The sequence below is a fragment of the Choloepus didactylus genome, chromosome 9 (genome assembly GCF_015220235.1).
Source record: "Choloepus didactylus isolate mChoDid1 chromosome 9, mChoDid1.pri, whole genome shotgun sequence".
In the NCBI taxonomy this organism is placed as follows: Eukaryota; Metazoa; Chordata; class Mammalia; order Pilosa; family Megalonychidae; genus Choloepus; species Choloepus didactylus.
Window position 1 is genome coordinate 119746578 of NC_051315.1, and position 576716 is coordinate 120323293.

The window sequence follows — 576716 nt, forward strand, 5'->3', positions numbered from 1 at the left end:
TAGACAAAGTGGTGTTTGGTCCTTATGGCTTTCCCAATCCCATTGTCACCCCTCATAAGCTACATTTTTATACAACTGTCTTCGAGATTCATGGGTTCTGGGTTGTAGTTTGATAGTTTCAGGTATCCACCACCAGCTACCCCAATTCTTTAGAACCTAAAAAGGGTTGTCTAAAGTGTGCATAAGAGTGCCCACCAGAGTGACCTCTCGGCTCCTTTTGGAATCTCTCTGCCACTGAAGCTTATTTCATTTCCTTTCACATCCCCCTTTTGGTCAAGAAGATGTTCTCCGTCCCACGGTGCCAGGTCTACATTCCTCCCTGGGAGTCATATTCCACGTTGCCAGGGAGATTCACTTCCCTGGGTGTCTGATCCCACGTAGGGGGGAGGGCAGTGATTTCACCTTTCAAGTTGGCTTAGCCAGAGAGAGAGGGCCACATCTGAGCAACAAAGAGGCATTCAGGAGGAGACTCTTAGGCACAAATACAGGGAGGCCTAGCCTCTCCTTTGCAGCAACCGTCTTCCCAAGGGTAAAACTTATGGTAGAGGGCTCAACCCATCAAACCACCAGTCCCCTATGTCTGTGGTCATGTTAGCAACCATGGAGGTGGGGTAGGCGAATACCCCTGCATTCTCCACAGGCTCCTCAAGGGGGCACTACATCTTTTTTTTTTTTTTCCCCTTGTTTGTCTTTTTTCTTTTTTTTTTTTTTTTTTTTTTTTTTTAAATTTCCCTTATTTTTTCAAATAACCTGTATGAAAAAAAAAGTTAAAAAGAAAACAAACATACAATAAAAGAGCATTTCAAAGAGACCATAGCAAGGGAGTAAGAAAAAGACAACTAACCTAAGATAACTGCTTAACTTCCAACATGTTCCTACTTTACCCCAAGAAAGTTACATAATATAGCAACATTTCAGTGAACTTGTTCCTACTACAACCATCAGAAATTAACAGACCATAGTCATTTCTGGGCATCCCCAGAACGTTAAATAGCTTATCTGTTCTTCCTGGATTATTGTTCCCCCTTCCTTAATTGCTCTCTACTGCTAGTTCCCCTACATTCTACATTATAAACCATTTGTTTTACATTTTTCAAAGTTCACATTAGTGGTAGCATATAATATTTCTCTTTTTGTGCCTGGCTTATTTCGCTCAGCATTATGTCTTCAAGGTTCATCCATGTTGTCATATGTTTCACCAGATCGTTCCTTCTTACTGCCGCGTAGTATTCCATCGTGTGTATATACCACATTTTATTTATCCACTCATCTGTTGAAGGACATTTGGGTTGTTTCCATCTCTTGGCAATTGTGAATAATGCTGCTATGAACATTGGCGTGCAGATATCTGTTCGTGTCACTGCTTTCCGATCTTCCGGGTATATACCGAGGAGTGCAATCGCTGGATCGAATGGTAGCTCTATATCTAGTTTTCTAAGGAACTGCCAGACTGACTTCCAGAGTGGCTGAACCATTATACAGTCCCACCAACAATGAATAAGAGTTCCAATTTCTCCACATCCCCTCCAGCATTTGTAGTTTCCTGTTTGTTTAATGGCAGCCATTCTAACCGGTGTTAGATGGTATCTCATTGTGGTCTTAATTTGCATCTCTCTAATAGCTAGTGAAGCTGAACATTTTTTCATGTGTTTCTTGGTCATTTGTATTTCCTCTTCAGAGAACTGTCTTTTCATATCTTTTGCCCATTTTATAATTGGGCTGTCTGTACTATTGTCATTGAGTTGTAGGATTTCTTTGTATATGCAAGATATCAGTCTTTTGTCAGATACATGGTTTCCAAAAATTTTTTCCCATTGAGTTGGCTGCCTCTTTACCTTTTTGAGAAATTCCTTTGAGGTGCAGAAACTTCTAAGCTTGAGGAGTTCCCATTTATCTATTTTCTCTTTTGTTGCTTGTGCTTTGGGTGTAAAGTCTAGGAAGTGGCCTCCTAATACAAGGTCTTGAAGATGTTTTCCTACATTATCTTCTAGGAGTTTTATGGTACTTTCTTTTATATTGAGATCTTTGGTCCATTTTGAGTTAATTTTTGTGTAGGGGGTGAGGTAGGGGTCCTCTTTCATTCTTTTGGATATGGATATCCAACTCTCCCAGCCCCATTTGTTGAAAAGACCATTATGGCTCAGTTCGGTGACTTTGGGGGCCTTATCAAAGATCAGTCGGCCATAGATCTGAGGGTCTATCTCTGAATTCTCAATTCGATTCCATTGATCTATATGTCTATCTTTGTGCCAGTACCATGCTGTCTTGGCAACTGTGGCTTTATAATAAGCTTCAAAGTCAGGGAGTGTAAGTCCTCCCACTTCGTTTTTCTTTTTTAGAGTGTCTTTAGCAATTCGAGGCATCTTCCCTTTCCAAATAAATTTGATAACTAGCTTTTCCAAGTCTGCAAAGTAGGTTGTTGGAATTTTGATTGGGATTGCATTGAATCTGTAGATGAGTTTGGGTAGAATTGACATCTTAATGACATTTAGCCTTCCTATCCATGAACATGGAATATTTTTCCATCTTTTAAGGTCCCCTTCTATTTCTTTTAGTAGAGTTATGTAGTTTTCTTTGTATAGGTCTTTTACATCTTTGGTTAAGTTGATTCCTAGGTACTTGATTTTTTTAGTTGCTATTGAAAATGGTATCTTTTTCTTGAGTGTCTCTTCAGTTTGTTCATTTCTAGCATATAGAAACATTACTGACTTATGTGCATTAATCTTGTATCCCGCTACTTTGCTAAATTTGTTTATTAGCTCTAGTAGGTGTATCGTTGATTTCTCAGGGTTTTCTAGATATAAGATCATATCATCTGCAAACAATGACAGTTTTACTTCTTCTTTTCCAATTTGGATGCCTTTTATTTCTTTGTCTTGCCGGATTGCCCTGGCTAGCACTTCCAGCACAATGTTGAATAACAGTGGTGACAGCGGGCATCCTTGTCTTGTTCCTGATCTTAGAGGGAAGGCTTTCAGTCTCTCACCATTGAGTACTATGCTGGCTGTGGGTTTTTCATATATGCTCTTTATCATGTTGAGGAAGTTTCCTTCAATTCCTACCTTTTGAAGTGTTTTTATCAAAAAGGGATGTTGGATTTTGTCAAATGCTTTTTCAGCATCTATTGAGATGATCAATTGATTTTTCCCTTTCGAGTTTTTAATGTGTTGTAATACATTGATTGTTTTTCTGATGTTGAACCATCCTTGCATGCCTGGAATGAACCCCACTTGGTCATGGTGTATGATTTTTTTAATGTGTCTTTGGATTCGATTTGCAAGTATTTTGTTGAGGATTTTTGCATCTATATTCATTAGGGAGATTGGCCGGTAGTTTTCCTTTTTTGTAGCATCTTTGCCTGGTTTTGGTATTAGATTGATGTTAGCTTCATAAAATGAGTTAGGTAGTGTTCCATTTTTTTCAATGTTTTGAAAGAGTTTGAGTAAGATTGGTGTCAGTTCTTTCTGGAAAGTTTGGTAGAATTCCCCTGTGAAGCCATCTGGCCCTGGGCATTTATTTGTGGGAAGATTTTTGATGACTGATTGGATCTCTTTGCTTGTGATGGGTTGGTTGAGGTCTTCTATTTCTTCTCTGGTCAGTCTAGGTTGTTCATATGTTTCCAGGAAATTGTCCATTTCTTCTACATTATCCAGTTTGTTGCCATACAGTTGTTCATAATATCCTCTTATAATTTTTTTAATTTCTTCAGGATCTGCAGTTATGTCACCTTTTTCGTTCGTTATTTTGTTTATATGGGTCTTCTCTCTTTTTGATTTTGTCAGTCTAGCTAGGGGCTTGTCAATCTTGTTGATCTTCTCAAAGAACCAACTTTTGGTGATATTTATCCTTTCTATTGTTTTTTTTGTTCTCTATGTCATTTATTTCTGCTTTAATCCTTGTTATTTCTTTTCTTCTACTTGGTTTAGGATTGGTTTGCTGTTCATTTTCTAGCTTCTTCAGTTGATCCATTAGTTCTTTGATTTTGGCTCTTTCTTCCTTTTTAATATATGCGTTTAGTGCTATAAATTTCCCCCTTAGCACTGCTTTTGCTGCATCCCATAGGTTTTGGTATGTTGTGTTCTCATTTTCATTCGTCTCTATATATTTAGCAATTTCTCTTGCTATTTCTTCTTTAACCCACTGATTGTTTAGGAGTGTGTTGTTTAACCTCCAGGTATTTGTGAATTTTCTAAGTCTCTGATGGTTATTGACTTCTAATTGTATTCCATTGTGGTCAGAGAATGTGCTTTGAATGATTTCAATCTTTTTAAATTTATTGAGGCTTGTTTTATGTCCCAGCATATGATCTATTCTGGAGAAAGTTCCGTGAGCACTAGAAAAGTATGTGTATCCTGGTGATTTGGGATGTAATGTCCTGTAGATGTCTGTTAAATCTAATTCATTTATCAGATTGTTTAGGTTTTCAATTTCCTTATTGGTCTTCTGTCTGGTTGATCTATCTATAGGAGAGAGTGATGTGTTGAAGTCTCCCACAATTATTGTGGAAACATCAATTGCTTCCTTTAGTTTTGCCAATGTTTCTCTCATGTATTTTGTGGCACCTTGATTGGGTGCATAGACATTTACGATTGTTATTTCTTCTTGCTGAATTGCCCCTTTTATTAGTATGTAGTGGCCTTCTTTGTCTCTCAAAACATCCCTGCATTTGAAGTCTATTTTATCTGAGATTAATATTGCTACACCTGCTTTCTTTTGGCTGTAGCTTGCATGAAATATTTTTTTCCATCCTTTCACTTTCAATTTCTTTGTGTCCCTGTGTCTAAGATGAGTCTCTTGTATGCAACATATTGATGGTTCATTTTTTTTGATCCATTCGGCGAATCTATATCTTTTAATTGGGGAGTTTAATCCATTTACATTCAACGTTAAAACCGTGAAGGCATTTCTTGAATCGGCCATCTTATCCTTTGGATTATGTTTGCCATATTTTTCCCTCTCTCTATTAATATCCTTTATTGTACCCATACCGAATCTCTTTAGTACTGAACCTTTCTCCAAGTCTCTCTGTCCTGTCTTTGTTTCTCTGTCTGTAGGGCTCCCTTTAGTATCTCCAGTAGGGCAGGTCTCTTGTTAGCAAATTCTCTCAGCATTTCTTTGTCTGTGAAAAATTTAAGCTCTCCCTCAAATTTGAAGGAGAGCTTTGCTGGATAAAGTATTCTTGGCTGGAAATTCCTCTCTCTCAGAATTTTAAATATATCGTGCCATTGCCTTCTCGCCTCCATGGTGGCTGCTGAGTAGTCACTACTTAGTCTTATGCTGTTTCCTTTGTATGTGGTGAATTGCTTTTCTCTTGCTGCTTTCAGAACTTGCTCCTTCTCTTCTATGTTTGACAGTGTGATCAGTATATGTCTCGGAGTGGGTTTTTTTGGATTTATTCTATTTGGAGTTCGCTGAGCATTTATGCTTTGTGTATTTATGTTGTTTAGAAGATTTGGGAAGTTTTCCCCAACAATTTCTTTGAATACTCTTCCTAGACCTTTACCCTTTTCTTCCCCTTCTGGGACACCAATGAGTCTTATATTCGGACGCTTCATATTATCTATCATATCCCTGAGGTCCATTTCGAGTTTTTCAATTTTTTTCCCCATTCTTTCTTTTATGCTTTCATTTTCCATTCTGTCATCTTCCAGGTCACTGATTCGTTGTTCAACTTCCTCTAGTCTTGTACTATGAGTGTCCAGAATCTTTTTAATTTGGTCAACAGTTTCTTTAATTTCCATAAGATCATCCATTTTTTTATTTAGTCTTGCAATGTCTTCTTTATGCTCTTCTAGGGTCTTCTTGATTTCCTTCATATCCCGTACTAGGGTCTCATTGTTCATCTTTAGTTCTTTGAGTAGCTGCTCTAGGTGTGTCTCTTCTGGTCTTTTGATTTGGGTGCTTGGGCTTGGGTTATCCATATCGTCTGGTTTTTTCATATGCTTTATAATTTTCTGTTGTTTTTGGCCTCGTGGCATTTGCTGTCCTTGATAGGGTTCTTTTAGGGTTTGTAGACCAGTTGAAGTCCTTATCTCTAATTTATCAGATCTACAGCTTCGTGGAGTACACTTTCTCTAACTAACCAGCAGGTGGCGTCCACGAGCCACCTGTTCTCCACAAGCCAGATCTCCCCTGCTTAGCCTTTTTGGTGAGTGGGGGAGTGAGTCTTGTGGGGCCCAATTGGTGTCCCAAGCTTGCGTGTGTAGTTGGTGTTGCCTGCCCTGTATGTGGGGCGTGTTTCTGGGCAGTCGGGGAGGGGGGGTGGCCCTAACAATCAAATCTCCCTGATGATCCTAGAGTTTTAAAGCTACTGCAATAGTCTAATCCTTCAGTTCAGTCCTGCCACAGTTTGTCTCTGCCACTGACCCACAAGTCTTTGGTATTGGCGTATGGCTCCTGAGACTTGCAAGTGGGCCCCTCTTCCAGGCTGTGCACCCCGGGTCCTCTGTTGAGGGATGACTGTGCTATGTCACAGGTGAGTGCCGTCCCCCCAGGGCAGTTCTGGGCTGCTGGGCTGTGTTGGGAGGCTCCCAGTCTGCTCAAATGATGGCTGAATGGGGCTCTGTTAATTCACACTGCTCCCCCTTCCCAGCTCTGGGACATTCAGCTGAGGTTGCAGGGAAGGCTAATGTCCACGCCCAGTTTTGTGGTGTGTGCCTGTTATTTGAAGCACTTCCGTCACACTGGGTTGTCTGGGGCAGCTCTGGGCTATGGGGCTGGCGATGGGCAGGAGTGTTTCCTGTCCACCAGGATGGTGGCTGTGGGCGGACACCCCCCTTTTCTTGGGAAGTTGTGTTGTTTAGTGAATTTTCTCAGCCACTGGATTATTGCCTTTTGTCTCAGAGCTCTCTTAGTTCTGCTCTTGACTTGACGTGCCCAAATTTCAATTCTTTGAAGCTTTCTGTATTGAGCTTCTTAGAGTAATTGTTTTAGAAAAAGCAAAAAGGATTTAAAAAAAAAAAAAAAAAAAAAAAAACGGCCCTCCTCAGAGATCTAATGGGTTATTGAAATGCTAATAGACAAAGCAACCAGGGCCATTAAGGAAAGGTGCCCTGGGCAGAGAGATCAGCCTTGCTTCGGGATTTGCATATGCGCCTCAAGGCCTGATCTCCGCCCTTCCCCTTTCTGTGTTCACCAGAACTCCAAAAATCCTCTGCTTTTACTTTGGAGCTTCTCGTGTTGTTTTCCTTCTATGCCCGTCTCCTCTCTGCTGGGCTGGCTGCTCTCAGAGTCTCTGGTGTCTGGCCTCAGTCTATCTATGGTTGGAGTTTGAATCAGTAGAATGAGTTTCCGATGAGAGCAGCCACTGCAATTCTCCCTTCTCCTTCCTGGAGCTGACAGCCCCTCCTCCCCCGGGACTGAGCCTGGCAGGGAGGGGCGCGGGTCCCCTGGCCGCAAAAACTTACAGATTTCGCTGATCTCAGCAGTTCCACGTTTTCATGAGTGTTGTATGAAGTATGCCCAAAGACAGATTGCTCTGTGGTGTCCAGTCCACGCAGTTCCTGGCTTTTTACCTACTTTCCTGGAGGAGTAACTAAAACATACAGCTCACCAGTCTGCCATCTTGCCCCGCCTCCCCAATGTTGTCTTTTTTTAAAATTCATTTTTATTGAGATATATTCACATACCATGCACTCATACAAAGCATACATTTAATTGTTCATAGTACCAGTATATAGTTGTGCATTCATCACCAAAATTAATTTTTGAACATTTTCATTACCACACACACAAAAATAATAAGAATAAAAATGAAAATGAAAAAGAACAATTGAAGTGAAAAAGAACACTGGGTGCCTTATTTTTTTTTTTTTTTTTGGCCTCCATTTTTCTACTCATTCATCCATGCACAGAACAAAGGGAGTGTGGTCCATATGGCTTTCCCGATCACGTTGTCACCCCTCATAAGCTACATTTTTATAAAATCGTCTTCAAGATTCATGGGTTCTGGGTTGTAGTTTAATAGTTTCAGGTATTTACTGCTAGCTATTCCAATTCATTAGAACCTAAAAAGGGTTGCCTATATTGTGCATAAGAGTGCCCACCAGAGTGACCTCTCAGCTCCTTTTGGAATCTCTCTGCCATTGAAGCTTATTTCATTTCCTTTCACATCCCTCTTTTGGTCAAGAAGATGTTCTCTGTCCCACGATGCCAGGTCTACATTCCTCCTCTGGAGTCACATTCCATGTTGTCAGGGAGATTCACTCCCCTGGGTGTCAGATCCCAGGTAGGGGGGAGGGCAGTGATTTCACCTGCCAAGTTGGCTTAGCTAGAGAGAGGGCCACATCTGAGCAACAAAGAGGCACTCTGGAGAAGGCTCTTAGGCACAATTATAGGGAGGCCTAGCTCTCCTTTGCAGCAACAGTCTTCCCAAGGGCAAGTCCTGTGGTAGAGGGCTCAGCCCATCAAACCACCAGTCCCCTATGTCTGTGAGCACATCAGCAACCATTGAGGTGGGGAAGCCCAACACCCCTGAATTCTCCACCAGCTCCTCAAGGGGACTCTGCATATTTTTTTCATTTTTTTAAAATTAATTCTCTTTTTTTTTTTAAATTAACTATATAAAAAAATAAAAATAAAACATACAATAAAAAAATTTTCAAACAAACCATAACATAACAAGGGAGTAAGAAAAAGACAACTAATCTAAAATAACTACTTTACTTCCAACATGTTGCTATTCTACCCCAAGAAAACAACCTAATATAGCAACATTTCTGTGAACTTGTTCCTACAATACCCATCAGAAATTAACAGACCATAGTCATTCCTGGGCATTCCCAGAATGTTAAATTTACCCAGATAACTTACCTGTTCTTATTGGGTTATCGTCCCCCCTTCATTAATTGCTCTTTATTGCTAGTTCCCCTACATTCTACATTATAAACCATTTATTTTACATTTTTCAGTGCTCACATTAGTGGTAGCATATAATATTTCTCTCTTTTGTGCCTGGCTTATTTCGCTCAGCACTATGATTTCATCCATGTTGTCATATGTTTCACAACATGGTTCCTTCTTACTGCCACGTAGTATTCCATCGTGTGTATATACCACATTTTATTTATCCACTTATCTGTTGAAGGACATGTGGGTTGTTTCCATCTCTTGGCAATTGTGAATAATGCTGCTATGAACATTGGCGTGCAGATATCTGTTCATGTCACTGCTTTCAAATTTTCCCGGTATATACTGAGAAGTGCAGTCACTGGATAGAAGGGTATCTCTATATCTAGTTTTCTAAGGAACGGCCAGACTGACTTCCAGAGTGGCTGAATCATTATACAGTCTCACCAACAATGAATAAGAGTTACAATCTCTCCACATCCTCTCCAGCATTTGTAGTTTCCTGTTTGTTTAATGACAGCCATTCGGATTGGTGTGAGATGGTATCTCACTGTGGTCTTAATTTGCATCTAACAGCTAGTGAAGCTGAACGTTTTTTGATGTGTTTCTTGGCCATTTGTACTTCCTCTTCAGAGAACTGTCTTTTCATATCTTTTGCCCATTTTATAATTGAGCAGTCTGTACTCTTGTCATTGAGTTGTAGGATTTCTTTACATATGTGAGATATCAGTCTTTTGTCAGATACATGATTTCCAAAAATTTTCTCCCATTGAGTTGCCTGCCTCTTCACCTTTTTGACGAATTCCTTTGAGGTACAGAAACTTCTAAGCTTGAGGAGCTCCTATTTATCGGTTTTTTTCTTTTGTTGCTTGTACTTTGGGTGTAAAGTCTAGGAAGTGACCTCCTAATACAAAGTCTTGAAGATGTCTCCCTACATTATCTTCTAGGAGTTTTATGGTGCTGTCTTTTATATTGAGGTCTTTGGTCTACTTTGAGTTAATTTTTGTGTAGGGTGTGAGGTAGGGGTTCTCTTTCATTCTTTTGGATATGGATCTCCAACTCTCCCAGCCCCATTTGTTGAAAAGACTGTTACGTCCCAGTTCAGTGGCTTTGGTGGCCTTATCAAAGATCAGTCAGCCATAGATCTGGGGGTCTATCTCTGAATTCTCAATTCAACTCCATTGATCAATATGTCTATCTTTGTGCCAGTACCATGCTGTTATGACTACTGTGGCTTTATAATAAACTTCAAAGTCAGGAAGTGTAAGTCCTCCCACTTCATTTTTCTTTTTTAGAGTGTTTTTAGCAATTCAAGGCATCTTCACTTTCTAAATAAATTTGATAACTAGCTTTTCCAAGTCTGCAAAGTAGGTTGGTGGAATTTTGATTGGGATTGCATTGAATCTGTAGATGAGTTTGGGTAGAATTGACATCTTAATGACATTTAGCCTTCTTATCCATGAACATGGAATATTTTTCCATTATTTAAGGTCCCCTTTTATTTCTTTTAGTAGAGTTATGTAATTCTCTTTGTATAGGTCTTTTACATCTTTGGTTAAGTTTATTCCTAGGTACTTGATTTTTTTAGTTGCTATTGAAAATGGTATCTTTTTCTTGAGTGTCTCTTTAATTTGTTCATTTCTAGCATATAGAAACATTACTGACTTATGTGTATTAATCTTGTATCCCGCTACTTTGCTAAATTTGTTGATTAGCTCTAGTAGCTGTATCGTCGATTTCTCAGGGTTTTCCAGATATAAGATCATAGCATCTGCAAATAATGTCAGTTTTACTTTTTCCTCTCCAGTTTGGATGCCTTTTATTTCTTTGTCTTGCCGGATTGCCCTGGCTAGCACTTCTAGCACAATGTTGAATAATAGTGGTGACAGTGGGCATCCTTGTCTCATTCCTGATCTTAGAGGGGAGGCTTTCAGTCTCTCACCATTGAGTACTATGCTGGCTATGGGTTTTCCATATATGCTCTTTATCACATTGAGGAAGTTTAATTCAATTCCTACCTTTTGAAGTAGATTTTGTTGAATGCTTTTTCAGCATCTATTGAGATGACCATTTGATTTTTCTCTTTTGATTTGTTAATGTGTTGTAATACATTGATTTTCTTATGTTGAACCATCCTTGCATGCCTGGAATGAACCCCATTTGGTCATGGTGTATTTTTTTTTTAATGTGTCTTTGGATTTGATTTGCAAGTATTTTGTTGAGAATTTTTGCATCTATATTCATTAGGGAGATTGGCTGGTAGTTTTCCTTTTTTGTAGCTTCTTTGCCTGTTTTTGGTATTAGATTGATGTTAGCTTCATAAAATGTGTTAGGTAGTGTTCCGTTTTCTTCGATGTTTTGAAATAGTTTAAGTAAGATTGGTGTCAGTTCTTTTTGGAAAGTTTGGTAGAATTCCCCTGTGAAGCCATCTGGTCCTGGGCATTTACTTGTGGGACGCTTTTTGATGACTGATTGGATCTCTTTGCTTGTGATTCGTTGGTTGAGGTCTTCTATTTCTTCTCTGGTTAATCTAGGTTGTTCATATGTTTCCAGGAAATTATCCATTTCCTCTACATTACCCAGTTTGTTGGCATGCAGTTGTTCATAGCATCCTTGTGTAATTTTTTAATTTCTTCAGGATCCGCAGTAATGTCAAATTTCTCAATCATTATTTTGTTTATTTGGGTCTTCTCTCTTTTTGATTTTGTCAGTCTAGCTAGGTGCTTGTCAATCTTGTTGATCTTCTCAAAGAACCAACTTTTGATGTTATTTATTGTCTCTCTCTTTTTTTTGTTCTGTGTGTCATTTATTTCTGCTTTAATCCTTGTTATTTCTTTTCTTCTACTTGGTTTAAGTTTGGTTTGCTGTTCATTTTCGAGCTTCTTCAGTTGCTCCATTAGTTCTTTGATTTTAGGTCTTTCTTCCTTTTTGATGTATGCATTTAGTGCTATAAATTTTCCCCTCAGTACCACTTTTGCTGCATCCCATAGGTTTTGATATGTTGTGTTCTCATTTTCATACATCTCTATATATTTAGCAATTTCTCTCACTATTTCTTCTTTAATCCACTGATTGTTTAGGAGGATATTGTTTAACCTCCAGGTATTTGTGAATTTCCTAAGTCTCCGATGTTTATTTACTTCTAATTGTATTCCATTGTGGTCTGAGGATATGCTTTGAATAATTTCAATTTTTTTAAATTTATTGAGGCTTGTTTTATGTCCCAGCACATGATCTATTCTGGAGAAAGTTCCATGAGCACTAGAGAAGAATGTGTATCCTGGTGATTTGGGATTTAATGTTCTATATGTTTGTTAAATCCAATTCATTTATCAGATTGCTTAGGTTTTCAATTTCTTATTGGTCTTCTGGCCGGTTGATCTATCTATAGGAGAGAATGATGTGTTGATGTCTCCCACAATTATTGTGGAAACATCAATTGCTGCCTTTAATTTTGCCAGTGTTTCTCTCATGTTATTTTGTGGTACCTTGATTGGGTACATAAACATTTATGATTGTTATTTCTTCTTGTTGAATTGCCCGTTTAATTAGTGTATAGTGGCCTTCTTTGTCTCTCATAACATCCTTGCATTTAAAGTCCATTTTATCTGAGATTAATATTGCTACTCCTGCTTTCTTTTGGCTGTAGCTTGCATGAAATATTTGTTTTCCATCCTTTCACTTTCAGTTTCTTTGTGTCCCTGTGTGTAAGATGAGTCTCTTGTATGCAACAAATTGATGGTTCATCTGTTTTTGATCCATTCTGCCAATCTATGTCTTTTAATTGGGGATTCTGATCCATTTACATTCAATGTTATTACTGTGAAGACATTTCTTGAATCAGCCATCCTATCCTTTGGTTTATGTTTGTCAGATATATATTTTTCCCTCTCTCTCTTAATGTCCTTTAATATACCCATGCTGAATCTCTTTAGTAGTGAATCTTTCTCCATCTCTCACTTTCCTTTCTTTGTTTCTCTGTTAGTAGGGCTCCCTTTAGTATCTCAAGTATGGCAGGTCTCCTGTTAGCAAATTCTCTCAGTATTTGTTTGTCTGTGAAAAATTTAAGCTCTCCCTCAAATTTGAAGGAGAGCTTTTCTGGATAAAGAATTCTTGGTTGGCAATTTTTGTCTCAGAACTTTAAATATATCATGCCACTGCCTTCTCACCTCCATGGTGACTGCTGAGTTGCCACTACTTTGTCTTATGCTGTTTCCTTTTTAAGTGCCGAATTGCATTTCTCTTGCTTCTTTCAGAACTTGCTCCTTTTTTTCAGTATTTGACAATCTGATCAGAATGTCTCAGAGTGGGTATATTTGGATTTATTCTATTTGGAGTTCGCTGGCCATTTATGATTAGTGTATTTATGGTGTTTAGAAGATTTGGGAAGTTTTTCCCAACAATTTCTTTGAATATGCTTCCTAGACCTTTACCCTTCTTTTCCCCTTCTGGAACACCAATAGTCTTCTTATATTTGGACATTTTATATTATCTATCATATCCCTGAGGTCCATTTCAATTTTTTCAATTTTTTCCCCATTCTTTCTTTTATTCCTTCATTTTTCCATTCTGTCATCCTCAAGGTCACTGATTCGCTGTTGAGCTTCCTCTAGTCTTGTACTATGAGTATGCACAATCTTTTTAATCTGGTCAACAGTTTCAGTTTCTTTTATTTCCATAAGATTGTCTATTTTTTTATTTACTCTTGCAATTTCTTCTTTATGCTCTTCTAGATCTTCTTCTTGTCCTTTATATCCTGTGCCATTCGTTCATTGTTTGTCTTTAGTTCTTTGATTAATTGCTCCAAGAACTGCATCTCCTCTGATCCTCTGATTTGGGTGTTTGGGTTTGGGTTATCCATAATGTCTGTTTTTTTCATATGCTTTAAATTCTGTTGTTTTTGACCTCTTGGCATTGCTCAACTTGACAGGGTTCTTTTAGGATATGTAGACTAATTCAAACACTTATCTCCAATTTATCAATCTACAGCTTTGTGGAGTACACTTTCTCTAACATACCAGTAGGTGGCATTTGCAAGCCACCTATTCCCCTCAAGGCAGTTCTCCTCAACTTTGTCTTTTTGGTGAGTGGGGGTGTGAGAGGGGTCCAATTGGTACACCAAGTTTACGTGTGTAGTTGATGCTTCCTGCCCTGAATGTGGGGCATGTGTCTGAGAAGTTAGGGAGGGAGGGTGGATTTAATAATCAAATCTCCCAGGTGTTCCTGGAGATTTAAAGCTGTTGCAAGAGTCTAAACCTTCAGTTCAGTCTTGCCACAGTTTGCCTCTGCCACTGACCCACAAGCCTTGGTATTGGCATATGGTCCCTGGGACTTGCAAGTGGGTCCTTTTTCCTAGTCATGCCCTCCTAAGTCCCCTGCTGAGGGAAGACTGTGCTACGTCACAGGTGAGCACCATCCCCAAGGGAAGTTCTGGGCTGCAGGGCTGTGTAGGGGCGTTCCCAGTCTGCTGGAAGGATGGCTGAATGGGGCATGTTAATTTCCCCCTTTTCACACAGCTCCACCTTCCAGGCTATGGGACAATTAGCTGCGGGTACACGAAAGGCTATTGTCCATGCCCTATGTTGTGGTGTGTGCGCGTGTTGTTGGAAACACTTCCCATCACACTGGATTGTTTGGGGCAGCTCTGGCATGTGGCATGGCACCAGGCAGGAGCATTCCCAGCCCTCCGGGAAGAAGGCTGTAAGGGGACACCCCCCTTTTCTTGAGGAGTTGTGGCATTTAGCGAATTTTCTCAACCACTAGACTTACTGCTTTTTCTCTCAGAGTTACCTTAGCTCTGCTCTTGCCGGGGCCTAAATTGCAAGTCTTTGAGACTTTCAATAATGGGCTTCTTAGAGTAATTGTTTTAGAAAAAGAGAAAAAGATAAAAAAAAAAAAAAAAGGGCCCTCCTTGCAGATCTAATGGGCTATTGAAATGCTAAGAGACAAGGAGACTAGGAGATTATGGCCATTAAGGAACAATCAAGAAAGCAGAGAAACAGGCTCTTCAGATCAGGGACCTCACGCTCTGGATTTGCTCAGACTATGCCTGAGCCCTGCCTTTCTTCATTTTATGTTCACCAGAACTCCAAAAAGTCTCTGTTTTTATTTTTGGGATTTTTTTCTATTTTTGCTAGCTCTATCTCCTCCCTGCTGGGATGACTGCTCCCGGCTTCTCTGGTGTCTGGTCTCAGTCTATCTATGTTTGGAGTTTTGATCAGCAGTCTGAGTTTTCAATCAGAGCCTCAACTGCAGTTCTCCCTCCTCATTCCCAGCACAGAGGGCCCCTCCTCCCACAGGACTGAGCCTGGCAGGGAGGGGCACGGGTACCCTGGCTGCGAGAACTTACAGATTTCGCTGATCTCAGCTTTTCCACACATTCATGAGTGTTGTATGAAGGATGCCCAAAGTCAAATTGCTGTGCAGTGTCTGGTCCACATGGTTCCTGGCTTTCTACCTACTGCCCTGGAGGAGTAACTAAAACCTACACTTCACCACTCTACCATCTTGCCCCCCTTAATGTTGTCATTTAAAAAGTAAAATTTATTTTTTTTTTTATTTTGAGGAAGTCCATCTCATCAATTTTTTCTTTTGTGGATCATGCTTTTGGTGTTATTTCTAAGAAGTCTTTGCCTAACATAATGTCACCAGGATTTCCTCCTATGTTTTCTTTTAGAAATTTTATCATTTTATGTGTTAGATTTAGGAGTTAATTTTTGAGTTAATTTTCATGTATGGTGTGAGGTAAAAGTCAAAGTCTAAGTTCATTTTTTTTTATGTCCATTTTTTTTTTTTTGACAGACATCCACTTTCTCAGCATCATTTATTGAAAAGACTATCTTCTCTCCTTTAAATTTCCTTGATACTATTGTTGAAAATTGTTTGACCACATAAGGGTTTATCTTTGGACTCTTTCAATTCTGTTCCACTGATCTGTATGCTTATTCTTACACAAATAACATGCTCTCTAGATTCCTTTCGCTTTGTAGTAAATTTTGAAATTGGGTAGTATAACTCCTCCAACTTTATTCTTCTTTTTCAAAATTGTTTTGATGACTCTAGATCTTTTATTTTAGATAATAAGGATTAGCTTGTCAATTTCTAAGAAAAATAGCATACCAAGATTGCCAATTTAAGCATATTGAGCCTTCAGTCTGTGAACATAGACTGTCTCTCAGTTTCTCTCAGCAATGTTATATGGTTTTCAATGTACAAGTCTTGCACTTACTTTATTATATGTATTCCTAAGTACTTTATTCTTTTTGATGCTATTGGGAAATAAATGGTTTATTTATTTTCATTTTTGGACTGTTAAAAAGTATATATAAATACTTTTTTGTATCTTGATCTTGTTTCCTGAGACCATGCTAAATACACTGATCAATTCTAATCATTTTTCTTCGTGCATGTGTGTGTTTTTCTGAAGGTTTTCTTCATACAGGATCAGGTAATCTGTGAACAGACACAGTTTTACTTCTTTGTATTCAATCTGATGACTTTTGTTTCTTTTTGTCCCTTATAGCACTGACTAGAACCTCCAGTACAATATCGAATAGAAGTAGCCAGAGAAGGCAACCTTACTGTGTTCCTGACCTGAATAAATGGAAAGCATTCAATATTTTGCCAGTAAGTATGATATTAGCTATAGGTTTTTCATAGATGCCCTTATTGTGTTGAGGAAGTCCCTTTTTATTTGTAGCTTTTTGAAAGATTTTATCATAAATGTGTGTTGGATTTTGTTAAATATTTTTTTCTACATCTACTGAGGTGACCATGTGTTTTTTGACCTTTAGTTTATTAATATAGTATTTTATATTAATTGTGTGGATTTTTTTTTGTTAAACCAACCTTGTATCCATGATGTATAATCCTTTATATATGTTGCTGGATTTGGTTTGTTAATACTTTTGGGCATTTTTGTATCTACATTCACGATGGATATTGGTTATCTAGTTCTCTTGCGATGTCTTTGGATTTGTTATTAGAGTAACACTTCCCCCATAGAATGAGTTCTGAAGGGTCTCTACCTTATTTTCTGAAAGAGTTTGTGTGTAACTGCTATCATTTCTTCCTTAAATATTTGATTTGAATTCACCAGTGAAGCCATCTAGGCCTGGGCTTTCCTCTGTGGGAAGACCTTAAGGTATTAATTCAGTTTGTTTACTTACGTGTCCACTCCCCCACTCCTATTTTCTGTTATCTTGAATCAGTTTTGGCAATTTCTGTCTTTCTAGGAATTTTTCTAATTCATTTATGTTGTCTAATTATTGGTATTAAGTTATTTACATTCCCTTAAAATCCTTTTAATTGTGGTAGGGTCAGTAGTGATGTCCCCTTTTATAGTCCCAATTTTGGTAACTTGTATCTTTCTCTACCTTTTCTTTTTTGGGGGGGTGGGGGTTGGGTCAGCATAATAAAGTTTTGTCAATGTGATTGCTCTTTTCAAAGAACTAACTTTTATTTTCATTGATTTTCTCCATTTTTCTGTTTACTGGGTCACTGGTTTCCAGTATGATCTTTTTTATTTCCTCTTTTTTGCTTGCTCTGGGTTTAACTTCTTCTTTTTATAGTTTTATGGTGGGAGCATAGATGAACTTGAGATCTTTTTATTTTCTAATATAGGTGTTTAAAGCGGTAAATATCTTTCTAATCACTGCTTTGTTTAGCTACATCCCAGAAATTTCAATATATTGTGTTTTCATTTTCATTCAGTTCAAAATATTCTCTAATTTCCTTTGTTCTTTTTTGACCCATGAGTAATTTAAGTTCAATTTCCAAATATTTGGTAGTTAATCAAAATTGCTCTCTACTGTCATTTCCCAAATTAATCTCATTTTATCAGAGAACAGTACCAAAAAAGAAAGGTTCCCACAACTCTTCTGTTTCTACACAGAGCCATTTTAGGAACACTCATTTAAATCAGATAGTGTAATCCCCTTTATTGCTGCTTTTCCTGAAAGCCTTTGATAGAATGAGAAATCTGTTTTGACCATTAGATCTGACTTATATCAAATGCATAATGTGCATAATGTGTACAACAATGACTTCTCATGATTAAGACACAAGAATACTTTTGAACTTTTAGGAATTATTATATCACAAAGTAAGGTAAGGTAACATCTGCATACTTTTTATATTAAAAGGACTTACCTTGCATTGATTCTTTGGTATTTCTAGTCTTGCTTCATTGAAAGGATGTGGCTGACTGCTTAAGATTTGTAATTATTATTCAAGTAATCTGTCAATTTAAGTGGGACTTGAGCATAATACAATATGCTGTTTTCAATAGGAATTTTAAAAATTCCAGTGTACATAATGAATCATACAGGACAAAAGGGAAGGTCATTTTTTAAAAAAAGAAAAGTCTATGAGATTTTTTCACTGATAATACTTGAAATAGGATATGATTGCCTAGGCATAGTTTTAATCCCTATATATAATTACACTTTTGTGAAATTACTATATTAAGACTTCTTGATTTGGGGGACCAAAAGATCACCTCTGTATTTGAAATACTAAGATAAGGACAAGAAAAATGATGTAATTATAGAAAGGTGCAGATGATAGGATTAGTATTAATTGAATTGATACCTATAATAATGGAAAAGCAGGATAAATGGAGACCCCTTCCTTTTGAGAAATTATGTTTATTTTTTTCCTGGGGAAATATATATTTCCATAGGTAATTCACTGCTTTTTTCTTTCCTTTGAGTTCCTATTTCAAAGAATGTAGTTTCTCATTGCCAGCCAAAAGCATACTGCCCTTAGAAAAAAGAGAAAACTTTTATAAGGGCCAAGGAACATACACTTACAACTTGCTAAGACTCTTCTCTGACACTTGAAAATCTGTTATATACCCTGTACTTGAAGAAAGTTTTCATTTAAACTTTAAACTCAAACTAAACATTTCTATGAAAAGTGACTGAGGGTACTAGTTCTTCCAAACATAGTAATGCTACTGCATAGATAATCAAAATTCTTGTTTTAGGCAGTTTTTGATTTAGTAGAATAGTTAAACATAGCTGCCACAACTTCCAACCGATACGCAGCAGCATAAAACCTACATTTGGATTCCTCCTTGGAAAAGGCACATCTTTTCCCTAGTTATTAGAAAATCCCACTGGTAAGTCAGTTTTTTTTTTTTTTTTTTTTTTCTTTTTTCATATTTGTATGAAATAAAAAGCATTATAGCACTTAACCTGACACCTACAACTGAACATAAAATTAGTTCTGGAGTAGATGCAGAAAACATAATTAAAATGGCATCAAAAGACATTTGGAACAAAATCCCTAAGATAGGCAGACTAAGAAATGCAGTCTCGCGCCGAAGTTTGTAACCCTAGACGTCGACTACAGTCCTGCCTGTCGTAGATAACTTTCACAGTCGGTATGTGACTCCCACAGGCTCCTGAGCTTGTGTCTGGGCTGGCCGGGAAGCCAGAGTTCTCAGGGACAATCAGGCCCCGGGCAAAGGCGCCCGCCGGCTGCAGGGACAGCTGATCGCGGCGCGCCGGGCCCACTCACCGGGGCTCCCCACATACGGCCCCTCGAACGCAGGCCGCCCGTTTGGTTTACGTGTGGTCGGCGGCCAAATGTCATTTATGGCACAAAGGAATATTGTTATCTACGGTTCCCGGAGCTTTGGAGGATGAATAGAGGGTGCAACTCTCTACACTCAGCTGCGAACCTTCCCCTGTAATCCCCTCAAGGACGCTTCCCAGCCACCGCCAACACGAAGTCTCTCGACCCAACCTGCGGAGAGCAAAGGGCGGGCAACGACAACCCGAATTGCGCATGCGCTGCGGCCAGGCCGCTCACTTCACGGCCCTCCCCTGCCCTACACGGGCCCTGCGAGCCGGGTTCCGAGGCAGCGCACATCCCCTTTCTTGCCCCCTCCCTTCCCCGCAGGCCAAGAGAACCTGCAGTGTCCCGGATCCGGCGGCTGTGCGTGATGACGCATACGCGCGCGAAGACGTAGGGACGCAAGCGGGCCGTAGAGAGCGTGAGTTTCCGCGTCTGTTTGGCTCCCTTTGCGTCGTCCGGTCTGCTCCTGTGTCTTGTCTTTTTCCTCCGGGCGGCTGACCCCCGTGGCGGGGCGGGGGCATCGGGGAGGCAGTCGGCACGTCCTGAGGGGCCAGGACCAGGGCGGGGTAGAAGGCGCAGCCTTCCCTTCCTGGGCACCCTCTGCAGGTCCTAGAGCGGGGAAGCGTTTTCTGGGGCGACTCAACCGGGGGGGTTCCCGGGTCCCCTTTTCTTCGCCCCCATTTCTGAGGTCGGACCTCACCGCGAACGATGTGTTGAGGATCCCGGAGGATGGGATTGACTCTTTGGGACTTTTAGAGTGTTCCTTTTTTAAAGCAGGAAATTTAAGCGACTTCCTTGAGCAACACAGCTTTCAGTTTCAAGCATTTCTGTAAGCAAGTGTATGGCAAACACAAACCTAACCTAAGTAGTGATATTTCTCTTAATAGTGGATAGGAAGTTTACCCAAGTGAATTCAATCCTTTTCTGCCTAACCGTAAAAAGCGCCGAAAATGGATCACATACTATTTGTTTTTCCAAACCAAGCATAAACTCATTTTTGAAGACTCAAAGTTACTATCAGAATGAACTATTGCGTAGCTACGATTCAGTCATGGAGGTAACGTGGGTCACTTTGCAGTACGCTAATGACGTGCAGACTTTGCTCCGCCTCTTTTTTTAGGTCTCTGGAATTCTTTTTTAAAAGTCTAATTTTTCAGATTTATGTCGTTTTTGTCTGTCATTTGTTGGTAGCCTGGCTGACTTGGGAAAGCAAGCAATCCTACAGAGGTTCTTAAAGCGTGATGGCAGGATTACTAGCTTCAGCATCACCTGGGAACTTGTTAGAAATGCAGATTTGGGAGTCTTACTCTAGACTTCACTGAATCACAAATTATTTTAACAAGCTTTCCAGTTAATCCCAATGCATCTGGATGTTAAAATATGAGAATTGCTGGCATAATGATTAAGGACACCCATTGTGGAGTCACACATAATGGAATGAATCCAGGGAAAGCATTTCCTAGATGTAAAACTTTGGACAAGTTACTTAAATGTTACTTCATAGGACTGTGAGTATTCAATGAGAAAATGCACGAAAAAGGGCTTAACACCAGCACGCGTAGAAGACACTCAAAGACTGGTTTTTAAATCTGTGGCTTTCTGGTCTCTTCTGCTTTTGACCTGGAATTTGATAAAAGAGAGAGGTTCGATAACTGGCCAGAAGTAAGGAGTAGCCTCAGAGTTGAGAAGGCTTTTGGAGCAGTGACTTGCATAGAAAAGAGAGGCTGAAGATATTTTTATCTTTATGTTGCTTTCCCGTATGTCATACAGTTCCACGATACAAAAAAGATCTCCCATCCACTCTCTATACATCCATTTTCTGGAAGGATCACAGGTGTTAAGTTAGATCTGTCCTCAAAAGGCAGTTTTTTAGGTCATCATAATGTGTTTTCTCCCGTTCCCTTCCCTTTACAGGGACCAGTGTGGGGGGAGAAAGAGAAATATTCAGGATTTGAACCAGCTGCACCAAAGCCTAGATTCCAGTGTTGAGAAGGGTCAGTGCCGCACCAAGGCCTGTAGAGCATGCTGCCTTGAGTAGAGTGCACTGCTCCGAGGCCACGCCATGCCTCCTGGATATTGTTGCTGAGAAAGTTTTGGAATAAGCATGGGTCACTTTGGGTATCAGCTTCTGTAAAGAATTCTGCTAACCCTGCAGCCAAAATTAACGATACCCCATTGTGAGGCATTCATTCTTCAAATGCCCCAAACGTTTCTTGTTGTCCGTGTCTGAGAGGCATATATATAGACCCTGCTTTGAATCCTGCTTCTGCTACGTACTGGTTGTGTCTGTTAGACAGGTACTTCCTCCTAGTCTTAATTTCTGCTTCTATAAAGAAGGGGTCACAGGGTGAGCCTTCCTCAGGCCTTCCTGACGCCATTGAATTGGATGCAATAATGTGCTAGGCATGTAGGCTCGATAAATGTTGCATCTTGGGGATGGGAAAAAAGGTATATATCACCAGAAGCCCAAGTTATTTTCTCATAAATAAGCAAGGCTTATATCCTCATATTATTTTTATAAATGAAATAATGTTATTACCTGTTATTACCTAACTGCACTACTTTTCTTTTTAAATGGTGAAAGGTGCTAAAGTGAAGAATCAGAACTTTCACATTGTTTTGCATGAGAGAAAGCAAACACTTGGAGAAAGTTAAAACCCTAAATGTAGTAGAAAAACACCAGCTTCAGTTTTATCGTGACAACAGAGCAACTTTCATAAATTGTTTTGATTGTGTACTGGAAGGTCAGGGTCAAGGGATGGTTAATATTCAAGTATCTTCAGTTAGGTAATGGGGACACTCAGCTAAAGAAGGAGACAGTGATACAGGAGATAAGACCGTATTGAAAATGTCCACCAAAGTACAAGAAAATGCTCTTAGCCCTGAAATGGTTAATAGTTTTTAATATGAATATTTAATGATAACAAAGTGAGTATTTCAGGTCTCATTTTTAAAAATCAGCAATAAAAATCTCTTGCATGTATTTTATGTATATATATATTGTATGTTGTTATAGGAGCACAAAATACTTGAACCAATTCAAACTAAGTCATAATTTTATTTACTTGTTATAATGTGGGGTGGGGGAGGACAAAATATAAAAGGAAATAATCTTTGCATTTATGTAAAGTTAGATATGTGCAAGTATTTGTAAAAAATTTACTATAAAAAAGATATAAAAAGATTCTTTAAAAAGACATTTCATTTTATGCTGCAGTGATAGTCGCTTAAGCAGTGGTCATCAGATTTGCAGCAAGGAGCCCTCTTAAAATCTTACCTGTAAAGCTCTGGAGCTGAGATACAGTAGTGGAAGTGAGGTTGAAGGCAAGGCCCTTCCCGCTGGTGCTCAACTTGAACCTCTACAGGGACATGGGAAATCTAGCATTCTAGGGAACAGAGTATGAAACTCCTCATCTGCAGGATAGAATCCCTCAGCAGATAAGCTACGATGAAACTGTAATGAGATTAAGAATTCTTGCGAGTGGATTTTCAAAGTTGTTCTGAAAGCAGCACCCAGGGTTTTCAGCAATGTCAACGTGTGTGTATGGCTTCTCGTGCAGAGTGATTGTTAAAAATATATATATAATGATTTAGCCTGCAATCTGACCCATATTTGACAAGAACAGAGAGAATTATGTGCACATTTTTGAGAATTTAAGTGATTTTTTTTTCAATCCTTCGAAGTTGTGACAGCTGTATCACTATACAAAGCTATTTAGTATTTTAACTGACTGTTGCTTAGCATTACAAATGACTCAGGGAAAAAGAAATAAGGAGTCAGTGGAAATATATTACTTGTGTTTACCATCCCTTCATTTTTTGTTATATGAAAGCAGCTGGTTTGCCTTTATATGGTAAAATGTTTTTTAAATACTTAATTTTTCATTAATAATGATCTTTCATAAGAAAAATCATTTCAAATGCTAAGTATTTGTTAGATTGTTATTAATAGTGGTAGAAGAACTATTACACTGTCTTCACGCATCGAGGAGGGTTTCCTGGTGACAGCTGGAGTGTGGGGGAGGGGGAGTCACTTTCAATCAACCAGCTGCTCTGTGCAGCATCATGATGGTGATATTTCAAAGTCCATGAATAATTTTGACTGTATTCAGAAAAGAAAATGTATTACATTTCTAGGAAGCAATAGATAGTGCTCAAGAGCCCTTTGGGATCTAGATGATGGCCAACTAACAATGTGTGCATTCAGGTTTGTATGTTGGTGTTTTTTACCATGTAGTTTCTTGGACATTGTTACATGCACATCATAATTACAAAGCAATAAAGCTGAGCTCTGTAGGGGATGCAGGGGAGGGTCATTACTTTGAGAAGAGGAAAGGAGAATGGAAAACTTTGGTAATGCGTAATGTGATTTCACATAATATGCTATTTCATTTATTTTTCACAATGACCCCACAAAGTAGAATTTTCCCCATTTCATGAATAAAGAAATGGAAACATAGCTAGATTGATTATACGATTTGCCAAGACCATACATATTAACTAATAAGTGGTGGTATCAATATTTGACCCCAGATCTTCTGGCTGCATCTCCAGGAACATTGTCATTCCACAAACAGCTGCCTCTCCATGGTGTTAACTTGCTTATATATTTTATATCTAAAGTCACAAATATCAGAAAAGTTATGAGTGAAATTTATATGTATTTATTACAATGAGTTCAATTTCATATAAATAATGTGCGTGTGTGTATGTGTGTGTGTGCCTGTATTGCCAGCTACTTATAATTTTGTGGAGTTTTTTTTTCCCTTGAGGTAGTACTGCAAAAGAAATTTTGCAACATTTTTTGATGTTACAGATACCAGGTACTTGCAATTATTGTGTTGTAATGAATCAGATGTGATTCCAAAATTCAACCAATGTAGGAATAAACATTCTGCATACTGCCTGATATCCCTTTCCCTCATATGAAAATAATCAGGAAGATTTCCTCTTTTATCTTTCAAGCTATGTTAATTTTGTATTAATGAAGGACCTCTTGCTTTCTAAATTTCCAGCCTGTAGCTATTATGTCCACCAAGTGATGACTTAAAACGAATTTTGTTTCTGCGAGATGGCCCTGCTGTTTTTAACGATGCGGTTTTAAGGGTCATTTCATTTTCCTCCCCACTGCCCACAGGATAATGCCCAACCCCAGTATTTTCTTTCTTACTTTCTCTCCCCTTCTCCAAAAAACATACAAAACTTTAAAACTTATTTTTACTATTTTCTGAAACACAAGAAACACCTTAATTTCTAGTCCTGTCAGCGTTCTTCATCACATTGTAATGTCACTGTTTGTGTCTTCTGCTTTCTGATTAGGTGTTGGTTTCCTGAAAGGACCATGATTATCTCATAGTAGATGTTCAAATATTTATTAAATGAAGGAATATAGACAGAAAGTTGAATCACATACCTCATGCTAATTGCTGTAGCTCCACATTTATTGTGTTTTTCCTCTGAGCTCATGACGGTGGGATGTGATGGTGTGTGTCTGATAATAAATTGAATGATGGTGAAAATGAAGGAGTGTATCTCTCTGTAGAGAAGCATATAGTACTGAAGGCTATGACTGAAGAAGATTCCTACTCAATTTTCTTTTTTGTGAGTGGGTAGATCTAGAGGGCTCATTGTTCTAAAATTCTAGTCAGAAACTTTCATCAAGTGATAACATTTTTGAGTCTTGTTTTCAGTGAAGCACAGAGGCTGGAAGGTACAGTGTAGGAAATCACTAGAAGTATTCTTTGAAAACATCAACTTTGTATAAATAGAAGACAAATTTTGAACCACCTGTTTTTCCTTCTGAGGTAACATTCTTCATCCAGTGTCCAAATTTATATATAAATTAAATATATGACCTTGAGAAGTCTTTGCCTTATTTAAGCAGAAGTTGCTCTTCTTTCTTTGGGAGTGGCATTCCTGTTGGAGACTTTATATAACCTCCATGTTTTGGTTCTCCTGTAGGTAGCAGTGTTGTGCTCAGTGGAAAAGGGCTGCTGCTGGTGCTCAGAATAACCAGAACAAGGGCCTGCTCATCAGCACTTTGCAAATACTTTAGGATTCTGGGTAGGGGTTCTTTGATTATAAACAACAGAAACTAAGTTAACTAAGTTATTCAGATAACTTATTCAAGAACAAGGAATCTATTGGAAGTGTATGGATAAGCTCAGAGAATTGGCAGAAAAGCCAAAGCACCAGGCCTTGGTAAAGGTCAACAGCTAGGCGACCTCTCAAGGTGTGGGCAGACCTAGATAGATCTGGAAAGCTCCTCAAGTTACTGCTCTCAAGAATATCAGCTCCCAAAGCTCTTGGTCCTAGTGCCTTTGCATGAGTTTCAGATTCCAGCAAGAGTCTTATTCCAACTTTGGTCACTGTCACCCTTGAATCAGTATGGAAAAGGACACTTTAATTGACAGTCCCCCCAAGACCACATCCAAGGATGGGTGGTGAGATTCCTGTTAGTGAAGGAGTGAGGTATGGATGCTGAGCAGCCAGAAACCTCATGCTGTCCCCTAACACCTAGCAGTTTGTGGGTGACCCACATTCTTTGTGAGAACATAAACAACATCTTCCAAGTCTGGCATGCTTTTTCAAGCCCTCTTGACTACTTGTGCTGGGAAGATTTCAGTTACATACATAATTCACTAACAATTCTTACACAGAGATTAATTTAGATGGGTGGGGTAGCTATCACTTTTTCATTGACTTTAGATAGATAAAGAAACCTGGTGGAGCAAACATGAGAATGGAATTACTTAAATCCTCTTGAAAGGAGTGATTGGGCTGCTAGGATCTCAGGTCCCCACGTGACTTAGGGTATAAGGACCTCAGTCTGAAAGCTTGTCAGTCTGAGAACTTTAATGAGCCCTCATTACACTAAAACTTGTGGTCTGTGAGAGAAACCGGCTTATGATTGATATTGGAAATCATAAGTGGTGATGGATCAGAATTGGAGTTGGCACTGATTCACCTAGCTATGGAGCAAAAGTCAAGGTTACATACAAAATCCACTAGTTTCATTTTTCAGCCATTATTTTTCATGTTTAAAGATAGTCTAATAATTTCTGTTAACACTCTAACACTTAAAAAAGGAGGAGAAAGGAAAAATTTTGCCAGCTGACATATTGAGCTTTTTTTCCCCCTAAAATGGAGGCTCATTAAATTCTCAAATCATCAGATAGCCATGACAGAAACTGGTTTGAGATTTTATTGTAAAATTTGTTTTAGTTAAAATATCACTTTTGCTTTCATGGGCCTTTCCATTGTACTGTCTAAAAAATGTAGGTGTATTTGAGTCACATGATGTAGTTAAAAAAATGTAGGATCATAGGAAGCATCTGGAAAATGCTAATTGTAGACTGTGTTACAGAAAACACTTTAAAACTATTCACATTTTTAATCTTAAGCCTTATTTTCTTTGTTTATAGGAATAGAAACACTATCATTTCCCAACTTATGATTTTATGTATTTGTATATGCATACTCTTTTCTGTATATATGCACTATCTCATTTAATCCTTGTATAAACCAAATGAGTGTTTGTTATCTCCTTTTACAGATGAGAAAACTGGAGATTAAATAACTTTCTTCAGACCATATTGCTGGTATATGGTTTGGCTGTGATCCCAAGACCATGCCCTCAACCACTATCCTGTCCTGCATACATTAATATTGCTAGCCCTGCCTCAAATTTTGACAAAAAGCATTGGTGCATTTCTTTTCCCAGAGCCTGTTTACCCCCAGTGCGCTGACAACTTCTTTGTCTTCTGAAACTGTTCAGATGTGCTGTATTATCCATCATCTTGTGCTTCTGTTTGCTGTGAAGGTGGTAACAGCTCCTACATTGCTGCAGAGTGCCCTGTGAAGCCTTTTGTCCTTTATGTTTTAGAGCAGGCTGACAGCCTTTCATGTTGAATTCAGCAAGATTGCCTTTCCATTTACCAAAGCTGAGTGTTGCTTTCTAGGTGAAAAATAATTAAATGCTTTTAAAGATGTATTTGATTAACAGGAAGCCGATCTGTGTAAATTAATTATAACAGTAATGATGTCATAGCCTTGTCTTTTGTTATTAACCAGGTAATTGACCAGAAGTTTGGAAGCTTATTATAACTGACAGTTAGTAGTTTGACCTTGTATGCTGTCTAGAAGTGAAACATGCACAGTGAATGTAAATGAGGTCTGTTCATTGAGTTGCATGTGTTATCAGAGCATCTGATCTTGTATTCTTATCTTTTATTCTTCCATCCCTTCCTTTTTGAAATTGGTGGTCAAGGATTATATACTCAAACTGAATATTATACTTTTCTCTCACCAAAAGCATCCGGCCAAAAACAAGTGTTGACTGTGTCCTCAAATAACTATAATCAGACATGGAACCTTGGCACATTTAGGACACACAGTCAAGTAAACAAATGCCAAAGTTAAATGAATCTTGTTTTTAAATTCTGTGCGAGAGAAGGTAAAACAACTTTTGGTAGAGAAGATGTAAAGGGTGAAAATAGGGGTATATTTGATAGTTTGAGAGAGAATTTATCCCTTTGTTTTCTAAGTTGTCCATGAGAGTTAAGAGTAATTTCTGAATAATGAGAGCCTCTAACTTTGGAGAGTTTGGTCAAAGAGCTGGATTGTAGAAGTAAGTTCATGGAGCTCAGAAAAACCAGACGTGTGAAGGGGTAGTAATGGCTAACAACTGGCAGGTCCTAGGTGCTGGGTTATGCTTCCTCTTGCACCCTTTACACTCTGGTGATATGGCCACTTCTTCTAGAACGTGATATGTGCATTCCCAGAAATCACTACACTGTGCAAAATCACGAAATAAAAGACACAGGGCTTATGTGAGGCTTATGGGAAAAATGTGAATAGAAGGACACCACTCAAAAACTTTGTCAGTGGCACATTAAAAAAAAGTTAGGAATCCATTAAAAATGGCAGCATGGTTATACAATACATTTTGTATGTATTTAAGTACATACAATAAACTGGGCACTTTACCTTGAAAATAGCCAGTTTCCTTGTGCAAGAATTGCAGCTGTATGTTATTGTCAAGTGGTATAAGGAGGGTTATCTGAAATCAGACAGAAAGTTGTAACTGCGGATGTGGGTGGGTGTGGCTCATAACATAGTCTGTGAACTGACATAGCTGGTAGATGTTTGAGGTGAGTGCATGTGTACATTCTGTGAGTTTCCTTGTGGCTTTTCTTCAGCTAGGAACAGTTTTCTGCATTCACCTAGTGTTTCTCCCTGATGAAATTGGGTATAATCAAATGCAAAATTCGCATTATCTTCAAATTGTTCCCAAACATATCAGTCTCAGGGGAACAAGTTTGTAGTTTCAAGACAAGCCTCAATAGCAGAACTGAATGTATGTATTACTTCTACTTCTCTAACCACTGCTCTATTTCATGTCTAATAAAATGGGCTAATAGCCCATGCATGCTGCTGCTTCTACTTAGAATTCCTTTCCCTTTTTTATCCATTTTGCATGTTTCAAAGCCTAGCTCAGGTGAGAAAACTTCCTTAAGGCCTTCTCCAAATTGGATAGGCTTAACATCTTTTATATTGGCACATATGTGTACATTACTTGTCCATTTCCAAAAAGTGTCTGTCTTAGATGACATAATATAAGCCTGAGTGCCCTCCCTGATCCCATGGAGCCAGTAGTAAGGGAAAAAAAAAAATCGGCTGAGGGACTCTGAGCCAAAGAAATTGCATCCATTTATTATGTAAAATTAAGCCTTGTCTAGCTCTGCAAGGATTTTGCAAAAGGAAGGGTAAGTACTGAATGGTGTTTTACAACAATGCAAAGACAGTTCCTATGTGGCAGTCCCTTAGGTGAGGCCTTTGTTAATGCCTCTAGTAGTGTTAAGGTGTTTTCCTGCAAAAGTTATTCTTGAAAAGCAAAGTGATGTGATCCCAGCTTTTGATGAGCTGGCAAAGTAAGGGACAAAAGTTGGGTTGATGGATCCTTTATACCAGGACTTCTTAAAAGGTGGTAAAGAAATTTTCACCTCTCTATAGCTTCCCTCAGATTAAACCTTGCTTTAATCTGAGCAAAGGTAGGGTTGCTAAGTAAGAAACACCTCACAACTCCCCTTTCTACAGTCCTTTCCAACCAGATGCCTTGCCTTGGTGGAGAAAGTCAAAGGCATATGGGCTTTTGTCCCTCAGCTTCCTTATTTGTGTAGAATTTATTCCAAAATGAGAGCAATGCCATTTGGACTACAGTTTCGTCCTTTCTTCCTTCACTCCTTCCCCCTTTTCTCCTTCCCTCTTCCCTCCTTCCCTCCTTCCCTCCTTCCTTCTTTCTTCCTTTCCTTCTGCCCCTTCTCTCCTTCTTCTCTCCCTTCATCCCTCCCTCCCTCCCTTTCTTCCTTTCCTTTTAACTTGATTTTGAGAATCTGATTTTCATGTTGTTTTTTAGCTATGACTGTTACAACAATCACCAAAGGAAGTTACATATTTGGGTGTTAATTTTACTCTCTTAAATATAGATATACAAATTGACATATGAAGAAACAATTACATTTGATGTAGCAAGATTTTCTATATTTGAAATATTTAAGAAATACATAAACATTTTGGTATGTTTAATGGAAGTCACCAACTACCCTTTCCCAAGAAAGGGGTTTCTTTCTTTTAGTAGCTGCTTGGGTTGAATTTATGAATACAGAATGCCCCCACCTCATGCTAACTCTTGAACTTCAGTGTTTCTCCCAGACTTAGGCAGGGGCAAGCCTGGCCGCCTTTCTAAGGGTAGTGCCATCTTGGACTTCCTCATGTGAATGCCCACCACCATGCTGGCTGGAGTCTGTAGGGGAGGGGGCTCTCACCCTGTCCCCCTTTCCTGATGTTCTAATCCCTGGAAACCCCGAGGCAAGGTGCCTTAGGAGATCCTGGATTCACATATGATTTTCTGAGTGCTCAGAGAAAGCCTGAGTGCTCTCCCTGATCCCATGGAGCTTTTGTGAAATCCACCCAGCAAATGGGCAACAGTAAATGAGCAAAAGTATCTTTGTGCATAAAAGAGCTCCTTTTTTACTGCACAATCTTCTGTCAGACTTTACCAGTGGCCATGTTAGAAAGAAACCTGGCATAGTTTTTGTGGAACCATTTTAATTGGGTTTTGCTTAATCCCCATCCTTACTCATCCTTTGAGGGTGAGGTGGTGTTTCCTCTCTGAGTAGGTGTGGGGAATCATCAAACAACTTCCAAGCTCCTTTGAAGCAAGGGACAGTGGTGTGCACGCTCTCTGATTTTCTCCCTGAGCCTAATAACTGCCTTGCTTGTGGTAGCTGGTCACTGTGTTATTTATTTACTGATCACATAGGTGACCTTGTTAAGAGTTAGCCTCTTCCAGGCTGGGAAGAAGCAAAACCTTTCTTTCTTCTATCAGGAAGAATTCACACATTTTTTTTTTTCTGTCTCTCTGTCTCTGTGTGCATCCCTATGTCTATTTCTCCATCTGTGTCTCTGTCTCTACTTGGGTGTGCATTTGGGGGGATGTGTGAACATTTCAGTGTGAAGACTAAGACTTTCTAGGCTTCACTTCACCAAAGGAAGTTAGGTATTTGGGTGCTAATTTTATTCTCTTAAATACAGGTACACAAATTGACTTGTATCAAGAATCAGTTACATTTGATGTAGAATAAAAGTTTTTATGTAGCAAGATTTTCTATATTTGAAACATTTAAAACATACATAAACATTAAATGGTCCATTGGATTTGGGATACAATTTCTATTTTAGACTCACGCTAAAGAAACTGTTCAAGAGATGATCTTGGACATCTAGGACACCAAAACTAGGTACAGAATCTGACAAGCAGAACCAGGACAGCTGGCAGAAGCAGAGGGGGAGGCACTGCCTCATTGAGGAATAGACTTACCACTGCTTTTTGGCCCTCTTTGCTTTTTTTCTCATGGGGTAGGTAAATCGACTGCTGAACCATGGAGCTCTTCCTTGTCACTAACTCTACCACATCCTTTAAGGTTATACTCATCTCACCATCTCAGGCTAACTTGTGTGCCTTTAGTCTGGGCTCCCTCTGTCATTACATTTAGAACATGCATGATAGTGGTTGGTTTACTTCTTAGTAAAAGTTGAGCACATTAAAAGACAGGGACTGTGTTTCAATCCTGGACTTGGCACAGAGTAGGTAGCCTTCAAAAGCTAAAATTTTCAAAAATATTCAGGCAGTTGATTTCTGGCAGTATGGAAGTTGGGATAGAATATCATGTACACTTGCATTTTTAAACTTGCATGTTGGCATTTAAAACTTTGGGGCAAACTATCTCATATATTAAAATAGAATATCTCTTTGGAAAAAAAAGGAGGGGAGGGAGGGGGTATAGAATCCTGACCAGTATTCTGAGTAGAAACCATTATTAAATATTTTCATACTGTCTTTTGTAGGCTGTTCATTAGGTTACAAGTTTGGTCTATAAGGAAGACAGGTTGTATTTTCAAGGCATGTTCATCAGAGAAGGCATGCTCATCCATTAAATGGTCCATTGGATTTGGGATAAAATTTCTGTTTTGGAATGTAAAATGGGAAGGGTATCGTATCAGCCAGTGTCCTGGATATTGTTCTGGAAGACATTAAAAATAAATGTTTCTGTTAGAACGGGAGGTAGGATATACATAATGGAAGCTCAGCTTTAAGGGGATATGTCTTATCTATGTATTGGTTCTTAGTTGATGGGTTTTCATGCAAATTTCATTTTGTATTTTAGGTTCAGCTGTCTATATACCTCTCCAGATTCCTAAAACCTGTTCATCACTGGGTTGTATTCCTGCTATCTAACCATGCAACGGAGATCAAGAACGATTAATACTGGGCTTATTCTACTCCTTTCTCAAATTGTCCATGTTGGGATCAACAATATTCCTCCTGTCACCCTAGCAGTTTTGGCTCTTAACATCTGGTTGTTCTTGAATCCTGTAAAGCCACTGTATGAATCCTGCATTAGTGTGGAGAAGTGTTACCAGAAACAAGACTGGCAGCGGTTAGTGCTTTCCCCCTTTCACCATGCAGATGATTGGCATTTGTATTTCAATATGGCATCCATGCTATGGAAAGGAATAAAACTGGAAAGAAGATTGGGCAGTAGATGGTTTGCCTACATAATCACCACATTCTCCTTGCTCACTGGGGTGGTATACCTGCTGTTAGAATTCACTCTTGCAGAATTTATGGATGAACCTGACTTCAGAAGGAGCTGTGCTGTAGGTTTCTCAGGTAAGGCAGATTAATTTCTGAGGGAGCTTGCCTGAAGATAGGAGGAGGGAAGCAGGAATGCCTAGTTGGTAAGGGGTCAGAGTTCTGAGTGGTCAAGGGCTGCTGGGGCCCAGATTTTGGAGGAGAGGCTGATTGGAGTATAGGAGGTTCACAGTTTTGCTATTCCTCATTATCCTGTATCATTTACTCTTGGGCAATCTGGACTAGGAATAGTTGAATGTGGTTGTGTAGAGAGAATACTGGGAATGTGCCCTGGCCCTATCAAGGTGAGGCTAGGGGAAGAGCAACAGGTGGATTTGTGATAGGGAGTCCTCAGAAAGATAAATATGCCTCTCAATAATTCCATTAAAATAAATGCACTTGACATTACCCCTAGTATGCTCACGATGTTTTAGGAACCATAATTGTCACTTGACATCACTCACCTTATTTAATTCATACAGATCCATTGTGAGGTGGCATTGTCTCAGTTTTGTAGATAAGAAGCTAAGATCCAGAGAAGTGAGAGAATTTTCTCAAGATCATAGAGCTAGTGAGTGGAAGAGCTGGGATTTGAATTCAGTCTATATGACTTTAGCCATGTAGTTCATTGCCTTTCACTTTTCTCCCCCTAATTGATTCTTTTGTTACATATATTCCATGGGACTGAAATGGCCCTTAGGATTTAAATTAGGTATTCTAAAAATTAGAGTGTGAAAGGGAGGAGGGAAATAGTCCTCATGCAGATGGAAATCCAGTTCCTCCCTTCTACTCTCTCTGCCATTGTCCCCCATCCTCACCAGGGTGAGAGAAGAAAGAAAACATGCCCTGTCTTCAACAGGTCTTTCTACCATAGAAGTTAGAAAAGTACACATTGTTGGTACTTTATCCCCATTATATATGTTATATATTTAATAGCATACTGAAAGTCAGTATGAACTTCCAGGTTAAGGAACATCAAAGAAATAATTGCCTTGGACTTGCCTTTTCACCAAATGCTGGGTAGAAGTGATGGAAGGAATATATGTTTCGAAATAAAATTTGAATGTAGTCAAATGATCATTTTCACCTTTAGTTCATTTTCTTTGCAAATGTAGATTCCTTAGTTTCTCTCCACACTTGGATTATTGATATTTATATGCTCATTATTCTCTTTTAGGTGTTTTGTTTGCTTTGAAAGTTCTCAACAACCATTATTGCCCTGGGGGCTTTGTCAACGTTTTTGGTGTTCCTGTATCCAACAGATTTGCTTGCTGGGCAGAACTTATAGCCATTCATTTCTTCTCACCAGGGTAAGTGTTCACTTTTAGAGGATAAAAATGAAGAACTTAATATTCCTTGAGTGGTTTGACACTGTATGTACCCTAGAAAAACAGGTTCTTAAATCTAGCCTTTTCGTGAGGTTATTTCAGTTAGGTGTGACCCACCTCAGTCAGGCTGGGTCTTAATCCTGTTACTGGAGTCCTTTATAAATGGAATGAATACAGAGAGAAAGAGAGAGAGAGAGAGACAGCTAGACAGACAGACAGATACAGAAAGCCACTGAAGCAAGCAGCTGAAATCAACAAAACCCAGAAGAGAAGGAAGAGACCAGCAGACACTGTCATGTGCCTTACCATGTGGCAGAGGAACCAAGGATCACTGGCAGCGAGTCTTTGGAAAGAAAGCATCTCCTTGATGATGTCTTGATTTGAACATATTCCCAGACTCTATCTGTAAGCGAATAAATTTCCAGTGTTTAAGCTGAACCATTTCATGCTATTTGCTTGGAGCAGCCTAGGAAACTAAAACATGTGGAGAAAGAATTATAATAATAATGATGTAACAAATTGATTTTTATAATTACGTTATTCTTTAACTCTAAGGCCAGAATCTAGTTTAATGGCTTTTAATGTCAGATGTCCCTGGATTTAAATCCTCTCAACCACTTAGCTGTGTCATTTGGGGGCTCTTGTCTTATCTGTGTTTCAGTTTCCTCATCTTTTAAGTAGGAATAAGAGAACCTAATTTGCAAGAATGAGGCTCATTATTAACCGGTCAATCAATTTTCTAATTCTAATAACAATAAGCCAAAAAGGCATATAGAAACCATGTAATTATGAAATGAATTATGAAAATGAAAAACTACCGGGAACGCTAGTACAATGCCTTTAAGTTGTGAATTGTCTTATTAAAGAATTCTTTAAAAAAAGACTTGACTCACAGCCCCATTATCTAAAGTGGATAAACTCTGGACAGTTTTGTTAAGCAGCCTGGGCCCTGCTCCTCCACCTTCCCCTCATGCCGTTATGGTGGTCTCAGAGGCTCCTCCACGAACTCTAGGGCTCCAAGGAACCCACTTTGAGAACCACGGATCTAGCTGACTCTTTCCTTTACAGAGGAAGACATGGAAATTCAGGGAAGGTAAGGGGCTTGTCACACAGTTAGCAGAGATGCTGGACTAGGTAGGATTCAGATCTGACTCCTGGTCTGGTGTCGATGCCCATTTGTGCTGTTCTTTTCCCATTTTCTTCCTTTCTTTATTTTCTGTCTAGAAAAAGGAGGAGGAATTGTGTTATTTTCCCACCTTTTCCACCAGCTTCACTTCACTTAGTCTGTATAATACAACCAGAAACACGTGGTTTTTTTATTTTTATTGTGGGGACATGGATACTATTTGGAGATGGAGTGGATTCAGGAAGAAGCATGGAGGATTTTTTTGCTGAGATTCTTTTCAGACAGGAGTTTTTATTTTGGTTTGGGTTTGTGTGATTAGATTGGTGATTGTATTTTATTGAGAATATTCTTGTTGGGCTGTGTGCCAGCCCAGTAACCTTGCGTCCTTCTTTAATGCTAATCTCCCATCATGGGCAGCCATTGCCAGCTGGTCTCTAAAGGGCGGTGATGTGGCCGCTGAACACTACTCATTTGCAACTGCATTGTTATCTTGTGACAGTTTAGGGAAGAAAGCCTAACACAACCTTCAAAGTTTTCTTTGAAAAAAGGTCCAGTAATGTCTGTCCCTTATCTGAACAGCTCTCTGTATACCTTGGCTTGATGTGACTTGGTTCTCTGTGAAGACAGGGGTCTTGTTTGTGACAGATGACACCCAACATTCATATGAAAATCACTCCTTCTGGTACTTGAACTTTTCTTCTATAATGAATCCACTGAATAGCAGTGCCTTTAATATTCTTATGCAGCTATTTCTGAATAATCTCATCATGCCTTTTGTGTTTTTTTAGGGTCTCCCCTTTTTACATGGAAAAAGCATGGATGAATTTTTATGTAATATGCATATTCTATATGGAGGAGCCTGACATTCTGAGCCAGGAAACTAAATCAAATTTTCTTTGAAGTTTGAAAGAATGAATCTTTTGGTTTTTTTTAGGATTTGACTACTTTGAATGATAAACTTCTAATATTCAGGCATCTCGTTATGCATGTGTGCATATAAAGACCAAGCTAAATACTGGCCTGGGAAATCTGAGAAGCAGTGCTTCCTTGAGATGGATCTTAGAAGAATGGGAAAAACCAGAGCTCTCTTTGCCCTGCATTGTTATTCTCCCAGTGGCTGTCAATTAGAATTTTCTTTGGGAAAACACTGTAAATCTTTAGAACAAAATCTTTTATTATAGGAGTGTCTAAGCTGCCCTTGGGAAGAAAAAAAATCTGAGAAACAAATATTTTGTGGAAATTAGTAATTTCCCCTGCTTAAGGAGTTTTATGAAGCAAAGGAACTCTAAATAGCCAGCCCCTAGGCACTGTGAGGGGGTGGACGTGACCACCACAGTCAGGAGAGCTCACTTATTTGCATGGTGCTCATACTTTTCACAATAGTGATTGCTCTGCCTCACACCCTTCTTTTCATTTCCCTTGAGGTCCTGGGACTCTGGTAGGTGACTGTGTTTGAAAAGGGTCGTCTTGAGGTGGCACAGGAAGGCAGCCCATCCAAGAGCCTCCAGGATGGAGGTGTGCTGGCCTTTCATGGACTGACTACTAGCCCTTTCCTCCTCCCATCCCCATTGACAATCTGTTGCCAGTTTTTACTTTCTAGCCCAAATTATGAACCTCTGCAATTTCTCACGTGAGCCATAGGCTAGCCAGTCAGAAAACTGAAGCTTGGAGAAATTAACAGTAATCAGGGTAAGACAACCACTCAGTGAGCATGTTAGGTGACATGAGGTCAAGTGTAAGAGGACCTGGGCTCAAGTACTAGCTGTGTGATCTCAGGCAAATCATGTAACCTCTCGGAGCCTCATTTTCCTCATCAGTAAAATGGGAGTATCACTTATCTTTCCTGTTTCATAAGTTGGTTTTAAGGAGTCAAGTAATTCATATGAAAGTGCTTTATGAATGATAAAGTACTTAATCTTTCATTTTTATTATGAAATAAACACTTGGAATAGGCAGTGCCCACTGAAAGAAATCATACCTGATTTCTTTTTCTTTCTAAAATTGATAAAATGAATCAAGTAAGTTATTTAATTTAATTTTCTGGAATTCTGTCCTCCCTTGCTCCTGTTTGGCTTTTCCATCCTGAATGACAAAAGTCTAAACATGTCCATGAGCCACTCTTAAACACTAATTAAGCAGGCTGTTACTGCCCTTGGAGATTCTTTAATATAATATGGCAGTTCTAGAAACATTAACCCTTTAGCTTTGGATACTGCTTCAGTACTAATGTTTGACACAAGTAATTACTTTAACCTTACTAAAAACTTCTTGATTAGGCTGACCAGATGAGAGAAAAGTAGATCTAATTATGTTTCAGTTGTTCCATTTTTTTTAATAAAAATTTTCAAGCATAAAGGAAAGGTAAAAGGAAAAGCAAAGTTGCTGAACCATTTGAAAATAAGTTACAAACATCATGATACTTCCCCCTTAAAAATTTCATTCTGTGCCTCCTAAAAATGAGGATGTCCTTCTACATAGCGTTTTATTATTGGCTTACAGAAGAAAACTAACAGTAAGTTCCTGGTATCACCTAGTAACCGGTCCATACTCAAATTTCCCTAGTTTTCAGATGTCTTTTGTAGCTATTTTTTGCAGGGGTGGGGGTAGACAACCAGGAACCAGTCAAGGTTCACACATTGCATTTGCATATTATATTTCTTTGTTCTCTTTTAGGAATTAACAAAACTCAGTTAAAATGCTGAAGTACTCTAGGACAGTCCTTTCCACTGTCTTTATTTTTCCATGACATTGACATTTTGAAAACACTATACCTATCGTTTTGCAGAATGTCCTATTTTCCAGATTTGTCTGGTTGTTTCCTTGTGGTGTTATTCAACTCTCCTATCTAGTTCCTGTATTTCTGTAAACTGGAAGTTAGCTAAACTGATTTTTTGGCAAAAATACTTTGTAAGTGTGATGCCGTACACTCCATTTTGTATCATATCAGGAAATATATAATACCAAGTTGTGCCTCTATTAAGGATTATATTTGATCACTTAATTGAGGTGGTGATATAATAGGTGTATCCTATTGTAAGGGTACATTTATCCTTTTGCAATTAGCAAGTAATCTGTAGGTGATATTTGCACATCATGTAGATTGTTCCCAGTGACCTTTCCACCTTATGGTTTTATTGTCCATCAATGATGATCCTTGTCTGGATTGGTTATTTCACGGGAAGTTGCGAAGAATGACTTTCTGTTATTCCTTCTACATTTATTAGATGGGGTTAATCTAGGGTTGGGAGTTGAGATTTACAGACAAGGAATTGAGGAAGATGAATCTTAGTTTTGTGGTCTTGAAGCTTATGGTTTTGTGTGTTCTCTTTTAAAAAAGGTGCAAAATTAGACCCAAAGTGAGTGAGTATTTTACATGAGAAAGGAAAGCGAAAAAATGTATAAATTTTGAAAAGCTGACAAATACTATAACCATTACAAAATTCAGGAAAATCATATAGTGTTTTATTGACTCCCTGGCACACCACTCTTAATATTTCCCTACTCCCACAAGGAGAGCGTAGTCTGTGCTCTCATCTTCATATGACAATAATTTCGCAATAGTATTTCTGTAGATGGTAGATCAAAATTAGTTTTTGTTTTTTTTTTTCATTACTGAGGGTGTAAAGTGTTTCTTTCAGTTTCACAACTTAATTTTTAGAATTATTGTCCAATTTGGGAAAATCTCTATCCAGTTGTTTTTACATTCTAGCTATAAAATTTCAGGACTTCTCAAGTTTTCTTGTGCAGCAGTCAGTATCAAATGTTTTTTGAATTGATTTTAATGTTGTCAATGTTCTTTAGTGGTACAAGCTTTATGAGCTTTATGTTTTCTTCACTGGTGTCAATACTTTGTGCTGGATCAGGAAGTATTTACAAATTTTACTAATGTTCATATGATTCACTCCTCTTCATTATCTGGATTATCAAAATCCAAGATCCTATTCATTACTTCTGTTTATGGCTTTTGATATGATTTGAAAATATTTGTTTGGGAGCTACAAACACAGGAATTCAAGTTAAGTTTATTTCATCTGAGTCTCAAAAAAGAAAATGCAAAGGGATGGTGCATTTGTAATTGCATGCACTACATTATTGAGTGTATTCCTGACAGAGGGGAACTTCTGTTTAACTTCCCTTTTGACTATGTATTAATGAGAACTGAATTCTCCACTTACAATTTTACATGCCTAGTGAATGGAAGAATTTTCCAGACTCTTGGTTCTGACTCATTCACCATGCTCTTCCCGTCAGTGCCACCTGCCTTAGGACACTTCAGAGTGCTGTATGCCTTGTGCTCCTGTGCCACCATTACAATTCTGGGTAAGGTTGCACAGTGAGTATTCCTAGGAGTCTTTTCTGCATTAAGACAACCAGCATTGACTTAACTGTGTACTGAAATGACTATGAACCACATATATATGCTCCACTGAACCGAAACTGAATGTATTCTGAACTCAACTTCCTTTTAGTTGAATCCCCAAAATGTCTGCAACCACTCTATTGCTACCTGACATGGGAGGAAGTGTGACAGAAGAGAAGTTGGAGTGGAAAAAGACAACAGTTTTAACTGATGTGGTTGCGATATCTTACTTTCATATGTTTTTGTAAAATTTGGGCTTGGAAAGGACCCATGCAGGTGGGAAGCCTAATGTTCCATGAGTGTCTAAGTTTCTTGCAGCTGCTGTAACAACGTACCAAAGACTGGGTGGCTTAAAGCAACAGGAACTTATGGTCTTGCAGTTTGGGAGGCCACAAGTCTGAACTCTGTAGGTGTTGACATGGCCATGCTTCCTCTAAAGTGTGTGGGGTTCTGTTGGTGGCTTGACATTAATCCATGGTGTTCTTTGGCTGGTGGCATAACTCAGTTTCTGCCTCTGTCACATGGCTGTCTTCTCTCTCCTACTGACTGTGTCCAATTTCCTCTGCTTATATGGATACCAGTTATTTTGGATTTGGGCCCATCCTAATCCAGTTTGACCTCGCCTTAACTAATAACATCTTCAAAGGCCTGATTTCAAATAGGATCATATTCACAGGACCAAGAGTTGGGACTTGAACATATCATTTTGGAGGACACAATTCAACCCATAACTATGAGCTTCCCAGTAAATTCATTTGTGGGTTCTTTTGAGAGGGTTGTCATAGTGAAAATTGGGTAAGGAAAGATAAGAAGCTGAAGATGCCTATAGACTCTGGGAAAATGGGGGGATTAAGAGATAGTAGGGTTCATTGAGTTTGAAAACTGACAGAGCTGGAAGAATAAGTGTTGGTAGATAGAAGACAGGATGTTGGGAGTTTGTTTTACTGGTGACATGGTTCCAAGCTTGTCTGAGGTTGTATGAAACTGAGCAGTGGTGGAAGAGCTGTCACTAGAGTCAAAGAGATTAAGGGGTTGTGACATTAAGGGGGTCGGATGGATTATCCATGTGGATACTAAAAGCACCCAGGATAATTGTGGGAGTTATGTTGGAGAGGAAGACTGTGAGATGAGTCCTTGATGGATGTGGGGAAATGGCATTGGAGGCACATAGCAGACAGTATCTACATTTGTTTCCTGTGGCTGCTGTAACAAATTACCACACACTTGGTGGCTTAAAACAACAGGAATGTATTCGCTCCCAGTTCTAGAGGCCAGAAGTCTGAAATCTGCATCCCTGAGCTGAAATCAAGGTATCAGCAGGACTGTGCTACCTCCAGAGACTTGAGAGGAGAATCCTTCCTTGCCTCTTTTTCTTCTGGCTTCCAGCATTCCTTGGCTTGTTGGCCATATCACTCCAATCTCTGTCTGGTTGTCCCATCACCTCCTGCCTTTTCTGTGTGTGTTGAGTCTCCCTCTGCCTCTGTTCTAAGGAACTTGTGGTTGCATCTAGGGACCACCCTGATGATCCAGGATCATTTCCCTATATCAAGAGCCTTAACTCAGTCACATCTGCAAAATCTTTGTGTTGTGCAGTAACGTAGATAGCAGGTTCTAGGGATTAGGGTGTTGATATCTTTGGGGGGGACTGTTGTTCAGTCTGTCATAGCATCAAAGATGGGTAGAAGGTGGTGAAGATTCAAACTGAAAGTGCCAGCCATGTGTGTCTAGGCCTGTGTGTGTAAATCCCCCTGCTTTCTCCCTGGAATGCCTTTTATTCTCTTCTCCTTGTGCTTACTCAAATGTAAGGAAGGAGTAATCTTGAGCAATTTGAATTAAATCTTGAGTAAAAGGGGAGTGTTTTTCCCTCTTGTGCTGGTACACTTGGGGTCTTTATTACTGTTGACCTTACTCAATATGCTGTCTTCCTTCCCCAAGGAATTTGTAATTCATGAAAGAAACACACCGACAACTAACTTTTAAATAAAACAAAAGGCAGGAATTTTAGTTCAATAAAAGCAGAGGAACAAAAAAGGAGGATAGTTAACTCTGATTTAGGAAATTAGGAGGCTTCAAAGAGGAAGGAGTGTATGCATTGATGTTAGGAAATAATAGGGTAGATGATGAGGTTAGACTATTCTTGGCAATGGGAATAGAACCAAAAACCAGGGAACATGGCAAGTTTATGAAACGACAAATCTTCTGTCAAGAAATCCCGGAAGATGAAACTAGTGCTATTCCCCCAAATGTGCTCTCTCAAAAACTAGTTCCTTGAGATACCACTTGAAACAAGGCTCCCCGTCAGTAAACTCAGGCACATGCCATGTTCTGTATTCCAGTCTAAGGGACACAGTGCATATGAGCACGTGAGATGTTCTGGAAAGTACTGCAAGAAGAAAATCAGGTTAACCTATCAGTTTCCCAAATTTATTTGATGGTAGCTTCCTTGTCTTATAGCCCTAGCATGAAACAAGTGTTCTTCAAGACCCATTTTATAAACAGTGGGCTAGAGAGTTAGAATGAAATTTAGAAGCAGGCCTTTGATGGCAGGCTTATCAATTTAGGCCTTGACTGTTGTCAGAATGGACACACAGCTTTGGTTTCTGAAGAGGAAGAACTATGACGTTATCTGTGATTTAGGAGAGAAGGCAGGAATAATGTAAATATTTGAGATGTTAGTGGCAAGGATCGAGTTACTGTTGACTGAACTAGTCTTGAGAAAAAACTGAATGCTGAGACTAGTGAAAGGAATAGAAGTGAGTAGATGGGACAGAGAGTGTCCCAAGGCCCAATTGATAATCTGTGGGTCATAAAAACAATATTTCTCATACACTGGGGGCTTTCCATATATCAGGCACTGTTATAAGCTCTTTACATACATTATCTCATATCATTGTAACAACTGTCTTGCACTTAATACTTCTAACAAATATCTTTCACTTATTAATTCCTCCATGTAAGAGATGAGGAAGCTGAGGCATAGAGAGTTTAAATACCTTTCTCAAGGTAAATGAGATAGCCAATATTTGAACTTTAGCAGTCAGGTCTCCAAATATATGTTTTAAACCAGTAGTTCTCAGACTTTTTGGTCATAAGACCAATTTGGAATTTTAAAAAGTATTGAAGACCCCCCAAAATTTTGGTTTATGTGGGTTATATCTATCAAAAATTACCATATTGGAAATTAAAACTGAGAATTAAAAAAAAACTAGTATTTACAATAATTCACTTAAAAACATTATTTATTCATAACAATTCATTTAAAATAACAATGGCAAGCCCATTTTGTGTTAACATAGAAAAAGTTTTCTGTGAAAAATAAGTGTATTTTCCAAACCTTCCTCCTTCCCAAAAATTAGTTAGAAGAATGGCATTATTTAACATTTTTGCAAAATGTTCAATGCCTGGCTTAATTAAAAAAAAAACAAAACAGCTTATTCCCATATTTGCTTCTGCAGCTAATCTGTTGAAATAAGTGTACTGTTTGATTGAAAGACAATCTGGCCTCATACAGATGTGTCATTGGAGAGAGAGGGGGGCATTGTTTTAATAACCTTTTCAGATAATTGTGGAAATTCTTTGGTACTGTACCACAGTCTGGCAAGTGGTAGTTTCTAAAAGATTCATTCCAAGGTGGAATCTGAAAGTACATTGATGAACTCTTCTGTACTGTGTTAAATTAAAATCCATTGATCTGTCTGGAACTTTGAATGGATCTTTTACCCATGCATGATTTTCTAATATCATGCATTGATCATTTGGAAGTATTGGTTCATTGATTATAGAGACCTTTTACCTATTGAGAAATTTAATTATACAAAATCAAATGATCACATTTGTTTAAATCACCATCGATTTCATCAGAAACATCTATAAGTGAAGGGAGGCTGTCTGTCTCATGGTGGCAGGTATAAGTTTTCCAAAATTCTAATTTTGACAAAAAAGCTCAATTTTATCGTTGGCAATAAACGTCATGATTTGTTTTCCTTGAAGTGATAGGCTCACTTGGTCCATTTTTTGAGAAAATGTGACCCAAGTCTGAGTGACCATTGTTTGTCAGTTTTTCTTTCACATAACGGTGGGGGTCCATGAAGTTCATCTTACAGCTCTAACAACCACACAGTGCTTTTCCTGGAGACAGGCAGCATACAGCTTGTTTTAGTTTGCTAAAGCTGCCGAAATGCAATATACCAGAACTGGGTTGGTTTTTACAGTGGGGGTTTATTAACTTACAAGCTTACAGTTCTGATGCTATGAAAATGTCCAAATCAAGGCATCAGCAGGTAATGTGTTCTCCCCAAAGACTGACTGCTGGTCACCCTGAACTCCTCTGTTGCATGGCAAGGCACATGCTGGGCATCTGCTGCTCTCTGCCTTCTCTCCCAGGTTTCATAGCTTTCAGCTTCTGACTGCTCCATCTGTGGCTTTCTTTCTCTCTGTCTGCATTTCATCTTCTTTTATAGGACTCCAGCAGGAGGATTAAGACTAACCCTGAATGAGGTAGGTCATATTTTAAATTAAGAATCCTACTCACTTAAAGATCCTACTTACAATGGGTCCACATGCACAGGAATGGAATAGTTTTAAGAACATGATTTTCTGGGTTCCATACAACTTCAAACCATCACACAGCTGAAATGCTCTACGCACACTTTCCATTTTGTCACACAGCATATTAAAAAGATATGTGAGGCGGGGCAAGATGGTGGATTGGTGAGGTGTATGTTTTAGTTACTCCTCCAGGGAAGTAGGTAGAAAGCCAGGAACTGTGTGGACTGGACACCGCAGAGGAGTCTGACTTTGGGCATACTTCATACAACACTCATGAAAATGTGGAACTGCTGAGATCAGTGAAATCTGTAAGTTTTTGCAGCCAGGGGACCCGCGCCCCTCCCTGCCAGGCTCAGTCCTGTGGGAGGAGGGGCCATCAGCTCCGGGAAGGAGAAGGGAGAACCGCAGTGGCAGCTCTTACTGGAAACTCATTCTACTGATCCAAACTCCAACCATAGACAGACTGAGACCAGACACCAGAGAATCTGAGAGCAGCCAGCCCAGCAGAGAGGACATAGGCATAGCAAAAAACACCAAGAAAAACTCAAAAATAAAAGTGGAGGCTTTTTGGAGTTCTGGTGAACATAGAAAGGGGAAGGACAGAGCTCAGGCCCTGAGGCTCATTTGCAAATCCTGAAGAAAAACTGATCTGTCTGCCTCCTGGATCTTTCCTTAATAGCCCTAATTGCTTTGTCTCTTAGCATTTCAATAACCCATTAGATCTGCCAGGAGGGCGCTTTTTTTTTTTTCTTTTTTATCTTTTTTTCTTTTTCTAAAACAATTACTCTAAGAAGCCCAGTACAGAAAGTCTCAAACACTTGCAGTTTGGGCAAGTCAAGACAAGAGCAGAACTGAGAGCTCTGAGACAAAAGGCAATAATCCAGTGGCTGAGAAAATTCACTGAACACCGCAACTTCCCAAGGAAAGGGGGGGCGTCCGCTCACAGCCATCATCCTGGTGGACAGGAAACACTCCTGCCCATCACCGGCCTAATAGCCCAGAGCTGCCCCAGACAACCGAGTGTGACGGAAGTGCTTACAATAACACGCATACACCACAAAATTGGGCGTGGACATTAGCCTTCCCTGCACCCTCAGCTGGTTGTCCCAGAGTTGGGAAGGTGGAGCAGTGTGAATTAACAAGCCCCATTCAGACATCATTTCAGCAGACTGGGAGCCTCCCTACACAGACCGGCAGCCCAGAACTACCCTGGGAGGACAGCACTCACCTGTGACATAGCAACAGAGGACCAGGGGCTGCAAAGCCTGGAAGAGGGACCCACTCACAAGTCTCAGGGGCCACACGCCAATACCAAGGACTTATGGGTCAGTGGCAAAAACAAACTGTGGCAGGACTGAACTGAAGGATTAGACTATTGCAGCAGCTTTAAAACTCCAGGAACACCAGGGAGATTTGATTGTTAGAGCCACCCCCCCTCCCTGACCGCCCAGACACACGCCCCTTATGCACGGCGGGCAACACCAACTACACACGCAAGCTTGGTACACCAATTGGACCCCACAAGGCTTACTCCCCCACTCACCACAGAGGCAAAGTGGAGGAGAACTGGCTTGAGGGGAACAGGTGGGTTGCAGACGCCACCTGTTGGTTAGTCAGAAAAAGTGTACTCCACGAAGCTGTAGATCTGACAAATTAGAGATAAGGATTTCAATTGTTCTACAAATCCTAAAAGAATCCTACCAAGTTAAGCAAATGCCAAGAGGCCAAAAACAACAGAAAATTTTGCAGCATGTGAAAAAACCAGACAATATGGATAACCCAAGCCCAAGCACCCAAATCAAAAGATCAGAAGAGATACAGTACCTAGAGCAACTAAGCAAAGGACTAAAGATGAACGACAAGACCATGGCATGGGATATAAAGGACATCAAGAAGAGCATGGAACAGGATATAAAGGACATCAAGAAGACCCTAGAAGAGCATAAAGAAGACAATGCAAGACTAAATAAAAAAATAGATGATCTTATGGAAATTAAAGAAGCTGTTGACCAAATTAAAAAGATTCTGGATACTCATAGTACAAGACTAGAGGAAGTTGAACAACAAATCAGTGGCATGGAAGATGACAGAACGGAAAATGAAAGCACAAAAGAAAGAATGGGGAAAAAATTGAAAAATCGAAATGGACCTCAGGGATATCATAGATAATATAAAACATCCAAATATAAGACTCATTGGTGTTCCGGAAGGAGAAGAAAAGGGTAAAGGTCTAGGAAGAGTATTCAAAGAAATTGTTGGGGAAAACTTCCCAAATCTTCTAAACAACATAAATACACAAATCATAAATGCCCAGCAAACTCCAAATAGAATAAATCCAAATAAACCCACTCCGAGACATACTCTGATCACACTGTCAAACACAGAAGAGAAGGAGCAAGTTCTGAAAAGCAGCAAGAGAAAAGCAATTCACCACATACAAAGGAGACAGCATAAGACTAAGTAGTGACTACACAGCAGCCACCATGGAGGCGAGAAGGCAGTGGCACGACATATTTAAAATTCTAAGTGAGAAAAATTTCCAACCAAGAATACTTTATCCAGCAAAGCTCTCCTTCAAATTTGAGGGAGAGCTTAAATTTTTCACAGACAAACAAATGCTGAGAGAATTTGCTAACAAGAGACCTGCCCTAGTGGAGATACTAAAGGAGCCCTACAGACAGAGAAACAAAGAAAGGACAGAGAGACATGGAGAAAGGTTCAGTACTGTAGAGATTTGGTATGGGTACATTAAAGGATATTAATAGAGAGAGGGAAAAATATATATGACAAACATAAACCAAAGGATAAGATGGCTGATTCAAGAAATGCCTTCATGATTATAACGTTGAATGTAAATTGATTAAACTCACCAATTAAAAGATACAGATTTGCAGAATGGATCAAAAAAAATGAGCCATCAATATGCTATATACAAGAGACTCATCTTAGACACAGGGACACAAAGAAATTGAAAATGAAAGGATGGAAAAAAATATTTCATGCCAGCTACAGCCAAAAGAAAGCAGGTGTAGCAATATTAATCTCAGATAAAATAGACTTTAAATGCAGGGAAGTTTTGAGAGACAAGAAGGCCACTACATACTAATAAAAGGGGCAATTCAACAAGAAGAAGTAACAGTCATAAATGTTTATGCACCCAATCAAGGTGCCACAAAATACATGAGAGAAACACTGGAAAAACTAAAGGAAGCAATTGATGTTTCCACAATAATTGTGGGAGACTTCAACACATCAGTCTCTCCTATAGACAGATCAACCAGGCAGAAGATCAATAAGGAAATTGAAAACCTAAACAATCTGATAAATGAATTGGATTTAACAGACATATATAGAACATTACATCCCAAATCACCAGGATACACATATTTCTCTAGTGCTCCTGGGACTTTCTCCAGAATAGATCATATGCTGGGACATAAAACAAGGCTCAATAAATTTAAAAAGATTAAAGTTATTCAAAGCACATTCTCTGACCACAATGGAATACAATTAGAAGTCAATAACCCTAAGAGACTTAGAAAATTCACAAATACCTGGAGGTTAAACAACACACTCCTAAACAATCAGTGGGTTAAAGAAGAAATAGCAAGAGAAATTGCTAAATATTTAGAGATGAATGAAAATGAGAACACAACACACCAAAACCTATGGGATGCAGCAAAAGTGGTACTGAGGGGGAAATTTATAGCACTAAACGCACATATTAAAAAGGAAGAAAGAGCCAAAATCAGAGAACTAATGGACCAATGAAGAAGCTAGAAAATGAACAGCAAACCAATCCTAAACCAAGTAGAAGAAAAGAAATAACAAGGATTAAAGCAGAAATAAATGACATAGAGAACAAAAAAACAATAGAGAGCATAAATAACACCAAAAGTTGGTTCTTTGAGAAGGTCAACAAGATTGACAAGCCCCTAGCTAGACTGACAAAATCAAAAAGAGAGAAGACCCATATAAACAAAATAATGAATGAGAAAGGTGACATTACTGCAGATCCTGAGGAGATTAAAAAAATTTTAAGAGGATATTATGAACAACTGTATGGCAACAAACTGGATAATGTAGAGGAAATGGACAATTTCCTGGAAACATATGAACAACCTAGACTGACCAGAGAAGAAACAGAAGACCTCAACCAACCAGTCACAATCAAAGAGATCCAATCAGTCATCAAAAATCTTCCCACAAATAAATGCCCAGGGCCAGATGGCTTCACAGGGGAATTCTACCAAACTTTGCAAAAAGAACTGACACCAATCTTACTTAAACTCTTTCAAAACATTGAAGTAAATGGAACACTACCTAACTCATTTTATGAAGCTAACATCAATCTAATACCAAAACCAGGCAAAGATGCTACAAGAAAGGAAAACTACCGGCCAATCTCCCTAATGAATATAGATACAAAAATCCTCAACAAAATACTTGCAATTCGAATCCAAAGACACATTAAAAAAATCATACACCATGACCAAGTGGGGTTCATTCCAGGCATGCAAGGATGGTTCAACATAAGAAAATCAATCAATATATTACAACACATTAATAAATCAAAAGAGAAAAATCAAATGATCATCTCAATAGATGCTGAAAAGGCATTTGACAAAATCCAACATCCCTTTTTGATAAAAACACTTCAAAAGTTAGGAATTGAAGGAAACTTCCTCAATATGATAAAGAGCATATATGAAAAACCCACAGCCAGCATAGTACTCAGTGGTGAGAGACTGAAAGCCTTCCGCCTAAGATCAGGAACAAGACAAGGATGCCCGCTATCACCACTGTTATTCAACATTGTGCTGAAAGTGCTAGCCAGGGCAATCCAGCAAGACAAAGAAAAGGCATCCAAATTGGAAAAGAAGAAGTAAAACTGTCATTGTTTGCAGATGATATGATCTTATATCTGGAAGCCCTCGAGAAATCGACGATACAGCTACTAGAGCTAATAAACAGATTTAGCAAAGTAGCAGGATACAAGATTATTGCACGTAAGTCAGTAATGTTTCTATATGCTAGAAACGAACAGATTAAAGAGACACTCAAGAAAAAGATACCATTTTCAATAGCAACTAAAAAAATCAAGTACCTAGGAATAAACTTAACCAAAGATGTTAAAGACCTATACAAAGAAAACTACATAACTCTATTAAAAGAAATAGAAGGGGACCTTAAAAGATGGAAAAATATTCCATCTTCATGGATAGGAAGGCTAAATGTCATTAAGATGTCAATTCTACCCAAACTCGTCTACAGATTCAATGCAATCCCAATCAAAATTCCAATAACCTACTTTGCAGACTTGGAAAAGCTAGTTATCAAATTTATTTGGAAAGGGAAGATGCCTTGAATTGCTAAAGACACTCTAAAAAAGAAAAACAAAGTGGGAGGACTTAGACTCCCTGACTTTGAAGCTTATTATAGAGCCACAGTTGCCAAAATAGCATGGTACTGGCACAAAGATAGACATGTAGATCAATGGAATCGAATTGAGAATTCGGAGACAGACCCCCAGATCGATGACCAACTGATCTTTGATAAAGCCCCCAAAGTCACTGAACTGGGTCATAATGGTCTTTTCAACAAATGGGGCTGGGAGAGTTGGATATCCATATCCAAAAGAATGAAAGAGGACCTCTACCTCACACCCTACAGAAAAATGAACTCAGAATGGACCAAAGATCTCAATATAAAAGAAAGCACCAAAGAACTCCTAGAAGATAATGTAGGAAAACATCTTCAAGACCTTGTATTAGGCGGCGACTTCCTAGACTTTACATCCAAAGCACAAGCAACAAAAGAAAAAATAGATAAATGGGAACTCCTCAAGCTTAGAAGTTTCTGTACTTCAAAGGAATTTGTCAAAAAGGTCAAGAGGCAGCCAACTCAATGGAAAAAAATTTTTGGAAACCATGTATCTGAGAAAAGACTGATATCTTGGATATATAAAGAAATCCTACAAGTCAATGACAATAGTACAGACAGCCCAATTATAAAATGGGCAAACAATATGAAAAGACAGTTCTCTGAAGAGGAAATACAAATGGCCAAGAAACACATGAAAAAATGTTCAGCTTCACTATCTGTTAGATGCAAATTAAGACCACAATGACATACCATCTCACACCAATTAGAATGGCTGCCATTAAACAAACAGAAACTACAAATGCTGGAGGGGATGTGGAGAAAGTGGAACTCTTATTCATTGTTGGTGGGACTGTATAATGGTTCAGCCACTCTGGAAGTCAGTCTGGCAGTTCCTTAGAAAACTAGATATAGAGATACCCTTCGATCCAGCGATTGCATTTCTCGGTATATACCTGGAAGATCGGAAAGCAGTGAAACGAACAGATATCTGCACACCAATGTTCATAGCAGCATTATTCACAATTGCCAAGAGATGGAAACAACTCAAATGTCCTTCAACAGATGAGTGGATAAATAAAATGTGGTATATACACACGATGGAATAGTACACGGCAGTAAGAAGGAACAATGTCGTGAAACATATGACAACATGGATCAACCTTGAAGACATAATGCTGAGCAAAATAAGCCAAGCAGAAAAAGAGAAATATTATATGCTACCACTAATGTGAACTTTGAAAAAGGTAAAACAAATGGTTTATAATTTAGAATGTAGGGGAACTAGCGATAGAGAGAAATTAAGGAAGGGGGAACAATAATCCAAGAAGAACAGATAAGCTATCATGGGTAAATTTAACGTTCTGGGAATGCCCAGGAATGACTATGGTCTGTTAATTTCTGATGGGTATAGTAGGAACAAGTTCACAGAAATGTTGCTATATTAGGTTACTTTCTTGGGGTAGAGTAGGAACACGTTGGAAGTAAAGTAGTTATCTTAGGTTAGTTGTCTTTTTCTTACTCCCTTGTTATGGTCTCTTTGAAATGTTCTTTTATTGTATGTTTTTTTTTTAATTTTTTTTAATTTTTTTTATTTTTTATACAGTTGATTTAGGAAAAAAAAAAGTTAAAAAAAAAAAAAAACCAGGAAAAAATATGCAGAGCCGCCTTGAGGAGCTGGTGGAGAATGCAGGGGTATTGGCCTGCCCTACCTCGATGGTTGCTAACATGCCCACAGACATAGGGGACTGGTGGTTTGATGGATTGAGCCCTCTACCACAGGATTTGCCCTTGGGAAGACTTGCTGCAAAGGAGAGGCTAGGCCTCCCTATAATTGTGCCTAAGAGCCTCCTCCGAATGCCTCTTTGTTGCTCAGATGTGGCCCTCTCTCTCTAGCTAATCCAACTTGAAGGGTGAAATCACTGCCCTCCCCCCAACGTGGGATCAGGCACCCAGGGTAGTGAATCTCCCTGGCAACGTGGAATATGACTCCCGGGGAGGAATGTAGACCCGGCATCATAGGATGGAGAACATCTTCTTGACCAAAAGAGGGATGTGAAAGAAAATGAAATAAGCTTCAGTGGCAGAGAGATTCCAAAAGGAGCCGAGAGGTCACTCTGGTGGGCACTCTTATGCAATATAGACAACCCTTTTTACGTTCTAATGAATTGGGGTAGCTGCTGGTAGATACCTGAAACTATCAAACTACAACCCAGAACCCATGAATCTTGAAGACAAGTGTATAAAAATGTGGCTTATGAGGGGGGACAGTGGGATTGGGGGAGCCATAGGGATCACACTCCCATTTGTCTAGTTTGTGGATGGATGAGTGGAAAGGTGGGGGAAGGAAACAAACAGACAAGGGCGCCCAGTGTTCTTTTTTAGTTTACTTGCTCTTTTTCACTTTAATTATTATTCTGGTTATTTTTGTGTGTGTGGTAATGAGGGTGTCGGGGATTGATTGTAATGATGAATGTACAACTATGTAATGGTACTGTGAACAATCAAATGTACGATTTGTTTTGTATGACTACATGGTATGTGAATCTATCTCAATAAAATGAATATTAAAAAAAGCTGAAAAAAAACAATGTGTACTCACTATAGATATTTAATAAATTAAGAACTTCACTGCTTCATCAAGGATATTGTTAAGTAAAACTTGCTTTTTTTTTAACTGTGCCTGTGTGGCTGTGAAGAATACAATTAGCACAGTTTGGTCTGCTGTCTTGACTCATTTGACTCATGCTAAAGCATCAGCAGTTTTATCCACCGTTGCCTTTGCACCATTAGTGCAAATGTCAACACAGTAAAAAAGGCAAATAATGTCTTAATGTTATTATGAAAATAGTTTTGACCTCATGAACTTCCTGGAAGCATCTCGGAGACCTCCAGTTGTCCATGGAACACAATTTGAGAACAGCTGCTCCAAACTCTGTTGCTGCCTCTCTTGCCACTTCAGGGTTTCTTAGCTTGTATGGTAGGAAATATGGTAATGTGGAACCTGCACAAGGAGAACCTGTTCCAAGGGAGCTTCAGGTGGTCAGGGATGGGAGGGGGAGGGAAGCAGTAGAGTGCATAAAAAAGTAAAACCACTGAAATTGCTGATTAAGAAGTCAACATGAGCTGTTAACTTTTTTGTATAAAAACGAATGGCTAGTTGACTCTCTTGTTTCTGGGATTGACTCAACAGTCTGTCCTCTATATGGGACAGAATTCCTTAGACTCCAAGGAGCTACTGTGCTGGTTTGAGTTCTCTGCTTGCAACTGCTTCCCTTTTGTGAGACAGTGCTTCTAGCACATTAGTCTGAAGTACGACATGAAGTTCTTTCTTCCCCAGTAGGACTGAGATAGGAAACATGACAGGAGGACATACAGTGAGTTTGGTTTGGGTACTTTAGGATTGAGGTGTCAACCTGACTCCCATATAAAGCTAGCTAAGTGGTGGATGTTGGAAATTTCCCTCTGGAATTAAGGGTGAGGTTGGGGAATAACAATTCAGAAGATGATTGTAAACAGTATCTCCTATGCCACCTGCTCTGGTAGAACTTTGCCACTTCTTTTTGCCATTGTTTTTGCCTTGTGAGCTAAAGCACTTGCCATTGTTTTTGCCTTTGTGAGCTAAAGCACTTGCCCCTGGAACTCATGTACGAAGACTGGCTTCCTGACTCACTGAGCCATGAGGAAGAGGCTGCAGCAGTCAGGGCATAGCTCCAGCCATGAGAATGAATGGCCTTCAGGGGATCCCGGCTCTAGACTTCAAGTTTTCTTCACCGAGGGTCCAGGCATCCTGGAGCAGAGACCAGTATTCCCACTGTGCTTTTTCCAAATTTCTGACTTTCACAGGGTCTGTGAGTTGAAAAAACATGGTTGTTATTTTATGCCACTACGTTTGGGAAGACTTGTTCTGCAGAAGTAGTAATGGGAATAATGAGTGAGAATAGAATAAAAAGAGAACGGAAAGGTCAGTCTTTGGGGAGTGGGAGAGAGAATAGAATCTTCAGGGAATGGGGGAAAATGTAGAATGAAAGGAAAAGAGAGTCCTTGGGGACCAATCCATACTGAGACACCGTGTTATTGCGAGTCATGACATTGCCCAGCAAGGAACAGGGTTTTAAAGTAATACTTCTCAATTGTGGTTTCCAACCCCGAAAATATCATAAAATCTATTTAGTAGGCCACAAGTGGCATTCCTTAAAATAAAATAAAAAAGATATAGAAGTATTTGCATTGAATGTAAGAGTAAGTATTATTTTAAGGAACATTTCTTCCACCTGTGTGTATATATATATATGCTGGGTTACTTTTTTTGTATTCTTTATTTTTCTATTTGGGTTATGTTTAAAACGTATTTTTTTTCTTTTTTTTATTGTGGGGCACAGTCCAAAATTTTGAGAGCAGATACTAGTTGCTTAAACCAGAGTTAAATATACATAAAGTAAGCATCATTTATTGCCTCTTGTGGAAGAGAGAATTAGATTGCCAAGACTTTGGTGGCACTGAGAAGAACAAGTTGTAATCACAGATTTCTATTAATTTGTTGTCTTTTGTTAAAGCAAGAATTATTTGTCCACAAGGCTTACCAATGACTGTGCTAGCTCTCAACATAATTGTCTGTATAGAGAAATGTGTGCTAACAGATTTAGATTTCACCTAAACCAGAAATGCTAATAGCAATTGTTTAGCAATAAACAAAGTAATAAAATCCTTTGAATATGCAAGGAGCAGGGGTTATCTAAGCAGAGGAAAAAATCAGATGTAAAAGCTAACACATTTTGCCAAATGAAAGTATAACATACCTTTCCAAACTTTTAAAAAGGTAGGAGTATTTTACACAGCTTAGAAAAATAAAACAAAAATGAAATGGACATAGGGTCAAAATATACTTTTGGGAGTTTGTATATATAAACACGTACATCTAGTGATACCCAAGTTAACCATACTGGGAGAGAAAGTTCCTTTTTTAAAAAAAAGGCTGAAGAATGAGCATTCAGGGAAGAATTTGGCTTTTTTGGGGTTAGATCAGTGAGCAGCTCAGTGAGGAAAGACGGCTGCTGGGTTGCTGTCTGGGATTCAGATCTTTCAGGGGTGTAATGTACTGGTTTTCAAGAAGTTACACCAGTTTACTGTCTTTTTTCTTCAGTTTTAGCACAAATTTGCCTGAATAGGTTGTCATAATTTTTAAAAAAATGCTTTTTTAATGGGTGTAACATGATGTTCGTAAGTTTTGTGTGTGTGTCTGTCTGTCTGTCTGTCTGTCCAGGATGAGCATTTTCTGAAACACATGTTTTCTGTTTATATTGCATGGTCACATCTTTTGTCTTTATATCCAATGGGACTGTCATGTTTTTCTAATAAGCTTAAATAAAAAATGTATATAGAATTGAGATCTACCCTCCGTTTTATTTTATGGAAACATGTTTTTGCAGCCCATTAAAGAGTTCCATTTTAATCAACATTTCAGGATCACCCCAAGCATATTTGTGAATTAGGGGAAATTTTTCTTCTGCATTCCTCAGATGTCTGTTGTACATTTCCTCCCTCCCTCTTTACAGGTTCCCATAAAGGAAAGTTGTATGAGTCCCATAAAAAACTTAGTTAATTTGTCCTGTCTGCCAGGAGTGCTTGCAGTTTAAAAGAGCTTGAGGTGAGAGCGGTACTTAACCCAAGCAGTGATCCCCTTGAGTTTAAATGTTTTGAGTTGAGAATGCAGAAGTTAGGGCAGAGGACTTTGCTTCTCACTAGAATTGGAACTCTGAGGGAAAGGATATATATATATACATATATATATATATATATATATATATATATATATATATATGTATATATAAATGATCTCCGTAGCTCTAGGGTCCAGCACAGTGTCCTGCATGATAGCATGGGCCCCAAACAACAACAGCACGATGAGCACGTGGACTGAGGGAAGACCCAGCCCTGTCCTGAACAGCCGGACCTGTGATCTGAGCCCATTTCTTGAACCCTAGGAAAATCTTAGAGCCGAATAGAGCAATGTTGTCCAACTGCTGCGTTTTCTTTAGTTATTGCTTTCTATGAATTTAATGCAACCATTTCTTTTTAAAATTGGTTGTTACATAAATGATCAACAGGAAAGCAGTGGTTAAATGAAAAGGTAACCTTATTTCCCTTTTCCTAATTGAAAAGAACCACATATTCGTTGTAGAAAAGTTGAATGTATATAAATGTATGATGAAGAACACTGTCGTCAGCATTATGCTCTCATGCATCCTCACCCTTGCACACGATTATTGCATTTAATGTGTTATAAACACAGTTCCTCAAAAGGCTCATTCGTAATGGCCCTTTAGGGATTCGGTTGTGGTTCCTTAATCTGTTTTATCGTTCGCTGTTTTTACCTGGCATAGTTACTACCTCGCCATTCAGAGTACAAGTGAGGATGTGTTTCAGGGCTTATTTACAAGTCCTGGCTCCCAGGCCTGAATATGTCCTTTGTATAGATTCCTAGAAGTAGTGCCAGGAGTTAGGGGTTAGACCTATTTTCATGGCTCTTTATACATATCAAAAACTTGCTTTTTGTAAGTTTGTTCTACTTGTGAGTACACAAATAGCCTGAGAGAGTGCCTGCTTCCTCATTCCCTGGCCAGCCTGAATGTTCTCTGATTTTTTTTGGAAATTTGATAAGTAATAAATATTATTCCACTATTGTTATTACCCATTCCTTTTATTAGTGAGATGAGATACCTTTTTGTTTGCTTATTTTGTTTGTTAGTCAAGAAGAAGCTGTGACTCCTCAGTATGAATGAGTGGTAATATTAAATGTCAATTGGTCCTTCCTACTTGGATATATATGTAAAGAGACCTTAAATACACAGTACCATTTTCAGTTCCATAAAGAATAACTTAGTGCTTATGAGGAATTTCTTTTTTGCTGATTTTAATGTATAAAGAGTTAATGTAAAATACAGCTAAGAACAGAATGTCTTTTACATTGACAATAAAGAAATGATATGCTGGGTTATTTTATGGGGAGATCACAGGACGACATCAGTTTTGTTTATTTAAATAAAGCTTATTTGTTAGCACAGTTTTAGATTTACAGAAAAATTGTGAAGGTAGTAAAGAGAATTCCCATATAACCCACACCCAGTTTCCTTTATTATTTACATTTGGCATTACTATGGTACATTTGTTACAGTTAATGAAGCAATATTGATACAATTATTATTAATCAAAGCCCATACTCTATTCAGATTTCTTTAGTTTTTACTTAATGTGCTTTTACTGTTCCAAGATCTCATCCAGGATACCATATTACATTTAGCCGTTGTGTCTTCTTAGGTCCCTCTTGGCTCTTTCAGTTGGTTTTATTGATTTATTCATTTAACTTTTTATTTTGAATTACTTTCAAACTTACAGGATGGTTGCAAAAGTAATACAAACCCCATATAGAGAAATCCAAATACCCCATCCCCCCAGATACCCAAATCCATCAGTTTTAACATTTTGCCACGTTAGCTGTATCATTCTATTTATCCATCTATCTATCCGACTGTCTGTCTTTCTATTTATCAATCTGTTTTTGACACGTGAGTGTAAATCATACACATATGCTCCTTGAACACTTAATACTGCCATGTACATTTCTTAAGACCAAGGATAGTCACTTATATAACCACCTTTAGTGCAGTTTTCAAGTTCAAGAATTTCAACATTGATATAAAGCTTATAGTCTACATTCCAGTTTTCTTTATATAACCACCTTTAGTGCAGTTTTCAAGTTCAAGAATTTCAACATTGATATAAAGCTTATAGTCTACATTCCAGTTTTCTCATATGTCCCAATAATGTCCTTTCGAGTCTTTTCTCCTGGTCATTGCCTCTTTATTTGTTTTTTCTTTTTCACCCCCTTCCATTACTAAAACTTCCCCATGTCCCCAAACAGAAACCCTCCACTCATTGTGCCTTAACACCCCATTCCTCGCTCTCCACCCTCCACCCCCTGGCCCTGGGAACCTGTACTCTGATTTCTGTCTCTATGAGCTTGTGTATTCTCCAATTTTTTTTTTTTTTTTTTTGTAGTTACCATGGGGCTTAAAGCCTAAATCTAATACAGTCTTGCTTGCTTTGATACCAAGTGAACTTCAATAGTATACATAAATTATGTTCCCATACCTCTCTGTGCCCCCACCTTTATGCAGTTCTTCTCACAGATTTCATGCTTACACATCATGAGTCCCAAACCACTGATTTATCATTACATTTTTGCATTTGCCTTTTAGATCCTATAGGAAATAAAAAGTGGAGTACAAACCAAAATACAAATAATAATGGTCTTTATATTTACCCATGTCATTACACTCAATGGAGATCTTTATTTCTTCATGCAACTTTGATCTACTGTCTATTGTCCTTTCCTTTCAACTTGTAGAACTCTCTTTAGCATCTGTTGTAGGGCCAGTCTAATGGTGACAAACTGTCTCAGCTTTTGTTTATCTGGGAATATATTAATCTCTCCCTCATTTTGAAAGACAGTTTTGCCAGGTAAAGAATTCTTGGCTGGCAATTTTTGCTTTCAGCGCTTTAAGTGTCATCCCACTGCCTTCTTGCCATCATGGTTTCTGATGATGAATTAGTATTTAATTTTAATGAGACTCCTTTTATGTGACATGCTGCTTCTCTTTTGCAGCTTTCAACATTCCTTATCTTTGGTAATTGACATTTTGATTATAATATGCCATGATATGGGTCTATTTGGGTATATCCTGTTTGGAGTTTGTTAAGCATCAAACACATGATGTGTATATTCATGTATTTCATTAAATTTGGGAAGTTTTCTGCCATTATTTCTTTGAATATTCTCTCTGCCCCTTTCTCTCTTTCTTCTCCTTCTGAGATTCCCATAATATGTGCATTGGTATGCTTGATGGTGTCCCACAGGTTCCTCTGGCTCTGTTCACTTTTCTTCATTCTATCTTTCTGCTCCTCAAATGGAATGATTTCAAATGGCCTATCTTAAAGATCTCTCATTCTTTCTTCTGCCAGCTCCAATCTGCTGATGAACTCCTCTAGGGAAATTTTCATCTCTGGTACCGTTATCTCCAGCTCTTCTTTTCAGAATTGCCATCTCTCTATTGAAATTCTCATCTATCATTTTTCTAATATCCCTTAGTTCTTTATCCATTATTTTCCTTTGGCTCTTTGAGCATATTTAGTACCATTTTTAAAAGTCTGCTATATCACAGGTCTGGTCCTCCTCATTGATAGTTTCTAAGGCTTTAATCTTCTCCTTTGCCTAGGCCATAACTTCCTGTTTCTTTGTATGTTTTGTAATTTTTGTTGAACCTGAACATTTTGTGTTTTCACCAGAATTTGGACTCTGAGCCATCCTCTGTTCCTTACACTTATATAGACTAGTGTTATGACAGAGCTTTCCTTAAATGTCAGGAGCTAATTTTAAAAAAAAACAAAAACAAACAAAGGAGAGAGATTAAAGAAAGCACCTTTCCCAGTCTACAGGTTGACCTGTGCAAGTGCTCTCCTTCAGGCTTATTCATACACTTAGTTTAGAGAATAGCTATGGGCCAAAGCATGGGGGTCTGATCCTTTGTGCACATGCATCTTGTTTTGGACATGCATGTATAGCCCTAGGAACTCCCCCACTTACATGGGTACAAAAGTCTGTCTTTCCCTAGAAACAGTTTCTTCGTGGTCCCAGGCAGTGCACCATATGTCCTATAGCCAGCAGTCCCTTGCTCCAGGACCTGCACTAGGAGCATGGGCCAGCTCCATGCCAAGCCAGTGAGGTATTGGAGGATAGGCCAGCCAGAGCGCTGTGGGATCCTATCACTTTTAAGTGGCCTTTATCTTTATTTGGCCCTACCCTGTTTCTTCAAGCCTTGAACTATTTTCTGGAACTTTGAGAAAGATGTTTCTGACTATTCTTGCTGGTTGTTCAAAGTTTCTGTTGGGGGACAGAGCCCCAAAGCTTCTTGCTCTGCCATCTTGATTGGGGTGGGGTCTTGGTTTTATTTATTTTTGATGAATAATTATAAAATATCTTTCCCAAATGTATATGTGTGCAATCAGTAACTGCCTCCCATTTATCCTTATGTACCTGCCTTCTGATGCATTGTTACATTAAAATTTCTAAGCAAGTTCTAAATATGAATACATACTGTCCCTTGTAATTGGACAGTCCTGCTGTAGTTCCATTTAGAAAAGTGTATGTTATGCACAAAGGTGGAATTAAACCAAATGGATGTGAAGAATTTCCATTACAACCTGAGCACGCCAGCACAGAGGACTCTTGCAGTCTGTAAATTAGTCAGATCTTGTTTAGGGCCTTTTCCACCCAATTGGTTGCCTCACAATAACAGAGAAGAGCAGTAGGTAGAAACAAGGAAGCAGCTGTTTTTGCATTGAACATGGGGTTGTCTAGAATAAGGTTCACTACCCAGGTTGAAATTAATTGGCCATCATGCTGTGATGTAATTGTGGGTGTGTGGCTGATAACACCTACATAATCTGTACTTAACTAACCTAGGCTTGTTAATGATCAATTCTGGTGACTTGGTGACAGGTGCAAGACTTGGGTTTACCATATTGGATGTCTCAGATAATGATGATTGGAGGTTATTTTTAAAGATTAAATTTAAAAAAATTGAAGAAAACTCATATGTGCTGGGTTGGAAGGTGGTTTCAATAAATGCCTCTAATTAAATTGAAGAGCACAGTGTAATGTATTTTGCAGAAAACGAGTGTTTTTTAAATCTGAAAAGTTAATTACGAAATGTAGCAATTATATTAACTTGATTTTTTCTCTTAGTAATATTTATTTTTATTAAAAAATAATGAAGCTGATGAAGCACATTTATTTCCCTTTGGAGTATTTAGAATATGCCCTTTGACCTATTTGGAATTTTTTCAGGAGACATTATTGGAGATAAATATTATACAATTAAATATTCACTTTCAACCAAGAAAATGATAAATCACGTCTCTGGAGATTTCTTATGTATTTACTTAATTCTTTGTATTTCAGTATAAGGAGGAATGTTTTTGAATAGAGAGCTCTTTATATTTGCTAATTTCCCCTTCCTCTTCTACAGCTTTAAGTGATTTGTAGTTAAAAATCATGGGAGTTAAATAGGCAAGACACTGTTTTCCATTTATATTCAGGTTTGGTACAAATTATGTAAAATGGAGACAGTTGTGGTGCTATGAATTGAAATCATTAGTACATCAATTATTCTGAGATAACCAGCTGAGAACAGGCTGCAGCCGGAGTGAACATGTTTTCCCTATAAAGGTGGCTTCTTCTTAGCTTATCCAAGAGAAAAAAATAAGATTTGAGTTTATCTCTCTTTAAATGGACATTGTTCCCCTCTGAATTCAAGAGGAGAGCATTTTAATTTTGTAATCATTTGTAACTCACAGGTCAAATAAATAGCACATTTTATTTCTAGCAATATATGTTACTTCTATTATTTCTATTACCATAGTTCTTTGATTCTCAGTCACACTTTTTTTCCTACATCTTTTTAGGATAAAATAGGCCACAGACAAGTTAGCATAAAAAATCAGTAGGGAAAATAAGGATTATTTAGCAAATGGTGTTGGGAGAATTTTTTAACTATTTGAAAGAAATTAAAGTTAGAAGTTTTCTTACAAAAACAAGATCTGAAAAATGTCTAAGAATAAATGAGGGACATTTTTCAGATTTTAGGTTGGGAAGAAATTTCTTAGCATAAAAACAATGAACATTTGCTCAAATGCAGGCATAAGCAACAGATTTTTTTTTTTCAGCTCTAAATACATTATAAATCAAAATAAAAGGTAAAGTATCAGAAATAATTTGGAAAAAAGGATCACATCCTTGTGAGAAACTATGTATTTCAAGAAAAATACTGACAGATGAATTGATAAATTGGCAAAGGACATCAATAGAGAATTTAAAGCAAGAAGAAAAATTAGCGGCTAATGAATAGATGACATGAAAATTCATTGTTAACCGAATGAAGGAAAATTGAAATAAGCTAATTTGCTCACTAAATTAGCAAGATTAAAAAATTATCACTGCTGTTGAGTGTTTGGTGAAGTGGGAACCTTACGTAAACTTCTAATGGGACTGTACATTGGTTCAAACTTTCTAGAAAGTTATTTATCATTATGTATCCAGGACTGTAATAACCTTTCTAGATATCTATCCAAATTATAAATAACCAGCAATATATAAAAGATGGATATAAATAAGTTTATTGTCACGGAGTATTGGAAAATTGGAAACCACTCAAATGTTCAACATTAGATAAATCATTGAAGAAATCGTGTGTAGTAGAATATTACACAACCATTGAAATGGTATTTTCAGAGATTATTTTAATGTTATTGGAAAATACCTGTGATAAGAAGAATAGAAAGTAGAATATAAAGTATTATGTTTAATGCGAGTTCAGTTTTTTTCCCAGAGTAAAAATATTCACACAAAACAGACTAGAGAGAAACACATCAAAATATTAGTTGTGGTTAACTCGAGGTTGAAGAACTTTTGGTATTTTAAAAAAAAAAAAAACCTTTTGTTTTTCCCCAGTTCTCTACAGTTAGTCTGCCTTATTTATAGGATAAAAATGAGTTATTAGAATTTATATATATAGTAGCATATTTTCATGAATCCCAAGCTCCAGGAAGGCAGGGATATTGTCTGTTTGCTTTAGGTACTGAGAAGTGCCTAAAACAATGCCTGGCACATGACTGTTTCTCAGTGAATGTTTGTTTGTTGAATAAAACTAATTGGGACAGCTGACCCAACCAAAGGTAAAAGTCAAGGTCAAATAGCAGAGTTAGCCACCCCAGTCCAGAAATCTAGAGTGGGCAGAAAGGAGAGAAGTCAGATCCAAAATGTGAGCACGCAGCCAGAAGGCAAAGTCTGCGGAGCCACAGAAAAAAAGGGAAAACTGTGCATTTCAGAAGACTGGAAGAGGCGGCTCACCAACTGTATTGGGAGGGTGACACGGCCCTGAGCACTGTGCAGGACACAGCTGGGGTTGTGCCTGCCATATCTCCTGCAGAGACCACGTCAGGCATTCTTTGCAAAGGTCCTTAGATTAGATAAAAATTGACTATGTATTAGGCGACAAAGGCATCCTCTGTCATCTCCACTTTTCTCATCACAAAGTAATAATTAAAAAACCCAAAAGACAAAAGGAAAAACAACAGTAATCCTGGAAATTCAAATAACTCCCTGATAGAGGGGAAGTAAAAAAGACTTGAGAAATGACTAGTGGGAACACTACTTTTCATAACCTATAGGCTGTGGCAAACACGGTTGTTCTGAGAAAAACTCAAACTCTTAGTGCTTTTTGTAATATGGCTAGAGGGATTGAAATGTAAGTAAACTAAGCCTTCAGTTTTAGAAGCTAGAAACTGAACAAGTAAATAAAAGAGTAGGTGGTGTTGGAATTTATGAAAGGAAAGTCAAAATTTAATAAACTAGAGAGAAAAAAGTGATAGAATTGATAAATAAAAAGAACCACCAGATATTTGAAAAGGCAAATAAAATAAGCAAATGTATGGCAGGTTTAACGAAGAAAAAGGAGCTATAACCACAGATGTGGAAGAGGCTAGAGCAACTTCTAGAAGGAGACACACTTTGAGAGGGGATAACTTTTTCTGTTTAATGGCAATTTTAGAAGAGATTGCTGTTTTTTTATTCTTAGAGTTCAGACTAGTATTTTGAAAGCCTCATTTTCTTTTTGAAAGAAAACATCACAGAGATTTCGTGATCCAAGCAATATTTAATACATAATTTAAAAAAACTTTGAATTCTCTGATGTATTTTAACTGCCGTGTCACCATTGCATCAGAAGTTGTAGATTTTATTTGATGTGTTCTTACCTAGAGAACATACTGTTGTTGTGTTGGTAGTGGTTTGTTGGGGACTTCTGATCCTATAATTCTTGAGGAAGGATTTTCCAGTGTAACTGACAGATTTGTGCAGATTTTGATGAACCAGTTAATTTTATTTTGGGGTTGGTGTGAATTCACTGTATGATATATGATATATACCAAGTATTTTGAACTCTGAACAGAGGTCACATTTCTTCCTCTTTCTCTCAAACAATTTTGAAGTGTGAGGCATCTGTGGGTAAAAATTCTTTAGGACTTGCTAATGAAGGACAGTGTGTACAGAATCTGCTCTTCTTGCACTTATTTTTATAGATGTTGAAAATGCTGTTGTCAAACAGTATTTTAAAAACTGTCAGGTGTGTGTGTGTTTTAAATGAGTTTTAAATAATTCAGTACTAAGTAGGCAGCAGAAAAATCACTTGGTAAATGTGCAGTGTTCTTTTGTATTGCATATACAAGTAGTCTTTGAATTAAAAAATGAATACTGTCTGATCCATCTTTTTACTAATAACCAGTGTTGTGGTGCTGGAAATTCGTTGCTACTAATGTTGTTTTGGCATATTCCCTTCAGAGAATTGCCTTTGCGTCATTTCTACATAGATACGTAAGTGTGCCCACAGTGAAATAGGTTTCTGATAGCAAGGCTTGTCTGGTTCATCTAACTTGATGGCAGACTTGGAGTGGCCCCTTTCCCCTCTCATCTTTTATGTCCTGCTGAATCAGTGGTAAGGACAGAGTGCATGTAGTATATAGTTAACTTCAAATTAAATGTTAAATTCCCCAGAGCTTGCCCATCCAAGCCAGTCAGCAGCATCTGAGGAATATTACAAGCTGCCTCCTTAATTCAAGAATCTCACTGGGAGTGAAAGCATAGGGATTTCGGGTCATCAGTCTTGGCCACATTTCTCGTTGACTCATTATATGTTAGAGCAAAGCTTGGAATTTTTCTCCTGATCTCCCTGTTTTGGTTTGCTAAAGCTGCCAGAATGCAAGATGGGTTTGCTTTTACAATGGGGATTTATTAGCTTGCAAATTATAGTTCTTAGACCATGAAAATGTCCAACTCAAGGCATCAACAGGACAATACCTGGACCCTGAAGAAAGGCCGCTGGCATCCAGGACACCTCTGTCACTTGGGAAGGCATGTGGCTGGTGTCAGCTCTGGGTTTCGTTGCTTTCAGCTTCTGGCTTCAGTGGCTTCCTCTCTGAGCTTCTGTGGGTCTCTCCTAGCTTCTCCAGGGCTTTTGTCTATGAGCTTCTCTCAATTTCATTTCTGGGGCTTCTCTGGTTTCTCTGAGTTTTTTCTGTCTTTTATCCTCATAAAGGACTCCAGTAAAAGGATTAAGACCCACCTTGAATAGGGTGGGTCACATCTCAATTGAAATAACCTAACCAAAAGGTCCTACCCACAACAGGTCTGTACCCACAGGAATGGATTAAAAGAATATGATCTTTTCTGGGGTACATAACAGCTTCAAACCACCACTCTCCCTGTCCCCACTGTTTTTTTTTATAGAGTGGCAGAAGAAAAGTTCTTGATGTGAAATGGCTAGATGGAATGCATAGGACTGTATGCATTTCTTATTCCTGCCAAAGGGCAACAAAGAAGTGGTTTTTTATTCTGAAGATAGAAAAATTGTCTTCATCATCATCGTCATCACTATCATTTGATGTTGCTTTCCTTAGTCAAGTATTTTACATTAGTAATAGTGGTATTATTCATGCTCAAGAGTTATCGAATCTCTAATCTGAGAATCTCAGAGGTAAGTAATAAACTGCTTTCACAGCAAAAGACTTAAAGTGTTTGCAGGAATGTGAGAAATGACTGAAGTCACAGCACAGAGATGGGATTGCTGTAGTTAGACAGTCAGGCACAGAAAGGGTGAAAGCACCTGTCTTGGAACATTAAGTTTAAAGCTTTTTGCATTGCAGCAGTAATTTTAAACATTTGCCCTAAGAAACTGTAAAAAGTTCATTTGGAATTCATAAATTCCACTCCACTGTCTCCCTGAGCATCCTGTGTATGATTGCTATCAAGTGTCTTAAGCATGCTGATTAGCTACTGTTGAACATCGGTTGTCTGTAGTGGTATTTCCAAAGCTGTGGGACTGACTGGCTCTTTTAATTCAGTCTGAAACGGTCCGTCAGAGCTGTTGTCACCCATTGAGGTGGAGGTAGGCTGCCAATTAATGAGAGAGTGTTCTTCAGGTACACCGTATTATCCTAAATCCTTCCTCAGAGGTCTCCATTTTTAATCATGGCTTGAGGTCTCCTTTGGCTCTGGAGTTCGTAGATTTTTGCCTGTTAGTTTCAATTGAGTTTTCTTAAGGTTCAGCTAAAAATCAGCAGTAAAACAAGGAGAGGTTGGGGGAAAGGGTGGCAGAAAATCTTAGAAAATAGTGGAGGAGATTAAACTCACCCAGTGAAACAAGGCTTTTAGGTGTTAGATTTGAAGAAGGCAAGTATTGTTTATTGAAAAGTTTTATTGAAGAATGCAAATTAGAAATCAGAAGTAGATTATTTCATTTTTTGAAAGTCCTTTGTGGGCCAAACCATGATCCACTATGTTGGTAGACTTGTGAAAAATTTTATGGCTTCTATTCATACTTTAGGAGCCTTGTTCTCATGTTTCTCATTGCAGATTATAAATCCTAATTATATTTTCCCAGATGCACAGAGGCTGAGCAAAGCAGGGAGAAGGGTATCCATCAGAGACTAATTCATTACTGAATTCTTGCAACACGTTTGTTGAGTGCCACTCCCACTTCCTCCTAGCTCTTTGCTTCATAGCCCTGTGAACTTCATTCAGTTACTTTTCTAAGTTTCAGTTTCCTCCTCTGTAAAATGGGACCAATAATAGTACTCACTTATGGGTTTGCTGGGAGGATTAAAAACATAACATAGATAAGGTCCTAAAACCAGTGTCTTGCTTGCTGGAAGGGCTACTGGCACCTCAGCACCCCTGAGTTGTCTTACATGGGCACAAGAAGACAGGTTGATAATGCACAAACCAGAGAATATCAAAGTTTCATTGAACTGCGCAAGTCATATAATCTCTTTGAAAGTGCTAACAATCTAATGGATAAAATGTCTATGGATTTCAAAGAGCTCTTTAATAGAGATAACATAAATGGTTAAAAATAGTGTTTCTCAGTTCTAAAAAAATGAGATGTTTGGATTTGACTCAGCAACCATTTTGGCCAGTTCCTACAATATCTTAGTCATTGTGTGCAACACTTTTAGGTAGTTTTTCGTGTAATTTTTACAATATTATTTTTATTATCTCACACATGAGGAATGGAGGTGTTTCTAATGTGAGGGTGTAGGTTCTGGGAATTAATTCATTATCCCATACCTCTGGATTATTACTTCTTCAGTGCAGCAGCATTCTTTTTGGCTCTCTTCTCAGAATCCTCAAGTCTTCTGGTTCCACCTGGAGTCTCAGCCTACACTGGAATTGAAGTTGTATGTCAGAATTCTCTGTGACACTTTGAAGCCTGCTGATTCTACAATGCTTCTGCCATCTTTGGTTGCCTTAGGCAGGATTCATTTGGTTAAAGCTGAAACAAATCCAGCTTAAATTAATTTGATCAAAAAAAGGAAACCTATTGGCTTATGTAATAATAAACGTTTCCAGAGAGGTGCATTTTCAGGGTTTCAGGAACTTCGGATGCAGTGAGATCCAAGAGGGGCTCAAGCAAAGCCATCAAGGTCCTGTCTCTGTCTCCTGGCTCTGTCGTGTCCCCTCCTACTCCCCCCACACCCCCCGCCTTGGTTGGCATTGGTATTAGTTACGTATTGCTGCTTAACAAATTATCCCAAACTTAGTGGCTTAAAGCGACACACATTTATTATCTCACAGTTTCTGTAGGTTAAGAGTCTGGACATGGCTTAGTCGGGTCCTCGCTTCAGGGTGTCTCATAAGGCTGCAACAAAGGTGTCAGTGGCAACCTTGTGGATTGTTGGGTCAGCAGCCTTAGTGCCCAAGAAACTGCCCTCAGTTTCTTGCTCACAACATGGCAGCTTCCTTCATCAAAGCCAACAAGGGAGAGTCTGCTAGGAAGATGGAAATTACAGTCTTACATATCATAATCCCAGAAGTGGCATCCCATATTCTGTTGATTAGAAGCAAGTCACAGGTCTCACACATGATGAGGGGAGGGGATTACATAAGGACGTGAATACCAAGAAACGGATAATTGGGACCCATCCTAGAGTCTGACTGCCACAGCTTCATTTCTAGGAAAGCTTTCTCTACCTGTTGACAGAGTCAACCATTGACACCTCCATTGTAAATCATTCTAACACTAGCAGTCCCAGATAAAACAGAGCCATGATCCCCTTGGCATCCAAATATGTACCTGCACCATACCAGTCAGGATTCTTGGTTGAAAACAGTACATATCAACTCTAGCAAACAACCACAACAGGGCTTATTAGGAGGATATCAGGCAGCTTCTAGAATTGTTGGGAATCCTGAAGAACAGGGCCGGGAAAACTGGTGAGAACTGAGTGGACACTTGTTACCACTGGCACTGCTGTTGCTGGACACTGGCCATTGCTTCAGTGGACTCTCATCACTAGATTCTTAACTCATTCACGATTTATCTAATTGACCAAGTTTGGGCACACAGTGTCAGGAAGAGAGATGAGGGAATATCTGCCTCCCTTTGGCCTCTGTTGGAGCTGGGACTGTATTTCTTTGACTGTGACATTTACTCTGAGATGAGTACGTAGGAGTCTTGTGGCTTCAATAGGGTTGCTTTTATCCACAGATGCTCAGCCTAACAGGATTGCATCACATAAACAGATTAAACTCTGATGGGTAATTGTTAGAACCCTGTTGCTGTTGGTTCTGTTTAACATTAACTGTGCCTTACAGACATATCAATGAAGCTGCTGCAGAAACAGTAGGTGATGTCAATGGTATGCCTAGGTCTGAGTCATATTGTAGATGGGGCATTTCTATTCATAGACAGAATTTTTATTCAGATCAGTTTTAACTATCACAATGCAGAATTCACATGTTATGAAATCATAGGTTAACACTATGATCCTGTTTTGCATCCCAATCTTTGTGTTGGATCTAGGTAGAGAATTCAGGGATTAACTTAGCTCTTTACTGTCATCATCTTTTGAAATGTGTATATGACACTTTCTTGGGCACTCATCTGCCCATGCACTGGTTAAAGGGATTGTCGGTTACCAGATTTTTACTATCACACGGTCATACGATAAAAGCTTTATAATTACAGAACCATCATCAAGAATCAAGTCTACTGGATTACCGTTCAACAGATTCAGGTATTTCCTTCTAGCTATTCTAATACACTAGAAACTAAAAAGGAATATCTATAAAATGCATAAGAATAACCTCCGGAATGACCTCTCAACTCTATTTGAGATCTCTCAGCCACTGAAGCTTTATTCCGTCTCATTTCTTTTTCCCCTTTTGGTCAAGATGGCGTTGTCAATCCCATGATTCCAGGGCCAGGCTCAAACCTGGGAGTCCTGTCCCTCATTGCCAGGGAGACTTACACCCCTGGGAGTCATGTCAAGGAGCTATAACTTTTAAGACCTCTTTAAGGGATACTAATGTGAAGTCAGGATTGAAAAGCAGATCAAGACTACAACCTGGGAATTACAGCCCATTCATTTTATGTTCCAGTTGGACAAGGAAAGTGTAGAAATCATTTTCACTCTCTGATTCACTCTCAATTGGAATTGAGAAGGTATGGATAGGAAGAGAAGTTGTATTACTTTGTTTCATTTTGGTAAAGGGGACTTTTAAAATTTGAGATCTTGTTGCATTGTACCAGCCCGTAACATTGCTCCCTGTGGGATACTTCAGCATGCTTGCTGCACCCTCAGACCATTTGGGGTGTGTCATTTACGTAGATTGCTTTGTTCTGTATCTTCAGTCTCACCTTCCTGCCACTGGTGACAGTGATGGACCAACAGTGAATGCATGACCAGAGACAATCCCACAATAGGTTTGGTGTGAGTCCTCTGCCCCACAGTGGGCAGGGCTAGATGGATCCAATTCAGAACCCCCTCTTGGGGAGTATTGAATTTGAAATACCTAAAAAGCAGATGATAGAGTGACCCAAAATCTGTGCTCTGCACACGGAGAAGAAACAAGCAGAAACTATAAGACAAGAGAATAGAAGTGTAGAGAGAAGGCAGTGGCCTGACTGGAGAAGCAAGGACACAGCGGCTGAGTTACAGAGCAGCTGGAACAGGAGGAGGCAACAAGTTCATGGCTCCCTAGGCCTGTGTCATACCCTGAAGGAAGGAAGATCAGGGCTTTATGAGATGAGCTGTGTCATGGATAAGAGAAAAGATTGTTCCCTGCCACCTTTTCTTCCTTATGTTTTCCTATGATGGACTCCCATTAATGGAAGTCACCTGAGCCAGTATTTCCTGCAACCTGAGGGTGCCTACTACCATAGGGCCGTGGAATTTGTAGTTACAGCACTGTTTCTGGAAACACCTCCAAAACCCAGAGCTCATAGCAACATCTATTTGCTTTACATCAGTAGCACATGTTAATATTGGGCTATAAATAATTCAATTTCCCTTTCATTTTTTATTTATTTTTTGGAGGTGATAAGGAAATAATCATTCATGCGGCATCCAGAAATATTTTAGTCTATAGTAATAGCAGATGGCAGAGCATTTTTCATGTGCCAAGTTGTGTTTATTGTACCACGGTGCAATGTGGAAGTGATCATAGACTCTTTCAAATATTCTAACTCCCTATGTGCATTTAACTTGTGGTGGGAAGTTTTCTTGCATATCAATTCAATATGTTATAGATTTACTTGGAATCCTTGGAATTTGCACATGTATAGTCACATAAAAAGTACTTTGAAAAGAAATATTTAGGAGGTGCTACTGGCATTTGGTGAGCCCCTCAAGAATGGTCCTGCACCCCTCTCCCCCAACTTTTGAAAAGGACATTCATGTATGTGAAAAGCCTTTCACCTGATTATCTGAGCCTAAAACCTAATTCTGCTTTTCATATACACACAAAGATTTTTTTGTCATGGATTTAATATACAGTGATTTTTCTAAAAAAATTATAAATTGAATTGTAAATGTAAATTGAGGGAAAATTGAACTTTTCTCTATTTGGAGTCAAGAGTTATTTATTTATTTTTAATGCGTCTTTTTTTATTGTGAACTTTAACATATGTACATAACAGTGGAATCAAGAGTTATTTACCCTCCCATAAAATCGTGTCACTGCCGGAACCCTGCTTGTGGTCACAAAAACGTCCATGCACTTCAGCCTGCATTAGAAATTCTCACCTTCCTGCCAACTCCATGCAAAGGACGGCTTTATATGTCCTCTGCTGTCTTGACTGGGCATTTATAATTCATATCATTTTGTTATCGTAAGTGACTTTGTATTTTTTTTCTGAATTTTATAACTAGGACATTATATTGAGTTGTTTGTGTGTTTAAAAGTATGCATATAGTTATGTTATTTATAAATTCCATTTCAAGAAAATAAAGGGAGCATTGCAAAATATTTGGGTGTGATAGCGTTGAGAGCCACGAGATGATGCAGCAGGGTGATGGCAGACAATCACCAGACCAGGGGATGTTGGAATCCTAGAGGAGCCCACTGAAGCCTGTGGGAGCCAGAGGAGCAGCCCTGCTACTGCCTGAGGGGAGGCACTGGCCTGGTGTGGTCAGGAAGGGTGTTTTGTTAGGGCTTTGCTGGCTCAAGTGGAGGGCAAAGGGAACTGTGCCTACCAAGTCCGGGAGGGTGGAAGTGCAGCTTTTGTGAATGGCTCAAGTTTGGGGTGGTCTAGGGCTGGGGTCTGGCAGGACAGAGAGGGCTGGAGAGGCAGATAGGAGCACCTGAAGGATCAGGCAAGCCTTGCTGTCTTTCATTCTAGAAGCACTGGGAAACTACTAAAGTGCTTACGGATTGGGGTCTGGCTTGCTTTTTAGAGAGACATGCCCGTTGCAATGGTGAAAATGAACTGGAGCAGGGCAAGATTGACTGAGCTGGGAGAGGCCTGAGCTAAGACAGCATGGGGAGAGCTAATGAAGGTTGATACTGATTCAGAACGTGGCACCCCAGGGTTCAGTCCCAGGTGGTGTATCTCCAGCACTTGCGCTTTCAACCACTTGCCCAGATTTCCCCAGATGTTTGAGAGGGCATGGGGCGGGGTCAGTGTACAGCAGATAGGAGAGCTTTGACAAATGGAGTCGACTCAACATCAAATATGGAGGGTATGGGAAAGGGAAGAGTCTACATTGTGTTTAGAGATGTGATATGCCTGATAAGGAAAAGAACACAGGCCTTCCTTGCAGAATTTCACTGACTGTAACATCTGGGCCCCGGTTAAGTGTGTGTGGGGGAGGGCCTTGCTCATTTATTTTGTGTAATTTCACTTACCTGTTGCTTTCATTTAATTTGGTCCAATCTGTCATTTTGTTTTGAGGGAGATTTGAATAACAACACAGATTCTAAAGAAACCTAGTTGTATTAAAAGCTAGTGATTATGATTTTCAACTGGAGTGCTATTTAAAATATTTGTATGTGCTAAATAGCAGAAAATGGTCATAACAGTTTACCCTACAACAAAAAATTTAGATTATGTACCACATTGATGAAAGAAATATTGTTATTTAAATGAGAGCTTTGCTCAATTTCTGTTCCCTATACACTTTTTCTTTTTAAAATAATGAAACTACTAAAACACTATTACAAGTAGTGTGGAAAATAGACACGGGGTGTTACCCTCCATATTATTTGTTACTCTTTTTGTATATTTCGTTTAAATCTTGTTTTTAGATATGTGTATATATATTTGTGTGTTTATAGAATATGTGGTATTTATATATGCTGTATGTATAAGATATAAAACAATTATATTGTATAAAATATTCTAGGAATCAAATAGTATGAAATACGGCAGCAATAGTTTAAATCATTCTTATTCTCTTCTTCCAGCTTGGCATCCGGCTACCTACTAGATATCTCTATTTAATTGTCTTGCAGGCATCTCAAAGTGAACATATCAAATCTGAGCTCTTGAATCTCCCCAATCCTAAGCCATTCTTTTCCCATCTTTCCCATCTCAGTCAATAGTCCCGTCAGCCACCTAGTCGCGCAAAGCAGAAGCCTGGATTTCTCCCTTTCTCTTCCTATACTGAATCCATCAGCAAGTCCTTTTAACTCTACCTCCCAAATGTATCCCAAACCCACCTTCTTCTCTCCAGCTTCCCAGCTGCTACCATCTTTCACCTGGACTGTCTTAAATTGTCATTGGTTTTCTGCTTAAATTGTCATTCTTTCCTCTCTAGAGTCTATTCTCCTAACAGGCAGAATAATATTAAAAGAAGAATAAATAGATTACTCTTAAAAATTCTCCTGTTTCAAATTCTCCAACAACCTCCCACTGTGCTTGGAAAACAGTCCAGGTTCCTTACCACAACACATAAAGCCTGTATGATCTTTTGCTGGTCTTTCCAAATTCATCTCATATGTTAACCCATGTCTTTACCCCTTGCTCACTCTGTTCCAGCTGCCTAATAACTGTCTTAATGTTTTTATAATGACTGTTTCTTCCCTTCCTCTTCTGCTACATACGTCCTTTTTCCTGCCTGAAGCTCTCATCCTTTCCTATAGGCATGGCAAGCTTGGAATCCCACAGGTCTTGGTTTAAGTGCCTCTCCTTAAGGAGCCATCCCAGACCACTCTAGAGAAACCAGACTTGCTTTCTTACACTTAACACAATTTGTCATTATTGTGTGTCTGTATCTGTTTCTCTAATTAAATTGTAAGCTCCCTGAGGCAGGAACCATGTTTATATAGTACTCAGTCGATAAATATTTGATGAATGAATGAGTGAATGCTATCTCCTTGAAACCAGGTCATGGAATTATCTTAATGCCAAGCTGAGGGACATGGAATTGAGTGCACCATCTAATAACTTGGAAGTTCTTTTGTAAAAGAGGCTTCTCCTACCTATGTAATACTCTTGTTTTTGTCTGGATCGTGTTTGAGCCTTGTGGTGATTTGGAGCTCTGTATACTCCAGAAAAACATGTTCTTTAACCTAATCCATTCCTGGGTGTGAACCCATTTTAATTAGGACCTTTTGATGAGATTACTTCAGTTAAGGTGTGGCCCACCTCAGTTAGGGTGGGTCTTAATCCTACTACTGGAGTCCTTTAAAAAGGGGGATGAAATTTAGACATAGGGAGAGAAAGCCACAGGAAACAAGAAGCTGAGCATCACCAGAACCCAGAAGAGAACAGAGAGACCAGGAAATGCCACCATGTACCTTGTTATGTGACAAGATAAGGACCAAGGATTGCTGGCAGCCAGCCCTGGAATGCCAGTTGTTCCAGTTTGCTAAAACTGCCATTATGCAAAATACCAAAAATGGATTGACTTTTATAAAAGGGATTTATTACATTACAAATTTATAGTTCTAAGGCCATAAAAGTGTCCAAACTAAGGCATCAACAAGAGGATACCTTTACTGAAGGAAGGCCAATGGCATCCAGAACACCTCTGTCAGCTGGGAAGGCATGTGGCTGGCATCTGCTGATCCTTTGCTCCTTGGCTGCATTTTGAAATGGCTTTCTCCAAAATGTCTCTGGCCTTCTGTCTCTCTTAACTTCTCTCAGCTCTTTGCTTGGTTCTCTGCAGGTGAGTCTCTCTCAGCAACTGGGAGTCCTCTCTTAGCTTTTTCTTGGCAAACTCTGAGCTTCATCTCTTAGCTTAGCACCTCCAAACATCCTTCTGTCTTCATCTCCAAGCATCAGCATCTGTGTCAGCTCTTAAGCTCTCGTAAGGACTCCAGTGAACTAATCAAGACCTACTCTGAATGGGCAGGTCCACACCTCCATGGAAATAATTTAATCAAAGGTCTCACCCATAGCTGGGTGAGTCACATTTCCATGGAAACACTTAATCAAAAGGTTCCACCCTAATCAGAAGACTAATAAGTCTGCCCCCACAAGATTGCATTAAAGAGCATGGCTTTTATGGGGGACATAATAGATTCAAACCAGCACACCAGTCTTTAGGAAGAGAGTATTGCCTTGATGATGCCTTGATTCGGACTTTCTTTTAGTCTCAAAACTGTGAGGAAATAAATTCCCATTGTTTAAGCCTACCCATTTCATGGTATTTGCTTGAGCATCCCAGGAAAAAACAGGCGTCAAGTTAATGTCATTGGTTAGCTCCCAGCCCTGTGTCTGCTGTTGAGGCCATTTTAAATAAATCCACATGGATAGTAGAGGGTGCATTGCCTTTAGGGGACATCATACTGGAAGGTGACAGGTTTTTACTTTGGAGGCCAAAGGGGGGTTGGGTGATGGAGAGGTGTGAAGAGAGAGCATATGGACCATGTCCCTCCCAAATTGCCATTGCCAAGGAGGCATGCTGGTGTGGTGGTTGGAGAAGGCATCAAGAACAGAAAATATACAGCTTAAGAGCAGGGTTTATCTTGAGAAGAAGCCATCCTATCCAGATCTTTCTTAGTGATGTTAGCTTTCATGAACTTGAAAAAACTTGCTACATCCTGTTGCATTAATGTTCACTCTGGGACCATTTATTAAGATCCCCCAAACCCAGAGCTTCTGATTTTGCTCAGTCTCTACCTGGTAGTAAACACATTTACAGGATGAAATTATGGAAAGTACAGTAGGCCCCTTCTAGCTGACTGCCTCTTACCTTACCTTATTCTCTTACCTTGTCCAACACTGTATCTCCATCAAGTTAACGCTTTTAATGAGGTCATTTGCTCTGCACACACTGTGAGATTATGTCTTTGAGTAATACACTTTCTGCTTTCTGAACTATGCCTGAGAGGGCAGCCTCTTCAACCGTGGAACGAGATTTGCTGTTTAACAGAGGAGGATCTTTATTGCTTGTCCGAGCTTACAGTCATAGCTCTAATTTTTGATTCTTCAACAGTGGCACATGAGAGCAGGAACATTTTGCATAACCTCTCAGGTCAGCCTTACAAAAGGCTTTTAAAGGAGTGAAGACCATTTTATGCTGAGTTGATAGCAACGTAATCTGTGTTTGTGTTATTCATACCTGCATATGGTTTGCGTAACCAAAATCCACAATATTTTAATCGTAGTTTTGCTCCAAAATGACCTTTCCACCATCACTATCTCTAATAATTAATGAATAGCAACAATTGATTTGATTTTAACTTTTTCTCTTTTATTTACTTATTTTTTTCAATAAACGTATATTGAGTTCTCTCTCTGTGTCAGGTACCATACAAGTGCTGCACATCTAGTGGTCAGTAAAACATAAAACAGTGGCTGGGGATTTTTCAGGGTTGTAGAAAGCCAGGAGACCTCACTGAAAAAGCATAGCAAATCTTGAGCAGGGTAAATACAAATAAATGTTCAAATGGAATGATTGAGATATAATGATATGGTATCCAAAATAAAGAGCAAAACCTTGCAAGCTGAGAGAAAAGACAGATTGCCTAGAAAGGAATGACTGTTCCACTGACAGTAGATTTCTCAGCAGCAGCAGTACATCCTGTACCTGTCATCAGAATGGGATACTGAATTAAGATCTTTTCGTATATACAAAGACTAGGAGAAATTTTTACCTTAAATTTGAGCTGAAAAACAAATTACTGAAAGATGGATTTTAGCAAGAAGAAAACTGAATCCAGAAGTTGGTTAAACCATTACAGAAGAAATGACAAAACAAAGAAATTAGAAAACATGTTAATAAACTTAATCTGAGTGATGACCGTCTCTGTGTTATGATTTGAGTGGTAACAGGATGCTTTTTCAATTCATTATGACTCCTTTGGCTTGGTGCTGATATATGAAATTCTTCTGTTTGCAATAGTTATTTTCACTTAATATAAGGGTTTTTAAATGAGGGTTCCATGGATGGAGTTTTAGCCATCTATGAACTTAATAAAATTATAGGTGACAGTTTTTGTGTATGTGCAGTTCTTCCACAGAGAGGATTCATGGCTTTCATCAGTTATTTAAAGGGGTTGGAACCTGAACAAGTTTAAGAATTACTTGGTTAAGGTATTGTTCAGTATTGAAATGGAATTAAATTGATACTCACCTTGCTCAGAAGTTGAGGTAAAGATATCTGAATTTGAATTTGGATCTGTTGTGACCTTGGGAAAATTAGTTTTCTTCTCATTGTAGTCTGTCTGCAACAGTCCAGGATTGTGCAGTGCACAACCTGTATGGCCATACATGGCAGTAGTATACCTGGCCCCTATGATTATATCTCAATACCACAGTCAGTATTTAATTATGGCTATCGCTGTGGCTTTTCTAAAGAAAGTCACTACTGAGCTATCGGAGGAAACCAAGCTTCTAAGTTACCAATTTTAGGGTATAATAGATTTAGTGCTGTTGCGCTGTTAATCAAACACAGATGTTTTGCGTAATACATCAGGGGAGGGGTAGGTAGGGGAACTGTGTTTAATTATTTTCTCTTTCAGTGAAATTTGGTACTAATACAACTCTTAAGTGGTGACTATGTGAAACTTGTGTTTCTCTGATACAGTGGTAATGTTTTTTTAGATATGTGCATTTTATATGTGATTTACTGTCCATTCAGTAATTATTTAGTGAGCGTCAGCTTCAGGCCATTCACTGTACCCGGGCCCAGTGGTGGGTGTGGAGTTGAACATGGTGGTCCTGTCTCTGAGGAGTTACTTTGAAGTAGGAGAGAGGGCAGCAGGGATTTACTACATCTTTAGTCCTAGCCTAATGCCTAGTGAGGTCAAGAGAAAGTATGGAGTTCCTAGGGGCAGAGTCTCCTGGCCTTCAGCTCAGGTGTCACCTTCCAGGTACAGCTGAGAATGGAGTAGAGCAAATTCTGAGTGGGACTGCCGTGAAGCCGTGGGCTTGCTCTGAGACCACAAGCTTCAAAATGTCTCTGTGTAGCCTGTGTAATCACAGTCTTGAGAGCCCAGTTTCCTACTAAAGTATTTGTAGGTTGATTCTAGCCACAGAGCAGAATAGTCACATGTCTCCTTCCCCCACAGCTCTGCAGCACCCCCAGGGGCAGAGATAAATCACCCCAATTCTAGAACTAGGGAGAAGACTGTCATCTATTGTTTCACCCTCTGCAGGACCATTTCCTTTTTCAGGACTTAGGTATGCTTAGAGACGATTTGTCAAATGGGTCCCAATAGCATGGGGAAAGCGAATGAATCTCTTAAAATCAGCATGTATCTCCTTTTCATGGGTGGAATCCTCCCCTCCTTGTGTAATGTTGAGAGATTCTCAGGATTGAGTAAGAATAATATCATAATCTCTTATTTTTATTTTAAAAAAAGAACACCTTTATAGTCCTTAAATGAAGTAATAAGAACAGTTAAATTTTTGAGATGTAACTTTTGTGGAAAATGTGAGTATTGGATGATAATGGGATATGGTCTCTGGTCTGTTGGCTTTCCTCCCCTAGTTATTCTCAATTGTATTTGGACAACTAGGTTATACCTCAAACTTCTAAAACCCCATCTAGAGAGATAAGAAACTCATATAAGTGCATTGTACTCTAAATTGTAAATGAGATTCACGATTGTTTAATAGGTTGAGGTTTTAAATTGAAATTTTCTCCCATGTTATTTGGATCTATATGATTCACTACAAAAGTTGGTTTAAAACGTTTCAAAATATGGGTGTTATTTTATTCTTTTCAGTTAAACTGAAGTTACTATTGTAAAAAAAAAAATCTATATCTATCTATCTATCTATATATATATGTATCAACCCTGGCTGCTGCTTCTTTCTATCCCTCAAAGTATCACTCTCTTTGTCATTTCCAGAACTAGTTAGAAGATCTTATTTAGCATAAAAATAAAATGTGTACAATTTTTTTATGGAAAAGCTAAAGAAAAGCATAGTTATACCATTCTTCCCTAGGAATGGGACACCAAATATCCCATATTTTTACTATCAATTGCCCATACTGTAAGATAGATAAATTTGGTGAAAATAATAGTTCTGCTGAGGGAATGATTGTGTGTGAGAGAGACTTTCAGTATGTTTGGACTGATGTCGGGGTCTGTTGGACAGTAGTATGATTTAACTGGCTGTTGGGAACAAGCAACAGTGCTATCCTAAAGAAGGCTTTCATTCTTCTGTCTCTCCATTTTCCTCCCTCATTGCCTGTTCTTTTCCTGGGAGCAACAAGTCCTTCACTAGTTCTGAGAGATTGCATATTCCCTGTAACTGGCTTGCTTTTCGCCTGTGGGTTGCTGCCGTGGTGGGCAATGTGTATTGGTTTTGATTCTGTCTCGTGTAGATGGCTGAATGTCAGCTTCTAAGCCCCCTAGCTACCAAGTCTCAGTGAGACTAAGTTGAAGAAGACCTAGTGGTTTTAAGTGCCTCCTGCTGTTCCTAATGAAACAATCCTGGGATGCTCAAATTTTCCATCCAACACATATGTGAGTGCTTAAGCCTGTGCCAGGTCCTGTCCTAGGTGTTTGGAATACACATGTGAAAACCCACAGAAATCTTCAGGCACGTGGAGTTTACATCCGGCTCCTCGATAACTTTCAGTTGCCTCCTTTCTGGAGCAAAGGGTCACTCTCCAAGCCTTGGAAATATATTCATTTTCTTGGCATATTTTTTGAGCTTCTAATTTTGAAAAACAGGTGAATAAGACCTGTTTCCACCCTCAGAGAGTTTGGAGGAGAGAGGAGAGAGCCAGGCAGACACGTAAATACTTTGCTACACAGCAGGTGGGTGCGTGCTGTAATGAAGATACAAGCAATGGTGTGAGGGCAGGCGGTGGAAGGGAAGAGTGACTCATCGGCTGGGATGTAATGTTTGTGGCAGGGGTGCTATTCCGACTTGGCCTTGTCATTGCCTGTGAGCACTTGATGGCTCTGCAGGTGGGGTGTGTGGGATGGGTTACACGGGCGATGGGGGTGGAGGGAAGAGAAGGGCAGCAGGGTCAGGTGTTGGAAGGCCTTGAATGGCATGCTGGAGTATTTTGTAAACAGAGAAGAGTCACAGAGTTTTATAGGATGGGAATGACATAATTTGCCCTCTGTTTTAGGAGTCAGTGGACAGTGTGTGGGATGCATTGAAGAGCAAGGAGGCTAACTGGATGATTTTTTTTCCATTCATTCTTTTATTCATTCAGCATATATTTATCTGGCATTTGCTTTGTGCCCAATGTTATGCTTTTTCAAATAGATCAGGCTGGAACAGATGGAGGCTAGAAGCATGGGTTTGATGGTAAAAATGGAAAGGCTGGGGTAGATATGAGAGGCATTACAAAGGGACAGCACCCGACAACTGAAAAGGCTAGTTTGGGGTGCAGATGGACATAGTGTATGTGTATGTAGATGGTGGCAGGCAGCTGGAAGTTGAGGTTGGTGCTCAGGGAAGGACTCTTTGTATAGCACCCATCTTTGGGATCAAATGCAGAGGTTGTCAAGAGACTCCCCAGTGATTTCCTAAACTCGGGGATAGGAGGGAATTCAGCCCAGGGACCTCCCCAATAGGAGTCCCCGGCCCACCCCGGCCAGCCTGGAAGTACTGCAGGCTCAGAGGACTGTTAGCACTCCAGTTCTTTAGAAGACTAGGGGTGAGGGAAGACATTGAGAAATGTAGGTATAAAAATAAACTTTATAAGCAATTGTCAATCTTAGATGCTGTTTTAAGAAGAATTAAATTGGTTCAACTAACTTGGTTCTACTAATTTGGTATTCTAAATCATCTTTAAAGTTTGAAGTTTAAACTTTTGTTTCTTTTTGCTGCGCAACTGGCGGATCACAGATGAAGGCAACTTTGGGGTTGAATGTGGGCCTCTCCATCTCTGGCTGCATTTCTCTTCCCCTCTGCTTCGCTAGTCAGTCACGTTTGAGAATGCAGCAGTCCAGTGGGCTGAAGACACACACAAGACAGCATCCCTCACAATGGCTGGATAATTCAAGATTTAATTCTGAACAGAGAAGACCGATTTCAGTTATGTTTTGTGAAAAGTGATACAGAGAAAAATTGGAAGGAATAGGATGGGCTGTCTTGAGAAAATATTTCCGCTGCTCTGCAGGGGTCAGGTCAACCCACTTCTTGTGGTCAGGGAGTGCACTGCTTTTTAAACATGTGGGGATTGTTTTTCATAGTACTTTTTTTTTTTTTTTTAAGTTGGAAATGTTCTTTAGACTGAGTGAAATGCTGCTCGGCATAAAGGATATGATGTGGAACAAAGTCTGCAGACTGTAACTAATTGACATGCACTGGGCTAATGAGAAGACAGAATGCATCTAATCAGTAGCAGAACAAACACTCACAAAGGCTTTCCTTCTCTCCTAGGACCTCCTTTGCTGGGCATCTGGCTGGGATCCTTGTTGGACTAATGTACACTCAGGGGCCTCTGAAGAGAATCATGGAGACATGTGCAGGTACAGAACAAAACACCTTTGGCATGGCAAGTTAGAAGTTTATCTTAATTTTAATGTGAGCAGAAGCAACTCCAAGTTTCCCTGTAGTTCAGCTTAGGAATTCCTTAATATGCTCTTTTTTCTTTTTAAACCAGGAGGGAAAACAACTGGTATAGTTCCTCACACTGCTGGAAAGAATAGGCTGCAAGCCCAGATGCTAATCCTGAGGCTTTCTTGGGGATGAACAGTGGTATGGCCTTAATGCTACTCACAAAAAGTCACAGTTTCCTTGAAAATGCAAAGAACTGAAGTGGGTTTAAAATAATGCATCCTTCTAGAATATTACATGAATTAATATATATACCAGGCAGAGTAAAAAACAAAATCACTGTGCAGAAGTGTAAGGCTAGAATTTTAAAGAATTCAGAATGACCACAGAGTCCTCAGGTGGTCAGATATATATTCGCACCTGACCTAAAACCAGGTTTGTTGCTGTTTGATGCTTGACTGCTTTCTTTTTTCCCCTTCAAATTGATGCGCAATGAAAATAATACTAAAATTTTATTTAGAAATATATGCGTTTTGTAGACCTCTTAATTTAAAATGCTATACTACTGGTTTGATTTGCAAGGAAACTATTTTGCAAACACTTGTTTTATAGACCATATAAGTTCCTATATTTCATCTTTTATTCATGGGAAATCTTCTGAGACTATTTTACCTTTTCTTGAACCATAAATAATTTGTTTTCACATTTTGTGCCGAGGACTGGTATTCTGGAGAACCATATAATATTCATGATATTAGAAAGCTTTCCAGGCACTATGCTGTCGCCTTTATTAGTAGGTTGTGTTCACTCTGGATGATTTTTATAGGCTGCGTTTCTTCTAAGATTCCCGTTTTCCTGCATTTGCTTATTACGGTGTTTCCAGTGTGTGTGCTTAGAGGAGGCAGTGGGAGCATCATTTATTGAAAATGTCCAGTTTTATTTTGTTTTCGATACAACTTAATTTTGGAAATCTAGTAATGAGCTTTGTTGCCCAAATGCTCTCCATGCTGATAAAGGAAAAGAAATTATTCTCAGGAGTTTAATGCTTTGCTTCATTTTTCTGTTTGTCTCTGAAGATTATGTGGTTGGTAAAGCTATCTGCAGACATGTTATGGAATTTAGGCAAGTGTTTTGTTTTTAAAGAGGATTTCCCCCACAATTACAGTATTTAAACTCTTAGTTTTCTTCTTAAAATATTTCCTATTTTTTATGGAGACTTATTTTTATATCACTCTATTTTAGAAGTAATACAATAGAAAATCAAATATTAAAAGTTGAATCAAGTATTCTGCGCTACTTGTGAATAGCCTTTTTTCCCAGTGAAGCTGGAGAGCATTCTAGAGTGAACTGAAAATTGGGGTGACATAGGAAGTACAACAATCAAGCACATGAAGGCTGCTGTCTGATAACAAAGACTGTCTTTGTGTTTGTCTAAGGCAAAGACTATTTTTAGCTTAATAGGAACCTTTAAGGAACATTAGAGAGTGTAAATAACAGGGTCACTGTCCCACACACATTCTGTTCATTATAGGGCTAGCCCCAACCAAAAGGGAGTTTATTTTAACAATTGTTTGGGATTCATTTGATATGACCTTGGGCATTGTTACAAACAACTTCCTGATTATTGGAAAGATTCGCAGATAAAAGCCTTATGGCTGCTGTTAAAATCTTTGTTTCCTTCATATTTAGGCATTTTTTGTTCCAATACGGGTTATCGAGGACAGCAGTACTACTTTAACAATTCAGGTAAGCACTTGATTTCGTTTATTAACTTTTTAACTTATTTAAAAAATCATAGCATACATTACTCTAGAGTTAATTTAGTATAATACTAGTTTATGCCGTTGTAGAATAGTTCACATATTGTGGAAGTGTACCTCTAGCAGACCTGAAAGCGAGATGCAGGGGCAGCCCAGGGAGCGTTTCTGGATGGGTTGGTAGGGATGGTGGGGAAGGAGGTAACTCTGGCATGAAGATAACATGATTGGTATGAGATCTCTCAGACCTGTGTCTCTTTTGAGAGATGGTACCACTAATTAAGGGTTAGAAGTTAGTTTCCGGTATATGCTAGGCATTCCTCTAATAGTTAATTCTGTGAGAGTTAAAGAGAAAATGTATTTTTTTAGATGTCTGTAAAAATAGGTAGAAGTTAAAAGCATCAAGAACCGTTTTAGGCTAAAGCCTTTACAGTCCAGTAACCCCCAGGGGGCACTGTAGTATCCTGGACCAGTAACAGCCAACAAGTGCAACGAAGGCATATGCCACGGAAGCACTGGGTGTCTTTTATATTCACGCCAACTGAGAACTGCTAGAGCGGAAATCGGGGGGGGGGGGGGGCAACCTTTTCTGTAAAGAATCAGGTAGTTACTGTTTTATACTTTAAGGGCTTTATTGGCCATGTGTCACATGTGTCACAATTACTCAACTCTGTCCTTGTAGCTTGAAAGCAGCCATCGACAATAGGTGAATGAATGGGCCTTGCCTATGTTCCAATAAAACCTTATTGCAAAGATAGAGTGTGGGATGGAGTTGGGCCATGAGCTGTAGTTTTTCATCCTCTGGCTTAAATAATATAGGGACAAAGAATTATTGCTAAGAAAATATATTGATTTTACTTCATTTTTCCATAGAATGTTCTTAGCCACAGATTAGTTTACTCAGTGACATTTTGTGAGTGTTCATTGTGCAAAGCACTAACCACTGTGGGAGAGAAAAAGAAGAGCTCTGGTCCAGTCTCAGGGAGTTTATAGTCCAGGAGTGAGAATTTAGGCACTGCACATTTGAAAAAGATGAAATAACAGAAACTATTAGGACTGATTAATGTGTATAGAAAATAGAATGCTTAGGGATGGGGTGGGGTGGTACAGAAAATTGGAATGATAGCTAATAATGCTAGTGTTTCAGTTTTGCTTGAGCTTCATATAAATGTAATCATTTGGTAAAATGCATTCTGATTCAGATTTATTTTTTGCATCCATCTTTGTTGTTTATTCCTTTTTTATTGCTGAGTTGTATTTTACTGTTTTAATAGACTACAGTTTGTTTATCCATTTACTTGTTGATGAGCACTTGAGTTTTTTCCCAGTTTGGGGCTATTAAAATAAAGCTACTATAAACGTTTTTGTACAAATCTTTTTGTAGATGTATATCTTAATTTTTTCTTTAGTTAAAATCTAGGAGTAGAATCGCTGAGTCATAGAGTAGATGTTTAATGAAGGACTGCCAGACAGCTTCCCAAAGTGATTGTACCATGTTACATACTCATGAGTAGTATATGCGAGTTCTAGTTGCTCTGCCTCCTTGCCAATATTTTAGTGGTATCAGTCTTTTTGTTTTCTAAGTTGCCTCATCTGTTTTTTTGTTCCTCCGTGCCTCCTTCCCTGTCTTCTTTTGAATTAACGATGTTTTTAGTATCCTCTTTTAATATCTTTATTGATTTTTCATCTTTTTTTTTTTTTTTTGTATTTTTAAAATGGTTGCTCTAGGGGTTATAACATACAACTTTAACTTAACAGTCTACCTGAAAGTGGTATTTTGCCACTTCATGTAAAATGTAAAAATTTTAAAATTGTATAATTCCATTTATTCCTGTCCTTTGTACTATTATTTTCATATATTTTAGTTCTTCCTGTGTTATAAACCTCACAATACGGTATTACCATTTTTGCTTTAAATAGTTTTCTTTCAAAGAAATGAAAGAAAATGAAGATTGTCATTTATATTTACCAGCATATTTATCATGTCCAGTATTCTGCATTCCTTCCTATAAATCCATGTTTCCATCTGGTATCATTTGGCTTCAATTTAAAGTACTTACTTTAGCATTTTGTGTAGTGCAGGTCTACTGGCATGAATTTCCTGTTTTCATTTATCTGAAAACAGTTTCTTGCTAAATACAATGTTAGCTGCAATTTTTTTAAATGCTCTTTTTCAAGTCAAGAAAATTGTCTTCTATTCATTACTTCTTGAAAGTTTTTAATCATGATGGGATGTTGAATATTGTCAAATGCTTTTTCTGCATCTATTGATATGATCATATGGGTTTTCTCCTTTATGCTGAGAATTGGCCAATTATATTGATTATTTTCCAATGTTAAATCAAGCTTGCATTCCTGGAATACAATATGTTTGGTCATGATGTATTATCCATTTTATACATTGCTGGCTTTGGTTTGCTAATATTTTTTTTTTTTCATTTTTATTGAGATTGTTCAGATACCATACAATTATCCAAAGATCCAAAGTGTACAATCACTTGCCCCTGGGTACCCTCATACAGCTGTGCATCCATCACACTTAATTCTTGTTCAATTTTTAGAAACTTTTCATTACTCCAGACAAGAAATAAAGTGAAAGATGAAAAAAGAAAAAAAGAAAAGGAAACTCTAATCCTCCCCTATCCCTAACCAACCCCCCTCAATTGTTGACTCCTAGTATTGATATAGTACGTTTGTTACTGTTTATGAAAAAATGTTGAAATACTACTAACTGTAGTATATAGTTTGTAATAGGTATATAGTTCTTTCCTATATGCCCCTCTATTATTAACTTCTAATTGTATTGTCATACATTTGTTCTGGTTCATGAAGTGATTTCTAGTATTTGTACAGTTGATCATGGACATTGCCCACCATAGGATTCAGTTTTATACATTTCCATCTTTTGATCTCCAACTTTCCTTCTGGTGACATATATGACTCAGAGCTTCCCCTTTCCACCTCATTCACACACCATTCGGCACTGTTAGTTATTCTCACGTCTTGTTACCAACACCCCTGTTCATTTCCAAACATATAAGTTCATCCTAATTGAACATTCTGCTCATACTACGCAACCACTCCCCATTCTTAAACCTCGTCCTATATCTTGGTACCTTATATTTCATGTCTATGAGTTTACATATTGTAATTAGTTCCTATCAGTGAGACCCTGCAATAATTGTCCTAATGTGTCTGGCTTATTTCACTCAGTATATTGCCCTCGAGGTTTTGTCATCGACCCATTTTTTTTAATATGGTTTTGTTCACTCACCATACATTCCATCCCAAGTAAATACTCGATGGTTTTCTGCATGGCCATACATTTATGTGTTCACCACCTTCACCACTATCTATATAAGAGCATCTACATTACTTCCACAAGGCAGGAGGGAGAGTCAAAGAAGGTAGAGAGGCAAAAGAAAGAAGAAAAAAAAAATGACAGCTAGGAAGCAGCAAAAGGAAAAATAACCTTAAATCAAAGTAGAATAAAGAATCAGACAATACCACCAATGTCAAGTGTCTAACATGCCTCCCCTATCCCCCCCTCTTATCTGCATTTACCTTGGTATATCACCTTTGTTACATTAAAGGAAGCGTATACAATGATTCTATTAGTTACAGTCTCTAGTTTATGCTGATTGCATCCCTCCCCCAATGCCTCCCCATTTTTAACACCTTGCAAGGTTGACATTTGCTTGTTCTCCCTCGTAAAAGAACATATTTGTACATTTTATCACAATTGTTGAATACTCTAGATTTCACCAAGTTACACAGTCCCAGTCGTTATCTTTCCTCCTTTCTTGTGGTGTCTCACATGCTCCCCATCTTCCTCTCTCAACCGTATTCATAGTTACCTTTGTTCAGTGTACTTACATTGTTGTGCTACCATCTCCCAAAATTGTGTTCCAAACCACGCACTCCTGTCTTCTATCACCCTGTAGTGCTCCCTTTAGTATTTCCTGTAGGGCAGGTGTCTTGTTCACAAAGTCTCTCATTGTCTGTTTGTCAGAAAATATTTTGAGCTCTCCCTCATATTTGAAGGACAGCTTTGCTGGATACAGGATTCTTGGTTGGTGGTTTTTCTCTTTCAGTATCTTAAATATATCACACCACTTCCTTCTTGCCTCCATGGTTTCTGCTGAGAGATCCGCACAGTCTTATTAAGCTTCCTTTGTATGTAATGGATCGCTTTTCTCTTGCTGCTTTCAGGATTCTCTCTTTGTCTTTGACATTTGATAATCTGATTATTAAGTGTCTTGGCATAGGCCTCTTCATATCTCTTCTGTTTGGAGTACGCTGCACTTCTTGGATCTGTAATTTTATGTCTTTCATAAGAGATGGGAAGTTTTCATTAATTATTTCCTCTATTATTGCTTCTGCCCCCTTTCCCTTCTCTTATCCTTCTGGGACACCAATGATACGTACATTATTGTACTTTGTTTCATCCTTGAGTTCCCAGAGACGTTGCTCATATTTTTTCATTCTTTTCGCCATCTGCTCCTTTGCGTGTAGGCTTTCAGGTGTTTTGTTCTCCAGTTCCTGAGTGTTTTCTTCTGCCTCTTGAGATCTGCTGTTGTATGTTTCCATTGTGTCTTTCATCTCTTGTGTTGTGCCTTTCATTTCCATAGATTCTACTAGTAGGTTTTTTGAACTTTTGATTTCTGCCGTATACATGTCCAGTGCTTCCTTTACTGCCTCTATTTCTTTTGCAATATCTTCTCTAAACTTTTTGAATTGATTTAGCATTAGTTGTTTAAATTCCTGTATCTCAGTTGAAGTGTATGTTTGTTCCTTTGACTGGGCCATAACTTTGTTTTTCTTAGTGTAGGTTGCAATTTTCTGTTGTCTAGGCATGGTTTCCTTGGTTATCCAAATCAGGTTTTCCCAGACCAGAACAGGCTCAGGTCCCAGAGGGAAGAAATATTCCGTATCTGGTTTCCCTGCGGGTGTGTCTTAGAAAATTGCTCCACCCTTTGATGTCTCAGGTCACTGTGCTTTTCTGCCCAGCAGGTGATGCCTGTTAGCCTATAATTCTTGACTGGTGTGAGGAGGTATGGCCGTGTTCCCCCAGGCTCTGGTGTCTGGTTCTGAATGGAAAGGGCCCCACCCCTTTCCTCCTAGAGAAGACAGACCCCCCAGGTGGAGGTCATTAGCATTTCAATGGTCTTGCTCTCTGCTTGTGCTGTCTCTGCCCTTCCCCGAGTCACAGCCCTGGAAACTGAAAATGACTGGGGTTTTCTCCACTGAGCCAAAAAAGAAACAGTCCCCTTCAGACCCAGTCCAAGGTGACCCTCCGGCTCTCCCAGGTCAGTCGTCACCCAAAGCCTCTGTCTGTTTTTTGGGGCTGCGTACCTGTAGTGAGCAGTTCACACTCGCTACTTAAAACCCCAGTTGGAGCTCAGCTGAGCTGTATTTGCTTGCTGGGAGAGAGCTTCTCTCTGGCACCACACGGCTCCGCAGCTCAGGCTTTGGGGGAGGGGGTCTCCCGACCTGGTTCCGCAGGTTTTACTTAGAGATTTTATGCTGTGTTCTCAGGCATTCCTCCCAATTCAGGTTGGTGTATGATGAGTGGATGGTCTCGTTTGTCCCCCCACAGTTATTCTGGATTATTTACTAGTTGTTTCTGGTTTTTTGTAGTTGTTCCAGGGGGACTGCTTAGCTTCCACTCCTCTCTATGCCGCCATCTTGCCCCTCTCTGGTTTGCTAATATTTTGTTAAGGATGTTTTGCATCTATTTTCATGAGGGATCTTGGTCTGAAGTTTTCAGTAATGTCAGTCAGTCAATTTGGTATCTATAATGACAGCCTCAGACAATGATTTTAAAAGTGTTCTCTTGTACTGTAATTTCTAAAAGAGCTTGTGTAGGATTAGTGTTATATCTTCCTTAAATGTTTGGTAGAATTCACCATTAAGCCATCTGGACCTGGAGTTTTCTTTGTGAGAAGGCCTTTATTTAGAAGTTGAGTCTTTTTAATAGATAAAGGATTATTCAAATTTTCTGTTTCTTGTTATGTCAGTTTTAGTAATGTCCGTGTTTGTAGGATTTCTAATAATTTTCCGATTTTATTCTTAATATTTATTATTTGTGTCTACTTTTTTTTTCCTGGATCAGTTTAGCTAGAGCTTTATCAGTTTTCTTGACTTTTCAAACAAACAAATTTTGGTTTCTTTGATTTGCTCTATTTTTTTCTGTTTTATCTTTCATTAATTTCTGCTCTGATCTTTATTATATTACTTCTACTTACTTTGGATCCAATTTGCCAATTTTTTACTAGTTTATTAAAGTGAAAGTTTAGATAATTGATTTTAGATTATGTGCATGTGTGTGTGCACGTGTGTATATTTTCCTCTAAGCATTTCTTTAGCTGCTTCATTTTCATTTAGTTAAAACTATTTTCTAATTTCCCCTGTGATTTCTGCTTTTACTCATAGTTTATTTAAAAGAAGTGTATTATGTATTTTCCATATATTTGGAGATTTTCTAGATATCTTTTTTTTAAATGATTTCTAATTTAATTCTCTTATCAGGGAACACACCCTGTATAGTTTCAATCCTTTTATTTAATGAGACTTTCTTTTGGCCTAGGGTATGGTCTGTGGTGAATTTACTATGTTCATTTGAAAAGAATGTATATTCTGCCTTTGTTGAGTGCAGTGTTCTTCTATAAATATCAATTAAGTCAAGGTGGATTATAGGCTTCATCATATCTCCTGTGTCTTTACTGATTTTTTGTCTATTTTATAAATTGCTAAGGGAGGAGTGTAAAAATCTCCAAGTGTAATTTTCTCCCTTTAATTCTGTCCATTTTTGTTCATGTATTTTGTCTTTCACCATATTTGGGAAGGTTTCAGCTGTTATTTCTTTCAGCTTTCTCTTCTTTTGTTGAGTTCAGTGACATGAATTTTAGACATTTTGATAGGGTCACTCAGGTCCCTGAAGTTCTGTTCGTTTTTGTCCATCTTTTTTCCCTCTCTGTTCTTCAGATTGGACAATTTCTTTTTATCTTCAAATTCATGGACTCTTTCCTCTCATCCTCTGTTATCTTCTGCTATTGAATCTATCCAGTGATGTTTTTAAGATATTTTATTTTTCAGTTCTACAATTCTCATTTGGTTCTGTTTTTATATTTTCTTTGTTGTCATTGAGAACTTACGTCTGCCCATTCACTTCAAGAGGACTTGTCTTTACCTCATGGACATGATTATAATATCTTCTTTAAAGTCTGTCTGTAATTCCAACATCTGAGCCATCTTGTGGTTGGCATCTGTTGATTATCTTTCTACCTTAAGAATTGGTTTCATTCTTCTTTGAACATTGTGAGATTCTAGATCCTGTTAAAATTCTCAGCAGAATATTGATTCTTTTCAGTCATCCTAGTCAGGTTCAAACCACAAACTCTGTTTCACCTTGTGTTGAAGTTCCAATATTAGTTCCATTTTCAGGGCCTTTGCTGTGTACTGTTTGGGTCTGCCCTGTGTAAGCACCATTCCTGGTTTAGTCTGATATGTGGGCAGTGGGTTATATTGTAGTTCAGTTTTCAAAGCCTTTGCTATGTTTCTTGGGTGTGTCCTTGGCATGCAAATCTTAGGGGTGAGGATTTGTGTCAGTCAATAAACAGAATTAGGGGATCCCTTTCTCCACCTCTCTTCTCTGGGATTTACTCCACACTCCTCAGTTTCCAGGGACCCCTTTTCTTGCTTCCTATGGCCAGAAAGGCAGGTTTCTTTCAGAGATTCAGTCCTCAATGCTGTCATGAAGTTGCACTGAACTGGGGCTGCCCTCAGAGGGTAACAGTGAGAGAAAAAATAAAGAAAAGTGATGGAGCTTCCCCCACATTCTCTGAAAAACAGAGGCTCCTTTCCCTGTGACGAGAGAGACGTATTTTCCCTTGGGTTTTAGATGCCTGTGCCACTGTCTATGTGGCAGTCCTGATCTTGACCTGAGGCTGACTTTTGGGCAGGACCAGGAGAGGGAAAAATAGAAAAAATAGAGGTTCCTCTTTCATTCCCCGCCTCACAGTGGCCCCTTTTCTCAGTCCTTGGCCAGAAAGTGGGGATTTCTCTCAAAACTTTTGCCTGTGCCTGCTATACATTTCCATGACTTGGGCTATCTTTGGGTCAAAGCCAGGAGATAAAGGAGTTAAAAAAAACAAATAGAAAACTCACTACTATTCTAGTCATCCTTTGGGTTTTGACTTCCCTCTCCCATCTGCCTGTTCCTGTTTACTTCTCAGAATTCTCAGGTAGCTACTTTTTGTATTCTATCCAGAGTTCATAGTTTCCTATTTAATAGGAATCAGTGGGAGGCAGAGAGGCTTTAGTGAGCTTATTCCATTTTGTCCAGCCCTGGAAATTGCCACTTCATGTATTTGAAGCTCTGTCATTAGGCACATGCACATTTATGATTGTTATATCCTTCTAATGTATTGAACCTTTTTTTCTTATGAGCTGTCCTCTATCTCTGGTAATGCTTTTTATCTTAATCTCTACTCTATTTGATATTTGTATAGTCTCTGCAGCTTTCTTATGCCCAGAGTTTGCATAGTATATCTTTTCCATCTACTTATTTTCATTCTATCTATGTATTTATATTTAAAGTGTGTTTCTTGTGGGCAGCATGTATTTGGATCCTGTTTTTTTGTGGAGCTCTACAAGTTAATATTAATATAGTCATTGATATGATTGGATTTGTGTTTGTCATTTTATTCTTTGTTTTCTATTTCTCCCCTCTGTTTTTAGTCTTCTGTTTCTCCTCTGCCTTATTTTGGATTGATTAAATATTTTTTAGAATTACTTTTTAATTGTCTACTTACATATTTATCATTTTCAGCATTCATCATTCCCTTTGTGTGGATTCAAGTTTCTGTCTATTGTTTTCCTTCTGTCTCAAGAACTTTCTTAAATATTTTCTCTAGTACATGTATCTTGGTTATCAATTCTTTCAGCTTTAGTGTTACCAAGGAAGTAAAAAAAAAATTTTTGTCCCCTTCCACCCAAACCCCCCACTTTCTGAGACTCCAGTTATACCTCTGTTAGCTTGCTTCATACTTTCCCACAAGTCACTGATGATCTGTTTTGTTGTGTGTGTGTATGTTTGTGTGCGGGTTTCAGTTTGTTTAGTTCCCATTGCTGTGCCATGTCTAATCTGCGGTTAATCCCACCTAGTGAATTTTTTCTATTAGATAATGCACTTTCTAGCTCTTGAAGTTTCATTTAGTTCTTTTTTATGCCTTTCATTTCTCTCCTCATTATATTTACTTTTTCTTTAAATCCTGAGAATAGTTATAATAGGTGTTTTAAAGTTCTTGACTACTAATTCTGTCTTCTCTTTTTTTTTTTTTGCATTTCATTTGACTGATTTTTCTTTTGGTTGTGGATAACACTTTTTTGCTCATCTAGTAATTTTTGAATGGATGGTAGGTGTGGGGGATTGAATCATATTCCCCACAAAAGACGTGTTCACGTCCCAATCCCCAGGCAAATGGGTATGGACTCATTTGTAAATAGTGTCTTTGAATATGTTATTAATTAAGGTGAAGCCAAACTGAGAAAGGCTGGGTCTTAATCCAATATGGCAGAAGTCCTTATAAGTAGAGGAAAATTGGATATGTCAGTAGAAGGCAGAAGTAGAAGGCAGAGATTGCCTGTGATGGAGGCTGAGATTAATCAACAAGCTAAGAAACTCCAAGGATTGTAGCAAGCCAGCATCAGAATGCTGCAGACTCCAGGAGAAAACATGGCTTACTGATACCTTGATTTTGGACTTCTAGCCTCCAAAACTATAAGACAATCAATTCTTGTTGTTTAAGCCCACCAGAAAGTGGTATTTGTCAGAGCAGCCCTGGCAAACTAGGATGGAAAGCATTAAGACTTTTACATTATTGAATGCTGGATTTTATTATCTTCCTTTAAAGAAAATTGGACTGTGTTAAGTCTCTTGAGGATTAGGGTGCCCCTTCTAGAGCTTGTTTTTAATTTCTGTTAGGCTGGATCTAAAGGAACCTTTACTCTAAGACTAAGTCTGTCCTACCACTGAGGTATAACTTTTTCCATTCTCTCCTGAATGCCTTGTATTCAGCAGGTACTCTTATCTGTCTGGAATATAAAGGCCTCCTAGCCCTGTGTAAACTCTGGATATTGTTTAACTTATAGCTTCTCGATCATTCTTTGCAAGGTTTCATGCAATTTCACACTGAATATTCAGTAAAAAAAAAAAAAAAAAAAAACTCCAGCGCATCCCCATGGAGATTTCTGGAAGTTTTTATGTACATAGCCTTCTCCTCTGCTGTATTCTGTCCTGCAGTTGCAGTTTTGTTCACTTCCCCTTCCTCTATTCTCTGACATCTCAACTCAGTGAGTCTTCTGTGCTCTGCCTGGCTTGCCCCTCCCAGCACTAGAGTCTGGAAAATGCCTCCAAGCTCATTTCCTTTATTTCCCTTTTCTCAGGGTTCAAAGTCCTGTACTATCTATTATGCAACTTCTGAAAATAGTTGTTTCATGTATTTTCTCCAGTCTCCTAATTGATTATGGCAAGGGGAGCAGGGAGGCCAGGCCAGTCCCAGGTATTCCTTCATGGAAGAAGTAGAGGTCCGTTCCACCAACTGTAATGCAAGGCATTAAGTGTTACCTTGGCCAGGGAGGGATCAGTGGGGGAACAATCACAGGAGACTATATGGAGGAGGTGGTGTGCTGGGTCTTGATGAATGAATAGAAGTTAAGGAAAGCAGTGGGAGGAAAGGGCTTTTCAAGCAGAGGAAACTGTATTTGAAAAGGTCAGTTTGGGATTATCCAGGATGTGCTGGACAGCCACCAAAGATTTAATGAGTAGAGTGACACTATCAGTTGAGAGACTACAGCTATGATTTGGCTATAGTTCTAAAGGCTTGGGTTGTGATTCTCAGCTGTGACTGTATATTTGAATCACCTGGGGCTTTTACAACCTCTCCATGTCTTGGATTTGCCCCTAATTAAATCAGAATGGAGGTAGAGGCAGGAACTTGGGCATTGTTTTGTTTTGTTTTATTTGAAAGTTTCCCAGGTGATTCTAATGGAATGAGGAACAAAAACCATAGGCTTAGATGTTTGGGGTTTCCTAGGCTTGGGGACCATGGCCCTAAAAAGAGCTTTCATTTCTGAGGCATTCATCTCTGCTGATTTGAATGCTTAGAATCCTAAAGATGTGATCTTGGAGTGGTAGAGGAAATTGGGCTGGACAATGCCAGCTCACTTGCTTGTGTCCATGAGCTCACCTGAAGAGAGAAAGTGGTGATAAATCCAGTCAGAGAAAGTGGTGATAAATCCAGTCATTTGGAAGAGCATTGGGTTCTAGCTATGGAACTGGCTGTTCATAGTAACTTAAATAGAAAAGGAGCTTAATAAAGCTTATGTGACTAGGAAGGGCTGGGGTGGACAGGAAGACCATTGTGATTCTGTCTCCCATCATGATTTCTCTCTTCCTGTTGACTTTATTCTCTCTACAAGGCAGGAGACAAAGGGCTTTTCTCCTGGTTCCCTTGCTAAAATCCCCCAAAGAAACAGGAATGTTCTTCTGGACAAAGAGAACAATGAGGACATACTTGTGTACAGACATGGCTTAAACTATTGTAGATTACCTGGTTTTAAGAGCTCATGTTACAGTAGGGAAATTGAGGTTAGAAAGGTTAAGTGATTTGACTAAAGTCACACAGGTAGTTAGTGATAGAGCTGTGACTGAAAATGCAAGTCACTGACTCCTAGCCCCTCCCCAGTGTACTGTACAGGCTCTCAGATGTGGGCACTCTGCTGATTTCACCTTGAAACTAGTGCAGTTCCACTTACTGTCTTTTTTTTTTTTTTAATTTTGGCACTCCATTTATTTAAAAGAGAGAGAGGAGGGGGAAAGTTGCTCCTTTCCTCCTTCATATGGAAGAGGCATAGACACAGCAGGCACACAGACCAGAGAAATTCAAGGCAGAAATAAAAGACCCTTTTTCCTTTCTTATCCCCAGTAAGATTACCATATTTATATTCCTTCCTCGGAAGCGATTGGATTTCTTCAAAGGCAGCGCTGCATATGGCCAGGTGGCCATGCTAATGGTCATCCAGGGAACTTTTATGAGAACATATGTATCTCTTACAAGAAATGATTTATTCTTAATATGACTGTCCTTAGCTGGGAAAGTCTTTATAAGTCAAAGACTCTCATGAATGTTTAAAAAGCTGTTACCAATTTTTCTAATCTTGGTAGTGTTTCTTGATTTCCTTTGCCATGAAATCTTGGTATGTGTGTAGGGAACAGATGGAGTAGTTAATAGAATAATGATAACCAGAATTTCTTTTACTACACAGCCAAAGTATATAGCGACAAAAGAATATTAAATTAGTGTTCATTTTAGGATATAATTTAAACTTATTTATCTTAAGTGTTTGATTGTTAGGTTTCTCCAGAAATGTTTATTATGAAGATTTAAAAATCTGATTGGGCCAACAGAACAGCTGTAGAAAATTTTCCATCCTAGGAGACCTGTGTTCATTATAATAGATATTGATGGGATTTTTGGGCTTGTTGATGATTTATGGTTGATGAAATAGAATCTTTAACCACACTAGTCGTTTTGACTTAAGGCACCAAAACTTTCCTTTTCTCTTTCTCCACTTTTTGTCCGACAAGTACCAAATTAGGTTTTATAATGTTCAGATGTTTAGAGTTGTAGATTTTATTTCATTAAGGCACTGCTTGATTGCTTTTAAATAAGAAAGAACATGAAGAAAAATGTTCTTTTATATTAAGAAAATGTTGCCTCAAATCACCGTAATCTATTTGGCAGTTAAAACCATATAGATGTATGTAATATCTGTATTTCCATACAGATATTCTGTAGTACTATATAGGTGAGTGTTCAGAGACTTTGGGTTATTTTGGATTTTGAATTAGCTGAACATTTTTGGGGATGGATAGGTAGAAATCCTGCTTAGACCTTCCATAACAGAACAACTTTCCACAGAGTTTTGAAAGTGGTAACGAACTATGTGGGAAACTGCCCAGTAAGCTTTTTGTATTGCAATAAAATGATTGGCATTGTTAGGGAATTGGGTGGCCTCTCTATTCAGAGACTACTCAAGCATCCCTTGGCAATTGGTGACTTATCTATAAATATTCTGTTAGTGTTTTGGAATGGTTGACTCTTTGATTTTATTAGAAGAGTTGTGAGTCTATAGTAAAATATGCATAAAATGCAGGGTTACCATGTACCACCTTATTATTAACACTTTGCATTAGTGTGGTACATTTGTTACAATTGTTAAAAATATATTTTAATAAGTGTACTATTAACTGTGGCCCATGGTTTAACTTAGGGTTCACTGTTTGTGTTGAACACTTCCATGGAAATGTTTTTCTAGTAACATACATACAATTTAAAATTTTCCCTTTTAACCATATTCAAATATGTAATTTGACCCTTTCTTTTATTCTTTTTGAATTAGATATATTAATGGTGTTTTGATCATTTTTACCCTTACATGAAAGGTCTTTTAGCATACGTGTGTAAGAAGTATGAAAAGAAGATTTGTAACATTGCCAGAGTCTCTTTTACCCTTACGATAAGAAACTTGCTGATTGGTGTTCTTCAACAAAGCAGCAGGAACTCAGTTTCTCTGATGGTTCTGTTGGGTAGAGACTAACTTAGGAAGAGTGTACATATTTAAAATTATATCCACATCCTAGTTCTCCCCTAAACCATTTTGAGGATTTGGGGAAATTTACTTAGCTCCTTCTCTTGTATTAAATATGAATAACATTAATATTCTGACATGGCAAACATATAATAGAATACAGAAGTTGGGTTATTTATTAAAGGCATTTAGGAAATCTCTACTTTTTTACTACATTAGGAGGAAAACTTTGCAGAATTAGCCCACAAAATCCTGATTTTATTTAAATCATTCATTTTTGTTATTTTCAAGGACATTCAGTAAAATATAGCAAAGCTAGAAGAGTATTATAATAATCAATAAGAAAGAGCAAAAGATCTGAATAGGCAGTTCTCCAAAGATGTACAAATGGCCTAAGCACATGAAAAGATGCTCAACATCATTAACCACTAAGGTAATGCAAATCAGAACCACAAATGAGATTCCACTTCAAGGCCACTAGAATAGCTATAATTTGAAAGAAATTATTAACAAGTATTGGGGAGGATGTGGAGAAGTTGGAACCCTCATAAATTTTGGGTGGGAATGTAAAATGGTGCAGCCACTGTAGAAAACAGTCTGGCAATTCCACAAATGATTAAACATAAAGTTACCCTATGACCCAGCAACTCCTAGGTAAATACCCAAGAGAACTGAAAACATATGTCCCATAAAACCTTGTACACAAATGTTTATAGCAGCATTATTTATAATAGCCAAAAGATGAAAACAACCCAAATGTACATCACCTGATAAATGGATAAACACAATGTGATATATCCATAAAATGGAATATTATTTGACCTTAAAAAGAATTTAGTACTAAATCATCCTACAACATGCATGAACCTTGAAAACATTATGAAAAGTCAAAGAAACCAGTCACAAAAGATCACATATTATATGATTCCCTTTATATCTGATGTTTAAAATAGGCGAATCTACAGAGTTAGAAAATAGATTAGTGGTTGCATAGGGGTAGGGAAGAAGGGAGGATAGGGGTTTGGGGTTTCTTCTGGGGATGAGGACATATTCTAAAATTGATCATGGTGATGGTTGCATAGCTCCATGAATATGCTGGAAACCATTGACCTATACAATGAGTGGTTTGGTATGTGAGTTACATTTCAATGAAGCTGTTATAAAAACTTAATAGGCACAAATAATTTGCATGACAAATATTTATAGAAATACATATAATTACATTAGATTATCAGCTGAAACTGGATTCATGTTTTATCATTACATTTTTATGTGGAAATGAAGCCTTTTAGAATGCCTGAAAATATTTTATGGGAAATAGTTTAAAAATTCCCCTTTTACTCTTATATTTAGGAAAGTGTTTTATTCATAACCAATACAAAAGTAAGTTTAAAAATTGCCTCAAGCCGAATTATCAAAAATTCTGAATATGAAATCTCAGTTAACTAGGTTTTGCCCTCTTTTTGTTTTTTTTAAATAGACTTATTAAACTATATTTTGGCTTTATTGTATTTTTTTTCTGTAGACTTATTAAAGCAACAGAACTTCAACTCAGGCATGTACTACACTGGGTCATATGGAGACATACGGCTCATAATAAAGGTTAGGAATTATCATCAACAACAAAAAGCACATTAATTAAACATTTGAAAGCCATCTTTAAAGGATATAATAATGGCAAGTAAGAGGGAACAAAAATTTGACCGATAGTTATCTACTCACACCAGAATCAGATTAGTAATCTAAGGGTGAGTGGGGGTAGGGACCCCTTCCAAACTAATTCCATAATAGCTGATGATTAAAGAAAACATTAGGAGATAACTCAAGCTGACAGAACAGATTGATAGAAAAATACTTTGCAAAAGTGAACTTTGCTCTGCGATTGACCTTTATTAATGCAATATCTGAGGTTGATATTAAAAGCATTGTTTAATGATCAGGTTGTTTCTTCTCCCTTGTTTTATCTGGCTACCAATTTTGTGAAATTACTGTGAAAGGAAACTACAATCTCTGCCTTTGAATTATAATTGCAGAGAAATTGGCTCATGTTACAGCCATCCACAGTATCAACCCCACCACAGAAATCCCATAGTCTAGGCAGTAAACATTAGTCTGCCACTCATTTATGGAGCCGCAGGACAGTAGGACGTTATCAGCTGTTGTTGCATCCATTCTCTTGACTCTAGTCAAAACGTCACTGAAAATATTCCCAACGGTTACATAGCTCTAAGCTGAAAGAATCCACTCCATATGTCAATAGCCCATTCTAGTCCCTCTCCAGTACCTCTTACAGCTACCTAAATTAATGACTTCTTTCCTCTGGAGCATGTAAGGAGTCGTTCATTGCCGGCCCCATGTTGGGCACGGCGGGGATACAGCGGTGACACGATGTTCATTTCCTGTCCTCCTGGAGTCACTTTCCACTTATCATGTTTTCTCATTGAGAGGATTATCACTATACTCAAAGTATGGGTTACTTTCTTGTCTTTGCTTACACAAAATAGGAAGTATGAAATAAAAAACAGTCCATGGCAGTGTTCTAACACCATTTCATTGTGCCCGTAGGCTACTCTGGGTATGAGGGCCATTATCCGTATGGCTGGACACATTACTCTGAAGGAGCACCAAGGAGCTATGATGCTTACACAGCAGGGCTGAGCGAGGAGGAGCAGCTGGAGAGAGCATTAAGAGCCAGCCTCCAGGACAGAGGTAGGAGTCTTGCGCCCTTCAGTTATTTTAAAGCTTCACATGGTGAGGTGGTCTGAAAAAGGACTATTTGTAGCAAATCAAACTTTAAATAGTTTATAAAAAGGATATGTAGATGAAAAATGTGTGTGGATTGTAATTACAAAGAATGGGGTGTGATGCCGTATTCCCAGCAACCTAAGCTAGTAAGGTGCCAGACCGGGTATGTATTGTTAAAGTGGTTCTTTTTATAGGCCTGCTGCATTCAGTGCTTTTGCATTAAAGTTGTGAAACTAAAAAAGACAAGCAAACAATTCTTAGGTACATGGAAAAGAAGGGGGGTGTACATTCATATCTGTACAAAAGATTGTATATCACTGTATATCAAAGTGCTGCCCACAAACCACCTCCCTCCTAGTCACATGGATGCATGAGAAGAATTCAAATTCAGAGTTCTACCCCATACCTCCTGAACCAGTCTCTCTGGGAGCAGAACATAGGGATTTGTATTTTTAGCAGGCTTTCCAGAAGATTCTAATACAAACTGATCTATATCAGTTTGAACCGCTGTATTCTGCCATTTTTCTTCTGGGTTTGGATTATGAGTTTGATGATTACTGTTTTTATTTTTGTTTTAATAGTGACTAAAAACTGTCTATAATTCAGCCAGCATTTATTAAGGTCTCATTATGTTCATGTACAGTGTCAGGTACACTGAGGAATACAGAATGGTAAAAGACAGACTGTCCTCAGAAAGTTCAGTCTCTTGGAAAGCAGAGATAATACAAAATAAAATAACCATAATATCAATCACTGAGAGAGGCACAGGATAAGCGCTGGAGGCAGTGAGAGGTGGTGGGTTTTTTCTTACCTAAATCTGTCAAGAGAGTGCATCACAGAGAAGGTGGCATTTGAGTTGGACCTTGAAGAGTGAGTAGCATCTGCGGAGGTGTGACAGGTGGTTCTAGGCAGAAGTCCGAGTAGCAGCGCAGACACCAGACGTGGGGGCGGGAGGGGAGGTCCAGCCAGCCTTCCCTTTAAATGGAGAATTGAAGAAGGGGAAGAAGACTGGGAAGCTAGGCTGGGGCCTGATCACAGAGGTCCTGGAATAAAATAGTCCAAGTGGAAGATGGATTTAGTCCATGGTGTAAATGCCAGTAGAGGTTTCTGCATGAGACCGAGATGTGATCAGAGCTGTGTTTTATGAATCTGGTGGCAGTCAATCTGCAGACAAGGACTGAGCACTTTTGGGTACCAAGAATTACACTAGACAGTGAGAATACATAAATGATCATGACGACATGGTTTCTGACTTTCAAGAATACAGGCTTATCAACAGCAGTGGAATGGAAGTGGAATATGACAGGACGAGGGGGAGAGGTGTTGAAGACTGTTGTAATAGTCTGAGTAGGAAATAATGCAGACCTAAATTATGAGGATAGCAGGAGAGGTGGAAAGAATAAAATAGTATTTCTCAAAGTGAGGGATATCAGAACTGTGGTGTATCAGTTATCTGTCAGTGAGTAAGAAATCACCCTAAAACTGGTAGCTTCAAACAGTAAGCATTTATTCTTGTTCATGAGTCTGTGGGTAAGCTGGGTGATTCTGCTGATCTGGGCAGGCTTGGCTGATCTTGGCTGGGTGGGCTAAAATGTCCGAAGTCAGCAGGTGGTCAGTTGGGGGCCGGCTGCTCTAGGATGGCCTAATTTACATGCCTGACTGCTGTCGTCCACATGACGGTGGGGATTGGGCCATAGTTGGCTCATTATCCATCAGACCAGTCCAAGGTGGTTCACGAGGCAGCAGCAGCAGGGTTCCAAGGGGCAGTGTGGAAATAAGCAGAACCTGCTGTGGCACATCATCATTTCCACCTCATACTGTTGCCAAAGTTAAGTTCCAAGACCAGCCCAGATTCAAGGGGTAGGCAAATCAACTCCATTTCTTGACGGGCGGAGCTGAAAAGTCACATAATACATTCAAACTGGTACAACATCCTTGTTTAAATTTTTCCTAGATAATTGATTCTTTTCATTGTTCTTGTAAATGAAATTTCCTTCTTGATTTCATCTTCAGATTGTTCATTACTAGTATGTGTAAACAGTACCAAATTTTTGAGTGTTGATCTTGTATTCTGCCACTTTGCTGAATTCATTTATTAGCTCCAGTAGCCCTGCTGTGGATTTTTCAGTATTTTTCTGTTTTGGGTAGTACTATCCTCCCTTTCATTTCTGATTTTAGTTATTTGTATTTTCTCTCATGTTACTTGGTCAGACTACATAAAGTTTTATTGATTCTTGTACCCTTTTATCCTTCCACCTATTTGTTGTTTATAAATTGTATTTTTATACCTTGTGTGTCCAAAACCATAGATTGATCATAACTCTTTATGCACTTGTGTTTTATAACCGTTTTAAGAAATTAAAAAAAAAATGGATTTACTTACCAAAAAATATATATAATACAAGAGTACCCATTTATAATTACCTTACCAAAGGTCTTTATTTCTTTATGCTGCTCTGATCTACTGTCCATTGTCCTTTCCCTTCTGTCTGAAGAACTCCCTTTAGCACTCCTTACAGGGCAGGTCTAGTAGTGGTGAATTCCCTCAGCTCTTGTTTATTTAGGGATACCTTAATCTCTCCATCATTTTGAAAGGCAGTGTTCATAGATGTGAAATTCTTGGTTGGCAGTCATTTTCTTTCAACACTTTAAGTACTTTGTCCTACTGCCATCTTGCCTCCATGGTTTCTGATGAGAAATAGGCACTGTCTTATTGGGGCTCCCTTGTATAGAACACATTGCTTTTCTATTGCAGCTTTCAGATCTCTCCTTGTCCTTGGCATTCAACACTTCGACGACTATGTGTCCAGGGCATGGTTTTCTTCAAGTTTATCCTGTTTGAGGTTCTGTGGGATTCTTAAATGTGTACATTTATGCCTTTCATTAAATTTGGGTAATTTTCTACCATTATTTCTTTGAATATTCTTTCTGCACCTTTATTTCTTTATTTTCGTTCTGAGACTCCAATAATGTGTATATGGGTATTCTTGCTGGTGTCCCACATGTATCTTAGGCCCTGTCCACTTTTTTACATTCTTTTTCCTTTGCGTTCCTCAGCCTTAATCATTTCATTGTTTTGTCTTCAAGTTCACTGATGGTTCCTTCTGCCGGCTCAATCTGGTGTTGAAATCTTCTAGGGAATTTTTCAGTCATTGTGGTCTCCAACTTCAGTATTCCTGTTTGATTCCTTTTAAAAATTTCTGTCTCATTACTGAGATTCTCATATTGTTCATGCATTGTTTTTTTCTGATATCCTTTAATTCTTTCTCCTTGTTTTCCTTTATCTCCTGAACATATTGAAGATCAGTTTTTTAAAGTTTTTGTCCAGTATGTTCAAAGTATGATCTTTTTGATGGATGGTTTCTGAATTTTTATCTCATTTCTTTGGATGTACCTTTATTTCCAGTTTTTGTCTTGTAATCTTTTGTTGTACACTGTACATTTTAATATTTTAATGTGTTAGCTTCTGGATTTAGTCCGTGAGCTCTCTGTTCCTTATGTTTGTATCCAGGTAGTGATGTGACAGAGATTTCTTTGAGTGCCAGAAGCTAACACAAACAAATAAACCAATGGAAAAAAAAACAATTCTTACAGCCTTTGCAAATTAGCTCTGCTTTAGCTGTTTCTCTCCTTCAGAGTTTAGTCCTTCAATCAAGAAGATCAACCCAAGGTGAAAGTGAAGTTCAGGGTCTTCTCCTTTTCTGAGCCTCCATTTTGTCCCGGTTTTGTGCTTGCTCATGGCCTTAGGCATTCCGCTATTAACCAGAACCTGAATGTTTCCTCTATTCCATAGGAAATAAATTTCACCTTCTCCCGCAAGCTCTATTTTTATGTCCTAAAGCCAGTAATCCTTTCCCCAGGCTACTTTGACTAAATTGTTCCTTATACTTATACTTTAGCTATCTGCAAGCTTCTTCTACCTTCAGGGCAAAGTTCTGGGTTGGTGAGCCAGACTGATTTCCTGGTTCAGTATTTAGGTTGCCATCCAGTAGGTGGGTACTGACATAGGCACTCCAGTTTGCATGCAGGGGTTACTCTGAGACCTCCAGAACAGGGACAGGAACCCACAATGGGAGCACAGGTTGGCTCCACATCATGCTGAGGAGTGGTGGGCAAGCAAATACACCATGCGCTTCCCCTAACATTTTTAAAGCTGCTTTTTCTTGATCCAGCCCTTGCCCAGATACCATGACCCATTAACTTTTTTCTAAAGTTAGGAGGAAAATGACTCTGCCAATTTTTGCTAGTTGTACAAAGATTCTGTGGGAGAACAGCACCCTAGTGCATCTTTTGATGCCTCTTGCTTGACTGGCTGCTCTCAATTCTGCCATTTTTTCTTCATGAATTTTGAAGCTCTGGTGTTAGCCAATACTCATTTATAATTTTAGCTTCTTGGAAACTTGAACCTTTTACTGTAATACAATGTCTCTTTTTATCTCTGATAATAATCCTTGCTCTGAAGTATGATTTGCCTGGTATTAATATAGGTATTCCAGCTTTCTTTTGGACATGTTTTCCATGGCATGTTTGCCATCCTTTTTTTAAAAAAAAATCTTTTTGTGTCTATATTTAAAGTGGGTTTCCTGTAGACAGCATATAATTGGGTTTTCCTTTTCCATTCAGTCTGCCAGTCTCTGTCTTTTAATTGGTATGTTTAGACCATTTCCATTTTATGTAATTATTTTATGGTTGGATTTGAATCTACTGTCTTCCTGTGTATTTTCTGTTTCTTCCCTCTTGTTATTATTTCTTTTTTCCTCTTTTTCTGCCTTCTTTGGGATTAGATATATTCTATGTTTTCATTTTATCTCCACTTTTACACTGTTTGAAATTTTTTTTTTAATCCTTGCCCTGGGGTTTACAATATACACCTTTAATTCATCAGTGTCTACCTTCAAGTATTATTATACTGCTGCAAGTGTATAGTATTAAGGCCTTACAATAGTACATTCCTAATTCTTCCTATCCTCTTTTGCTATTATTTCACATGTTTTCCTTTTACATATACTGTAAACATAATATGTTGCTTTTTTTTTTTTTTTGCTTTAGACATTCAGTTATCTTTTACAGAAATTAAAAACAAGAAAAAATGTAATCCATTTTTATCTTCCTTCTTCCATTTCTGAGGCTCTTAATATCTTTGTTTATATCCACGTTTCTTTCTGGTATCACACTCCTTCTGTATGAAAGATTTCCTTTAACATTTCTTGGGTGTAGGTCTGGTGACAAACTTTTTTTTTGTTGTTGTTTTTTGTTTTTTGTTTTTTGTTTTGTTTGTTTTCTTTTTTTGTTTGTTTGTTTTTTGGTCTGAGAATGTCTTTATGTACCCTTCAATTTTAATATATATTTTTGCTGGGTATAGAATTCTGAGTTGACTTTTTTTCTCTCCGTACTTTAAAAATATCTTTTGACTTGCGTGGTTTCTGACAAAACATCTGTTGTAATTCTTGTCTTTTTTCATCTGTATGTATTGTGTCATTTTTCTTTGGGTGTCTACAAATTTTTCTCTTTATCTTTGGTTTTCAATTGTTTGCACATGATATGCTTTGGATTTTGTTTTTGTTTTTCTTTTTTGAGTGTGTGGTATTTATCCTGCTTGGTATTCCCTGAATTTCTTGGATCTGTGAATTTCTTGTTGTCTGTCATTGATTAATTAATTAATTAATTGGAGAATTCTTGGCTGTTAATTAATTGGAAGATTTTTAGCCATTACCTGTCTTCAAATATTTCTCATGTCCAGTATATTAGACTATTTGCTGTGGTCCCAGAGTTCTTGAATTCTGCACTGTTTTAACCCCACTTTTTTTTTCAGTTTGTGTTGTCTCCATCAACCTATTTTCATGTTTACTGATTTTGTACATGGCTGTATCAAGTCTACTGATGAGCTGTTTTAATTTTTTTTCTAGCATTTCTATTTGATTCTTTCTTATACTCTGCTAAAATTGTCCATCTTATCTTACCTGTTCACCTTTTCCATCCACGTCATTTACATGTAAGATGTAGTTATAAATTTCCTATTTGATAATTCTCACATCTATGTCATATCCAAGTCTGATTCTGCTGATTTCATTGTCTCTAGACATTGTGTTGTTATTTGCAACACAAATAACTTCTTTCTGGTTAAAAGCTGGACATCTTGTGTAGGCCAGTAGAGACTAAGGTAAATAGATTTTATGCCTGGAATTGAGCACACCTTTCTCCTGATAGGCCTTTAAGTGTGGGAGTTTCAGTCAGTCTAGTCTGGAGTTCACAACTTTTCAGGATCTGTTGTTGCTATGGTTATTCTCAGTATACCATAGGCTTTAAATTTCTCTAGTGTTACCTTATGTTTCAGGTAAGGACTGGTTTGCCAGAGGGTTTTTCTCAGTGTCTGTCTGACCTTCAATTCCAGGCTTGCATTTTGTCCTGTGACTTGGAGAGGTTCTCCCTCCACTCTCTCCTCTCTCTCACAGCAGTATATCACTGTTACTTATTACTCTCTGCTTTTTAGTCTGGTGGTGGAGGGCAAGTTGGGGATCTGATTAAGACTTAGTTTAAGACAGGTATTTGTTCCTAGGTTTTGGAGTGTCAACTTCTCAGTGTTTCTGCCCCTCTACCAGTGGTCAAGAGCTTTTTTTTACTGTTCCCTTCTGTAAGCTACAGTAGGTTTTCACCAGTTCCCTAGGGCATACCATGTTTTCAGCTCTTTCCCAGGCATTTAGAGCTTTCCTAACATTAGAGGTGACAGGGGAGATGGATCTAAGCAAGGTTTCATGCCTTTCTTGCCTGGCTGCTGTTCTTTCCCCCAGGACTACACCATGAATGACAAATGATGCTTTCTCTGGACTCTCACCAATCTCTTGTGAGGACCAGAAGAGGTCCTGAAAAGAAACTGAAAGTGTGTTAATTCCTCTTACATTTGCAGCCCCCAGGGGTTCTGTCTTCTCTTAACCCACATTTGGTCTTGACCAATTTGTTGACAATTTTGGCTGAATTCTTTTTACAGGTGTCCAGCTGAGTATGCCCCAGGTAAACAAATGCCTAAGTTTGTCTTTCCTTGGATTTTGGTCTAGTTGGTTGCCCTGCTATCTCAGCACCCAATACTTTAAGAAGTTATCAATGTGCAAATTTTTCAGCATTTGTTTCTGTTGTAAGGATGATAGTGGTGCTCTTTCCAGCTTTCTGCATCCCAAGTGGAACCGGAAGTGTTCCTTCTTCTTCAGTGGGGTTTGAATCTATCATTCCTTGTTCATTTATTTACTAGCATTTATATGTGTGTATGTATGTGTGTATGTATACATGAAGAGGAGCCTTCCCTCAGAATAGAGTTAGCAACTACAGTTCTTTATAAAAAGGCTCAGTAATGCTTAATTTTTTTCCTTTGAGTCTCAGTTTTCAGAGTAAGGAGTCAGGGTAAAAGTTACCAATAATACCAAGCTTTGAAGGGACTGACTAATAGAAATTCATTTGGTAGAATGCCAGTCTGCCTAGATAAATCCAGCACCAATTAGTTTCAAATTGTTCTTTAGTTAAATATATTGGAAGAGTAAATTAAGGAATCAAAGTAGCAACTTTTTAACCTCAGAATTTGCTATTATCCTATTTCTTAATAGTTCTTGGCCAAAATTACAAGTCCTAAAGCTCATGCCTGGAATAATAATACCAAAGTAGCCTTTGTAGAAGAAATATTGAAGCCTCTATTATTTCAAGGGGCTTGAACGTGTACTACTATTAACAGAAATGTTGTCTTGTTCTGTTGGCAGTCTCAGCTTTTATAAACGAATCCAAGAGACAGCTGATACCACAATAATAGAAAAATGTTGGAGAAGTGCCATTTCTTCCTTTGAGTCAGAAGGCAGATGCCAACTAGAAACATTATTAGCTCATTGCATTTTTCTCCCCCCCCATCCCCCCTCATCCTGTCATGCATAATTTTAGCTTTTTTTTTTTTTTTTTTTTTTTTTTAAATAGCTTGCCACCAAGTTCAGCTGGCTGCTGGGTAAAAAGCTGTGTCCTTTTCAACTTCTATTTGCCAGCCTAGAGCATGTGTACTGGCTAAAGCTAGAAATCCTTACTGACATGTGGAGTAACTTGGGCTTCTTTTCTAAACTCTTATGAAAGGCAAATGGCCACAATCACACTTTGGCTCTCTTGTGTAAAGCAAGTTGTGTTGTCATCTTCCACCCGACACTGTACAGTTGGGGTTGCTGTTTAGCCATATGTGAAGCTGTGATAGAATAGACTTTGAAGGTCTTGGCTTGGGAATGAAACTTATTGCTGCTTTGTCTCTTTGTCTTTGGATATAAAATTACCAGGGAAGCAAAATTTGAGGAAGAAAGCAGGGGGCGGGGGGAGGGTGCGAATGAATATCTAATGCTTTTATTATTAACAGATCATTTGACAATATCTTGGAATCCTGTTTATAGGCATCATGTACTCATAGGGACCAATCAAAATGCATTCTAAGTAAAAAAAAAAAAAGTGAGATTTATTTCAACTAAGCTGTACATTTTTTCTTTTTAATGAAGCTGCATTAAGGTGTGTGAAAAGTTGCGTTTGTCTAGTTTATTATTGTATAGAAAGTTTTGAGAAAAATGGACATTCCCTGGTGTGATCCAAAGAGAAAAGATTGGGAAGTTCAATGGCCTGAGTTTCAGTCTCAGCATATCCATTAACTGTCTTTACTTGAGGGGAGTCACTGAATTTCATCAGTCTTTTGTTTCATTATTGTCTTTTTATAACAAGGAACTTGGATTAGGTGTTCTCTAATGTCCCTTCCAGTTCCATTATTCTCTGGTAATGGACTGAGGAGGGATGTGTAGCTAGAGAGAGATGGGGGTGTTGGAAAATGTCAGGAATGTTGGTGAGTGTTTGACATATAGGTCTTACAGCCTACCCATCAAAGATCTTTCCTGGAAGACAAATTCATACAACTGTACAGGTGTATCTAAATCAATAAATACATACATTACATGGTAGTATCGTATTCAGTTGCATGATTATATGAGCCTTTGTTGGCCCGGTGCAGGCATAATGCAGTTGGCAGTTTTTAACATGCAAATGTTCATTGCTGGGTAGGTTGGATTAGCAGGAGCATTGGAGGCCAGGACAGAAATATACGGCTAATTCTGTGTGGGCATTTAACATTTCTCTTTTTTATTAAGTAATTTGGTGTGTTTTCCCCCAGGAAAACTTTCTACGTATTAAAAAACAATGCCATCTGCCAGATTGTCTAAGAACAGTTTCAATGCAGAACAACCCTTGCTTTTGAATTACTCGTTCTTACCCACCACAGTATACACTGGAGTCATTCATTTCAGTGAGGAAAGTTTTGATATTTAAGACTGTCCAGATGTGAAATTGTACATGTAAAGACATATGATTACATGCTTTTCCAAATGTGTGAAACAGCATGTACACCTCAACCAGGAAGATAAATAATCAAGTAAGTGGACCAGAGTTTGCATCCCTGTTGGGAAGGAAGAGGCTTCTGTTTAGGTCCCATATTTTAGCCATTGCTTTAAAAAAAAAAAATGAAATTTAAACATATGTGTGAAATTGACATTATAGATAGGTGTGAGTTAGTTTATAATTTATAAACCCCACAATTACCATTTATTGAAGGGCATGATTCAGATGCTAATGAGTATATTTAACAATTAAAATATAAACAAAATTAATGAATTAATTCTTCCCATCCATACCTCCTTCCCAACACCATGGAGACCACTTTTTGGGCTGCCAAATCTTACTTAAGGATTTCAAAAATAACACCTTGCACACTCATCAAGTCCTTATTTGATCTCCTTGTAGTCTCTGAGACTGTTAAGCATTTTAGGCTACAAAAATAAATACATTTTAGATTTTACTATCCAGGTAAAAATAGTCTTCTATTTGCTGAACAACAGACGATTCAAGTGACCTACCTCAGTTCAGTTAAGCAGTATATTAGATTCAGGAAAGAGACATAGTAACTTTTGACTTCAAGTGAATGATTTCTTTCCTTACCCGATTATGAAATTCTCTACTTCAGGAACCATGACTCTCTGTTACATAAAAATTTTTTGGAATTTGAAGTTTACTAGTACTGTGCTTTGTATGCTCATATTTATACAATTTTTAAGAAGCTGTTGATGTTTATATTCACTGTTTTCTAAGGTCAACTCTAATTGGAGTATACTATTAATATTATCCTTGTTGTAGACCCTTTTTTCATTTCTATAAAAATGTATTAATTTTTTTAAGAGAGAAATCAAATAGTACTTTAAAATTGCAATGGATGTTACATTCTTATTGATCAAACAATTGACGATGTGAAGAACTTTCTAATCCCATATATCATAGGCTCGATAGTTGATATTTTTAATGAACGAAATTTTGTTCTCTTTCGAATTCCTTTCTAAGCATTGTGAGTATACTTCCAAATTATATAGCATTCTGTATAGCTGTGTCTGAATGTTTTATCTTCAAATATGAATTGTGGTCTCCTTTGGTGTTTATAAAGAGCTGCATTGTTAAACTCAATAGTTTGAATGTTAAACCATTACAAAATTAAGCTGCAGTTTAAATCTTGGGGTAGAGGGACATATCACTGTGCTCTTTTGCTTGATTCATTTAAATCTTCTTAATACTTTAAAGGAGATGATGGAGAACAAGACAGGCAGCACCATTTTCAAATGAACTGTAATATGCTATCACTGAAAGTGACCTTTGAGGTCATCACATCTTACATCTTGATTTTCCAAATGAGGAAACAGATTCAGAGCGGTCAAGAGGCTTTCTGTCCCATCACAGCCTATTCACCATCTGTGAACTATGGCTCAGATTACTGTTAACAGTGTCCTGTCTTGGGGTCGCAGGTGTGAAGTAGGTTGAGATGCCTGGGCTGGGAGGAGCCTGGGAGTCAGGACCTCCTTAGGAGACGCCGCCTTGGACCCACATTTTCTAGGGCTACTGGGCATCTACCAAGAGCAGAGCTGATCCCCTGAGTGGGCTTCTGCATCAGCCTCCCAGGCTTGACTGCAAACAGATCCTCAGCCTTTCCCCTGTTGGAAGGGGCTGAGTCCACCTGGCCTTCAGAGGTAAGGCTACCCTGTGATAAAGTATGTGAGGTGACCATGATGGATGCATGCTGACACCTCTCATAGGTATGGTGGGATGGTTGTGGGTTCAGCTTTTGTTTTGCCATGGGAATGGAAAACACTCAACTCCTTTTCAAGAAGTCCCACCTGAATCCCAGATGTCCTCAAAGTGGACCGTGCTGAGATCCTGAGCTCATCTCTTGTAGGTGCATGAGCTCATCTCTTGTAGTCTTTGAAAATCTGGGTAGCACTTGTTCTGGTTATAAAAGTAATACAGATTCACTGCAGAAAATACGAATCAGCAAAAAGAAGACCAAAAACTAATCCACAATGCCACCACTCAGAGGAAAACCATTTAACATTTGGGGTATAGCCTTGCAGCCCTTCATAATACAGACACCTGGATAAACCACAGCAAATGTTTTGGTGAAACTCCTTCAGGTCAGCTAGTGTTAAGTGCCCCTTTCCTGCAGGTTACCCAGAGATCCTATGAAATAAGTATTTTTAATTATCTTCATTATTTTAGATTGTGAGACAGAGGCACAGAGACATTAAATGGCTTGCCCAGGGTCACATTCTAAATGATAAATACAGGACCAGAAGTCTAGACTCCTCTGTTCCTAGATGGGACATTTTATACTTTACACAGTACAGCCTTTTCAGAAAAAGCTTTATCTATCTAAGCTATCACTGAATTGTCAGTTAAAGGAGAGATTAGCATGGGTCTCTTATAAGTCTGTAACCCACCAGATAGTCATTCTAGAAAACTGAGCTAGAGGATGTTTAAATCCTTAAAGTTGGATTGGCTGTTGTGACTGTCCTGAATCTAGAAAACTGAGAGTGCTGAGGTATGTGTGGCTATGATAGAACAAAATCTTAGCTAAATTTAGAAAGAGGGTGTTATTTGTAGAGATAACATTTCCCTGACTTTTGTTTTCACCTGTACATATAGGTTTGCCTAAGATTTTTTTCTTTGTTTGGTTTTTGGTAAAAATTCTTTTCTTTGTTTGGTTTTTGGTAAATTCTTTTCTTTGCTTGGTTTTTGGTAAAAATTCCTGACAAGACTTTTAAAACTGTGAAATAGCTTGTATTGGGAAGGAACATTCTCCTCATACAGGAAACCTACATCTTGGGTATGTCATAGGATACACACCCCTAAAATATTTGCTGTTGACAATCATAAGTAATCTGCTAGGCTCTTATTTGTTTCCACCAAAATAAAAATAAAAATATGAGTTGGAAAAGACTGTTTGAATATGGATTCATTAGTGATGTTTGGATTAAGGATATTTGCATTGTTAGCTTCTATAGGATTCAGTTTTTCTCCAGTAGTTTTCCTTTTAGAACAGAAATGCTTCATAACCAAAAAGAACAAGTATATACACATTGTGTGCCATAAGACGTAAGAATTTTATGTTAACCCATTATGCCTTACTCCGGTTAATTGTTAATGGGAATTATTCACATCATGTCAGGATTTTTGCTGTCACCTGCTCTGCCTCTTGAAGCAATCCCACCCATAGTTACACATGTTCTCCCACCAGTTTTGTTGTGTTATGTTGCTAGTGAGAAAAAAACAAGAGTCATATGTCGGTTTCCATTTATTATAGAATTACAAATAGCTTTCAAAGTGGTCTAGTTTCATCATGTGGCAGGTCTCCAAGGATTCAGCACTATTTATAATTCTGTTGCACTAAGTTATGGAGAACCAGATGTGAGAGTCATGCGTAATATGTATTTATATATCTTCACAATTCTCAGTTAAAGAACCAAAGATCTTCCTCTCTCACATCTGAGTTAATTAAATCTACTTTTGTTGCAATACAGGACTGAATTGTGCAAAGTTATTTTGTTGTTGTTTTATAGCACAAAGTTATTAAGATCACTGTATTTAGCTGGCCAAAATTACATTGTAATCATTGCTTTCGAAAAATTGCAAATGGCCTAATTGTGCAGTGTAAGAAACAGATTAAATAAATCATGATATCGAATACTACACAGCCATTAAAAAGGCAGAGATGGAAGTTCACAGTGTAACAGGTAAGAAGCAGAATACAAGCAATATTCACAGTAAAAACTCATTTGTTTCTGTCGATCTTACAATATGTACTGTAAAAAAAGTTGGAATGATATTTAACAAATGTCAACCGTCCTTATTTTTCAGGAATAGGATCATAGTTTTATTTTCTGATTTTGGCTTAACTCCATTTTCTGAAATTCCTACAAAATTTTGTAGTCCCTTTATAAAAAAAAAATTTGTTAAAATAAATCTGCAGTACCCCCAAATATTAAACACTAACGTTGTTATTCCTTGGTATTCTCCTCAGTACCATCCCATTTAAGGTGTATGGTTTTGTTTTGTTTTTTATGGTGAAATGCAAGGAAACTGTACCTCACCCTTCTGCGTCTGCCTCCGCAGGGTGCTTAACGAGTGATCAGAGCAATGAGAGAGGCTGAGCTGAACCCCAAAGCATCCCACCTGGCCCCCCAGATCCCATCTCCCCTTTTCCTAGGGTCAGCTCTTCTGTTTTACCTTTTTACTTGTTCCCTTCTCTCCCTTCTCATCTCTGCTTTAAGCCTTCGAGGCTAAAGGTTGCCACATACCTGGGGCAAGAAGGCCATCTGCTCCTTTTATTAGTAGCCAGCTCTCCCTCGCTACCCCAGTGATTTATTTCTCTCTAAAGGTTCCAACATCCAAATCCCCATCTTCTTTTGAGGCTGGTTTATACCTTCAGCACACCGTTTAGGAACTATGGCAGCATACAGCACACAAAATGTAAAGCTTTGTGCATTTCATCAAATGCAGTCCTTTCATATCTGATCCAGTTAATCTCAATGAGGGGTATAGTGTGTGTGGTTGGAGCTCAGAGGTTTAGGTTGCCGAGAGAAGAAGAGGTCACATGCACTTTCTGTGGAAGAGCTTTGTCTGTATTGCAGTTAACATAAAACTAGAAAATGATCTGGGTTGACTCTTGAATCATTGCATTCCTGGCCCTTCGCAAATCAAACCGAAACAAGCCAAAGCCCAGTCCTTTTTAATTTTCAGCTCAGTGAGACTAAAAGGAAACAGTTTGCTTTTGGCTAGTGTGCTGCTAAAATAACATAAAATGTAGCAAACTCATGGACATTAAGGGAGATAAAGTGTTTAATAAGTGTCTTCTAGAAGAAGTGGCATCTGTATAGAACACCTGCTGTCTTCATTATAACTTTAAATAAGATGCATCTCTGGGGGCTAGCAGGCCCTTCTTTTGCCATACTGTGCTGTGACAAAGATAAATTTTAAATTTCAAGTAATTTACTGTTGTTTGGAGCATGTTTTGTGGTGACACATGATTGGGTGGTGGGGGGGTTAGGTGGGGTGGGGGAGTATAAGCTCCTGATTTCGATAACTTAGGCCCAGCATAACTTTGAGACTGACACTTGTCAGCTTATGACATGTTTCCTAGCCTTGTTACCCCTAATTATTTGCCAATGTTGTCCGGTTAATGTTTTACGTATCACAGAAGCATGTAGACAGTGCTTGTTGATATGTGAGCATAGCTGTTTAGTGTTTTTTGAATTTCTTTGTATGCTTTAAGGAAGAGACTGGTGGTCATTGCACAATGGCCTGTGTCAGCGGCTTGTTTCTATTACGGTTTGGCTCATTACAGTTCTCCATGTAGGAGTGGGTGGAAGGGAGAGCACGCCAATGAATGCTTTTCTCTGAGTGTCCTTTAAATCAGTTGCCATTTTGGCAGATTACAATCTAACCAAGAATGATTTCCATAAGCAATAGCTGTGAAAAACCTGATGTCCCCAGAAAATAGTGTTTAATCAGCAATGTGGTCCTTGTTATTAGTCTGGAGAGAAAATAATTCACCACCAAATTCGAATGTATCATAAATAGGACTTTTTTGAAACAAAAATCAAAACATCTGCTGTTTTTTTTAGCTGTATGAACGTAATGTTTTGTCCCTTAAAGAAACAGCAGTTGTGCAGCTGCCGTGCACTCTGTGTCTGTTAGACCTTGACACCAGACGAAGGGTACATCTTCAGAGTTAATGAGCAATTAGGACGTTCTTCCCTGTCAATTAACTGGCAGAATAATGAGACCAAATGAACACTGTCCTTAAAAACACCAAGACTTGTATTTTCTAAAAAGCTTTTCTTTCTCTGCTGTTTGCAGTTACATGAATAGAGAAACAGCTACTTACCCTTAAAAAAAGATATTGAATTTACGAAAAAAGAAGAGAGGTTTACGAACAGGATACCACGTACTCCTAGAACTCACACAGACATTCCTAGTGAGTGACTACAGTGAGATCATAGCATCTGCCGTCACCTTAATTGTCTTAAAGGATTGGCAAATAAAATAATTTAGGTAGTGAACTTCCTCTCTCATGTGAATGAATGTCTGAAACCTAAGTCATGAGCAATCTGGGTATTGATCCTAACTGAATCTCACCTATAATAAGTTCATCTCCAATAGTGTTGCTGTAACCATGCAGCAAAAATATGCTGGGCAATTTGGGGGCAGTCGGGAATATAATGAATATAATGAATGACAGAGAACCTGGTGGTGCTGGACAGAACAGGCTCTGAAACCAGAAGCTTGCCACTCAGTACCCAATGACCTCAGATAGTGTATCCAGTTACAACTCAGAGTGTATTCCCCAAAAGACAGTATTCCAATGTGCAGCAACTTATTAAGATAGAGAATATTGCTCTCACACAAAGAGGCCCAGAGTTAGGTAGTCCAGCATGGTAGGTCTGCCCCACGATCCTCAATGAGGGACCTCTTTTCTGGATCTGAAGTCTGCACAGTTTTCACTTCTACTCATGTCCCATTGGCCAGAACTTAATTTCATGACTATCCCAAGTTTCAGGAAGGCTGGGAAATAATAATTTCTAACTGGTAGCCCTGTGCCCAGCTAAAACCAGGAGCTCAATGATTGAAGAAGGGGAAGATGGATACTAGCGGGTCCTCGCAGCCTCTCCATACCTGGGAAGGGCTCCTGTTTTCCCTTCTTTGCGGTTCTTGTGGCACTGTCTTTCTCCATGTGTTAGCTTCCTCTTCAGGCTGAAAGCAGTTCCAGGTTTCTCATCCTGACTCACAGGAACCACAAGAAAAAGAGCAAAGAAGCCTTTCCAAGAAGCTTCTCCTCTTTATCTCTTTGGCCAAAATTGTATCATGTGCCAGGGGTGTAACCCAGTCACTGACAGGAGGAATGGGGGCCCAGGACTGCTTGATCAATCCAGATCCATCCTTGGGTCAGCCCCACCCCATGTTTCTGTGGAGAAGGTGGATACCCACCCAAAAGAGCTGTTGTGTTTGGAAGGTAAAAGGGGAGGATGGCTTTGGATAGCAACCAACAGTGTTTGCCTCGAACAAATTACTTAACCTCTCTCAACCTCAATTTCTAAAGAATGAGAACAGTACGACTTCATAGAGTCAATGACATAATCTCCAAAGTGCCTTGCATGCTGCCTGTCACACAGAAAATGCTCAATAATTTTTGTTCCCATTCTCTTGCCCTTCTTTTCTCTAGAAACAATGTGTTTGGTTTGCCTAGAAAGAGTAATTATATCAAATAAGTTCAAATAATAAAGCAGATCAAGTATTGCTTTCTCATTTGGAGGGCAGGAGAGTTGAATTATCTACAAACTTTGTGAGCCTTAGATACCAGTAGGTAGACTCTTTGTATGACTAAAATTATATGTTAATGGTAGACCAGATCCTTTCACTGAATAAGCTACAATAAATGACTATAGACTAAGAATTTTGAGAGATGTAAACTATTTAGATCCTTAAATGTCTGCTTATATCCTGATCTGGCTAACTAATATTTGCATATAATTTCAAAATTCATAAAAAATATTTTTGATCAAAATGTAAAATAATACCTGATTATCTTTCCTATACTGGACAGATATGACCATTTTTGGAGGTTTGCCACATCTTTTTTTCTCTATGTTTTGCAAACCCACTCTTCGTTGAGTCACATGTTCATTAGCTCTTTCACAGTGATTAGTTAGGACAAACTCCAACTCTGGAATATCACCTTCTCTTTTAATCTGAGCTTTCCCAATCCTTCCACTCTCCTCATATAAATGTAAGTTTTGATACCTGCGTACTTCATTTGAGGTTCTTATGGGTGCCATCAAAGGAAGCTCTGATTTTCTTCTTACCTTATTGGCTTCCTAGGTAAATTCAACTTTTATTTTACTATAAGAATATTTTTAATTGAGTTTATGGGATAGGGTAGGATAATGCATGTTTTAACATTTGCTTACAGTTTTCATTTTTAGTTCTCTTTCCCTTTGTCAGAAAGAAAAGTTCATTTTTAGGCAAAAATAACTACCTGTTGGTAACTAAGCCTTTAACTTGAAGGCCCTGCTCTGGTCTTGCTTGGTGAAGTTTTTCTTTCTGTAAAGTGTATCCTTCTGTGTTAATAATCTGGGACGTGTCCTGGTAACTGAAGACAAAAGGGGAATGATCAGTCATTGTTATAACACCACCTGGTGATGAAGGTGAGCTGTATACCTTCTCTTCGTTCTCACTTTTTTGTTGTTGTTCTCCAAAGCATTCGTAGAAGGGGGTCAGATCACTAATTTGTTGGATTCCATATGTATCCTCTGGTGGTGGTACAGTTACTACTTTTTGTTTTTGTGAGTGAGAAAAGAATGGCATCAACAATTGTTCTAGTTTGCTAATGCTGCGGAATGCAAAACACCAGAGATGGATTGGCTTTTATAAAAAGGGGGTTTATTTGGCTACACAGTTACAGTCTTAAGGCCATAAAGTGTCCAAGGTAACACATCAGTAATCGGGTACATTCACTGGAGGATGGCCAATGGCGTCCGGAAAACCTCTGTTAGCTGGGAAGGCACATGGCTGGCTTCTGCTCCAAAGTTCTGGTTTCAAAAAATGGCTTTCTCCCAGGACGTTCCTCTCTAGCAAGCTTGCTCCTCTTCAAAACATCACTCACAGCTGCACTGAGTTCCCTTTCCTTGAGTCAGCTCATTTATATGGCTCCACTGATCAAGGCCCACCCTGAATGGGTGGGGCCACGCCTCCATGGGAATATCTCATCAGTCATCACCCACAGCTGGGTGGGGCACATTCCAAGCAAATCTAAACAGCACCAAAATGTCTGCCCCACAAGACTACATCAAAGATAATGGCGTTTGGGGGACACAATACATTCAAACTGGCACAACAATGAAGTGTTTGAAAACTGTGAGTAGATCTCTCGCCACAAGGCAGTTTTGAGAATTTATTTTCTGATTTGTCATCTGAACATCACTGCCATTTCTCAAATCATGACCACTGAGGGATCACTGGGAACAGTTTTAGAGATTTTGGTTTCCATTTTCTTATTGTTGGTAAACCCTGGGAAGAATTAAGTTGTTCACTGAAAGCACACATTTTTATTAGGTTGGCTTGCTGTGTATTTTGAGGGTGAGCTTAAGAAGTGTGTGATCCTCCTGCGAATTCTGAAGACATCTCAGGTTTCAAAGATAGTAATAGACTCCAAAATGCTCTCATTACACGATTGCATTTGATCCTTGAAGGTGTGACATATGTAGGGAAGGTACTGTGTCCTAACTTCCCAGTAAGGGCATAGACACAGAAAATAGAGGAGGTCAGAGTTAGAGCCCAGATCTTTTAATTCTCAAACCAGCGATCTTTCCCCTTTATTATGTAGTCCTGGAGTGCTAATATAGGTATAGAACTGCCTGGGATTTATAACCAGCTACTGAAAGAAGCTAGAAATTCAACTGAAGCTCAGATCCCAAAGGGTAAGCTCCTTCCCCAGAATCAATCAATTAGTGGTTTTATGCATACATTTTTATGTAGTTGTAATGAAACTAAATACATAATTGTGTTCTTTTAAAATATATTATTATTTTATAATTTATTTTAATAGCTATGTAAAATTCTAACTAATATATACTACTTTCTTCACCATTTTCCCTCTTTTTTGATATCAGAACATAACTATTTTATTACAAAACTTAACATTATTTACAAAACTAAAAAAAATCAAGTGGCTATTGCAGGTCAGAATTCAAGGTTTTTCACCAAGTAGTTGAAGAAGAGTTAAGACAGATTTCCATGCCCCTCACCAGATCATTTTTGAAATATATAAACTCTTAAAATTCACATTAGTAAAACTTTAATGTATTCACATTACTTGTCTGTTGATTGGAAAATGGCAGAAAAAAAAATCCATGGTTCTGTTTTCAATAAGTTTAATAGTAATAGCTTGTTTGTTTTCCTTAAAGATTTTGTGGCTTTCATGAAAGTTCATAGCACTGACCATTTTGCAAATAAGAAATATAACAGTATGTCTGTCACCTTGCTGAATTCATTGCTACCAGATGATTTGAGAGACATGTTTAATAGAAAGAATTTTCTTTTCATTCAGCAAGATTTTTTTATTATTGTGTGTTCAGCGTTGTGTGCTGGGAATATGGCAGCATACCAGCCAGACAAAAACCTCGGTCTCATGGAGCTTGCATTGTAGCGAAGGGGAGACAGATAGACCAATAAGGAAAAAGAAAGTAAGTGCTATGGGCAGAGATACTACACGAAGAGGGGTAGGGAGGGCGTCGGACCAAGTGGAACTTGGGGTTGCTGTTTTAAATAATGTGACGATGACATTTGAGCAGTAGTCTCTGAAGGAGGTGTGGGAATGAGCCTTGTTGTCTGGGGTGGTGCCAGATCCAGGGAATAGCAAGTGCAAGAATGAGGCAAGGTCGTGTTAGCAGTGCGGGGAAGGCCCTTGTGACTGGTGTGGGGAACTGAAGGGACTGTGAAGTCTGAGAGTTAGCGGGGTCCAGAGCACCGGGCCTGGCAGGCCCATCTGTGGATTCTGGGTTCACCCTGCTGAGATGGGAACCTAGTGAAGGGTTTGAACAGAGGGGCGAGGAGAGCAGAGGAAATGGGTAAAGGCCCAGAGATGAGAGGATGGCCTTTTGGAGGAACTGAGTCGATTGTGGCTGCAACAAATTTTTTCATGTGGGGTGCTGAGGTGGCAGTGTGAGGGTGGAGAGATAGGTAGGAATCAGATTGTGAAGGGCCCAGTATGCCATGTTTAAAGATCCTGAGAACAGGAGAAGCCATTGAGCAAGCCAGGGAGCAAAAACAATCCAATCTGGGGTTTCAGATCACTCTGCTGGGTGTGGTGATTGAGTTGCTGTGGGGAGAGACGGAATTTAAGTGAGATGTAGCAGGCCAGGCATCATTCTAAGTGATTTGTGTATGTATGTGTGTCTGTGTGCATGTTTGTGTGCACTTGCATGTGTGTACATGTGTGTGTATGCATGTGTGTGGGCATGTGTTTGCTCAATCCAGCAACAGCCATTGGGGTAGGTTTTACCGTTTATCCATTCCAGACAAGAGGATACTGAAGCAAATGGAGGCTAACCTAGGTCCCATAGCTAACATATGGCAGAGCTGAGATTTGGCCCCAAGGAGTCTGGTTCCAGAGTCTTTTCACTTACTGTGGAGTGAGTTGCTGTAGGCACAACAGAAAGTTTTAGCAAATGACCACTTTTTAAATTACACAGCATAAAGGGGTCCAAAAGAGCAATGGAAGAGATCCTATTGTGGCCAGTCTCCCAGGGAGGCCACTGCTCAGGTCAGGTCGGTGGATGGCAGCTCTGCTCCCCAAGTCCCCTCAGAGAGGAAAGAAGCATGGGTACTGCCTGGAGCCTGGGTATTTATACAACCCCAGGGGGAGGAGCCCTGCCACTAAGAGTTCCTGCCCTCAGAGCGGCCGGAACTTCTTGTTCCCCAGTTTTGGGCTTAAGGTATGGTCAGGCCTCTCCATTACACCTAGCATCTCTGCCCCTGCAGTGGAGTGGAAACATCGAAACATCTGCACAGAACAGAAGAGGAGTGGGGGAGGTAGGAGAGGGCTGGGCGATGGCCGCTAGGTGTGTCCCTGACTTCCCAGAGCTTACACATTACACTTATTTTGCCTTTCATATTGGTTGGGCACAATGTTATTATAAAATACTCTTATTCATATTCTACTAAGTGTTGCTAGTCAACTTATGTTTTCTGTATTCATACTCCTTCCTACTAGAATGAAATTAGAAAATTTAGTGAATTAGGAGAGTTTTCTGTAAAATATTGATCAAAAAGTTTCCAGTTATTTTTTAAAGCACCAATCACTAACGTCTTTTTGGCCACCTTTAAGCTTTTAGTGTGAATTTTTACTGCAGCTTTTGTGTTGCGTGTTTTCAGGGTGTTCAGTAGATACCTGTGAAAATCTGGGGAGTATGGATTTACAAAATATTTTCCAGCCCACAGATAACACTCAGCTAACCATAGCTATAATCTTCTAATTCAATGGAAGGATAGAATTTAAAAGATGAAAATATTAAGACTAAGTAAAGGAGCATGGTCTTTTATTAAAGATATAGCTTGCTGATGTCAAGGAGAACTAAATATATTCAGAATTGCGATGGCATTACTGGAGTTCCAATAAAAGAATAACTTTTGTTGTCTAATATGTTTTAGTAAATGACTGGAGACTCTTGGTGCATCCAAGCAACAAAAACAGCTATTATCAGGGTAAAACTAACGTTAACAAAAGGGGAGGGGGGCTGATGGGTGGGAATGTTTAGGAATGGGATGGGTGGGGGATGGATGGAAGGAAGAGTGGTAGGTGATTTCCTAATATGTCTCCATAACAACAATAAAAAGAAACCATTAAGACCAACTTATATCACACTGCAGTTCTTTTTTTTTTTTTTTAAATTCAGTTGTATTGAAATATATTCACATACCATACAGTCATCCATGGTGTACAATCAGCTGTTCACAGTACGGTAGTATAGTTATGCATTCATCACCACAGTCTATTTCTGAACATTTTCCTTACATCAGAAAGAATCAGAGTAAGAGTAAAAAAATAAAAGTAAAAAAAGAACACCCAAACCATCCCCCTCATCCCACCCTATTTGTCATTTAGTTTTTATCCCCATTTTTCTACTCATCCATCCATACACCAGATAAAGGGAGTGTGATCTACAAGGTTTTCACAATCACACTGTCACCCCTTATAATCGACATTATTATATAATCGTCTTCAGAAGTCCAGACTACTGGGTTGGAGTTTGGTAGGTTCAGGTATTTACTTCTAGCTATTCCAGTACATTAAAACCTAAGAGGTGTTATCTATATAGTGCATAAGAATGTCCACCAGAGTGACCTCTCGACTCCATTTGAAATCTCTCAGCCACTGAAACTACTTCATCTCATTTTGCATCCCCCTTTTGGTCAAGACGATATTCTCAATCCCACGATGCTGGGTCCAGATTCATCCCCGGGAGTCATGTCCTGCGTTGCCAGGGAGATTTACACCCCTGGGAGTCGGGTCCCACATAGGGGGGACAGCAGTGAGTTCACCTGCTGAGGTGGCTCAGTTAGAGAGAGAGAGGGCCACATCTGAGCAACAAAGAGGTACTCAGGGGTCACACTCCAATTCTTGTTGGAATTCATGCAATTAAGAGAATGTAAAATAGCATTTTTTTTTTTTTTTTGCTTATTTCATTCTCTCACTTAAGATTTTACTTATGAGGAATATTAACATAATGCAATGAATTTTAATGATTACTGCTCGTAACATTTTGTTTAAGAGAAATTTTGCCTTTTTACATGTTCTTTTTAGAGAGGAATGAAGTTATTTTTCAGGCCTTTTAGTGGTTAGGAACGAAGCAATTCATGAGAGCCCCAATTAGAAACAATTACAACCTGGCAGCATAACTGTGCCATTTAAGGGAGAGATCAGCTGACACTTTCAGAAACTGCAAAAATGTTAGTCTAAGAGCCCTGTGGCCGTGGTTTGGCTCTGTGAGAGTTACACAGAGTTCTCATTAATGTAGTTATTCCTAGATTTGTAACTGTAAGAGGCCCCAGAAATGGTCTGCTCCAAACTCCCTTGTCACAGTGCACCCTAGAAAGAGATTGTCATGGCTTTCAAGGCAGATGGCTTAACAGCCCCTGAGCTTGTACTGGAGTCTGCATCATTACCCTCCCCATCTCACCCAGAGCCGTTTGTACACATCCCTGGGGTTCATTTTAAGCATAATGTACCGTCAAAAATTAAACTGAGTTCTGAAAGGAGCAGTGATGGACATGCTGACCATTACTAAATCTTCTCCTCCTACTTAGAGGAGCCTTTGGTACATGTATTTGCCTGGAGAAGCATCTAGTGAGCAACTAGTATAAGGGTTGGGGGTGGAGATAAACCTTTAAAATAAGTTTTAATGGGTTCCAGTGATCATCTTCGTAACGGATATGCTCCAAAGACCGAAATTATGAACACTGGCCACCTGATTTTTAGTGTCAAGGCTACTCCCGATATTCTGGCTGCCCTTGTGTGAGGGAAAGTGGGTGGGAGTGGGAGGGGAGAGGTGACGTTGTACCATCCTCTTCCCTCCATGGCCTCTAGAGCACGGGATGAGGTTAAATGAAAGTAAGCTCCACTTCCTGCTGGGTGCTTATCGCTTGCATTCATTTAAAAAATATTGAGATGCTGTGCTGAGGATACAGTGATGGTAAAGAAAACAGATAGCATCCTTGCCCTGAGGGAACCTCCAGAGAAGAAAAACAGGACAGTAAAGGAGAGAGATAGAGACAGGTAGATAAAGGTAATTACAACTCATGGGTAGTGCTATGAAAAAAATGAATTAGGAAGAATATTGGGATGGAGGGAGAGGACTGGGTGGATAAAGGATCACCAAAGGCCTTTCTGAGGGGAGTAAACTTAACATTTAAGTTGAGGCCTAAAGGAGGATGGGGGACAGGGAGCATCAAGGGCTTGGAGACAGAGAAGGCAGGAGAGTGTGTGTGTTTGTACCTGCACGTGCATACAGGGGAGGGCATGTCAGGGGTGGAGGCGGACACAGTGGGGAGTGTTCACACAGAGGGACTTGGCATCCAGCAGCTTCAAGGCAGGAGAGAGATTGGTGTGTTTGCAGGACAGAAAGTAAGGAGAAGTTGGCAAGTGTGGAGTCAGACAGGTCAGGGGCCTCGAGCCCGCAAGGCCTTGTGGGTTCTTTTTTCTGATACTCCAGCCTGACTCTGGCTTCGACTTTGAGGATGTCTTGGAGGAGATGAAGTTGGTAGTGTCAGGAGGTAGAAGACAGGAACTCCATTTCCACGTCCCTCTGAAACCTCAGTCATGGCAATCCACATCCTTGGCTTGCTGGATCCTGGAAGCAAGTATGGGAGAGAGGGCTTCATCAGATAAGCCACAGTTTAGCTTGTCGTGTTTTGCATTAAGGCTTGTTAAAGGTTTTTAGAACAGGTTAAATACCTATCACCCTGCCCCAGGGGCATGCACAGTTTTTATGCTTTTTGTTTTGATGTTATTCTTTGTTCAGTGGCATGGTAAGCAGCTTTTTAGGGTCTAGGGTCACTGATCTTTAAGAATGGGACCACCATGTCACATCATCCCAGTGAGGGCCTCCCATGCTGTTATTGTTGCTCAGAGCACACAGGTCTGTGGGTCAGTGTGTTACCCAGATTATTTCATTGCAGTCCTCATAACAACTCTGTGAAGCTCCATTTCAAAGATTGGAAACAAATGCTCAGACAGATTAAATAACTTGCCCAAGGTCATATGGTTAGCATCTTAGTTTGCCAGTGCTGCTAAAACAAAAACTACAGACTGGTTGGCTGAAACAATAGGAATTTATTGTCCAGCAGTTTTTGAGGCTTGAAGTCCAAAATCAAGGTGTCAGCAGAATCTTGGTTTCTCTGAAGTCCATAGCATAGCTTGCTGGCAGTCCAGAATTCAGTCTCTGCCTCTGTCACGTGACAATCTGTCTTCATTCAAATTCTATTCAATTTCCTCTGCTTATCAGGTCCCCAGTCATATAGGATCAAGGCCTACCGTGATTTATTTTGCCTCATCTTAATGGGATCTTCAGAGTTCCTATTTACAGATGAGTTCACATCCACAGAATTGGGACTTAGGACTTGAACATCTCTTTGTGGGGAGCATTATTTAATCCATAAGAGTTAGCAAGTCTGGGGATTCAACTTCTGTACTGTCAAAACACCATTCTAAATCCCACATTGTTCCTCAATTTCCGAGAGTCTCCCCTGGGAGACCCACTATGTGCAAGTTAGCTCTTCTCACTACAGTAAACTCTTATGGTGTCCCTTTAAGATGAAGGGCTTCTGTCTCTCCCACAGGAGCCCTCTCTCCATGAGTCACATTTGGGCCCTGCTGCAGTCCCCTCTTCTAGCTACCCATGGCCCTTGTGTCCTCCCCAGACATCCCATCTCCTTGTGCCTGTAGTAATAGTAGCAGCAGCAGCAGGTTCTGTAATCATCTCATTCACAAGGAGACAAGTAAGCCTAATCTTATTTATGAGATGTTAACACCCATTACCGATTCCCAAGGACCCATGATTTCAGAGTATAGGAAATGAATTCTGCTGGGGAGGTGAAACTGCCTTTATTTTTTAAATTTTCAACAATAGTCTTTATGTTTTGGCTGTATTTTGGTCCCCTCAAATCTGCTATAATTCAGAGGTAGCAAGATGATTTGGGGCTCAGAATCTTCCTTAGGTTTCCTTGTCCCCAGCACTGCTGGCAAGAAAGATCTGACCCCCTGGTTCCCAGAAACATTAAGAGGACAAATGACAGTCTGGAAGAGGAGATAGGGGAAAGAACACTGGCCAAAGGCAGTGGCTTACAGTAGCACTAAGCATGACATGGAAACAAAGCGAGTAGAGTGTCATCTGGCTGGTTGGCTTCTGGTGGTCAGGCCAGCTCTTTGGCTCTGAAATTCCAGGGCTGAATGGGCAGCATACTAGGAGCCTCTGCCTTTCTATCTTATGAGTTTTCTCCATCCTTGCTTCTGTGCTAGATGCAGATTCAACAAGGGAGAAACAAACACGGGGAAGGAGAAAGCATTTTTTTCTTAAATTACTTCCTACTTCAGTGCTAAAAATACAAGAACATCTCTTGGTTGATGGTCTCAGTGAGGTGTCTTAGAAATTTATGGCAATCATCAATTCCATACTCATTTTACTGATGCAGCCTAGGGAGCAGGAAAAACCTCCTCCCAGATTCTAGTCCAGTTTTAAGCACATGTCAAAAGCCAAGAGGTCAGATCTTGAGGAATAGCAAGCATCAGGCAAGATTTGGAACCACTGGCAGTGACTGATGCTCAGAATCAATTGCAGCACCCGCTCAGTAATTGGGATGTCAGTTTGGCACAAATAAGGGAACTCAGAAGGAGGGACATAGCTTTGGGGAATACAGGGTCTCTGTAGCAGTCCTGTCCGATTGGCTGTGTATAGAGATGACTCGTCCCCAAACCCCCTTCCAGGGGCAGATTTCTTAGGGAGATGGAGAAGAAATTATGGCTGAAGGGCCAGGTATACAGTGGTTAAGAGCACCAGCAAAGTTTCCGCTGGCCCACCATGGTGTGAACTCAGCAGATAACCTCTCTAGGGATTATTTTCCTTCTTAGGGGTTCTGGCAGGGCTAAATCAGGTACCACATTTAGAGTACAGAATTCTTTTGTGCTTGACTCAGCTGACACTTTTTGTTCACCTTCTATCGCTATAAAAGATGATGAGCATCAAGCTGCTGGCCCTGCCCCTCACAGATCAGGGGCAGTATAGACACTTTATGCCCAGTGGTGGCTTCTTTTGCCTCCATTTATACCAAACTTCAGATATAAAACAGAAATGGATTTTGAGGAAGGGGTATTGATGGGAATTATGCATATTCACAAGACTTTTCCCACTAGCTCTTTTGTAAAGCATGAGTCTTGCCTGTGGATAAATGGGACAATGACTGTAGACCTGGGATGGGTTACAAAAGGGCAGGGAGTGATAGGGACCTCAGTCCACAAGTGTTCATTTGTGGCTCTGATTTTTGGCATTTGCAAAAGCAGCAACATCATAATGAAGGTAGTTTTGTGACTTGATAAATTGACATGTGCTGCTTTATCACAAATTGCAGATCACAAAAGTGAAATGTCTGATTCGGTGTTCCCCTTATCAAAACTTTCTGGAGTGGATATTTTCAGACCATGGTAAAGGGAAAAAAATTCACTCAAAAGTTCAACCAAATAGCAGTCATTTATAAAATGTTCCAAATGGAGCTATCGTTTATAATTGTTAGTTAAATTTAGTGATATTTATTTGGGAAGATGACAATATTCAAGCACACTCTCAACCACACTTGGCTTTTTCTTATAGCAATGAGTAGGTTTTAGGTTTAGGGTTCCATAAAACATTGTTCTTTTAAGAAGGAAGCTCATAATTAATAAAATTGCTTACTTTTTCTATATATTCTTTCAAATTCTTCTCATTCTGTTCTAGTTTCTTTTTTAAATAACCTCTATCTCTTTAAACAATTTCTTTGAATTGATTCAGGAGATGTGTTTGCATATCTTTGATTAATTGTTCCAGAGTCTGTATCTCCTCTGACTTTTTGATCTGCTCTCTTTGGGCTATTTCTTCTTGAGTTTTAATATGCCTTGTGATTTTTTGCTGATACCTAGTCATCTGTTTATCTTGATGGGTCTATATTGTAGGTCGATTTCTCTCTCTTGTCTAGAGTTTAGTTGTTGCCTGGGTTTGTATTAAGGCACTGCTTTGACAGTTGGGTCATCCATATTTCTCAGCCAAAACAGGGCCAGGTACCTGTGTAGGGGGTATAGACCAGCTCTGATGGACCAAAGGGTCTGGAGAGGCTCTGAAAAGCCTTGCAGTTTCCCTGCACTTTCTGGCCTGCCCTGCAGATGGCACTGTTCGGTGACATAATTGTTCTCAAAAGCTGTTTACCTCCTGGAGCCCTGGCAGCCTCTGACCAGTGGCTCTGAAACTGTGGAGTTGCTGTGCTTTCACTTCACTGGCCAAAATCTAGCTCATTGTGGGGCTGTGTCCCCTGCTTTACTTGTGGCGGAGGATTCTCTCAACCATCCCAGTCCGCATCTGTCCCTCAGGCACGGATCAGGTCTCCAGCTGCTGTTTTCCTCAAGGGTGGGGAATGGACACCTGGACCCATGGCTAGAAACATAGACTCTGTCCAAGTTTCCTTAGACTCTTAGTCTCTCACTGATCTGGACCTTGAGATGTCCTCACCTGTCCTCTGGGTCCCCAAATGGTTGATTGGGTAGTTTCTGCCTGGCTACTTACTGCTTTTAGGGAAGATTTTGCAGTTCCCTCCCTGATTCTCCATTTTGGAAGCCCTTCCTTGCTGCCCTTTTGTATTCTACCCTCCTGCAGCTTAAGTCCTGCCATAGGTCCCTGTGGACTTGGGTCTCTGTCTGGATATAGATGGGGATCTGTCTCACTGCTCTGAGAGATTTTATAATCTATATCCCCAATGGAGGTGGGAGAGATCTTGCCTGCTGCCTCTGGGACTGAGCTGTGTGGGACCGAGTGACGGAGAGAAGAGAGGACTGGCCGGTCCAGGATGGAAGTTTCCTACCTGATATTTTTCTGTTTCTTTGATTCATCATTTGTGGGATCCTTCTCCAGTCTATACCTTCCTCCAGAGTTCTGAACAAGTGAGAATTGTCCTTTTTTGTTGTTTTTTCTGAATCTGTGGGAGAGGTTTTCAATAGCTGTTTACGTCTCCATGTTGATTGTGTCCCTCAAGTTGCTTACTTTTTTGTTTCAGGTTATAGGTGAAGAATGTATTGGAGTGTTAAGGTAGAAAGCAGCATATTGGGTTTACAAGATTCATTTAAATTCTGAAGTGATTACATATAATTTATCTTATCTTTCTGTAAAGAGTTGCCATTCATCCCAAGATCTACTAGAATTTCTGGTTAATTGGCAATATTGCTCAAGTTCTTTCCTTGTCATTGAAAATGGGAAGGATAACTTATGTTTCCTTCAGAGATTTTTAATTTCTTTAGCCATGTTCCAGACTGTGAGGACAGAAGATTGATAGATTTATTTGGTAGGAATATGACATTCTAATATGAAAATGTTCTTATGCTTGAGTTTATTGCATATCCCAAAATGAACCATTTGAGTTTAGGATGAAGGATTTTTCTGTTTTTTTAAAGCTGGGATTTTGAGGCTTTAGAGATGCCAGACTCCTGAGAACCCATGATGGCTTCCACAGACCACAGAAGTGGGTCGCAGTCCTCTGATCCTCCACTACAACCCCCTCTTTCATATGAGTTCTCTTTCTCCAGGTTCAGGGAAAACCAGACATAATAGAAGGCTTCTTTTCTTTCCCCTTCTGCTCTCTTTTGAGACCTCTTAAAAGATTTTAAAGATTTATGAAACCATACTCAGGGTTAACCATTATATATCTCAAAGAACTTAATATATTATACCAGGAAACTTATCCTTTGGTAATAGTTGCCCTTAGCATAGAGCAGACTCAGCAAATTGAAATGTCTTTAGGAGCCAAGCAGGTAACCAACAAATCTTATGTAAATAATGGGGAATCATGGGACCTGTTGAGTTTCAGTTTCTTATCTGTGAAATCTGGGTGACAGTCCAAAATTTGTTCTAGGGATAATAATACCTTTTTGTTATAAGGATAAAATGAGATGAGGTTTGTGCAGGCACCATATAAACTGTAGAAAGGTATACAGATGCTAATTTTGTCATTAAATGAAGTACACTCTTTTCTCTAAGAATTTGTAAAAAATAATTTTTCCAGTTTTATTCAAGTATAATTGATTCACAGTAAACTGCTCATATTGAAAATATGCAATCTGATCAGCTTTGATATATGTATACAGCTATGATGCTATCATCACAATCAAGATAACAAATAAATCCTTTGCCCCCAACAATTTCCTTGTTCCCCTTTGTAATTCACCCCACACACACACCTTTATCCCCAGGCAACTATTGATCTCCTTTCTGTCACTGTAGATTAGTTTGCATTCTGTAATTTTTTTATAAAGGGAAAAATATAGTCTATATTTTTGTTGTCTGACTTGTTTTGCTCAGCATAGTTATTTTGGGATTCATCCATGTTGCTCTGTATATTAATAGTTCATTCTTTTTTATTGCTAAGTAGTATTCCATTGTATGGATATACCACAATTTATCCATTCATCAGATGAGGAACTTGGGGATTGTTTCCAGTTTTTGCCTTTAATAAATAAAACAGCTATTAACATTCATCTACAAGTATTTGTGTGGACATACGCTTTCATTTCTGCTGGGTAAACACCTGGTTGTAGAATGACTGATTATGTGGATAGTGTATGTTTTTCTTTTTAATAAACTGCAAAACTCTTTTCTAAAGTGTTTAAATCATTTTACATTCCCTTCTGTAGTGTACAAGAGTTCCAGTTGCTCCAAGTCCTCCCCAACATTTACTAGAGTCAGTGTTTTTAATTTCAGCCACTCAAGTGGGTGTGTAGTGCCATCTCATTGTGATTTTAATTTGCATTTCCCTAATGAGTAATGATGTTGAGCATCTATTAATGTTTTTATTACTTTGGAAATTTTTCATTTACCACCTCTATGTGTAAAGGAATTTCTCTCTTTAACCAGTTCCTTATTCTAATTGGAATGATTTTCAGTATGTCATTAGGAACTCGAGTGGATTTTCTGTTTCCATGTATTTAACTGGACATCTTAGTGAAATGATCCAGAACATTCTCCAAATAGTCTTCTTTGTATGTATTGCATTATTTCGATCTATAAAATTTTGACTGGATTGATTTAAGACATTGTTCAACGTAGAATTATGGCTCATCCCCTTGTTTTATTAGCTCAATTCTATAAGTCAATATTTATACAGAAATGGATTTTCAATTAAAATCAACTCTAGTATTGACATCTTGGTCTATTTAGAAATATAAAATCTTTGAGTTGGGAGGGCCCTTACCAGATGTTCTTTTCAGTCATTCCCTAAAGCAGAAATGCTTTCTGCAGGTTCCATTGAGATGGGCCGTTTTCATACTGCAGAAATATGAGTCTTTGGATGGACCTCCCTCATAAAATAAGACATAGAAAATGAATAATTCTATCTTTTGTAGACTGTTGCCAAGTTGGTACTTAGGGGATTATAATTGAAATTACCTGACTGTTGACCTTAATTTAAAATTATTTCATAATAGTTATTTTATAGACAGGTGAGATTTAGCCAGCCAGAACAAGCTCTGCCTATTGAGAATTTGATTACTGTGTTTTTAAATATATGTCAAGGGGAGAAAGGGGGAGGGGGAAGCTGGCAGAGGGACCTTAGAATCTGCACACCCCTCAGTCTGTGTTGTTGCTTGCACAACCCCAGCACGGTTTGAAGGAAAGATCATGGGCTTTTCATTCAGTCAGACCCAAGTTGGAATTCCAGTGCCATCTCTCCTTCACCAGTGAATAAGGTAATTCAGGCTTCATGGGGATTTTGTGGGTAGAGGGTGCTACCTTCCTTCCCCCTGGGGCTGCTCTGGTGGCTGCAGGAGCTAGGAGAGGAGAACCCCGCTCAGTGGCTCCAGCAAAGGTGCTTGTTACATTTCCTCTTTTGCCTTTTCATTTCCCTTTCTCTTCCCCCACATGTTTCCTCTCTTCCTTTTCTTAGGCCACTTAAGAAAATTTTTCTTTTTGCATCCATTTTAATCAATTTCAGAGATTTCTCCAAAAAAACGATAATAATGGTAATGAATATGAGACACTGACATCTAAGCAAGATCTTTTTATATGCCAGGCATATCAAGAGCATTACCTGCATTACATGCATTTACTTTTTTTTTTTGAGGGGGGGGATTTTTTTTTTTTTGTGGTAGAATATATATAACATAAAATTCACCATTCTAACCATTTCACATGTACAATTCAGTGGCGTTTAGTTGCATTCACAGTGTTGTACAACCATCAACACTATCTAGTTTCAGAACATTTTCATCACCCCAAAGGAAACCCTTTACCCACTAAGCAGTCTCCCCCCATTCCTCCCTTCCCCCAGCTCCTGGCTCTCATTTGCTTTTCACAGGAGCCCACAGGGTAGGTGCCTGTTATCCTAGTTTTACAGGTGAGGCAATTGAGGCTTAGGAGAATTTAAATGAGTGCTGGAGTCCAGGCATGAACCCAGGTCAATCTGACTCCAAAGCCCTTAGTCACTCTGCTTGTTGTTCCTGGAATCTAATTCTGGGAATGCTCAATCCTCCATGTTGCTGCCCCCATCCCAGATGCTGATGATTGTGAAAACAGTAACAGCCAGTACATACCTTGTCTAGGTACATGTATTAACTCACTGAAGGCTCACCACAACCTTTTGCAATTCCATGGTTAGCCCTATTTCACAGATGAGTAAACTGAGGCAAAGAAAGACTGAGTAATTTGTCCATATATTCTGGCTCTTAATTTCCCAGAAGTCTTTCCCCTGTCATTTAAGTGGTTCTTAAATTTTTTATAATCCATCTCAGAGTAAACAGAGAGGAGGCAGGAACTCCCACATGCATAGCCTTTACATGGAATTTCTAGGGTATTCTTTCCAGTTTTCCAGTAACTTGCAGAGTTCTTTACTCATCCTTGCTGCATTTCTTTTAAAGTAGTGATATATCAGCTACTTCATCTAAAGGCTGAACCGAGACTAATGCCTAAGTAAGGAAGAACAAATAGCAAATTCATTAACTAGGAATCTATTTACAGTCAACTCCCAAGACTCATTGTGCAGTCAGTGCTTCCAGATCATTTAGAGTTGCTAATAAATGAAAGTCTCTGCATCTCTCCAAGTGTCTTGATATTTACAAGTTTCGTATTTTACCATAGGAAGTGGCTTCAACAAGCATATTCATGTGTTGACAGTTCTAATTAATGCAAGTAATTAGCCCTGACAGTAGAACTGTGAAAAGAAGACCCATTCATAAATTTGCTAATTATGTTACTCTGCTCAGAATTTAATCACAGTCTAGTCTTTAATCATTTCTGTATATGGGCAAAAGGCCATCTGATTGAAATCTTCAGACCTTCACATTTACCTTTGGTAAGGAAAATTTGTCAAAATTAATTAATCATTGAAATTTAATTTTCCAGTATGTAGGAACTGGTGAAGGAATAGAGATAATCTTTCTGGAGATAAATGAACAAGAGAATGGAAAAACAGGCAAGGGAGGAAGAAGACGTCAAGGCACAGGCTTTAGTTGCTTTTGCTGTAAAATTCTGGTACTTCCCAACTATTCTTGTAGAGTTACAAGGGTACATTTATTTCAGGGTTTCTCAACCTTGGCACTATTGACATTTGGGGCCAGATAATTCCTTGTTGTGGGGCTGTCCTGGGCATTGAAGGATGTTGAGCAGCATCTGTGAGCTTTACCGACCAGATGCCAGTAGCATCCACCCCCCACCCCACACACACACACACCAGTTATGACAACCTAAAATGTGTCTGGATATTGCCAAATGTCCCCTGAGGAGGCAAAATCACCTCTGCTTGAGAACCACTCCTATAGAGAGTGACTTTAGATTAAAGACAATCAGATAAAACATGAATAGGATACTTTACATAGAAGCTGCTGTAGCAAAATCCATAAAGCACCTTTCTTGGAGTCATTTACCAGGCACCATTTAGAAATAATTTAGTGGTACAAAACTCAATTTTGGAATGATATTCCTTGAATTGCAGTGCTTCCTTCTTACCTTTTCAATATCAAAGTCCTTCTGAACCTCTCTGATAGAAAGTATAGTGGTGCTTGGTTGTAGATTTGCTGTTTCTAAAACCCCTTTGCTTCTCATGTCAGATGCGCTGGGCTCTTGGCATTCATGGATTTAATATTTGAGATTTTGACTTTTCTTGGGTGACAAGGACTGCAAGTGTTCTTGGTCTTCTTCCAATTCATTAATTCCTTCCGTTCTCACATCTTCCTTATTTCTCTACTTTGGTTAGATTTCTCGTTCTTTGTTTCAGTTACTCCTTGCAAATACCTTGCTCAGTCCTCCTTTCACTTATCTGGAAAAACCCAAGACTTGGATGATCCCAGCCATCAGTCTTCTTGGGACCCTGCATCAGGAAGCTTGAGCTTGGTTGGAGAACATGAAACAACAACAGGCAGATGAGTTCATTGTAGTTGCACATCAGCATCTCAGCTGTTCTAGATTTTCCAAAGAACATGGAATCTGCGAGTAATCCCCTCAGGCTCCCAACATGAAAATTACAAACTTACTTGAACCTACTCACATGCTTAACTCGTGGAGGTCTCCTTCCTCTTACCAAAAGCCAAGCCTTTGCCTATCCCAGCTTCTCAGAAAAACTATGTTATTGACTATCACTTTCCTCCCTTTCAATCTCTACTGGATCCTTTCCATCAGCGTTTAAACATATTCTAGTCTCTCTCTTTCCTCTTCCCTAATGAGAAAGAGAAAAGACAGAAAGAGATGCCAATAACCCATCTCAGCCTTTCGGTTACCACCTTTTCCTTTGCAGTTACATCCAAATTTTAAAGAATTGTCTCCCTGGCTTCACTTCTTCAACCCCATCTGCTTCAGTCATGCTGCTGCCCCCACTCCTCTATGGAATCAGTTCTAGCTCAGGTCCCCTGTGGCCTCCATGTTGCTAAGGCCTAAGGTCACTTTTCTTCCCTACATTCAGTTAACGTAGTTAACCATCCCTCCTTCTTGAAACCTTTTCGTCTCCCTCCCTTGTCTTTCTCCTGGCCTCCCCACTGTGCCTCTGGCCTTTTTTCTTGGTCTCCTTGGCAGGCTTACCCCCTCCATTCTAGCTCTGTGTGTCTGCTCTCTTGATGACTTAATCCTAGGTCCTCTTTTCTTCTCCCAAGGTTTTAATTACTATTTCTATTCCAGGAATTTCCAGATTCATCTCCTCCACTCAGATCTCATTCTGAGCTTCAGAAATTATATATAAACCTACTCAAGGGTGACTCAGTTGCAGCATGGACAACACTGAGTTTGTAATTCCATTTTACTTCCAAAACCTGTTCTTCTTCGGGTGTTACCTCCTGTGTCTAGTCAATAACTAGTCCTATTGATACCACTTCAAAATATGTCTCAATTTCTTCTACATCCCTCAGTGTCCACTATTTTATCTAACACTGGAGGGTGGGAGGTGAGGATCATACATGGCCTTTTAGGCCAGTCTAAGCTTTTGGTTTTTTTCTGAGACTCCAAAGTGAAATGGGAGCCATTAGAAGGTTTTGCACAGAGAAATAGCAATCTAATTTTACTTTTAACAGGATCACTGTGGCTGCTATGTTGAGAAAAGTCTATAGGGCAGTGTAGAGGGTTGAATGATGACACCCCCCCCCAAAAAAAAGATGGCCACCCAGAACCTCAGAATGTCACCTTATTTGGAATAAAAGTCTTTGCAGATGTAATTCAGTCAAGGATCTCAAGATGACATCATCCTAGATTAGGGTGTTTCTTAATCCTCCCACCTCTACCCTTGTTTAAAGAATTTAAAGAAAGAATATGATGACCTGTGGAGGCTGCAGTACTACTGCCAACTTTCCCAGCCTTGTTTAGGAGAGTATTAACTAGGTTAAATAAATTAATCACTGTTGCTACTCATCCTGAAACTACAAATAGTTGCCCATGTGAGTAGCATCTTAATGCTTGTAATTTGGCCCATCCGTCCTCGTGCTCTTCAGTGTAAGGCTTATATTTGAAATCACTGTTTTCCCAGCCCATAGTACCTGACTGCATACAGCAGGGCTTCTCGTGCAGTAGCTCTGCGGCAGCATTGTGTGGTGGAACGTTCTGCAATGATGGACATGTTCTGTAGTTTTTTTGTCCAATATGGTAGCAACTAGCTATGTAGTTAATGCAACTGAGGGACTAGATTTTTAGTTTTATTTCATTTTAATTCATTTAAATTGATTAGCCACATGTGGCTAGTGGCTATTGTATTAGTAGAGTTAGAACACTGGTTCTCAAGGTGTGGCCTGGGACCTTGTTAGACATGCATAGTCTCTTTCTTAAAATCAACTGATTATGGACTTTAATCACAACTCCTGAATACTTTCACAGTAACAGCTCAATTAGTTTTTTATGGAGTGTGTAATAAAGGTTGTAACCTTGCTCAAAGAGAGGCCTGGTCTTTGCTCTGGTCTCAGGGAGGTAATCTCTAAGCCCTTCTGATGTAATGCCTGATAGGTGTGTCTTTCCTTGCCTGGAGACCTGGGCCGGATAGTAACAATGTGATTTAGGGTGGGGGCTTTGAGCCACACCAACGGGATTTTGGGAGAATGGAGGGAGGGTGGGACAAGATATCAGCTCACCCTCCTGAGGAGATGGAAACTGAAATCAGCCACATGGGTATCAACTGTGCCTATGTGATCAAACCCCAGTGTAGACTGTGGACACCAAGTTAGTTTCAGGTGAGCTTCCCCTGGTTGGCAATAGGCTGGGTTTTTGCCACACATGGATGCTGGAAGAGTGCCACTGTCATTTTGTGGATAGAAGACAACAGAAACTCGACATTTGAAACTTTCCCTGGATTCTGTCCTAGCTTCTTCTTCCCTTGCTGATTTTAATCTATATCCTTTTCCTGTAATAAACCATAGCTGTGAGTATAACAGCTTTTGGTGAGTTCTGCGAGTCCTTCTAGCAAATTATGGAATGTGAAGGTGGTTTTGAGGATCCCCAATCTTAACTGATGTCAAAAGTGAGGGCAGTCTTATGAACTGGGTTTCCTCCAATTTCACAGCTGGCTAACTCTTGAAATGGAATAACTGGGGACAGTGGCCTAGCCATGTTGACATATAAAAAGACCATCATATTTAGAGATTGAGTAGTCAGGGATCATATCTTGAAAGATGTGGCATTTGTTCTGATCCCTGATTAATGGGAAATATCAGTATGTGGGCATATAGGGAGTAAGCATCTGAAAGAACATGGCTATTAAAAGTAAAACAAAACAAATAAGAAAAGATGCCAAGACAGGAAAGTGCAATTGGTGTTTGCAGAATGGTTGAAGTTTTCTGAACCTCAGTTCTCAGTTTTCTTGTCTGAAAAATGGGTTCAGTACTTGTCATGACCATCCTCAAGATGGAATGAGATGATGTTTGAAGGCACATTTTGGAAACAGTATGCAGGATAAAAGCTAAGATATTTTATAGAAATGGTTGGGGTGGTAGTATTGGTTTAAAAAAAAAAGGGGGGGCAGGCATGTAAAATATAGCATGATTGTTGTCTGTGTAAAATTTGTATCTTTAATTAGGAAAAAAAATGTACCATTCTCTTGAGCTTAGTTCCAAATGGACTAAAAGGGAATGAAAAACATCCATACCAGATCATCACAAAGATGAGGTAACTGTTTGCTCTGGGTCTAAGTCTGTCCAGCATTTTTTATGAGAGTAGACCTTCATTTTTGATGCTCAAGATATTGAGGTTGAGGGAGAGACATTTATTATAAACTTACTGAATACTTTGCCTAAATAGGAAAAGAGAGTTAAAACATTTCCAAGAAAGTGGTTCCAAGTTTCTTAAGTAATGATCATTATAGCCAGTTGACTCATTCACCAAAGAAAGCTCCAAAAAGGGGGCATTTGATCAAGTGAGTACAATTTGACAAACTTCTTTCTTTTGCAAAGCTGTGCTTTACAATCCAAGCTAATTTTGCCAAGCCATTCCCCCTTAATTTTTAAACCCATGTGCTTTTTGAAGGAAATTTAATCCATGTGTTCCTGAGTCACTTATGCCTAAATCATTAAAATCTTATTTTATAAATGTGATTTTGTTTTTGAAGTTGCCTTAAAGTATTTTTAGTAGATTTTCATTCTTCATAATGCTAAATCTTTCGTGGTTCCCCCCCCCCTTGTTTTCTTTAAACACGTAACAGATCATTTTAATACACATTCTGTAATGAGACACAAAGGAAATCTTGAATCCAGGGGGAGAGTCTAGCGTACTGGAATAACATGGTTGAAGCAGCCAATTTCTATTTGCAGGAGTTATCCCTCTTCAGTTTTTTAGGTTGCACCCGGGACTGCTTTTAACCTGGTTGTATCATCGCCCCAGCCCTCTCCCACCCCACCCCCCAAACGCATCTCCATGAAGACTAGGGAAAAGAGAAGGACAAAGAGTAGCATCACATTTCCTCCTAGGATATCCTTCTAAGCTATGCCACATGATCCTTTCTTTATGAAACTGAGTTCATTTTCCCCTTTTACCTACTTTGTCAACTGAGGGGATTTAGGTATTTCACAAAGTCTACAAAAAAGAGAAAAAAAATAATTCAGGAGCGGTCTACAGCTTCTCATTCTTTGGACAAATAGATGATGGTGTCTGCTTAGGACAGAACTAATTAAAAATGGTTTCTTTTTTACTAAATACGCTTTTTGCTTGCTTGTTTTAAACCCCTGGCTCTTTGGAGTCTCATAACATGGAACAGGTTTTATCTACACGTGAAGCTTCCTGGTTTTTGTGTGTCACCCTTCAATAGGATCGTCTTTTGGCTGCAGAAGGGCACCAAGCCTGCCTTATTTTTAGGGGATGGTAGAGATTTGTTTCTGTTCTGAGCACCTGTTTCTGCACAAGCAGCAAGTATAGCATCAAATGCAGTGAGACTCATTTACCACCCAGAGGAACAGAGATTTAGGAGTGAACACTTATGCTTTTCACAGGCCTTGACAGATGGCCAGTGTATTTCTCATCCAGGATCCTGACTTACCCAGCACTGGAAGAATCTAAGTAAATAGTTAGGATTCTGACCCTTCTATGCCCTGTGCTTCCACCAAAGACAGTCAAAGTTCTAAGCATACTTTGCTGTCAAATATAGGTCTTAAATTTGGTTTGAAGTTAACTGGACCATTTGCGCACTGTTGAGCCAGGTGGGAGGAGAAGTCAGTAGAGGAACACAGAAATCTTTGATGGAAGGTTAACTGCCTGCCAACTGCACATTTGAGTATTTGTGGCCCAACTTCAAAGAGAAGCAACTGTTCATCGAGTTGGGTTATACATTATGTAAAGTAAGTCTGACAGTGCTGTGTGGGTGGCTGAGCCATTGGAGTGACCCCTTTTGCTTGAAAACTCATTGGAGCATATCTGGTTCAATGTGCTGAAGGGTAAGAACATCACTGCAGTGAGAATGGAGAGAGCTAGATTCCAGTTCCAACTTGCTCACAGCTAGCTGAAATTAATTAAATTTCTTAATTTCTCTGAACTCTGTTTCTACATCTATAACACAAGAGGATGTCTAGGAAACCTCTAAGATCCACCCAACTCTCCAAATTCTAAATACCTTTTAATGTGGGTTTCATTGCACAGGTCACAGGGATATATGTCCTCATTTAAATCATATATCTTTATTCACCATGAAGGCCTGAATGGACTTATCAAGAGTAGAAACTATGCTTTACTCATCCTTATATCCCTTAAGTCTAGTACAGTGCCTGACACACAATACGTGTTTTCAATTAATATTGGTTCTGTTTGTTAAGAAAAGAAGGAAAAGGCAAGTTGCTAAAATTAAAGACAATCTTGGAAAATTCGGTAGAATTAGAAGTTACGAGTAATCAGTGATGTTCTAAATCAAAATAAAGGGAGGCTAGAGAGATGAAAGGTGTTCTCCCCAGGCTACTACTGGTAAGGCAGACCCCCTTTTGTCCATGACTGTTAGGGAATTATGTCAGCTAATGCACACACATGCTTAACACGGTGCCTGACACATAGCAAGCACCCCATAAAACACTGGCTGTTTAGTAGGAGGCGGGTCAGTATTATAGTTAACCAAAAACTGCCATACTAAGTGATCATCGCTCAATAGAATTGGACTTTGAGAACATATACTTAGCACCAGAGTTTACTGAACTTAGCAATGAACTCATAAGGTCTCCAAAGGCTCCTGCCACGGGTCAGCTTCCGCCCACAGAATGGCAGTTCAAGGGGCCGGGTGGTGTGGCCGTAGAACACAGAAGAGCGTGAGCTGAATGGGGACCAAACCCCACGATGCTGTAGGGATGTTGCCTTTTTCGATAAGCCTCAATGGCAACAGTACCATTCTTGTGATTCTTTTCCACTTGGTGGTATTTCATAATAAAACCCCTGGCTTAATTTATTTCCAGCCTTTCCCTGAAAGAGGCATCATCTTTTTCTAAGAGCCCTAATACCCGCCTCAGGCAGTGATAAGGCTGCCTTCAAATCCAGCGGCCAAAATAGGCCACTGCTCTCTTGAGGCCCCTGTCTTCTTGGGAGAGGGACCCCCGGGGTCATTTGGTTACATACTTTTGTTTTCAAAATGAGGAAATTGAGACCCAGCGAGGTCAAGGACCATCCCTAGAACTTGTGTCTCTGGTTTCCCAGTTTGGATGTTTTGTCTACCCCTTGGCTTGCTACCCCCACCACCTCCGTTTTGTTATGCATTTCGTGTAATCTTGCCTTCCTGACCACCTCCTCTTTTTTTCTGTAAACATTAATATGAAGTATATTTGCTTTACTTTTCAGCCTTGCCTGCCCCCTGTGTGTCCAAAACAGCCGACTGGAATTCATAAGAATGTTATGTCTTCAGATGTTTATAATCTAAAAGAATCCCTTATGGTTTTTCAAATAAAAATGGCTTGGATGTTGGTATTTTATGTTGGCAAGGCGAGCCAACTTTACAGTGCAGCAATTACAATGCAATGCATTATGTATAATTTGCAGCACGCCCCAGGAGCAGTGGTGAGCTGTGAAGCGCTGTCCTGCCTCTACAGCATAATTAGCAGGATCAAATGCTGTGCAGAGGGAAGCATAATAGATGCCGTCTGAGGTAAATAAAAGTAAGGAAAAGTTCTGCTAAAAGCAGTTCACCCCAAATTATATAAAGAGCAGCCCTATATCAGACCGTAAATATGTCAAGAGCCTTCCTACTAATTGAAGAAACCTTTGGAGGTTTAGCAGCTCACAGAATCACACTGGGAATTGCCCTGTTGTTCTGAGGTAATAAGTCTTGTCTTTGTAATTTAACAGTTGTACTTTATACTGCATTCCTCCATTGGTGCCACTGTAAACAAAAAGAGTTTGCCTTATCACGCAAATTTTAACAATGTGGTTTTAAAAGAGTTTGCCACATCAAAGAGAGGCTGTTGGGGCACGTTTTCTAAATTCTTTCTTCTATAGTATTTAAAGCTACAAATGACTCATAGAAATATGTTCCGTTTACATCAGTCATGTTGCTGTAGTATCCTCGCTGGAGCTTTTAATGCCCTTATGTTTTCTACTCTAAGAGAATTAGATGAAAGCAGGAAAACAGGTCTTTTGCCAAGTCAGTTGCCTGTAGTCTACTGTGTTTCAAGCCACGGAAACAATTCTGGAAACGTTGTTATACTTGATCGAAACAACAACCAATTTTATGCTCTGTGTTGATCATCTTTTTTTCTAGGATATCCACTGTATCAATCTGCAATCCCTTGTTTTTTCCATGTGTCAACCACAGGCCCTCCCATTGAAACTGAACAGAACGCCCTTACTGTTCTGCGGAGCCACTCGTTAAAGTGAAGACAGGTTGCGTGGTAAAGCGAGAGATGTGGGTGCTGGTTTGCAAAGCCATGTGCTGAGTATGAAGAGCACTGGGCTAAGACTGGCCCCTGGGCCCCCAGGCCACATGTTTACTAATCATGAGACCTCAAGGAATCACTCAACTTCCTGGAGCCTCAGTTTCCCCATCTGTAAAATGAAAACAATAGTTAATACTCTATGTGTCCCTCCTTCCTTCCAGCCCTGCCTGCCTTCATTTATTTATTCGTTCTATAGGTCTGGCTCAGGACAGGCCACAGGACTAGGACATGACTGCAGATCTTCACTGTCCTTGCCCCAGGAGCTCAAAGCCTAATGAGGATGCACATTATTGAAATAGTCAGATCAGTGTATAATTATGAACTGTGGTGTGGGCTTTGAGGGCATGATTCCATAAGAGCTTGGGGCAGAGCACCCACTAGAGGCTGGTCGAGGGTGGACACAGTCACTTTCCCGGGGAAGTGAGGTTTGGGCTGAGAGCAGGAGGAGCGGCCCTGTGAGCTGGGGTGATAGAGGCGAGGGGAGAACAGGATAAGGAACCAGTGTGGGCAGTGGCCACACCAGGCAGGGCCTTAACGGGTGGGGGCCAAACTTTGATCTTGGTTCTAAATTAAAGGAAAATCTTTGGAGGGTTTTGTGCAGATGGAAAGCAGATGAGATGTATGTGTTTTTGAAAAGCTCTCCAGGCAAGAGGTGAAGAACCTCTAGGAGGAAGATGGGAGTGAGTCCAGGCTCGTGACATGGGTGGCTAAGACAAGATTGGTGACAGGGCAGGTAGAAAGGAAGGGACAGATTTAGGGAGTGTTCATCTGAAAAGAACAGAATTTGGTACTGGATTGAATAATAATGGGGATAAGTCAAAGATGACTTTAGGGTCTTGGCACGTGTGACTAACTGGATAATGGTGAGGACGTTTCCCAGATGGGCAGCCTGGAATGGGGTCATCAGTATAATAGTAGATACCTCTTACCCATTGACTGCTTTGGACCAGGTGCTGTGGTGAGTAATTCACATCCTTTAATTCATTGTGTCCTCATAGCACATCTGTAAGGTGGGTTTCTGTCTGGCATCGATAAGAAGAATGGAGGTATCTGGGAGCACAAGTAAGGGGCAGAGCCAGTATTCACACTCAGGTCTGCCTGGCTCCTACTTTCCCTCCCCCACGGCCAGTTAGTGGAAGGGTAGGTTTGTACAACACCAACGTCAACTCCAGATTTGTCAAGCAGTCTTGGATTACACAGGATTAAATATCCATGAATAAAGCCAAAAGAAAAAAAAAAAAAAAAAAGGGAAGGCAAGGAATCCTGGCAGTATGGACAGAGAGCCAGGACTCCTGGGTTCTGCTCCTCTTCTGATGAGCTGTATAAAACGGAAAAGCCACATGGTATCCTCTCTGGGGGCTTCAGTTTCCCATCTCGGAAATGAGCAGATTGGACTTCACCAGCCCAAGTGCTCCCCCTGCTCTGAAAATCCATGAGCTAGCTGATGTACTGGATGTGATTCACCGAGCATCTCCTTGCCCTTCTTGATACTCTTTCTAGTATCTTGAAGCATTCAGTACTAGCTTTCTACCTGGTCACAGCACACACTCAGGTATTTATTTCCAAGGTATCTAAACCGTCACTTCTCCAAGATGAGCCTAATTCTAGATTCCTAACTTCAAATTTAAAGTTTAAAAAATTTAGTTCTGGGGTCTCCCTTTCTTTTTCATAAAACACATTTTATTTTGCTAGAAATTAATTGTCACGTGCAGGAACAACTCATTTCTGTTGTCATTGAATCTCCATAGTGTAGATGGCTTTAAAGTAATTTCTGAGCTTAATTCTGATCCTATTTGAGGCTGTCAGAGGCAGGCTAATTCAAGGGTGTAAACAGTCTGAGAAAACTCCTGCATCTTCCCAGTACCTCTATAAGAGGTACTTCAGCCACAGGGCTGCCCCTTACCTCTGTAAGTTAACATACATGTATGCACACATGCACACACACATACACCTCTCTCTGTCTCTCTCTCTCTCTTTCTCTCATGGAGCATAAGATCAGAATTTGGGGGTAGGGGAATTAATCAGACCTAAAAGAACAAACAAAAACTGGTAATTAGGTCCAGGGTTAGATTAAATATCATCTAATATAGAAACAAGCATGTTTTCAAAATGCTCATCATACTTCTAGGATAGTTTATCCCATCATGGAAATGGCTTCCAAACCGTCCTGATTCTGGGTCACTTCTGACCCACATAAATAATTTCTCAGCTGTTAAGTGCAAAGAGCCAAGGCTTCTGCTTGTTTGTGTATTTCTCCAGATGGCCTCTCATGTCCACTTATCGCCCAGAGCTTATCCACTCTGGAAAGATAAAAGTCATGTCGTCCTAACCTTCCAAGTTCTCTAGGCCTTTGCAGAGAAGCCCGTCCTAGTTTTTGTAACCACCAACCTTTACCATTCAAAATTCCTGTGTCATACTCAGACAAGTCTGTCATTCTTCTTTCACTTATTTCCCTGCCACCTTTTTATTGCCCAGCAAGCATGTAGCTGGCCACAGCCCTCAGGTGTGTGATATAGTTGGGCCAAGTTGTTCCACTGTTACCCATCCATTCTCAGTCTGGCCTCTGCTGATCTGTGCATCCTTTGAAAACTTGAGTTTTGATGTGCTCTGACTGCAGGTTTTTCTCCACACAGTTTACCTCCCTCTAGTTCCACCTGCAAGAAAGGGATGCCAAGTGGCTTTCAGCTTTAACAAGGGCTTTGAATTACCATGTTTCTCTTGTCACTAGGAATCTCGGAGACATTTTCCTAGGTCAGGGATTGTTTTCATTATTATGCATCAGTATCCGTATCTCTGAACATGGAGTTATGCACTAATCAGGCTTATGGTACTTGAAAACTAAAAGTAATTTGAGTCCTTAAAGCTCTGAAGACAGGATTCAGCATAGATGTGACGAGGCTGTTGCGTATCTCAGGCAGGTTAATTCTAGCTAATGAAAGCTCTAATGTATCCAGAACTTCTGAACCCAGGCAAACTTGATGAATTTCATAGAGGAAACAAATGGACTAGATGGTAATCTGAAGCCTGTGGGTTGGTAGTCCCCCTCACCTGTTCCTCACTCATTTGTGTCTCAGGATTTGGGAGCAAGTTTATTGGTCAAGGCCAGAAACTGAGATTCCTGGCACCATTTATCCACGTTTTTTCTCAATGTCCTGTAGCCTGATTGTCCCAGCCTGCCTGGGTCTCCTGACCCCTCTCTGCCCAGCCCGGATGGTGTGTTAGTTGGTTCTTTCATTCATTCATCAAATATTTATTATGCACTCACCATGTAACAGTCACCAGAGACCCAGAGGTGAATTGCTTTGTATTTTGGATCAGGTGAGGGACACTGGGCCAGTTTCATCTCCTCTTCTCTTACATCTAATAGAATTTCCAGAGCAACGCTGTAATTGAATTTTCTGTATTCTTCAGGAGAGCTGGGTTGCATTGGTATCTTATTGAAATTCACATAATCCAGGGTTGAGCGTGAATCTAGGAAAATACCAGATTCTCAGGCTCGTGGAGACTGTGACAGAAGGACTCCTTGCATAAAATCAAATGCCGTCCTGGTGCTGACAGTCAAAGCCAAACACAACCCCAGACTACAGGATGGTGTTCCTCTGATCAGAGTTTCTCAAAATGAGGTCCACAGACCAGTAGCATCAGACTCAGTTGAGGGGCTTGTTAAAAATTCAGATTCCTCGGACCACAGCAGACATTAATTTGCATTCTCGGGAATTAAAAGTCCTTGAATCTGCCTCTTAACGAGCACCTGCTCACTCAAGTTTGAGAATCACTGTTCTAAATCCAGGATCCAGTCATTAGTCCATTGAGGCAAGTCATGTTGTTTGCAGGGAAGGTAATGTTTTCATTGACTTTTGAAATCACAGACCATTTGAAATTAGCCATGTGGAAGCATGGGGTAGGCCCAGGACCTTCTATGGGGTTCAGCTTGTTGGCTGCTAGTTAGTCCAGCCACTTAGGCTGGGAGCCAGATTTCCCAACCCCCTTCCTTCCCAGGCTCAACAGCCTCCTGAGTGGCTGCTTTTAGGGGGAAGTTTCCAACCCTTTATCCCTTTCCAAAGTTCTCTTCCCACTGGCTTTCCATCTTTTTTCCTATTCCTTGACTTCTTGGGAAAATGTTTACTTGTATTTTTTTCCCCATGCTCAAAGGTTAAAAGATGTTTGCAGATTGAGGTTTCTGAGGGAAATATTGGCTAATTTCAAATGGTCTGTGATTTCAAAAGTCAATGAAAACATTACCTTGGCCCAGCTTTGCTTAAAGAGCTAGGAATTGGGCCACCTCTGGTTTGAAGGTCAAGTTGGGAGTGAGAAAAAACAAAACAGGTCTAAATGTTGTCAGAAATCTTTCTCTAGAACTTTCCCTGAACAGATTTGGGTGCCTGGGCAAAAGCAATGGTATTGGGGATCTTGTTGTTTCTGAGTGAAGGACCTAACACTGCTAATGAAAGAGAGTGGGCTGTGCAACTGGCATTTTATCCCTTGGAAAGAGGTGACCCAGGCACTTATGAACCCACTGCTCCAGACAGGCCCTTGTCCACCTGGAATCCCATCTGTTCATCCCTCAGATTGCCTAGTGCCAAGCAGCCACGATAGCTAGAACCTGCTGAACCACCACTTACAAAGCACCAGCTTCAAAGATAGCTTTGTGGCCTCTCTCAGCCTGGGTTGGTCACGACAGCAGCAGCAGCTAAGCCCCTGGGGTCACAGGCAAAGGAATTAGAAACATACTTCTGGGAGGATCCAGAGGTGCTGGAAGCTTTTGCAGACTTCTAGGACTCAAGGATTATTCAGCCTGCCAGTCCTACTCCTGCAAATTAACCCAGTGCCAGGCCAGAGAAACCCCAAGTCTAACCAAGATCTGACTGTCCTTACTACAGCTGTCCACGCTCTGAACCGTGGCATCACGCAGAGTCCAAATGAGAGTGAGATGCTGCCTCCTTGCTTACATTCTGCTAGGGTAGTATGAGGATGCATGGCAGAAGGGAAGAGGAGGATTAGGGGGCAAGTATAAGAGAGGGTTTGAGGGAAAATGTGAACCAATCAACAGAACCACTTTGGGTTTAAAATAAATCATTTTTATTTAATATTATCATTTTAGTATTACTACATCCAGGATTGATCATCTTATTACCACAGATTATATCTGTTTATCTCTTCTAACTTGGAATTAGAATGTGGTAAGGAGACTACAAATCATTCCAGTAACAGCACTCAGTAACCCAAGGCAGTATGCACAATAACAAGAGTAAATTCTGAATTTAGAGCTGGTTAAAATATCTATATCCATATCCATATCTATATCTGTATCAATGCCTGGTCAGTCTCCTCTGCTCGGGAAGAAATCTGATATGACATAGAAACTGCTAGATGCTGGAAAATAACCCTGGGTCTCAGACCATCTAGACAATAAACAACTCCATAATATTCAGTACAGCAGCTTCTGTAGAGCCCATCTGTTTCAAAATAACCCTAATTCTGCTTACGACATGGAATGCTTTGTTGACTGGAATTTGTCCTAGTTTTCTTTGGTGTGTTCAGTGCCATAGGCCTCTGGTTCCACCTGCTGGCAAATTTAAATACTGGAATGAAAGTCAGGGCAGATGTTTTCAGTTGAAAGAATGCGCTGTATCTTAATGGTTTCTCAAGGCTAGTGTGCTCAAGAATCACCAGGGAGCTCATCCAAAACACAGTGGCCTCTTCACAATGCCAAGCCCAGCACAGCAGAAAGTGTATTTCTTAAACAGCTTCCCTGGTGATTCACATGCTCACACCAAAGTTAGAGAACCACTTCTGGAATTCAGGGACCTGGGGCCCAGCAAAGGTCAGGAACAACCCACCTGACCCATATCCTACTCAGCCCCAAATGGGAATGGCAAACCTGCTTGAGAGACCCACACCTACTTCTTTCAGTTTGAACTGTAAACCCTTAGTGGCGAGGGTCAAAGCTTTATTTCCTTGGAACACATTAAAAAATAAAGTGGAGAAACCTGGCAAGCACTAATTAGCCAAGTGATCAAGGTTAATATCCCCCAAAACAAGTCACATGAGTATTAATTATCGTTGACAAGGTGTGATGAGAAGGGCACTTCTCCAAAACCCATAACCTCAGTCCAGGCATGAGGAAAACTTCAGACAAGCCCAAATTGAGGAATGCTCTAGAAGATACCTGCTCTAGAAGATACCTGCTCTAGAAGATACCAGTCTTGAAGACTGTCAAAATCACAGCAAACAAGAAAAGACTGAAAAACTACGAAGAGACTAAGGAGATATGACAACTAAATGTAGTGTGGTCTCCTGGATTAGGTCCTGGAATAGAAAATGGAAATCAGAGGAGGACAAGCCAGTGAAATCCAAATGAAGTCTGGGATTTAGTTAGTGGTAATGTATCAATGTTGATTTTAGTTTTGACAAATATGCTAACATTGGGAGAACTGAACTGTATATTACCTTTGCAACTACTGTAAATCTAAAATTATTCCAAAGAAAAAAGGTTATTTAAAAAAAAAATTAAAAAGTCAGGGTGGGGGTCCTGGATTAACCAAAAGAGTTGGAGGACGTTGCCAAGGCCAGTTCTCTGCCACTGGCAGTGGCTTGATGCTGGATGGGGCTTGCACTGTCCTTCAGAGTAGCTGCCCAGGCAGTAGAAGCAGCTCTGCTGGTGAGGCACATTTCCACTAGCCCATTTTTGGTCAGGCCACTGGGAACCAATCAATCATGGAATCTTAACCCTTGGTGTGGAGGTATAAAATGTCTACTCTAGCCCCCTCATTTTGGGAGAAGAGGTGACTTAGGGGCGGTGGAGCTGGGATGCAAACACATGTCGGGTAAAGGATATTCTTTCCATAGTATTTCCAAGAGTTTTGATAAACCACCTGCAGTAGAATCACCTGGGAGCTTTTTAAAACACAGCTTCTTGGGCTCCAACTACCACCTAATGCCTGTGAATCTCTGGCAGTGAGAACCATTAATCTCCCAGTTCTCCATTATGCACACTGCAGCAAAACAGATAACGGTTATCTCCAAGTCTGTTCTGACTTTGCCTGAACCTCTTGCATCTGAGCTGTGGAAGGGCAGGGGCTGCAGCTCTGACTTCCACCTCTACTGGTCAGTAGGTTGCTGTTTGATGGAAACTGCTGCTTCTAGGGCGGGGGATGCTGAAAGCCAGGAAGGGGAGAACGCAGCCGCAGCCACTCCTCTAGGATGAACGGCATAGCCAGAGGCAAGCAGCAGGCAGGACTGAAGAGGTCTTGTGGGAAGGCATATTTTACCTTTTCAAGCTCAATTTATTTCAGGTTAATGAATGCTCCCCTGCTGCCCTCCTCCCCGTATTTAATAATGAAATTAAAATTTACCCCGAGATGACCCCATGAACAAGAAGCAAAAGGCAGTTGGGAATGGGACTCATGTCCAGGCTCTCAGGAGGCCAGCAGAGGTTCCTTTCTGCCTCGCCTTCCCCCTTCTGTGCCCCTCTTGGCCCCACCTTCACATCTTCAGGAAAACAAGACCATAGAAAGGCCACTCAGGGAGCTAAACATCACCACGGACAAGGGTCAAGAGACTAGTGTAGACAGCAGTTTGGAGTGAGGGACTCCTCTAAGGCCAGAGGGTCCCTAGAGTGGAGTCAGCAAAGACTGCAGGCACAGCAGCCACCCTCACTGTGCAGCAACTTGCTGTTTGTCTCTTTGATTTCCTGCTATGGCCCTGGCTGTAGGCCGGTGTGGGATCTCAATCACAAACAGCAGCAGAGACAGTGGACGGCAGCTGCCCCTCCTAGCCAAGTCGGGCATGTTGGCCCTGGAGAGGAATGTGGGGTGTTAACATTCTGAGGGGTTTCATCCTTTGTCTGGCATTGCCATATTCACAACTCCCCCCCGACGCACTCCACCAGTGCCACCAAGTGACTTCCTCATTCTGCCTTCAGTTTTCTGTTTTCTAAAAGCACACCCAAGCCTACACCTCAAGACAGGGCCCATGGCTAGTTTGTCTCAGCCAGGCAGATAGGAGCCCCTCTTATGTATTAGACAGTGAGAAGAAGTGAAAGACAGCCTCTGCCCTTGAGGGGCCCTGTTTTCCAAGAGTTTTCCTATATTTGTCCTGTAAATATCCCTAGGTGATTTTGAGTTGGAAAAAAAAAAAAGGTACATAGAACAGGGAAGGATGTTCTTGGAGGTAGTTAACCTCTTCTCAATGTATGGAATCAACTGATAAGATTGGGCCAACTTCTAGATTGCTGACCAAAGGCATTCTGTTTTAGATCATGGAAATTTTGAAATAAACTAAAGTGTCATTAAATGTATATGAAAGGTGTTTGAAAACTATTCCAAAGTCTTGTTAAAATCCCTCTGGATCAAGCGTTAAGATAGTGACATTTTTGAAAAGATTTAAGCCAAGTTGATTTTTTTAAAATGGAGCAGTACTTTTATATTAAAAGCTTCATCCAGTTGTGAAAATAGCTTCCTGTTACAGTGATTTCTAATGAGAGATGGGACACTCGACTTGTCATCTCTTCTTCCTTGGTGCTTTTCTGGTACAGTGGTAGAAAGAGCATTAAGAGGTATTTCTGTAAGAAATTATAAGCTGTTCTCTGTTTAAAAAAATACTTATTTTAGATAGTTAACTACCAGTGCTGACTTTTGCAGCTTGTTCTGTCTATTGCTAAAACTTATTCCCTCTTAAAGTAGATACTAATTCTTGATAGCTTCAGTTATCCAAAAATCTTACTCTTTGCAATGAGACTCCAGGGCAGAAGGTAGATTGTTTCCATGGTTTTGTTTTTTTTTTTTTTTTAAACAGATCCTGTATCCAAACCATGGTTAAGACAATAAATATTTTTTAGTTTTAGAGATTCTGGTGTGGAATTTAAGAAAGACGATTAATGCACCTTTATGTCTGAAGCAGAGTGGAAAGGGTTCTGAGCTGGAATCCTGACTCAGCCACTGACCAGCTCTGTGGCCTTGGCAAGTAACTTAAAATCTTGAAGTCTCAAGTCTTCATTTGTAAAACAGACAAGATAATTCCACATGGAGGGCTGAAACACTGGCTTCGTGTATACAGATGCTAAGTAGGATGAAAACCATATGTGATGATACTGATGAATCTCACAAACATGATGTACAATAAAGCCACTCCCAAAGAGTACATATTGTATGAATCCATTTATATAAAGCATAAAATTGAACAAATTTAAATTGTTAGAAGTCAGGATAGTAGACACTCTTAGGTATGGTGGGTAGTGACTGTAAGGGGGCATGTGGGGCTTGTGGGTGCTACAAATATTCTGTATCTTGATCTGGATGTTGGTCACAGATTTTTAGTTCATAAAAATTAATGAAGTTGTGTACTTCATTAAAAAATCGAGGGGGGGTGCGGGGGCTCAGAGTAAGGTGAGCAATTACCCTGAAGATTTTCTTTGTGTCCCCTTGACTGTCTCTTTTTGGAAGCGCTAAAGAGATTTCTAGAGGTCAGACTGTACGTTGTGTATATTGCACAACCTTACATAGTGGACCAATATTTCGAGTTACTCAAATTACTAACTGGATTATAGGCTTGTTGATTTTAAGACAGTCGTGCTAATTAAAGGTCCCCAAATTTAACAGTACATTAGTGAATTTCAAACTATTATTAAAGATACATATGTTACATTATAATTAGTGATCCAAAGAGTAAAGTGGCTCACTGTCCATAAGCACATCGTCCCTGTACAAAGAACATTTTGTTAAATTGTTGGACCTAGGGTTTCTTATAGGTCTTTTTGGTCTCTGTCAGTAAATGAAAAGACTTAGCACCCAGCCTTTCAGGAGACATTTTGGAAGTGAAAATTTGAATTGCAGACATTCGTGGAATTCTAATAAAGTAACATTCTTGCAAGAGAGAACATGAGTCCCATGCTGCTGCCCTCTTCTGACGATAGAAAACCGCGAGAATATTGGTGATTTACTTAAGAGGTTTTCTGGTTTAAAAAAAAAATCATTGCCTCCTTAGCTCCCTAATTTAAGGGAAAGATACCATGCTGTCTCATGATGTCACTTTAGTATTTCATTGAATGGTAAAGCTGCTCATCAGACTATGGGCAAGATCTATGAATACCAGGGACAGTGAATGAACAGTAGGGGAAATGACCATCAACTCATGGCGTCCTTTTTTAGCAATCCTTATCTGGATGAAATTGCCTCCCCTCCCGTAAATGTAAAATGCAAACGTTACTGCATTATACATAAGGGTGGAGAACTGAAAAATTTTCCATCAGGAGCCACCAGTCAGTAAATCTTGGGTTCTCACTACTGGTGCTGTAATTGAGCTAAAACATCTTAAACTGGGCAGTGTTCTTGAGGTTCTTTGAAGCATGCTCAGTGTTTCTTTGAGTGAAATTGAGGGCTGACCTCCATTTACAGGAACACAGCGGTGAAGCTTATAAATACTGATATTCTGTACCAAGGTTTTTGGAGCAGGGCCACCTACCCAAGCCTGTAAATGTTCAGTGCACCATTTAAGTGGAGAAAAAAAGGATTAGGCATCCCAGCTTTCCCAGTAATGGAAAGCCTCCCCTGTGTTGCAAAAGGGTGCTGCTAAATGCAGGTTGTTAATTACCTTTATTATATCCATTTCTGAGAAGGCAAATATTTAGTAAGCAGCAACTCCACACTTTGTACCCAACCCTGCTAAGTGATCTTCAAACAGAATTGGGCTCTGTCCTTAAGAAGTCACTGTTTTTGTCATTTTATTTTGCATTGTTATACAAAGTTTATTAATGATACAAATAGTCATTTAACACATGCTTCTTCATGATGTTAGAGACTGAAAAGATCATAACAGCCAATAGCATTAGACATTTACCAGACACCTGACCCTTGGCTACAAGCATCATCTTTTCTAATCCTTGCAACAGTGCAGTGAAATAGCTACTCGTACTCTTCCCTTTTTATTGCTGAGTAAACTGAAATGAAGAGAAGGTGACCTCCTTGCTCAAGGACCTTTGGCTAACAAGTGGAGCAGCTGGGATTTAATCCCAGGTCATCAAACTCCAGAGTCTTGGAAGCAACCCTGGCAATCACCTCGCTTAGCAGCCTCCCCTCACAAAACTTGAACCAGCAGAGGTGAAAGACAGGCCTGGGGTGTCCCCACTACTCCCAGGCTGAGCTGGGACTCCCTCTCCTGATCCTCCTGCCAACACTTTTCCATTATGCCATTGGGAACCGCCTTTCCTTCTCCTGCCCAGCTGAGGCCTGTCTGCATCCTTTTCCACGTGTTTATTAACAAATGTAAATACATACTGAAAATCTGTGCCTGAAAGGCAAAGCTCATTTGAGAAATGCCTGCAGAAGATCTTGGAGGTCATGCAGAGAAGAGCTCATGCATCACAAATGGAAAATATAGAAATGGTTTAAAAAATAAATGAGAGGGTGGGGAATTGGAAGACAGAGCTTACCCGACACTGAGTGGAGCAGTGGTAAGCCTTGCCCCACCATGGTACAGACATGATAAACAGGAGTGGCAGGTGGCTGGCAGACATCAAATTGGTAATGCCCTTCAAAATGTCTAAGATTAATTTACAGTTAAAAACTTAAGAAAAGAAAGTTAGCTGCTGGGATTAAGAACAGTGTACAGAGCCTGAAATGAAGCAATTACGTAAGGCAGGGTGGATTTAATATGATCAGAACTACCAAATTTGAAGGATTTTAAATACTTGATTACACATTGGGCTTTTTTGTTGTTGTTTTTACACCCAAGGCCCTTTTGGTAGTTTTGGAAAGCTGAACCACTCTGGTTGCTGGTGGAATGAAGGGGACTCATGTTGGGACTTTGTAGTCAGGTCTCTGATGACAGCAGAGTTCCATATTGTTCAAGGCTTGGATTGAACCTTCTGATTTTTCTGTTTCTAAGAGCAGTGAGTTCCCCACATATCCATGAAGAAAAAGGATACTCTGGGTTTTGGTGGGAGGGTGGGGGTGCTGAGAGGGTGTTCTGCTTAATATATTCAGTGTATTAGAAGTGATGGCAATGTGGGGGTGTGGAAAAAAAGTGGGAAGAGAACCAGAATTACAGTCATAAGACCTACATACAAGTTTGCTTCCCCTCATGATAGCTTTGTGACCTTAGAAGTTTCCCTAACATTTCTGAACCTAAGTTTCCTCATCTGTAAAATTGGGATAATAAAATTGGAAATAAAAGCTAAGTAAAGTAGCTCCGTCCTGCCCCCTTAGTGGCACTCCCACCCCATAGTGGTCCCAAAACTGCAGGTCTGTGGTGAGCCACGGACATGGGTCTCCATTCCACAGAATGGAGTTTGTTAAAATTGTCAAGAATAAGGCCTGTTTCAAGAGATATCACTGAAATTTAGAAGACAAGTGAATAAAACTGATTACTATGCTTGGAAACACCTGATGATTCAGGCTAAAAATAAGTACAACACACCCAAGTACAGGATGATTGTGTAATTAGTAGAGATTTCAATGGTCAGATTGTTTATGCCCATAGAGAAAGTGATATGATAGTCTGCACAGCTTATGCTCATAAATTCCCTAAGTATGGTCAGAAGGTTGGCCTAACATTATGCTGTGTCCTATTATACTGGCGTGCTGCTAGCCTGCAGGCTTCTCAGTGGGTTTGGCATGGACAAGGTCTTTGAAGGCCAAGTGGAGGTGATCGGGGGATGAATGCAATGCGGAACGTATCGATGGTGTCTTCAGCTGCTGTTTGGATGCAGGCCTTGCCTGAACTAACACTAGAAGTAAAGTTGTGTGGGCTCTGAAGGGAGATGTCTGTCTCTCACGGTACCAAACGATTCCCTGGTTAGACTTAGAAATCAAGGAATTCAATGCAGAAGTACATCAGAAGCATGTCACAGATCAGAATGTTGCGGATTATATTTGTTACCCAATGGAAGAAGATGAAGATTCTTACAAAAAACAATTCTCTCAATACATAAGGAACAGCGTATCTCCAGACATGATGGAGGGATGTTCAAGAAAGTTCATGCTCCTAAATGAGTGAAGCCAGTCTATGAGAAGATGCCTAAGAAAGTAGTTAAAAAGAAGAGCTGGAACCATCCCAAAAGGTCTCTTGTTCCCCCAAAATCAGATAGCTTAGAAGAAGGCACGCTTGAAGCGAAGCAAAGCAGGGCACCTTGGAAGATGATAGAGTGACTGTTGTTCCTCACTTGGCATGATTTTTCTCCTTCAACATGTGGCATTTCTTCTGTTGGCTCAACCCTTGTTCTCCTTGAATGCCCTGTGAATGGGTCCAAAGAGCATTTTGTGCTGGCCGCTCATTTTGAGAGCCAAACCACAGGGACCTTCACAGTCTGCCTCTTCTAATTTCTCCCTGCATTTCCTTTCATGGAATCATTAATTCTCACGCTTTTACTTTTAAGGAAAAGCTGAAGACAACATCAGAGGACACTGATTTCTTTTGGGATTCTGAGCACACTTTCAGCTTCCATGGGCTCGTGCTCCTTGCTCTGTACTCAACATGCCACGTTGTGCGTGCTTCTGACTGCCCAACAGCTCATTCTGACCGAGTTCCCTGCCCATCTGGAACAGGGTATCAAACACTGGCCTGTGCTCCTAAGTGCCACTAAGAAGAGTCTTGCTCTTAAAAACAACTGCTAAAGGAAAAATAGGAATTGGATGTCATTCCATAAAACACTTTTAATAAATTAATGGTGATCTCATTTATGAGTTTGTCTGTAATTTCAAAGCATTTACCATTTTAAACAAAGAGAGATTGCTTTATTTACATATGGCACAAACTGTATCCAGGGAAACTTAATCTCATAGTGTTGATAAAATATTTATGGTGAGCATCTTTTATAAGCCTATAATATGTTTGAATATCATCTCATAAAAGTGGATAAATTGACATATATTTCACTGTATCATAAAACCTACAAGTAGAGGTTCACACATCAGGAGTGAATGTGGATGCTAGTGCACTGTTCACTTTGGGGCATACACTAGTCAGGATGGGCATAAGGGGTTCAGGAGATGTAACTCTCCCATCATCCCAAAAGGAAAGGGGAGCCGTACGTGAGTAAGTACTGGAGTCTCCATTAGAGAGGGGAAGCAAAATCATAAAAGGGTGCTCATTTTCTGACAACTGAAATATTAATTGTGTACTACACAAACTGATGTAATTACTGCTTTCTCTAGCATCTTTTTATCACAGTATTTACAATTGTCATAAAATATTACCTTTGAAATTCTTTGAAAAGGTGCCACTCGTGAAGAGTGAGGAGAGAGGATCTGCTGTTTCACCTTGCTTTCTCCCTGGCTCTAACCCCCTTGCTTACTCTCCCTTCCCAGTTAAGCCAAAGCTTCCAGAATATTGACCCGTGAAGTCAATCATATTAGAACCCTCCATGGGCAGTGTTTATGTTGTTGCCTGGATGTTAGATTTACCTTTGGAAGTCACAGGCTGATGCTGTTGGGTCAAGTCTGTATAGTTGTTGAGTATCTACTAGGCGTCCAGGACTGCACGGAGCATGGAGAAGTGACAGAAATGTTCCCTGCTACCTTAGAGCTTACGGTCCCAGTAAGAGATAGAGGAGGTGTGCACAAAGGGCTACCCTAACTGGCAAGTTGCTTGAGGACTACCAATAGGAAGGTGCTGGAAGCTGAAGAGCTTGAATTGACAGTGAGCTGTTCCACGGGGGTGGGGGTGGCCAGAAGGCAGTACGATTTAGAGCATTGAAAGAATGAGTAAACATTTGGTTCATGTAGGAAATGGGAGCAGGCATTTCAGAGAGAATGAACAGGGTTAGCAGAGGTATAGACATGAAAAGATACAGCCTTTTCACTCCATGTGCTTGGAAAGTGAACCTGCTACTTGTATCTGTCAGTGAAGCCCCTTCTTGACTGCCTCCTGGAGGATACTGAAGCTCTTTCATTAGATTTAGGTCACTGGTTCCTTGAGGCCAAGGACTGTCTATTTTTCTTTCTTCTTTACTCCCTTGATGCCTGACAAAGTAATTTTTATGTAGTGAAACATTTATATCATTACAAACTATATTCCTGTTATTTCTGCAGCCCCAAGAAGCCCTTTTCAGTAAGTATTTCCATGGTCCCCCATATGATCTTTAAATGTTATGTCTGTATTTTTCTCTACCTGTTCAGATATTGATCTTTGCGACAACTCAGCTCCTGCTCTGTGGTCTGTGATCCCCCTTGGGTGCTTGTGTGTTTCAAGCAGGAGTGATTTGGATTGGCAGGGGAGGTGCAAGAGGCAGCAGGATAGAGGGAGGAAAAGTGAGGACACAAATGTTGGTCAAGAAGAACCCACCAGGGACTTGGTGGGGAAATAACCAGAGACAGGTAAGAAGTTAGTTTGGGGCTTAGAAAAGCAATTCCTTGAGATAATTTAATGAAAGTTAAATGATACAAATTATGGAGCATGGTGGAAGTAAAAATTGAAGGGGAGGACTGTCAAGAAATCTCACAATGAGTCAAAATAGGATTGTAGACTAGAAAACACTAAAATATTTACTTAATGTTGACATTTAGTATTCACAGAGGAAATTGAAATGTTTGTTATATTTCCGTTTTGTGTTCAAGATAATAGCAAGGCTATCATTTTTTTCTTCTGGAATCATAATGTGCACAGTGTCCTGTAAATGTCAAAATGATGGACTGGCAGTAGTTGATGTTCCCTTTTGCTTTTCACTACAGGGAATCCCAGAAATAGCCCACCACCCTTTGGGTTTCGTCTCTCACCAGAAGAAATGAGGAGACAACGGCTTCACAGATTTGATGCTCAGTGAGCTGGCACAACAACTTGAGGAAACATGGTCCAGCTGTATGATTATTACCCACTTGGTTCACTCTCCAAGCCCCTAATTAGTTTTAAACAAAAGCAGAGTACACCGTTATCATCCCAAATTGCTCATATCTGCCATGGACCATCATCCTGTGGCCCCTGGGAGTCTAGATTCACAAGCCACATGACTTGTCTTGAAACCAGAGTCGTTGAATGCAGCTCACAGCTTTCTGCGAATGGGCCTTCTCCTGGCTGTTTCTTCAAAGCAGGGACCAGCTTCCACTCCTTTCTCTCTACCGACTCTGCAGTGCCTCTGTCTGGAAGATCAGTCCCTCCTTCTGCCTGGCATGGCTGATGCTTGACTTGGCAGGAGTGAGGCGTGTCCCCGCATCCTCCTGGCATGTGGCCTTGGTGACTTCCTCAGAACAGGAGGTGGCTACCTTAGCAGTGTGTTCTAGACTCTTCTCCACAGTGCCTTGGCTCTTCAGGGCCTACGTCTGGGTGCCATTTACAGTGTACTTGCTTTGCTTTTATACTGCTCTGCTTTTATACAGTGTTTTACTGAAAAAGCTTGAGAACTAAGGTGGGGAGAAACCCTACACAACCCCATCACACATCAGGTAGCACCAGCAACTTGGGTTCACAGCAGTCTCTCCAGTGGCGAGACATGTATCTGGGTGGCATAACGTTATTTAATCACCAAAGCAGCAGCAGTGCCACCTAGAGACACCAGCAATAAGAAATCCTCCTCACAGGAAGTTTTGTTGTCATTTTCTCTCATCAAAGTGCCTCTTGAGTGGCCACTGTTACGACTCACTTGGCCTGCCCAAGTGTCCAAGTCCCACTCCCGACTCCTGCCGCTTTAGAAGCCAGATCGTCTGCCAGAGGACGTTACGTTTCCCCACGTTTGTATTTCATGAATAAAAGAAACAAAACATCCCTGACTTCTTATGTCACTGAGATATTTATTTTTGAAGAGTGTTGGAAGCAGAATACATTCTTCCTATTTTGATTTATCTAGCATTTATATAGTTTTCTGATTATGAAAGTAATATATGTCCCTTGTATATGCCTAAAGCAAATATTTGGGTATATCCCAAATGTTAACAGAGGTTATCTTTGGGGATAGAGTACAGGGGATTTGGCTTTCTGTTTTTTTACAGTTTATATCACTGGATTTTAAAAATGTGTGTGTGTATGTGTATTATTTTTGCAATCAGGAGAACTGATAATAAATCAAGAAATAATAGAATCAGGAAAACTGACTTAATATTAAGTACTATGTGTCCACTGGTGCAATTCACAACATAAATAGAAATACAAATAATTACAAATACAATTTTAAAATCACCAATTCCCACCACTTAGAGGTACCCAGGGTTAATCTGTTGGGGGTATTGCCTTCTCAGTTTTTCTTTGAATACATTTGATAAATTTGGAGCATCCTGACTGTGCAGCTGTTTTTTCTTAAACAGTTTTATTCATATCTACTGAAGCCTTCTTGCTTGTGTGACTTGTCAGATACAAAGACATAGTAATTGGATTTTAGATGATGTAACTATAAATGCATGCCTTCTTGATTTGTGGAGTGGAACATCACTAAACTTCTAGAGATATGAGTTAAGGTCGTTTAAGTTATAAATATAAACCAGTTATTTTAGTGCAACAGTAAAGATGTTCTGGAAATTATTATAACTATTTTGTTCCATCATTAGGCCTGCCTATAACCAAGGCTTATTACTTTTCATGTCCATTTTATTTTTTTCTCTACAATAAAGAATCTCTGGAGTTTTGCCAACAAACTGGAAGAGGGTTGAGAAAGACAAACAAAAGCAAGCATAAAAGACTGATTGTCTTTAATAACGAATAAGCATTTAGAGCTGATTTTTTTATTTGGTTTCTTTGTGTAATAATTTCCTGTTTGGCATCTAGTTCTCACAGTTTGGTTGTGGTCAGTCAACTCATGAGAGTTTTTAATTCAGAATCTTTTTCCTTGGTTCTCAAAAAGAGGGAGTAAAAATTGCTTCCTCTTAATAACTTTTAATGTATTGCATGTGGTTCCAAAGTTGTCCATAATTTTTTAAACCTCCTCCGTTTTAAATTGCCTGATGGTGGAGCTCAAACTAAATAGCAAATAATAGCAAATAACTGGTTTTGGTAGAATTGGAGCCAATCCACATATGTGGCACTTGTTCTGCTGCCTGGGGAGTGAGGAAGCTGATGGGACCACCCCCTACCCACCCCAGGCAGACGAGCAGTAGACCTGGCCTTGTTCTCGGTCATAGTTTCTCTTTAGAGATTCAGTATTCAGTAAAGACCTATATTCAATTAGTCATAACAAACCGATCATTTCTTCCTTTCCCTTCCCAGAGATACTGCAGTCATTTCTCCCCCCAGCCCTAGGATAACCTGAAGTCTCTCAGTTTATCACTCTAAACTTAAAATGCCTCTTCACTCAGTTCTACATAGCTCTGCCAGATTAATCTTCCCAAAATCCACTTCCATGATGCTGCACATCACCAAGATCCCTTTCATTAACTCTCCTTTGTCCAAGGATAAAGATCAAACTCCTTAGCCTCAAAAGGGTGTCTCCAACCAGCCTTTCCACTTACCCCTTACCTACTAAATCAGAATCTGCATTTTAAGAGGGCCCAGGTGGTTCGTAGGAGCCAAAGTGCTTCTTAGATTTCAGAGAGCACAAATGCATTTTAAGATGATCATCACTTATCCCCTAGGACTGTAAAATCCTGTAAGACAGAAAGAAAACAAGCCCTCTGGTTTTCAGATTTAGATTCCGAGGCTGAGAGAGGTGCAGTGATGGATCCAGGATCAGCAGCTAGTAACTGGTGGTGCCTCCTGCTCCCAGGTTGTTTCTGTTGCACTGTGCAGAAAAGAGATTGGAAACCCAATCTAAGCAGGAAAAGTAACAATTGAGAAAAGCGTCATCTGAAGCAACTTGTCACTTCCTCCTGCAAACAAGGCACTAATGCTTGTGACATAAAGCTATGCACTTCACTTCAAAAATGGAAGCATTTGCCAGTGCCAGCCTAGAGTACCAAGTGTGGGAGTTGCTATAGCAACTCTTCGTTTATCAAGAAAGCCCAAGAAATGGCATATCCGATCTGTACACAGTGTCGGCCTCCTAAGACTTGCTTTGGGACCAAAAGAACCATGTACTCCTCATTGAAAACCTTCCCTACTTTTTCCAAACAAATAGATAAAAATGATTGCTTTACTGATTGAGAATTTCATCCTTAGCTGATAAAATTATAAAACACTAAGTAATCACTGAGAATGCAAGCCACCCCCAAGGAATAGTGTATGATAGAAGTGCCTCGCATGCACACAGGAGAATAAAAGTGGCTGAGTGGGCTGGTGCCGTAGTGAGTGAGCCTGAGATTAACTAAGGGCTTCCAGATCTTTCTCCAACTTAGAAAATTTCCCCTGGACTGCTGACCTTGAGCGTCTCTCAGGGTTCCATAGGCCTGGCTGGTTTTTAGTTGACCCTGGGATGTAGACTTTCTGAGCTCCCCCAAAATAAGTCTGGCTTTGTGGGTCTCTATCCCCAACCCCAGAACATCTTAAGACAGTCTCCTGGCTGAGCTAGACAGGCTGAGGACTGGTGACATGGGACTTCGCAGTGATAGCAGCAGTTCAGGGCACCAGAGTGACATCTGTGTCAGCCCCTCTCGTTTCTAACCAAAACACAAAGTGGGGAAGCGGCTGGGAAGCGATGGTGTAAAGGAAGAGACAGTTTCCAGCAACAGGCAGACCAGGGTTCAAGTTCTACCAGGTGCTGACTCTGTGACCTTGAGCAAGTCACTTAGGCCCTCTAAACCTGTTTCCTTGCCTGTAAAATAGGTTAGTTGTGAGGTTTTGAGGGAGCCCATGTGGCAGGATTAACATAATTCCTGTCACATAGTGGGTGCTCAAGAAATGTTAGCTTAATACTGTTAATTTCTCTATTGGGTGAGAGATTGGCCCCAATACCCTTGAAGTTCCTTCTGACTTATGACGAGTAACTCCATGCAACAGTAATTGAATATCTGCTCTGCACCTATGCCCATGCTCAGCAATGTAGGGGGGCTATAAGAGAAATATAATCAGCACCTAACCCTTCACTTCAGGTTACTGTAGTTAAAAATAGCAATATCATATTTTAAGTCTCTATGGTTGGCTTCCATTTAATCGTTGCAGCAATGCCTAGGAATTGGTCTCGTTCTCTTTCAACCAATGAGGCAAGAGAGGCCCAGAGGCTGGGAACCAAATTTGAGGACCCTGTGCCTTGGACATCTGGTTTCATTTGTACCTGTGCCTTCCCCCTCATAGTGTGCACTATGGTGCTTCCCAGAGCCTTGGAATACCATCCTTTCCAGAGGAAAAAGCGTTGCTTTCTGCATTCTGCCCATGTAATGACTTCCCTTCTGCAGGTCACACGTAGACCAGGCTGCATTTCCTATTTTTTTCCCACTGAGCCAGCTCCAAGGAAATATTAAGGCCAGTTGACGAGGTGGGAGAACTCACTTTGGCTCAAAAGAAAATAAATACCACGGACGAAACAGTTGCTTTTGGAGATCATCACAGAAATTTATTTATAATGAACAGTATTATCATAAATGGTAATACAACAGATTGTATTGCATCTTTCAAATGTAACATGTTGAAAGTCTTCAACTTTAAAACCATAGGTTAGAGAAAAGGATGCAATTTATTGGCTATTTCACATTTTCCCCATGAATCATTAAATATTTAAGCACCATATAATTCAAGCATTTCACATGTATGTGGCAGTCAGCCTTAGTGGTTGAAAATGCATTATGCAGAGTTTCTGGCAGATAATAACAGTGACAATTTCAGAGTACTGATTTTTAATGTCAATTGTTTTGTTCCCTGCAGAACTTCCTGATAATGTCCCTGCAGGAAACTGTCATTTTCTGTGTGCTATTGTATCTTTAAGAGTTCAAATAAAATAGCATTCCCAAAGACATTAAGAATTGGCCAGGTATAAATAATTCTATTCAGTAATATATATGCCCTCTGAGAATCATAATGTAATTCTGCCATATTAAAAAAAAAAACACCTTAAGAAATATTTTCATGTGAAATAGTCTATTATAAATAGAAGAAGTGACCATAAAATGTCTGAGAACTGCTTTGTGCTTAATGTATAAGCTAACTTAATTTTCAATGCAAGAGTAGGTGTCATGTCCCATTTTATAAATGAGGAAAATGAGGCTCATGGAGTTTGCATAACATGCCCAGGATAACACGGCTGAAAAGGTATAGCACAGGATTCAAACCTGGGTTCAGCTGACTCAAGTCTACATCTTCCCACTGTTCTAGTAACAATAGCAAAGAAAAGTGGCAGTAGCAAATTAGTCTGCTGTGCTGATAGAACCCCAAATCTCATGCAATTTCCTAGAACACAGAATGATTTGCTTTCTTGTAATTTATAAAAGACTCAGAATAAAGTATTTGATGAGATCCAATTTTAGTGGATCATTCTGTTTATTTTCCTAAGCACAAACAGCAAGTATACAAACTTTGTAGAGGCAAATTTGTTCTCGGAAGCTCTTAACTCAAGCTGTCATCTGTATTCCCTCATGATTTAAGCCGAATCACATTTCGGAGACGTCTTCTCTCAACCACCACCCTCTCTCAAATCTCATCATTTCTGAATTGTCAATTTATGGAAAAGTAAGAAACTATTTTTTTAATGATGGTTAACACTTATCAACTTTCTGTTAATAATTGTAATAGGAAATTGTGGGTATGCAGATATGTTGCCACATTCAAATATTTTGAAATAAATGGCTTGTACTTATTACCATTTTGTCAATGAGAACCCTATTGTAGAGGTGAACATCTATTGCCTAATGACGCTTATTGAGTTGTTGATAAAAAGAATTGTGTCAATAATGTGCTTAGCTCTATAGGAGACCCGAGACAAACAAAGATGAGTAAAGCATGGTCCCTGCCCTAGAGGAGCTTGCATTTTAGCAGAGGAATGAAAGAAGTGGGCTGGAGCATTACAAGAGCAGGAACTGGCGAGAGAGTGAGCAGGCCCATTAACTGTTCTGGGGGCAAGGGACGTCAAAGTCCCTTGGAGTTGAGTCTTTCCAGGTAAGTAGGTGTCTAACAGATAAACTGACCTGCGGGAAGCCATCACCATAGGAAGAGCAGGAATGCACTGCGAGTGTTTGCAGAGCTGCATGCGGTTTGCAGTGGCAAGAAATGCGCCTGGAGATAAACTACGGCCAGTTCCTGCCTGCTGGAAATATCCCCTGGTGTGAAGTCATCTGAACTTTGTAGGCAGTGGAGCTTGTGAAGGATTTTAAACAAGAGAATAACAAAATAGCGTTTGCATCTTAAGAGACTCATCGACCAGGGCTGAAAACCGCAGGCGACAGGGAGGTCGCTCCAAGAGTAAAGTGGAAGAGAAAGGCTGTGTGAAGACACTTGCGTTGAGGCTACAGAGAAGGAAGCCACTGGCAGGGACTGGCCACTGAAGTTTAGACCTGGGGAGTGAGACAGGAGAAGGACAGGGCAACCACTGGCAGGACAGAGGCCCCAGCCCCTGGGTGGATGAGAATCGGGACGGAAACTTCCCAGCCCTCCAGCATGTGCCCCGGAGCACTTAATTCCCAGCGCATAATCCAGGTGCTTTCCAGCCAACAAGGTTCTTGGGGAAAAGACTTTAGTAAGGATAATCACCAGAAATGGATCAAGAGAATAGCTTTAAAAGTTTGTTCTTCTGGTTCACAGAGGAAGTCTATTTCAAAGTACATTGATATACAACCAGATGAGGAAAATAATGACTTTAGTAACTTAGTCTTCTATTCCAAGAAGTTATTTTTTCCCCTTTTTTGCCCTTTAGACTATTTAAAATACGTTTTCAAAATCAGAAAGCAAAGTTTGTGCTGTGTTTAAGGAGGGTTCTTGCTACATCAGTATTACGAACAGTCAGTATCCCACTTACACTATCCTAGGCTCACGGTGGAGTAAATTGCTCATTTAATTTAGCATATTTATTTGAAAACTTATTAATATTATAATACCAAAGGTAGAGAGTTTAAAGTAATTTAGCAAGGAAGATATGTTCTTATGCTCCATTTATCATTCTTACTTCTTTCTGGTAATAACACTTTTGGAATCGGAGAGAAGTGTACTTACAAGTAAGGTTGAATTTGGCTTAAATTTCATTTTAAAATGAAAGCAATGTTAAATTTAGTATGCCATAGCACAGTTAAAAATTCATTAAATGGGGCAAGTGAACTAGGAAATATTCTGCTACGTCAAGAAAATATTTCATTTAAAAATGTACTCTTTTTACCAGAAATAAAATAATACTAAAATAAAATGTACTCTAAAATAAATTGCCATCCTGAGCACAGCCCATAGCAAGACTCATTTGAAATGTTTCTTCATATAATAGCTTATTCCTAATCAGTGTTTAGCAAGGAAAACGTTTCTTATAAATAAAATTTTATTGTGTTTTTCTTCTTTCAATTATTTCTAAGCACACTGAAACTAACCACTAAAATGCGTGTCACTCTCCCATGAGAAATTTTCTCTCGTTTTCCCTAAAATGACATTTTAGGGGAGTTTCCTAAAAATCTTTCCCAGCAAGTCTTTCCATTTTTAGGATTAGATCACTGAATTCCTAGAAAAATAGAAATTGTATCCTTTGCTACCCAGAAAAACTACTCATTATAAATTATAAATTAAAATTCTTCTAAAACTTTTGTGGAAAATAATGCTAAATGTCAAACCTACTGTCTTGGTATAATACTGACATAACATATAAGGTTTTTGTTTGTTTGTTTTTTTAATTGGAAAAACAGGATGCTCCAGTAAAAAACCATTAACAGGAACATAAATTTTAACTTGCAGAGTGTCTTTGTTTCATTTCCAGAGGGTGACCCTGACTTCAATGACTCTTCTTACCTAAATTTAATTACAGCCGCCCTTAATTTCCTCCCAAGTGCGTTACGATAGCTCTAACACTTCCCCACGCAAGGGGCCATTATGTGTCTGGAGAGAAAGTGTCCACGGCAAGCTGTGTGGCAGCTCTGCAGGTCTCCTGGGGAGTGGGGGGAGCCGTTTTATCAGAACCGCGTGCTCGTCTGAGCAAGCCCCACGCGGCTCCAGTGCCATTAGCAGGAGACGTGGCACACACGCTGGACCCCGGCTGAGAAAAGCGTCTGTTTGGGAATTCATTGAAATGGGGAGTCATTTTTGTGACTCACGGCCTTAATATTCATTAATAGCTTTTAAGGCTCTTAGTCTTTTATTGAATGTCTTTTTTTTCCATAATTGCTAGTTTTCAAAAGGGTTGCCAAAGTGGGCATTTCTATTCTCTGAAAACGGCAGAAGAGAACACAATGTTTTGTGTTCCTCTGTGATGTGTTTATGCTAATGCCGCATCTCTGGAATACGGCGACTTGTCCTCCCTGGAACAGTGAATCCCTCTGCTTTGAAAGGAGCTGCTAATGCAGGCAGTGTGGGTTTGTTTTGTTTTTTAATCTCTTTGGTCATGGTTTTACAAATATTTCAAGTGCATGGACAAATAGATTACAGAGGAAATCATTTTGAAATGTTGAGAGTCTCTACTTTCTAGTTTTATTTGTTGGCCTATTTATTTTTCCCTGTAAAATTCCATCCAGACGCACAGTATATTAGAAGCTAATTGACTTCAATTGTTTGAGGTGTTATTCACCAATGAATGAAGTTTTCAATCATGTAGTTTGTAATCTATTTGCCTTTATCATCTATTTGCCTTCCGGTGAATTAGCATGTTTTAAATAAAGCCAGCTCCTCCATCATCCTCAATAAAATAAGAATATCTGGGCCTCATCTGGATTGGTGGGGCCAAACAAACCCATACACGTAGGGTTTGCTGAAGCTGTAGAGAAGAGAGAAGGGAGTTACAGGACTGTGGGATAACCACGCTGAAACAGAAGAAACGACTGAAATTGGAGTCCGGAGTGAGCACCATTAGATCTCTCCACACAGTCGCCCCTCCGTGAAGGAAGGGACTCCTGGCGACGTGCTGTGGGTTGTGTGGTCTCTAGCTAGACCTCATGCACACTTGGCATCTGCTGATTCTCTGGCGCTGGGCCTGGCTTTCTTTTAAGGTGTCTGGTGATGGTGCCGAGGAAAACTGCAAGTCTGGTTTCACCGTTGTCAGCCAGAAGCTATATTCATTTGCAAAAAAGTGGCACGTTCCTGGCCGACCTTGGCATTCAAGGAATGGTGCCGCTCGGAAGTCTTCCAGGCAGCTGCCCGGTGACATGAGGGCCTGCCCTCCTCCTTGGTCCCCAGCTCCTGTGTGCTACCAGACAATAAGGGGCGGTTAGGGCTTGGACACTCACAGACAACCCCACACCCATTGTAGGACGCGCCAATGTCTGGGCCCGATTTTAAATATCCATTGAGGAAAGGAGACGCAGTAGAAATGGTTGGGTGTGCATACAAAACAGAATAATTCCACTGATGGTGAAATCAAATGCATCACCTAAATTCTACCAAAGTCATAAAAAGAATTGATAAAAATAATGGCCCTGTATCTCAAGAGGCTACGGTTTGTGATGGCCTTCATGACCTCATGTCCTCCCACTGTCCGTCTGCACAAAGAGGTCACAGAATGATTGCCCAATCCAGACAGAAAGGGCTAGAGACAGGCTGGACAAAATGGCAGGCGGGCCAGGATTTGGGTGGAGGGGACTCACCATCAGGAACGAATACCCGATCCAGAGGCTCCTCCAGGCCGGCGGGCATGGGGGGATGGACTGGTCCTGGCTGTGCACGGCCACCGCCTGGGCAGGGGCCTCGCACACGGCACAGCGGCTGACGTACGGGCGGATCTCCTCTTCCGAGAGCGGCATCATGGGGAGGGGGGCGGCGCTGGCCAGCCAGTAGGACTTGTCATTCCTCCGGGCATAATGGCACACTTGGTGGATGTTGCAGTAGGCAAAGGGCAGTGTGCTAAACATGGGGAGGCAAGACCCTGCCAGACCTGGGAGGGGAAGCAGAGCCGACCTGGTGCACAAGCCACCTCTCCTGGCGTGTCCAGTGGACACACAGAGTTCCCTACACACGGAGCTCATGGCACACGTTTTGGTGTTCGGAGGCCCTTGCTAAGCCCTGCTGCTGTGAGGGTGAGAGCAGGGTATGAACCTGACCCCTGAGGCCTCCTGGCTGGTCCTCTGAGCCAGCCCTCATGGACTCAGCCACTTATCACTCGCTCATGAGCCCTGCAACGTGCTTGTAGTTGTAGCAGCAAACCCAGCTCTGTCCTCACGGAGCCCCGGGTCTAGTGGGGGAGATGGTGGGCAAACAGGCATGAAATAAAATGTAACAAGCCCCATGAATGGCCAAAGTATGATGTACTGGGACTTAGGGGAGGCTAACCAGAAGTGGTTTCAAATGAAAACCTGAACTAGGAAGAGGATTTAGGCAGATTTGGAGATGGAGGTGGTGACTCTTCAAAGCAGAAGGTACAGTGGCAGAGAGGGCCAGAGAGATGGAGTGTAAGCTCAAAGAACTCAAAGTTCGGTGTGTGTGCATGTCTGTCTGTCTTTCTGTCTGTCTCAGGGGAGTCCAGAGGTAATCAGGCCAGGGAATGCAGGCTGTGTCAGCCATGTTAAAGAGTATTTTATTCCTGCCAAGCCTTAAGATGTACACTCTGGCTGGACCAGGACAGGGGATGTGAGATTGGTGGTTCAGAGACCAGACAGCAAAAAGGCTGATGGCAGAAGAGAGAGGTGTTGAAAAACAAACAGACTCAAGATAATTAAATGTCATTTCTTGCTTTCCTCCAGGTTCAAAGGACCAAGGCCACCGTGGTGGGGGAGGCCCCGGCTGACTCCAGGGAGAGCTGGTCCTGAACGTGGAAGGAACTCCCTCCCTGAGCTCCCTCGCAGCTGGGAGCGGGCCCAGTGGGAGCAGGGACAGGGCTGGCCTCGCCCAGCAGCCCTCCATGTTGGCACAGCCTTGCTGCACCCACCATCCCAACCACCATGATCTTAGAACGAGTTCTAGCCAGTGCCAAGGCACTTAAACTCTGGGTTTAAAATTGGTCCCCAGGGCATAAAAATTACTATTGCGAAATGCCAAGTAGTACCAGGAACTGACCCTCAAAATAACGTTCTGCAATTTGAAAACAAGCCTGGAGTAGGGCAGGGAGTAGAAGCTGGCAAGTGCCACACGAGGCAACCATCAGTGTATTGCTGGGGCACCATGAGACATACACATGGGAGAACTGGCCACACCCTGATTAGATAACCTACATTTGGAAGTCAAAACTGTGTTTTATAGCAACAGTTACATTTAGCTTAATGAGGAAGAATCATTTTTAAGAATTAATCATCAAATCGTGGGGTTGTAGGTTTAATAGAATTAGTTGGGAGCACCCTATCATTCTAGCATGTAGTTTTCCCACACACACAAAGTCCCATACATATGATTAGTGACCATTTAAGATGTGATGAATCCATAAAATTAACCCGAAAGTTTTAAACTAAAAGCAGTGGGCACGGGCGATCGTGTGGAAAGCACATACCAAGGTCCTGATTGTGCGCTTTCTCTTGTCCTTCCAGGTATAACAGGCTGTAGCCGGCCCAGAGCCGGGGCATGCCCACAGGGCAGGCGGGTTCCCGCTCCGTCTGGCTGTGGAGAACCAGCAGGAAGCCACTCAGGTAGCCGGGGCCAACGCCTCTGGGCCCAGGATCCCCGGGGGAACCAGGAGGGCCTGGGGGAATAAGGAAACAGTGAAGGCAGTTCAGGGGTCAGTTTAATAAACAGTTCTGGGCACCTGGGTTCCAGAACATGCCAAGCACAGAGGGAACACAGCCCAGCCCACTCCCCAGTAGCAGGGTCCACAAGCAAACTCATTCAAAGTATCTGTTCCAAGAAGGTTCTAGGGGCCTGGGATACATAAACACAAGACAGATGAAAACCCCTGCCCTCAAGGAGCTCAAGGGAGAAAAATGACAAACAATGAGCATGATAAAATAAGGAAACTATAAAATACATTAGAAATGCTAAGTGCTGAGAAGAAATGAAGTAGAGCAGGCTGGTAACACACCCACCACACGTGACCTTCCCAGATTAGATGGGGAGCCCGCTTGCCTGAGAAGGTTGTTCTCCCTCCCAGACCTCTCTCAGGGATCAGACTCACTGCCGGTTCCATTCTAAGAAGGTCAAAGGCTTGGGAACCTCCAGCTCCTCTTTTTCAGGGGAAGGAGGGAGGAGGAAGGCCGAGTTCTAGAATTCTTGCTTGCAGATGAGAAATGAACAGTTGCATGGAATGCAGGCAGGGTCTGACTCCTTTGGCACCTCTAAGGGGCTGATTTACTGAAGAAGGCCAATGGCGAGTTTTAATTGCCAAGAGCAAAAAGTGAAGGCAGACTTTGAAAATAAGTTGTTTCTGGAAGACGGGCAGGGTGTCCCTATCTATATCATAAACCACAGGTGGACTGTCTTGGGCCTGCTCATGTGTTTTCCTCAACCTATTCGGATTGTAAAAGCTGAGATTTCAGACTTGAAATGCAGATTGCAGGCCACATTGACAGCAAGTGCCCGAAGCTGAGATGCAGCTGCCCCTTGCAGCCTCTAGACTGCAGGCTCCATTTTGCCGCAGGCCGCACCCAGCCCTCTTCTCTCCCAGTCCTCACTAGCCTGGTATTGGAGTTTCCACCCCTTGTCAGATACTCTCTGGGCAGGCGACTGTGTCTTGAGTTCCTTGGGTCCCCAGGGCCTGAAGCACTGCTGTCACACTGTGTTTCAAAGTTCTAATCTGAAAAGTCATCTCTCTCCCCCACCCAAAACCCACTCCTGAATTATTTTTTCTTAAGAAAGAGCACTGTATTCTGTATAAAGGTAAAGATGGCAATGGGATAAGATTATATGAACTCACAACACTGGAGGCCAAGCAAAGCACCTGTTACAGAGAACACACTTCTCCCCTTCCCCAACATCTTCACAGGGCCTCTCCAGGATGACCCCACAGCAAATTCCTGGCTGACAGACCCCTAATTACCTTAGAAAAGCGACCAGCTGAAATGGCTGAGCCCCTTATGAGAAAATACAGTGGTCTGGGGAAATACTGAACTGCACAGAGAGAACTGACTGGTTTTTAAGGTGGTTGAGCATCAGTTAGAACAGGAGGGCTACATCTTATTTCTGTAGGTTTCTGTCTCCCTAATATCAGGTGAGTTGGTATCTAGGGCAAATGCTTTTGGTAAGATCCTATTTGGAAATCTGCTTAGGAGGTCAGGGAGGTCGTGTAGAGTCTTGGGGTCTATAGCAGCTGAGAAAAGAGAAGAAACAGAAAATCTTTACCTGGTGCTCCAGGGCGGCCAGCTTCTCCCATGTCTCCTTTGCGTCCAGGAGGCCCAGGAGACCCAGGGACGCCAGGCTCGCCCCTCCTGCCATCCAGCCCGGGCTCTCCTTTGCACCCTGCACAAAAGTTCATGACGGTGGCGGTGACAATGACAGAGATGCCTGCTACCACTGACCACAGGGGCCAGCGCTGCCCTTCATGCTTTGACTATGTGGCATTAGCACATTTAGTTCTTGCAGCTATGAGAAACTGGCATGACACACTCTCCACTTTGCAGCTGGGGTAACTGAGGCTCTGAGAGGTCACCTGCTTACGGTCAATGACTGGTTAAGGGCAGAGCAGGATTTGAAGCCTGGCCGGGGAGATGCTGAGAGAGGGGTTTTCACATTTTCTTTATGTTCTTGTGTATTTGACTTTTAATTAACTTAGGTTGAATATACATGGTTTTTATAATTAAACATTATCCTTAGCAATAATGATTTAAAAAAAAAACCTGGATGGAGGAATGAACAAAATTTAATAGGATTCAGATGGGGGATCAGTTAAATTGGCAGCAAGATAAGAGCAACAATTAACAAAATAAAATAAAACAGGTTTTGTTTGAGCGCGACATGCTCGACACCATGCTGGCCCCTTACTGGACCCTCCGTTCAGCCTTCACGGCAGCCACGGGACTGGTGCCAGTTCTTGTGGTGGTGAGATGGCGGCTCAGGAAGGCCATGGAGCTGAGCCCATGTGCAGAGGACACGTGGACCCAGCCATTGCCTGTCACCCACCAGACCCTGGTTCTGGGCCCCTTGCAGGGCAGGAGAGAGCTGGGGTGCACTCCCAGAGGGCAGAAGCAAGCAGGGGACCCTGGCGGCAGCCTCACTAACACTGGAGGGGCTCCTTCCACATTTGGTTGCTTTTGGTCAAGACGTGACTTCATTAGCCACAGCTTCCCTTTGATCAGGGTGGCAGGCACAGTCACTGCCTGTGGGGGACTTAATTGCCATTAGTCCAATTACTTTTCTATCTTCTTCAGGTTTCCTGTCTTACTTCGTATTCTCTCTCAGTATCTCAACCATCTATTCAAAGGTGGCTCACTTGTGCCTCCTGACATCGCCCTCCCATGATGGTGTGACGATGACAAAGCCTTCAAGAGTGCAGAGCTGCAGATGTCAGTTCACCACTGGAATTCACTGAGCAGCCTCCCCCTCTCCTCTATTTTTAGGCAGCAGCCTTGCTTGGGAACATGGAAGGAAAGGGTTCCCACCCATAAAATATCTCTGTTACTAAAAGACACTGGCCCAAATCTTTAATTTGGTGCCTTACCGCACTGGCCCTGTTGTGAAAAAGATGCATGGTTTAAGGGGGCTTGATTTGCCTTTTGGCAAGTTAGCAGAAATCAAAAAGTTCATAGTCGAGAGTGGGTGATCAGTTTCCCTCTCTGTAATGCTTCTAAGTCCCTGCCCCGTGACTCGGTTGCCCCAGGTCAGGCCCTAACTGTGCATTCCCACTTAGCCCAGTAGCTGACCAGCTCAGAGCACCCCTGGGCTCTGATCTCCCCCCTCCAACTGACCTAAGCAACATCTACAGGAAACGGCTTAAACATCACAGAGACGCAGTCACTGTTGCTTCTGAGAACAGAAGCTCAAAGAAGTTCTGGAATAGTGGTTCTCGAACTAAATCAGCGGCTGCTTAGGACACTGGGGTGGAGCCTGAGAATCTTCATTTCTAACAAGTTCCCAGTTGACGCCGAGGCTGCTGGTCCTGGGACCACATTTGAGAACCACTGTTCTCGATTATAGCTTAAATTTTAAGTCTTTTCGTGATGAATTTGGTGTTATTTTGAAAACCCTAAATCTCTGCTTATCCTTTAAACCAGAAATTCTACTCAGGGAATTTCTCTTACTGAAATAACAATAACAACAACAATTACAAATATACATGCCACTTTTTCTGCATCAAGCCGTGTTCTAATCCTAACAATCTTGCCTTTTGACAGTCGAGGAAACTGAGGCACGGAGCAGTTATGTGGTAGAGCCTGAGTTACAAACAAAGGCTAGTTCCAGAGGCTCTGTTTTTAACCACTGGACTCACAGTAGACTCATTAGCTCATCACAATTGGGATGCTTGTACATACTTATCTAGAGGGAAACTTACGCCTGGGTCTCCTATCATAATGAGAAAGTGGAAGCCCCTTCGATCACTGTGGTTCCTTTGAGCACAGAGCCTGGGCCAGCAGCTTCAGCCTCACCTGGGAACTTGTTAGACCCGCAGAATCTCAGACAAATCAGAAACTCTGGGGGTCAGGCCCAGCAATCTTTGTTTTAACCAGCTCTCCAGGTGATTCTGATGTTCCCTAAAGCTGCCTTAAGTGTTCCCTGCTGTCTTTCCCTCCCAACCCTCCACTCCCCCTGCCCCCTTTACAAACTCCCATGGTTCTTTTTGTGCACACTCAACACACCTGTTCTGATTTGGTCAACGCCTTCATTTCCTGCTGCCCTATTGCTCCAAAGGGCAGGGCCTTGTTGGATTAATTTATTTCTAGCAGAGCAGCTGGCACCCAAGCAAACAATAAATAATTCATGAATGTGGTGGTTAAATAAATTATGGCGCAATCATCTAAGGCAATACTCTGCAGCCTTCCCAGATAATATTGCAGGAAAATATGTAATGATGTGGAAGTAATAGCATGTTAAGAAGAGCGGTTTGCAAAGGAGAGGGCATATGATGATCTCTTTTTAAAAAGGTGCCAAAAGAAGCCAGAAAGATATACAGGCAATTGTACTTTTTATGTTGTGTCTAGTTTCTTTGTTTACCTTTTCCTAAATTTGTGTAATAAGGACTTTATTTTCTCATTTACTAAATGACTCCTTCCTGAACTGATGCTACGATCTCCTATTGCAGCTCTTCCTACATGGCTAGTTCTCAAACTTGGGTGATTCTGCCCCCCAGGGGCCATTTAGCAATGTTTGGAGACATTCTTGTTTGTCACATGGAAGGGGAGCTGCCTGCACCTCGTGGGTAGAGATCAGGGATGCTACTCAGCGTCCTATGGTGCCCAGGACAGCTCCAAGTGACACAGCCCCAAGTGTCAGAAATACTGAGGTTGAGAAACCCTGCCCTTCACCACGGACACATCCAAATGGCCAGGCAGTTATTCACCAGATATTTATCAAGCACCTCCCATGAACTAGGCCTGAGAGGGACTCAACACTGAACAAGACAAAGTCCTGCCTTCAAGCACCTTATAGTCTCTAGAGCCGGGCTTGGCAGATGACAGCCCTGCTGCCAGTCCTCGTAACTAAAGATGTATCAGAACACAGCTGAGCTCATTCACTGACGTATTATCCATGGCTGCCTTCCTACCACAGCAGCACAGGTGAGTAGTCGCAACAGAGACCACCTGTCCCATGAAGCCTAAAATATTTACTATCTGGGTCTTCACAGCAATGTTTGCTGACCCCTACCCTGGGGAGATGTTCACAAATAAAGCAGGCAAGTACAAATACCTCCGGGATGTGACTGAGACAACAGGACGGTCGATAGAAGAAACTACAGGAGCCCAGAGATGGGCACTCAACCCAGTCTTGGAGTTTAACAGGTAAAGCCTCCCCAGGAGGGAGACTTTGAAATTGAGACATGGAGATGTAATCCAAGTGAAGGGTGTTTGGGCAGAGGGAACAGCATGTGCGAAGGCACAGAAGAGAAGGGCGACATGGTCCCTGCAGGGCTTAAAAGGAGGAGAGTGTGGCCGGAGGAGATTGTCCCAGGGAGAGGAAAGGCAAAATTTCAGGAGTTTGATTTTTTTCTTAAGGGAATGGAGAGCCAATGGTGGGATTAAAGCTGGGGAGTGACATCTCACTTGTACTTCCCTCTCTTACACGCGCCCCACCCTTTTATAACCATCTGAAATGCATTCCCCCATCAAACCTTACTGCTTGTAAAATTTTGTTCTAATATCACCTGCATCAGAGTTTCCCACACAAGCCTCCCTCCTTCCACCCCACCGCGGCCAGCCAGTCTCTCATGTCTGTGCTCTGTGCTGATGGAACAGCATGCCGAGAGGGTATTCCTGGCATTTTGGGCGCTGTCGGCATGCCTTCCCACCCCATGAATTTCAAGCTCATCCTTTTGGAATGTCCCACAGTCCCAGGACTGTGTTCAATACATCGTTACCATTCAATTAGTGAGAAAAGAAACATTTTCTTCTCCACGTCTTTGTGAGGAGAGCCTTCCCCTTTCTGGAAACTGGGCAAAATCTCCTCATTTTAGAAGACACTGCTCTGTGGGAGTTGGAGCATCTCTTCTACCAGCTTCAGAGAAAATATCTGTTACTCTGGGAAGCACATAGCACCCTGAGGGTGGGCTGAGAGCATCCCTTTGTCTGTCCCACCCAACGACAACACCAACACGTGGTCCCTGTGCTATTCTGCAAAGGGCTGCCTGGGTGCTGAGCAGCCAGAGGGCCTTGTGGGTGTGTGAGAGTCTCCTCTTTTACTGCAGAGGCAGCAGGTATCCCTCCTGATGGACAGGCATGTGCGAGATCACTGTTGACTGGGAAGACTTCCCACGCCAGATGCTACAATACAGGCTTTGTTCCCTTGAGTGGAAGACAGAGAAATTGTCAGGCTGATGACATTTCCCAAGAGACAAGAAAGGATGGCTCTTGTTATCCCAGCACCTTCCACTACATGGACTAGTTCACTTTTAGAACTTGTTGTAAGGAGTGAGACTAAATCTAAACATCCTCCTATGTCGGATGGATCACCTCCCCGGACAGAGTCAAGGGTTGAAGGTAAACACAACCCTAACAGGATGTGGTTGCATCCATTAGGCAGTAACAGTGCCAGACAAAATGGAAACCACCTTTGCGTTCATTACAGGAACCTGCAACTTTGAGCCCCTGCCCCACCACCGGAATCAAAAGCTGTAGATCAGAGAGATCTGAGCGGAAAAGTGTTAGCCGTTCTGGGTAGAGGACTCTTAGCCAACAAAAGTTATACTTGGTGAGTCTGTGACCCACTCGGACTGGATTGGAAACAGCCCAAAGTTTGGTTTTCCCTGTGTAATTCTCAGCCACAGCAGTTGGTTGCAAAATCAACTTAGCAATGAGAGAGAAGGTTTTGAAGGGAAAACAGGAAGAAACCAACAATGCAATTTTAAGTGAGGGTTGTTCTTCATAAGCCAGCTGTTCCTGAACCACCAATCATGCAGGTGGTATACACAGCCCCTCGCACACCGTGGACAGAATCGCCTCTAAACAAAGACAGATCACGAGCAACAGGCACCCACATACTGAAGCCACCCAAGATCCTTAGAATGGACGTGTCACTGTTAGCAGTTGAGCAGTGTGGCCACTACAGCCAGGGTGGCCAGCAGAAACAGACAGCGAGAGGGGACTGAGGAATGCACTGCAGGCAAAGAGGCGTCCTTTATTACAGGAGTCCCCTCCTGCTTCCCCCACTGCCCAGCTGTGATGTTGACTCTTTTTGGTTCAGGGCCAAAGGAACTGGAAGTAGAACTGTATCTTGCACCACCTGTTTTTCTTGTGTTTCCCCAAACCCAAGCAGTTAGGACCCAAGAGATGTCTCCCTCATCTGGAGTCTGAGTGGTTCTTGGGTAGTGTCCAAAAGAGCTCTGGAGCCTTCCTCAAATTAATAGGGGTTTGGGTTGTTTGTATTTGATGCATTGCATCTGTGTTTGTGCACGAAGTTAACTGGGTGTCAGGTGGAGCAACTTCCTTTAACAACCCACGAGCACTGGGAATGGGATTAGTAGTTATTTAACTTCTCTTTTCTTTGGCACTCGTTGAATGGAAAAAAGTTTTCTGTCAGTCAGTGTAACCGGTCTCTCTACCTCATTTTAAACCACACTGCCCTGTGGTGTGTATATTTATACTATCAAAGGGTGGTCTCCCCACCTTTAAAAAAAATAATAACTTCCAAGCGGAGGCTGTGGCTATAATCAGGTTCTGAAAATTCAATTCAGTAAATACATCCAGATACCTGTTACTTTTTATAAAGAAGAGTACTAGATGTTGTGGACAATACAAAGATGAATAAGATGTGTCTTCTCTTTTCACATGTGCCCCACCACATTGGGTCATTTACAGAGAGATTAGGGAGTCTGGGCAGGGATTCTAGAGGTTACTAATTCCTTCAGATCAATTGACAGTGCCCTCGTGCCTCTTTGGATGATTTGTACATCTTGAATCGTGGGCACTGCCGATTGGTCTAAAGGGATCAGTAACCTCTAGATTACCAGCCCCAGACTCCCTAATCTCTCTGTAAATGACCCAATGTAGTGGGGCACAAGTGAAAAGAAAACAAACTATCTGCGAGACACTTTTAAAAGAATGATTTGGTTTAAATGCTTAAATAGGGACCCTGCTAGTGTGACAATGACTGAGTCATTCTCAGATCAATTAAATGAGCAATGTGGTCATTGCCAAAAGATAGAGAGACCCTGCTCCTTTTTCCTGCCCCTCCTCTAGGTGACACATCTCTTTCTTCCCTTCTTGTAGACTGTTTCTGCTCCATAGGGCTCCAATTCAATAGTTTTTAATTCAAAATAAGTCAAAAGCTACTAATGACTAGTTGGAGAGCAGCTACTTTGTTGTGCTAAGAGGACAAAACTTCATGTTCAAAAACCGGCAAAGTATAAAAGATTTAAGCAGGAGTTCAGCATTAACATAGAAGGGGTGTATCAATCCGCTTAGTACATGATTAAACCTTTGGATAAATGTAGAAAAATGTATAAGGTGAAGGAAATTTTCATTGCTTCATCCTCACTAGTTTTTAAGAATTCATACAAAAACCTGTACAGCAAACACCTAGATTTTCAATTCGGCAACATATGAGGTGATCAATGAACTATCAGAGAGAGACTCGTACCTGGTCCTGGGGGGCCTCTCCCTCCAGGGGGGCCCATGGCTCCTTCGGGTCCTCTTGAACCCGGCACCCCAGGAAGCCCAGGGATTCGGGGGCAGGAATCCACATCTGCAGGTGGCCCAGGTTCACCTGAAATTGTAATCACCGCTTGTGTGATTACAAACAAACACCTTCTGCATTTTCAAGTCAAAGACAGACTTCTGGCATCATGCTGAACTTTCAACAAGAGTGTCTGGTGAACCAATGTACGCTCCATGAAGTCAGGAACTTTGTCTCATTTGCTGTGAGGTGCATGGTAAACTTCCAGAAAGTATTTGTTGAATACAAGGATGGATGGATGGATGGATGGATGGATGGAATATCAGAGGAAGAAGTATGAAGTAACAGAAATTGACTGAGGCAACAATAATTTGGAGAGCTTGACAAGATTTCCAGAGTTCGGACCACTTTTTCCTGGGGAGCCCCGAGGTGGCACCGGGAAAGGAACTGGTGGGTTCCTAAAGCTAAGCTAATGTCTCCCTAAATCATTACTCTCCATTGCAATCCCGGGGTTTCCATAATGTCAGTTACTCAAATAGATAAGAGTTTCAGGATTTCCAGAGGCTCTAAAGCAGTGACTGTGAACCTTGAATGTGTGCTAGAATCATCCAGGGGAGTTGTAAAAATAAGCTGATGCTGGTCCCACACTCAGAGACTCTGGTTTCATTAGTATAGGATGCAGTCTGGGCAGGGCCCTCACCCTTGGCTGTCCATAAAATCAGCTGGGGAGCTTTTCAAAAAGTACTGATGTCCAAACCCCATTCAGACTTCTTAAATAGAAATCTCTGGAGCTGGGGCCCAGATCAGTATATTTTAAAAAACTCCTTGGGGGATTCAAATGTCAGCCAGACTTGAAAAGCACTACAGTAAAGGTGTAGTTCTCAACTGCAGCATATCAGGATGGTCCGGCAGCCGTGTTAGAGCACAGACTGCTGGGTCCATGGTGGAGGATAGAGCCCCACGGTCGGCACTGCTAACAAGATCCTCCCAGGTGGGGCTGATGGTGCTGATCTGGGATTTCACTTTGAGAACCTGCTCTAAAGGTTTGAAATCTGTTTTTTTTTCCCCCTTGGTTACATTCATATCTTTTAAGAGTGTTTTTCTAAAGCTTTATTCAGTCACCCTGCAAACATTCCAGAAGGGTTATCGACAAAGCCATAATAATCATGGCTATAACTTACTGAATGCTTTACCATGTGTCAGGCCCTGTGCTAAGTGCTTTCCTATCAAATCCTCCGACAAGCCTGTGCATATGTGCTGTTATTACGATATTACTGATGAGAAAATTGAGGCTCAGGTGGCTAGAGATATGTGACAATAATGACAAAATTTTTATGTTATACTTAAGGAGCCTGTGCAAAATGGGCTTGAATTCTATAAGCCGTTTGGAATTTAACCCATTTCTGGTATGAAAGCACAAGCTACACTGGGCCAGATATATTTTTATGGTATATGCAGTTTAATGTAAAATCTGCCTTTTCCATTATGGTTAATTTGAGAAAGATGCATGTGAACTTCTCCTATTTTCCCTAAAATATCTGGGCCTTTCATGGTGGCAGGAGGAAGGAGAACAGGGAGGGAGGCATTTAACTGGGGCTTCTCATTTAGAGTTTTGATGTTATCTTCAAATGAGTTTATACCTATAGTCATAGAGACACTAAAAGGATTTAGATGAGAATTTATTAAATATACAGCTTTAATTTTTAAATATAAACATTTAAAATAGCAGGATTTTTCCAATTCTGATTTTGCATTTCTTATGTTTCTTATAAGCCAGAAGCTGAGAACAAGGGCTGAGGCCTCTTTTTAAAGAGCCCTAGAAATAATATATGGGGTCTGTATTCAAGGCAGTTTTCATTAGGGTTAATAACAGATGCCCAAAAAGAACAAATGCAAGCATTCACAATTTTTCTTTTATTCTTTTGAAAAACTCTTCCTAGTCTCTTGCAAAATGCCTGACATAACATAACAATTTGCTCTAGCATAAAAAAGGATTAAGTGAACACTTAATTGAAAAGAAAATTGGCATTTAAAAAAAAAACTGTTTATTGTAGTAACCAATATAGAGCACAAAATTTCCCATTTTAACCACTTTCAAGTGTACATTTCAGTAGCATTAATTATATTCATAATATTGTGCTGCATCAACTACACCCATTACCCCTCCTTTTTCATCACCTTAAACAGAAAACTACTCACCCATTAAGCTGTAACTCGCTCTTTCTACCCCGCACCCCCTACCCCTGGCAACTTATAAACTCTGATCTGTCTCTATGAAGTTTGCTCCTTCTAGGTATTTCATACAAGCAAGATCATATAACATTTGTTTTTTGTGCCTAGCTTATTTCACTCAACATGATGTCTTCAAATAGGAACCCTTATACATTGCCAGTAGCACTGTGGAATGGTGCAGCCCCTGGGGAAATCAGTTTGGCAGTTCCTCAGAAAATTGAAAATAGAATTATTCTATGACCCAGAAATCCCACTTGGTATATTCCCTAAAGAACTGAAAGCAGGGACTTGAACATTTGTACACCAATATTTACAGCAGTTATTAATCACAATGGCCAAAGTATGGAAGCAACCCAAGTGTCCATCAACAGATGAATGGTTAAGCAAAAAAAATGTGGCAAATCCAAACAATGGAATATTATTTGGTCATAAAAAAGAATGAAGTTCTGATGCATGCAAAAAAAAATGGATGAATCTTGAAGACATCAATTTGAGGCATTTTCCTTTTAACACACAAATAAATATGCTCCTTGAAAGTGGACTAAATGTTGTGATAGGAAAGGCTTGTCACAACCCCTACCAGGGTGTTAAGGGCTCATCTTTTAATGTTGTTGCTACTACATATTTTAGGGATGTTTGATATAGAATTCATATTGTAGAATTCATCAAACAGAAACCACTCACCCATTAAGCTATAACTTTGTAGAATTCATAAAAGGAACTTACATTGGTATGTAATGTAGCATTTGGCATCAGAAGCACTCAAAATCTGAACAGAGTGTGTATAACCTGAGTGTCTACACTGGATTGATACCTATAATAAGGCTCAGCATTAGGACATTTCAAATATGAGGTTACTTATCTGTGACTAGGATGCAAGGGCATTAACACCTAATATAATTACAGTATCCCATCTATAAAAATGTAGCAGATTTTAATTCTTTAATACAGTTTAAGGCAAGTATGGAAATGACTGGAAACCACAATCAGGGGGAATTATCAATTTTGTAGCAAGGCTTACCTCTTGAGCCTGAAGAGATCCAAAGCCAAGAAAACCAGGTCGTGCGACAATTTTCATATGATGAAAAGAAATTTAAATTTGTGAATTAGGACAAACATGTAATAGATTGTTTGAGAACAATCTATTATAGTATATATTGTTTAGGACAGAATCAATGACAATCAGAATGCCAGCCCCTCCTTTACATAAAAAATCCATGTCAACCTTACTGACAGGATCAGCTATGATTTCATAATGGAGTGTGCATAGCTAGAAAGATTTCAAATGAAACTCTCCTTAACAACATATAATCCTTGTTGATTTCTTGCTGCAAATATGCCCTAATTTAATGTATACAGAAATTCTGTCCATTTGAAGCCTTCTGAAAATTTCATATTAATTTGCCAAATTTCGTAGGTTATACTCAGGAAGGAAATATAAAATGAATCAAAGTGTAAGCCTTTTGTTCTGAAGTACTATGATCTATTATAAAATAATGAAGTCTATTTATTCTTTGGACTAGAGTGCTAATTTAGGAGATTGTAAAATATTCTCAACTGAAATGACAGTACTGTAATGTTGATTTAAGATTTTGAAAGGTATTATTTCTTCCAGTCTCTAATGCACATTTCCATTTGCCCTGCCTCTTCCCAACCTTTCTTCAGCTTATTTTGACCCAATGATTAAAAAGTGTTTATCTGTAGGGTTTAAGTTGAGTAGTCTTTCACCTTCACAGGAATTAATATACTATATGGAAGAGGTTAAGTAAAACATCTAGGAAAAATCAGTGGGAAATTGGGACAGGAATTGACTATTCAATCTTAATATACAATAATCAGTCAGTCTTTGCCTCTTGTTTGAGGAAACACACATATATTTACTTTAGAAATCTCATATGTAAAATCAGCTCCTGATTTTCAAAACATATTCATTCTGATAATAAATATTAGTTTACTAAGTATGAGACTTTGTAGTGCAATTCGAAATAAATATACTCTTTATATCAGAAAGGTGTTAACTCATAAAAATTTGCTAGTAAATTTCAGAATAAGTAATTACTTTCTGAAAGATGAACATAGCAGGAAATCTTTAAACACACTTCTGTGTGAAGGTTGCTCAGTAGAGATAATTTGGCCTTAGGAGCTTACCTGGAGGGCCGGGGGGCCCTTGCCTGCCTGGAGGTCCAGGTAAGCCCTTGTCTCCAGGTGGCCCGGGAAAGCCATGTGGCCCCTGGGGCCCCGGGAATCCCACTGGTCCTAAAAGGAACGTGTGAAAATGAGGGCTGTGAAATGGAGCAATATAAAGACCAGTTAACCAGTCTGATTAACTGAACACAGTGATTCACCCCAACAACACCGGAGGGCAAACTCTGCCCCAGAGTCACTTTTTGTCAGAAGAGCTGCCTCTCTCTGAAGGAATCACAATGATCGATCAAAAGGATGAAGGAAAATGGTTCCATGACCAGAACAAAACTAAATTATAACAAAAAGCCCTGTAATGCTGAACGTTCTCTGAAGCCATAAAAGAACTGGGACTGAAGCTAATGCAGGGACGGATGCTTCACTCTTTGGGGACAACGTGCCTCCCAGACGAACTGACGCCTCTTCCCATCCTCCGAGCTTCAGCCTTGCCAACCACTCAGTTCCTCACGTGTGCTGCTTCCTGATAAGCTTCTTCCCCATCCCTTCCATCCTTCTCATTCTGTAGCTCTCCATCAAGCCTGGCTTCCTCAGGGAAGCCCTCCAGAAACCCCAACAGAAGTCCAGATGCTTCCTGATACACTCGCATAGAAGTGTGTCCCTTCACTCAGAGCTCTCCTTTCAGTTTGTGTCCATGTGCTCTTAGTCTGTCTTCCACCACGAAACTCTACACTTAACAAGAGTGGGCGCCGTGTTTAAATTTCTTAACTATTGTATTCCTGGAGGTGCCTAATAAATGCTTGTGAAATAGATACATCTCCCACTGCATAAGTCTCACCATTTTCAAGGTAAACCAAGGAAACTCCCTCACCATTTTCACTGAAAAGCACTCTTTGGCCCTTATGCCCACTGGACTGGGAGATAAGAAGTGTCAATTTTTCTAACTCCCGGTATGTCCTCGGTTAGGTCACTGTTCTCTATATGGCTGTTTCCCCATTCCTGAGGTTTATGTCCAGATGGAGGATCATTCTCTAGAGTAACACCCAGGGAAGAAGAGCATCTTATCTGGGAGAGGAACGAGGTGATACAACCAGCCTCTTTCTCCTTCTTCTTGTTGACTACAGTGCTTGCACATCTATCTGATTCTGGATTTGGTTTCAATAATAGGAAGCCCACATACCTACAGATATAAGTCACATTCTCTAAAATGTATATTACTGCTAATAAAAGAGAAAAGGGTGGCTGTGTACCGTTGTACAGGTGGTACACTGCACAATTCTTGACATGCCTGAGGGATGCCACCCTCAAGATGATTTTGCTCTCCTCCTGTCCTAATCTTTTGCCTTATTTCACATTTGGTTCAGAAGTCAGCCAGGCGCTAGTCATGGGGCTTCTGCAAACTTTAACAGTCGCTTCTCTGATAACCGTTTTCTTATTCATGAAATAAGGGAGTCTAATTGGGCCATTGTTACTGGTCTCTTCTCAGCAAAATAGTTCCAGGATCCTAATAATTCTCTGAAATTCTGGTCATCAAAAAATAATGTCCCTAATATTAGCATTTAGGTAAGAATTGCTTTCAAATAAACATTTTAGCTTTAAATAGTGGGGAAAGTCAGTAACGGAAACCCTTTCATGAGTATAAAAAGCAAAGTCAGTATTCTAGAATTGAGCTGTCCAATACAGAAGCCACTAGTCACATAGGATTACTGAGTACTAGAAACACAGGCAGACCAAACTTTGCTCATGCTGTACGTGTAAGATACACACTGATTTTAAAGGTGGGAAGGAGCCGAGTCTTCTGATTTGTGAGAGGAACTAAGAACTAGGTGTGTGCAACCAGCCCTCTTCTCAGTGAGATCTCAATGATTACCTCATTGATAACTTTTCTATTCATGGTATATTAAAATAATATTTCAAAAATGTCATGTTAAAAAAGTATGAAACTTCATTGCACTTGTTTCTACTTTTTTAAATGTGGCTACTAAAAACTTAAATTGCACCTGTGGCTTCTGTAATATTGCCAGCATTCAGCACTGGTCTACATGATGATCAAGTACATGATTAGGGTCTAAAGATGAACTTGGCTTTCTTCTTTTTACTTGTTCAACTCTTACCCAAACTTGAGGCCTCTTTAGGGAAGTCAGGACAATTTGGCAATACAGTTAACTGTTTCCCTCTGAAACAGGAATGACTTCCGGGCAGAGTAACCCAGAACCTAAAGGATAAAATAATGCAAGTCCTCATACTTGAGGAACGACTCGCCTGTGTACCTTTCTGGCCGTCTTTTCCATCACATCCTGGGAAGCCTTTGTGTCCTGGGGGGCCTGGGGGGCCGGGGGGGCCTGGAGGCCCCGGCAGGCCCCGGTCACCCGTCTCTCCTTTCGGGAGGTCAGCACTCCCTGGGGACCCCGGAGGCCCGGGTGCTCCTGACCACAGGGAAGAGGCAAAAAGATTCTGTCAAAGGCTGCCCAAGAGCTTCTGAAGAAGAGAAATTTAATGGTTTACGAGCAAGGGATTCTACAGTATCAGAAATGAACTGGAAAGTATATCTCACAGAGCCCAGGTGGTGAAATGGTGCAGACAGTGTGACAGTAACTGTTAGGAAACAGTGAACCTAAGCCCAAACTTCCTTCCCTTCAGGGCAATTCCCTATGGAAGTTTCAATTTGTGGGTGTTGTCTGCATTTCTGTTCCCCTGTTTTAAAACAAATGAGAGAGAGGCTTTTGAGGAAATATGGCTGATGGCAAAGGAATGTTTACCCAATTAATTTATAATCAGATTTGGAAACAGGTGTCTACATGTAGAAATATATTGATCCCAAATCTATTTAGCTCCTGTATGTCTTAGCCCATTTTGGAAAACTTATTTTTCTCAGTGGAATATAGAATAATATAATTTGGCCCAACCTCACTAAAATTCTAAAGATTCAAAGACAGTGGGCTTGGGTCTCTGTAGGAAAGTTCTACGAGCAGGGACGAATGAGATCATCTGCATTTAGCCCAACCCTTCCTCCAACTCCCAAACAGGCTCCGGTCTAATCCTACTTTATTAGCTCAGGAGTGATTCCAAACTACACCCTTGCCAGAGTTGGTCTCTGTGAAGCGATGAGAGGAACGAAATGTTCTATGAACAGCCCATTAAGAGACTTTTCTGTTTCACCATGTGCGACAGGCCTGGGACTGTCACCCGGGGCCAGCAGCAGGACACGTGGCAGGTGCTAGAGAACAACAAGGAGGGTGAGGGTCCCTCCTGCTAGCCCCATCTGAGTCCTCCCAGTCAGCATCCAGCTGGAGCTGGGAAATCCGTGCTCTGAATCAGAGCATAAACCCAGAGAGGTGGTCTGCAATAATTCAAATAGAAGAGCAAGGGGTCCAGAGTTCTTGTCCTGGATATGGTCCTAAGAGCCCACCACCCCCACCCGCACCCCCTACTGGGCCTTACTTCCCCATCTGCCAAGCTGATGGGCTACTAAGGTGCTTCTACTCTACCATTCTCTGACCCTGCATCTCTGCAGAGCTGGCAGCTCCTGATAAAGGGAGCATCGCCGTCCTTTGCCATGATCTTCTCATACCTCTTGGGCCATCAGGGCCAGGTGGGCCTGGATCTCCAGGTGGACCCGGGTCAGGAGTGTCACCCTCAGGAGCTCTCCCTGTGGCACCTGCAGGACCAGCTGGCCCTGGTCTCCCTGAAGAGGGACATGTTCAGACATGAGGCTCATCCCAGGCAAAGGTTTGAGTTTCATTATTGAGAGAAGGGCTGGGCGTGTTGCTTCTTACCTGGGTGGCCTTGGGGACCTCTTTCTCCAAAAAGGCCTGGACGAGAAATTCCCGGGCTCCCGGGGTCTCCTGCCTCCCCTTTCAGCCCAGGCATTCCCACTGGACCTGGGGGGCCTATTTCATGCAAACCTTAATGGGGAAAATGGCATAATTATGGCATCTTCTCCTTGTTTGTCCATGTTAAGCTGCCTGGAAAATAACTGCTTCCCAAAAGGAATGTGACAGGGGAGTGGCTGGTTCTGCCAGGGCCAACCACTGGCTGCAATGGGGAGCCAAATGGCAACATGCTATTTCATGGGTCACCATTTGCTCCCTAATGACTCATCCCATCGGTCCACCATGGTTTTGATTTCTTTTGACTGTTTCCCAAATTTATAAAAAAACAAAAACAATAGTTGGGACAACACAAACCTTCCAGCCATTACAATAGATAGAATAAGAACAAATGAGATACAACAATAAGAATTATGAATAAACTGCTTGGAAGTTTGAGGAGGAAACTGGCATATAATTAGGACTTTTATGGAACCTCCCATGGAGAAGGGAGGACAGCACTGGTTTCTTGAAGAAAACAAGCATTTTATTGTATTATTAGGAAGAGCCATTAAATGAATCCTATATGGCCTAAATTATTTTTTGAGTTTCCAAGCTGTTATTTATATTTTGTCTCTTTTCAACAATAGAATCAAACTTTCCAGCACAATTCAACCCTTTTCCCACAGTCACTCAAATCTACCTGTCTGGCTCCATCTACGTTGTCTGAGTATGAGCAATTTTCCTGAGAAAGTAATGCAGCAAATGTGCATTGTATCAAAGAACAAGCTAAAATGCAGTTATTGATGATTAACTATTTGCGATATCAAAACAAGGGGAGTTTGTTCAGATACTACTAATGAGACCCACGTGGTACTGGGCTATGCTTCACTTAAAACAAAACAATACCAAAAAGCCCCACCGCTATTATCTGTTATTCATAGCACCTTGAAATCTGCCTCCCTTTAAGCAATATTCATTGAGCATTTTTAATAAAGAGATAGTCCCAGGGCAGTACGACAGTACACACACATACCATTCCTTCTTCAGTGGGGTTTTCTCAAATGTCCTACTTCATAAGTAATCTTCCACATGAAATCAGTCCCAATACTGGGTCTGTAACCTAAGCCGGTTTTTCACTTTAGCTCCCAAAATCTCAAGAAGAGAGGAAATTTCAGGGGCAGGTGCTACTTGATCTCACGGTCCTCTGATGGAAGGCGTCTCTCATGGACCATGTTCTCTTACCTGAAGCACCTTTGGCTCCTTTCTGACCCTTTAAGCCATGCAAGCCATTCAGGCCAGGTGACCCGGAGGGACCTGAAACACATCACAGGCTGTGACCAACAGGAAAGAGCAGCTGCTGACGTCCACCCAGCTGCACAGCTCGCAGCCACCACCCAGCCGAGGGTGCGTGGATGGAGAAGACGGACGGATTCCACAGGGCGGGGGGACCATCCATCTCATAGCCTGGGCCACATTGTCAGGCCGGGTCCACGCCAGTGGTCACTTAGCACATTCATTAGATGGACGTTCTTTGCCAAGGCAGCTTATCACATGTTTCTTTGGTTGTAAAAGTACTTCTGTTGGCTCATGACTATATCTAACTCTCTCTTACAGGACAGAGTTTAGAATTGCTGAACCTTGGTGTAGACAGTAAAATCATCCTAGATGAGGAAAGATATTAGAAGAGAGTGAACCCAGCCTTCCTAGCTCCCAGGATCAGGGTTTCTCCACTCCATCAGATACTGCAGGTTTTAATTTCTTCAGGATCTAGGCATGTAAATGTAGTAAGACAAAAAGGATGAGTGGGGTCTGTGGCCTACTGGACAATATAAACCCTAACCTGCCCCCCCCCACCTGTTTTAAGGTACTGTGCTACTCCCAAAAAACAGGCCTGCAGGTCACGTGTGGCTGTAGCTATTCCTTTGCAAACACCTCTTACATTCTGATAGCTCTTTAGAGAAACTAAATTTATTTCATGATGATCACTGTAATGTCTGGTCTCTTTAATTAGACACTATTCCACTGACATCTGCCTGTATCTTCTTTCAGAATCTTCTGTCAGATTAATATATTTGTCTCAGGGGAACATCTGCCAACCTGGCTTCACGTAGTTATCACTGAACACCGTCAGAGGGAAATTGTTCTTAGGGTTCCCATGAATATACTTGGACTGGAGTTTAATTTTTCCAAGTGAATATGTACCCAATCACGCTCCTTGCAAATAAGAGTTTCCAAATTGCCCAGCATAATGTTTGGAGTGGGAAGAAGGAAAGGGATGGGGAGAAGGGATAGCAGGGAGGAAGGGAGGGCATTAGTATTTATAGAGCACCTGCTATGCCCTGAGCCCTTGGCCAGGCACCTTCTCCTGGCCAAGCTGGCCAACCTTCCTATTTTGTTGGTGGATCTTTCCTCCAGGAACTGTTAATGCTCATCCAAGCCTGAGAGCCTCTCAGTTCACAATCAGCCACTGACTATTCAGAATAACATGCTTCAAATTTGTGATAATGACACTCCTGTCTTACATGACTGAACACACAGAAAGCGCCCCTCACCTCCTTCCCTCATGCCCATTTATAGCTCCCTCCATGCACTTAGGTTATACAAGGATCATGTCTTTTGGTCTCCCTCATTTGAGGGTGAATTAACTGAGTACAAGACCAACTCCTAGCCCAGCACTTAGCATATTTCCTGTCAAATAATTGGCGTGCAATAAATATTAGTCGAACGAGCATGTGAACGAATGAATGGGAAATATGAAGCAAGGAGGGAGAAGGAGTGAACAGCTTGAGAGAAGAGCTATAACAAGGAGTGGACTAAAATTTATTTTTGCATGTCACATCTTTTTTTGATAGCATTATAGGATGAATAAGATTTTGGAATATTAGAGAAATCCATTCCCACGTAAGTAATTCAAGTTCTAAGTATTATCTATTCATTAAATCAAATCCTCCATGGACTTCTTATTAGATGATTGAACAGTTAGTTGCTTCCATTGTATTTATTCTTTGTACTTGAGACAGACAATTGTTATACCCTTTTTAAAATCTAAAATTCTGATTGGTTCAATGAGCCATATGATCTTACATCTAAAAAAATGGGAATACACCCTGTATGCCAGTTTGAATGTATTATGTCCCCCAAACACCATTATCTTTGATGTCATCTTGTGTGGGCAGACCTATCAGTGTTAATTAGATTGTAATTCTTTGAGTGTTTCCATGGAGATGCACCCCACCCAACCGTGGGTGATGACTCTGATTGGATAATTTCCATGGAGGTGTTGGCCTGCCCATTCAGGGTGGGTCTGAATTAAATTACTGGAGCACTATATAAGATCAGACAGAAGGAGCGAACTGCTGCAGCCAAGAGGGACACTTTGAAGAAAGCACAGGAGCTGCAGATGAGAGACAGTTTGAAGACAGCCGTTGAAAGCAAACTCTTGCTCCGGAGAAGGTGAGAGAGGACAAATATCCCAAGTGCAACTAAGAGTGACATTTTTGAGAAACTGCAGCCTAGAGAGGAATGTCCTGGGAGAAAGCCATTTTGAAACCAGAACTTTGGAGCAGACACCAGCCACGTTCCTTCCCAGCTAACAGAGGTTTTCCAGACACCATTGGCTATTCTCTAGTGAAGGTATCCGATTGCTGATGTGTTACCTTGGACACTATATGGCCTTAAGACTGTAACTGTGCAACCAAATAAACCCCCTTTTATAAAAGCCAATCCATCTCTGGTGTTTTGCATTCTGGCAGCATTAGCAAACTAGAACACCCTGTTTTCCCTAAAGCTCTTATTTCCTAACCACTTTCAGCAGATCTGGCTTAGTTTATATTTTCCAATCCTCTTTCCTATTTATGAGCCAATATTTCAAGTTTACACCAAAAGAACACACAGACCTTCTTCATCTGCCAAATCTGGATATTTACTGCAAATCTATCTGCAATGATAATAAATTTTTGAAACGAGTATGCTATTTCAATGTGTTTTGATCTCCAGCTTTAGCCACCAAGACTGATGGCTTGTTGGACTTGGCTTTGGGTGGAATGTCTTAGCTTCTGCCAGCTCGCCATTGTCACATCCACATGCCCAGCTCTGGGATTGTCACAGAACTGGTCAACGCTTATCTGACCTAATGCTAGCTTTCTAAATTGAATGCAGCTACATCTGATAGGGTTTTTTGAGTAATTTCCCTCTCTTATCAATTGCATCTCTAACTTTGAGAGTTGTTCATGCATAAAATGTATACAGTGCAGGTAAGAAGCAATTAGGCTAACGAAGCACATTCCTTGTTAATGAGTTTTTGTTCACCTCTCTGGTCATCCTCCTGCTTAACAGCCATAACTTAAGGCGGCCCTGTGTTGAACAGCAGGCCAGACCAGGGCACCCTCCCTCTTCCCGGTGAATCTATCTCCATTCCAGCCATAACCGAGGCTTCCGTCTGCATTAGCCAGCTGACTGTTTCTCAGTGGATACCCACTCTGAGGCTTTCTTTTGTTGCAAAGCCTGAGCACGCTACTCTATCCCAGGAACCTTTATACACGTTCATAATTTAAATAGTGTGAGCTACGCATCCCTGTTTGCCCAGGACTTTCCCACTCTTAACATCGAAAATCTCAAATCCTGAGAACCCCTCAGTCCCAGACAAACCGGGACAGCTGGTCACCCTCACTTTAAAGCTGATGGGAAAGAGACCTATATGAATACAGGTAAGAGTTGAACAAAGGTGAAACTTTTATCGAAAAGGATTCTGAAACAAGCTTTGTTTCTTTTTTTTTTTAAATTCAGCAAGTGCCTGAGTCCTTACAAAAGGAAGGCACCAAGAGCTAAGCCATGGTTTCCAAACATACAGAGCTTTCATCTCCAAGTGTACGAAATGACAGGCGATGAGGAGTCCCCAGGGGGCAAGACAGAAAGGATATCTGACTTGACAGAACAAATGAGCAATTACATCAAGTACAGTAAGTGCTATGGGGGCAGGGTGGGAGGGGGAAAATCGAGCTGTAAAAATGGGGCAGAATATTTCTATGGTTTTCACAGCTCTAAGGTGCACAGTATTTCTTTTCTAATAAAAGGCATTTCAAGATGCCTTTTCCTTATGAAACATTTTACTTGCCACCAGCCCAAATGACTCGATCTACATTCTTTACAGTTGTAAACAGATAATTGTTTTTTACAGTTACTACAGGTAATTTTCTGGAAGTTTCCATTTTCCCTATCTTGTTTGAATACCCAACCAGATATTGGGCATTTGCCTTTTTAGAGGGCACATGTGATTGAAAAATCCATGAATCAAGTCATTTTTAGCATATGTTTAAGTTAAAAGTTTATATCTGACTGAACATAAGCAGGACTCAAAATCCATATGGTCTGTGCTAGCAGAGCAAACAGCTTTGAGTTCAGCAGCTGGTTTATGCAAACAAGATAATCAGTCCCCTTGACTCAAATAGAACATACTTCAAATATTTGATTTCTCAGTTCAAAGTGTTTCTGCTGGAGTGTGGTTCTTTTTTATATCATCATGATAAATGGCAACAACAAATTTATATTGTAAATAGTCTGTTATGAATGCATTTCACTGTTTGTTTTGTTTTGTTTTGTTTTCAAGGCTGGTCATCAGTGGTCTGTTTGCAGCATAACAGCGTGGCTGTGTGGTTTGGAGGCACCATGGCAGGATCTACACTCTAGTAGCTGGACACTGCATCACCTGTGCACTGGTACGATATGTGTGTTTATGTATTTGTTCCTTACCTTCTCTTCCTACCAAATTCACTATTTCATGGCACAGAATTATGATGTATTTGGAGATTACTTTTGGAGAAATTTTGTTACTGGATCAAATTCAATAGCTAATAGCTTTTTAATAATGAGTCAGAACGAAGTCATGTGATGAATGCAAACTGATTCAAGGAAGAATCGGCAATAGGAACATGGGCCTGGGTTATTTTAGTCAAGTTGGGTGAGTATTATTTTGGTACCAGGACACCTGAAAATCCTTGCTTTTTGACCAAGCTGGGAGAGTAGGAAGAAGTGGAAATGCAGTAGGAGTGATTTACAATAGGAAATTTTTTCATCTGCTTCTTTTCTAACTTCTCCTTCCAGACACTGAAAAAAGTGTCTGAGAAGTTCCCACCAGAGCCGTAAGCATCGCCAGAGACAGAAATGGCCACAATCACCAGGGAAAGTGATGAAATGACAAAATTACTATTTTTCTTGAAACCCCAAGTTTATCATATATCATTGGACTTCCCATCATAAACATGTCCATGAAGAAGGAGAAGAATAATACAAAGATATTTTATCTTGTGATAGGAAAAGAGCAAGTTATTTAACTGTATAGGAATACACAAGTGTACCAGCTCTTCAAAATGAATGGCTTCCTTCTCTGCAAATGTGTACCAGGTAATACATTCCACATTACAACTTGCTGAAGATTTGAGTTATTTGAAAGCTACCTGATGAGTGAAGAGGGAAAGCAAGGGAAAATATTATTAGGATTTTCAAAGCAAATAAAACATTTAAGCCCAGAAGAGGTTTCTCACTCTTCAGAGAGAAGGTCCTTTTCATTTTACCAAAATTAAATATATGTGTGGGTCAAAGAGCAGAGGGCAGGTAGGAGGAAAGGGGAGGGAAAAGGAGACAGAGGGAGCTCAGTTACAGAAAGCTACCAAGTCAGGCTTGAAGCCTTCAACTGTTGGTTGACACAAACACCTTCAACCTCATAGCTACTAACTCAATTGTTCATTCTTCCATTTATCTGTTCACTCCTTTATTAATTTATTCATCCAACCAACCAGTATACTTACTGGGTATCTAGTGGGTGCCAAGGATATAAAAATGGTCTTTGGTGTTTATTTTTAGAAATCATATTCTAGTCGGTGAAAAGGATCTCTAAACAAACGTGATACAACATAAGTGTTATACTAGAAGTTTGTATAAAGTGCCCCTGAAATAACACTTTTTCTAAAACATGGAAAGGCCTGAAAGAAAATGGTCTAAAATACCATGGGTGAATGGTAAAGCATGAAGATTTGAAAATAAAAGGTATATATTATATATTAAATTATATTGTAAATTGTCTTAGACTGTGATAACCAGACTTACATTATAACTAGTCTAATAGTACCTTAAAGGCCAAAAAATTCAACCAAGGAAGAAAGCTTTCTTTATCTTTATCTAAATACTAGTTATTCTTTCTCGTCCTACCTTATCCTTTTCTCCTCCTTCCACTTATTACAATTGGTAAATAAAAATTTATTTACATATATATCTCTAATTTAATCTGTCTGTCCTACTAAACTGCAAATTCCATGAAGGCAGAAGCTGTATCTACTTTCTTTAAAATTGTGTACCCAGGATTTAATGCAGAATCGAGGACATAATTGGAGCTCAACTATCTGTGGACACAATAAATGAATAGGCTTGACCATCATGAAAATACTGGGAAAAAAATGCCTTTGGGGATGAGCTGCCAACACCACCCTTCTGGGCACCTGTGCTGGTTTGAATCTATTATGTCCCCCACAAAAGCCGTGTTCTTTAATGCAGTCTTGTGGGAGCAGACTAACTACTCTTTTGATTAGGATGGAACTTTTTGATTGTTTTCATGGAGACGTGACTCACCCAATTGTGGGTGAGAACTTTGATTAAATTATTTCCTTGGAGGTTTGGACCCTGCCCATTCAGGGTGGGTCTTGATTAGTTCACTGGAGTCCTTAAGAGAACTCAAGAGCCGACACAGATGCAGACACTTGGAGGTGCAGACAGAAGGACATTTGGAGATGCTAAGCTAAGAGAAGCTAGAGGACCCTCAGATGCTTAGAAAGAAATGCCCTTTGAGAACAAATCAGAATGCACAGGAGCAGAGAGAGAAAAGCTAAGAAAGACAGAAGGCCAGAGACATTTTGGAGAAAGTCATTATGAAACACAACCCAGGAGGCAAAGGACCAGCAGATGCCAGCCATGAGCCTTCCCAGCTGACAGAGGTGTTCTGGATGCCATTGGCCGTTCTTTAGTGAAAGTATCCTCTTGTGATGCCTTAGTTTGGACACTTTTATGGCCTTAGAACTGTAAATTTGTAACCTAATAAATCCTCTTTATAAAAGCCAATCCATTTCTGGTATTTTGCATTATGGCAGCATTAGCAAACCAAAAGAGTACCCCACAGTAGAAGGCAGGCTGGATGAGCAGTGCCTGAGGTCCCGGGTATGAAAGAATTGGAGGGAGCTAAAGGCATCTGTGGGAAGGAAGGCTGTGACCAGGAACCAAGTCACTTGTGGGTGCAGTGAATTGCCCCATCGGGCTGCATGTTTCTGGTGGGTCCGGCTTCATTCCTTTTGACTTACCTTTCACTCCCGGAGGACCTGGCAGCCCTGGATCCCCCATGAGGCCTCTCGGCCCAGGGTCTCCCATTTCTCCTGAATGTCCCCTCATTCCAGGCACCCCTTGGTCACCTGAGAACGACAGGGGTGTTTTACAGGTACCCCGATGATATATGAGTTACATTAATTGAGAAAGTCATCCATGCTCTTGATATATGGGTAACTGGGACCATCTTGTATTAATTACTTTCTCTTTCAAGATCTCTTAGCTCTAGGGAGAAAAACACAATTAAACTCAAGAGGAAAAATATTTCTGAGTCCTTAAAGTTGCCAATTATGGTTTTAAACTTTCCCTTTATTCTGAATTGGCAGGAAGAGCATCCATTAAGATGTTCTGCTGTATATGTGATAGTTGCGTTAGTTAGGTTCAAAGAAGAGAGAAGCCAGTAGGCTTGATGGCATATGAAGTGGGGAGAGCCAGGAGGGAGCTTCTATGTCTCAGACACTCACCAAGCTAGCCACTATACAGGTGTTTTCTTAGTTACTGTCAGGCCAATGGAGTTAAGTCAGACTAGCTTCATTTTACAGGTAAGAAAAAGGTAAGTATAAGTGACCAGGATAAAATCATAGGTCTAGATATGGTAAAGCAGATCTGGACCCAGTCTGTCCAAGTGAAGGCTGGCTTTTTTCTAACACACCACAAGGTTCACGGGTGCCTGGGGAAGTTTCTAGACTTTCAAGGTACCTGGGCATCCCGGTGGTCCAGGAGAGCCAGGCCGTGCTGGCCTTCCAGGCCGTCCTCTGGGCCCTTGAACACCAGGTAAGCCCCGCTCTCCAGGGGCTCCAAAATGTCCTAAAGAAAGAAGAATCGACCAACTGAGTAGCTGTAGATTGCTCTTTGAGATGGTGAATTTACAACACTACTAACTTCAATCTTCACTATTTTCTTCCCTGACTTTTTATATTTAATTTTATTCTGTTGAAAAGGAATACAGCATTAAGGGGAAGACTGAAAACAAAACATCTATAATCCCACCATCTTAACACAATTTTCAATATGTACCCACATGTGCAAATAGAACCCACAATTTTATATTCTGATTTTTTAATTAGCATAGCATCGTAACTAATTTTCCAAGTTTGCCATTGTTTTCATTATCATTATCATTTTAACTGACTAGTTGATAGTTTATTGAGTCAATCTCAAGTAAATTAATTAATCTAATTTCTTTCTACTATTGGCAATTTATTTCTAACTCTTTGTTTTTATACATAATGTTCTTTATCCTTAGTCATTTTTTCTACTATTAAATTATTTCCAAAGGAAACACTCCTAAGACTAGAATTTCTAGGTAAAAAAGCATATTTTGGTTCTTTTTTTATGCATTGTTAAATGCTGAAACAAATAATTCAGGATGTACATCTGAAAAATAGGACCTTTTTTTATATTACCAAAATAACATTACCTCAGCCAAGAAAACTAATAACAATCACTTCGTATCACCTAATACCAGTCCATATTCAAATTCCCCTAACTGTCCCGTCAATGTCCTTCACAGCTGCTCTGTCCACACAGACCATTTCAAAACCACACATGACATCTGGTGGATGAGTAAATTTTTTAAAATAAAAAACAGTCTCTTTCTCATGACATTGAACTTGCTGAACAGAATAGGTCAGCTGTCCCCTAGCCTTCTAGAATAGAACATTTAGCATTTTGGTTCTTGATCCAGTCACCAATGGTTTAGAGTAAAGGCTGTACTGACTCACTCCAGAGTGTAACTAAACTCTTCCATAACCCACGGTCACAACTTCAAGAACAAGCTATATTCTCACTGGACTTTTGGGTGTGTTGGCTTGCTCTCTTGCTAATTTATTAATGATAAAATGACATTTTAGGTTTACTTTAAATTACAGTTCTTTGATTAAAGAGAGGATGACTATTTCCCAATGTGCTTATTTATGATTTATGATTTTAATGTAATTCATCTTTATAGGATAAACCTATAATTCAATGCTAAAAATGACTGGTTGACTCTGCAAATAAAATATATGGATTTGTATTTACAAACCCATGGCGGGGAGAGTATTCATTATTTATTATAACACACAAGAAATAAACCTATGTTAGTCATACCTGTTCCCTGTTCTACTTTTAACATGCACGCACTTTCACTGTGTGTTATTTTATTTCTCCTAAAACATTCTTGATGTAAAGGTAAGGCAGCACTATTCTCATCTCCAAAGGAAAACACCAAAGCAATAAAAGTCTTGCTTAACAAATCCACGGTTGTGTTAAGAACAGAATTTCCATGTCAATATACACCATAGTTTCTCTCTGAATTCAGGGCAGAGGTGGAACCGAACCCAGTTTTGCCTTGAGACAGGTTGTAGATGTGTGCTTTCATGTCAGCCATATGAAAATTCAAAGCTGATTTTATCAGTCAACAGAAATAGCATATTTAGATAAACTCTGGGTTGGTGAATAACATACGATGTTGTTTTTAAATTCTAGAATCTAATAAGGCATATTAGAAAGGAAAATTAAATGGCAATAACTGCAGGAGACTAGGCAAATTAGGACCAGGGCAAGTTTTCCAATAAAGTCCAGCTAACTATAAGATAACTCAGATTTATGATTTTTAATTTAAAATATTAATGTCATCAGAGGGGTCCCCATTTTTTACTATTTTCAGCTTATAAAATCTTACTATCTTCTGGGTTTACATAAAAATAAAAGTTAAGTATGGAAAAAAATCTCAACTTTTGCTGACTGATGATGATAATGATGACAAAGATCACAATTTACATTTGTGTAGCAATTTGCAGTTTGAAAATTGCTTTTGGGTTATCGCATTCTATCCTCAGAACCTTCCTCAGGACATGTGTGAGGCCAGTTTACAGGGGTGGAAGCTGAGCTCAGAGAAAAAGAAAAAAATCTTTTCGTGTAATGCACGATCACATGTGCAAGTAACGATGGAGGTTGACATCGAGCCACTGCTTTTTCCTCCTGAGATTTCTCACTCTGGTGCTTATTATGAACCCCTATAATGCTGACCTCAAAGCTACTTCTCCTCACCAAATGTACACCTAGGCTATACATTTCAGTGAAAATATTACAATATCTAAATACACTTGATTGTGTCAGAGGTAAAAGACCCATGTGAAAGACGACAGAACACGGCTAGGAAGGGAAGTGTTTGCACACTCCAATAGCTTGTTTTTCAGCTGGACTTTCATTTTAGGAATCCTATGGTATAAAAATAAGGAAATAAATTTTCCCATAATAGTTCTGCTCAGATATCCTTTCTGCTGTTACTTAAAATGACACGTCTGTTGCCAGAGAAGATTTTAAGGTAATGCAAAACCAATAATATGACACGTTTTAATTTACAAGGGATCCATCTAAATAGAAACCTGATTTCCAACCAGCCCACTACTAGCCAAATGACTCTGGGTATAACTTATTTAACTGACCATCTCTAGATGGACACTTGTTCTATCCATACAATGGGTATCCCTGGCCATACATCTTTGTACATTTGTCTGATTATTGACTTAAGATAAATTCCTAGGAGTGGAGTTACTGAGTCAAAGGGTATGCATCTTTTAAATATTGATGCATATTTCCAAAGTACTCTCCAAAAAGGGAGTACTAATTGAGACTCACCTCATTTTCTGAAAGGTTAACATATGTAAGTGCTACCAATATAGCAAGATATCAGAAGACCCCTTTCCCCTTTAGGAGAAAGCCAGATTTGTTGGCTTGAACTTGAACTTGAATTATTTTCCCTTTCCCTTTGAAATAAGGAGCTGCACAGGGCTCCGGCACCTCCTTCTGCCATGGGTCACCTAATGTAGCTCGTCGCGGCCTCAACTGGAGGGCTATAACTCACCGGTACGTCATGATCGGTTCTGAGGGGTTCCATGTTAACTGAGGGGTTCCAATGTTAATTGTTACTGATAAACAAAATATTATTGTTTTGGGTGACAGAGTTATCATTGTCAGTGAGGTTTTATGTTTGTTCATTATGTTTTTTGGTGAATTAGAGCAGGTTCGGTGATGTCTCAGCAGCACTCATGACTGGCTTTGAGGCATGCTCTCTGGGTTTTGGGAAAGAAAGGGCTGGAATCACAGTGGAATCACAGTCTGCAGCCACCGCCAGTGTGAGCCGTGACCACGAATGTCATGTTTTTAATTGCGGAGGTTGCAAAATAGTTCAAGTTTAATTGCTTGCAATATTCATTTTCGATTTTGTCAAAATCTGGGCATGCCCAGAGGAGTGTGTGGTTGTGTCAACGTCATCGGTCACGTGAGTCATAATGGAAAAAAGATCGAGAATCCCTGCGTGTGACCTGGGGTCCAGGATGCTCTCTGAGTATTAATAAATTATTGTCCTGATGTGCATCGGAAAGGGCAGAGGTGCAGAGAAGATACCGGTGCAATCATTGCTAATGAGGAGGATAAAGTAATTGCTCCATTTTTCAAATCTAATTTATTCTTTTTTGTTTTAATGATAAAAATGTGTAGCTGTACCTGGACATCCAAGGCTTCCTGGCTCACCCTTTGGACCAGGTGGGCCAAACTGATTTGCAGGGTCACCTTTGTTTCCTGCAAGTAATAAAATGCACATAACAATATTTAAGAAGATTTAATTCGGCCTCAAACGTGTGATTTAGTAACTTCCATGATTTTTGCCTTTACAGTCTGCCTTCAAATAATTCAGGAGAAATAAGTACTTTTAAGTACTTTTTTCTCAAATAAGAACAAATGGCAGTACAGATGCAAGATGTAATTTAAACACACACACAGTCAAATAAACACATTCACACACTCATTTTATAGTTCATAACAATTACCTAGATCTTGGTAAGTCTGGATTTTTAAGTCCATGAGAAACATTTCAAATTCAGGTTTTCAATTTAGGAAATTACTTGGCCTTGAGTGACTATCATATTATGTTTTAGAAACACGGAGAACTTAGCAGTTTCAGCAACTGCAATCACATTTCAAGCTATCTACAGGAAAACTCAACTCTGTTCTTTGAAGAAATAAAATCACAAAGGCATCTCTTTACAAGAGATGGCACACCCACAGACCTTTGTAGACGATGACTCTCACACAAGCAGGCTATTCAACACTACTGCATAATGCTCCTAAATACAAGAACTTACATTGTACTAGGGAGCCAATTTTAAATGAAGGACTCAAAATGGAAGTGGGAGGGAAGATCTATAAAATAGATGTGGTTACCAATGAATAAGAAAGATAAGTCAGGAATGTTTTATAGTATCACCAACACCCCTGCGGTCCCAACTACATCATGTGGCAGGATCTCTTTCACCTGACCCTACCCAAAATCATGGCTACTTGTTTGAGAAGTAGGAATCTGACTGAAGGGTGGCCCATTCGGGTTAACCAGTCTTTCCTTGAGAAGTTGGAATATAAAAAAGAGAGAGAATTGAAGGTCCTTGGCTATTGGGGCAGAAATCAAAATGATGTAGTGGTTAATTTCATGCACCAACTTGACTAGGTTATGATGTCCAGTTGTTTGGTCAAGCAAACATTGTCCTGATAGTTACTGTGAAGGTATTTCATAGATGGATCTGCAGCCATAGTAAGCTGATTGCATCTATGGCTGTTATGCTCTAACTCAGCATTCAGTCTCTTGTGCTGTTTCTCCCATAGCTGAGATTCACAGGTCTAGGAATCAAGGGGTAGAAATGAGAGAGGAAAAATTTTTGCTTCTGGCCCTCTGACCTTATGCTCTGCTGATCTAGAGGTCTTAGTTCCAAAGGGAGGAGGGCCTTCACCAGGACACAGCAATGTTTCTACTGAGCTGAAAGTTAAGACTGCCACTGGGCCACTTTGTGCTCCTCATGCCTCTGAAGCAAGAAGACAGAAGCTACATTACTGGTTGGAGTGACTAATCCTGATTACCAAGGGGAAATTGGATCGCTACTACACAGTGGATATAAAAAAAGTTTGCCTGGAATACAGGACATCTCTTAAGTACTACCACACCCTATAATTTAAGTCAATGGAAAACTGCAACAACCCAATCCAAGCAGGATCACCAGACCCTTGAGGAATGAAGGTTTGGGTCACCCCACCAGGCAGAGGACCATGACCAGCTGAGGTGCTTGCTAAGGATAAAGGGAATATAGAATAAGTAGTGTAGAAAGGTAGTTATAAATACGAGCTATGACCACATGGGCACTGCAGAAACAAGGACTATAACTGTTATGAGTATTTCTTTCTTATTTTGTTATGAATATGATTATATAAAATATCTTTGTTTTCTTCCCTCTTTTATCCCCTTATCATATAACATAAACTGTATTCACTTTATGTCATAGTATTTAAATTACAGGATATCAAGGATAAGAGTAAATATTACCTGAGGACTTGCATCCTCCTCTGGAGAAAGGGCTAGTGTGTTTTCAGTTGTACCCAAGGCAGCTATATCATGTTAGGCAGAAATAGGATTATATTATTGTATTTATTTTGAGAATAATATGGCTTAAGGAGATGTGTATGGGTGCCAAATTAACAAGGGGTGGACTGTGGTGGTGAATTTCATATGTCAACTTGGTTAGGTGATGGTGTCCAGTTATTTGGTCAAGCAAGCACTGGCCTGATTGTTACTGTAGGGGTAGATTTTCATCTATAGTCAGTTGATTGCATCTATGGCTGACTTTATCTAAAATGAACAAAGAGATTGCCCTCAGGAATGAGGGGAGTCTCCTCATCCACTCATCCAATCAGTTGGAGAATTGAGAATTTCAGAAGTTGGAAGAATTTCTGCCTCTACTTCAGCCAGCCAGCTTCTACTGGGAGATTCAAAAGATAGAGAAACAAGAAGCTGAAGGTTAACAGAATGCAGAAGAGAAGGGAGAGGTCAAGAGAAGCAGCCATATGCATTGCCATGTGACAGAGGAGCCCAGGACCAAGAATCACTGGCAGCCATTTCAAGAACACTGGTCTTCATGAAGAAAGCATCACCCTGATGACGCCTTGATTTGGACTTTTTCCTAGCCTCAAAACTGTGAGCTAATAAATTTCCATTGTTTAAGCTGACCCACTGCATGGTATTTCCTTGAATAGCCAAGGACATTAAAATAGTTGGTATCAAAGCAAACGAGATCATTATAGATTTAGGATGTTAAATTTAAGCCCCATTGTGCTGGTTTGAATCTATGGTGTTCCCCATGGAAGCCATGTTCTTTAATGCACTCTTGTGGGGGCAGACTTATTAGTCTTTTGATTAGGGTGGAACATTTTGGTTGAGTGTTTCCATGGAGATGTGACTCATCCAACTGTGAGTGAGACTTTTGATTGAATTATTTCCATGGAGATGTGAAACCGCCCAATCAGGGTGGGTCTTAATTAGATCACTGGAGTCCTTTAAGAGAGCTCACAGAGAGAGAAGCTGAGAGAGACATTTTAGAGAGAAGCTAAGATATGTAATCCAGAGTTTGCCCCTGGGAGAAGCTAAGAGCTGACACAGACCCAGATGCTTGGAGACACTGGGAGATGCAGACAAAAGGACGGTTGGAGATGCTAAGCTAAGAGATGAAGCCCAGAGTTTGCCCCGGAGAAGCTAAGAGAGGACTCTCAGATGCTAAGAGAGAAACACTCCAGGAGAACCAAGCAGAGAGCTGATAGAGGCTAAGAGAGACAGAAGCCCAGAGACATTTTGGAGAAAGCCATTTTGAAATGCAACCTAGGAGCAAAGGACCAGCAGATGCCAGCCACGTGTCTCCCCAGCTGACAGAGGTGTTCCAGATGCTATTGGCCTTCCTTTGGTGAAGTTATCCTCTTATTGATGCCTTGGTTTAGACACTTTTATGGCCTTGGAACTGTACCCTCATAGCCTAATAAATCTGCTTTGTAAAAGCCAGTCCATTTCCAGTATTTTGCATAACGGCAGCTCTAGCAAACTGGAACACCCATGTTAACTACAAAGAAAATATTGGAGAATATTCAAGCTCATAGAGACAGAAATTAGAGTACAGACTACCAAGGTCTGGGGGCATGGGGAATTGGGAGTTAATGCATAATGGGTGTAGGGTTTCTGTTTGGGGAGAAGGGAAAGTTTTAGAAATGGAAAGTGTGAGGATACCGTAATATTGTGAATGTGATTACTCCTATTGAGTGGTATGCCTGGAGTATTACCATGGGAAACTTAATGTTGTACATATCTTCTCACAATTTTAAAAAAAAGAGTAATTAAGGAGACAATGACAATTAAATGCAATTCATGATTCTTGATGGGATATAGCAAAGGATGAGAAAAGGCTCAGAGGACATTAATTGGGACATATGAAAAAACTGGAATATAGACTGTAAACATAATATCAATGTTGAATTTTTTGAAGTTGATAACTGCACTTAAGGTGATGACATAGTTATTAGGCATATCCTAGTTATTAGGATATTAAGATGAATGTCCTAGTTATTAGGAAATGTACATTGTAGTATTAAGTGTTCAAGAAGCACGATATAAACCTATACCCAAGGGTCAGGAAATGGATAAATATATAAAGAGAAAGAAAGATACAACCAATGTGGCCAAATATTAAAATTGGTGGAACTGGGTATTTAGGGGTGTTGGAGTTCTCTATATGGGGTTTGTATTATTTTTGTAACTATCCTGTAGGTTTGAAAGTATTTAAAAATAAAATCTTCCAAAAAAGAAAAATTCAAATATGAAACCTTCTCTATTTGCACCCACTTCTCAAGAAGAGATCTTGATTATTCTTCCTGAATAAGTAAGCATGCACAGTACATTTGTTTCTTACAGCAATTATCATATTATTTATAGAATATCTTCCAAAGTGTAAAACGTGTATCACTAGTTGTAAGGAAAAGGATTTTAGGTGGTTCATTAGTGTTTTATATTTGAAAGTAATTTTTTAATATTTCTGAAAAAAATATAACTGCAAATCAAATCTGAATTCACAGATACTGATGAGGACAATGCTAAGGTTAAAAGGTGATTCGTTTTAAAGAAGATTTAAAGAAAAACTATTAACCCAATGGTATACAAAGATAGGAGAAATATTAAAGTTTTTATGCAAAGATTGCAATTTAAGAAATTATGACCTTTATTTGTTTATTCATTTGTTTGTCTCTCTGGATAAAGGGTTAACAAAATGTCTTTTTCTCTAAAGACAATTTTGACTTTCAGCTAACTTTCTAGCTCTGTTTCACTGGAAACCTGACAAAGACAGAATGTCAGTTGTGTTACAAGGTGTAAAGGTATGAAGCTGTGTGTACCCCAGAAAAGATTGTGTTCTTTCAATCCATTCCTGTGGGTGTAGACCTATTGTAGGTGGGACTGGGTCCTTTTGAATAGTTTATTTCAATTGAGGTCAGTGACCCACCTCAGTCAAGGTGGGTCTTAATCCTCTTACTGGAGTCCTTCGTAAGAGGATAAAAGACAGAAAAACTCCCCAGAGAAGCAAAGAGAAACAGGAGCTAAAAGAGAGAAGACACAGATGCTCAGAGAGGAAGCCACTGAAGCCAGAAGCCAAAATCAGTGTAACCCAGGAGAGAAGGACCAGCAGACACCACCATGTGCCTTGCTATCTGACAGAGAAGCCCAAGCTTGCTATAGCCAGTCTTCAGGAAGAAGGTATCATCCTACTGATGCCTTAATTTGGACATTTTCACAGCCTTAGAACTGTACATGTAAGCTAATAAATCCCCATTGTTAAAAAAAAAAGTCCATTTCTGGTGTATTCCATTTCACCAGCTTTAGCAAACTAAAACACAAGGCAACACTGATTTTGGCGGGGGGCCAACTAAGGCCTGTTGGGCCAAATCCAGATGGTTTTGTAAATAAAGTTTTATTGGAACAGAGTCACGCCCATTTTTTATATATTGTTTATGGCTACTTTTCAACTACAACAGCATGGTTGAGTAGTTGTGATGTTACAGAAACCTGGAAATCTTTACAATCTGGTCCTTTACAGAAGAGTTTGCTGACACCTGGCTTATGGTAAAAAATGTCTGGATTGTAAATTACATCTGGCCTGGGAATTCTATACGTGAACTACAGACTGCTGCAAGGACTTCCACTGCAGTGGAGGACCTGCTGTGCTCTGTTGTCAAACTGTTTCCATCTGACACGCTTGAATCTGAATGATGAACATGGGTGACTTGGGTCTTGAGTGTTTGACTGACTAGTAGAGTCTAAGAAGAACCCCTTGGCACTGTAGTTTGTTTAATATACTTTGCTTTTCATGCAAAAGATGCTTATTCACAAGGGTACAATTAACCCCCAAGATTACGAGCCTGTTGGACGGCTGCTATATTTCCAAACAGTACCTTTAGGCCCTCTTTCTCCGTCAATTCCTGAATGTCCCCGATGGCCTGGAGGACCCGGCTCACCCTGATAATTTAATGAAACGGAAGTAAGATCTTACTGGGTTTAAAATACAACCGGCACATGCATGACATGGTGCAGTTATAATCTTTGGTAACAATTTGGTTGTTATAATCTGCAGTGGTTAAGAAAATTGGAAACGAAATGCCAGTATACTACTATATATGTTCAATTTTTAAAAACAGAGAAACAGATGTCAATACCAACAGGCAGCTTCCGATTCTCCACACTTGATTGCAAAATAGTAACTGCATCACGTTACTTGAATGTTAAGTTTTGAACGAACAAATCAATACTAAAAAATTGTCATTAGAAGACATATTATACCACAAATTTTTGAAATCCATTTTATTCCCAAATATGTGTATCAAATTATATTACAAATTTTCCAGAATCAAAATTTAAGTTACTACATTTTTTGAATCTCTTGGTTTTTCAAGGGGTATTTTACTCAGTATTGTGAAAAACAAATGTATTTAGAACAAAATCTGTGATATCTGCAATTGTATGGGAAGGCTTAGAAACTAGCATTGGGGTCACATTCTAGAATGACTTTTCATTCTGGTAACCTTAGCCTTGAGGCCAGTCGCTGCGGAGTTGTTGGGCTGGTGTGTGAAGTGTGTGAAAGCAAGTGAGGTGTGTGAAAGCTTGGTCATCTGTATTAGGGCAGTGAGACCCGAGCGCTAGTTAGAAATTTCAGTTACATCATGACCTTCCAGAAGCCTCCATCCTTCCCTGGTCCTACCACTCATGTTCTAAAAGCCAGTAAAAGGGCAACGACAGATACTGGCAAATTACAACTTGTTAGGGGCATCCTAAGAGCAGAGAGGTTTTGACATTTTTTCCCTCCCAAAGCAGCAGCCACTTACGTGGTCACCTGGAAATCCCGGAAAACCAGTGATCCCTCTTAGCCCAGGTGAACCTGGAGGGCCTGGAGGTCCAGGGGGCCCCTGCTGCCCGTTTCTACCAGGCTCCCCTCGGTGAGATCCAGGAGTTCCGTATCTTCCGGGCTCTCCTCTTCTCCCTTGCATCCCCGGATCTCCTTTATCACCTGATGAGGTTGGGAGTGTTACAAACCTCTTTGCTGAAGTCCCAGGCTGGGCAATAGACAGGCTGCGGGAACTGGTCCTATTCGTAGGAGGTGAAGCCACAGGTATTCGGAGTCCTAACTCCTGTTCCGAGCAGCATCATTACCTGGCTGTAAGTGAGGCTGGCTGCCGAGGAGGTTGACAGACTTGGGACTGTCCGAGGTAGAGGCCAGCATGCGGGACACTGGATTCCACACACTGGTTTTACAAATGAGGAAGCACTTACGGAAGTTAAACAAGGCAAGAACCCAGGTCTCATGCAGACAATAAGTCTGAACTTCCAGAAGAGGACACCAATGTGGTTGTCAACATCCTTGCTTGCCCAGCAACAACAGCATCGGGATGCGTGCTAGAAATGCAGAGTCTCAGGCCTGCCCCAGCCCTACTGAACCAGAATCTACATTTTAACAAGAACCCCAGGTGATTCACACCACACTGAAGTCTGAGCAGCACTGGCTGAAATGACTTGGGCAATCCTTGCGCTACTAACACTTATTTTAATACCAAATACCAAAAACTGGGGTGGAGAATACTTTAAATCAGGAACCAGTATTTATGTATTTGTCAGTTTTATTCTTAGTCCATAATATCCAAATCTACAAATGCATATGAATTTAACCTAAGTTCTAGCATGGAAAAGTGGAAATGTGCCAGCAGGCTCATTAGTGTGTATTTATATTTTAAAAATGACCTTCCTAATCTCAGAGTTATTAGGAAAGTGCCTAAGATGCATGATTCTTTGAATTATCTGTAAAAATGTCAGCTTATTTGACACAGTTTAAGGGGGAAAAAAAAACGTTCACCTCTTTCTCCTGGGAACCCATCATCTCCAGGAAGTCCAGGCTCCCCGGGTTTCCCCTTTTTGAGTCTTATGGCCATTTCTCCTTCATCTCCTGGAGGTCCTCTTGCTCCTTTAGATTTTAAACATCCCAAAGGAAAACAAACAGAAGCGACGCACATGTGAGTCTTCTGTTTCAATATTTTGCTTCCACTTTACGAGTCCCCATTTAATTCCCTGATCTGTATTTATGTTTATGCACTGCACATTGTCAGCATCTCTGATTGATTTCCTAAAGGGAGGGCCTGGCGGGTGTGGTGAGCGCCCAGTGAATGTTGGTGAAATGCAGCCAAATTGGTATCAGTCTTAAGTGAGTTAAGACAGGCTTGAAAAGTTCCAGATCTAAAAACGTCTAGCCTGTCAAATTTGAATTGTCCATCTCTCTTTTCCAATTCTATATCTTCTCCTGCCTCATCACCTTCTGTTGTTTTCCTTACACTAAAAGAACAGACACTTAACTAACTCAGCTTAGCACTCTACATAGAGACTTCCGAAAAGGAAGGGAGGGTGTAGAATACGTTTCTGCCTGGCTTTTTGTAGGCACTCTCCAGTCATAGCAGTCTGATGTGGAGTAGGCACATACCCGCTTGGCAAAAGGCGACTATTAACAATTTGGGAATTTTGTAAGTCAGTTTAAACATTTGTAGCTTGAAATCAGCCACAGTGGAAATATTTACACCATGGAAATCAGTATAGGCTCCCAGTCAGGGCCTTTTGTTGCTGCTTTTGGAAAGCCAGTTTCCCAACATATCACTGGCATTAACTCACTTTCAATTTTTTTTTTTTTTTAGTGGGATAGCGGTACAGGAGCATAATAGCACAGCAAAACCTTACTTATCTGAATTATAAAGAGTGATTCTTTGATTGCTTGATTCTGCACAAATCATTTACTGGCTAGTAAACAAAAATAATAGTAGAATCTATCAACCATGAAAAAAAAAGTAATTTGAATTAAACATGAGGCTATTTGCCCAAAGAGTTCTAAGGGCAAAAATCTTGTTTCTAAAATCCTAAAGTATTCATTTTCAACACTGGTAATAAAGTATTACCTTCCCTCACTGCAGCCTCAGGTCTAAGAGGTACGGTAAATATTCAGTAGGGATGGACACAGAACACTATATTCAGTGGTTTTGACATTATTCTTTTTTTATAATAATGAAAATCTCTTTGTTAAATGAAGTGTGGGGGAGACCCAATTCATATCCAGATGAAAGTAGATTCATTCTACTGTAGTTTGGAGATCAGCAAACTACAGGCTGGGGACCAAACCTAGTTTACCAGCAGTTTTTGTACATTTGTTGAGGAAAAAAATCAAAAGAAAAATAATGTTTCATGACACATTAAAATAAAATGAATTCAAATTTCAATGTCCATAAATAGAGTTTAATTGGAACACAGCTATGTTAATTTGTTTACCTGTCGTCAACAGCTGCTTTTGCACTACAATAGCCAAGTTGAGTTGTTGTGACAGAGACCCTAAGGTCTGCAAAGCTGAAAATCCTTTCTATCTGGTGCTCTACAGAAAAAGTTTGCCAATTCCTGCTCTAATTGAAACCAGTTTGGAGCCAGGGGCCCTGCTTTACCCCCTTCCCAACAGGAGAACCCTGAAAAAATTCACTGAACCCCAAAAGCTATAGATCAAAGCATTAACAACTGCTATATTCAATGATGGTATATTAGCTACACCATATAGATTAGAATGAGAGATAAGGAAAATGAAAGGAATGTTTGTTTAAAATTCTAAAACAAATACCACAGAACTGAAAGGAAGTGAAATCCATGCTGCAGAATAGCCCCATTTTATTTCTCAGAGATCATAACTATGGATTCAGAAGACACACTGAAAACAAACACGGGCGCATCACCGTGTTGTCAGGTACATTTACCTTTGGGCCCCTTTGCCCCCAGCTCTCCCGAAAGGCCAGGCCAGCCCTTCTCGCCATGTTCTCCCTTTTGGCCAGGTCTTCCATCTGGCCCATGCTTTCCTCTCTCCCCTGGAAAACCTGGGAGACCAGGCAGACCCCGGGGCCCTGGTAACATGAAAATATGGATTTTAGGGAAACGTTCTGAAGGCTATTGTGTTTCTTATAGTCCACTTAGAGACTCCAGCTCTCACCTGGTATTAAAGGCAACCAACCATTACGGATCGCATGACATGTAATAGCTCTGCCGCCTCCCCCCCAGTTTGTCTGTTTTCCAACCTACAGACCCGAGGTGCAGGCCCTGATGTTTCTCAGTCCTGATCCCAGACTATTGTAAGAGGCCTGGGGAATGGGAATTCATTGGTGCTACCCGGGCCCTTGAGCAGAAGTGTTTATGAGCTCTGTGAACCCATAAAATCTCTCACCCCCTTTTCCCTTTTCCCTACACCAAAGCATTCTGCCACTGGAGATAATAATACATAGGACAAGAAGGGAGGTATCACTAAGGGAAGGACACTATAACAGTAAATTCTGTTAGTATCATCATATGTAACAGGCTTTATGTGGCAGAAGGTTTCAAGTATATTGGGGATTGGGAAGGGATGTAAAAGCACTACCCACCCTGTGGGCCTGGCAGTCCAGGGAGCCCCTCATCCCCAGAGGGGCCTGGGATTCCTGGTGGGCCTGGGTGCCCGTCTGCCCCTGGCAGGCCTGGGACACCGGGGAGGCCCTTCATTCCAGCTGGTCCAGGAGGTCCTAAATCCCCCTTTTGTCCTTTCCATCCTGGGGCACCTGAGAAAATACACAGTGACAACAAACAATATACAAAGATTGGAAACTGTTAGGAAAAACATATTCATGGTAGCGTAAATCATGTCTGTGACAAATAAAAATAAAATAATACTTATCAGCTAAAACAACAGTAGCAACTTTCCATCAGTCTAAGGATTTATTTTTCTGGCTGTTATAAAAAGAAAGGCAGACCTCTTGCACCCCCCACCCCCCAGGGGGGATGCCTGAAAATTATAAATAAGAGTTTTTTTATAAATAGAAAATGGATAGGGGTAAAGATCAAATGTGTTATTTGTATTGCACTATCAGGGGGGTGGGGGAATTAATAAATGAAAAGTTTCCAGGTGCTTCCTGAAGCTCTGGCAGAGTGAACTTTCATCAAACTATTAATTGTGATGAGGGAATTGTAAAAATCTGAGCAATATGGTCTGTAACTATTGCTGCTAGAATAAAGTGGCAATGGCAGATTTTGCCCCGCTCTCGTTTTGATCCTTAGAGGGTGTACAGGAATTGGGAGAGGTGTAGGACATTGGGATATAAGCAATAAGATTTAAATAAGAGCCAACAATCTGCATGGTGAAATGAAGATCACATTGGAAACAGCCCATAACACTTTGGGTTAGGAGACGCTCTCTCACACTTGTTAACTGTCTTGCTGGGTGTACCAAGAGTGCAGGGTGCTGACAGCTCCCCATCCTACTTCTCAAGGTCGTGTTTGCAGTGAGTGACCTTGACAGAAGCCCCCAATACAAAAAGCAGGTTTCCTTGCAGGCTGCCAAAGCGGCAGTTTCCCTGGCGCAGCCTCCATGCAGCCCACCTTCCTCGCCTTGTGGGACTTGGCTGACATGGAGAACAGACACAAAGCAACCAACGAGAAGCTCACGCTGCGTCTGTGCCTTGAGTGATAAAGTCCTTGGTCTCTGACCCGGGAGCCTGGCTTCTACCAGCATCCACAGAACAGCAACAGACTGGCTTACTAATTTGTAAGCAGGGTGACATTCTAGACTCTTCACCATTCTTGACACCTGTGACACTTACCTGGACTACCTGGAGCCCCGGGAAGTCCCGGTGGCCCCGGCATCCCTAGAGTGCCTCTTTCACAGGAATGGCCAGGTGCACCTGGGATACCTGGGAAGCCGGTACTCCCTTTCCTGCCTTGGGGCCCTTTGAGACCTGGGAATCCTGCATTGCCAGCTGGCCCTGAAATGGCACAACACATTCATGACATCCGAGACATAATACCATACAGATGGCCTACAATGACCTGTTCGTGCCTGTCAATACCAGAAGCAAACACTCTGATCCCGGCTCCGTGCTCAAATGAGTTAAGCCTCTAAATGGATTTTATCACAAGCCGTAGCAAGCGCCAAATGAATGGAAACATCACACATTGCTAAGTGAGTTACTTGATAAGATTATGTGACCAACAAAGACACTGCCTATGCAAAAAGAAAAGCATGCAGTTCTTCCTGATTTTAATTAGCCTCCAACTTTACAGCATATTTTACACCAAATCTCTAGAATACTTACAAACCCAATTGGCGCCATATGGATTTGCATTTTGTAAGCTATTTCATCACTTGCACTATTAAATTTATCTTTATTGGAAAGGCAGCATCATAATCTTTAAAAGCAGAAATAAAACCCCCATAATTCCACACCCTAACCTAAAAATCTATTTTCTTTTTCTGTGTTTTCACCGTATTTTGTTTCATATGTCTACATTTAAAAAACAGTAATCACAGTGCACATTCAGTTGTTGAATTAGTTCACATTATATGTGAATCTACAAATGTCTTCCTTTCTGTTGTAATGTTTACAAATAAAATTTTAATCATTAATAGATAGTATTTGGAGATTATATATATTTACACACACACAAATACATAATACATGTATGTTATATATTTATATATAACCCAACGGTCTTTATTGTTTCCAAACGTTCCTCTATTGTGGATAATAATCTAAGAGCATCTTCATGTCTATAAGAGCATCTTCATGTCTATAACCTCCCCCTTCTGTTGAATGGTTCCCTTAGGAAACATTTTCACAAGTGGGATAGTAGGATTATGGGTCAAAATTGCTGTTGTTGACTCATATAATGTATTATCTTGTTACTTTCCAGTGAGTTATTTCTTTGTATGTGAATATTTTGACTCCCAAGCCTCCATGTCAGCTCCCTGAGGGCAATGGCTCATCCACCTAACCCCACCCCTCCATGTGCCCTGGGCTGTGCTGGGTTCTGCACGAGTACTGGCCCATCGCTGTTGGGAAAGAGCCAGGACAGTGTTGCCCAGTGTCTGTGCTGGGGTCCATGTCTCATTCCCAATCATCCAAGGTGCTCTTTAAAGTGCAGACTTCTGGGCCCCACCCCAGATGTGATGAATCAGGACCCAGAAAACTGAGAATTTAATGGCACCCCAATCCCTGCCCCCATCCAAGATGCTTTTTGAATACATTGAAATCTGCGAAACTCTGGGGCAGATCCAGAGGAATCCTTAGTTTCTTCCAGAACAGGATGTGAATCTGTGGGGGGCCCTCTTTCCCTTCTCCAGACTTCCGGGGCCCTGCCTGCTGTCCCCCGGGAGCCAAAGCCTCTCGGCCCCGTCATCTTCTGAAATGGGCTCAGCCCCCAGCTCTCCCGTGAAGCTTCCCTGAACTCCAGCCCACACCGCTCCGTCCATCTGAGCTGCTCTTTGTCTTACTATCTCTGATCTGTCCTGTCCCCCCTTCAACTGGGAAGTGGGCAGTGGGCAAGACACCCGTCCCTGCTCCCCAGCGTTCTACACCACTAACCCACTGCCCTGAGCCCACTGCAGGCGGGTGTCCAGGGGCTGTTGCATCGAATTGAATTGACTGAGCCACAGTGAGCTGCCCTGGATTTAAAAAAATAAATAAATAAAACACTAATAAAATGCAAAGGCAGCAACTGGGGATGCAGGTTATTTTCAGTGTAGTCCCATCTATGAGGGAAGATGCTTGGATAAAAATTTCACATTCTAGATTTCTAAGGCAAGATAGTCTACATATTCTCCAGTGGCCTGTTCTGAACCTTGCTGGCTGCACACCTCATACCTGCAGCCCCTGCGTGTCCCGGGTCACCGCTGGGTCCTTTCGTCCCTGGCACCCCTGATGGACCCCTCTTTCCCGGAGGTCCTGGGTAGCCATAAGCTGGGTCACCTGGGGTTCCTTTCCAACCAGTCACTCCAGGTGAACCAGGCACACCGGGAGGCCCAACAAGGGAGGCCCCCTTTGCACCTCCGAAACCTGGATCTCCCACATCACCACGAAAACCTATTCAACAATGAAAAAAAGTAATAATAACTTAACTGTTAAATGTACAAGTACAGAACCAATACATATATAGAACTATTACTTTAATAAAAACATATGTTTTTAAAAAAATACAGGAGCAGTTTTCTAAATTTCAGAGTAGCTTATTAGGGAAATCTTTTTTTTTGGCCATTTTTGTAGGGAAATACATTGTAACTTTGTGTTTTCTACAAGCCAGGGATATATCTCTATTTTCATTCTCTGGCAAACATTTTGTCTGGACTGGGCAGTTTCTATGACATTACAGACTAACAATGGTCTATAATGTGTTTAAGGGGGGAAGGAGCCCTGGAAACTTAGAAAATTATCATGGCAAAAAAGTTATCAAAATACAGCTAAGGACCTAATCTTGCAAGAAAAACTATTTTCCCCATTATCTACAGGTCCCAGAGCCATTTCCTTATTAAAGTCATTGGTTTTTAGAGGCATTTCAAGTTCCTGATATACATTCCCAAAGCAGGAAAAACATTTCACTTACCAGGCGGACCTGGTATTCCGGATATTCCTGGTTTGCCTGGATGACCTTTTTGCCCATCAAAACACCTCCCAGGAAAGCCCCGGGGACCGGGAAATCCCTTCTGACCTAAACAAGCAAAAAAAAAAAAAAAAAAAACCATAAAACACAGACTCAATAAAACACAAATTAATGAGAACAAGACGAGGTGATGGGTTTGGTTTTTGTTGTTGTTTTAATCTATGTTAAATCTTTTCTAGAGTACTTCTGCTTTGTGGAGGATAAGATGAGCTTCTCTTGGTTTAAGGAATCATTTTATGAGCCGTGCTCAAAATAAATGCTTTAAAGAGAGTGATTTTTATAAGGTACTTTCTCAAAAGCCATACAGTAAAGGGTTCTTCCTGAAAGTCTTTGGGCATATACTACTATTCAGAAAGATTTTTTAATAATTTCCCATAAGTCTAATAAATGCATGCCAGAGCCTGTCCTTGTAGGAGCAAAGGCCCGTAGCCAGTGTCTGGCATGATGAAGAAAGCACCGGAGGAAAGGACAAAACTACTTTCTCTGCACCTTATTGCATTAAACGAGGTATAGGCAAAACACACCTGCAAAAGAAATTTTTTTAAAACTGCAAATTCTTACTAGAAACCATCTCAGCTAAAATAATTTGTAAATCATGGGCTTGAAGGAGTTACAATTGCCAGCTTAAAGTTTGAATGTTCACTTTCCTTAAGGATAAAGGTGCTGAAAGTAACCATAATTTCCTCCATCCACGACAACGTAGCAGTAAAAGTAAATAAACATTCATTCAACTAGCAATTCTTCATTCCTGATGTAGAGTTATCCCTGGCACCCCTGATGTTGCCTTGGGATGGGTGTGGTGACTTCCAGGCTTTGACCTGGGGCTTGGTCACGTGTCTTGCTTTGACCAGTGGGATATTAGTGCCTATGATGCACACACAAGTGTGAATGTGACTGTAAAGTTGGGCCTGCCCCCTGGGGTTCTGCAAACATGGAAAAGAGCATGCCCTGGGGCCGCTGTCCTTCAGCCTGGCCCCCAAGTGACATTTGTATTGCAGACTTGAACCTGATCTGAGGTCTGGGACCAAGCCTACAGAGACCATCTTAGATCAGCTGAACCCCGGTCAACCTGCAGACCCCGTAAGAGAGAAAATAAATATTTGTTGTGGCCCACTGAGATTTTGAGGTTGTTATACAACATTACTGTGACAATAGCTAATGGTTATAGAGAGTGATACAGATTTATTCATCATTCAACTTTCAATACTTTTTATAGCGATGTAGGACAAGAAAGTTCATATTTAATAAGTCATCCTAGTACTTAATTGATCAATATAAGTAAACTCCAGGGAAATAAAAAAAGAATTAGGAAAACATCCCTTATCTAGATTTGGGTTTAATGCAGCTAAAAATAAGTGATTAATTCAAATGAAGCAATTGCATAAAAGTTCAATTGGAGAGGTGGAGAGATGGGCATTTTTCAGAATGTTTTTACTCAGAAGTTTGGTTCTCTTGGAAAGCAAAATAAAGTAAAACTTACAACCAGTAAGCAAACACTCATTTTCCACTCCTGGGGCACAGGAAAAGAAAGATTTAGTTTTAAAACTTTCAAAGGGCAGACACTAGATCAAAGTAAATTTTGTTGCACAGAGACATGAAAAAACCCCATCTGGTAGACCCCAGACCAGTAGATTAGAGATTCAACTGCAAATTACTACAAACGCTGTTTTCCCACAGTCCTTCAAAGCCTTATAAGAATTTTAGAAATATCCTGACTACTTACCTGAGGATTAGCTACTGGTTTATCTGTCTTGCAGGGTTTTTTACTAGTGGAAATGTATAAGAACAGTAAATTCTCACTGATCATACCTGGAGGTCCATCAAAACCTGGAGGGCCAGGCCCCCCAGGGTAGGTTATGTTACAAGGAATTGTGTCACCTGGAATGAGAAAGAATAAAAGTGGCATTCACACAATTGATAGCTCAGTGTAGTGTGAGTCCCAATGATAATAAGCTTGCTCAAGATCTTTCTGCATAGAATATACATGGGATTCAAAGGAAAAGAAGACTCACAAGTGTCATTAGGTCACTTAAACTGCTTTTATACTAAATTTCTAGAAGAATCTGACCTGAAATTTGAATGTCAACTGTCAGAACAGTTATAAGCATAATAGGAATAAGAAAAATACTGATTCTCAGAAGCATCAGTTTTAAGAACCTAGAGCAAATAATGTCTTTATAGGCCCCTCTCTAATAGAATGTAATCAGAAGCTTTGATAAATCATGAACTAGCAGCAAGCATCCAACACTGGGTTCAGAAGATGTGGGTCCTATTCAGACTCTGGGGGATTTATGAAGATGAGGAGACTGGGCTAGATATTAACAATAGTTACCATTTACTGAGGGACTGCTATGGGCCAGCTGGTTCTAGTATATTTGTCTCTTATTTTCTTAACAACTCTGCATGTGATTATCATAATCCACCTGTTTAATTGGTGAGGAAAATAAGACTCCAAAGCTGATATCTCTGAGTTCCCTTCTCCTTCTAAAATTGAATGTTTCTCTTTTATAATAAAAATAATGGCTCATAATGTATTATCTCATATGCTCGCAAACTAGAAAACATGTTAGATAAATAATGTCAGATTTTGATTCCGGGCCATGATCTTAAATTTTCTCAAATAACAAAGTATTTGCCTTTTCTTTACCTTTTAATATTGTTAAAGCAAGAACCAGAGATATTATTTTGTTCTGAAATTCCACAATTAATAACACTGTCCAAGAAATGTTCATATCATAAAAGAAAAGAAAAGAAAAAATAAATCTTTTTCCCCATCTTCTTAAAAGTTTTCAGCTATTATCTTGCAAGTCACTTCACTGTTTGAAATTCACATAACTCTCAGATATATTCAAAGCCCCTTTTTTTCTTCTCCCTAAAACACTTAACAAATGAATTTTCATGGATTAAGTGATATATATTTTAAATGAAATACAGTGGGTTTTTAAAAAATTGAAATACACTGTATTGTATCAGAGTATTGTAAAAATATATTTTGAATTTACACACACACACATATATCTATGTATATTTGGTGCATAATTTTAATAGATTGTATTCAATGACACTGAGTAATGAATGAAAAGCAATTTCGGTATGCCAAACAAAAAGGCAACAACAAAGCTTAACATTTCTAGCATGTAAATATTGATCATGCTGTAATGCTTTTGATTGTTTAACTACATTCCAGGTTTGAACAGCGTCTTGAGGGGATATTATTTAGCTGTTGTGCCATAGCTCTAATAACTTTGGCTGGAAGAGACGTTCACCTTAGCATCAAACGACAAAAACATCCCAAATTACCTTGCTGACCCTTCAAGCCATCAGGGCCCCTCACGCCTGGGCGGCCTGGGGCTCCTGGCTGCCCTCTCTCTCCAGGTGGACCAGGAAATCCCAGTCCTGGAGGTCCCATAGGTCCTGTCCTGCCCGGGGGGCCTGGCCGTCCAGGAGACCCTTTACCACCTGGGATGGCATCTTCATGATCCCCCTGGGAAGGTTACCATGAGTCAATTATCAATCTTTGAAATCCATGAACTCAAAGCAGTCATTGCAGGCTACAGAACCATGCACAGAAAGTCCATTGTTCCAAGAGACATTGAATCAGCGGCAGATGCAATTTAAAACAACGAACTGGGATTTGTCTTAATATTTCACATATATAATAATAATTTTACTCCAATTATTTCCCCACTCTTTTGAATATACCTCAAATACAGAATAAGACATTTCATGCAGAACCACACTCTAATATCAAAGATTACAAAACATAGAAATAAGCAAATTGGGGGAGGTGATGGACTTCAAAATTAAGTTCTTCTATATTCGAAATTATTTTCCTGCATTTTTATGAGAAGGCACATAGTTAGACTCCATCACAACTCCAAATATGTGGGTAAAGAGTTAACAAATCCTTTCCCCTTCTGCATGAAAATTTGACCTTTGGTTAACCATCTAGCTCGGTTCCTCTGGAAACCCAACAGAAAATGGCATATCAACTACATTACTAGGCAACATGGCTTAACATAAAGTGTACACCTGTTTGCTACAACTGCATCTGGTCTGAAGAATATAGAGACCTGTTGGGGGGCCTTCGTTTGAGGCTTCCCGGAATGACGGCTCCTGGAACTGGCAGGTCCCTTATGGAGACCATGCCTATGGAGATATTGTTCCAGTGGGCAAGGAGGTTTTCAAGGCAAGGCAGCTCCTGCATCCACCCATGGTGGACTCGTCCCCTTGCACTGGAGCTCAGTGCTGAATGAAGGGCTGCAAGTACCCCTGCACATGAGATACGAGGCATGCCGGATGTTGCACTGCCAGCCCTCTGTCTTTCTAAGAGGTTGGCCCCCAATATGGTCTATGATAGTCTTGTGGGTCTGGATTGTTTCAGAGAACCTAGGAAGACAATCCCTCAATGTGTGTTGTAGAAACCCCTCTCCCAATTTGGTCTGTAAACACACTTTGGTTTTTCATAATTTGGTTAGTATATGATGTCAATTACTGCTCAGTGACATAGGCTTCTATTTAGTTTCTTAAGTGGATGAATGAATTAAATCAAGATTATCTAGTCTAAACAGAGATCATTCACGTACTTGATATGAGCCAAGAGGCAGAAAGCTTTGACCCCCATCTCACCCGATTTCCAAGCTTCTCTTATTCACATGTATTTTGCCCAAAGGAGTTTTTATAAAATCAGAGCATGGGCCTTCTCTATGACAACACTCAGAGTGGGTTTTTACTGCACATGGCAGGCAGAACATTCTGGTGGAAATGGCACAGGCTTTGGAATCAAACAGACCAGTCTTCATCCCTATTTACCTTACCTGCAAGATGGGTGCCCTTGAGCAGCCTACCCTGAACCTTCCATTTCCTCACCATAAAACTGGAAAGATAATTGCTCCTCATAAGGCTACTGTTGTCTATAAAACATCTGGCCCAGTTTCTGTGACACCGTAAGCATTCAAAATTGTTTCATATGCCCAAGATAGCTTAAATTCCTAAGCATTGGTCATGCCCCATATGCTTTTCTTAGGCCTTTCTTTACCGACACATATACCGACAGAATGATAAGAATCATGAGAATGATACAAAGACGGGTCATTAAGTCTTGTTATGAATGAACTGCCACTCAAGAATTTGGACACTCTCCAATGTGTCATAGCTTTTATGAACATCATCTTTGCGTGGCAGTGAGCTGAAAGGTGAATCATTTATAGCATGATGATACTTTACTGAGTTACTCCTTGGTGAACTGAGAAGCAGAAGTAGAAGCTGTGTGACTACAAATGAAAATGAAATCCTATAGCAGAAGAAGAATGATCCATACCGGAGGTCCTGGATCTCCTCCTTCTCCAGCACGTCCATCCTGGCCATGTTGTCCCTGCTGCCCTGGAAATCCCGGGGGCCCATCAGGGCCTCTTTCTCCTTTGCACCCTGGAGACAGAGGCCAGAAGACAGTCAACCCTTAATCAGCAGTGGGTGACTGTGGGGGGAAACAAAGGACTAAAAATAAAGACTGCGTGGGTGAGTACCTCAGTTGTGCAAACCATACAAAGACAACCATGCAAAAGTCACGAGAGAGAATGACCGCCACCAAACCCACTGAATTCCTTTACTGGGGAGATGTTCCCTTCCCCATTCCAACAAGGAGGTTGTGTGCAGTGGTGCCGATTGGAGCATCTGCCCCTCAACGTTTTACGCCAAACATCGTAATCCATCCCCTGGCCATAACGAATAGGGGAATATGATGGGGCACCTTTCCCAAACTAATCCAATCATTTCTGAATTTTTTTTTTTCTAACTGGAACTAATAAGGTAAAATTCTCTTTCACCCCTGGTTGTAAGAACCTTGAGCTGCCTGGGGACACATACCCCATAGACCAGAGAAAGCCAGTCTGCAGAAAAAAAAATGCAGATGAAACAATGAAAAATGCAAGATGCAGGGAGAGCATCCCAGAGCCATTGGAGCCCTTACGCCCAGTTGTCCCCAATGCCAACCCTATGTCTAACCCTTCTTTCTTCAGGTGAGTCAACAAATTACATTCATTTTCTCAAACTACTTCAAGCTGGCTTTCTGTCACTTACGACCAAAATACGTTCCCAACTAATAGAGGATACTATGATGTAGTGAATAGGCACTGAGTCCAAGAATGTCACGATTCAAACCCAAGTTCACCACAATGACAATGTGCATGTTTGACTAAAGAAGTATTTATGATTTCTAATAAGAGAAAGAATTTGGGGTTCACCATTTGTAAGACCCTATGCAGGGCATGGAGTATTTTTTCAAGCAGTTTCAATTATTCTAAGTCTCATTAGCTATAGAATTGATCTGTGGTCAGAAAGGAAACTAACACAAGAGTATTGCTGACATATCACTCAAGATTGTTCATATTTTATCCATATGTGGCAGGGAGCTAGGTGATTGATTATGCGCACCTTTAAATCTCGATACAACCATGTCGCCCTTTTCCCCTCTGTCGCCGTGGGGTCCCGAAACACCAGGTTTTCCCTTAATGAAAACAGGAGCTTAATTATAATCAGTTAAAAGTTACTCACATTTTTGCATATCTAATATCTCTCTTCCTCACCCCTAAATCATTTCTAAAGATGCTGGCTTGGCATTCTTGTTTTCTTCGCCTTCCCTACTTTAAAGTGCATCCTTCCTTTTACAAAACTCTTGGACTGCATGTAAAAACTGGTGAAATCTGAATAATGTCTGTACCTGTGTTAACAGAATTGTATGAATGTCAGCTTTCTGGTTTGGACAATGTACTATGGCTATGTAAGAGATTATCATTGGGGGAAAAGGGACATGAGAACACTGTACAGCTTATGCAACTTCCTGTGAGTCTTAAACCATCACAAAAGAAAATGTTATAAAGAATTTTTTCAAGTGTCTTGGACCTTCTAATGTAGAATTAGGAGAGCTGCCACTCTAGTTGCCACTGGAGCTGGGGATGGAGGTTTAAGGATGAGTTTGTGAGGAGGGAGGCATGGAGATAAGTGGGATATTGGGAGAAGTTGATGAGTAAGGAAAAGGAAAATAAGGATCTTTGCTATTATTAAAACATTCCCCATTCCCTCTGTACAGCAAGTAAACAACTAATTTTGGCTGATGGGCTTATCAGCTTTTGTCCTCAGCATTGCTCTGAGACATGACTCTTTGGGTCACAGTTTTGTGTTACATATGATTGCCAATAAGGCCACGTCAAAAACCTGGAAACCTACTTTGGGTACATTAGCCTGCCCACGTGCTAAATCTAATACAGTTACAGAAACACTACATGTAACTTAAGGTTACCTTTCTAGTGACTTCAATAATCAAGAAAGGCCAAGATTCTGGAAGGCAGTAAAAAATGACTAAGCAGACCATTTGCTTGGCTCACACAGTCCCTACCTTGTCTTATTTTCTTACAATCTAACAATATGTTCAAACAAGTTTAATGATCTTTTTAATCATCCTGTCCTAGATTATAAGCAATGACCCATAAAGGGGAGGGGAGTATGAGTTGAAGCAAGCACAATGCCAGCCTCCAGCTGTAAGAGTGAAGAAGAAACTAAAAATGTATATCATGGCCATAAAAATGCAAACTAGCAAAATGGTTGGGAAGCATACGATGTGGAGAAAAAAATAGTTTCACATGCACCACTCAAAATCACAAGAGTATCGCTCCAGTTGAGCACCCTGTTTGTAACAGTGCCTATGAGGCAACAAAAACGTGGGGGGAAGGACTTCTTAGTAGAAATGGATAAACTAGACAGCAGGAGAACTTTGGAAATCAGGAAGTGTCAATATGTGTCAAATGTTATTTTTATTCTTATCATTATTGAATATGCTGAGTCGTAAGTGATGATGAGACAGGGAATTCTTTCCAACAAACTTACAAGGCAGATTTGGTTATATATGTGGCATAAATGGACAAGTGAAGTTCAGAAAGACCACCGTCATTTGACTTCCTGGGGAAATGGAAAAGTTTTGGGGGCTGACAGTTAGGCCCCAGTTCACCCCAGGATTAAGTCTCTTTAATAAATAGGGAGAGAAGAGCTGTCTCCGGCCTCCGCAGGAGTGTTTCCGTGAGGCAGGGATTTTATTCTGAGGGGTGGAAGAGACCAAAGGCTGTGCCTCACCTGAGCAACTCATAATTGTCAGCGAAACGACAACCATTTCAAGATAGAGCTCATACGCTCTCTGGCATGACAAGTCCAATATTTCTATCTCCAGCCTGGACCTCTTGCTTAAACTCCTAGCTTGTGTATCATCCCACTGCCTACCCAACATCTCGACCTGCTTCTCTAAAGAGTACCTCAAATTTAAAATGTCCCAAACAAGACTTTCCCCACCCACACCTGCCCCTCACATTGTCTTTCCCATCTCAGTACACAGCAACTGCCTTCTTCCAATGCCTCGAGCCAAAAATCTTGGTGTCATCCTTCATTTCTCTTTGCATCACATCCCACATCGAATCTAACAGCAAATCTGCTGGCTCTACCTTCAAAACATACCCGGCATCTGATTTCTCATCACACCCAGTGCCGCCACTTTAATCATTCCACTAACATATTGCATTCGGATTACAGAAATAGCCCCCCCAGCTAATCTCCCTGCTGCCCACCCATGCCCACCCCTTGCCTCCTATGGTCTGTTCTCAACAGAGCAACCAGAATGACCCACTTAAAACAAATGCCACATCATGCCACTTTCTTCTTAAAACTTTCCATGAGCTTTTCCATGTCATCCAGAGTAAAAGCCCAAATCCCAGCCATCTATGAAGCCCCCCATGCTCTGCGACCCCTCCTAGCGCAGTATCTCCCACTGTGCTGAGACACACTGTCTCCCCTCACGGCACACTATGTGGTGGTGGCCATTTCACCACCTGTCATACTGGATGTTTATTTGTTTATCTGTTTTATGGTGTCTGTCTCCCAGCAGAGTGGAAGCTCCGCAAGGGCACAGACTGTGCTCTGGTCCCTGTTATATCCCCAACACCTGGAACAATGCCTCAAACACAGCAGGCACTCAATAAATATTAGTTGAATGAATGGATGATGGATGGATGGATGGATGGATGGATGCATACATGAATATAGGTGATTATTTTTTGGTAACTGGTATATTTTTAAGTTCAAGACATAAAATATATATCACACTATAAATCAGAGAGAGGTACAGTTGAGTTCAATCTCCATCTACCTCTGTGGACTGAAAGACCATGACTGGTAGGAGTTACTCACTGGTGGCCCTGGAGATCCATCAGCACCAGGAGGGCCTGGGTCACCTTTGTCTCCAAGCCACCCAGGGGCCCCCGAGTCTCCCTTAGGGCCTTGCCTCCCCGGAAGTCCTGGAGGCCCAGGTGGACCCATGGGCCCGGGCAGGCAGGCACAGAGTCCTTCGATTCCTAGACAGAGGGTAAAATGTAGCTTTGTCACATTTCCTGAATAAAATCCACAATAAGGTCTTTACTATACAAAACCAACATTTGAATAAAGAAACAAAAGGGTCAGATGTGCACAATTCTTACTGCAGACGAATGATAATGTGAGATGTGGGGCTCGGTGCAGCTTGGGGGCATGGGGTGGCGGTGCAGGGTGGGTACCTGGGTTCTAGATACACAGCGTTATGTGTCTTAATAAACTCAATCTGAGAAATTCTAAGTGGAAAGCTTATGTCCAATTCTACTGAAGAAACTTTCAACATTAAAAAGTTTCTTATTTTTAAAAGTTTAAGTCTCTTACTTGGTTTATACCGAAGAAAACAAAACAAAACAAAAATTGGTTGGAGCATAAACTCTGAACAATAAGTAGTCAAATTCCTCAGCTGCATTTATGCTCTCATAGCCACCTGACTCAGTGGGTCAGAAAGGCACCAAATAACACAGAGCAATGGGTCTTTGTTGAGTCTAGGAAATATGTGACCCCACAGAGAAAGACTGAAATAAAATATTAACACTGTTCTGTCTCTCAAGGACTCTAGAGCTCCTTTGAGGACAGTCACTATTTTGAGGGAAACTCCATGGCAGGTGAGTGTCTCCTTTATACTTTTTTTAAGATACTCACATAAAGATTTGACTTTTCTGGTAGTTTTAATTACTTCCTAAGCACATAACGAGACAAAGTATTCATGGGGGCAACTGATGTGGCTAACACTCTAAAGGGAATGCCACACTGTACTTTTCCTATATGCCCCCAATCTCTACATGTTGTTGTCTTCTAGAAATTCTATCGTTGATGCATACTTGCCTTTTTCTCCTTTTGAGCCTCTTCTTCCTGGAGGACCCATTGTGCCTTTTACTCCTTGTAGTCCAGGGGCCCCAACACTACAATATATAACTTTACAGTGTGTGGGGGGTGGGAAGAGAGAAACACATGGTTTTTATGGATGCCTTCCATAGAACAAACATAATGTCTCTTGCACTATCATTCTCTCTTTAAGTGTCCCCTCTTAGCCCCATTCTTCCATTCTTTTCCTATGATTCTTTATATTTGATATAAGAACATATACACAAAAAGACCATACAATTGTCAAAGCAGACATCTGTTGCCATAACCATTTATAAAGCCATCCCTCATCTCGGTCATACTTCAGTGGGTTGCAGACCAAGGTAAGAGACCACAAATACACAAAAATAAACAAAAGACTAAGAATAAGTGTACAGCAAAGATCTTTTTTCTCCTTCAATTATCAATTATTGGCTAGTGAATAAAGCACAAGGCAAGGCTTGTAAAAGCAAAATTTCAGATAAAAGATGGCATTTAATCCACACATAATAAGCTCTGCCTTCTCCTGATGTCTCTGTAAGATAAGACAGTAAAAAGCTTACACCATAAGTTCTGCTTTCCAAAAAATACAGCAGGAAAAAACAACACCCAAAAATGTGGATGAAAAAGATTATGAAGTAAAAGGAAAACTTAAAAAGAAACTATGCAACTAAAATATCAGACATGAAAACAGGCTACTGCAAAAGAAAACATTAGAAGACAAAAACTGCAACAACAAATCCTGAGAAATAAAAAATAATAGACAATGATAGAAGAAATTTCAAAAATTAAGAAAAGAGAGTTGAAAGATAGAGATGAGGAAATCTCCTAAAAGTGTCACGGAAATATAAACAGGTGGAGAATAATAGAATAAATATTAGAAAAAGACACGTAAGATTGGGTCTCTAACATCAAAATATATTGAGATCCAGAAAGAAAATGGAGGAGAGAATATGTTCAAAGAAATTCTTCAAGAAATTTTTCCAGAAATGAAGGCTGTGTGTTGGGTTGAAACTGCCCACCAAGTGCACCACAAATAAATACACGAACTGACACAAAGGCAAATCTCAATGAAATTTAAGAACACCTAAAACAAAGAAAAGCTCCTAGAAGCTTCCAGAGAGGAAAAGAGATTTCAAAGAATCAAGCATCTAAATGTTACTCGTGTTCTTAACAGCAACACTAGAAGCTAGAAGACAGTGGAGAATGCCTTCCAAACCTGAGGGAAAAAGAGTCCCCTTAGAATTTTATACACAGCCAAACTATCAATCAAATTTCCTGATAGGATAAAGGTATTTTTTAGAGTAAGATGCTCTAGGTTTACCCTCTTATCTATACCCTTTCTCAGGAAGTATAATGTGGGAGTAAACCACTAAAAGAAATACATGGGTTCTGAGAAACAAGGAGATACAAAAAGAGAGAGAGAGAGGTGATGAAAATTCAAAGGATAATGGTGAAGGAAGGTCTCAAAACAGGGTCTCAGCAGCAGATTAAAGTGCAACATGACCTAATTGGAACAGGTCAAAAGGCTCCAAGAGTCATTTACTCAAAGAGAAGATACTGGTAGAATATTTAATGAGTTAGAATATACTATGGGGAGATTTACACAAAGGAGTGGTTTGAAGTTGAATCAGCATTAAGTATATTGAAATCTAAGCAAGCACACAATGCAAACAAGACAATTAGTAGCAAAATGTTGTGCTGAAAAAGAATAAAATATAGTATTATATGGCTTAGCTAGTAAATAAAATTTATATAACCATTCAGCATAAATATTGAATATTTTTATAACCAAAATTACGATAACTATATTGATATGCTGTGGGAGTAGAAATTGTGCATGGGCGTGATGGTGGTAGAGGGTGAAAGAGGGCTGAATTCCATCTATATTTATATAAATGGAAATCAAAAGATATTGCTCAAACTGAAAAGTTAAGAAATTGCAATACAAACATGCCAAATGAGGATGTAGAGGCCAAGAACAAAAAGAACCAGCTATGTGTGTGGGCATAATTGCCCCTGGGAAGGAGGGAATATGAGATATGCCTGCCTGGAATTGTAGTTTCTCCAAACAGGTCTCATAGAACTGGCTCTTTAAACCAGGTTCATATATAATGCTTATAAAATAAAAACCAAGCTTTTTTTTAAAGAATGAAATTTTTAAAGAATGAAAATTTTATTAATTTACCAAAATTCTATCACTCCCGCTTAAACTACCAACCAAATAAATTCACATAATTTTATTAATGTAATAGTCCAACCTCAGTTTACTTATTTGTAAAACGAGTTTTAGTAATACTGACTTCACTCATCTCATTGTGTGAAAAACACTGAATATCCAATGCAACATGTAAATGCCAACGCATGTGACTGAGGATCACTTTACCATCTGATCCCGGGGGTCCCTGCAGCCCTGGTGCTCCATGCAAACCAGGTGGTCCCGGGTTCCCTGCTTTTCCTGGAGCAGAATCTGCTCCCCCTGGAATACCGGCTGCTCCTGGAAGCCCAGGATGACCAGGAAACCCTGGGGGTCCAGGGGGGCCAACCATGCCTCCGAGAGAAATCAAGAATGACAATCACATATAATGTCAGAGTAAGCTTTGCAGTAAGAGAAATCAAAATCAGTTTGTTCTTCCTGAGGCCATGGAATTTTTTTGAAGAAAAAAAATATGACTCAATAATAACTGAATATCACAGTCATCAAAACACCTTACCTCCTTTTAAACAAGCACACAGCAGAACTCAACATTGGGGAATTACTTTTTCTTACTTTTTCCCCATTCTTTTGGGTCAGTGGGAAAGAAGTATATATTATTTAATTAGAATTTTTTTCAACTTTTCCACCTTGAAAACGTGGTAAAAATAATCTGAACAAACATAACGCATTTCATGAAAAAAATATGGACTCATGTATCATCTATGTAGAACATAAAGTATCAGCCCTTTCTTAGCAGCCTTGGTTGACAGGGAAACATAAGGGTGCTGGGTTTGGATCTGGGCTCTCCTCTAACCACAGGACCTTGGGGGAGTTACTTAACTTCTTTAATCTTCTGAACCTACCTAATAAGATTGCTATGAGGACTGAATAACATAATCCATGTCAGGAGCTTAGTGTAGTACCTGGAAATAGCACATGTTCAATGAATGTTCAGATGGTCACTGAGTTCAGATGAGGTCAGAGTGAGTAAGGCAGCAGCAGGTAAATCCTGCTGCCCCTTGGTGATGTCAGCAGAGTCTCAGTTTCTATGAGTGACCACTTTTCATAGCTTCTTCTCCCTAAGACCTGGTACCAGAATCTGTCTGTGGAAGTCTGTATTTTCTGAAGCTGGCTGCAAAGCATCCCTTGTCCCACATGCTCTTGCAGAAACTTGGTACTCCCCAATCAAGAGGGTGGACTGTTTGCTTCCCTTTGCATGTGGGCAGGCTTTGGTGATGGTTTTGAGTAATAGGGTACAGTGGAAGTAACACTATTTGGTTCCCAAGGCTAGGAGGTAAAAGGTGCTTCGGCTTCTGACTTATGAGCTAAAACACTCAAGACTAGTGTTGTCATGGTAAGCAGTCTCACTGCCCTGAAGCCACCAGGCTGAAAGGAAGCCTGAACTAAGGACAGAGTCCCTGTAGAGAGGGCTGAGACTACAGGAGCAGGAGAGATGCCTGGCTAGCCCTTCTGTTCTCCTTCCAGCTACCTGACTGCAACCAAACGAAAAACCCTGGCCAGAGCCACCCAGCCGAGCCCTTTCTGAATTCCAGAACCACAGGCCCAATGAGGGATAATGATAATATATCAATTATTATTTTCTTAAGCCAGTAAATTTTGGGTAATTTTTCAGCACAGGGCAACTGAAACCCCGTCAGCGATCAGGAAGGTAGCATGCTAGTCAAATGAATGGCTAGCATTATTATTCGCTTGCGTGTTGGTGCTTTACTCATATTTATAAACATTATCTTTACTCTTCAAACAACTCTACAAAGTTTATACTCTAAATAAGGCACAGAGAGTTTAGGCCAAATATGAATAATAATAACAATAGCTAACATATTGAGCCTTTACTACTGCCAGGCTGCATTCAACCCTAACAAAGACTTTATTAGGTATAATTATTATCCCATTTTACAGATCAGAGAACCGTCACACAGAGAATTTTTTTAAAGGCCAGAGAGCACACAACTTGTCAGCACTAAAACCTGGAATGTTTTTAGTCCGTACTGTATACTCAGAACTATGTCCCTATGCTAAGAGGCCTCCACTAAGTGCTTTGCAAGGCTGAGATTCATTCCCAAGCGTCTGCCTCCAAGACTTTGGTAATTACAAAATAAGAAAATAATAATAAGGGCTATATACCTTTGAGTAGTTAAAATAGAAATGTGCTCAGGGAGAACGGCTGTCAGCATTTGACACCCAAGCAGCCTTGACTACCCATCAGAAGGGTATGAAATCAATTGAGTGAAACGTGACCAGAATTTATTTTTTTAATTCAAAAGAAAAGGATGGTACAGAAAATAAAGAACATCACACACCACAGAGGTAAGTATTGTTTTGTAAAATTTGTGTTTCAATCTTATGTATACGTGGAGATATAGATATCCTGTGTGTGATGCAACATAAATCTATTTCTTACTGCAGGTCATAGTCAAATTTTGAAAGCCACTGTGTTAGTTCATAAAAAAAGTCTTGGGGAATTAAGAGGCTTCCTGTTAGATGTGAGTTTGAATTTGCTAGAAATACTTGTTATTCATTCCTAGTGGGTTTTAATTTCAATCTTCTGGAAGCACTATTTTATTATAAACAAGCCCCAAAAAGAGAACTCTAAGACCGAGTCTAATGCTTCCTGACAACAGACTATTCTGTATGATTTACATAGTTCTGGGTCAATTAAGCCAAGGTCACAATATCTATAGAATAAATGAACTAGACAAAGCTTTTGTGGTCATCAGATCCTACAAAGAATAAGCTACATTCTGGGAAGAGTAAACAAGACTGCTGTAGTTCATGGCTGAATAGCTCAAGACACGTCCTCCTTCTCAGTCAATATAACAAGAGACAGAGGCCTGACGAAATCACATTTATTCAAGGCTTTTTGCTTAAAAGTTTAACCTGTCGTTCTGAGCTCACAGAATGTAAATATCCCCTAACCGTATTTCTCTAATCTTACTAAGAATATTAACCAGCACAGCATTTGAAGGACCTCAAAGTTGTTATGTCACCAGGCCTCTTTCAGCGGCTGTTGGTCAAATATCACTGTGATCTATAGTGTCTTGGGGGTGTGGGGGAGTAGAAGGTGAGGGGGTATAATTTTGTTTTTAACCAAGGATAAATCAAACTTCTATTTTTTAGTTTACAATTTTTATTTCTACATTTTATGCCAGAGATTTAAGCTGGGGCCTAGATGGATAAACTGAATTTTAACAAGTGGATGTCAGCGGGGAGAGCCTTCCAGAAAGTTAGAAAGATGTGAACAAGACACTCTAACCCCAGCAGTGCTTTCTGCATCTTATTTGCCTGTGATAACCTTGTGGGAAGCCTGTTCTATATATATTTTCCTCAGGACACCCCTGAGATTTTGAGGGACTGTTTCCGAGGGGCAGCTCAAGAACCTGTATTTCTTCCAAGTGAGGGAGTGACTGGCTTGCATTCGATGGTTCTTAATCCTGGCTGTACATTAGAAATACCAGGGAATTTGACAACATAGATGCCTGGCCTGGCCTCCAGGGAGTCTGATGGGCTTGGTCTGGGGTGAAGCATGGGCATCGGTATTTTTAAAATGCTCTTAAGGTGATTACAGTATCAGTTAGAGTTGAGAAGCGCTGGTGTGGTGACGCTCTAGTAACGCTGCTGTGTAAAAGCCAGTGATTTCTCACCTGCTCGGGCTTCCCCTGGTCTGCCTGCGGGACCTGGGAGGCCCGGTGGCCCAGCTTCCCCCCTGTCCCCAGAGCGGCCGGGGAACCCTGGGTCCCCCGGAGGGCCTGCCAAAGACAATCACATGTTTGAATAAATAAATGCTTATGTACATGTTTACATTGATGCACACTTATTTTTTGTGAAATTTGGTGAAGTATGACAGTTTCTTCCCACATTTAAAATGGAATTTCTCAGATTGAAACTCCTTCAGCTGCCCCTTCTGCACACACATCTCAACTCTCAGTGGGGGGCACTCTTTGTCACTGATTTAGCCGCTCGTTGCCTGATGGCAGCACCTGAGCAGGTGTCAGTCAACTGGTTTTATGCGTTTTTCAGTGATTTAAAAAACATGACTTTCTGAAAGGTGACACAGTAAAAATCCCAGTGTACTGTTCACATACTAAAATAAAATGTGATATCTTATGCCAAGAGAGGCAAACCAAGATGCACATCTCCATCTGCACAGGTTTTATTACGTACTCACGGTAAAGCTCAGGTATTCACCCTACCCAGTGTGGAAGCTATGGAAATACTTCAGTCTGGGGCACTCAGATCCCACTGTGGTCATAATTTACAGAGGAACTGAACAGGACACAAACCTTTGAGTGGAACAGGTGGCGTTACCAAAACTCCCGGTGGTCCTGGGTGCCCGCGGTCTCCAGAATCCCCCTGAAATCATTCATTTATTCACTTTTCTTAGAAACATTAGGATTTTTCTCATGTTGCCTGGCTTTAAATAGAGATGAGAAGGACCACAAATTCATTCATATAAAAATAAAGATTATAAGCTGGCTACGGAAATGAATGGTTCAGGAAGAAGGAAGATGTACCTGACCTCCCACTGACAAGCAGAAGTAAATAATCAAATGGCAAATCTCTCACAAAACAGAAAAAAAGAAAACTAAAAATTCCAGCCAAATTATTTCATGTCCATAAATTAGATTCTTCTTAAGGCAGTAAGATTTTTAGATATCCTATGAGCATTTACCTCTAACATGACACTCCAGGACAGATAGGTGGTTTATTCATCTAGCAAGATTATTTGATTTTAGCAGCAAATGCTGCCCCCTTGCCTTATTCCCTTAATGCCACTGTGGCTTTTCCTGAGCACGTGCTGAATGTGAAGCCAGAGAGGTTAAAAAAGAAACAAAAAATATGGAGTGGTGGTGAAAACCACGGGATCTCAGAAGCTCCTTTCATTTTAGTCCCAATACTATTTTATTCCAGTGGAATCTTTCATTATCATCCACCTTCAAAAGGATCATTTCTTAAATGTAAAATGTAATTATCACAATATGCATTAAAATTATATATACAAAATTAACCCTGCCCCTTTCAAAAGTTAGAGTCTTCAATGATTCTTTCAAATACTTTGGAAAATACACATGGTAACATAAAGGACATAAAATTTTATCAGGGCTCTACTCAGTCAAATAGGCTCACATGTTTACCTTTGGGCCAAGAAATCCAAATGATCCTGGATTGCCAATCAGTCCTGGTTCTCCCTATGAAAAACCACAAACATGGCTTTTCTGAAAAAAAATGTGCTTGGGTGACAAATTATCTCATTCTCATTTAATTTGAATGACACCTGCCCTCCGAGACTCTGCTAAGCTTTAACGCTGCTTCTGGGTCTGGCATCAGACAAGGTCTTGTGCTTTAGTTCTTGCATAACTAAATCATGCAAATCATAAAGTGCATGCATCTGCCTTTCCAATTACATGCCTCTGTGTGAGTGTCTGCATGTGATTGTACAACTTTTGAATGACACTGAATTCCATTTGCTAATGAAGAATTGCTTCTCATGTCTATAATGGTATATATTTACCTTTAATCCTGGAAAACCTGGAGATCCATAGGAACCAGGGTCACCCTAATAAATTCATGAAAGTGAACACAAACAGAATTTAATCATAATGCATGAATCAGCTTAATGCATCATGTTCTACCTTTTGAGGTTGCTCCAGGGATACTTAATCTTGTCTGCAGAGATAACTGAATAAAAGCAAATATATACACATACATCCTAGATTGCATTTCTTTATAACATTTACTACTTTAATTGATCTTTGATTAGTCTTACACATAAAATTCATGTCATTCTCAGTATTTTAAATTAAGCATATATTCTGTTACTGCACTTCCATTTTAATTTATTTCACTTGATGTTTACACGGGGTCAAATATTTTTGAAACTGCTGCAATATAATTCAGACATTCACGGTTTCCCTGTGCATTATCATTAACACAAATGACTATGAAAACCACTATAATCCCATTAAGTACTAAATTGAGAGCCAATAAACTGGATTTCCATGCTGGCTGGGCTCCGGCCATCTCGCTGACTGTGGATGGGGATGAGTGATATCTGGGACCTGATGCCATGTTTTTTTTCTAGCTACTGCCCCTAGATCATCACTTTTCTTTTATCAAATAGGCTTAAATGAACAATTACAAACTATGGCCACACTGACGCTGAGCCAGAGAGAAAACGCCACAATCCCATTATTTCCCCAGTCCTTTCATCGTCTGCTCTCCCGCTTTGTTTAAATGGCAGCTCTGGGAAGGTTGGCTGTGACACAACTCTTGTTGTCCAAAATATATTGTTCTTATTTGATATATTCTCCACTGTTGACCACATGGAAATATTGATCTAGTTTTGTAAAACTCTGAAAGAGAAATGCCTCCCTACTTCATCTAAGTTAATAGCGGCACGAATGACCCTTACCCGGGGTCCTGGGAATCCAGGGATCCCTTTCTCTCCTTTTGCTCCAATACCAGGTTCTCCCTTTAAGAGATGACAACAATGAGACAGATTCAAGTAACAATATTTTGGCAATATGGAACACAGAAACAAAATGAGGGGAAAAAAGTATTTTCAGCGGCTTAAAGAAAACTCATATTACTTTAGAATAGGCACGCTATGGTATTATGATAAAATAGTGAAAATGTCTAGTAATATACATTAGTATTTTAAAAAGATAAAGAATATGCAAAAATTAATTGTTATATCATATCATATACATGAGAAAATAAAGAGTACTTAAATAAACTACCTTGGGTCCAAAAGGTCCCGGTGGCCCAATCAGTCCAGGCATGCCTTTTATACCCTAAAAATCACAATAAAGGCAATCTGGCTTATTCTTATTCTTTAACATATTGAATTCCATCTCTTTCAGAAATCTCATCTTTTGACAACTCATCTCATGAATTTTTAAAATAAGCAATTACCCTTCAACTGTCACTAATTAGCTACTACAATCCAAGCACAAGCCTCATACTATCCAGCCCCCCCGTGCATGAGGCAGGGAGCCCTGAGGGGCAGAGGAGCCGCCCACCTTGTAACCAGGGCCCCGGAGCCAAGCTGGAAACGCAGCCATTGAGAGGAGAGCTCATTTCAGCAAGATAGAGAAATTTAACCCAGTCACCAAAACCGGACACAATCTGCAAGTGGCATTTGCAACATCGGTGCTGGAGGCTGACAGAGGAATGAATATTTGCCAAGAGTCTATTGTGTGCCAGCTCCATGCATTTACCACCCTTTCAATTCTCAAAACATCAAGCCCAGGCATAATGTCTACAGGAGGACTGGGCTACCCGTGGGCTTTTCAGCCCACATATCAAAGACAACCGGGGCACTGTGCCATGGAGGACACGTCACAATCAGCGTCCCGACCTAGGTCTGACACTTAGCAGCCGGGTGAACTTGAGAACATTCTTCACCTTTCCAAGCCTCATTTTCTTTCTCAGTGTAAGGGGGCTGGTAACAGTTCCCACGTAGTAAGGTGGCTTTGGGATTAATATAGTGATTCCTGTAAAGTGCTCAGCATTTTGCTGGCACAGAGTATGTGTCCAGAAAAGAACACTGCTACTACTTTTCCCGGGTCATGCATGAATTGGAGGTTACCTTTTCTCCTTTATAGAGACAAAAATCAGGAGGCTGTACCAATAGGGTTGGTCCAGGAGAGCCTTGCTGGCCAACCTCACCCTTTAAAAAAAAAATCAAGATAGCAGGAATTTCATATTAATTTATGTTTTGAAACAAAGAAGACTTTTAGCCATGTTTTATGGTATAATGTTTACAATCCCATGTGGCATGGATTTAAAATATAAATCATGACAAACACATCATGAAATTTAAATGATGCTTATGATTTTTCTTATTTAAAATGTAATACATACTTATTGTCAAAGATAAACTTAAAAAGTAAAAGTCATCGATAATCCTACCAGCCAAAGATAATCTCTGTTAAAATGTTAGTATGGGATTTTGTAGTGTTTATGTGTATGTGTGTTTATTTATATACATATAATATGCATATACATGCATATGTATATAAATAAATGATCTTTAAACATCATTTGGAATATGTTATAATTAGAATATACTCTAACAAATATGTAAACATAATCTAGAATATACTATGTATTTTTATATTTTGCAGAAACACTTTTAAATTTTATGCATATTTATAATTTCATATTTCCACTATATAAATTAATATTATTTTATGAGCATTTTCTTATTGTTCTAAAAATTCTTTAAAAACCTGAATTTTAATGCCTATACTATAATCTCTCATAAGAATGTACTCTTACTTATTAAACCCTTCTCATTTCCCATGGGTTGATTTATTTCCAGTTTATTGCTGGTTATAAACAGAAATAAAATTTTCAATGTTTTTATACCCTCTGTATGAAATAATTAGCCAAAACTTTTCATATAAGCCATTACAGATGTTATTCTCTTGGGACAATATATTCTTTGAATTGGTTGTGTCACAACACAACCATAAACTCCCACCCTTGATTAGAAGATAATTATTTTATACTTTTCTTGAATATTATCATCATTAATCTGCACTTAGAGTCAGTCACCTTCCCATGTGGGTCATAGTTAAGAGCAGGCTGTAGAGCAGGTTACCTACATTTGCAAACCAGATCCTTACTAGCTGTCTTACTTTGGGCAAGTTCCTTAAAATCTCTCTCAGCTCTAGTTTCTTTAACTTGTCTACACCTTGCTTGCCTTAACCGTGAAATGGGGATTATAAACATTGCCTACCTCAAAGTATTATTTTATTAAATAGATAATGCACATAAAATGCTCACTATGTTGGGCAGAACAAAGTAAATACTCAATGATATCATTATTAATCATTTTTAGCTACATTTTTTCCTAATAGTCAAACCACTTTGATAAACATAACACACCCATAAGCACTGACAAGCACAAAACAGCTTCAAAATACTAGCCATTTTACTATTTTTTCATATAATAAAAGTATTGCATGTTCCTTTTAACAAAAAAATTAAAAATAAATATAACTATAAAAAATAAAGTTTTAAAGAACCATGATCATATTTCCCAGGAATAATCAGTAACAACCATTTAGAGCTGTGTTTCTTGAAATGGGGTGGGCAAACAGATTCCTGAATACCTGAACTTTCTGCATCAGAATTTCAATATTATGCTTTTATTCACCTGTCACTCTAAAAGAGCAAATATCAGCCAGCACCCTCCACAGCAAAGAATCCTCCAGCCCACAATGTCAGTAGAGCCAAGACTGAGAAACCCTCTTTGAGTGGACATTTTAAGGTCTTGCTGTTGTTTCTAGAAAGTAGAGATTATATATTGCAACCTGCCCTTCCCCTCCACATTATATCCTAGGCAATTCCCCACTTCATGAAGTGCTCTGTACATTCTTGACCATCACGTCATTCTGTTCAGTGGTTGTACCACAACTTACCCAACCACACTGGGACTCCGCTAGAGCAGACATCAGGTCTGTCTTGCCACATCCCCCCACCCAGCACCCACCCCAGCCTGGTCCTGAATAGATGTTCAACATCTCTTTGCCCACAGGAAGCTGCTCACCTACTGTGGAACATTCAGATTGTTTCCAAATGAGCTGCCATCCTAAATCACTTTTCTAAAGCTCATCCTCTCTAAGTCTCCCACTTCAGCAGAAAGGACTACGGGTGTGAGAGGGGTGGGGTGGGGGCAGGAACAGCGAGAGGTGGGGCATGAGGGGGTAAGGGGAAGATTGTGTGCTGCTAAGTCTAAATGATGTTTATCATTTTTCTTTATTTAAAATGCAATACATACTTATTGTCAAAGATAAATTTAAAAAATAAAAGTTATTGATAATTCTACCACCCAGAGATAATCTCTATTAAAATGTTAGTATGAGATTTTGTAGTGCTTATATGTGTGTCTTTCCTTATATACAAATAATATCCATATACATGTATATGTATATAAATAAATGATTAAAATATTTATATCCTATTTTATACGTGTTGAGTTGAGGATTCCGATGAAATGTGTGAAATTAAGCCAAACAAACTAGTAATTAAATAAAACTTACTCTGAATCTAATACAGTATCAAAAATGCCCAATCCCTTTTTACTAGAGTGATGTGTGTCATATAAATTCACTTGAATTTAGTGTCAAATTTTATCAGAATTGTCAATTTGAAGTGGAGGGTAATAGTGCCATAGTAATTCAGCAAAGAAAAATTCTTGGCCGTAAAATTTGGAGTGGCTAGGTAATGAACACCTTAAGTAATAATCAAAAGTTACGTTGCAACAGCAGCTCCGTGCAGTGGGGGTTCTTACCGGGTCTCCCATCTGCCCCTTCACTCCCACGCCAGGATTACCCTGAGAAAGAAAGGAAACATAATCTAATTGCTTTTGAATTTTAAAAGAAAAGTAATTAAAAGCAAATCAGATTTCTGGAAGCTTGTTTAGTAAATATTTTGTGAGGTCTAATAAGAGGAAAGCTAGGATTCTGAGCCCTTATTTCATTGTCTATGGACCCTTTTATGGAGCTTGCTCGAGGCTACCTACCTTTGGACCTGGGCTCCCAGCACGGCCAGGACGGCCCTGAATCAATGGCAAACAAACACAAATCCATTATCAATAAAAAAAAAAAAAAGAATATTTCTTCACTGGTTGCCCCAAGTTCCTATTTAAGAACAGCTTCCTTTTAAACACGAATAATGGACTTTCTAGCATAAATGGGCTGTTTGTTATATGGAAAGATGGCGCCAGAGGCTCATTCCAGGGGACCTGGCTTTAAGATGTCCAGTGACAATGGCAGGTTTGCACTGATTCATCAAATTATAATCTCTCAAAGAGCCCCCTGGTGCCCAACCCCAGACTCCAGTTTAAACATCGCCTCTGGGCCCGGGAAAGACATCAGCAGGGCTGTACTTACTGCTAACCCCGGCTCTCCTGGATATCCCACTGGGCCTGCCGGTCCATTTGCACCCCTGAGTCCCTAATCATGAGAAAAATCAGTGCATTGTTACCAAAACTCATAGTCCTCTCTCATTGCGACAGCTGCATGTGATCTCACGTGAAAAAAGCCTCCAGAGAAATTAGGGACCCGACATCTGTGCCCCGCTGGAGCATCTTCATTTGCAGCTCTGCCATGGCAGTTAAGACAGCACAGGGCTAGCGGGCAGCCGTGACAACTCCTACATTTAGAATTAAACTAACACCCAGAGATGAATCCACTCATTTGGAAATAAATCTTCACTCCTAGGGATAACTAAAAAAAAACGAAAACAGGGACTCAAGCAGATATTTGTATGCCAATGTTCACAGCAGCATTATTCACAGTAGCCAAAAGGTAGAACCAGCCTGTGTCCATTAGCAGATGAACAGATACACAAAATGTAGTATATCCCTACAAAGAAACATCATTCAGCAACAAAAATGAAGCTCTGACACATGCTACAATATAGATGAATCTTGAAAGCACTAAGCTAAGTGAAATAAGCCAGATACGAGAGGACAAATATTTCATGACTCCACTTATATGAGATACATAGAATAAGCAAATTCTTAGAGGCAGAAAGTAGATTACAGGTTCCCAGGGGCTGAGGGAGAGGGAATTGGGAGTAATTAATGGGTAAAGAGTTTCTGTCTGGGGTGACAAAAATTTTTCACAATGGATGTGGTAATGGTTGAAAACATTGTAAATGTAATCAGTGCCACTGAAGTGTACACTTAAAAATAGGTAAAATGGCAAATTTGATTATATATATATATAAGCACAGTATATTTTTTAATTTTGAAGTAGATAAAGTAGAAAACAAAGAAGACATTATTAGCTACTCCTAAATTCCATATATGTTACAATTCTGATATACCATCAAAATGCTTTAAAAATATTAATGTATTTACACTTTTTAATATATTTTTTAATATGAGTGGCCCATAAGATCAACATGAATAGAAATTTAATCCCCAATTATGGATTAAAACAATTTTCTGCAACATATAAATCATATCTTAACTACAGTCAGATACTCGAGTAAAGTTTAGAGTTGGGCAGTCCTGGAAGTGTAGAGAGGTTCTTTGTTCTCCCCCTGACTCTGACCACACCAAGTGATTTGCTAAGGGGCGATGGACTTGCTCTCTCCAGGAGGATGAATTAGTATTTTACTTTAACAGCAACAGAAAGCTACCTTGTGTATTATGCAGAACTGAAAGATGTATTTTGAGCTGCTCTATTAGTAGAGAAACCAACCTGGGAAAGTAATTGTGTTACTAGCCTGAAGTTACAAAGTGAAATTAAAGGCTAACCATTGGCAGGCAAATCTACTTTCAATTTTAATCTTGAAAACAATGATAAATTGGCTAGACTGATATACTCATCAAATTACCAATTTCAGGGAGATGAAGATGGGACAAAATATTAAATAAAATACATAATAACTGGTATGGCAGGCAAAATGGTATAGGGAAGCAATGCAAAATCATTTCCACTTGGCATAGATTATCTATATAGTTTTTAAGCAGATCTACCTGTCCATGTATTAAGTGACTGCATATACCCGAACAACGCCATGATCTTAAAAGACAGAAGAGGAAGGGAAGAGAAACTTGCTGGGTTTCAGATACCAGGGCCCCACTCAGCTGTCACCACCTTGAAATTCCTAATAATTTTTGAACCAAGGACCCACATTTTCAGTTTGCACTGAACCCTGCAAATTATGTAACCAGTCCTGCTGGGATTAAAATAAGGGCCTGTGTCCTGCTCAGGCGACTTACTGGTAAGCCGGGAGATCCTGGGTCCCCTCTGTCCCCCTGCAAGAAAAACAACACATCACTTTATAGGAGCACAGTTTTCCTACAACACACACATGTAAAAATAGAAACACATGTATGTATTTTTATGGTATGATAGGAGCACACAGGAAGCAATGAAGTTATATCAGTTATATCAATGAAGTTATATCAGGATATTTGTTTTTCCTGTTCCTTTGTTTTATTTTATCTGAAAACTTTTCATGTTTTTTAATTTTTTAATAAATAAAGTTAATTTTTTTAAAAAAAGAAATATATGTAGGAATTATTTGGATTGTTCTAACTGTGCTGTTTGTTCAAATTTTCAGTGTCGAGAAGAAAACTGCAGAAGGAGTAGTTTTCTTTCTCCAGTCTGATGGCCTGAATTCTGCCCCTACTCTGCTGAGATCAGAGAAGAGTTGTGATGGCTAGGAGCCAAGCTCTCATGGGATTTCATATTTCAGTTGTAAATACTCAAAATGCTCAGTCCATCACACAGTGATGGTCCTGCTTCGTCACAGTCTGTCTTGGTCTAACTGCCAGACCTTGGGTTGTATTACAGACACTTTGTCCCTTATACCACCCTAGAGTAGATGTAAAAGGATTTCATGTGGAAATTTGACCTTGTGATGAGATCAGTCTACTTTAAAGGATCACAGTGTATATGTTCTCTTGAATATAAGCTCTTAAGCACATTGTTTCTCAAAGACTATTGATCTGCAGAGAAATTTTATTATTCTCCTTAAGATGTGGAATTCTTTCTACCCATCTCCCCTTCCATTTCACTTGATCCCTCCTGCCAGAAAGACAAAAAAATACTCACCATAACTAAGACTGTAGAGGACATGAACATTTACAAAGTGCCGCAATATAAATTACTATAACAGATCATCTTAACAGCACTTAGAGGAATGCAGGATGGATACTGTTTTAATTTTTTTTCATAAATAAGGAAAATGAGGCTGAGAGGTTATGGGGTTGCTTAAAGCCACAGTATCAGGTTCCATACTGGTTCCTGGAATGACTCTGCTTCTGTTGCTAAGTTTTTCAATATGTCATTTAAGGTATAAACAGAAGCATAGTTCTTGCCATTTAACAGGTTAAGAACAGGCAAAAAGGCTGTAGGCTAATACTGTGAGCTCATGAAAGGGGTCCCCACTCAGGTGGGCCACTCCAATCTAAGAGAAACAATCGAGAACTAGTTTTATCTAATATAATTGTAGAATATTCTTCCTTAAGTGTAATGACCACATGTCTTGAAAATGTCCTGTATCTCTCTTCTTGATTCATCATTTTTACTGATATATTACTTATCCAGGATTCTCATATGAGAGAAATTAAGTCACTGAAGAGTTTATTTCTGAATGTTTGTATGTCATTTCCTGCTAAAAATATAAAAAATATTTAATTTATCAAAGATAGTACTTTGTTTCCACAATTTTCTGTTTCAGTATTGGTGACTTTTATTATACTGAATGGCAAGTATCATTATTACAATATTTTAACTACAAACACATTGATTTTGCCCCCAAGGGGATATTTATCAATATCTGGAGACATCTTTGGTTGTTATAACTTGGGGTAGGGAGGTTGCTACTGGCAGCTAGCCTACAGGGGCCAGGGATGCTGCTCAAAATCCTACAATGTTCAGGACAGCGCCCACATCAAAGAATTATCTGGCCAAAAAAGTCAATATGCGTGTGCAAGGTTGAAAAATCCTAAATAGATGTACCCCTTGCAACTCTGCAAGAATAGCTGAGAAGTACTGGAATTTTACAGTCAGAGCAACTAAAGCCAGTGTCTATGGACAAGAAGTATGGTGTCCACCTCGTGGGTCAGGGTAATGACAAAAATCATTGTTCAGGGACATTTCAAAGGAAATTCCTGCCCATGTGCTTCCCGCATGGATGCACCTATGTGAAAATAAGTTTTTAAAAACCCATCATGATCAGAATGCTTACCTGAACACCTTTAACGGCACCTAAAATGAGCACTGAATTTCCTTTTTCTCCGTTTTCCCCAGGTAGGCCCTGAAAATAAAACATTCAAAAAGAAAAAGCACATTAGCATTTCAGTATTTTTCTTTTCTATATGAAATGGTACAGATAAAATTACCATTATACTCATGTTTCATTAGCAGAGATTCCTTTATTTCCTTTATTATTATCATCCTAATATTCTGATATGCTTTTATTCAATATTCAGTTAAGATCTATGAATCACCTTAATCAGAGTATCTACTAATATTTATATCTATTTACTAATTATTCACATTTTTCCTCACAGTATAATGCACATACCTTACACTTACAAAAAAACCACTTTTGCATTTGTTAATTAATAATTTACACCCTAGTAATAGTATAAAGTATTGATTTCATCCACTTTAGTGTTCTTGTTCAAAATAGAGCCTATGTATCCTTTATAGGATTAACTTTTTTTTCATGCATGTCTTTATTTTATTACTCATCTACCTATACACTGGATACAGGGGTGTCAGTCACAAGGTTTTTACAATCACACAGTCACAAGATGGACACTATAAAGTTATATAATCATTACCAAAGATCAAGGTTACTGGATTACAGTTCAACAATTTCAGGTATTTTCTTCTGGTTATTCTAATACACCAGAAACTAAAAAGAACTATCTATATAATGAGTTAGTAATTGTAATCATTTGTTAAATCCCAACTTCTCTGTTACAACTCCTCCCTCTCATTTGAGTATTCTCTCAATCTTCACGGATATCTGAGCAATGACCATTCTAACTTCTCCATGCTGAAAATGGATTTTGATCTTATGGGGTAGAGGAATGAAACTGGCTGATGTTCTTGGAGAGACTGGCACCTCTGGATTTCAGGGCTTATCTGGCATACGAGCCATCTGGAGGCTTTAAGTTTCTGAAAAAATAACCTTAATAGGTCAGACTTTTATAGAGTCTTAGATAGAGCCCAGGGTATTCTTTGGGGTTTTAGGAATACTGTTGGTTGGGCTTGGCATACTGTGGCAATCTGCAATATCTTCTGATATAAGATTAATTTTTAAAAGAACATAATATATATTCTTTCTGGAAGGTTTATGTACTTAGAAGCTAGTTTGCTTAAATTATTTTCAAAAAGTGAATGAAATACATCAATGTATTCCTTTATTCCCACAATGTTTTCTTACTTAATATCTTAAAAATTGTTCTTAACTTGATTACCACATAAAAAGTCTACCATCTTAAATCAAGCTCCTAAGAAGGACATAGAGTTAATTCCTCTTAGAAGAGTGCCTGACTTTGCTTCAAATAGGCAATAATTAAGGCTTGTGTGGTAAGTTATATCCATTGCCTGGAGGAATCAGATTTGCCTGTACAGGAAATCCCTGCCTTGCAAAGTTTCAATATGGATGAACTTTAGTTACCACAGTTAAATTAAATAACACCATCCTCCAGCAACAGGATTCAATTTCAATTAACCATTGCATATTAACTGAGTAATTACATAAAGTACAAACCTTGCTGTTAGCTCTTCAATCTACAAATCACTACATAATTGCCAGATACAAATCATGGCCAGTGACCAACCACATATTACTTTAAAAGCCTGTTGGCAATTGGTCACAGCACATCTGGAAGTCAATTCACTCACAGACAGCAAAGTGTGTAGTTGTGTTGCCTCCTTGTGATGAACCCAAAGGTCATTTTACAAAAATAAATTATTGAAGGAAGGAATTAGCCAACAGAGATGAAAATGAAGGAAAGACAAGAAAAATTATAATGTTGGAAGTAAAATATAAAGAGAATGCAAATGGAGTTATAGAAGAAACAGCTGGTTGTAGGAATGCTGGCACTGCTGTTGTTTGAGAGACTTTTTATATGCAGCCCTAGGAACTTAGTGTAGGTAGATTGCGGACATAAAAGAGAAAAGTTATTTTGATGAGAGGATGAAGATGTGCCAGAGAAAGGGACACAAACAAACAATTTGACACTAAAGGAACTCTTAGATGGATTTCACAACATTAGAAACTGATCCCAACTTAGGAAGGGATATGACAGTTTGTCAAGTTTTTTACAAAGAAATCAAACACTTTAATTCTCAGCGTTTCTAACTGGTCAGTACTATATGCTGTGCTAAAGTTAAAACTGAGAAACCCTGCTTCCTTGAATATTTCAAGGACATCCAGTAGAATGAGGTTGGGCCCAATTTGAAGAGCTTACAAAATGTGTATTCACCAGACTGCATTTTAGTCTTCAGATTGCTAAGTTTGAAATATGATTGCTCTTCTTAATTGGTACCTCAAGAAAGAGGTGAGTATGGAAATTCTTTCTGAGTTCTGTGTTCAGATCAATTCCACAGGGATCTGGAGTAAAAGGAAAACACATAAGGAGAAAGCAGCTGACTTCAGTGATGGTGAAAGAAAACATTCTAGAAGGAATCGTGGGAAATGGCACTTAATTAGGGAAGGGGAAAGATAAGGGGAAAAAAGTTACAGAAAATCAATTTTGAAAGGCCAAATCAACTCCAATCTTTAATCACAAGAAAAAAAGAAAGAGAAAGAGAATATATAGGAGAGAGGAAAATGTGGTCCCTGCTAAAGTTACGATTAAATAAAAGTCCAAAATTTTGAAGGAAGAGAAAAAAACTAAACTAAAACAGTGAAGTTTTCCTTGGTGGCAGATATGGTGAACTGTTTCTGGGCATCCACTCCAAATTCCTTCTATTTATCCTCTTGCACAAGACCTTGAAAGCTAAAAACTACACTTCCCAGACTCCTTTGCAGCTGGATGCATTTTGAGTTGCACCAAGGAGATGTACTTGTAGTCCTCTTCCTGGTGCTGTTGTTGCTGCCAAGCAGGAATATAAAAACGTGTGTGTGTTTGCCAGTGTCCAGATGTGGGAGTGAGAGGCAGTGGTTATAGTATAAGAACAGCTTCCTGACTTCTGGATTCAGCTAAGTGAGTCCTTGAAATCAGAAGTTCAGTGGTGGCCCCCGAATTCCACTCCTCCAGCCATTCCATTAAGTATCAAATTCCCTGTATTAAATTCCTTTCTTTTTGAAATACCTAAAGAGGTTTACAGGTCTGCACTAAATCCTAACTGACAGACAACCTAATGATTTACTAACTGGCCTCCCTGCTCCCTGCCCCCTACTATCCATTTCCACTCAGGAGCCAGGAGCATCTTGTTGAGACATCAATCAGATCATATTGCTTCCTTCCTTAAAACCATCCAGTGCCTTCAATGGAATGGGAAATAAAATCCCGACTTTCATAGTCTACAAAGCTCCATGTGTTCTTGGACTGCCCCACCTTTCTGTTCTCATTTCCCGGTCCCCCCATTTATTCACCATGCTCCAAGAACTTTGTATTAACTTTGCTTCTTGAACTCAGCAAGACTGTTCCCACTGTAGAGTCTTTGCACTTAAGATTCCTAATTGTATCAGCTATGAGTATCTTACTGGAGGGCCTCCTGGACCAGAAGCTCCTCTTTCTCCTGGAAACCCCGGATCACCTCTTGAACCATTGTAGCCATTTATGCCAGGTTTGCCTCGGGATCCAGGAGGTCCCGGGTGACCCTACAGAAGACAAAATGATAAATGAAACATTTTTGTAATAATACTATAAAACAAAGATTATGCAATCTGGATACCCAGGTGACAGCAATTATGACTCACATGTTTACTTCTTAACTTTGTGAAACTTCCTTCCCTACCCACAGTGCCATGTAGCATAGTAAAAATAATTTCTATAAAAACCCAAATTTGGATTAATTTATGGAAGATTTGGGAGTAAATCATCCTTGAAATCCTTAGACAGACTCTAATGATTCATAAAGCCCCCAAAATACCTCTTCTTTCTTTCTTTTTATTTTCATGTTAGAAATGAGAGTTTAAACCCACTTCCATCTTTAGGACTTGCTGGTGAATAAAAACTTTAATTAGGAATATGGGTCTATTTCCAGAACGTTGTACTTGATAAGTTTATCAAATTCATATTTTTGGAAGTTTTCCTCTAACCTGTTTGAAAAGCTTGCCCTTCAAGTAAAGTGTTTCAGCTCTCTGAATTACTGCACAAAATTGAAATACATGCCCTACCCTTCCACGTGCTAAGATGACACAATGAAGAAGGGTTTGTCCTGTATATTTTTTGAACATGTGGTTTTATGAGTTTTGATGAGTGGTTCTCCTTTGTTTAAAAAGAAAACAGAGAAAATTTGGGAATACTTACAGGTATGCCATCTAAACCCGGAAATCCAGGAACACCAGTTGGGCCCTAAAATCCCAGAAAATAAAACAAAGTTATAAAAGTTACTAAATTATTAGGTTAACAAGTTGATTTACTTGAGAACTAATAAACAGTAACCCATATTAAAGACATGTAGTAGTCATTGACATCTATTTCTACATCAGTGAGCATAAATGCCAACATTTAAGAATCCCCTTTTTGGTAACTCTACTTAGAAAGGCAACTTGGCAGAATCAACTATAGCCAACACACTGTAAGTCAAAAATTCAACTTCTCAGAATCTATCCTAGAGAAGCAAAGAAACTTAAATGTGAACACAGGTAAGGTGCAAGATTGTTTCTGTACACTTGCACTACACAAAATTGAGGTAAAATCCAAATTATTAAGAAAGAATAAAGTTTGCATACTATACATAGTATAGCATGCCATGCAGTGTTTTCAAAACAATGAGTTAGTGCTCTATGAATTAATATGGAATGAATCTCTAAGTATATTGTTGAGTGAAAAAAGAAAGGTTCAGAATGAAGCATACACTATAATACCATGAAAGATTTTTTTAAAAGCCATGGAACAATACTACAACTTCTCACTGCTATAGAATTATGTATTTACATAGAAATACATAGAAAAGGTCTGGAAGAATGAACACCTCTAAAAGGGGTTTTGGGGAAAGAGAGTTGATTGTCCAAAAGGAGTTTAGTCTTAATTTTTTATAAGGTACAAATATGTACCACTTGGAATTATAAAAACTCCAGCCTAGTACTGCTAAAGAATGGTTAACAAAAATCTTCTCCTTACAAAGAGTCTTACCTTATCTCCTTTCTCCCCTGTTGCTCCAGGAGGGCCACTGTCACCTCTCATTCCTTTCTCTCCTGGAATCCCAATGGGTCCTGGGGACCCCAGGGATCCAATTGGACCCTGTGGTCCTGGTGGTCCTGGTTGACCCTGAAAACGAAGATGAAAAAGAAGGAAGGGGTGATTTTGAAGTAGTTCTTCTAATATCAACATATGGTCACTTGAACCTGCAGAAGACTAGAAAAAGAGATTTTGAACAAATTCTAATAATAGAAACCCAAATGATAGATTTAATACAAAATTAAGAACATTGCCTTTTTCAGTCTGAATTTAAGCTGTATTAGAAATTTTAATTACTGCGTGTATGTGTGCATGTGAGCAACCACCATCCAGCCACCCTCCTGGAATCGGGGCCCAGTCATAGCACCAGCCCACAAGCATGAATCTTGGAGCCCTCACATGGTCAACCCCATGGCAGGTAGAGAGTCAAAGAGAGTACCTCGAAGGGAAGAAACAGGGACTGGGGTCCACCTGGGGCCAGGTCCGTGCTTGGGATGCCACCTAGACAACACTGCCGGCTTTGGCCAGTCTTAGGCATGAGGAGGATGGGGCACTACAAGGCAGAGGCCCCAAGCCACGAGCCCTGCCTACCCTGGACTAAGGACAGTGATGCAAGAACATTCACCACATTATTTGTAATAGGAGGAAAAACTGGAAACCTCCTCAGAATCTGTCAACATGAGGCTAACTGAATAAACTAAGGTATCTTCATATAGTGGAACATCACAGCCTGTCTTCATCTGGATCTACCAGAAGCAAACCATACAACAAGGAATCAACACAAATTGTTTATTTGGGAAGAAAAGAAGAGGAAGGGAGGGAGAGGGGAAGTGAGACAGGGAAAGAGGCGGCCAGTACAAGCCTACTACTATCATCGGAAACTGGAGTTTAACCATGTGGGAAACTCTGAGAGTCAGCGTAGGACACACATCCCAGAGTTCTCCCACCTAAGGGGCAAGGGAGCTGATGGTTGAGGACACCAGTGGTGGGTGAGATGTGCCTGCTGCTAAGTGGGCTTCTGTGGAGAATCTGGTAGCTGGATTCCCCCAGAGCACCCGGGACTGAGGCAACAGGCCTGAAGGAAATGGGTAGGGCTTGGACAGTGTCTTCAAAAAGACCTTAAAGAGAGCAAAGTAGCTCTGTCTGGGCTGACATAGAACGTCCTCATGGAATGTGGAAGCAGAGCCTTGTGATACAGCACCTGGACTCTGGACTCAGCTCCCCTGGTTTGAAGCCCAAGTCCACACTTTCTAGCTGTGTGACCTTGGGCACGTTTCTTAATCTTTCTGTTCCTTAGCTTCTCCATCTGTCAACGGCTAGTGGGCACAGAAAGAACAATACAAGTAAAGCATTCATCATCATGCTGGGCACAGTAAATGCTAGCTAATGTTACTATAATTACTATTATAAATGGTTAGTTGCTAAGTGGGAAACCACAGACCACAGAACAGTATGTCACATGACCACACCTGTAGCAAAACAAATGGACATTTTCTCTAAGTATGTGTTTGCCCATAAACATTCTAGAAAGATATACAACAAATGTCGTGTCATCATATCTCAGGAGTGACAGGGAAATTTTACCTTCTCTTTTGTGTATACCTTCACATCAGCACATGTGATGTTTAAAACAAAAATCAATTACATTTTCTATTTCACCATTAATCCATTGATTCAACAACCTTAACATCTGCCTAAATTTCACAAATCAAAACTGGACTTTCTATGTATTTTCCCTCTTCTTTCATGCTTTTTCATCATCATCATAACAGCATTATTTATTGAGTGAACATGAAAATACTAAAAACTTAGAATGTTAAAGGAAATATGAATATATAAAAATGTGTTGCTAAAAAAGACAACAGTAAAATATAGAATATATTATATATGCCCAAACCATTTTGTGGGCATTTTGAGGGCATAGCAAATTACTCAAGATATTACACAACTTCTAAACCATAATTTAAAATTAAGAATAAGTAATGACTTCAGTGGACCTTATAATTAAGATTAATTAACATAGGTAAAACAGCTTCCATTTTTCCTAAACATAAGGTTCAGGAAATAACTAATTTTTCATTAAGTTGGGGAATTATCTTTTCATCCACACATAATTTATAAACTCCCCAAAGTATCTTTTGTGAATGATGTCCTTTACAACAATGTATTATTTATATACATAACAAAACGCATGCTTGAACATAAAAGGGTAATTGAGAAAATGACAGGCAATTAACTGGCTATAAATCTCTTTAATGTGTTTAATCTTAGACACGTAATGCCAAATTCAGAAAGCTAATGGAACTTTGCAGAGGAAACAAAAAGGAGTGGAAATGTTAAACACAGTGTTAGGAATGATAACATTCCATTTAGTATAGAAATGTGCCCTGATTTAAGAAAGTGCCACATAAAACATCTTCAAAAACAAAAACAAAGAAAGAGGGAATGGTTATTTGCATTATTAAGTGATTCTGATTTCGGTGGGTGGAATTGTGTATCCCAGTTGGACATGTTCTTGGATTTGGTCTGCTTTCTGATAGGTGTGGACCCATTGTAAATAAGATCTTTTCAAGATGTGATTTCAGTTAAGGTGTGGTCCACCAAGTCATTTTGGGCTTTGGTCAAGATTGCTGGAGTCCTTTACAAGTAAGTGAAAGTCAATGGAGAGGAGGGAGCAGCCAGAGACTGGAAGTCAATGGAACCCAGAGGAGAAAGAAGATACCACCATGTGCATTGCCATGTGGTAGAAAAATCAAGCAACCCCAGAGGTTGCTGGCCAGCCAGTAAAGATACGAACCCCAGGAGGAAGCAAGCCTCCTAGCCTCTGAAACCATGAGCCAATAAATTCCTGTTGTTACACCAACCCGTTGCATGGTATTTGTTTTAGCAGCCTTGCGCCACCTTTCCCTCCTCCCCTGCCTCCAGCTCTGACTTCCTTGCCTTTCTGAACAAGCTCTGTTCTTTCACAGCCTTTGTGCCTGATGGCCCAGCCAGGAGACACCCTCTCCCCTCACCCCCTGGACCATCCCCTGGCTAACTGCTCCTGTGAAAAGTCTCCCTTGACCTCTTTCCCAAGCCCCTCACACACACACACACACACACACACACACACACCACTGAGAATTCGATGCCTCTCTAGGATGCTTCTATGACAACACTTCTCACCTGTTGCTGTGATCATGTTTACCCATGCCTCCCCATGTGTACCTACTCCCACCCCCAGCTGGACAGTGAGCTCCTGGAAGGCAGAGTCCAGAGCAGGATGGTAAGAAAAGCAGAGGACAATAAATGATCAATAAACGAATAAGATCATCTCCTCCTTCCCCCAATGGAAGACTTGTGTAAATGGAGAAAAGGAGCTGCTTGCTCACATCTCTGAACCGCCATCTCCAGAAAACTGTCTTACAGTAATTGTGCAAAGTTTTGATGACTTCACGGCAGGTGTACTGGATACAAAGTGAGGCCTGGACCTGAATGCAGGGGGTCGGAGTCTTTTTGTTGTTGAGATATGACTCAGGCATTATCATTACACCTTCATTTCAACCACATTCAATGGAAGACAATCCCTATTGGCAAGTGCAAACTAACACAAGCCACTGAACGCCTAATGTTTTACAGTAACTAGAAGCCTTAGTGATTAGTTTTATATCCAGTGCTGTTTTGTTTTTTTTTCAGATTAATAGGCATTTTATTAAAGGATACATTTTTAAAAGAAATACACTAAACCTTGGATAACAGTATTAAATCCTTTTGGAGCTGCTCACAAAAATTTCCCAAATACCAATCTTTTAAATAGTCATTGTCAGTTCACCCAATCTGAGTAAATAATTTATGCAGAGCAATCTAGAAAATAATTCTCTGTCATTAAATTATTCCATATAAGAAAGAGGATCAGTAAAAAAATAAAACAAACAAACAAAAAAACAGCTATGCTCATGAGTGATTATTTGAGCTTACTTGTTTATGAGGCTATAATAGAATTAACTTCAGGATAAATATGCATAAACAACAGGTCCATAAAAGACAATTTTATAACTGGAGAATCATTAAATAATCACAGGAATTTTGCATCTTTAAAAGCTTCTTTCAATATTTCATCCTTTCCTAACCTTGCATCCTCCACCCACTAACATGACATGATGTCAAATGGGTCGCTGTACCAAATTCAGTCTAGCAAAAAAAACAAATGCCCAGTGGAATGGCTGACTTTTAGACACAGTATCCCTGATTTTTTTTCTACCATGTGCACAAAATTGCTCCTGTGGTTTATGTCTTTAATTAAGAGATGGTAAAGTCAGAGAATCCAAAAATGACAATTGGCTTCCCAGCCGATGAAACAAACACGCCACAGGAAGCCACTAGACCGTCTCTTTCTTTCCATGTGAAGGCCAACAATGGCCGTGGCTCCATCAGACCCGTTACCAGCTTTTCCCTTCCGAGGCTGCAGCAGCGGAAGAGCCCGGGCCAGCTGGACAAATAAAGAACGAGGCAGGTGGTGCTCAGAGTGGAAACAGAATCGGACACCTCCGCCACCCGCTGAGGCCCAGGCATTCCTTCAGGACTCGGATCCTGCTTAATCATCTGCACTGGGAATGTCCCTTGAGCAGGGCTAAGATCAAATTATTTTTATTTCACGACCACTGGGTAGAAGAAACAACAGATAAGAGGATAATTACATTTAAAAAAACCCAAAGTCTTCAAATCAGCCTTTTGGGCGGCTACTGATCCGCTCGCCCCCAGGGACCAGTGCCCCTGAAGAATGACAAAAGTCTAAGAAATCCTTTGTCATTGTAGCAGTTTGAGGACTGGGAGAAATGCACACAGATAGACAATGACACACGTATGCATTACCACACTTCTTCTGCAACTACTTGGTGCTCTTTCTGCCCAACCCAAAGTAGAATTAGTGCAAAGTATAAATGAATGAATGAATGATAAACAAATGAATGAGTGAATTAATAAAAAATAAATAAATAAACAGGTGAACAAATGGAGGAGAAAGAAGCTTTTGTTGTACTAATTATACAGAAATTCCCAGATCACCCTTGGACTCCCACACCATGGCATGTGGTAAGTCCCAGGAAAGGAGGGAGTTTATTTAATAAACCTGATGATGTGCTGACCACTCTCCTATCTTACCTCATTTAATCCAACCAGCAACACTGAGAAATGTGGGTTATTATTCCCATAGAGACGAGGAAAGCCAGGCCCAGACAGGGGGTGCAACTTACTCAAACTCACACCTACTAAGCTTGAATTCACACCTGGGCCAGGGTGACTCCACACTGTCTCCTTTTGCACCCAGGGCAGCCTGCCACTTTGCAGGGTCCTTTCTCTAAACCACACCCACACTGGCCCAGAGGGACTATTTCTAGCAAGTAGACAGGGAGGGCCCCATACACTAAAACGTATTTTCCTTACTCATCTCACTTTTGCGCTTGAAAAAATATATATTGATGTGAGATCAACTTTCTTTAGGAAACAACATAATTAATCCAATTAATTAAAGATCTCAATTTTTGTGAATCTTAAATCTCATTTTCTAGTCCCATTGTATCGTCTCCGACTGTTTTCTCGATTTTTTTTGCACCTTCTTTCCCTGTTAACTCACACTCATGGGGTTCCAAGCCAAGTTCATCATCCCCAAACTAGTTCCCGCCTCCTCCTTCCCTGTCTCCGCAGAGGGAGACATTGTCCCTTCCATGGTGCAAGCTCATGCCCCAGAGGGCAGCTTAGACGACCCTCTTTCCTCATTCTCCAAGCCCAGCCCGGCCCCAAGGCCAGCACGTCTTTCTTTGACGTAGGTCTCCTGCATCTGTCTTACCTCCATCCCATGGTGGAGTCCGGGTCCAAGGGCTTGTCCCCGCTGCCAGGGCCACCCAAGCACCAGCATCGCTCACGTCCTGAATCCCAGACCCCGCCCCACTCCCACCACCCCGCACACAGCCCTCCACTAATCTCCCTCCGTCTGTCCTTCCCTGCATCACAGCTTTCCTCAAACCCCCGCGGGAGCAGGCACAGTCCGTCACCCACCACCCCAGCCAAAATGATTCCTCACAATTGCCACACTGATGCTCTCTGCTCCAGTCACACTGGTCCTCTCCATTTGCCTGAAAGACAGCAGCCTTTCTTCATCTGGAACACAAATACTATCTTCCTCCCACCAAAAAGAGGAAAAAACAAAGATGATGATGATGATAATGATGATAACAGTAACATAATAACCACTACAATTCACTGGCCCCTTTTTTTCTTCCAGGTGCTGACATAGCGCTTTACATTCTGTCCTAGTTTGCTAATGCTGCCGGAATGCAAAACACCAGAAATGGATTGGCTTTTATAAAGGGGGTTTATTTGGTTACACAGTTACAGTCTTAAGGCCATAAAGTGTCCAAGGTAACACATCAGCACTCGGGTACCTTCACTGGAGGATGGCCAGTGGTGTCCGGAAAACCTGTTAGCTGGGAAGGCACGTGGCCGGCGTCTGCTCCAAAGTTCTGGTTTCAAAATGGCTTTCTCCCAGGACGTTCCTCTCCAGGCTGCAGTCCCTCAAAAATGTCACTCTCAGTTGCACCTGAGATATCTATCCTCTCTCAGCTTCTCCAGAGCAAGAGTCTGCTTTCAATGGCTGTCTTCAAAATGTCTCCCATCTGCAGCTCCTGTGCTTTCTTCAAAGTGTCCCTCTTGGCTGTAGCTCCTCTTCAAACCATCACTCACAGCTGCACTGAGTTCCCTCTGTCCGTCAGCTCATTTATATGGCTCCAGTGACTCAACACAGACCCACCCTGAATGGGTGGAGCAACACCCGCATGGAAACCATCCAACCAAAGTCATCACCCACAGCTGGGCGGGGTGCATTCCAAAGAAACACTCAAAGAACTACAATCCAATCAACACTGATAACGTCTGCCCACGTAAGATTACATCAAAGACAGTGGCATTTGGGGGACACAATATATTCAAACTGGCACACATTCTTCTCACCTGCCCCTGGCAACTATATAAAGCAGCGAACCATCACTGATTCTACCAGCTTATTCCTCAACAAGGAAACTGAGGCTGGGGGTGGGGGTGGGGAGTGAAGCAACTGACACTCACTCCCCACCTCCACTCCCCCCACTCCCCACCCCATGCCACCCCCCGCCACACAGCTAACAAGTAGGGAAGCAGAGGTTCAAACCGTGCTCCTCTAACCTCACAGCTACTGGTTCTCTTTCTGTCCGTTCTTAATATTATCACTTTCCTCCAGACTCTCAAGTCCACCCTAAAACAATCAACACCTAATTAGACCCCATCACCTGTTTTTCATTATTGTTTCCTATGAGCTAGTTAATAAATATTTGCTTGAGGTGATGTCTTCACTACTAGAATATAAGCTTTTTCAGGACAGGGATCCACACACTTTATTGTTTCTGTCCCTGTGCCAAGGGCACTGTCTTGCACAGAATAGATTCTAAATTTATACTTGTGCATTGCTTAATGGTTGCGACTTCTATTAAACTTAACAGAGAAACATTCAGCAGCACGCCCTCCCTCCTTTCTAAAGCTTGCATGTAATTCATGAATTAGCCACAAGGTGTCACTGTACCTTCACTTAAACCCTCAAGCTCCAAAGCAAAGTTAACATCCTTTTGATAATACCGCTAGGATCCTTCCCTATTACAGAGAAAATATCCTTGGAGATCAGGAAGAATTGTCAAAATAAATAAGGAAAAGGGGTTACTACAAAGAGTAGGCAATCCAAGGAGACTGGACTGCGGTTCCAGAGTATTTCCTTGTACCTTAAGTTCACCTCACTCGTTAATAAGGGAACAAATTAATAACTTCAGCCTGGCTAACACTGACCAGGGTATTGCAGCTGTTTAGGATGCAGCATGGTGTAGGAAAGCAGTGCCCAGAGAACCAGCAGACATGGCTTGGCCACTAAGCAATAAGATTACCCCTTGAATCAGATCACTGAGTTGTCTTCCCATTTAAAAGAAAACTGGCAGTAGTCTCAGCCCCACCTCGTACACCAAGTGGTGGGACAAAATGAAACAGTGCTGATGGCTTTTGGTCAGCTCCCTGGCGAGCTGCAGGCCAGCTGACGGCACCCTCCTTCCTCTCTTGGTGTTGCTGGCCCTGGCTCTTTTCATTTTCTCCGACCAGTGTCCCAGGGCCAGCTCCTCTGCCTCCCTGCTAGAGCACCCACCTGGTGCTCCTGCCCTCTTCTCACTTCTCACTCTCTCGTGGGCAAACTCCCCTTTCCACGGGGTCCACTGCCCATCATTCCCCCAGTGTCTCTCCGCAGCCCAGACCTCTCTTTCTGATGGCCCACGTAGCCAACCGCACTCAAGCTCTTCATGCTCAAAACAGGGCCAGCAGCCATGCACGTCCCAGCTGGGCTCCCCCACGTCCACCCACACAGCCTCTTATGCCTCGGCTTGGGATCTCCTGGGCGCCGCTATCTGCCCACCCCCTACCTGTTCCAAAGCGGCTCTCCACTCAGTCCTATCAATCGTGCCTCCCAAACATCCCAGCAAGGTCCACTCACCCACCTCCACACACACCCCCAGCCAAGCCACCACGACCTCCTCCTGCATGACTGCAGCAGCCTCCCAACAGGTTTTCCCGATTATTACCACCCCACCCCCCCTCTATATTTTCCAAACAGCAGCCAAAAGGATCTTCTTATAAATTCAATCCACTTCCTCAGTTCTTGAAAATCTTTCGAAATCTTCTTATTGTGCAGGGTTCAAGTCCAAAATCCCCCAAGTCTGCTTTTCAACTGCATTTCATGCCACTTGCTCTCTCACCCACAATGATCAAGCCTCTCTGGCCACCCCTGAGCCCCTGGGACGTGCCAGCAGGTCCCCTTCCTGCTTTAGGGCCTGAGTGGGGTGTTCAGGGGTCCTGAGCTCTCTCCCTCCAGGCTGCCTGGGTGATTCTAGTTCCACCAGGTCCGAGCTGAAGTGTGAGCCCACTGCCCCGTCCACCTCACACACATACAATACTGTGCAAAGGCAAGTTAGGTCACTGTGGTGGCACAGAGCTATCTCTGCACCCCAGAAAAGCTCATCCTTAATCTTAACGCATTCCTGTGGGTGTGAACTCATGGTAAGGAGACCTTTTGATAAGGTTACTTCAGTTAAGGTGTGGCCCAAATCAATCCAGGTGGGTCTTTATCCATTTACTGGGGGCCTTTGCAAGTAGAATGAAATTCAGACACAAAGAGAGAAAACCGCGGGAAGAAGCTGGAAGTGAATGGAACACAGAGAAGCCGAGAGAGGCCACCATGTGCACTGCCATGTGACAGAAAAGCCAAGGACCAAGGAGAGAGCCAGCAGCCAGCCCCAGAACACCATCGAGTGCTGGGAGAAAGCTCTGCCTTGATGACACCTTGATTTTGGATGTCTCCTAGACTCAAAGCTATAGCCAATAAATTCTCATTTTTTTTAAGCCAACCCATTGCATCCTATTTGTTTTAGCATCCAGGAAACTAAAAAGGTCACCAAATTATGCACTGAGGTAAAACTCTGTACTGCTCCTTCATAGCATGGCTCATAGTTGAAATTTATTAACACCTAACTCCTTTGATGCAAACTCCAGGAGGGCAATGGGCCTTTGTCTCCTCTTCTCACTGACGCACCCCAAGCACCTAGAACAGGGCCTGGCGCTTCTCATGCACCCCAGAAATAACAGCTCGAGAATGAATCTCACCTTCTCTCTTCTGCTGGGCTTTAAGCTCCAGGAGGCAGGGACTTTCCTCTCTTCTTTATCACTGAGTCCTCACAGCTCAGCACACAATGGTCATTGTGGGATGAATGAAAGAGTATTATTATTTTTTGCAAATAAGACATAGAAGTGGAAAAAAACCACCTTGGGGACACAGCTATTTCCCTCAGGATTTCTTGGCACTCTACTAAAAATGTTATTTGAAAAGATGAACTTACTTTTCTTTCCTATAAACTTTATCATTCAGCCTTCTAATTAATTTGGCCAGCTATTCCCCTTGCACCAGAGATGTGTTATCATCACAGATGCTACATCTCATTTTCTGGTACAGAATAGTTCCCCTAAAATACGCCATGCTTTTAGATGCTCCTGCATTCCCAGCCCTTGGTTCTCACCAACAGCAAGGCTTCCTGGGCATCTGTGAGAAACTGGCCCTCTCGAGCTCGGCCTGGGCCCACGCTAGCTGCGCTGCACACCCACCCTGGCCCCAGTTCACCCTCAGCCACAGAGCCCGCCATCCTAGCTGTGGAACTGAACTCCACCTGAGGAGCCCAAATGCCCTGCCAACAATCACTGAAAATTGAAAGAGGGACTGAGCAGCCCAGATATGCCAAAACTCTGCCCCAGGCCCAAGCCGCAGCTGGGATTCCCAAGTAAGGTGTTGCATTAGCCCCACATGTACTCTCCTGTTTGGAAAATAACAAGAGTCTACCATGTGAGTAAGCAGTTTTCTCTCCTGCTTTCTCAAGCACAGATTCTAGGTTTAAAGACAGAGATTTTTCAGTATATGAAGGTGAGGTTAATTAGCTAGAGCTATTCTTCTATTGTTAACTACTTCTATGTCCCACCACTAAGGATGTTAATAGGCTAAATAGTATAAAACGACAGGTATGTGTGCTCGCTCCATCCCCCAGGCCTCCCACACCCTGTTCAGAAATACTTCCTCAAGCGCCTGCTTCAGAAGCCCTACACCTGAAGATTCATTCTTTTACCATTTGCGATTTTTCCATTCTTTAAAAATCAAGGTTAATATTCTTGAGAGAGGGAAGACTTTAACTAGCGAAGACAACGTTGTAAACCGGCAGCTGGGGGCTGGATTCAGCCAAGAAATGTTTGTTGTTTCAATCAGAAGACCACATCAAGGTGGCTTCATTAAAGCAACCGTTACTCTTTGATTGTTTTCTAGTCTTCCTGTCCCCTCCTGCCACAGGTGCCGGTCAAATACATTTTTCTTCGGCATGCTTAGAAAAAGTCTGAATTCTGCTGCCTTTACGTGACAAATGCATTGTCCAACTGCCCACAACCCCCAGTGCCGACTTCCAGCCCCAGGCTGCCTTCACTCAGGTTATCCAGCTGTCCCCTGAAGGCATCTCAGACAGGGATTCATTGATGAAAGAGCTCTCCAATAGGGATACAACGAGACCGAGATGGTTCGTGGAAGAGAAAGACATGGTGAGATAAAGAGAGCAGAACAAAAAAGGTTGGGAGTTGGTGACAGACCAACTTTGCCAACTTCCCAGTTGTCACTGGAACTTGCTTATATTAAAATATATTGCGGGTGACTGAGCTTGTACCTCGACTTACCAGGCCTGGGCCAGGGGACCTGATATCACCCCCTGGGGAGGGTAGTAGGTACGGGCGTGAGTGCCCTCTGCAGCCCCCCCGAGCCTGGGGAGCGAGGTCAGGGCAGCTCCCTTTTCCTCACCCAAAATGTCACGGGCAGGGGAAGCTTGCCGGAGGAAACCGCCTTTCTCCCAACTGCCCTTTCCCCACTTCCTTATCTTACCCACTCACTCCCTAGTGCCAAGGCCACTCCTGCCACCGCCAGCGCGCATGCACCGTGGCCAGAACAACCCCCGCCCCACTGCAACGGTTCCGGCGTTCTCTCAGAACCAATCCTAGCCCCTATCTCTTCAATATTGCCATTTAAGGCTACTTCACCTCTTTTCCAGCCCTGCCCTTCTTACCAGCCTATATAACCTGTAATCACCCCTGAATAAATCTCTTTGGCGCATACTCCTACTGGATGAAGAGTGTCTTGTCCTTATCGCCGCCCTCCATACCTTGCACGCCTCCCGCCGAGGACCCGGCCAAGTCCTCCGCCTCGCCCTCGCCTCCGGGAAAGAGCCCCCGCCGCCGGTACCCTTTAAGCAGCCCCGAGAGCTGAGGGCTCAGCTACCGGCCGCCCCTCCCCCTAGAAGCAGTAACCGCGACCGCAACTGGTGCCCCGTGTGAGGAGTGTCTCCACACAACAGTTTGGCAGGTCGCCCGCTCGCCCGGACGCCTCTCCAGCTTCCCGTTTCCTCGCCTGCAAGGTAAGGGCCGCCTCTCCTTCGCCGCTTCCGGAGCCGTGGGAGGTTCACTGCTCCGAAGCCGCTCCTCCCTTCCCCCACGCTCTCTTCGTCCTTTTGTATGCGCACTTCTATGACCCCCGTTCCTCCTAACGCTCTCCCTCTTCCCCTCCATTACTTTGCTGTAGTTCTTTGTATTTTTATTTCCTCATTTGGCGCCGTGTGCCTCTTTGCAACCGCCCCCCCCCCCGACTACTCCCGTTGCCAAAGGGCACTGCTTTCCGCTCTCGCCGTCTCCTTCGGCCTCAAGGCCACAGTTTATCTCATTCTCTCTGCTCGGTAAACAACTCCTCCTCCTCCTCCCCGCCAGCCGGGCCGGCCCGGCTCGGGAGCAACCCCCCCTCCTCCCCCCTCAGCTATGGGTAATCGTATATCTACGTGTCAGGCACCTCAAGTTCGTGCTCTAGCGGGTCTCCTACACACGCATCGCTGTAAAGTGTCTGTCCGGCAGCTGCAGGTGTACTGGGACCTCCTGCTGCCCTTTAACCCATGGCTCACCACTTGCCATCTTTGGGACCCTGTTACTTATGATCGTCTTATTGATCGGGTCACCAACGCCATGGAACATGAGAGCAAGCGCTTCCCTCCCGGCTTGCTCCCCACCTTGATAACCATCCGCTCCTGCCTTCAAGGCTCCCTCCCCCCTGATCGAGGCCCCGTTAAATCCAAGGAGGCTCTATCAACCCAGCCAACAGATTCAGATAGCGATACTAATTCAAATCATGACTCGGACACGGAGTCCTTAGTCGAGCAGATTAACAACGCGCTCGAGGTGACTCCCAAAAAGCAAAATAACACTGCGCCACGCCAAGATGGCGAACTTCCTCCTTCTTCTTCCATCGAGGGGAGGAAATGCTCCGGCGATGACATCAGCCCTAAGCTGGGCCGGAAACCGCATATGCTTTACCCCGCCCTTTCACAGGGCGGAGCTAGTCCAACATCTTATGCCTTGAACCCCGCCCTTTCACAGGGCGGGGCTGATCCACCATCTTGTATCTTAGCCACGCCCACCGCGCCGCCATCTTGCGACGCTTGGGGCCTCCCACTCCCACCTCCCCTTTCGGCGAGCTCCCCCTCGGAGCCGCTACCGGCAGCTGCCGCCGCTCCTTCCACCCTGCCGACTAACAACCCCTGGCTGCCTTCTACACCTCAAGGCAACCCTTGGGGCAACGCTCCCCCTACCCCCACTCCCGCGCCAAGTCCTCTGCAAGCGCGTCCTCCTTTCTCTCGTGCTTTTCGCTGCTTTCCTCTTAACCTTGCCCCCACCCCACAGAAACCGTATGACTGGTATCCCATTGACTCAGATACTATCAAGCAGCTTCGCAGGGCCGTCAGGGAGGACGGGTTAGGTAGCCCATACGCTTCCCAAATACTGCAGGATCTCGGCATGGACTTTTGCATCCCCCAAGACTGGGCCTCGCTTGCCCGTTCCATTCTTAACCCCGGTCAGTTTGTTGACTGGCGTGCTCACTTCCAGGCAGAAGCAGCTAAGCAAAGTGAGAAAGACGCAGCCCTTGGAGTCTATCATCCCCCTGAAGCCTATTTGGGCACTGGAGCATTTCTAAATGCGTCTGCTTATATTAATGTCCCTGCTACCTTCTGGACTGTCCTCAGAGGCATCGCCTTACGCGCGTTTGCCAATTGCTCTGCCTGTCGGCCTAATAAATTCACCAAGCTCTTCCAGGAGCCGAGTAAGCCTTTCACCACCTTTGTCTCCAGAGTCGAAGAAACCTGCGCTCAAAAGGTAAGTGATCCCCAGGCCCAATATTACATGTGCCCATCCTCAAATCCTGGAAAATCGTACTGTAATTCCCCCAATGAGTACTACTGTGCATACTGGGGGTATGAAACATTAGCCACTAATTAGAAGCCTCCTGTTCCTGATCATTACCTTACCCTAAAGTGGGCCCCTACAGGGTGCAAACTCCCTACTGTTAACTGGCTCGGCCAAGAAAGTAAGGGATCCTGCACACATCTTAATCTTACAGTGCAGCTCCCCACTGATCCCTCCTGGTTACTCGGTCAAACTTGGGGCTTCAGAATCTATAAGAAAGGAGCCAACCGAAAATCACTTATTCTAATAAAAAAGGAGGCTGTAAGCCAACCATACCAAAATACTGCTTTAAAAACACCCTCTGGCATAGGTCCCAACCAAGTCATTAACCCCCTTTTTCCACAGCCCTCCAGCCGCACTTCAAGTACAAGCAGCGCATCCGGAGGCCGCACCTCAGCTACAAACAGCGCATCGCCAACTCCACCACCCCAACCTTTTCTACCCCCCTCTCATTACTCCTCTCCCCTCTTCAGCCTTATCCAAGCAACCTTCACCTCACTAAATGTCTCCTACCCCAATCTTACCTCCTCCTGTTGGCTTTGCCTCTCCACCGCCTCCTCACTGTATGAGCCCGTTGCCTCCAACCTCTCCTTTTCAGAAAGCACAGAAAACAGCCCCTTGAAATGCATTTGGAATACCTCTGCCGTCCCCCTGACCTTTCATTCAGTCTCCTATACGGGAAAGTGCGTCCGCCCTCGCTCCAGTAACTCTCCCGACCTCACTGCCTGTGCCAGCTATTCATCTCCCAGCAGCTCTGCCAAATTTCTTATTCCTCATAACTCCTCCCAATGGCTCTGCTCCTCTACAGGACTTACCCCCTGTCTCAGCACGAATATCATCAGTGAATATAAAGAAACTTGCCTCCTAATTGTCCTTATCCCTAGGGTCTTATACCACAGCGAAGAAGACTTCTTCCTCCGTCTGGAAAAAACTGCGGCTCCTGCCCCACTGCAAAAGCGAGAGCCCATCACCGTCCTTACAATTGCCTCCCTCCTAGGTCTTGCCGGCACTAGCACCGGAATCGCTGCACTAGCCAGTCAAGGCTCCGCCCTATCTCACCTCAGGGCGGCTGTTGACGAAGACATTCATCACTTACAAAACGCTATTCACCATCTAAAAAATTCTGTCAATTCCCTCTCTGAAGTAGTGCTCCAAAACCGCCGAGGTCTTGACCTTCTCCTCCTCAAAGAAGGTGGCCTCTGCGCCGCCCTAGAAGAAGAGTGCTGTGTATATGCCAATTCCACAGGTCTCGTCGAGGACAGCCTGAAAAGGGTCCGAGAGGGACTAGAAAAGCGTAAAAGAGATCGTGAAGCCACCAGTTATTGGTCCAGTTTTTTCACTCCCATCCTCCCATACATCCTTCCTTTTCTTGGCCCCTTATTAATAATTATTCTAGCTCTCATCTTAGGACCCTGCCTCATCCGCAAAATTGTCCAGCTTGTAAGAAAACAAACGGATGCCATTTTTTCCTCGTTCGTGCAAATCCAGTATCAGCGACTCGCCACCTCTGACGCCCCCCACTCCAAGATGACAGCCAACCCTCCGCGACCTCAACGCCACCGGTCGACTCGCCAACCGCGAGGCCCTTCTCAATCACCTGAACATCGTTCTCACCTCGAGTTCCAGCTTCTCTGAACCCCTGAACTTTAAACCCCTCACCTTCGCCCAGCCCGCTGCAGCGAAGCCATTGTCAAGCGCCCGGGCACCACACCAACACTGAGCTCCAGCCTCGCTGAGCCACCGTCAACCCCTTTTTCCCTTCCCTGACCTCCCCCTTCCCTCACCCTTAGCGGGCCTCTCCGGTAAAGCCTCTTCCTCTAATTAGAAAAGAAAGGGGAATTGCGGGTGACTGAGCTTGTACCTCGACTTACCAGGCCTGGGCCAGGGGACCTGATATCACCCCCTGGGGAGGGTAGTAGGTACGGGCGTGAGTGCCCTCTGCAGCCCCCCCGAGCCTGGGGAGCGAGGTCAGGGCAGCTCCCTTTTCCTCACCCAAAATGTCACGGGCAGGGGAAGCTTGCCGGAGGAAACCGCCTTTCTCCCAACTGCCCTTTCCCCACTTCCTTATCTTACCCACTCACTCCCTAGTGCCAAGGCCACTCCTGCCACCGCCAGCGCGCATGCACCGTGGCCAGAACAACCCCCGCCCCGCTGCAACGGTTCCGGCGTTCTCTCAGAACCAATCCTAGCCCCTATCTCTTCAATATTGCCATTTAAGGCTACTTCACCTCTTTTCCAGCCCTGCCCTTCTTACCAGCCTATATAACCTGTAATCACCCCTGAATAAATCTCTTTGGCGCATACTCCTACTGGATGAAGAGTGTCTTGTCCTTATCGCCGCCCTCCACACCTTGCACGCCACTCGCCGAGGACCCGGCCAAGTCCTCCGCCTCGCCTTCGCCTCCGGGAAAGAGCCCCCGCCGCCGGTACCCTTTAAGCAGCCCCGAGAGCTGAGGGCTCAGCTACCGGCCGCCCCTCCCCCTAGAAGCAGTAACTGCGACCGCAATATATCATAATTAATGTATGTGTACGTCAGGATGTAAAAATAATTGCTCTGAACCGTTTATCTGGCCACAGGTATAGAATGTACTAGAACACAGCTGTGTGAGTGATAAAAAGGTCTAGTCTCAGAACTTGGTGTGCGAATAATTTAATGATATGAAACTATGCTAATAATAATTAAAGTTTTCCAAGTAAATTACATTTTTATCATGGAATGCAGCCTCTCAGGAGTGTAAGGGACAAGTGAAAGAAACTGCAGGAAAATATCTGTGCCTTGTTCAGGGATTTATTCCCTGAGCAAAGACTGACTCACTAGTGTCTGATTTTGATTTTCAAACCCAAAAACCTAAGAGGTGCTTTAGTTTCAAGCCACTTGACCTCCTCATGTATAAAACTACCACGTCATAAAGTTTTGCCCATTTAACAGTTGCCAGACTCCTTTGAATGAAAAACAATAAGGGTATATTTTATTCTGGAAACAAGCATAGAAAGTGTTTTTATAATCATGCTAGTTACTAAATCAGAATGTATAAAAGGCCCCAACTTTGACCATAAGGAAGTGTCATTTTTCCTGCAAGGAAACAACCACCAAAACCCGTAGTTTACTTCTTCAAAAATGATCAAGAATAATTTAAAAGCCTGTCCAATGACACCCCATACACAGCCTTAATGAGAGACTATGATGAGGTTTGGGAAATGCTAGGGCATAACCACAAAATATTTTGTACGTAAATTAGTCATCAGATACGAAAACTCATGTCCCATATCACAGAATCATCAGGTGTCAGCAACTGGGGGACAGGATGAGAGCTCCAGCACAAGCCCTGATTTCCCAGCTGAGAGGTCAAAGGGGAAAGTGCCAGTCTTCTACCTTCATTTGAGAGCTCCTTTACATTTAAAATGTCAGAGCAGGGCAAGGGTCACATTCAGGATGCTAATTCCGGGCCCTAGCTGAACCATTCACAGGAAGATGAGAGCTGTGAAAGATTACTCATTCAATAACAGGTTTAAATAGGGAGAGAGGCTCATCATTAACTCCATTTGCCCTCCTCTTGGATATGACAGGTGCCCCTCTGGACCCCTGGAGACTGACCTGGCAGCCAGTTCAGGCTGCCAACCCTTTATGGCCTGGAGTCAGTCCTTTAATTCATTGACTTACTCCTTTAATTCATTGACTTGGGTTTATCAGCTGTCTATTAGGTGTTGTCTACTGTGATAAATGCAGAGAAGTACAAATAAATGACCCCATTGCCCAAAGGGAAGAGATGAAGGTTGTCAATGTGTATTTATCAAGTGTCCGCTGCAGACCAGGAGCAGGTATGCACTTCTTACACATGTTCTCATGGCCCCTCCAGTAGTATGTGTGTCCCACCTAGTCAAGATTCAAGAAGCCAGGCACATCCACACCCAAACCCAAACCGAGCTCCAGGCAGGGCACAAGAAGCACAGCTGGAGAGGAGAGCCTCGGTGCCGGCTGGGAGCAGCAGAGGCCTCCTGGGGCCAGGGGGTGCCTAGATGAGCTCTTTGGGGAAAGGCAGGAAAGGTGGAGGCAGAGTGGAAGTGGGAAGGCATTCCAGAAAAGGGTGGAAAAGTGGAGAAGTGGGAATACTCCAATTACATTCAAGTGACAGTGAGTTGCCCAACAGATGAGGCTCTAGAGAGCCAGGGGGTAGTAATAAGTGATCACAGATGAAAAACTAAGTTGGGGTGAGACTGTGGGCCTCCAGTGGTAGCCTGAGGAGACTCAACTTTACTCTGCAGACATTGGAGGAGCTCACTCTTGGTTCACTACCTTATATATGCCCCAGCTCATCCTCACACCTTAGATTCTGTCTCCAGTTAAAACTAAGCAGTCATTGCACAGTACAAGGCCAGCCTTGCTTCTCAGAATTGTTTTAGATGCAGCATTTTTAATTCAGGACTTGACCCAACTACTCACTCAGGCATTAGCCCATAAAAGAGGAAGACTTTCCTTCTTAGGAATGCGTGGCTATGCCATTAGAGAGCTGTTAGCTGCAGCCAGATCCCGACACCCTTCAGAGTTTGCTGTCTTCTTATTTTTATAGTCCACCATGAGCTGGCACTGCAGCTCAAGAGATGGCACATGAGTTGACTGGCTGCTGAGGACACGAGAGCACTCACCTCCCAAACCTGCCTCTCAAACAGGCACAGGCCACCCTCTCAAATTCTCTGCTGGAAAGCATCACCACCCACTTGCAGCCTTCACACATATACCCGTCTCAGGAAGGGCAAAGGTTGGCTGGTTTTCTGGATACTAACCCTGATCACCCAGAAATGGGACATGGGCTCAGCAGAGTGCAGGTCATCACCATAAGCCTTCATGGTACATGGAGCCTGGACAGCAGTAGAGGGTGTACAAAGTGCTTTCCACATGCAGTTGCATTTGATGGTTTAACAGCCCAATGAAATAGAAAAGAAAGGACGAGTGGTGCAAATCTGAGGGGGGGGGGTGCATCCTGTGCATTGAGGGATGTTGAGTAGCACCCTTGGGCTCTGCCCACTAGATGCCAGTATTGCCTCTCCCATACCAGTTGTGACAACCAGAAACATCCCCAGGCATTGCCAGGTTGAGAACCACTGAACTAGAGGGCCAGATTTGTAAAGGCACACAGTACAGCTGCTGGAACAACTCTCAGCCTCATTTGAATCAGAAGACTACATCAAGGTGGCTTCATTAAAGCCACTGTTACTCTTTGATTGTTTTCTGGTCTTCCTGTCCCCTCCTGCCACAGGTGCTGGTCAAATCCATTTTTCTTGGGCTTCAAGCTCAGAGGGTCTTAAAATGTAGGTGCATTGATTTTGTTTGGCATTTGCACAGTCTTGGAATGTTTACATGAACAGTCTCACACAAAAATCAGGCTTTTTTCCCTAAATAATTTGTAAATTTACATAGAAAAGGCTAAAGTACTTTTTAGGTTGCTAAATTTTAGTGCCTTAACATTGTTTTCTTGCAGCTTTGATGTTTAGACTGAACTTTAGTGAACTTTGGTGAATTTTTACTCTTTGAATGTCATGCACCATCCCTGTAGAATTGATTTGGACACATTTCAAAAGAATTACCAATTTGACTTGATACATACTCCTTTCTTGTAAGATTGCAGAAATATTTTAATCAAAGTGTTGGATCTAATTTTCCAGCACAAATGAATTAATGGGCTGCCAGATGCTGCTGTCTGAGCCTAAGCGAGCTGCTCATACGTGTTCAAGAGACAGGATCCTTGGTGACCAGGATTCACAGTAACTAGGACTCACGTTAACCAGGAATCACATTAGCCAGGGTTCACACTAACCAGGATTCATGGTAACCAGGGTTCTTGGTATTTAGGATTCATGTTAACTAGGATTCATGTTAACCAGCATTTACAGTAACCAAGATGCACAGTAATCGGGATTCATGGTAACCAGAACTCTCATAAAGCAGGGTTCATGTTAACTGGGATTCTTGGTAATCAGGATGTCTGGTAACCAGGATTCTCAGTAACCAGTATTCATGGTAACCAGGATTCTCAGTAACCAGGGTTCAAGGTAACCAGGGTTCACTGCCAACTTGCAGAAAAGAAAATCTAGCATAGTCCTCAAGAGCACATTCTGATGGACTTGAGCAAGACGCTCCATGACCTGTGTTTCTGTCTCCTGCACTGCAAAGCATGCACCACCAGAGGCTGGCTGTGAAGAGCTGATGCAGTGGTGCATTTAGAGCTCATAGAACAGCACCTGGCACGTAGTAAGCCTGTGACAAAGGTGACTCTTGCTTTGATTGCAGAACACTATTGCACAGGACTTTAATAGGACTTTTATCCAAAAATGAGTTTTGTTCACTGGGGTAACAGATGGTGATGGTGGCATGACATCGTAAATGTAATTAACACTACTGAACTATAGATTTGAAAATGGTTAAAGTTTGAAATTTTAGGTTGTATATATGCTGCCAGAAGAAAAATTTTTAAAATCCATGCAACTGTACAACACGTTGAACCCTAATGTAAACCCTGGACTATAGTAATAGTATAATTATAATAATATTGTTCCATCAACTGTAACAAAAGTACCACACTAATATAAGTGTCAATAATAGGGAAAACTGCACGTGTGAGGGAGGTATAGGGAAGCTCTGTACTATCTACCTGATTTTTCTGTAAGCCCACAACTTCTATAATAAAATAAAAGAGTCCTGTGGTGAAATATCTAGAAAGATTATCTTAAATAAAGTCAAATGGGTTTCTTCACTCACTGCAGTACTTCTCAGAGCCTTTAAAATATTGCTATGCAACATGAATCTTCAAGACGGTGGACTATTTGACACCAGGGCCCTTTCTTCATAGGACAATTCACAAGACTAGTGACATACAAAACACAGGGCAAATCAGTGCTTCTCAAACTCTTCTAAGCTTGAGGCACAATCCAATATAATTAGGAAAGCTTATCAGAATGAAGAGTTTTGATTGTAAAAGACATAGACATGATAAGAATCTTGGACTACTTAACACTAAACATTCACAATGGTACAAAAGGCAATTATTCTGTCCTTGTTGATTTTTATATCACTTACCCGAGACCCTTTTTCAGGAAAGCACTGGCAAACAGAACAATCTCTTCCTCCACAAGGACCAATATATTTCTTTCCACTCTGAAAAGGGAAGCATCTTATTTAGTATACAGGTAGTTGGGGTGCATAGTACATATAACAAGCACACTTGGTTTACCTAACTCATGAGATTTCCACGGAATACCTTTACGTTTGAGTCTGAGAGAAGAAAAGACCAGTACTGATAGATAAAAAGATGCAGAACTTAATAGCTTGATAATCAAGAGGATGAAGCATCCAAAGCTGTGGACACTGGGGGACAAAAAGCCATCCTCCTTCCAAAGCCACTTCGCTTTAACCAGAATCCTCTGCAATTTCTTATTCCTGGTAAGACTAAATTTATCGCTTTATGGACAACCTTAGAGCACAGACTATGTAGTTAGGAAAACCTTAAATACACGATGGAGTCTAGTTGACATTACAAACCCATCCTTCCTTTAGGACCCTCTTGCTTTACCTCCAAGATCAGCTTAGGGGAGGTCTCTCTCATCAAGCCCTTTCTGGGCCAAGTCACCGGTCACAGCCTGGGACTTCAGATTCAGGTTGTTCCTCTTACAAAGTGCTGATACAAAGACGGTTCCTCTAAGGTGTCCCTCGACCAGAAAGTTCCAGAACTTGAATAATGCGTTCCCCATTCCCTGTTCTTATCTAGCCTTTCTTCAACACTCTCTAATTTAGAGTATCACCTCTGCCCCAAAAGCACACACCCATTGTGTTAACTATAATGCTTCCTCCAAACACACACACACACACACACACACACACACACACACACACTTTGGGAAGAATTAGCACCTTGTTCTCACAAATCCTCATCTGTCTCCAAAGCAGTCACTTCAACACAAAAGTATATTCCTGGAGTAACAATTTCTGTCAGTAGATCCTTTACAGACAGACATCATGATGCACCCGCAATGAAAATGTCTGCTGATTTTCATTCACACACTGGGTCTGCGAGTTGGGAGGGGGTGGTGATTTAGGCCCCCAAGTGGTGGTAAAGCAGCTCTGGGTGCTAGGCACCGACAGGCACGTCAGGAGGCCATCAGAGATCAATTTCGCCTTGTTCATGATTGTGGTAGACTGAAGTATGTAGCCCACCAAAGACGTGTTCTTAATCTTTATATGCAGACCTACAGGTGTGAACCCATTGTAAACAGAACCCTTTGTGGACTCATTTGTGAATAGGATCTTCTAAGATCCAATTCAGGTGTAGCCAGCTGAGTCAGGGTGGGTCTTAATCCATATTACTGAAGGATATATAAAGAGAAGAAACCAGAAGTCTGAGAAAGATACATAAGGAGACCAAGGACATCACCATATGATGGAGGCAGAGAAGCAAGCCACGGGACCCCAAGAACTGCACGAAGCCAGCACCAGAACACTACAGACTTCTGGGAGAAAGCATGGCCTTCCTGACCCCTTGATTCGGGACATCAAGCCTCAAAAACCATGAGACAATAAATTCCCATTGGTTAAGCCAACCCATCATGTGGTATTTGTCATAGTAGTCCTAGGAAACTAAGACAGTGATCTTGGCTAGCACAGCCCTCACTGCAACATTCACATTTAGTGGTATATTTCTATACTTGATAGATCTTTTTCAACTTAAGGCTGTAAGCTTAAGCCTTTAGCCCAATGCATAATGGGTAATCATAAAAAAGTTGAGCTAATATTTATAGTACTAATGGAAGACATACATACACTCACACACACACACAAACACACACGTACAGAAACATTGCATACATATACATGTATATGTATACAAGAGGGAAAGCAGTCTCTCCAGCATGTATTTTTCTTTTCAACTTCACAATCTAGGCTTCTTTAGGGAGGAAAATATGCTCAGACACAATCCAAAAGAAAATATCTTTAAATTAACCATTAAAAAAATAGGCATATTTAAAAATTAAACCCTCATGGGTCACTGAAAGTGTATAAGGATTTGAACCTTGACAAGAGTCAAGCAATTAGATAATTTAAGTTAAAAAATGTATTTGAAGTTTCTGAAATATATGCCTCTTGAGCTTTGAGTAACGTTATCTCTGAATGCAGAAACATGAAGTTCAAAACCCTGATAAGGTAAAAAAAAAAAAAAAAAAAGCCTAGGGCCAGGTCAGGACAACATGAAATTGTGTAAAGTCACTTATCTGAACACTTGGGTTCATTTAAGGTTGGGATTCATTGCTCTGTATTCAGTAAAATATCAAAATAAACAGAGAAAAGAGGTCAGTTGATTAGATGGCTTGGTAATAAAGGCAAGTTTGTTATTTTTCACTTGATTTTGCCAAACATCACAGAGATGTTTGTAGCAAAATTACATTTCAGGAAAGAATGATTTAAAATAGATTAGCAGTTCTAATAAAGAAAGAGGAATAGTTTCACCTATATAAATCCTTGACTCTGACCAACAAAATAAAACAGCAAAAGAGGTGATTTTAATCTCTAAATATTTCTTCTACATTAAACATATCCCCATTAATGTCACTTTAAAAGGGAGATGCATTCCTAGAGGAAAAGTCTGCACCTCAAAAGTAGACTGTACAAACCTACTGAAAAAAGATAAAGACAGTAATTTGGACAACCAAACATTTGAAGTATGAACCACCTTTACCGGGAATGCAATATTCACTTAAATTCTCAAAATCCAATGTTACTCTTCTTCAAAGAAAAAAAAGGAAAAGTCACTATCCGTTTTATCCCAGGTATTTTTAAACAAACATTTTGCATAGCAAGTTCAAGAAAAGAAGCCATTTCCTACAAGATTAATAAACTGCCTTACATTTGTACCTCCATTTTCTTTTTTGGAAAACCAAGAATCTATGCACATGATAAAAATTCAAATAGTACAAACGGGTACAATGGGAAAATAAATTTTCTTTTCCAACCCTGACCCCCCATTTCCCTTCCCTAGAGGCCATCACCCTCTTCAAAAGAGTGTCAGCATTTGTAAGCATGTTCACACAAGGATCACGCACACATGCACACACACACACACACACACACACACACACACACCTTTTTGTGATTTCGGTCTTGTTTTATTTTTACCCAAACGGTATATTGCTCTCAACCTTCCCATGTTCACTTAACCATAAGTCTTCAAAATCATCCCAAATTTGTATATATGGATATCCATCAGTCAAAGTACTATAAATTATTTAAACAGTCCCTACTGATGGACATTTAGGCAGCTTGCCTCTTTTGCTACTGAAAATCATTCTGCAATGAATATTCCCAGGCATTTATATTTGTGCATAAGTCAAAGTCAATCTGTATGATAAATTCCTAAAAGGGAAACTACTTTGTCAAAAGATATGTGCATTTCAAATTCTGATGGAAAAAAAATGAATTGCCTTCCTGCGATATTGCATCAATTTAGTGCTTCCACTTTAAAACTCAACTAGAGTAAAGCCAGTCTCTGTAGGAAATCTCTGGAATCTGCATACCACAAGCTGACAGGCACATTCAGGATGGAAAAACCTTTTGGTTCAGGAATGATATCCACTCACATAGGGCATAAGGAACAATGGAAGTGAAATTTAAGACTCTATGGATTTTTTTACAATACAGAAAAAGAAGCGTAAGACAAAAAAATTTGGGAAAAGAGGAAAAGAAAAATAAAACACACACACATATTTCACAGTGTGTTTATGTTCATTATTTCAGGTGATGCTCTCAAATGCATGTGAGCTAAGTTGGGCAAGTCTTATCATCCCTACCTCACAGAGAAAACCAGGTCTCAGACAGTTTAAGGGATTTGCAGAGCCATGAGTTATGGCAGAGCCAAAAACCAAGAGCTCTTCATTCCTTGATCCATGTGCTTTCCACTCAAAATGGGCAGGAAAACAGGGAAGGAAGGGAACTTTCTATTTTGATTTGCTTTGACAGTACCTATGCTATCTAGTCACAGAAATTGGAGAGGATGGACAGACAGAGCTGTGTTCCCTGCAGTTATTTAAACCAGTTCAGTTGTCTCAAGATCAATCTGAGTTACAAGAAATCCATAGTGGAGTTTTCCAGAAACCTCTGAGGTTGGGCTTAATAACTTAGATTCTTTAGTGAGGAAGCAAAAGAAAGAGAGCTTATTACAGAATGTTCCAGGCTTATCTTTCTCCAGAGTTAAAACGTTCAAGTTTAATCTTAACACTTCTTGATTTAATCTTAAAATGGCCCAGCTGCCTCCTGCCCTTCTTTAAAACAAAAAAAAAAAAATTTTACGAAAGAGTCACTCTTATGTTAGTTATAAAATAAAGAAATCTCTAATACCTAGGCAATTTGGTGAGCTACCTTGACTGTAAAATATAAAAGAAACTTTAGAGTTTGTCTAATCCAACTCTCTATTTCACAGAATACTGAGTCCAAGGGGGAGACATTTAAAAATTGAAAAAAATTCATTTAAAAATTGAACAAAATTCACTTTTCTACATGTAGGAAAGTGAATTTTCAATATGCAATCAGTTAATTGACATACTTACCCCATATACATATTGAACAGAAAAGAGAATAAGTATAAGTGACCTAGGAAAAAACAAAAATCCAGATTAGTTTAAACTGTTCATTTTCATGCAAAAACTAAAAAGAAGACATGAATAAATTCCAGAGAGCCTCTTTTTCTCTCTAATGGGCTGCTGCCACCCGCTGACTTGTCATCAGTGACAAGACAAATGGTATTCTACCTCTCACAGATGTCATCATTACCTTTCCCCTTTTTAATCCATCAAGAAGTATGCACTGAACACCTTCAATGGGTACCGTGGGACATTTTGAGGGTAAAATCCAAAAGGATAGAGGAGTGAAGGGACTCTCGGTGACAAAAACTGCCACTGGGGATGGCAGTGTTCGTGTGCAGAGACCTGTGTATCCCAGGTGCCAGTAAGTTGTAGGCTGGAAAGAGGGAGGATGGAAGGAAGCTAACTGGACTGGGGGATGGTTTAGAGGGAAAGGAATGAATATGAGATATTTAGGGAAGGTTCAAGAGCCCAGGGCCTTATATATAAGGCATAAATTGGACTTTGTACGGTCAAATAACAACTGGAGAAACATTATTACAAGCAATTTTTGACACAGGAGAAAAATGTTCAAAGAAGACCATTTAACGTTTGCATTCATTTGCGGTGGGCTTACTATTTTTCAAAGAGCTCCCCTATCCAGCATCTCATCTGAATCATCAAATAACTGTGAAGAGCTGGAGCAGCTGGTCATTTTATCTCCATGGACGGTAAGGGAACGGGGCCCAGGCACAAGCTGTGATTACTCTCCTGTCCTTGTTCTTTTCTCTGTGGAGAGCCTTCTCCCCTCTGAGACCTGTTCTCCAAAGTGAGCCTTCCTTCTCCATCCCCCACACTCCAACTCCCCCTGGCAGTGGAGTCCTTTCCCTTGTACTGAGGTGCTGGTTAGCATTATGCGGTCTCTGGGTGAGACCCTGACTTGGAGATTGGAAGACTTGAGGAGGGGATGATACTAGCCCATATTTACCGGCCTTCCACACTAAAGTCTCCTTCTTCCCAGCCATTCTTTTGGAATTCATGACAATTCCACTAATGGCCCCGTTATCGTTTCTGTGTAGTAACTCAATAGATTAAGAGAATAAAGAACTGAAGAAAGTATGTCTTAGTTTCTCAGCTACTATGACAAGTAGCACACAATGGATTGGCTTAAACAATGGGATTTTATTGGCTCAGGGTTTCAGAGGCCAGAAGTCCAAATCAAGGCACCAGCTAGAAGATTTGCTCCCTCCGAGGGCCAGAGCAGTCTGCCTTGCCAGCAACCCTTACATTCCTTGGCTTTCCCAATACAAGGCGATGTTCTTTCCTTTCTCTTCCGGGTTCCTGCTGACTTCCAGCTTCCGGCTCCTCCCCGTGGCTTCCTCAACTGTGTCCAATTTCCTTTGCTTGTAAGAACTTCAGCCATATGGATTAAGGCCTGCCCCCATTCGGTGTGGGCACGCCATCGCTAATGAATCATCAAAGGTCCCATTTACACATGGGTTCCCACCCTCCAGGCCAGGATTTGATCCTGAACATGCCTTCTGTGGGGGGCAGGATCCAATTCCAAATAAAGTATTAATCACTGAGAATAAACCATTTTAATTCAAGTCAAACTTGTATTTACTACTGTTAGTTAAGTGGGTTCTTATTACTTTGGACATTGTAAATAAGGACTCGTTGCATCTCATAGCAGTTTGGGCTTCCGCATATATAACCTCATTATAGCTGTAGGCAGAGCATATTTTATCTACATTTTACAGAAGAGCAAACTGACACAGACGTGTGGCTGGCACGCTCAAGAGGCTGCAGGCTGAGTGACACGGTGCCGGCTGGGTCAGGTCTGCTCCTTTGCCCTATGCACTACTGGTTTCTCCTAGGTCTGCATATATTTACAAATAAGAAAATTTTTTTCTCTTCAAAAACCCATCCACAATTAAGGTCACTTTTCAGTTTCCTCCACTTCCACTCCAAATAAGTAAGGGCTGGCCACGTTTTAAAAATAAATACAGTCTCCTTCCTGCTGCCCTCTCCTTCTTCATTGCCATCAATACCTGTTCAACGGCTTCAAAATTTTTCATGTTTTTCACTATTTAATGTATTTCCTTGTCTGAACTCTCAGTATCTTTTTCTTGGACACTTCTAACCACCTTGTTGTATTAGTTTCCTATTGCTGCTATGACATCTTATCACAAACTAGGTGGATTAAAACAACATGAATTTATTCTCTTACAGTTCTGGAGATGAGAAGTCCAAAATGTGTCTCCCTGGTGATAATCAAAGTGTCAGCAGGCTGCGTGTCTTCTGGAAGCTCCAGCGGAGAATCTGCTTCTTTGCCTTTTCCAGCTTCTAGCGATCACCTGCATTCTTTGGATCGCAACTTCTTCCATCTTCAAAGCCAGCGATGGCCTGCAGAGTCTTTCTCATGCCACTTTGCTCTGACCTCTGCTTCCATCCTCACATCCCCTGCTCTGACTCACCTGCCTCTCTCTTTCACTTTTAAGAACCCTTGTGATGACACTGTGGCCTCTGGATAACCAAGGATAATTTTCCCAGCTTGAGATCAGCAACCTTCATTTCATCTACAACCATAATTCCCCCTTTGCCATATAAGATATTCACAGATTCCATGTAGGGGCCATTATCCTGCCTATCACACTGATGAGGTGCTTTGTTCCAACTCTACTAGCTATGGGGGCTGTGACAGGTTGAGTCATGTGTCCCAGGAAAAAACATGTTCTTAATCTTAGTCTGTGTCTGTGGCTGTGAACCATGGTGAAAAAGGACCTTTTCAAGATATTACTTTCAGTTAAGGAATGGCCAACTGAATCAGAATGGGTCTTAATCCTATTACTGGAGGCCTCATAGAGAAGGCTACAGAGAGAAAACCACATGGAGGAGCAGAAGTCAGGAGTCAACAGATCCCAGAGAAGAAAGGAGAAGACGTCACCATGTGTACTGCAACATGACAGAAAAGCCAAGGACCCAGGATCACCAGCAGCCGCCCCCAGAATGCCACAGTCTTCAGAAAGAAAGCATCGCCTCAACGATGCCTCAATTTTGGACTTCACCCAGACTTAAAACTGTGAGCCAATAAATTTCTGTTATCTAAGCCAACCCACTGTGTGACACTTGTTTTAGTAGCCAAGAAACTAAGAGACCTTGCAGCTCTCAGCATACAAGAAAATCTTGCTATTCAAAACTAGTAAGTGAGAGAGCAAAAGTCTGGCCTTTAGTCATGCCGCTTCCCATTTGGTGATGATGTGGGTGCATTTTGGGGAAAGCAGCCAGAATTAGTGCTTAATAAAATTTAGTCACAGAATAGCAGACATACTCCATAGATTTCTGGGACAATTTAGCATTTTGACATGTGAAGCATTCAAACACTTTATACCCATAGAACAAATACTTAAGAGAAATTGCTAAATAAAAGTAGGAATCACACTGAGAACACTCACCAAGGATCTGTGGCCAAGGGCTTGATCCATCTGAAAGGGCATCTTATTAACACCATGCTCAAGGGTTTCTTCATAGTCACCTCTTGGTCATTAAAAAAAATTCTGCCAGGTTTCTTTTCTATTCCAGAAGACTCTCATTTAGAGATGAGGTTCTATGTCCTGGGTTTAAACTCTATATGTTAAATATAAATATGTTTCTTAAGATGTAGTATGTATTATGATATAAAAATAATTACTTTCATTATTTATATGTAGTGATAGAAATATTTTCTAAAGGGGGACCACAAGAAAGGTTTTTCTTTTTTTTAATATAATCACAATCTTTCCTTAGGGGTGGTTAAACTGAATAAATATGAGTTTCCATTCTTGGAAATAAAAATATTCTCAAATTCTTTATATGTCCCAAATATATTTTTGATAAAGGGGAAGATGTATATATACTACTTGCATAAAAATAATGGTTTCAGTTTGCTGGCATGAAATTTTCTTATTAAAGCAATTTAGTCTTTTCTCTTGAATATCCAAGTGAAAATTCACTCAAGTGTCTTTTTTACTTTTAGAAAAACTAGTAAAGGAGGGAGCCCTTATAGTATGGAGACATAGAATTTTGCACATATGCAACAAATGCATATAAAAATATTTTATGTAAAATGATGCAACTGCTATGGAAAACAGTTTGGCAGTTCCTCAAAAAGTTAAACATAGAGTTACCATATGACCCAGCAATTTCACTCCTAGATATATACCCAAAGACTTGAAAACATATGTTCACATGAGACTTGCAAATCAACTGGTAAATGGATAAACAAAATTTGGGGTGTGTGTGTGTGTATACACACACACTGTATTTCACAATACTATTAACACATAAAAAGGCATGAAGTACTGATACATGCTACAACATGAATGAAACCTGAAAACATTATGCTAAATGAAAGAAGCCAAACATAAAAGGCCAAATTTTGTATGATTCCATTTATATGAAATATCCAGAACAGGCAAATCCATAGAAACAGAAAATAGGTTAGTCATTGCCAGCGGTTGGTGTGAGGGGGAAATTGGGAGGTTCAGGTTTTCTTTAGGGGGGTGGTAGAAGTGCTCTGGAAATAGGTAGTGATGATGGTTGTGCAACATTATGAATATACTATAAAACATTGACTTGTACACTACAAAAAGGTTAAAAATGGTGAGTATTATATTGAAAAGTTTATCTCAATAAAAAAATGTATTTTTCAACTTGACTCAAAGAACTCTTTTACTTTATTCCAAGATCTTTTTGGCTCAAAGAATTGAAATGTCTCCTCTTAAAACCTTTGGCTTCTCTAAAGACCTGTACCTGCCATGAGAACTGGGTAGAGAGAAGGTAACAGGGTAGTTGAATGTTATGAGCTATTTTTAAATTTCTGGTTGAAATCTGGATAAACTTACTCAATGCTGTCTTTATAGGAGACTAGTTTTCAAAACAAGTGGTGGAACAACATTCCAACAATAATGATTTCAAAATTAAGGAGACACTGGATCATTTGAGTATTCAGATGTTTTCCCATCCCTAAATTCTAAATTTTAAATAGTTTTTAGTTACATTCCAGCAGCAAGATACACTGAAACAAATTATTGTTTTGCAAGGAAAACACAAATTGCTCTGAATATTTCAAATTGTGATAGACATTTCAAATCACCTGACACAGAAGACGGCATGTAACCTAGTCATTAAAGTCCCTACTTTTCTCAACTCCAGCGTTGGTGCTACCCCTTTGTTTGGCCCCACAAACCTTTCTTACACTCTGGGACAACGTGTATGGTAACATTTGGGATGGGTGGGGTGTATGTCTTTTTTTTTTTTAAGTAGAAGGACAACTGTGAAAGGGGAGGTAAAAGTCCTGAGCAGAGGCATATTCTTAGATAAATGCTAAGAAAGAGTACATATGGCAACTGAAGATCTGGAAATTGATTCCTTTAATTAATTTTTCAAGTTCAAATACATAACCCTGGAGAAACTTTTTGTCTCCCAAAGGTACATGTACCTCAGTTTGAAGATTTCCAAGGTAAAAATCTGCCTCTTTCACTGTTTTACCTGGAGGAGGCTTTAGATGAACACGTGCTCAGCTGATGGGTCTATCTCCCAACCAAGCCAGAATGAGCCACGGAGACTTCATGATGGTTCTCCTGCCTACGATGCAGCTACCAGGTTATTACTAGAGCACCAACTCTCACTCTCCACCAGACATCATGACCAGTGGTGTGTACAGTGCTATACTGATCACAATATTCACAATATCCATAATAATCCATGACATGTGCAGGGTTTTCTCTGTTGCAACCATCTCTGTTAAAAGTATAAAAAACTCCACCAAGCTTTTGACTGCACTGAACCAAAATACCCCATCACTCTCAATAGCATCCCTCTAACCTCCTTCCCATAATTCAATGCCTGTCATTGTGTGGGACTGGGCAAGATGGTGTGTTTCCATTTGAGTCTAGTGCTAACACACACACCATGGTCCAGACCACCCAAAGTGCTGTGTCTAGAAGATTGCCTACTTGGAAACTTCTGCAGAAGTTCTGTGGCTTTCAAAGGACATACTTTATTTTGCCAACATCATTATAAAGAAGGGAGAGCTCTCTGTAGACTGCTGTGTCAGCCCCACTCACATCCCACAGCGAAATGGGAGCATAGCCAGGTTTTCTATCACCTGATCCTGCTGTCCCAGCCACACTGAAAGAATCCAGGTAAGCCCTGGACCCAAAGGTGACCCAACACAGAGCTTGGTTTAGTGGCCCTGAGTCAACTCTGTGTGTGGGGGGGTGTTACAAAGAGATAATCTGGACCAGTTCCCTTGAAGAGCTGAAATTAGAAAACTGAGAAGAGATGATGACACAGGAGGAAAGATGCATCAAGAGATGCTCCCAAGGACAGTTGGACATCAGAGGGCTGGCAAAGGCCAATCTTGAATCTGGAGGAAGCAGACATGCTTAGTAAGCATAGAAAGCCAGTTGCTAGAGAGGAAATTGCAGAAAGAGAAAAACAGACAATCTCATAATGGAATGAGAAACTAATATTCCCTAGAGTCACCTCATTGGTCACTCAAAGCCTCGTGGTCTATAACCTTGCCTTGAACAAACTGGTCTGCGTAGCCAACCAAACCTTCCGGAAAGCACTGCCTCCCTCGCTACTGGTCCAGAGGCTGCAGCACCCCAACAGGGAGCTCGTTCAGTGTGTGCCTTCCCCCAAGGGAAGCTGAACATAAGCCCCTCACCCCTCACTGACCCAAGTAAGGGCCATAGGCTCTTTCAGTAATTTCTAACATGTATTCTCAGCACAGACAATTTTGCTATCTTCCTCCAATTCTCTGAAATTTTTTTTTCTTCACTTCTTTATGAAAATTCCTGGGGCTCCATATTCCCTGGGAAGGCTGAAGATTCTCTGCCTGATGTTTTCCAAATGCTAGCTTTGGGAACAAGGTCTGAGGTCTTCCAAATCATTATTTCCAACAAAGAAATTTGTTTACTCTGCAATCCAATCTTGAAAAGCAATACACCTGCTGGAGTTCTCATCAATTTGGAAGAGGAGGAGAGAGCCAAGATTGGGGAACCAGATAAACAGCAGAATGAGTTTTGGAATTTTTTATCAATACCAGCCACAAAAGGTAACAGAAACATAAGCTCTGTCCTCTTCCTAAGTAATATTAAATCTTTGAGTTCCTTTTAATGATCATTTTTTGTTCTTTCAATGAAATCATTTCCTATTAACTCAAAGAATACACATTCTTCCTTTTTAACCTTCTGACACTGAGCTATCTGAAGCCTTTCTTTTTAAGGATAAAATATTTTCATTTTCTGAACATCTATTTGTATATACCTTTCTCATTCTGAAACAAATTTCTCAAAAGCTCAGCTTTTGTGGAGAAATAAACAAAGGACTAGAGGGTTAGGAAAGTGCTCCCAGAAAAAGAATGGCATGCATGTTCCACCTTGGTGGCTGGGCACATTGTTTTGTGGCTTACATCTTCCCTGTTTACCTGACTGTAAACTTTCATGTCCACCCAGAACCTCAGAATGTCACTTTATTTGGAAATAGGGTCTTTGGAAATAGATGTAATGAGTTAAATCAATATGAGGTCATCGTGGATTATAATATGACTGTTGTTATTATAAGAGGGAAGTTCGGAAACAGACACAGAAGGAAAATTGTCATGTCATGATGAAGGAGAGATTAGAGTTGTGGTGCCTTAAGCCAAGGATCACAGGACTACCAGAAGCTGGAAGACTCAAGGAAGAGTCCTCTTCTATGGACTTCAGGGGGAGCACCGCCCTGCCAACATCTTGATTCCAGATTTCTAGCATTCAGAAATGTGAGAGAGTAAGTTTCTGTTGTTTTACACCACAGTTTTTTTGTACTTTGTTACAGCAGCCCTAGGAAACTATTACCCTGACCATTTCCCAACATACTAGCTGGTTTCTTTTTGGTCGTTCTAAAATCACATTTCTTTGAGTTGACTATACACGCAGACTTTCAAAGACTTCAGGTTGGTTTCGAGCTTTTTAGAAAAAAATATCAATCTTATCAAACATGACAAGGATTGCAAAGTGGGTCATGATTCTATGTTGCCCATGACCTTCTGGAATGTGGCTGGGTTTCACATTCTCTGAGAAGCAACAGGGAAAACTTGAGAAGCACTCAAGGAAATTTTTGAAAACTACTCTGAGTTCCTGCCCAACCAGAATGCTGCTGGGTGATGGCCAAGGTCATGTCCACCTCTCCTTCTCTCCAGACTCCACTGAATCTTTTGATAGTGCTTCAGAGTCCTCAGATGACACTAGAGCTGTGTTTGCTAGTATGGGACCAATTGGACACAAGCCTTAATAACTCCAAAGCTCTGCTAATCTACCATTTTGGCAATAAAGGCTTTCATTATCATTTTCTCCTTGAGGTCTCCTCCCAATATCAAGAAAAAAATTGACAATAATCATAATAATGTCACCACTTGGGAATCACATAGAGATCATACATGTTCTTAAAATATATAACCGATTTTCAAATCCAGAGGAGACCTTCACCGCCAAGTTAAGAGTGGCATTCCTGACTCAGTGTACTCTCTACTCTCAAGTCTCTTGCCCAAACACTAATCCTCCAGGTTTACTAGATCTACAATTCTTCCCTCTAGGCAGGACTGGAAATACTCTTTCTGAACTCTCTGGGCCTTTCAGATCTCCTGGAACTGCCTCGGGGGTGATTTCTGACAGTAACATACCATGATCCCCCTGGACAGGTCCCACCCCCAACTCACTTGCTGGCACTTGCCTTTGAAGATTTCTCACCTCTATTGCCACTCCCTTCCTCTGCAGAGGCCATCTGCTCTCAAAGTAGGTGAAGAAAGCAGGGCTTTGGAGTTATTAAGACCCATGTTCAAATCTTATTACTTAGCAATATAACCCTGGGAAAGTTTGTCACTCCTCTGAGTTCTCTATTTCTCAGTACGTATCTCAGATTTCTCTATCTAATTTGTGATAGAGACACAAAGAGCTCACAATGTATGAGAGATGGACGAGAGAAGTGGGAACTGGTGCAAACTTGACAGACCCTAGGACAGTGGTGGTGGTAGTGGGGCAAGATTGATCTAGGAAGGAAGGAAGATCTGGGCAGATGGAAGAGGGGAATATGCTTAGTACCTACTAAAGTTACCTTTTAAACATCAGGAGAGAGAAAAACTATTGAGACGGATGAATCTTTAGATAGTATAGAAGAAGGCAGCATGCAGTACAATTCTATTTAGAATCACAGGAAAAGATCTAGGAAAAGACTGACAGTTTTATGAACAAGTAAGCTAACTCTTTTGCTGCTGCTACTGCTTCTTTCTTTTCCTCTTCATCATCATCACCTCCCCCAACCTCTTAAGAAATGATAATAGCCAGAATTCTCAGAGGGCTAGTTATATACTAAGAATCATGCCAAGGACTTTTTTTTTTTTTTCCTTCATTTTATTGAGATATATTCATATACCACGCAGTCATACAAAACAAATCGTACTTTCGATTGTTCACAGTACCATTACATAGTTGTACATTCATCACCCAAATCAATCCCTGACACCTTCATTAGCACACACACAAAAATAACAAGAATAATAATTAGAGTGAAAAAGAGCAATTGAGGTAAAAAAGAACACTGGGTACCTTTGTCTGTTTGTTTCCTTCCCCTATTTTTCTACTCATCCATCCATAAACTAGACAAAGTGGAGTGTGGTCCTTATGGCTTTCCCAATCCCCTTGTCACCCCTCATAAGCTACATTTTTATACAGCTGTCTTCGAGATTCATGGGTTCTGGGTTGTAGTTTGATAGTTTCAGGTATCCACCACCAGCTACCCCAATTCTTTAGAACCTAAAAAGGGTTGTCTAAAGTGTGCGTAAGAGTGCCCACCAGAGTGACCTCTCGGCTCCTTTTGGATTCTCTCTGCCAAGGACTTTACATAGATCTTCATTCTTCACAAAAATCCTACAAGGTAAGCAATATGATTATCTTTATCTTACAAATGAGACACAATATGTGACATTCCCAGGATTTAAACTCCAAGGCCTTAATTGTTAATCGCTACATGATACAGATTCATTATTCATGGAAATGAACCTGAGATTCAGAGAATTCATCTCTGGGAAGAACAATTTTATCCTCCAATACAGCAGTAGCAGAGAGAGCCAATTATAAATGCAGATGGTGCACTGTTATACAAAGACACCCAGTTTGCTGTGAATCCCAGAAAACTTGAGTTCTCAAGTGATGGTCTTTATGTTTGGAATTTCAAATCTAAAACTTCTATAGGATGGTCAGGAATCTTAAAGGCACCACCTCTAAAGATCTAGGAAAGTCAAGTGTTAAAGCAGTAAAGGTGCCCATGAAGGCAGAAAGGGAAAGAAATGTCACAGTAAGGTCAAGTAATTATACTGGGGTGGGGTGAGATTGGTTCCAAGGTAGGAGGAAAGCTTTGCCTTGCTGGTGTAAGAGGGGTTGTACTCATGTGAGTCTTCGGTCTTTCCTAACAAGGGCTTAACAACCTCCTTTTGTTCATGGGTGCATCCCCTCTCCTGCCCAGCCTCAACCCCCTGCAGGTGTTAGTTACTAGAAACTCAGGACCCGGAACTAGACTCCCCAAGGAATAGTTCTGCTATTCTCGAGCCGACTAAAAGATCAAAGGGTAGCCCTCAAGACTGGGCTTCAGAAGCACGCCATCACTCAACCTGCTTCAGACCAAGAAAACACATTCAATGCAGACTTTACACATAGTATGTAACTGAGTAAAGCCAAGAAGACTTACTGTGCATGGAATGAAGTTGACATGTGGACAGAATGAGTGACCAGGAAAATGAGTAATTGAAAGTTTCACAAGAGTATAAAGAATTGCACAGCATAAGGTTGCTTCCCCATCCTGAAATTTGTAAATGACTATATATATTTTTTGTAACTTGAGACATTAAGGTTAGGAGGTGGTATGCATTAAATTTTTAATACCAAAAATATCAGGCATATGGAAATAAAATAACATAATACATAGAATCTAATCTAGGTATGAAATTAAAGAAAAAGAGTTGCAAATTTAAATTTATTTAAAAATGTAACAATGCTTAAAATTTGTAGTGATTCTCTGTGATTAGGTTGGCATTAACAAAAATTCTTTCTTTTTTTCTAATATCACCTCCATATATACCTACTACAAGAAAAATAAACCTTTATAATTGTTATTCATTCAAGAAATAGCTATTGACTCCAATTTTCTGTCAAATCCCATAATAGGTATTATGGATACAAAAATGAATTCAAATTGCCGGAAGCAATTCAGTGTTTATTAAAATAAATTAGCAAACGTTAAAGATGAATATGGTAATTTCTAGAATAATCACTAACAAAATAATGCAAAGACATACTAGATCTATCTGGATGAACATTTCATCTATTTCTAGATGAAAGTCAATAGAGAAATTAAATTGGAATACTAAAAATACTTGATTAACACAAAAGTAGTCTGGAAAGGAAAGGAAAAGAACAAAAACCAGATAAGACAGATAAAAAGTAAATGGCAAAATGGAAGGCATAAATATTACTATGTCAATTACTATAAATGAAAATGTACTGAACTATTCAAAGGCAGAGATTGTCAAACAAGATTAAAAAAAAAAAAAAAGAAAAAAAGCAAAGGACTTCTAGGAAAGATGGTGATGTAAGGAACTCCAAGACTCAGTTCTCCTGCCAAAGCAACTATTAAACAGGCATGAACTGTCTGAAACAACTATTTTGAAACCCCAGAGGAGTAAAGAACACTGTATAGCAACCAGGGCAGAGTGAGAGGAAGAGACTGATAAATTATGGTAAAGAACACTAAACTGCTCTCTCCATGTGGTGGCTACCAGCTCCAATCCCCCACTGTGATGGCAGCCACCTTGGGGTCCAGTCCCTGCCTAGCACACTGGTAACAGAAAGGGACATAAAACTCCTCTTCCCCAAGAATGGGGGTGGACATGGCCAATGGCTGATCATGGCTTTCGATCAGCAAATTCAGATTGCTGGGTCCCAGCTCTGAGGGCAGCAACTGTTTCAAGTCCACCCCACCTCTGCCCCCACCCCCATTCTAGTTTGCCAATGCTGCCAGAATGCAAAACACCAGAAAAGGACTGGCTTTTATAAAGGGGGCTTATCTGGTTACACAGTTACAGTCTTAAGGCCATAAAGTGTCCAAGGTAATGCATCAACAATTGGGTACCTTCACTGGAGGATGGCCAGTGGTGTCCAGAAAACCACTGTTAGCTGGGAAGGCACATGGCTAGTGTCTGCTTTCTCCCAGGACGTTCCTCTCTAGGCTTCAGCTTCTCTCCAAAATGTCACTCTCAGTTGCTCTTGGGGCATTTGTCCTCTCTTAGCTTCTCCAGAGTAAAAGTCTGCTTTCAAAGGTCATCTCCAAAATGTCTCTGTAAACTGCAGTTCCTCTCTCAGCTTCTGTGCGCTCTTCAAAGTGTCCCTCTTGGCTATAGCAAGCTCGCTCCTTCTGTCTGAGCTTATATAGTGCTTCAGTAAACTAATCAAGGCCCATCTGAATGGGTGGGGCCACACCTCCATGGAAATTATCCAATCACAGTTATCACCCACAGTTGGTTGGGTTGCATTTCCATGGAAACAACCTAATCCAAACCTTCCAACTTAATCCCCACTAATATGTCTGCCCCCATAAGATTGCATCAAAGAACATGGCTTTTTCTGGGGGACATAATACATTCAAACCAGCACACCCCCCCCCACCCTGGGCAAAGGCCGCAGTCATCCTTTCAACCCTCTCCAGACAGGATGGTGGCGACAGAGATTTAAAGACACATCGCTTCCACAGGGCTGCAGGGAGCAGTTGGCTGAAGGGCTGCATTTGCTGGGCGGCCAGGAAAGCTCAGTTTTGGGGGGTCATCAGAGAAGATTTTGACGCCCTTCCTGATCCCCTCCCCAAGGCACTTTAGAGCCAATCTGCACCCCCTTCATGTGTCGCTGGCCCTGGGTTGCTGAGAAAGACTGACTTGGGAAAGTCCTCTGCAAGGTGACCCTTCCCCCAAAATTTACCTCCAGGAATGTAAAATAAACTATATAGGCAAATAGTCTGGGACAAAAAGCTGCAGGCTTCAAATACCTGGGAGAGGGAGGTCTGTCTCCCAGCAAATGGAGGGGATAACCAAACTCCTGTAAACAGGAACTCCAAAACAACTAACAAGCAAAAGACCAGGACAAGACAGAGGCCCAGAAAGACAGGGAAAACCCTGCATACTGCTTTTGCCTTAGGAAAACCTTCCTGATACGGCTAAAACTCAAGAAAATCTCTGTCTTATCACCAGCTGGTTACAAAACCAAGAAACAGACACCCCAGGGAGCAAATCCAAGAGTTAACATTTTGAAATATTAAAATATGCAGTGTGCAACAAAAGAGTACAAGGCAAACAAAGAAACAGGAAATTATGGCCCATCCAAAAAAGAGGATAAAAATATGGGAAACACCAAAGAAGCAGACAAGAATGTAGACATACCAGACAAAGACTTTAAAAAAATGACCTTAAAAATGCTCAAAGAGATGAAGGGAAGTTCAGAGAAAGAACTAAAGGGTATCAGGAAAACAATGAATGAACAATATGAGAGTCTAAGTAAAGAGAAATTTTAAAAAAAGAACTAAACAGAACTACTGAAGTTGAAGACTACAATAACTGAAATGAAAAATGCCCAGGAGGGTTTCAAGAGCAGAGTATAACTGGCAGAAAAAAGAATCAATGAACTTGAAGACAGGACACTTGGAATGAGTCAGGCTCTGAAGGGCAGAAAGAAAAAAGAAATATTATAAGCAAAAATAGCCTAAGACAGCTATGGGACACCATCAAGCACACCATTATATGCATTGTGGGAGTCCCAGAAGGAGAAGAAAGAGAAAAGGGGGGAGAAGGAATAGTCAAAGAAATAGCAACAGAGAACTTCCCAAACTTGGCAAAAGATGTGAATATGCACACCCAAGAAGCTCACAAACCACCAAACAGGAAAAACATGAAGAAAAATACACCCTGTAATATGTTGATTACACTTTCAAATGCAAAGCACAAGCTGCAAGCTGCAAGAGAAAAGCAATGTGTTACATACAAGGCAGTCCCAATTAGATTGAGTGTCAACTTCTTATCAGAAACCATCGAGGCAAAGAGGCAGTGGGTTGAAACACTTAAGGTGCTAAACGAAAACAACTGCCAGCCAAGAATTTTATATCCAGCAAGACTCTCTTTCAAAAATGAGGGGAGATTAAGACATTCTCAGATAAACAAAAGTGGTGGGAGTTCATCACCACTAGATCTACCCTACATGCAATGCTAAAGGGATTTCTTCAGACTGAAAGGAAACGACACTAGACTATGGTTCAAAGCAGCATAAAGAAATAAAGATCTGCAATAAAGATAACCATTTGGGTAGCTTGAAATGCCAGTATTAGTGTAGTGTATTGTTTGGTATGTAACTCCACTTCTTACTTCCTACAGGTATTGAAATGCAAATGCATAAGAGGTAATGATAAATCTAGGTTATTAGACATACAATATACAAAGATATAAGTGGTAACAAGTACAAAAAAATGCTCAGGGGACAAAGGGGTAAAGAAAAAGTACATATACATACTATTGAAGTTAAGTTGCTATCAAACCAGATATGATTGTTATGTATTTAGGATGTTAAATTTTAATCCCATGGTAACCGCAAGAAAACAGATGAAAAATACATCCAGATAGACATGAGAAGGCACTCAATATGGCACAACATAAAAAAGAAAATAAATATAAAAGTAGGCTTTCATGGAAGTGAGGGTGGAAAAAAAAGGCATAAGGCTTACAAAGGCAAAATAGCAAAATGGAAGAAGTCCTGTATTATCAGTAGTGAATTTAAATGTAAATGGATTAAACTCTCCAGTCAAAAGGCAGAGGCAGAATGGGTAAAAAGCATGACTTAACTATATGCTGTCTGCAAGAAATTCACCTTAAAGTCAAACATACAAGTAGGTTGTGGGTGAAAGAATGGAAAAACATATACCATGCAAGTAGGAACCAAGAGAGAGCTGAAGCAACTACACTAATACCAGATAAAACAGACTTTAAGTCAAAAAAAGTTGTGAGGGACAAAGATGGTCATAATATACTGATACAGGGGACAATTCAGCATGAAGATTTAACAATTATAAAGATATACGCATCTAACAACAGAGTCCTAAAATATATGAAGCAAACACTAACAGAGTTGAAGGGAGAAATTTACAATTCTACATTAATAGTAGGAGACTTTAACACACCACTCTCAAAAATGGATAGAACATTAAGAGCAATAAGGAAGTACAGAACTTAAATGATACACTAAACCAATTAGACCTAACAGACATATACAGAACACTGCACCCAATATAAATAGAATACACATTCTTCTCTAATGCACGTGAATCATTCTCTAGTACAGACCATATGTTGGGGCACAAAACGAGTCTCAATCAATTAAAAATACTGAAATCATACAATGTATATTTTCTGACCACAACAGAATAAAGCTAGAAATCAGTAATGGAGGGAGAAATGGAAAATTCACAAATATGTATAAATTTAAAAACATACTCTTAAATACCCAGTGGGTTAAAGAGGAAATCAGAGGCGAAATTAGGAAATATTTTGAGGCAAATGGAAATAAAAATCCAACATACCAAAACTTATGGGATGCAGTGGCAAAGGCAGTGTTGAGAGGTAAATTTGAAGCTCTAAACAATTACATTAGAAAAAGAAGAAAGATTTCCAATCAGAGACCTAACTTCAAATTTGGAAGACATAGGGAAAAAAAACTAAACTCAAGGTGAACAGAAAGAAGGAAATAACAAAGATCAGATAAACAAAATGGAAAACAAGAAACAACAGAGAATCAACAAAACCAAAAGTTGGTTCTTTGAAAAGATCAATAAAATCCACAAACCTTAAGCTAGACTGACAAAAAAAAGAGAGAGAGGATACAAATAATGAAAATCAGAAATGAAAAGGGGGACATTACTACCAACCCTTCTGAAATAAAAAGGACTATAAGAGGATACTGTGAACAACTGTATGCCAATAAATTAGATAACCTAGATAAAATGGACAAATTCTTATAAAGACAAAAACTACCTTTATTGACTCAAGAAGAAACAGAAGATTTCAACAAACTAATTCCTAGTAAAGAATCAAAAATCTCCCAACAAACAAAAGTCTAGGACCAGGTGGCTTTAGAGGTGAATTCTACCAATCATTCCAAGAGGACTTAACTCTAATCCTGCTCAAACTCTTCCAAAATAATTGAAGAACAGGGAACACTCCCCAACTCATTCTATGAGGCCAACATCACCCTAATACCATAGTGGATACAGATACTACAAGGAAAGAAAACTACAGACCAATATGTCTCAGGAATACAGATGCAAAAATCCTCAACAAAATCCTAGGAAGCCAAATCCAACGGCATATTAAAATAATTATACACCATGATCAAGTAGGATTTATCCCTGGTACGCGAGGCTGGTTCAACATAAGAAAATCAATTAATGTAATAAACCGCATTAACAGAATGAAGGGGAAAAAAGCACATGATCATCTCAATTGATGCAGAAAAGGCATTTGACAAAATAAAGCACCATTTCTTGATAAAAACAAGTAGAACATTAGGAATAGAAGAAATCTTCCTCAACATGATAAAGGGCACATATGAAAAGCCCACAGCTAACAACCTACTTAGTGGTGAAAGACTGAAAGCTTTCCCTCTAAGATCAGTAAAAAGACAAGGATGTCCACTGTCACCACTGTTATGCAACACTGTACTAGAAGTTTTCACCAGAGCAATTAGACAAGAAAAAGAAATAAAAGGTATAACATAGTAAATCTTGTGGTGGATGATGGCTGTGATTAACAGTACAAGTATAAAAAATTTCTTCCATGAACTTAGAACAAATGTACAAAACTATTACAAGAAGTTAATAATAGAGTGGTATATGGAGGGAAAATGCACCTATTGCAAACTACGGACTATACTTAACATAATATCATAATATTCTTTCATCAACAGTAACAAATGTACCACACCAATGCTAGGGGTCAATGATGGTGGTGGGGGTAAGGGATATAAGATGTTTTGGGTTTTCTCTTTTTTTTTTCTTGGAGTAATGAATATGTTCTAAAATTGATTGTCGTTATGAATGCACAACTGTGTGATGATACTGTGAGCAACTGATTGTATACCTTGGATGGATTGTATGGTGTGTCAATATATCTCAATAAAATCATATTTAAAAAATGCACAGGGTTCCTGTTTGGAATGATGGAAATGTTTTGGTAATGGATGGTGATGATGGTAGCACAACATTGTAAACCCTATTGACACCACTGAAATATATATCTGAATATAAGTAAAAGGGGAAATGTTAGATCATATATATGGTAACAAAGCATAATTTTTTAAGAAATCCACAGAACTACAATACACAATAGTGATCCCTAAGTTAAACCATGGACTTTAATTAATACTACAATTGTAAAAGTGTCTATCATCAATTGTAACAAATCATATGCTCCAATGTATGGTATTTGTGGTGGGGTAGCGTGAGGGAATCCTGTATTTTATGTACGTATTTTATGTTTGATTGTTCTATAAACCCACAACTTCTCTAATGAAAAAAAAAAGCCAACTATATTCTGCGTACAAGAGATGAATTTTCAATAAAAAGATACAAATATATTGAAAGTAAAAGGCCAAAGGTATATCTCCAAACAATAAGTATGAGAAAGAGTAGCTATATTAATAGCACATAAAATAGACTGAGATAGGAAACAGTACTTTATAATGATAAAGCACTAATATATCATGAAGTTATAAAAATTATTACTATACGTACTTACTAACAGAACTTCAAAAATATGCAGAAAAAAACCGAAAAACTAAAGGGAGAAACAGACAAATCCTCAAACATGGATGGAGACATGCTTGATAGAACAAGGCAAAATATCAGTCAAGACACAGAAGATTTGAACAACACTATCAACCACCTTGATCTTACTTATATGTAAATAGGACATCAGTACACCCAAAAACTGCAGAATATATATTATTTTCAAATGGACATGATACATTCACCCATGTAACAAGTCTCAACAGATTTCAAAAGACTGAAATCTTGCAAAGAATTAATTTAGAATTCAATGATACACCATCTAGGAAAGTTTCAAATACTTGAAATTAAACAACACATTTCCAAATCACAAATGGGTTAAAGAAGATAGAAAAAATAGAAAATATTTTGAACTGAATGATAATGAAAATAAAACATAACAAAATATATGGGATACACTTCACCTAATGCAGAGAGGGAAACTACAGCTATACATGTTTATTTAGAAAAGAAGAAAGGTCTAAACTCAATTATCTAAGCTCCTATCTTGCGAAACTAGGAAAAGAATTAAACCTGAAGGAAAAGGAAGGAAATAAAAAGAGAAGAAAAGAAATCAGTAAAGAAGAAAACACTCAAACAACAGAGAAAAACCAATGAAACTGAAAGTTGTTTCTTAGGTTTTTTTCAAAAGGCAAATAAAACTGATAAACCTAACAAATTACCAATGTCATAAATGACAAAAAGGGAATCCACCATAAATCTACAGATATTAAGAGGACAATTCAAGAATCATCTGAGTAATTGTATGCCAATAAATTTGACAATGCAAAGGAAATGAACAAACTTAGCAAAAGACATAAATTATCAAAATCAACACAAAAAAGTGATGGAAAAATCTGAATCACCCAGTATCAATTAAATTCATAATTAATTAAATTCATAATTTAAAGCATTCTCCAAAGAAAACTCCAAGGCCAGCTGGCTTCACTGATGAATTCTATACCACATTTAAGAAAGGAATAATGCCAACACTTTACAAGCTCTTTCAGAAAATAGAGGGAAAAAAGAGTGTTGTTCAATCCATTTTATGAGGCTACTATTTCTCAAATACCAAACCAGAAAAAGATACTACAAGAAAACTACAAACCAAGATTCTTTGTGAACATAGACATGACTCTCCTTAACACAAAGCTAAATGTCAATACGAGGCGGATATAAGGGAGGGGTATGGGATTCTTGGCATCAGTGTTATTGTCTGACTTTTTTACTGTACTTTATTTTATTTTCATTTTATTTTTTCTTTTTTTAATCATTCCTTTTTTTTTCTTTTTCTTTTTCTTTCTTTTTTCTTTTTCCTCCTCCTCCTTTCTTTGCAGAAGAAATGAAAATGTCCTCATATAGATTGTGGTATGGATGCCTAATTATGTGATTATACCGGGAACCATTGATTGTTTACTTAGGAGGAAATGTGTGGTGTATGAATAAAACTGTTTAAAAAATAAACAGAGGGATACAAGTGCTGGAGAAAATGTGGAGAGTGGGATGTAGCTAATTACTGGTGGTGGGGAAGTAGAATGGGGCAGCCCATTTGGAAGGCAGTGTGGTGGTTCCATAGGAAGGTAAGTATGGGGTTACCGTATGGTCTTGCAACCCTGTTATTGGGTATATATTTGGAAGAACTAAGAACGGGACACGAATGGACATTTGCACAGTGGGGTTTATGGTGGCAGAATTCACAATTTGCAAAAGATGGAGGTGGCCTAAGGACAAATGAACAGAATGGCAAACTGTGGTGTATACATACAAGGGAATATTGAGCGACTACGAGAATGAATGAAGTTGCGTGGCAAGCAATTAGATGAATGGACGTTGATGACAGTATGTTGAGTGAAATAAACCAGAAATTAAAAGACAAACATTATAATGCTTCACTAATGTGGGCTAACTATAATGGGCAAACCCTGAGAATTGTATCTGAGAGCATAGGTTATCAGGGAAAGACTTATGGTACAGGTCCCGGGATTGTAAGCTCTTACAGCAGTTACATCTATTCATGAGTTGTAATGGTTATTTCTAATTCTGAGATGCTGAGCCCTTGTGAATAACCTGGTCAGTCCCTGGAACTTCGGGTATCTGTGTGACATGACACCTGAGGCTCATTCAGAGCCAGAGCTCGGCAGCTATGAATGTCAGCATTACCTCATACAGCAAATGTTAAAGAGGTTGAAAAAGAGATCAGACTTCAATTAGAGATATGAATGAATTGGACTTGGTTAGGACTAAGGTAAATCATACTAAAGGATAAAGGATGATATTGATGGTGTTTTAAAACTTCAACTTCTGTGTGATACCAAAGGAAGAGATGTTTATTTGGTTGAAAATCTATATTTTTTTGTAGCACACTATATAATTTAACTTGTATGGTCAGGTTATTCACACCATAATTGCATGGACCTTTGAATAGGGAATGAGATATGGTTAGTTTGTACAGGTTAGTGTGAAGCCCCGATACATCCCAGAGTAATCTGGGCAGAGAATAAAAATGTATCTGCAAAATCCCCTTGAGAGACTGGAGAAAAATGTGGAAGTATTCAACTTCCTCACCTGTAGAATTACTGATATTCTCACAAGCATTGGGGACTACCAGTGTAGAAGGCCAAGCTCTTGATCTTGGGACTTGCCCTTATGAAGCTTGTTACTGCAAAGGAGAGGCTAAGCCTACTATAATTGTGCCTGAAAGTCACCCCCAGAGAACTTCGGTTGCTCAGATGTGGCTTCTCTCTCTAAGCTAATTCTGTGGGTAAACTCACTGCCCTACCCACTACATGGGACATGACTCCCAGGGAAGAACCTGGATCCAGAATCATGGGATTGAGAAAGCTTTCTTAACCAAAAGGGAGAAGAGAAATGAAACAAAATAAAGTTTCAGTGGCTGAGAGATTTCAAAAGGAGTCAAGAGGACATTCTGAAGGTTATTCTTATGTATTATATAGATATCCCTTTTAAGTTTTTAGTGTATTGGAATAGCTAGAAAGAAATACATGAAACTGTTGAACTGCTACCCAGTATCCTTGATTCTTGAAGACAAATATATAACTATATAGCTTACACAGGGTGACCATGTGACTGTGAAAACCTTGTGGCTCACACTGCCTTTATCCAGTGTATGGACAGATGAATAGAAAAATGGGGACAAAAAGTAAATGAATGATAGGGGGAATGGGGTATGAGATGTTTTGGGTGTTCTTTTTTCACTTATATTTTTATTCTTATTTTTATTTTTTGGAGTAACAAAAATGTTCAAAAATTGATCATGGTGATGAATGCACAACCATATGATGATACGGTGAACAACTGATTACACACTTTGGATGGTTGGCTAGTATGTAAGCATATCTCAATAAAATTGCATTAAAAAAAAGTAAAGTGATAAGTGAGGGGAGAGTTGAAGAAAAAAGATTAAAGAAGGAGCTGTGGGGAGGCGGGGCAAGATGGCAGACTGGTGAGCTGTATGTTTTAGTTACTCCTCCAGGAAAGTAGGTAGAAAGCCAGGAACTGCGCGGACTGGACACCACAGAGCAATCGGACTATGGGCATACTTCATACAACACTCATGAAAACGTGGAACTGCTGAGATCAGCGAAATCTGTAAGTTTTTGCGGCCAGGGGACCCGCGCCCCTCCCTGCCAGGCTCAGTCCCGGGGGAGGAGGGGCTGTCAGCTCCGGGAAGGAGAAGGGAGAACTGCAGTGGCAGCCCTTATCGGAAACTCTTTCTACTGATCCAAACTCCAACCACAGACAGACTGAGACCAGACACCAGAGAATCTGAGAGCAGCCAGCCCAGCAGAGAGGAGACAGGCATAGAAAAAAAACAACACGAAAAACTCCAAAATAAAAGCAGAGGATTTTTGGAGTTCTGGTGAACATAGAAAGGGGAAGGGCAGAGCTCAGGCCCTGAGGCGCATATGCAAATCCTGAAGAAAAGCTGATCTGTCTGCCCTGTGGACCTTTCCTTAATGGCCCTGGTTGCTTTGTCTCTTAGCATTTCAATAACCCATTAGATCTCTGAGGAGGGCCCTTTTTTTTTTTTTTTTTTTAATCCTTTTTTCTTTTTCTAAAACAATTACTCTAAGAAGCCCAATATAGAAAGCTTCAAAGACTTGCAATTTGGGCAGGTCAAGTCAAGAGCAGAACTAAGAGAGCTCTGAGACAAAAGGCAATAATCCAGTGGCTGAGAAAATTCACTAAACAACACAACTTCCCAAGAAAAGGGGGGTGTCCGCTCACAGCCATCATTCTGGTGGACAGGAAACACTCCTGCCCATCGCCAGCCCCATAGCCCAGAGCTGCCCCAGACAACCCAGTGTGACGTAAGTGCTTCAAATAACAGGCACACACCACAAAACTGGGCGTGGACATTAGCCTTCCCTGCAACCTCAGCTGATTGTCCCAGAGTTGGGAAGGTGGAGCAGTGTGAATTAACAAAGCCCCATTCAGACATCATTTCAGCATACTGGGAGCCTCCCTACACAGCCCAGCAGCCCAGAACTGCCCTGGGGGGATGGCACTCACGTGTGACATAGCACAGTCATCCCTCAACAGAGGACCCGGGGTGCACAGCTTGGAAGAGGGGCCCACTTGCAAGTCTCAGGAGCCATACGCCAATACCAAGGACTTGTGGGTCAGTGGCAGAGACAAACTGTGGCAGGACTGAACTGAAGGATTAGACTATTGCAGCACCTATAAAACTCTAGGATCACCAGGGAGATTTGATTGTTAGGGCCACCCCCCCCTCCCTGACTGCCCAGAAACACACCCCATATACAGGGCAGGCAACACCAACTACACACGCAAGCTTGGTACACCAATTGGACCCCACAAGACTCACTCCCCCATTCACCAAAAAGGCTAAGCAGGGGAGAACTGGCTTGTGGAGAACAGGTGGCTCGTGGACACCACCTGCTGGTTAGTTAGAGAAAGTGTACTCCACGAAGCTGTAGATCTGATAAATTAGACATAAGGACTTCAATTGGTCTACAAATCCTAAAAGAACCCTATCAAGTTCAGCAAATGCCACAAGGCCAAAAACAACAGAAAATTATAAAGCATATGAAAAAACCAGATGATATGGATAACCCAAGCCCAAGCACCCAAATCAAAAGATCAGAAGAGACACAGCACCTAAAGCAGCTACTCAAAGAACTAAAGATGAACAATGAGACCATAGTACGGGATACAAAGGAAATCAAGAAGACCCTAGAAGAGCATAAAGAAGACATTGCAAGAATAAATAAAAAAATGGATGATCTTATGGAAATTAAAGAAACTGTTGACCAAATTAAAAAGATTCTGGACACTCATAGTACAAGACTAGAGGAAGTTGAACAATGAATCAGTGACATGGAAGATGACAGAATGGAAAATGAAAGCATAAAAGAAAGAATGGGGAAAAAAATTGAAAAAATCGAAACGGACCTCAGGGATATGATAGATAATATGAAACGTCCGAATATAAGACTCATTGGTGTCCCAGAAGGGGAAGAAAAGGGTAAAGGTCTAGGAAGAGTATTCAAAGAAATTGTTGGGGAAAACTTCCCAAATCTTCTAAACAACATAAATACACAAATCATAAATGCTCAGCGAACTCCAAATAGAATAAATCCAAATAAACCCACTCCAAGACATATACTGATCACACTGTCAAACACAGAAGAGAAGGAGCAAGTTCTGAAAGCAGCAAGAGAAAAGCAATTCACCACATACAAAGGAAACAGCATAAGACTAAGTAGTGACTACTCAGCAGCCACCATGGAGGCGAGAACGCAGTGGCACAATATATTTAAAATTCTGAGTGAGAAAAATTTCCAGCCAAGAATACTTTATCCAGCAAAGCTCTCCTTCAAATTTGAGGGACAGCTTAAATTTTTCACAGACAAACAAATGCTGAGAGAATTTGCTAACAAGAGACCTGCCCTACTAGAGATACTAAAGGGAGCCATACAGACAGAGAAACAAAGAAAGGACAGAGAGACTTGGAGAAAGGTTCAGTACTAAAGAGATTCGGTATGGGTACAATAAAGGATATTAATAGACAGAGGGGAAAAATATGACAAACATAAACCAAAGGATAAGATGGCTGATTCAAGAAATGCCTTCACGGTTATAACGTTGAATGTAAATGGATTAAAACTCCCCAATTAAAAGATATAGATTCGCAGAATGGATCAAAAAAAAATGAACCATCAATATGTTGCATACAAGAGACTCATCTTAGACACATGGACACAAAGAAACTGAAAGTGAAAGGATGGAAAAAATATTTCATGCAAGCTACAGCCAAAAGAAAGCAGGTGTAGCAATATTAATCTCAGATAAAATAGACTTCAAATGCAGGGATGTTTTGAGAGACAAAGAAGGCCACTACGTACTAATAAAAGGGGCAATTCAGCAAGAAGAAATAACAATCGTAAATGTCTATGCACCCAACCAAGGTGCCACAAAATACATGAGAGAAACACTGGTAAAACTAAAGGAAGCAATTGATGTTTCCACAATAATTGTGGGAGACTTCAACACATCACTCTCTCCTATAGATAGATCAACCAGACAGAAGACCAATAAGGAAACTGAAAACCTAAACAATCTGATAAATGAATTAGATTTAACAGACATATACAGGACATTACATCCAAAGTCACCAGGATACACATACCTTTCTAGTGCTCATGGAACTTTCTCCAGAATGAATCATATGCTGGGACATAAAACAAGCCTCAATAAATTTAAAAAGATTGAAATTATTCAAAGCACATTCCATTGAATTCAAAGCACATTCAAAGCACATTCCATTGACCACAATGGAATACAATGAGAAGTCAATAACCATCAGAGACTTAGAAAATTCACAAATACCTGGAGGTTAAACAACACACTCCTAAACAATCAGTGGGTTAAAGAAGAAATAGCAAGAGAAATTGCTAAATATATAGAGACGAATGAAAATGAGAACACAACATACCGAAACCTATGGGATACAGCAAAAGCAGTGCTAAGGGGGAAATTTATAGCACTAAACACATATATTAAAAAGAAAGAAAGAGCCAAAATCAGAGAACTAATGGATCAACTGAAGAAGCTAGAAAATGAACAGCAAACCAATCCTAAACCAAGTAGAAGAAAAGAAATAACAAGGATTAAAGCAGAAATAAATGACATAGAGAACAAAAAAACAATAGAGAGGATAAATATCACCAAAAGTTGGTTCTTTGAGAAGATCAACAAGATTGACAAGCCCCTAGCTAGACTGACAAAATCGAAAAGAGAGAAGACCCATATAAACAAAATAATGAATGAAAAAGGTGACATAACTGCAGATCCTGAAGAAATTAAAAAAATTATAAGAGGATATTATGAACAACTGTATGGCAACAAACTGGATAATGTAGAAGAAATGGACAATTTCCTGGAAACATATGAACAACCTAGACTGACCAGAGAAGAAATAGAAGACCTCAACCAACCCATCACAAGCAAAGAGATCCAATCAGTCATCAAAAAGCTTCCCACAAATAAATGCCCAGGGCCAGATGGCTTCACAGGGGAATTCTACCAAACTTTCCAGAAAGAACTGACACCAATCTTACTCAAACTCTTTCAAAACATTGAAAAAAATGGAACACTACCTAACTCATTTTATGAAGCTAACATCAATCTAATACCAAAACCAGGCAAAGATGCTACAAAAAAGGAAAACTACCGGCCAATCTCCCTAATGAATATAGATGCAAAAATCCTCAACAAAATACTTGCAAATCGAATCCAAAGACACATTAAAAAAATCATACACCATGACCAAGTGGGGTTCATTCCAGGCATGCAAGGATGGTTCAACATAAGAAAATCAATCAATGTATTACAACACATTAACAAGACAAAAGGGAAAAATCAATTGATCATCTCAATAGATGCTGAAAAAGCATTTGACAAAATCCAACATCCCTTTTTGATAAAAACACTTCAAAAGGTAGGAATTGAAGGAAACTTCCTCAACATGATAAAGAGCATATATGAAAAACCCACAGCCAGCATAGTACTCAATGGTGAGAGACTGAAAGCCTTCCCTCTAAGATCAGGAACAAGACAAGGATGCCCGCTGTCACCACTGTTATTCAACATTGTGCTGGAAGTGCTAGCCAGGGCAATCCGGCAAGACAAAGAAATAAAAGGCATCCAAATTGGAAAAGAAGAAGTAAAACTGTCATTGTTTGCAGATGATATGATCTTATATCTAGAAAACCCTGAGAAATCGATGATAGAGCTACTAGAGCTAATAAACAAATTTAGCAAAGTAGCGGGATACAAGATTAATGCACATAAGTCAGTAATGTTTCTATATGCTAGAAATGAACAAACTGAAGAGACACTCAAGAAAAAGATACCATTTTCAATAGCAACTAAAAAAATCAAGTACCTAGGAATCAACTTAACCAAAAATGTAAAAGACCTACACAAAGAAAACTACATAACTCTACTAAAAGAAATAGAAGGGGATCTTAAAAGATGGAAAAATATTCCATGTTCATGGATAGGAAGGCTAAATGTCATTAAGATGTCAATTCTACCCAAACTCATCTACAGATTCAATGCAATCCCAATCAAAATTCCAACAACCTACTTTGCAGACTTGGAAAAGCTAGTTATCAAATTTATTTGGAAAGGGAAGATGCCTCGAATTGCTAAAGACACTCTAAAAAAGAAAAACGAAGTGGGAGGACTTACACTCCCTGACTTTGAAGCTTATTATAAAGCCACAGTTGCCAAACAGCATGGTACTGGCACAAAGATAGACATATAGATCAATGGAATCGAATTGAGAATTCAGAGATAGACCCTCAGATCTATGGCCGACTGATCTTTGATAAGGCCCCCAAAGTCACTGAACTGAGTCATAATGGTCTTTTCAACAAATGGGGCTGGGAGAGTTGGATATCCATATCCAAAAGAATGAAAGAGGACCCCTACCTCACCCCCTACACAAAAATTAACTCAAAATGGACCAAAGATCTCAATATAAAAGAAAGTACCATAAAACTCCTAGAAGATAATGTAGGAAAACATCTTCAAGACCTTGTATTAGGCGGCCACTTCGTAGACTTTACACCCAAAGCACAAGCAACAAAAGAGAAAACAGATAAATGGGAAGTCCTCAAGCTTAGAAGTTTCTGCACCTCAAAGGAATTTCTCAAAAAGGTAAAGAGGCAGCCAACTCAATGGGAAAAAATTTTTGGAAACCATGTATCTGACAAAAGACTGATATCTTGCATATATAAAGAAATCCTACAACTCAATGACAATAGTACAGACAGCCCAATTATAAAATGGGCAAAAGATATGAAAAGACAGTTCTCTGAAGAGGAAATACAAATGGCCAAGAAACACGTGAAAAAATGTTTAGCTTCACTAGCTATTAGAGAGATGCAAATTAAGACCACAATGAGATACCATCTAACACCGGTTAGAATGGCTGCCATTAAACAAACAGGAAACTACAAATGCTGGAGGGGATGTGGAGAAATTGGAACTCTTATTCATTGTTGGTGGGACTGTATAATGGTTCAGCCACTCTGGAAGTCAGTCTGGCAGTTCCTTAGAAAACTAGATATAGAGTTACCATTCGATCCAGCGATTGCACTTCTCGGTATATACCCGGAAGGTCGGAAAGCAGTGACACGAACAGATATCTGCACGCCAATGTTCATAGCAGCATTATTCACAATTGCCAAGAGATGGAAACAACCCAAATGTCCTTCAACAGATGAGTGGATAAATAAAATGTGGTATATACACACGATGGAATACTACGCGGCAGTAAGACGGAACAATCTCGTGAAACATATGACAACATGGATGAAGCTTGAAGACATAATGCTGAGCGAAATAAGCCAGGCACAAAAAGAGAAATATTATATGCTACCACTAATGTGAACTTTGAAAAATGTAAAACAAATGGTTTATAATGTAGAATGTAGGGGAACTAGCAATAGAGAGCAATTAAGGAAGGGGGAACAATAATCCAAGAACAGATAAGCTATTTAACATTCTGGGGATGCCCAGGAATGACTATGGTCTGTTAATTTCTGATGGATATAGTAGGAACAAGTTCACAGAAATGTTGCTATATTATGTAACTTTCTTGGGGTAAAGTAGGAACATGTTGGAAGTTAAGCAGTTATCTTAGGTTAGTTGTCTTTTTCTTACTCCCTTGCTATGGTCTCTTTGAAATGTTCTTTTATTGTATGTTTGTTTTCTTTTTAACTTTTTTTTCATACAGTTGATTTAAAAAAGAAGGGAAAGTTAAAAAAAAAAAAAAGAAAGAAAGAAAAACAAGGAAAAAAAATGATGTAGTGCCCCCTTGAGGAGCCTGTGGAGAATGCAGGGGTATTCGCCTACCCCACCCCCATGGTTGCTAACATGACCACAGACATAGGGGACTGGTGGTTTGATGGGTTGAGCCCTCTACCATAAGTTTTACCCTTGAGAAGACGGTTGCTGCAAAGGAGAGGCTAGGCCTCCCTATATTTGTGCCTAAGAGTCTCCTCCTGAATGCCTCTTTGTTGCTCAGATGTGGCCCTCTCTCTCTGGCTATGCCAACTTGAAAGGTGAAATCACTGCCCTCCCCCCTACGTGGGATCAGACACCCAGGGGAGTGAATCTCCCTGGCAACGTGGAATATGACTCCCGGGGAGGAATGTAGACCCGGCATCGTGGGACGGAGAACATCTTCTTGACCAAAAGGGGGATGTGAAAGGAAATGAAATAAGCTTCAGTGGCAGAGAGATTCCAAAAGGAGCCGAGAGGTCACTCTGGTGGGCACTCTTATGCACACTTTAGACAACCCATTTTAGGTCCTAAAGAATTGGGGTAGCTGGTGGTGGATACCTGAAACTATCAAACTACAACCCAGAACCCATGAATCTCGAGGACAGTTGTATAAAAATGTAGCTTATGAGGGGTGACAGTGGGATTGGGAAAGCCATAAGGACCACACTCCACTTTGTCTAGTTTAGGGATGGATGAGTAGAAAAATAGGGGAAGGAAACAAACAAAGGTACCCAGTGTTCTTTTTTACTTCAATTGCTCTTTTTCACTCTAATTATTATTCTTGTTATTTTTGTGTGTGTGCTAATGAAGGTGTCAGGGATTGATTTAGGTGATGAATGTACAACTATGTAATGGTACTGTGAACAATCGAAAATATGATTTGTTTTGTATGACTGCGTGGTATGTGAATATATCTCAATAAAATGAAGATAAAAAAAAAAGATGAATTGATCAGATAAAAATCAATTCTAGGAATATCTAATCCAAATAAACTGTCAAAAATAAAAAATAAAAAATAAATAAAAAAAAAAAAGAAGGAGCTGTGGGCAGTCCGGAGAAATACAGCTCATCAAAAGCGGAGGCACATCCCTAAACAGTGAAGTCTATAGAAAGATTATGATCTTTGGAAGAAAACAGACTCGAGTGTGAGTCCTGAGTGATTTTGACAGGTCATTCAACTTCATTCATCCAGCAAATAATAACTTCATTTATTCTTTGAGCAACAATCAACAACACAAAAAGGTCTCTGCCTTAATGGGGCCCACCTCTGAGTGTAGGGAAGCAGCCACTGAGAATTTAGGCACAATGCAGAAAATGGGCATGATTCTCTAATTATGAAAAGGAGCAAAAGTAATAACGAAAGGCTAACCGGCTACTTCAATTTTGTACGAAACCTTTATCTGGCATTAAAGTGAAAATGAGAGACTTCTTTTTTATGTGTGCTAACATAACCATTCCCCTTTCCTTTTGCTTTTTCACATCTAAAGAACCCAGTGTGAAAAAGTCAACTCTCTTGGCCCAAAGACTATTATTTTAAAATCAAGAATTCCACACCCAGTAAATATACCAAAAATTGTACTGAAAGCAGGAGTGTGTGGTGGGGAAGGGGAGAATGGGTAGTTAATTCAGGCTTTGAGACCAGCCACTTCTTAAACTTTAATGTTGTATATGAATCACCTGGGGATCTTGCCAAAATGTAGGCTCTGATACAGTGGGCCTGGAGCACGCCTGAGATTCTGCATTTCTAACAAGCTAGCCAGGAATGCCAAAGCTGCTGGCTCCAGGGTGGGGGCAAGGAGCAAGTTTCTAGATGCCTTAGAAGTGCATTGACCTCAAGAGAGCTATTTGGGGGTGTGCGTGACCCTTGATCATTTTACTACTGATCTGAGAAGAGCATCTCCACCTTGTGCCACCATTTCTTACCAGGTTCACCATAATTTCCTCTTCTGCAACTGGAGAACAGAATTCCAAGATGTGATTGCTATGTGTGACTCCTACTCAGAAGGCTTTGCATGGATTATCACATCAGATTTCTACAACTCCCTGGGGTGTGTACCATGATTGTTTCCATGTTACGGAAGACAAGACTCAGACCAAGAAAGGTTATATAATTTGCCCAAGGTCACACTAGTTAAGTGTGAAGAGGATTCAAAATCCAGAGTCAACTCCCAAGATGAAGCTCCTAAACAGAGCCTTCTCACCATATATGCACACAAGTTTCCTTCCCGTCTGTTGCCGCAACACAAGTGACTTGTAGTTGACTGCTGCCTTCCATTACAAATCCTAATAAAGCCAAATCTGGTCTTCCATCAAAGTGACTTGGTTCCAGGAAAAGGCAATTAAAAATCAGGTTGAGAAATCTTCTGGAATTCAGCAAAGAGAAGGAGCATTTAACACTGGTATCAGGGTTTGTGTTTCAGGAACTAATGTCAGTTCATGCAAGATTATCACATGTCTTTCAGAATTCTTGGACACTGTCACTTCATCAACAGAGCACCTGCTGTCTTATCTCCCGAGGATGGCAGGCAAATATTCCATAAGGACCCTCCCTATCAAAGGGGTGAAACTATTATTCACCATTCTGCAACATTGTGGTCTGGGCACAAATCACACTGTTTTTAAGCCTTAATAGATGGTTTAGTATATATATCTTTTTTATTCTTCTACCAAGAAGTGACCCTAATTCAATGCAGCTAGCTGCTACATGCTTGTAAGGCAGTGGGTCTCAAACTTGACTGCATGTGGGCATCACTGGGGAGCCTGAAAACACACTGATAGCTGAGTCTCTACCACCCTCCAGAGATGTGGATGTAAATGGCCAGGGATGTGCTTGACCTCAGGATTTTTAGAGACTCCTCAGGCAATTCTGACATGCAGCCACAGTTGAGAATCACTGATGTAAAAGACAGTGCAAAGACTGTCATAGTCACCCTAGAGCCAAAAGAAAGGGGTAGGAGAGGCTGTCTTCATTCACTCGCAGGCTTTTGCTTACCTGCATGCCTACAGAGGTCCAAGATACAAACAGACCCCAACTCTACTTGCAAACTAACAATCCCCCACAGTAGGTGAGCAACCGCTTCTTTCATATTTGGGTTTTGATAACCAGCTGCTGTTAGATGTCCCCTAAACTGCCCCAAAGCGAGAGTTCTTAACCTAGGGATAGCACTCAGGTGGTCTGTAAACTTGGATGGGAAAAAAAATCACATCTTTATATAGAGAAGTTAGTGAAACATTATGAATATTGGCAACAAGGCACAGCAGTATTAGCCATTCTTCAGAGTTTATGCCTATAGAAAGCACTATTATTTTCATGGCATATTTCAGTTTTGGCAGTGATCTCAAGATAGCATTTGTAGTCACCATGACTTTGAGATGATAACCAAATCTGCTGTTAGATCTAAATATCTAATGCATTAATAATGCTGCATGTTTATATTACTATATCATGACTTTAACATTTTGATAATGGTATTTCAGTAAAACTGATTCTCTTTTAATTTAGTTCATGCATATCAGGAAATTATCCTGAGAAGGGGTCCGCCAGGGCCAAAGGGATCTGTGGCAAAGAAAGGGCAAGCCCGCTGCTCTGAAGCCCGTGCTCTAACAAACCAGATACTGCATAGTGGCATCCAAGGCCACCTCCACAAAGGACTTTCTCAGCAGGGAGTAACCCTGGAACAGAGTTGGGTCTTGTTTCCCCCTGCATTTCCGCAGATAAGATTTAGCCAGAAAAGCGTGTTCAACGCGGCAGAGAATAGCTTTCTCTTTCCCCTCAGCTGCCTCCTGCTCTTGGCATTTTGGAGTGCCCCAACTGCCAGGCCGGTAACTCGAGCCCCCAAATTAATCAAAACACAGCTCCCAGTTCAAGCCCAGGCAGACAAGCCCGGGAGCCAGAAAAGCTCCCCTCTGGTGAACCCCCTGACCTCAAGTTCCCCGGGCCGGCCGGTCACCCTTGGGTGCCACGCTTCCCCCACCACTTCCCCGCCAGGTGCCTTGGGCCCTACAGAGTGACTGCCCACGGCCGGGGGACGGGAGGCGCCTTACCTCGGGGGCACCAGCGCTGGGAGCCCCCTCCTCCTCGCCCGTGGGGCGCGCACCTGCGGCTTTACCGCACCCAAAGCGACCCGCGACTCGGCTGCCCCTTGCAACACTCTCGCGGCCAAGTCTGGCGGCTGCACGGTGGGTGCGTGCGGGAGAGGGCGGAGGCGGCGAGATCGCACTGCCGCGGGAGCCTGGAGGGAGCCGGGCCGCCCGAGTGCAGACGACCCACTCGCCTCCAGCTTAAGCTGGGCCCGGCCACTAGCCACTCCCTCTACCCTGAGCAGCCGCCTCCCCGCCGCACACCCCCAAGCTTCCCCACCTCCCACCCGCACCCGCCTGCCCCGCCTAGGCCCCAGGACCCCGAGAGCATCGCCTTCTTAACCCCTTACCCTGGATCCGCGTCCACCTGTCCCGCAGGCTCTCACCCTTTTCTGGCCTCCTGGGCACGATGCCCGAGTCGGAGGGACACTGCCTGGTGAGCTGGGGTGGGAGGGGAGGAGGGTGCTACAAGGGCGGGACCTGGGCCACTTCTTCCCTCCCTTAGAGCCACGGCCTCGGTGGAGAGGGACGCACCGCGCGGCCGAACCCTACAAAACCCGCCAGCTTCTCAGCCGGGGCTCCCCAGCCCGCGGCGCGCAGGGGACGCGGTGGCCCGAAGGCCTGCGGGTCCCCGGGCCCGCCAGGACCCTGAGCCGGCGCCCACTATGCGCCGCGCGCTCCTGCGGCCGCTCCTGCTGGTGCTCCTGGTGGCGGTTCCCGCGGCGGGCCAGGTGAGTGCGGGGCCGCGCGACCCCACCCGGGCGCACTTGGCCGCGGGGTCCCGGGGACCCGCCGGCCCCCACCGCGCGGGCGCCGTCCTGCGCCGCTGCCTGGAGGCGGGGGAGGCTCTGAGCTCAGGTCCCCGGGGGAGCGGCGTGGGGCAGGGGGCAAGCGGTGATGCCTGGGGAAACAGGTGGAACGCGCGGGGCTCAGGGATTAGGGGAAAAGGCGAGCAGGAAGCTCGAGCTCCCTAGGAGTCAGAGATGCGCCTGGCGGGGGGCGTGCGGAGGCTGCAGAGGTCAGCACATAAATAATCAATCAATAAGCAATCGTGAGGCAAACGGCACCGACACGTGCGATGTCACCGATGGTGAATCCGAGCAAGCAGCATGGGCTGGCTGAGAGCGCACAGGGCTGGGAATAGAAATAGAAACGCGCTCTTCAGTCGCAGGGAGCCATTTCCTAGCTGTGACCTCACCTTGAACTCTGACCTCTCCGGGGCTCAGGTCCCTCGTTATGAAAACTTGTCTTCCCATGTCCCGTCCGTATATTGTTGGCAAAATCAAAACCCATGGCTGAAAAATTAAAAACACCTTAGAAATAGAGCTCATATAAGGATAAATTAAGCAATCTTTGTCAGTTTTACTTCTTTTCTGAATTTTGAGTAACACTGAATTCCTTTAAATTCTCCCCATATTTCCTATGCCCTTCCATTAAAAATAAACTGGGTTTCCTCAGAGCTCTGATGCTTCCTAGAGTTGACTGACTTGTTTTTTAACTAATGAAAGTGAAATTTCACTTTTTAGGTGACTTGTGCTATATTTAATCCTAAAAAATTAATTTGGATAGATACAAGATGAGTTTCATCTCCAAGGCTGAGCAGATGTTTTACAAATTTCATCATTGGAAAATGATTGAAAGCTAGTAGTCACATGAATATTTATGTGTTATGTGAAAAGTTTTTTAGAACCTAAGGCCACAAATAATCCAAAAGTTTTTTTTTAATTAAAATTAAATTTCAAAATAAATCATGATAGATGAAGATAAAGCACTCTTGGACCTTCCCATACCTCTCCCTGCTCCCCTGACAACCCAAAAGTACCTGTTACCACATTCATGCTTCTTTCCAGATATTTTCTGTGCATTTGCATAGACCTACCTGAACCCATAGACAATGGCTTTTTGTTTTTTTTAAAAAACGTAGTTGAATACCGTGCTGTAGATATCCTTCCACAACCTACAGATCTGTTAAGTGAGTATTTACCTCTTTTTCCCCTTTCTCTGCTGCATAGTTTTCCACAATATGAATATGCCACAGTTAATTGAACTGTTCCCCTTCTGATTTACATTTAGGTTATTTCTAGTGTTTGCTGTTACATTCTATGGAGTTTTTGTAAGCCATATATCCCCAATTCATGTAGCTGGTTCTGACAAAAATGCACTTTGCAGAGACTAGCAATGCTACCCCAGGTAACTAAATACCTGTGGACATGATGCACAAAGTGCACCCAAGTCAGTGTAGATTATCTACCACCTTTAATACGAGAACAAATAAATGCAAAATGAAAAATCCCCAAATGAAGTATATGTTGTGGTGAGGCCTGGAGAAGAGTTTCAAAACAGAGTTTGCACATCTTTCTAGACTCCAAAGAAGAGTGAGATTGTGCTAAGGAGCTGGGAGGAGGGAGGAATTACACATGTGTAAGGATCAGCCTGAAAAAGTAATGCTCTAGGACCATTCAGCATCTCATTATACTTATTTTCAATTATATTATCGTATTTTCTTATTATTGTTTAAATGTAAGTTTTTCTGTTTTAAGACTGGCCAAATCCTGGTGACTTCTGGATGATATTACAATTAAGCTATTTGTGTTGTTTCTAAAATCCCTTGAAATAAGCCTTTGTTAAAAGTTAGAAGGATTATCATTTTCATTGTACCTGCTGAATTACACAGAAAAATATGCAATTATAAGTCAGGAAATGTGCCTTCATCTTGCAGAGTAAAGGAATCACGAGTTTGCTGATAATTGGGAGACAACACAAGATAACTCTGACATTGGGCAAGGCACCTTACTTCTTAGAACCTCAGTTTTCTCATATGTAAAATGGGGGAGTTAAAACACCTGCTGGGCCAGCAGGTGATGTAATGAGTGAAGCAGTGGGCTGGGGGAGGGGATTTTGATAGGAGGCCTTCTTCAGAGCCAACCAATTCTTGTCATTCTAGAATTTAGGCTTGGTGGTGCCGGAATCCCTGCTTTTCACACCGAAGCTGGGAATCTAGTTTTTTATGAAGTATCTCTCAAATTTTAAATGTTAGCAACAAAATCAAACTTTGTGTATAAGAAAAGCACAGGGGGATCCAAACAATGCATTAGTGCGGGCTTAATTTAGCCTTTGATGTTATATTTATCATCTTTGTGCTACACTAGTTCAGGACTTGTTTTGCCCTAAATGTCTGCAGTGCTACTTTATTTCTCCAGACAGAAATGTTTGGCGATGATGTTGATCCTACATGCCAATTTAGTTGGGGAACAGCTGCCCACCCACATAATTTGTGCTTGAGCACACAGAGTGAAATACCTCGGCTGCTTTCCTGCACATGTCCAGTTCCAGATCTGATTCTTCAGAACATCCCCAGGTTTTAGGGCTGTCACCAGAATCCAGCTCACTGCCTGCTGTAGCCTCGAGCAGTAGCTCTGGGAATGGAGTTAAATGAGAGCTCCTTCCCTGAGCTCTGGATAAGGTGAAGTTCATGGTTTGAGATACCATAGTTTATCCTTCCTTTTCCCTGAAAATTCCTGGCATGTCAGAAATACAGGAAGCAAACATCAAGAGTTGAATCACAGCTGCATTTAGGGAGGATGGTTTTTCACCTGGTTTTGTTTTGAAATTTTAAAAATCGACTTGAATTAGGAAATATTTCAAACAAAGAGTAAATACAGCAGACACCAATTTATCTATCACTGACATTAAACAAATGTCAATAAGCTCTGATTTGTTTGTTCTCAGATCTTTCCCTTCAGGCAAAAAATATATAAATACAGAAAGAGTCATACACACATTCTTTACCCCTTCCTCCACTCCAGTAGCTTTGTGTGTAGCATTCCTGTATTTATACTTCATATGTGTGTGTGTGGTCTCCATAAACAATAAATATTACTGTTTTGTGGTTTTTAAAATGTAACAAATGATTTCAGTTTATACATATATATTAGAGCTTGCTTCTATCACTCTGTATTGTTTTGGAATTTTATCCATGTTGATACATATAGACATAATTTATTTATAGTAATAGCTGCTGTATGGTATCCAATTATATAAATAAGGTAGGGTTTATTTTTCTATCACCCCTCTCCCCACCAAACAATGTTGTCACATTTTCATTTTACAAAGTTGCAATGCACACCTTTGGATATGAATCATTTTGACAACTAGAATTAGAATTCCAGGTGGTTCATAGAAGAAGCACATTTTAAAATTTTATTTGGAATTGTCAAATTGACCTCAGAAAGCATTGCACTGACAGTGTACAAGTGTACCTATTCCCCCCCTATCTTAGTGCACTGAGATGTTAATGGTTGTGGATTGGGATCTCTTTTGACTATTTAGCTTGTGAACATTTTTATATTTTAATTGACCATTTGTATTTCCCTCACTGTGAGTTGCATATGCCAGTCTTTGCCATTTATCGATTTTGGCCTTTTTGTTGCTAATTTATTAGGAGTTATTTATATATTTGGATACCGGATTTTTGTCATTTATATATGTAGCAGATATTTTAATTCAGTGTGTGAATTTTTCATTTAGTTATTGGTGTCTGACTGTATAAATGTATAACTTTTTTTCCACACTAGTCTCAAATTTATCTCTTTTCCTTGATGTTTTGTGTTTTGTGTCTTGTTAAAGAAAATTTTCCTTCACTGGGATTATAAAAATGTTCTCTTATAGATTTTAAGTTTTCATGTTTAACTTTTTCATCTGTATTTAGGCCTCAATACTGGAATTGGTTTCTATGTGTGGTATTTGATTTTATTTGATTTTTCCATATAGATAACAAGTTATCCCTACATTTTTTACTGAAAATAATCCATTTTTTCCTCACTGTTTTACAGTTTTATAGCTAGTGATATATCAAACACCCATTCATATGTGGTCTATTTGTAAGCTCTCTACTCTATTCCGTTTCTATATATTCTTTGCCTCTTCACCACTACCATAGTATTTTTGATCACCATATCTATACTAAGCCTGTGAGGTACGACAGGTACCCTGTTACTACTCCTTAAAATCGTCATGGCTATTCTTTTCCCTTTTCTTTTCTGGATGAATTTTGCTATCTGCTTGTCAAAGTTCCATCAAAAATCCATGTGGGATGGTGATTGGTATTGCATTGAACATTCATATTAGTTAGCTGCTTATTAATGGTGCATAGAAATATGGCTGGGGCATACAAATGCTACTGATTTGTCACTTTTGATCTTGAATCAAGTACCTTTAGGGCATCTACTTAATAATTCTAATAGTTTGTAGATTCTCTTAGTGTCATAATATTGTCAGTGAATAATTAGTTTTTCTTTCTTTCTAGCCTTTTATCTTTTTTATTTTCTTGTTTTACTGTGCTGCCAAACCCTTCTAGTGCACTTCTAGTGCTGAATAAAAGCAGTGATAGCTGGTACTTTGTCTCATTACTGACTTTAAAGGAAATGCTTGTAACACTTTTTTAAGTATGTGGTTTGTAGAGTTTTAGTAGATTCTCTTTATCAGGCTAAGGAGTTACCTTAACCTAATTTTGTCGTTGCTGTTTCTTTTTAAATAATTAATGTTAACTTTTTGTTTGCATCTATTTTAAGAAAATTGTATGTTCTTTACTCAGTCCATGTGGTAAATTAATATATTTTTTAAACATTTAACCATCCGTGCATAGCTGTGAGTAAACCCTAATTGGTCATAATAGCTCTTTTCAATACGCATTTTAATTGTTAAATGTAGCACAAATATGGAAAAAAGCAATAACAAATGTAGAGTTTAATGGCTTGTTAACTACCCATGTAAAGACCATCCAGATCAAGGAACAGAGCATTGCCAGCTACTAGCAGTTACTCTTGCATGTGAGCCAGCTGGAATCTCCTTTCGCTTCCCTGAAAGAAACCAGAATCTGATTCTGATCATCACTTCCTTGCTTTTCTTTATACTTTATCACCTAAAGAAGCATTTTAAATGCTGTACTTTTAGTTTTGCCTGTTCTGAACTTTATGCATGTGGACCACACAATATATATTCTTTTGTGCTTATTTTCTTTCATTGACATTATCTTGTTGAGGCTGATCTATCTTCTTATATGTAGTTTTAGATTATTAATTTTCATTGCTGTTCAGTATTCTATTGTATGGATAAAACACACTGTATTTGTACCTTCTGCAATCAATGGTTTCCAGCTTGAGACAATTACAAATAAAGTTTCCATAGACTGTTTTTTTACATTTTTGTTGGATATATGCCTAAGGGTGGAATTCTTGGGTCATAGGGTATACTAATGCCTAACTATCATAATAATGTCAAGTAGTTTTCCAAAGTGGGTTGTACCAACTTAGACTCTCACAGGCAGTTTATTATAGTTCCAACTGCCATCTCTTGCCACCCCTTGCCAACTCTTGCCAACTCTTGAGTTGATAAACCTTTAAATTTTCAGCTATCCTTGTGGATACACAGAGGTATCTCTTTGTTATTTTAATTTGCATATCCTTAATTACAAATAAGATTGAGTACCTTTCATATGTTTATTGGCCATTTGGTATTCTCTTTGTGAAGTTCATGTCTAACTTCAACCATTTTTCTGCTGAATTATAGGAATTCTTACACGTTTTCTGGGTAGGAGACCTTCATCGATTATATGTGTTGTATATATATCCTTACGTTCTGTGGCTAGCCTTTTCATTCTGTGGATGTTTTCATATGGCACATAGAAGTTCTTAATTTTAATATGGTAAGATGTAAGGGCTTTTGAGTCCTATTTTAAAAATCATGTATTACTCAGAAGTCGTAAAGATAGCCTGCTAAATTAAATTCTGAGAACTTTATTGCTTTACTTATCAATCTGCAATTGATAATTGTATAGGAATGAGCCAGAGGTCAGTTTTTTTTTTAAAAATGGACATATTATTGTCGCTGAATGATTTATTGGAAAGTCTACCTTTTCCCAATGATAATACAGTCATAAGTCAAATGTACACATATGGTTGGATCTGTCTCTGGGCTCCCTTCTGTCCAATTTTTCTGCTTGCCAGTACCACACTGTCTTAGTTTGTGTGGCTTCATAACAAGTCTTGATATCCAGTAGAGCAGTCTCCTGTTGTGTTCTTCTTCAAGACAGCATTGGCAATTTTTTACCTTTTACATTTCTTTATAAATGTTGCCAAGTTCCTAAAAACATTTTTAAAATAAACTCTATTGGGATTTTAATTGTAATTGCATTTTATCTGGGCATCAATTTGTGGAGAATTGACATCTTTACAATATTGAATCTTCTAATCCATGATATATAATTCTCCATTTATTTAGGACTTTAATTACTCTCATTGTCTTAGAGGATTCTGCTTCTTTTGTTTCTAAGTATTTGATATTTTTGATGCTACTGGAAATGGTATCTTTCTTTAAATTTCCTATCTAACCTTGAGTATATAGAGAAACAGTTGATTTTTGTAGTTTGACCTTAATCCAGCAACTTTGCTACATGCACTTAGTTCCAGTGATGTATCTGTATATTCTTTTGGGAATTTTCTATATATCTCCTCATATTATCTATGAATAATGACTATCTTCTTTCTTCCTTTCCAATCCTTATATGTTTTTTACTTTCTCTTATCCAACTGCACTGGCTTGGCTTTCAAGTACAAATGTTGAAAAGATGTGGTGACAACAAGCAAACTGGAGTTGCTCTTAATCTTTTGAGATTAAAAAACCTTGTGAGGAAATCTTTCAACATTTCATCATTAAGCATAATACTGTTGCAGATGTTTTTGTTGGAAGCCATTATCAAATTAGGGACGTTCCCTTCTCTTTCTAGTTTTTAAAAAGTTTTATTTTTATCATGATTAGATGTTGAATTTTATGTCATCTGTTTCTTGCAGCCATAGTGATTTTCACAGATTCCTCCTCTATTCTGCTAATGAGGCAAATTACACTGATTTTTTTCTCATACCAAACCAGCCTTATGTTCCTGATATAAATTCAGCTTGATATATTATCCTTTTTATTGGCTTTGCTTAATATGTATTTTTTTGATTCTTCTGCCTATTTCTCTGAGTGAAATTGGACTTACTGCCCTTGTCTGGGTTTGGCATCAAGGATATACTGGCATCATAGAAAAAATTGACCTAGAAGATTAGAAGATTTCAAATTATAGACTTAATCTAATGAAGACTGGTTGTTATAGAACTCATCAGATTATCTATTTCTTGAGTCAGTTGTGATCAATTGTATTTTTCTAAACATTTTTTCATTTCATCTAAAATTTCAGAAGTATTGTTAGAAAGTTGTTCATAAATTTCTCCTGTGGTCTTTTAATGTTTTCAGGATCTGTAGTGTTATATCCCTTTTTATTCCTGATACTGCTTATTTATGCCATCTTTCTCTTTTGAATTGATCAGTGTCCTCAGGGATTTAATTAGTCTTTTCAATGAATTAACTTTTGAATTCTCATTCTGTTCTAATTTATGTTTTCTGTTTTAATTTTTCTCATTTTTAATTATTTTCTCCTGATTTCTTAGCCTTATCTTTTATTTTGCAGTTCTTTTTCTCCTTGAGATAGGTGATTAATTCATTAATTTTCAGCTTTTTTCCTTTTTTTCCATATGCATTTGAGGCTGAAAATTTCATGCCAAATACTGCTTTGGCTGCATCATGCAAATTTTAATGAGCAGCAGTTTACTATTGTAAAGTTCAAACTCTTTTCTAATATTTATTGTGATTTCTTTGTCTCATGGACTAATTTGAAGTACAGTTCTTAATTTCCAAACATATGGGAATTTTCTGATTATCCTTTTGTTATTGAATGGTAGTAGAAATTATATTCTCATTTCAAAATTTTCTATGTATGTCTCTTTGAGCAAAGTTTTTGATCATATTATTAAAATCATCTATCCATACTATTTTTTCTCTGCTTTTTCTATCTACTGAAAGAAAGATGTATTTGAGTCTCCCATGATGATCACAAATTAGCTATTATTTTCTGAAAATATGTCAAATATTGCTTCATCTATTTTGAAGCTGCATTTTTAGATGCATACAAATTTAGAATTATTATACTATCCTGGGTAGTTGTTTCTTTTGCCATTATATCAGTACCCTCTCTATCCTGGAATGCTTTTAGTAAACTTCAAAGCCTGTTTTGTTTGCCAATAATATCGCTGTAACAGTCATCTTTGTCTGGAATGTCTTTTTACCATTCCTTTAATTTCACCTTTCTATCATTACATTTTGATGTATAAACTGATTTTATTCAAGTCTGCCTTGTAAATGCTGAGTTTAGGCCAGTTGCAGTTATCACAATTGCTTATAAATTCAGATTTATTTCTACCACCTTATTTTTTGCTTTCTATTTACCGTATTATTCCTTTGTTTCTTTTTCCCCTTTCCAGTCTTCTTGGATTAATTGTCTTTATTCTCTCTTTTTCCCTGTCACCTCTTTTAGAACTTATACATTAAGTTTCTCTTCATTTAATGGCTACCCACTTTTTAAAATGCACCCCTAACTTAATTAATTCTAAAGTTAAACAGTATCTCTCTCCTCCTCCCGAACTAAACAAGGGTATTAGAATTCTTTAACTTTGATTATCAGCCTATCACCATACTTGCTATTGCTGTCAACTTTTAAAACTCAAAAGTTAGTCTTCACTGTGTTTATTATTTTATACATAAGTATTTGTTAGCTTTTATCCTGCATTTTAATAATTTCTTTGCTCACTGTTGCTTCTCATAATGTAATCCTTGCTTCCAAATTCAATTATTTCCTTCAGCCATTTGGCCTATGAATTTCCTTCATCAGAAAATTATTCACTTTCCCTCTTAAATAACTGAATTTGACAATTACTTCCCCTCAGCACTTTAAAGTTATTATTCTATTGCCTTTGGCCTCTATTTTTGCCATTGAAAACACTGCTAAAAATCAAATTTTCTTTGGTTGTTTGGGAAGTTTCATTTTGATGTGTAATGGGCGTGTGCATGCATTTTTTTGTGTGTATCCTACTCGGTGGATCTTTTCTCTGAGATTCTATTTTTTTCCATCAACTCTTGAAAATTCTCAGCTTATTTTTTCAATATTTCACCACCCCCATTCTCTTTAGTCCTGTCATTCTTATTAGACATATTCTAGATCTTTTCATGTGATCCTCCTTTCTCCTAACTTCTTGCCTCAGATACCTTTCAGCTGCCACTCGTGTCCTCTTGGCCTCACCTTCCCCAGGGCTGTGGACACTTACTTCGCCCAGCTGCACCTTGCAGTAGACTTGGCACAGACACAACCTGACAGTTCCTCTAGCCTCTGCCCCATGACTTTCTGTTGTACCCAAGAAGTGCAGGATTTAACCCCTGTGGGGCAAATCTTTGATGTGGGAGATGGGAGCCAGTGGATAAATCCCTGTGCCTTGTCCCCCCAGAAGGACCGTGCTGAGTACAGGAATTCACACAACTCTCGAGTCCCTTGAGACCAACCATCAGTGGTACTGGATAGCTCATTGCCCCTTCCTTCAATACCGTCCTTCCTGGCAACTGCCCACCTCTACTTCCGTGAAAAAGTTGCAGCACATGAGCCTTTCTCTCAGCTCTGCTTCCTTGGGAATCCACTGCTCCTTCCTGTCTTAATCTATTTTCTCTCCCCATATTGCAAGCTGTGACCCTACCTCACATCTATCTTCTAGTCCTTTATCTCTCTCCTCTGCTGTCTGTAATTTCAGCAGCACATCATAATAAAGCATTTGGAACTGTTTGACATGGGCTATAACGCCAGCTCTGTTCATTACCAGCATTTTTACTCTTGCTGAGTTTCCTCATCTTAAAATGGAAGTAACAGACCCACCTCAGGATTTTATGAGGATTTAACGAGTTAATACACATAGCACATACTTTACTAGGCCTGTCACCCAGTAATCATTCCATAAATGTTCACTCTGACATTGTTGCTCATTAGATTTTAATTTCAATGACTGTTCCTACTTCCAGAAGGACTATTGGGGAATCAAATCTATCTGTTCTCTTTTGTCTTGCTTTTCTTCTTATTTTTATTTCCTTCTCTGTGCTTTTCATCATTTCACATATACTTATTTTGTGTTCTCTTTCTAATTTTTTTCTATTGTCTCAAGGTCTGGGAGTCTCTCTTGTTTCTCTCTCTGTTGACTCCCACTCATGGAAACACAGTGTGGGTCAGAGATTTGGGGACAGTCAGCCTGCTCTGTCATCACTCAGCTGCCTCACCTGTTTTGCCTCATTGCCCAGAGATTGGAGGCATCCTGTCCTAGGAGAGGAAAAATAAATTAGTTCCGTGGCTTTGAGGGGGACGTCTCCCCACTAGAGTGAGTATGTAGGAACGGCTTCGGGAGGGGGGCACCAAATACGTTTCTTTTCAGATTCCCAGAGTCACCCTTCTCCAGGTCCCTCCCACCACCCACTTCCGGGGTGAAGACCATCACCCGCTTTCAACCCCGAGCAGACCAAGACTTCCTCCTTGAGTGCCTCTCTGGGCTTAGAGTAACTGGTCTGTTTTCAGGCATGATCCTTGGAAAAGCTGTGAATTAGATGAAATTTGTCTTTGTACTTCCCTTGTAATTTCTGCACCATAAGTGCCTAGTGTCACTGTCAGTGGCTTAACTTTGATAGCGTAATTGATTAAAACACTCCAACCTGTCAGTGTCTGACTTGGACAGGAGGTTGTCTGGCCGGGTAATGTCCTGCAGTCCTTCATCCATGTGGACTGGACCGTACTTGAGCTGTGGCTTTCGGCCAAGAAGCATCCACCCCAGAGTAAAAGATTTTCCAAGTTCAGTAAATAAAACACACCAGTGCTCAGGGCAGTTTTGTTCTACAAAGTTTATATCTGGCCTCAGTCTAAACTTTTAAGCATAACAGATTTTTGCTGTGGGTCATTTATTTCACCTCTGTTTCCAGTTTGAGAAAATCAGGAAGCTGAGCTCCTTTCTTGTAGTGTGGTCCTTGGGCCGCAGCTCTGGCCTCTCCTGGGGGCTGGTTAGAAAGGCAGAACCTTGGGTTCCCCCCAGACCACCTCAGCCGGAATCTGCATTTTCACAAGCTTCACCAGTGATTCCTGGGTACGTTATTTTGAGTCCTTCAGAATGCAATGGGATGGCACTGCCATATTGTAGGACGAATTGGGGCGTGACCTGTTTTTTAAAGACCTCTGTGGCTGGCACATGGAGAAGGTTGCCTGCTATCTCATCGTGGACCTAGCCTATTAAAGGGGAAGAGACAAAGCAGGAAACAATTCTTACTAATTCTTACTGGTGCTTTCTCCTTGGATTTTGGAGCTTGATTCGGTGCAATTAATTTGGTAATTATTTATGCAAACCCAGAGGAAGGATAAAATCCACTCCATTGTCTGTGTACATACAATTTCAGGCTATCTAAACCAAAGTCCACTTATTCATGGTAGGTATTATATGTTGCATATATTTGTGTAGACATGTAAATATGCACACAGAAACATTTAAAGTGGTTTATCTTTTTAGCATTTTGATTTTAATTATTGTAGTGAAACAATGGTTTTAAAGTGTCATCTTCAGAGCTATTTAAAATATGGCCATATAAACATTTTTTTTACTTTCTTGACTGTAGTTTTGGGGTAAGTTAGGGATTTTCCATTTTTAATTTTTCAGCTCAGTGGTTGTTAATGACATCATTTCTCCAATTGCTTTCTTAGAGAAGTGATCCCAATGTTTAAAAATGAGTTCAAGTGTATTTAAAAACATTAGGAGATCTGTCATTATGTAGACAAAACAGTCAGGTCACTGAACTTTTTTCCCACTAAGGTATTTTGTTGTTACCTGAACTTCTCAAGGAAAATGTTCTATAAGCAGAAAGTATATCTGAAGATAACCAAGGCAACAGGCTCAGTATTTATTTTCTTTGTTTATCCAGGATGAAAGGATAATTTTATGCTGTTTGTTTATGTATCATTCTGGAAAAACTGAAGCAGTCACGTGCTGACTTTTTTTAAAAGGTTGTATGTGTTACATAAAATTTGGAAAATTTTTTAAAAAGTAGGAAAATAAGTATAACTATAAAAATGATCCCTAATCATATTACCCAGAATTAATGTTACTATTTTGTCTATTTCCATCTAGATTTTTTTTTCATTCTGCTTTTTTTTTTTTTTTACCTAACAGTATAATGGTGAACTTTTTCTGTGTCTTTAATTGTTCTAAATATCATTTTTAAAATCTCTGCAGAAAGTATTTCATTGTTCGGTTGGTACCATAACTTATTTAAGTAATGTCCTCCTACTGAACATGTTGATTGTTTTTCATCATTCAGTATTAGAAATAATACTAAAATGGAACTCCTTGAAGATAAACATTTACTAAAGTCATATTCAGTAATTATGCATGTGGGTGTTTTCTTATCAAGTGGTCTGATTTTGTGCATTTCTTAGAGTTAGATATCATTCCTCATTTACAGATGAGGATCTGATCAAAGGGCATGGGTGTAAAATTGGGAGCTCTGATATTAGGGCACTTTGGTAGGGCTCTTTTCTACCAAAAACTTCCCAGATAATTGAAAACATGTGTCAAATGCCCTTTTATTTCTCATTTAAATAACTAAACTGTGTTTGAGATAAGATTAATTTTAAATGTTTTGGTTACCAAGGAAGAATGACTCCTGACACTTATCCTTTTACAAGCAAAAGTATCAATTAAATATGTTTATTCACCAAAGTATTACTTGTCTCTGCAATTTAGAAATATTTTAACCTATTTCCGTGTTACTTTCCCTTCTCCACTCCTTGAAGACAGGTGCCATTACTCATTTGTCATTGTGGTTACAGCTCTAAGCATCACACTTGGCACTACTGGTCTTTGGTGAATGTTTATGAAGTTGAATAAACATTTTTTGAACACTAAAACTAAAAAGCCAACATAGAACTAGCAGATTCTTCAATCCTTTGGCTTAAGAATAAAATATGAATTTTTCAGATGAAAAATTGACCTCTACATTCATTTGGCAATCCAACAAATATATATCCAGGACCCACTGTGTGCTGAGGACAGGGCTACATGCCGGGTCAAGGGTAAATAAAACTGGCATGCCCTTTCTGCCCTCAAGGAGTGTGCAACCAAGTGAGGCATGTAGAGATGGAAGCAGACAATAGCAATTAAATTATACATGCTATAATAGGGTAAATATGGAAAAGCAAAATTTAAGTAGAGTTGAAAAGGAAGAATAAAGACTGGTAAATGTACAGAACAGTGAATTTGCAGGCATCATATAAAGCAAATGTGTAAATGCAGTGGAACCAGGAAGTAGTAAGATGTCAGTGGCTTAAAAACATAGTTTATCTTCAAAGTATTTGAAAATGTTGACAATGAGTTCGGAAAGCAGCAAGTAGAGTTACTGGATAAGACTTTTACCTTCCAGCCTATGCCCCAGCTTGAGCCCTTGTCAGAGCTTAGTAGCGGGGCCCCAAGACTTAAATACATGGTCTGGATTCCCCATACTTTGTCATGTTTGGTAAAAGCAGATTCTATAATCCCTGTCAAAATGCAAAAGAAACAAAGAACAGCTCTGTACCTGAAATCTCATGAGACAGGGTTTTACTGAGTGGAAGCTAGAATACAGGTCCCACACAGGTGCCCATGCTCTCTAATCGCAGTAGGTAAGGCCAGAAGAGACCAAGAGATGGATTTCTGGATGTCTGTATGTGCTAGGGGCTGTGCATGTGGAACCTGTCAGAATTTTAAGTGACTGTGACCTGCTCAGACTTTTCAGAGATGGAACATGTAGAGCCGATGTGACCTGGGTGAGTAGCATCCCCCAGACCACCCTAACGTGGGTGTTCCACAGACAGGGCCGTGTGACACTCCAGGCCATCCAAGAGAGGCAGTGCCTTTGTAAAAACCATTAATACCCTGTGCCCAGAGGAAGACTCTGTTGGGACAGCTTTGGGCTAGTTACTTGAACTCCAATACGCTCTGTGTCCTTAACCATAAAATGCGACAGACAAAACTTGCCTATCTCCAGAGACAACACAATTGAACACGTTTGGCACCTATTAAAGCAGACACAGGGTATTATTGAAGCAGGAATGCATTTCAGCATCAGAAAAGCAAAAGCCTAAAATATATTTCCTATACTCATTTAATTCTCCTGTGATTTTGTGACCTCGTATCAACTTCCTGGAATGTATTAAGGAGTTTCTTACTTTCAAAAATATTATTTGGTGCATTCTTTACTGCTGGTATTTTTCTAATAACACTAATTGAAAACATCAGCAGAAAGGATATCCTCCCTGATCACTGCCCCTATTAAAAAATGAGCTGTTTATTTACCTTACACTATCCCATGTAAATACTGATGCAAAACTCAGCCAGTGATTTCATCGCTTTTATGAAATCGGTCTACCAAATACCTCAACTAAAATATCTGTTAATTAGAGAGATATTCCTGGATAACATTTTATATTAATAATTTGTTCCTTTCTTATCTTTAAAATACAGGACTGTTTGGCATGTAACCAGTTTGATGCATAACCTCCCTCAAGCCTCATTAATGTGTCATTGGCTGTATTGTGGATAAAAATGTAAATTCATTTTGTACATATTAATTGTGCAGCTTAAGTGCAATGCACTGTGCTAAGGAAAATCTTAGAGTATTGCCTCAACAAGAGGCTATATCCTTGTGAAGTTTCAAAATGAAGTTGCTGGAACTAATGACCACATTAGGCATAAATATTTTACATGTGGAGCTTTTTCCCTAATAATAAAAGGAACACATGCCCATTTTAGAACAATCAACAAATATAGGTAAGTGTATAAAAACAAAACCAACAAAACAAAAATCACTCATAATATAAGAACCTATGTGTAAGTAGTGCTAATATTTTGGTATTTTTGTATAAAAATGTGATCATATGTCATATGCTATTTTGTATTCTGCCTTTTTTACATTATATTGCTAGTATTTTCTCATGTAATTAAATACTTCTTAAACATGAATGCATAATATCCCATCATGTTTCTATATGTTAGTTTAGCTGATTTTCACATACCATAATTTAAAATAAATTTTTGATATTATTAACAATGCTGTGAATTTCCTTACCTACATATCTGATATTTTTAATTATCAATTCATAAAGTAGAATTATTAGATAGATCAACTGGTATAAATTTTTCTTTTTTTTTTAATACCACAATCTCTACTTGTCAAATAAGATACAGTTTTAACTCTGATATGCAAAAAGAAAACAAAATCACTGCAAATCCTATCATTTATGTATAACTAAAGTCAACATTTTGATACATCTATTCTATCTTCTTTTTTTATTATTATTTAATCCAAAATATGGTTTGTTGTATAATGTGAGCTGAGTATCTAGATTTAAAAACTTTTCCCAAAATGCCTATTTCCCCAACATTACTTCTAGAAAAATATATCCATCTTCCATTAACTTGTAATGATCTTGTCTGCCCCAAAATGAGCCACAAGAATATCTTAGATAGCACCAGGATTTTCTTAGAATACAGATTTGATATTGAAGTAAACAGCTTGAGGCCACAAACAAAATATGGAGAGTACCAATTATTTTCCGTGTTATAGGCCTGGAGGCAGCCAAGTTCTCCACAGCCCACCATTTCTCTGGGCTCACAAATCCTCCCGCTCCCAAATCATCTCAAGCATTCAGAGAGAATGAGCCATTTCCAATCAATGTGCCAAACAAGAATTTTTTATTTTGCTGACCCACTCCTATCTGGCTTCTCTCATTCATTTTTATCACCTATCAGCAGGGTACTTTGGGCCTAAAATCTATTAGGCTTTCTAGGTTTTTTGGAAGGTTGATCTGGCTTAAAACATACATCCAAATTAAAACTAAATTGATTTCCTTATAGCAAGTTGAACAATTGGCTGCATTGTAATCAGAAGTAAATACAATGCAGAAAAAAAACAGAATTGAAATAAAGAAAAGACTTAAAGATCCAAATTTCATAAAGGAAGAAAGTGATGGAAACTGTGACCTCCACCTATTGAGAAAAACTACCAATCAGACCCCTCTTGAGTCATCACACATACAATCCAAGAACTTTTTATTTAAACAAATTAACATGAATGCAATGAGTTCAACGTTTTCTGAAGTAAAAACTGGAAGACTAATAATACTAATTACTCTAACATCCACTAACTCACATACTGTAAATGATTTACTCAGAAGTCTATTTCAATAAAGTTGACCTTCAGAAAGCAGCAGTCAGAAAAGCTTCCCCAAAACTTGACTCGTTTTTACTTGTAAAATTGCTGTGCTTTTGCAACTGAATAAATCATTGAATGGGTCTAAATAGAGTGCTTTCTTTGTTGTTGTTGTAAGTTTTTTCCCCCCTCCAATTTTCCTGTTTATTTGAAATGAAGGACAGAAGTGCTTTTTGTTTCTAAAATTGCAATGGCAGTTCCTAACTCTAGAAGTAAACTGAAGACATCATGTTCATAAACACCACCATATATTTCAGCATTTTCAAGAGATATCTCCAACAATCTATCTCTGGAAGCCCCTAAAGAAGTACAAGTGTGAATAGCTATGCATTAGAATAAAATTAAGAGATTGTTAAATCCAATTATATTTTTCACTTGAACTCTAAATCCATGATTTCTTATCATTTTTAGTATAAGCACCCCTTTTTTTTTCCTTGCAATTTTATCAACATGTTTTCACATGCCATACAATCATCCAAAGTTCACGGTACCGTCATACAGTGGTATATTCATCACCACAGTCAATTTTTGAGCATTTTCATTACTCCAAAAAAAGTAATAAAAATGGAATAAAAACAAAAGTAAAAAAGAACACCCACAACATCCCATCCCCCCATCTCCCCTTTATTCATTTACTTAATTGTCCCCATTTTTCTAACTCATGTGTCCATATACTAGATAAAGGGAGTGTGAGCCACAATTTTTTTACAGTCACAGTCACACTGTATAAGCTATATAATTATATGATCATCTTCAAGAATCGAGGATACTGGATTGCAGTTCAACCGTTTCAGGTATTTCCTTCTAGCTATTCTGATGCACTAAAAGCTAAAAAGGGATATCTACATAATACATAAGAGTAATCACCAGAATGACCTCTCAACTCCTTTAGAAATCTCTCAGCCACTAAAACTTTATTTTGTTTCATTTGTCTTCCCCCTTTTGGTCAAGAAGATTTTCTTAATCTGACAATGCTGGGTCCATGCTCATCCCCAGAAATCATGTCCCACATTGCCAGGGAGATTTACACCCCTGGAAGTCATGGCCCATGTAGGAGTAGGGCAGGGAATTTACCTGCCAAGTGGGCTTAGAGAGAGAGGCCACATCTGAGCAACAAAAGAGGTTCTCTGGGGGTGACTCTTAGCCACAATTATAAGTAGGCTTAGCCTCTCCTTTGCAGCAACAGGCTTCATAAGGACAAGCTCCAAGATCAGGGTTTTGGCCTACTCAATTGGTAGTCCCCGATGTTTGCAAGAATATCAGTAATTCCCCAGGTGGGTTAATTTAATATTTCCACATTTTTCCCCAGTCCTTCAAGAGGGCTTTTCAAATACTTTTTTATCCTCTGCCCAAATAACTCTGGGATATATCAGGGCTTCACACTAACCTGTACAAACAAATCAGATCACACTCCCTAACCAAGTTCCCATGTAATTATAGTGTTTGAATAAACTGACCATACAAGTTAAATTGTATAGCGTGCCACAGAAAATAAAGATTTTCCACCAAATAAACATCTCTACCTTTGGTCTCACAAAGAAGTTGAAGTTTTAAAACACAGTCAATATCATCCTTTGCCCTTTAGTCTAATTTACCTTAGTACTAACTAAGCCCATCTCTAATTGAAGTCTGATCTCTTTTTCAGCTTCTTTAATATTTGCTGTATGGGGTAATGTTGATGTACTTAGATATCAAACTCTAGCTCTGAATCTCAGGTGTCACACAGACACCCAAAGTTCCAGGGACTGACCAGGTTATACACAAGAGCTCAGCATCTCAGAATAAAGAAATAACCATTACGACTCAGGAATAGATGTAACTGCTGTAAGAGCTTACAGTCTAGGAACCTTTACCATAAGCCTTCCCTGATAACCTGTGCTCTCAGATTAAATTCTGAGTTTGCACATTATAGTTAGTCCATATTAGTGAGGCATTATAATGTCTGTCTTTTCATTTCTGGTTCATTTCACTCAACATACTGTCATCAAGGTCCATTCACCTAGTTACATAGTTCACAACTTCATTTCTTCTTGCAGCTGTTCAATATTCCTTTGTATGAATACACCTCAGTTCACCATTCTGTTCATTAATTGATGTACCCTTAGACAAACTCCATCCATTGAGAATTGTGAATACTGCCACCATAAACACCAGTGTGCAAATGTCCATTCGTGTCCCTGCTTTCAATTCTTCCCAGTATACACCCAGTAATGGGATTGCAGGACCATAAGGCAACCCCATGCTTGGCCTTCTGTGGAAGCACCACACTGTCCTCCAGATGGGCTGCACCATTCTACTTCCCCATCAACAGTGATTAGGTACATCCCTCTTTCCACATTTTCTCCAGCACTTATCCCTTTGTTTATTTTGTAAACATTCCATCCTAAGTAAACAATCAGTGGTTCCTGGTAGAATCACGTAGTTATGCATCCACCACCACAACCTATATGTGGCATTTCCATTTCTTCTGCAAAAAAAAGAGAAAGAGAGAGAGGAAGAGGAGAGAAAAAAAATAAGAGAAAAAAATGTTGAATAAAAAATAAAAATGAAATACATTAAAAGTTAAGACAACAACACCAACACTAAGAATCTCATACCTCTCCCTTATATCCCCCTCTTACAGACATTTTGCTTTGGTATATTGCCTCTGTTACAATTAGTGGAGGTATATTACAATGTTACCATTAACTATAGACTCTGATTTGCATTGACTGTATTTTTTCCCCAAATACCATCCCATCGTCAACTCCTTAAAAAGTTGATGTTCATTTGCTCCCCCTCATGTAAAAACATTCTTATATTTGCACATTTAATCACCATCACTGATCACTCTAGGTTTCACTAAGTCATACAGTCCCAGTCTTTATCTTCTATCTTTCCTTCTGGTGTCATACATGCCCCTAGCCTTCCCTCTGCAACCATACTCACACTCATCTTTGTTCAGTGTACTTACAATAGTGTGCTACCATCACACAGTATTGTGCTATCCATTTCTGCACCTATACAATCAATCCTATTTAACATTCTATACTCCTTCAGCATCAACTGCCCAATCTCTACCCTCTTTCTATTTCCTAATAACCTGTGCTCTCAGCTTTAACTCTTAAAGTTTGCTCATTAATATTAGTTCATATTAGTGAGACCATACAGTATTTGTCCTTTTGTTTCTGGCTAACTTCACTCAACATAATGTTGAGGACCCCTTTTCCATGTAAAATTTTTTACTGACCTAAATAGTATTTGAGATGATACTTAGAAATTCAATCACTACATAAATAGTTCCACCAAGAACTAACCGTGTGGCCCTGGATAAGTCTTTCAGCTTCATTTTCCTCATTTATAAAATGGGGATAATAATACCTTCCTGCAGGGTTGCTGTGATGAACAAATACAATAAAGCCTGTAAATGGCATAGCACAGGGTCTGGTGTTCATGGTGATAGACCGTGGTGTTTGAAAGTGTTTGACTGATCTTCATCCAGCTTTTACCTCCCAGAACCTGCAAGTCAAAACTCTTTTGATTTACTTTACAAGCTTTCGTTACCTGAAACTATAATAGGATAAACTACTTCAATGCCAGCATACTGCTAGCTGACATTTTAAATGAGATCCTGATTATACCAGCAAGTTTTTTTTACCATTTTAAAAATTTTAATTTACCAATAGAAATAAACATGAATTAAGTCAAATTATAATTGATCCTAATGGCATTGTATTCACTGACATTGGACTATTGATTTGTGTGAAATTTGACTTCCAAACATATGTGAAGTAGTTTCAGACTAAAAAGATTCTCAAGGGTTAAGTGTTTCCAAAAGAAGTAGAGTGGTTCTGTTTGCTTATTTGTTTTGTATTTTTTCTTTTTTTTTCTTTTTTTTTCTTTTTTTTTCGTTTGGAATTAGTTGTAGATAAGCATCTTGACTCATTCCACTTAAGATAAGTATTTGGGGCAAAAGAGCTTGGGATAGCAATAACCAGCCAGTATAAGGACAGGGTGAATCTGTGGAATTTCTTAGAAACTGCCAGCCCAGGAATACCCAAAGGTCCCAAGAGACAGTGCAGAGTTGGAGCAAACACAGGAACCCATGACTAGAGTAAAGTAGCGAGTGGAAACGAAAGAAACACAAATCAGAAGGCTCAAAGGAATTGAACTTGATGTAAGCCCTTAGTTCACACGAGGAGCTGGGAAACATTCAGGGACAAGAGTGAAGAGAACTTGGCAGTTTTCAAGAAACCAGAAGGATTGAAACTAAGACCAGACAATATGTTCAAGACCAATAGGCGGGCAGATGGAAAGCAGGGTAGGCCAGAAACCAGACCAGAGTGCAATGGACAGCTGCTGGTTTTCCCTGACCACTATGCTTTCCTCCTTCTGGTGGTAGCATGTTGATTTTTCTTTAGGGAATTATCCTCCCCTCATTGTTTACGGAGGTATTGGGACAGTCAGTCAAGGTGCCCTCCCTCCCCTAGCTGAGAAAGGGTCTGGGCACATGGCCTAACTAAGCTTGTGAAATGCCCTCTCCCAGGAATTTGGATCTTTACTTCAAAGTGTAAGGAGCTTTTTCATCCTGACAACAGTGCCCTGAAGAAACTTTCCATTAGTTCTTGCACCTAGAGCCTCAGAACCCCAGCCCTGGAGGACTGGTCTTTTCTGAGGCTTGTTTATTTAGCTTCCCCATGTCATTCCAGCAAATTCCTTTGTTATCACTGAGTTAACTTAAGTCTTTTCTGTTGCTTACCACCAAAGAACCCTGGCAAGATATCAGGAATCCAGATAGTTGTCTGGTCAGCAGACCTGGTGTGTCAGCAACCTTCTGTCCCAGCCAAAAGGGTCTTACATTAACATGTGAGGAGAGAGGTACCCTCAGAGCAGCTCAGCAAGGGGACATGGGTGAGCCTTTGCTAAGAAGCAAATCTGGCAGATACCCAAGATGCAGTGGGGAATGTGAGAACTGAGTTACTGATTAATCATTGCTTATCATCAAATTATGAGGCACTTTCAGTTTTGTATACATCTAGCAAAAGTATTAGCCCAGGTAAAATAAAGATTGACTCTATCATCTACAAAAGAAATGGTAATTATTGAAATATTAGCTTCTCTCAAAAGACGTAACATCCCTGCTTGACTTAGAATGTGCCAGTTTGGTTTCAGCCTCTGACTGGCTCATTTGTGCCTCTTAAGAAGTTATGATCCTTGTCTTTTGTATCAAGAACAATCTGGTTGTTTTTGGTTGTGTTTTTTTGTTTGTTTGTTTTTGCTAAGCTGTTATATTTTGGCATTCACTTCCAGTTTTATTTTTATTAATATGTCCCTTTACTTGACTGGGTTTGCCTTTTCTTCTCCACCAGCAACGGACTTTTTAAAACTGCTTTAACTATCTTAAAATGTCTTCTAGTAATGCATCAAATCAATACAATGCAGCCACAAAATCTGGACATGTTTACAGTTCATACCCAGAAACAGACAAACCAAATAAAATGTTTTAAGTATATAAATCTTTCTTTTTTCATTTGGCACATTTTGGAAAAATTCTCTATAAACACACATTCTTGACCCCTACTTTGCATAGTTGTCCATTGGACTTTTGACATTAGGTTGAATTTTGTTTTTTGTTTTTTTTTTTTTTAGGAGTGGATTCAGCCCACCAAGCTGTAAAAAATAAAAAGTGTCTGGCCAAGTGCAGTATTTAGTTGATTATTGATTAAATGAAGGATGAGTTGTTTGAGGTGCTTTGTTACAGGGCTCTCAGCAGTTACCCCAGGTAGTTAGTGCATGATGCTGCTAGTCAGTATGCCAAGATTAGATAAAATCTCCATATGGACTAGTTAACTTTTAGCTGTTTGAGAAAAAAAAGCGATCTTGCAAATTGTACTTGCTCTTGAATATATGGCAAGCCAGTTAATACTGCTGGAAAAGCCATGCAAAATGTAGGTTTCAGGTAGTGTGTTCATCTTCAAATATAAAGGGAGGAGGTAGTTCATTTGATTCATTATACAGTGTACCAATTCTTCCCACACCCATCGCTATGTTGCTATTTGAATCTTTCATAATTATCCAGTGCTTTTAAGACCATAGAGTAAGGCCCTACCCCATTGCTAATTGTGGTCCCTGTCAATAGGGAAGAGGTTAAAAGAGAATGGAAATTCAGAAGAAAAGCCCTACACCAATGGTTCTTAAACTTTAGTGTAAATTAATTGTCCTTTGGTCTTATTTTTAAATGCAGATATCTTGGTAAAATGTTGAGGGATTCTGGCTCAGTGAGCATATATTATGGCCTAGGAATCTACCCTTGTAACATCCCAGTTGATTCTGGTGCAAATGGTCCTTGGGACACTCCTCTAGGAACGAAGCCTCAGACTGATGGAGGAGAGGGAACCCCTGCTTCCCTCTGTGTGTCCCCTCTGGGGCCTGGAATCCCCAAATGTTAAAGGAGACAGCCTCTCCCACAGGGAGTCTGCCAGGGTAGGCAGGAGGGTCACAGCAGAGAAGAAGTGGACTGTACTTTGTGGACCAAGATGGTTGGTTGTGTGTTAGTTATTCCCTCTGATTCCAAGCCTTTGGTCAAGTTTTCTCTTTTTTTGTTGGGGTGGAGAGGTGAGTATTGATTTGGTTTGATATTTACTATATATTCCAGCCTCTGTCATACCTCTATCGTGGTTCTGTTGTGAGGATTAAATGAGATAAGGCACATTACATAGTAAGAAGTCAAATGATGTTAACTCTTTTGATGGTGAGATTGGTGATGATGGCTGCCCAACAATGGTGATTATGATGACACCATTGTTTTGGCTGTCCTCCTGGGAATTAAGGGGAGAATGCAGTGTCAAAGCCCCACAGAAGCCAGCGTGACATCAGCACTTCTGCTCTACTGAGGCTGGACTAGCTTGAAGAGCAGTTAATAGTGAGAGCCTACCTCCCAAGGGGAGTTTGAACTCGGTTGGTCCAAAATCAGGGCTACAGAGTGCAGCCACCCTCCCTCATCAGGGCATTTCTTTCTTTACTGTCAACCTCGAAGGATCCTGAGTTTGGATTTATTAAGGAGGCAAGCAAGTTCCTCTACTAAGTAGATTTTAAGTGGATTGGTATGCTTTGAGGGAGAGTGTAGACCATTCATTTGTGAAGGTATTCTGCAAAATAAAATATCCTTGTTTCAGGATGCAAAGGAAGACTATGAAAGCTTCCCTCCATAAGTTTCCTTCGTAACTCCGCCTGTAAGACTCCCATTAATATTTACCTTATAGATTCAATTTGCCACATATTTATTATTCAATTTTGCTTTGGATAATATGAAAACATTCACGAATAGATGTAAAAGTAAGTCATGTAACAATGAGACTTTACTGTGTGTTATTTAAAGAAAGATGCAGTTAAATTTTGTTGTGCATGAAAGCTAATATTTGGTCATCGTTATAAATATAATTCATTTTGCACAACAGACATATCCTAGAAAAAGCTACAAGTTCAAAAATCAAAACTCAAACTGTATTATTAAATTGACTTATATTTTCAAAAGGAAATATGAACCCACCAGGAAATAAACATTTAAGAATATACTATTAAAAATAATCTAAAAAATTATTGTATTACCGCTAAAAAATGATGTATTTAATAATTTAAATATATTAAATAATATATTTAAGCATTTACTGTATCTTTAATATGCTTAGCTGGAAAATAAAATAATGCATCAATGTCAGCAATACAGAGTCAAATATAAACAACATGAATAAAATTTAGATTTTGACACTATCATAAGCCTAAGTGCTTGCCAATGGACAGAAAATGCTTTCTGGAACTACTAGTTAGAAACTTCTTGAAAAAATTCCCCTCATTGGCATTCTTCTCCCTTGAGACACTTTCAAGACATTTTAGTACACATGGTGAAACGGTAGGTGCATAGTAATGCATTTCATCTATCCTTGTAATCAAGATGACATGGTGATTTTAAAAGTCCAGAACACCCTACTCTCTGGACAGCAGAGAAATTTTTCCATCTTCTTCGTGAATCAGGGCGCCCTGCAATCTTTCACATGTTGACTTATTGGTTTGCTGAATTGGTTCTTCTACAAACTGACAAAAACGGAGGGAGGATGAGAGTGAAGAGAGAGATGATGACTGAACTGTTCCAACTGGGATGCGACTGGTAACTATGGCAATGCTTTAAGTAAGAATGGACTTTGAATGGTGTGGTCCTGGCAAGGGAGAAGTATGCAAGCAGGAAAGACACAAATGAGCCTGCTTGCCAGTTTTGACAGGCATGGGCAAAGGCTCCTTGGTGGTAGGGAGCAGAGACTCTCTCAATAACTCAAAAAATAGTTTTCTGTAAGTGTACACACTGAGCAATAGAGAAACAGGAAGATGAATCTTGAGGCCAGTCTCATAGATAATGGAAGTTATTTTAGGAAGGATGGATACAAGTTTCAGTGGTCAAGTTACCTTGTTGTCCCTTCTGCAGTAGAAATGTGTTAATTCTCCACCGTTATTGCAATTGGGTTCATCCAAGTTTCTGCTTCCATGATTCCCTGCTGCAGCCAACCAACCACCTCACCCTCTACCCTTTGTCTGTACTTTCTCGGGGTTTCTGCTTACTCTGCTTTCCCTTCCTGGTGGTTTCTGCTAATTAGCATCTCCTAGAGTGCCTGTTTCCTGCCTCCTGTTTGTCTTGGCTTCCACTCCCACTACCAGGCAACTAATTCCCTATACCTCTAGAGAGAAGCTAATTGGTTCAGCTAATCATTCCATCCCTGCTTTGATGGAGCTTTTGAATCAAGTCACATCATAGGATGATGGACTCATCTACTTGTTCAGTCCACTGTGCCCAAAGACTTGGTCCACACTAACCACTCCAACAACAGCTATTATTATTTTATGAAGTTTTATGAAAGCAATGTCCCAAAATGACCTCTTTTAAAAAATTAAAGTAAATATTAGTAATGCCATGTAATATCTCATTCTTCTGCTCCATTAGAAAAGTATTGTAAGCCCAACTCTGCTTTATAGAAATCCTGGTTTCTTCACCAAGTTGTTGTAGGAATTAAATTTTTGTTTTACTTCTTTTCGGTATTAACATTGGACATTCTTTTTAAAATATCTGAAATTAGAAAGAGAATTTCTTAAAATTATCTAGAGTTAGAAATTTGGACATTGTACCCCCCTTTTCTCTAGGACTTTTTTAGGCCAATCCCATTTATAAGCAGATATTTAACACTGAAGAAAAGATCCCAAATAGCCTTTTCAAAACTCAGTGGTCTATTGTGAGGCATTGGCTTAATACAAAATACTTTTATATAATCTGTGCCAGTTTGAATGTATTGTGTCCCCTAAAATGTCATTATCTTTGATGCAATCTTGTGTGGGCAGATGTATTAGTGTTGATTAGATTGTAATTCTTTGTTTCCATGGAAATGCGACCTACCCAACTGTAGGTGATAACTCTGATTAGATAATTTCCATGGACATGTGGCCCTGCCCATTCAGTATGGGCCTTGATTAGTTTACTAGAGCACTATATAAGCTCAGACAGAAGGAGCGAGCTTGCTACAGCCAAGAGGGACACTTTGAAGAATGCACAGGAGCAGAGAAAGGAGCTGCAGCTTACAGAGACAATTTGGGGACAGCCTTTGAAAGCAGAATTTTGCCCCTGAGAAGCTAAGAGAGAACAAACAGCCCAAGAGCAACTAAGAGTGACATTTTTGAGGAGCTGCAGCCTAGAGAGGTATATCCTGGGAGAAAGCCATTTTGAAACCAGAACTCTGGAGCAGATGCCAGCCATGTGCCTTCCCAGCCAACAGAGGTTTTCCGGATGCCATTGGCCATCCTCCAGTGAAGGTACCTGATTGTTGATGTGTTGTTACCTTGGACACTTTATGGCCTTAAGACTGTAACTTTGTAACCAAATAAACCCCCTTTATAAAAGCCAATCCATTTCTGGTGTTTTGCGAAAAGACAGCATTAGCAAACCAGAACATAATCCAAGCCACCGAGTGGGATATCCGGTCAGCTATTTTTGAAGCATTCTTTCCCACACCATCTCATATAACATAGTTACAGCAGTTTGCTTAGAAAATTGGCACAGGTTCTGTGATTCATGAAATCAAAACCCAGAAGACACGTTTTTAACTTATTTACTTATTTGTTTAAAACTGGAATCATTTTCACTGAAATGCACTACAATACAAAAGAAATAACTTTTTACACATTATAAATGAATGATTTTTATGTATTTATATAATATATATAATGAATATACATTAATATGATTTTTCTTTATTGACATGTATATGGTATTCTGTTTGGATTTGCCATATGAATACTTTCTTTGTTACATCTTTGAACTATTTATTGTATAATATAAAACTACTAAAGTAAGACTGCTCATTTCCATGTACATTTAATCTGTCCAGTTGTTTAGATTACAGCCCAAACCTACACACAAATACAGCCATCTGGGTTCTGATGTAACGTCTGTAATATTGCATAGAAAAGGCACAGCTCTCAGGTCTGTGAGGGAAAGGTTACACCTCCTTTTAGATAAAAAGCCCTCCTCAAAAACCATGCACCAAACCTGTCACATTTATGTCTGTTCCAAAATCTCAGTTGTTTGCATGATGAATAATTTCTTAATTCAGTAAATCTTTATCGAGCCCCTGTTGTGTCCCAGGTACTGTACTAAGGCTGGGGGCATGAGACCTGTCCAGTCTAGTAAGACTTAAAGACCCTTGCAATGTACATAATAGAACTGTAACATGGTGGTAGAGGATGCCTGCTGAAGGAGAGCATACAGGGGTTTCAGAGGTGGCTTCCTAAAGAAAGTGATTTTCACTCTGAAACTTTAAAGATTATGGGAGGGGAGAATCTTTCAGGTAGAGTGAACAGCCCATGCTGGGCTGGGGCTTTCTGTTTGATGAGTCGACATAAGGCCTGAGTGGCTGGAGGGTAGAGCACCAGGAAGGATGGAGAGGGCGGAGAGTGGGCAGGGCCCCTTCAGGTAGGTCATCTTGATCCTAAGAGTAATGGGGACATGAAAGGACTTGAGCAGGGCAGGGGCATGATTTGTGCTTTTATAGAGCACCCTGGCTGTGGTGTGAGAAACAGATTGGAGGTGAGCCACATAGGAGGCAGGGAGATCCATGTGAGAGATGGAGATATTCTGGAGGAGGCTAATGGCCAAGAGGTTGGAGAGAAGTGGGCAGATCTGTGAACTTTTGAAATCTAATCAGCATAGCTTATCTTGATGGTAGATGGATGGCTATGCATCTTTGCAAAGTTAGCATCAAAACACTGTTCTCACCTAAGAATTTGGGCTACATTCATTTTACAATTGAATATCAAAAAAGAATTTGTCTCTTTTACCATATTAGTATGCATCCGTTTTATCAGGTAAGAATTAAAAAGTAAAGAATGGTCTCTTTGACAAATGGTGCTGGGACAACCAGATACAAAAGAACGTAGTTGGACCCCTAACTCCACTATATACAAAAATTAACTTAAAGTAGATCAATGATCTAAAAATAAGAACTAAAACCATAAAATTCTTAGAAGAAAACATAAGAGTAAATCTTCATGACCTTTGATTTCACAATGGATTCTTCAATATGACATCAAAAGAATGAGCAATAAAAGAAAAAATTGACAAAGTGGACTTCATCAAAATTAAAACCTTTTGTCCAGCAAAAGCCATTATCAAGAAAGTGAAAAGACAACTATAGAAAGACAAAAAAATATTTGAAATCATATATCTGGTAAAGTTTTAATATCCAGAATATATAAAGAGGTATAACAACTCAACAATGAAAAGACAGACAATCCAGTTTTAAAAAGGACTTGAGGGAAGAAGATGGTGGCATAGAGAGGAGTGGAAGTTAGTTAGTCCCCCTGGAGCAACTAATAACCAACCATGAACAACTAGTAAATAATCTGGAATAACTGCTGGGGGACAACCGTGACTGCCCACACATTGTGCACCAACCTGGATTGGGAGGAATGCCTGAGATCACAGTGTGGAATCTGTGAGTAGAAACTGTGGAACTGAGCCAAGAGCACCCTCCCTCAACAGCAGCCCAAATGGCAGAGACTCGCTGTGATAGAGAGCAACACTCTCTGAACAAGCGAATATACCCCAGTCCAGCTCCAACTGGGGTTTTAATTGGCAAATGTGGACTGCTCAATGCAAGCTACAAATCCCCAACAAGCAGACAGAGGGTTTTAGTGACGACTGACCTTGAAGAGCCAGGGGACTTCTCTGTCCCTGGAGGGGGAGCCCAGAGGACCAGGTGCTATCTCTGGCTGACGGGTGAAACTGGGGCCTGTGGACTGGCCCTGAAAGGAGGCTTTCTGTCCCTTTTATCTTTCTCTCAACCTGAGTGGCTCAGTGGAGAAAACCTCAGCCATTTTCAATCCACAGCACTCTGCCCCGGACAGGGGTGGAGATAGCAGAGTCAGCGAGACAAAGAACCTATTTAAATGCAGATGATAAATCCCTATGGGGTGTATCTTCCCTAAGAGGAAGGAGGTGATGCCCAGCTTTACTACCTGTCTTCCGTTTGGAACCAGACCCCAGAGCCTGGGGGAAAACAAAAACAGAAACTAAGAAGGCCACATCTCCTTACACCAGTCTGGAGCTACAGGCTGAGAGATCCCACCTGCTTGGCAGGTTAGGAAAAGCTAGAGGACTCACAGGGTGTGTCAATCTTCTAAGACACACCCTCAGGGAAACCTGATACTGAATATCGCCCCCGTTCTGGGACTTGAGCCCAGTCTGGTCTGGGAAAACCTGATTGGGGTAACCAAGGAAACCAGATGTGTAGACAACAGAAAACTACAACCTACGCTAAGAAAAATGAAGTTATGGCCCAGATAAAGAAACAAACCTACACTTCAACTGAGATACAGGAATTGAAACAACAAATGCTAAACCAATTCAAAAAGTTTAGAGAAGATATGGCAAAAGAGATGAACCATATAATGCAAACACTGGGCATACGTAAGGTAGAAATCGAAAGTTTGGAAAAAAACTGGCAGAATCTATAGAAATGAAAGGCACAAGACAAGAGATGAAAGACACAATTGAAACATACAGCAGCAGATGTCAAGAGGCAGAAGAAAACACTCAGGAACTGGAGAACAAGGCACCTGAAATCCTACACACAAAAGAACAGATAGGGAAAAGAATGGAAAATGGTGAGCAATGTCTCAAGGAATTGAATGACAACATGAAACCTAAGAATATATGTGTCATGGGTGTCCCAGAAGGAGAAGAGAAGGGAAAAGGGGCAGAAGCAATAATAGAGGAAATAATCAATGAAAATTTTCCATCTCTTACAAAAGACATAAAAGATCCAAGAAGTGCAGCATACCCCAAACAGAATAGATCTGAATAGGCCTATGCCAAGACACTTAATAATCAGATTATCAAACATCAGAGACAAAGAGAGAATCCTAAAAGCAGCAAAAGAAAAGTGATCCATCACATACAAAGGAAGCTTGATAAGACTATGTGCGGATTTCTCAGTAGAAACCATGCAGGCAAGAAGGAAGTGATGTGATATATTTAAGATAATGTAAGGGAAAAACTGCCAATGAAAAATTCTATATCTGGCAAACTGTCCTTCAAATATGAGGGAGAGTTTAAAATATTCTCTGACAAACAGAAAATGACAGAGTTTGTGAACAAGATACGAACTATAGGCAGATAGGAAAAGACAGGAGTGAGAGGTTTGGAACACAATTTTGGGTGATGGTAAGCACAGCAATGTAAGTACACTGAACAAAGATGACTGTGAGTATGGTTGAAAGAGGAGGGTTAGGAGCATGTGAGATACCAGGAGGAAAGAGGAAAGATAAAGACTGGGACTGTATAACCCACTGAAACCTAGAGTGCTTAACAATTGTGATAAAATGTACAATGTATTTTTTCATAAAGGAGAACAAATGTCAACCTTGCAAGGTGTTAAAAATAGGGAGATATTGGGGGGAAAATACAATCAATGCAAACTAGGGACTATAATTAACAGAAACATTGTATTATGCTTCCTTTAATGTAACAAAGGCAATATACCAAAGCTAAATGCATATAAAAGGGGGACGTTGGTAATGTTGTCTGACTCTTTATTCTACTTGAGTTTAATGCTATCTTTCATTTTGTTGTTTCTAGCTTTCATGATTTTTCTTCTTTCTCTTTCTTTTGTATCTTTTTCTTTTGTACCTCTGTCTTCTTTGACTCTCATTCCTGCCTTGTGGAAGAAATGGAGATGTCCTTAAATAGATAGTGGTGATGGTGGTGAATACATAAATACGTGTCTATACAGGGAACCATCGATTGTTTACTTAGGACAGAATGTATGGTGTGTGAACAAAACCATCTTTAAAAAAATGGGTTGATGAAGAAACCTTGAGGGCACTATATTGAGTGAAATATGTCAGACACATAAGGACAAATATTGCAGGGTCTCACTGATATGAATTACTTATAATATATAAACTCATAGACATGAAATATGTTACCAGGATATAGAACGAGGCTAAAGAATGGGGAGCAGTTGCTTACTATGACCAGAACATTCAACTAGGTTGAAGTTAAATATTTGGAAATGGACGGAGGTGATGGTAGCACGTTGTGAGAATAACTAACAGTGCTGAATGATGCGTGAATGTGGTGGAAAGGGGAAGCTCAGAGTCACGTGTGGCACCAGAAGGAAAGTTGGAAGTTAAAAGATGGGAATGTATAAAACAGTGAACCTTGTGGTGGGCAATGTCTGTAATTAACTGTACAAATATTAGAAAGCCCTTTCATGAACCAGAACAAATGTATGACACTGTAACTGGAAATTAATAATAGAGGGGCATATAGGGAAAAAATATACCTATTGCAAACTATATACTACAGTTGTAGTATTTCAACATTCTTTCATCAACAGTAACAAATGTATTATACCAATACTATGAGTCAATAATGGAGGAGGAGTGGTTAGGGGTATGGGAGGATTTGAGTTTCCTTTTTTTTCTTTATTTCTTTTCTGGAGTAATGAAAATGTTCTAAAAATTGAAAAAGAAATTAATTTTGGTGATGGATGCACAGCTTTATGATGGTACCAGGAGCAATTGATTGTACACTTTGGATCTTTGGATAATTATGGTATGTGAACAATCTCAATAATAAAAAAAAAAAGGACTTGAATAGACATTTCTCCAGAATATGCAAATGGCCAATAAACACTTGAAAAGATGTTCAGCAACACCATTGGGCATTACAGAAATATAATTCACACATCATACCCACTAAGATGAACATATTTAAAAAAAAAACAGAAAATAGCAAGTGTTGATGAGGATGTGGAGAAATTAAAACCCTCCAACATTGCTGGTGGGAGTAGAAAATGGTGTAGCTGCTGTGGAAAACGGTTTGGTGGCTCCTGAAAAAGTGAAACATAGAATTACCATGTGACGCAGGAATTCCACTCCTAGGTATACCCCAAGGAATTGAAAACAGGTACTCAAACAAATACTTGTAAACATATGTTCACAGCAGCTCTATTCCCAATAGCCAAAAAAAGGAAACAACCCAAGTGTCCATCCACAGATGAATGGATAAACAAGTTATGGTCTATACATCTATACCTACAATGTAATATTGTTTAGGTGTAAAATGGAATAAATTACTGATACATGTGAATGAAACTCAAAAGAAGTTCAGTGAAAGAAGCCAGACACAAAATATCATATATTTTATGATTCCATTTATGTGCAATCCAGAATAAGCAAATCCATAGAGAAAGAAAGTAGATTAGTGGTTGCCTCAGACTGCAGGCAGAAAGCAGAGAGGAGCAAGTTCTTAATGCATACACAGTTTCCTTTTGGAGTGATGAAAATGTTTTGGAACTAGATAGAGGTAGTGGTTACACAACATTGCGAATGTACTAAATGTCACTGAACTGTTAACTTTAAAACAGTTAATTTTGTGTCTTGCAAATTGTACCTTAGCAAAAAATATTTTTGAAAAAAGACATTAAATAACCCAGAGCTCCAATTGAGAGTTTTGTAATTGTAAGTAATCTAGAACTCTCTATTCTAACATGTGTAAACAGTAGAAAAAATGTATTTGCTCCCATAACGTAGAAATCCAGTGGTCAGGAGGGTTTCAGGTAAGGCTGGATCCAGTGTTTCAAAGATATCATCAAAGACCTGGTTTCGTTCTGCCCTCCTCTTTCCATGATGTCTGTTTCATCCTAAGGTTGCTTTCCCTCATACTTCTGTGTTTGCATTGCATCCACCACAAAAAGAAATCATCAACTCCCCCAAAATCAGAGAGATTTTATTTTCTAGAAATCATCTGAGAGTCAAATGTTCTAAAGCAATCATGGTGGCCAGGGAAGAAGAAGGAAGAAAGATAGCAAGTGGCAGAAAAAGGAAAAAAAAAACAACCCACAACATTCAGCAAATTTCCTTTTGCATCTTAACTGCAGTCATATTGGTCAATGACAAAATACTGACATTTACCAAACAAGGAAACTTTCCAATCAAGTTGCATCTTTTGATGCAGGGCCCTTGCGGGTCACCCCAGGGCTGAAGGCGTGGTTACACAGCAGACATTATCCCTTAACCGCCGCCCTGCCCACCCCTCCCTGACACTGTCCTACTTGCATTACTGCTGGTGTAGATACCCCTTGAGTCTCATCTTTCGCAAATTCTAATATTCCTTGAAAACATGGACTTGTAATACTGCTCCCAGCAGCCTGTACCCATCCGAGAAAAACTAAAATTGAAATTCTTCTGCAGTTCAAAACAAATACATGGATATATTAGCTAGAAATATCCTTATGTTTAATATTTCAGGTAAAAATATGCAATGGATGAAGGACTTTGTATATCCTTTGTATTAAAACTGAGATGTATGGCTATTTTAAAACACAACGTATTGATGTTTTTCTATTATAAAAGTAATATATGCTTCTTAAAGAAAATGTACAAAACTCTCAAAAGTTGAAAAGGGAAAACCAATCATAATTTCACTATTTAAAGGCAATCATTATTAATGTTTTTAGTATTTTCCTCTAGCATTTTATTATGTATGGGTGTTTTGAAATATTGATATATATATATGGTATATATAGTTCTGTGTCCTTTTTTTCTCTCAAAAATGGACTAATAAATAATATTCATGTGGTCTTGTAAACATTATTTAACATTCAAGCTTTCTTGGCCATTACTTTCTTATTGGACATTTAGGATACTCCAAATTTTTTGTTATAATAGGGTTGCTATGATCATGTTTGTATATAGCATGTTTAGAATTATATTCCTTGCATAAATTGTCAGAAATGGAATTCCTGTGTAAAAGATGTGAAAGTTTTAGACTCTTAATATGTACGAAAGATTTATTTTTTGCATTCGTATTTTTTACAAAAAAAAAAAAAAAGTGGGTGAGGGGCTGAAAATACAACCAGCTGAGAAGTATTTTAAAATGCAATCTAAGAAAGAAGTCTGGATAAGAACTATAAAAAAGCTGAATGTCTTCATCCCGGAAACATTTATAGAGCACCCTGATGGCCAGGGCCTGAGCTAGGGGTCAGAGATGCAAAGAACATGCCAAGGGGCTGCAGTGGAAAATTAGAATGACTCAGCAAATCAGACTGATCAGCTTTCAAAGTCTCTTGGAAGTAGATGCAGATAAGATGTCACACCAATGCCTTCAACTTCAAGAAATTCCTATGTCGTTCTAAAAGACATCCACTGGGTTTACAAATACTGGCAAAAAAATCTCATGTTACTTTCAATGGAAACCACTTTTTATTTTGCTAATTACAAAGGATAAAAATAAAGGCTTTTTTCATATTTAATCTCTGGAACACTAATAGTAAGAACTTAGAATATTACAAATGCCTTCACAAAGTACAAAGGGTTGAGAATAATCGGTTATTTCTTTAAGGGCAATGCCCTTCTCAAAAATAGGCCAATGAAAGTCATGGAGAGTTGAAAAGAAAATCATGGAAGGAAAGAAAGAAATTCGTATTTGTTTACATTTCTCTAACCGAATATGTAACAATTTCAGGACTTGCTAAAGCACACATCTTAGAAGAATTTGTTTTCTCTAAATTCCAGTATTCATTTTATCTCTCTGGCTATAGGATGAAAAGCAAGACCTGCTTTTAGCACGGAGTATAAATGTCATAGTATAACATTCTGATGGAAAATGCATTTGAAAAACAGATGGCCAATTAACTGTGAACAATTGTGTCTCCAGATGCTGACAACCTATTTCATCTTGGACAGCCTATCCAAACCTAGGTATAGGATTATAAAGGCAGCTAAATTTGTATCTGGTTTTTATCTTTTTCTCCCATCATTTTGTTTAATTTCTTTGTGTGTGCCTAATGCTTTGAAATTTTAAATGCGATTTCGCATGCCCCATCATGCTTGATTTGGCTGGTTTCATTTTCTCCAGAATCTGATAAGGGAGGTAATGAGGGGAGTCAAAAGAGCAGGACGAAAGACCACCTCCAGACCTGTTTTTTCATCCATTCTCTTGACATCTGAGTTCACTGTGGGGATCAAATAAAGTGGTTATGCCCCTGTCCTTGGATTGTACTAGGACTGTGGAAGTCATCAAAACCAACAGTGGCTGCCATTGGAGAGAGACTGAAAGACAGCCCTCTCCTGTACCCCAAAAGCTCAATCTCTGACAGTGTCTTCTCCCAGTGTCTTTGTATGTGCATGGAGTTGGGGATGGGGTGGGGGGAACTAGGAGGAGCTAAAGGGCAAAGAGAGAGATTTAACATGTCCTATATGTAGTGAAAGAGAAAGAAAGAGCCTTGAGAAATCAAGTCCACCAAAATAAGTCAGAGATCGGAGCAGTTTCTTCAACTACCTGTAGTGAAGGAATGGCTTGGTTTGGTTTTTAGTTTTGTCTGGTTGTGGACCGACACTCTTGTAAAAGATAATAAAAAGGAATTACCAAAAAAAAATAGAATGTAAAAAATACAAATTATAAGCTTAAATATTTTTAGATTCAACAGAGGTAAAATTGCTCCATCAATTTACTCTAAGGTTTCTGAACATTAACTCTATGTTTCTGTTCCTATCTCATCATGGAAGGGTAAGCAACTGAGGTTCACGCTTTGAGTTGCACTGGTTTAGAAGACCTGAATAATGCAATTAATAAGCTTCGCCTATGTCAAACTCTCTCCTGCATACAGAAAATATGTCTCCTCTTCACATTTTCATAGAATATTTTAAAAATTGACCATATATTTGACCACAAAAAGAAAGCTCAAGGACTTCCAAAAATTTGGTAATCAAAATCAGTTTATAATGCAACCAAATTACAAAATAATAAAATTAGAAACAAACAAAAACCAGCTGTATGTTTTAAATCTTCCTCCTAAATAACTCTTTGCTTAAGTTGGAAATCAAGATCACATGTCAGGATATTTAATTAAATGTTGATAATGAGAAGATTAGGAATCACATCATAAGGAATGCATCCAAAGGTGTCCTCTGAGGAAAATGCACAGCTGCTGTGTCAGTCAGTGGCCCAAAAGGAAACATGGCACACTTGCAATCGGAGAATTTGATGGGTTTATTTACAGAGACACCATTTACAAAGGTGTGGTTCAGAGAAACTACCAGAGATAATTGAGAAGCCAAACTCTTTCCATGTCTGCTTCCTTTCCCTGAACCCAGCAAGAAAGTGATGGTGAGTTGGCTGCTGCCTGGAGGGTGCAGGAGCTATAGACGGAGCATCTGGTTTGCCATGGCTGCTGCAACAAAGGACCACAGGCTAGTTGGCTTAAACAACAGGAATGTATTGCCTCGCAGTTTGGGAGGCTAAAAGTCCAAAATGGAGGTGTGGGCAGAGCCATGCTTTCTCTGAAGTCTGTAGCGTTCTTGTGGTGGCTTACTGACAGTCCATAATTCAACCTCTTCCTCCATCACACACCCTTTCTCTCTCTCTCTGTCTCACTTTCTATGTCCAGACTTCTTCTCCTTATAAGGACACCAGTCATACTGCATTAGGGCCCACCTTAACCCAGTTTGGCCTCATGTTCAAATAACATAATCTTCAAAGACCCTGTTTACAAATGAGTTCACATTCACAGGACCTGGGTTAAGGCTTGAGCATATCTTTTGAGGGGTGGGGATGAGGCATGATTTAATCGATAGCATGGAGAGACCAGGAACTCAAGGAAATCCTGCAGGGAGGAAGCCAGGGGAATAAAGACCCTGAGCTCACCCTGCTCCCTCCCTCCCATCTCTAGCCAGAAGTGCAAGTCCACTGGACCCCTCGCCATGGGAATCCCTCTCTGTGGTCCTCACAGCCTCCCTGGGTAGAAAGCAGATCTGACGTTACCTGGCACCACCGTGAGCACATTCGTAACAAAAGAAGATAATTACATGAAGCAGTCAACTCAAATAGCTTTATTAAAAAGTCAGATATAGGAAATTAAATCACAAGCAAAAAGTTAAAAACATAAAAAGAGAAGGAAATGCAAAAGGAAACAGAAAATGGTGAATTGTTAATTAAAATGGCTAGGTTTTTGCAAAATAAATGAAAATAGAAAATACAAGATCCTCTAATCCAAGAAAAATAGAAAAATCATGGATGCACAAAATAAGACTATAGAAATGTGACAGATGCAGGTGAAAGTAAAAATATTTTGTACACTCAGTGCTAATAAAATGAAAACATGGATGAACTGGAATGATTTTCAATTTAATATTCAAAAATGTATTATCAAAATTAAGAAAAATCTAAATAAGCCAATGGCCTTGGAAGAAATAGAATGTTCTCTAAGAATTACCCTTTCAAGAAACTCCTACCCCAATGTTGTTGTGAGTGAATTTTTTTCACCATTTCAAGAATAACGTTGCAGTCCACTGAGAGAAACAATAGGAGTCTTAATTTTTTGTCTCTATTTTTGTTGTTTTAAAAATCACCCATAAACGGATTCCAAATTTGACCAAGATAGCACAGAAACATAAAATCATAATCCAATATCATGTAGGTATCCTGATGAAAAAATCTTGAATAAAACATTAGCAAAATAAAATAAAATGATAAAATAAAAATCCAGCAGTTATTCAAAGACTAAAACACCAAGACCAAGGGGGTAACTTCCCAGAAATGCAAGCTTTTTAAATTTTATTTATAAAATTGAACTTGTTAATAGGTTAAAATGTTAATAGGAGAAAAACATAACCCTATCCATATAACTACTAGAAAGCATTGGAAAACACTTGCAGTCATTCCTCATAACACACACACATATAAACACACGCCCTTTGGAGAAGTAGAACTAGGAGGATAATAGCAACAGGAATCCACCTATCATGTGCCAGGCATAGTGGCAAGTGTTTTACATGTATTAAGTAGAGTATCCCCAACACTCCCATGAAGTAGGTTGCAGTTATCCCATTTTCTTTTAGAGGAAATGGCAGCGAGAGGTGACGCTGCAAGCATCACGTGGTGAGTGGAGATGCCAGGGTGTTTGTGGGCAGCCTGGCTCTAGAACTCGGGAGTGACCACTCCCACACATGGCCGTTCCCGTGCCCTCCGTAGGCTGTGGGAATCAGGTTTATGCCAAGGCAACAGAACACTCAATGCCAGATCCCTCAGAAATGGGCACTGTTTGACTCTCAACTGAGAATTAGCAAGACCTGGCTCGTTGTTCTAAGGATGGTTGCCTTTGTCTCTTGGACGGGATAGATGGAATTCAGTTCCCAGCTATCTATGCAGGTCATCTTCTGTAACTGAGAGCAGGGGCAGCCTTCTTCATTATTGTAACCACTAGCAGCACTGAAATCAAAGTCTGGAGCCTGGATTTTTGTTTCCTGCATCAAGCTTTAATCAACAAGTTTGGATATGTGAATGGCCGTCAGAGTTGGATTAGAATTATGTCCCTACTCTCAAATATTGATATTTTAAATGATCACTATGCTCCTTCAAAAATTCAAATATAGTGTGTCATTTATGAAGAAAATAAACCATTATATCAATAAGACTAAACTCTGTCTTTCAAATGAACCAAATGAAGTTGAATAGCTTATTCAAAAATGTATTTGTTATTATTCAAAAATGCATTTGTTATTATTTTCAATGAAGTGCATTAGATATATGTTTTCTTTTTTGTGAGTTTTTGGGGAAACAATTGTGTCAAATAATTTTTTCATTCATTCATATAAAAATATACATAGTCCATGTGCTAGTGCTGGAGATATAAAGATGAATGAGAAAAAAAAAATTCTGACCTCAAGAGACTCCCAAAGCTTTTCAAGTGTTTCAAAACAACTTGAAAAACTGGTATTGGGAGGTAAATAAAGTGTCACAAGATGAGAGAGAAGGGAGCACCTGTGTCTAAGAGTAGGGTTGGAAAGAGAGTAATTCCATATTCATCAAAGTCCTTCCCCCATTTTTTGCAATTTAAAGCATTTGCATTTTATGCTGATTCTCATGGGAAGCTGGTATGCGGTTGTCAGCAGGGATCCTTTCTGACATTTTAGAAAGGTCCTCCCTAGAGGCAGTGGGAAGGATTACTGGATAGGGAAGTGAATGGACTGGAAAATGGGGAGCTGTGGTGGCCCTCCTGACCAGATGGAAGGAAGGCAGAGGGCCTGGGCCTTTCTACCCCGTCCCCCATCATCCCATCATTACGTGAAGGCTGACCCAGAGAAACCTCCCTCTGCCAAGGACAATTCCCACAGCGGGACTCAGCTTGAGCCAGCATCTGGAGAAATGAATGTCTGTCCCAACTTTCCTGAAGGTGGGAACTGGGAGGGTGCCCCTCAGCATCCACTGCAGAATGGACAGGGTTAGTTATGAAGCTGAAGGGAAGCAACCAATGCAACTTGCTTTGAGTTGAGACAGTCTATACACTGCAACAGTTTGGAAAAATCAGATATCCACTGCCGGCTGGGCTATGAGTCAACCAAAGAAGCTTCAGAAAATGTAGGTTTCTGGGGCCCACTCTAGAATGAATCAGAATTTCATGGCGATGGCCAGGGAGCCTGCGAATGGTCTTCATTTTTAAGGAAAGCTCTCTGAGTGATTCTGTTAAGCACAAGAACCAGAAGACTGTATTCTAGATATTTAGCAAGGGAAGCAAAAAGCTGTGTCATCACATCAGGAGGAGAGACATAACAAATGATTGCCTTTGGAAATCTTTTCTAGGATTATGGATAACTAACAATTTCACAACTTATCTATATTTGGCACAGAAATATTAAGTATATAGGAAACTTAATGGTACTAAGTTATTTTTTAAAAACTCTCAGAGACAGTAGTCATTCTTAGAAGACAGTTTAAAAATGCAAAATGGTCATAGGTAATCAGAAACAATGAGAATAAAAGTAAGGACACAGAAAAGAAGAAATGCAAAAAATTCATCCATTTATTAGCTCCCTAATCTGTAGGTCAGAGGTCTGGTATCGCATGACTGAGATCTCTGCTCAGGGGTCACAGGCTGAAATCAAGGTGGTAGAAGGATGTGTTCTCATCTGGAGCCCAGGTGTTCTCTTCCAAGCTCACTGCTTGTTGGGTGAATTCATTTCCTTGCAGCCGTAGGACTGAGGTCCTCTTTTCCATGCTGGCTGCCAACTGGCATCTCTCTCAAGTCCTCAAGGCTACAAAATTCTTTCTCATTTTCAGAACTAGCAGTGGTGCATCAAGTCCTTCTCGTGCTGCAGATCCCTCTGATTCTCTTTTTGCAACCAGCCGGGAAAAGTTCTCTGCTTTTAAGAGCTCATATGATTAGATTAGGCCCACCAGGTAATCTCACTATTTGAAGGTCAACTGTGACATATAATGTAACATAATCACGAAAGTGTTAGCTTCTCATATTCATAGGTTCTGTGAATTGCAGCAGGACATCTTTTGGGGGTGAGGGTGGGGCATTCTGCCTATCAAGCTATAAAATATCAATTCAGGGATGTAATACAAAAAAAAAAAAAAAAAAAAAAATCATGGTACTGAGACACATAAATGATAAGAGATGTAAAGTACCAAGAAACCAAATGAAGGAATCTTCTTTACTCGGCCCTAAAGAGAAAATACTACCATTAAATTTGGGACTTTCCATCTAAAAATTTAGGAATGTTTACAGAAGGTACTAAATAGTGCTCTCAATACTTGAAAATGACTAAGCTGGAGAATTATTTTAACGTTTTCCATGTACATATAAGATCTTTTTTGTTTGTTGGCTTGTTGGTTTTATAGTGGACAGAAATTAGCTGTTTTCACTTTCAACTAGGGACAGAATAGGAGAAAAATGAATTAAGGAAGGAAAACTTCAGGTTGAGCATGGAGTAGCAGATTGCCAGTCAGGGAAGACAAGTAAGCGTGGCAATGAGCCATCGAGTAAGATATTTATCACAAGATAAAGTCCACATTCCTCTGGAGGATTTACCTGTGTAATTGTAAATTCAGTAGTTTTATGGCAGAGTTAGTTACCAATTTCCTTGTCTATTTTCCCTCCAGGATTGGGTTGTTTCCACCACTAAGACCACTTGGACATTCTTGCCTCTAACTTGCCCCTGGCAAGTTCTACAAAAGAAGTATTATAGAGATTTAAATATAACCAGGCCATCAAAGCCCTGTTGTAGTTCATTTTGGCTCTGCCTGTGGATCAAGACAGACCTAAGGGATTTATCTCTAATCTGAAACATTCCAAAGAGATTGATTTGAAACTTCCCCAGTGTCCCTAGGGTCAGGTCAATGCCCTGCTTCCATGCTCCTCAGTTATTCCTAGGATGGGCATCAGAATCACCTGGGGATGGGGGACACTTCTTAAATATTCAGATTCCTGGCCTCAGCCCAACAGACTTACTGAAGCAGAATGAGGGCAGGTTGGTGAGCGGGTTTGGAAGGACTTGTGCTTTTAATATGCTCTGCAGGTAAATCTTGTGCACATAAAAATGTCAGAAAACTAGTTTGAAGGATGGGTCATGCCTTAAATGATTTTTAAGAGAATAAGAAGATCAAGACAAGTGGTGTTCTTTATACTTTCATTCATAAATTATATTGCCTTTCTACTCACAGCCTTGAATATACCACACACTGTAGATACATGCAAGATCTGACCCTGTCATAAAATTCTAACTGTAGAAGGGACTAATCTAAGAAAGCTGCACAGCAGACAGACTGACGCCAAGTGCACACAGCTGAGTGCTGGTGAGCCCGGCTGTGGGTGAGCCCTGTCACCCACCCTAACATCTGAAGACATTTGTTTTTGTAATATAGATGAGGATTAGAAGAGAAAGAGCAGGAACAAATTTTCTGTTTACATGGGGTTTTTTTTTTCCTTTCTTTCTTTAAAGTAAAAGTACTTTCCATTAGAACATTGGATTCAAGCATTCTTTAAGTTCCACTTGGTTCATAAAGTCCTTCTTGGATGTGATTGGCTCAAGGCACCTCACTCTTCTGCATTCCACCAGTAGTGTAGGCTGCACACAGGATTTCCACCCTTAATTGTTCTCTGATTCTACCGTCACTTCTATTCCACAACCTTATCTCCTATAAGGCCAGCCCACAATGAGATTTCTCATAGTTCCACACATAGCCATGGCATACCTATGGTGCTTAAAGAATATATGCAGATTTAATAGTTACCCTATTTTAGAAAATAAGAAGGGTGCTGGTGGATGTTTTTAGTAGCACTGGAGCTAGGGCTAACAAATCTGTTCAGATTCACAAATCCATTCACCGTAGACCCTGCAGCAGCATGAGTGGGCTGAGATGGTTTGAGTCTAGATTGACTGTAGATTCTAGAAACATGCACACACCTCAAAAAGCAAGCACCTTAGTTCTCTGTACCTTGTACTTATAAAGTTGTCTCTGTCATCAAATCTATGAAGTTAATTCACAGTAAAAGGTTATTGCTTTGTTGCTCAACTATGAATGTCAAATCTCCACTTATTTTTTGTTTAGTTTTGCATTTTTTCAAAATTTTATTATGAAAATGTTGAAATATTCAGAAGATTTGGAAGTATTGCCCCCCCTTAAAGTTCATTATGTTTAGGTCAGAAATTATATATTTCATATTTAATTTTCATGTAAAAATCATGAAGTGTCTTGAGAATTTTAAAAAATAATTTTGCTTCAATGAATGCATTTATTTCAACTAGATTGAAATATTACTTTGAAGAATTTTTTATTGTGTTAACATGCATATAACACAAAATTTCCCATTTTAATCATTTTTAAGTATACATTTTGTGCCAGTTGAATGTATTGTGTCCCCCAAACGACATTATCTTTGGTGTAGTCTTGTGGGGCAGATATTTTGTTGCTGATTAGATTTGCTTGGAATGTGCCCCACCCAGCTGTGGGTGATGACTCTGATGAGATATTCCCATGGAGGCGTGGCCCCACCCATTCAGGGTGGGCCTTGATCAGTGGAGCCACATAAATGAGCTGACTCAAAGAGAAGGAACTCAGTGCAGCTGTGAGTGACGGTTTGAAGAGGAGCAAGCTTGCTAGAGAGGAACGTCCTGGGAGAAAGCCATTTTGAAACCAGAACTTTGGAGCAGACGCCAATCACGTGACTTCCCAGCTAACAGAGGTTTTCTGGATGCCATTGGCCATCCTCCAGTGAAGGTACCTGATTACTGATGTGTTACCTTGGACACTTTATGGCCTTAAGACTGTAACTGTGTAGCCAAATAAACCCCCTTTTTATAAAAGCCAATCCATCTCTGGTGCTTTGCATTCTGCAGCATTAGCAAACTAGAACACGTTTCAATAGAATTAATTGCAATCACAATGTTGTGCTATCATCAGCACTGTCCATTACCCTAAACAGAAATTCTGTATCTATTAAGCAATAATTCCCAAGACCTCCTTCCCCCAGCCCCTATAACCTTTAATCTACTTTCTATCTCTATTAATTTTCTTATTTTAGATATTTCATGTAAGTGGAATCATATATTTGTCCTTTTGCATCTGGCTTATTACAGTCAACAGATGCAAAAAGGACAAATATTATATGATTCCACTTATAATAAAAGTGTAAAAAGGTACTTCATTCCTTTTTACAACTGAATAATAGGCCATTGTATGTATATACCACATTTTCTTCATCCGTTCAGCTGTCGATGGACACTTGTATTGTTTCCACCTTTTGGTCATTGTGATTAATGCTGCCATGTATGTTGGTATAAAAGATGAATCTCATTTTTTGAAACCACTTGGTCCCAAGAAGAAAGAATCCCCTCCCAAAAAAGTTAAATTTGAACAATATTTACTTAGCATCTGTGTAAAAACCAAAAGAATATTTTCTATGAGAAATATTTTCTTATTTACAAGTTCATGATTAGGTTTAGGACATGAAACTTTTGAGGAAAAAATTTCCTCTGTTGGTAAAATTTTAGCAGTAGTTTAATAGGAGTTGATTTAGTTAAGTGGGCCAAAAAGCAAAATTTTCAAAAGGTCCAACATATTTTGTGTTGGAAGAGCAAATTTGTCACATCCAAGATGTATGTTGTGTTCGGGGCTGTCCTCTCAGTCAGTGGTTTTAGTTCAAGTCCGAAGGCACAAAAAGAAGCCTGGAAACAGCATATTACTTTCCATTTGAACTTGATTTGAATAGACTGTGAAATCCAAGGTGTCAAGTCCTGTGTTTAGAGAAACAAACAGTTCATTCTAAAACTAAGAAATACCTGATGTTACTGCAGACACTAGTCAAAACTATCAAATTCTGTTCAACGGTAAAAATAGAAAAGATTCTGGATGGAACTAGAGCTTTAAAACCAGCTACAGGCTCAGTCATTCCAACTTTATGTATTTCTCCTATTGAAATTAATAACTCTTGTCTTTTAGAAATAGATTTATATTGTCCTAAGCATCTCCTGATCGCAAATGAAGCACTGGTCTAGTTTGCCATTACTTGTTTTGACAGATTCTTCAGACATCACGGAATGATGTATTATTAACTAAAGTACTGAATGGAAACTGTAGTACTCTTCAAATACCAACCCTTCCTTAACCATTAACCCGAATGCTGGTAAAAGGACTTCAAATGATTTGCCAGAGCACTAAGCCACATTTAGCAGTATGATTTCAAAGGTTGGTTAGCAGCACAAAAATCCAGGTGCAGAATTCCTTTCCAGAATTATTGTTACTACTATATTTTGTTCAATAAGGGTTGACTGGGACTTGGTGTTTTGAACACATTGTAAAATTGCAGGGTGTCAATTTATAGGGGAGCATTGGGGGCCTCGCAAGTTCCAGCTTGCCTGCAGTGCCTGCAAGTTCACCTGTGTTCAGAGAGTTTTGTAAGTCATACCTGTCTGTATTTTTCTTATGACTGTTCCCATGTGTTTCTCCATGTTTCATAGTCCTTCCTATTAAACGTTATCATTTCCTGTTGTGTGTGTTTCTTGAAGTCCTAACTTCTATAACTATGGCTGGGTTTCTTTGGCACCCAAATTTTGCCAAATGTGGTGGACTGCTTATGCTAATATTTTAAAAAAATTCATATACCACAGGAACAGAGTTCATTTTTAGCTCCAACTCCATTTTATCTTCAGCAATAACACCCAACCAATATTCCCCCAGAATATAAGTTTCTTGAGGGTGGCAACATTGTTTATGTTGTTTGTTGCTGAATCCCCAGCATCTAGATCTGTGCCTGGAACATCGTAAAAGCTTAATAAACATTTGTTGACTCACATACAGTCTAAATAGACCCTGGGAATACATTAGTGAAAAAAATGAATAGAACCAGCATGGGGCTTAACACTCTTCTTGAAGACAGCAATTTACAGCACTAATGTGGGGTAGCATCTTGATAGTGCATTGTAGACCCTAGTTGAGCAATGAAGCAATAACCTTTTACTGTGAATTAACTTCATAGATCTGTAGTCAAATCCCAGTTCCATCATTTACTGGCTGGGTGACCTTAGGAAAATTGCTTAGCCTCTCTGTGCCTCGGTTTCTCACCCATAATATGTTATAAGGATTAAATGAGTTAATAGAAGTAGGGTACTTACACCAATGCCCCATCCGTAAGTGCTTAATAAAATCTTCTCCTTTACTTTAATCCTGCTGGGGACTCTTACAGCCATCACTTGACCCTCCTCCAGCCATGTTTAGGGTTCGCCTCCACCCTACCCAGAGGGACCATGCAAGTGATGGCTCAAAAACAGAATTTTAGAGTTTCTAGAGACAGGCTAGCAGAATTCCTTGTTGTTATTTTCTTTCTGAATTTCTCTTTCTTCATGTAAGCTTGTTACCCAGCAATTGCCAAGCTGGGCACAGGCCCAAGTATCCAGGGATTTTCAAATTCTATCCCCAGATATACCTCAATCACACTTTGTCTCAAGTTCTCTATGGGTACCTTCCCTATTTAAACAGGGAGACCAAAACATTTCCTCGCTGCTTCTGGATCCTCAGAATGAAAACATGAAATGTCAAGCATGTTTGTGAATGTGTGCATACACATAAATACAAATCTTCAAAATCAAGCAAGGTTTTTGATATTTTCAATGTATTTGACTAATGACTTTGAGCCTGCACATGGTACATGAACTCGTGTACATGCCAAACAGCAGTGATGAAAACAGGAAGAATATATCCTTTTGGTTCACCTGTTTAAATGGGTAAATGAAAATTATGGAACTGTTCAGTTATAGTCCAAATAAGAATAGAAGTCTCTTTAGGCAGAATTGTCAACATGATTACTTTCTAAAAAATGTATAATACTTCCACAAATTATCTTGAAATTTAGAGGACTGACATTTTCTTTTATTTCACAGTTTTAAATAATCTCATTTAAAGCTAAAGCTCAATAACGTAACTATTCTGTTCTTCTGGATTGGTAACCTCTGCAGTAGCATAACCCTTATGATATGCTTTTAAAACATAAGAGAACTTGTTTTCAATGCCTCAGGACATGCAAAGATTTACGATACACTGTATTATACTGGAAGTTACTTTTTAGTTGTAGATCATCACAGCTATGTCTATGTTTTCTTAGGAATACTTATTTATAGTTGAAATCATTATTGATTAATATTAAAAATAGCTTGGAAGCAGGTACAGTACTTTTAAGATATCTATTAATGGTAGTGTTATATTTCTTTCCATATTTCTTGAAACTCATGCTAGTCAATAAATAGCTCAATTCAACAAATATTTTTTGAAAGCATACTAAGTTCAAAATGCTTTCTTAAGAATTTCATGAGATTTAAACATTATTAAGACATATTCTCTAATATCAGAGAACTTTCATTTTATTAGGTAAACAAGGACATATCTAACTAAATAAAACAGCAAGACGTCAAATGTCAAAAGAGAAAGGTATTGAGATCTACTTGGGGAGATCAGGGGAAGCTTAGCTGAGGCTTTCTGGCTGTGTTCTCTACTTGAGCTCCACAGTGGAAACCATCTGGGCAGCTTTAAAAAAGTACTGATGTGATGACTGAGTTCAGTCCCAGGGAATCTGATTTGATTGCTCTGGGGGTAGCCCGGGGCATTGGGGTTTTTTTAAGTTCCCCAAGTGATTTTAATGTGCAGTCATGTTGATTCTGAAATGGTGCGCAGTTTTATATGTTATCGTCTCAGCTAAGCCTTATACCAACCCACAAGGAAGTATGATTTATCATCATCCCATTGTCCAGGTGAAGAAACTGAAACTCAGGAAGGTGTGGTAGTTTGCTCAGCTAGAAAATAGTGGAATAGGGATAAAAAGTGAGATTCCTGACTACAAAGCCCTTGCAGCCCCATTCTTATAATGTGTCACCACCTCTAGTCAGGAGGGAGCCCAGAGGACAGCCTGGAGGAGGAGGGCTGAGATATACCCATGCGGGAAGACGAGCCCTGGGCTAGGAGGAGCAGGCCTGTGAGTGGGAGACACCCCCCACCCTCACCCGGCCAAGCCAGAGCCCCACAGAAGGGCACCCCCAAGGGGGTTGCACCCTGCACCCCGTGCCCTTTCCCTTCTGTCCTGCCTTGCCTTTTATCCCAGGTTTCTAAACTAAAAGAACTTTTTGGTTCCTTAGAAGAAACATTCTAGGAAAACAACAAAAATACAATAACTGCATACAAATGAAATTTAGTCACAACTTAAAATAGAAAACATACATATGAAAGAATGTTCATCTGGGACATTTGTGGTGGAAAGAATACAAAACAAGCACACAGACACCCACGCACATACATGTAGGCACACAGACATTTGTGTGCATGTACACACACACACACACAGAGTTTAAGAGACAGAATATTTCCAGTGTATTTGGAACTCCAGTGTCATCTACTTCAATTGCATTCCCTTCTCACAGCCGCACACCCACCAAACACAATCTATGTTAATTGCTTCCTTACTTTTCTTTATACTTTCACCCCATATATATGTATTCCTAAACAAACAAATATATACACATATATTAGTTTGGACTGTTTTTGAACTCTATGTAAATGGAATCATACTGTGTGCTTTGCTGTGCCTTGCTTTTCTCAATCTACCTGTGGTTTTTGGAGCCATCTACATTGACTTTAAAGCTAGAGTTGTCATTTTCACTCCTACATAACATCCCATTCTGTGAAGGTACCAAAATACATTTTTCCATTCTCCCATTGAAGCTCACGTGAGTTTTCCCCATTTTCACTTTTATAGACAATGGCGTGGTGAACATTTTTGTACCTTCCCCTGGTGTGCATGTAAGGGATTCTCTAGGGATACACTAGGTGTGGAATTGCTATGGGGTTGGACACACACATATTTATCCTTATTAGAAAATGCTACATTTGTGTCGAAGGACAGTTGACACTCTCACCTGCAGGATATGACGGCTTTGGTTTCAGTTTCTTCTCATCTTCACCAACATTTGTTGCTTGCCAGATTTAATTTTTGGCAGTCTGGAACTCACTTTTATTTTTTTGCCAAAATGGTATCAGTGAATTCATCCCTGACTCTAGGTTATATTTGCAGTTTTTCTGTTACTAATAAGGTTGAGCCTCTTTGCAAATGTTTGTGGATTGTTTGTGATTCCTCATCTGTAAAATGACTGGTCATACCTTTGGCCCATGATTTTATTGAATTTTGTCTTTTCCTTATTGATTCCTAGGAAACTATTTCTCTGTTATTTTGTGTGTTGCAAATCTCTTCTCCCAGTTTGTGACTTAATCTCTTCAACCTCATTATGTTATTTTTTTATTACTGTGGTAACATATATATAACACAAAATTTGCCATTGAACGATTTTTATGTGTATAATTCAGTGGGATTAATTATATTCACAGTATTGTGCTACCATCTCCATCATCCATTACCAAAATTTTGTCACCATCCTAAGCAGAAACTCTGTATTCATTAAGCAATACTCCCTATTACCTACCCCCACCCCGACCCCTAGCCCCTGGTACTTGGTTAACCTCTAATTTGCATTCTATCTCTATCTTTATGTTGTCTTTTGATAAACAAAGTCTTTTCATTGTAATATAATAGAATTTACCAATCTTTCCTTTATAGTTTGTACTTTTGCATGTTAAGATATCCTTCCCTATCTGGAGATCATAAAGATACCCTCCTGATTTTATTTATAAAAGTGTTTAAACTTGGCTTTTTCTACTTAAGTCTTAAATCCATTTGGCACTGATCTTTATGTAAGGCATAAGCTGTATAAACTTTGCATTGTTTTCCATACGGATGCCCAATTAAACTGGCACTGTTTATTGAACAGTCTATCCTTTCCCCAGTAATCTGTGGGGCCAGCTCTCTCTTAGTGGAAGTTTCCATATACGGCAGGTCTGTTTCTAGGTTCTCTGTGCTTGCCAACTTGTCCGTCTCTACCCTAATCCGTGTAGTGTCTTCATCACTAAGGCTTTATAATGTTTTGAAATCTCCAGACCCTGGTTCTTTTATTCAGATACACTTCGGCTGTTGTGGGCCCAATGCACTTCCAGATACATTTTAGAATATGCCTCATGCTGTCCGTGACTCTTGGTCATCCCCAGTAGATATTATGCTCATCTTGCTGCTAGAGGACATCCTCAGCTGTCACTTTGAGGCCTCAACATCAGGCCAGAGCACAGAGTGAACATCCACAATTTGTAGGGTCCTGATGAAAGTAGTTGAGAGGTTTCCAAGTTAAGACACAACTTCACCCTTATGGTCTAAGTGGAGACTATAAACCTGCTTAAAGTGACACTCAAGACCTTTTGCATTGGACATGGCACTTGACTCAAACAGAATAACCTTGGTCATTCATAAACAAACCTGTTTTCATCAGACTTTCTGGTTTGACATTTAGAAACATGTAAACACCATAATTGCTTCCTTTCATCCTGATGCAACTTGACTTCCCCCAAAGCAAATTAAGGTCACAGGCTATATCTTTGGATGGAGTGAGAATTAGGTTTGCTAGGGTTTCTTAAATAGCTGAGGTGTAGCCCAAAATACAACCTAAAATTAAATTACAAGAGACCAAATCTCTTTTATGGAGTATGGAGATCCAGAGAAGTTACTTAACCAGCCTAAAGTCACACAGGCTGAAACACAACTCAAGTCTCTTTGCTGCTGGTTGAGTTCCAGTTCTTTTTATTCTATAGCAGGTTTTGGCAGACTTTTTCTATAAAGAGCCAAACAGTAAATATTTTAGGCTTTGCAAGTCAAGAGGCAACATCCTCAACTCTTCAAGCAACTGTTCTGCCAGAGAAGCTAATAGTTTTTTACACTTTACATCTAAATATGTAAAACCATCCTTAGCTCAAAGGGCCATACCACCCGACAGTAGACCAGTTTTGTTCCCTGGGCTCCCATTTGCAACCCTCTGCTCTAAACCATACACAAGAGACCTAAATTCTTGTTTCTGTCTTTTTGGTGATAAAAAGTATATGAAAATATAGTTAGAGCCCCAATATAACAAAGATTAGGATTGCATATTAGGAGCAACCACAGGTGAAATTGTGGTCCTAGTAAGAAACCATATATGCATTTCAAGATCAGTTCTGAAGTTGGCTTAAGTAAATTGGAGGCTGGTTCATTTTATCTTCCACATGTTGAGATGCTTGTTATCCCTCTGGGACACTTTGGTACCAAACCACAAAATTCGGAATGGTAATTGATGGGAAAGTTCTTGATAATCTACTAAAACATAATTTCTGTGTATAATCCCCTTAAATATGCTCATTAGAAAAACAGGATTAATATATATTATGCCCTCTCTGTATTCAGATTAAAAGGCTCAGGTGAGTTATTCTTACAACTTCCTCAAAACCAAGAATGATATAACTGTATTTCCAATTAGTATTTCCAAATTTTATTTCCAATTAGTATTCCAAATTAGTATTTCCAATTAGTATTTCCAAATTCCAAAATACTATTTTCCAAATAGTATTTCCAATTTTCTATTAGAGAAATCGTCTATTATGCAGATTTTGTCATTTGTACTCTCTCCAATTTATACATATGTTGTCTCAAAATCTGTAAGAAATTTGCATTTCTATGACAGTTCAGCATCATAACCGTTTCTCTGTTTCTTGCTCTAAATCCGGATCACTATGGAGTATGTCCAGAGTCATGTCTTTTTAAATTTTTATTCCCTAAGCCAAAGCTTATAAAAACACCTCACTGTTCTAATGCTATCTCTGGGCATGCAATTGGCTGTCCATTCTTCAAATAGCTGTTCATTATGAATTATTAGGCACTGGTTGTGTAAAGTGAAAAACATCTCAAAGATTTGGGTATGAAGAGCTTGAGAATTGCTAAGGCCTTTGAAATATGGTCATCTGGATATTGTTAGCTTCCTACTCATTTATTTAGTGTTCCACCTTCTGAAGAGCTTCATTGTAAATGAACTATGGGCTCTGTAGTCTGGACATCTGGTTTAAGAACTTTGTTATCACACTAGTACCTAAGGACTACAAAGGGCACTGTTTATCGACACCACAAAAATGCCAAGTGTACCTGAAAATATTTGTTTTCAGACTGACTCATTCTTGAATGTCTGAAATTTATTTTGGTATTTATTTTTGTTTAATTGGTTTAGAATGTAGGATTGAAATGAGAAATTAACCTGAACTAAACCTAAAACATAGGCTATGCTCAGCAATGCATTTTTATTTTTCATTTTTGTGAATAGGTCAATAGGCTACCACGCCCTTCTCCTCATTCCCTTTCTGTTGTAAATCAAAATGACATTATTGGGTTTTTTTTTTCCTGATGATAAAGTAATGCATGCTTAAAAAATTTAAAACAATTCAAAAAAGTAAAGTCAGATTTAAAAGTCACCCTAAGCTCACCCCCAGAGATAACTATTTTAACCATTCTATGCATCTACTTCCAGAATTTCTATGCATATGCATATATGTTTCCTACAAAAATTTGATCACACTGTTCTGCAATCTACTTTCCTCACTTAATGATACACCTTCTCTCAAAGGGAATACATACAGCTCTGCCTCACCTTTTACGTCCCTCCATGATATCTCCTGGATATGCCATAATGAAGGTAACCAATCCCCTATGAAATCTTGGTGGTTTTATTGGCATATGTATGTTCCCTGCTTTTCCAGTAGCACACGTACTGGTATGCATATCCTGACCAGAAGTTTCGGTGATAGGTGTTCTTGTTACTCTTTTGACATTAAGATTTTACTTAAGATAAAATAAATGAGAGTGCTTTAAAATATGGCTCTATATATTCGATTGTAATATTTACTTATCAGTTATATAAATACCACCCTTACCTAGAAATTTCAATTATCTACAAAATATACAAGAATTAGAAAAATGCTACAAAACCTCTGAATTTCACTTATAATCGAAGCCATCAGACTTTACCCAGAGGCTATTTATTCTGGATATTTGAGGAATTCTACCAAATTTTAGGAACCTGATTTCTTAGTCAATAGCTTACATGCAACAATTAGAAATATGGAAAACATAGTAGAAAACAACAGTAGAAAGAAGGGAAGGCAGAAGGCCTAGGAGCAAAATAAAAGTCTTCCCCTGCCACACACATGTACACAAAGCACACATTAACAACTAAAACCATATACCAATATGCCATTTTGGAATCAAATGATATAGATGCAGATATCTCCATACATGCAAGAGCATCACTCAGTAAATATTTCTTAGGCACCATTAATGTGCTAAGAATCCATTAGTGTATCACGGTATTCACAATGACAATAAACAGTGTTTAGAAAAGGAAGATTATGTCTCGTACAGTCTATTTACAAAGGCAGAGGAGCATGTAATATGACAGGTGATAACAGTTTGGGTACTTTAGGAGTAAACTTCAGTAACCTGGAAATTGTACTTCTGCAGAGTCAAAACTATCAAAATTTTTTTGTGTGCTGCCTCAGCATCCATCTTACTTTGGCTAAGCCACTTGCCTCAACCCTTCCCTTTGGCCTGGTTCATAATCAGCTTTCCAAGTCCTGGGGTATAAACTTCCCCAGAGCCCAAATCTGCTTCTGCGGCTACCACCCACACAACCCACAGCTGGTCCCAAATGATAAGCCCACCGCGCCCCCACCCTCTGACCTCCTGCCCCTTTACCTTGTGGCATGCATTTGCTTTGTTTTTTTTTTTAATTTTTTTTAAATAATTCAGTTTTATTGAGATATGTTCACAAACCATACAATCATCGACAGTGTACAGCTGTTCACAGTACCATTATAATAGTTGTGCATTCATCACCACAATCAATTTTTGAACATTTTCATCATCACACACAAAAAAGAATAAGAATAAAAGTTAAAGTAAAAAAGAACACCCAAAACATCCCATCCCCCCATCCCTCCCTATTATTCATTTACTTCTTTTGTTGCTTTTTGTTTGTTTTTTTGTTGTTTTAATTCAGTTTTGTTGAGGTATATTCACATACCATACAATCATCCATGGTACCGTTCTCAGTACCATCATATAGTTGTGCATTCATCATCCCAATCAATTTTTGAACGTTTTCCTTACACCAAAAAGAATAAAAATAAGAATAAAAGATAACAGTAAAAAAGAACTCCCAAATCATTCCATCTCCCCCATCCCCCCTGTTATTGATTTAATTTTTGTCCCCATTTCCCTACTCATCCATCCACATACTGGGTAAGGGAGTGTGAGCCACCAGGTTTTCACAATCACACCGTCACACCATGTGAGCTACATAGTTATACAGTCATCTTCAGGGATCAAGGCTACTGGGTTGCAGTTCAACAGATCAGGTATTTACTTCTAGCTATTCCAATACACTAACACTTAAAAAGGGTGATCTATGCAGTGCATAAGAATGTCCTCCAGAGTGACCTCTAGACTCCATTTGGAATCTCTCCATGGCTGAAACTTTATTTTGTTTCATTTTGTTTCCCTCTTTTGGTCAAGCAGATTTTCTCAATCCCAGGATGCCAGGTCTAGGCTCATCCCTGGGAGTCATATCCTGCATTGCCAGGGAGATTTATACCCCTGGGAGTCAGGTCCCACGTAGGAGGGAGGGCAGCGAGTTCACCTGCCAAGTGGGCTATACATTTGCTTTAAACTATCCAATCCTTGATTCCCGCTGGAAATCTACTATCCTCCACCCCTGGAGCAAAATAAAGGCACAAGCCCACAGGTCCCACCCGCGCTGCTTGTGTGCTCCCCACCTGCTGGTTAAGCTCCCCAAGGCACCCCTCCCTCTCCCTGGGACCTGTAAGCAACAAACTATCTTTTCCCCTGCATTATGGCCTCGATTTCCCATTGTGCCACCCCTGACCCCGACCTGGACCCAAATTTAAGATCCAACTTAACTAATTTGAAACATATAGACTATGCATTTTCCCCAACAATCCTGGGAATACGTTTAATATGTTTAGTCTGTGGTTTAGTGAATTTACCTATATAAGTTGACTTGAATCACCTTGCTTCCTTAATAAGCAAGCATTGCATAAGCATGTTATTCACCAAGCAGCAGTGTTCACTCATTATAAAGGGCATATTGTACTTAAAAGTCTTTAATCACTGCCATAAAAGTGTAGATACAGGATTTGTGCTGATTTTAAACATTCACTGCAGCTCATCTTGAAATTTTAGCCATGATGTTTTCTTGGCCATACCCCTGTTTTATTTGGTATTTGTACTAATAGCCACAGCTTGTGGATTTGGATTCTAGAAAAAGCTGATGTGGGGAAGAAAAATTAATTCCATTATCAGAAAGCTAATGCTCGGTGTACCATCACCACATGATGGTGATTTTTTTTGGTCTTCCCTCCTTTTTTCTTCCAGGGATGCTGCGAATTGTGACAAGTATCAGTAATGTCATCTAGCACTTTACATACAATGTGAAGTTTCAGAAGTAAAATTTATGATTTCTGTACTGGATTCAATAATAAAGACAATTGTTTAAGAAAAATGTGATCATACAGAATCCTGGACTACCATACTCCCTATGGAACCTAACTATTTTCCTGGAGAAAACATTATTTTGGATATTACTGGCTTTACTTGTTCTGTTGTACAAAATGCTTTTGCAAACAATCCTGCTGTGATACAGATGCATCCATTAAAATACACAAACTCCTATGGTTAATATGACTTTTGAAATACCTGACTATGGCTGAATACTAACAACATATAATGAATACAGCACAGTCAAAAACACTGTTCATCTCACAAACCCTGGCTGTCACAGCCTTATTAAAGAACAGCTGCATGATTTTACAGGTCTTCTTATATGTATAATTATTTTTAAGTTGCCTGAATAGCTAAACCACCATTTAGGGTTTTCTGAATGCAATTTCACATTTGAAAAGATGTCCTGGGAAAGTACTGCATTTTTTACTAGGGTTTGATACCGATTACATCTCTTTTCTTATGAAAACTAATTTAAAAGCACTTTTTGTTGTTCTTTCTGTAGTCTTCCTTCCAAAGTAACAGTGAAGTATGCTGTCTGGGTCCCTGTTCTGTTGCTCCAACTTGAGCAGTCAAAATCTACACACACACACACACACAAATTTTTTTATTATTAAGAGCAAAGCAAATATTATGAAAATATTTTCATGAAAGCATGAAAATATAATCATCTCAGAGATCTCCTAATGATAACTGATGCTCAACATTTTGAAAGTTAGTGATCTGAATTTCAATTGCTTTGCATTCTAAATAATTTTATTTTGGCCTGCTTGTATTTGGGGTTCTAAACTTCAAGATTCATAAAAAGTCCTTTTTTCAGAAGCTTTCATATTCCTGAAAACCAGATACTATCATTATGCAGAATTTCTCGTCTTCCAATCTAAAGAAACGTAGCATAGAGGAAAATCTCTATCCTCTGACCCATTTTCTTATGCTTCCCAGAACATGCAGTTACTTCTTTCTTAGTGCCCTTCCTCTTTATAATACTGTACTGTGCAGCTGGTGGATACTTTTTCCCGGGGTCAATACTAAAGACTGGTTAATTCTCCCTTGGCTTTTTTCCTGTATCTCCTCCCAAGGTTTTATTTACTTGACATCAATCATCTGGATGCAGAGAAAAATCCATTCAATCATCAAAATATCTAAAATATCCAAATGTTTGTTTTTCCAGGGACATTGTTAACATTTTCTATTTATTTTTGTCTGACGTCTCACTACAGTTGTCACCATTATATTTACATGCTTATCTCGCAGGAGTCTTTTTACAGTATCATGAAGCACTGTGTTTTTCTTGACACATTCCTAGTTTCTTTTTTAATTTTTTAAAGTTAATTTTATTTAACAATTTCCAAAATTTGCAAACTCTCTTTACCCACCAAGCAACAACTCCTCCTTCCCCCCTCCCCTCATCCCCTGGTAATGTCTAATCTACTCTCTGTCTCTACAAATTTGTGCTCTTTAGATATTTCATATATGTGAAATCATATAGCATTTTACCTTATGTGCCTTGCATATTTCATGCAGCATAGTGTTTTCAAGTTTCATCCAAGTCACAGCAAGTCTCAGAACTTCATTCCTTCTCATGGCCAAATAATATTCCATTGTGTGTATGTACCACATTTTCTTTATCCACTGTTGATGGACAGTTGGGTTGGAAATAACCCAAATGCCCGGTTTCATTTTTAACCTTATTTAATTGCTTAAATAACAGTTAGATATTTTATGTAGTTATATAATGTACAACCATGACCTAGTTTAAGTATGTAGCACTCTTGAATCTGTTTTTTTTCATACAATCAACACGTACTAAACATATACAATTTGTCATTGTATCCCCAATGTTAACTAGGGGTACCCTGTTCTTTGAGATACAAAAATACCTAAAATTCCTTAAACACTGTCTCAGATCTGTGGAAAGTCCAAATTCTACCCAAGATTTCTGTAAATTCCCTGGGACCTGCATTTTCTGGTTAGCTTCTCCTTTTGATTTCCTGTAGTTGCTGACTACTGAATCACATAAGCATCTCAATTTTCACAGTCTTCCATTGCAAACCAGGGCTTCTTCAATTTCCCCAGAACAAAGCAGTTTTTGTAGAATAAACTTTATTGAAGACTCACACAGGGAACGTCAACTATGCTTGTAGTGTTCTAACTCTTAATTTCTTCTTCAGCTAAGTAGTAGGTACAGGAGTATTTGTTGCATTATTCTTTACATATTTCCATATGTCTGGGAAACAGTTAAAATTTTGTGGCAAGTCCTATAACTCAGAATAAATTATGGCCTCATCTTTACATTACCAGAAAGTTATCAGCTCCTTTAAGGGGCTACTTTGTCAAAAGAATTGTGCATGAATATTATTGAGGGGATTTTTGACCAAGCCATTTTAAAGTTGTCATCCCTCTCAGTTTCACCTTGTTTGGCACAAAGAAATTGTGAACACTGGTAAATGTTATGAAATTACCATTGCAGGACTCTTGTCTTCCATTCAGCCTCAGTTACCGGTTCCCTTGCTCACACCCTTGAGCCTAACAATACCAATATTTGCTGAAACCCCTCCATAATCTCCATTTCCAGTAGTCCTTCTCTCAGCACTGCCTCATTTTTCTATCTCTGTGCCTTTAAGACACCAAATCCAATCCCCATTCTCCTGATATTCCCCTCCCTTCCTTCCTTATTGAACTTAAATTCCATAATTAATGATTCATTGCAGCCACTCATTTGTAGATGCCTTCAACTGTCTTGCTTGATCGAACTCATCTGGCAAAGCAATGAACCTGCTTAAACCCCACTCCCTGCCCATCCAGGGCCTGCACCCATGCAGCCAAACAAGGCTGTGTGCTAGTTTGGATGTATTATGTCCCACCAAAAGCCATAGTCTTTGATGCAATCTTGTTGGGGCAGATGCATTAGTGTTGATTAGATTGGAATCCTTTGAGCGTTTCCATGGAGATGCAACTCAATCAACTGTGAGTGAAACATTTGATTGGATAATTTCCATGGAGGTGTTACCCCACCCATTCAGGGTGGGTGTTAATTGGATCACTGGAGTATGGAGGATCAGGAGGATCAGAAGGATCAGAGCAACTGAGATTAACATTTTGAAGAGTAGCTGCAGCTAAGAGCAGACAAAATACCCCAAAAGCGACATTTTGAGAATGCCATTTTGAAACACAACCTGGGGGCAAGCAGACGCCAGCCATGTGCCTACCCAGCTAACAGAGAACAGTTTTCCAGATGCCAATGGCCATCCTTCAGTGAAGGCACCCTATTGTTGATGCCTTACCTTGGACACTTTATGGCCTTAAGACTGTAACCTTGTAACCAAATAAACCCCCTTTATAAAAGCCAGTCCATTTCTGGTGGTTTGCAAAACGGCAGCATTAGCAAACCGGAACAGGCTGCGTCCCTCCTTCCTTCAGGTCTTCCCTCAGAATCACCTTCTCAGGTGACTGACCACCTCACCTAGACGTTCACAACCCACCTCCTTTCCTGCGCTAATTTTTCTTCTCTGCAGTTATGATTATTTAACACACGTCATATGAATTACTTATTTATCTTGTCTGTTGTGTTCCTTCCCCCCTAGAATATAAACTACCATGTCCCCAGTGCCTGGTACACGCTAGACACTCAATAAATGGCTGTTGAATGAATGAATGGATAATCCTATGTCCAGAATAAGATTGAGTGTGTTAGTAAATGTGTAGTTGGAAACTAGAAAAAGAAAATGGTTCATGACAATGACCATGCGGGAGCTGGGGTGGCATGTCATTACACCAAGCACAGCATGTCATTTAATTTGGCATCCTTGTTTCTAAAAGGCCCCTCAGACGCCCTCCACACAGGGTGTCCTGCTGCTGAGCCTGCTGTTCTCCCCCGTCTCTCAAGGTTCTCTGCACCACTCCCCTCTCTGGGAACTGCTTCTACTTTGGATAATTCCTCCTCATTTCTTGGCCTGCTCTCAGGTCCACCCACCACTCGGGTTATATCCAACAGGCCTGAATTTATAATCAAGCAGGCCCATAAAGTCATGTGAGGCCCCTAAGAGGGCAGCTCTCTCCCTGGAAGAAATATTTCTCCTCTCCCCTGTACCATGAACTAGGGCCCATACGAGGAACACAAAGATGAGTAAAAGGAGGCTTCCTTTGATAAGCTTTGTCAGGTGGTAGAGAAAGGCATGTAAACAAATAATTACTGTGCAATTAGATATGTGTTCTAAGAGCAGTTATGCACAAAACAGATGAGGGAGCAACCCAGAGGATTTAGGGAAGTAAGTCTCCCAGAAAGAGCTAACCTTTGAACTGTTCTGGAATGAACAAAATTTAACCAAGCCGATTAAGGGGTGGTGAGAAGGAAGTATTTCAGACGGAAAAGCACAGGAATGTGAGCTTGTGGGGTTCCAGTGGACAAGGAAAGCACCAGCAGCTCCGTGGGGACCGGTGGCTTCTGAGATTAGGGAAATAGGTGTGACCAGAATACACAGAGCCTCCTGGGTCACGGTGATGAGTTTAGACCTGGCACTGAAGGCCAGTGGGAATGAACAAATCAGACAAGTGGTTTGGGGAGTTTGAGGAATGATCCCCAGTGTCCTAAAATTTGTGAAGTGAATGCTCCTCTCTAAGCTCATAAATACCACAGAGGTTAGGATAATAGTTTTCCAGATGAGTCTTAGTCCCTATTTAATGCTTGATATTCAGAGGAAGTTCTCAAAGTGTGGTCTAAGAAACCCCTGCACCAGAATCTACTGGAATGTTTGTTTCAAGTATAGATTCTAGACCCCACCCCAGACCTATTCTCTGGAGATGAGACCTTGGAAAAAGTCAGATGAATAAGGGATCCAGGTGATTTATGTACACTACAATTTAAGAACTGCTATCATAATTTTTAGATGGAATATTATGAAATTAAAGAGAGATTTTTTTGAAATCACCACTTGGTTTGAACAGGCACTATCAAAGAAGTATGGAAAGCAAAATAAATGCAACAAAAACATCCCAAACATTTATATCATACATTTTACAAAGCAAATTCAGAGTATCAGATTGTCTTCTTATCCTTTATAGAGAGCTGTAGTCAGGATTCATTGGTTTATACCCAGTGGCCCAATCAGCGTTCATTCAACAGCATTCCCTGTCCGCCATTTTTAGGGAGAGGATATTTCACATAATAGTGAGGAACCTAAGCCAGGAATTGAGGCTGAGCCCAACCCAGCCATAACGACTTGTTCTTCTCTATGACAAGGTCACGGAACAAAGCCCCCTGGCCCATTCATCAGGCCAGAGCACTGGGCAGTGAGGTTAACAGGCAGCATGGCCGCCATGCTTTTAAGGTTGCCAAGCGTCCCCCCCAAATGTAGCCAGATCATCTGTCCAAGGGAAAATTAGAAGTTCCAGGCTCCAAATAAAATATGGACCAACTTTGGAATCAGTATGAAACAGATGAACTCTAAGGCCCCTTGCAGTCTCGGTAGTCTATAATTTATGAAAATGAAGACTGTAGATCTCCCACCCTAGAGGCATTGGCAAGCATCTGCAGAGGGAAATTACCAGCATCAAGATTTCTTGTTCAAATGTCTTAGTCATTTTTCTTTAAAAATTTCCCATGTTTATTCTACTGTATTTTTTTTTCCTACCAGAAAGTCAAAACCAAGTTGGTAGTTTTCCAAATGAGATAAAACATCATTTAAGGCAAATGTAAGATGCTCATTAGTTCAAAAAAAAAAACAATAAATTTAGGACTTCAAATGTAAAGTAACAGGAAATTTTCTGTTTTTGAGATAAACTTTCTTTTTTATTGCTCTGGATGGACTTTCTCTTCATTGTAATTTTTATTTTTAGCAAAGTAAAACATGAATGTGGTTAAAAAAATAATAGTAATAATAAAATACTTGCAGTGCTAAATGCTTAGAAAAAAAACAAACTCCCCCTCCCAAGTTCCTCTCTCCAGAAGCAATCACTTTCTTCTGTAGCTGTTTCTTCTGTTTATTTACCTCCACACTTCTGGAAATCATGGTCATAGAGTTATTTCTCAAGTTGCCAATTTTAACATTATCTAATGACTTTCAGTTTGGTAAGTGAGGATTCTTATACAACCCACCCCCTCCTTTTCTCAAATCTTCCCAATACGCTTATGTCATAAATTGTGGTTGAATCAGTAGCATATGATTATGGAAATTTTGTTTCCCGCTGAACCGTTCTTTTTCATGGTTGTAAACTTTCCTGTATAAACTTTTGTTTTTCTTGGAGTTGTAAATATCTCCACTGTGCCACTCACCAATCTATCAATTCCTTTGTTTTCTTGGTGTCTTTCCCTTGGAGTTCCCACCCTATCCCTCCAGTCTGGACTAACTGCTGTCTCAGTCAGATGACAACAACCATTCTGAGCTAGATAGATCCCTTGTCTCCTAGCTCCCATGTCTTTTCCCTTTCTTAACCTAATTCCTTTTTTTTTTTATTATTATGAAGTATATTCTCTAGGAGTTTACTATGAAAATATGCTTAAAAGGTAATAGTTTTGCTTCATTACCAACAACAACAAAAATCCCTGTTTTCCCTTAAAGTGGATGTATTGTTTGGCTGAGTATAAAGTCTGGATTGAAAATCAATTTCCCTCCAAATATTGAAGGCCACTTTCCCTGTCTAGCTTGTGGTATTGATGTTGACACATCCAATGCCATTCTGATTCCAAGGCCATTGTATGCAACTGTGTGTCATTTATTTCTAGAATCTTCTCTTCGGCCCCAGTGTTCTGAAACGTTAGCATAATTTGCTTTGGTTGTATAGGTTTGTGGGGAGAAGAGCATGTGGGTGGGCCCTATCAATCCAAAAACTTACTTCCTTCAGTTCAGAAAAATTGTTTCTTGTATTATTGCTTTGATAATTTCTTAATCTCCATTTTCTCTCTCATCTTTCTGAAATTCCTATTGCTCTGACGCAGAATATCCTGGATGGATCCTCGGATCATCTGAGCTTTTTTCCTATTGTTTACCTCTTTTCCCTTTTGTCCTATTTTTCTGAGAATAGTCCCTCAGTTTATCTTTCACCATTTCCATCTGTTATGCGTTGAATTGGGTCTCCCTAAAAGATATGTTGAAGTTCCCATCCCAAGTACAGTGCCTCAGAGCATGAACCTATTTGAAAATGAAATTGGGCAGTTAAAATGAGGTCAAAACAGAGGAGGGTGCTACCTCAATCCAATATGACAGTTGTCCGTATAAGAGGACATTTGGACAGACAGAGGGGCGAATGCTATGTGACGACTGAGACAGAGAACACCGCGGACTGCTGACAAGTCACCACCAGAAGCCAGGAGAGAGGCACAGAACGTTTTCCTCCCCACAGACTTCCCTGGAGCAGGGCCCTGCCCACACTTGGATTTCAGACTCCTGGCCCCCAGGACTGGGCGACAATAAATCTGTGTTGTCTTAAGCCACCCAGTTCATGGTGCTCTGTTATGACGGCCATAAGAAACTAAGACACCATCCAACTTTTAGGTTTTGCTGGGTCCCAATATTAGTTATTATTGTTGCATGACAAATTACCCCCAAATGTAGCAGCTTGAAACAGCAAACATTAGCTCACGGTATCTGAAGGTCAGGAATCTGACTGCTGCTTAGCTGGGTGGGTGTAGCTCAGGGCCTTTCGTGAGGTTGAAACGAGCTGTTGGCTCAGGCTGCGTCCTCCTGAGGGTGACGTCCAAGGTGGCTTCAGCCCATGACTGTTGGCAGAGGCCTCAGTTCCTCGTCACCTGGACCAGGACTGCTGGAGGTAAATGCCACGTGCGGTCTTTGTGGCAGTTCGTTTTTGTGTTGAGGCCTTGGTTCCTGAAAAATAAGCCAGTTACAGGACAAGACTTTTAAAATTAACTCAGTAGCATTTGCTACTGCATGAGATTAGCTGGCTTCCAGCTTTCAAAGAGGAAACCCTGGATGATAGATTATGAGAAAAATAATGGCTGACAACAAAAGGCTGTGGATGGAGGGAGGAGGCAGCTGTGGGCTGGATTAGTGCTCCCCAAATTCATTCCTGTGTTGGGGGCCTTCACTAGATCATGACAAATGTGAAACATAAGATCAGTGTGGAGAATTTTTTCTGAAATAAAAGCTATTGATTTCCATTTGAAAAGAGTTTCACTTATTCTGTGAACTTTTACTTGCTTCTCTTTTGGTGTTTTAATTATTTTACAGAATGATGATGATAGAAGATGATGGGTTTGCTGTTGGTGGGAGGGCAGGGGCTGATTGGATAGGTGGGTTTGTTTATATTTATATTCATAAGTGGTCATTGCCCTTATGAAGCAAAATATAAATAGGACAATCCTGTATGAAGCTCATCTCTATTTTTTAATTTTTTTGTTTTGCTGTTCTGTGAAATTCATTCAAAATATTAGGAGCTTCTGGACTAGGTGCTCTGATGGTTTTTGTCAATCCCCAAAATTGCATTATTTATGCCCCCCTTTTGTACTGAAGTGCTGAGGTGAGGAGAGGAGAGAAATAGGGGAGAGATGGAAGGAAGGGGGTGATTCCAGTCTGGCATTCGGAGGGGCTAGAGCTGACCTTTTTTTTTTTTTTCCTCAGTTTCCATCTTAATATTTTTAATACAACTCTTCTAGAATCACAGAAAAAATGTAATCAAGATAACTTACACCAGCGCTTTTCTGAAAGGGTCAGATAGTAAATGTTTTGGGTCTTTGCAGGCCATGACTTGCACTCAAGTAGCTACATACATAATGAGAGAGAAGACAAATTGCCTCAAATTTTTTTTATTGACAAAATACAGAACTTTCCTTATGGGACACTGAAATTTGAAGCTCATGTATTTTTCACGTGTTAACTAAATATTCTTTTCTTTTGATTTTTATTCCCAACCATTTGAAAACATCCTTAGCTCAAAAAACAGGTGACAGGTGGATTTGGCCCCTGGGCTGCAGTTTGCCAACCCCTGATTTCTACGGCTAATTTCCTGAACTCCCATGTCGTGCTTATCGCTGGGATTTTACAGTAACAGGCAGAGGGCAGAGCCCCGTGCCTCCCCCTCCCCCATGCCCCATGGCCCCCGGAACCTGTGTTGGTGACGCATTGCACAGTGGTTGCGAATATGGCTCTGGGGTCACTGCCTCAGTTCCATTCCTCACTGCCTCTAGACTTTCAATATCACAGTTTCCTCATCCCTCCGATGGAGTTACAAGATTTAAATGAGATGCTGTGCAAGGCTGAGAGTGCTGACCGCTTTACTCAGGTGCAGACAGGGTTCAAAAAATGTTAACTGCTGATATTATCATAGAACTGATGGGTGTTCATTTCCTCCACCAGCATCCTTATCAGGGGGGCCTGCGGAGTCTGTTAATCTTACACGACTACCATAGGCCTCTTAGTCCTTCTGGACTCCAGACTTTGCAGGGCAAGAAAAAATGATAGCACCTGGTGTCAATGATTATAGGTAGAACTATTGCTCACTGAGTAACAAGAGACAGGCAAAACTTTCTTGCCTTGTTGTTTTTTTCCAAATATACCAAAAACCTCTGATGGCCGTGTTCTTTGTCCAAGCCTGGAATTTGTCTGCTTGCTGTCATCCAGAAAATCAAAAGCAGGTGGCTGGTTTGGATGTCTAGACTAGTGATGTCTTTGTGGGCATTTGCTGAAGGATAGGCAGTGGCAGTTACAGTGAGAATCCTGTGACATCAAGTGTGGAGGGAAGCTTCTGGATGGGAAGAAGGGTGCACTGCGGAAAGCAGTTCATGGATGCCACCCTCCTTTCCTGGAGGGGGTCCTTGCTGAGACCCACGGGCAGTGGTTTGAGGCAGACTCGGTGTCCCCCGGTCAGGAATTTGAGAAGAGCAGTTCACTGAGTCTGGCATGCTTGGGGCAGTACTTGGTCAGCTCTTCTTTTCACACACAGAAACTTTGGCCTCAGGCTATTGGCTGGGCAGAGGGCCTGGCAGGTTCAATAATCACACTGCAGAGTCAACAGCCCTGCTCAGTAGAGTGTTAACCAGCTCTGAGCACTGCCAACTTCCCCTTATGCTAGACTAGAGTTTGGCTGGGTGGGGGAGAAGAGATAGGACAGCAAGCAGGGAAGGCAACTTCTGTTTCAAGAGAATATGCATTAAGCAGGGCACATTGTTTTGAGAGTAGAAAGAGGAAATATCTGAGTGCATTTGAAAATTATTTCCAGGCCCATTCATGAACAATAAAAATATATGTGCCTAAGAAGATCCTCTATTATTAAGAGTAAAAGAAAAATATTTTATTGCCTGCCAGGCAGGGGGGATAGAAAGAATCCTGAGATGTAGTTCCTACTTGCAGTTTAGTGAATATACTAAGCCCACAACTCATAAGCATTTAAGGAACGATATTAAGTTAATAAATTAGTAACAGCCTGTGTTGCTGTGACAGTAAGCATCCTGGGCACTAAGTGCTTTACCTTTACCTGTGTTAACTCATTTGACTCCCTTTTACAGATGTGGAAACTGAGTCACAGAAAGATCACCCACAGCTACCCAGTACATGGCAGAGCTGGGGTTCAGAGCCTGGAAATTCAGCTCTGCAACTTGTGCCCTTAACCCCTGTTCTGGTTTTTTTATGCTGCCATTTTGTAAAACACCAGAAATGGATTGGCTTTTATAAAGGGGGGTTATTTGGTTGCAAAGTTACAGTCTTAAGGCCATAAAGTGTCCAAGGTAAGGCATCAACAAAGGGTTATCTTCATTAGAGAAAGGCCATTGGCATCTGGAAAACCTCTGTTAGCTGGGAAGGCACATGGCTGGCTTCTGCTTGCTCCCAGGTTGCATTTCAAAATGGCGTTCTCCAATATGTTGCTCTTGGGGCATTTTTTCCTCTCTTAACTGAAGCTGCTCTTCAAAATGTCCCTCTCAGTTGCTCTGAGTTCCCTCTGTCTGTGAACTCCTTTATATGACTCCAGTGATTCAGTTAACACCCACCCTGAATGGGCAGGGTAACACCTCCATGGAAATTATCCAATCAAACGTTTCACTCACAGTTGATTGAGTCACATCTCCATGGAAACACTCAATCAAAGGATTCGAATCTAATCAACACTAATACATCTGCCCCCACAAGATTGCATCAAAGAATATGGCTTTTGGCTGGACATAATATATCCAAACTAGCACAACCCCTATGGCCATTCTGCCCCGAACAGAAGGCCACGGGCATGGCTACTACAAGAGTTGAGACAAAGAGATGAGCATTCCCAGATAAGCTTGTTGCATGTTACTTGTTACTGAGTCTGGCACTTTTCATTTTAAACCTCAAGTGTCACTGGAGTTTCGGACCGATATTTTATTGTACACCCAACCCCCTAAAAAACAGTGTGTGTTTGCACTTACATACAACTAAATTTGGTTTATCAAATAGTATACTTAGCATACTCTAGGAATACTATTAATAAATACTAGTTGATTCATTTGTAGTTTAACAAAAAGTATTTCCAGTCTCTCTTACCATGGCTCTTAAAATCAGGGCCAGTTCTTTGACACCAGACAAGTGATTTCACGAAAGGCCTGGGAAGAAGGCAGCTAGTTTGGACTGGCTGGAACACGGCTCCACGACAGTAGCTGGCTGCTCTTTCCCATGAGGTCTGGTGGCAGGAAAGCAGAGGCAGCCTCTGTTCTCTGAACGTGTGGTTTTCTGTAGGTTCCCTACTCTCAGTGTCTCCAGTGCTCCCCACAGAGACCCTGCACCATAGATCTTAACATCTGCCTTCTAATGATGATGTTATCGAACCTTCAAACAATTAAGTGATTTGTCCAAAGTGATTTTCCAGTCGATAGCTGGCAAAGCTGGGAGTAGATCCTACATCCATCTGGCTTAAGGCCCAATTGCTTGGATTCTCTACCACATCACTGCTAAACCTTTCATGGTCTCTACTATCAAAGCTTATTTTGCATTCTAAGTGAGGCCATTAAAAAATGAATGTGACTGTTAAAAGAATGAATCTCACAAGTCAAACTATTTAATATTCAAAAGTACTAAAACGTCATGTAATCTTGGATCACTTCCCAATGTGTTAATGGTTAGCAGAGAGCAAAAAGCCATAAAATCATTATTCAGAGCTTTCTGCTCCTGACAAATGATTTCTTACTCCACTAAGATATAAGGAAACTGCAAGGTACTTTATTGTCGGAAGAGGAAAAATCATAAAATTTTGCTTAAGAAATATCCATCAGTTATGCTTTCTTAATAGTTAGTAACATTTGGCCATACTGGGTTTTAAAAGATTTAGCACTTGACTAGTAATTTTTAATGTGTTATAACCATTCATGTGATCGTGGTGTTTCTAAAGTGGGTCCAACATAGTGGCTCAAAATCAATGAAAATGAAAATATGGCTACTGTAACTTTCTCAGTCAAGTAATCTATTTGATTCATTGAATTGTTGAGGCATACTTGCAAATTTAAAAATACATTTCAGGAAAAGCAACATAATTAAGAGAAATGACTCTCTTGGGCCTTGGACTTCTGTCATCACCATGCAAAAACAACAAAGTGCCTTATTGCACGTGGGCTCGGCTGGGCTCCCTGCATTGTCACAGAGCAGCGTTTGTTTCTAGAGCAGCAGCTGAACAACTGCCAGAGAACTGCCCTGAGGATAATGTTGAGTCTGCTCCATCTGGGGGAGTATCTGCATGTCAGCAAAGTTGTCGCATACCCTAAAGTCCTCATCAGCTGATTGTGCAGATGTAGAGGCAGGCCACGCCGTGCCAGTTTAACTGAAAATTAAAGCTGGGACAGCTTTGGAGCTGTTCTGCTAACCTGTGCATCTAAACTCGCCACAGACCTGGTCTCCGGAGCCTGTCAACTGGGACAGACCGTGTGCACACGGAAGATATGGGTGGACATGTATGAAGAGATAGCACAGTACATCCTCTCTCAGGGAGTCTCCATTTGGCTGAACCCTGGACTGACCCAGTATCTACTATATCAATTGCTGCCCTCTGCCCACTGAGACACAGAAGTTTTGCTCCCTAACGCACACCTGCCGCTCCAGTGGAGTTTTAGGACTGCCACAAGTTCGTTGTTTCTACGCCAAGTTCTGCCAGTTGCACTTATTATTGTCACAAACTAATTAATTAAACATTAAATGCACAAATTGATTAAATATGAATGCAGAAAAGAAAGATTTGTTTCTGTGAATACTAGGTTGGAAAAATGGATAAACTGATGGAAAACTGCAATTCAGTTAGATGTGGCTGAGATAACACTAGAAAGGTAGAGAAAAAATTATCAAAATCTACAAAGACTCTACTCAAATTGCTCCTTGGAATGTCATTAAGTCCTTGGCCTTTGTTTTAATTTCCTAGGCTGTTCAGGTAAACTCCATGAGAGGGGTTGGGTTAAACATTGGGAATTTATTAGCTTACAATTTTGAGGCTAAAAGAAAGTCCAAGTCAAGGTGTCATCAAGGCAATGCTTTCTTCCTGGCTGCCAGTGATCCTGGGCTCCTCTGTCCTGTGGCAGAGCACAAGGCGGCCTCTCCTGGCCTCTCCCTTTTCTTTTGGGTTCCACTGACCTTCAGCTTCTTGCTTTCCATGCCTTCTCTCTGTGTGTCTGAATTTCATTCTGCTTATCAAGGACTCCAGCAAAAGGACCTGATTGAGGTGGGCCACACCTTAACTGAAGTGACTCAGCAAAAGCTCTTACTTACAAGGGGTTCACACCCACAGGAATGTGCGGTCGCAGTTGATTCGTCTGGGGGGGGGGTGGCGGCCGGTTGTTAAATCCTAGGCTCCCAGGATTGCTCGGAGGGTACCGGCGGCGGGGGCTCTTTCCCGGAGGCGAAGGCGAGGCGGGGGACTTGGCCAGGTCCCCGGCGGGGTGGCGTGCAAAGTACGGAGGGCAGCGAGAAAGGAATAGGCGGGACACGGTTCTTTTTAGGGTGAAGAAATTAAGAGAGTTTATTAGGGGAGAGTACAAGCTTATATTGGGCGTTTAGAGGGCGGGGTAGCTGTAGAGGTTAAAGGCTTGGATTGGTTCTGAGAGGGCGCGGAGGTTGATTGAAAAGGGGCGAGAGTTGTTCCGGTAACGGTGTCTGGCAACAATGTATGCGCACTGGTGGTGATGGGAGTTGCACTGGCAACGGGGAGTGTCCGGGCAAGATAAGGGGGTGGGGAAAAGGCGGTTCCCTTCGGCAAGCCTCCCCTAACAGTGGTATTTTGGGTGAGGAAATGGGGCCTGCCTTCGGCCTTACTTTCCCAGGCCCGGGGGGCTGCGGAGGGCGCTGTCGCCCGTGCCCACCACCCTCCCCAGGGGCTGATCAGGTCCCCCAGCCCAGGCCCGCCAAGTTGAAGCACGTAATCAGTGTCCCGCAGGAATGGGTTAAATTTAAGAACATGTTTCTCTGGGGTACACACACCTTCAAACCACAACAGCCTGTTTCGAAGAAACCAAAACTAGAAATTGGAGTGCGGTTCAACAAAAATGAAGTCTTAGCACTCTAAGCAGCAGACATGGATCCCTACAAAGACCCAGACCCTGTTTCACAAGATTAAAAAATGAGTGTACCTTTATGTTTTAAGTTAAAATAAGGTATCTAAAGTGTTTATGTATCTGTTTATTTATCTCTTTGGTTTTGATTCTTGCTTCAACCAACTTTTTCAATTAACCAACCAGCTGATTCTAAACCATTAAATAGGACTTCTACCCTAATGTGAAAACAATTAAACCAAATATAAATGGACAAAACCTAAATATTTTACCCCTAAAGTTTCAGTCCCCAAAATGAGGGACTATAATGGAAAAATATCGGAAACTGGTTTTGAAGACAACAAAGTGGAAGCAAAGTCTCTGCAGACTGTGGCAGGAAGTCAGGCCTTAGCCAGGGGGATTCACCAGAACAAGCACCCCCGCACAGAGCTCCCCACCAACCGCTGGACAGACAGCACCCCTCTGGGTCCTGAGGACTCCTGAAGCAAGCGCTGTAATTCTCTGTGACAGCCATTTGTTGAAATCAGACTTCACATATTGATCGCAGTTGAAGGCATTGATTGAATCTGGTACAAAATGCTTTCCTTTTATTGCTGAAAACTAACTTTTCATTTTTTTTATGGTTCTGAATGGTCTTGAATAAGGCTGGGCTTCTTACTGAAGAAACTGGTAACCCAAAGTTATTTATTAATGTTGATTTTCTTAGGTTTGGGAATGATGTTGTGATTGGGTAAGAAAATACCCTAGTTTGGGGGAGATACATGGAGAAGTATTTGCAGTAAAGTGTCATGGTGTGTACAGTCTACTTTTGAATGGTTTGACAAAGTAAATGTATGTGGATGTGTTTGGGTGTAGAGAGAGAAAGAGAGAGTGGTTGGGACAACATGACTGTTGGGAAACCTAGAAGAGAGGATCGATAAGGGTTCATTGTACTGTTTTACAGCACTCCTAAGGGTTTAAAATTTTTCCAAAAAATTATTGGGCATGCATATGTTAATATAGCCAGAACTTCTAGCTTTATTCTTTACCATTTCAATCCCAGTTGTTCATATTTAATACATATACAAAGCAGCTTAGGCATGGCAGCCCAATAATAACCATATAATACATAAGCCTCAACATTCCAGGTCCAAATTGGATATAAACAAATTACCAGCTCTCCATCCATTCATTGATTCATTCAATCAATCCACAAACATTCTTTCAGGATATATTATGTGCCGGGGGCAACAGGTGTGAGCTGGACCATACAGTTCCTTCTCTCCTGTGTCTTGCAGTTATCAGGAAAAACAGACAAACATATAACCTCAAGTGTAATGACTTACGAAAGAGAACTGGATGTTTCCATGGAAGTGTGTTGAAAGGGGGACCTAATTTGTTTGGAGGAGTTCAGCAAACACTTATTTGACCAAGCTAAGATAGAAAGATTTCCAGTATTGTCTAGAGAAATGACTCTTACTCCAAGAAATAAAATTAAGCCACCCCTGTGCCCCCTACACACCTTCTCAGGAGTTACAAGAAGCTCACGTTCCTCCTCCTGCCTCTAGCCTAGAGTTGTACAAAATCTAGGTGTCATGTTGTGTCTGGGAGGTAGAAGAGCCAGAGAAGCTCATTGTCCATTTGGACACCAGAGTCCCCTATCTTCATGTAAGCTGAAGCACCCAATCTTTACCAGGTCCAGAACTTCCTGCCTAGAATCTGGTTCCCTCAGGCTTTCCTTTCCGATGTCCTGCTGCCTCCCTGAGATGCTGTGTATGGGAGCAGCACGTGGGTCGCCTCTACTCTGGGGAATAATGATCCAACATTTCCAGAAACAAAGGCTGGAAGGAATCTTGGCTTCACGCAACTTTTGCTTTGAGCCTGGTGACAAAAGCATCCCCAAGGGAAGGGAGCACACAAGTCTGGCTACTTTCTAGGAATGACAGAAAAAAAGACATCAGGAACAGAAATGCATTTGCAAATTAGTGTCTCAATCTAGTGTTCAGAAACTTTAGAGAATCAGCTCTGCCCTACAGAGAGCAGGGTTTCTGGTATTCTTTTAGAGCAGTTCTCAACCTCGAGTGCATCAGAAATGCCCAGGGGGCTTGTTAAAGCACTGATGCCTGAGCCCCACCACCCCAGGGTTCCTGATTCAGTAGGTCTGGGCTGGGGCCTGAGGATGTGCATTTCTAGCAAGTTTCCAGGTGGTCCTGACCTGTTAGTCTGGGAACCACACTGTTCTAGTTTGCTAATGCTGCCGGAATGCAAAACACCGGGAATAGATTGGCTTTTATAAAGGGGGTTTATTTGGTTACATAGCTACTGTCTTAAGGCTATAAAGCATCCAAGGTAACACATCAGCAATCGGGTACCTTCACTGGAGGATGGCCAATGGTGTCCAGAAAACCTCTGTTAGCTGGGAAGGCACGTGGCTGGCGTCTGCTCCGGAGTTCTGGTTTCAAAATGGCTTTCTCCCAGGACTCTCTAGGCTGCAGTTCCTCAAAAATGTCACTCTTAGTTTCACTTGGGATATTTGTCCTCTTTCAGCTTCTCCAGAGCAAGAGTCTGCTTCCAACGGCCATCTTCAAACTGTCTCTCATCTGCAGCTCCTGTGCTTTCTTCAAAGTGTCCCTCTTGGCTGTAGCTCCTCTTCAAAATGTCGCTCTCAGCTGCACTGAGTTCTTCTGTCTGTCAGCTCATTTATATGGCTCCAGTGACTCAACTTAGACCCACCCCGAAAGGGCAGAGCAACACCTCCATGGAAATTATCCAATCAGAGTCATCACCCACAGCTGGGTGAGGCGCATTCCAAAGAAACACTCAAAGAATTACAATCTAATCAACACTGATGACATCTGCCCACACAAGATTACATCAAAGATAATGGCATTTGGGGGGACATAATACATTCTAACTGGCACACACACTTTGGAAACTGTTGCTTTTATAGAGTATATGTATTAGTTAGGGTTCTCTAGGGAAACAGAATCAATGAGAGATATCTAGGAATAAAGTGACTCATGCAACTGTGGGGATGCATGAGTCCAAATTCTGTAGGGCAGGCAGCAAACTGGCAACTCCAATGAAGATGTTCAACGAACTCAGGAAACGAACCGGCATCTTCGACGATCTCCTCAGGAAATGAACTGGGATCTTCGACAAACATGTTCAATGAACTCCTCAGGAAACGAACTGGCAACTTTGACGAACTCCTCAGGAAACTCTTTGCTGGGCAGCCGAAGAAGAAGTGAAGGTCCTCTATCTGTCTTGCTTAAAAGTCTTCAACTGATTAATTGGATTAAATCCAGCCAGTTGCATTCTCTCATTGTGGAAGACACACCCTTCGGTGAGCCATCAGTCACCGAATTGACTGATAATTTAATAAACCAGACTATTGGTTTATTAACCAGCCACAAACGTCCTCGCAGCAATTGTTAGGCCAGTGCTTGCTTGACCAGACAGCTGGGTACTATCACCTGGCCAAGTTGACACATGAACCCAACCATCACAGTATACTTAACTATGTAATTGAAAGAACACAAAAAGAAAAGATTCCAGAAAGTAAAGGTTAAAATAACTATGCAAAGATATGACTTAATGACCTCAAACATTTGGAAGGAAATTTGGAAATTTTTAGTCTTCTAAAATGCCAAATATTAAACTCTTTGGGAGTATGTAGACTTTCCTTTTAAAATGATTACTTTCCATTCACATGTCATGATGTATATAAGTGTAATAAAGATCAATAATGAGGATCTGGAAATTTCTATGCAAATGCCTTCCTTGAATGACAGCAAAACCTACTTCCCTGGGCTCAGGAAATATATTCAATTAAAGATATTTTGTTTGTATATTTTTATTTTGACTGCACAAATAGGAATCCTCCTCCATTTTGGGTTACTTGAGGGAATTTTTCTTTTCCCTACCAGCCAACCAGTACATCTCCCAGACTTTCCTTGCTTCTGCTATCAGTTAATATTTTTTTCTGGGGAAAGCAAATTAATTTTCAGTTAATATTAACCTGAAGAAAAAATAAGAAAAGATTAATATATAACCACAAGATGTATAGTGTCTCAAAACAAAATTTAAATCCCACTATTTTAAAATATTTTTCTCCTTGTTCCTTTACTGGCAGATAAAATTTTAAAATGAACTTTCTTAGAGAAGGTTTGTGTATACGTGTGAGACTGGGGTTGTAAGTGCATCAGAGTGACTAGTTAGAAAGTGTGAGTTCCTTTGCTCATGGCTAAATTTTTGGTTGATTTTTTAATGAAAAAGAACATTGTGATATTAGCATAGTGATTAGTTTGTTCTCTTGAAAGATACATAATGGGTGTTGATCATCTTTTCTCAGTCAGAAAAATAACACTTTAGAATCTGCCATAGAAGATATAGCCAATAAACACACACACGCACACACACACACATGTACATTATGTTGAACATAAGAAATTGCCATCAGATTTATACCTGCAATAATGGCAAGTTCACATGGTTCAACTATATATTATTCTGAGTAAAGGCTAGCTCATTTTGTCTTTTTCATAGATGAATTACTTAAAACTCCTAAATACATAAGAAATCATGTACACCCATCTGACAATTCTCCCATCTGGAAAATCTCACTTTTCTACTCTATTTCTATTGATATATTGTCACAATCTCACCTCACTCCTAATGAAGTGTTAATGCTCTAAGAACAGAAAAAATACATTTGCTTTCATCCGTCAGTTGGGATTTATTAAGCCTTTTTAAACAAAACCCTTTCTCTTCCCCTCTTCCTAGGGCTGTGTCTGCAAAGAAAAAGGCCAGTGCTTTTGCCTTGGGGCAAAAGGAGAGACGGTAAGAACAAAATTTTAATAGTTTCTTTTCACTCTAGAGCTCATCAGGTAACTCACACTCTTCTTTCGTCAGTAGCAGAATTATCGATAGAGTGTTGTTCCATTCACCAAATCCAATTTTAAGGGAATTGTATATAGACATTAACCTTTAAAAAAAGTGCCCTCTAGGAAGCTTCAGAGTTATTGTCTAAATACGGGCAGTTAAACTCTAACTCTCTTGGCCTGTAAAGACTAAGTAGCAAGTTAGCATAAAAAAAAAAAAAGTCTATGAGAATGCCTCTATCTATATACACTACTTGTGTTGCTAAACATGAGAGAACAACTGAAAACAACTTGATTCACTTGCTTTGACATAAAACAAGCATCTGCCAAATCGTAAGTTCTGTAACACTGGTGCACTATCTCCCCCTGGTGGACGCATTCTGCAGCAGCATGCTAGTTGAGGCAAAATTTAGCAGAGGGAAGTAGAAGTAGCTCTCTTTACAGAATTTAAGGGAAAAAAGGATGCCACGAAATCTCATTAATTCGCTCCATTAACTTGCAATTTGTGATAATTAAGACAGTGGCAGAACTAAAGTTTTTTCTTTGTTTACAAAGTCCGTTCCTCAGAAACGCTAATTAATTTTTTAACAATATTGAAGGATGTCTACTAAAAATGTTTTCAAAAGAATACATTTTAAGCACTTTAATAAAGTAATTTACATATATTTATATGCTAATTTTAATAGTTATACTTAAGTTCAGATGTTTTATGATTTACATGTAATTTGATTTTATTTTTTTCTGAAGCCCTGATGGTAGTATACTCAAATCCATATAGAAATGCTTTTATCTACGTGATTCATTCTTCCTTCGAGAGCATTTATTGAATCCCTGCTATTTGCAAGACACTAGTCAAAGATGTGTGAAGGTAACTGAGTAATGAGAGAATTCTAGCAAATTCTTTTATTTCTCTTATTGTGTGTATGTGTATGTCTGCACACACACAAGGTGAGATAGCTGACTTATCTTTTATGTTTTAATTTAATTTCCCAATTGTGCATCTACATTGCCTGAATCAACCAGTGACCTTTCCTGTTAAAGAGTAATCCCAGGACCAATATTCACGGGAAGTTTTGTCATGGGCAGAACCGCATCCAGCATTGGGCTTGTGTTACTTTCACTTACTCTTACTTTCACTTTTCCTTCTGAAAAAATGATTTGCCTCACACCTTGGGTGATGCCTTGCTTGACATTCCTACTACATCTCCTACACAAATAGCAGATTGAATTACTAATTCCTGTGTAATCAGGAAATGACTAAAATTCATAATCCATGTGTTATTGTCTTCAAGCTACATAGTAATTATGTGTACTCCAAAGCACATTTTTATGCCTTCCCCCATCCCCACTACCACCACCACACATACCTCACCAATCTTGATTTTTCTAACTGGGTTTGCCCTCCGATTCTTGATTCCCTCTTCTTTAATCTCTGCTCTGTGTAGATTGCCATTTGGGAAAAAGTAAAGTTTCAACAGCTAGCACTTTCAAGCCCATAGATAAATGCGGACAGATGGTGGCTTTCCTATTATCTGTAACACTCACTGCTGAGTGCTAATTATTTTTTCCAATCCTAGAAAATAATATGCAAAATATCATTAAATTTTAAAGAAAAGAACACAATGATTATGGGTGTGTTTGTTCTGTGTTTCTTTTTTGGTTTTAACAGGGGGAGAAGGGCTTTCTTGGACCTCCCGGTTCTCCTGGCCAGAAAGGATTTCCAGGCCCCGAAGGCTTGCCTGGACCACGTGGACCCAAGGTCTGATTTCCCGTAAACTTGGAAAATCCTCAATCCATTGCAACTTTCTTTATGCCACCACCTGGGTTGTTGAGAACCTGGAGAAAATTCCACATCCTAGCCAAATAGTGGACACCATGACAAATTCATGGTCTCCAGTCTTAACTGGGCCCTCAAAACTGCATTCTATTCCATCAATCGTTATCTTCAAGCCCCCCATTCAACTTCCTCTCCCTCCCCTCCCACAGCTACACAGTTGATAAGACTGCATCTGCCCCTCTCTTCTTTCCTTCTAATTGAAATGATGAACTCTTCCATTCAAGACTTACTCATCCACCCATTCAATCCTGATGATCGGGATTTCTACAAGGACCGCGTTCCATAAAGTGTCTGGTGGTACATTCTGACTCTCTTGGTACATTCCAACTTTCCTGTCTTTAAACATGCAAACAGTAAAGGCATGCTCCCTGTAGTTCGTCTCCTCACTCAACTATTCACTCCTCAGTCAACTGTAATTTGCCTTCTGCTCCCACCCTCAGCCTCCCTCCCCACAGGTCTTTGAAAATGCTCTTGCAAAGATCACCCCTGTCCTCCAAATGGCCAATGCCAAGGGCTACTTTTGTGTCCTAATCTGACCCAAACCTCACTGCTTTGTTTCAAACTGTGGGCCACTCTTTTCTCTTTGAAACACTCTATTCTCTGTTTCTGGGATCCTCCTTTCCCTGATTCCCTTCCTCTTTCCCCAACCTTCCCTTCCTTCGTGGATTCCTCTTTCTCAATTGGTGCCTTAAACTTCAGTGATCCTAAGGTTCTGACCAGAGCCTACTGCCTTCACTCCTCATGCATTTTTATTTCCTAATGTCTGTGATACAGCAAAGGACTTCATTTAAGTAAATACCCTAGAGGATTCACTAAATAACTGCAAAACCCATAGATTTGCTGATTGTTCCCTGCTGTGGACATTAGCTAGACTTAAGCCAGGGCCAGGCTCTTCTCATTGACTCCCAGACTACAGCCTCCAGCAAGCTAGGAACTAACCAAAAGTTATGAAAGATAATCATAGCTGATCTCTGCAGAGTCTTTTTAAAATTCCATAAATAACATATTAGAGTATTATTAGAATAGCGTATAGAACATTTAAATGTAATAGAAGCCAGTATTTATTGAATAGTTTCCCTGTGCCAGGCACTGGATCATTTATTCCTCCTGCCCTGCCTTCACTCACTCTTTCCATTGATCCCATAAGCCACGATTATGGTGACTCACAGACAAGCTTCCATTTTTATCTCCATTTTATGGATGAGGTAACTGACACTTCATAACACCCAAGTAATTTATGCTGGGTCACACAGCTAATAGGTGGCAAAGTCAGAGTTCAAACCCGGTTTTATATGATTCCAGAATCAAACTCCTGCAACCAAAGAAACTATATTCACAATAAAGATGCCAAGGCTTGCTGGTTTCCAGGGATCCTACCCTTTCCATTTCTATCATATTTACATATGCATTCTCTTTTGCCATTTCTCCTTCCTCTGATCCTTTATTTTCAAATAGTCATTCAGATTCTGGGCTGTATCTGAACATTGCCTTCCTCCAGAATTTGGTCTTAGATTTTTCTCCCATTCACTGTTAGAATGAATTTGCCATTTCAATCCTGGACTTAAACCAGCCGGATGCTAGCTTCTTCCTTCCCACTGTGCTCCCTCCACTCCTCTCTGCTTCTTTCCCTTCAGCGTTTCTTCAGAGATGTCAGTAATTCGTTAAAATAAGAGCTGCAAACACATAATGCTAGAATGAGTTACGTGATGTGCAGGTACTCCGTGAAATCAGGAAAGCTGTGTGCCCTGTTGACATGGAGTTCATATTTTAAAGCATAACTTAGATGTTGCCACTAAGGGATATTTGGTCAAAGGCAGACAACTATAGTTTCTTAAAATCCAGTCAAAATGGTTTTTCAGATTTATAAATTTCCTATTCTAATGTTAAATTCTTTCGTACATGAGAAAATTTACAAGGGGGTATTAAGACCTGCAAGTCACTCTTCTGCCTTCTGCAAACACAAATAGCAGAGAAGGGGAACCAGCAGTGACAGGTCCTGCGTACAGGAATTCCACTTCAGCCAGGACAGGCTGACCATGGCCTTGACAGTCGAATCTAATCTCAGAAGACTCTGTAACAACTCTATTCTTAAATAATCAAAAATACCAAAACACACTGAAACTCTCAGGAATGCTGAAATCAGCCTTTGGAAAACAGAACTTTCACAAGTGGCCTAGTTAAAATGGTCTCCATTTAAGGTTATTCCTCAAGAAATAGGGCCTCAAAAAGGTATTCATTATGAGCCCAAAGCAAATTTATCTCTGGTTCAGGGAGTCCTTACACCACTATTTATTTACTTGTGTATGTCAGGCACATTTTGTTAATAAAGTGTTTCTGTTGCAGAGAAATATTGGCTGCCCTTATCACCTGCCATTGTAATCTCTTCATTCTTCCTTATCAGACCTCAGCAGCTGTCTGGATAATGGGAGGCTTTTACAGTAGTGCTTCCCAGACGTTAATATGCACACAAATCACCAGGGATCTTGTTTAAAATGCAGATTCTGAATCAGTAGGTCTGGGGGAGAAGGTAGGGGAGAACCTGAGATTCTGCATTTCTGACAAGCTCCCAGCTGATGCTGTGCAGACATTGCAGGTCCCAGAACCCCACTTTGAGTAGCAAGGGCTTGAATGAATTTTGTTTGTCCTTTCTGATAAGTATTTGAGCTCCAAAGAAACAAGCCAGAAGTTGAACCGTATTCTCAATGCAAAACTCACAAGACAAAGAGCTAGGTATGGGGGGAGTGAGACTGGGACCTTTAATATATGGATTTGTGAGTGCTAAATAATTTTCATAGTGTTTTCTTTCTTTCTTTCTTTTCATTTGGATGCAAGGGCTCTCCAGGACTTCAAGGACTCACTGGTCCCAAAGGTATAAGGGTTAGTAGTCCAACTAGTCATCTTGATTGTTGACAAGTCGTCTTCATTTAAAAAAGATTAACTCTGCATCATCAAGTTATACAAATGTCACAAAGGAGTACTTTGTGTATCACTCCATACATGAAGTTCAAGAACAGGTAAAACTAATCTGTAATATTAGAAGCCAAAATGGTGATTACCACGTTGGGGGCAGGTATTGAATGACCAGGAAAGGGCAGGAGGGAACCTTCTAGGGTGGTGGAGATGTTCCAGATCTGGTTTTGGTGGTGGTAATACAGTCGCCAAGCTCTTCACTTAAGATTGGCACACTTTACTGCATGCAAATTATTCCTTTAAAATCTATCCCTCAAAAGACAAAATTATCTTTTTAAAAGTTATACAAATGTAAGATTTACAAAGGTTTGTCAAACCTTTTTTGGTTTTTTCAAATCGTTTTTGGCTAGTCCCAACTGTAATTACGGAAGGGGGTTATTAGGAATGGTAAATAATTTTATCTTACGTGTTAAACATTTAAACAGTGTTTTTCTCATCCCCCTTCCCTTTTTTTATGTCTTTAGGGAGTAACTGGATTACCAGGATTTTCAGGTCCTCCCGGACTTCCAGTAAGTAATGAGAAAAATATGTAACTGGAAGAACAAAAAGTAAGCTCATAATTTAGAAACATATTAAAGCAATAGCACAAGGAAATGTGTACTCATACATTTGCTACATGATGAAAAAAACACAGTAGAATCACATACTATATTACAATGCAGATTTGTATGACATAGGAGTCAAATTGTATTTTCTGAAATATAAGCAGACTGGGATATGGTAGGAGAGGGTAGGATAAAACAAGACAGGACAGGACAGAATAATTCACATAGAACAATAAAGTATTTACCTCTGTACACATTTCCTTCTTCTTTTTCCTTCCTTTCCTCCCACCTTAAAGCAGCATTTTAAGGCACTTCATTATATTTAGAAAAGCTATTTGTTTTATCTAAAATATCTGTCTTACTTGATAATTTTCTGTTTTAATTAGCCCATTTTGTTTGTTATGATTGTTATTTGAATTACTCTTTAAAGCAACTATTTAAATTTACTACTTAAATATTTAAATAATTTATATTTTGATAACTGTTTGTTAGGCAGCCTTTCCCTCGGTGTGTGCCTCTGCTGCTTCTCTGTGGCCCCGGGGCATGGCGATCATGCCTCGTCTTTGAGACTTGTTCTCCTTTTCAGGGCACCCCTGGCAGAACTGGACCTTATGGACTTCCCGGTCTACCAGGATGCAATGGTTCAAAGGTGTGAACTTCTTGCACCGAAGATGATTAATGCATGTTTTGCTGAATGAATAATTTAGGGTAAAGTAGCAGTGAGATGAAGATAGGCATTCCTTGGAACATTCTATTAGCCAGAACCAAAGGTGTGTTTTTTTCAGGGCAGAAATATGATTTTTTAATTGGGAACCTTCCTATTTTCTTTCTCCTTATTCATTCTTTCCAGTTGTCTTTTAAGGAAGTTCTCCCATGTTCTGCCACAGCTGTTTTCATCCAAGGTTGTGAGTGTATGTGAATCAGACCCTAAAGCCTTGACTACAGAATTGGTCTTTGAAAAAGAATGACCGAGCATTTCAATGTTCACTCATCTCCTTTTGTTCCCTAATTATGCTCTCCTTTTCCCCGGAATGGTGGGCATGAATGAACTAATTATTAAAGTTTAAGGAAACAGCAATTAAAAAGTTCTTGGCACAATTAGACTTTTGCTGTGTATGCAGAGTTTGAGAAACAGTGAATTGTAATTCTGTTTTCAATTAAAATAACAGTTTTCTGGCCTTCAGCCTCATGACCCAGCAGCCATATGGACTCTGGATTGCTTTGTCTAGATTTACCACCTCAAACTTGGAAAAGGGAAACAGAGAAAATACCTGAAAAGGCCATTTTAGAACAACTAAGAAGAATGACAAACTTCTCATTTCTTCCAGGGTGAGCAAGGATTTCCAGGACTTCTAGGTACACCGGGCTACCCAGGGGTCCCGGTAAGTTTCCATTTCTAGCTCCGCATCGAAGACGTGAAGTGTGAACACAATGACCATATGCTTAGATCCATTAGGACCTTGGGGAAATCTGGGGCAGCCAATGGTAGACAGTCTACTAATAGTTGTGGAATGAATGGATCAATGCATCGTGAGTTCAGATTTTGGACCTGGAGACCTTATTTTGCTTTTGAGACATCCAAGTGGAGGTGCATAGCAGGCAGTTGGATTCTCTCATAGGAGAGGCCTGGACTGCTGACGGCTTAAGGAGAGTACAGAGAAAAGGAGCTTAGAGCTGACGCATTCCCACGTGGAAGTTGATGTCGAGAATGCACTTGTAAAGGAGGAATGGCCTTCATGGTAGAAAGAAAACCAAGAGGACTGTATTATGGAAACCCAGGAAAGATATATTTCAAACAGAATGGAGTGGCCTGCAGCTGCCCAATACTGCTAAGAAGTCCAGGAAGATGAGGACTGTTACTTTGTCATTGTTTAAGCAATGTCAAAGACGTTGCTGACCTGAGCAAGGGATGCTTCCAGGGTGAGACAGAGGCAGGAGTTGGATTTGGGATGCCCTCAGGAAGGCAGATGAACGGAATGGGAAGATTGCAGATGGGGTGAAAGAGAGACAAGGAAGTATTAGAAGGAGGGTAAAAGATTAAGGGGAGACTTGTCTGTTTAATTGGAAGAGACTTGAGCATGTTTAAAAACCAGTGGCAAGTATTCAGCAGGAAGAGGAGGCTGAATAGCAGTGGAAGGAAAACCAAGAATGTCCTGAATTTGACTCGCCTCTGGTTGTTAATATGCTACTCCTTGTCCTAGGGTGCTGTTGGCTTGAAAGGAGAAAAGGTATGTGATTTGTGGTATATTGTCATTGAAAATCTCTGATTACATATGAAAATGGCTTCTGTTAAATGACAAGAGAGAAGTAATTACAAATCAGATTCCATAATCCAGATTTTATTAATTCAGAATCCATAATTGGGACATGATACTTGTTCCTACTGAGCAGCTTTTTTCTGCCTCTTCTAATGAATGAGTCTTAACCAATATGGGTTTTGTATCATTCTTTAAGAAAATAGGATTTAGGAGATGAGAACTGGCCTCATGTTCAGGAGCCCAAATTCAAGACCAGGAATTGCCATTAATTTTCATATCTTGGGGGAAAAAAATTGTTGTCCTTGTATCTTTTGTCCTCCCACAGTAAATTGATGACAATAATTTAGAAAATGTAGGAATGCTTTTAGTTCTTCAAAACGGCATACCTACATGATCCTAAATCATTTCTCTATTTCCTGGGAGGCACTTTTATCCTTAAAGTAGTATAATCTTGGATAAGCATTTAAAGGGATTGAAAATATGACATTGATTATGTTTGTTGAACCCCTTCATCTTCAAGGGCATTCCTGCTAAAGAAGAAGATGTAGAATTGGATGGAAAAGGTGACCCTGGGTTGCCAGGAGCTCCAGGATTCCAGGTACAGTGCCTCAGAGATCTCATTCTCTCTCTGGTGTGGAAGACGTAATCTCTGGCAGATTGACTTATACAAGAGATATTTATCATGTGCCAAGTGCTATTCTAGCTCTGAGGCTCTGAACAAATCAGACAAAAAATAGTTTTAAAAAATTCTTAACCTCATGGAGCTTACACTCTAGTGGGGAAAACAGAAATAAGGTAAATCAGTATGTATATGGATTGTTAGATAGTAATAAATGCTAAGGAGAAAATCAAAACAGGGAAAGGGTATTTGGAGGGGTCCAGGTTAGAAGGAGAGTTGCAACTTTAGACTGGACAGGCAGGGAAGGCCTTACTTAGAGGATGGCAACTGAGTAGAACGAGAGGAGAGAGGAAATGAGCCTGCAGACATCTGGGGAAAGAAGATTCTAGGCAGAGGGAAGAGCAGGTAAGAGCCTACCTGCCCAGAAAAGGAGAAAGAGAAACAGAGACAGAGAAAGATAAATGCAAAATTTTGAAAACTTCTAAAGTAAAGCAATTGCTCTGGTCAGTTCCCTGGAAATAGTGTCTTCGAGATGACAAGTTGACATCAGGATGACATCGGGACGGCATCAGGATGGTTCTGGGAGCCTCTGACACATGGCAACACACTTCTTAGCATTTATTGTCATTTAACTGCAGCCATTTAGAAGCCAGGCATTATGCTTTTCTGATTTTATCAAAATATTTCCATGCACTTAACTAATGGACAGCGTTCTTACATGAGAAATAAATTTAAACTTACTCTTATTTTTCTCATAATGTAAAGGGTTTTCCAGGTCCTCCAGGTTTTCCAGGACCTGTTGGCCCCCCTGGTATTCCAGGATTCATTGTGAGTATAAAGTCACCCTTGCTATAGACTTGGTAAACTAATAAATTAATTATAGCTAAAAAGTTTTTTAAAAGTTTTTTTTTGGGGGGGGGGGCAGGGGTGTTGGTGCTGGATGTATTTCCTGCAGTAATTTTAATCTGTGGATTTTTCTAGGGTTTGCCAGGAGCCATGGGGCCTCCAGGACCCAAGGTAGATGACGATTCATGTGTTGTATTAGCCAGAACACCCTAACTGATCTAAAAGCCAAACCTGGTCTGATTCCACACATGGGGGGCTGCCAGGAGCCTCCCTGGGGCCCACACAAATTCCCAGGAGGACAGGAGCATGGCTGGCTGCTCTCCACCTCTTTCCCCCTTCCCCCTGCACTTCAGTAACTCAATCCCTGACACAGACTCAGACTATAAGGAGCTCCTCACTGGGTAAAAGTCAAGGTGTCCTCATCCACAGGTTTCCCATTTCTCATAATCCTAGTGATCACCCAACACACTATCCTAAAAATCTTTGTCTGGGGCTGCTTCCCCAAACCAACTTGATCTCATTCTAGCAAATAAAAATTGATGAAAAGAAAAAAGAAAAATAAACCTGATTATTCAGGTGCTCATTAAGTAGGGTCCTGCTTGTGTTTCTGTTGAGGAGGCTAATGATTCGTCAATTTAAGTAAGAAAATGTTGAATGAGGCTGAATCCACCCGAGATTAGTAATGAGTGCATATCTCACTTACTACCGAAGGGCCTTTGTGTGTAGACTTCCTGGGAGCTTACACAGTTAGCATTTTATTGATTCGGCACACGAACTCCCATTCTGTGAGATGGATAGGTTCAGCTTCAGTGAATTGTCTGAGGTTAAATAGACAGTAAATGGCAGAGCTGAGATTTAAAGTCTTTGGATTCCTCATCTTAGGCTTTTCTCTGAAACTTGCGGGTTCATACGGGAAGATCTGCAGACTCAAGAGCCCCAAATCAAGGAGATATTGGCTGAAATGATGGCTGGGCTATGGTTAGTGAAGAGAAATCAGTCATATTAGACTTATCACATGTCAATAAATTACTGGTGAAGTCAGTAGCTTTAAGTCTATTCTCAGCTTCTATTTTCTTGTTTTGAATTTCAGAACTAGGAGTGTTCCTGAAGTTCAGCTACCCATCTCTCTTATTTTTTAGATAAGAAAACGACATTTCCAAGAACTTAAGTATCCAGTAGCCAGCAGAATCAAAACTAGCTAGTAGCTGAGCCAGAAAAAGGTTGTCTGAGCCTGGGTCCCTTCCCCATCTCTTGTCTTCATTTGCCATATTAAATAAATCTCTTGTGCTGTCTGCCCTCAAATCTCCACCTTTAGAAAGAAAGAAGTTGCTGCCCTATTCCAAGAAATAGCTAAAATAACTTTTATAATTCTAACATTAAAATTAAAATATAACTGTTCAGTTAAAAATACCGGAACTTTAATGTGTTGAGACTATTTATTCCTGTTTATTTTCAATAAATAATTTGATTTTATGTTTTCTTACAGGGCCACATGGGTGAAAACGTGATAGGACCAAAAGGAGAGCGGGTAATTCAGATACTTACGGGCAAGATAGTTTAAGTTCTGTAGCATAGCAGCCTATACATTTCATTCAGTGACAACCTTGAAAAACGAATGTGTTGGATGGGTCTCAAGCTTTCCTTTGCTCTATCTTCTTGAGTAAGAACCGAGGGAGAAAAGTAGATCTTTCACATTCAGTAAAGCTTATGTGTACCTTTTCATCCTGCTTGTGTTTGTCTTCAGGGTTTGAAAGGAATAACGGGACCCCCCGGACTACCAGGGACAGTTATTGTGACACTAACTGGCCCAGATAACACAACGGTAACTCTTCAGTTTTTTCTGGGATTAAGTCCTGCTGGTTCCTCACCTCTCTTAAAAGGCTGTCATTTAAGCCCAGCTCAACCCAACTCCCTCAGCCCAGCCTAAGAGGCTTGGTTTTATTCCTGCCCCAACTTTCTTTCATGAGCCAGAAAATATGAGACAGGGGATGTTCTGAGGCAAGCGACTCCCAAGCTTCTTGAGGGCAGAGCCTGCAACTGATTTTACCCACTCTGTATCCCCATCTCCTCTCCCTGTCCCTATTGCAGAATAGATGCTCAGTATTTTTAAATAAATGATAACAAAACGGGTATATGGTTCCGATTCAAGTGGATGGTAATGACCTAAGGAGATGGATGGAGGGATGTTATTGATCAATCAGGAAAGGTTTGCCCCTGCCATTATAACCCCAAACACATCGTAACCCCCACTCCTCTCCAAGGACACTATGACCCAGTCATTCTGACATTATTATATACTTCTTGCTCCCGCAGTGGAGTAGCTAGGAGGACCAGAATATGGAACTAAACTGACTGCTCAGAAGCAGTAAATCTGCCATATAATGTACCTATTCTAGACACTAGGGTAATCCTGGAATGTCTGGGGGGTGGGATGGGGAGGCTAACAGTTTTCTTGTGACTTAATAAGAAATAAACACAAACCATCATTCTCTTTTAAATTTATAATTAATTTTTAATAACTGCTTTACTGAAATATAATCTGCATACCATAAAATTTACCCTTTTCAAGTGCACCCTTCATGTTTTTTTGTTGTAATTAACTTTAACAGATTTATTGAGATGTCATTCACCCATTTAAAGTGTACAATTCAGTGGCTCTTAGTGTAATCACAGAGTTGTTCACCTATCACCACCATTTTAGAACATTTTCATCACCCCTCCCCCAAAAAACCCCATCACTTCCAGTATAATTTTAATGACATAAAGTATCAAACAAAAGTAATAAAAGTTCAAAGCAGCACATGATAAAATTTGGTATGGCCAAAAACTCACACTGAAGACTGAAAAAGAACTGACCTTGAGAAAATAACTGAACTTTTCAGAGGCAAGCAACAAAAATAAAATTAATATAGGCTAAAACTTCATTCAGTAAAATTTATTATTGGCTGAAAATTGATTAATAATAAATAAATAAATCTTATCTTAGCAAAATCTAGATCAGTAAGACTTGACTCAGGAAAAAAAGTCAGTTTGAAATAAATGATGCTCTCAAAATGACACTCAGATTGGGAAAAAAACATAATTAGTAAAATGTGGTAAGGACAGAAAAAATAGATTAATGAATCAAGTCCTCATTATAACATTTACATTTACAGGAAACAATTGCTTTCCCAATATAAATAATTTATTGTAATAAAAATTAAAATAAAATATATAAGAAATGATATGACTGTGCCTATAGAAGATAAACCCTATCTTAGCAAAATCTAGATCAGTAAGATGACTCAGGAAAAAAAGTGAGTTTCATTCAGAAATTAAATTATTAATGTAATTCAATCCAAACATTTTTGAAAAAGTTTGAATTTAGTTTCAGTGGTGTTTTTAGTTTCCTGGGCTACTTAAACCAGATACCATAAATGAGTTGGCTTAAACAATGGAAATTTATTAGTTTACAGTTTTGAGGCTGAGAAAATGTCCAAACCAAGGCATTGTCAAGGCAATGCTTTCTTCACAAAGAGCAGCTGCTAGCGATCCTTAGCTCCTCTGCCACATGGCATGGCACATGGAGGTGTCTTCTGGTCTCTCCCTTCTCTTCTAGTTTTCATTGATTATAGCTTCTTGCTTCCGTGGCTTTCTCTCTCTTTATCTGAATTAAGAGAATTAAGACCCATTCTGATTGAGGTGGACCATACCGTAACTGAAATAGTCTCATCAAAACATCCTGTTTACAATGGGTCCATACCCACAGGAATGTATTAAATCCAAGAACATGTTCTTCTGGGGTACACACAGTTTTAACCACCATAAGTGGGTTCAGAGATACAAAAGCTGAAATGTGGAAAATGCTAAGATCTGTTGGGTTGATTAACATGAGGCACATTGGTAGCTTGTCAATCCCATTTATTGAACAGAGGACTTTTCCCAGTATAATGGCTGAAATCTTGTTTCATCCATTCTTAATGACCTTGAATTGTTTTTGTGGCAGGATCTCAAAGGGGAGAAGGGGGAAAAGGGAGAGATGGGCAAATCCGGACCTCCTGGACCCTCAGTAAGTCATTTAAGAGTCTTATTGCCTTGGAGCATATAGTACCCAAGTACATATTTTGATGTATGTTCTACTTTTAAATCTTAACATTAGCTAAAACACAATAATACCTGACTGCAGAGATCATGACTATACCAGAATTATTTTATGGCTATGTTGATCCTGAAATCCTTGCACTGTTTCACATGCATCCAATATCACTCATCGCTTATGACGTATCTTAAACATCTGCTTTTTTTTAGCCTCTGTTTTTAAATTAATACTTATAAATAAGATTTTCCTGTTAGGTGACTCATCATGTGAACATCTGAAAATATGACAGAATAATCAGAAGGGACAAATTAATAAAAATCATAAGTCAAAAATCAAGAATTTGTAACACTTGACGTCACTCTAATTAATACAGGGACCACCTGGAGAATCTTATGGATCTGAAAAGGGTGACCCTGGGGAAACTGGCTTGCAGGTAAACTTGGAAATTCAGTGCCACGTGCAGCCTATATTAGGACTCTTTAGGTTGCAAGTTTAAGATGCCCGACTCAAACCATCTTAGGTTAAAAAAGAAGAAGAAGGTTTGGGAGGTGGAATTTATTTGCTCAAGTGTCTGAGAAGTCCCTTTCTAGAATAAGCTTCAGGGACTTCAAAGCCTGAAACAATATGGCAGGACTCTCCATTTCACTTTGGCTTCTCTCTGCACACTGGCTGCCTTCTCTCCTTTGGCAGATGGTTTATTTCTATGTGTGGGGGCAGGGGAGGGGAGGGGAAAAAGGAGGTAGTCGCAACAGATAACTTGAGGTTAACAGGAGAGAGAGAGTATCTTTCTTCTTATGTCCATGTATACAATCCTAGAGAAGTTTTTGGTTGGCCCAGCTTTGGTCATATGTCTCATATAGTAGTTAAAAAACTGCTATGGCTTGGAGGAAAAGGTACTAAAATTGGCCAGGCCACTGAGGCCGTGGGCTGCTGTGATTGACAGCAATTCCCCACAGGAAGTGGGGCTGGCCGTGACTAAAAAGAGGCAGCATGGAATGCTGGGAAGACAGAGGCAACAGGGACCCAGACCCCAGTCAGCTCCTGTTTGGAAAGATTTAAAAATATACATTGCTTTAAAACATACATTTAAATATGTATACTATTTTTCATTTCTCCGATCAGTGCTTCCTCGATTTTCTTTCCAAGCTTAGGACAGCATCAATTCTAACTGAAACTTGGCTGATAATTTGCTCTTTTCCTTCCTTTGGCCCTCCTTAAATTCCCATTTTGACTGGCTTCTGCCTTTGCTGGGAAGAGGTCAGTGTGTATTCTCTAATTGAAAACTTTTCTTTCTAAAACCTGTATGGGGACCCTCACTTAGGCTTTTTTGCCTGAGGTTAAGCGATGATCATATCATTTAAGTTTTCCACGTTCTTATTAAAATTATCCACATTTATTGAATTACATGCTATTGTTTTGTTCTTGTTTTAGGGAAAACCTGGAAAAGATGGTGCCCCTGGCTTCCCTGGCACTCGGGTAAAGACATTATTTGGTGCATCGACGTAGTGAAAATGTCAGTGAAGAATTTTTGAGAAGAATTTCTGAGAGTCACTAAGTAGTTAGAAACTAGCAAAAAAAAGCTTATAACATTTAAAATCTACATTTGAGAACCATAGTTTTACACCCTTGTTGTGGATATAGGTCATCTGAAGACATCCTTTTTTTCAAAGAGGAGTTCAAACTGTTCCTGCTTCAAACAGAAACAATTGATTAGTGTGTCTACCAATCTGTTCTCTTTTGCTCTTTTCTTTAGGGGGCTAAGGGTGACAGAGGCCTCCCTGGATTAACAGGTGAAGATGGCATTAAGGTAACCCCCTTCCTAGCAGCCTACCTTCAGCATTTTTTAATTGGTTGGGTTTTGCCTATCCTTATCCTTTTCCCCCACATCCCGGAATTAGGTACAAGGAATTGCAGTCACAGAGTTCATTAAGATACCTTAATCTATTTATTAAGAAATAGAGATGTGGCAACTTTACTTAAAAATTTAAAGGATGGTCTCATTGGAAAGATAATAAACTTAGTGTAATTGCAGTTGGCAGACTTAGGACCAGTAAGATTTCCGATCTGCATGAGTCAGAAGTTGAAAAAGCCTCAGAACGTAGGAAGGTTCTGGTCATGGGACATCATGGAGTTCAAGTTTAAAAAATTGGACTCCATCATTTTCTTCTTGGATTATGATACACTGAAGGGTTGTGCTCAATTAATTGTGCTCAATTAATTTGTTCCTGAGAATATACTAGAGACATTTTTAGGTAATTTGCATATGTAGATATATTGTAGATTCAAGATTTATCCTATAGTAATATCACTTCCACTCACTTGAATTCTGAAATGCTCTCGTGAATGGGAAAACCAGGGGGTGGTTACAGCTGGGACACTGGGGATTGCATAAAACCCATGGCCTAGTTTTTCTAGGCCTCTATTCTGGGTCGGAACACGTGAGTTTGCAATGTATGTGAGCATCACCCATTGACGGTGGTTGCATAGAAGAAACCTGCAGAACCACTAGAGGAATAACAACTTCTCCAGGACCTTGTAGATAGGATTCCTGACCCAGACACAGGCCCTCTGGGAAAATAATCTCAAGTCGATTCTCCTTTATTTTTAGCTTGGTTTGTACATGACTTATAAATAATATTATTTTTATCATTGCTTTATTGTCCAACTATGTCTTTTGTTTTTTAAAATACACTAAATATGTAAATCTTTTTCATTAAGAATTCATAATTTGTAACTTTGTAACTGTCTTTCAACATAGGGGTGGAAAGGAGATCTTGGCCCTCCAGGATTTCATGGTCCAGTAAGTATAATTAAAGCCAATATCAGTTTTATGTTTGATCAAGCCCTTCAAAATATCAAGGAAAGTTTGAATCAATGTCTCTTATTAACTGCTGTGATAAATAGAGATCATAGCATTTTATCTTTTTATCAAACTGGGACAAAACAAAGCTGCTGTCATTCTTTGTATATTTGAGTTTCCTGTTTGGTCCCTAGAAGGCACTAGTGTAAAGTTTGGGAGACTTCAAGACCAACCTCATTTCTGACAACAACTGCAAGTTTGGAGCTCCACAACATCACACTTACATTGGATAATTCACTAGAAGTTCTCACAGAACTCACTGAAAGCTGCTGTACTCATGGTTATAGTTTATTGCAGCAAAGAGATGCAGATTAAAATCAGCAAAGAGAAGAGGCACATGGGGCAGGGTTCAGGGGGTGTCCAAGCTCAAGCTTCCAGTTGTCCTCTCCCAGCAGAGCAGTGGACAGTGCTAACTTCTCCTAGTAACTATGTATGACGCTATGCATGGAATATTGCCAACCAGGGAGGCTCACTCAAGACATAGTCATTGTTTGGAGCTTTTATTGGGTCTCGGGGACACAGACGTGGTTGGCCACCCATCCATGTGACTGACCTCAGTCTCCAATCCCTCCAGAGGTCAAGCTGATGCCATGTGGCTCAAAGCCCCCATCATAAATCGCACAGGTAGCATAGACTAGCTGACACGGACCAAGGCTACCAGGTAAGCAAAGACATTTATCAGGCGAAACGTTACAAGGGCTTAGAAATTACTTTCCAGGAGCCCAGAGCTAAGTCCAGACCTCTGAGCAATGTCAATTCTTTGCTGTACAATTAGTAATGCCCATCCTGGGCTACAGAGAATAAGAAAACTTTGGTCTGATCATACTTGGCCCAAGGTGACCTTGTGCCTTTGGGGTAGAGTAAGCTGGCTACTGTGGAAGAGGGCTGGGGCACTGGAAGGATGAGCAAGCCAGCTCTCCCCTCCCCTTCACCTGGGCCCAACTAAAACAACTCCTTTGTTTAAGGCTACAGAAGTTCAGGGCCAGGAAAAAAAAAAACAATCATCCTACCCCAAGTGCTATTGCAGCAGGCAACACTCCCCTCCCCAACATGGACATAGATCTGATGGCTGTCAGCTCCTGACTATGGAATAATCAGATTTTATTGTCAACGACGCCTCAATTTCAGAAATCGAGTCAAAGGGACCTGGGCTCTGAGTGATGATATCTGTTAATGTCCTGCCTCAAAAGTCGTTGATTCTCAAATCAGCGTGCAGAGCAGGGCAGCCACATTCAATTGTATAGGTTGGGTAAAATGGCACATGCTGGCAAAAGAGTCCTCAGCAGGGGTTTGGGTATCTTGTAAGAAATGCAGTTCTCAGACCCCCAGGCTAAGTAATTTAATTTATCTGCATCTTTACACGAAAAGCAAGTGATTCATTTGCAAGTAGTCCCAAGACACTTTTATGGGTTAACTATGGAGATTAAATCGGGTATTTTGTGAAAACACTTACCAAAGAGGCCAACACTCAGCAGGTACACAGATATTATGAATTTTATGATGGCGGTTATTACATTATTAGTATTATTAGTAATATTTTTGTGATTTTATGTACGTTGCTTAAGATTCTTGCTACCTGATCTTTAAACAAGTCAACAAAGTAACTGGCCCCAGGCAGCACATGAGAAAACAAAACAGAGTTTATAAGACTTTTTATATCTCCATCTTTAGTTCTTAGTGAAATTTACTTGCCAGTGGCACTTTGGGGAAATCTTTGGCATTCCTAGCTTGCTGTGTGTTTTTTTATCCTCCTTTTCATATAACTGCAGCTTCTACTAACTTCAAAGGAAGTTCTGCTTGTTTAGGAGGTAAATAGTTAAGGAGATCAGCAGTGAGTCCACCTACAATGTCTGAAACAGCATTCATCAATTTGGGTAGATGAGGTCCTGAAATTTAGAGAAACAATATATAACAATATTTTTTAATGTGTGGATCAGCATTTATTTTTACTAAATTCAGGTTTTTTTAATTCATTTGATTGAGATATAATCACATACCACGCAGTCATACAAAACAAATCATACATTTGATTGTTCACAGTACCATTACGTAGTTGTACATTCATTACCGAAATCAATCCCCGACACCCTCATTACCACACACACAAAAATAACCAGAATAATAATTAAAGTGAAAAGGAGCAACTAAAGTAAAAAAGAACACTGGGCGCCCTTGTCTGTTTCTTTGTTTCCTTCCCCCACCTTTCCACTCATCCATCCACAAACTAGACCAATGGGAGTGTGATCCCTATGGCCCCCCCAATCCCACTGTCCCCCCTCATAAGCCACATTTTTATACAATTGTCTTCAAGATTCATGGGTTCTGGGTTGTAGTTTGATAGTTTCAGGTATCCACCACCAGCTACCTCAATTCATTAGAACCTAAAAAGGGTTGTCTATATTGTGCGTAAGAGTGCCCACCAGAGTGACCTCTCGGCTCCTTTTGGAATCTCTCTGCCACTGAAGCTTATTTCATTTCCTTTCACATCCCCCTTTTGGTCAAGAAGATGTTCTCCATCCCACAATGCCGGGTCTGCATTCCTCCCCGGGAGTCATATTCCACGTTGCCAGGGAGATTCACTCCCCTGGGTGTCTGATCCCACATAGGGGAGAGGGCAGTGATTTCACCTTTCAAGTTGGCTTAGCTAGAGAGACAGGGCCACATGTGAGCAACAAAGAGACATTTGGGAGGAGGCTCTTAGGCACAATTATAGGGAGGCCTAGCCTCTCCTTTGCAGCAACAGTCTTCCCAAGGGCAAATTCCGTGGTAGAGGGCTCAATCTATCAAACCACCAATCCCCTATGTCTGTGGGCATGTTAGCAACCATCGAGGTAGGGCAGGCCAATACCCCTGCATTCTCCACCAGCTCCTCAAGGGGGCTCTGCATATTTTTTTCCTTGTTTTTTTTGTTGTTGTTGTTCTTTTTTAACTTTTTTCCCTTTTTAAAATCAACTGTATGAAAAAAAAAAAAATACAATGAAAGAACATTTCAAAGAGACCATAACAAGGGAGTAAGAAAAAGACAACTAACCTAAGATAACTGCTTAACTTCCAACATGTTCCTACTTTACCCCAAGAAAGTTACCTAATATAGCAACATTTCTGTGAACTTGGTCCTACTATACCCATCAGAAATTAACAGACCATAGTCATTCCTGGGCATTCCCAGAACATTAAGTTTACCCATGATAGCTTATCTGTTCTTCTTGGATTATTGTTCCTCCTTCCTTAATTGCTCTCTATCCCTAGTTCCCCTACATTCTACATTAGAAACCATTCGTTTTACATTTTTCAAAGTTCACATTAGTGGTAGCATATAATATTTCTCTTTTTGTGCCTGGCTTATTTCGCTCAGCATTATGTCTTCAAGGTTCATTCATGTTGTCATATGTTTCACAACATCGTTCCTTCTTACTGCCGTGTAGTATTCCATCATGTGTATATACCACATTTTATTTATCCACTCATCTGTTAAAGGACATTTGGGTTGTTTCCATCTCTTGGCAATTGTGAATAATGCTGCTATGAACATTGGCATGCAGATATCTGTTCGTGTCACTGCTCTCTGATCTTCCGGGTATATACCGAGAAGTGCAATCGCTGGATTGAAGGGTATCTCTATATCTAGTTTTCTAAGGAACTGCCAGACTGACTTCCAGAGTGGCTGAACCATTATACAGTCCCACCAACAATGAATAAGAGTTCCAATTTCTCCACATCCCCTCCAGCATTTGTAGTTTCCTGTTTGTTTAATGGCAGCCATTCTAATTGGTGTGAGATGGTATCTCATTGTGGTCTTAATTTGCATCTTTCTAATAGCTAGTGAAGCTGAGCATTTTTTCATGTGTTTCTCGACCATTTGTATTTCCTCTTCAGAGAACTGTCTTTTCATATCTTTTGCGCATTTTATAATTGGCCTGTCTGTACTATCATCATTCAGTTGTAGGATTTCTTTATATGTGCAAGATATCAGTCTTTTGTCAGATACATGGTTTCCAAAAATCTTTTCCCATTGAGTTGGCTGCCTCCTTACCTTTTTGAGAAATTCCTTTGAGGTACAGAAACTTCTAAGCTTGAGGAGTTCCCATTTATCTATTTTTTCTTTTGTTGCTTGTGCTTTGGGTGTAAAGTCTAGGAAGTGGCCGCCTAATACAAGGTCTTGAAGAAGTTTTCCTACATTATCTTCTAGGAGTTTTATGGTACTTTCTTTTATATTGAGATCTTTGGTCCATTTTGAGTTAATTTTTGTATAGGGTGTGAGGTAGGGATCCTCTTTCATTCTTTTGGATGTGGATATCCAACTCTCCCAGCCCCATTTGTTGAAAAGACATTTATGACCCAGTTCAGTGACTTTGGGGGCCTTATCAAAGATCAGTCAGCCATAGATCTGGGGGTCTATCTCCGAATTCTCAATGTGATTCCATTGATCTATATGTCTATCTTTGGGCCAGTACCATGCTGTTTTGACAACTGTGGCTTTATAGTAAGCTTCAAAGTCAGGAAGTGTAAGTCCTCCCACTTGGTTTTTCTTTTTTAGAGTGTCTTTAGCAATTCGAGGCATCTTCCCTTTCCAAATAAATTTGATAGCTAGCTTTTCCAAGTCTGCAAATTAGGTTGATGGAATTTTGATTGGGATTGCATTGAATCTGTCGATGAGTTTGGGTAGAATTGATATCTTAATGACGTTTAGCCTTCCTATGCATGAAGATGGAATATTTTTCCATCTTTTAAGGTCCCCTTCTATTTCTTTTAGTAGAGTTATGTAGTTCTCTTTGTATAGGTCTTTTACATCTTTGGTTAAGTTTATTCCTAGGTACTTAATTTTTTTAGTTGCTATTGAAAATGGTATCTTTTTCTTGAGTGTCTCTTCAGTTTGTTCATTTCTAGCATATAGAAACATTACTGACTTGTGTGCATTAATCTTGTATCCTGCTACTTTGCTAAATTTGTTTATTAGCTCTAGTAGCTGTATCGTCAATTTCTTGGGGTTTTCCAGATATAAGATCATATCATCTGCAAACAATGACAGTTTTACTTCTTCCTTACCAATTTGGATGCCTTTTATTTCTTTGTCTTGCCAGATTGCCCTGGCTAGCACTTATAGCACAATGTTGAATAACAGTGGTTATAGCAGGCATCCTTGTCCTGTTCCTGATCTTAGGGGGAAGGCTTTCAGTCTCTCACCATTGAGTAGTATGCTGGCTGTGGGTTTTTCATATATGCTCTTTATCATATTGAGGAAGTTTCCTTCAATTCCTACCTTCTGAAGTGTTTTTATCAAAAATGGACATTGGATTTTGTCAAATGCTTTTTCAGCATCTATTGAGATGATCATTTGATTTTTCCCTTTTGATTTGTTAATGTATTGTAATACACTGTTTGATTTTCTTATGTTGAACCATTCTTGCATGCCTGGAATGAACCCCACTTGGTCATGGTGTATGATTTTTTTAATGTGTCTTTGGATTCGATTTGCAAGTATTTTGTTGAGGATTTTTGCATCTATATTCATTAGGGAGATTGGCCGGTAGTTTTCCTTTTTTGTAGCATCTTTGCCTGGTTTTGGTATTAGATTGATGTTAGCTTCATAAAATGAGTTAAGTAGTGTTCCATTTTCTTCAATGTTTTGAAAGAGTTTGAGTAAGATTGGTGTCAGTTCTTTCAGGAAAGTTTGGTAGAATTCCCCTATGAAGCCATCTGGCCCTGGGCATTTATTTGTGGGAAGCTTTTTGATGACTGATTGGATCTCTCTGATTGTGATTGGTTGGTTGAGGTCTTCTGTTTCTTCTCTGGTCAGTCTAGATTGTTCATATGTTCCCAGAAAATTGTCCATTTCCTCTACATTATCCAGTTTGTTGCCAAACAGTTGTTCATAGTACCCTCTTATAATTTTTTTAATTTCCTCGGGATCTGCAGTAATGTCACCTTTCTCATTCATTATTTTGTTTATATGGGTCTTCTCTCTTTTTGATTTTGTCAGTCTAGCTAGGGGCTTGTCAATCTTGTTGATCTTCTCAAAGAACCAACTTTTGGTGTTATTTATCCTGTTATTTTTTTGTTCTCTATGTCATTTATTTCAGCTTTAATCCTTGTTATTTCTTTTCTTCTACTTGGTTTAGGATTGGTTTGTTGTTCATTTTCTAGCTTTTTCAGTTGATCTATTAGTTCTTTGATTTTGGCTCTTTCTTCCTTTTTAATATATGTGTTTAGTGCTATAAATTTCCTCCTCAGTACTGCTTTTGCTGCATCCCATAGGTTTTGGTGTGTTGTGTTCTCATTTTCATTCGTCTCTAAATATTTAGCAATTTCTCTTGCTATTTCTTCTTTAACCCACTGATTGTTTAGGAATGTGTTGTTTAATCTCCAGGTATTTGTGAATTTTCTAAGTCTCTGATGGTTATTGACTTCTAATTGTATTCCATTGTGGTCAGAGAATGTGCTTTGAATAATTTCAATCTTTTTAAATTTATTGAGGCTTGTTTTATGTCCCAGCATATGATCTATTCTGGAGAAAGTCCCGTGAGCACTAGAGAAGTATGTGTATCCTGGTGATTTGGGATGTAATGTTCTATATATGTCTGTTAAATCCAATTCATTTATCAGATTGTTTAGGTTTTCAATTTCCTTATTGGTCTTCTGTCTGGTTGATCTGTCTATAGGAGAGAGTGATGTGTTGAAGTCTCCCACAATTATTTTGGAAACATCAATTGCTTCCTTTAGTTTTGCCAGTGTTTCTCTCATGTATTTTGTGGCATCTTGATTGGGTGCATAAACATTTATGTTTGTTATTTCCTCTCATTGAATTGCCCCTTTTATTAGTATGTAGTGACCTTCTTTGTCTCTCAAAATATCCCTGCATTTAAAGTCTATTTTATCTGAGATTAACATTGCTACACCTGCTTTCTTTTGGCTGTAGCTGGCATGAAAAATTTTTTTCCATCCTTTCACTTTCAATTTCTTTGTGTCCCTGTGTCTAAGATGAGTCTCTTGTATGCAGCATATTGATGGTTCATTTTTTTTGATCCATTCTGCAAATCTATACCTTTTAATTGGTGAGTTTAATCCATTTACATTCAACGTTATAACCGTGAAGGCATTTCTTGAATCAGCCATCTTATCCTTTGGTTTATGTTTGTCGTATATATTTTTCCCTCTCTCTATTAATATCCTTTAATGTACCCATACCGAATCTCTTTAGTACTGAACCTTTCTCCATGTCTCTCTCTCTCCTTTCTTTGTTTCTCTGTCTGTAGGGCTCCCTTTAGTACCTCCAGTTTGGCAGGCCTCTTGTTAGCAAACTCTCTCAGCGTTTGTTTGTCTGTGAAAAATTTAAGCTCTCCCTCAAATTTGAAGGAGAGCTTTGCTGGATAAAGTATTCTTGGTTGGAAATTTTTCTCACTCAGAATTTTAAATATGTCATGCCACTGCCTTCGCGCCTCCATGGTGGCTGCTGAGTAGTCACTACTTAGTCTTACACTGTTTCCTTTGTGGTGAATTGCTTTTCTCTTGCTGCTTTCAGAACTTGCTCCTTCTCTTCCGTATTTGACAGTGTGATCAGAATATGTCTCGGAGTGGGTTTATTTGGATTTATTCTATTTGGAGTTTGCTGGGCATTTATGATTTGTGTATTTATGGTGTTTAGACGATTTGAGAAGTTTTCCCCAACAATTTCTTTGAATACTCTTCCTAGACCTTTACCCTTTTCTTCTCCTTCTGGAACACCAATGAGTCTTATATTTGGACATTTTATATTATCTATCAAATCCCTGAGGTCCATTTCGATTTTTTCTATTTTTTTCCCCATTCTTTCTTTTGTGCTTTCATTTTCTGTTCTGTCATCTTCCAGGTCACTGATTCATTGTTCAACTTCCTCTAGTCTTGTACTATGAGTATCCAGAATCTTTTTAATTTGGTCAACAGTTTCTTTAATTTCCGTAAGATCATCTATTTTTTTTTATTTAGTCTTGCAGTGTCTTCTTTATGCTCTTCTAGGGTCTTCTTGATGTCCTTTATATCCTTTTCCATGCTCTTCTTGATGTCCTTTATATCCCGTGCCATGGTCTCATCGTTCATCTTTAGTTCTTTAATTAGTTGCTCTAAGTACTGTATTTCTTCTGATCTTTTGATTTGGGTGCTTGGGCTTGGGTTATCCATATCTTCTGGTTTTTTCATATGCTTTAAAATTTTCTGTTGTTTTTGGCATCTTGGCATTTGCTTAACTTGGTAGGGTTCTTTTAGGATTTGTAGACCAATTGAAATCCTTGTCTCTAATTTGTCAGGTCTACAGCTTCGTGGAGTACACTTTCTGTGACTAACCAGCAGGTGGCGTCCACGAGCCACCTGTTCCCCTCAAGGCAGTTCTCCCCCACTTTGCCTCTGTGGTTAGTGGGCGAGTAAGTCTTGTGGGGTCCAGTTGGTGTACCAAGCTTGCGTGTGTAGTTGGTGTTGCCCGCCCTGTGTAAGGGGCATGTGTCTGGGCGGTCAGGGAGGGGGGCGGCTCTAACAACCAAATCTCCCTGGTGTTCCTGGAGTTTTAAACCTGCTGCAATAGTCTAATCCTTCAGTTCAGTCCTGTCACAGTTTGTCTCTGCGACTGACCCACAAGTCCTTGGTATTGGCGTGTGGCCCCTGAAACTTGTGAATGGGTCCCTCTTCCAGGCCTTGCACCCCCTGGTCCTCTGTTGAGGGATGACTGTGCTATGTCACAGGTGAGTGCCATCCCCCCAGGGCGGTTCTGGGCTGCTGGGCTGTGTAGGGAGGCTCCCAGTCTGCTGAAATGATGTCTGAATGGGGCTTGTTAATTCACACTGCTCCACCTTCCCAAGTCTGGGACAACCAGCTGAGGGTGCAGGGAAGGCTAATGTCCACGCCCAATTTTGTGGTGTGTGCGTGTTATTTGAAGTACTTCCATCACACTGGGTTGTCTGGGGCAGCTCTGGGCTATGGGGCCAGTGATGGGCAGGAGTGTTTCCTGTCCACCAGGACGATGGCTGTGAGAGGATGCCCCCCTTTTCTTGGGAAGTTGTGGTGTTTAGTGAATTTTCTCAGCTACTGGATTATTGCCTTTTGTCTCAGAGCTCTCAGTTCTGCTCTTGTCTTGACCTGCCCAAATTGCAAGTCTTTGAGGCTTTCTGTATTGGGCTTCTTAGAGTAATTGTTTTAGAAAATGAAAAAAAGATGAAAAAAATAAAAATAAAAATAAAAGGGCCCTCCCGGCAGATCTAATGCATTATTGAAATGCTAAGAGACAAAGCAATTAGGGCTATTAAGTAAAGATCCGGGGGCAGAGAGATCAGTTTTTCTTTGGGTTTTGCAAATGAGCCTGTGGGGCCTGAGCTCTGCCCTTCCCTTTTCTATGTTCACGGGAACTCCAAAAAGCATCCGCTTTTATTTTTGAGTTTGTCTTGCTGTTTTTTGCTATGCCTGTCTCCTCTCTGCTGGACTGGCTGCTCTCAGATTCTCTGGTGTCTGGTCTCAGTCTATCTATGGTTGGAGTTTGGTTCAGTAGAATGAGTTTCCAATAAGAGCTGCCACTGCAGTTCTCCCTTCTCCTTCCCGGTGCTGACAGCCCCTCCTCCCACAGGACTGAGCCTGGCAGGGAAGGGCGCGGGTCCCCTGGCCGCAAAAACTTAGAGATTTTGCTGATCTCAGCAGTTCCACGTTTTCATGAGTGTTGTATGAAGTATGCCCAAAGTCAGATTGCTCTGCGGTGTCCAGTCCATGCAGTTCCTGCTTTCTACCTACTTCCCTGGAGGAGTAGCTAAAACATACACCTCACCAATCCACCATCTTGCCCCGCCTCTAAATTCAGTTTTATTGAAATACATTCACACACCATACAATCATCCATGGTATACAATCCACTGTCCACAGTATGATAACATAGTTATGCGTTCATCACCACAATCTATCTCTGAACATTTTCCTTACGTCAGAAAGAACCAGAACAAGAATAAAAAATAAAAGTCAAAAAAGAACACCCAAATCATCCCCCCATCCCACCCCATTTGTCCTTTAGTTTTTATCCCCATTTTTCTACTCATCCCTGCGCCAGATAAAGGGGGTGTGATCCACAAGGTCTTCACAATCATACTGTCACCCCTTGTAATCTACATTATTATATAATTGTCTTCAGGAGTACAGACTGCTGGGTTGGAGTTTGGTAGTTTCAGGTATTTACTTCTAGCTATTCCAATAAATTAAAACCTAAGAGGTGTTATCTATATAGTGCATAAGAATGTCCACCAGAGTGACCTCTCGACTCCATTTGGAATCTCTCAGCCACTGAAACTATTTCATCTCATTTTGCATCCCCCTTTTGGTCAAGAAGATACTCTCAGTCTCATGATGCCAGAATGCATCCCTGGGAGTCATATTCTGCATTGCCAGGGAGATTTACAACCCTGGGAGTCGGGTCTTACATAATGGGGAGGGCAGAAAGTTCACCTGTCGAGGTGGCTCAGTTAGAGAGAGAGAGGGCCACATCTGAGCAACAAAGAGGTACTCAGGGGGAGACTCTTAGGCACAATTATATGCAAGTTTAGCCTCTCCTTTGCAGTAACAAGCTTCATAAGGGCATGTCCCATGATTGAGGGCTCAGCACATCAAACCGCCAGTCCCAATGTTTGTGACAACATTAACACCAGTCCAGGTGAGGAAGTCCAACACATCTGCACCTTCCCCCAGATCCTCGGGGCTGATGAGGGGGAGGCTGTAAATATATTTTTTATTATCTGCCCAAATTACTCTGGGATATATCACTATTTCACTCCAGCCTATACTAACCTACCGTATCTCACTTCCTATTCAAAGTTCCATGCAATTGTGGTGTTTGAACAAATCGACTGTAGAGTTGTACCGTTTAGAAAATTTAGTGGATCAGCATTTTTAAAAAGTAAAATAGAACAGAATAAAAAATGTCAGAGTTAATCATATGTAGAAATAATAAAGATTATTTTGTGAAACTGATTTCTGTGTATGCATAGATATGTGTATATATAAATATGTGTGTGTGAGCTGGGTCACATTGTAAAATTTATTTCTAATATACCAGAAAAGTCAGCTTTTATTCCTAAACATTTCCATCTACAAGTATGTTGACTATCATATTCCTCCTACAAATTCAGGAAAATAAGGAAAAAGTATCTTCTGGCTAAAATGAAGAAATGAAGTAATTGCATTTGGTGAGCTGTCCATAAATAGCTATCTTTTCTCTTTGTTCATTTCCTGCTCCCTTAAGACAGAATATTATGATGCATACCAGGAAAAAGGAGATGAAGGAAGTCCAGGTCCACGGGGGCCCAAGGGAGCTCGTGGTCCACAGGGTAAGGATAAACTTCTCCTGAAAGCATTTGCTGGTCATTTCCCTGGCTTACTTTAAAGATAATGCATGGTATGTGTTTACATAGCTGGAATTTTTTGGGGGGGGTGAGGGTGGGGAGGTGCTACTAATTTTCATTTATGATGTAGCATTTAAATTATCTTCATATAGGAGGGCATGAAGTTCAAGTCTGGCAAGTATAAGAAAGCAATTACCCAGTGGGATTCCCAGGAGAAATTGAAGACCCCTGAGCAAATCCACAGAAATTGTGGCAAGGGGGCCTGAAAACCCTGGTTTCCTGACTGTCAGAACAATCCTCTGGTGCCCATGGCACCACTTTTTTCTTTTTTTTGAGAAGTCGTAGGTTTACAGAAAAAATCATGCACAAGTAAAATCTACTTGCCAGTGGCACTTTTGAGAAATTTTTAGCATTCCTAAGAATTCCATATTCCACACTCTTATTAACACCTTGCATTAGTGTGGTACATTTGTTACAGTTCTTGGAAGAACATTTTTACAATTGTACTATTAACTATAGTCCCTGGTTTACAATAGGGTTCACTTTTATTCTAGCCCAAATCTCACCCTGGCTACACATTAGATTCCCTGGGAAGCACGTCCGGGTGCCGTCCCCTGTGATTCTGATTTAATTAGTCTGGAGGAGGTTCCTGAGCACTGGCAGATTTTTAAAACTTCCCTAAATTATTCTAATGTGCAACCAGGACTGAGAACCACTGATTTAGGCAAGTTATTGATATAAACAGGATTTCAAAGAAGACACTTAACAGAACAGAAGTCTCCAAGTGTTTTCAAGTAAATGGACAGATAAACATAGACATAGATATAGAATTCTTTTTAAATTCAGTATACTTGCTATAAATCACTCATATGTATCAAAGAATTAGAATACCATGAAATATGGCAGCTGGGAAGCACCTGGTCAAACCCCAGGCCCAACAGCAGACCCCTGACAATTCTGACTGCATCTGTTTTTCTTGCATCTGAAACTTCCAGCAAAGAGTGGAACACAGAGCAGCTCATTGTAAATCGCTGCTGAATTACTTGAAAAGGATCAGATTTACTTCTGAGTTTTAAACATTTCAGCTTGGTTTCCTCTTGGCAATTTGTCTATATATGTAAGGTTTTTGGATATTTATCCATTTAAGAGTGGAATAAAAGTATGAAAAAAATATTATATTTAAAAAATTGGAAGGCGGTGCTTATAGCTTTTGCAAGTAATTAATGTTATGCATTCACAGGTCCCAGTGGCGCTCCTGGGGTTCCTGGAAGCCCTGGTACGTACTTATTTCTTGGGGTACAAATAGAAATGCCACTAAAAAGGAAAGTACACCACACTGTATTAAGTTTGCATTGTTTACATAGGAGAGATGCTTCCTGAATTCATCTAAAAATTATTCCCAACTTCTTAATTATTATCTTTGTGACTCACAGCAGACAAAGGGAATAGAAGACTGCATAGAAATGCTCTTTTTTTACTTCTGAGTGGTTTCAACTAAGCCTGAAGCCCTTAGTGACAGGGAAGTTTCAGAGTAACTTTGGGATATGAGCAGAAGCCTTGAAACTCAGAGGTGCCCAGAGAAATAAAACAAGAACTTTATGCAACTTGGTTGCTTTTAAATGATAGTTTTCATAAAGTATCACAAGCTGCATAAGGAAGCCAACATAGCTTTTAAATTTTACAATATATTGTTTATGGATACATAGACAACTCCAGAAAAGCGTAAAAATTTCCATGAGTCATTAGAATGATTGCCTCTTGGGACAAGGGAGAATAGGACCTGGAGTGGGTACACAGCGAGCCTCAGTTGTAACAATAATGTGTCATCTTCAAAAGAAAAATAAGCTAAGAAAAAATGGCATAAATTTGAATAAAGAAGGGTGGCCAGTGTCCTGGCATTTATTATATTTTTCTCTCTATGACTTTGTATATTTAAAACTGTTTCATAATTTCAAAAATGAATTAAAAGAAGATTGCAGAACTAGATGTATACTAAAATCTCATTGTTAAAAAATGGGTAGATAAATAGACAAATATTATGTGTGCTTGCGTATGTATTGAAAAATATGCAACAAACTGTTGATGGTGGGCATCTCTTGAAGCCAGAGAGGAGCAAACGTTTATTTTCAAGTTCTGGTCAAAGATAGGGGAGATGTCCATCTCCCTACCAGGCCCTCAAGAATGAATAGGCTCTTTAAGAAGCCAGTGAGTGAGAAGTACAAAATGCTGAAACAGATATCCGTCAGAAGGATTTACCTTTATCCTCAAAAATATATGGTTAGAAATAATCAGATATTATTCCCACTGGTTTCTCAGCCCTTTGGTCTCTCTGCTTAACTATTAAACTGTTCACGAGGTAGAGATTTGAGATGTCTCCCTCCCCAGAATGGCAGATAAAATGGGTTTTATACTATCTGGCACCTTCCCAATCACCACACCCTCTTATACTGAGGACAACTGACAGGAATCAAGTTCAGTTACAGCTTTATCTTTCTCCTTTAGGGCACTGAGAGGTAGGCATTCTCTATTCTCCAAAAAAAAAAAAAGTTTCCAAACTAGCATGTATTCAAGAATTTCTCATAAAATCCTTTTAAACAAAAAGACTGCAGTGCATTCCCGACTCTATTTCAGTCCCTTATAGTCAATTACGTAAATTATCTCGTGGGAATGGAGTGTTGTTTGCTGGGCCCTAATAGTTTAATAAAGCCACAGAGGAGGGAAGCAAGGCCATTCACTTTTTATTTTATATATCTAAATTGTGCAACTTTTAGAAATAGGACTATATCACTTTTGTAATTAAAAACTAAATATATATTAATCAGGAAAAATAAAATATAATAAAATGGTCATTTTCTCCAAGGGTCATCGAGGCCTGGTCTCAGAGGAACCCCTGGAGTGCCGGGCATGAAAGGAAGCAAAGGAGAGCGAGGACCCCCAGGGAAGTACGCAGTGGGGCTGCCTGGGCCCCCGGGTTGTCCTGGGTCACCAGGCCCTGAAGGGTTGCCAGGACCTCCAGGGCCACCAGGTAAAGATGCCCAATGGGGCTCCCTTTGTGTCCCTCCCCCAGTGACGGGTGTGTGCAAATCAGGGGCAGTGAACCTTACTCACAGCTTGGGCATCCGTCTATGTGAGTTTTATGGGTCACTTTTCCAATCGTGTTTAATGCTATTAACTGTAAAAGAAACTATGGTGGAATAACTATTTTGCAGGTGCAACATATTTTTAGCCTGAATTCCTCAAAAGCAGTGCAAGAGGTAGGGACAAGGGGAATGAAATGGAGAAGGAGGGATGGTCATCAAGTTGGTGTTGGCCAAGTGCAACTGCTTGTTTGGTCCCTTGAGACTTTTCTTCCAAGAAGCCATATAACCATTTTAGGATAGCCCTTCCCAGGGGAGAAAGGGGCAAGAATTTATCTTTGGGCTCCTATTTCCCACTGGTCAAAAATGTTCCTCACAGGACAGGACAGTGTCCTCCACCCTCAACACTTGGAGGCTGGGTGTGCATGGCTCCCAGGGCATCCCAAGCCTTGACATCAAAAGGGAAGCCCCAGGGCAAGAGGCAGTGTGTGCCCCATGGACACGAGGCAAGATGTTGCCAGGTGAAGTGGTCAGAGATCACAGCCCTGCGGCCAAGGGGCTTTGAAGTGGTACCCAGAGGTTCTGATGCAGAACTCGTCTCCTTTCCTTTCCTACAGAGCCACTCAATGTCATGTGTTAGCGGATACAAAATAGAGCCTCATGAACATACAGATTGCTATTTATTTATATATTAAATACCTTTCCTGGAAGGATTGGGAGGGCCTGTCTTTTATACTAAGTCCTTCTAGGAGCCCTGAGAGTCTTCTAGGTGTCAGGATCTGTACCTGGGTTTCCTGCACATGAACAGCTCCCTCCCAGAAGGCGCCGTTCCCCTCCCACCTTAGAGCACAGCCCTGCTGCATTGTGAACAGAAGCCCTGGTTTCCTGCCCTCTCTTCTCTTTGCAAGTTCAAGTCCTCCAGAAAGCTTTCACTTAGCATCTCATCCTGTAAAACCCATGCTTATCCCACTGTAGAATTTTTCACATTACCTGGTCTTTATTTGTCGATCTATCCTACAAAAATCAAAGCTCTTGGAGGTCAGAGACCATGCCGTGTTTCCTGTTTTAAGCCCTGTAAGTAGCATGGGGGCCAGAACACTGTAGTTACTCAAATATTTGTCAAATTGGCATGAAAATGACAGCTGCCATCAGATTTCAGTGTTTAAAGATGACTATCCTAAAGATGTAGAAAACCGGATCCAAAAAATGGGCATTGCTTTTGTGGTCAAGCAGACATAATACAACATATACGGGATTCCAACTACATTGTTTGCACTGTTAGCCAGTTGAGCTGAAATTTGGACCAGCTATAAGCACTGTTTTTAAATATTTTGTTTAATCAGCATTGCCTTCAATCTATATTTGAAATGGCAAGACAAAAATTAGCTCATAGAATACAGCTTCCCAATTTAAGAGAAGTAGCTATTCATTGCAACATTACGGTAGCGGACATATGTGAAAGACTAGCAACAGCCTTCTTAAAGAGCAGCTTTAATTGCTGTGAATGATGAAATGAGGAGAAAACAGATGGTACCCTGAGTCAGAACGCATCCTTTCACTCAGTATTTATGGAACATCTGTAATATATCAGAAAAATAACAATGTATCTGGGATATATCAAGATGCTAAAAGGAAAGTATTGGAATAACTGAGAACTGAGTAAGATAACATGGGTTGGTTATGTGAAGAGAAATATCATATAATGAGCTTTCAAAGAACAATGACATCAGTATCAAAAAATATCACATCTATGTAATGTAAAAGGAGGAGCTGGTCAACGTGCTCTTTTCAGATACAGGTAACATGCTCTCTTCAGTTACAAATAACCTTCCAATACAAAGGTCAGGGGAGTGCATATAAAAGAATTCATGTGGTAAAACAATTGCTAATTAACAATTAAACAAAGAAATGAGCAATTGGCTTTGGTATTGTATTTTTATAGGTGACATCATTTTTCTGAAGGGCCCACCTGGAGATGACGGAATTCCAGGCCATCCAGGTCCTCCAGGAATCCCAGGAAGCGATGGGCCCAAAGGTTGGTTCACTCATTAGTGTTATTATACTTGAATAAGCCACTTCCATTATCATATTACCACTAATTTTTCCCCTGAGACAACAATGAACCCAAACAACAGCCAGTCATTGATGGCATCTTTTTCAAAAGATTTAGCTCAAAGTGTTCGCATATCTGTAAATCAATAATTTATTTAGCCCCATGCAATAAATCACTGGAGACCCTCAGAATGTGAGTTTTATCCTGCACTCAAGGTAAGAAACACTGAAATCCTAGACATTTTGTGTTAGACTCTTGGGATTTCCTCTCTCATAAGAACTATCCAGCTCAGATCAATAAAGTAAACAAAAATAATAGATGAATGATTTTTTGTTAATATGCACAATGATCTAGATGCTTTTCACTAATAAAACAATTTCATTTCTTGATCTATGGGTTTTTCATAGATGTGGTTGGAAAATCTCTTTGCTTTCTGAGGACTCGGTGTGGGTTTATGATCTCGTTGCAGGAGAACCAGGCCTCCTTTGTACACAGTGCCCTTGCACCCCAGGGCTTCCAGGTCTCCCAGGACTGCCAGGGTTGGATGGCATTAAAGGAGTCCCAGGTACAGAAAATTTGCACACAAGTACTTTTGCAAGTACAAAAGGGGAAAATCATTGAGGTATAAAAAGATACAGGATTGCTGGATGTCGTGATGTGGTTTGCATGAACTGGGAGGGAGATTTTCGAATTGAGTCCTTTTAGATCTTATAGAAACATACACTCTATTTGCTAACATAAAGCAGAACCAAATCACACATAAAGCTGGCATTTTGCCCTGTTCCATTTTAGTTGTTGAACTCTAGCAAGAAATTGTAAACTCAGATTCCTACAGGGGACCAGCAGACAAAGCTGTGAAGCAGCCCTGCTAAACATACACTTTTCTCTTTCATAAAGAAAGAAGCTTTCTCCCATTTTTTTTTCTTGAAAGATATGACCCTTCTCAGTCTATATTTTCATGTTTCTGCTTCTGATAAAAATCATGGGTATATGGATTTTCTTCTTAAGGATACAAGTGCCATAAAAAAAATTACAGGAATATCCTCAGTGGTGGAAACCATAGAGAGTGGTGGGGACTGCGGTAAACTGGAGGACCAGTTAAAGGAGCCATCAGACATGCAGCCCGAGCCTACTGTTACTTTGCAGCATTTTAGGTTTTGTGTTGATAAACTTTCCAGTTTTTTATGAAATGAAGTAAATCAGGATTTGTATGCAAAATTTCATGCGTTTTTTTTTTTCAAATATTAGCCACTAAATCAATTTTTGAAGGAAAGAAATTCATAGGCCAATAAATAAAGCATGACTCTTAGGCTTTCTCTTTGCAACTTCTATGCCAAACCAGGACTTTTCACCCTAACGCTATTACTCAAACCATCATTGCCTCCACTTGTCTAACTCCCCCTCCTCAGCTACAGACTTGGCCACTCACAAAATCTTGACCTAGAAAAAGTCTCTGTTCATTAGTTGGGTTCCTCTGCCCCACTCCACTGGCTACCCAGGACTTCTCACAGTCTTGCTTCTCCCAACATCTCCTTGGCCTTAAGACCTTTCCTGATGCTGACCCTTGCATCAAATTGTGTGTCATTTACCAATAAAACTCAGATTTCTGATCCCTGGCCAGTGTACTGGGCACAGTTCTAAATGTCTTGTGTGCCTTCACTCCTAATTGCTGACATCACCCTAGAGGTCAGTGTTACCATTAACCCCATTTGACAGAGTGAAGAGGCTGAGGAATGAGGGAACTTAGCCAAGAATGTCATAGCCGGGGCTCAAATGCAGACATTCTCTTCCGGGCCTCCCCTCAGGGCTCTGCTGCCACTCATCTCCTTAGGGGGTGCCCTTGGAGGACGAGTTAATCCAAAGGGCTCACGGGCAACACTGACAGGGAATGTCCAGCAGGCATTTGCATTCACACGGAGTCTTCTGGAAGGTTGTGCCTCAGTCCAAAGAATGGGATTCTAATGGCGGCAGCTTCAGGCACCATGGCTGGCAATGGAGAACGTGCATTTGGGCAGGGATCCTTTCGTCACCCTCAGATCCCAGTGTCTTCTCTTTCGTAAACGCCTTGCTTGTCTTGCAATTGCTGCCACTGCCCTGACCTCCTGGGACAAGCCTGAGAGGGAAGGAGGTGGGGAATCCTTCCTCACTCAGCTTCTACTGTGAGCCCAAGTCTCTGGGGGAAATGTTCTATTAAAACAAACACCAAAGGAAAGGAGGGACAGAGAGATGGAGAGACAGGGAAAAGAATGAAATGAAAGAAGCCATTATTTTCCCACATTCCCAGCAAATCTTATCTCTGGTGAGAGGCTGGAATGCACGTGGGAGCTTGCTGTCTGCTGAATGACTAGTTGCATTCTTGTATTTTTCCTCAGTTCTCTACATTTTGGCATACTACAGGTAGAACTCAAAAAAGATACTTAAGCAGTTAACACTGTGCCATAAAAATATATGTATTCTAGCTCAACATCTTGCAAACAATAGAAGCTGAATAAACATTTGTTGATTAACTGATATGAAATCCATCCAAAATATTTTTTTAAGGTGCTGTCTTTGTGGAGACATTTAAATTCTTATGGGAAGTATAATTGTACAGTAATATGCAATTTTGCAACAGATATCTAAAGCTTCAGAAGAGGCTGTGCCCTTTTGGTCTTACAGTTACATCTCCAGGAATTTATTCTAAGAAAATAAAATAAATTTGGAGAACTAAATATCCCAAGATGTTTACCATAGCATTGTTTACAAAAAAGCAAAAACAAACAAACGAAACTATCTAAATGTCCAAAAACAGCAATTAGCTAAATAAATGATGGTTCAACCAAACAATAGACAACTGTGTAACCAATTAAAATGAAGCTATAAATCTATTGATGTATGTATAGTGTGATTCCAAAATAAGTGTCTATGAATTTATGGATGTAAAAAGTTAAGTCTAATATACATTAAAATTTTAGCAAATTATTATCTTCTGGAGGTAGCTTTATGGGTGATTTTCATTCCCTTTTCTTTGTATAATTCTCTTACAATGAGCATATGTTACTTTTATCAGCAGAAAAAATAAATGTCTCCTTCAAAATAAAAAGACTTGAGAATTTTAGTAAACTAAGATTGAAAAGAGCTCACTTTTTTAACGTTATCTCTTACCTCAGTTGTTTACTTACCTTCTCTTCTAGCACTGTATGTTTTTAAGATATGAATTATCTTTCTTTCTCAGAAGAAAACGCCCTATTTTCTTCATACAATGCATCACCCCGGCTGCTCAGTTGGTATTCAGTAAATATTTAATAATTCATTGCTTTGCAGGAGGACAAGGTGCAACGGGCATTAAAGGAATCCCAGGGTCCCCAGGAAATGCGGGCCTTCCAGGATTTCCAGTAAGATCTATGGTTTTGAAGCTTTAGCTTCAATTTGGAAACTTGAGCACTCTGGAAATATGTTTGCACATATCGGTTATCAGTTCAGTGCGGGGCAAAGAATAGGCAGTTAATAAATACTTGTTGATTAAATGAATAAATGAATACTGTGAGAATGAATGAATATGAATTTATAAAGCCATTTAAAATGGTATCAGAGAGACAGAAAGCAGATCAGTGGTTGCCTGGGATTAAGATGGGAACAAGGATTGACTGCAAAAGGATTAAAGGGAATTTTAGGGGGTGGCAAAAATGTCTTAACACTGGGTTATGGTGATTGTTGCATAACTATAAATTTATTAAAAAATAATTGAATTGTATTTTTACAAGGGATACATCTTATGTATTGAGGGAAATTATGTAAATTTCCCTCAATAAAGCTGTTTAAAAATAAAAATTTTGATTAGCATATTGAATCTGAAAATCATATATGGATAAATGGATTTAAACTAAATTATCCAGAGATGCATGTTAAATTTACCAGTGCTCAAATGTAATCTGATTCCTGATGATTGCTGTATTGAATTTTACTGTGTGTATATTGTATTGAATTATATTGTCTAATTGAATCCTTTTCTGGAATCGGAAGCAAAAAATCAAGCAAAAATAAAGCAAAACAAACAAGAAACTTGAAATACACTTGTGGGCCAAAGAAAGTGTCTAAGAGAAATTCCATGTCCATTAAAATGGAAAAGTTCTTGTTGACCTTGTTTTTAAGATCGACACAAGAACAACTCGCCCCAGATGCAATGCAGACTCATGTTTGTGCTGCCTTAGGGATTCCCTGGTGCTCCGGGTGATCCAGGACTCAAAGGAGAAAAAGGTGAAGCACCCCAGCCAGAAGGGCAAGTCGGTGACCCTGGAGATCCTGGGATCAGAGGACATCCAGGAAAAAAAGGCATCGATGGAATTCCTGGAACTCCAGGAGTTAAAGGGTTACCGGGACCTAAAGGGCAACTGGTTAGTATTTAGCAACTTTTTCCACATTACCCGCCTATAAATGAAGTGGTCTAAGGTGATTTCCTTTCAAAACTTTGTTGGTCACTCAGCCCAGTTCATCTCTCTAACTGTGGAATGAATCTAATCTTCAGTATTAGCAGTAATAATCTGAGCAAATATTTATAGTATTTTGACACAATAAATGGGTAGGATTCAATGATTTTTAACCCAATTTTTAAAAATAGGCTTTTTTGGGGTATTAATACGTTGATAGTGACTTTGTTTCTCCTTCACACGACGCAATTCCATGTTTGTATCAAATGAGTATATAGAAAAATCAGGAAGTGACTATTTAATCTTGCAAAGTTTTAGTAAATATTTTCAGAACAATGTTTACTCTTAAGTTAAAAAAAAAAAAAATCCAGACTATTTAGGGGTAAGTAGTCAAATAAGATGATCAAATGTTTTATCATTTAAAATATATGCTTGTGAAAATTCTATCCCTTTTCATAGGATAGAGTCTCACACACATTCAGTTGAGCATTAATATCCGCAAGGATCTATTTTAAAATGTCATAGAGTAACTCAAGAGTGGGCACTGCCCAGTCTATTCTAGAGAATACCAATTTCTCCCAGGGTTAATTGGTGTTATCCAACAAAAGGTGTCCCACCTAAAATAGGTTTACAAATACTTGATAAACAAAAATTGAAAGACACATTTATAGACCCTTTACTGTCAGAATATGACTTGTGATTCCCCAAAATGTAGATATGGTGTACAGTGTTTGCTAAACTTTTTGGCTACCAAACACTCACTGGATTTGATTTGATGGCTCTAGTAGGATCCATGTTCCTCAAACCCTATTTTGGAAAACTTCTTTGGGGTGAGTCCCCGGGCTGCCCACTTTGTGGTCATCATGCTTTTAGTGGGACTGAGTCCAGAATTCTTTTGGTGTAATAGTAATAGAGTTCATATGATGCCCCCATTTGCATCTCACTAATTCTTCTATTAAAACACTCAGTAAAGATACTTTAGAAAGTAAGTGAAAAACAATCAACGGGGCTGATTTGCAGAGTCTTACATCCAGTCATCATAAAAGCAGGAGAAAGATCACTTAACCCCAATGATGTTGAACAAATCAATCAAATTTATTTTGGGGTGCCATATTGGGGAGGAGAACTTTGATAGCTTTGTGAAATTCAACTTCTTTTACCTATACAACTCATTTTCAAAGTTCTCATCTTTGAAATTCAAAAAAATTACTAGATTATTTATGAGAAAAAATTAGTATAGATACAATGAAAATGCATGGTGTACTGGTTTTACTTTAGAAATGTACCATTAGCATGAATGCCATCTCTGCTGATAATATGGCCAATGTGAACTTAGTTTTAGGGGCTATTATATGGGCAGCATATCATTGTAGGCCATCTCAAGTAGGATTCAAGCAAGTTCCAAGTTAATGAAATGCTAAATTTCAAAGGGCACAAAACAGTAGACACTGTACCACATTCTTATGTTAGTAATAATTCCCCTCATATGCCAACTGCTTTTTAATTCAACATCTTTTCAATGACAGCTTACTGGGATTCAACTACATGATAAGAATAGCCTGTATAAGGAGATACTGGAATTAAGCATTATTCACACATGTTCCTATTGTCGCAGGCCCTGAGTGGTGAAAAAGGGGACCAAGGTCTTCCGGGGGATCCTGGCACCCCTGGGCCCCCAGGACCTGCAGGGCAGGCTGGACCACCCAACTATGGACCCCAAGGAGAGCCTGGTCCAAAGGGCAATCAAGGAGTTCCTGGAACCCCTGGAGCACCTGGAGAAGCCGGTTGGTTAGTTTTCTTTCCAGTCCTGTCTTCCCATGGAGTGGGGTGATGATTCCTAGAACTAGTGAAGATCCTCCAAGGCCAATGAATATGTAGCAACTTGCTTCTCATAAATAGACTACTTTGACTGGTAGGTACTGGGAAAGAACATGTATTTTATAGGTACTGGGAAAGAACATGTATTTTGTATGAGAGAAAAATCCATTTTTTCTTGTTATTGAGCAATTCAGCTAAAATTTCCTAGGATAGACTCTATCTATTACTCATATCAATGTATGGAATGAATAGATCCTAAGGGATCAGTGGAAGTCCAATTAAGATAAACTAAACAAAGGGGAGGCAAAAAGCTATGAAACTGATCTTGAGAAGCCTCTTCCGGGTATCCATGAAGGTTATTGCAAATTTGTTCTTTTTGATACATAACCCAATAGTTCATGGATAAAACTTTGAAATAATCCAAGAAAAATGAGGCAAAATCTGATGATAGTTTATCAGTCCAGTTAACTTTTGGGATCCGCATGTGCTGAACACAGTTGCTGGATTCAGGAGGGATTAGGTCCCTAATACTTATTTGTGACTAAAATCATGCCAGAAGATGGAAAGAAATGCATGCTGCCAGCAGTTTTAAACAAATCATGCCACTTTGCTCATTTTTACTTGTAAAATCATCTTAAAAGGTAAAAACCAATAAACTAGTGTAGTCACCAAATCTTTTTATGCTCCTCATCAATAAAAGTTTTGAGTATGCATCCCCATAGTATTCATATCTATTATAAATTGTATACATGTGTTTTTATCCATAAATATACATAAAGCTTATTTTATGGTCATATATATTTTTTCTGATTTTATATTTATATAAAATCATATTTTATATATCTAAATATATAGTTATATAAATATATATAATAAAAATATATATCATAATATATAATATATATATACAATATGTGTAATATATATATCATAGTATATAATATATATACAATATATATATATATATTTCTGAACCTCATTTTGGAAACCACCATTCTCGTGAAGGGTTGGCAAGTTGTGGCTCACACAAATCCGGCCTAACACTTCTTTTTGTATGGCCCATAGGCTAAGAATGGTTTTCACATTTTTAAATAGTTGAAAAAGATAAAGAATGGTATTTTGAAACATGTGAAAATTAAATTAATTAAAATTTCAATGTCTGTAAATAAAGGTTTATTGAAACACAGCCATGCTTATTCATTTAAGTATTGTCTACAGTACTTAGAAAATACTTTCCTGCTACAACAGAGAGTTAGGTAGTCGCAACACAGACCATCTGGCCTACAAAGCTGAAAATATTTACTGTCTGACCCTTTACAGAAAAATTTACTGACCCCTGTTCTAATCCATCATCAAACCCTCTTCTCTTCTTTCTAATATGAATGATTAACAAAGGACCTGATTTTCCTAAAAATATATTATCATCAAATATTTCCACTGCTATCACATCACACTACTGTAAATCAATTTTTAAAAATAAATATATGAATATATATGGACAATTCCAAAGCTAACATGTTTTTAGTGTTGGCCACTGTGGTCAGAACATTATTTCTAATTGTTATCTACCAGGTAGGTATTTTTCTGATTGACTGATGAGGAACTTATCAGAGACTAAGAATTTTACCCAAACTCACTGATCTTATAAATTATATGGCCAAGATTCAAACCTAGGTCCACCTGCTGGGCCACACTTCATGTTCTTTCAATAGACCATGTCGCTTTCCCATCAAAATTAGTCACCCAATAAATAAATATCCTGCCAGTCTTCAACATTTAAGTTTCATTCTATATTCTCAAGTTTTTAGAGTAGGCTCTTTTTCAAAAGACCAGCATATTGGGTTATTAATCAAAGCAAGACTTAAATAAGCAAGTGGATGCCTATTAATATTTGTTGATTGAAATAAGAAAGTTTCTGTGAGTCGGTCATCGTTAAGCTAGTTTTGAAACCTGTGAGAAGCATAGACTATTTTTTATCTTCCTTGGGATCTGTTTGCAAACCTCTTATAATCACATTTTTTACCCTAAGAACCAAAAAAACTTTAGTAAGGGCATCAATCTTTTCTTAAGGTCCAAAAGGAGAACTCAGTGTTTCAATACCAGTTCCAGGTCCCCCAGGACCTCCAGGGCCCCCTGGCTACTCTGGCCCCCGAGGTCCTCCTGGTGAGTATCCCCTTTGCCAGTTGCGACAAAATATGGTACCCATTACAAGGAGGAAATATAGAGCATTTTGGTTCCAGAAGAGCATAAGGCCAGAGTCCTGTCACATAGCCAACAAGCAGGCGGGAGACTTGCTGAGGTCCTTTGAGATTATCCAAATTATTCCCATTGGTGCTTCTGATTCCAAAGGAGAATTGATGTCATTACTTAAAAGCAATTTCAGAACAGAACAGTCCTCATGGATTTTTGATGGGGGAGAAAGCAGTGTTTCCCAGGAATCAATCAGGGTATTTTCCACAGCTTTTTCATTAGCAAATGTAATTTCTTTGCCAACATTATCTAAAGTTTAATTTTGCATACACAGAGGAAGACTTTATATAATTCAAGATAGAATAGATTATTCCTTTTTAGGAATTAAATTATATTTTAAAAATTCCTTGCAGCTCCTAATGAATAGTCCTTTGGGAGGAAGGGCGTAAAGTTGGAGTTATGTGATAACTATTTCTTAATTTCCAAAAAGGGCTGGGATGACATGGAGGTCTTAGACATTTTGTTTTAAGGCAAGAGAAAAGAAAGTTGGTAATGTGGGTGTGTGTGTTTTTAAGGTATTCCGGGATCCGCGGGAAAATGTGGTGATCCGGGTCTTCCCGGGCCTGATGGTGAACCAGGAATTCCAGGAACTGGACTTCCGGGGCCCCTTGGACCTAAGGGTAAATTAAAAAAATTTGAAACATAAAGCTTTATTGTGGGCATAAGAACAAATAAGTATGTATAGTGAATAACATAGAAAACATCCACAATATCCTTTAAAATTATGGTTTCTGAGAGTCTTAAATATAAAAATCCTTACAATAATGTGAGGCCAAAAAGTAGGATTCACATTTACTTATACAACCTCATGTTAATCGTATATTTTTTAATGCATAGAAAAAACTGGAAGTTAGTTCACCAAATGGTAATAGTGATTTCTTTTTGATCATGAAATTATGGGAATTTTTTTCGTTATTTTTTAATGGATTCTGTACTTTCTACATGTATACATTCCTTTACTTTATACATATCTTTTATAATCACAGAAAAGGGACTGTTAGAATCACAAGTAACTGATTTCCCTATGCACTCTAAAAAAAAAAATCACAAAAGTTATTTTCCTTCCCATCTAAGGAGAAGCACCCCAAAGAAATCCAGATGTTGAGAAGTCAAACAATAACCTAAGGTTTCCCACAGATGAGTAAATCAAAGTCCTTTTCAGGACAACATATGAATAACTTCAGACTCTGGGTTGCCTCACAGACAGCAGATTTTATGATAATTTTATGTTCCCTTCAATATTATTTAAAATGTTTGTCGAAATACCCCATTTTTTAGTATTTCATCTTTTAGATTAATATGTCATCAATGTTTGTCACATCAATTCTTCCTAAATGTGGGAACATTGATCTTGAAATAGGAGTATTTTTAATGACTACGTGATCATATTTCATATGAGGCCCTAAGAATGGCTTTAACTCTTCTTAATGATTTCTTCCTAATGATCTCTGGATTATGTTGTATGGCCCATATTTTTGCCTGGTCCTTCCTGGACCCTGCATTAATAAATTGCATCCTAGGTTGTAAGTCTATGGGTTCAGTCTCTGAAGAAGACTGCAAACTATGGGAACCAGAAATAACCCAAGAGCTCCTTGAAAGTGGAGATTGAAAATTTCGCAGTTGGAACCTCATGATTTCCATGAATTTGAACTAGCTGTGAAGTAAAAGTTGGTCAAATTAGGGGCACAAGGGAATTCTCTGAATACAGGCTTGTTCAACCAGGTTTCCTTTTCTGAACCACAGAACACAAAAAATGATGTGTGTGACTCCTTCCCATTTCTCCCAAGGATAGTACCATTGTAAATGCATAAGTGATGAAGGCATCACATAAAATGGATGTTATAAGGCATTAGGACAGAATTCTCTTGAACAACTCCTATAGAGAAAGATAATCTGGGGTGCAAGAAATGTTCTTTATCTTGATCTGGATTATGGTTACATGAATATATATACATGTAAAAAAAATCCCCTGGCTATATACTGTACATAAAGTAGACTTCCAAAGCAAAGTCAGTCAAATGCTCAACCAGCATCAGTGGCTTGAAGAATTGCTGAATTAAAACTGTCACTGTAATAACAAAAATGAAGTGATTTTTTTTTTTAAATTGGGGACCAATGCCATGTGATTTGGAATTGAATTTTTTTAAATTGCTAATTTAGCAGTTGGTTTTCTCCTCATATAGTTCCATGGAAAGATACTGCCCAGAATCTTTTACTAAGACTAATTCTATAACATTTATTGTTTTGTTTTTTTTTTTCCTCTGTAGGAGACAGAGGCTTTCCAGGGGCAAAAGGATCACCGGGTTGTCCTGGAGAAATGGGAAAGCCGGGGTTACCTGGACAGCCAGGCCCACCAGGAGCCAAGGTTTGAGAGAAGTAAAATTCAGACTAATCAGGGGGAGAGGAGGGCAGTTACGATTGGCCAGTCAGGATACTCACCCAGGCAGGATGGCCCACGGTGTAGAAACTGTCAATATTTGTGTTGACTATGAAAAGTACCTTTACCTCTTAAATATTAAAAAAAAAAGTTCTCTGCACTATCCCTCCCTTTTAGAAAGGAGAATAGGAGGTATTAGAAGATAGGGTTGCCTTTCTATTTCTTCCTTAATGGCCTCAGAAACATTTAGGGTAAAATGAGAGAACTCTAGAAGGAAATGTGAATAGCTATAAGAAAACTATCAAAAGTAAAGACATCTAGATTTTTGTGTTTGCAGTCAAGTCCACAGTCTCCTAACGAAGCGGGGATGGCATACCCTGAAGAATTATTAGGCTTAATTCTATAGAAAAGTCAGCTAGTAGAGCTGAAAAAGGACAGTGGGTGGAATGCAGGTGGCCATGCAAAAGAACCTTCGTAACAGATATTTTCAAGTAAATAAATAGCCCTAAAGTGGAATCTAGAAGCATTATATAGTAAAACTGACATAATTTCTGTGCTATAGGGAGAACCAGGACTAGCCATGCCTGGAGAACCAGGACTACCAGGTTTTCCAGGAGAAAGAGGCAATTCTGGGGAAAATGGAGAAATTGGACTCCCTGGACTTCCAGGTCCCCCTGGAATGCCAGGAAATGGAGGGCTTGATGGACCAGAAGGTACAATACAATTTGATGACTTTTCGCCACTGTGAGCTCAGTTAAAATGCAGCAAGTTGAATGTGTAGGTACTCTCGGGGATGAAGGGTCCTTCTCGAAAGAACTTTTAGTTCAAGAAATAGAATCTGTGTGGCCTATTTTCCCACTCGACCTTGCTATCCTTATTCCCTCCCTTCCTTCATTCCTTCCTTCCTTTGCTCCTTCACTCCTTCCTTCTTGCCTTTCTTTGGTGAGTACTCAGTATAAAAATAGTATGTGTGATTGTAATACAGGTGTGGTTTAGGATGGAAATGTTACAGAAGGATAACTGTAATACCAGGACCTCAGTTTTTGACACCTGGATGTACTCTTAGCTTCTCTTTTGCAGGGGATCCAGGACACCCTGGACCACCTGGAGAAAAAGGAGCCCCAGGAAGGTGCCTAGAAGGGCCCAGGGGGGCCCAAGGACTTCCAGGCTTAAATGGATTGAAAGGGCAACAAGGTAGGAGGGCAGCCTCAAAATCAGTCTGTAGGCTGGAAAGTAATACCTTAACTCCTGCTCTGCGCTCTGAAGCTTGTTACATCCAAGTTGTTGGTGGGAACTGTCCAGCAACAAGCCCTGACTGCTGTTCACGGAGAAATGTTATTTTAGAAATACAAACCTTGCTGTCATGCACTGGTTGCATACAGCAGTGTGTACCTACTATAGCAGAAGAGATCAGAGGTTAATATAGTGTGTTGGTTTGTGTCTTTTATGCAAGAAAATATGAATGTTGAAGATATATATGTATATATGTTTATATATATATGTCCATATATAAAGTCTCAAAAAAATTTTACACTTAATATATCCTAAGTTTATTAAATTGGTAAATTTATCTTATTATTAATATATAGTGAATGTATGTAAAGATATCAGTTTAACATGTTATAAACTATGTTGTTGTTGCTTTACAATCAACATAAAAGAAAGGCCATGAAAAGAAAGATAAATTGTGCTGTGTAGATGTTGCAGATATGGGAAACTTACAACATCCTTTTGGTTCCTCTCAACCACACCTGGTGAACTGTCTCTGGAAAAACTCCTTTATAACTCAGATAGTGCCTGTGAGCTAACGTACAGCTTGTATGTCCATAAATAAAATTTTTGCCAAGACCTTATTTGTAAAAAAAAGTAGCTCTGTCTTCGGCAGCTAAAGACAGAAGCATACTCACTAAGTGCAGTCCCACTTGCAAGACTAAGAAATAAATCCAACTACTCTACTTATATTTCTGCATGAATCATTGTAACAGAGAATGGGAGAACCAGAAGAGATCTTAGAAATTGAAATTTTACAAAAGTAAATAAACAAACAAATTGCACAATAAATTTGTGGCTTGCCCAAAATGATACTGCTAAATATTTAAGCCATAAAATATTTCTGGAGTTGATAGAGAAAGCACTTGTTTGTTAACCAATTCATTCATTCCTTTGTTCATTCATTCTTAGGCAGGAGAGGTGAAACAGGACCAGATGGAGACCCAGGCATTCCAGGCTTGGATAGGTCAGGATTTCCTGGAGAACCTGGGCCACCGGGAATGCCAGGTCATCCAGGTGAGATAGGACCTCCTGGTCAAAAAGGACATCCAGGAAATCCAGGATTTTTAGGGCCACCAGGTATCCATTCTTTTTTGTGCTTTCAATTTTCTTTTTGTAACTTCTTTCACACTTCCCCCTCAAGGTGGTTGTATAAACAGGTTATAGGCATTGACTTTTGACTCTATGCTTTTCTTTCAGTTAGTGTGGCTTTTTTTTCTGAATTATTTGTAAGGGACAAGGGGCCAGGAAGCAGAAGAATGGTTGTGGTGGGATGATCACATTTCACAATTACCCAGGATGCGCCTATTTTTGCTGTGCATTGTTCCAGTTTGCTAAGGCTGCCAGAATGCAAAACACCAGAAATGGATTGGCTTTTATGAAAGGGGGTTTCTTTGGTTACACAGTTACAGTCTTAAGGCCATAAAGTGTCAAAGGTAACACATCATCAATTGGGTACCTTCACTGGAGGATGGCCAGTGGTGTCCAGAAAACCTCTGTTAGCTGGGAAGGCATGTGGCTGGTGTCTGCTCCAGAGTTCTCATTTCAAAATGGCTTTCTCCCAGGATGTTCCTCCCTAGGCTTCAGCTCCTCAAAAATGTCACTCTTAGTTGCTTTTGGGGCATTTATCCTCCCTTAGCTTCTCCAGAGCAAAAGTCTACTTTCGATGGCCATCTTCAAACTGTCTCTTATCTGCAGCTCCTCTCTCAGCTCCTGTGCATTCGTCAGTGTCCCTCTTGGCTATAGCAAGCTTGCTCCTTCTGTCTGAGCTTATATAGTGCTCCAGTAAATTAATCAAGGCCCACACTGAATGGGCAGGGCCACACCTCCATGGAAACTATCCAATCAGAGTTATCACCCACAGTTGGGTAGGGTGCATTTCCATGGAAACAACCTAATCCAAACGTTCCAACTTAATCAACGCTAATGTATCTGCCTCACGAGATTGCATCAAAGAATATGGCTTTTTCTGGGAGACAAAATATATACTAACCGGTACACACACACGTATATATATATTACATATTTCTATATATTAGTGAATTCAGTGTGCTAATATTTTGTTGAGGATTTTTGCATCTATATTCATAAGGGATAGTGGTCTGCAGTTTTCTTTTCTTGTGATGTCTTTGTCTGGTTTGGTATCACAGTAAATTCGGCCTCTTAGAATGAGATGAGAAGTATACTCTCCTCTCATACTCCTGGAAGGGTTTATGAATAATTGGTATTCTTTAAGTGTATGGTAGAATTCACCAGTGAAACATCTGGAACTGGGCTTTTCTTTGTGGGAAGTTTTTCAATTACTAATTCAATCTCTTTACTAGTTATAGGCCTACTCAAATTTTATATTTCTTCCTGAGTCAGTTTTGGTAAATTGTGTCTCTCTAGGAATTTGCCCATTTCATCTAACTTACCTAATTTGTTGGCATATAGTTTTTCATAATATTCCCTTATAGTCCTTTTTATTTCATGGCTAATGTTATAGTTTATATGTTTGGGGAGAATGTTCCAACATTTTCCTTATGCAAAAGGACCACACTGTTTTCCCTAGCAGAGATGAGCCTAAAGTAACAATTTAATCAGCAAATTACTCTTTCATTCATATTATTGCACTATGACCTGCACCAGCACTGGTCTAGGTGCTAGGGATGCACCAATGGGCAAGACTCCACCTTCCAAAGTGGAAGAAACAAAAACAAATACATTTAGAAACTGCATTCAACTAGAGACACGTGCTATGAAGAATATAAAGTAAGGGAATACGATAGAAAGCTATTGGTCATGGGTAGGGAGGAGAGAAGGCTCCAAAATGTCAACATATTCCATTCTCATCCATAAATGTCATTTGCTACCAGTGATTTCCACAGAGATGATATTAAAAGGGATTATTTGCTGACTCATCTGTTAGACAAATACAGATATTTTCTTAACTACAGAAACCATTCCTTCAACTCCCAATCTCTATTTCAAAGTTTATTTCACTATTTTACTTTATATTTTCTTTTATATCATTTCATTTTACTTTGCATTTTCCTTTTCCTTTCCTTTCCTTTTTACTTTGTTATTTTATTTTGTTTTATTGAGTATTTTGCTTTTCCCATCTGGACAACCTGAACTGTACTGCTTTCTGCTGTCTCCATAGGCCCAAGAGGATTGGTTGGGGTGATGGGGTTTCCTGGAAACTTCGGCCCTCCAGGGACTCCTGGGAGCCCTGGCACCCCAGGACAGAGGGGTAAGCGATAGAATGTCTTCCAGCTAGCAGGAGACATGAACAATCTTATTTATTTAGCATCAAAATAAATCACATTTCATTGTTTGGTGGTGGTGGGGGGAATAGTTCTGATAGATTTTGCCATTTTCTCTACTCCTATTTCCCAGTCGAATGGAATCATATTCTCTCTCAGCAGCTTATCATACCCGCTTCATATGGCTACCTGCTCTGGGAAATAATTTATTAAGCTCTTAGCACTCTTAATTTTTAATCCTTATGAACTACTTAAAGAATTAAAGGAACTGAGGTCGTTTCTCCTGTCTTTTAGGCATCCCTGGAGTTCCAGGAGTAAAGGGTGAGAGAGGACTGCCAGGACTCAAAGGCGAACAAGGAGCTAAAGGCCCTCCTGGGCCTTCTCAAATATCCCATTTAACGGGGGACAAAGGAGAACCTGGTTTCAAAGGTAAGGAATTTCTTATGTTTAGAATAAGAACATCAGAACTGATTCTGAACCTACAAAATTATCCAGACAAATCCCTTTAGTTGACAACTGAGAATCACGTGGGTCAGTGTTCACTTGCCTGCCCAAGGTCACACAGCCAAACTGGACTAGAACTGGGTCTTCTGTGCCTTGCACAATGGTATGTTGCCTCCTTAATGTATAACTTTTAATTTCTAAGTTAATTTTACATTTTGGTCTATATTTATATTGTCACTAATTAATCTTTAATTATAAGCCTCAAAAATCCCTTTTTGCCAATTATGGTAAAAATTAAACCCTTAGAAAATTCCACATTTAAAAACTTGCCTGGAAACAGATTGACAGTTCCTCAGAAGGTTAAACAAAGAATTTACCACATGCCCTGGCAATCCTATTTCTAGGTATATACACAAAAGAATTGAAAACAGGGACTCGGATACACCAATGTTCATAGCATTATTTGCAATAGCCAAAAGGTGGAAGCAACCCAAGTGTCCATCAACAGAAGAGTGGAAAAACAAATGTGATACAAACACACAATGGAGTATTATTCAGCTATAAAAAGGCATGAAGGATGAATCCTGAAGACATACTGAGTGAAAAAAAGTCAGACATGGAAGAGTAACTATTGTATGTTCTCACTTACATGAAATAATTAGAACATGCAAATTCATAGAGGCAGAAAGTATATTACAGGTATGGGGGTGGGGAATGGGGAGTTAATGCTTCATGGGTACAGAGTTTGTTTGGGGTAATGAAAAAACGTGGACAATGGATGGTGGTGATGGTAGTACATTGTGAATATAATGAAAGTGTTCAAAATGGGAAATGTCATATTGTTTAAGTCACTACAATAAAAAGTTGTTTTTTAAAAAAAGAAAAACAAAAAGAAAGAGAAAAGAATAAAATAAATTTTTAAAAACTTCCCTGGCTGAAACTGAAACCCCCACTGTAAATTCCATTTTATTCCATCAACTACCAGGAGGAGTTTTTCTGATTGCATCAAAAAATTGCTTTTCATGCTCAGGAACCTTTGAAGAAGAATTGCTAAAGAAAAAGTATTTTTCATTAGAAAGTTAACCCTTTAGAAATAGTGTTGATTGTGAGATTTAGCTATTAGGCTAATATCCCAAACTATTCAAATTATTTCAAATTATCTGTACTTTTTGTGGCAATTTATATTATGTGACCAATTTCAGACAATACAAAAGCAAATTTTCAAAATGGAGAAAGTGGCCAATCCCAAGTGACTTTAGAAAAACAGAGAACTGCTGGGTAAAATATTACTGACCTGCAAACCAAACTTTCATAGCAGGGAAGGAATCATGGAAAAATGTGTTTGTAACTGCAAAACCGTATCAAGTTTTGATAAAATTGTATTAAATTTTGCATAGGATGATTGTATTCAACAAATACTTATAGGATTTACAGCTCAAGTAGATTCACTTTAAAAAATTCTGCACAGAGTGCTGTAGGCCACTGTGGAAAGATTGGATAACCATCCTTCCGGGAATTAGGAAAAACCTCACAGAGAATCAGTGACATCAGACAGGGCTCTGCAGAGTGATCCCACTAATTTGCCAATTTACAAAACGGATAATCACTGGAAAAGCAGTTTATACACGGTGTATTTTTTTCACAAAGGAAAGTTAAGAAGTAAAAGCTTTCTGGATAACGTTACCCCATTTAATCTAGTGCTGAGGAGACAGTTTATATTTTTTTTTAGCATTGAAAAACAAGTAATATGAATATTTTTTAAAACTCTACAAGAACTGTTCTAATCCCAGATATGAATATAATGAACATATATATATATATATAGTCATGAATATCAGTATTCATAAACAGCATAGATGCAAGTTCACTCAACTGTTCTAGATTATCTAGGTAGATTTGAAAACACTTTAAAAAAAATATATGAATATCACATCTGTGCCTACATGAGCCAGAATTTGACTCTTGCATTTGACTCGCACATACTCAATGCATAATGGATACTAATTTACAATTTAAAAACTCCATCTGTATAGTATGGGGAGACACATGCTATTTCTATGCTTCTAACAAAATTCTTTTACTTGGCCAAGGTATGGTATGCATCAAAGCTATTCTCATATTTTCTTTTAGCTTTTCAAATGTGTAACCAAGGACCACAGATTGAACACCAACCCCTCCCCCACCCAAAGTAAAATACAGTCCTTGGCCTCTTTAATTTGAGTACAGTCGTTTTTTTATCTGAACTTCTGAGTTAAGGACATTCACTGCAAGTGTGGAAGGGACTTTGAGGGTACAAGTAAGCACAGTCATTATCCTCTCCTCAAGGAGTCTGCACAGGAAACTTGGGGAGGTGGTATAAAAAGATAATAAATAATGTACTCTATAAATAAGCGCTGCTATATTATTTAACAAAGACCTCTACGGCACTTACCACACAAAAGTGCTGTTCTAAGTTTTATGAATATTGCCTTATTTAATCCTCACAACTACCCTACCAGTAGGTATTGGTATTGCTATCATTCCATTTTATGGACGGGGAATAGAGAGGTTGAGTTACCCAACGTCATCTGATAGGAAGCGACAGAGATGGGCTCATGCTGACACGGTTGGCTCCGAAGTCCATACTCAACCCCCTTGCTGTGCTGCTAGGTTCCATTGACGTAAGCCCTGTAGGAGTGGAGGGAAATAGAAAACACAGAAACTATGACAGTCGGAGAAGCCTCCAGGAAAGAGGATTTCAATTGGAGTCAGATGAGCAGATAATACGCTTGACTTAGAATCTTTCTAAGACTCCCCTTGCTTTAAGAATTAAAACTTAGCATAACATGTAAGTCTCCTCACCACCTGGCCTCTACTACCTCTCCAGTCACGTGACACCTATCTACCCAACAATTATTTTTTAATACCTATGGACCAGGCATTTTACTATGTCCTGAATATACAGAGACTATATAAAGAATATACAAAGCAGATGTGGTATCCCAGCCATGGTGGAATGACAATTTAGTGGGGGAAAAAGACATTAATGTGTCCATAAACTTTTTCTGTAAAGAGCAGGATGATAAATGTCTCAGGTTTTATGAACCGTATGGCCCCTTGTTGCATATTCTTGTTTTTTTTTTTTTTTTGGTTTGCTTATTTTTTGTAGTGTTGTTGTTGTTAATTGTTTTACAACCTTTTAGAAAATGTAAAGAACATCCTTGGCCCTATAACACCAGGCCAGATTGGTCCCACAGGCTGTAGTTTGTTGCCCTCTGAAAAATGGAAGCAAATGGACAAGCTAAAACAATACATAGCTTTAGATTGTGAAAAATGGCATAAAGAGAAAAAACAAAGGTTATGAAATAGAGTGACCTAAACCCCTGCTACTCACCACTTTTTTGCATATGCTATTTCCTTGTCTAGGAATCCTGTCCCATTCCAAGCTTTCTTCACCCAACTTGGTCTTTAAGACTGAGCTAAAAGAAAAAAAAAAAAAGCCTTCTCTTCCAGAAATTCTTCCCTACAGCATATTGGACCTAACTCTATTACTGAACTTATCATACTGGCTGGCAGTTATTTATTTGACTGTCTCCCCAACTAGACAGTAAACAATTTGGGAAAGGAGACATGATTTTTTAATCTTTATATTTCCAGCATCCAGCACAAGACCTGTCTATTAATTAGATACTCAATCCATATGTGAATGAACAAATTGGTATATAAGCAGGAAAACATCTAAGGGAATTGAATCTGCTTGAGAAAAGGCACAAAGCCAGACCATAGTCAGACTGTAGAATGCTGCAGATGCCAGACAAAGGAGTTGTGATTTTTGTAATTTTCGAGCAGGAGAATGGTGTGATAGAAGGTATGGTTTAAGGAAACTAAGATGGTGCTGTGGGAAGTTTATGAGCTTTCCTGTCACGCAGAACTGGGTTCAAATCCCAGTGTTTTTCAATTATTGACAGTGTGACTCTAGGTAAGTTCGTTGCCTTTTTAGAGTTCCGATTTTCTCATCTGTAAAGCCAGGCTGGAAAGGCTCAGGGATAGACTGAGATTGCTCGAAGATTAAACAATGCAAATATAAGGGAACGATGTCTGTCATGCAGTAGTTACTTAATAAATGATAGCATTACCAAATGGATTGAGAATGGGATGGTCTAGACGAGAACAGTGTAACAGAATAATCCTCTGCTTTTACTACAAAAATGAAGCTATATTTAGGCTCCTGATTTTAAAAATGTTGTTTTAAAATGTAAATGTTATTATGATAAAGCTAGTGTTCATTGAGGACTAACTCATGCCAGATGCTGTTCTAAATGTTTTTCATGTATTATCTCATTTAATCCTTTTTGAAAAAGATATAAACCCATATCTTCCCATGCTCTTAACAAATATGCTATTCTGTAGTTTAGTAATAGCCTATCAGTTTTAACCAGAATGTGGATGAGTCTGATAAAATCCTCACCTATATTTTTAATAATACATTTTCTATTTTTAGGATTTGCAGGAAACCCGGGTCAGAAAGGGAACAGAGGTGTCCCAGGGTTACCAGGTTTCAAGGGCCTTGAAGGGCCACTTGGACCACCAGGACCCCCAGGTATGGCTGGTTCTCTAATTAAAATATGTCTTAATTTTTCAAAGGTCTAAATGTAATAAAACTTGTTTCTAGACTTACTGGGTTGAGTATGAATTAGACTCCAGTAGCAGTGCATCAAAAATTCACTTCTAAATTAAGCCAAAATGGAAGTGTCTATAATCAGCCTGCATTAATTAGAAAATATTATCTAATTTTTAACCTATTTTTACCACAAATTTTATTGTGAAATTAGTGATATGTGTTATGAATTAAATTTAATCACAATATCACAGAGAAGAAAATTAGATGTTGCTTTAGGGTTTTTCACATTTGCCTCTTTTTTTTCTTTTTAAACAAGGGATTGAGTTTGCAAAGTAACTTTTTTTTTTTTAATCTTCATTTTATTGAGATATATTCACATACCACGCAGTCATACAAAACAAATCGTACTTTCGATTGTTTACAGTACCATTACATAGTGGTACGTTCATCACCCAGATCAATCCCTGACACCTTCATTAGCACACACACAAAAATAACAAGAATAATAATTAGAGTGAAAAAGAGCAATTGAAGTAAAAAAGAACACTGGGTAACTTTGTCTGTTTGTTTCCTTCCCCTATTTTTCTACTCATCCATCCATAAACTAGACAAAGTGGAGTGTGGTCCTTATGGCTTTCCCAATCCCATTGTCACCCCTCATAAGCTACATTTTTATACAACTGTCTTCGAGATTCATGGGTTCTGGGTTGTAGTTTGATAGTTTCAGGTATCCACCACCAGCTACCCCAATTCTTTAGAACCTAAAAAGGGTTGTCTAAGGTGTGCATAAGAGTGCCCACCAGAGTGACCTCTCGGCTCCTTTTGGATTCTCTCTGCCACTGAAGCTTATTTCATTTCCTTTCACATCCCCCTTTTGGTCAAGAAGATGTTCTCCGTCCCACGATGCCGGGTCTACATTCCTCCCCGGGAGTCATATTCCACGTTGCCAGGGAGATTCACTCCCCTGGGTGTCTGATCCCACGTAGGGGAGAGGGCAGTGATTTCACCTTTCAAGTTGGCTTAGCCAGAGAGAGAGGGCCACATCTGAGCAACAAAGAGGCATTCGGGAGGAGGCTCTTAGGCACAACCATAGGGAGGCCTAGCCTCTCCTTTGCAGTAACCGTCTTCCCAAGGGTAAAACCTGTGGTAGAGGGCTCAACCCATCAAACCACCAGTCCCCTATGTCTGTGGTCATGTTATGCAAAGTAACTTTTTAAACAATTAAAGTAGTCCCTTATTTCCTATGACCATTTCAGTTACAAAATATATTACGTGGCAGTAAAACTTGATTATTGCATTTGGAAATATATTATTATACAGTAGCAGAAGCTCCCCCTTCCAGCTGGTGTTGGCCCAGGAAAATTTTGATGGTTGTAAGCCATTCCTGCCTCTAATTTTAAATTTTCTGTGTCCCCCAGTCCCCTCATCTGAAGGCAAACAGGCAGCTAAACAAGTACCTAAACCAGCTGTTAGAGCTCTGAATTCATTTGTTCATGCAAGCAACAAATATTTTTGAGCACCTATTGTGTTCTGTTGCTGTGCAGGTTGTATGACTATTTATTTGTTCTCAAGGCCCCAGAGGAGATCCAGGCAGCATTGGGAATCCTGGAGGGCCAGGACCACATGGCATTCCAGGAAGCATGGGGAACATGGGAGTGCCAGGTGATGCATACGTTTTTGTTACGACCTTCAAGGCATGTGGGTCACAATTCTAGATTTTCTGTGCCGTTTGTTTGTTTCTTGTCATTCTGGTTTTCTACTTGGTCTACGTAAAACAGCTAGGTTGCCTTTAGACAAATGCACTGCATGCAGCTAGGACATGGGTAAGAACAGAGTAAATATTTAAGTTGTATTAAAATCATCCACTAGAACCTACCTGCTATATTTATGATTCAGAAGAACCAACTTCTTGGGAGAAGGTGGTTTGTACTAAGGTCAGAAGTAGAACAGTTTGAGATCCTGTGTTTATCTATTTTACCTGAATGCTTTTCTAATTTCAGGTTCCAAAGGAGAGAAGGGAGCATTGGGACTCCCAGGTTCAGCTGGAAGACCTGGCCTCCAGGGGGTTCATGGACTCCAAGGAGATAAAGGAGACCCCGGTTATCCAGAAGGTGCAAGGCTAGGACCACAGGGACCAAAGGTATGTAGGCCAGGGAAGCACTCGTGGTTTGGTCATGGTTTGGTCTTGGAGTGAGCCCTTTAAATAACAAGAAGTGCTGGGATTGATGTGGACAGAAAAAATGGAAAATATTACTGTGTTTTCAAGCAGTTATTTGTTTGTTTGTTTGTTTTTACCTGATCTCCCCAACTGAAGATGCCTGTCTGTCCGTCACACAGGTGTCAACTTCTGACTCTGCCCTACCTCCCTTCCCCCCTCCCCCACTGTTTCTCAGAACTAAGGAAATTCCCCCCAAGGAATTTCCCCCAAGGAATTTCTCAGAACTAAGCCTGCATTTGACGCTTGCTGCCAGAAGGTGGCAATCATTACAGGCCCCCACAGTCTGAGAGGGCTGTGTTTGTTTGTCTTGAGTTACAAAGTGACCTCTTTGCCCTGGACACAGACTTATAAAAATAAAATTCCAAATCTTATCATCAAAAACACTTGTCTTTTAAAACATAATAAAAGATATAACTTACAATAACTTTAGAGCATCATTAAAAAGCAAACAAAATCCTAAGATATGTGTATTTATCTTTCTTAATTGTTTTAGTACTTTTAACAGTTTTTATTCCATTACACAGAAGGTTTTCATTTTGTCTCAAGGTCCTCAGTGCTTGAGCTGTGTCAGAAGTTGGATGTCAAAGCCCTTGCTAGCGTGTTGTACCAAACAACCAGATGTTTCAATGGGATTCAGTTGCTTTTATAGTTTTCTCTTCTTCTAACTTTCCTTTGAGTTCAGTAGTTCGGCTAAGAGCCACAGCTAGACCACTAGAGAATAATTCATAGAAATTCCCATTTGCAGCGGTTTTAAACCTGGGATTCCATGGGGAGCGTATGGGATTCCAAGCTGCCCACTAATATCCTGAAATTACATGCAAAATTTTTGAATGAACATTTTTGGAAGAGGAGAGTCCATAGTTTTCATCAGACCTTCAAATGAGAATATGAGTCTGAAAAATATAAAAACTATTGCTTAGGGGACTGTAAATGTTGCCAAAACTTCTGCAACTTTCAACAGCACTGACACCAGCTGCAGATACTGCAGTAAGTCACTTCAATCTACTTCTGACTTTACTGGGAATTAGACCACACTCCACTGGTTAAGGGCCATCCTCCACAGGACAGTCCTCACTCATGCACCAGCTTCAAATTCAGAGGTTCCAGAACCACCCACACTTCTGACCACCTGTCTACAGATTCAGGGTTTCCTGTCAACCCTGTGGGTTCAATAATTCACTATAACGACTCATAGAACTCAGTGAAAGTGCTATATTTACCATTACAGCTTTATTATAGTAAAAGGATACAAATAAGAAGATGCCAAAAGAGACACAGAGGGCAAGCTCCAGGAGAGTCTCAACCTCAAGATGCCACGTCCTCTCTATGTGGAGTCAGAACACATCACCCTCCCAGCACACTGATGTACATTGTCAGTCATGGAAACTCATAGAAGCTTCGATGTAGCCGAGGTTTTTAAGGAGCTTCATTACGTAGGCATGGCTGATGGAATCAATGCCCACGTGGTTGAATTCAGTCTCTCCTCCCAGAGCTCAGGAAGGTGAGGCTGATATGATGTGGCTCAAAGCTCAACTCCTTAATCACGGGGTTGCTCCTTCTGGTGTGTCCAGCCCCACCCTCAGGCTGCAGGTGTGGCTGGCCCCACACTGTCAACTCATTAGCAGATGAACCATCAGGTGGTCCCAGACCCACCATAAAGAACAAAAGATGCTCCTGCACAGGAAATTAGAAAGATGCAGACGTTACCGCTCAGGAAGTGGAGACAAAGACCAACCAAGTTTTCTGTTATGGTATAAGGACTTTCTCCCTAACTCTTTTTGAGCCAACACATTACCACCTTTCCTAAAGATTTCTATTAGCCACATTCTCCGGCAGTAATTGCTAAAACAATAAGAAAGAGAAATTTTTAGAGCTACACAGATCCTTTACTTTTTAGAGCATGGATTTCCTTTGTCCTTTAGTTTTAGACTAGACCCTCAGAAAACCAAGGAGAAACTCTTTCCACTGAGATCTTTTCTCAGTGAGGAATCCTATTCCACTTAATTCGCGTTCAGTTAATTAATCTTTTCATTTAGAGTATTCACAGTTAACCATCAGAACAAATTTTAGAACTGGCATTGGACATACAAATGAATATCAGGCTAGCAAAGCATAGTGACAGACATACATTTTCATTGGCAACTATGAAGATTTTGTAAATTATCATTAAATCTGTATATTCTGACCTATCATAAAACTGATATGCAGACTTAATGAATGTGAAATCATTTAGAGGGTTCTTTTACATGTGATTGACATACATGCATCTGTATGCACAGTATTTGTTGGACACATATCCATCCATACAGTCTAAGCATTTCCTTCTTATACCTGGTAATTATGCAACTGTGTGATTTTTTAATATCCATCCCACATCTGCAGCTACCTGAAGGCAGGGACTGTGTATATCCTGGTTACCTCTGTATTCCCCTAGCAAGAGCCAGCTTCATGTATGTGAGTCGCAGAAAGCCCATGCTAAAGGGCCCTGCACTTGGTTCAATGCTCTGCTGTTGCCTTCTTGAAATGCTTTTTTAAAAAGTTTCAACAAGGCAGTTCTGCGTTTGCTTTTTGAACTGAACCCTACAAATCATGTAGCCCATACTGACCCAGCACATATCACACTGCTGTTATTTTAACACTTGAATTGTGGAGTGAATGACTGAATAAATGAATGACGGAGCAAAACGTAATCTACACTTGCTTCTGATCACATATCCTCCTTATACAAGAATTTTAAAGGTGTTTGACTGAATTTAAGGGGGATCCAGGATTGCCAGGTGACGTGGGAGAGAAAGGACAAAGAGGGTCCCCTGGCCTGCCTGGATATGTGGGGCCTGCTGGACCGGAGGGAGACCCTGGGAGCCCCGGCAGCCCTGGCCACCCAGGTGAGCATGGCTTTACGGGTATGAAATCTGGAAGCATTACATGTAGAATGACCCTCATCTCCTAGAAACATTTCAGAAAAAAAGAGCTATTTGTGCTTTTGTACTAGAATTGCTTTTATTCATCTTTGATCTTCAAATTCTAAGACACTAAGAAACTGAAATAATCAGAAAGAGCCTAATTTTACTGATCAGCCAATACATTTTTTGGACTGAAATCTAAAAACCTGCCCCCATGAACAAGCTTTTGAAGTGTTGCCTCAACAAATTCAGTCTAAAGACCCGAGATATTCATTGGTTGCACAATCGTATATCATTCTGAATCTTTTCTTCTGGCATGTTTTAGAGTAGACAGCTGGTTTTCATATTAGCTTATAATTAGGATTTAAGTTTTTGTTTTGTTTTATTAGAAACAACTGCTAAGCTACTGGGTTGCAGCTTCAAGGCTTTTACTTAAAGATAATACTTAAACTACCTTTTCAAATATTGAGACGTTCAACAGATTTGCTATTAACTCCCAGTGAGAGCTATAAATGGGATATGGATTGGTCCATCTGGTTGGAGGGTGCACCTAGCTTTGAAAATGACTGACAGTCTTTGCTGTGATTGGGGAAACAAAGCAGACCGGACAAAGGCCTGGGACAACCACTAGCAAGAGAGTTTCCTTGAGGCTAGAGCCGACTGTTTTATCCATCATTGTCGGCACTTATCTTTTCCTGTCTCCCACCCACTTCATTTATAGGAAAGCCGGGTCCTGATGGCGATTTGGGGTTTAAAGGATTCAAAGGCTTCCTTGGCTCTCCAGGGGTGAAAGGCCGTCAAGGTTTCATTTTTATACTTTCTCTCTTTCCCTTTCATGAAGAAGTTACATTTTCTCCTGAGGTAGGAATCTCCGTACGCCTGTACCTCTGAGCAGCAACTGCTCCCAAATACTCAGCACTCAGTGCTCAGTACCATTTACTCAGTACCCAGAGCAAAATGCAGAAAAGTGAGGTTACATACTTATAATTACCTAATTATAATATCTGCCAACCTAAAATTCCAAAGGGATAATCCTCATGATACTATTAATCTGTTCAGAGTTTTCATGGTAGACTTAGCATCACATAACCACAGTTCTGAAAAAAAAGCACCTTTAACAAAATTCCACACATCTCCCTGGTGTTCACATTGGGCCATTAGGTGGGAAATAGTTTCTTCTTTGAATGGCTTGGTTTTGTTTTTTTTTTCCCCAGGCCCTCCAGGATTCCCAGGATTTCCTGGACCAATGGGTATAAGAGGTAACCAAGGAAATGATGGAATTCCTGGGCCACCTGGAGAAAAGGGAGAAACAGGTACAACCTGCTACTACCTTTGATCCACTAGTTTTCTTTTGGATGAAATAATTAATGACATTGTAATCCTTCACTGCTCTAGAGATTCTTTTCTGCTAGAACTGATGATCTTTAATATGTTCTTGGTATGTGATAATTTAACTTTCTTCTGTTACCTGACCAAGCAGGATGCTTTATATGCATATGATGAAATTAACCATACAATAAAAAATTAATATACCAAAATTATCTTTTTCAGGTTTGCTAGGGGCACTTCCAGGCCCAAAAGGAAATCCTGGTGCTCAAGGTAAACAGTTCTTCTTGCCTGAATCTTCTGATTCACATTTTCAAGTCAGAAGCCAGTCTAATGTACTTGATATATAAAATAAACTTAACATTTGAATTAAAGAAGCCCCAATGATAACATTTTATATTTATATTCTTTGTATTCAATTTAAAAGTTTAGTCACTACCATGACAACAAAATGAACAAATTAGAAACTATGATCCAACTGAAAGCCTTTAAAAATAAAAAGGATTCTTGTGTATTTGTTTTGTTGCAGTTGTTGGTAGCATGGCTTAAATTTATCTCGTCCTAAGAGTAAGGAGGTAGAAATGACTTCTCACTGAGCATCCCTTCCTGTATTAGTAATACTAATCTTTTCTTACCTTGTTTCTTTATAGGTCTGATTCCAACCCCCAGCCCCAGCTAGTGGTTTATGTTATTGTTTATTAAGGGTTACCCAGTATTTTATTTTCCTAGGCTGCTCAAGCAAATATGCAATTGGTCAGCTTAAACAATGGGAATCTATTAGCTTATGGTTTTGAGGCCAAAAGAAAGTCCAATCAAGGTGATGCTTTCTCCCTGAAGACTGTGGGGTTCTGGGGCTGGCTGCTGGTGATCTTTGGTCCTTAGCTTGTCACATGGCAAGGCACATGGAGCCCTCTCCTGGTCTCTCCGTTCTCTTCTGGGTTCCGATGAATTTCATCTTCTTGCTTTTGTGGCTTTCTCTGCCTGTCCCAATTCACTCCACTTATAAAGGACTCCACTAATAGGATTAAGACCCTTCCTGACTGAGGTGGGCCACAATTTAACTGAAGTAACCTCATCAAAAGGTCCTACTTCAATGGGTTCACACCCACAGGAATGGATTCAATTAAGAACATGTTTTTCTGGGGTACATATAGCTTCAAACCACCACACCAAGTAACTCCCTCCACATCTCAGACATGGCAATTTAATCAACATGCAAAATGTGTGCTGGTTTATTCCTTGACAGACTGAAATCTGTGTTTCTCATGCCAGTGTTTCACAAGATAAGCAGCTTCTCTGAACTGTTTTCCATGTTGTAGGGAAACCTATCAGGAGAAGTGTTAGATTATTTGCACCTTCCATTGCCCCTTCTCAGCCATGGGTCCCGTGGGTAGAAGTACTTTACTAGCAAAGAGCCAATACCCAACAAGGGCCTCAAGCCATGATGCTCACCCAGAACCAGCCTGCAGGAGCTTAAGATTTTGAGAAGGCTGAAAGTATCAAAGTAGACAAGAGCTGTCCTTTCCAAATTTTTTTCTTTATGACTTGATAGTCCAGTTGGCTGAGCTACATGCGCCCACCCCTCACTGACCCCTCCCTTCCCCATGACCATAAATGAGCTTCTGTTCATATTACCAGGCTGAGCTCACAGTTTAACCGTTTGGAATGAGAACACTGAAGCATTTAATTGGAAATAAATTTGATATAAAATGATTAGATCTTAAGTTAAAAAAGCCACAAAACTGACAAATAACCTCACTAAGTAAGTAAATGATTATGCATGTCAGTCAATCTAGGATAACTAAATACCGAGAAGAGTTCATGAAGATTTAGAAAGTACAAATCCTTTAATTCGTTTTTTCCTCCCAAATCCTAAAGAGAACTCATATTATAGAACATGTAAACATTTAATGGGCATGGAATATGTAACCCAAAACTACATTTTGGTGCTTCAGCCCATTGCCACACTCTGTACAAATGCAGCATTTCAGAGCTTGAGGTGAGCTAAACTCATCTAAACATTTTCTTTTAAAAGCATAAATTACAGGCATAAGAGAAGCTAAAGAACATGAATAGGCAAAGGGCTAGACATACAAGAGTCATTCGTTTTCTTTTCCTCACCACTTTAAGGCTTCACTACAGAACAGGTAACCAAGCCTTTTCCCGTTCCTCATCCTCACTTTTCCCTTCCTCTCCTTCCTCACCTCTGTCTCCTACTTTCATGCCCTTTATTATTTCCAGAATAACACAGAGATGGACAGGGAGGGAGAGATTGTTTTCAATTTGGACATTGTTCATTCATGAATTTGAACACAATTTCTTATTTTTTTTTCTGAGGTGAAAAATGGTAGTATGAAGTTGTGACCTTCTGGGAGTCTGCTTTGGTAAATCCAAACTCCTTGCCATATTCATCACTTCCAGACTAGGATGCGTTAAGGGGGATAATTAAAAAAATAAATATCGCAACTTTGTTGATTCTTTGTTTGGGTTTAGCTCCACAAACCCTTCTAATGCCATAAAGCATCATTTGCCATGTTCTGTTGAATCCTCGGTGACTACATTACATCATTGTAATTAAAGCTCGTTGGATAATAGTAATTGTGGCTTACATACACATACCACTTTAGAGCTTTTCTGTCTGTGTATTATCTTACTTGATCTTTAAACACCTGAACTGGGGCAGGTATTATCTCCATTTTAATTGAGTCTTCTAGTGCTGAAGTGACCTTATGTTTTGGTTTGCTAAAGCTGCCGAAATGCAATATACTGAAAATGGATTGATTTTTTCAATGGGGGTTTATTAGGTTGCAAATTTACAGTTCTAAGGCCATGAAAATGTCCAAATTAAGGCATCAAGAGGTAGATTCCTTCTCTGAGGAAAGGCCGGTGGCATCGAGGGTTCCTCTGTCATATGGGAAGGTACATGGCGATATCTGCTGGTCCTCCTTCTCCTGGGTTCTGGTTTCAAAATGGCTTTCTCCAAAATGTCTCTGGGTTTCTGTCTCTCTTAGCTTCTCCTGGGGGCAAACTCTGGATTATATATTTTAGCTTCTCTCCAAAATGTCTCTCTCAGCTTCTCTAAGTGAGTGCTCTTAAAGGATTCCAGTAAGAGATTAAGACCCACCTTGAATGGGTAAAGTCACATCGCCATGGAAACATTCTCATCAAAAGGTCCCACCCATCATGGGTCTGCTCCCACAAGATTGGATTAAAAGAACACGGCCTTCTGCCCTACCTCAATGGTCGCTAACATGCCCACAGACATAGGGGACTGGTGGTTTCATGGATTGAGCCCTCTACCACAGGATTTGCCCTTGGGAAGACTGCTGCTGCAAAGGAGAGGCTAAGCCTCCCTGTAATTGTGCCTAAGAGCCTCCTCCCGAATGCCTCTTTGTTGCTCAGATGTGGCCCTCTCTCTCTAGCTAAGCCAACTTGAAAGGTGAAATCACTGCCCTCCCCCCTACATGGGATCAGAAACCCAGGGTAGTGAATCTCCCTGGCAACGTGGAATATGACTTCTGGGGAGGAATCTAGACCCGGCATCGTGGGATGGAGAACATCTTCTTGACCAAAAGGGGGATGTGAAAGAAAATGAAATAAGCTTCAGTGGCAGAGAGATTCCAAAAGGAGCCGAGAGGTCACTCTGGTGGGCACTCTTATGCACAATATAGATAACCCGTTTTAGGTTCTAATGAATTGGGGTAGCTGCTGGTAGATACCTGAAACTATCAAACTACAACCCAGAACCCATGAATCTTGAAGACAATTGTATAAAAATGTGGCTTATGAGGGGGGACAGTGGGATTGGGGGGGGCATGGGGATCACACTCCCCTTTGTCTAGTCTGTGGATGGATGAGTGGAAAGGTGGGGGAAGGAAACAAAGAAACAGACAGACAAGGGTGCCCAGTGTTCTTTTTTACTTTAGTTGCTCTTTTTCACTTTAATTATTATTCTGGTTATTTTTGTGTGTGTGGTAATGAGGGTGTTGGGGATTGATTTGGGTGATGAATGTACAACTATGTAATGGTACTGTGAACAATCAAATGTATGATTTGTTTTGTATGACTGTGTGGTATGTGAATATATCTTAATAAAATGAAGATTAAAAAACAAAAACAAAAACAAACAAACAAAAAAGAACATGGCCTTTTATGAGGTACATAACAGATCCAAACCAGCACAACTTGCCAAGACTGAACAGCTGTTTGAGGCAGAGCTGAGTCTCAACTCAACTATATATATATGTATATATATATATATATATATATATATATATATATATATACACATATATATATGTATTGCGACTCTCAGGCCTTCTAAGTAAAGTGTCTACACTATTAAAGGTAATCACCATCTAGAACCCCAAGTCTATGGGCATTAGAGAAACTTATCATACTTTCTTCTTTGCAGGAGCCAAAGGAGACAGGGGAGCACCAGGCTTGCCCGGCCTGCCTGGCAGGAAAGGGACAGTGGGAGATGTTGGGCCACAAGGACCCACTGGCATAACAGGATTCCCAGGGTCACCAGGTGTTCCTGGTGCAATCATCCCTGGCCAAAAGGGAAATCGTGGACGACCAGGTTCAAGAGGAAATCCAGGTAGAGGGTGTACTTCTAAATATGAGAAAAAAGCAAAAATAATGTTTGACACGAGACGCTTTCAGCCTTCTCCTCATGTAACCTCGTTGCTCTCCGGCTTTCTCCATTCCTCCCTAAACCACCCATTCTCACATAGGGTTAGGTGGTTGATGTTGTTGGGGCAGAACAGCCTGTTTGAAAAGTTTAGCAAATACCAAATTAACAAGCCTAATAGAGAGATATTTATTGAACTCCTACTGTGTGTGAGGTACTGAGTGGGGAAGTAGACACAAATCTGGCTCTAACCTTCCTCAGGAAATAAACAGTTATACTTTGTGCCAGGTATAACTTCACTGGCATTCTCTCTCCTTACTACAACCCCAGCACTCTTAGCAAGAGAAAGAACATTCCAGGTAACAATAAGGTGCAGGGTTAACCATCACTGATAGCACCTGCCAAAACTCCCTTACTGGCAACACTGATGGGCTCTGTGTGAATTCAGGTGAGCCTGGTCCCCGCGGACCTCCAGGGACCGACATAATAGGCATAAAAGGAGACAGAGGAGTTATGGGCAAGCCTGGCCCAAGAGGTCCACCTGGAACTGAAGGAGACACAGGGCCACCAGGTCATCAGGTAAGTGCAAAACTTACTCTGACTTTTTAGACTCTTGTAAGTTGGTTCCCAGGATCAGATGTGCCTGGAGGTAGCAAAAAGTTACCATTTGTGAGGCTTCTGTGCACCATGCCCAAGGGAAGTCAAAGCCCAGAAGATTTAGGGAATCAAAGAATCTTAAGAGTTGGAAAGATTTGGTCTACAAAACTTTATCTATATTGGACTCCCCTCTACAGCTTTCCTGACACTTGTATTTTTTTAAGCTCTAGACAAGTCTTGTGATGGAACCTTCAAAAAGCAGCTAGAAATTTGGCATCACTCCAGATGACACGTGTATTTTTTCTCTGTTGTCACTCTTTTGATGTTATTTGTGCTAACCTGTAAATGTCTATTTATTTTTCCCCATGACATACCTTCCAGTGTTTGTAAACAACTGCCATTTCCTTCCACGTATTTTCTTCCCAATAAATACCTGAATTTTTCAAATTCAGTTTAACCTCTCACCAACCTTGCCTCTCTTCTGAATATACCCCCAGTTTGTCAACATCCCCCTTAAAAATGCATCCCCAGGGACAAATACTTTCCAGAAGCAAGGACTCAGGACTCCCATGGAGGAGAGAAAAGTCTCACTGTCCTTGAGTATCACCATTTTATGAATCCTTCTGAAAGTCACACTTGGGCTTTTTGGCCACCACTTCACCATACCCTTGACAGACATTGAGCTGGTAGTCAACTAAAGCCCTTGTACCTTTTCCTCATGAACTGCCACTAAGTTTTCTCCATTATATTTTGTCTAGCTTTTTGTGGTGGTTTGTGATTGTGACTTAAGTAAAAAAAACTTTTACGTCTGTCTTTCTTAGATCTCATCTTCTTCATCAAGACCCTTTATGTTCCAGCCTACTCTGATCTTTCAGTTCACAACCTCTCACTTACCACTTCCGGCATCTTCCCTAGCTTTCTCTTAGCAACATATTTCCTCTGTTTACATCAAATTCTTGGAGACAGATGTTGAAGAGATGAGTGTGGTTCAACAATCATTATTGGGTGTCCACTCTGTTTCAGAGGATATAAAAGTAAAAAATGCACAGTCCTCTGCCTGGAAGGAGTCTACATTCTGGTGAAGGTGATAGCTATGGGACACCAGCAACTTTCCCACGGTGTGGTGGATAAATGACCGAGGGCTGTGGGAATACAGGGGAAGGGTATTTGATCCAGGCTGTGGAGGAAAGGTGCTCAAGAAAAGGTTTCCCTGGAGGAGATGGACTTGAATCTTGAACAATGCATAGGAGTTATCCGGAAAACAAGAAAAGCAACGGGGGGTGGGGAGTGGGGGGAAGAGGGAAGGACCTTTCTGAGCAAAGTCAGAAAAATGTTAAAAAAAAGAAAAAAAAGATGATTAGTATATGTGAGGGACCCCCCATCCCCCCCATCACCCCCAATACTGTGTTCCTGGAGGCGGAGGTGGGACGAGGAAACACTGGGTGGGGAGGCTGGATGGCTAGGCAGGGTCAGGTGTCATGGAGCATTTGGGTTTCCAGACTAAGAAGCCAGGCCAGCATTTATTTATCCAAGAAACAGTTGTAAAGCAGCACTGTGTTCCCAGAACCTCTTTACAAGGTGAAATTATCCTTTAATGAACTGTCTTTTGGTCTGGTCATTCCCCCAAGTTTAAATCCATTCTGGTTGCCTTCTGCAGCAACCATTTTGTCCACAGACATTGTGGAGAGATCTGTGCTTTACAATTCGTATGAAAATGTGGAACATCTATGGCATAACTCTGATTTTCTCCTCTAGAAACCTTATCAGTGACAGGCAACAAAGTACTCTGGCATGGCTTATTGTCAGGAATCATGTTGAGCTCTCTGGTATTTGGTTTCTAGAATGGAATTTTTTAAAACTTTTTTGTTGTTGTTTTTGAAAAATGGGATATTTGGCTATTTCCAGTTTGTAATCTTGCATTCTCCAAGATTCTTTAAAGTTGCCAACATTGATCCTGCAATCCCATCTAAAGTTCTTCCTAGACATTGGAATGATCTGGAAACAAATCTCATTTAAATCTCCAGTGCTTTCATGGTTGTAGGCTTATGCCATTGCAGTTGAAAGATAATTCTTCCTGATGAATATCTAAGTTGGCTCGATGCCCCAACACCTCCTGCCTTGCGGGGAACATCTACCTCCCTAACCCAGGGCTTGGCCCTGGACCCAAGCCCTCCTCCCCAGTTACCTTTGCCTTAGGAAATCAGGCCAGACCACAGAAGCTGGAGGGTCCGTGATCAGATGGTTCTGTTTTCTCTCCCTCCCCCAACCTCACATTACCTTATCCAAGCAATAGAGCCTTCTTTGGTCTTCTTGCTCCAAAGACAGCGTCAAAGGCCAGTTTTGTTATTCTTGGCATTTTTCATGACCTTCAGCTCATTGCTCTCAGGTAGTAGCATTCTTTGTCCATTCATATGGACAACATGAGGGTAAATTTAACCCGTGTGACATTGGGCTCTTTTCAGCAGCCCTGCCCATCCTCCTTCCCACTGTGGCCTCGCTTGAGCCCCTCATGTCTACAAGATCAGTGTGACCATCATATGGAGGAGCCTCTCCCTGCTCAGACCCCTATCATCCTTGCCACATGAGCCTGTCAAAAACTCTTTCCTGAATGAAGTTCTGGTACTTGCAACCACATGGATCATGTTGCATGAAATAAGCCCGACACCGAAGGACAAGTATTGTTTGATCACAGTGCTATGAAATAATTTGGATAAGCAAATTCAAAGAGTCAGAAACTAGAATATAGGTTTCCAGGGGCCAGGATGGGGAGACGGAATGGGGAGTTAATGCTTAAATTGCACAGTGTCTACTGGGGCAATGGAAAAGTTTTGGCAATGCATGCTCGTGATGGTAGCACAACACTGTGAACATAATTAACAGCACTGAATTACATATCTGAATGTGGTTAAAGAGGGAAAATTTAAGTTGTATATCTGTTACTAGATTAAAAGTCAAATTAAAAAACAAAACAAAACAGAACTGTACAACACAAACAGGTAACCCTAATGTAAACCATGGATTATAGTTATAGTATAATTATAATAATATTCTTTCATCAGTTGTAACAAATGTACCACACTAATGCAAGTTGTTAATAATAGGGGGATATACGGGAATTCCGTATTTTATGCATGATTTTTCTGTAAACTTATAATGTGCCTAATTAAAAAAAATAAAAACTTTCCCCTAACAACCTCTACACATTCCCATCCCTGGGCACTTTACTTCTCCTACCACCCTTATAACTCTGCTTCTTTAATTAGAATGATGCTGGGGTGCTACAATTCAATGGGAGCTCCAATGTCTTTGCAAGAATTACAAATATAAATTATAATTTTCATTCTGGCAGTCTGGTGCCTGATCTTTCTGAAAGATTTCCAAATACTGTGCTGATCCATTTAGGATAAAGAATAGTGTATCCAATGCTAAAGCAACATACATTAACATTAGAAGGTATGTTTGTCCTTGTGCATAAGGATGGTTCTGTTTATCTTTAAAGATATTCTTAAGGAGAGGTCTATGTGACAGAGGAATTACATCCAGGAGAAATGCTAGAGTGGAATAAAAATGATGTCTGTCAACTTCAATTCATTCTTACCCAATATAATATTATATCCCATTTCCTTTCCAAAAAAAAAAAAAAAAGCTGCAATGAGTATTGTGATTTTTAAATTTTCCTGTGGTTCTGCTCCCTTTTATTTGAAATACAGGGAGCACCAGGCACCCCAGGTCTTCCAGGGCTCAGAGGTGATCCTGGATTCCAAGGATTTCCGGGAGTGAAAGGTACTGTTTTTGTTCACTGCTCTTTAGACGCAAATACAATGACCATGCTTCCTATTTCAGGGTGCACAAACATTTACTGAACTCCCACAGTCATCACAGGTACTTGGGGTTAGTACAAGCAGGGCCTCATGAGTGAGGAAGGAAGACCCACCCCACAAGCACTCAACCTGAAGGGGCTTAAAAAATTAAAATGATACCCTAAAGATGGAAGCTTTCTTTTTCCAGGTCTGAGGTTGGATAAGGGAACTTACACTAGGCTATTTTCAATACTTTCAACCACTGATTTGTTAACGAGCAAATTGTCTAAGAATGAATCACAGCAAGTGATTCTGAGGAGCCTTGCTAGACATTGGGTGGGTGAATGGTGGCAGGCAACCCAGGAAAAATTTGTGACACTTGTCACTCCCCCAAGTCTCAGAATAGGAGCAGCTAAGATTTGAAAAATTATATAAAGATTCCACTCAAGAAACATTCCAGTGAAATATTTAGGAGATTCTTAAAATCAGTTCTTTTGATATATGTTCCATGAAATACATCCAATTACCCTCTGAGATTTCAGAATAAGATCATCAGATGGCACTACTGAGTTTGGGCATCTTTACTTGGAAATTTAAAGCCCCAAAGAGGAAAACATTTAGGCTTCTTCTGTTTGATTACAAGTAAATGTTTACACATTCCTCAAGTTCCGATGTCAAATGGATAATTTATAGTGTAGTTGCAAGTTAACTTTTGGTACTATAATTCTTTTACTGTATTTCTTCTATTAATATATTTAGTATTGATGTCTTTCTAAATCCTCAGATGTAATGTCTAATCAGATGTAATTTCAAGATTCTTAAAAACAGTATTTTGCTAATCATTGGCTCTTGGTAAGCTTCTTTTATTCATGTCAAAGTCTGTGATTGGGAGACAAATCTTACCATTTTGTTCATTTACATTGAAGCAGATATTTTATATTTCCTCTCACAAGCTCTGAGAAGTTCCTGAAATAACTAACTTTGAGCTCTTTGTAAGGCTACCATATTAAGCTGAGAAAGTAGATAATTAGGATAACCAAGCAATATAATTCAACAGGAGGGTGTAAAATACATTTTAATGTGACTTCTTATTTTACCTTAAATATTTAATTGAACTAGTTTCTTTTTTTTTTTTTCTTCTTCTCTAGAGGAGATTTTTTTTATTCCTAGGGGAAAAAAAACAACTTTACAATTACATATTATAGGTATTGTTTTTCCTTTGAAATAGGCTGATATTAAATTTCTCCCACATTGGTCACCTCCCCATCCCTCATGGATGTTAGAGTAGAATTCAGTAAATAAGAAAAGTGCAGGGCATGGATACCAATTATTATCGGTTAATGTTGGTTACTTTATAATGGTCAAAAGCATAGGAGGAAGATCATTTTAATTGAACTAGTTTCTAAACTCAAAAAGTGAATGAACTGTTGGGAACCCTTTCCCTTCAAAGCTAAAATGCAAGCTCATAATGCCTACTCCAAGTGTGTATTTCTTTGTAGACTGACTAAACATGACTGATTGGGTACAAATGAAATGCCAACACCCATGTGAACATAATTTAGTTGTAGCCATTATCACAGTACACTTAACCTGCAGTCATAACTTCCAGTACCTATCCTCAGAGTCTAGCATCAACCTGAAGAGCTAGGAAACCCACTGTTCTACGTGGAATTACATTGCCTTTTTATTTGTGTTTAAGGAGAGAAAGGCAATCCAGGATTTCTGGGATCCATTGGGCCTCCAGGGCCAATTGGCCCAAAAGGACTACCTGGTAAATATAATTTCCTTACTGTCACTCTCCATGAAAAGAAGAGTGACATCAGTGAAGCCATCATCTTCTTATTTTTATGTTAATAGGTGTAGGAGGAGACCCTGGCACAATTAAGATCATCTCCCTTCCCGGCAGCCCAGGGCCTCCTGGGCCACCTGGAGGACCAGGGATGCAAGGAGAACCTGGGCCAAAAGGGCCACCGGGAGCCCCAGGTATGGGACGGCAGCACTGACTTGGATCACTAGGAAGTGATTGAACCAAAATGCTTGTCAAATGCTTTGGAAGCAAGTGATACAACGTCACAGAAAATGTTAAACAAACATAGTGTTTTCTTACCATTGGTTTTAGGATTGAGTTAAATTTACCCTTGACTGGTAAAAAATGATGTTGGAATCTATTGAAAACCACGGTGCATAGCTAAACTTGAGGGAGTGCAAACATTTTAAGGCACTGTATTTTTTTAATAAGGTCAAAGTATTATGTCTCCTCCTCCAACAACTGTCAATGCTGGTGCTCTATTCTTAAATGGTTACCTGAATAAACCTGGGTTTTTTTAATTAACTTTTTTAACACTTTATACGGTACTTGGAAGAGTAGCAAATGCAAATGGATGCTTAATATTATGAATTCCTTTCAAAGTGTCAGTGTTTGAAAATTACTAACCCTTTTGATTGCCTTACCCCATTGTAATAGACTTATGAATAAACTTGTTATGCCCTAAATTTGCCTGAAACACCTGGGAGTTAAGAGGGATGTTACTCATTACCTTGATCAATACATGGGCATAGTGAATTTTGGATGTGCAAGAATCAAAATGGCAACACAATTTTAAACTGCTATATTCACCTACTTATAATTCTTTTTTGAGGGTTTTTTCTTTCTGGGAAGTAGGAGATAGCAAGTTGGGTCACTAGCCATCCCCGTTTGCCCAAGACTGAGGTGTCTCCCGGGATGCAGCGAAACAGGGATGGTTGGGTACCCCGGCTTCCACGCTGTAAGAATTATCCAGTGCAATGTTGGTTTTTGCCTAGGACCCTGTGGGCCAAGAGGTAAACCAGGCAAGGATGGAAAACCAGGGGCTCCTGGACCAACTGGAGAAAAAGGCAGCAAAGGTTCGAAAGGAGAGCAAGGTAAACACCTGACTTGTTTCCTTAACTGAGGGAGTGCTATTTCAATAGACAGAAAATCTTGTTTGAGAACATGGCTACCAGAGTAATCTAGGTCTTTCAGTTCATGGTATTCAGACCAGGTCAAAAACCAGGGCGAAATGGAAGAAGATGGAAAATTAAGGATTACTGGAAGACACCACTCTTTCTACCTCTTAATTGGGCAGATATACTCCAAATTTTTAGCCTTGAGGATAAATAGAACTAACAGAATACTAGTGGGTTTCTATTTTCAGAAAAGCCAATGCTGTTTTTATTTATAGGTGTAGTTACTTAATAATAACTACTTACAGGAGTGGCACATAAGTACATAATTTAAAAGATATTACCTTGATATGAATAGAAAAGCAACTTATCCCTATTTAAGAAAGCTATCTTTTGGCTATGCCATTTTGAACACAATTCCACATCTCATGTGCATGGCCTGAAAAAGGGCCTCCAGAATATAATATTTTATTCTGATTCCAAGCTATATGTGTTAGTTTGATAGACCCAGATCAAAATCTACCTTTTACAAAAGTTTCCAGAACACCCTAGAAAATACCTAGATGTCTAAATTTTTAATTTTTAGGATTGTTGACTTTGTTCAAGTCAGAAAAATTTTAATTGTGATTTCCTAATTTATTAATACATGTGTCCAGATTGGTTACAAAGACTAGAGACTTAAATTTCAAAACTTCAAATATAATGCTAATAATATTACTAATATAATTGCATAATCACTTGTGATTTTGTATTGTCATGAGTGCACTTTAGAGCAATATTAATCATTCAGCTTTCCTTAAAATGTGTTTTTCAAAGTGATAAACACAAACATCTTATGAGTAGTTGTATTAATTTAGAAACTTTAAAGACCAAGTCTGGGTTTCTGAATGGGGCCACAGAATGAACAAGAGGCCCACAAAATCAATTATGCTAATTATTAACAAGAGGATAGTTCTAAAACTATAGAGGCCTTATAAGAATGCTACCAGATAGCTTTAGTATAAACTGAGAGAGCCTTGGCCCCTCTCTTGGAGATGCAGAATAGCCTTAGATAGTACTTAGTGGCTCACCTGCAGTTACTGTCTTTCTCAGCTAATTACTTCACAGTACTTGTGCAGAAACCTGGAGCATCTTTTGCTTGTGATAGTGACAGCCCATTGCAAATGAAGATAGGGGTTAGCAAAGAATGTGTGTCTTCCTATCTGATATTTTAAAATCAAGACAATTTTGAATTTTTGAAGACATCAGACACTGAAGAGTTTAGCTGTGGCCTATTTTTAATGGGAAAGAATGAGTCACAGTCCTTGGGCAAAATAGGAGTAGGTGGAATTCATAGGAGACTGAAAAAAATATATAATATTGGGACTTTTTAAAATCCTTTTGAGAGGTACTGACTTCTGGCTTCTGGGTTGGGACTAAACTGGGACATTGCCCAACTCTCAAAGCATTGTTTGGGGAAGTGGGGGACAGGGGGCAGTGGTGGAGAAAACAGAATGGTGGGGTGGGGTTTGTGATAGCCAGTGCCAATACCACAAATAATAACTATTCAATGAAGAAAGGGAGAGGGAAGGACGGGAGGAAGGGAAGAGAAGACGACTCACTGTTCCTTATTTAGAAAGTGGCAAATACATATTAACCTACTCTAGCTGCAAAGAAAAAACTTTGGCTGTTAAAAAAAGAACACACACTTTCAATTTTAAATCATATAAATAGAAGGCACTAACCCTTATTGCAGTGAAAACTTTCTTCTGTTTTTATTTGCCTTTCTAATTGATCAAAAACTTTCTTGAAGTTCACACCTTTAAAAAGAACTTTTAATCATCTTCATGATGTATTGAATTTATCAAAAGTATGAGTATCTTTTTATTATTATCTACTTTAATAGACTTTAAATTGTGGATAATTGATTTGGTTTCTTTTTTTTTCCCACATTGTGGTAGGACATGTTCATTTATTTACAAAAGATGTATGTGAGACGTCCCAGACACAGGGCACTGTGCTTGGCACCACAGGAAAATACAAAGATAAACACCTAATCCTGTCTCAGTAACTCGTTGTAAGACATACAGAAATATCTATAATAAGAGGCCCTATATGATAAGTCAACATTTACTAATATTGTTTGGCCATTTTATCACCCACTCTGTTCAAGGACACTTTTCTCTCTATGGGGCTTGCCAGATGTACATAAACATTTAAATTAACACTTTGGAAAAACAAGTTTGAAAATTTTAAGGATGTGAGACTCCTTGTTGCAACATTTACAATGTGTTTTCAAGGACCCCCTGGATCAGATGGATTGCCAGGTTTGAAGGGAAAACCTGGAGATGCTGGACCACCTGTAGCTGACACAACGAGAGGCTTTATCTTCACCCGACATAGTCAAACGACAGTGATTCCTTCGTGCCCGGAGGGGACTGAGCCACTCTACAGTGGGTTTTCTCTTCTTTTTGTACAAGGAAACGAACGTGCCCACGGACAAGACCTTGGTAATATCCTAGTGCTCGTTTTCAGTAATTTTCTTCCATATGTTGGATTGTAAAGTTTTATAGCATGGTGTAGTCCCCTGTGAAGTTAAGTGTAAATAACCTTGGGTACTGTCCAGCACTTTTTAATGAGAGCAAATAAAACAATAACGGCCTCGGGTCTGAAGTTCATTCTGGAAGGAGCCTTGTCGTGAATGCTGTTTAGCTCGTCCTGTTCAGCACAATTTTCAATTAAACCACCTGTTTGATTTTGAATCTCAAAAGTAACGTTTCCTAAACCTTTATCTAGTTATTAGCTGTTATGTAGACATGAATAACTGAGAACAGCTTGAAGCAAAAACGTTGCTGCAACTGACCTTTAGCAGCCCCCAACTTTAGGCTTATTAGAAAGGTCTACCAGAAGTCTTAAGGGCCAAGGAAGGGGAATCTCTTTGCCTATTGGATCCTTAAGAATTTCTATCACTATTAAAACTTCCCATATCATATTTGCAAATAACTATTTTTTGTTGTCTTTATCCAGTTTTCTTCCTAGGTTCTGTTTCAGTTATCCTCTGTCGAGTAATGATTCTCAGAAAAATTTTAATTTACTAAAAGTGATACCTGATCTGATGTTTTATCAGGAACTCTTGGCAGCTGCCTGCAGCGATTTACCACAATGCCATTCTTATTCTGTAACGTGAATGATGTATGTAATTTCGCATCCCGAAACGATTATTCATACTGGCTGTCAACACCAGCACTGATGCCAATGGACATGGCTCCGATTACTGGCAGAACCATTGAGCCTTATATTAGCAGGTAAAAATCCAAGCCCTTGTTTTTGTGATGGGGCCAGGCAAGCCACTTTATTTGTGCTGGATTATAAGGCAAGGCAGCCCCATGGCACAGAGGGTGGTGATGCTGCCATATTCATTGTTTCCCACTACAGATGCACTGTCTGTGAAGCTCCCGCTATTGCCATAGCCATTCACAGCCAAACCACTGAGGTCCCCGCGTGTCCTCAGGGCTGGATTTCTCTCTGGAAAGGATTTTCTTTTATCATGGTAAGGAGAAAAGGAACAGCAACTCGGTAGCAAAAATTGCCTCTGGGATCTTATATTGGGCCAGGTAAATTGTGGCTCCCAGGAATGATGCTGTCTAACATCAAAATGTGCAATATGCCATGGACTTTTGCTTGAAAAGTGGCAAATCTACTTTTTTAAAAAGAACTTTTAGTAAATTGCTTCTTTGGTAAACAATGGAGCATTGTTTTAAAAACAAGCTTCTCAGGATGAGATTACCCACAAATTCTAAATAAAGACATTTGGTAAACAGTAGCTACCATTTATTAGCAATAGAATGCCCATTTTTTAAATATGGCAGCTGCTTTTTGTCCATTCTCTGTAATCCTTATGACAACCCTGCAAGGTAAATACTATCATCTACAGCTTTACAAATAAGAAACCTGAAGCTAAGAAATTTCCCCCAAGGTCTTATAACTATTTAATAGTAAAGCTAATATTGAACCCAGGTCTGTCTGCTCCAAAAACTTTGTGCCTTCTACTGTGCCCCTTTCATGTTCACGTGAAGATGGAAACTAAAACAGCCTTTGAAAGAAAAATCTCCAAGGCGTAAGTGCTAAATGAGGAAATCTATGCACTGACCTGCAGTTCTGATAGCTGCCCATGTGTGAGTTATATTGACATGGCATTGCTTATGACATATTCCCCCCTTCTTTTCTCACAGTCATCCATTCATTCAATCATTAATTCTACAAATACGTATTGCTCACCTATCCTGTGCCATGACAGCAGTGAGATGCAGTTCCTGCTCTCACAGAGTGTTTATCCCTGTGGGGAAGGTAGACAATAAGCAAGAAGGCAAAATAACAACAATGATCACAAGAGTTCAGGTGCTGGGAAGGAAATAAGGATGGATAAGGTGGCAGACTGACAGGGATGTGGTCAAAAAAAGCCTTCCCAGGGTTACATTTGAGCAGATCCCTGAATAACAAGACTAAGCCAGTAGTCCTGGGGGAAAGGAGGGTTCCAGGCAGAGGGAAGAGGTTTCCCTTTCCTTTTGATGTCTAGACCTCTTCTTTGAAGGTACATAGGTAAGTAAAGAAAGTACAAGGAATGTTTTCATTCGTGAGCAGGGATTTGCCACGTACGTGAAGTTTAATTCATGTTTTGGGGGCTTCTTTTCTTATTGTCTAATATTACAAGAAAAAAAAGTAGAGCATGAAAAATTGGAACAAATGGACAGAGTTTGTATTCAGACATTTTCATTGTGATAGTTCACAAGTGCAGGTTCCGAGGGCGCTGGGCAAGCACTGGCATCCCCCGGCTCCTGCCTGGAAGAATTCCGAGCCAGTCCATTTATAGAGTGTCATGGAAGAGGAACATGCAACTACTATTCAAATTCCTACAGTTTCTGGTTGGCTTCATTAAACCCAGAAAGAATGTTCAGGTAACTCTTCAAAGTCAAGCTTAAATTTGGTGACTCAGTTGCAGAACCATTTTAAAGATTGCCTATGTTAGCTTTCCTTTATCTGTGTGTTGATGTACTCACATCTTAAAATCCCCCCATACTGATAAAATCCTGTTTGGCTGCAACCATTCTAGAGTCAACACATGGTCATGGTATTGTATTACTATACCAATGAAGACAAAATGTCATTTTTGTCATCACTACATTTATTTAATATTTATACATGAATTTAATAGTAAGTTCCTGAATAAAACCACAGAATGATCTGCTAATCTTGATTTAGTGTACTGGAGGAGTTGTGTAATACAGATTATTTCAAGGGTAAATTTACTTAGAGGTCTATGTTTGATTAGTGCTGCTGAAGTATGACTACAATTATAAAATGTTGATATGTATGCCTTTTCAGAAATACATTTATTTTGAAAAGGGAAATGTTCCTGTAATAAATTTTAAATGAGCTACATTTTTTAATAATACTCAAACCCAGCTAATATTCTCATTTAATCGATAAATTAATGAGACCTTTTGGTTTGTTTTTGTTCATTTCAGGAAACCTATTCCATCAACTGTGAAAGCTGGGGAGTTAGAAAAGATAATCAGTCGCTGTCAGGTGTGCATGAAGAGAAGACACTGAAGAAATCACAGAAAATAGAACTGTTCTTTTTATCATCCTAAATAACCAAGTAATGGCACAGAACATGCATTTATTTAGGTGTTCTCCAGCCAAACAATATTGCTCTCTGATGGTTTCGTACAGTGTTTCAGTTTGTTTCTCCAACCAAAGAAAAACTTTTCTTTTAAGTTTGTTCTGTGATATTGGTCTCTAAAATTTTGCTATATCAAAGTTCCCATTGGCAAGGCAGCAAGTCTATTCTATTCCAATGCACTATTTAATTGGTGAGCGTCTTAGGTTGCCAGGCCTGCTATGACAAATATTAACACCGTTTGGAGTAAACAACCAGAATTTATTGTCTCATGGTTTTGGAGGCTACAACCACCATCAAGGTCTCGACATGCCATGCTTTCTCCCAGAGTCTGTAGCATTCTGATGCTGGCTTGCTGGATCTTTGGGGTTCCTTGCCTCGCATCTCCACCTATGTCACATGGTGATCTGCTTCATTCTAGGATTTCTTCTGACTTCTATTGACTGTGTCCAAATTTCCTCTGCCTTCAAAGGACTCTAGTCATATGGATTAAGAATCCTGATTCAATTTGGCCTCGTTAAATAGGATCTAATAATAACATCTTCAAAGGTTGCATTTACAAATGGGTTCACACCCACGGGAATATGGATTAAGACTTGAACACATCTTTATGGTGGGGCATGATTCATTCCCCAATAGTGAGTGGATAAAGCTTGAATGCTACAAGTTAAGAGCTATTTGGTCCACTGGATTCCCAACATTTGTCCTCTTCTATTCCAGTCTTTAAAACTCAGGGAAGCTAAACTTGTTTTCAATCTCCCCTCCTTCTTGAAACTTTAGGCCCTGGGTTGGGGAAGAAGATGGGGGGGGCAAACGGAATACTGGACATCAAGAACACAACTGGACTTTCAGGCCTGCTGAGTAGCTTAAAGCCCGAGGGACAGGGAACCGAAGTGAGGTTCCTGGATTTTCTGGGACTCTTTGATATATACGCAAGAGTAAGACCAAAAAGGGGTTCCCCGAATGGAACCATAATAGCCTTGGAAATACTTTATGGCTTTAATATTTTTGTTTGATCTTTGAATTCATTTCACTCCAGCAACAATAGCCTGTATGTATTCAAAGCAGATAAAAGTTTTACCTCTACTCAATTAATTTCAATAGGATATTTTTACACGTGTACTCAAAAATGTGTCCAATTTTAACTTCTCTTTTACCAGCACACCCACACAAACAACTATTCCTTAGGTGTATATTCTACCCTTTCCCCATCGCTATAAAAAATTGGTGCATACCTAATGTAGTTGAGTATTTCAGTAAACTACGAAAGAACTTAAAGCATTTGTTGGATTACGAGGCTCAGAATATTTATCTTTTTTTTAAATAGTCCAGTTACTCTGGGTATTTACAGATTTATTCCTTATTAATTCTCTAACTCTTTCTTTGTGGAACTTTTTTATGTTACATATTCTTACAAACTATCTTAAAAGTGTCCATTGTGTAGAATTCTTATGGTACAAGTTGTCTATCTTGGTAGATGTGCATCTTAAAACTTGCTTTTCAGTGAGTTGATACATTCCCAAGGTTACTTGATTCAATTTAACAAGCATTTTATTCAGCACCAAGCCATGTTCCAGACAGTGTGCTAAATTACAGGAATTCTAAGAAAAAAGATTTGTTTCTGATCTCATAGCCCAGAGAAGGTAACTTACTTTTTCTCTTAAGAATCTCATGTATCTGAGTTGCTTTTATTTCATTCTTCCTTTGTCACTGTTCTCATATTTCATCATGGTAATTTAGCAGGCCTGAGTAAAGGCTTAAAAATAAGATCTATGCCCAGGGATGGCCCAGGACTTCTACCTTCTGAACAGTGCTAGAAAAACAAAGACCTACCAAGTATTAAAAACTACATATACTCGATGGAAGCAGTATTTGATGAGTGTCGGAGGCCAGGCACCTCAAGACAAAGCTCTGAAGACACCGATCCACTGAGGTGGGGTTTGTGGTGCTGATACTTAAATTCGGGTTATTGCTTCCATCTAAATGGCTGAGCAAGTGAAAATGTGACCCCAGAAGACAGCAAAGCCTGTGACAGTGGCTGGCATTCTTCACTGCTCATGTGATGTTGTCAAGGCATTTTTACACTTAAACTAAGAGGTGCATCACTTACTTGGATTCTTTAAAGAATGCACTAATATTAAGACTTATTTTTGCTCTATAAATATCCTACCATCCTCATTCTACTTTAATGGCCTGGATTTGGGGTTAGCTGGTCTCCACAAACCCTCTTTAGGCCAGGAGTTCTCAAATGTGGTCCCTGGACCAGCAGCTTCTGCATCATCTGGAAACTTGTTACTAATGCATGTTCTCAGGCCCGCTCCACCCTTCACCTAGGGTGAGGCCCAGAAATCTGGGGTTTAACAAGGCCTCCAGGTGATTCTGATGCACTCTAAAGTTTAGAAGGCAAACACCCAAGAAACCACGCTACAGACAGTTACCAGGTACAGCTGACTACAATTGCTCCATCCTTGCCTCTCCTTAAAGTTCAAAATTACAAAGGACCTTATAAGCTAGGAAGTAAAAGCCCTAAACTGGTGCTAATGCCAATGACTGGCTTCCACTTACCCCCGAGCCTCCCTCTTCTCTTGCCCCCTTATCAGTGTTTAACTTTGAAGGAAGACAAGTGATGCTTAAACCTTAAATCCCAATAAAGCCATATCAATTGTTGTTCGGTCATACTTCTAGGACTGAGCATTAAAATATAGCTCTTACACATGATTTTCCAGATACCAATGAGCAGTTCATAAAGTTGTGAAGATTTAACTTTGTGGATAAAATATAAATAACTTGTTTTTATTTAAATTTGGGACTTGAACTTTGGAATTTCACAGTGTGCTAAAATAACAGATCTCAGAGGTCTTTCTTTTTGCAAGACAAACATTATTAAGTAACTTATTTATATAAATGTATTACCATAATGCTTATGTTTGAATTTGCTAACTTAACTTTCAAAGATTTTTCTGTGCATCAAATAAAATGTACTGCCACTAAACTTAATTTAATATTTACTGACTGAAATATAATTAAAATATATTGAATATTTTATTATTATTTCCTGACAAAATTACAGTATTGTAATGTACTAATATTTCTGTGTTGATAGCTAAAATATTATGTTATTGCACTAAGAATAAAACTGAAATAATTCTATCTAGTCTTATTTTTTCAAAATGGAAATAAATGTATTTAGTTTCTGGATTATAAAAATAATTAAGGTTCACCTAAAAAACAACAGACAATAGAAGAATAGAAAAATTACTGCAATCTAACCTTCACCCAAGATAACTGTTAAAAATCTGTCAATGAATCCCCAACTGATGGATGCTTAATTTAGTTTTATTAGGAACATCTTTTACATTTTCATTTCACATTTGTCCAAGTATTTCCAGAGGACAAATTCCTAATAGGAAAACTGTAGAATCAAAGAGTCACACATCTTACACTTTTCATAAGTATAAAAAACAAAATGAAACAAAATTCCAGAAAGATTGTTAGAATATTGTTAGAACATTCAGCTGTATCAACAATGTAATGGAAATACCCATTTCCTTATGCCCTTACCAACACTGGATATTGCCATTCTTTTACATCTTTGAATACCTCATTGATTTACATTTTGATTTACAATTTGTTCATTATCATTGAGGATGAACATTTGCCATTTTAAATATCTATTTTTTATATAGTATTTATTAATAGTATTTATTTTTGTTCCTCTCTGAAGGGACTGAGCCTGTCTGTGCTCATTTTTCTATTGAGCTATTTAAGGAGCTTTTACAAATCAGTAAGAAAAATACATAGATTGCGGAATTATAAGCCACGTATTTTGATAAATGTTTCCCATTTATCATACAAATACTCCCCATTCAAGGAAAAAAAATGAAATTCATGAAATTTCAAATGTAGAGAATTGGTAATAAAGAATTCTTTTAATAAAGAAAATATGAAATCTCATTTGTAAGGGACTTTCAGGATATTAGACGGCAATAAGGATATAATAAAAGGAAGAAACACAATGAGTGAACAGTAATCCTGGGAAATGATTCTCAGAAGGTCAAGAAAATCGTTGCTCATCATCACCTTAATAAAAAAGCCAGATAAAGATATCACAAGAAAAGGAAATTACAAATCAGTTTCTCTAGATGCAAAATTCCTCAACAAAATACCAGCAAATCAAATCCAATGGCACACTGAAAGAATTATACACCACAATCAAGTGGCATTTATCCAAGCAAGGGTGGATCAACATAAGAAAAACAATTAATATAATATACCACATTAACAAAATGAAGGGAAAAAAACAAATGATCATTTCAATTGACACAGAATAGGCATCTGACAAAATCCAGCATCCTTTCTTGATAGAACACTTTGAAAAATAGGAATAGAAGGAAACTTCCTCAACATGATAAAGGGCATACATGAAAAACCCAAACCTAAAATCATACTCAATGATGAAAGAATGAAAGCTTTCCCGCTAAGATCTGAAACTGCCCACTGTCACCACTGTTATTCAACGTTGTACTGGAAGTTCTAGCCAGAGCAATTAGGCTAGAAAAAGAAATGAAAGGCATCCAAAATGGAAAGGAAGAAGTAAAAATTCACTCTTTGCAGAGGACATGATCCTATATAGAGAAAGTAACAAAAAATCTACAACAAATCTACTAAAGTTAATAAACGAATTCAGCAAAGTGGCAGGGTAAAAGATCAACATGCAAAAATCAGTAGTGTTTATATACACTAGTAAGGAGCAATCTGAGGAGGAAATCAAGAAAAAAACTTCCATTTACAATAGCAGCTAAAGGAATCAAATATCTAGGAATAAGTTTAACCAAGAATGTAAAGGACTTATACACAGAAAACTACAAAATTTTCCTAAGAAATCAAAGAAAATCTAAGTAAATGGAAGGACATCCATGCTCATGGATTGGAAGACTAAATATTGTTAAGGTGTCAATCCTATCCAAAATGATTTACCGATTCAGTGAAATTCCAATCAAATTTCCAACAGCCTACTTTGCAGAAATGGAAAAGCCAATCATCAAATTTATTTGGAAGGGTAATGGGCCCTGACTAGCCAAAACCATCTTGAAAAAGAAGAATGAATTTGGAAGACTCACACTTCCTGACTTTAAAACTTATTACAAAGCTACAGTGGCCAAAACAGCGTGGTACTGGCCAAAACAGCGTGGTACTAGTGCAAGGCTAGATATATAGACAAATGGAATAGAATCAACAGTTCAGAAATAGACCCTCACATTTACAGCCAATTGATTTTTAACAAGATTGCCAAGTCCACTCAATTGGGAAAGAATAGTCTCTTTGACAAAAGGGTGCAAGGAGAACTGGATATCCATATTCACAAGAATGAAGGTGGAAACCTATTTCACACCATATATAAAAATTAACCTAAAATGGATCAAAGACCTAAAATGTAAACCAGGACTTTTATAAAACATCTAGAAGAAACCTTAAGGAAGCATCTTTAGGATCTTATGTTAGGCAATGGTTTCTTAGACTTTACACCCAAAGCACAAGCAACTAAAGAAAAAATAGAAAAATGGAACCTTATCAAAATTAAAAACTTTTGCACATCAAAAGACTTTATCACAAAAGTGAAAAGACAGCCCATTTAATAGAAGAAAATATTTGAGATCACATAGCTAACAAGGGTTTAATATACAGAATATATAGAGAAATCCTACAACTAAACAATAAAAAGACAAACAACCCAATAAAAAAATTGGTGAGTAGACAAGTCTCCAAAGAGGATATAAAAATGAGTAAAAAACACATGAAAAGATGCTAAACATCATTAACTATTAGCGAAATGCAAATCAAAACCACAGTGACATCTAGTCCTGGGAGAGGCGGGGGAAGATGGCAGACTGGTGAGCTGTATGTTTTAGTTTCTCCTCCAGGAAAGTAGGTAGAAAGCCAGGAACTGCGTGGACTGGACACCACAGAGCAATCTGTCTTTGGGCATACTTCATACAACACTCATGAAAATGTCAAACTGCTGAGATCAGCGAAATCTGTAAGTTTTTGCGGCCAGGGGACCCGCGCCCCTCCCTGCCAGGCTCAGTCCCGTGGGAGGAGGGGCTGTCAGCTCCGGGAAGGAGAAGGGAGAACTGCAGTGGCAGCCCTTATCGGAAACTCATTCTGCTGATCCAAACTCCAACCATAGATAGACTGAGACCAGACACCAGAGAATCTGAGAGCAGCCAGCCCAGCAGAGAGGAGACAGGCATAGAAAAAAAAAAAAAACAATACGAAAAACTCCAAAATAAAAGCAGAGGATTTTTGGAGTTCTGGTGAACACAGAAAGGGGAAGGGCGGAGCTCAGGCCTTCAGGCGCATATGCAAATCCCAAAGAAAAGCTGATCTCTCTGCCCTGTGGACCTTTCCCTAATGGCCCTGGTTGCTTTGTCTATTAGCATTTCAATAACCCATTAGATCTCTGAGGAGGGCCCTTTTTTTTTTTTTTTTAATCCTTTTTTCTTTTTCTAAAACAATTACTCTAAGAAGCCCAATACAGAAAGCTTCAAAGACTTTCAATCTGGGCACGTCAAGTCAAGAGCAGAACTAAGAGAGCTCCGAGACAAAAGGCAATAATCCAGTGGCTGAGAAAATTCACTAAACACCACAACTTCCCAAGAAAAGGGGGGTGTCTGCTCACAGCCACCATCCTGGTGGACAGGAAACACTCCTTACCCATTGCCAGCCCCATAGCCCAGAGCTGCCCCAGACAACCCAGTGTGACGGAAGTGCTTCAAATAACAGGCACACACCACAAAACTGGGCGTGGACATTAGCCTTCCCTGCAACCTCAGCTGATTGTCCCAGAGTTGGGAAGGTGGAGCAGTGTGAATTACCAAAGCCCCACTCAGCCATCATTTGAGCAGACTGGGAGCCTCCCTACACAGCCCAGCAGCCCAGAACTGCCCTGGGGGGACGGCACTCACCTGTGACATAGCACAGTCATCCCTCAACAGAGGACCCGGGGTGCACAGCCTGGAAGAGGGGCCCACTTTCAAGTCTCAGGAGCCATACGCCAATACCAAAGACTTGTGGGTCAGTGGCAGAGACAAACTGTGGCAGGACTGAACTGAAGGATTAGACTATTGCAGCAGCTTTAAAACTCTAGGATCACCAGGGAGATTTGATTGTTAGGGCCACCCCCCCTCCCCGACTGCCCAGAAACACGCCCCATATACAGGGCAGGCAACACCAACTACACACGCAAGCTTGGTACATCAACTGGGCCCCACAAGACTCACTCCCCCACTCACCAAAAAGGCTAAGCAGGGGAGAACTGGCTTCTGGAGAACAGGTGGCTCGTGGATGCCACCTGCTGGTTAGTTAGAGAAAGTGTACTCCACGAAGCTGTAGATCTGATAAATTAGAGATAAGGACTTCAATAGGTCTACAAACCCTAAAAGAACCCTATCAAGTTCAGCAAATGCCACGAGGCCAAAAACAACAGAAAATTATAAAGCATATGAAAAAACCAGACGATATGGATAACCCAAGCCCAAGCACCCAAATCAAAAGACCAGAAGAGACACAGCACCTAGAGCAGCTACTCAAAGAACTAAAGATGAACAATGAGACCATAGTACAGGATATAAAGGAAATCAAGAAGACTCTAGAAGAGCATAAAGAAGATATTGCAAGACTAAATAAAAAAATGGATGATCTTATGGAAATTAAAGAAACTGTTGACCAAATTAAAAAGACTCTGGACACTCATAGTACAAGACTAGAGGAAGTTGAACAACGAATCAGTGACCTGGAAGATGACAGAATGGAAAATGAAAGCATAAAAGAAAGAATGGGGAAAAAAATTGAAAAACTCGAAATGGACCTCAGGGATATGATACATAATATGAAACGTCCAAATATAAGACTCATTGGTGTCCCAGAAGGGGAAGAAAAGGGTAAAGGTCTAGGAAGAGTATTCAAAGAAATTGTTGGGGAAAACTTCCCAAATCTTCTAAACAACATAAATACACAAATCATAAATGCTCAGCGAACCCCAAATAGAATAAATCCAAATAAACCCACTCCAAGACATATACTGATCACACTGTCGAACACAAAAGAGAAGGAGCAAGTTCTGAAAGCAGCAAGAGAAAAGCAATTCACCACATACAAAGGAAACAGCATAAGACTAAGTAGTGACTACTCAGCAGCCACCATGGAGGTGAGAAGGCAGTGGCATGATATATTTAAAATTCTGAGTGAGAAAAATTTCCAGCCAAGAATACTTTATCCAGCAAAGCTCTCCTTCAAATTTGAGGGAGAGCTTAAATTTTTCACAGACAAACAAATGCTGAGAGAATTGGCTAACAAGAGACCTGCCCTACTGGAGATACTAAAGGGAGCCCTACAGACAGAGAAACAAAGAAAGGACAGAGAGACTTGGAGAAAGGTTCAGTACTAAAGAGATTCGGTATGGGTACAATAAAGGATATTAATAGAGAGAGGGAAAAATATGGCAAACATAAACCAAAGGATAAGATGGCCGATTCAAGAAATGCCTTCACGGTTATAACGTTGAATGTAAATGGATTAAACTCCCCAATTAAAAGATAAAGAATCACAGAATGGATCAAAAAAAATGAACCATCAATATGTTGCATACAAGAGACTCATCTTAGACACAGGGACACAAAGAAACTGAAAGTGAAAGGATGGAAAAAAATATTTCATGCAAACTACAGCCAAAAGAAAGCAGGTGTAGCAATATTAATCTCAGATAAAATAGACTTCAAATGCAGGGATGTTTTGAGAGACAAAGAAGGCCACTACATAATAATAAAAGAGGCAATTCAGCAAGAAGAAATAACAATCGTAAATGTCTATGCACCCAATCAAGGTGCCACAAAATACATGAGAGAAACACTGGCAAAACTAAAGGAAGCAATTGATGTTTCCACAATAATTGTGGGAGACTTCAACACATCACTCTCTCCTATAGATAGATCAACCAGACAGAAGACCAATAAGGAAATTGAAAACCTAAACAATCTGATAAATGAATTAGATTTAACAGACATATACAGGACATTACATCCCAAATCACCAGGATACACATACTTTTCTAGTGCTCACGGAACTTTCTCCAGAATAGATCATATGCTGGGACATAAAAAAAGCCTCAATAAATTTAAAAAGATTGAAATTATTCAAAGCACATTCTCTGACCACAATGGAATACAATTAGAAGTCAATAACCATCAGAGACTTAGAAAATTCACAAATACCTGGAGGTTAAACAACACACTCCTAAACAATCAGTGGGTTAAAGAAGAAATAGCAAGAGAAATTGCTAAATATATAGAGACGAATGAAAATGAGAACACAACATACCAAAATCTATGGGATGTAGCAAAAGCAGTGCTAAGGGGGAAATTTATAGCACTAAACGCATATATTAAAAAGGAAGAAAGAGCCAAAATTAAAGAACTAATGGATCAACTGAAGAAGCTAGAAAATGAACAGCAAACCAATCCTAAACCAAGTAGAAGAAAAGAAATAACAAGGATTAAAGCAGAAATAAATGACATAGAGAACAAAAAAACAATAGAGAGGATAAATATCACCAAAAGTTGGTTCTTTGAGAAGATCAACAAGATTGACAAGCCCCTAGCTAGACTGACAAAATCAAAAAGAGAGAAGACCCATATAAACAAAATAATGAATGAAAAAGGTGACATAACTGCAGATCCTGAAGAAATTAAAAAAATTATAAGAGGATATTATGAACAACTGTATGGCAACAAATTGGACAATGTAGAAGAAAAGGACAATTTCCTGAAAACATATGAACAACCTAGACTGACCAGAGAAGAAATAGAAGACCTCAACCAACCCATCACAAGCAAAGAGATACAATCAGTCATCAAAAATCTTCCCACAAATAAATGCCCAGGGCCAGATGGCTTCACAGGGGAATTCTACCAAACTTTCCAGAAAGAACTGACACCAATCTTACTCAAACTCTTTCAAAACATTGAAGAAAAGGGAACACTACCTAACTCATTTTATGAAGCTAACATCAATCTAATACCAAAACCAGGCAAAGATGCTACAAAAAAGGAAAACTACCGGCCAATCTCCCTAACGAATATAGATGCAAAAATCCTCAACAAAATACTTGCAAATCGAATCCAAAGACACATTAAAAAAATCATACACCATGACCAAGTGGGGTTCATTCCAGGCATGCAAGGATGGTTCAACATAAGAAAAACAATCAATGTATTACAACACATTAAAAACTCAAAAGGGAAAAATCAATTGATCATCTCAATAGATGCTGAAAAAGCATTTGACAAAATCCAACATCCCTTTTTGATGAAAACACTTCAAAAGGTAGGAATTGAAGGAAACTTCCTCAACATGATAAAGAGCATATATGAAAAATCCACAGCCAGCATAGTACTCAATGGTGAGAGACTGAAAGCCTTCCCTCTAAGATCAGGAACAAGACAAGGATGCCCGCTGTCACCACTGTTATTCAACATTGTGCTGGAAGTGCTAGCCAGGGCAATCCGGCAAGACAAAGAAATAAAAGGCATCCAAATTGGAAAAGAAGAAGTAAAACTGTCATTGTTTGCAGATGATATGATCTTATATCTAGAAAACCCTGAGAAATCGACGATACAGCTACTAGAGCTAATAAACAAATTTAGCAAAGTAGCGGGATACAAGATTAATGCACATAAGTCAGTAATGTTTCTATATGCTAGAAATGAACAAACTGAAGAGACACTCAAGAAAAAGATACCATTTTCAATAGCAACTAAAAAAATCTAGTACCTAGGAATAAACTTAACCAAAGATGTAAAAGACCTATACAAAGAAAACTACATAACTCTACTAAAAGAAATAGAAGGGGACCTTAAAAGATGGAAAAATATTCCATGTTCATGGATAGGAAGGCTAAATGTCATTAAGATGTCAATTCTACCCAAACTCATCTACAGATTCAATGCAATCCCAATCAAAATTCCAACAACCTACTTTGCAGACTTGGAAAAGCTAGTTATCAAATTTATTTGGAAAGGGAAGATGCCTCGAATTGCTAAAGACACTCTAAAAAAGAAAAACGAAGTGGGAGGACTTACACTCCCTGACTTTGAAGCTTATTATAAAGCCACAGTTGCCAAAACAGCATGGTACTGGCACAAAGATAGACATATAGATCAATGGAATAGAATTGAGAATTCGGAGATAGACCCTCAGATCTATGGCCGACTGATCTTTGATAAGGCCCCCAAAGTCACTGAACTGAGCCATAATGGTCTTCTCAACAAATGGGGCTGGGAGAGTTGGATATCCATATCCAAAAGAATGAAAGAGGACCCCTACCTCACCCCCTACACAAAAATTAACTCAAAATGGACCAAAGATCTCAATATAAAAGAAAGTACCATAAAACTCCTAGAAGATAATGTAGGAAAACATCTTCAAGACCTTGTATTAGGCGGCCACTTCCTAGACTTTACACCCAAAGCACAAGCAACAAAAGAGAAAAGAGATAAATGGGAACTCCTCAAGCTTAGAAGTTTCTGCACCTCAAAGGAATTTCTCAAAAAGGTAAAGAGGCAGCCAACTCAATGGGAAAAAATTTTTGGAAACCACATATCTGACAAAAGACTGATATCTTGCATATATAAAGAAATCCTACAACTCAATGACAATAGTACAGACAGCCCAATTATAAAATGGGCAAAAGATATGAAAAGACAGTTCTCTGAAGAGGAAATACAAATGGCCAAGAAACACATGAAAAAATGTTCAGCTTCACTAGCTATTAGAGAAATGCAAATTAAAACCACAATGAGATACCATCTAACACCAGTTAGAATGGCTGCCATTAAACAAACAGGAAACTACAAATGCTGGAGGGGATGTGGAGAAATTGGAACTCTCATTCATTGTTGGTGGGACTGTATAATGGTTCAGCCACTCTGGAAGTCAGTCTGGCAGTTCCTTAGAAAACTAGGTATAGAGCTACCATTTGATCCAGCGATTGCACTTCTCGGTATATACCCGGAAGATTGGAAAGCAGTGACACGAACAGATATCTGCACGCCAGTGTTCATAGCAGCATTATTCACAATTGCCAAGAGATGGAAACAACCCAAATGTCCTTCAACAGATGAGTGGATAAATAAAATGTGGTATATACACACGATGGAATACTACGCGGCAGTAAGAAGGAACGATCTCGTGAAACATATGACAACATGGATGAACCTTGAAGACATAATGCTGAGCGAAATAAGCCAGGCACAAAAAGAGAAATATTATATGCTACCACTAATGTGAACTTTGAAAAATGTAAAACAAATGGTTTATAATGTAGAATGTAGGGGAACTAGCAGTAGAGAGCAATTAAGGAAGGGGGAACAATAATCCAAGGAGAACAGATAAGCTATTTAACGTTCTGGGGATGCCCAGAAATGACTATGGTCTGTTAAATTCTGATGGATATAGTAGGAACAAGTTCACAGAAATGTTGCTATATTATGTAACTTTCTTGGGGTAAAGTAGGAACATGTTGGAATTTAAGCAGTTATCTTAGGTTAGTTGTCTTTTTCTTACTCCCTTGTTATGGTCCCTTTGAAATGTTCTTTTATTGTATGTTTGTTTTCTTTTTAACTTTTTTTTTCATATAGTTGATTTAAAAAAGAAGGGAAAATTAAAAAAAAAAAAAAAAAAAGAAAGAAAGAAAAACAAGGAAAAAAAAAAAATTTAGTGCCCCCTTGAGGAGCCTGTGGAGAGTGCAGGGGTATTCGCCTAACCCACCTCCATGGTTGCTAACATGACCACAGACATAGGAGACTGGTGGTTTGATGGGTTAAGCCCTCTACCATAAGTTTTACCCTTGGGAAGACGGTTGCTGCAAAGGAGAGGCTAGACCTCCCTATATTTGTTCCTAAGAGTCTCCTCCTGAATGCCTCTTTTTTGCTCAGATGTGGCCCTCTCTCTCTGGCTAAGCCAACTTGAAAGGTGAAATCACTGCCCTCCCCCCTACACGGGATCAGACACCCAGGGGAGTGAATCTCCCTGGCAACGTAGAATATGACTCCCGGGGAGGAATGTAGACCCGGCATCGTGGGATGGAGAACATCTTCTTGACCAAAAGGGGGATGTGAAAGGAAATGAAATAAGCTTCAGTGGCAGAGAGAATCCAAAAGGAGCCGAGAGGTCACTCTGGTGGGCACTCTTACGCACACTTTAGACAACCCTTTTTAGGTTCCAAAGAATTGGGGTAGCTGGTGGTGGATACCTGAAACTATCAAACTACAACCCAGAACCCATGAATCTCGAAGACAGTTGTATAAAAATGTAGCTTATGAGGGGTGACAATGGGATTGGGAAAGCCATAAGGACCACACTCCATTTTGTCTAGGTTATGGATGGATGAGTAGAAAAATAGGGGAAGGAAACAAACAGACAAAGGTACCCAGTGTTCTTTTTTACTTCAATTGCTCTTTTTCACTCTAATTATTATTCTTGTTATTTTTGTGTGTGTGCTAATGAAGGTGTCAGGGATTGATTTAGGTGATGAATGTACAACTATGTAATGGTACTGTAAACAATCGAAAGTACGATTTGTTTTGTATGACTGTGTGGTATGTAAGTATATCTCAATAAAATGATGATAAAAAAAAAAAAAAAAACCACAGTGAGATGGTATCTCACACCTACTAAAATGGCTACTATTTAAAAAACAGAAAACCACAAGTGTTGAAAGGGATGCAGAGAAATAGGAACACTCATTCACTGCCAGTGAGATATAAAATGGTACAACTGCTATGGAAGACAGTTTGACAATTCCTCAGAAATTTAAGTATAGAATTACCAGAAAACCCGGAAATCCCACTACTGGGTATATACCAAAAAGAACTGAAAGCAGGTACTTGAACAGAGATTGCACACCAATGTTCATAGTGGCATTATTCACAATTGCCAAAAGATGGAAGCATCTCAAGTGTCCATCAACCTATGATTGGTTAAACAAAATGTGGTGTGTACATACAATGGAACATTTTTCAGCATTAAAAAGGAATGAAGTTCTGATTCATGTGACAACACAGACGAATCATGAAGGCATCATGTTGAATGTAATAAGCCAGATACAAAAGGACAAAAAGTTTATGATCTCACTGAAATGAAATAATTCAAATAAGCAAACTCAGAGTCAGAATCTAGAATATAGGTTACCAGGGCTGGGTTGGAGGTAGGGAATAGGGAGTTAATCTTAAATTGTGCAGAATTTCCGTTTGGGCTGATTGTAAAGTTTTGGTAATGGATGGTGGTGATGGTAGCACAACATTGTGAATATAATTAACAGCACTGAATATTATATGGCAATGTGGTTAAAAGGGGAAATTTGGGGTTGTATATAAACTACTAAAATAAAAATTAAAAGAAAAAACAGAACCATACAACACAGTGAACCCTAATGTAAATGATGGACTATAGTTAATAGTACAATCATAAAAATGTTCTTTCATGAATTATAACAAATGTACCATGCTAATGCAAGGTGTTAATAATAGGGTGGTATATGAGAACTCTGTATTTTATATATTTTATGCATGGTATTTCTGTAAATCTACAACTTCAACAAAAAAATTTAATAAACATTAAGAAAAAAAACTGTTGCTCAACTAAATATTTAAAAACATTCTCATAGTTGGGCCAAAATATCTAACTTGAAAATAGTTTGCATTTGCTATGTACTAATCCATTTTAATGAACCTGTTATTCCTTGCAAGTAGAAGAACGAACCTGTTGTGTTCAAGAACATTTTCTCTCTGTCTCTCTCTACTTACAAGACCGTTTGGAAAAAAAAATGTTGATAGGTTCCTAACAGATAATTAGCAACCTATTGGCAGGTCACTTGCAGGTCACTAAAGTAAGTGTCTCCTTTAATTTTCCCCGTAGGCACCTAACTCATGTCATCCCTCACCCTTTTCCTAGCCCTGCCCATTGGAAACTAAGAGACAAGTAAATACAGAGAAAAAATTAACTGCTTTTTAATAACCAGGCTAAATACAAACATTCAGATAAATACGACCATTCCTAGAACTTTGTTGACTCTATGAATATTCTAAAACTGCTGCTATTGCTCAAAAGTTTCTTAGAAACTAAACCTTAGAACTATCTTCAATTCCAATTTATCAGCCAAACAAGAAAATAAAAGTCTCATTGCTTTATATCCGTAACCTACAAAATGCTCACTATGTTTGCCACCATAGCAGATAACCAGTTGAGTGCGATATAGACCAAACATGGAATTTACAATCTGGTAGGAGAAAATAAGACAAATACATACACAATTATAATATTGGACAGAATGTGATAAGTGCTGTAAAAGACCAGCAAATAGGGGCTCAAAAGTTGTAGGCCTCAGAAAAAAATTCATAAGAGGGTACATTTTAGGTGGTCCTAAGGGCAGCTAGGATTTCAAGCAGCAGAGGATGGTCAGCAGCAGGTTGGCAGTCCTGAGGCCAGAACAGCATGGACAAGGGTAAGTAGTTAGGAAAGCACAAAGCAATCTCAGCGGACAATTAATGATCCAGAGTACATGCAATGTATGTATACAGACTTAATATACATATGTATACATATTTCATACACACATGCACAGTAGTAAATAATGTGACAAAGTAGGAGGTTAGGACCATATTGGGTAGGATTTAGAATACCAGTTTCAGCTTGTACTCTTTGGTCAGTACTAGAAACCCTGTGACAGATTTTGAGCAAAAAAGAAAAATGATTATATATAAACTGTAACCTGGAAGATGCAGTATTTAATAGACTGCCTTTGCCAGGCTATTTCATAGTATCTGATGCTTTAAGAATTACCAGATTGCTGTTACGGACTTTTCCATTTGTAGATAACTATAAATCAAAAATTTCTTTTAACTTGGGGCTTCAGGATGTTGCAATTTGTAAAAATTGGTTCTTAATGGACAGAATGTTTAGAAAGAATTAGAGGAAGAAAAAGATTGGAGATGGGAAGACTATTTTAAAGCATAACAGCCCAGATGGTGGGAAAATGACCTAGCAAAGGGAAGAGAAAAGACAGAGAAAGTGGAGAGCCAGCATAGAAGTGGAAGAATCAAAAGGATGGGGGACTTGGGAGACAGTGAAAGTTGACTTCAGTATTTTAAATCTCGGTAACTAGAAGAATGTTCTTGACATTAAGCGGAAAAAAAAAAAAAAAAAAACCCAAAAAAAAAAAAAAAAAAAAAACAAGAAAGGGGGAGCAAATCTGAAAACTACGAAGAGGGAAAAATTTTGAGTTTGAAACCCTATTGAGATCAAAGCTTCAACGGTACACTTAGGTAGAATTGACCAGAACTAGTGCAACGGATGGGACTAAACAGCTGTGTTAATATATTTAGATTTATATACCACCTTTTTCCCACAAAAGATTTAAGGCAAGGCAGTCAATTATGGATTAAATCATAAACGTATTTTAGGATAGAAATCCTCCAAAATAAAATCTAGAGAAGGTCCACATTAATGAATGATGAGAGACAAGACCCAGCATGAATCTATACCACAAAAAATTTTCAGGTGAGAGAAAACGTTTGTTTGTTTTCGTTTTGCTTGTTTGTTTGAGACTTCATTATGTGCAGGCAGTGTCAGCAGATTTAAGGTTCAACACATTTACAGAATCAGTGACGCAGGAAGATAAGAGGATGCTCAGGATTAAGGGGAAGGACAATGGATGTGGTAACTGAATCACAACCTTCATTTGAAAGTAATTTCAAAACGTTTTTCTTTGGAATTGTTAGTGAAAACAAAATTGCAACTAATTCTCTATTTAAAATAAGTACATAAATGCAAGTAATTAATATGTGGGAGGGTTGGTGGAAGCATCAGGGCCTCATTTCTAAGGATTTTGATCATAGATGGCTTTATTCACATTGATCTCTCTGCCTCCAGAAGGTTCACTTGGAATGACTCATTATTCCAAGTCAATCTATTTTGAAAGGAGGATGATTTGCCATTATGAAGAACGGGCCCAAGAACGGAATTCTCAGAGGGCTTCTCAAAATATTTTGAAGAACGGTAACATATCCAGAATATCTATAGATTCTAGTGGAGTATATCACTCATGTGTTATGTTTTTTGTTAGGTTGTTAAAATCGAGGCATCCAAGGGATTCCACGATTTGGCTTCAGCCGTTTCCTTCTCTGGGTTGGCTGGAACGCTGCTGAGTTTCCCGCACTAGACGCAGGGCTCCGGCAGGGGAGACTTAATTTAATAGGTAGTTCTAAAGAGCTCTCCAGAAGCTAAATTAGACTGCAAGGATTTCTGGGGTCTCACCTCCAAGTCAAAGCAGGCGTCCTGTTAGGAAAAACAATGCCTGACCATTGGGAGGATGAAAAGAAATCAAAACGATAATACGCGAGTCATTCGTGAAGCTAAATATGCAGATTATGATACAGATGGTCCCGAAAAACAGTTATTTTAATTGATACCGAAGGTCTCCCTCGTAAATATGAGGTTCTTAAAGGTCACGAATTCTAAAAGTTCAAACTTGAACCAAACTTTATAACCGCAAAGGAGTTAAATGCGGCTAGTTCGCTTTGCCCATAACAAAGATGTCTCCTAATCGCCGTCTCACCGCCCCCTCTCCTAAACGTGAGCCTCACGTCCGCCCTTCCCTGTGTCACATGACTACAACCTGTCTCCCCTACGGCTCCTGGAAGGGGCCAATCCAGGCTGTTCTAGCGTCTCTCCCGGCCCGCTGCGGGCCGCTCCGGCCGGTGCTTGCCCGGGCGCCTTCGTGCGCCCTGTCAACGGCCTCTGAGAGCACCCACCCGGGCGCCCCGGGAGCCGGCGGGCGGGGGCCCTCGCCGGGGACCCTCCAGCGGGCCCAGGGGTGAGTGCTGACGCCTTCCCTTCCCGGGGCCTGGGGACCGGCCGGGCGCCCGGCCTAGCGCTAGTGTCGCCCTGGCGGCTGGTGGTGTTGCGATGGCCGGGGTCGATCCGGTCCCCCGGGCTTCTCGCCTTCAACCCGGGCCTTACCTCCTCCTCAGGGCCGTATTGCCCAATCAAACCCCGAGGAGAGCGAAGCAGAGAATACACTCGCCTGTAAACGTTTTTGTACTAATTTCTTCGCCTTTTCTAGTTTGGTGCCTCGTTTTCTGCAGCCATTTAGACGTTCGTGACTAGAAAGTAGTTCGCGGTGGGGAAAGAGCAGGAGAGTCCTGGGGACGTCAACGCCGGGCTTCGCTGGTTGTCTTCGCTTATTCCTCTCTGCCAAGGCCCTGACCCCTTTCAGTATGACCTTCAACCACATGCCTGCCGTCTTTTAAAATAGTTTTTTTTTGTTTTGTTTTGTTTTTTACTTGGTGGAAAATATGTGTTGGGAAGGGGAGGCCTTGTGGGAAGGTCGGGTTGCGGCGTCCGCGGGTGGCTGCGGGCCACCGGGGAGGCCCCTCGCTTGTCTGTAAGCATCCTCGCTTGCAGGTGTCGATGCGGGGAGCTGCTCCTCGAATTTCCTTCCAGGAGCTCGGGTTCCCCTTTCGCCAAGCCTATGACCCTCGTCTGCAGGATAAGACCCCCTTCAATGAGAAGAGAAAACCCTGGCTGCGTCCCATAATGTAGAGCAAGGGGCATTCTAGGGGGAAGAGAACCTTTTAAAAGCAGTGAAGTCTTTTAATCGAAGAGGATAAAAAAAGCTTTTGGCCCTTGCGCCCAAATATAGAACCACTTGCATCCAGTGCTCTCAACCACTGAGAGACATCCACTGCATGATCTTGAGTGTTTTCTCTCCCGGGATGAAAAGTCTTTGTTTCTGTGTCAATTCTCTTGGCAAATGAGATTCCAAAGGAAAACCCCTGGGGAAAAATGAGAACAATTTAGCAGCACTTAGTACCTCTTCCCATGTGATTAAATTGTTTTAGGGACCTGTTATCTTTTTGGTTTAAAAGCTTGGGAATTGATTTTGCTGTTCTTTCCAAAAGGAAATTATGTTTCCTATCTCTGTCTGATAGGGCTGCCTCATTTTAGGATAACAAAGTTTGGCTGTTGCTCTTCTGCCTCCTGGTGTTGAAACTCCTTTTGTCTGAGATTGTAACTTTATTTTAAAATTCGTTGTTAATTTATATTTTTCAAAGTTTTCAGTGACTTTTCTTAAATGCTAAAATAAACTGTGTATCCTTCACCTTGGTTTTCTAATAACCCGGATCTTTAAGTATAGTTCCTTGGAAAGAGAACTGAAACATGGTTACCTATATAAAAACCTTGAACTCGGTCCACACAATAAGTCAAAAAGAATTGGAAATGTTGTTGGTAATTGGAGAATTACATAAATCTTTAAACCCACCATCAGTTTGACTCCATTTGGTTGTCTGACTTCCTAGGTTATCTCTCTGGCTCCAGTGCTCTAATATAGAAAATGAAAGAGTTGGGTTGGAATCATTGTGTCCCATAATTGGTACACTTTATGCAAGTAGTATGTCAGTTGACTTTAGGTGGTAAATGGATGAGAATTTTGGTTTTAATAGTGATGTTTTTCTTGGATGCATTTGTGTGTGTACATCATGTCTGATTTAAGGTAGTTACGTAAAATTTCCTTTTAAATATATTTGATTAAGAGTCCTTAAAATTGAATTAAAGGAAAGATTAAAAGTCAATTGCTAGTGAACATGGAAAAAACCATGAAGTTGGTAAGTAAGTTACTGATGTTTGAGAAACATTGGGCTTAGATAGTATAGAAAACTGACATCATTTATGATTCTGAGAGGAATTTTGTTTCTTGTTAATTATATAACAGAATCAAGCACTGGTTGCCCAGTACATTCTAAGTGACAAACTTCTGAAATTATTTTACTTTAGCATAAAAACCAGAAATGGGGAGAGTATGGTGTTAAATTGTAGTAGAAAGGTTCCATTTACTTTTTCAATTTCGGTAGCTCAGATTGACTATGAGAGAATTTTACTTTTTTCCAGGAATTGTCTTTTCAGTGTCCATCTTTATATTCTAAGTCTATGGTACCTTATAAACTCAGAGATATGAAAAGATGTTGCTGTGGAATGAAATGTTGTAACCCAGGATATGAACTAGTGGAAAGTTAATAAGACTGAAGTGCAGTGAATGTAATGTGAAAAATAGCACATTTCAAGACCATCTAGTTCTAGCAACTTGCACCCCTTATTTATTATAAAACTTCAATATATAATATCCAGTTCTTTTGAGATGTCTCTTTTCAATGTCATTTCTGAGTATAAGCTTTTATTTTGCTTCACATACCCGCAACTATAGTAGGAGTATCTAATTTAGAATGATGCACAAAAAATTGGTATTAGAAATTGCTTGTGAAGAAGGGACCTAGATAGTTGTAGGATAGGATTGGATGTGACACTTCATTTTCTCTATCTGTTCTTTGTACCATGTGCAGGTATTATTTTTCAAAATTAAATACATTTTAAGTGAATGAAAAGTTAGCAAATTATATACTTGTTTCTCCTAAGTATATATGTTTATATATAAATATATATGTATATATTTATACACTTTCTATGTATACCTAAGTATTAGATTAATTTAAACATGTGTTTTTCATCTGCCACATTTTTCTAAATGCAGTTCAGAAGCAATGACAGTTATTAGTCTTTTATTTTGCCTTACCTTACAAATAGACATAGGACCCCTGCTATAGGACTAAAATTGGGGGCAAGGTTGTTAATTTTATATTTCTTTATTCTGTTTTTCATTTCCTAATATAAGGTCATGCCATCTTTGTTGACTTTTATCCTTTGGAGAATTTCCAACAATGAATTTGCAATATTGGTAGCACCTAGTTACTTAGTTAGCACCTGTTTTTCTCCCCTAGGGACAAAAGTGGCTCTAAATCCATCACACATACACCTTGACGCAAGTTAAAGGATTTAATATGAAGCACAGAAGCAAATAATGCCAAATAGCAAGCAGTAGTTGGTACACATTTGTGAGTAAAAATTGTTTTCTCTTTTGGCTCTGTTTTCTTAGCCTTTAAACCATCCGCATGCCAAATCCTTAAAATTCAGACATTTTGGTAAAAAATACAAGAAACAAGTTAGCAGTTATAATCAACCAGTTGTTAGGGCTTAGCATCCTAAACAACCTCTAAGAACTCGAAGCATTTCAATGAGTTGAATTTAAGGGATATAATGCATCTTTGACATGAAGTTTAAGAAGCATCCCAGCTGTGACTTATATCTATTATGACTTTAAAAGAGAGTGTTATTCTGTTGGCTTTTGCCATTTCTTTTGACAAAACACTAGTGTAATTTGGTTTTTAAAATTGTTTCCTTTTAAGGAAACATTTTCTTCCACATCAAATTTTTAGGCTACCTGAAATGCATTTACTTTTACCCTTTGCATTCGTTTCATGATTCCTTTATCTGTACCTAGTCAAAAAAAAGTTTTTTCCCTCTTCAGAATATGATGATTAGAGGTTTTATGGGAACATGCTTTTTTTCTGATCCTGACTCTACATTTGTTTATACATTTGTTGTAACTCTTTTTCCTGTTTTCAAAATCATTAAACAGTGACATGCTTAAAACTGTCTTTACAATTTTTGAGTGAAGATTAGCTCTGTATAGGAAAGATTTGAAATTAAGTTTCTCAGACCAAGCCCAAGCTGTATTCAAGTCCAAAAATAATTTTAGGTGGACACTTACTTTTGCTCATAGTTTTCTTATGAAATGAACTGTTGAAAACTGATTTTTATTCTTTCTTTTCTGCAGCTGGAAAAGCAGAGTCCGTGTTGTTATGTACACCTCCAAAAAAAGTTCAGATCTATAGGGGAATTGTAGAAATTAAACTGAACTACAGGGTAGCAGTATTCTAATAGCTATTATAGATGTGTATTTACTGTATTAAAAAATGAGTAAAAGAGCAAGCAGTGACACACCACTAGGAAGGTCAGTGAAATTTTATTCAGTTGAGCTGGTGTTATAGATTTGAGAAATAGTGGCTTTAAAGCAGATTGCTGTAGGCTAGCCATGCTCTTGTACTCTTTTATCAGCGTTATATCAGCATTAGGATCTGGGCAGCATGGATCCTTCTCTAATTTAGAAGATTATTCAGTGCATTTGTACTCTCTTTTCCTTAAAGGCTTGCCATGCTTTTGTTGTTGTTGTTGTTAATATAGATGTAAATATAATATTCCATGCAAGTTAATAATGTAAAACTTTCAACCCCTCAAACGATGAATGCATACATTAAGGATTTATTAATGCAAAATCTATATTTGTTATTCATTGTATGTCAGTCATTATGAGTTCAGTAAAAGAAGTGATAATTTGTACTTTGTGATTTTCAGGGGGTTGCATCTTTTTAGTAAATTTAGAAAAAACCTTTTTTACTTTGTGATTCTCATCATTAAAAAGTTTTATTGTTTTCATGCATGAGGCCAGTTTTCTAATTTCCTTTTTATGTAGTCCTAACAGCTTTCCTAGCTTAGAAAATTTTAATTTTTTAAACTTTTATTTTTCAGGCATTTTTGAGTTACAAGCAGCAAGCATGTCTATTTTTGCAGAGATAGTGTACACATTTGTGTTGTGATTATAGAATAATTTTTAAAATTTGCTCCTAAGCAGTATCCTCAAGGTGAAATTTCAAAGAAGTAAGAAGACTTTATGTTAAGAAACACATTTTTTTCACTCTTTCATTTTTCCTTTGTATGTATTCAATACTTGCCAATAAGAAGCTTCCTTTGCTCTTTCTATAAGGTATTGTTTAAATCTCCACTACAGAGGAGTCATCCTTGTCTTTAAATTTTTCACCCACAGGGTAAGTGAGGCAGCATTTCCTTCTCCCACTGCTGCTGAGATGGCGGAAATTAGTCGAATTCAGTATGAAATGGAATACACCGAAGGTATTAGTCAGCGAATGAGGGTCCCAGAAAAATTAAAGGTGGCACCACCAAATGCTGACGTGGAACAAGGATTCCAAGATGGAGTTCCAAATGCTAGTGTAACAATGCAGGTTCCAGAGAGGATTGTTGTGGCAGGTATTTTGCATTTGTTTTACATTTTAGTGTTGCCTGATAAATTAAATCTTTGTTTTATATATTTCAATGAAAAACTCATTTTTTATATTTCTCATAATATTTAGAAAAGGTTTGGAAAACGCAACTTTACATTTTCAAAATGTCTATTCATTACAGTAGGCTGAAATTTCAAGCAGTATTTTTTATAATGCAGTAATTGTTGAGGTATAATTTATGGATATAAAATGTATACATTTTTAAGTATATAGCTTGATGAGTTTTGACAAATACATACCTCTGAGTGACCACCACCACAATCCAGATACAGAACATTGCCATTACCCCAAAAGGTTCCCTTGTGCCCCTTGTCAGTCATTCCCCTCTCCTCACTTCCAGACAACCAAAATTCCGTTTCTAAAACCAAAGAGTAGATTTGTCTTTCCAAGAGTTTCCTATAGTATGTACTCTTTTGTGTCTGGCTTCTTTTGCTTGGTGTAATGTTTTTGAGATTCTTCCATGTTTCTGTATGTATCAGTTATTCCTGTTGATGGACATATGGGTTGTTTCTGTTTGGGCTGGTAGAAATAAAGCTGCTAGCAGGTGTTTGTAGGGATATATGTTTTCATATCTCTAGGAGTACAATTGCTGGATTGTATTGTAAGTTAAGTTTATCTTTTATGAGAAGCTGCCAAGATATTTTCCAAATTGATTGCACAATAGTACATTCCCATCCATGATGTATTAGAGTTCTATGTGCTCCACATCCTCACCAACACTTGATATTGTCAATCGGATGGGTGTATAATGACATCTCATTATAATTTTTAATTTCTATTTCTCTAACAATTAATTTGAATATCTGCTTGTATGTGTTTTGGCCATTTTTATATCATGTTTGTGAAGCATATATCAAATCTATTACCAATTTTTAATACTGTTATTTTTGTGTTGTATTGTAAGAGGTCTTTCTATTTTGGGGGATGCCAGTTTTTTCCCAAAGTAGGTGGCATATTTTTTTTTATCATTTCACCATCACAATGATAAATATTAGTGAAATGTCGATTATGCTGAAAGCTTAGTTTTAAAGAAACTGCTGTTACTGGATAGGTTATAATATAAAAGTGGGTAAGGATAAATACATTTTAATAAAACTTCTATCTTTTTAAATTAACCCCCCCCCTTTTCTTTTTCGTTTTTTTTTTTTTTTTTTTTTACTCCCAGGAAATAATGAAGACATTCCATTTTCAAGACCAGCAGATCTTGACCTTATTCAGTCAACTCCCTTTAAACCTTTGGCATTAAAAACACCACCTCGTGTACTTACACTAAGTGAAAGACCACTAGATTTTCTGGATTTAGAAAGACCTCCTTCAACCCCTCAAAATGAAGAAGTAAGTAGAGTTTTAACCTGAACTGAATTTCAGATAATATGGACAAAGGCAGAAGTTAAGGAGGTGTTAAGAGGCTATAAATATCATTAGGAATGAAAACCTTCCACATGGAACATTGGTTTACTATAAATTCTGATTTATAGATACCATAAAGCTGTTATGGTATTGTTGTTGTTGTTTTAATTTAAATACTATGTTTCAGGAAAAATGAAATTTTGTGGAAAGCATTGTTAACATTCTGGAGTCTTTAAGGAAAAGCTTTTATATCTAGGAGTTACCTCTTAAACAGGAAAAGTTCAGCGGTTTAGCAATAAGAGAAAATTAATGTATCGCTTTATTACAAAAGCAGTCTGACAATCTAGGCAAAGAAAGCTCTTTTTCCCTTGACGCTCTCCTTTCTCCTTACTTGCTGAAGGCTTGCTACTAAGTTAACTACCGTACTGTATAATATTAGTATCCCTATTGGCCTACATATAGCAGTGTGTACTTATAAGAAGTCAGTAGCAGAGTTCTAGTCTTGTCTCTTCCTCTGATTCAGGGTCAGTCTTGTGAAGCTTCTTCTCTGTGATGATTTCTGTGGTTGCAACTTTTTCATTTTGGTTTCTGAACTTCTAATGCCTTGTCATATTATCATAAGACAGTTCGCAAACATGTTTTTATTGATAACGGTACTTCCTTTGTCTGGTTTTGCTCTTCATATACTCCATTTCAAAGGGGAAAGTACCCATATAACCTAAGGGCAGAGGCATTTCTTATGTTGTAAGTTTCTGCTGAGATAACTGAGGTAATGTCCTCATAGCAGACATTTTATTCACCTTCTTTTATCTGTAAGACACTGTCTGTAGTACAAGAATGAATGAGGCATAGTTCCTGCCCTCAAAAAGTTTGCTCTTTAGTCATAGCAGGGCAGTGGTATGAGTGAGGGAAAGACACCGACAATCACAGAGGATATAAAGTTTTTTAATAGCAAAGCATAATGACAGTTTTGAAGATGATTTCACAAAGCAAGAGATAACACAGCATGCTCCCAGTTAGAGGCCCGGTTTCCCAGCTCCCCAAAGTTCCCAATAGGAATTATAGTTGTGGATAATTTTGTCTTGGAGCAAGGATGCTGCCAGGAAGAAGCAGCTCCCTTTACTATTCTTGGGTATGTTTTTCTTTTAATCTTTCTGCTCCCCTTAACTATTTTGGATGCTTTTGCCTACCTGTTACAAACAACTGATTGAAAACAACCCAAACACTTTTCTGAGTGATTACTTTAAGACTGAGTGAAGAAAAATGTTTACCAGAATTACCCTCAGTATACTCAGGCTTTAAGCCTATCTGAGGTTTACACCTGAGTACTTGTGATATTTGATCAAATGTGATAAATGCCCAAAGTGTATAGCATTGGGGCAAAAAACTTAGGCTGAGAATTAGACTTAATTTTGAAGGTCTTCTTTGCCACTTACTAATCATATAACTTTGGGCAAATTATTTAACATCTAAGGCTCTTTGGTAAAGTAAAGATAAGAATGATCCCTGCTGCATAAGATAATTGTGAGAATTAAATGTTATAATGCATGTAATGTGTTTAGCACATGGTCTAGTTCATGTTAAAAGCTCAATATGTGTAAATTTGTTATGAAAGAGTTAAAATCCTATGGCAGGGAGACTTCAGAAGATGGCGGTTAGGAGAGACAGGGCAAAAAAACACCTCTGTGAAAAATACCATATAAAAGCCAGAAAGTGACTCAGGACACCAGTTCCAGTGATGCACCAGCTGGACAAGGTCTGCTAAATCCACAGGGGCTGTGCACTTAGTGAAACCAGAAGTCTGTGTTCTGAAATGAGTGAGTAAGCCTGCTGAATATCTGGCAGCCACGCTGTGGTGTGGGGAAACTGTGGGTTGGCATTTGGAGTCAGACTAGTTTTTTTTTAAAAACCCAAAAGCAGCTGCGGATATGGCAGCAAGAACCGCACAGTGAAGCGCGGCAGGAATGGCGTCTTTACAACCTGTGGGTACGCCTCAATATCTGCCATGGACGATAGCCTTTCGTGCAGCCACTGCTACTTGTCTTAGAGCGAGGAAGGCAGCGGTTAGCCAAAAGGGGAAAAAAACCACTCCCCTTACAGCCATCTTCCCGGCGGGCTGGCAGCGCTCCTGCCTGGCGCCGGCGCCACAGCCCAGAGCTGTGCCGAAAAACCGAGTGTGATGGGAAGTGTTTCTAGCAATGCGCACACATACCACAATATCAGGCGTGGACAGTGTCTTTCACGCACCCACAGCTAATTGTCCCACAGCTAGGAACGCGGAGCTGTGCAATAAGGGGGAAATTAACACGACCCATACAGTCATCCTTTCAGCAGGCTAGGAACTACCCTACACGGCCCTGAGGCCCAGAACTTCCCTTGAGGGACGGCGTGCACTTGTGACGTAGTGCAGCCTTCCCTCAGCAGAGGCCCTAGGAGGGCACGGCTTGGAAGAGGGACCCACTCAGAAGTCCCAGGGACCATCTGCCAATATCAAAGGCTTGTGGGTCAGCAGCAGAGACAAACTGGTGAGACTGAACTGAAGGTTTAGATTCTTGCAACAGCCTTAAATCTCCAGGAACACCTGGGAGGTTTGATTATTAAAGCCGCCCTCCCTCCCTAACCACTCAGACACACGCCCCACATTCAGAGCAGACAGCACCAACTACACATGCAAACTTGGTGCACCAATTGGACCCCCACAAGAATCAGACCCCCACACACCACAAAGATAAAGTTGGGGAGAACTGGCTTGAGGGAAGTAGGTGGCTTGCAGATGCCACATGCTTCTTAGTTAGAGAAAGTGTATGCCACCACGCTGTAGATTGACAAATTAGACATAAGTCTTTGAATTAGCCTGCATATCCTAAAGAACCCTGTCAAGTTAAGCAAATGCCAAGAGGCCAAAAGCAACAGAAAATTTTAAAGCATATGAAAAAACCAGACACTATGGATAACCGAAACCGAAACACCCAAATCAGAAGATCAGAGGAGACACAATACTTGGAGCAATTAATCAAAGAACTAAAGACAAACAACGAGAGCATGGCACAGGATATAAAGGACATGAAGAAGACCCTAGAAGAGCATAAAGAAGAAATTGAAAGAGTAAATAAAAAAATAGGTGATCTTATGGAAATAAAAGAAGCTGTCAACCAAATTAAAAAGATTCTAGATACTCATAGTACAAGACTAGAGGAAGCTGAACAATGAATCAGTGACCTCGAGAACGATAGAATGGGAAATGAAAGAACAAAAGAAAGAATGGGGAAAAAATCGAAAAAATCAAAATGGACCTCAGGAATTTGATAGATAATATAAAACATCCAAATATAATACTCGTTGGTGTCCCAGAAGGGGAAGAGAAGGGTAAAGGTCTAGAAAGAGTATTCAAAGAAATTGTTGGGGAAAACTTCCCAAACCTTCTACACAACATAAATACACAAAGCATAAATGCCCAGCAAACTCCAAATAGAATAAATCCAAATAAACCCACTCCGAGACATATTCTGATCAGATTGTCAAATACTGAAGAGAAGGAGCAACTTCTGAAAGCAGCAAGAGAAAAGCAATTCACCACATACAAAGGAAATGGCATAAGACTAAGTAGTGACTACTCAGCGGCCACCTTGGAGGCGAGAAGGCAGTGGCATGACTTATTTAAAATTCTGGGAGAAAAATTTCCAGTGAAGAATTCTTTATCCAGCAAAGCTCTCCTTCAAATTTGAGGGAGAGCTTAAATTTTTCACAAACAAATGCTGAGAGAATTTGCTAACAAGAGACCTGCCCTACTTGAGATACTAAAGGAGCCCTACCAACAGAGAAACAAAGAAAGGAGAGAGAGACATGGAGAAAGGTTCAGCACTAAAGAGATTCGGTATTGGTTCATTAAAGGACAATGAGACAGAGAGAAAAAATATATCTTGACGAACAGAAACCAAAGGATAGGATGGCTGAATCAAGAAATGCCTTCACAGTAATAACGTTGAATGTAAATGGATTAAACTCCCCAATTAAAAGATAGTAGATTGGCAGAATGGATCAAAAATATGAACCATCAAGATGTTGCATACAAGAGACTCATCTTAGACACAGGGACGCAACAAAATTGAAAATGAAAGGATGGAAAAAATATTTCATGGAAGCTATAGCCAAAAGAAAGCAGGAGTAACAATATTAATCTCAGATAAAATAGACTTTAAATGCAAGGATGTTATAAGAGACAAGGCCACTATTATATACTAATAAAAGGGGCAATTCAACAAGAAGAAATACAATTCAGAAATGTTTATGCACCCAATCAAGGTGCTGCAAAATACATGAGACGAACATTGGCAAAACTAAAGGAAGCAACTGATGTTTCCACAGTAATTGTGGGAGACTTCAACACATCACTCTCTCCTATAGATAGATCAACCAGACAGAAGGCCAATAAGGAAATCAAAAACCTAAGCAATCTGATAAATGAATTTGATTTAACAGACATATATAGAGCATTACATCCCAAATCACCAGGACATGGAACTTTCTCCAGAATAGACCATATGTTGGGACATAAAACAAGCCTCAATAAATTTAACAAAATTGAAATTATTCAAAGCATATTCTCTGACCACAATGGAATACAATTAGAAGTCAATAACCATCAGAGACTTAGAAGATTCACAAATACCTGGAAGTTAAACAACACACTCCTAAACAATCAGTGGGTTAAAGAAGAAATAGCAAGAGAAATTGCTAAATATATAGAAGTGAATGAAAATGAGAACACAACATATCAAAACCTATGGGATACAGCAAAAGCGGTACTGAGGGGGAAATTTATAGTACTAAATGCAAACATCAAAAGGAAGAAAGCGCTAAAATCACAGAACTAATGGAGCAACTGAAGGAGCTAGAAAATGAACAGCAAACTAATTCTAAGCCAAGTAGAAGAAAAGAAATAAAATTAAAGCAGAAGTAAATGTCATAGAGAACAACAACAAAAAAAAAATAGAATAAATAGCACCAAGAGTTGGTTGTTTGAGAAGATCAGCAAGATTGACAAGCCCCTAGCTAGACTGACAAAATCAAAAAGTAAGAAGACCCATATAAACAAAATAATGAATGAGAAAGGTCACATTACTGTGGATCCTGAAGAAATTTAAAAAATTATAAGAGGATACTATGAACAACTGTTTGCCAACAAACTGGATAATGTAGAGGAAATGGACAATTTCCTGGAAACGTGAACAACCTAGACTGACCAGAGAAGAAATAGAAGACCTCAACCAACCAATCACAAGCAAAAAGAGATCCAATCAGTTCATCAGAAAACTTCCCACAAATAAATGCCCAGGGCCAGATGGCCTCATAGGGGAATTCTACCAAACTTTCCAAAAAGTACCAATCTTACTTAAACTCTTTCAAAACATTGAGGAAAATGGAACACAACCTAACACATTTTATGAAGCTAACATCAATCTAATACCAAAACCAGGCAAAGATGCCACAGAAAAGGAAAACTACAGGCCAATCTCCCTAATGAATACAGATGCAGAAATTCTCAACAAAATACTTGCAGATCGAGTCCAAAGATACATTAAAAAAAATCATACACTGTGTCCAAGTGGGGTTCATTCCAAGCATGCAAGGACGGTTTAACATAAGAAAATCAATCAATGAGGATGTCGACAAATCAAAAGAGAAAAGTCAAATGATCATCTCAATAGATGCTGTAAAAGCATTTGACAAAATCCAACATCCCTTTTTGATAAAAACACTTCAAAAGGTAGGAATCGAAGGAAACTTCCTCAATATGATAAAGAGCATATATGAAAAACCCACAGCCATCATAGTACTCAATGGTGAGAGACTGAAAGCCTTCCCTCTAAGATCAGGAACGAGACAAGGATGCCCGTTGTCACCACTGTTATTCAACATTGTGCTAGAAGTGCTAGCCAGGGCAATCTGGCAAGACAAAGAAATAAAAGGCATCCAGATTGGAAAGGAAGAAGTAAAACTGTCATTATTTGCAGTTGATATGATCTTATATCTGGAAAACCCTGAGAAATCGATGGTAGAGCTACTAGATCTAATAAATTTAGCAAAGTAGCAGGATACAAGATTAATGCACATGATTCAGTAATGTTTTTATATGCTAGAAATGAACAAAGTGAAGAGTCACTCAAGAAAAAGATACCATTTTCAGTAGCAACTAGAAAAATCAGGTACCTAGGAATAAACTTACCCAAAGATGTAAAAGACCTGTACAAAGAAAACTATGTAACTCTACTAAAACAAAATAGAAAGGGACCTTAAAAGATGGAAAAATATTCCATGTTCATGGAGAGGAAGGCTAAATGTCATTAAGATGTCAATTCTACCCAAACTCATCTACAGGTTCAATGCAATCTCAATCAAAATTCCAACAACCTACTTTGCAGACTTGGAAAAGCTAGTAATCAAATTTATTTGGAAAGGGAAGATGCCTCGAATTGCTAAAGACACTCTAAAAAAGAAAAACCAAGTGGGAGAACTTACACTCCCTGAATTTGAAGGTTACTGTAAAGCCACAGTAGTCAAAACTGCATGGTACTGGCACAAAGATAGATATATCGATCAATGGAATCGAATTGAGAATTCGGAAATAGACCCCCAGATCCACTGCCAACTGATCTTTGATAAGGCCCCCAAAGCCGCTGAACTGGGACGTAACAGTTTCTTCAACAAATGGGGCTGGGAGAGTTGGATATCCATATCCAAAAGAATGAAAAAGGACCCCTATCTCACACCCTACACAAAAATTAACTCAAAGTGGATCAAAGACCTCAATATAAAAGTACCATAAAACTCCTAGAAGATAATGTAGGAAGACATCCTTAAGACCTTGTATTAGGAGGTCACTTCCTAGACCTTACACCCAAAGCACAAGCAACAAAGGAAAAAATAGATAAATGGGAGCTCCTCAAGCTTAGAAGTTTCTGTACCTCAAAGGAATTTGTCAAAAAAGATGAAGAGGCAGCCAACTCAATGGGAAAAAATTTTGGAAACCGTGTGTCTGACAAAAGACTGATATCTTGCATATGTAAAGAAATTCTGCAACTCAATGATAGTAGTACAGACAGCCCAGTTATAAAATGGGAAAAAGATATGAAGAGACAGTTCTCTGATGGGGAAATACAAATGGCCAAGAAACTCATGGAAAAAAATGTTCAGCTTCACTAGCTATTAGAGAGATGCAAATTAAGACCACAACGAGATACCATCTCACACCAATTAGAATGGCTGCCATTAAACAAACAGGAAACTACAAATGCTGAAGAGGATGTGGAGAAATTGGAACTCTTATTCATTGTTGGTGGGACTATATAATGGTTCAGCCACTCTGGAAGACAGTCTGGCAGTTCCTCAGAAAACTAGATATAGCGGTACCCTTCGATCCAGCAATTACACTTCTCAGTATATACCTGGAAGATCTGAAAGCAGTGACACAAACAGATATCTGCACGCCAGTGTTCATAGCAGCATTATTCACAATTGCCAAGAGATGGAAACAACCCAAATGTCCTTCAGCAGATGAGTAGATAGATAAAATGTGGTATATACACACAATGGAATACTATGCAGCAGTAAGAAGGAATGATGTCGTAAAATATGACAACATGGATGAACCTTGAAGACACAATGCTGAGCGAAATAAGCCAGGTACAAAAAGAGAAATATATGCTACCACTGATGTGAACATTGCTGGGAGAGAATGCAGGGGTGTTGGGCCTCCCCACTTCGATGGTTGCTGTTGTGCTCACAGACATTGGGGACTGGTGGTTTGATGGGCTGAGCCCTCAATCCACAACACTTTTCCTTGGGAAGACTGTTACTGCAAAGGAGAGGCTAGACCTGCTTATAATTGTGCCTAAGTGTCTCCTCCTGAATGCCTCCTTATTGCTCAGATGTGGCCCTCTCTCTCTAGCTAAGCCAACTTGGCAGGTGAAATCACTGCCCTCCCCCCTACGTGGGATCTGACACCCAGGGGTGTAAAAAATCCCCCTGGCAATGTGGAATATGACTCCCAGGGAGGAATCTAGACCTGGCATTGTGGGATGGAGAACATCATCTTGACCAAAAGGGGGATATGAAATGAAATGAAATAAGTTTCAATGGCTGAGAGATTCCAAAGGAGCGGAGAGGTCACTCTGGTGGCCACTCTTAATGCACAATATAGATAACCCTTTTTAGGTTCTGATGACTTGATATAGCTAGCAGTAAATACCTGAAACTATCAAATTACAACCCAGAACCCTTGAATCTTGAAGACGATTGTATAACAATGTAGTTTATGAGGGGTGACAGTGTGATTGGGAGGGCCATGTGGATCACCCGCCCCTTTGTCCAGTGTATGGATGGATGAGTAGAAAAACGGGGGCAAAAAAAAAAAAAAAAAATCCTATGGCAGTAGTGAATCCTGGGATTTGGAGAGGAGTTGCTGAGGAGATTACTACCAGCTGATCAATGGAAGGAAAGCAATGATGGTCTGTATTGCAAGTATTTAGAAGGGTTACTGGGCCCTCAAGAGAAGATTGACTAATGAGCAGGGAGGAAGGGAAGGGAGCTAGCAGCTTCTAGAACATGAACTGAAAGAGAAGGGCAGAATAAGGCCCTGAGTGCTAATAACACTGATTCATTCAGCTGCTACTCAGAATCAATCAAGTGAGATCCCCAGAACCATGTACTCCACAGTCATCATTCAACAGCATGCCAGAGTTTCTCAAACTGTGCACTACTGACATTTTAGACCCTATAATTCTTTGTTGTGGGGTGCAGTCCATGTGTATTATAGGTGGTTGAACAGCATTCTTGATCCCTGTCTACTAGATGCCAGTAGCATCCCCCAAGATGTGACAGTCAAAAATGTCTCCAATAACCAAAAGACAGAAGCAACCTAAATGTCTATCAACTGATGAATGGATAAACAAATTGCAGTATATCCTCACAATGGAATATTATTCAACCATAAAAAAGAATGAAGTACTGATACCTGCTACACTGTAGATGAACCTTGAAGACATTATGCTGAATTAAAGCAGCCAACCATAAGAGGCCACATTCTATATAATTCCACTTAAATGAGATATCAAGAATAGGCAAATCCATAGAGACAGTAGATTAGATAAGTGGTTGCCAGGGGCTGGGGGAGAGGAAAATTGGGAGTGACTGCTTAACGGATATATGGAGTTTCCTTTTGGGGTGAGGAAAATGTTTTGGAACTAGATAGTGGTGGTAGTTGCACAACATTGTGAATATGATAAATGCCACTGAATTGTACACTTTAAAATGGTTAGATGGTGAATTTTATGTTATGTATATTTTACCACAGTTTAAAAAAAAAAGAGAGAAAATGTGTCCAGACATTGCCAGATGTCTCCTGGAGAGAAAAATTATACCTGCTTGTGAACCACTATCCTATGCCAAGAAGAGAAACTACCAGAAGAAGGCTTATGAGGAAGACCATAAAACTGTTGTCTGAAAGCTTAACTGAGGCAATGGATAAATTTGCAGAAAGCAGTAGTATTTAAGTTCTTAAACTGGCTTGAAGACGCCAAGTGAACCTATGAGGTGGATCTGAAACATAAAGTAAATAATCTAACTCAAAGACGGTTTATAAAATATGGAGGGTTGGTTGGTAGAGAGGAGATTCAACAACTCTTCAGTCTGCCTAATCTCTACCAAAATTTGGAAAGCAATCCTAGGTCAAAACTATTGCTTGGTGATTCTGTCTACAGCAAACTAGTAAAGCAGATGTGAGTAAGTCATCTGATCTGGGCATGATACTGCGAAATACCCAAATTCTGACAGCTCTCAGAGTAGATCAGGCAGTGTGGATGAGGAGGAAGAGACTGACAAAACCTCTCTCTCCTTCAAGAATCTATTCAGCTGCCTTTCTTAGTATTTTCCCCCTATACTTATCCCTGTTTTAAAATAATAGTTTGGAGCTATGAAATTCTGTACTACCATGAGACTTTAATTGGAGAATAGAGAAATGTAGAGTTAACAATGTGGACGTAACAATTACGATGAACATCCTTGCTCCCCAAATGTGCTCAATGCCCCAAAGTTAAAATAACCTAGTATGGGGAGAAGAGTTGAGACACTGACTGGGGGTTATGGGAAGCAAACATGGTGCTAAGAGGGCCATGATGCAGTGGCTGTACCAAGAATGTGAGTTTATGTCTCTGAATCTTCCATTCATCCGTGGATAGATATACATATAAACAAGTTGCTCTCTAGTTTTCCTCCTTCCTCCCTTTTGCTCTACCCTGCTCATCATAGCTCCAGCTCCTCTTTCCACAAATAAGGGAGAAGAAAAGGGGGCTAAACAAATTACAACCAAATTGTGATCAGACCCACATTATCAGGTTCTTGATTTTTGACCTACTACAGTCTTTCTGCACTTGTTTTAGGATGTGCCATATGGCTGGTCACTCATTACACTTCAGATATCTTTCACTTCCATCCATAGGGTTGTCATGTCAATTGAATAGAGCCATCATAGGGCACTGATAACCATCCACTGCTTCCTTACTGTGGAATAAAGGTCTGGTTTTGAACAGGTTGAAGGAACAGGTAAGCAAAGGCCCAGAGGACAGTCATATATGTTCAGGATCTTAGGAAAATCAAATGTAACTTAGAGTATAAAGCACATTAAGGGAAGTTTAGGTCAGTTTTTAATCCATGATATAGATCATAAACAACATGCATACAACTAGACACAGAAAACCCTGTAACCCAACTTACAGAAAGTTGCTTGAATCTAGGAAACTGTATTTCTTAGCCTCAGGAGTGAATAATAGTTTAAAATGGGACATCAAGGCAGACTGGTTGGCTCTGAATGACATTTAAAATCAAACTGAAAAGCCAGCCATTACCATGTTGAACTAAAGGGTGAAAAGACGTTTAAAAAATCATTGTTTCCCATCGCCCCAGGCAGTGTCTAAGTTCTTTGTTATTACAGTATACTACTTGGTCCTATTATAAGGCATGCAAATGCATGCTTTTGTCTTAAATTGCTTTTTTCCTCCAATATGGTAGTAATATCAAACTTAATATCTTAATGTCCCTGCTAAGCTCTATTTTAAATCGGATTTGACATAGTGAAGATAGCAGTAGACTTAGGATCCTCTAGCTTGTCTGGCTATGTTGAATTCACAGACTTACTTGTCTTCCCCCATCACTTCCTATCTTGCTTAATCTTAGTTCTCACCTCATAGCAGCAGGAATGGTTCTGATTGAGTAGGAAATTCATCTTAATAAAATACCTGCTATATGGAAGAGATGTTCTGCTACAGGCAAAGCAATCCACAACTCTGTTGTAGGTAGGAAAGCAAGTATCAGTGGAGTTCTCACAAGCCTACCCAGTATTGCTGACTGAACCAAATGTACTTGACTGCATAGGTGTTAAAATTTGTATATAATTAAATCGTTTATAAGTAGTTTTGATTTTTGGTTTAGCTTTCAAGAGCTCTTGCAGTGGGCTCCAAATTGACTCTTTTTTCTGTTTTTAGAAGTTATTTTTCTTTTGTTTAGATGGATAAATGGCTCACAGCCAAATCTAAACCATGCTCTGAAATTACGTGCTGCATTATATGGTTTTAAGGTGTGGTGCCATAAAACACAGAATTTATTCTGCCTTGATGGTGTTTATAACCTGATGATCTACTCCCAAGTCTTTCTAAAAACATAAATATTGATTAACATTTTTTAAAGATCTGAACTTTCATGTCCTTTTTGGGTTTGCTTGATTCATAAACCAGATGCCCTTTAGAGTAAAATTTGAAATTTCTTTTTAGCCATGAAGTTGCCATGGCTATTTCTAGTAAAGAAAAAACATTTTCTGAACAAGCAAGAAAGGTAATGATTACCATTATTCTAGTTATCTATTGCTGTGTGACAAGCCACCCTAAACTTAGCCGCTTAAAACAAAGAAGTTATTTTGCTCTTGGATTCTGGGGTCAGGAATTTGCAGAAGGTGCAGTGGGGCAAGCTTGTTTCTGTTCTACAATGTCTAGGGCCTAAGCTGGGAAGTCTCAAAGCTTGGGGCTGCAGTCATCTGAAGGTTCACTCACTCAATTTTTGGTTAATAAGGTCTATCATCTGAGACCTTAGCTGGGATTTTTGGCTGGCACACCTACATGTGGCCTTTATATGCAGCTACATGGGCTTCCTCACATGGTGCTATTGTTCCAAGCAGTAACTTCCCGGAAAAAAAAAAAGGCAGAAGCTGTATTGTTAATGGCCTAGCCTCCAAAGTCACATCGCATCACCTCTACGGCAGTCACCAGCCTGCCCAATTTCAAGGGGAGGCAATATAGGTCCTATCTCTTAATGGGGGGAGGTCAAAGCTACATTTTTAAAAAGAGCCTGAGAGATGTATTATGTTCGTCTCTGGAATGCCACAGCCCTTCAGCAATTTTTTTTTTGAGGGGGAGTCAAATCTGAATTTGTTTTAACCGTAGAAGCCAGGAACACCTATTTGTAACACAAATACATCCATTTCCAACAATATTTGCACCTTTAAAACCTCGTATAAATCATTCTTATAAATATTACTATATTATAAATTATAATAAATAATAATAATTGTATCAAGTAAGCTTGATACTTACAAAGAAACCAGAAATAACTTTTTTTCCATAAAGTAAATAAACATTCCTAAATTTATCTGCATTGTAAGTTGAGGGGTTTAAACATACCTATCTATAATTTTGCGTGCCTGGCAGCAATTCTCAGTTGCTATTTCTTGGCTTAAGTTCTTTGTAAATTTTGTGAGTTACCTTGGAATAAGGCTCTTTTCATACTAAGCAGCTATTAAGCTACTAAGAATATTTTCTGTTCCCTTCCCTTTCTTTGTGCCATAACAGATCCGTGCAGTTGGCAGGCTAAAAAGAGAGCGTTCTATGAGTGAAAATGCTGTTCGCCAAAATGGACAACTGGTCAGAAATGATTCCATGTGAGTAGAACCAGTCAGCATTGTATCCCTTCATAAATTTTCTCTATATATTGTCTGTACTCATCTTTTTCTAAATAATTTACTTCCAGTAGTGTTTGAAATCTGTTTTACACTTACATCAGTTTTACATTTTTACAATACTTCTCATAATTTAAAAATCTGACCATTTTGTTGTGAGAATTTTTAGGTAGTGTTATCCTCTTCTGTGTGTATAAAAGTCTTCTGTATGTATGAATGATTTGTTTATTTTTGGAATTGCCTATAAAATATACTTTAGACAAACTGATAAACGTAAGCGCTCAGTGATATATAGCCTTGAAAAATGTTTACCTAGCACTTAGATTAAAAAATGAAAAGAGGAAGACACTATAGAATGTCTTTATTTTCAAGTTACTCAGTTTATCATAAGACTGTGAACCAGTCCTGTCCAGCTCTGCTTCTGATGGGTCATGGTAAACAACGTAGCATAGGAAAGGAGAAATTTTTCTACTTTCCAGGAGTAGTTTTTAGCTCTCTGCCGACTGATTGATTGAATTATTAGGTCATTTCATTTTCAAAAAGTTGAAGTATGTTGTTTCAAGAACTACTTATTTAAACCTTTCTTTCTCATTTGGTTATATTATCATAGCCTGATACTAGGGTTACCACTATAAGATGTTTTACATTAGGCAAGAGTTTTTTGTGGTTCTATTTAAATTAATAGATTTTTACAAGTAAAATATCCTTTTAAAAACTGGTCAGAATTTTAGGTGTCAAAGCCATTGGTGATGATTTCTTTATTAATAGATGATTGATATTATTTATATGAATTAATATTTCTTACTCATTAATTTTTTGGTCAATTTTCATGAGTTTTTCATGGACCAATATGTGATGTCAACCATTATGTTAGCTTCTTTGAAAACTGAAACAATCAGATGATAACATTTCTCTCTCAGAGCTTGCAAATATAATTAAAAGCAAAACATTTAAATTTATGTACAAAATAACAACAGCACAATTTAATTATATCATTTCTATCATACCGTATCAAGTTCTATTTGGATGACTAAAGAGTGAAAGGATGCAGAAGGAGCCTTGATGGGCATAGGGTCTTTAACAGAATAGAAAGAGGTTTTTTCCCCCACGTACTTTTTACCCTTGTTTTGAACAAAGTCTTATTGAACACGTTTACTGGTGTTTCAATCAGTAGTGAATTCTGACTTGAATATAAATTCTTCACTTGCTCATTTAAATCCTTTTCTCTTCTGTTAGGTACAAAGGAGGAATATAACACTTCTGATTTCTTGGAGAATCTTGAAACGTCTCCTCAAGTAGCTATAGTTATTGTGAAGAGTTATATAGAAAGATAATAAGTTAAAATTCATATGTATCTCCTTCAGGAAAGAGTTTTCCTGAAAGATTCAACCATATTGAAATAGTTGCTTTTGTTTTTGTGATTTTAATTGTATGTTTCCCTGAAGGTGCCGTCTGCAGTGATGTCAGTAGACCTACGGAATCCATTTTTCTAGGATTTTTCTGTATATGTCATACAAATAGTGAAAAGGCTACAAAGTTTATGGATAAGGTAGTGTCATGATATTTAGTACCCTATCAAAATACTTAAATATACACCTAAGGACTTTAGTTTTTTCCTACTTAACAGTATTTTTTAAAGCAGCAAAGGTTTCTAATAAATTTTTCTACTATATAAAGATGTGCCGCCTTATTTAGGTCTGTTATTATTTTGACATTTCATGATAATGGAAAAAAAAAAGACTAATTTAGTAGAGCATCACTTTGTTTTTTTCTCACAAATTATGTTATTGATAACCGAGTTAAGCCAAACAGAAAGGAAGCAGCTCTGTTATGTATGAAAGCCACCCCAGTGACATATGATTTAGAGTAGATGACTAGCAGATGTTTTTGCAGTTACCTGATAAGTTCCTCATAACAGAAAAGATTAACAGTGTAGCTAATACTTCTTTTTTCTTTTATTTTAACTTATATTAATGGCATTTTCTGGATGTTTGACAAAATTGAAAATCTCATGTAATGTTAAGTTGTGAGGATTTTAATATTAGTAGTTAAAATAACAGGAAATTTAATGTACATTTTCACAGTGAAATGCTTGCATTATTTAACCATATATTTTTTTAAGAATCAACTATTTACATTTAATTTAGAAATTTTGTTTGATGAGCATATTATATATTCATTGTTGTCATTGTGGAAAGGAAGAAATTATTAATACAATATAGCTATATTTTACCTCTGATAGAGTAATTATTAAACTCTTGCTTTCTCTACCTCCCTTAGTCTTTTCTTTTTGTAATGTGAGGTTGATTGTGCATCATTGTGTGTGAGCCTTTGCCTGCCTCTACTTTATTTTATTCTTTGGCTTTAAGATTGGAAGTGCATGTAGATACAAGAGTAGGAGGATTGATCTTTGTTTTCTTAATTACTGTCAAGAGGCTATGGTATTTATTATTGTTCAGCTATTGGCACAAAAATGAATTCTAACAAATAGAATTGTATCTAGCTTATTTGTGTTATAAAAGCTGAATATGTAAAAGAAGCATAATTATTATTTAAGGTGGCTCAGATCAGATTCTGCCCCAAGAAATAAAATTTCAAGGTTCCAGGCACCGATTTCTACACCGGAGTACACGTAAGATTTTATCTGCTCTGCCTTTTACAAGTCAGAGTTGTTTTAATTGTGCTAATTCACCAGGTAATGGGCATATAATACTCTAATTTTCTTACTGTTTTGCTTTTTAGTACCTCTGTTTCATGATTTCTCAAACTGTCATCATGCACTTTGTTAAGAAAAAGAAAAACTAGACAAACTAAGGAATTCACACTTCTACCAGTAAAATGGAATAATTTAAACATAAGAACCAAGCATCCTTTTCCATTTCCTTTCTTTTACTTTGTTTGGTGTCTTAGTTCTCTTCTGATTCAACTTAAATAGATTCAGTGATCTCAATTTTTTTTTTCTTTTAAATTTCAGCACACTATCTTTTCTTGTTTTATTTTGACCCAGAAAGAGAATGTAGTGTAAATGTGGTTAGTCATTTAAGTTTGTGGGTTTTTTTTTTTTAATTCTGTAAATTAAAATTATACTTGGAAGAATTTTTTTAGATCATTAAACCTACTCTCTGTAAGTGTGGCAAAATAAAGTGTGGGAATGACTGACCTCTCATGTGGGACACATTTTGGCATGGAGTATAAGAATTCAAATGCTACCATAGTTCTTAAAGGACAGGAGAAACTACAAGGGCAACCAGTGATTTTTTCCTTATTCTGGTTCTCTTATTATGCTTCTGGGAACTAGTAAGTTGCCCAAGACAGTGGTAACAAATTTAAGGTTTTCTCTCTATTTAAAATTCCAAGACCAAAGATGCAAAATTTTGTTTTCTTCCTTTTTTTGCTATTACCTTTATCATTTTTTTTGGAAGAACCTGGTACCTCACCAAAAAGGTTAACCTTACAGTTTGAGAAAGATTATTCCTATGAAAATCCATAGGGAAAGAGGTACTTGACTTTGGACTTAACTTTTATTAATGGCATGATTATGGCAAGTAAATTTTAATTTAAATTTTAGTTTTGATATTGACTAGTATTGTTTACTTAACACTCATACTAAGATTTCATGTAAGCATGAGGTGGTGCTATTACTAATGAATAACATGGCAACACATCAGTGCTTTCTTCAAATTTTTCAAATCTTTGTAAAAGGAAAAAGTAAAGTTGAGATTTTACAATTTTATAACATTTCTAAGGATCAATTTATTTTCAAAATGCATTTTATAAATTACTTAATATTGTGGCAGTTGTTTAAATGATCTTTCCAATGCCTCTGTTATGCAATGCTTTTTTTTTACTTTTCACCAAAGTTCACTTGTCAGAACAAAACAACAAAAGCAAAAATCACTAAAGCTACTTTGTGTGAACAGAGATGGAAACTCACTCTAAAAGAACTGTTTTCCTGCACAGTTTAGGGCAGTGGCACACACTCAGACCAGGGTCAGACTCATTGCTGAAGTGGGGTTATTCTTTTTTGTACCTAAATTTTTTTGTTTTTGTTTTTAAATAAAAGGCTTCTAAATCTGCTTAAAGCTTTAAAAAGAAAGAAAGAAAGAAAGAAAGAAAGAAAGAAAGAAAAAGAAAAGTTGCTAAGTTATTTATTGTTTTTAATTAAGGTAATATTGTTAATCTTATGATTTAATCATTCATTTCATTTATAGGTGAAAACAAATATTAATAGTGAGGGGCATTTAATCTATACAAGTGCTGTCAAAAGTGGTCATCAGTTTAAAAACTACTTCCTATTCTATTTTTGACTTCTGTAATAGTCTGTTTTTGCTGTTGTGTTTTTGCTGTTCCATGAAGCATTGCCATATAAATGAATTAAAAGTCAAATTTCTTACCAATCTTTAAAACTTTTAATTCCTTTTGAGAAACAGCCAGAAATCCTAATACGTTGGTCTTTGATGAAGTAAGTATCTTTACTGTTATTGATAAATACTCAATTTCATCTTTTATTTTTCTACGTAAATATTTTTTCTTATTAAGCTACAATTGAGGACTGTGTAAGGTTTTTATTATTTTCATTTATTGCCTTATTCCAGTTTCATATGATCATAAAATCTTAGGATTGGAGGAGATCTTAATAGACTGTTTGAGAGTCCAGCCTTCTGTGCGTTCTCTCTTAAGAATTCTTTGCAGTTAACCTGAGATTCATTTACACTTGATGCTTTATAAGATGATCACCTCATTTCCTATGTGTGGACTAGAAATACTTGCATTTTTAGAACTTAAGTAAACAATTTCTTATTGTTTATTTCTGGTAAAATGATTTCTCTCAAAAGAGTAACTTTTCATTCCTTTTCATTTTAGTGGACAAAAAGCCATCAAACCTTTTTTGTGTACTTGTATTTAGTTCATCTGCATTGTTGCTCTAAGATTATAATTCTAAATACCGACTATCATAAACTTTAATAAATTCTTTTTCACAGTATATTAGGTTTTTATATTGTACTTTTCTTTTGATCATCAAGACATTCAACGTTATTCAAAAAATTGTGGAGAAGTTTGTTTTTTTTTAATTCTTCAGGACTGGGGGAATAATATTAGATGACAACTTCCTTTCAGAAATTATTCCACTTATTCTATAATTTCAAGCAAATATATGTTAAGTTAGAAAATATAACAGAAGTCAAAAGATTTTTCTCTTTTTGGTTGTTCGGTTGCTCTGCTTTCATTCTTTTGGATATGGTGCACAAGGGCCTAAGTTTAGCCTGATGTTCTTTGCCTGACCTTGAGAGAGAATGTTGAGCTCTCATCCCAGTGTCCTTGTCCTCTTATTGTGACAAACCAGATGTCAAGTCCATATATCAGTTAAATAACTCACACAGCTGATCATGCTTACATCAAAACAACTTTCTGAAAATACTGACACTGATCTTAAGAGCTTGCAGGTTAGAACTGTAAAAATGGCTTCATCAAACCAGCTTTTAGGAAACACAGTCAGGAAAGCCAAAGAAATTGTGAATCCCAACTCACACATAAAAAAATGATTGTGAGTATTGTCCCTGAGAAGCCCAGAAATGGTTAATAGTCATCTTGACAATTTAAGCATCCTTGCCTTCTTTCACCGTATTCACAACATTGGGAGTAGTTTTATGTTTTAGTCATTTAGCTAGAGAACACGTGCTTTACTGTAATTAAGCAATTGCAGTGTTCTTTGTTGGTTTTATGAGACCTTAATTCATCTTTAAATTGACATCATTTATTATCATAAACTAAACTGACTTTATTGTCTTTATTTGTGAAGTATTTGAAAAGGTATTTTCACAGAATCATTTACATGTTCAAACTTTGACACTTATGTACCAAACTTTTCTGTCCTACTCTTCTGATCATAAGTTGAAGTGCAGTGTTGTTCTGTTAAAGATTTGATTTACTGAATTGGAATGTATACATTTAATCAAGAATGCTGCTTCTCCAAAGCTAGGGTTGAGCAAGTTCATTCCTATAGTTCTCTTCCCTCTCCAGAGTTGTTCTTTCATGTTCAGTTTGTTTATTTTAATATTTAGGGTTACAATGTTATAGATGCTGCATTGTAGCCAATTTTTAAAACAATGTTCACCAATGTTAACATCTTTGGTTTGACTGTTTTCTTGGGGGAAAGTGAAGGGTGGGAGAAAAGTGTTAAGAAAATCTAAAATAATTATTATTAAACTATAAATGTTTGGGGAAAGTGCTCAGCTGAAGTTGATAAAAATCTGACTTGAGTGTTTTTCTCTTCATTTGCTGTGCTTATGTAAACAGTGTGACACCATCGCCACAACAGGCTCGGGTCTGTCCTCCCCATATGTTACCTGAAGATGGAGCTAATCTTTCCTCTGCTCGTGGCATTTTGTCGCTTATCCAGTCTTCTACTCGTAGGGCTTACCAGCAGATCTTGGATGTGCTGGATGAAAATCGCAGGTGATTGGCCATCAATGACTCTTGCAGTTTTATTGCATATTTTTTAGTTCTTGTGTGAGTGGACAGTGGTGTCTTCCTTTTATGTTTGCACCTTCTAGTCTCTTTCTAAAATGCGATGTTCAAAATGGCTTGCTTTGCTTACTTTTAATTTGAAATTATTGTCCAAAATTCACATTTCACAGGATTATATTAGCTTCCCTCCAATTGAGAAGAGTATTTAGTGACTAACTGCACAGGAAGTATAGTGATTTTTTTCAAAGGCTTTTGTTGACCTGTTTTAAGTACTCTATTCCATTGAGGATATGCTGAGGGATACTTTTGGATTGTGTATGAGATGTTGGACTGAAACGTACTAGTTTTCTTTAGTAATTCTTTTTATTTAATCATGTATGATACTAATATGATTGGATTAATAAAAGAAGCAACACTGAGCCGATTTCAGTGTAGGTACCAGGACATTTTTCTCTGTCCTCTTAGCTAGGGATGTCTAGGCCTATATTGAAAATCCCAGATGCTCTTGTCTTTTTAATATTACTGATGTTTTTCAGTATTGGTAACCTATCTACTTTCGAATGTCTCCAACTAAAATCATTAGTAGATTTGTTCCTACAAATACACTTTTTTCAGTTTTTTTCAAATATTTTTTGTTCTTGCTTCATTACTACATGGGGTTTTTAATATATAATTGGAGAATAGAACTTTACTGTTCTCTTTTTGGTTGTTTATTACTATGTGTGTTTTATAATATAGAATGGAAAATTTGTTCATTTTCAAAGAAATTATTTAGACAGTTCAGAAAGAAAAAAAGATGAAATTTGAGGAGCTTTTTTGGAATAGTGTGGGAAAGGTACAGTCGAGGTTCATTTCAATTTTGAACATTTTATTGAATGACTCTTTGAGTTTGAATTTTCATTATCATTTTATTAGGTCAATCTGTGCAAAAGAAAAGAACTCCTGACAAATGTAAACTGGCCCTTCCAGAAAACCTTGTCTCTTGTTTTAGAAGCTGATAGGTCTTATGGCTTGCTTTGAACGATCTTTTCCTTGCTAAGTGCTTTTTAATCCTCATACAAGTGGTGGGTGTTTCATCATACATCATGAGCACTTGTCCATACTGCTTGAGCAATGTTGTGTTCAGAGCCTTTTTGAAGCCTTCCCAGGGTTAATCTGGGGGTATGCATTTGGGCCCGGGGACTATCTTGGAATATTTGGAAGCTATAAAAAGCAGCATGGTATAGAGGAAAAAGCATGGATTCAGGGTGTCAATAGGTTCAGTCTTGATCCACCCCACTAAATAACTGCATGGTACTTTGGACAAATTGCTTAGCTTCTCTGCGCCTCATTTTCTTCATCTGTATATTAAAAAGTGGGGATAATAATTATACCTAACTTTCTGCATTCTTGTGAGGAATCCCCATCCTCCAATCTTTATTTAAGGTATACTAATAATGACCTCAAATTCTTTCTTTATTGAAGTGGGAGATCCTTCAAAAGATATTGAATATAAAAATACCTTGTACTTACATACTAATATGTAGAGAAGCCTCTTTTCTTCTCCCTCCTTAAAACATTTGTTCTTCACCATTATCCTCTTTAACTTTTTAGTTACAGTAAGTCTTCTTTTCCTTAGAAGAGACCAGATTATTAGGTCAGATTGTATCATATTAAATGCTATAACAGTGAAAAATATCTGAATGAGAAAGATACTTCTAAATCTGATATAAATTAACTAATACTTAGATTACAAAGTCCCAGTGTAATCTAATACTTAGATTACAAATCCCAGTGTGTTAAAATTATTTAACCTCCCCCACAACATACATAGTTCATTACAGTGATGTGGAACTAATAGCTTTTTTCTTCTCCATAATGGAAAAAATATTTGCCTCAAGTTCAAAAGTTGAAAATCAGAAATCCTACCAACGTAAAATTTACTTTATATTCTTTTATTATGAAAAACTATTTTGAGTGCTAAATGAAGTTTTATTTTTTAAGTGTAATGAATTGGTCACTTTAAAATTCCTTTTCTGGGAAGGAATTTACCTTTTTTTAATTCACTTAAATGAGATTTAAAAATTCATAAAGGGATTATAGTAATAACCTTTTACTCCTGAATGCATACTATTAGTTGTTACCTTGGAGTTGGGGGGTGGGTTAGATTTTCATCAGTCTTATAAAGATGTTTTTATTATTGAAAGTTTTTAAAATTTTGTTCACATCTCTTATGATCTAAATGTTGAACAAGATTTAATCAGAATTTTAAGTGTGAAATCAGTTTTTATTTCTCCTGTGAGAACTTCTAGCCTGACTTGTCAGATACAGGAAATAAGAATGTGAAATTTGGATAATGTTCTACTTTGCATGGTTATAAAATAATACTGCTTATAAAGTTTTAAGTGCTTTTGTGTTCCTTGCTCTGTACAGTTTTTCCTTTCTATTTTATTGCTTTTTGCTGTTATACTAATACAATATCTTATCTTTGGTCTTATGCCATCCCACTACGTATATTTAAATTAAACTAGAACTACTTGACAGAGAGACAAATAATAAAAGCTTTCTGCCTGCTTTATTATCATAAAATAATATTGATTCACAGTTGCTTGACTAAGAACTATTTTTATTTTGCCCTTTAAGGGACACTGTCAAAAAGGTTTTGTGTTCTATTTTTCATTTTCTCATCTTATGCAAATTTAGATTCTCTATATACCAAGTTCACCATGAAAACAAATTTAAGGTACACATTAGAAGAGCTTAGTTACACGGGTCAGTGCTGTGCATTTGGAAAACTGGTATATTAAAATTTACCAAAACACCTGGCAGAAGCATCAAGTATATTTTTTGGTAAGTGGAGAAACTTAAAATGCTGTTAGAGTTGGTCCTTGGCTGGTAAGGAAATGCCTGTCTTTGGGCATGTTAGAGATAGGTATTTCAGTCTGATGCAAACTATTTTTAAAGAGAAACTTACTTTCTGTGTAAAAATGTTATTTAAATATTAACAGATGTCACGTTTAGCATGTTTAAGTTTTCTTTTTAGGAGGGGCTTGATTGTTTTCATGGTTTTTCTTTACAGATTGTACTGTCCTTGAGTGAATAAAATAAGAAACCAGTATGTGTGACTAATTTACATTTATTGCAAATATCCTAAAAATATATAATATAAAATACATAGATTTGCAGAGTTGCCATTGATACAGTTTTTGTTATTTGTACTTTATCTTTTTAAAAAATAAGTATAATTCCTGGTCCCACCCCAGCTAGTCCCAAACTATTCATTTACTGAATCAGTTTACATTTTTATAGCAAAGTAACACATATTCTATTGTCAGACCATATATTTGTTCCAAAATGTCGATATCCAAGTTAACACTGGAACATGTAACTTGGATTTGCTTCCTTTTTGGCACTCTAATTTTAAAACATACTACTTCTCAAACTTGAAAAGACTTTTTATATGTATTAATCATACTTGTCATAGAAAGTGGTACTTGAATGAAGTTTCTAACTTTGCCAAAATGCCTATCTAATTTACTTTTATATTATATGTATCAATTACCAGTGTGAGAAGACAAAATGAAATACGTTGTAAAAGGTAACTGTATTATTTTCTGGCTCTGCATTATAAAAGGGAAATCTCTGTGGTGGAATATGTTGAATATGGCAGATCCGATTGAGCATGTTAATATGCATTTTTATTATGCATTAGGTAACGCATGGTGGTGCTTTATTTAGTTAGCCATTCTCACATTAGTGTTATTTAACCATTATTATGTCAGTACAATCAAGTCACTGTTTTCTTAATACCAGAGTAAATATGTCAGTAGGATGGAATGAGTTTAAAATCTGTCTCAAATGTATGTGACTTCTCACTATTCTTTAACCAACAAAATGAAAGCCTAACATTCTCCAAGAAAGTCCCTGAATCCCTCTAGGCTCTGAAAATTTCTTTTAAGTACCAGTATGAATTGACTTGTCAGAAAACAATAATTTGTGTTGTCAGCATTCCAATGAGTGCATTTCGTATTAAACATTTACTATAATTAAGAATTGCCTTGATACTTCAAGCAAAACCTGATCAGTTACTTAAAGAATGAGACATTCAAAATATAATTTACTGATTCTCAAAATCTTTGTATGGACCCTATACCCCTAATCTCCTTCCTCTGGTTAGCAAATATTGCTGATTACTTTTTGGGTAATTGATCAGTGAACATGTAGAGCTTTTGTTTTCTGATTTTGAAAAATGGAATTTATTTGAAAAGTTACTGCTTATCTAGGTAGAGGACTAATTGTCCTCTAGAACCAAAGTATGTACCGAGACTGAGTGAAAAACTCCACAGAATTTTCCATTGCACCTAAATCTTCATCTTCAGCGGTCCTGTATGTCACTCCTGGTTATCTCTCAAGATCAGACTCACTCACATATTTGATTACATTTCCTGTAATGTGCTGTAGTTAAATTTAAATCTTCAAAGTTTATCCCTGATCTTCTCAGCTCCAGAACAGAGGTTTGCCGTTTGTCTCTGAGAACTGAGGAGATTTGAATGAGATACAGCTACAGAAAGATGTTGGGCACCAATCAAAATTAATGAGGTGGCAGAGAGGGGATTCTGAGAAACAGGAGGTTCTTGAAATGTATAGTTTTCAAGATTGAGCTGTTGGCATCAAATGAGCAACCATGATCATGAAGGAGCAACTAACTGGTTCTTGACACGCTTTTAAAGTTGCTAGTGATTTTTTTTTCCAACTAGAAGAGAGAAATTAGACTTTTTAAACAGAGTTGTCCTCTGTCTTTGAATATTAAGCACCAAAGTAAAATTATTTCATAAGTTGGCACTATTTTGTCACATAAATATAGATTCTTTTTGTTTCTCTGTAAATCAGTTGTAAAATTTATGCAAATCATAAAATGGAGGACATGTGAGACAAAGTTTCTAAAATATTTGAGAGATATTATATTGTATAGAAGCATACAATATAATAATATTTGACATTTATTTGTCTTGTTTTTGCTTATATTTTATTACTTCTCTGTTTCCTGATTCTGTCTTGTGCCTTCTGCAAAAACCTGCCTTAGACCTGTGTTGCGTGGTGGGTCTGCTGCCGCCACTTGTAATCCTCATCATGACAACGTCAGGTAAATTTGAGACTTCGTATTAATGGGCTAAATAGTTGGCTGAATTTGTGGTTTGCAGTACATATGCATGTAGTAGCCATGCCTTTATGTTATAGCTTGAACTTCTCTGTCTTTCCTTTATGAGTACATCCTTGCTTCTCTCTCAGGAAAACAGTTCTAATCATTCATGACATTTCATCACCAGAGTAAGAGGAAAAATGCTTAGCAATAAGAGATTATGTGAGCATCTGATATAGTTTATTTAAATATAGTTTTAATAGGTTGTAGGAGCTCACACTAGAACATGAAAAAAACATGTTTTATGTGCACCAGTTTAATTCTTCCCTGATGTTCTGTCCAGCATTTCTTGTTTTAGTTGTTAATTGCCTATAATGTCACTTTCAGCATGTAGATAAACCTGTAAGACAGCATCTTAAATCAATGAATCAGTATTGACAACCTGACAATTCAGGAAGTTAAACATTTAGAAAGGGAATTTAGTTTTAAGAGTTTTTACCACCTGTTTTAAGCCTTTCTCTCTTATTTTTGCCCTTTCCACACTTTGAGACATGCTTACCCTGAGAAATTATTTCTTCTAGTCATGCACAAGAACAGATAGAATGGCACATACAAATACTTAAGGTTCTCGGGTACAAAAATCACCAGTTTTCCCACCTTCTGAAACAAAACAAAACAAAACAAAAAACTGGTTGGTATTCACAGATGCCATTATTGTAATTCTTTCAGAGTCAGTTTTGTTTATTTTCAGCAGAAATATATTTTCTGTAGCAGTAGATTTAAAACTGGCAGCATAACTTCTCTGATCAGAGTAAGCTGGCATGTTCATTTTAAGCAAGAGCAGGCGGAAACATCAGTTTCTCATTAGTACTGAATTCGTGTTAGAGGAATTCCAAAGTGGACCCTTTCCACTCTGTTGACTTGTTTGTTTTTTACAATATTAGTTTACTCCATTGTAAGTTTTCCTTTGTATTTTTCTCTAAGTTTGTATTTTCAGCCAGTGGTGGGACTTAGTATTTCTTCGTATTTTTAGTTCTGATGGATTCAGGTTTGAGTTTAAAACACAGATTGTAAGGTAATATATTTTTTTCTTTTTCAAGTTAAAGTGTATAGATAAGGTCTTTGCCATATCCTTAGATCTCTTTGCAAATGAAGATTTCCTTACAGATATCTATAACCTTAGTTAATTCAGGATTTAAATTGTGAGTAATCTCTTTATATTTCCTTCTTGTGTTCAGTCCAGGTCCCTTTTACCTTTGAGGCACTTGCTTGTATTGTTTGATTTCTTTTTTTCCAGTTATTCATATCACATGAGACCCCAGAGAAATTGAAAAGTTTAATTTTGAGGATGGAGTTTTTCTACTAATCATTTAATAATTCTGTTTTATTATTCAAAAGAATTATTAACTCAGTGTTTGTAAACCTATTGTTCCAGCATCTGTTAACTTAGCAGTTTCCTTCTCTAACTGGTGAAGTACCCTCAGTGTTCCTGGATATATGCTTTGTTCCAAGAAAAAAGGGCAGTTGACGAGAGCAAGTTAACCATAAAAGGAACATTTAGAGATTGTTCCAGAGTCAGTACACACCATCTGTCATTGAAACTGCAACCTATATAGTTGTCATCAGTGTTCAGAATGATAATATTGGCTGGGGCACTCTGAATGATTATAAAATAATAAATTTTTTCCCTGTACTTTTTTACTATGGCAGGGAAAATGGTTTTTTGGATTATTTGGATTATTTTTAACAGCATTTAAAACAAAAGCATTTTCTGATTAGCCTTGTCTTTAGCAGTCTAGATGAGAAATAAAACTCTACTTCATTCTCCTTTGTGTGGTAATATGCCTTTTATAATGGGGACTCACTTTGAATATTAGAATATATGATCTGTGTGCAAAAACTGGATTATATAGGAGCAATTTTTTAATTTATATTTATATTCTTCTCATTCAAAAAAATTACTTAGCAATTTTACCAAAATGACTATAAAGGATGTAAAGTAGATATACATGTAAGATGGATTGTATGGTATGTAAAATGTATTTAAATAAGACTGCTAATTAAAATAAACACATGGCAATCCAGGCAAAGAGAGGGGTGGCATTTTTGTGTGTTTTGTTTCTCAAAAGTTTGTTGTCATTCATTTAAAAGTCAATTCACTTTTAGAAAAAGTAACTGCATTTGAACAACAAAAAAAGTATTTTCTAATATGCTGTCTCTGGGTTTTGTCTTAGTGGCTTTCCAGTCTTACCATTTTATATACAGCCTCTTAATTATTTATTATTCATCCAATTCTGGATCTAAATGTAGTGGCAAGATGTATTCAGGAGATTTTATAATTGCTTCTGTGGAAGAACACAGTAGAGAGTAAGTAATTGGAAATCAGAAGTAAAGAGTAGAAATGGAAAGAGGAGAGGCAGTGAGAGGTAGAGAAGAAATAAAAACAGATTGATCTTATAATTTTTAAGTTAGAGTTAATTTATTTTGTATTCCCTGCCAGTGAGTCTTGGTCTATGAAACTATATGTGGACATAAGTTTAGGGTAAGCATTGTATATTGTTATATCCTGGAATGATAGCTCTCAAACCTTTTTAGCCAGGGTTCCTTTTTAGCATTTCAATCCCTCTCAGTTGAAAAATTTCTCCTTATTTATAGCTTTAGTCAGGATTTCTCCTCATTCTCCAAGTTTTGCTAACATTGTAGATGGTTGTCCTTTTAAGCTTTTCTTTTTCTTCAATAGTACCAATTCAGTTTGTGAAATATTTTAGTAATTCATACTGTTGGATACCAGACTTCTTGAATAGTTCTTTGAGCATTACCCAACACATTACATGACTTGCCAGTTGCTCTTCATCTATTTTAATATTGAATTGTACATTTATTTCTTATTTGTTAGGTATGGCATTTCAAATATAGATACATCAATTGAAGGAACTTCAGATGACATGACTGTTGTAGATGCAGCCTCATTAAGACGACAGGTATTTAATGTACCAAATGAGATGTATTTCTAAATTGTATTTTCATAATATTTTAAAGTGATAGTTCCCAACATTTTGTTATTTTCTCACCTGTGGAACCCAGGACTTGATATATTTAGTTATCAAACTATGTATTAAACAATAATTGAGTTTCCCATTTTGATTAAAGATATATTAAAATACTGTTTACATGTTTTGATCATCATAAAACAGTTAGTATTACCACAATTTATTTGATATAGTTCTGGCCAGTAGCACAGCCTGTTGACATTTTGGCAAACCAGTACACCACAAATTACTTATTTTGCTTTTTGAACTATGGGACAATCACTTGGGGACCTTTGTTCTTATTTTTGAGGGCTCTGTTTTGGAAACCACTGCTTTCAGTTTTTATAATGTCTTTATTACATATTTATTGCATTCTGTAGTAAGTCCCAACTTGGAACTACAGTTGATTATGCATATTTTTAATATGTACTCCCATAGCTCTGAAATCGTTCAGACATACACACATGTTGAGGAAGACATACTCAGTGTTCTAATGTGCCTATCTATACCAAATAGATACAAGGGGAAAATGAATGAATTAAAGTATTTTTAAGTAAAAATTAAGAAATTAAATATTTTAGAGTAAGAATAAATCAGAGAATACCATTTTTAAATTCTTAATATAATAAAAGGATAATATGAAGCAAATACCACTTTTTCATTGTGAGTCTCATTGATTGAAGCATAAATGGGGGCGCTATCATAAGTTCCTGTATATTTTCATATGTTCGTTTATGCCTTGCCTGTTGTAGAAAAGGGGTTTCCTTGTCATTTATCATTGAATTCATAATTATATACCAACAATCTTGTTTTCTGGAAGTGTAATTTGAATTTCAATGTTTTAACAACGTCCAGTTAGTCCTTAAGAGAGTGTGCTAACAGAAGAGGGCCATTATGATGCTGTGAAACTTTAGAAGTGGTATAAACCAGTTGGAGAACTGTGAACTTCTAAGACAAATAACAAAAATCCAAATCACTAAAAGACTACAGAATTCATTTTTGTGACACTGGCAGCAATGGAGGCTACTATTTCTACAGCTGTCTCTGTTCTTTTGCCAACTTGAAAACTCAGCAGCCTGGACTCCAGTTAGTCTAGTGATAAAGAACCCACAGGTTACCTAGCTTCAAGATAGAAAATGGAATCCACTATCAGGATGGAATATTAAAAGCTGCCTTGGTGTTACTATTCTGAAATATGCCAAGATAGAAATATTTTAATGGCTCAAAAGCAGCACCATTTTTTTCACTGACAATAACATAGGATCTTTAGTGTAATAATATAGTATCCTAGGAAACCCAATGAACCATTTTCATTTTGAAATGGGGAAAAAAATATTTTTTTATTTTTTACTAAATTGGCCCTTATGGGAAAAAATGGTTACTCAACACTGAATAAGAGTAAAGATACTTTTTCAGATTGTTAAAATGGTTCTCTCTGCTCTGCTGTGAGTTAGTAGACTTATCCTTTTCCTATTTGGATTTCTTTGTCTTTGAAATGCTTAAGGTTAAGCATTATAAAAATCTCCCAACTCCTCTAATAAAAACATAGTTATTGCATAATTTTATAGTGCTAACAGAGCTCATAGTGTTTTTGCATAGATGTTACAAGGTGAATTTCCTGGAAAACAGATTCTGAGATGAAGATTGTTACGTAGAAAGTTTATGGGGAGTCCATGAGGGAAGGAAAGGAAGTAGAATTTGTTAGAGGGAAACGGTGGGCAGCAAGGTAGTCACAAGAAAGGCTGAAGCCAATCCCACAGGTAGCTCTGAAGCCAGAATGACCTTTCACAGTTGTCCACAGTAGGGCAAGGGACCTGGGCAGTTATACTCCCTCACTGACCAGATGTTGACTGGAGCATGAGCTTGGGCAAGGCATGCTTGTTCAGCCAAGGGCAGTTCACAATAAGGACCAGCAGGCAAGAATAGTACTGTCAGCCAGTGACTCTCCCAGCAGAGGAGGACTTTCAGTCCTGAAGGGCCTGGGTGGCAAGTCACAGGGCCCACTACAATAGGTTATTTATGGTACCTTCTCAGTAACTCAGAGAGGTATAAAGAGAAAGCACTCATATACTACGCTAAAGATAAACAACTGAGGCATAGCGGCAAGAAGCTTATAGAAGGGGCATAGAAGAGGGCAGGCATCCTGTATTCGTGTCTGCTGTGGTAAGACTGCCTAAATGTGTAGTTAGTCTTTTCTACCAGAACTGCAATATGCAACAGTTTTCCTGGCCTTGCTCTCTCATCAAATAAGGAAGGAAATATACCCATTCTAATGAAGAAATAGAGAGGAAGGGTATTTAAGTGAATTTAAATATAGTTTTATTTTGCTCTAAATGAAACTTTTTGCAATGGTAATAATTCTTTTTGACAAATTATTGCTTGATGAGACTCTGCTTCATGAATTAATTAGGTTTGTTTTGTTTGCTTTCCATTTAGATAATCAAACTAAATAGACGTCTACAACTTCTAGAAGAGGAAAACAAAGAACGTGCTAAAAGAGAAATGGTCATGTATTCAATTACTGTAGCATTCTGGCTGCTTAATAGCTGGCTCTGGTTTCGCCGCTAGAGGTAACCTCGGCTTTCAAAAATATTTGTCTCAACAGCTGGAAATATAAAGAATTTGCAAACTTCTTTGTTTCTGTCTTTGCATTGTATGCTGTTTTATAGTCCATATCCTGAAAATGTATGAGGAGGAGGAAAGACCTAGTTTTGCAGAAGTAAAGATATATTCTGCCACTCAGCTGTACTCACTTTTAAACCAGTGCTGCAGTAACACCTGCTTAAAATTCTCCCTTTGCATGTTTTGTAAATAGTGCCAGTTTGTTTTTTAAAGGAATTGATTTTTGCCACATCAGTTTGCACAACTAATTCTCTGAATGGGAGAGAGAATGCATAGAGAATAGATTTAGGAAAGTATCTGTAAAAGGAAAACAATTCTTTATTTTGTCCTGTTTCTCAAACACTTTTAGATTAAATGTTTTTGTTAATAGACATTTTTGCATCTGCAACTCAACATTAACACTTTCGAAGTCAAAGTCAGATGTCAGATTTCAGAAAAAAAGCCACCTAATAGTTCATGATCTCCTTCATTAAGCACCTGTACAGATTAAATTAAAATAGTTCCTATCAGCAGTTATCTAATCTGTGTGCAATATGTGCGTTCTTATTTTCACTTCAGTTTTGCAGATGGTTTTCTATAAAATACATTTTTACTAAGTCCATGTGTGAATGATTTTAAAAATCAGAATAAGGTACAAATGTAGTGTATTTAATAAACTGTCAACCAAAGCAGTATTTGTCTATCGAAAGATTTTATTTCATCATATTATGCTGTGAGCTGTATTTTGTATATGAACCTGAGTCTTCCTGTCTCAGGAGCAAGTGAAGCAATTAATGACATAGCCAGTGTCAAGAACCTACAGTGCTTCCTTTTGAGTCTTCATCCTGATAGTGGTGGACGTTGGTTACATTGTAGGTAGTTTTCTAATTTGTACTATCTATAAAAAGTGATTCAGATTAAAATACCTTGAGTTGTGTATACTTTTTTCCATTGTAGCATTTAGTTGCTAATGTACTAAATCTCATGAGAATTGAACCCACCAATGAAACCAAGTCCTAGGAGGAGTCTTTACTTCTCAGTTTTTTTTCCTTTCATTTTTTTGGAGAGAAACAGATGGGTAGAGTATCCTCTATACATCTTCAGTATCTTTCTACCAAGGCAGTGAGTTTTGGGAAAGGCAGTTGAGAGAAATTACTTAGATATAGATAGATTTAATGCTTCTGTTGTTGATTCCCCTGACCCCCTACCCCAAACCGCCCCCCCCAAAAAAAAGACTAGGAGGAAGGATTCTTCTTTGTATTTACTTCTTAGTTTATCATGAGTATGATGACTATATATATATATATATATATATATTTTTGCCCATGAAATCTTCTGACTTTTGACAATATTCTAATGATGCAATTTTATCTATTCTAACATTATACATATCACATGGTAGTTTCTGTGAGTGATCCTCCCAATTGAGACAACAAAAATGATTAAAATGGTGGATAAAATATTTTTTTAAAAAACACCTCTTTTTCCAAGCAGGCATGAAAAGGATTCCACAAAGGCCAAAAATACAAAAGCAGGAATCCTGGAAGATAAGCCCAAAACATCTTCGTTGTTCCTAATGATTTTTACCAAACACTGGAAACCTGGAGCTTTCTCCCTTAATGGCTGTGCGGTGGGGCAGGAGATAGAATCTCTTACCTTGGATGGACTCTAACTACAAGAGGAGACTCCTGCATAAAGCTGAGTCCAAAACTACACTCTCAATAAAAGGGTGAATGCTAAATCAACTAACCATGCAGTAGGGGACAGCAAAAAAACTTGCCTTTTTTGACCTTGTCACATATCCAGAAAATAGAAGAGCTTGTGTTTAACCCAGATCTCTCTAGCTCCAAATCCTAGCTGTCTCTATTATGCCATTCTGCCTCCTCTAAAAGTTATTAAATCACCAAAAGAAAGTGGTTTGGGAATTGAAAGGAAAGAATTCCCTCCTCCTTAGGGTAGTCAGAAAATATTCTTAGTGAGATATTTGAGCTGAACCTTGTAACGTTTATAGGATTTCAACAAGCAGAGAATGAAGAAAAATTCCACGGAGTAGCATGAGAAAATAATACAGTCGGGGGCTAATAATATAGTGACCAATCTAACACATGCAGTGGAATCCATACAACTAAATATACCAGCTGTATTGGTCTATCACTCTCAGAACTCTACTTAAAGTTCAATTTTTGTTTTGCGCCCCCCTCTTCTAGGAATACTTGTTGAAGCTTTTGCTTCAATTTACAATTTGAGGGGTAATTTTATAAAAGTAGTATATTTTCAAGAGAACTTTTCATTCTTTCCTGCATAGATGTCTGCTTTCCAGCTTCTTAACTATATTTAACCTTAAAATTGAACTGTTCTTTCTGAACCTCAGGTTTGGAAAGGTTTAATTTGTTATAAATGTGTTTCTTAACTATATTTAACCTTAAAATTGAACTGTTCTTTCTGAACCTCAGGTTTGGAAAGGTTTAATTTGTTATAAATGTGTTTATATCAAAATTTTATTTCTTATCAGTAACCAGAGACTTCTGTGTACGTAGCACTGACCTTAAGAGGTTACAGAAGAATGCTATAAGCCCTGCTCTGAAGGAATTTCCAAATTAAAGTGGGTGGTGCATAAGCCTTAAAATAAATTAGAAGATTATGAATACAGAATTTTTATTAAAGAAAGGAATGAGATGTGTGCTGAAGGATGGGGAGAGGAGAGTTTCCAATGGTGAGCATCAGAAAAAAAAAGAGAGATACCAAAATGAGGTCAAACTTAGGGGTGGGAGGGAAGGTTAAAAAACAGTGAGCTTTACAGATCTGCAGATTGTGCATGTGTGCACAGGTAGACACTGGCAAATTCAGTTACCAGATGAGAGATGGCATTTCTCCAAAGGATGTAACCACAGGTGGCCCGTAGGCTTTAGGCATTTAATCCATGGCAGCACTTTCCATAAGACTGAAAGAGTGAAGAAATAACTTACCAGCTATTTCAGCTGATTGGGTAATTGTGCAATAGCCAGCTATTTCTTTTGTCATCTGAAATGGAAAGCTTACATCTCTTTCTCTTCTTGACTTTATAAAGAACTGGTGTCATCTCTCTCCCATTTCTAGGGCCATGAGGAAATTGTAAGCACCATCACTGACACTTGTATTGTTCAGTCAGTACAATAAGCTAGTCCTGTTCATTCTATTGAAGTATTTTAGTGTCATGGCTGTTAGCAATTTGACATTCATTTAAAAGCATTGACTCCTCACTAAAGGCTAAGTACTAGAGATAGGATTCATTTGTTCATTCATCACAATTTAGGATGGTCATGCTTTGTACCTGACACTGAGCTAGGTACTGAGTATGCCAAGAGTGAATTAAGAAAACATGTCCCTGCATACATGTTGCTATGGGAGGACATGAAATTTAAGAAACAAGCCCAAATGAAAGCACTGCCAACCATTGTAATAAGTGCTATAAATGAGAGAATCCTAAAGGAGAGAGTAAAAGGGAACCTATTTTTCATTAGATGGTTAGGGAAGGCCTCTCGAAAAAAGTGATATGTGTGCTGGAATCTGAAGGACGAAGAGGATTTAGCCAGGGTTGTGAGAGAGGGGACAGAAGGGACCTTACTAAGGGCCTGAAACAGGAAAGAGCTGATAAATGAATGGTCTCAGCTCTCTTAAATTCTCCTATATTGGTGGGTGTACAAGCAAAAATATGTATGTTACACTGTGACAAATAAAATAATAGCTAACTTAGTTTATTGAAAAGCATGCGTTCTGGAGCTACCTCAAGTAGGAGAGTAAGCTTTAAGGATAAATAGGTGTCTTTAAGATGTCTTTGTACAGTAAATAGATTAAGAAAAAAAAAGGCTTATAATTATATCCATGATGGTACTAATACATTCAGGCAGCTATAATGAAGTATTGTAAATTATTTCTAGAACCTTCAGCCCAGTGAACATAGAAAAATAATTGAAGTAAAATACGGGAGTGATTATGTTCAGAAAATTGTAGTCTTCTGGTTTTGCTTTTTTATAACATTTTCATATGGTAAGTATACTATTTTGTTGCAGTCTTTCAAAGATTGCATTGTTTAGAAACCAGCTTTTGAAAGTTTAACTTTTTTTCTAGGTATTTATTGTTTTTTAATTCCTATTATGAAAAATGCAAACATAGGAAAATAGAAGAGTATAATGAACACCATATATCCATCACCAAAGTATAACAATTAACATTTTTCCATTGCTTCATTTTTTTACTGAAGTATTTGAAAAACATGACATTTTCCCCCAAAATATAAATGTTTCTTTCAAGAAAAGGGCATTTTCCTATGTAGCCATAAAACCGTTATCAGACCTAACAAAATCAGCAATAATTCCTTAATGTTGTCTAACTCAGTTCATGCACAGGTTTCCCCCACTGTACATAACACTTTTGGTTGAATCATATCTCTTTGTTCTCTTAATCTAGAACAGTTTCCTCAACCCATCGCACTTTTTAGTTTTCATATGAAATTTTCTTATTGAAAACAAGGGGCTATTGCCTCTCTACTGTTGTACCTTTTCAACTTATCTGAGTGCTTCCCCTTCCCCTGTATTTCTTGTCAGTTGGGAATTAGGTCTAAAGACTTGATAATATTCTGGTTATATGTTTATACTTTTTTTTTTTTTAAGTACAGAGAAAGACATAAAAAGTTCCTATACTTTCACTTGCAGGATAGCTCCTGTTCATCCTTGTTCTCTTTCCCCTTCCCTCTCTTCTTCCCTCCTCCCTCCCCCGAAAATTAAGTTAAAAAATTCAAGTAGTACACAAATACGGAAAGATACAAAATACATTGAAGGTGAACCACTGATGATTTTTCCTTTCCATATAAAATGTTATGTTTTATATGCTTTAAACAGTTACCTCAAAGGTGACTTCAAAAACAACTTTTTGGACTAAAATGACAAATTTTTTTTTAGATAATGTTTCCCTGTTCTTCTAAACGAGTGTATTTTTATTTTAAATGTAATTCTCAAATGATTCAAACTATTGATATTTCCATTTTATTACCATTCAACTACACAATTCGACTCCTCCGCTTAGAGACACCACACAGACAGCCAAGGAAACCAATGACTATCTGACTGAGTCCAGACAGGAGTTCAAGAATACCAACAATTAATAGACCTACAAATACTGAGAGGTAGATGATCCTCTGTGTGTTTTCTTCAGAACTGAAGCTCAAGCTATATTTTCTCCAGTCATTGGCCGTGGTGGTATTGATGGAGTTACTGGTAACAGCTGGAGGTATACAAGAGTCATTGAAAAACCACTGCAGATTGAAGGATTCTGCATGAATGTCGCTGAATATGGAAACGGAAGAAATAAGATATTACGGAATATCGCTGACAATCAAAGGAATGCATCATTAGTCCCAGAAAATAACAAGCATACCAAAATAGTGTACTTTAAAAATATGCCAAATTAATATAGCTAAAATCATTGTTTCTGAGTATGTGTCATATACCTTAAAAATTCATAAAACTTTTATTCTTTATATATACCAAGCATTTCTGTAGTACTTACTCTTAGGTTGAACTATATGGAATTGCTGTTCTTGTATGTCAAAAATGGTCAAATACCAATAATTTCATGTGGTTCAACATATTTATGCAGGCACTTTTAGACTTGCTGAAGATAAGAAAATAAAGAAGCTCCCCTTTTAAGGAGCTCAATTCTTAATGCGGAACTACAGTGTTGCCTCATGTTGCCTCTACTCTTAAACCAAATGTAAAATTCTTTCTCATGAAAAGCATTAAAATATGTCTGATTAAAATGATTTGTGCCCTTTCTAACAGGATTATGAAAATAAGAAATTTTCAGCCCTAACACATCTGTCCCAAGATGATTTTTCTTTGGTTTATTACAGAGTAAGACTAAATGTTCTGAGACTGTGTTTCTGGATACCAACAACTAGCATTCAAGCTGGGCAAATGCAACAATATTTTCTGTACACAGAGCATGGGCCTGCTTTTTTGAAATTTGCAATGAGCATAGGACCACTCTACTATAACTGTTTACTAGGCTGGTTTATCTTCCCAACTAGACTGGAAATTCCTTCAGTGCTGTAATCTCCAGAGTTTATCCTGGTGGCTGGTACAAGATTTGCCATTGTCATTCACTGAGGATTGAATGTGTATATATGTAGCATCTATGGTTGAAATCTCTAATCTTATTCTTTGGGTCTATTAGGAAATGGAAATTTCTTTCGGTTTTGATTGTCAACAACTGTGCTATGTAAATTTTGAGAGATTTTTGTTTTTTGAAATGTAGGGAGGTAAGGGCAAAAAATATGTTCTTTTTTTCCCCCATATAATTTACAAAAGTAAATTCTGGTCGTTTTCCAAACTGAGCAACCCAGTGAACTAGATTGTTTTTTTCTTCCAGTTTTAAAAATTAGGCCTACAGTCAGGCACAGACCATCTTACAAGATTGAAATAAACCGTTTATATATATAAGCAGTATTCAGCCTAAAAGTAAACTAGAAGACTGGAAGTATGCAAGACAAAAATCTTTAGTAGTAGTATTACAACTTATTTTCAATTTGCCATGCCCACAGTGTATGTCTGCATTAATCCATTGGCTGCTTTATTTCTTTTAGAGTTTACAGGCAAGGCTCTAGATTTTATATGTTAAATGTTTTTATTAATTCTTTAATTATGAAAGTAATAATGCTCATGATTTATAAATTAGTTCAGAATGTAAGAAGTAAATGCCCCCTAGAGTCCCCCAGAATATCCACCATTACCATTCTGCAAGGTTGAAAGTTAAGTTTCTGATGTACATTTCCAGAAATGCTTTATATACGTGCACATACACAACTATAGACTTTTAAAAAACAAGCAGAAGCTGAGATTAACTAGTCCTTATAGACAAAACCATACCCAAGGCATTCTGAACATCGTGATTCCTCCATTTCTATGTGAGTTTGTGCCAGTTGGGATTAATGTGAAAAATCTCTAAGAATCTGTCTCAGTAGTTGCATCAAAGGAAAAACATGTCATGGTGTCAGGAGCACACTATTCTAATCTAGCTAGCTGCAGCTGTGTAGGAAAGTGGAGCCCATCAGTGAATGAGGTTACTTACCTTAAGTTTTTCAGTGAAAATTCACAACTGACAGTACGCTTGTCTAGAGAGTTACAAATGAGAGGTCCTTCAGAGAGAGCACGGATAGATACCAACATGCAATACACAGCACCAATGATTGTGATTACATTCAAAAGGGATGAAAGAAACATCTGAAAAATAAAGTAGGGCCATTTGCACACATTATTATGATATGTCCATGGTCTGTTTCAAGTTTCAGCAGCTTATACAGTCTTAAAATCAACTGCTGCCACTCTCCACTCACTCTTCATTCCTAGATCTTAAGATCATAGTTTGATTAGGTGCAAATTAGAGACAAAATCTAACTCATATCATGATTCTTCCATACGATAGTGGCCCTGTACAAGTTACTTAAATTTACTCATCAAGAACTGCCACTATATTTGTATTTTAGTCATCTACTCTTTGACTTCTCTAAGCTTCAGAGGGGCCTGGCTTCGGAAAGTGATTCCAGGGATCTGTGTTTCCCTTGTAGTGGGGTTCATTTAAATGTTTGGGCACAACCCGAGTATTCAGAAACAAAATCAAGAATTGGAAAAGAGGGAGCAAGGAACAGTTAAAAATAGGGGAGAGGTGAATAGCCTTATTTTTCTCATCTAAAAACTTTTGTTTTTTAAAAAAGAAAAATACAGAATTACATCTCCATGGAGTGCCTGGAATCATTAATCCAGGGAGAAGTGTCAAAGTTCCAGCCCTGGTGACTTCTTGCAGTGCTTGTGGGCTCCTCTGCTGATGCCATTGTTAGATGGCTTTATTCCACTGGACCACATGGCACGCTCCTCTTCAAATACTGGATGATCCAGTGCTCATTTCCTGAAGAACAAATGCCTTCCCAGCTTCATCCTATGGCTATTTCTGTATATCTCATGAGACTGCAAATTTGAGGATAGGGACTATGGCTTTCCTTTGTAGCCCAAGTGATCCAGTTTTATGTTGAATAAATAAATGCAAATTACATTTTTTAAATGAAAAAAAATTTACATATTAGTAGGCTGCTGCCCCTTATGGGGTTATTATGAAGATTAAAGCAACCATGAGTGTCACTAACCTGTTCACCCACCCATTTTGGGCTCTTGGCCCTCCTGGCCACTTGTGGTTGGATGGGAGCCATGCTGCCAGTTCTGGCCAACGAATTGTGAGCAAGAGTTTGTCACTTTGGGGAAGAGTAGAGCTCCTTTCTAATTCTTGATGGACATGTAGCTTGAGTATGAAATCAACTTTGGTTAGCCACTGAGATTTTGGAATAGTTTGTTAACTTGAGCATAACCTAGCCTACCCTGACTTGTACCAAAATATGCTTTCAACCTTTGGTTTAATTATGTTACTTCCTGTGCCTCAAAATTTCATATAAGTTAAGTATTTCTTTACTAAAAGTAGCTATTGATTTATTGGCAGTTTCTCCAAAAGTGTAATTTTACATGCTTTCGAGAGCATCATCAGTAATGTGTGAGGCTCTATTTTGAGATAAAATAAGTAAGATCCCATACTACTTGTGTCGTTGTTTTTTGGTGAGCACAAAATATTTACCAGACATCAAAAATTTTTTGTTCCCAACTCTTGGCTCAGTAATAGAAAACTCACTTCACAGATTATAAATAAAATAACTTTGGTCTTAATCTACAAAATGGCTATTGGCCCAGGACTTCACTATGTATAAATTCCATTAGCTCTAATGGGACTTTAAAATGCTTAATTTTGCTGGGGAATTTGCATGTAAGTTTATGGGGGAAAAAAATGGGTAATAATTTCTTGTTTTATTATTTTTCTATTTGAGTTTTTTAACCATGTTTTTTCCTAAAACATGCTTTTCAGTTGTCAGAGTAATGCTTACTTACCTTTTAACAACACTTTGGGAATTGATTAAATTGATAGAATCAAAACTCAAAGGCACTCAGTGTTTAATATTAAATGGTAAAGCACTGTATATAATAACACTCCTCCAAAGCACCAAGGACAATTTTTTATGAGGTGGGGGAATGACGGAGTTCAAAATTGCATGTTACTCAAGGTTCTGAGGGGACAGACACATGATATTGTTATGTTTTATTTTTTTTTCTTTGCTGAAAGAGAACCAAATATTTTTGCTTTCAACTCTGAATGTGCAGTGAAGATATTTAAGAAAAGAAGTGCCATAATAATCTAAGGAGAGATCCTTAATCAGAGACTTGGTGGGATATAGAATACAAGTCAGAGATGACCTGACTTTTGTGACAAATGATTTCATTTCTTTTATTAAGCTGGACTTAAGTTATAACTTCCAATATGGAACTTCCTTACCAAGATAAGCCTTGGTGACCCTTTCCCTGCCCTCCCAAGATCTAGCCATTTTCGCTTTATGATGCCTGTTCTTATCTGGACTAAAAGATACCAGGTGCAACTTAAATGGCAGTCATCAATTGCTGCCAACAGGTGAGGAAAGTTGCTAAGAACTTTCTATTAAATTTAGTCAGTATAAACTGGCAATTTTGATTAGATAACCAGCACCACTTTTATTAGTAGAGCATAAACAGTATTATACAGTACTCTTTAACATCCCAGGACTTAACATTTGAGAGTGCTCCTGGAGCTCCTAGGCATGCAATAATCTCTAATTTTGCTGAAACATGAACTTGAATTATTTTTAATGTTGGTATAGGGGAGCAAAAACTTCTAATTAGTGAGTTAAATCCAATATCCTCATGAAAAAGTGGTTTGACTATTCTTGACCCACTGTGTACTCAAATGAGAGAGAAAAGTTATATGGGCATTGAAAATATGATTAATTTGTGGTGAGAGGATATGTGCAGGAAAAAAAGATTCTTAATAGAACCGTGATTAGAGCGAAAAACAGAAAACTAGATAATTGTTTTGATTTGTTTGAATTAAGGGATTCAGAAATACCTGAAGATATCTCTCTCAAGAATGTTTAAGTACCATATAGAGATAATGCAAAGTCAAACTTATAGTTTATAAAGAAAAGTGTCAAGGAGTGGAAAATGAAAAGTAATATTTATTTGCCTACAATTTGTCAGGAACATAGATTATAAGTTATAAATTAATTATTGTAATCCTAGGTGATCAAATGTCAGAGAAAGGTGATTTTTTAAAATATGACTCTTCTAATTGTTAAAAGGTTTCATTTATAGATATAAATATGTATTCCCTTTAAAACAGTACAGACCCTGCCTGCACATGAGAAATATCTAGAGTAGTTATGAAAAATACTGATGCAGAATCTCCTGGGTATTCCAATACCCTGGCATTGGTAGTTTTAAAATTTCCCCAGGTGATTCTAATGTTCCTATCAGGCTGAAAACCCTTCCACAGGCTTAGTTAGCCAGAGATATTTACAGTGCCAGCTCTTTATCGATCTACTGCTTTCCTTAGAAAATTATGAGAGCCTAGTGTTGTCAATAACAGTGTCCGCATTATAGTGTAAAGATTATGACTTTTGTGGAGTCTGAGGGATTTGGATAAAAATCCACTTACTAGCTACACAACACTGGCAAGTTATTTGCTTTCTGATTATCAATTTCTTTGTCAATAAAACAGATCATAATATTTCCCACTAAAGGTTTTGAAAGAATAATATAGCATATTTTAAAATATTCTGAGCAGAGTGACACTTTAAAGGTCAATGTTCATTTCTTTTACTTTTAACATAGTTACAATTTTATACATAGTTATGTACTAAATGTTTAAAAAAATAACTGGCATCTCCTTTAACTTAACTGGATAAGAACAGTTACTCTGATCCTAGCAAACTGTTCTCTCCTACGCATGAAAGAACCGAGAAAACATTTTTCCTATGTGTTTTATACACACCACAAGACCAAGTATTTGAGTATCATGAATTGATTACACACTTATCAATCACCTTTCTTTGAAAACTTCTAGATACGTAAAACTGAAGATTGAGGAGAAGACAGAAGGCTAGCTCCAAAGCTAAATTTTAATGGGGGAGAAAAAAACCCACGTCTCACTTTCCATATAACTATCCTACAGAGTGTGTGGCCCTGCCACTGGAGCCACACTGTACTCAGCAGATAATGCTGACACAGGGTGGCTTTGTTTGGGTGTCAGTAACTGTTTCTGCACTTCTGCTCCCAGAACAATTACTCCATACTCACCCCGGTCCTGTTGTTGCAGCATGCTCTTTTTCTTGCTGCCAAGGACATTATTGTTGCTGGAATGACCTGGAAATGGTATCAGCAGGAAAGATGAATATTACTACTTCTCATCAGATGAAACAGCAGTAATTTCAGACCTCCGTTTACCACCAGCTATGGGAAGTGAACACTTAGAATAAAAAGGAAATTTGGCAATGTCCTTGATCTTGTGAACCTTATGATCCCTATTTTCAACCACAAAGATTAAAGAGGGAGGAGTTGTGAAGGAAACTGCTATTCAGAATAGTTTTTACCTCTTCCATCTAAATTCTTAGTTTAGCCTGGATCATCTTGGTTTTTAAGTAGATTAGGATGAATTATTAAAGTATTTTTGAAGGAATATTTATCAAAAAATTGGTTGCATCATCCAAAATTCACTTTTTATTTTTGAAAGTTACTGCAACCTGCAGTCACTTACCCAATTTCCCAAGAATTATATGAGTTTGTCTGGCAAGCCTCCAGAAAAGAAACCAATGGTTTTGTTTATCAGGTAGTTTGGAACTAATAATTCTGTCACCACCCCTTTCTGACTCCCCTAACTTCTCTCTCACTCCCAGGATCCCCATCATCTTGCTGGTTTCCTGAGCTTACAATTTGAGAATTCTTTGTTCTATATTCTCCTTTCTCTTCCTGAATCCAGGATATATAATAATCTCATTTTACACTGATATTTAGAAATCTCATAATAATGCATTCTATTTTAATGGAGACATCCCTGGGAAAGCTGTTAAGACATGACACCATATTCTCAGGACTTAGGTTTACATTTATTGTAATATCTAGTCAGCAACTATGACTAGAAATTCTTACTGAAAGGAGTTTTGTATCATTAAAGACGGAATGTAAATTACTTCCTTCCACTTGAGAAATTTTAGCCATAAGGCGTTTTTGCAGCACAGCAGCCCTGGCGTGATGCTCTCCCTCCTCTGCTCTCGTTTTCTAACATTTTATTAAGCTCTAACTATATCCCAGGCACTGTTATGGGTGCTTTGCATGATTTGGCTTATTTCAACCTCAAAACAATCCTTTGAGGTAGATACTATTATCATCCCCATTTTGCCAATGAGAAAACTGAGGCATGGAAAGTTTGGTAACTTATCTAAGAAAGTGGAAGAGTTAGGATTCAAAGAGAGGGAGTTGGGCTCCAGAGTACAGATTTTTAACCTCTATTCCATGCTGACTCAATTCTTACACTTCTCTATTCTATATAGAACTTGTTCATTCTCATCACACAAACCCCCACCCCATCTCATTGTTATCCTTCTAACTGCTCTTTTCCTGACCCTTTTTTCCAAGGCCACATCTTTCAGACCAGGTTCAAGATATATGCCTTACAAGACAGCTTTCCTAACAAACTTCACCCCACTCTGATCGTGATCTTACTCCACAGCACTTTGCCTTGTATTCAAGCTTTGCTTACATGTTGCCTTGAACACCAGCGCTCTTATAATTCAGATACATGGCAGCCCAGAGCATAGCTGAGAACGTGAAGGAAAAGGAAAAACAATTCTTAGCCCCCAAACAGGGATGTTTCCATTAAGATAGAAACAATAATTCTTAGCCCTCGAACTTAGTGTCCACGTTCATGCACTAAACGTCTTTTCCTGTAACTGTGAACTATACTGCCTGTTGAGCTTAAGGGACAAATCTACAGTCCCCAGGCCAAATTTGGCCTGCCTTCTGTTTTTGTCAATAAAGTTGTACTGGAACCCAGCCATGCCCTTTCGTTCACATGTTATCAGTGTCTGCTTTTGTGCAACAATGGAGTTGAGTAGTTGCAAAGAGACTCTCTGACTCACAAAGCCTAAATTATTCACTGATTCTTTGCAGAAAAAGTTTTCAAATGCTTCATTTAGAAAATAAATGAATCTTTTCAAAGAAAGTTGGAACAACAGTAAATCCCAAGGTAAATAGACAAATCATTCCATTTCCCTTATTGATGTAAATTAAACTCTGTTGACTTTCTTTAGGATTAATCTATTTCTGAGATATTGAGTATTTATTTTCATGGTCTCCTTCCCTTGCAAAGGGGTTTTATAAAGTAACAGTAATTTTGTAGTGTATGAATCACCACCCAGTTGACTGCATGGCATATTAACACATCTTTGCTACACCATTATGGGCAACTTATCACTCACTACGTTTCAACCATTTTCCCCATTCAGAGCTTTGGAAATTGGAGGGGCTTTCTATAGGAGGGACATTTAAATGTGAAACTATTTGAGTATTTGTGTGTTTGTGTATTTTGTGAGTATTTGTGTGTTGACTGAATTATAAATCTTCCAGATATTCTCCTGCCAAAATGAGTAATTATGAGAACACTCTTAAATTGCTAAGCGCACTGAATGCATGAGTTTTTGTGAGATTAAAAGTCTTACATCTACAACTGCTCTAATAAAAAATTTTAAGTCTTGCTGGTCTTTTCATTTTTTTAAAGAAAAGAAGTGGTATTGTTCCTCTATCCTTACAGAAACCCATACTTTAATCCAGAGTTTTGGAAGTAAGCTATATGAATGTATAAAAGAAATATGGAGACAGAGATCTAAGATGGCGGCATAGAGAGGAGTAGAAGCTAAGTAGTCCCCCTGGAACAACTAAAAAAACCAGAAACAACTAGTAAATAATCCAGAATAACTGCAGGGGGACAAACATGACCGTCCACTCATCATACACTAACCTGAATTGGGAGGAATGCCTGAGATCACAGCATAAAATCTATTAAGTAAGAACTGCGGATCCAAATTGGGAGGCCCCTCCCCCACAACCCGAGCTACAAAGCCTCGTGGTGCCAGAGAGAAGCTCTCTCCCAGCAAGTGAATATACCTCAGCTGAGCTCCAACTGGGGTTTTAAGTAGCGAGTGTGAACTTCTCACTATGAGGTATGAATCCCCAACAAGTAGACAGAGGCTTTGGGTGACGACTGACCTTGGAGAGCAGGAGGGTCGCCTCGAACTAGCTCTGTTCCTTTTTTGACTCAGTGGAGAAAGCCTCAGCCATTTTCAGTTCCCAGTTCTGTGACCCAGACAGGGGTGTGGCACAGGCAGAGACAGACCATTGAAATGCTAATGAACTCCCCCTAAAGCATCCATCTTCTCTGAAGAGGAAAGGGGTGGGGCCCAGCTCTACTACCTGCCTTTCATTGAGAACTTAAACCAGTCAAGAATCATAGGCTAATCTTTGCATAAGGCAGAGAGTGCCCCTGCACAGCCCGGTGGCCTGGGGCTTCCCTTAAGGGACAGCACACACTACTGACGTAGCACAGCCTTCCCTCAGCAGAGGTCCTGGAAGATCACAGCTGAGAAGGGGGGCCCGCTCGGAAAACCCAGTGACGCTATGTCAATGCCGGTGGTTTGTGGGTCAGCGACAGAGAAAAGCTGGGGCAAAACTGAAATGAAGGCTTAGACTCTTGCAACAGCCTTGAATCTCCAGGAACACCTGGGAGGTTTGAATATTAAAGTGGCCCTGCCTCCCTGATTACCCAGACACACGCACCACGTTCAGGGTGGATAGCTCCAACAACAAACCCAAACTGAGTTCACCAACTGAACCCCACAAAAATCATTTCCCCACACACCACAGACACAGAGTTGGGGACAACTGACTTAAGGGGTATAGGTGACTCGCAGACGCCATCTGCTGGTTAGTTAGAGAAAGTGTACGCCACCAACTTGTATTTCTGAATAATTAGATTGGTATTTTTTTAGAACTTGAAAGAACCCTATCAAGCAAAGCAAATACCAAGAGGCCAAAAACAACAGAAAATCTTAATGCATATGATAAAACCAGATGATATGGAGAACCCGATCCCAAACACCCAAATCAAAATATCAGAAGAGACACAGTACTTGGCACAATTAATCAAACGATCACAATTGAGGAACAAAAAAATGGCACAGGATGTAAAAGACATGAAGAAGACCATGGAACAGGATAAAAGGGACATAAAGAAGACCCTAGAAGAGCATAAAGAAGAAATTTCAAGATTAAATAAAAAGAAGATCTTATGGAAATAAAAGAAATTGTTGTCCAAATTAAAAAGACTCTGGATACTCATAATACAAGATTAGAGGAAGTTGAACAATGACTCAGTGTCCCAGAGGTCCACAGAACAGAAAATGAGACAACAAAAGAAGGAATGGAGAAAAAAATAAAAAAAAAATTAAAAAGGATCTCAGGGATAAGATAGATAAAATAAAACATCCAAATTTAAGACTCATCAGTGTCCCAGAAGGGGAAGAGAAGGTTAAAGGTCTAAAAAGAGTATTCAAAGAAGTTGTTGGAGAAAACTTCCCAAACCTTCTACACAATATAAATACACAAAGCATAAATGCCCAGCGAACTCCAAATAGAATAAATCCAAATAAACCCACTCCAAGACATATTCTGATCTGACTCTCAAATACTGAAGAGAAGGAGCAAGTTCTGAAAGCAGCAAGAGAAGAGCAATTCACCACATACAAAGGAAACAACATAAGACTAAGTTGTGACTACTCAGCAGCCACCATGGAGGCGAGAAGGCAGTGGCATGACATATTTAAATCTCTGAGAGAGAAAAATTTCCAACCAAGAATACTTTATCCAGCAAAACTCTCCTTCAAATTTGAGGGAGAGCTTAAATTTTTCACAGACAAACAAATGCTGAGAGAGTTTGCCAATAAAAGACCTGCCCTACTTCAGATACTAAAGGGAGCCCTACCGACAGAGAAACAAAGAAAGGAGAAAGAGATACAGAGAATTTTAACAGACATGTATAGAACCTTACATCCCAAATCACCAGGACACTCATTTTTCTCTAGTGATCATGGATCTTTCTCCAGAATGGACCATATTCTGGGACATAAAACAAGCCTCAATAAATTTAAAAAACAAAACAAACAACAACAAAAAAAAACAATTGAACATATTGAAAGCACAATCTCTGACCACAATGGAATACAAATAGAAGTCAAAAATTTTTGAATTGTAACTCCACTATTTACTTCCTACATGATATAAAATACACAAACTCTAATGACAAATCAGTGGTTTTGAACTCAATGTAAAACATGTAATTTTTGACAAGAACTATATAAAGGTGGGGGAATGGAGAAGTATAGGTACATAGTTTATGTGTCCTATTGAAGTTAAGCTGGTATCAAAGAAAAACAAGATTGTTATGGATTTAAGAGTTTAATTTTAAGCCCCACAGTAAACACAAAGAAATTATTAGAGAATATGACCATAGAGATGAAAAGTAGAGTAAGGGTTAAGAGAAATGGGGGAAGGGGCAATGGGGAGTTAAGAAATGAGTGTAGGGTTGCTGTTTGAGGTGAAGGGAAATTTCTAGTAATGGATGGTGGGAAGGTGATAGCATTACAACATTCTAAATATGATTAATCCCACTAATGGAATGCTAGGGAGGGGGTGGAATGGAAAGATTTAGGCTGTATATATGTTTCCACAATCGAGAAAAAAAAAAAAAAAGACAGTCTAAATAGACGACAATTGAATGCCAAGGATGACCCTGGATGGGAACTGAGGATGGAGGACAGGAGGCTCAAAGGGACACAGTTGAGACATAAGGAAAAGGAAATACAGAATGTAAGCTTTATATCATTGTTGAATCTCTTGTATTTCTTAGCTGTGCTTAATGGGATTGCATAAAAGATTGTTCTTGTTCATGGGAATTGTATATGTGAATTATAGTGTTTGTTCAAGGATGTGTGCAGCTAGCTCTCATATGTTCAGAAGACAGAGAAATAGATGATGGATGATAGGGAGGGAGGGAGGGAGGGAGGGAAAGAAACAGCAGTGTGACAACATGTTAAAGTTAGTGGATCAGGGTTATCGGGAGAGGGGGGGTCAGGGAATGCTGGAGTTCTGTGTATGGGGTTTGTATTGTTTTGCAACTGTTCCTATAACTTTGAATTTATTTCAAAATCAAATGTAAAAAAAAAAAAAAAAAAAAACATGGAAGCACCTTAGACCCCTGAAACTCAGTGATAGAATTCAGACTTTGGTGAGTCCTCTAGGTTGTTCCCCATGAGAGTAACACACAAAGTCATATGCTCCTCATAAACATAAAAGTTATATTTTGCAAATGCTTGTTGTATATAATATGTAACTTCAACAATTTGTTCTTTGTTAAGATTTTAACAAATTACTTTGATGAAGTACTGTATGTAATAAGTAAAATCAGTGAATATGCATGACTTAGATCAGACAAAATTAACCTCATATAAAATAAAATGGGCTTCTATCTACATTTTTAGAGGAAACATTTCAAGTTTTTTTTTAAGTACTTAGAAAAATTACATGTGCATTGATTTTTCCAGTTAGCAGATAGTAGGTTAAAAATAATTAACTATGTAACATTGTTCCTCTTAGTCATGTTTTCAAAAGATGAAAAAGTTCATCCCTGTTTTAGATTAGTCATAAAACCATAAAATGAGTGTATTTCATAAAGTAATCAATAATGAAACGCAGGGTTTGTATTATCAACCACTTCCTGCAAAATCCCCTATTTTTAAAGCAACACTAATTTAAAATGCTACAATTTTGGAAAGATTTCAAGAATTGTGACAAAAGTGTTCATTAAATGCAGTGGTATCTTCTCATTTATTAGCTTTTCTGTGTATTTACAAATATACTAAGAGTTCAACCTAGTCATTATTTTGACAGATGCTAGAAAGGACACAATTCTCTTTTGAAAAGAATCTTCTTCTCTTCCTATATATAGCCAAGGATCATGAAAATACACCCATGTTTTGAGCCATTCTACTACCCACCTGTTGTGGGAACTCTCTAGAGTGTGAGGCTCAATCTATAAAGTGCCTATTGGACTTTGCAAAAAGTTGTTTAATGTTCACATGGCATTCTCTAATACTGAGTAATAGAGATAACCTGGTGCTGACACCTTTCACTAATATTTATTGAGGATGATAGAGTAAATTCAGCCACAGAACAAGGAAGTCTAGATTTTCTGTGAAACTCTGTCACAGGTTGATATAACCTTTCTATGCTTCAGTTTCCTGGTCACTGAGGTTTATGGATTGTACCTCTCTCCGCTGTCAGCCTGAGGCAGGTGTTGAAGATAATGGTACTGAAGCTGGGGGCAAACCGAACTTTGGGGTCAGGTACACTTGGACTTGGGTTTCACACTTACTGTGTGACCTTATTAACATTCCTAAACCTCCTTCTACTGATCTGTAAGGTGCAGTGATAATGTCAGCTCAGCAAGATTAGTATAGAGATTAAATGAGATAATGCAAAGTGTGAATCCAGTAGCTGGCACTGCGCAGGGAGAATTGTGCACCTCTGTGTCTCTCTGTATCTTTCACTCTTCTCTCCACCTTCCCAAAAAGAAGAATACAGGGGATGTAGTTAGATGTCATTACCATCTCAGGCTCGTTAATGCCTGTTGGGCTAAGCATAGTTAGAAATTTTTTTTTAACTTTCTGATGAGATTTTTGGCAGAGCCAACTTCTATCTAAAAGCTACATGAGGTATGCTAAGTGGATTGCATTAACTCAGGAACATTTAGTAACTTCATGGAAATTGCCACCTTTGAGTTATATTCAGCCAGCTGCTCCTGTCTTTCAGCAGATTCAGAGAAGGCTTAACACTACTCAAGTGGAGGAAAACCTTCAATGGGGAAAAAACAGACAAGGATTTGCAGTTGCATCACACTGTTGAACAATATCTTCTCTCTCATCCTGGAAGAGAATTTTCAGGGCAGTTTAAAGAAATATCCCAAAACTTTCATAATTTTCCTTTAATTAGCTCTTTCTACCTAAAGCAGGGTGAATGGAGTGCTCATGGTCTTGAAGGAAAAGAAACCATCAACTTTTGGACAATGCTTCCTGGAATGGCTTTTTGATGTCAGAATGGTCTCAAGTCCACTGTACCAGCTGAAGGACAAGTCTTTACCCAGAGCTGCATATATAATGGCCTAAGAGTATGTTTATATAAGTCTGTGAGTAAAACCAGCAGGAGCAAATGATCATATTAAGGATTATTCTTGCAGGTAGAAAACTGCATCCTGGATTACTTTCAAAGTCACCTCCATGTTTCATCATCTCTAAATCACTTTCACTATATTAGTTGTTGCAGCTGCCGCACACACACACACACACACACACACACACACACACACAATCTCTAAAGGGCTCAAGTGGTACAAAAAACAAAAACAAATTTCTCGCATGTTGAATTTTCCAACCTAAACATCCACATCCCCATTTTATAAACATGAAAACAAAATCAGAGAATAAAAGATTTGTTCGCAGTAATAGATTGGAGACCAAACTAGAGCTGAGATATTCTGCTAGGTCCCAAACTGTATCTATTCCACTGCACGGGTCTGCATCAGAATTCCCAGAAGGTCAAGAAATCTAACTATTTCAAGTGCCTCAAGTGATACATGAGCAGGTGCATTGGAGAGTTCTGGATCACAGTGCTCTGCTGCATATTTCCAACAAGGCAAACCTATTAATAATCATCAAACTATTCTACAAGCACCATGGGATCTATGTAAAATCTGAGTTTAAAAGTCCCTGAGGTCAGAGAACCAAGGTTTCAAGCCCCAGATCTCTTAGGCCAACTCTCTCAGGTGCTGGCACTGCCACATTCATGCCTCAACATTATCATCCAGGATATTCATCGTGCATGAACATGTTTCATCCCACTCCTACTGAGCAACTTCCCACTGCTATTGTATTCCCTGTAAATACTAAAGATTGGTATTGGGCAAAAGACAGTTGAGGGAATGATTTCAAAAAGTCCCTAACATGCCAAAGCTTGGAAGAGCAGCCCTACATGTGAATAAATGTGACAGGTAATAACCCATTCAACTTTTGTCATTTTTTTTGGTGCCCATGTTCCCTAGCATATACCAGATAGTATAATTTATTTTAATTACCATTCTTCACTGATGACCAATATAAATTAATTCCATACCACTGTTCCTCACTATCTCTCATGCCAAGACATAGCTAACTGCAAGGCTGTAAGATGGTCAGTCGGAGTTTGGTAAAGTTTAGCCCTTCTCCAAATCAAGCCAAATAAATATTACTCACCATCACACCTGCTCCTATAATTCCTGGGAACCACCACTCAAAGCAAGAGATGATGTTAGGGGACTGTTGGTCCTCATCAACAACGCTGATTATTAGGGGTATTGCATTGAGAACTACTCCCAGCAGAAGCAGAACCAGCAGACTGAATCCATTGCAAGACGTCCATCCTTCACAGCAGGTCATGGTCGCCCCCAATTCCGTCAGAAACCCTGTCGAAGTGACTGTGAGTATGTGGCACTGTCTTGCCTTTTATCCTGAACCTTCTGGTTAAAGTTTAGCACTTATGAAAAATGGATTGTGGAAAGTAGTTCAGAGTCCACTAGGGCGGGATGTTATTATGAGGGCTATTACAGGAACCAAGGATAATTCTACAATATGATGGGGGTGGAGGAAGGAAGGCAGGAAAAAATCCATGGTTTCTGTTAAATATGTTTATGCATGAAAATCAGCAGACGGAAAAGGGGGGCTGGAGGCTTAACAGGAGAAAGATCTCCTCCTCCAGGATATTTTACTAACATGGCTCATAAAACGTGAGAATAAGAATATCCAGTTAGTATGAACTGTTTTTTTTTTTTTCCTGTTTTGTTCACATTATTGTTACCTATTTTTGAAATTGTAAATTCCTTATTTTTGAAATTGTTCAACAAGAAAATGAACATATATGATTTGGGGAGAAAAATGTTTCCTCTGCTGCAAATGTTCTTGACTAGCCAAAATATTAGGATTCAGTTTCAGGCTATATGCTTACATACACACAATAAAATGTTTTCTGATGTCAGGTTATTCCAGTCTTGAAGACTAATCCATCTGGAGACAATCCAAGGTTGCCAGACTGAAAGTGATCAAGTATGAAACCAGAATAAAAGGTAAGAATAGGAAAGAGATTGAAGAGCAGATTATCATGTCATTTTCTTCATCCCTTGAGCACTTACTTGGCCATGTGCATGCTTTACTTTTCTGGATTATGGTTTCTTTTTGTCTCTCTACCAGGTTGTGAGCTTCCCAAGAAAAGGCTCTATCAGTTGGAATTGACTTTAAAATTAAAAAGTTCTCACTTATGCTAACTGGCAATCATGAATCACCAAGGAGGCTCCGCTCATGGTAGTTTCTGAGACAGTGAGATTGATGGAGGCCCCATCTTGACCTAGGCTTCCACTGTTGCAGAGGCAGGGTAAAAAGAGTGTGGTCAGCCACATACTGGCCCTTAATTTTTCTGTCTATATGTGAAACACATCACTTCTGTTCACATTTTATTGGCCTAGCAAGTCATCTAGTTATGCCTGAGTTCAAGTAGGTGTTCAATTGCAAATCAACACGTATCCAAGAGAGAATAGAGCATTCCATAGCTTCTGTGTAATCCACATTCTAGCGCAGAGCACGGGTTCAGTCAGTGCTCTTGGGAACGATGAATGAATGAATGAATGAATGAATGCAGAAGTCAAGTTAGTGCAATCCACAAGCTAAGGTGTAATGGGCTTAGAGAGTACTGCCCTAGACTGCAGCCTCAGTCGAGGTTAGGCTGGGTGTATCAGGCAATGGACACTGAAACATTAGTTCCATTTTGGGATCTAAGCAGGAAGTGACTCTTTGTACCAAAAGGATTGAAAAGCATAGCACACAAAATACTGAATATTACTGAAAACACACCCCTACAGAACAGCACACTACAGTGGGGTTGAGAGAAGGGAGATATTTTCATTTTATGATTTGTATACTTCTGCACTGTTGAGGTTTCTAGAACATTCATATATTTATTTTACAAAAATTATCAATTAAAAAATATCCCTCACTGAATTATATAGATTTTATGATTGTGTAATTATATAGTATAATTATATAAACAAATCACATATTTATTAACTGGGTGACTGAATGGTAAGTAGTAGTTATTTCTCATTTCAGAATGTGGGCTCTGCAATTTCAAATCCTTTAACTGTCTTCATAAGAAGTTATAGTAAAGATCTATTTAGTAGTTGTTTTATAAATAGGTTCCTGAACTGGTTGGATTCTACCTGACTATGAGAACCAATATTCTGACTATTCACCAGAAGAGAAAATCTAAGTAAGTAGCATGCTTTGCTGGCGGCCATAACAAAGCTTCTTTCCACTTGAGTTTGATACCACTTACATGTGGATAGAAGTGAGTAGCTAGGCCCTGCCCGATCAAGATGATGAAGTGTGAAGCTTCAGGGCTCTGTCCCACCACAGAAGCTTTGAACAACCAGCAAGAACTGGCAGAAACAGCTTCCTCAAAATTCCAGAAAACAGTTAAAGGATGGCAGTATTACGACAAGCTCCAAATCAAGTAAAAAGCTACTTAAATGCAGTGGGATCTCATGGCTTCTCCCCCAACGCTTCACTGGCTTAGTGTGGAGCCAGCCCTCATCCCAATGCAGGCCCCTGGCCTGCCCCCAGAGGAAACAGAGTCACTCCCACACACACACTAGGAGCATGTAAGTCGGGCCCAATCTGTCTGGTGGCACTGGGGGACTAGACCAGACTTGCAATCCCAGAATTTGCCCTGCATGTAGGCCCCACTGACTTCTTCTATCAAACATGGTGGGAAGCAGCCAAATCTTGGCTTCCTAAGGCAAGGGATTTCGGTCTGTAGCACATATAGTACAGTGGCCAAAACCATGAGCAAGCTATTTCCTAGGGAAGAAGGAACATTCATTTCCATATAAACAGGAAAGTTCTCAGGGCCACAGCAGCTTGGCAAAACAAGACACGTGTACAGAAACAGTCATGGAGGCCCCTACACTTTGGCTTCCAGCTATTCTCTAAACTTATTGTATGGATAGGCCCTGAAGGAGAGCACTCACACAGGCGATCTGCAAAGACTGGGAAGGTGTTTTCTTCTCTTCCTCCATGTGTGTGTGCGGGTGCTCGTGAGCTCCTAGCATTCAAGGAAAGCTCTGTCCTAACACTGGCTGGATACAAGTTTAAGAAACAAATGACTCAGAGTCTAAATTACAACATGTCCAGGTTTCAACAAAAGATTACAAAGCATGCAAAGAAACAGGAAATGATGACCCAGGTGAAAGAGAAGATTAAAGTCTTCAAAACCATCATCAAGGAGGACCAGAGGTGGGACATACCAGACAAAGGCTTTTAAATAATGGTCTTAAATATGCTCAAAGAGCTAAAGGAAAACATGGACAAAGGTCTAAAGGAAATCAGGAAAACGGCAGATGAACACAAAGAAAAAATCAATACAAAAATGGAAAGTATGAAAAGGAACCAAACAAAGCTGAAGACCACAGTAGCAGAAACTAAAAATTCCCTATAGGGTTTCAACTGGAGATTGGAGCTGACAGAAGAAAGAATCAGCGAAATTGAAGATAAGACAATTGATATCATCCAATCTGAGAAGCAAAAAGAACAAATGAAGAAAAGTGAACAGAATCTGAGGAATATGTGGGACACAATCAAGCCTACCAATATATGTATTGTGGGAGTCCCAGAAAGAGAAGGAAAAAAGGAGCAGAAAGAATGGTCAAAGAAATAATGACTGAAAGCTTCACAAATTTGGCAAAGACGTGAATATACACATCTAAGGTGCTCAATGAACTCCAAACAGGATTGCCACAGCCTATTATAATCAAACTGTAACATGCCAAACGTAAAGAAAGAATTCTGAAAATTGTAAGAAAGAAGCAATATGTCATGTACAAGGGAGCCTCATTAAGATTAAGGGCTGATTTCTAATTGGAGGCATGAAGACAGGAAGGCAGTGGGATGATATATTTAAAATGCTGAAATAAAAAACTTGCCACCAAGAATTCTATACCTGACAAAACTGTCTTTCAAAAATGGAGAGATTAAGACATTCCCAGATAAACAGAAGCTGAGGGAGTTTGTCACCATTAGATCAACCCTACAAGAGATGCTAAAGAGGGTTCTGCGGGTTGAGAGGAAAGGACATTAGATCAAAGCCACATGAAGAAATAAAGACTTCCAGTAAGGGTAATGGCATGGGTAAATATAAATGCCAGTAGTAATGTATTTTGGATCTGTAACTCCACTTTTACTTCATACAGGATTTAAAAGGTAAATGCATAAAATGTGAAGATAAATCAGTGGTTTTGGACTCATAATGTATAACCATGTAATTTGTGACAAGAACTACATAAAGGTGGGGGGATAGAGGGGTATAGGAACATAGTTTGTGTATACTATTGAAGTTAAGTTGTTATAAAGTAAATGAGACTGTTACAGATTTAGGATGTCAAATTTAAGCCCCATGGTAACTAAAAAGAAAAATATCAGATAATATATAAGCTCATAGAGTCAGAAGGTGGTTTCCAGGGGCAGGGGTAGGGGCAGCGGGAATGGGGGAGTTAATGTGTAATGGACCCGCCCTGCCTGCCTTTCCTCGCCGCCGGGGTGCTCGGGTCTCATTCTGTCCCCCTCTTCCTCTGCCCCGCCGGCCTGACTTTTTTTCTCTCTCTCTCCCTCCTTCTCTCAGAGATGTCTGCCTTCCAACTCAACCTCAGCCTGCTCAAGGAGCCGCTCGGCTTCATCAAGGTCCTCGAGTGGATTGCTTCCATCTTTGCTTTTGCCACCTGTGGAGGTTTTAAGGGTAAAATAGAAATTCTAGTGACTTGTCCTCCTAAAAGTCCTGAAAATAAAACTGTTACAGCCACTTTTGGTTATCCATTCAGGTTGAATCAGGAGTCATTTCAGTCATCTCCAGTAAACATATGTGATGTAAATTGGAAAAGTTATGTCCTTATAGGAGATTTCTCCTCTTCTGCACAATTTTATGTTACATTTGCAGTCTTTGTTTTTCTGTACTGCATTGCTCTTCTCCTTTATGTTGGTTACATGAACCTATATCGGGATAGTCAAAAACTTTCCATGACTGACTTCATTGTTACTCTTGTTGCCACTTTTTTGTGGTTGGTGAGCGCCTCAGCCTGGGCTAAAGCTCTTACAGATGTTAAAGTAGCTACTGGTCCCAATATTGTTGGGGAACTTCTGCCTTGTTCCAAGCATCCAGAATTGATGTGTTATTATGTCTCTGTCACTAGTATGGGATCCTTAAATGTGTCTGTGATCTTTGGGTTTCTGTATATGATACTTTGGGGAGGAAATGCTTGGTTTGTGTACAAGGAGACCAGCTTACACAGTCCACCAAATGTGTCTGCCCGTGGTCAAGGAGGTATTCCACCTCCTGCTGGAATGTAAACAGAGAAGTGCACTGTGTGAAATACATGACCTGTTGCCAACATCTTGAGAAGCATTGTTTGTTTCTAATAAAAGTAATGGCTTTTTCAATAAAAAAAAAAAAAAATGTGTAATGGGTGTAGAGGTCTTGTCTGGGGAGATGGGAAAGTTCTAGTAAAAGATGGTAGTGAACCATAAGTTTTACCCTTGGGAAGACGGTTGCTGCAAAGGAGAGGCTAGGCCTCCCTATATTTGTGCCTAAGAGTCTCCTCCTGAATGCCTCTTTGTTGCTCATATGTGGCCCTCTCTCTCTGGCTAAGCCAACTTGAAAGGTGAAATCACTGCCCTCCCCCCTACGTGGGACCAGACACCCAGGGGAGTGAATCTCCCTGGCAACGTGGAATATGACTCCCGGAGAGGAATGTAGACCCGGCATCGTGGGATGGAGAACATCTTCTTGACCAAAAGGGGGATGTGAAAGGAAATGAAATAAGCTTCAGTGGCAGAGAGATTCCAAAAGGAGCCGAGAGATCACTCTGGTGGGCACTCTTACGCACACTTTAGACAATCCTTTTTAGGTTCTAAAGAATTGGGGTAGCTGGTGGTGGATACCTGAAACTATTAAACTACAACCCAGAACCCATGAATCTCGAAGACAGTTGCATAAAAATGTAGCTTATGAGGGGTGACAATGGGATTGGGAATGCCATAAGGACCAAACTCCACTTTGTCTAGTTTATGGATGGATGTGTAGAAAAGTAGGGGAAGGAAACAAACAGACAAAGGTACCCAGTGTTCTTTTTTACTTCAATTGCTCTTTTTCACTCTAATTATTATTCTTGTTATTTTTGTGTGTGTGCTAATGAAGGTGTCAGGGATTGATTTAGGTGATGAATGTACAACTATGTAATGGTACTGTAAACAATCGAAAGTACAATTTGTTTTGTATGACTGCGTGGTATGTGAATATATCTCAATAAAATGATGATTTAAAAAAAAAAAAAAAAAAAAAAAAAAAAAAAAAAAAAAACCAGTGTGCTAGAACAGCTTTATAAATACTAGTTGAATTATACTGTGTACTTAAAATGTTTATATTTATTAAGGTAATAATTGGCTATATTCAGTTTCAGATGTTAAAATTTTTTGAAACAGAACACTAAAAACTAATCAGACTAGTCTTTGTGGAGAAAGGTCAAATAAAATCTACTTATTGAAAAAAAAAAAAAAAAAAAAAAAAAAAAAAAAAAAAAAAAAAAACAAAAGGAGCCGAGAGATCACTCTGGTGGGCACTCTTACGCACACTTTAGACAATCCTTTTTAGGTTCTAAAGAATTGGGGTAGCTGGTGGTGGATACCTGAAACTATTAAACTACAACCCAGAACCCATGAATCTCGAAGACAGTTGCATAAAAATGTAGCTTATGAGGGGTGACAATGGGATTGGGAATGCCATAAGGACCAAACTCCACTTTGTCTAGTTTATGGATGGATGTGTAGAAAAGTAGGGGAAGGAAACAAACAGACAAAGGTACCCAGTGTTCTTTTTTACTTCAATTGCTCTTTTTCACTCTAATTATTATTCTTGTTATTTTTGTGTGTGTGCTAATGAAGGTGTCAGGGATTGATTTAGGTGATGAATGTACAACTATGTAATGGTACTGTAAACAATCGAAAGTACAATTTGTTTTGTATGACTGCGTGGTATGTGAATATATCTCAATAAAATGATGATTAAAAAAATAAAAAAAAAAAAAAAGATGGTAGTGAGAGTATCTCAACACTGTGAATGTGATTAATCTCACTGAGTTACATGCTTTAGAATAGTTAAGACGGGAAAGTTTATGTTGTATATATATTCCCAAAATTTAAAAAAAATAAAAAGGAAGAAAAGAAAGAGCAACTAAAGAGACAATGACAATTAAATTCCATACATGATTTCTGGATGGGATCTAACAAGGGAGGAGAAAAGACTCAAAGGAACATTCTTAGGATATATGAAAAAAATAGGAATTTATACCATAAGCTTTTATCAATGTTAAAATTTCTTGAACTTGATAACTGCACTTAAGGTGGTTATATAAGTGAATATCCTTGTTCTTAGGAAATGTACAAGGCAGTATTAAATGTTCAGGGAGCATAATGTATGCAATCTACATTCAAATGTTCAGAAAATGGGTTGATAAATAGACAGATGGATCATTAGATGGACTGATAGATAAGTGGATAGATAAAATGACATGATGATGTGGTGAAATGTCAAATTGATGGGTCTGGGTTTCTGTGGGTGGATAGGAGTATGTTGGAGTTCTCTATGAGAGAGTTGTATTATTTTTTGTAACTACCCAGTAAATTTTAAAATATTTCAAAATAAAAGTTTTTTAAAGGAAGTTTCTTCAAATTATTTGAAAAAAAATGTAGAAATATAATCCGTAGGTTATGAAGGGGAGGATGTTTGAGGATAACGATGAAAAGAGAATTAACTTACAACCAAAGAGAAAGAACATTGTAGACAAGTTTTGAGGTGTCTGCTGATCCCACATGCCTCCTTCTTTAAAAACAGCTCTCTCAACTTTCCCGAGTAGACCTTCTATATCCTCTCTGTACTCTGGGACTTTGCTGCCCTGAACATGGCTGATTGGGAAATGGGTAGATACAGAGGCTAAGAAATTCCAATCTCCCCAAGGAACTTGGAATTGAAACCGAGAGACACCCCAGTTATCCTCTGTTATGCATGAACTAGGACAATGTGTGTATCAGTTAGGATTTTCTAGTCACTTGTAAAAAAGAAGTTCAAAATAACAATGGCTTAAATAAGGTAAAAGTTTAGTTCTTCACACACAGGAAATCTGGAGGTAGATACTCAAGCGCTGCTGTGGTCGTCCACATCCTTGGGCACCCTGGGTCCTTCCAGCTTGTGGATCCACCATCTCCTTGATCTCTTTGTTCTCATGATCAAAATGTGTTGGCTAGAGATCCAAACTCCACATCTTCTCTCTACTCAAAAGGATAAAGGAAGAGAGGTACCCGCCCTCTTCCTTTTAAAGAGCCATCTCACTGGCTGGAATTTAGCCATATGGTAACATCTAGTAGCAAGGAAGCCTGGGGGAGATGTAGTCTTTATTCTAAGTGGTCCGTGCCTGGTTAGAATGGGGGGCAGTGGTGGTGGTGGTCGTGGTGGTATATTTATAGAGAAGAAGGAAAAAGGATATTATGTAGGCAATAGCTTCTGTCACATTCTATACATTCATGAGCTATGCCAGGAGAAACAGAAAATAATAGTTTGAAAAAGCTGGAGAAAAGGGAAGAGAAGGAAAGGGGGGGGAGGAAAAGGAAGAAAAAGAAGGAGAAGGCGAAAGAGGAGAAGAAGGGGAAGAGGATGTACGAGAAGACGAGGAGAGATAAGAGACGTGACTTGAGAGGGAAGCAGAGGGCAATGTCTTTCTACATCTTAATTTCTACCCTATGAAGACTGACTGCAGGTCCTGCCTTCATTTTCTGTGAGATGGCCCTATATTCTTATAACAAATTACCCCTTTTATGTATACTGCTTTATGTGGCTTTCTAGTTTTTTGTTTGTTGGCTTGCTTGCTTGCTTGCTTGTTTGCAACCCAAAGAACTAAAACTGAAAGTTACTGAAACCAAGGATGGAATATGCAAATAACTTGTCTATGCCATACTAAAGCTGCAAAAGTCTACAAGTTCAGAGAGGGTGGAATTGTATTAAGATAGGGGACACCAGGATTCCTTTCAGCTTTGGAGGGTGGCTAGAAACTGGACATAAAAACATGTTGAGAAGGGAATTGGGTGCCAGCATGGGTCGGCAGCTAGTTGTGGAAAAGGAAACTGTTCTACCTAGTTTAAGCTGGAAGAGATACAGTGTGGGGGATTATGCGGATGAAATCGTTACAAGGACCGGAGCAGTAGGCTCTAGGCTGGGCCCCAGGACCTGACTGCTGAACTGGCCCTGGGAAGCTGCTGTCTCTGCATTACTCAAAAGGCCTGGAAATTGGAAAGCCCCCCTCTGAAAATGCTGAGTTCAAGCACACACCACTACAGCCACAGTCCGGGAAATCACTGCCACTGCTGCTGTTACTGACCCTGCACATCCTCAGGGCTAGCAACTGGACCCTGGAACACAGAATTTGTCTACTGCAGCCACTGCCACTGCTTCTTAACTGCCAGGAAATAAATATCTGGACCCAGGAACATGGCTGCAGAGCAGAAAACTCAACAACCCCCAATCTTTCCTATTAGCAGCAACAGACAAAAGAAACAGGAAGGTAGCCTCTACCTCGTTTCTCTCTTCCCTGTCTCTAAAAGGTGGATCTACTTGTTGCAACAGCCAGACTGAACTGCAGAGAATTCTGGAAAATGTAGTTGTGTACCATGAAAATAGCAGCACTTCCATCAGCCTGGATCCTGAATGATGAGCGGGGCCCAGCTCTCCCACCTCCATCCTGTTAGATCCCAGAAGAAGAAACTAATATGTAGAAGGAGTTTCTAACCCAGGGGCCCTGCAGCTTATCTCACAAGAAAACAGGTGCCCCATGAACTAAAGAGTGAGGGCTGTTCAAGGCTGTTCAAAGCTGTTCAAGGCTCTTCCAGCCACAGTTAGCACCTCAAAGGCAGGTAAGGCAAGATCAGATATGTCCGTAAGATGAACAACCAAAAAGTCCTGCTCTCCCTAGTTAGATAACGCAGCTGCTTTCCTAAAAAGAATATTGTCTCAGAACTCCACCAACCAATCAGCCCAAAACTAGATAGACACTTACCCAGTCAAGGCACAAAACATCACAGCAGACACCCTACCCAACGTGGATTCCTTTCTTCGTTAAAAAATGCTGCTCTCAGAGAGCTTGAGCCGTTATCTTTTTTATTCTTTTCTGCTGGCTCCCACCTGCTTTCTTCCTCTAATAAATCTTAAACTTTATACTTAAACTTTGACTCGCTGCGTTGTGTGGATTCCTGAAAGACCCCAACCTAGCACATCCCTTTCTGCCTACCTAGAACCACTCAGATTGTTGACATCATCGAAACGAAAGTTCTATGGTGTTGAGGCATTCTACATGTTTGTAGCAATTTGCTACAGCAGCAAACATTATCCCAGTAAACATGGTGAATCCCTTGTCTTTCCCAGTAAAACCTTCTGAAGTCCCCAAACATCAGCTGCATCACCTCCCCCCTCCCTAAACAACAATAAATTAAAACAAAGGCAATTAAATACTATTTTTTCTAGTGATTTATTAAGAAATTATATTTAGGAAAATTAAGGGACACTAGAAACTATAAGGAATGCATCGTATATAATCAATATAAGCAGAAATACAAAGGCAGAAGTTCCACAAACAGAAAGTGTGTATTTAAAAAGAATATATTGACAGAGAGAGAAGCCACGGGAAGCAGCCAGAAACTGGAAGTCAATGGAACCCAGAGGAGAAAGGAGAAGACACCGCCATGTGCCTCACGATGTGGAGGAAAAGCCAAGGAACCCCAATATCACTGGCAGCCAGCCTCAGATGCCACAGTCTTCAGGGAGAAAGTATCTCCTTGCTGATGCCTTGATTTTGGACCTGTCCTAGCCTCAAAACTGCATTTGGACGTATGACGTGGAGAACCCTATAAAAATGAGACAAAGGATTGATACAAGAAGGAAGAAGAAAAGTGAGGGACTCACAGAAAACATTGGCCTTCCCCTGGGTCTGCTTGAAAAGCCTGAACCTTGGCCACCCAACATCACATGTACCTCCCCGATGGTGAAAAGACTCATCGAGAAGAGCAGAGTTAGAGAACTGGAGTGTGTGCAAGACCTGGAGGAAAGCTGATGGGGCAGCAAGGCAAAGCAAGCCTTCCAGCATCATCCAGCTCAGAAGGCAGAAGTCGTCCAAGTCTTTTGGTGAAGTTACATTCAATAACCCTCTGTCAGAGGCCTCATTACCAGTTTGAGGCATTTATTCCATGATGACCATGGCTTCATCCGTTCTCCCAGAATCCACACACTTCCACACAAATGCCATAGATGGTCCCATTGCAAACTATTACAAGTTCATCTTCTCCCAGAAACCCTTGATGAGGCTTCTTCCATACAGCTCTCTACTGGCCAGCAAGGAGAAACACTCAGATATGTAGCAAGGAGTTTCTGCAACCATCCCACAAGATTGTACAGCAATTAAGCACCGTTTGCCACAAATATCATGATGTCCTTTACACTTGAACCTGTCCCATGATCATGCAGAAGTTGCCTGAGATACATCAGATTGGAATGAGGGCCCGTGGTCTTTCCATCCAGGAGTCTTGCATAAACGTTGGCAGGCACATCTCTGGCTGCTGTGCATTGATGTTGGGTCAGCTGTGCAAATGAGTTCTGTTCCTGGGTTCCCAACCCTTGGTCAGAATGGATTCTTACAAAAAGATAGGTGGGTTCCAGTGAATCCAAACGACTGCGTTTTGTGTTCTTGTGTTTGTAGACATGGAGTCAGGTGACAAATTCCTCCAACAAGGATTTTTTTCTCCCCTGTTCTTTTATGGATGTCTATCTCCAGAGTCTATTTGAGAGGTGGGTTACAGACCCTCACTAAGTGTTAGAGTTTACATGGGTTTGGGATTTTGTCTTCCAATCCCTTTAGGAGCAGAGAAGTCTGGTGAGTTACCCCAGGTTAGTCATTCAGGTTTTATTTTTTTTTTTTTCAAATTACCAGATGTTTAATAGTGCTGAGAAAAATGTGTACTCTCTAAATTATAGATAAGAAAATAAAATAAAATAAAAAAATAAAAAGAATATATTTAAAAACATTATTTCTTTCCACTGAGCTAATTGGTATGAATTTTTGCACCTTCAAGATGCAAGCTGCAAGATGCTTATTTTCATTGCAGTGTGGTTGATGATTAATGTACCATATTGGATTGAAAGCTCTTTTTTTCCCCAAATGAACAGATTTTAATGCCCAACTATACCAAGGAATATAAGAGAAATCCTCAGAGTCTGAGGGGTGGAGAGCCAAAGTTTGGTTTCCAAAACTCAATAGACTCATATACCGTTAAAGCTGAAAAGGTCTTTAGAGATTCCGAAGTTCAACCTTGTTATTTCATAGGTAAGCTCAGGAGCTAGCTTGGTCCCCAGCGGCACTTGCCCAGGGGCCGGGCGGCCGCCTAGCAGCAGCATTGCTTCTTGCAGCAGCACTTCTGCTGGCAACAGCCCTTCCCACAGCCACAGCCACACGAGCCGCAGCCACAGGAGCCAGAGCCGTGGGAGCGGCGGCAGCAGACAACCACGGGGGTGCTGCAGCAGCCCCCACCGCAGCCACCGCAGCCACCACAGCAGCCACTGCTGCAGCCACCACCACAGCAACCCATGGTGCGAGTAGAGAGGACTCGAGTGAGTGAGGGGAGAGGAGTCAGGAGGTGAGGGAGGCCCTTATGTACCATCTTTAGCTTGGCTTGGCTTGACCCAAGCGCATGACTAGGTCCCTGTTGTTGTTTATGTCAATTTTCTTGGAATGTTACAGTACCTCTCATTTGCTTCTTACTTATGAACTTTTGGCCTCATAAAATAACTTAATTTACTTCTAACTGTATTCATTCTAAAGACACATTTTCAGTGGGACTCTGAGGGTCGGAAATATTTTAGTGCCATCTTTTTTTCTGCACAACTGTTAACACAATGCAAGTCTGACTTGGTATTCTCCATCTGGACTGTGGGCATGATTAGAATTTTTACCTCTGACCTTTTCAATTTTTATTCAAGTTCATCTCTGGTCCTCTAAGAGATATGGGCAAAGAATTACCTTCCAAGGCTGATGTCTCTACTAATTAGAAGCCTCAAAACTAACCTTTCCAAAATCTTCCATGTCCCAGATTCAAGGAAAGGAAGAGGAGGCTGAATGATCTTTCCCACCTTTTTTCAGACTTCCTGTTTCCCTGGTCAGTGCTTGGATTCTGAGAGACAGAGAGAGAGAGAGAAAGAGACAGAGAGAGAGAGATATTAAAAGTCAGCAAAAGGAGTACCCTTTCAAAATCCCAAGACTTAGAATCACTGAAATGAGACCTGGGGCAGCAGGTGAACCACAAGTCAGGTGAAATCCCACATGCCTGAGCAAGCTCCAGGATTGGGCCCACCCCTGGGGCTGTGCATTCTGGAACTGTCCACCCCAGCCTTTCCCTACAGCATTGCGGCTTTCCACCATGGGCACATCAACAAGATGGCAGGAGTAGTCGGAAAACCATATTCAATATTATGATTTTGTACATGGCAAATTAAACATGGGTTATATTTGAAATGCAACAGAGAATGAAGTACAAATAAATCTTGTTTGTAAGCTAGAGGCCCTCAAGGAGACTGCATTCTAGGGAGAGCATGTGTGCAAACAAGTCATTGCAGTGCCACGTGACGAGCCTTATTTGAGAGCTCTGTACCAGACCCAAAGGGCTCCCCTTCACGGAGGATGTCTCTATTGGAGGCGATTCTTGAGTAATTGCAGGATTTGTCCGTGCACCCAGGACTACCCTTGGACCTGGGCAAGAGAAGTCCCTGCCTGCTCTGGGCCCTGCACTCTGAGGCCCCACTTCTCACAGACAAAAAAATAAATCTACTAAAGCACACAAGGGCCCCTCTACACTTAGGACCCAGGGTGCAGCCTGCAACCCTAATCATCTGCTGTTGTGACTAACCTGGCCCAGGCCCCGGGGAAACGCTGCCCACATCTCTTGGTCCACATGCTTGAAACCAAAGCTGCCTGCATCTGGATGCCACAGAGGTTTGTGGATTGTTCTGCACAGCTTCAGAGCATGGAGAGGATTTGTATAGGGGAAATACTTAGGTTAGAGAAAAGACAAATTGACTTGTCAAATCCTTCCTCTTAGCATGAATGCAAAATATTCTGGTGTAATAAAGCGCCATTTCCAGTAAGTGGGGCCAAGCATTCATTTTCTTGCTTCTAGTTGCATTCTAATTCATCATTGCTGGGGAAGTCACAGACCCACGCTCAGTGGCCTTCTCCCAGCCCTGGTCTGCCCACCTCCTGTGCCTCCTTTTCTATTGTGTGAAGATGTTTCAGTCTGTTGCCATTCACCGCAGTCTGGGGGAGATGTTAGGTCTGATGAAAAGGCCCAACTATACTTCAACCTGGAAACTGGGAACAAGAAGCCCCAGATGTTTATCAGGCAGGAATTTTCAGTGGCAGGGCCCCTCTGCCGGATTGTGTAAATACTCCATATTCAAACGGCACAGGGTCTCTCCTCTCCAGCACACGGTAGGACGTGCAAAGCTGCCATCTGCTGAGACCCGGGAGACGGGGCGCGATGGGCTCTCTTCCCCTGCTCTTTTGCACCCTTGGTGCTGAGTAGGTAATGAAGCTGTCATTTGCTGCAAGTTTCTGTTGTGCCTGAGTCTGTGTTCCCATGAAGCATCATACAGCAACCCGCCCCATAACTGCTCTGCAGGTGCTCACGTATTAGTACTCACAACAGCTGCACCCGGAAGCTGAGGAATATTTGCAATATTAATTTATATTTTTCTTATATTGTATACATATAGGCATTGACCTCACATGCACAGAATGGGCTATTGCTTTATCACATTGGCAACAAATGTGCAATAAACAGTACGCTTGCGAGCATTTTTACTTTTATAATATATTTACTAAAATGTAATTACGTTTCTAAAAAAGGAAATAAGTATTTCAACTTTAATTACTTTTTATTTAAAATTTGGATGTTCATTAACTTTTGAATTTTGCCTTTTAATTTTTATGAATTTTTTCAAATATTTTTTCAAGAAATAACTTTTTTAAAAAAAGCAAGTGAAAAATCTTTTTAATTTTTTTCACTTTTACATTTCCTTTATTTTCTGTTTTTGATGAAAATATATTCAAATGAATAGTATTACATTTCATTGTTTATCCTGTGGATCATTACTGTCAACAGAACACAAAGTATTTAAAAATCTGTGATACTACAAATATTTAGTAATTTTGATGAAATGAAGTGAAGGTAAAACATTCTGGAATAAATCTATAATAATGTATGGATTATCTATATCTCTTTCTTACTAATCCAAATATCCTGATCCATCAGCAGAACACCCAGACACAGGCAAGAGTAATAAAATTTAGTTGTCTTTGATATTTTGCCCCAAAATACAGATTTACATGTATTTTTTTTTTCATTTTGGTGTGACGAAGGTATATTTCACAGAGTAGAAGGATAGAACACATTTTATTTAGCAGTCTGTTAATGTGACATCACTTTTAAATATTTAGACCTACAGTACACAGGCTTCCATTTGTACTCAGATCTTGGTCCTGCAAATGTTAGCGCCAAGCCTGCGTGCAAACAAAAGTGGCGGGCGTCTGAGCCCACGCCACAGCAGTGTGATGTGATGGCTACACCAGCTCACGAGGGCGGGGTGTGCTCAGGACACAACCATGGTCAGGTGTGACGGAGGGTGGGCGCTGGAGGGAGCACTGTGAGAGATGAAACTACTTAGGAAGGCAGGGGGGCTGCACTCTGAAACGGCTTGCAGGCTGCTCACACGTTTGCTTATTCCACAGGCAGCACTGAGAGCTCAGGCGTGGGAAGAGGAAGTCCCAGTGTCCAAGCAACAAAGCAAGTTATTGTTCCTGCAGGGCAAATATGATGCAATAAGTCACATCCTCTTTGTGGGAAAACTCAAGATGCTCCATCCCGCTAGTTGAGGGACAGGAGGTGGAGTGAATTAGTCCCTGGAGTTGTCACTCTCTTTATTTGAGTGATTCTTTTCTCTAAAATTAGCATATAGCTGTAATTATAGTATATATATTGTTAACTATAAAACAAAATATATTTTTATTCAAAATGTTTAGTTTCGTTTATAAAGATAGGGCTATAATGAAATTTAACAAATTATTTGCTGTGAAAGTTGAATTCCAATTTAAATAGATTCACTTCAAGATTTTTTTTTCCCCTGTACCAATTATCCTTGAATAATGAAGACCCTGGTATTCCAGTTTTAAAGTTGAGGATATTGACGCTGAGGGAGGCCGAGTGCTTTGTCTAAGGTCTTCAGAGCAGCCGTTCTAAGCCACGTGTCCAGAGGACAGCGTGCCCATTACCTGCATGAAGCCAGAGAAGGCACCACTACCCCTCTGGCCCTGCTCCAGCTTCCTCCCCATGCTGCTGGTTCCACCTCTCGCTTTTCACTCCTCTCTCCTGTACCTTGGCCCTTGCTCCATTTAGCACTGGATCTGATGCCTGCCTGGCTTCCACACTCAGTTCAGCCTCTCTCTGAGTCTCCCTCAGGCCCCATCCCTCGGCACTCCAGGGATGAGACCAGTGGTCTGGTGGGACCTGGCTGACAGATGAGGGTGTGGGAGATCATAAACTCATACTGTTCCTGTGATGTTGTGGTGGTTTGAAGCTGTTACATACCACAGAAAAGGCCAAGTTCTTTTAATCCATTCCTGTGGGTGCAGACCTATTGTAGCTGGGACCTTTTGGTTGGGTCATTTCTGTTGAGATGTGACCTGCCCTATTCAAGGTGGGTCTTAATCCGCTTAGGAATCCTTCCTAAGAGGATACAAGGCAGAAGCTAAGAGATGAAATTAAGAGAAGCTCGTAGACAAAAGCCCCAGAGAAGCTGAGAGCACCCACAGGAAACAGAGAGGAAGCCGCTGAACCAGCAGCTGAAAGCCACGAAAGCCAGGAGCAAAGGACCAGCAGATGCCAGCCATGTGCCTTTCCATGTGACAGAGGGTCCCAGATGCCGACAGCCTGTCAGAGTCCAGGTATCGTCCTGTCGATGCCTTGAGTTGGACATTTTCACAGCCTAAGAAAAGTAAATTGTAAATTAATAAATCCCCATTGTAAAAGCCAACCCATTTCTGGTATATTGCATTTCGGCAGCTTTTGCAACTGAAACAGACGTCATCGTGATTAGCCTGACTGCCCTTTGGGTGGAGTCAGCAGAAGAGGCGAGCCGCCCTTACAGACTGGGTCCCAGACTCTGTCACACATCACATGTGCTGTAAATTATTTTTTAATATGCAATGATTGATGTAACCTTCTTATCTTTGTTAACGTAGTTTATGATGTGCCCTTGATGATGTTATAAAATCAGGATAAGAGGTATGTTGTTTTCAGACTCCCTGTTTCCCTAACTTCAAGACTGTATATGATGCCCTTCCAGGGAACTTTCTAAACACACGGAGGGTATGCAACATTCAGAGTTAGAACCATGTCATTTTTTGATAGAAGAGATATAGACCTGACACCAAATTATCCGTAATCAGGCATACCAGATCGCTCAGGACACCCAACACTGTCTTCAAATGAGACTTCATCCAGCCAAAAAACTGTTAGCTGTCTATCTTATCTTATAGATTCCCCTATAGAAAAGGGATTATTCTTCCTTCTGTTGTCAGTGATTTTTTTCTATGCAACTAAATCTGAATCCTTCTGTAGTTTCAGACCAGTAGTTCTTTGTCCTCAGAAAAGGTAGGAAACATCTGGCAAATAAATGCACATCAAATAGCCCTTCAGGTATTGACTAATAGTTATCAAATTACCTGTTAGCTTTTTTTTTCCTTTTCCAGAACATGTCATTCCAAACTTTATTATTATTATTATTAATTATTATTTCCTCACTTCTGTTTGTTTTTTTCGTCTGGTCTTGCCCGTTTCTTCCTTTCCTGTTCAATTTCCTCTATGACCTTAAACCTCTAGTGCCTTTCCAGAGCATCCTGAATAAAATCCAAACCCCTCATGATGGTTTCCAAGACCATCATGAGCTGGGCGTGGATGACCTGTGGCTTCAATTTCCCTGCTCTCCCACCATTTTCTCTATGCTCTCGCAATGCCAACGTTCTCTTCCTCCAACAAATATGCTCCTGTATCAGGGACTTGGCATTTGCTCTGTGTATCAGTCAGAACCCAAATCAGGAAAAGAAAAGCCATTCTAGAAACTGTTTTTGAAGGAGAAAAGGATTTAATTCAAAGAATTAGATGCAAACTAACCAGAAGACTGGAGGGGATGGGCTGCTCTTGGCTTTGCCGCTATCGCCATGTATTAGAGAATCGGGGAGTTCATGCTGGTCCCCAGAGGCCATAAGACTGCAGGACATCGCTGCTGATGGGCACAGATACTAGGGTAGGTGGCTAGAAGACACACAGCCGAAGCCCACGCATCCACCTTCGCAACTGGAGAAAAAGCAACGCCTCTGCCCTCATCTGCCCTCTCTACTTTTCATTAGCAGAAATACATTGCCTCCAGAATGTCTGTGTGAAGGAGTCTCACGAACACTGTTCCCAAGCTTCCAGCCCCTGTGGGACAGGAGAGAGTGTGGAAGGGGATGGGAATGAAACAGACCAACAAACAAAATGGTTCCTTCTGCTTGAACATCCTTGCCCCACATCTTCCAAGGCTTTCTCCTCATCAATACCAGCTCTTGGGACAGACTCTTCTTGAAGACTCACAGGTAAAGCCGTCCCCTCTGTCTTCCACTCCCCTGGTTACTCTCACTCTTATGACCTTACTATTATCATCTACTGAGTGCTTATTAGTATTTAGGATAATCTTAACTATGTATATGCTTATTGTCTGCCTTCCCTTACTAGAATGTAATTCCAGCTATAGTCCCTGCACTGTCAACGCTGCCTTAAGTACCTAAGTAGGTGCTTCATAAACATCGTGTCCACCCCCACCAAGTCTACAAGGGGAGGTTTCTCTGATCTCTATTGCATAGGCAACAAAATTTGTAAATACGGAAAAGTTGTGAAAATAGTCATGAGTGACTGCCAAAAATGGAGAAAATACGATGGACCCGCCTTCAGAAGGTCGCGTGTTTTGAGTTCCCTCCTCGGTGTTCTCTGAAGCACTCCCCTAGGAAGGCAGCTCGCAGTGAAATCGTGCATATGCTTGGTAGTTCCGCGACGTCGTGGAATTACCCGGTTAGCGCTGCTCCTACGCGTCCCGGGGAGAGAGGAGCGCGTGTCGCACAGAGCTGCTCAGCTCAGAGAGTAAGAACGCGCCTCTGGAGTGGGCGGGCCCAGCTCGGATCTGGAATCTGCCTTTTACTCGTTACAGAATTTGGGGGAATTACTTAACATCCCCTGGCCTCAGTCTCTTCATCTAACGCCTACTTCTATGGCATACGATAAGCATTAAAAAAAGGTTTGATCTAGTATTAATGTGTTAATATTACTGTTTCTTTGTACTTTAAAGCTGTGGTCAGCAAACTACAGCCCAGGGGCCCACTCTGCCCTTAGCCTGACCTGGAGCACAGAATAGTTTTCACATTGTTAAACAGTTGTGGAAGGAAAGAGGGAAGGAAGGAAGGAAGGAAGGAAGGAAGGAAGGAAGGGAGGGAGGGAGGGAGAAAGGAAGGAAACTATGTGATAGAGACTGTATGTTGTTCCTGTCAGTATGTGGCAGCAAAACTAAAATAATTTACTATTTGGCCCTTTTCAGAAGAAGTTTGCCAACCGCTGCTTAAAACCATAGGTTCCTCTAAACTCTTTTGTGGTTTACTTGGTTGATTAGAATAAAAACGTTATTTCTTAATTAAAGAAATATTTATTATTATGGTTTGGGGAGAATTTCCAAAACACTGCTGGAAGTAGGGGTACCTAGGCCCATGGGGTAGGCTCAGGCCTGCTGTATTTGTCTCCATCACAGTTGTAGAGTTTATTTCTGTCCAGCTGTGCCTGGGCATACGTAGATTAGCTATAAATGGCCCTTAATAACACCTCCTTGGGGACACTGAATGACTGTCAGAAAACGATCTTGGGGAATTTCCAAGGTGGTATTTTACAGCTTTTTCTGTCAGCCTCGGGTGAAGTTCATTCTGAGAAGGGAGGAGCCCAGGGAGGGCAACCCTGCCTTCCCGCTCAACCCTGGCCACTTCTGCACCCCACGCCTACCACTCCTTTCACTTCCCATTTTCCGCTTTGTCCTCCCAGAAGCTTGCATCAGGCCCCTCGAGATACTCGGCAGCCAAAGATCCTTCAACTGAAAAGCTTCCACCTTCCTTGGAAGGACAAGGTGGTCAAAAAAACAAAGCATGTATTTGGGTTACAATGATGAGTGTGCTCTGACGGAGAAGGAGGTACCAGGGAGCTCAGAGCAGAAGGGTTTTAACCTATTTTGTGGGTGGGGAAAGACTCCCTGAAGAAACAGCCCAGGGCTGAGATCTGAAGGGGGAGCTGGCCAGGTAAGTGGGGGAGGGGAAAACTCCAGGAAAAGGCAAGAACAGTGCAGAGCCCTGAAGGGGGAAGGGGGCTCCAAATTAGAGGACTTGAAGGAAAGCCAGAGCAGGTGGATTGTGGAGAAGGAGGGGAACTTGCTTACAAGGAGACTGTGGAGAGGTAAGAGGCGGCAGCACTGCACCGCACGACCTGTTAGAAATTCCGGACTTTCTCCTGATAGCAGTGGGTGTGCTCTAAAGCCGGGGAGTGAGGCTCACGTTTGCTGAGTTGTGGAGAAAGGATTGGAGATGGATAAGAATGGAGATGGAAAGACCATTAGGAGACTAGCATTAGACTACTAGTTAGAGGGGTGATGGCTTGGCTTTAGATGTGGCAACGGAAGCGAAAAGAAGTCAATGGATTTGGCATCTTTTTAGAAAGGGACTCAATGATAGTTTGGGTGAAGGAGATGAAGAGTTCAAGGATGGCTCCACGCTCCGGCCCGAGGGGCAGGTGGCGGGAGAAGCAGGCTGGTTTTCAGTGGGGGTAAGACTGTGAGTTTGGGTTTAGTCAGGTTGAACGGGAAGTACCTGTGAGGCACACCTACCTGGAGACATGGAGCAGGCTGTGGGAAGTACATGCCTGAAAGTAAACTAGCCTCAGAAAAGGGTCAAGGAGGAGGAGCCCCCGGAGGAGCTGAAAAAAAGGGGAGCCAGGGCCATGGGAGAGAAATAAGGAGAGTGCATCATGGGCACCAAGGAAAGAGAAGGTTTTAAGGAGAGAAGATCCACTGTGAATGGAATCCTAAGAGTCCAGTGTGAGGAGGACTGAGCCTGTAAGAGCAGTTTTGATGTTGTAACAGGATCCAGATTAGAGAGAGTAGGGGAATGGATTCAAGGGATGGCCAGTTATGTTTAGATGACAAAGATAGTCTACTTGAAGTGATATCAAAATGTCATGCCACTCCAAATAACTGCCTTAACCTCCTGATCACTAACAGCATTGGGAAGTTTGCCAGTAGAGTTTTATTCCTTTGAGTTAAGGATTATGCCTATTGAAAACAGGGTGTGCCTCGAAGGACAAAGGGTAGAGAACGCACAAAGGTCTTTATGCGAGGTTTAAGACTCACAAAATGGAGATCCAAAAGGGAAGACAAAAAGCACAAGCTTGACTGACGTCACAGATTTGCCAAGTAGTAGCCAAAATGGGGGCTTAAAGGCATAGTCTGAACGTGAGTGTTCCTTCCTCAAGAAGGTCTTTTAGTCAGGGTTGCTTTGTGAGGATGTTCAGGTCGTGCACTACCCACCTCCAGCGACACCATTTATATCGCAGACTCTGTGAATGCTCTCCTGCAGAGGCCCTCGCTGCGGTTCTCTCAAGGTGAGGTGCACCTGTGTGAGGGGAGGAGCCACAAAATGTATGTTTCCACAGGCCAACTTGTGTCTTTCTCATTCTTTATTCCTAGAGCCTAACCCAGGACAACACATAATTGGCTATACTGGAGATGATGTTTATAAATGTTCTTTATTCTAGACTCTTTACTTCAAAAACTGGTAAAGTCAGAATCTAGAATAGAGGTTACCAGGGGATGGGGTATGGATAGGGAATAGGGAGTTAAGGCTTAAAGTGTAGAGTTTCTGTTTGGAAAGATGGGAAAGTTTTGGTAATAGAAGGTGGTGATAGTAGCACAACACTGTGAACATAATTAACAGCACCTAATTATATATTTGAATGTACATAAAAGGAGAAATTTAGGTTATGTATACGTATGTTACTAGAATAAAAAGTTTTAAACAATTCCATGGAGCTGCACAACTCAGTGAACCCTTCCTTAAGTTAAACCATGGGCTATAGTTAATAGCACAATTATAAATATGTACTTTCATCAATTGTAACATGTGTATCACACCAATGCAAGGTGTCAATAATAGGGCAAGTTTCCATCGACTGATGAGCAGAAGGGTGAAATGTGGTGTATACATATGATGGGATATTGTGCAGCTACAGAAAGGAATGAAGTTGTGAGGCATGAAACAAGGTGAATGAACCTTGAGGAAATTATGTTGAGCAAGATAAGCTAGAAACAAAAGGAAAAATATATTATGATCTCACTAATATGAGCTAACTATAATGAGCAAACTCTGAGAATTAAATTCGAGAGCATTGGTTATCAGGACATAGAAAGAGGGCAGAGATTGGGCAATCGATGCTTAAGGAGTACAGAATGTTCAATAAGGTTCAGTGTAAAGGTTTGGAAATGGGTAACACACTACTGTGTGACAGTAGCACAATACTGTGAGTATAATTAACAAAGCAGAGTGTGAGTATGGTTGAAAAAGAAAGGCTAGTGTTGTGTATGTCACCAGAAGGCAAGCTAGAGGATAAAAACTGGGACTGTGTAACAGCAAAACCCAGAGTAGACCATGATGGTTAATTGAACAAATATAAGAGAGTTCTTACATGAACTAGGTATTAGTAATAGGGTGTTACATGGGAAACAATACTATTAATGTAAACTAAAGTCTCCAGTTAACAGTAACATTGTAATATTCTTTCCTTAATTATAACAAATACACTTTACCAAAGCTAAATGTCAATAATAGGGGATGTAAGTGGTATGGGATTTTTTTCTTTGGAAGAAATGAGAATGTTCTCATATTGGCTATAGTGGTGAATGCAAAACTATGCAATTATACCAACAGCCATTGATTGTACACTTGGGATGGATTATGGTGTGTGAATAAAACTGTTTAAAAAAAAAGAAAGTAATTAAAAGCAAGCATGTAGAAAAAAATAGGGTGGTATATGGGAATCCCGTATTTTATGTATGATTTTTCTATAAACTCACAATTTCTATAATTAAAAAAAAAGAAATAAACAAGATAAATCAACGTGGTCTTTTGGAGTCAGGCCCATGGTCATGAGATGTAATTTCAGAGTTTCAAAGCCTTGACCACACTGTCACAGTACACAGGCCAGCCAAGAAGAAGCTATAAAGCTTCCAGATGAGAGCAGTTCTATAAGGCAACAAACCATGGCTACAGCAGCTTAATCTGTTATAGCTGGAGGGTCAATCAAGTTATGATTTTGATTTGTTAAGCAATCCACTTTTTCAGTCTCACATGCGTCAATCTACCTTCTAACCATGGGACCCAATAGAAAAACAGAACAAAACAAAACCAAAAAATAGGCTTTTGTCTTTAATGGAAAATTGAATGTAAACCTCATCACCAGCCTAAAATGCTTTTTTTTTTCTGGATTTAACATCTTTGTTAGAAAATCATGTATATTTTATAATGCTAAGAAACAACAGACTGAAGTTCTACTAACGTTTTATAACTGTAGTTTCTTTCTGCAGCTGCACAATATTCCATCATATGTATACACCACATTTCACCCTTCCACTCATCAGTCGATGGAAACTTGCCCTATTATTGACACCTTGCATTGGTGGGATACATGTGTCACAATTGATGAAAGTACATTTTTATAATTGTACTATGAACTATAATTGTACTATGAACTATATAGTCCGTGTACTTAACTTAAGGGTTCACTGTTTGAGTTGTGCAGCTCCATGGAATTGTTTAAAACTTTTTATTCCTATCACATATATACATAACCTAAAATTTCTCCTTTTATGTACATTCAAACATATAATTAGGTGCTGTTAATTACATTCAGTGTTGTGCTACCATCACCACCTTCTATTACCAAAACTTTTCCATCTTTCCAAATAGAAACTCTACACTTTAAGCCTTAACTCCCTATTCCCCATCCATACCCCATCCCCTGGTAACCTCTATTCTAGATTCTGACTTTATCAGTTTTTGAAGTAAAGAATCTAGAATTAAAGACATTTATAAACATCATCTCCAGTATAGCCAATCATGTCTTGTCCTGGGTTAGGCTCTAGGAATAAAGAATGAGAAAGACACGAGTTGGCCTGTGGAAACATACATTTTGTGGCTCCTCCCCTCACACAGGTACGCCTCACCTTGAGAGAACCGCAGCGAGGGCCTCTGCAGGAGAGCATTCACAGAGTCTGCAATATAAATGGTGTCGCTGGAGGTGAGCAGTGCACGACCTGAACATCCTCACAAAGCAACCCTGACTAAAAGACCTTCTTGAGGAAGGAACACTCACGTTCAGACTATGCCTTTAAGCCCCCATTTTGGCTACTACTTGGCAAATCTGTGACGTCAGTCAAGCTTGTGCTTTCTGTCTTCCCTTTTGGATCTCCATTTTGTGAGTCTTAAACCTCTCATAAAGACCTTTGTGCCTCCTGTACCCTTTGTCCTTTGAGGCACACCCTGTTTTCAATAGGCATAATCCTTAACTCAAAGGAATAAAACTTCACGGGCAAACTTCCCAATGCTGTTAGTGATCAGCAGGTAAGGGAGTTATTTGGGGTGGCATGACATTTTTTACATCCCTTCATGTAGGCTGTCTTTGTCATCCCTGTGAAAAGAGACCTCTCTTGTTTTCTTTCTTTTTTCTTCTTTTGGTCTTATCCAATCTCACTGTCCCAAGGACACTTGGTCCAGCAGCAGAAAGTCAGTTTTCTCTTTGCCTCCGAAGGGCTCTAGCAGACAGCAGTGAGGGTGTTTGTGCAACTGTAGCCCAGAAGGAGTGTGATTTGCTCTGGTTTAAATTATTCTGGTTTTTTCTTTTCCTGGTTTCCCCTTTTAGTAAATTGAGACTCAGGATAAAGGGCTGGGCTCTCTGGGTTTCACAGGTTTTGGTGGTAAAGGAGGTTAGCTACAAAGTAACAATGCAGTTGTGGACAGGGCCAGTTCCAAGGAGTGGATGCCCAACTGGAGGAGCCATTAGCATTGCAGAGAGATTCGTGAAGGCATTTTCCTTTGGTGGAAGCAAGAGATGGAGCACTTCTGGGGTGGAGAGAGAAGTCTAAGCATAAGTTGGCCATCCCTTGAATCCATTCCCCTCCTCACTCTGATCAGGATCCTATTTATTTGTTTTTTGAATAAATCAAGAAAGGGAATTGACATATTTTCATAAAACAGACATGTACACTAATTAAAAAACAACAACAATAAACAGTGTTTAACTGCTCTTAAAACTGGTTGTTCGTTCCTTGCCATAGTATTTAGAGTCTGATCCAACAATCATCCCGTTAGCATCCACTTTTGCTGTTGCTATGTGATGCAATGCTACTTAGATGTGATAAAGTTCTTTGCCTGAATAAAGTCCCTGATACTATGAGTATATATGTAAGTGTGAGTGTGTGTAATTGCATGTTTTAACTTTTAAGTAAATCTAAACTAGACAACATCAATTAGCTTTGAAGATAAATCAGATGAATCAAAAGGGAGGTTGTTTATTTCATTAAAAAAAAATCAGATCACAGATATTATCCCAATGTTTCACCTTAAAAAGGTACTTAACCATGCCATTCAATCATTCATTTAAATAATAGTTATTGAATGTGCCACCAGCTGTTACAGGTGCAGGGAACGTGGCTGTGCTGGTTTGGATATATTATGTCCCACCAAAAGCCATATTCTTTGATGCGATCTTGTGGGGGTAGATGTATTAGTGTTCATTTGGTTGTAATCCTTTGATTGTTTCCATGGAGATGTAACTCAGTCAACTCTGAGTGAAACGTTTGATTAAATTATTTCCATGGAGATATGGACCCCACCCATTCAGGGTGGGTCTTGACTTAATCACTAAAGTCCTATGAAAGAGCTCACAAATAGAAGAACCTCGGAGCAGCTGAGAGAGACATTTTGGAGACGGCTGCTGAAAGCAGACTTTTTTTTTTTTAATTAAATTCAGTTTTATTGAAATATATTCATACGCCACACAATCATCCACAGTACACACTCAACTGTTCACAGCACCATCACATAGTTATGCATTCATCACCCCAATCTACCCTTGAACACCCTCCCCACATAAGAAAGAATCAGAATAAGAATAAAAAATAAAAGCAAAAAAGAATACCCAAATCATCCCCCCATCCCACCTATTTTTCATTTAGTTTTTGTCCCCATTTTTCTACTCATCCAACCATATACTAAGGGAGTGAGATCCACAAGGTTTTCACAATCACACTGTCACCCCTTGTAATCTATATTATTATATAATTGTCTTCAGGAGTCCAGACTGCTGGGTTGGAGTTTATAGTTTCAGGTATTTACTTCTAGCTATTCCAATACATTAAAACCTAAGAGGTGTTACCTGTATAGTGCATAAGAATGTCCACCAGAGTGACCTCTCGACTCCATTTGAAATCTCTCAGCCACTGAAACTATTTCGTCTCATTTTGCATCCCACTTTTGGTCAAGAAGATACTCTTAGTCCCATGATGTCAGGTCCACATTCATCCCTGGGAGTCATATTCTGCATTGCCGGGGAGATTTACACCCCTGGGAGTCGGGTCCCACGTAGGGGGGAGGGCAGCGAGTTCACCTGTCGAGATGGCTCAGTTAGAGAGATAGAGGGCCACATCTGAGCAACAAAGAGGTACTCAGGGGGAGACTCTTAGGCACAATTATATGCAAGTTTAGCCTCTCCTTTGCAGCAATGAGCTTCTTAAGCGGAAGTCCCATGATAGAGGGCTTGGCTCATCAAACCACCATTCCTCAATGTTTGTGACAACATCAGCATCAGTCCAGGTGAGGATGTCCAACACTTCCGCATTTTTGCCCAGCTCCTCAGGGGGGCCCTGCAAATATATTTTTTATTCTCTGCCCAAATTACTTTGGGATGTGTCACTATTTCACTCTAACCTATACTAACCTACCATATCTCACTTCCTATTCAAAGTTCCATGTAATTGTGGTGTTTGAACAAACTGACTGTAGAGTTATGCTGTTTAGAAAATATAGATCCTGCACCAAATAAACATCTCTGCCCTTGGTCTCACATGGAAGTTGAAGTTTTAAAACACAGTCAGTGAAAGCAGACTTTTGCTGATACTTTGGAGATGCTAGCCCAGTGTTTGCTCCAGAGAAACTAAGAGAGGACAAAATGCCCCAAAAGCAACATTTTGAAGAATGCACAGGAGCTGAGAAAGGAGCTGGAACACAACCCAGGATCAGCAGATGCCAGCCACGTACCTTCCCAGCTAACAGAGGATATCCGGATGCCATTGGCCTTCTTTAAGTGAAGGTATATTCACATGGATGCCTTAATTTGGGCATTTTCATGGCCTTCAGACTGTAAATTTGTAACCAAATGAACCCCCTTTATAAAAGCCAATCCATTTCTGGTATTTTGCATAGTGGCATCATTAGCAAACAAGAACAAGGGCTAATACATGATTTTAAACTTTCTAGCTCTTTTTGTATTTTGGTCCCTTTTTTCCCTCATATTTTTTTAATGAGGTTTTTTTTCTCATATTTTTCTTAAGCTATTAACATGAATGCACCATTTTAGAGCTAACCAGTTATTTAAGCCCATATTATTATTATCTACTTCCCCTATCTCAGATTAAATATGTAAATGAATAGTCTAAGTTTGTATTGTTATGTTAATCTTCTTTATATTAGAGACTGATAAAAAATAAAACAACATACAAAAAAGCATAGTTTGTACATTATTCAGCAGTGCTTTGTCCTTATCCTTAGTGTTGTGTATATAAAATGTATGACATTTACCAAAAGTAAAATCACTCGTGCTTTCTCATGTTTAAAGGTTTCTGATAAAATATGCAATTTCATTATAATAATTACATTCACTTGGAAAAATGAAGTTCTAGGATAAAAAAACTTTTAGAATGCAATGCTACCTCAATAAGAGTTAGATGATTATTGAATGACATTGTATTATCTATTTGCTTTGAGAAAACTCCAGGTAAGGGGGACTACAGAAGCAAAGATAGCAGAAGATAAAATTACACAAATGACATTATATAGAGTGTAAATCTCAAGGAGCCATAGTCTTCTGGGTTATAACAAAAGACATCTAATTGAAATATTAGAACATAAACTTTTGCTGAAAGAAGACATAGGAAAGGCTAAGTCCAACCTTACATTTAAAAGACAAGGTAGCCACATGGTAAGATTTTGTTTTCTTGCCATATTTTTATAAATTTTGGCAGAGATTGCTTAATTCGTACATTTAGAGATTATTTGTCCTCCAACAAACAGGAGAGCTGTCCCCTGTTTAAAAGCAAATACTCATAGGAAAGCAACACATATTTGTAATTACAACCTTATTTATTAAACATTTTAATTTGGGGCAGTGTTTTCACATTTTTGTAAGGGCCTACCATTGGAAAGTAAAGATTATTTGGTTCCAGGAAGACTTGTGGACAAAGAGCACAATTTGTCTACTTAATGAGATTGTTTTCTGAGGTCTAACCTGACGGAAATAATTAGCCACATAATAAATAATATACATTGCATAAACCACAGGACATATTTGTTAGCTAAAATATAGATTAAAATAAATTCATCATGTTAAATCTGAGAAATGTTTACGATTCTTAATCTGTGCTAAACTAATGGTACTAGTTTTGTAATTTAAAATACCATTTAAAAATATATTTATGTAACTTAGGAAAAAGTACAGAATCACTAAATGAATTTACAGCAAATTAAAAAACAAACAAACAAACAAACAGACAAAAAACTGGTAGAATAGAGACTTGGACCAGCATCTCAGCCAGGCCAGCTTTGAACCCGTGAATATGGGAACTCTGGATTCAGGTGCTTGCTGAGCTGTGCCAGACGCACAACTTGTACCTTAAAAAGATGGAGAAGAGAGGACTGGCCGGGGTTAGAAATCCAAGGTCTTTCTCTCCCAGTGAGAAGGCGAAGTTGAGCAGCTTAAATCATGATAGAGAATACAAAATCCCACTTATGGTTATTTACATGGCATTGCGTATCGCAAGTTTGTGTGTATATGTTTGTGGTGTGTGGATGGGTGACACCAAAGGAGATAAGGAAGGTGATGCAAAAGGCAGTACACTGAATATGAAAATACTAAGATTACATCTTCATGTTTCCACTTTATTGTCCAAGTTTCAGTTTATGGAAAATGCCTAGCTCCATTTGAAGGTAAAATTTTCTGTTCACGAGCTCTTGCATTTGGATTTTATTATGCCTGAATTTTTTTTTCTTTTTTTTTAATTTTCAAAGCTCTGGATTGGGCAGTTATCAGTGCCAGATCCACACTCTTCTAGCACTGGCGGACGTTCTGTGTGCATTTCAGTGTTTGTTCCCCGTCCCCCTCCTACTGAGGGCCTTTGGTTTAGGAGTGAGTAGTAAAGGCTTCGTTCTGGCTTTGCATGTTGAAAACCAGGCTGTCGAATGTGTCATGACCACAAGAGGGCGTGACGTGCCCGAACGTCAATCTGGGCAACGGAAAGGAATTCAGCTTTCCCCGGAGGCTCTGGCTTAACTCCCAGGCCTAAAGGGATGAAAAATGGGCATTTGGGAGGGAGAATCTGTGCAGCAATCTGGGCCAATGATCATTATGATTGAGAATTGTCCTCTGTCTAGATATTCAAAAAAGACAGTCTTCAAGGCTGTGGGTAATCAGCAGCTGTCTTGATCCCTGATTACAAAACTACATTCTGAGAAAGTCCATCTTTCCTTCAGGGAAAATTTGCTGAGCATTCGTTATGTGCCAGTCATGAGTCTAGGTCTCTGAATGCAGTGGTGAGGAAGCCAGCCCAGCTCCCTTGTAAAGGAGAAGTCAGAATTCAAGAAATGATTATGATTACTGAATCATTCTCTAGATATTTCTTTTTACTTCCTAGTGTATTAGAATAGCCAAAGAGAAATACCTGACATTGCTGAGCTGTAATCCAGCTGCCTTGATCTCTGATAATGATTTTATAACTATGTCGCCTTTATCTTGTGATTGTATAAACTTGTGACTGACCCCCACATGTATCCCCTTATCTAGTTTTTCAACTTTAGTCTTATGATCCCTAAAGACGGCCCCTAATGTTTATTAATGAAGGGCCTTGAGTCAGCCCAGAACTGACCCACCCCAATTCCAAAACTATCTTGCTAGATGAAATGGGATCTAACCAAAATTGGCCCACTTGACACATGAAGTAAACTTTAACCTATAAGTGACTTATACCTCATTATAATACTAAAAATCATGCCCATCATCTTATCAAGGCTGCCATTTTCTTACATGCATTCTGTGACTAAGCATGTAATCACTCTGTGCATACTCAATAATTAGATCATCTCTAACCTCCTCATCTCAAGCCACTGTGCTCATTATCCTAAACTTGGACATATTTTTTTGTGCTATAAAATTATCAGAGTTACTGCTGTTTGAGGAGACAGATTTTTGGGCATAGCAATGAACTCTTTCTCTCTTTGAAACCTCAGTGTCTCAGGAATTGGTCATTTGAGCGCATCTGGCAGAGAACCCCCTGTTTTTGATCGATATCACACTGTCCTCCTGAAGCTTAGTTTCTAATAGGCAGGAACAGATGAGTAAACTAGTATACAAATCAGTGACTTCAGGCAGATCATTTTCCTCTCTGTATTTCTTTTCTTTCTGAGCCAGACCCAGCCAGCAGTATCTGCATTATCTATTCTGATTCTGAAAAAGAATGCAAGTCACACATTCAACCCTCCAATCCTGGATGCAGGTCATGTTTTGAAGATACCATCTGGTTCCAGTTTATAGTATGGTGGAGTGTGGTAATTCCAACAACCTTCTACCTAAAGTAAGGAGGTGATTGAAGTGTTCAGCCTGTGTCGTAGATGGTCTCTGGCTTGGCTGAGTTCCACTCCTCTGATTTGGGGGTTTACTCAATAAGGTGAACAAGGTATGACCTCTCTTCCATGGAACTTTCTCTAATGTCTTTAGAAGTGAGTTCTGACTCCTCTAAATTCCCACACAACCCAGCAGGTTGGGGGGAGACCCTTGCTACCTGAGATCCCTGCCTGTAGCACCTTGTTTTATTTCATTGCCAGCTTTTTAGTATTCTAGAGTCTGCTTTGCCATTAGCTATTTTTAAAACTGAGATTAGAGGAAGGAGGCGCAGAAAGGCTACATCTGTTTAGTAAACAATCCAGCTCTCCCCACCACCACTCACACACATACACACACACACATCCCATCTGCTAGATGGTAACACTCAGGGACCCTCCCCATGAAAGTTTTTTTTTAATCTTACTGTGGATAAATGATATAATCACAAACTCCATAGGGCCCTGTAACATCTATCATCTGATAACCCCTTTGAATCAGGGCAGCAGGTTAAAGTGTGCAGGTTATCATTGGCAGCCTGTGGCTCGCTTTCCAAATGAGGTCAAAGGGCATGGCAAAGGTAGCTTTTCAGCTGTGCTCTAGCACATAATCCTTGGCAGACTTCTGTAAACTGTGTGATGGGCATGTACAGCTCTCCTCAGGCTGGTGCTTCCATGGGCTGTGACGGGCTGTTCTGCTGCTAATCCTTTTCTATAATTCCCATCACATTGCTCCATCTTGTCATTTTCTCGCACAGTGGCATTTATAGGTGGTCATTACGGGAAACAGGGAATGGATGTGCAGTAAAAAAATGCATCCCAACAGCACTGTATTCCTTAAGAAAAGTGGTTCTCTTGAATTTTGTGTCAGTCAACTCAGAAGAAACGAAAAACGAAAAAGAAAAAAAGACTCAGCAATGAATTGGATGAAGATGGAAACTGGATGCAATGACTAAAAAGGGTGTTGATTAGTTTAACAATTTGACAAGACAATGACAGATATCATGTGAAATGTGTTTTGCTTTTCATTCTATCTTAATTTTGGTCAATGTTCCAAATTCTGTCAGACATGCCTTTCTCCGTCTGTCAGCACTCTGGTTCTTGCCAAGAGTCTTCATTCTGTCCATCAAGCATAATTTTCAGACCCTGTCCTTCTTGTCAGGAAAAGCTTAATTCATTATTTTTCTCAGGCATCGGGAGCCTTTCTTCTTAGTTGAGAGGAAAGGTGGTGGGGGAGTGACTTTATGATTAAAACATAAATATTACAGATCCTTTATTCATGGGCCTTTTATTTTTCATGAAAACATTATTTATTTTTGAATGGATGATGCAGACACTTGGTACACAATTGAAAAGATTCAAAAGGGTTTACTGTGGGGAAAAAACCCACACTCCCACGTCCCAGTTTCCCAGGTACCTGGTTCCTTTCAACCAAGACAAACACTGATACTCGGGTCTTATGTCTTCCTGGAGAGAGTTTATGCACAACTCATATGTCTTTTGAGAGTATCTTTTTCTGATTTCCAAATACAGATGAATTCTGAAGAAAAGAAAGTCTGTCTTCTGTTAAAAACCTGACTCTAGACTACAAAATTTGTGAGTGTGTGTGTGTGTTGGGGTGGGGAGGGGGTTGATTGTTTGTTTTTAGTTAAATCACCCTAACAGAAATATGACTATACTTTTAATCAGTCTGGAACCATTTTAGGTACCTGGAGTCTGATATAATACATTTCTTATCCCTTAATCACCAGTTCACTCTTCCTTCATTATAGCTATTAGTCATCAGATCTTTTTATTCTCCTATATCCTTTTGAAGAGTACCTTGTACAGAGTACACACTCCTTAAATGTTGACTGAAATGAGGAAATAAAAAAACACAAATTGCATCTACACTATATCCTTATTTTATTGATGTATTATTTTTTAAATTAAAGTTCTTCTGGTTGATCTAGACTCAAAGATACCTGGACACTTAAATACTGTTGTTTGTTACTTTTGCATGTCTTGCTAACAGATTTGCCTCAGGAATAGATGCCTATTAGCTTTCAAATTCTCTCTCTCAGCATATTGAGTGGGATAAATTCTTGTGTGTTTGCCCCTTGGCTGCTTTGGAGCTGCTAACTGTAATGATTTGTGACTTGATGACCAAATACTCTGCAAATACCTTGGCTTCCGAAGTCTTCCTGTAACAACATTCCCATGAATTTCTCAACCACTTTTCACAGTTCAATCACTCGCTGACTGAAATGCTTTATGTAACCATTGACAATTCTTGGGTCCCCCCAGGCAGCCAAGTGCGTCTCTCACGTCTGACATGTTGCAAGCTGTGCCGCTAAAGAGGGTTCCAGAGAAAGGCAGGCATAGTTCTTTTGTTCAGATTTATGAATGCTGCTGAATATATCTGGATTTTGCATGAAGACATGCTTCTTTTATCTTCATTTTCTCCTGTGGACTACACAGGAGAAGGTGTTTAGGATTCACAGGGAAAAGTTACTGAGTTTATAGATGTTAAGTCTTTTGAATTCTTTTCAAGGATACCATTGCAGGACAATATCTCAACCATGTCCCTTCCTGCTCTTTAAGGAGAAGCAGAAGTGGTGGCAAGACAGGCAGCTATGTACAGGGCAAAGCAAACCAGCCATACTGCTTTCTTGGGCTTCTTGGGTCTGAGGAATCCTAGAGATTTCCTGATATAGTCTTCAGGTCCTATTTATTCCTTTCTGGCTGCTTGTGGACTCATTTGATTTTCTTTTCATAAACAAGCAGAGGCAAGGCAAATCTAATACCTCAAATCCACCAAAAGAGATGTGGGGATTTCTTGGGGCTTATTTTTACCCATTGTTCTCCAGGCAGCAGTTCTATTACACAGAAGCAATTCTCCATCCTTAATCTACTATTATGGAATATGGAAACTGCACCCTTGACGTTGAGGAAGAGAAAAAAAGAACGTGGATCCTCATTTTATTCAGATGTCTACTTCATCAGGGAGGCTTTTCTTGATCCCCACAGCAAAATGCCACCTCTTTTCTACCCTCCTCCTCATCCATCTCAGTACCTTCTCGTTGCTTTACTTTTCCCTGAGAGCAGGGTGTGTTGAATTCACTCATTGCCATATCCCCAGTGGCTGGCTTTTTGTGAACACACACCAGAAACTTGTTAAATGAACAGTGAGCAGCCACTCTTTCCAGGCACTGTATTAGGTCCTGTCCATGCACTTTTGCACTGAAGGTGAGGTAAGTGTTAGCAACATTGTTCTCCGGGTGAGGAAACCGAGAAGCAGCCAGGGAGGTAACTTGCTCAAGGTCACACAGTAAGAGTTGATCTGAGATTTGAACCAGGATTGCCTGACTCTAGAATTCTGTCCTTTCTCTTTTTACAAAGACACTAAAGAAATATGCAGAGTGCAATTTGATTACTCTTAAAGTCACCTCAGTTTTCTACAGAGGTAGGATTTAGGAAAATAGAGGGAATGGTTATACATACATACATTATATAAATCCATGTTAATAATAGGGTAGTGTATGGGTATACCATATTTTATGCATGATTGTTCTGCAAACCCACAACTTCTCTAATAAAAAATTAAATATACAGAAAAACTGGGAAAAACTTCCTGAGGGTAACAAACTACTTAAGCACAGCAGCCTAGCACAAAATATTTCAAACTGAAATTGAACAATTCTCAAGATCTCAGAGAGTTTAATTGATTTACTTAAGTCCTTCAATTGTCCCAAGTGTATTTATGGAGGCCCTGGACTGTGCCAGACTCTGTGCTAAATTCTCAGATACAAAGACAGGGATAACAGAGGAATCCTTGCCCCCTTTGGGTTTACAGTCTACTGGGGTAGACAATTGCCAACTAAACACTCATTTCTGATTAGAAACTGAATAATGACGAAGAAAGAGAGAGCATGCTCGGAGAGCAGGCCGAAGAAGTTTCTGTTCTGTGCTCTGGGGGTGGGGGAGGCAGCCAGGAAGATTAACCTGAGGAAATTGCTTTAGAACAAAATTCAATCTGCCCTGGAGATTATAGTAGCTAAAGAAAGATAAGTAGTAAATGGCCAGGAAACAGGACATGAGAATTACAGAAAAGCCAACAGGAGGAAATGTGAAGGAGGTGGTTAGGGTTATGGGCAGAACCTCAGAGAAGATGTTTGGGCTGGAGCTAGGTATTTGGAAGTCATTGCCTTCCAGAGGGTAATTGAAATCAGAGGTATAGATAAGATCACCTTGGAAGAAATTATGAAGCCAAAGGGAAGGGAATCCAGGGCTGAGCTTTAAGAAAGTCTAACACTTCCTGGCTGGGAAGAGGAGGAGGTGCCAACAAAAATGTAAGGGAGATGCCAACAAAAATGCAAGCCAGCCAGAGGAGCTGGAGGAAATCTGAGCACGGTGTTGCTAAAGCCCAGAGACAAGAGGCCCACGAGGGGATCCCCAGTGTGGAGTGGAACATGCTGGGGGCAAAGCTGAGGGCGTAGGAGGATCCATTGCACTGTGTGACAGGGAGCCCATCGGCAACTTAGAGTGGAGTTCTTTGGGTGGAGTCCTGTGGGCGGGAGTCAGGTGAGGGCTGGTTGAGCAGTGGGTGGGAAGAGGGGGCCATACAAACTGTGTAGACCAGAGATCTGCAGACTTGGGCCTGCAGACCAAACCTGGCCTATGGTCTGTTTTGTAAATCAAGTTTCCTTAGAAATCGCCACACCCTTGCATTTCCTCGCTGTCTCTGGCTGCTTTAGCCTACAGAGATCATAGTTGAGTAGGGGCGCAAGCGACTGTATATGGTGTGCAAAGTGGAAAATATTTACTAGCTGGTCTTTTACAGCAAGTTTGCCCATCCATGGTGTACATGCTTGTCTCAAGGTCACAGCCCACTCATTCCCGAGCCAGGATTTGAACTCAAGTTGCCTGAGCAGGGCCTGTGCCTTTCCTCCCAGAGAGTGCTGCTCCTCCCCAGCCAAGGGAGCTGAAGCTCAGAGGGGAGAAGTCCGCGTGGTTCCTTTATTTTCTCCAGTTCATTCTCTGTCCTGTGGGCAGCTGTTATGGGGAAATGCCGAGTCATAAATAATTCTTACATTAATGCCAAGGCCGCCGGAAGGAAAATGTCGGCAGGAAATGGTATTCCAAACAAGTGCAAATTTCATAATCAACCAGTTGTTTTAGATCGTTTCTCACAGCCTTATTTCCTTAATTTGAGTTATGGTGAACTCTGATCATCATTTATAAATGTGGAGGAAACTTGCCTTCATTTGGACATTTGTCCCGGAAGTACATTTAATATAAATATGAAGGCAATCTCTACCACTTAGAAAACACCAAGTGGATGAGGGCAAAGAAAGGAACAGTTGGTCTTTACAAAAAATTGACTCTTGTTTCTTTAAATCACTCAAGGTAATTACGGTACTGTGACATTCTCTATTTTATCTTATAATTAAGAGACTCCAAGAAGTTTCGATTCTTACAAAACAGAATGTTTATTAGTGTGATTTTATCCTTTCAAGAACATTTAACAGGAGCTTAGCTTGACCTCACAATCAGCTTCATTCCCCTGAAGCTTCCTTCGGCATGGTGCCCGAGAGCCAGGAGTTACAAATGCTCGCACCCACAGGGCGAGTCTGCGGGGTTAAAGATACAGCAGGTTAGGTGGAGAAAGCAGGTGCCTTCCCCAACAGCCCATGTGACCCCGAGGAAACATGGACCAGCTGTTCCCAGATCTTCTGCTTTTTCACGAGAAGCCGGAAACATAGATTTTATCTGAAATTTCCCATTTCTAAATCTCAGCAACCAATTCAAAATTAAAAGAAAAAGGGAATCACAGAGGTCAGAAATTTTTTGTCTGTGGGCTGGACCCAACCATGGGCCCCCAGTTTATGGCCCCTGTTCTGCTTAGATTGTATTGCAAGCTTGAAGGTCAAGTTGGTCTGAACTCCGATATACTTATCTTTACCTATTTCAAAACCTCTTGTCAATGTGTGGTCTTTGTCGGAAATAAAGCAGTACCTGTAAGGGAATAAACGCTCTCTCGGTTCTGGAGGAGAAAAGAATTTATTTACGATCTTGCAAGATGGGGCGTCCAGCCAAACACGCGGAAGGCTGGCGCCCCAGAGGAAGAGAATGGCGATCTTTAAATCTCCTACTCCTAATTCGCAAGTCCCTCCCCTGTTTCCCCATTGACTGGGTACTACAGAGGTTACAGCCTATCCGAGAACACTAACTAATTCATCTTTTGAGATTTTAATTTGTACAGCCAATCCCAGAGAGCCAACTAGCTCATTATTGAGATTTTGAACTGATTAGCCAATCCCCCCCCAAATTTTTATTTTATTTTATTTTTTGCTGTGAGTTCCCACCTCTGATACTACCTCATGTCTCTTTACATCAGGCAGATTCTCTCTTCTCTTTGTCTGGAGCTTGTTTAAACTGGTTTTGCCTCCATTTCCCTTATTCCATGCTGTCTCTATGTGAAAACGAAACTTATTCCTTTCTTACAGTCTTCACATCTGTATTTTTTGTGGCTGCATCTGACCTATCCTGTCTTATGCCTGATTTCTCTTTTCCCTTTATTTCTTGATACCAGAACTTCCTGGGATTAACAAAGCCACTGCTGTTGGAAATGTCAGCTTCTGAACTGTCTGTGACCAAGCCAGGAGTTTGGCTCAGCTAAGCCAGCAAGGAAGGATGGGCTAGATTGTTCTGTCACCCTGACAATGTTTTCTAAACCTAGACTGAGGCTTCCTAACTCAGCCTCCGCCACTCTTCGGTATGGAGTTGCCAAGGAACAGAACAAGGGATACTAAAAATACAAGCTTTGCCATCTCTGTGTCTTTTTTTTTTTTCCAAATCTTTTCTCTAGTGAATGCCTCTACTCATTCTTGAACTTCCAATTCTTTTCCTCATTTGTTCATTCATTCAGTCATTCACTCAGTAAACATTTATTGAGCAATGATGTGTGCCAGGACCCAAATTGGGTGCTGGGAATGCAAAGATAAATCAGAATTGGTCCCTGCCATTGAAGGGCTTATGGTGACGTGGAGTCCTGGATGACCCAGAACTGAGACTTCAATATGTCTTCTGACCACCTCTCCCACATACATCCCCCTTCTCCTGTGATATACTTTCTTGGGTGGGACAGATTTGTCTTGGGAGGCTGGGGATAGAAAATAGACACTAAAATGAAAGGGACACATGGGGCCCCCTAGGAGAAAAATTCACCATGGTTGATGTTTTCAAACCAAGCAATGGTTTTTCAACAAAGTCATTATTAAATATTTTTTAAACTTTTACATGCTTAAGAACAGGCTCAGTAAAATGTTTGTAACCCAAGCAAAGTATGGTTTGATCACTTTAGGAAATGAGTTGGTTGGGATCACCTCAGAGTTCAGGAAGAAGCTGCAGATTCAGGTAGAGATAAAAACATAGAAGATGGGTGGGATCCCCCAACCCACCACCACCAAAGTTAGTTGAAATCATTGAATAGCATGAAGGCAGTTAACTTTAATGAAACAAGTAGCAAGAGATTGGTGACGTCATGGAGCTACGATGCCTCCCCTGTCCCTTCTCCCAGCTGGGACTTCCAAACTATTTGGAAGTCTTAGTGCTCAATGAATTGGTGTTATTTTTATTTTCAAGAGAAGTGACTCTAATTTTTAATTCAATTCGAAAGTCCTTGTTACAATGAAGAACGTCTATATTGGCAAGAGGAGATTAACCAGGAGAAAAAGGCATCTTCAGTCCAAACTCTGCTGGACTTGTTATTCTTTAGGAAGCTTCAATCCATCTAAAGCTTCCTTTTTTCTCCTCAAAGAAACATTTTCAAAATAGCTTTTATACTAAATGTCTGGTCTTGTATTCTTAAATGTTTATAAACACATCCATTTGTATTTTATTTTGTTGTCAAAATAAATGTCCATAGTTGTGGTCTGAGTGGACTTCAACTTAAGCCTGCTCTGCTTGTGACTGTTATTAAGAAACCAGTTAAGTCCTACATCTGGAGTCACCTGCCCTTGAACCCGCTCCTGACACAGTTAGAAAAAAATGGAGGTATCTCATGGTCTGAGGAGGAAAGTAGCTTATGGAAAATTAAAAGCATAGTTAACCGTGTTACATCTTAGGTCCTAATGATTCTGGATATGAGCACATTTAAGAGAGCAGGCCCCAAGGAGGGGGAACTGCTTCTTATCAGGAAGAGCAAGATGAGCAGCACTGGGCAGGATCATCGGAGGGCCCTGGTCACTGGCCTGGAGTCAAGGGGCAGTGTTAAAAACTGCACCCAGGATCCCACCCCCATGTCAGGGTTCCATCACCCCTGCAGAAGCTTTGAACAAGCAGCAAGAACTGGCAGAAATATCTTTCTCAAAGCTCCAGGAAACAGTTAAAGGACTGTGGGGTGAGCACCAAATCAAGAAAAAGGCTACTTCAAAGTGGTAGGATCTTGTGGCCCCCTGGCTGGCCCTTCCTTCACCCCTCACTGGCTTGGCAGGGGTCATGCTTGCAATGCAGACCCCTGGTCTTGATTCCAGAGGGAGCAGAGTAAGCCTCATGCTCATACTGGAAGCATGTATATCTGGTTCAGTTGGGCTGAGGGTAGCCTGAGGGGCCCACCAATCTCAGAACTTGCCCTATGTTTTGAAGGTGGCTCCATGAGCTCTCCTATGGAATGCTGTGGGACAGCCCCCATGTCATGTTGCCTGGGGCAAGGAATTGTTGGCTACAGGACCTGCTGAGCAGTGCTCAGAATGTGAGAAAGCTGTTTCCTAGGGAAGAGGGTACAATTCCCTTATTTACAAAGAACTGTGTAAATAGGGGAATTCCTTGAGCCACGTGCACATGTACAAGACAAGATGCATGTGCAGAAAGGATGGGGAGGCCCTTAAGCTTTGGCTTCAAGCTATTCTCTAAACTCATGGTCTGAATGAGCCCTGAGGACAGCACTTGCAAAGTCAATCTACAAAGACTGGGTAGGAAAGGAATTTTCTTTTAACTCCTGGTATTCGAAGAAAGCTTTGGTGAAACACTAGCTGGATACAAGCTTAAGGAACAGATGACTCAGAGACAAATTCCAATGGTAACACATTAAAATATCAAAATGTCTAGGTTTCAACAAAAAGGTTACAAAACACACAAAGAAACAGGAAGTCTTAGTCCAGGCAAACGAGAAGTTTAAAGCCTTAGCAACCATCAATAAGGAGAACAAGACCTGGGACATACCAGACAAAGACTTTTTAAAAATGATCCTAAATATTCTCAAACAGCGCAAGGAAAACATGGACAAAGAACTAAAGGAAATCAGGAAAATGATAGAGGAACACAAAGAGAATATCAATACAGAGTTGGAAATTATGAAAAGGAACAAAAAGAGCTGCAGACCACAGTAACATTATTAAAAATTACTCACAGGATTTCAACAGCAGACTGGAGCTGGCAGAAGAAAGAATCTGTGAAATTGAAGATAAGAAAATTGCAATAATCCAGTCTGAGGAGCAGAAAGAATGAAAAAAGAAAAGTGAACAGACCCTGAGGAGCCTGTGGGATACCATCAAGCAGGCCAAATACAATTTATGGGAATCTCAGAAAGAAAAGGAAGAGAGAAAGGGGCAGAGAGAATATTCAAAGAAATAGTGGCTTTTAACTTCCCAAATTTAACAAAAAAACATGAATATACACTTTCAAAATACTCAGCAAACTCCAAACAGGATAAACTTCAAATAGACCCATTATAATCAAACTACTAAATGCCAAATATAAAGACAGAAATCTGAAAGCCACCAGAGAGAAGCAATGTGGAATGTACAAGAGAGCCTCAGTAAGGTTAAGGTCCAATTTCTCATTGGAAACCATGGAGACAAGAAGGTACTGGGATGACATATTTTAAGGGCTGAAAGCAAAAAATTGCCAATCAAGAATTATATATCCAACAAAATAGTCTTCCACGAATGAGGGGGAGATTAAGACATTCACAGGTAAACCAAAGTTTAAGTAGTCCATCACCACTAGACAAGAGATGCTAAAGAGAGTTCTTCCAGTTGAAAGGAAAGGAAGGACAATAGACAATAGATCAAAGCCACATGAATAAGTAAAGATCCCTGATGAGGATAACAATGTTGATATATAGTCAACAAGTACTATTTTATTTTGGTTTGTAGCCCCACTTTTTACTCCCTATAGGATCTAAAAGGCAAACGCATAAAACGTAATGGTAAATCAGTGGTTTGGGACTCATAATGTATAAACATGTAATTTGTGACAAGAACTACATAAAGATGGGGGTGTGGAAGACCATAAGAAGACAGTGTATGTATATTATTGAAGTTAAGTTGGTATCAAAGCAAATGAGATTGTCACAGATGTAGGATATTAAATTTAAGCCCCATGGTAATTACAAAGTAAATATCACAGAATATGTAAGCTCATAGAGGCAGAAAATAGAGTACAATTTGACAGGGATGGGGGCAGGGAGAATGGGGAATTAATGCAAAATGGGTGTGGAGCTTCTGTTTGGGAAGATGGGAAAGTTCTAGCAATGGAACGTGGTGAGGGCACTGTAATACTGTGAATGTGATTAATCCCATTGAATAGTAAACTTGGGAGTGATTGAGACGGGACAGTTTATGTTGTATATATGTTCTCACAGTTAAAAAGAAAAAAGCAACTAAAGAGACAATGACAATAGGTGATCCTGTGTGGGATCTAGCAAAGGAGGAGAAAACCCTCAAAGGGACATTATTGGAACATATGAAAAACTTGAAATATAAACTGTAAGCTTTAAATCAACGTTAAATTTCTTGATAACTGCACTTAAAATGTTTACATAAATGAATACCCTTGTTCTTAGGAAATGTACATGGCAGTATTATGTGTTCAAGGTGCATGATGTATATAGCCTACACTTGACGATTCAGAAAATGGATTGGTAGATATACGGGTAGATAGGTAGGTAGGTAGGTAGGTAGATAGATAGATAGATGGAATGATATGGCAAATGAGGCAAAAATTAAAATTGGTAGATCTGGGTATCTAGCATTTGGGGGTATGTTGGAGTTCTCTGAATAGGATTTGTATTATTTTATAACTATCCTGTAGGTTTGAAAGTATTTCAAAATAAAAAGTCAAAAAACTGCCATATCCCAAAGATATTCCTACCATAGTCAAGACATATCTGGGACTCCCCAACATAGCAGATGGGGAAGGAACTGAGAAATTGGGCCAAGGCCCTCCAGCAGTGTGGGTAGGAAGGGTGCACTGATAGTAAAATGCTGCTTTAACCAATTTGTACCTTGTGCAGTCACCAAGCTGTCATCTCTCGGCTCCAAACCCACCTCTGTGCTCTGCTTTGTGATTTGGGGACTGGGTCTCTGCAAACCAACCTTAGCTCTGCAGCTGGATCACTGTAAACCTCTGCCTGTAGGGCATGCTACAGAGGGACTGCACGGCTGCAAGGCTGGAGGAGGTAGAAGAACAGGCACCTTCCTAACTGTTTCCTGCTCCATGAGTGGCACCCTAGCAAGGCTCCTTCACCCTGGCAGCAGCAGTTTGTTTGGTAGCAGTCCCCAAATACAGTTTTCAACACTTACAAAAGCAGTCTCATCACACTTCCTCAGCGACATCAGTACCATCCAGCTGACACCCCTCTTTGGGGGTCTGGTTTTCAGCTCTGTGGGTCTCTTCCTTCAATTGAACATCTAAGTTTTAATAGTTTAATCTCTTCTGTTTGTTCCCCAAGCTCCAAGGATGATAACTGCTTCCTCAGTTGCTACCTCAATGATAATTTAGTGTTATATTTTTGCCCTTTCTGTTATCTGGTCAACAAATTTATACTTAGTTAAGAATTAAATTCTCTCTGTTGAAATAACTGGTGTGGTTTATGTTTCCTGACTGGACCCTGACTGATAAAGCCCTAAGGTTTACTCTGTTCATTTATTCATTCAACAAACATATGTCCCACGAGTGTGCTAAGTGCTGGGGATACAGTGATGAATAACTCAATCTAGCCCCTTGCCCATGTGGGTAAGGGGGGGAACAGACAGTAAACAAGTCTAGTGGAATCTCTCTTAACCCATTCCCACATAACAGGGGGAGAGATTTAAACTCTCAATCTCTGATATAAAAGGTTAATGCTCATTTGGAGTCTCAATGAATTTATAATATTGAAGTAGCCAATGCTTCCCCTTCCATCATAAAACCTACTGACCCACATGCATGTCAGGCTGACAACTGTGATCCCAAACACCAGCTGACACCCACACTTACCAAAAGTCAGTTGTGTTTGTTCCCAGTCCTGCATGTGTCATTTGTATTTATTTCTGATTACATCTTTCAGTGAAATACTATTAAACCAATTAAATGTAAGTGCTAAAAGAATCAGCATTATTTTTATAAAAACCAAATTACACGAAGGTCACCATCAACGGTGATACAAACAGATATTATGGACCTAAGGGGAGCCCTTCACCTCTGTTGTTTCTTCCCAAATCTCATGTCCCCAACTTAATCATGAGAAAAATGTCAGATGAACCCACACTGGGGACTTTCTAGGATCCCTGGACAGAACTTCTCCAGACTGTCAAGATTATGAATAACAAGGAAAGACTGAGAAACTGTCACAGACCAGAGGAGATCAAGGAAACATGACGACTAAATACAACGTGGTCTCCCAGATGGGATCCTGGTGCAGAAAAGTGGTAAAATACAAATATAGTTTAGAGTTTAGTCAATAGTAATGTACCAGTGATGGTCTCTTAATTTTGACAAATGTACCTGGTAATATAAGATTTAACAACTGGGAAAACTGGGTGAGGGGTGTTTAGGAACTCTCTGCTCTATCTTTGCAATTTATCTGCAAATCTAAGACTTCCCTGAAATTAAAAGTTTGTTTTAAAAAAAACACACTAAATTACATGCTTTGGAAGATTTGATAACAGAGGGTTGCTTTTAAACAATACTGGTAAATTAGGTGTGGGCAAGACCTAATTGTCAAAGAAAAGGAAAAATTATAAAACCTTGCTTTACTCATTTCTTTATGTTCGTGCCCCACTTTAAAGAGACTGAAACCAGAAATTATAGATGACGTAATATGCGTACAGTTTATGTGAGAAAGATGATGCTGAACCGGAATCAACAAATTAATATTCAGGACAAGGGCCCTGACCCTAGGTTAAATATTTTATGAAAATATTTGAGGTACTTATGTATATATATACTTTTTATGATTCCCCAATTTTAGTGACTAATTTTGAATCAACTTATCAAGTACTTGCATTAAATAAGATGGCTTCTAGTGAAAGCTAAAATAAGATAATCGCAGGTTGTGAACTGAGAGAAGTAGGCAGGGCCGTGTAACAGAGTGACAAGGTAGGGGTGGGAGGGCTTCTTGGGGAGTTCAGGGAAATTCTCTGAGGAAATGACATTCGAGTTGAGGTTGGAATATGGCATAGGGTGCGGTCGTTTAAAATGGGGGGGGGTGGCGGCCGGTTGCTAAATCCTCGGCTCTCGGCGTTGCTCGGAGGGTACCGGCGGCGGGGGCTCTTTCCCGGAGGCGAGGGCGAGGCGGGAGACTTGGCCAGGTCCCCGGCGGGGGGGCGTGCAAGGTATGGAGGGCGGCGAGAAAGGAACTGGCGGGACACGTTTCTTTAAAGGTGAAGAAGCCAAGCTAGTTTATTAGGGGTGAGCACAGGTTATATAGGCTGGCATAGAGGGCGGGGGTTGTTACAAGCCAATGCTGAGGGGATAAAGGCTAGGATTGGTTCTGAGAGGGTGCGGAGGTTAGGATTGGTTCTAAGAGGGCACGGAGGTTGTTTGAAAAGGGGCGGGAGTTGCTCTGGCAACGGTGTCTGGCAACAGTGTATGCGCACTGGTGGTGATGGGAGTTGCACTGGCAACGGGGAGTGTCCGGGCAAGATAAGGGGGTGGGGAAAAGGCGGTTCCCTCCGGCAAGCCTCTCCTAACAGTGGTATTTTGGGTGAGGAAATGGGGCCTGCCTCCGGCCTCACTTTCCCAGGCCCGGGGGGCTGTGAAGGGCGCTGTTCACCCGTACCCACTACCCTCCCCAGGGGTGGCCGATCCCCTGGCCCAGGCCCGCCAAGTCGAAGCACGTAATCAGTGTCCCGCAATAGGGAATTTTGGATTTTGGTTGACAGAGTTTAATGAAGGAGGAAGTCAATAAACAAATAAATGCAGCAATGCGTCACGGGTTGGATAAGCTGACAGGGAGCAGCAGGGACGGGAAGGGTGGTACGCATTTCTGGGGGTGTCAGAACTGGCATCGTGGAAAAGGCTCCCTCACAGCTGTGCTTTGAAAGAGACGGCGGCGTCTCCCAGGCGGATGGGGGGAGGCAGCTGAACGATCTCAGGCAGCCGGAGCAGTGCTAATGAGGTGCAGACGTGTGAACCAGCCTGTGGTGTTTGGGGAACCATAAATAGTTTTATCCAGGGGAGTAACACAGTCAGACTCACCTGCTGGAAAGGGTGCTTAGCAGCAGTCTCACCTCGCTACCTCAAGTGTGCTCCAACGACCAGGAGCTGTGGTGTCAACCAGGGAGCTGGTTAGAAATGCAGAATATCAGGCACCTCCCCCTACTACAGAATCAGAATCTGCATTTTAGTAAGCATCCCAGGTGATTCAGAGGCACATTATAGTTGGAGAAGCACTGTCTGGAGGATGGATTGGAGGGCTATGTTCTGAAATTATTGTGATAGTCTGGGCAAGAGATGAAGACAGCTGGAGCTCATGCACTAACTGGGAGGAAGGGGAGGGAACAGATGTTTCAGAGGTTTAGGGGATAGAATTATAAGGTTTGAGGACAACTGGATGCTGGGAGCATCAGGGAAGTGTGGGGCTTAAATGATATACAGGCAGTAGTGTGCCAGGGCTGGCAGCAGAACCTATTGTTAAACGTAGCCACTGCTAAAAATTAAATTATATAAATTTGCAATTGAAGACATTATATATAAAAATGTAATAAATACTCAAAAGGTACCACTTCCTGATTATTTTTCTACATTTTGCTATTACATAAGCTCTCGAGGTTATTTACATCTACCGTATCTGTGGGATGGAAACATTACATAATGGTGCACTTCTGCAGTTCTCCACCTAACTCTACGATTAGTGATGTCACATTAGTAGCTTGATATTGGCAGCCATGGAATATTTGCCCAAGGAAACCAGCAAATGCTACAAATCAGGGCTTAATTTATTGTGTTTTCTTGATTTTCTAACTTGGGGGTCAGGAACTTTTTCTGTAAAAGGACAAAGAATGAGTACTTTATGCTTTGCAGTTCATATGGTCCCTTGTGCCACTACTAAACTCAGTCATGCTACAAAAGCAGCTAAAACAATATGTAAATCAATGAGCATAGCATCGTTTTTTCCAATAAAATTTTATTTACAAAAACAGGTAGCAACTGGATTTGCCTGCAGGCCAGAGTTTGCCAACCTCTGGTCAAAAATTCATTTTCATCTTATTAATTATTGCAAACAAAAATATCAACAAACATTCATGTCAGAACTATACTCATCATCAGCTGTAGCCATAGGCTAGCTGCAGATGCAAGAGTCTGGGCAAAAATTAATGAAAGCCTTCTATGAGAAGGTGTTAATAGTATAAATTACACCTTAAAGGTTTCTGGGTCTATAGCCATTATATCGTGAATAGCACAAACAATTGAGGAAATATTCTACCAGTATTCAATATTGTAAGGGAGTTTGGTTCAAAAGACAGGCAACGAAGCCAAATGGGCAGGTAACAAAGACAAGTTTTATTTGAGAGAAGCCTCAGGGCAGCCCCCACCGATAGAAAGGCTGCTGGGATGCAAAAGCGCACAGTCAACTGGTGGGATTTCTTTTATAGGGCTTGTTGCCAATCAGGAGGTTACAAGGTGTAAGGTATGTGAAGTTTGGCCAATAGGGGGTTCCATACAGTTTATCTTGTGACTTTGGCAATGCCTGTGTTCTAGTTTGCTAATACTGCCGGGATGCAAAACACCAGAAATGGATTGGCTTTTATAAAAGGGGGTTTATTTGGTTACACAGTTACAGTCTTAAGGCCATAAAGTATCCATCAACAAAGGGTATCTTCAATGGAGAAAGGCCATTGGCACCCGGAAAACCTCTGTTAGCTGGGAAGGCACATGGCTGGCATCTGCTTGCTCCCAGGTTGCGTTTCAAAATGGCGTTCTCCAAAATGTCTGCATCAGCTTCCAACGTCTGTCTTCAAAATGTCTGTCTCAGCTCCAGCTAGCTATGAGCTCCTTCTGTCTGAGCTTATATAGTGCTCCAGTAAATTAAACAAGGCCCATGCTGAATGGGTGGGGCCACGCCTCCACAGAAATTATCCAATCAGAGTTATCACCCACAGTTGGGTGGGTCACATCTCCACGGACACTGAACCAATAGGTTCCAACCCAATCCACACTAATACATCTGCCCCCACAAGAATGCATTAAAGAATATGGCTTTTTCTGGGGGACATAATATATACACACCGGCACAGCCTGGTTTGTGTATTTGAACAGGAGAGGTGAGTGTCGGAAATAAAGCGGTACCTGTAAGGGAATAAACGCTCACTCGGTTCTGGAGGAGAAAAGAATTTATTTACGATCTTGCAAGATAGGGCGTCCAGCCAAACACGTGGTAGGCTGGTGCGCCAGAGGAAGAGAATGGCGATCTTTAAGTCTTCTACTCCTAATTCGCAAGTCCCTCCCGTTTCCCCATTGACTGGGTACTACAGAGGTTACAGCCTATCCGAGAACACTAACTAATTCATCTTTTGAGATTTTAATTTGTACAGCCAATCCCAGAGAGCCAACTAGCTCATTATTGAGATTTTGAACTGATCAGCCTATCCTCCCCCCAATTTTTTTTTTTTTTGCTGTGAGTTCCCGCCTCTGATTTTACCTCATATCTCTTTGCATTCCAGTAACTATGGTTACTTTTCCATATAAGGAGCAGGCAGATTCTCTCTTCTCTTTGTCTGGGGCTTGTTTAAACTGGTTTTGCCTCCATTTCCCTTATTCCATGCTGTCTCTATGTGAAAACTAAACT

General features: G+C 39.6%; 6 protein-coding genes and 1 pseudogene across 36 annotated transcripts; 5 read left to right on the top strand and 2 right to left on the bottom strand.

The window, feature by feature from the left end:
- Nucleotides 1-15892: 15892 nt before the first annotated feature.
- RHBDD1 (rhomboid domain containing 1) lies at nucleotides 15893-161233 on the top strand. Of its 4 annotated transcripts, none has more exons than XM_037848466.1 (8): nucleotides 15893-16473; nucleotides 32160-32665; nucleotides 33804-33936; nucleotides 80570-80658; nucleotides 82376-82432; nucleotides 98665-98808; nucleotides 155455-155652; nucleotides 156007-161233. In XM_037848466.1, the coding sequence occupies exons 2-7, from the start codon at nucleotides 32233-32235 to the stop codon at nucleotides 155640-155642; spliced, it is 1044 nt and encodes a 347-aa protein (XP_037704394.1). In that variant the 5' UTR covers nucleotides 15893-16473; nucleotides 32160-32232; the 3' UTR covers nucleotides 155643-155652; nucleotides 156007-161233. The 4 variants fall into 4 exon arrangements, with proteins under 4 accessions (XP_037704394.1, XP_037704396.1, XP_037704398.1 ...); XM_037848467.1 differs by lacking the exon at nucleotides 15893-16473 and adding an exon at nucleotides 19653-19849; XM_037848468.1 differs by lacking the exon at nucleotides 155455-155652 and having other exon boundaries at nucleotides 16370-16473.
- Nucleotides 152621-155434, top strand: LOC119543618 (annotated as a pseudogene).
- On the bottom strand, nucleotides 160657-302568 carry COL4A4 (collagen type IV alpha 4 chain). Of its 5 annotated transcripts, XM_037848453.1 has the most exons (49): nucleotides 301888-302127; nucleotides 300045-300206; nucleotides 273030-273201; nucleotides 269563-269605; nucleotides 265049-265126; nucleotides 244033-244167; nucleotides 243205-243249; nucleotides 242436-242552; nucleotides 238953-239021; nucleotides 236977-237012; nucleotides 235133-235195; nucleotides 234763-234798; nucleotides 234532-234573; nucleotides 231820-231900; nucleotides 230969-231022; nucleotides 230641-230700; nucleotides 229741-229785; nucleotides 229364-229417; nucleotides 228512-228581; nucleotides 227873-227977; nucleotides 224400-224564; nucleotides 221996-222085; nucleotides 220991-221154; nucleotides 218195-218267; nucleotides 217083-217189; nucleotides 215063-215246; nucleotides 213572-213640; nucleotides 211706-211810; nucleotides 210970-211188; nucleotides 208930-209091; nucleotides 207721-207891; nucleotides 207064-207207; nucleotides 205143-205250; nucleotides 204121-204302; nucleotides 203194-203257; nucleotides 197395-197469; nucleotides 193603-193710; nucleotides 192882-192989; nucleotides 185782-185853; nucleotides 184504-184632; nucleotides 184299-184412; nucleotides 182998-183153; nucleotides 180737-180844; nucleotides 179610-179618; nucleotides 176321-176446; nucleotides 169439-169555; nucleotides 167658-167846; nucleotides 165826-166112; nucleotides 160657-165428 (listed from the first exon to the last, which is right to left on the bottom strand). In XM_037848453.1, exons 3-49 carry the CDS (start codon nucleotides 273101-273103, stop codon nucleotides 165165-165167), a joined length of 5076 nt encoding a protein of 1691 aa, XP_037704381.1. In that variant the 5' UTR covers nucleotides 273104-273201; nucleotides 300045-300206; nucleotides 301888-302127; the 3' UTR covers nucleotides 160657-165164. The 5 variants fall into 5 exon arrangements, with proteins under 5 accessions (XP_037704381.1, XP_037704383.1, XP_037704382.1 ...); XM_037848455.1 differs by lacking the exons at nucleotides 300045-300206; nucleotides 301888-302127 and adding an exon at nucleotides 302274-302568; XM_037848454.1 differs by lacking the exon at nucleotides 300045-300206.
- Nucleotides 302257-453782, top strand: COL4A3 (collagen type IV alpha 3 chain). Of its 5 annotated transcripts, none has more exons than XM_037848460.1 (52): nucleotides 302257-302359; nucleotides 376636-376692; nucleotides 378403-378492; nucleotides 381403-381447; nucleotides 382005-382049; nucleotides 382672-382734; nucleotides 383414-383467; nucleotides 384287-384313; nucleotides 384864-384941; nucleotides 385728-385790; nucleotides 385944-385979; nucleotides 387295-387336; nucleotides 387553-387630; nucleotides 389794-389856; nucleotides 390260-390319; nucleotides 391318-391362; nucleotides 391640-391693; nucleotides 392645-392686; nucleotides 403986-404070; nucleotides 405326-405361; nucleotides 406946-407110; nucleotides 409105-409197; nucleotides 409685-409780; nucleotides 412519-412589; nucleotides 413406-413588; nucleotides 415237-415405; nucleotides 417510-417602; nucleotides 418205-418309; nucleotides 419957-420054; nucleotides 420629-420779; nucleotides 421147-421260; nucleotides 422248-422415; nucleotides 424478-424567; nucleotides 424875-425009; nucleotides 429505-429603; nucleotides 431197-431286; nucleotides 431625-431764; nucleotides 434601-434727; nucleotides 435467-435547; nucleotides 435960-436058; nucleotides 436297-436344; nucleotides 440486-440671; nucleotides 441153-441283; nucleotides 445012-445084; nucleotides 446801-446872; nucleotides 446959-447084; nucleotides 447904-448002; nucleotides 450303-450512; nucleotides 451130-451307; nucleotides 451438-451552; nucleotides 452785-452957; nucleotides 453528-453782. In XM_037848460.1, exons 1-52 carry the CDS (start codon nucleotides 302333-302335, stop codon nucleotides 453610-453612), a joined length of 4953 nt encoding a protein of 1650 aa, XP_037704388.1. In that variant the 5' UTR covers nucleotides 302257-302332; the 3' UTR covers nucleotides 453613-453782. The 5 variants fall into 5 exon arrangements, with proteins under 5 accessions (XP_037704388.1, XP_037704386.1, XP_037704389.1 ...); XM_037848458.1 differs by lacking the exon at nucleotides 302257-302359 and adding an exon at nucleotides 302440-302654; XM_037848461.1 differs by lacking the exons at nucleotides 302257-302359; nucleotides 431197-431286 and adding an exon at nucleotides 302440-302654.
- Nucleotides 453783-471430: 17648 nt separating this feature from the next.
- MFF (mitochondrial fission factor) lies at nucleotides 471431-522202 on the top strand. 18 transcript variants are annotated; one of them, XR_005218691.1, is made up of 13 exons: nucleotides 471471-471608; nucleotides 474568-474681; nucleotides 476511-476731; nucleotides 477932-478101; nucleotides 491010-491098; nucleotides 493674-493748; nucleotides 497414-497572; nucleotides 501129-501161; nucleotides 502647-502706; nucleotides 505600-505684; nucleotides 508169-508302; nucleotides 509828-510704; nucleotides 510787-522202. XR_005218691.1 is itself a non-coding variant. In XM_037848702.1 (12 exons), the coding sequence occupies exons 3-11, from the start codon at nucleotides 476551-476553 to the stop codon at nucleotides 508298-508300; spliced, it is 984 nt and encodes a 327-aa protein (XP_037704630.1). In that variant the 5' UTR covers nucleotides 471471-471608; nucleotides 474568-474681; nucleotides 476511-476550; the 3' UTR covers nucleotides 508301-508302; nucleotides 509828-522202. The 18 variants fall into 18 exon arrangements, 16 of the variants coding, with proteins under 16 accessions (XP_037704642.1, XP_037704644.1, XP_037704646.1 ...); XR_005218692.1 differs by having other exon boundaries at nucleotides 509828-510062; nucleotides 513524-522200; XM_037848702.1 differs by having other exon boundaries at nucleotides 509828-522202.
- Nucleotides 513253-528847, bottom strand: TM4SF20 (transmembrane 4 L six family member 20). The gene is made up of 4 exons (XM_037848722.1): nucleotides 528663-528847; nucleotides 519568-519633; nucleotides 515438-515589; nucleotides 513253-513654 (listed from the first exon to the last, which is right to left on the bottom strand). The coding sequence occupies exons 1-4, from the start codon at nucleotides 528843-528845 to the stop codon at nucleotides 513369-513371; spliced, it is 687 nt and encodes a 228-aa protein (XP_037704650.1). The 5' UTR covers nucleotides 528846-528847; the 3' UTR covers nucleotides 513253-513368.
- Nucleotides 525613-533970, top strand: LOC119543883 (synaptophysin-like protein 1). Of its 3 annotated transcripts, XM_037848721.1 has the most exons (3): nucleotides 525614-528885; nucleotides 529442-529528; nucleotides 533131-533970. In XM_037848721.1, the coding sequence occupies exon 3, from the start codon at nucleotides 533133-533135 to the stop codon at nucleotides 533850-533852; it is 720 nt and encodes a 239-aa protein (XP_037704649.1). In that variant the 5' UTR covers nucleotides 525614-528885; nucleotides 529442-529528; nucleotides 533131-533132; the 3' UTR covers nucleotides 533853-533970. The 3 variants fall into 3 exon arrangements, with proteins under 3 accessions (XP_037704648.1, XP_037704649.1, XP_037704647.1); XM_037848720.1 differs by having other exon boundaries at nucleotides 525613-529833; XM_037848719.1 differs by having other exon boundaries at nucleotides 525614-529528.
- Nucleotides 533971-576716: the final 42746 nt, after the last annotated feature.

What these genes read in the sequence shown, in the direction of transcription:
- RHBDD1 (XM_037848466.1), top strand. Translation starts at nt 32,233, where the DNA reads ATGCAACGGAGATCAAGAACGATTAATACTGGGCTTATTCTACTCCTT. An exon ending in CTGTGCTGTAGGTTTCTCAG is followed by an intron (nt 32,666 to 33,803) that starts GTAAGGCAGATT and finishes ATTCTCTTTTAG; the next exon opens with GTGTTTTGTTTGCTTTGAAA. An exon ending in AGCCAGCCTCCAGGACAGAG is followed by an intron (nt 98,809 to 155,454) that starts GTAGGAGTCTTG and finishes CTACCTGTTCAG; the next exon opens with ATATTGATCTTTGCGACAAC.
- COL4A4 (XM_037848455.1), bottom strand. Translation starts at nt 273,103, where the DNA reads ATGAAGAAACCCTTGAGCATGGTGTTAATAAGATGCCCTTTCAGATGG. An exon ending in TTGGATTTCTTGGCCCAAAG is followed by an intron (nt 228,582 to 229,363) that starts GTAAACATGTGA and finishes GAATGATTTCAG; the next exon opens with GGGGATTCTGGAGACCGCGG. An exon ending in GCCACCTGTTCCACTCAAAG is followed by an intron (nt 227,978 to 228,511) that starts GTTTGTGTCCTG and finishes TGTCTTTGGCAG; the next exon opens with GCCCTCCGGGGGACCCAGGG.
- COL4A3 (XM_037848458.1), top strand. Translation starts at nt 302,589, where the DNA reads ATGCGCCGCGCGCTCCTGCGGCCGCTCCTGCTGGTGCTCCTGGTGGCG. An exon ending in TGGGGCCTCCAGGACCCAAG is followed by an intron (nt 385,980 to 387,294) that starts GTAGATGACGAT and finishes GTTTTCTTACAG; the next exon opens with GGCCACATGGGTGAAAACGT. An exon ending in ATTGAGCCTTATATTAGCAG is followed by an intron (nt 451,308 to 451,437) that starts GTAAAAATCCAA and finishes TTCCCACTACAG; the next exon opens with ATGCACTGTCTGTGAAGCTC.
- MFF (XM_037848714.1), top strand. Translation starts at nt 476,551, where the DNA reads ATGGCGGAAATTAGTCGAATTCAGTATGAAATGGAATACACCGAAGGT. An exon ending in CCTCATCATGACAACGTCAG is followed by an intron (nt 502,707 to 505,599) that starts GTAAATTTGAGA and finishes CTTATTTGTTAG; the next exon opens with GTATGGCATTTCAAATATAG. An exon ending in CAGCCTCATTAAGACGACAG is followed by an intron (nt 505,685 to 508,168) that starts GTATTTAATGTA and finishes CTTTCCATTTAG; the next exon opens with ATAATCAAACTAAATAGACG.
- TM4SF20 (XM_037848722.1), bottom strand. Translation starts at nt 528,845, where the DNA reads ATGACCTGCTGTGAAGGATGGACGTCTTGCAATGGATTCAGTCTGCTG. An exon ending in TTATAGGAGCAGGTGTGATG is followed by an intron (nt 519,634 to 528,662) that starts GTGAGTAATATT and finishes TACCATTTCCAG; the next exon opens with GTCATTCCAGCAACAATAAT. An exon ending in TTTTCACTGAAAAACTTAAG is followed by an intron (nt 513,655 to 515,437) that starts GTAAGTAACCTC and finishes TTCCATATTCAG; the next exon opens with CGACATTCATGCAGAATCCT.
- LOC119543883 (XM_037848720.1), top strand. Translation starts at nt 533,133, where the DNA reads ATGTCTGCCTTCCAACTCAACCTCAGCCTGCTCAAGGAGCCGCTCGGC.